Consider the following 576,716-nt stretch of genomic DNA (forward strand, 5'->3'; position numbering starts at 1 on the left):
CATTAGCATAGCTATTCTAGCTCTTTCATTTAATATTTGTATGGCACATTTTTCCACCCTTTCACTTTCAACCCACTTGTGTCTTTTAATTAAAAGTGAGTTTCTTGTAAGCAGCTTCTTTTTGGGTCATGGATTTTTAGCCATTTTCCCAGTCTCTGACATTTTTTTTTTCACATGGGCAGGCTCTGGGAATCGAACCCAGATCTCTGGCATGGCAAGTGAGAATTCTGCCACTGAGCCACCATTGCACCACCCCCTGTGCTGGTTTGAAAGGATGAATTTAGAAAAGCCATGTTTTAATCTAAATCCCATTTCATAAGGGCAGAATAATCCCTATTCAATACTGCATGTAATTAGATCATCTCCCTGGAGATGCAACCCAATCAAGAGTGGTTGTTACACCGGATTAGGGGAGATGTGTCTCCACCCATTTGGGTGGGTCTTGACTGGTTTTCTGAAGTCCTATAAAAGAGGAAATATTTTGGAGAATGAGAGATTCGGAGAGAGCAGAGAGTGCTGCAGCGCAATGAAGCAGAGAGTCCGTGAGCCAGGGACCTATGAAGATGAAGAAAAACGCCTCCGGGGGAGCTTCATGAAACTGAAGCCAGGAGAGAAAGCTAGCAGATGATGCCGTGTTCATCATGTGCCCTTCCAGCTGAGAGAGAAGCCCTGACTGTGTTTGCCATGTGCTTCTCACTTGAGAGAGAAACCCTGAACTTCATCGGCCTTTTTGAACGAAGGTATCTTTCCCTGGATGGATGCCTTTGATTGGGCATTTCTATAGACTTGTTTTAACTGGGATATTTTCTCAGCCTTAGAACTGTAAACCTGGAACTTATTAAATTCCCCTTTTTAAAGGTCCTTCTGTTTCTGGTATATTGCATTCCAGCAGCTAGCAAACTAGAACACCTCCCAAACCTCTGCCTTTTGGCTGGGACTTTAATCAAGATGTATTTAAAGTTACTACTGACAATGTAGGATTTTCCTCTGGCACTCTGCTGCTTGGTCATTGTAAATCTTATATATTTTTGATCCTTAATTCTTCATTAATACTTTTATAATTATCCATATGGTTGCCTTTAACAGAGCTCTTTATTTCTTTATGCTGTCTAGCTCCCTTTCCCTTCAGTCTGAGGGATTCCTTATAGCATTACTTATAGGGCAGATATAGTTTTGATGTACTCCCTCAGCTTTCATTAATATGGGTATATTTTCCAACTCTTCCTAATTTTTGAAAGATTGTCTCATGAGATAGAAAATTCTTGATTGGCAATTGTTTTCCTTCAACACTTTTATATTTTGTCCCATTATCTTCTTGCTCCCTTGTTATCTTATGAGAAATTGACATTTAATCTTAATGAGCCTCCTTTCTACATAGTGTGTTGTTTTCTCTTGCAGTGTTCAGAATCCTGTCTTTGTACTTGGCATTTGACAGACTAAAATGTGTCTGGGCATTGTCTTCTTCAATTTTATCCTGTTTGGTATTCTTTTTTTTTTTTTGCATGCTGTATGGTGGGGGTCACATTTCATTCTTATTTCCATGTTACTGTCCCATTATTGTAACACCATTTCTTGAATTTCATTGCTGTTGTTTTGGGGAAGTGCATGGGCTGGGAATCAAACCTGGTCTCCCACATGGCAGGTGAGAATTCTACCACTGAACTACCCTTGCAACCCTTTGTTTGGTATTCTTGATTATTTAAATTCATATATTTTGTTTAATTTGGGAAATTTTCTGCCATTGTTTATTTGAATATTCCTTCTGTCCCTTTTTCTTGTCCTTCCGGTTATCCCATAATGTCTACATGTTTAGGTTTAATGATGCCCCACTGGTCTCTTACACACTGTTCAGCCTTCTTCATTCTTTTATCTCTCTGTTCCTCAGACTGATTCATTTCAGTCATCGTGTCTTTAAATTCACTGATTTTTTTTTTTCCTCTATCAGCTTCGGTCTACTGTTGAACACCTCTAAGGAGTTTTTCATTTCAATTTTTTGGTTTTCAACTCCAGTATTTCTGTTTCTCTATTGAGAGTTTCATATAGTTCATTAATTGTTTTCCTGATAATTTATAGTTCTTGTTCTGTGTCTTCTTTATCTCTTTGAGCATATTAAGGATTGTTTTTTAAAGTCTTTGTCCAATATGTCCAAAACCTGGTGTTGTTTTTTGATGATTTCTTGAATTTTATTTTGTCCCTTTTGGATGGTTCAAAATTTCTTGTTTGTTTTCCTTATAATATTTTGTTTTGTTGTGCACTTTACATAAGAAGTGTTAACTTTGTGATTTATTGTCTGAGCTCTCTGTTCCTTAAGTTTGTATTCAATAGTTAAAAAACAAACATATGTATGAAAACACTTCACACAGTCTTTGCAAATAGAATCTTCCTTGACTGGTGTTCTCTTTCAGAGTTTAGTCTTATCAAAAGGATCAGAATAAAGCAAAAGTAAACTGCAGGGTCTTCTCCATCTATTCTGGGCTTCAGCTGACCCTTTAGATTTAGATTTAGATTTCCTCAATTTACAGAAATTTGAATGCCTAGTCTATTTTTTTATGAAACAAACTTTCTTCCCCTTTAGTTTGCTCTGTTGTATTTCTTAAAGAAGGTAATCCTTTGCCCCAGGCGATTTTGACTTGTTTCTTTAGCTGCTTTATCTGTCTGCATGGACTTCTGTCTGCAGGGCAAGTTTTATGAGGGAGAGCCCTAAATGCATTGTTTCAGTCTTTCAGACTGCCACCGGATAGATTGGCACTGATAAACATACACCACTGTATAGGCATATGGGTTACTGTGCTCCCTCCCTGACATGACCAGGGTTCATCAATGAATTTGCAGGGTGATGCTATAGGAGAGAAGATAGAGGCAAGACAAGCAAGTCTGCCATAAGCTTATCCTACTGTTTTTTAAAGCTATGTTTTGATTTGGAACTCACCTTGTTACCACAACTTCTTAACTGTTTAGTAGTTATTAAAAGATTCTGTTAGGGGAATTGCCTACTGGAGTGACTCACATTACTACCGTTTGGTCAACCAGAAGATCATACTTCATTTTGCAAATAGATACAAAGAGTTAATATTAAATTTTTAGTTTAAGTTTAAAGATTCCTAGGATCACAATCTTAAAAATAATTAAATGACAACTTTCCTTTTAGAGATGACAAAATACTGTGATGCTTTGTCAAGGCTTGATGAAGAAGTTATTTGTCCATTGGTCACATTCATAAAAACTGTCTATAGTTTGCAAGTACATGCTAACTTTACAAGTCCTGAATGTAATACTGGTAGCATAAAAAGAAAATTATTATTATAATGACTGTTAAAGGTGTGTTTAAATAAGCCCCTCTTTTAATTGGAAATAGAAGAATGGCTGTAGAGAGCTATCATACATTAGCTGATATTTAATGCCTTATAGCTAAACATATATTTCCATGTTCTATTTAAGTATGCCTAAAAATAAAAAGATTGAATACCTTTTAAGATGAGCATTAAAGGAAATAAAAATATGCAAAGAGGGCAGTTAAAATTTTGCAGAGAATGAGGGAAATAAATACCACATTTGGATTTATTATTTACTTTCGCTCTTTAAAAATTTAAATTTCCAAATGGAAGTAAAGCTTTATTCCTTCCATTTCATATGGTTTGAAATTGACTTGAAAAATTTAGTAAATTTGAATGCTTGCTTTTCACAAAATAAAAATAAATCAAATCCAGGGCAGGCCATGGTGGCTCAGCAGGCAAAGTTTTCACCTGTCATGCCAGAGACCCGGGTTCAATTCCCGCTGACTGCCCATGTAAAAAAAATAAATAAATAAACAGAAAAATAAATCAAATCCAGAGGTTACATAATTATAATGTGTTTAAGTGCTTATTTAATATCCCTGATGACTGTGAATAATATTAAAAAATATGAAGTAAACATCTAGATCGTTTATGTTTGGAATAGATAACAGATGTTTGATTACTGACAGAGAGAAGGATACAAATGCATACAATATGGTTATATGTTAGGAAAGTAATTAGTTTGCTAAAGAATTGCTATCATTTGCTGGAAGAACACCACCTTAAGTTCCTTTTCTTCACAACCTATACTAATGGAGTTTATATACAGACACTCACAGCAAATTTCATTGTGAAGAACCAGTAATATAGTGCAGTGTTTTTCTCAGTACTTCTCTTAAGGTGAAATATTTTTCCAAATTGATTGACTATAACAAATGAAAGTAGACTATTTTTCTAAGGAGTCGGATATAACCGTTGCGAATTTTAAATTAGATATTAAAACTGGTTTAAGGAGGTATATTTTAAAATAATAAATTCATGTAATTTTCAAAATAGTGAACTCATGCAAAGGTGGTATCTAGAAAAATAACTTTAATGTAACACCTTTATCAGTAGGCATATCTTTTGCCTCAAAAATTTGAAGTCACAGAGCAAATAAGCAGCTTGAGTTCTAAAAAGATACACGTTCTTCCAAAGTAACTGAATCCCCTGATGAAGAGCAATTGCTGCCAGAGGCTGGGGATGGAGGGTGAAGGGAAGAACTGACTGCATATGACCACAGGGAACATTTTGGAGTGATAGAAATGTTTTATAATATGACAGTGATGAAGATCCCATTACTATATGACCCTTTCAAAGTTCATAAAATTAAAAACTAAAAAAGAGTGAACTTTATTATATGTAAATTATTCAAAAACTTGGGTTTTTCTAAAAGTTAATAATCATAGTATTGGTGATAAAGTATTGCTGTTAGAAAACCTTGAATAAGTTTGAGCACATGCTCAATGAAATCTGTATGTGTATTAAATCTCAGAAGTCTTTCACTTTGTTTTATGTATCTAAAGATTGGAATATATATGTAAATTCATTTAAAAACATTGATAAAAACATATTCTTCTTTAGGAATTTAGTTCAACAAGTGTTTGCTGGGCAAGTTTTATTTACATAGCTATTTACTATTTATTATTTGCCTTTATCTCTCAAATATTTGTAAATAAAATTTCTATATAATAAATTAAGATGCGTTTAAAGAAAGGGATAGACGTTATTTCTGTCTTATAGGTAGGAAAACTTAGGCTTAGAAAAATTAAACCACTTCTTTAAATGTACATGGAAACAAAGAACAGAGCCAGTTTTATATTACAAGTTTTCTGACACCTGCTTAAATATTTTTAAATTCTCTCTCTTGCTTATCCACAAATCTACACTTCCTGAAATAAAAGAAAACATTTTGATAAAATTCATTCCACAATTGCATACATGCCAGGCACTGATTGGAACCCTGCAATTAAAACAGTGGATAAAACAAAATTCCTTTTCTTAGGTCATATAATAACTAAATTACCAATAAGAAGTTCAGTGATTGAGTACGTAAACTTCATCTTACTAAGACTATGTTCTCCAGCATTTTTCAGACTCTCACACTGATATACAGTCACTCATTTTCTAGCATCCTTCCATTTCTGAAACATGTAGATAGATTTTTCTCCCAAAAGAACAGAAAAAGGGTTTTACATTATTTTTCTAAGTGATCATGATTAATCTTTATATAATGCTTATTTTGTACCATCAGGCAATCTTCTAAATGGTTTAGCTATATTACCTTTCTTAATGCCTAGAACAACTCTACGAGTTATGTACTATTATATATATGCCCTTTATACAAATATAGAACAAGAAGCACGAAAGTGTTATTTAATAGAGGTGGAGTTACTATTTGAACCAGGAAATCTCTATCAAAATCCTTATTTTTAACTACTGCATTGAATGGTATTTCTATCAGTGGAGTTCTCTATACACCTCAGAAAATATCAATTTAGAATTATTGTGAATCAATACAATGAATCTTGAAAAGTAGTATTCCAAGGCACCTTAAACATAGTGCTTATTTCAGAGAATATTAAGACATTAAGCCCCACCAAGTCTCTCAATTGCACCACAGATTAAGGACTAAAAATAGCATGGTATGAGTGGTTATATGGCTCGGTGGAAAAACATTAGGGACTTGGTTAATGAAATTTTTTTCTGTTTTTATCATTTATTAAAATCTATGATTTACAAGCTACTATATCTTTCTAAGCATTAGTTTCCTCATCTATAAAAGAATATCCAATTTCAGGGGTTGTTTAATGATTACAAAATATGTTATTTACTAAATAGTATTTTGAACTTAGTACACCACATTTAACATAGCAATCAATATAAATTTATACTACTGATTTTTAAAATTTTACATTCATTTCACATTTTTAAGATGGGTCACCTTTGTTCTTGTCACATTAATCCATGCACAATGTTTAATAACATGCAATAACAAAATGATGTCAGTGGCTTTTCTTAGAATAGCCTTTTAAGGAGATTATTATTATTTTTGCTTGGGTAGGCATTGGGAATCAAACCCAGGTCTCCAGCATGGCAGGCAAGAATTCTGCCACTGAGCCACTTTCACTCCGCCTAACTGGGATATTTTTTTTGTTGTCTGTTTTTCTAATTCTGGAAAATTGATATATAATTTTTACATTTTCATCCTAAAACCTTATTGATGTGTGTTTAATGTTGATATGGTTATTAACAAGTGATTATGGGGCGATAAGCCCTCAGTCAAAATAATAAAACAAGGCTGTGCAAGGGTTTCTCGGTGGTAGCATTCTTGCCTGCAATGTGGGAGAACCGGCTTTGATTTCCTAAACTTGCACATGCCAAAAATAGGAAAAAAACTTCCTTTATTTAAAAAATCTAAATAATAATAATACAATAATTTTGATATCAGAATATCAATAGAAGAATATTTGAAAACTTTTTAGCTTTTCAGATGGGCCAGAGTATATAAATTGGAATACAAGCACATTAAATAATTTAATGTTTAAGCATCTGAAAAGTATTTTTCATATGGCATGCATACTTTGGGATGGTTTGCCTTGAAATGTAGTTATCTTGGTACTTCTAAATAGATACAATTGTTTTTAGAATATTTTTTTTTCCTTTTTTCATTGTTTCATGAAAGGAGCCAAAGTGCAGCAGAAAACCACTCAAAGGTCTTTGACAGAAGGCTTAAGAGGAACAAAACTGGCAGTAGTTAGTCTCTGGCCAGTGTCAGAGCCAATTTTACTACTGTTTCAGGAAACATCTTTTGTAGGATAGGGATCCTGGATGTAGGTGCAGTGGTTGGAAAAAAATCATGGCACAATTTAATCAGAGAATTAAAATAGTCGCCAATGAGAAAGTGCTTCTTTTCTCAAAAACAGGTTAGTTGTTACTAATGAGCAAACCTAGAGCTCATCCAGCTATGACAACAGGGATCCACACTAAAAAGTGCAGATGGGGGATGGTTTCAAATGACCACTAGAATAGCTTAATTGTGTCATGGGGCCAATTATTATCATTCGATCATTTGAACAAAATCTAATTATCTATGTTAAAATTATTAATGTTTTGGGTGTGTGGCCTAAGCATCCACCTTATTTTGACTAAAGCACTTGCATCAACACTGACCTATGACCTAGTTAATAAGCAGGTTTCCAGTCTTGTAGCAAAAGTTAACCCAGAGCTCAAACATACATTTGCTACCACACAAACCACCTACACACCTCAACCAAAATGCACAGCTTGTCCAAAATGATAAGCGAAACATCCCCACTGTCCACAGATTTCCCGTATATTTGCATTTCCCCTCTTGTTTGTTGTAGATTAACCAATCCTTGATTCCCAACAGGAAATTTACTACCTCCACCTATGGACAGCAATAAAGCCTATGGGTTGATCTTGCTCTTCTTTAGTGCTCTCCACCCATTGACAGAGACACCCAAGTTGATCACACTTTCTATCAACCCCTCGTGGCACACCTTTCTTTCTGGGGCCTCTGAGTAACAAACTACCTTTTCTCATGCATTATATCTTCAAACCCCATTGTGTCACACCTGACCTCCACCCAGACTCAAATTTAAAATCCAACTTAACTAACTGAAACAGTTTGAATTTCTACCATGGTATTTGTGTTTGTAATTATAGAGAGATAGCAAAAATGTCTAGTCATATACACAAATAAATAAATAAATTTAGAGCAGAGGAAGAAGAAATTATGACTAAGGGAGGTCTTTTAGTGTTTATTTGAATTCTGTCATAAGATAAACATAGACTTTATGACAAAGAGTGCTTCATCAAATTCTATTCATACTGATGTCATCAAAGAAATAATGGGAACATTCAAAAAGAAAATGTTCTATGGATTTTTATTATGGCTACTAGGCACAGATTACAGGTATAATAAATGAAAGCCTCTTAAAAAACATGTGAACTCTTGAGCTATGTGCTGGTTTGAAACTTTTCTGTACCCCAAAAGCCATGTTCTTTAATCCTCATTCAATGTTTCGGGGTGGGATCTTTATTATTATCTCCATGAAGATGTGACCCATCTGATTTTGGGTAGAACCTTTTTTTTTTAGGTGCATGGTCCAGGAATCAAACCTGGGTCTCCTTCATGGAAGGTGAGCATTCTACCACTGAAGCACCTGTGCACCCAGGTGGTACCTTTTGATTAGGTGGTTTCTATGGACATATGTCTCCACCCATCCAAGGTGGGGTTGTTAACTGGAGCCCATTGAGAGGAAACCGTGTTGGAATGTGCCAACAGAACCCACACAGCCCAAGAACTTTGGAGATGAAAAGAAAATGCACCTGGATAAGATGTTTGAAACTTGAAGCCAAAGATACCAGCAGGTGACAGCCACCTGCCTTCTTAGCTGACAGAGGTGTTCCAGGCATACTGACCTTTCCTGAAGCTAGGTATCTTTCTCCTGATGCCTTAGTTTGGACATTGTTATAGTTTCAAACTGTAAACTTGCAACTTAATAAGTTCCCTTTTTAAAAGCCATTCCATTTATGGCAGTTTTAGCAAACTAAAAGAAGCTATAAATATTTTCTTGCTTCTTTTCATTCATATTGGTTTATAGGATGGCACTTCCACGTTAAGTAAGCTTTCTGGAACTGCTTAGTAGGGGCTTTATCTACTTTGCATAACTTCTGGGCAAAGCAAACCAATGAGAATTAGTATAATATTGGAGACAATGGTTTCCTTAGCAAAATTTGTAGTACTAACCTGAGAAAAAGTTTATAGAAGTAATAATTACATAGTCATTGTATACATGAATATAAATACCTATATATCTATATAACATGAATATTTGTATGTATACATATGCGTATATACATATAATGATGAATAAATAAATTTTGACTTCAAGGGTGAGAAAAAAATCTTAATTGCTCAACCTTGATTATTTATTAAGGTAACATAAAACAATGCTTAATTCCTAAAATAAATTTTTGAAATACACACTTTGTGGTGGTCAATGTGCTCCCAAAAAATATGTTCTTAAAACTAATCCATTCCTATGAGTGTAAACCCTTGTAAATAGTACCTTCTGATGAGGCTCCTTTTGGTAATGTGTGGCCCAACCAAATCACGATGGATCTTAGTCCTGTTATTGGAGACCTTTGTAAGCAAAAGGAAATTCAGACAGAGTTAATGCCAGAGGGAGCAACTTGAAGCTGAACATCACCAGAACCTGGAAGACAAGGGAGAGGGCAGGAGAGGCTGCCATGTACATTACCATGTGTCAGAGAAGCCCAGAGCTAAGGATCACTGACAACCATCCCCATAATGCTGGTCTTTGCAAGGAAGGTATCACCTTGATTATGCATTAATTTGGACTTCCCTAGCCTCAAAACTGCAAGCCAATAAATCCCCATTGTTGAAACCAATCCATTCCATTGCATTTGTTTTAGCAATAAGAGATATAAATAGTTTGGGTACCAGAAATAGGGAGCCTCCCTGAGCTTCTGGAAAGTGAGTCCTCAAGGAATAGGGTTCCATGTGAGCATTTAACTGAGGATGGACATAGTAAGCCATTTCAGTGGAAGTCAGGATTGGGAAATCAGTTATTCAAGAACAATCTGTGGAAAGTCCTTCTGCCTGGTGATTTGGATCCATGTGAACTGTTCAAAGCCAATAAGATTTTCATGAAATTTGTATGAGCCAATCCACTGCCAGCTTGGATTGAAAGGAACAAGAATGGGATGAATTGAAGGAAGAATGACTTCAAGGGAAGAAACATGGAATCTGACTACTAGACCAAATAGATATCTATGGGCCAAGAGAGTGGGCCTACCCATGTGTGTGGAAAGGGCAGAATCTCCCATGCATTTGGGAGGGGAAGACTATCTGCTGTTTGGAGGAGTTATACCTGCTGCCCCATTGTTAGGTAGAGTTCAGCCACCCCAATACTTAGAGATTGTGGGGCCTGTGCTGCAGTATTCACAGAGAGACTATCTGCCATTAAAATGCTTGGGGAGGGTAGAGACTTCAGCCCAGTGTTCAAGAAGAGCTTGGCTGTTGCACAGGTGCTTGAAATAAGTAGGAAAGCTGATCCATCAGGACTGGATGACAGAGCATTGGTCTTAAGATAACTCCCAGGTTTTGAAATCTAATGAAGTTTTCCCCAAAGGATTTAAAACTTTTGAGGGTCCCATGACCCCTGGGTGTAGACGGATGAAATAAGTTGTCCAAGAATTGGGATACTACAATATTAAAAATAATGGATGGAGAAGCATTTCTGGAATGAGTAAGAACAGCAAAAGTCCATTCCTCCATAAACACAGTGAGAACACTTGCAAAAATGACCAAAACCAACATTCTAAAGAACTCTGGAATTTAATGAAAAGCTTGCAACAATCCATGGAGTATTTATTAAAGAAAAAAATAACTGAACCCCAATAAAAATAATTAAGTTTTTGGTGTTTCAATTTGTATTATTATCATCATCCCTTTGCCCCCATCTCCATAGTAGCCCTAAAAACTAACAGCCTCACAACAATGGTAGATATGAAAATCAGCAGTCAAGCAAGAATTGTGGGTATAAGAACAAGACTGGGGCCAAACAGAATCCCAGACCAGAGGGAAATGTCATTCTTTGGCCTATCAGCTACCCTGAAGCTCCATTCTCAGAGTTTGACTTTATTTTACCTCAGAGCTTGTTCTGTGAAAATAGCCATGGTCTTGTAGCAATTTTTGAATATTTTCAGCAATAACAGGTATACATTACATTTGTTGATGGTGTGATACCAGTTGAGATTAAGGTGAAGCTGACCAAAAAATTATAAAATGAAACTGGAAAATGAGATGTCTTAGGGAACTTTCAAAAACTCCAACATGTCAGTGGGAATCTTGAAGGCCATGTGAATGTCAAAACTTTTGTGCATGCCTGAAAAAGACATGACAAATCCTTCATCTCTCATTTTTGGCTGACCTTGAGGCTCTTTACTTTAAGGAATTGAAGGCTAAGAGAGTAGTAAGTTGTATGCAGAAGTATTAAACACATGACGCAGCACACACAAATAGTTTTCCTCATAAAAGACATTTATGAAAATCTCTGTCTAACAATTAGCTGATCACTAAGTTAGCTGAGCAGAGATTTCAATGTCCAAACATAGAAGAGATTACAAACTTGTGATGGTTAGGTTCTGGGGTCAACTTGGTCAAGAAATTATGGCCAGTCAACAAGCACAGGCCTGACCACTTCTGCAAGGATATTTTGTGACTAGTTGATAAACCAGAAGGCTAGTGTATTAAATCATCAGTCAGTTGACTGCATTTGTGGCTTAACACATCTGTGATCAACTAAGGCATTCTTTCCCAATGAGATAATCCATTCAGTTGAAGGCTTTTAAGGAAGAAGAGAAACTCTTTCACTGCTTCTTCAGCTGGAGTTCTTCCAGAGCCATCAAGCTAGACACCAGATTCACAGCCTGCCCTATAGATTTTGGACTCCTCCATTACCACAGTTGCGTGAGGCACCATTATAAATCTCACATTTTCATATCTCTCCTGTTGGTTCTGTTTTTTAGAGAACCCTGGCTTACACATGATTTTTCAAAGTTAACCCAGGAATTTAACTTAAAAGAATAACATATAGCAACAATTAGAATAATAAATAAGAATAATATCATACTTGGGGGTAGTGAGGAACTGATTTCCAGAGTTGCCTCATCATATTGATTTAAATGCTTATTTTTCAACAAATATCGTAAGATGTGCAAAGAAATAAGAAAGTATGACATAACAAGAAAAACAAAAAGCAAACAGGCAATAAGAACTGTTCCTGAGGAAGCCCAGACATTGAAATTATGAGGTAAAGACTAAAATCAGCTGCTTTAAATATACTTTAAAGAGGTAAAGGAAACCTTTCCTAAAGATTTAAAAGTAAATTGAGAAAATGATGTAACAAAAAAAGGCACTATCAGTGAAGTGATAGAAATTTAAAAAGGAACCAAATAGACAATTTGAAGTCTAAAAGAACAATAACTAAAATTGAAAATGCAGAAATGTGCTCAACATCAGGCTTAAATAGGCATAAGAAAGTATTGTTAGGTACTTAGGAAGTAATGAGCCCACCACATGGGAAAAGGGGATCACCCCAAAGCACTCCAGGAGGCTAGAACCACCTTTAATGGGTGGTTAACTAGAGCAAACTGCAGTCAGAATATTCCACCTTTAACAGATGGTTAATTTCAGCAAAGTGCCTTCAGAACACCCTGTTAAAGCAAAGAACAAAGGCACAAAGGAAACACCCCAAGAAAGCCCCCTAGTAAGGTGTGTGCAATACTACCATCAACTGGCCCTAGAAAACCCTGAACTAAACTGCAATCAAGGCCAGTTTGGTTCTTCACCAACTGAGCCTGTCCTTCTTTTTTTTTTTTCTCTCTGGAAGAGAAAGCCTGTCCTTCTTTAGAACATATTTCTTTCTCTCTTTACTCACTGCCTTTAAAAAATCACCTTGCTCTCCCAATTTTGACTCCCAGCCAGAGTTTCTTCCTCTCTTTACTTACTGTTTTAATAAATCACCTTACTTTCTCAAACTCTACTGGAGTTTCAATTATTTGTCTTGGTGAGTCAAGGACCAGGACTCCCAGCCAGGTATAGCCAGGGCTGAAACCCGGAAGCTATTCTCAAATCTATGGCTTTCCCTGTTGTTTGCTGTGTCGTCGCCTGTATGTTTTTTTTGTTTTTTGTTTTTTTTTTAGTTTTGGTATTTTCTTTCCTTCTCCACCTCATCTGTCTCTCTGTCCTTGAACAAATCTGCCACCTTCTCTGCCCTGTTTGCATCTTCTCTTTCATCTGGGGACACTGTCTGTTTAAGCACTGTAGGGACCTCAGAGCCTCTTTTCCTCACCATGGCTGAAAAGTTTACTATTTAATCCTGCCTTGAGGGTCTCCACTTGAAATCTGGAGTCCCCCACCCAGGAAGCTATCTCCAACAACTTTTGCAGACTTACTTTCCTCACTTTCCACCCCCTAGCCCCTGTTTTGTCCAGTCTGTTTTTTCCACATTCTGATCCAAGAAGTTACCTTGGAACATCTTTCCAGCTATTTTCTTCTGTCTCTTTCTCTGTCAGCCATCCTTTCCCCACTCAGACTTTGTTGAATACCTCAGAACTGAGGAGGGGGTGATCTGGATGTTTTACCCACATTGGTGTGTCTGTCTAATCAGAAATTACTCCAAATACTGGTGCAAGACCTCAATTTTCTGTATCTTAGGCCAAGACATTCCTTGATGCCAAAGCTAGAGGCATGCAACTGGGCATTGAGGGGAAGCTGATTGTGAGACACAAACTCTGGCACTAAATGTTTGTTCCTCTGCCCTCCTGCTCTTTCTAGTCCTATCACAGTAGAGTGTCTCACTTCTGCATCTCCCCTCCCAGCCTAACCTCATCTACCAGCTCACAGCTTCTTATGTTAAGGTCCCTGAATCCTATTTGTTAGGTAGAAAACTTTCCCTTCAGGCTGGGAAAACCGAACAAGTCATTGTCCTCTGGAAAACTCTAGCTGGACCCTCGCCTGGCTACCAGGATCACCGGACCCTCAGAGATGCACCCTCTCTGAGGCCCCATCAGGCACACCTGAGGCGTACTGGGTAATGCCTTTCCTTTTGTTTCCAGATGGAGAATGAGCCATCAGGAGCCCTCAGCTTCAACAGCCTCTTCAGTTGTCTCCTTAGAAATTGGGACAGTTTTAACCTAAACAACCTCTGGCAGAGGAGGCTAATATTCTTTGTAATACAGTCTGGACCTTATATCTTCTAGGGGATGAAGAGAAATGGCTGAAGGATGGAACCCTAATTTTTAACACCATTTTTCAATTAGATCTGTATTGCAAGCAGGAGGGCAAATGGTCAGAAATCCCCTATGTACAACTTTTCTTTGCTCTAAGGAAATCCAGAGAGTTATGCACCAAATGTAAACTAGAGGTGCCTGTACCTAACCATCAGTGCCAGCAGCTCTCACTCATCCAGCACCTTCCTCTTCTCCCAGGGTGCTTGAGTATACACCCCCGGCATATACATGGACCACTCACCAGATGCCACTGACAGAGGTCATGAATAAGGGAAATAGGGGACCCAAGATTGTAGTGGTGCACCAGGCATTTACCTTAGCAGAACTTAAACAAATAAAAGTAGAATTGGGAGATTTCTCAAACAATCCAACTAAGTACATAGAGGAATTTAATCATCTTAGCAGTGCCTTTGATCTTCACTGGAAAGATATTATGGTAATTTTAAGGCAAACCTTGACTGGTGAAGATCAAGAGAAAGTAATAAGAGAAGCAAAGAAAAGGGCAAATGAAGGTCACATGACAGATGAAACCAACTCTTCCTCGGTGAATGTGGCCATCCCCACTGCAGACACCAGGTGGAATTATGACAGTGAGGAAGACAGGGAACCAAGAAACCACTTTGTAAATTGCACAAAGGCAGGGCTTAAGGCAGTGTCACTTAAAGCTATTAATTATTTGGTGATTGCCAGCATATCTCAGGGTCCTGAAGAGAGCCCCACTCAGTTCCTACACCAGCTAAAGGAGGCTTATAAGAAACATACTCATATAGACCCAGACTTCAAGGAAGGCAAGACTGTTCTAAAAGATAAGTTCTTTACCCAATCACTCCTGGATATCAGAAGAAAATTACAAAGATTAATGCAAAAATCATGTGTGGTCCTAGATGAGATGGTCCACCATGTGAACATGGTCTTTAACAATCATAACCTGGTGCTTAAACAGACAGCTCAGGAAAAATAGAGGAAAAAAGAAATTAGATACTGCCAGATGTTAGCAATGATGTCAGGCTCCAAAGGCCAAAAGGGATCCAGTGACAAATGTCACAGATGCCATAAGCCTGGACATTGGGCAGCCTCTTATCCCAATCAGGACAAACCACCTAAAGGTCCTTACAGGCACTGCAAACAGGTGAGCCATTGGACAGCTCTTTGTCCTTCACATCCCAGGGCAAGGGGTTCAGAGGCCACTGATCCCCAAATGGTAATGCAAGACCTGCAAGACTGAGGGTGATCCTTCCAACCAGCCCCCTTGATTTCTTTCTGATTTCATTTATATCCCCAGCCCTGCTCCCTCTATCATTCTCGCATTCAGCTTCATTCAGTGTTTTGACATAATTGTATTACAGTTAGGTAGTATTGTGCTGTCCATTTCTGAGATTTTATATTCAGTCCTGTTGCACAATCTGTATCCTTTCAGCTCTAATTATCCAATATCTTACCCTATTTCTATCTCCTGATGGTCTCTGTTGCCAATGAAATTCTCAAGTTAATTCACTAATATCAGTAGAAGCACTTTTAATGGATGGTTAACTTGAGCAAACTGCAGTCAGAACATTCCACCTTTAACAGATGGTTAAATGGTCAAGTTCAGCAAAGTTCCTTCAGAACACCCTGCTAAAACAAGAAACAAAGCCACAAAGGCAAAACCCCAAGAAAGCCCCCTAGCAATGTGTGCACAATAACACCATCAACTGGTCCTATAAAACCCTGAAGTAAACTGCAATCAGGGCCAGGTTGGTTCTTCACCAATTGGACATGGTGAAGATGTCCTTCTTTAGGACATATTTCTTCCTCTCTTTACCACTACCTTTATAAAATCACCTTGCTCTCTCAACCTCAACTCTAGTTTTAATTCTTTGTTTCAGTGAGTGAAGGACCAGGACTTCCAGCCAGGTAAGGCTGGGACCAAGAATATTAAATGTGATTATTGAGGCTGAAGAACAGCAGGGAAAAATTAATAAAGAAAAATGAACAGAGCCTCAGGGATCTCAGAACCCATCAATAATTCCAACATTTGAATAATGGGAATTCCAGAAGGAGAGAGGAGAATGAGAAGGGGCAAAAGGATATTTGAAGGCATAATGGCCCCAGACTTCCCAAAAGTCCCGATAACAATTTCATATTCAAGAATCTCATTCAATTATAAGTAAGATAAGTTATAAAATATCTATAACCTGACACATCATAGTAAGACTGTTTAAAGATAAAGGGAAAATACAGTAGTATCTCATCACACACAAGGAATGCTCAACAAGATTATTAGGAAACTTCCCATAAGAAAATATGAAGGACAGAAAGCAGTGGGAAACATTAAAAGTAGCAAAATGAATAGAAAATCAACTAAGAACAGTGTATCCAGCAAAACTATCTTTTAAACATATAGAAGGAAATGGAACATTCCCCCAAAAACAAAACCTGAGAGTATTTGTTGCTAACATATCTACCCTAAAAATAAATGTGCTTCCTTCAGCCATAATAAAATGGCACAAACAATATCTAAACAATATTTAAAACAATATGGCCAGATGAAGAAATGAAAAGTAAAGATAATTAATTAGGTACATATAATGAGTATTTAAATTTACTCATAATAAATACTTATTTTTCTCCTTATTTGAAAGAGAACTACAAAAAGCCATAATTATAAGTCTGCATTGTTTAGTTTATATTAAACAAAGATGTAATTTAGTTGAAATCATTAGTACAAAGAGGTGGGGGAATAAAGGGATCTTGGAGGAAAGCATTGCTACATTATTGAAAGTAAGTTGGTATTAATTTAAAAGAGATTGTTATAAATTAAAAATTTAACTGTGGTTACAAATGCAGCCACTGAGGAAATCATTAAAAAATATACTAGAGAAATTGAGAATAGATTTTAAAGTACATACTATAAAATATCGATTGAATAGAAAAAGGCAGTAATAGAGGAATAGAAAGAAAATAAAATATAAGGTATATAATAAACACATAGCAAAATGGCAGTATTATTACCTGTGACAGTAATAAATAAATGTAAATGGACTTAAAACTTAACTCAAAAGGCAGGAATTGGAAAATGGATAAAACAAATGATCCAACCATATGCTGTATACAAGAGACACACTTTACTTTCAAATGAAGAAATAGGTTGTAAGAAAAATGACGGTAAAAAGACATTTCAGGCACACAGAAACCATAAGTGACCTTGGGTATCTACACTAGTGTCAGACAAAATAGACCTTAAACAAACAAAAGAAATTAGTACCAATAAACAGGTAAGCTTACTAATAAGAAAAGGTACAATACATTGGGAAACTACAAAAATTATAAACATTTATACAACTAACAGTAGAGTCCCAACATATATGAAGCACATACTGATGCATATGTAGGTAGAAATTGACAATTCAAAAATTATAATAGTAGTTTCCATAACAGAAAAAAAAGCTAGACAGAAAATGAACAAGGAAATAGAAGACTTGAATATCAATATAAAGCAACTAGATCTAAGGGACAGGTATCTATAGAACTCCCCAACCAATAACAAAATACATATTCTTCCAATGTGTATATGGTGTATACTCTAGGATAAGTAATATGATAGGTCATAAAAACTAAATTAACATGAAACAATCAATTTAAAAGTACTTATATCATATACGTTATGTTATTTGAACACAATATAATATAATCACAAACAATAACACAGGAAAATTTGTGAAATACAGAAATATGTGAAATTAAACAAGACAATCCACAATTTGAAAAAGGCAAAGAAATCAAAATAGAAAACACTTTCAGATGAATAAAGTTAAAAGTGCAACATACCAAAACATATGAGATGATGCTAAAGCAGTGCTTAAAATGAAAATTATAGCCTCAATTGTCTCTATTAAAAAATAGCAAATATCTTCAATCAATTACCTAATTCTACCATATAAGACTTTGGAATCTAAGAGCAAACTAAGCCCAAAACAAGCAGAAAGATGGCAATAATAACGATTATCATGCAAATAAAGAAACACAGAATAGAAAGAAACAAAGAAAAACAACAAAACAAAAAATGATACTTTGACAAGAACAACAAAATTGAGCAATCTTTGGCTATATAGACCAAGAAAAAATTATTGAAATCAGGAATGAAGGAAGAGACACAAATAAAAATCTTATAGAAACAAAAGGGAATATAAAGAAATTCTATGGCTAATTGTAAGTAAAGTAATTAGGAATCCTAGATGAAATAGACTGATTTCAAGGAAATAGTACACCAAATATGACTCAAGAAGAAATAGAAAATCTATATAGAACTATAAATAAGATTATTGAAACTAGGAATGAAAGAAGAGACACAACTACTAATCTTACAGAAACAAAAAAGAAATATAAGGAAATTTTATGGATATTTGTAATTAGGAATTCTATATGAAACAGATCAATTTCAAGAAGACAGTACACCAAAAATGACTCAAAAAGAAATCGAAAATCTATATTGACCTATCGCCAGTAAAAGGATGAAATTAGTACTTACTAGAGATGTTCAGGTCCAGAACATTTCACTGGAGAATTTTCTCAAATGTATAGAGAAGAATTGACACCAATGGTTCACGAGTTCTTCCAAAAATATAGAAGAATAGGGAAAACTGAAAAACTCATAGGACAATGGTATTATCCTCAAACCAAGTTCAGATAAAGTTATCACAAGTAATATAAAATATTTCCAATAGATACAAAAGATCTTCCATAAAATACTAATAAATTAAATCCAGCAACATAGTAAAAGGATTCTGCATCATGACCAAATAAGATGCATCCAAATACAGCAATGTTACTATACCATATGAAAATCAATCAATGTATTGTACCACATTATTTGAATAAAGAACAAATTCACATGATCAACCCAAAAGACATAGATGGAACATTTGGCAAATTCCAAAATATTCTAATAATGAAAAAATTAAATACACCAGGATAGAGAAGAGTTCCCTTATGCTGGTAAAAGACATGCACAAAACGCCACAGCTGACATCATGCATAATGATGGAAGAATGAATACTTACTCCCTAAAATAAGGGACAAAAAAAGATATCCACCCTCATCACTTATATTCAGTATTACAGTGGCAGTTTTAGTCAAGACATTTAGATAATAAAAATAAATTTAAAACATCTAGATTAGAAAATAAAAATTATCTCTATTAGGAAATATACATCATGCATTATCTTGTATGCTAAAAAATAATAGAAAATCTACAAAGATAGCTTTAAAGATGAGGTGAACACAGTTGGAAAATGGAGATTAATATAAAGGTATCAATTTTACTTCCTTACAACAGAAACGAACCATCATCCAAACAAATGTTAAAGAGATTTGATTGAAAACCGTATCAAAATAGTAAAATACTTAGGAATAAATTTAACAAAATTACAAAGCTTATACTCAGAATAGTACAAAACAGTGCTGAAAGAAATTAAAGATGCCATAAGCCATTTCATGACTGTGGGCTGGAAAACTTAGATATCAGGTGGGAAAATTGACTTTTTGAAAAAGCAATGCTCTTGTGCATGCTAAAAGGCATTTTTGTATATAAGTTCTTAACTTTATCTCTCTGTAGGTCATTTCCAATACAGAAAAAAATGGGAAAATTTTTAATGGATTTTGAAATTGACATCTAGAGTTAAAGAAGAGGTTAAAAGTTACACAGATATTAAGTAGCTTATCAGAGTTTTAGATCTAAGCTAATTCAAAGCTATTATTCTTAACATTTTGGAGAAACAGCAGATGCTTGAAGAACAGCTGCTTCAGAGTTGGTGAAGATGTGAATGTTTGGAGATGCTTGAAGTGCTGTCAAAGAGAGCAGCTGCCTAGACACATACAGAGCCTAGCAGACTTTACCATGTGTTTTCCCATGAGATACTAAGCAAGCCAGACCCAGAGTTGTGTCCCAGAGGAGCTAAGTGAAGGCCCACAGACACTTAGTAAGGAAACTGCTGGCATCAGAAGCTGGAAGCAATGGAACCAGGGACAGGGATCAGCAGACACCAGCCATGTGTCCTCCATGTGAGAGACAACAGCCGTTCTTTAGTCAAAGTATCTCTTTCTGGATGCCTTAGTTTAGACATTTTTCAGGCCTTAGAACTCTAAATTTGTAACACGAATTTCCGTTATAAAAGTCACTCCATTTCTGGTATATTGCATTATGGCAACTTTAACAAACTAATAGAGCTTACAATAAGTTGAAACAAGTGTCAAAGAAAAGCTATATCACAAAGATAAACAACAAGAAAACACTAGGCCAGAGAATAAATAAAACAAATCAGATGCCTAGACACTGGTAAAAAATTAAAAGCCATACTAAGAATTATGAAGAAATGGTGTAGTCAAAGGAACCAACTAAAACTTCAGGCAATGTAGGATTTGAAACAATTAATTAAAAGATGATCAAACAAATCAACTAATCAAAATAGGAACACTTATTTACTAAGGATGGAATGTAGAATAGTGGAGCTGCTTTGAAAGCGACTTTGGCATTTTTTCAGGAAGCTAAGTTAAGAATTGCCATGTGATCCAACAGTCCCTTTAACAAGGTATATATCAGAAGAACTGAAAGGAGGGTCTCCAAAAGGCATTTGAACACTGATATTCATAGTGGCATTACTCACAATTGCCAAAAGATGGAAATAACCCAAGTGCTTATCAACTTAAGAATGTACAAACAAATTGTAGTGTATACACATGATGGAATATTATTCAAGTGTAAGAAAGAATGAAGTCCTGATGCGTAGCACAACATGGATGAAACTTGAGGACGTCATGTCAAATGAAATATGCCAAACACAAAAGGATAAATATTGGATGGTCACACTAATATCATTTAATTATAATGAGCAAACTCTGGGAATTGAAATCTAGAGTATAGGTCACAAGGAGATATAAAGAAGTATAGAATGTAGAGATGATGCTTAAGTATACAGAATTTTTAATAAGGTAGACTGTAAATGTTTCAAAATAGGTAGAGGTGATGGTAGCACAATATGATGGCTGTGGTCAATTGTACATATATAATAAAGTTTTTACATGAGCTAGAACAAATGTATATCATTATTACAAGTAGTTAATAATAACGTGTTTTTTTTTTTAGCTTGAAAGCTGCTAGAATGTGATATACCAGAAGCAGAACAGCTTTTAAAAGGGGGAATTTATTAAGTTGCAAATTTACAGTTCTAAGGCCATGAAAATGTCCAAATTAAAGCAAGGCTGTAAAAATGTCCAAAGTAAGTCATCAGGGAAATATACCTTGGTTCAAGAAGGCCAATGACGTTCAGTTTTTCTCTCTCAACTGGAAAGGAAAAACAGCAATGTCTGCTAGCTTTCCGTCCTCATTTCACAAGGCTTCTTCAACAGCTTCTCTGGGGCTCTGTACATTCTGTAGGCTCTGCTGGTTCTTGTGGCTCTCATGACTCTGAAGCTTTTTATAAAAATAGTTCCCTTTTAAAGGGTTCCAGTAAGCAAACCCCACCTTGAATGGATGGAGACACATCTTAATGGAAACCATATAATCAAAAATTACCACACACAATTGAGTGGATCACATTTTCATGGATACAATCAAAAAGCTTCCACCCAGCAATACTAAATGAGGATAAAGAACTTGGCTTTTCTGAGGTACACAACAGACTCAAACCAGCACAGCTGGTATATGGGAAAATTACAACTAACTCAAACTATGAACTGTTTTTAACAGTAACATTGTAATGTTTATCATCAATTATAACACAGCTACTATACCAATGCCAAGCATCAATATCCTCAAAAATTTAAGCATAGAGTTATCACATGATCCAACAATCTCACTTCTTGTTACATCACCCAAAGAACTGAAAACAGGGACTCAAATGGATATCTGCATACCAATATTAATTGCAGCATTATTCACAATTGCCAAAGGATGGGAGCAACCCAAATATCTATCAACAGATGAATGGATAAGCAAAATATGGCACATACTTACAATAGAATATTATTCACCATGAAAAGGAATTATGTTCTGATACATGTGACAACATAGATGAAACTTGAATACATCATGTTGAGTGACATATGCCAGATGTATGATCTCACTGATATTAAATAGTTAGAATAAAAAAATTCTTGGGCCACAAACTAGTATATAATTGGAATGGGATTAGGAAATGAAGAGTTAATGCCTATTTGGTGCAAGGTTTCTTTTGGGGGTGGTGGTGATGGATTCTAATGGATGATTGTGGTAATGGATGGTGGTGATAGTAACAAAATATCATGGATATAATTAACAGCACTGAATTATGTATTTGAATGTGATTAAAAGGGGAAATTTACATTGTAAATATGTTACTAGAATAGAGTTGTTAAAAAGAGAAACTATAGGGCTATAGAACACAAATAGTGAGCCCCAATGTAACCTATGGACTACATTTAATAGCATAGTTATGATAATATCAGTTCATCAACTGTAACAAAGTTAAGATACTAATTCAAAATGTTAATAGGGAAAACTCTTCAGAGGCCAAAGTATATGGGAACCCTGCATTTTATGCATGAATTTGTAAATCTACAACTTCTTTAATAAAATCAATGAGTTAGGGCGGGCCGCGGTGGCTCAGCGGGCAAGAGTGCTTGCCTGCTATGCCGGAGGACCTCGGTTCGATTCCCGGCCCCAGCCCATGTAAAAAACAAACAAAACAAACAAAATATAATAAAACAAGAAAATGTTTAAAGATGTTTCCCTTTCTTCCTCCTATCCTTCCTTCCTTCTCTGTCTTTCCTTCCCTTCCTCCCTCTCTTTAAAAAAAAAAAAAAAAAAAAAAAAAAAAAAAATCAATGAGTTAAAGAAAGATGCATAAGATATATATTAATGTGAATACTCCTGGGATTTGTACACATTTGAGATTCCTATAACTTGGTCTTCATTCAAGAGAAGAGGTTCTAGGAGAAATTGCAGAGGAAAATAAACAAAATAAAACTGTATCAAATCCTATTTTCAACCTGCAAAAGACACTTTAATAGTCACTCCTCATCATTATCAAATAAAAAATGAATAGGGGCGGGCCGCGGTGGCTCAGCGGGCAAGAGTGCTTGCCTGCCATGCCGGAGGACCCCGGTTCGATTCCCGGCCCTAGCCCATGTAAAAAACAAACAAACAAACAAAATATAATAAAACAAGAAAATGTTTAAAGATGTTTCCCTTCCTTCCTTCTATCCTTCCTTCCTTCTCTGTCTTTAAAAAAAAAAAAAAAAAAAAAAAAAATGAATAGAATGGTGGATATTATTAGAAGAATTTACTGTTCACCAGGAATTAGAAATGATAGAATAATTCACTGGCCCCATATTTCTAATAAAAATAAGATGAAAACAGTCAGGTTTTAGTCTCCAGACTATTAGAATGGAAAGAAAATTTCAGTAAGTAAAAAAAAGGCATTCAGCTGCATCTGTTATCTTTGTACACTGTAGGTTTCTTTGTTATAAAAGCTTTCACAAAGGAAATAAGCATCAGAATAATTTTTAACTGTTTTATCCTGACTGCAATCCATTGGAAAATTCAAAAGAAGCATAGATATCAGATTTGGTTTAGCAAAATAATGCATGCTTTTATGCAGCTAAAAAGACATAATTATCTATTTAAATGTAAAGTAAATTGTTACTCAAGCATTTTCATAGATCTAAATCACATCTAGAACGATGTGGAGTAAAGAATGATCTTTCCTCCTATGATATACTCATTATGCCGCACAGATATTATATTACATTTATCCCTTTATCAATGGAAATGAATTGACAGAAATTGCCTATGTAAGTGCTGTATGAATAAGGGTTACATCTGTTTAGCAGTGTGGTACATGTCATGGTTTGCTAAATGTAAAATGTTTTTGTTTCCAATGTTGGAAGCACAGATGTGAAAACACACCCAAAAAACAATAGGGACAGTATAGTGCCCTCTTCCTGTCATTTCTTATTCACTTAAATACTTCAAGGTCAGGGGAAGTTAAAATCACTATTGTATTGGTTATATTACTAAATTATTTTGCTTCTTTACTTTTCAAAAAATGAAAAACTGAGAAATAAAGGCACCGAGGCACCACTAACAAGGGATGTAGCTGAAGTCAGTTCCTCATGACATGATTTTCTGTAGATTATCCTGACTTTATGGGGCATCACAATGTAAAGAAACCGCACAGGGAGTCCTTGTGTGACTTACCAGAAGATGTGATTCAGGGTGAATTATTCATGGGATAGATGCACTTGCATATCAAAATAGTTATCCTGAAGCTTCTTAAGTAAAACTAGATTTTCAGGTACCATGGCATTTATAAATAACCTGGTCCAGCAAGTCGCCTTCTGGGGAACCTTGGAGGATCTTCTTCATCTGAGTAGAAGGGGATGCATACAAAATGATCACTGCAGCATCATCTAAAATGGCAAACAATGACAATGGTGCCTTCTGTATTGCCTCCCCCCTTTAAATAGTTCCTTCATTCAATCCTTTTCCATTTTGAGTGCTCCACCTGTTTTCTGCCCAGACTCTACCTGATACACCAATAAGAAAAGAGATGAACAGAATGTGATATTAACTTACCATGGAATGTTATACAGCTTGTAAAAGGAATATGTGAGATCTGTGTGTCTATAAGATGGGTCTCTGAAAAACACAATGTGTTTCATTTTGTATGGCTTCTGTTGCTATGTTTTCAAGTTCACTAATATCTTGGTATACAGTGCCTATTTTTTCTAGTATATTTTTCTTCTTATATATTGTAGATTATTTCATCTCTAAAGTATGAATATATATATATTCATATGTATATATCCATCCCAGGGTTTTCTTGAGGCTTAGAGAGTATAGGTCAAACAGGTCTGATCTGGTCATCATTATTGCAGGTTTAACCTTAAAGTGACAAAAATATTTTAGTAGGCTTTGTCATAAATAGAAACTGATTTTGATGGTTTCTTTCTTGCCAATAGTCAAAATGTGTGTTGATTATAACCTGCTCACTAAGGTTTCACAGTCATTTTTGTAATTGCAAATGTTCTTAGAGAAAAATGAGGAATTGCAATTGACCTACATATATAGTTCCAAAAGGTAAAAGTGCCATTACATAACTGGACAAAAAGAATGGATTCTCTCCCTCAGGCTACTTAAATACCTGTATAATATATTCCACTACCTATAAGTCTTTGCAGCTACACGGAATCTACAAGACACACAAATTAAAATGGAGAAGATATCACAATTCTGGTATTCTTTGATCATAATAAAAATATATAAATAGTGTTTGCATGCTTCAAACAATTAATTTTCTTAGATATCTTTATTACAGGTTGAGTATTGACTTTAGGAAACAAAGATGAAGACTATAGAGGTGAACATGCTTTTCTATTATCAGTTACAAATAAATACTGCAACCAGTCTACATTAAAACGATATCTGGAATATAAAATTGAACTCAAAGTTATGTACTAACAAAAGAAAGAATTCTTCATTGAGTGAATTTTTGTAGCCAAAATTTATTGGTTTTTATGCTGATGTTGGTGCCTTACTGGGAATCAAAATTACACATATGCATCACATCTTTTAAGCAATATTTGATTTTGTTCCTATTATTCTTTTCTTAGGAAAATTAAACTTTCTGAATATGAATGAACAAAGTAACAAACTAAAAGCACAAAATATAAAATGTGGCAATATTGTTCTTTCTGGCCCTAAACCTACTTTCAGCTTGATTCAGAGAAGAAGGATTCATCCCTGTAATAATGTAGGAAAATATTTTACAATAAAATATTATTTTTATAAGAATATATCTAGTTATATTTATAGTTATTTACATTTCTAGTCTAGAGATCATTCCCAATATATTATTGACCCATATTCACTTCCCTCTTGAAGCTTTATGTATAGCTATGAATTGAATAATATAGAAAAAGAATCAAAACTAAGTGCATTATTGATGACTATGAGTTACAAGGAGAAGCAGCTGGGATTAATAAAGCTTGGAAGAAATTACTATTGAGAATGGTGAATCTCTCACTCATTGTAGTAAGTCAGACCTGGCTAAAAGGTAGGGGCACTGACTGGGTTTATTCTTGATAAAGATATTTTTCTTTTTTTTTTTTTGTATTTTTATATTTCTTTTGTGATAAATATTTTAATTTGTGTTTACATAATAACTTTACATAGGTCATTATAATTTATAAATCCTGGAAATGCATGTATAGTGGTAAGAGCATGAGGATTGAAATAGGATATATCTGGTTTAGAATTATCAATATACAGTTGAGTAATCTCAGGGAAATTATTTAAATTTCCTAGTCATAAATTTCCTCATCTACAACGTTACTACATAATCTGTCATCATATGCTGTAGGGTGGGGGTCACATTTCATTCTTTTTCCATGTGAGTATCCGTTATTGCAGCACCATTTATTGAATTTTTGTTTTATTGTTTGTTTGTTTGTTTGGGAAGGGCATGGGCCAGGAATCGAACCTAGTTCTCCCACATGACAGGCGAGAATTCTACCACTGAACTACCCTTGCACCCCACAAGTCAGTACACTTTTGAAAGTGAAAATGGAGTGCTACAAAACTAAGATTATACAATTTTTGGAATATTTATTTGGTGGCAGATGAGATACTTTGTTCTAATGTTATACATAGAAAATATTTTAATCCAAATATATTTTCAAAGATAATTTAAAAATAAAAATACACTTCTTAATGCAAATAAAATGCAAAGTTTTTGACTATATTAATTATCTCAGTATAAAATAGCAGAATAATAATTTTGTTAAATATTCATATACTTTAATTAGTTCACAGAAATATTGGTCTCTAATACTATGCCACTACTATTTTCTGAAGAATATGTTCTTTTACAATGGTCTTAAAATATTAATTACACTGCCTGCAATACTTGTCAAAGTGATTTGCAGTCAATATATTTGAAATTATTGGAATCATCAATTAAATTTTCATTTTAGACTATAATATTTCAATTTTATTTTTAAATTTTACTTACTCTTTTTGGTATACAATTTTATGCAGTGTGACACATGCATAATTCTATAACTGCAACTGCAATAAAGATATGGGAAGACTTTCATAACACCCTGTAAACTTCCCTTGTTCAACCCCACAAACTTAATCTTTAGTAACCACTGATGTGTTCCCTCCTTTTATTTTTGACTTTTCCAAATGTCATAAAAATGAAATGATACAGTCCTATATGCAGTGCACCACCATTTGGAACACTTTTGACTCACTCATGGTCAAAAACCAATTTAATTGAACATTGATTTGGTGAATTTTTTGTTTGTATGTAGAAGTAGCAATTTGCTAAATATGAAACAAAAATCTACACAAAGTGATCCATAAATGAATATATAATTGTTTAAACAACTTTTAGCCTGCTATAGACAAATTATTAATTGTGATTGTAAATTCCTTCTTTAACTTAATAATTTTAAGTGCTCCTCCCACTTCCTCCTATATTATCATCAATTTCTTTAAATCTTAACATTTATCATATAATATAGGCATCATTTGTTTATTTGCTACTCTTCCAATAAAATACAAGCGCTTCAAGACAAAGACTACACATGTCTTGCTCAATATTACATCTTTATTGTATAGTACGGTTCCTGGAATTTAGAAGAGAATAAATACATCATGATGAAGCAGTGACAGAAACATTATAATGCCTTTCTGCTAAGTGAGAAGTTTCATATTCAAACTCAAGTGAAAATGCTAATGCTTTTAGTTATAAGGTATGACTTTTAATAAAGTGACGGGAAAGTATCAACTATCTTAGAGAATATGAAGAACCATATGAATTTTGTTGTGTAAACAAATATTCTACTATGCTACAGGAATATATAAAATATTGGTTATTGTGGTGGCTTGGGATCATTATTGAATGATATGGAAACAATGAGCTAGCAATTCTATTTATGCTAATATTTGTCTCATGATAGAGTTGAGAATATTCACAATTTACTTGCAAAGATAGTGAAGAAGAAAATTTAGTGAGATGATGAAGGTTTGTATAGGTGGAGAAATAACTGAAAATTATAAACAAAACTGAACATCACAATGAAGAAAATATGATCAAGATTTTAAATAATAAGCCCATAACCATGTATAAATTTCCCCACAAAATTAGGAAAAAACCCTGGAATAGGGAGAGGGATTTGAGGGAATGGATTGATACATTTATTTGACTCTACAGGTATCCAGGAGAGAGAGGAAACAAGAGATTATCAAGATGCCAATTGTGAATAAGTAGGAAGTGTATGAAATATTATTAAATGTGCAATCAACAATGAAATTAAACCAGAAATTCAATTAAACCTGTGATGAAAACTCTCTTCAGCTCCCTTATGAACAAATTAGCTACAATTAATGAATTACCCTTACTCTGAACTATCAGTGAAAGAGATTCTATGCAATCGTATAAATGCCTGTGAATGATATAGGCTTATTAATAATGTATAAATCTAATTAAAATCAAAACCCATATATATTATTGATCTTCACTAAACCCTTTTTTCTGAATCGAATATTGCTAGAAATTACTGTTTTTCTTTCTGTTTAATATGCATATGTGAGGGGAAGGACAAGCTGATGTTGTAAGGTTCATTCTAGTGTTATGATTCAACCCAATATAAATCCCAGCATGTAGGGTGGTGCAATGGTGGCTCAGTGGCAGAGGTTTCACCTGACATGCCAGAGACCTGGGTTCAATTCCCAAAGCCTGCCTATGCTAAAAAACAAATGCCATCATATCTATATGCATTTTTCTCACATTAAGTAAAAAAAAAAATAAACAACCAATCAACAAACTTAAACATTATTTTTGGAATTCAAAAAATGTTGAAAAAAACTCCATAAATTGAAATGTTTCCCAGTATAGCTCTGATAATTTGCTGAGGTTTATTAGAAAAGTTTCTGTATCAGTAAATAAAAAAACACAAAATATCTATTATTTATGCTATAATCAAATTACAGCCTTGATTCAACATTAGATGAAATCTAGTCTTTGTAGACTATTTTACTTTCCTTGAATGCTCAAGAAAAAATCATGCAAGGAGGTGGCTTAAACAATGAGAATTTTTGGGCCCATGGTTTTGCGGTTAGAACAAAGTTCAGCTCAAGGCATCATCAATGTCATGCTTTCTCCTTGAAGACTGTGACATTTTGGGGCTGGCTGCTGGAGAGTCATGGACAGGGGCTTTTTCACTACATGGCAATGCACATGGCAGGTTCTCCTGGCCTCTACCTTCTAGTACAGATTCCATTGATATTCAAGCTTCTAGCTCTTCCCTTTTTGGCTTTCTCTTTCTCTGTCTGAATTCCATTCTGTTTATAAAGCACTCAAGTAATAAGCTTAAGACCAACCCTGATTGAGGTGGAATACACCTTACCTGAAGTAACCTTATTAAAAAGGTCCTACTCACAATGGGTTCACACCTATGGGAATGCACTAAGTTTAAGAACATGTTTCTCTGGGGTACACACATTTCAAAACCACCACACAGACTAGTAAAAATTTCTCCTAATAGATTTTTAAAAACTCTCTAATTGTATAATATAATATATATACACAAAGTAAAGAAGAAGAAAAAAATACAATAGTTTTCAAAGCACTCTTCAACAAGAAGTTATAGGACAGCTACCAGAGTTTGTCATGGACTACCATACCATCATCTCAGTTTTTCATTCTAGCTGCCCCAGGACATTGGGGGCTAGAAGGAATTTTTTTAATCATCACAATCTACTTTTTTTTTTCTTTTTTGTGAAAAATAGCATATATACAAAAAAGCAGTAAGTTTCACAACACAGTAGAACAATTAGTTGTAGAACAGACTCCAGAGTTCAACATAGATCACAGCTCCACAATTTCAGGTCTTTACCTCTAACTGCTCCAAGACACTGGAGACCAAAAGAAATATGAATATAATGATTCAGCAAACATACTCATTTTTTAAACCCTACCATCTCTGTATAATTCCATAATTACCTTGACCTTTCTCCCACTCTTTAGGGATATTTGGGCTATGCCCATTCTAACTTTTTCATGCTGGAAAGGGTTGTCCGTAATATGGGTAGTGAGATGGAACTAGCTGATGTTCTGGACAGGTTGGGCCCTCTAGGTTTCAAGACTTATCTGGTCCAGGGACCCATCTGGAGCTTGTAGGTTTCAGGAAACTTACCCTAGTGCGTGGAAACTTTGTAGAATCTTATACACTACCCTAGGTGCTCCTTAGAATTCACTGGAATTGTTTTGGTTGGGGGTTGGCAAATTATGATAGGTAGTAATGTCTAATAGAAGCTTGTGTAAGAGTGACCTCCAGAGTAGCCTCTCAACTCTATTTGAACTCTGTCAGCCACTGATACCATATTAGTTATGCTTCTTTTCCCCCTTTTGGTCAGGATGTCATTGTTCATCCCAAAGTGTCAGGGCCAGACTCATCCCTGGGAGTCATACACCATGCCACCAGGGAGAGTTTCACCCCTGGATGTAGTGTTCCATGTAGCGAGGAAGGCAATGATTTCACTTGCAGAGTTGGGCTTAGAGAGAGTGAAGCCACATCTGAGTAACAAAAGAGGTACCGCAGAACTCTTAAGCATACCTATAGGGAGGCTAAGCTTCTCTGCTACTTATATAAGCTTCACAAGAGTAAGCCTCAAGATCAAGATCTTGGCCTAATGATTTGGCGATCCCAATATGACACAATGTCAGGGGTTTCTCTGGTGGTGAAATGTTCATTCCATCTTTTCTCTCCAATCCTTCAAGGGACTTTGCTAAAACTTTTTGATTATCTGCTTAATATACTCTAGGATGCATCCAGGAATTACATTAAGCTATACAGTATTAAAGGCCCTCCTTCTTATTCTAGACTCCCTGTGCTTCAATTGTTTAAATGAGCGATTTATACAGGCTGAGTTACCTATATGCTACAGAAAATTTAGGTTGAAGACAAAATAAACCTTTCTTTCTTTGGTCTCAAAGAGTAGGTGAGGTTCTAAAATATAAACAATGTCTTCCTTACCCCTGTGTTCTTAATTACCCAACCTGACCTGATCAGCTTTCTACTGACATCTAAATACTAGGTTGCACATATATAAAAGAGTCTCAAAAATCCAAAAGTAATAATTACCACTCTGGAATAAATGTGACTGCTATAAGAGCTTACAGTCTAGGCCATATTTTCTTACAAGCATTTTCTAAAGTAGACCATACAATATTTGCTTTTTTGTTTCTGGCTTATTTGGCCTCACCAAACGTCCCTCAGGTTCGTTCACAATGTGGCATGCCTGAACTACTTTGTTGTTTTTTTTTTTTTTTTGTAGCAGCACAGTATTCAATAATATGTATACACCATCATTCCCCAATCTACTTCTCAGTCAGTGCATACTTCAATCACCTGCATTCATTAGGCATCATGTATAATGCCCAAAGTCCACAGTCCATCAACACTCTCAATTTTAGATAATTTCATTGTTCCCAAGACAAAGATAACCAAATAGAAAATCTAAACTTCACCAAATAGAAAATCTAAACTTCCCTTTAACTCTTTACCCTCCCTGCATTATTTATCCCTATTGTTCTTGTGGTACTGCTGATGTTTTCCTATTAAACATAGCCATAGCATGCAATAGCAGTTTTCCCCCATACCATGAACTTAAACACTCTTTGTACAAGAATCATACCTTTGAAGTAATTCATGCAAGTACTTATTGATATTTGTAGTGTTAATCAGTGGTACATATAGGTTTTTACAATTCCTTTAAACCATGTCCACCTTCAATTTGGTAATATTACTGGTAACCACCTTCACTTCTATCTATTCCCTTACATTAGAGCTCAACCTCATTAGCTAACCATTCACCCATCTCTAGCTTCTATGTATTTCGAAGTGCCCTATATTCTGTATGATAAGCCTCTGATTCCTTCCTTACCATGGTCATAAAAGTGGAATCATACAGTATATATCCTTTCCTGTCTGGCTTATTTCACTCACTTCAGGATGTCATTTCATCTTACTGCTGCATAATATTTCATCGTATGTATATACCGCATTTTTAATCTACTCCTCTGTTGATGGGCATTAGGATTGTTTCTATCTTTTGGCAATTGTGAATAATGTTGCTATTAACATCAGTGTGCACATGTCTGTTTGTGTTATTGCTTTCATGTCTGCTGGTATATAACAAGTAATGCTATCACTGGGTCATAGGGCAATATGATATTTACTTTCCTAAGGAACTGCCAAACAGTCTTCATTAGTGGCTGTAACATTGCACATTCCCACCAGCAATGCGAAAGTTTCTCAATTTTCCCACATCCTCTCCAACATTTGTAGTTTCCTATTTGTTTAATAGCAGCCATTCTTATAGGTGAGCGGTGGTATGTTATTGTAGTTTTCATCTGCATTTCCCTTATAGGTAATGAAAAGAAGCATCTCTTCATACATTCAAAAGTATGTAGATGCTTTTGAGCCATCTGTATTTGCACTTCAGAAAAATGCTTATTCTTATTTTTACCCCTTTTATAATTGGGTTTCTTGCTCTTTGATTGCTGTGTTGTATGGTTTCTTTATGTATATAGGATATCAAATCTTGTTCAATGTGTGATTTCTAAATATGTTCTCCCATTGAGTTGGCTGCTTCTTAACCTTTTTGACAAAGTCTTTTAAGGAGCAGAAACATTTGATTTTGAAGAGTTCCAATTTATCTGTTTTCTTTTGTTGCTTGTGCTTTGGATGTAAAGTTTAGGAAGCTACCTCCTATGACTAGGTCTTGAAGATGTTTCCCTATATTTTCTTCAAGAAGCTTTGTGGTGCTAGCTCTTATATTTAGGTGTTTGATCCACTTTGAATTAATTTTTGTATAAGGTGTAAGGTAAGGGTCCTCTTTGATTATTTTGGCTATTGATATCCAGTTCTCCCATGCCGATTTATTGAAAAGACTATTTTATCCCAGTTAAGTGGACTTAGTGGTCTTGTCAAAAATCAGTTGACCATAGATTTGGTGGTCTATTTCTGCACTCTCGATTCGATTCCATTGGTCAATACTTCTATCTTTGTGCCATTACCGTGCTCTTTTGACCACTGTAGCTTTATAATAAGTTTTAATATCAGGAAGTGTTAATCCTCCCATTTTGTTTTTCTTTTATAGGATGCTTATACCTATTCAGGGTTTCTTCCTCTTCCTGATGAATTTAGTGATTAGCTTTTCCAAGTCTTCAAAGTAGGTTGTTGGAATTTTGATTGGTACTACATTGAATCTGTAGATCAATTTGAGTAGAATTGACATCTTAACTATATTTAATCTTCCTATCCATGAGCAGAGAATGTCTTTCCACCTATTTAGATCTTTTTTTATTCCTTTTAGCAATGTTATGTAGTTTTCTGCATACAAGTCCTTTACGTCCTTAGTTAAGTTCATTCCTAGACACTTGATTCCTTTAGTTGCTATTTCAAATGGAATTTTTTTCCTTAATTGATTTCTCAGTTAAGTTGTTGCTGGATTCAATTTGCTAGTATTTTGTTGAGAATTTTTGCATCTGTGTTCATTAGGGAGATTGGACTGTAGTTTTCTTATAGCATCTTTAAAATGATATTAGCTTCATAGAATGAGTTAGGTAGCATTTCATTTTCCTCAATTTTCTGGAGATGTTTGAACAGGATTGGTGTTAGTTCTTTCTGGAATGTTTAATAAAATTCCCCTGTGAAGCCATCAGGACCTGGGCTTTTTTCTTTATAGAAAAATTTTTGTTGACTGATTGAATTTCTTTACATGTGATCGCTTTTTTTCTTTTTTAAGATCTTCTATTTCTTACTGAATCAGTGTAGCTTGTTTGTGTGTTTACAGGAATTTGTCATTTCATCTAAGTTGTCTAGTTTGTTGGCATATAGTTGTTCATGGTATCCTCTTATGATTTATTTCCTCAGGGTCTGCAGTAACACATCCCTTCTCATTTCTGATTTTGTTTATTTGCATCCTGTCTTTTTTTTCCTTTGTCACTTTTGCTAGTGGCACCACAATTTTATTGATTTTCTCAATGAACCAACATTTGCTTTCATTGATTCCTTCTATTGTTATTTTATTTCCGTCCATGTAACCCTATTTTAATTTTTTCTTTCCTTTCTTTTCTTTCTTTCTTTTTTCATTTTGGCATAGGCAGGCACCAGGAATCGAACCCGGGTCTCCAGCTTCTGTTTTAATTTTTGTTATTTCTTTGCTTCTTTTTGCTTTGGGGTTAGTTTGCTGTTCTTTCTCAAGTTCCTCCAGGTGAGGAGTTAAGTCCTCGATTTTTGCTCTTTCTTGTTGTTTTTATATATATATATAGGCATTTAGAGCAATATTTCCTTCAAAGCATATCCTTTGCCACATCCCATAAGTTGTGATATGTTGCATTATCGTTTTCATTCATCTCCAGATAGGTACTGATTTCTCTAGCAATTTCTTATCTGATCCACAGGTTAAGAGTGTGTTATTTAATCTCCATATATTTGTAAAAGTTCTCGTTCTTTGGTGGTTATTGATATTCAACTTCATTCTATTGTTATCAGAGAAAGTGATTTGAGTAATTTCAATATTTTTAAATTTATAAAGACCTGTTTTGTGCTCCAGCATGCGATCTATTCTGGGGAATAGTCCATGAGCACTAGAGAAGAACATATAACCTTGTGTTTTAGGGTGTAATGACTTATATATGTCTGTTAGGTCTAATTCATTTATCAAGTTGCTTAACTTCTCTATTTCCTTGTTGAGCATCTGTCTGGTTGTTTTACCTATAGCAGAGAGGGCTGTACTGAAGTCTCCTACTATTATTGTTGAAACATCTATTGCTCCTTTCAGTTTTGCCAATGTCTGTCTCATGTACTTTGGAGCTTCCTGACTGGGAGCATAAACATTTATGATTGCAATTTTTTCTTGGATAATTGTCCATTTTATTAATGTATAGTGTCCTTCTTTGTCTCTTACTTTGTCTTTGCATTTAAAGCCTATTTGGTCTGATATTAATATAGCCACTACTGCTTTCTTTTGGTTAAACTTGCATGCAAAATCTTCTTTTTTCTTTTCACTTTCAATTTATTTGTATCCTTGTGTCTAAGATGAGTCTCTTGTAAGCAGCATATGTCTGGATTATATCTCATAATCCATTCTGCCAATTTGTATCTTGTAATTGCTAAATTTAGTCTATTAACATTCAAAGTTATTCTCAAAAGGTTTTTCTTATTCTTTGGATTTTATTTTTCATATCTATATATTATTTTTCCTCTTTCTGTTTTATCCTTTAAGTAACCCTTAATAGTACTCTTCAATTCTGTGCCTTCTTCCAGACCTCCCTCTCCTATTTTTTTTTCAACTGGCAGAACTCGCTTTAATATTTCTTGTAGGGCTAGTCTCTTGTTGACAAATTCTTTCAGGACTTGTTTTTCTGTGAAAATGTTAACCTCTCCCTCTGTTTTGAAGGACAATTTGGCTGGGTACAGAATTTTGGCTGGAATTCTTTCTCTTATATCATACCTCTGCCTTCTCACTTCCAGAACGCCATTTGAATAGTCTGAACCCAGTCTTTTGCGGTTTCCCTTAAGTGTAGTAGATTTTTTTTTCTGGCTGCATTCAGAATTATCTACTTCTCTTCAACATCTGGCAAACTGATTACTATGTCTTTTGGTGAAGGCTTATTTGGATTTATTCTATTTGGAGTTCATTGGACTTCCTTATTTACATATTTATGTCCTTTATAATAGTTCAGAAGTTTTCACCCATTGTATCTTCAACTAATCTTCCTAGCCTCAAAAGATTTTTTGAATAATTCAAATGGGATGATACTAAGAAATATATGGTACTTAATGGATAAAAAACATTTTCCATGCCCCTACTCTTTTTTATAATTAATTTTTCCTTCATTGAATAATATCATGTATTTAATTTTTGAATAATTCAATATTTTACAATGCCCAGCCAAAACGTACAAACCAATTTAATGAAAGCATGAAAAATATTCCTCAGATTCTACTATGGAGAGGGATTCAAAGTAAGCATCCTGTTTTGCACAGAACATTAAAGAGGCAGCATTTGAAAATCTATAAAGGCAGTTAATGTCTTCCTTTCAAGGTATATGGAGGGACACTTAAAGGGTTGATGTGACTAATAAATTTTGCACAGTATTTCTAGAATGTGATGGAGTGTCTGATAAATGTGCCAAATCTTCAGACTACTTCGCACTCTTGTGGATTCAGGGATAAATATTAAGAGTAGTGGATCCCTAGGAAATATCTTAAAAGATCATGCCTAAGCCTATACTTGAAAGGGCACTAAAAAGTTAAAATCTTACTCTTCCTTAAAATGGAAAAAACATTATCTATGAGTATATTACTATGGAAATGTCTTGAGTTTAACAAAAATTCTCAGATTTCCACATATACTGTGTTTTCATGCATCCAATTTTGTTTGAATAAAGATAAATATTAGCAAAGAAATGAGCAGCAAAAAGAAATGAATAGCATAATAGATAAAGAAGCAATATGTCCTCAATTGTTTATGCATGTGTGTAATCTAATAGACAAAGTATAAGCAGGACTGTCTATTTATAAATTAAATACAAAATCAAAAGAAACTGAAAACTTGGTTCCATCCCTTTTAGTGGTATGGATCATAGTTTTTATGACACTCAAATAATGGAATTTTAATTAAGAATCAAGGAGTGCCAGGCAAAAATCTGCTGTCATTTCATAATCTGATCAAAAGTACTTAAACTAATAAGGGAGTTGAAGGAAGAAAAAATCCAAGATTAAATTATAAATAAAATTATGGTGGAGGGTATCAGATGAGGATGAGGATTATACTCTTGAGGATAATGAGTAGCCTTGGAGAATAGTCACAGGACCTCAGAATGGAAAGTTAATGTGAATAATTATAAATAAGAAAAAGAACACGTATTATGGAAAATTACCTTTAGATTTTACCAAAAAGACATATATTTGATCCCCATTGGGATCACTGAGAATTAATACAATGGGGTCTAGGACTTAAATTTATCTTTGGAAGATAATTTTTTCAGAAAATATACCCTTATTAGATTATAGTAAAGTAACACTGTGCATGTTTAATCGCATATATACATAAAATCTTAAAGAGTCAAAGATCTGGGAATAACAATAGAATAAGAATTAATGTAGAGTGACTATCACTTTCAAATGTGTATGGTATCAATCCTGATCACAGAGTAAAGTAGGAAAATGGATAATGGGTTTCTGGATGTAGAATTATAGGCAATTTCAAAAATATGTACATCTTCTTGAAGGCACCTTAGGCTAAAATTAGTATATGGGATATATTTTTCCTTTTATTTACTGACAATTTCATAGGAGAAGTAAATAAGAGAATGATTAAACGTGGACCTAATTCCGACCACCAAGTTTAAAATAAGTTAGTTAAATTGAAATGAAGAGAAATTCAAAGAGACAATGAGCACAAGAAAGGATGTGTTAATGAAAACAGTCAAATATGTATCTAAGTCTTTGAAGAGTCAGAGTGCAAAATTCATGATCCATGGGTTGAGAGTCTTAAGACTGAATGTATGGGTGAGGGGGAAATGGCAGCATAAGGAGTTGTGAAATGTGTTCCTCCTTGAGAGCAGCTAGTAAATAGCCAATAGCTGCCTGAAACAGTTGTTTGTGGGAGTTCTGTGACCAAACACATATTACTGTGAACAAATTCAAGACTACACCAGTCCTGAATGAGTGGAAGGGCCAAGATCGCATACAGAACTTTAAGATCTCTTGAACTGTGGAGGCTGGTGGCACTCCCCCACAGGCATGGCAGGCTGTTTTGGAGTCACTTCATTATATGAAAAAGAAGCAATATCCTCTAGGAGCAAGGCAAGAAGACACAAATAAGCTTTAACTACTGATTAATTAACAAATTCAGACCACTGTGCTCTGAGCACAGATAAACCCAGAGTAATCACGAAAGGAACCCTGAGGGCTCTCTTAGCAGTGAGGAGGAAGGGCTGAGCGAAAAAAAAAACAGAGATTTTTGGAGTTGGCCAAACTTAAAAAAGTATGTGCCCTAAGAAAAGATGCACATAGATCCAGGTAGCAATTCTGGCTCTTGATTTGCATACCCAGGTGGCTAGGGGCTGGTCCTAAACAGGATATTTTTTCCTATTATTTCCTTTTTCAAAAAACTTTTTAGCAGCCCGTTAAAGAGAGTCCCAGGGATTTTCATTTGTCAGCACTGCCTGAGGGCAAAGGTGGAATGAAGGGATGTCTGAGAGAAAAAGTAACTAGTCAGCCGAAGGAGACAATTCTCTAAGGGGCTTATCCCCAAGAAAAGGGAGGCAGGGCCTAGCACAAGTGGTGGCTCTCATTCAGAGAATCCAGATCCCAGGAGGTGGAAAATGGCATAACTTAAGCTCACATTCTGCCCAGGCCACTATCTCAATCACACCCGTGGCAGGGGCAGGGTCTGCTGAGAATTAAAGGCAACTAATCACTTAACAAGTGTGAAGCTGTGGACTGAGAAGTGCCACCTGCTGGGCAGGATAGGAAAAGCACAGATTCAAGAGGCTTCACAGGAAAGAATGGCACCCTGCTGGGTCATGTCCTCAGGGAACCATAATACTGATTACACCTCTTCCTGTAACCTGGTCCTGATTTATCTGGGGGATTCTGATTGAGGTCAATAATATCTAGGGAGAACCTCCACAGAAAATCTTCCATATAGTCATGGCAAGAACCAGAAAAGCAAAAGCTGAAAAATTCTGATCAAATAGAGGCTATGCTAGAGGTCTAGAGTAAGTTGAACTGAATATCAAAGAAAAGATAGAGAACAAATGCAACAAGAAAATTCTAGATAAAAGAAAGAAAATGACTTTCAAAATAAACTAATCAATGCAATCAGAACCTAGATACCAAGAAAAAGTCATGAGTCATACTAGGAAGCATGAAGAAAGGCTCAAACTAACACTTCAAACGAGATACAGGAGCTGAAACAAACAGTTAACAGTTTCAAACAAATCTTTCAAACCAAATCAATGAGTAGAAGGAATATATGGCCAAAGAGATGAAGAATATTAAGAAAATACTGTGAGATCATACAGAAGAACTCAATGCTTGAAAATAAATGACAGAACTTATGGGAATGAAAGGCACAATAGAATAAATAAAAACAAAATGGAGACATACAACAGCAAATTTGAAGTGGCAGAAGAATGGATTAGAGAACTAGAGGACTGGAGATCTGAAATCAAACATACAAATGAAAGATAGGGAACATAATGGAAAAATATGCAGGGTCTCAGGGAATTGAATGACAACGTGAAGAATAGGAATACACATGTTATGGATGTCCAAGAAGGAGATGAGAAGGGAAAGGGGGGCAGAAAGAACAATGGAGGATATAATAACTGAAAAATTCTTAACTCTTATGAAAGACATAAAATTACAGATTTAAGAAGCACAGCATACTCCAAAAAGAATAGATCTGAATAGACCTACTCCAATACACTTACTAATTGATTGTTAAATGTCAAAGACAAAGAGAGAATTCGGAAAGCATTAAGAGAAAATCAATCCACTACATACAAGAAAAGTTCAATAAGACTATGTGTGGATTTCTTAGCAGAAACCTTGGAGGTGAGAAGGCAGAGGTACAATATATTTAAGATACAGAAAGAGAAAAATTGCCAACCAAAAATTCCATATTCAGCAAAACTGCCCTTCAAAAATGAGGGAGAGTTGAAAATATTTTCAGACAGTCAGACACTGAGAGAGTTTGTGAATAAGAGACATGATCGACAAGAAATATTAAAGGTAGTGCGACACAAAGGCAGGAGAGGAGGCTTTGAAAACAGTGTGAGTATGGTTAAAAGAGGTAGGTCAGGGGCATGTGTGACACCAGGAAAGATAAAGGTTAAAAACTGAGACAGTATAACTTTAAAAAAACTCGAGTGAACAGTGGTAGTGATTAAATTGTACAAATATAAGAAAGTTTTAACATGAGAGAGAAAAAAATTATTGTTACCATTGCAGGGTGTTGAAGACATGATGGTATATGGAAAAAACACAATCAAATGCAAACTAGGATCTACAGAGTTAACAATTACATTGTAATATTCTTTCATTAATTGTAACAAAAGCAATATACAAAACTAAATGCAAATGAGAGGGGGCTATAGAGGAGAGGTATGGTATTCTTGTAGTTGTTTCTATTTTTATCACTTTTATTCTTCATTCTAAAGTTTTTTTTTTCCATCTTCTTCTTTCATTGTGGAAGAAATGGAAATTTTCTCACATATATTGTGGTGGCCAATGCATAACTACATGATTATACAAGAAAACATTGATTCTTCAGTTAGGATGATTGTATGGTTTGGGAATAAAGCTTAAAAATGCGCAGAAAAATGCAAGTGTTGAATAAGATGTGGAGAGACAGATATACCTATCACTATTCGTAGAGAAGTAGAGTGGTGCAGGTTCTCTGTAGGGCAGTATGGTGGTTCCACAGAAGGCTAGACATAAGGTTGCCATATTATCCTGCAACCCCATTATTAGGTACATGCTTGGAAGAATTGAAAACAGAGACAGATATGGTCAACTACACACTGGTGTTTATGGTGGAATTACTCATGATTTGCAATAGGAGGAGGTGGCCTAGGTGTACAGTCATTCATGAATGGAAGGACAAATTGATGTATACATACGTACCATTTGATTGTGAAAATCTTGCGACTGACACTCCCTTTATCCAGAGTAAGGATAAGTAAGAAAAAAATGACAATAAGTAAATAAATAATTGGTGGGTATATGGGGTATGGGATGTCCTGGGTGTTCTTTATTATTTTTATTATTTTGTAGTAAGGCTAAAATTTTAAAAATATGATTTTGGTGATGAATGCACAAGTATATCATGATACTGTGACCCATCGATTAGATACTTTTGATGACTATATGGTATTTGAATATATCACAATAAAATAGCATAAAACATGTTAACAGAGCTCCACTTAATAGATTTCCTAATAATATGCTTTGTCCAGATATCTGTTTGAGTGTGAACATTAATTTTGACACCAATAGTTATTTTTGTTTTGATGTATATATGTGTATATGAAAGTATCTATGTATTTATTTACTAAGTCCACAGCAATGAATCCATCTGCTAAGGAAGTAAAATTACTGAGTTATCTTCACATTTGTTTTATCTGTATGAATCCAAACAATTTTCCTGGTTCTTCTCTTTACTATATTGACGAAATTTTGTGGCATCTTATTAACATAGTCTTAAATACAAATCTGAAATGACTTAGCTAACCTGATGGCAGACTCAGTTCAGAGAGTGGAAACCATTAGGACAAGTAAAATAATCTCCTTGAGTGGACAGAATATATCTTAACCACAAAGATCTCACCAAACTCTTTAGGGTTTCCCTTGAAAATAATTAAATCTTTTAAAAAAATAATTCATGGTTTATGAAACAACTGACCAGTGTTGGAATAAATTAAAGCCATCCTTTGGAATTTGAATGGTCAAGATTTCTCTAAAATCTTGCTGCAATATCCAAATAGAATCACCCTGAATTGTTTAGGCAAACAAATCAATAGGTATTCATGAGGAACATTTGTATTCCCCTTTTATACTGAAATACTCATTTTGTAAGTGTTAGTAACATGTATGTACACAAATCAGGATTTTTGTATCTTTGTCATTACATAAAATAATGTGTTGATTGCCAAGACATAATTTTGAATGAGTCACTGAACTTTGATTGCCCTATAGAGTCAAAAGTAACATTCTGAGTCTAAATATAGCGTTCTGTTATAACAAGAATTCTACTCTCCTCTCCACCACCTTATTTTAATATCTTTTTTAATTGAACTTAATAAAATCATTTCTTTCAAAAGTGAGATTCCAAACACAATCACCATTGCCTTACCTAAGAACTAATAAAACATATAATAATAAATTAATGCATTATAATGAATACTCCATCTTAAGCTTTGTGTTTTTAGGTGTGCCCAACTTTTTCAATTCTTATGTATATATAGAGAGATACACATGCCATATGTAGAGAAGAGTAATCCATTTAGTGTGTGGATAAAAAAAATGAAAATAGTGTATTCCATGTATTTTATAACAGGGACATGAGGAAAAAATTGCTTGTATATCAGTTTTCACAAGTCATGGTATAAAAGCCAATATTCATTTTGCTATAGGCTTTATAAACATATAGGACTTATTTGGGTACACATGACTTTTACAATATATTCAGGCTATCATCACCTAGAAACCAATCATTACCAGCAATTAGTTGTTAGTTTTTTAATGCTTCGACACAGTGACATCTAAATAAAGCAGCAGTAACATGTAGAGCTGGCTATTAGAATTGGATTAACCATGTAATACAACACTTTTCCCCTAGTAAGAGAGCACATACACATAAATTTTAACAAGATTTTGAATGTAAAAATTTTATTTTTGACAAATGCCTTATATTCTGTATATTTAAGGGTTATAACACCTAGAATATTTGCATAAGAAAATTATATACTAGCTCACATGAATTGGTTTTATTGCTCTCAAACTCATCCTAGCAGTGTACATTTATTCATTCTTGACTATGTGTATTAATGAAAGGTGCTCATGGCTAAGAATGATGTATATCACCTCATCATAATACCACACTTGGCTCTGGAAGAGACTTTCATTCTCACCCTTAAATGAGATTTTTGGAATAGCCAACAATGTAGTTCAAAAACAAGCTCACACAAGAAAATTTTTAATAAATAGCATCTGCATCTTTTTTTTTCTTTACTCATCCTCTCTTTTTTTCTTTCCTCTATGTGGGCACCTGATTTCATGCATAGAACAAGAGAGTCTCACAACTTGGAAAGATTATGACCAGGAAAATGCTTAAATCTTCATTATATCTCTGCCAAGTGATCATCAGGACTCAGCTATAACATTTCAGGAAGAGGAGTCATGATCTCCCTTTGGGCTCCTTTGGACAACTCTGACTATGGAGAAATTATTTGGTATTGAGCTGATATCAGATTCCACAGAGTAGTAGCATAGTTTTAAGTGTTTTGGTTCTGAAATAAGAAAAATCTAGTTTTGAATTTTAATTCCAGTTTTTAAACTGGACAAATTTCTTACACTCTGTGAGCTCAGGTACTCACATGCAAAATAGAAAAATGATAGAATTACCTTATAGCATTGTTGTTGTGATGGTTTAGTAGACTAATATACTTCCATTGCCTAGTTCACTGACTTGAAAATGCTAAACACTAAGTAAATGTTCACTATTTTATTATCATTAGATGTCACATACTAATCCCAGTTCTACCTATCAAATTATGGCAAAATTAACAAGTTATGAGTGAAAAAGAGTGTGTATACAATATCATTTTTTTTAATTAAAGTTGGTCTTCAGACTATCTCCTATCAGAGAATCAAAATTTTCTGCATACAAACAATACCATCTGTAAGATATATGTTTGTGTATTTACATACAAACACACACAGATGCACACAAATATACTCCCAAATTCCAGAGCCAGAGAGTTTGATAATGTGAAAAAGTGAAGAGAAAGTATTTTCCTATACTTGAGAATTTTCTCTGCCTTTGTTGCTTACTTATAATGGAACAGCTGGGTAACTGCAAAGTTCCTCAAATCTTCACTTCATTCCCTAGAAATCTAGGTTCCCTGAGCTACTGAAGAAGTGTGTGTTCTTCATTGCTAATCTGATGTAAGTGTAAGTGCAAAATAAAACCTTCATCATATTTTCACTTTTATCAGGAGTTTTTTAATGACTAGTTCCCAATGTGCGACTAACTTTGGAAATGGCAGGCTTTCATCTAAGCTGGTGGAAGAATTTTGTAAGACCTCTAAGAAATTCTTCAAGTCATGTCTTTCAGATGCTTATACATGTGGTTGAGTTTTTACATTATCTGTAGATTTGCCACCATAATTTAGAACATTATATTTCTAAAATAGCATATGGTATGATTGGAGGAATATTACTGTCTGTATTATATGACTTATCTATTAAACAAATAAAAATGTTCCAAGGAAGATCATCAACGTTTTTTTTTTTTGTATTTTTAAAAAATTCTAAGGGATAGATGTTCAGGAATATTGGGGACTGATACAAAAAATAGAGAAAAATTCAATGGTTTAATATTTTCATAGGTCTGTCTAGCGTATGCCGTTCTGCTTTCTAGGTTAATGACATCAAAATGGGAAGAAAAGTAGAATGATACCATTTGGGTAACTGTTTTGTTCTTTTTTAAAAAAGTTGTAATAGTAGATAAAAATATTTTGTTCACTAGTTCAAACAGTGGTTGTGTAAGTTTGGCTAATAAAGGTATGGTAAAGAACTCACCAGGCTGAATGGATTTTTTCTTTTGTTGGCATGGATAGGCTCCAGAAATCGAACCTGGTTCTCCAGCATGGCAGGTAAGAATCCTGCCACTGAGCCACTGCTGCACCACCCCATGAATGGATTTTATCATGGTCTATTTTATCGCCCAATGTAAGGTAAAGTGGAGTTAAATGTCTCTCTGAGGAGCACAAAATTAAGTACAGAGCACAAGTTTCATTTCTTGGAAAATAAAAGGGAACAGGAATGTGAAAGAAGTAATGTAGGACTGAAGAAGGAATCTGATATTGAAAATATTTTTGTTTAACTTCTTTGTTACCTTATAAACTCTTTAAAATAATTTAAACAACTACAATAGAAGTGTTTATATCCCTTGTAGATGAAAAGTGGAATGACTTCTCAATACTATTTAATGTGCACTTTTTTAAAATGCAATTTATTTGTTGTTCAGCATGCATTCTCTCAAATTTGCTTTTGGAAAGAATGTGACAGCTTCAAGCCTTAAGGCAGATTTTCTTCCATGACTTAAATGGTCCGTAGTTTTTCATGCAGGTTATATGTTAAGTTTCTTAAAAATTATGGTTTTCATAGTGACGTCACTCAGTTATTTTATTCAATTCAGTTTAATTTTTCAGTCCATATACAATTTTAAACTTTTCCCAACAATCTTGTAAATATGGTAAAAAATAAATATGCCAAGAAAGACATAAGAAGAATGGCATTAATTTCATATTACTTTTGTAAGTATATATTATAAAGGAGATTCAATTAGTAAAACCTAAGTTAGATCTACGAAAGAAATTAATTACACTTTCTCAGGACCTTTTTTTAAAGTAAATGGGAATACACATTCAAATAAACATTAATATCAACTACATATTATCACATAGAAAACCACATGTTATGAGTTTTGGTCAGAATCAAAGAAAGAAATAGCAGTGCACTAATTTTTAAAAGAGGAACAATTTTATCACTAATTCTTACCACTCAATGCTAAAATTATATTGATGTCTAGAGAAATAATTGTTGCTCTACTTTTCAGTGCACAAATCTATGTATAAGAAAGTTTAATAAAATTGATCCCCAAAGAAGAATGCATTCCTCATCATTGGTTTCCATATTGTTCTACTATTAATTATATTATATTAACTCCATCATTGGTATGAAAGCTTTGAATTATTTTCATCCAAATTTAATGTTATAAAAATGACAACTGTAGGATGGATCTAATGAAATAAATATAACAAATATTGGTGAAGATGTGGGGAAATTAAAACCCCTGTCCGTTGCTGGAGGGAATATAAACTGGTGAAGCCACTGTGGAAAACAGTTGGATGGAGCTGTAATAAGTGTAAAACATGGCATTACCATACGACTTAGGAATTGCACTTCTTAGGTATTTACCCAAGATAATTCAAGGCATAAGTTCAAACATGAACTTGCATACAAATGTTAATTGTAGCATTGTTTACCATATCAAGAAAGTAGAAACAACTCAACAAGTCAAATGTCCTTCAACCAATAAATGGGTAAAGAAAATATGTTCTATCTATAAAATGTAACATTATTCATGCACATAAAGGAATGAACTACTGATGCATGCTGCAACATGTATGAACATTGAGAAGGTTATGCTGATTGAAAGACGCAAGGCACAAAATACTATATATTTTGATTCATTTTATATGATATATCCATAATTGGAAAATGCATACATGTAGATAACAGATTAGTTTTCTCCAGGAACCTGGGAGAGGAGGAGAGAATTGGGAGTGAATGCTTACTGGGTTCTTTTTTATTTATTAGGGAAGTTGTAGGCTTGCAAAACAAATATACATGAAATACAGGAATCTCGTATACCACCCTTCCACCAACACTTTGCATTGGTGTTAACACTTGTGACAATTGATAAGAGTACATTTTTATAATTGTAATGTTAATTAAAATCCATTGGTTAATGTCAGGGCTATGGTTTGTGTTGAGTATAATAATCTAAAGATTATTTTAAAAATTTTCTTCTGTTATATATACAATCTAATATTCCCCCTTTTAATCATATTCAGATATATTTAAGTTTTGTTAATTGCTTTCACAATATTACCAAAATACTTCCATCATCCCCAACAGGAACCCTGTACATTGTAAACCTTATCCCTACCCATCCTTATCCCTACCCTGTCCTCTAGTATTCTATATTCTAGATACTGATTTATGAGATTGCTTTTCTAAGTCTTTTTGTATCTGGGTATTTCACTAAAACATGATGTCGTCAATGTTCATCCATGTTGCTGCATGTATTAAGACTTCATTCCTTTTCATGGCTGAATAATATTCCATCACAAGTATATACCACATTTTATTTATCCATTCATAAGGTGATGGACTCTTGGATTTGTCACCAGCACTGAATGAATTTTCCTATTTCTTCACACCCTCTGAAACAAATGTGATTTTCCATTTTTTTATAGCACCTATTCTAATGGGTGCAAAACAGAATAACAGTATAGTTTTGATTTGCATCTTCTTGATGGCTTATGAGGTTAAGCATCCTTTCATGTGCTTTATGGTCATTTGCATATGTTCTGGGGCATATTTGTCTGTTCAAGTAGTTTGCCTAGTTTTCAGTTGGGTTGCTTGTCTTTTTGTTAAGTTGGAGATTTTCTTAATATATCCCAGCTATTAAATGTTTACCAATACATGGTTTCCAAATATTTTCTCCCATTGTATAGATTGTCATTTTACCTTCATGATAAAGCCCTTTGAGGAGAAAAAAAGATTTTAATTTTAATGAGGTTAAATAATTTTTTAAATTTTTGTTTCTAAAGGTTTGAGTGTAAAGTCTAAGGAATCCATTCTAACTTGCTAGCTGCCAGAATGTAATATACCAGAAATGGAATTGCTTCTAAAAGGGGGAATTTAATAAGTTGTCAGTTTACAGTTCTAAGGCTGAGAAAATGTCCTAATTAAAGCAAATCTATAGAAATGTCCGCTCTAAGGCATTCGGGGAAAGGTATCTTGATTCAAGAAGACCTATGAAGTTCAGGGTTTCTCTCTCAAGTGGAAAGGCACATGGCGAAAATGGTCAGGGTTTCTCTTTCATCTGGAAAGGCATGTGCCAAACACAATGTCATCTGCTAGCTTTCCCTCCTGGCTTCCTGTTTCATGAAGCACTCCGGGAGACATTCTCCTTCTTCATCTCCAAAGGTTGCTGGTTGGTAGATTCCCTGCTTCTCACGGCTATGTCATTCTGTTCTCTCAGAATCTCCTTTTCTCCAAAATGTTTCCTCTTTTACAGGATTTCAGCAAACTCATCAAGACCCACCCAAATGGGTGGAGACACACCTCCACCTAATCCAGTTTAACAACTCTTGATCACTCAAGATCATATCAAGATGTGACTACTTAAGTCACATCTCCAGGGAAGTGATCTAATTACAGTTTCAAACATACAGTACTGAATAAGGGTTAGACGAAATGGTTGCCTTTACAAAATGGGATTAGGATTAAAACATGGCTTTTCTAGGGTACATACATCCTTTCAAACCTGCACAGAACCTTTGCCTAATGCAAGGTCCTTAAGATGCTTCCATATGTTTTCTTCTAGAAGTTAGATAGTCCTAGCTCTTATATTAAGTCTTTGATCCATTTAGATTTGAATGCTGTATGTGGTGTGAGGTAGGTGTTCTCCTTCTATTCTTTTTGCAAATGGAAATCCAGTTTTCCCTGCACCATTTATAGAAGAGACAATTCCTTCCAATTAATTAGTCTTCACCACCTTGTCAAAAATCAGTTGACCACAAGGGTGAAGATTGGTTTCTGAGCTTTCAATTCTATTCCATTGGTCCATAAGTCTGTCGTTGTGCCAATATGCTGCTGTTTTGATTATCATGGCTTTGTAATAAGTTTTAAGATCAGGAATTTTGATCCACACAACCTCATTCATCTTTTTCAAGATGCCTTGGGCTATTCAGGGCCCTTTAACCTTAAATACAAATTTGTTGATTTGGCTTTTCCATTTCTGCAAAGAAGATTGCTGGAAATTTTATTAGGATTGCATTGAATCTTTAAATTGCTTTAGGTAGTATTGACAGTTTAGCAATATTTGGCTTCCCAATCCAAGAACATGAAGTGGCCTTCCATTTATTTAGGTCTTCTTCAATTTCTTTTAGCAGTGATTTTTAGTTTCTGTATACAAGTTCTTTACATCTTTCCAATTTTGATTCTCTTTATCTCTTTTTCTTGCCTTAGTTGCTCTTGCAAGAACTTCCAATACAGTACTGAATTACAGTAGTGAGAGTGGGCATTCTTGTTTTCTTCCTGATCTTAAAGGGGAAGTTTTCAGTCTTTCACCATTAAATTAAATATGGATTGTTGACTTTTCATACGATACCTTTGTCATGTTGAGTAAGTTTTCTTCTATTCCTAGTGTCCTAAGAATTTTTATCAGGAAAAGGTGCTGTATTTTGTCAAACACCTTTTTTGCATCAATTGAAATGATCATGTGTTTTCTTTCCCTCATTCTGGTAATATGGTACATTAATTGATTTTCTTATGCTGAACCAATTTTAAATACAAAGGACAAATTCTACTTCATTGTGATAAATAATTCTTTTAATGTGCTGAGGAGTCAGTTTGCTAGTATTTGGTTAAGGATTTTTGCATCTATAATCATAAGAGTTACTCAACTGTAGTTTTCTTGTGTTCTCTGTATCCAGCCTTGGTATGAGGATGATGCTGGTGTTGTAGAATGAGTTAAGGTGTGTTCCCTCATTATTAATGTCTCCTTTTCATATCTGATTTTCATTATTTGTATCTCTTTTTTCCTTTGCCAGTCTAGATAAAGCTTTGTCAAACTTATTGATCTTTCTCAAAGAACCAATTTTTGGTTTTGTTGATGCTCCCTACTATATTTTTAATTTCTATTTCATTTACCTCTGCTCTGATCTTTATTATTTCCTTCCTTCTTTTAATTTTGGGTTTAGATTGCTCTATTTTTTCTTGTTCTTACAATTTGGAGGTTAGGTCTTTGATTTGAAGTATTTTTGCTCTGTTAATGCAATCATTTAAAGCTGTTTCCCTCTCAGCATGGCTTTCAGTACACCCTGTAAGTTTTGGTGTGCTGTATTTTCATTTAATTTGCCTCAAGATATTTCCTAATTTGGCTTTTGAATTTTTCTTTAACTCATTAGTATTCATTAACTTAAGTTCCACATATTTGCAGAATTTCCCTTTCTCATTCTGTTATTGATTTCTAACTTCATTCATTTGTGGTTGGAGAATATACATTATATGATTTCAATATTTTTGTAATTTATTAAGACTTTTTACAACCCAAATTATGGTCTATCCTGGAGAATGATCCATATACCCTCAAGAAGAATATGCATTCTGTTTTTTGGGTGCAGTGTTCTATATATGTCTCTTAGTTATGTTTGGTTTACTGTTCCAATAAAATCATGTTTTTACTTATTGATCTTCTGACTAGATATTCTATCCAATATTGAGAGTTGTGTATTAACATCTCCTACTATTAATGTAGAACCATTAACTTCTCCCTTCTAATCTGTCAGTATTTGCTTCATATATTTTAGAGTTCTGATTTTAGGTACTTGTACTTATTATTTTTACATATTCTTATTGGACTGTCACCTTTTTCAGTGTTTATTGACCATCTTTGTCCCTCATAACTTTTTTTAAATTTTTTTTTAAATTTTTTTTATTAATCAAAAAAAAGAAAAGAAATTAACACAACATTTAGAAATCATTCCATTCTACAAATGCACTCAGTAATTCTTAGTATCATCACATAGATGTATGATCATCATTTCTTAGTACATTTGCATCGATTTAGGAAAAGAACTAGCAAAACAGCAGAAAAAGATATAGAATGTTGATATAGAGAAGAGAATTAAAATAATAATACTAATAAAATATATATATATAAAAAAAGGAAAAAGAAAAAAAACAAAAACAAAAGATACAAACACACAAACAAACAAACAAAAAAACATATTTCAGGTGCAGCTTCATTCAGTGTTCCAACCTAGTTACATTACACTTAGGTATTATTGTGCTGTCCATTTTTGAGTTTTTGTATCTAGTCCTGTTGCACAGTCTGTATCCCTTCAGCTCCAATTACCCATTATCTTACCCTGTTTCTAACTCCTGCTGGTCTCTGTTACCAATGATATATTCCAAGCTGATTCTCGAATGTCGGTTCACATCAGTGGGACCTTACAGTATTTGTCCTTTAGTTTTGGGCTAGACTCACTCAGCATAATGTTCTCTAGGTCCATCCATGTTATTACATGCTTCATAAGTTTAGTCTGTCTTAAAGCTGCATAATATTCCATCGTAGGTATACGCCACAGTTTGTTTAGCCACTCGTCTGTTGATGAACATTTTGGCTGTTTCCATCTCTTTGCAATTGTAGATAATGCTGCTATAAACACTGGTGTGCAAATGTCCGTCTGTGTCTTTGCCCTTAAGTCCTTTGAGTAGATACCTAGCAGTGGTATTGCTGGGTCGTAATCCATTCTGCCATTCTATGTCTTTTGATTGGGAAATTCAGTCCATTAACTTTTAGTATTATTACTGTTTGGATAATATTTTCCTCTACCATTTTGGCTTTTGTATTATATATATCATATCTGATTTTCCTTCTTTCTACACTTTACTCCATACCTCTCTCTTCTGTCTTTTCGTATCTGACTCTAGTGCTCCCTTTAGTATTTCTTGCAGAGCTGGTCTCTTGGTCACAAATTCTCTCAGTGACTTTTTGTCTATAAATGTTTTAATTTCTCCTTCATTTCTGAAGGACAATTTTGCTGGATATAGGAGTCTTGGTTGGCAGTTTTTCTCTTTTAGTAATTTAAATATATCATCCCACTGTCTTCTAGCTTCCATGGTTTCTGCTGAGAAATCTACACATAGTCTTATTGGGTTTCCCTTGTATGTGACAGATTGTTTTTCTCTTGCTGCTTTCAAGATCCTCTCTTTCTCTTTGACCTCTGACATTCTAACTAGTAAGTGTCTTGGAGAACGCCTATTTGGGTCTATTCTCTTTGGGGTGCGCTGCACTTCTTGGATCTGCAAATTTAGGTCTTTCATAAGAGTTGGGAAATTTTCAGTGATAATTTCTTCCATTAGTTTTTCTCCTCCTTTTCCCTTCTCTTCTCCTTCTGGGACACCCACAACACGTATATTTGTGCGCTTCATATTGTCATTCAGTTCCCTGATCCCCTGCTCAAGTTTTTCCATTCTTTTCCCTATAGTTTCTGTTTCTTTTTGGAATTCAGATGTTCCATCCTCCAGTTCACTAATTGTAGCTTCTGTCTCTTTAGATCTACCATTGTAGGTATCCATTGTTTTTTCCATTTTTTCTTCTTTGTCCTTCACTCCCATAAGTTCTGTGATTTGTTTTTTCAGATTTTCTATTTCTTCTTTTTGTTCAGCCCATGTCTTCTTCATGTCCTCCCTCAATTTATTGATTTGGTTTTTGAAGAGTTTTTCCATTTCTGTTCGTATACTCAGCATTAGTTGTCTCAGCTCCTGTATCTCATTTGAACTATTGGTTTGTTCCTTTGACTGGGCCATATCTTCAATTTTCCGAGCGTCATCCATTATTTTCTGCTGGTGTCTGGGCATTTGATCAGATTTCCCTGGGTGTGGGACCCAGCTGGTTGAAAGGTTTTTCTGTGAAATCTCTGGGCTCTGTTTTTCTTTTCCTGCCCAGTAGGTGGCACTCGTGGCGCTCGTCTGTCTGCACGGCAGTCGGCCCGGGAAACCGCGCGTGGAGGCGGGGGTCGCTGGCCGCCGCGGCTTGGGAGAGTGCCGGTCCTAATTGCCCAGCTGGCCCGAAACGCCAAGCGTGACGGCAGGGCCCCGCTATCCAACGTTCCCAGTCAGACCGGGGAGCCACGTGCGTGGAGGGGACCCCAGTTGCCAGCCACCCCGGCCGGGAAAATGCGCGCCCCTCGGGTATCTCACCGCAGCGGATTCTCCCTGCCCGTTCAGCCATTCCAGAATGGGGTACGCTGTCTTTTTGGTCTCTGTCGTGACTCCGGGAGCTGTTTCGTATTGTTTCTGTTTCTTTAGTTGCTTTTCTGGAGGAGGAACTAAGACCCGCACGTCTTACTAAGCCGCCATCTTCTCCGGAAGTCCTATAACTTTTTTTAAAGTATGTTTTATCCAATATGAGTATAGCCACTCCAACTCTCTATTGTTTAGTACTTGCATAGTATATGTATTTTCTATATTTTCACCTTCAATGTACTTGTGTCTTTTACTTTAAATTGAGTCTCTTGTAAACAGCGTATAGTTGCATCACATTTTTCTTCATTCTGCCAATCACTGCCTTTTGATTGAAGAGTTTAATCTATTTACATTTAAAGTCCCTACTAATAATGCCAGACTTTCTTCTTTCATTTTGTTATTTAGCCTTTCTAACTCATGTGCATTTTGTTGTATGTTATTTTTGTCAAAAACTCCTTTTCATATTTATTTGCTTCAGTGTAATGCCCGATATTGAGTGCCTTCTCATTTTCATCTGCATATATTTTTCATCTGTTTTCCTTGTGGTTATCATGGTGTTAAAAGTTAACATTCTATATATGTATAACAATCATATTTGGTTTGATACCAACTTAAATTCAATAGTATGTACATATAGTTTTCCTATACATTTCTATCTCCCCACTATTTTTGTACTTTTTACCACTCATATCTTTTTATTTATTATGTCCAAATACCTAGATTTCTCTTTACTTTGCATGCATTTGCATTTTAGCACTTGTAGGAAATAAGAAGAGGATACATATCAAGCAATATAATAAAATAATATTGGCATTTTTAAAAGACCCAAATGGTTACATAAATTCAGTTCTTTATTTATTTATGCTGCTTTGAAACACTGTTTAGTGTCCTCTCCTTGCAGTCTGAAGAACTCCCTTTAGCATTACTTGTAGTGCAGTTCTAGTAGTGATGAAAACCCTCAGTTTTTGTTTATCTGGGAATGTCTTTATCTTTCCCTTATTTTTGAAAGAGAATCTTGCTGTTTATAAATTTCTTGGCTGGAAATTGTTTTCCTTCAGCACTCTGAACTATTTCAGCCCACTGCCTTCTTATCTCTATGGGTTTTTTTGATGAGAAATTGGCATGCAATAATATTGGGATTTCCTTCTGCAGGACACATTGCTTTTCTCTTGGCAGTTTTCAGAATTCTCTCCTTGTCTTTGGCATTCAGAAGTGTGATCAATATATGATGTACTTTTGTTCATATTTATCCTATTTGTGTTTCCTGAACTTTTGAAAGTGCGTGTTCCTTTCTTTTGCTAAGGTTGGTTAGTTCTCTGTACATTTTTGAGTATTCATTCTATCACTTTCTGTCCTTCTCTTTCTGAGACTCCCATATCATGCATATATTGTTGTGCTTGATCTTGTCCCATAGCATTCTTAGGTGTTCTTGCTTTTAATACTTCTTTTCTTTTTATTCCTCAGCCTCACACATTTCCAGTGTCTTACCTTCAAGTTCCTTGATTATTTCTTCTGACAGCTTTAATACGCTCTTGGGCATTTCAAATTTGAACCGTTATGGTCTTTTTCTAACTCCAGGAGTTGTTTGATTTCTTTTCAAAGTTTCTATATTTTTACTTAGACTTTCATATTGTTTGTTTATTGTTTCTCTGATATCCATTTTTTCTTTCTCCATGCTTTCCCTTCGTCTCCTTGAGCATTTGTAAGATCATTTTCTTTAAAGGTTTTGTCCAGTATGTCCACATTCTCATCTTCTACATTGCTATTTTCTGTATCTTTATCTTCTTCTTTGGAACCGTCATCATTTCATGTTTCTTTTTTATTTTTTTTATATTCTTTTGAGTGCACTGTACAGTTTTTTTATATTTTAGGAAGTTTATTCTGGTGTTTACTCCCTGGGATATCTGTTTCTTGGTTTTATAACCGGCTAATGATAAGACAGATTTTTAGCTTCAGCTGTCTTATCAAGAAATTTTGCCCAATGTACATGCAGTATGCTGCCCTTCTAGGATCTGTAAAATTATGCCTTTCACATGAGATGGAAAATTTTCGGTGACTATTTTTTCAATTATTCTTTCTGCCCCTTTTCCCTCTTCCTCTCCCTATGGGACACATATAACATGTATATTCATGCACTTCATGTTTTCATTTAATTCCCTGAAACCCTTCTAATATTTTCCACTGTTGTCCCTCTCTTTTATTTTGCGTTTAAGATTTCAGGTATCCTGCCCTCTAATTCACTTATCCTTTTTCACCCTCTTCCACTCTGCTCTTATATGTCCCACATATCATTTTTTCATCTTTTCTACTGTTCTTTTCATTCTCCTAAGTTCTTCTATTTGTTTTTGCAAGCATTCAAGTTTTTCTTTAAGGTCACCCAATGTCTTCCTTATGTCCTTCATGCCTTTTGCCATCTTTCTTCAACTTGTTGACTTGATTTAACATGTATGTCTGAACATCTTTAATTCATTATTTCAACTCCTGTATCTTATTTGAAGTGTTAGTTTGTTTCTTTGACTGGGTCATATCTTTGTTTTCCTAGTATAACTCGTAATTTCTTACTGGTGTCTAGGCATCTGATTTCCTTCATTAGTTTATTCTGGTGGTCATTTTCACATTTTTACCTAGTGTTCTCTTTTTGGCTGGCTTTATTCTCTATCTGTTCTTTGAAATTCAGTTCAACTTATTCTAGATCTCTAGCATAGGTTCTGTTTAACTGATCAGAATTTTTCAGCTTTTGCTTTTCTAGTTCTTGCCCTAACTACATGGAAATTTTTTATTGAGTAAGGTTTAACTAGATATGATCATCCTCAATCAGATTTTCCAAGATAAGACAGGCTCAGTTCTCAGGTGAAGGATAAACTCAGTATCAGGTTTCTTTGAGGATGAGACCCAGCAGGTTGTGAGACTTTCCTGTGTAGCCTCTAGAGTCTGTGATTTTTCTATTCTGCCTGGTGGGTGATGGTTGTTGGCCCACAGCTCTCCACTTACATAAAGTGTTGCGGTCCCTTTAATTATCAACAGACCCTGTCCCTGCCAAGGTGGTTGAGAAAGAGGCTGAGGTTGAAGGCTGGCTTATCTGTTTTTTTGTTTGTTTGTTTGTTTTTATGTTGGGGGAAGGAAGAAATGTGACGCTGCCTCAGGAGGGGTTGACAGCCTTGGCTTCACTGGTCTTAGGAATCAATTTAAGAAGAAAGTGAACTTGGGGCCACAACCCTGGATACCAGCCCTCACCTGCTCATGAGGGGTCTTGCTGGGGGAACCTCTGAATTCTCTGAGAGACCCCTTCCCAGAGAAAAGTGTAATACTCTGAGAGATATGCTGCCTCTGGGAAAGGTGCTCACTTTGGTAAACTTATGATTCTTCAACAGATACCCAGTTTTTCCGGGAAATCTCTGGGACCTTGTGGAGGTTTATGGCATTGGATGAAATCACCTCTAGATCCTTTTTAATTCTTCCATTTCTAAGAGGTTTGGTTTCTCTGGGAGAGCTGCAGTCCCTTGGGTGATAAGCTATAGAAACTGGAGGTGTTTCCTATCAGACAGAATCAGATGCTTTAAACTAGAAAAAGTGGAATTTTCCCCATGTCTTTGGATTTCTGTCCTGTCCCCAGACTGGTTACTTTGCTTCCCTAATGAGGGTGTCAGCAGGATGTAATGGGTGTGAGCATGGTTGACCGGGTTCAAAGCCTGGCTCCACCACTTTCTAGTTGTATACCTTAGGCAGAATTCTTAATTTCTCTGCACCTCAGTTCCTTCATCTATAAAATGGAGAAAACAAAAAAACCCTATGCTGTAGGGTTATTGTGGAACAAATTTGTAGATATGAGAACCACACACAGAAAGTAGCTGGCACTGAGTAGCCCCTGGGAGCTGCTCATAGCAGTCTTACTGTTATTAAGTTAATTAACTTCCCTTGGTGAGTGCCTGGTTCAACAGGGACCTCGCCACCTAGACTGGTGAGGCTCCAATCCAAATGCAAACCCTACCCTCCACCATTCTCCTCCTCTCACCCCCTACCTTGCTAAGAAGTTCTAAGATGGATCCAGGACTTTAGGTCAGCCAAATGAGGGATAAAATGGTGGCACTGCCCCAATGTAGATGTGAAACCCATCCTCTTAAGCTAGCTCTAAGCTCCTCAGAAACCTTGTGGAAAGCGACAGTATTCAGAGAAGGCCTCTCAACCTTGTGCCCCCTGGGAGCTTAAAGATGGGGCTGGAACTCCAGAGCTTCTCTCTTTAAGTAACAGTAATAGTAATTACAACTTGGCAGCCACTATTGACTGCATTTTATATATATACATACATATATATGTATACATATAAAATTTCTCCTTTTATTGGAGTCTCACAAAAACTCTCTGAATAGATACCATTATTACCCTCATTTTAAAGATGAGTTAACAGAGGCCCAGAGAGGTTAAAGAACCAGCCCAGGGACCTACAGTAGGTAAATGGCAGAGCTTAGATTTGAACTCTCTCCTGGAGTTGGACTCCCAACCCCTGTCTGACGATTTCCCATCAGTGGACAGCTGAACCCAGTTCTGAAGACTCTCTTCTCACTGCAGTGCCTTCCCCTCCTTTTCTCATGCCCCTGACCAAATTGTCTGCAAGAAAAAGGCCTAGGGTGCTTTGCAGGGATGACATGCTCACGTGCCCAATGAGAAGCTGGTAGAGGTAGCTGTGTTGTGTTCCTTTTTCACAGCCCTTGGTGTCTGAGTCCTCTGAATGAGCACTGCCACTTACACTGGGCCCACCCCCTCTTTGGGGGGGAGTGTGCACCCTTTAGGGAATTATATCATTCACTTGACTACTTTGTCTCTGAATCTATCATAACTCCACCAGTGCCTGGGTCAGTGCTGACAACTGAAAATGGCTGATGCTCTCTCTAATGAACTACTAATAGTTAAAAAACATAAGAAAAAATAGTTAAAAAAAAATAAGAAATCCCTTTTCATGGCCAGCCCTCAGCCCCCAAGTTTTGCCAGTTAGAAACTGGAATTAGTACTCAACAACATGGGTCTCTTTTCTTTGGGGATAGCCCTTTTACAATATTCTGAACGTGGTCAGCTCCAAAAGCCTCTGTTTTTGTTTTCTTTTTAACTCTCAGCCCTGCCTCCTTTCTTTTGGGAGAGTTCTCAGGGCTCCTTTCTTGCTTGCTCTGGGTTTATCTGTTATCAAAGCTTTATTCAGCAGTCCAATTGAAGTTTTATTAAGTAAAACTTATTAATTAAACATCAGTTGGTGCTTGGTTGAGCTACCTTCCCTTGTTCCTAGTAGAGACTACTTTTTTCCCATGGGGAAATATCTGGAGTTGGCCATGCCTAGGAGGGAGAGGAACCTGCCTCTGCAGTTTGGGAATTTTACTTACAGTTCTGCACTGTAATGTCAGCCCTTCCACCCATTCCAGGCTGGTTTATGATGTGTGTCTGGTCATGGACATCCCCTAAACAGTTGTTTCATACAATTTCTTTCTATTTATTAGCTGCTCTTGAGTATAAACTAAATTCCACACCTCTCTAGGCCTCATCTTTCTCCAAGTCCAATCTATTAACATTTATATAAACAACCTTGATCATTAAATTGCATGACACTCTTCTGTCTTATGTTTAAAAAGTATTGCCAGATCAAGAAGTATATTTTTGAATTTTGCATTCTTATATGTTTCAACAAGTATTCAGAATCAGTCAATATTCCAAAATAGTAATGCCTGTAGTTAAATCAGAGAATTTAGCTTAAGTAAAAATAATTATTTCAATAGTCCTTCAATAAGACTCATAAATTTTCTAATTATCCTTCCTTAGCATATCAATTAATCCTTTTTCAGTCTTTAGTCATAACTCTTACAGTAGACTTTTCACTGAATTCTGTAAAGAAAGCATTTGTGACATGCACTTTTTCAGCTATTACTGGTAGCAATATGGTACCTGGAAGTTATTGATCCCAAACATAATTACTAGAGTTTACCTAACTGAGTATAATGTTGGCCAAAGAAGCAAAGTAGGAGAGTCAGTATGCATTGGAAATTTGATTAGTACTATATTTTTAAACTCATATTAATGTGTGAACATTTTAATGGAACTAGATCTTCTGCAAAGACTCTATATTTGTTAATCACAAATTAAGAAAAAAGAAACATTATAACTTTAATTTTCCTTAGAGGCCATTCTAATATTAACCTGAAAACTGAACAATATAACTATAGAAATGACTTTAATATACTACCTCAAGAAAAAAAAATAGGAGAATTGTCAAACACCTGATTTTGGCACATAGGCCTTTTAAGGTAACAAAAAATTAAATAAAGACTATATAACTTCCACTGAAATAATTCCAGATTGAAAATTCCCTTCTCTAATTTAAATTTAAAATATAAAGTAAAGGCTTGAACTTAATTGAAATAAATATCAAGTGAAATATGAAAAAATAAGAGAAGAGCAAAAAATGTACATCATATTAGGAGCTGTCCAATAAACTACTTATTCTCTAATTACCAATTTACGGAATGAAGCAGAGTAAAGTGAAGAATTTTAACATCTTCAAAATACAAATTCCAGTAGGTAAAAGAAATGGAAAAAACATATATTGCTGAAAGTATACATCTAAAAAATGGCAAAGATATCAATCTTTTGTAAAATAAAAAAAACTTTCACTAAAGAAAAACTGCTGAAGAAACTGAATTAAATACGCATAAGTGTCCAGAAACCTAAAACAATATATTAACTTATGGCATATCTTTTATTTCCTTAAGTCACTTTCAACCCACTGTACAGGACAAAACATATGACATCATGTTTTATAAAAGCTATTGCAATGCTGTTCTTAATTAAGCAAAGCAGCTTTTCTATAATTACAAAAGAGCTATTATTATTTTACTAATTTGGGACATGGGTTCATAGAGAGGCAACAGCTGCAGTTTTGCCATTGCATTCTAATGTGCCCCACACATCTCTGCTCAAGAAGGTGGAAGCAAAGACTGCCTCCTTTGATTGCACCAAGTTCCCTCTCCTTTCCAAGGAGTTAGCTGAAGGTCATTAGCAACGAAGTTGCAACGAAGTTGCAACGAAGTTTCACCAAAGGCTATTTCATTCTGTGACAGGTGGTTGATATCTAGAAGACAGCACTAGATTATAACATGGAAAATAATGATTTAGAGGAATTAAAAAAGAATTAGAAAGAATTTCCTACCTGGTACAAGTTCCTACTTCTTTTCATAGCATGGAAACATAGTCATTGGAACTTCGGCTTAATTGCTGAGATAAGACTTTTTTTCCCTAGTAGGAAATGGGAAAAAAAAATAAGAAAAAGGTTCTATTCTTTGCTGACTTCTGTTAAAAAGTTACTTCATGAAGGGCTACAGTAGCTCAGCAGGTAGAGTGCTTGCCTGCCATGCCCAAGGACCCGGGTTTGATTCCTGGTGCCTGCCCATGTAAAAAAAGTTACTTCATGAATCCCCCTCCCATTCTCTGTTTTTCAATGTCCCTATTTATTTTCTCTCCCTTTCAGAACAGCAGTTTCAAGAGATAGTAAGGGCATATTTATTCCGGCTTAGAGGATGCAAATTTGTGTGATAGCAGTTTTCTCACTGCAGTATAGCTGGCACGATGTGATGTGCATGCTAAAGTAGATTGTATTAGGCAAGACTTAACCAAGCCAGAGTTTCAGTCTCTACCTTTTCTGTCCTGGAGCAGATTTGATTTGTAGTACTGGAGTACTCTGCTGACACAAGAAATTAGCCTAGTGTTTTAACATCTGGGTTTGTAGGGAAAGGTTACCAAGAATGTGTTTACATCCAGTGAAAGGTTATCTGTCCTTTCCCTTTCAGCCCAGATGTGGGTGTCACAGATATGCAAATAATCTCTAATTCTAAGTGTTTCTAAAATGTGGCAATATTTTTGTATGTAAGCAATCACTGATTTCTACTGCTGTTTCAATCGGTTGAATACTGTGAAGTAATTCTTTCAGTTTTTCAATAATCAACTATCATACAAAGCTTACTCCAGACCGCCCTGGTAGTCCTTATAGCCTCAGGCATGAGCAATACTTAAGAGAACAAGGTGCAGGGAAATATCCTTTGTGATCTTGCTTGGGCAAGTCTTGGTGAAGATTTAATATGGACAAAATCTCCAACACTGATGTGTAAGTATAAAAAGCCTCCACATTTGTTTCAGTATATATGTATAAAATTTTAAAAAGTAATTAACAAGCCCAGTTTATGAAACAACTTAGCTTGCTGGCAGATATAAAATTAAGAGAAGCAAATTAAAAGTTATTAATATTAATATTTAAAATGCATAAGGCTCAGAGGATAACAACTATTGTTCTCCTGACATACTTTAGCAGTCATTTAAGTTTGCTTAATACAAAAAAAAAAAGAATAACCAAAAAAGCAAATGCAGATCTATATTCTCCTAGGTTATAGTCATAGATGCTGCACAGAATTATTTGGTTTGTGCTTCAGTCATAACTGCATTTAATTTTTTCAAAGATAATTACTTTAAGCTTCATCCTACCCTGGATCAGGACCCTAAAACTGCCTTCTTACATCTCATTTATGAATGGTGATATCTCTCAGAGATCAACTAATTTCATAAGCTAGCTACACGGAAAATATCATTGCATAAGAACCCTTTTTGAGATTTGACACCTTATATACCATTTGTAAACACCTGGTAGGTGAGACTTCATCCACCAGCAACTATTCAACTTAATATCATTAACATCTTCACTTGCACACGTACAATGCAGGGTATATGGCATACATATAATGACATTATATGTTTAGTCTCTGAAATTTAGGATTATTGATAGATTTCCAATATTTTCACTCTTTTACAATGGGCCCACTCTTTTACTCTGATGATGCGCCATAAGACAGCCCTAACTAGGCAACAGACTGATTTAAATTAGCCACATCTAGTTCAAGAATTTGTGTCAGCATAAAACTAGTAAAGTGTTTTCTCTCCAAATGCATTTTCTATTTAAACTTTAAAACCTTAAAATATCTCATAAGATTAAATCCTTCCCATTATATTGGTGGAAACATACATTGTCCTAATAATGATAATAATATGTAACCTGAAAGGAAATTCCATGTTTGAGCCTTCCATGAATAGTATATAAAAATAAATGTTGAGAAAATGCTCAATATAATCCTTTAGCATGAAAATGCTTAGCATAGTCTTTAGTAGTTAGAAGATGTTTAACAACTCACTCAAGCAACCTTGGTTCAGTTTGAACCTAAAAAAGACCCATGTTAAAATAAACTTGTTGTGGATCAAATATCAGCAACTCACTTTCTGTTCCTAGTTAGATTAATGAGGCCTTCCAGCTCTCCTTGCAAAGATAAGAAAGCTTCCATAGGCAGGATGGTGCGATGCCAGGAATACCATATGGGCTAAGAAATAAACGCTTTCCTCTCCTTGAAGGACAAGATCGAAGCCCTAATGGTCAATGAGAGAAGAGGAATTATAAAATAACAAGATAAGCTGACCAAACAAAATGAAGACTCAATTGTAATGAATCCTATGGCTTTTACTTACATCTTTTTCCCAACTTTCTTTGGGCTCCGGCCATATTTTTGTCTGTTTGGACTTTAAAAGCCAAAAGTACCTTTCTCGGCGACAGCTGCGCAGTGGCAGTCGGCGCCTGCTGTGGCCCGCGCTCCGTGAGTGAGCCGGGACTGTGGGGAGCGCTGCGCAGGCGGCCCAGTTACCAGTGGGAAGGCGCCGCCACGAGTTGCCGCCTCGCTCGGTGAGCGCAGCTCCACTGCCAGAGCTGGGCCTCCGCGGGCCACCGGCACCATGGGCTAGTGTGGTATCACCTCCTCTAAGATCGTGGTGGTCTTTCTCAACCTCATCTTCTGGGGGACAGCTGGCATTTTATGCTATGTGGGAACCTATGTCTTCATCACTTAAGATGACAATGACCACTTTGTAGATGTGTACACTCTCATCCCTGCTGTAGTGATCATAGCTGTAGGAGCCCTTCTTTTCATTATTGGGCTAATTGGCTGCTTGTGCCACAATCCGGCCACTGCAGACTTGCCATGTTTGTCATCATCCTCCTTTTGGTTTTTGTCACAGAAGTTGTTGTAGTGGTTTTGGGGTACGTTTACAGAGCAAAGGTGGAAAATGTGGTTGATCGCAGCATTCGGAAAGTGTATAAGACCTACAATGGAACCAGCCCTGATGCTGCTAGCCGGGCTATTGATCATGTACAGAGACAGCTGCACTGTTGTGGGATTCACAACTACTCAGACTGGGAAAATACAGACTGGTTCAAAGAAACCAAAAACCAGAGTGTCCCTCTTAGCTATTGCAGAGAGACTGCCAGCAGCTGTAATGGCAGTCTGGCCCACCCCTCTGACCTCTATGCTGAGAGGTGTGAGGCTCTAGTTGTGAAGAAACTACAAGAAATCATAATGCATGTTATCTGGGCAGCACTGGCATTTGCAGTTACTCAGCTGCTGGGCATGCTATCTGCATACATCGTGGTGTGCAGAAGGAGTAGAGACCCTGCTTATGAGCTCCTTATTACCGGTGGAACCTATGCATAGCAGAAAATTCAAACCTGAGCTTTTTAGTCTTGTTTTTCTGATTTGGAAGGCAAATTGAGCAGGTCTGCTACTGTTGGCCTCCTGAGTTCATTTAGTTAAAGCACATGTACACTGCCATTGGGCAAAGCAGCTTGACTCTTCATGTAAGTCCTTTCCTACCTACCTTCCCACCTGCTTACCCATAACTTTCTTTTCCCTTCTTTTAGCTGACTCTCCATGTTTAAGTTTTTCAAGTATGATGGTAAATGTTCTAATTTCAGAACCATTTGCAAATTATTTAGTGTGGTAGTATTGAAGGAGGATGTGGGACTGCTTTTGTTATCTCCAGTTAATGAACTGATTCTGAAGTATATCACCAGATCCTTTCAGTCTTTACAATTAGAATTCTTGGCCAGAAGTTATGGGGAGAACGGGGAAGAAGGCAGCTCTCTGGTTGAACTTAACAACAGATGGTACCCCCTCATCAGTGTCCTTTAAAATATATATATGTTTATATACATACCATAGTCCAACAAGATAGCAATTGTACAAAATGTATAAATGTACATTTGTACAAAATGACTAAAATAGACTTTAGAATCATATGGTGTGTATCTTGGTTCATCTTCAAAATCAGAGACTGATCTTTGAAACGAGTGGTTTTTAATCAAAGATGGCTTTATAGGAGGAATATAATGTCTGCACTACTGTTTTAAAACAATTAGTGTGAGTGTGTATGCTTTTATATGATTGAGCCTTGTTCATCATAAGTCTTAAACGCATTTGGAAATAATGTACCCATGTAGACTAGCAAAATAGTATATAGATGTGAGCTCAGTTGTGGAGAGCCGCCTCCCGGGTCGGGCCTAGTGGACACGCCGCAGCCTGCTCTAGAGTTTCCCCCGCCCATCGAGTGAGCCAAGATGGCGCCCGCATCCTGCCTCCGCGTATGACGTACGCGCCCGCCAACCCTGTCTACCAATCACCCTTGTATACGTGGCGTTAGCCCATTGGGTTTGGATTTTGTATATAAAGGCGTTACCCGGACGGGGAAAGCGAGATGACCCGCAGGGAGCCGTACCTGACGGCCGCATAGAGGTTGCTCCCCCGTGGGGTATTTTAGCCCGCGCGGAACCTGTTACAAAGAATGCAAGCTTAGCTCCAGTAAAGGTCTGTGCTCACAACCGCCGCGTGTTACGGATTCGTGTCTGCCATTCAAGTCGGTTTGTCTGCGTCTGTCTCTCTCTCCTCTGTCCCCTTCGCCGGCCGGGGGCTTGACGCTGAGCGAGAAGTCCCGGACAAGTGGTGGCCCGTACGGGGAACCTTCTTCTGCTGCCTCTCCCCGAGCTGGTGAGGACGTGCTTCTCGGGTTCACGGCGGACCCTCCGCGCCTGATCAACGTGAGAGGGTAAGTGCTTCCTATTATGTGAGAGTTAAGGGCTGTGGGCGTTCAGGTAGCCCCAGTGAGTCGGGAGAGCTCCCCGATTGGTTAAGGTCCAGTGCCGACTGCAAGCATGGGGCAGTCAGGAAGTTCACCTTTGTTAGCTCCCTTAAAGACCCTTTTAGCGGACGGCTCCTGTGAAAGTGAGCCGCCCACTTGTAAGCCGCCAGAGTCAAGCACTAGTTCAGACACCTCTGACTCAGAGTCAGATGGTGATGAGACCGAGGGTGCAGACGCGCCTCCGCTGATCGATTGGGGGAGGCCCCCTGTCTTACCCACGCAGCCTTCCGCCCCGCCAGCGCCTGCTGCAGGGGCGCGGCGGTTTCCGGTGAATGGTTTTGGCGATCTCGCCAAAAACCCTCACCACGGGCTCCCTCTGGTTGCCGAATCAGGTAATTACAGTGGCCCTCCTTTGCGAGACCCGGAACCCCCTACAGGCTGGTCTAGGGAGGGGCAGTTACAGCTGTGCCCCCCGCCTGCGTACGCAGGCCCTCAGGGTCCCACGTCATCAAACAATAGAGGGAGGCATTTCTGGAATTGGATTCCTTTTTCAACCTTTAGACCTTTCGGTATGCTGGGTGGTTACCAACCGCTTAAGCCAGAACCAGCTTCAGAAATGTACCCGGTTATTATCAATCCCCAAGGTAATAATCAGTATGAGTCATATGATTACAAAGTCTTAAAGGAGTTGAGGCAGGCCGTCCATCAGTATGGCCCCAATGCCCCTTTTACATTGAATATGGTTGAAAACCTTTCCGCCCTGAATCACACACCCGCAGATATATATCAGTTGGCCCGTGCTTCTTTGCCACCAGGCCGATACATAGATTGGAAAGCATGGTTTGAGGAATTGGCTGAGGAACAAGCCGCAAAAAACGCAGCGGGGAGACGTGGCGGGTGGAATGCAGATATGCTATTGGGGAAAGGTGCCCATTCCCAGAATCAAACAGGGTTCCCTCAAGAAGTCTATGGACAGATTTTCCGCTGTTTCATAGGCGCCTGGAAAAAGTTGACAGGCCAGGGAGAGGCTCAAGCTTCACTCAGTAGCATACACCAGGGCCCCACTGAACCATTCGTGGATTTTGTAGCCAGAATGCAAACTGCGGCTGAGAGAATTTTCTCAGACCCAGGAGTAGCAGAGACCGTAGTCAAACAAATGATATTTGAACAATGCAATAAAGAGTGTAAAGCTATCCTGGTACAAAACAAGGGAAAGAGCATGACGGAGTGGGTTCGTCTCTGTAGAGACGCTGGCAGCCCGTTAACTGCTGCAGGTCTAGCTGCCATGCTAGCCAGCTCCTTACAAGTAAATACAAAGAAAACCAAAGACTTAGGAATAAGACCTAAGGGATGTTATCACTGTGGCCGGTCGGGACACATTAAGAGAAACTGTCCCAATAAAGACCAACCACCCACCACTCAACAATATGATAGGCCGCATGCGATGACCAGACTATGTGGCCGTTGCCGCAAGGGACCCCATCGCGCAGAAGACTGTAGATCAGCCTTCGATGCGCAGGGCAAGCGCATTTCTGGCCGTCCTGAGCAGGTTCCAAAAAACGGGCAGAGGGGGTCCGCCCTTCCGGTGGGCCCCCTTGCTTGCCATACGACGACACAACACCCGTCCACGTTCGTGCATCCCCCGGATCAGCAGGACTGGACCTCTGTGCCACCTCCAGGCTTGTACTGACCCCCTCCATGGGAGTCCAATTGGTGGGGACCTCCTTTAAAGGGCCCTTACCAACAGGTACTGTGGGGCTCCTATTAGGGAGAGCATCCACAGCCTTGAAAGGATTAACAGTTATACCAGGTATTGTAGACTCAGATTTCACAGGTTATGTCCAGATTATGGTACAATCTCAGCAAGGTACTCTGGTCATTGCAGAGGGTGATAAGCTGGCACAGCTCCTGCTCTTGCCCAGCTTACATCCGCTCTTTCCGAGTAAAGCCAGACAAAGAGGAGATAAGGGATTTGGGTCTACTGGAGAAGTTTTTGAGGGCCTCCATATGTCTCTGGAGTCTCGACCCATGTTGACTATTAAGGTACAAGGCAGACCCTTCCTGGGCCTGCTAGATACCGGGGCCGATCGGTCGATTATAAGACAACAAGAATGGCCCTCCGCCTGGCCGACGTGCAAGGCGGAGGACACCATTAGAGGAATAGGCCAGGTCTCAGCACCCATGCTGAGTGCAACTGCCCTTCATTGGGCAGATGAAGAAGGACATCAAGGTAGCTTTCAGCCTTATGTGTTAGCCCTGCCCGTGTCCTTATGGGGAAGAGACATTCTAGCCCAGATGGACGTTACTTTGACCAGTAACTGTTCTCCAACTTCTAAGCATCTGTTAAAAGGAATGGGATATGTCCCTGGCAAAGGCTTAGGAGCCTCATTGCAGGGGCGCACAACACCTATACAGGCTGTCTCCAATTCTGATAAACGAGGCCTGGGTTTTTCCTAGGGGCCACTGAGGGGAGATTCCCATCCACACCTATAAGACTAAGGTGGAAAACCGAAACCCCGGTTTGGGTGCCTCAGTGGCCCTTACCAAAGGAAAAACTCTCAGCGTTACACACTCTTGTGTCAGCACAACTAAAAAAGGGCCACATCATTCCTTCCACATCACCTTGGAACACCCCCGTATTTGTCATAAAAAAGAAATCAGGTAAATGGAGACTGTTACATGACTTAAGGGCTATTAATAACTGCATGGAGCCCTTAGGACCTGTTCAGATTGGGCTGCCCCTCCTCTCAGCTCTACCAAAACATTGGCCTATTGTCATCTTGGATCTCAAGGACTGCTTCTTTTCCATTCCACTTCACCCTGAAGATACCCCAAAATTTGCTTTTACTGTGCCCTCTCTTAACCAAGAGAAGCCCTGTCACCGCTTCGAGTGGACAGTCCTGCCCCAGGGCATGACTAACAGCCCTACCATGTGCCAGTTGTATGTTGCTGCAAAACTGGCCGATACCCGGCAGCACTTCCCCCAAGTAAAAATCCTTCATTATATGGATGACATTTTGCTGACTCATAAAGACACAGATCTCCTTAAGACAGCGCTGTCACATTTAGTCCTTACACTTAGAAAAGCCAACCTAGAAGTAGCCCCTGAAAAAGTCCAGATAGCAGAGATTACCACCTTCCTGGGGGCAAAAATTACACCTACTCATGTATCCCCCCGAAAGGTGTCTCTTAGGCTAGACAACATACATACCCTCAATGACTTGCAAAAACTTATGGGAGATATCAATTGGATTCGCCCGTACCTGAAATTACCTAATGCCAAATTAGCGCCTTTATTTGACTTGCTAAAAGGGGATTCGAACATAACTTCGCCCCGGCACCTCACTCCCGAAGCGAGGCAAGCACTATATCAAGTAGAACAGGCACTCAGTAGCGCTGCTTTAAAAAGAATAAACCCCCATGAGCCCTTTGAGGCCTGCTTACTGCCAACAGAGCTACAGCCCACGGCGGTGCTGTGGCAACAGGGACCATTACTCTGGGTCCACCCCGGAGTTTCTCCTAAGAAGAGTTTAGAGCATTATCCTACGGCGATTGCAGAGTTGGCCTTAGAAGCCATAAAAAGGGCCGTACAACATTTTGGCCAACAACCTAAAAACCTCAGAGTACCTTACTCTTCCCAGCAACTTGAGACACTTACTGGATGTATAGATCAATGGGCCATTCTCCGGTGTACCTTTTTAGGAAGTATTGACAACCAATACCCAAAAGATCCCCTCTTGCAATTCGTTACCCGACACCCAGTAATCTTTCCTAGAGTGACTTCACCCAAGCCACTAGTGAACGCCCTCACCGTGTACACGGACGGTTCCAGCTCCGGTTCAGGAGCATACTGTGTGGAAGGGAGTACTCCCAAAACAGTGTTCTTCCAACCACAGAGACCTCAATGGGTAGAATTACAGGTCATTATTACAGTCCTGAAAGAAATTACCGATCCCCTAAATATTATATCTGATTCGATTTATGTCGTAAATTCTGTAAATATTTTAGAGACGGTGGGCATTATAAAATATTCCTCCTCAGTAAGACCATTCTTTATCAAACTTCAAGAGACAATATGTGCCAGACAACATCCTTTCTACATAACTCACATTAGAGCGCATACAGGCCTGCCTGGCCCCATGGCACAAGGAAATCACATAGTAGATGTAGCCACTCGACAGCCACACATCTTCCCTGCGCTGACACCATATCAGCAAGCCCGAGAATTCCATGACAGATTTCACATCAATGCAGGTACCCTAGCTAGGCGGTTTAATATACCACGTGCGACAGCTAGAGATATAGTCCGAGCGTGCGGAAATTGTGTAGAACAAAGAGCAGTCCCTTCAGTTGGGGTTAACCCTAAAGGTCTCATCCCGGGAGACATTTGGCAAATGGATGTCACCCATCACTCAGAGTATGGTAAAGTTAAATACCTGCATGTGTCAGTGGATACTTGTTCTCAAGTTTTATTTGCCTCTGCCGAATCAGGAGAAAGAGTCCACCAAGTAATTGCACACTGCCTTGCCGCTTGGGCAGCTTGGGGTAAGCCGAAAATATTAAAAACAGACAACGGACCCGCTTACACCAGCAAAGCCTTCCAAAGCTTTTGTGCAAATATGGAAGTGCAATTAAAACATGGTATCCCCTACAACCCTCAAGGGCAAGGAATCATTGAAAGAGCACACAGCTCTCTTAAAGACTTGCTCAAAAAACAGAAAGGGGGAATAGGCCACGGCCTGTCCCCGAAGGCTCAACTGTCTGTAGCCTTATTTACATATAATTTTTTAAATGAAAATTCACTAGGAATGACACCTGCTCTTCAGCACACTACTCCGAGTCCTCCACATAGAGGTCTAGTCCGTTGGAAGGATGTCCTGTCAGGACAATGGCAAGGCCCTGACCCAGTGCTCAGCTGGGCCAGAGGCTCTGTTTGTGTTTTTCCCCAGGAACCAGGACGTCAACCTGTGTGGGTTCCGGAAAGACTGGTGAGAACCGTGACGTCGCCCGAGGACGCCAAGGAACTGTTGCCCAGAAAATTGATAAGCCTCCAACCAGAGCCACCAGATCCGGTCTCCAACTCTGCTGATGATGGCGACGAACGACAAGATGACAACAGGAGCGCTAGTCACCCTTCTATCGTATAGAAAGGGGACCAGCTTTAAAACCTCCCTACCTTTACTAACCTCTCCCAACAGGTGGATTCAGACCTTCGAGTGCTTGGGGATATCAAGTTGACCCCCGTTGATTTCGACCTTTCCAAACTGGGCGAGACTGTACAAAGTCTGTGGAACCGAGTCACCTCATGGTTCTCTTGGCCCAATTTGACTACTTGGATCCTCGTGGCAGTGGGACTATTAGTGGGTTTAGTCACTGTTAAATGTTTGTTAGAACGCTTGCTCCAGACACAGCAGCAATTACGTGTCACTACCATGTTGGCTATGTCACTCGCCCCTGATGCTCCTGGCAACGACCGTCCCGCTACCCAGTCCTTCCCCTCACTGTATGACCCGTCCCGGCCACTCAGGGCAGGGCGCTCGAAAACAGGATCTGCTGCAAAGCCCATGGCCGTGTCCCGGGTGTAAAAGGCGGCACCAGAAGTCATAATTTTTGTCTAAAGGATGATCTCTACGGCGGAGTCACGGTCCTGGCCAGACTAGACTCCGGCCATTGCACAGAGACACCTAATGACGCTCTCGGCTCTGGTTGCCGCTCTCCTGCCCCCCTACATAACCCAGTTGCGAGGCGAAGCACTGCAGGGAGAGTCACGTTGTTTCCAGTTCACGGGCTCTCCGGTCTCTATATGAGGAGGCATTCTGGTTGGTGCCTAGCAAGCCTAGTCCAGACTCCCCAAAGCACCAAAACATGTAGTGGGCCTGAGTGGCCCACGGGAGCTCACTCATCAATGGAGACACTGGGTCAAAATGAATAAAAAAGGGGGAGATGTGGAGAGCTGCCTCCCGGGTCGGGCCTAGTGGACACGCCGCAGCCTGCTCTAGAGTTCCCCCCGCCCATCGAGTGAGCCAAGATGGCGCCCGCATCCTGCCTCCGCGTATGACGTACGCGCCCGCCAACCCTGTCTACCAATCACCCTTGTATACGTGGCGTTAGCCCATTGGGTTTGGATTTTGTATATAAAGGCGTTACCCGGACGGGGAAAGCGAGACGACCCGCAGGGAGCCGTACCTGACGGCCGCATAGAGGTTGCTCCCCCGTGGGGTATTTTAGCCCGCGCGGAACCTGTTACGAAGAATGCAAGCTTAGCTCCAGTAAAGGTCTGTGCTCACAACCGCCGCGTGTTACGGATTCGTGTCTGCCATTCAAGTCGGTTTGTCTGCGTCTGTCTCTCTCTCCTCTGTCCCCTTCGCTGGCCGGGGGCTTGACGCTGAGCGAGACGGCTACCGACACTCAGTTGTAAATAGAAAAATCTAATTCAATAAACTCTGTATCACCCCCTGAAAAAAAATTAAAAAGTACCTTTCTCACTTCACAGTGGTCTTGGAAAATATGTCCTTCAGTTCCTTACATGTGCACCTGTAATAAAACTCATCTTCTCAACAAAACAAAGAGATTGTTTCTCTGTTTGATGTGGGATCAGGTGGGCTTAACTATTGAAGATTGTGTTTTCTGATGGAAACAAATCCAAGGTATTTGTAACCAGTTGATTTACACATGCAACTGTTAAAAATATAAAGTTCTAACCTATGCATCATCTCTTCCCTGAAGAAAATGATCATCATCTTCTGTCTTTCAGTGGCTACATTCTAGGTTTTTTTTTTCTTTTATATTGAGATTTCTTCATCAGTGATGGAAAAATATTTTGCAGTTAATATCAGGAGACCCAATAAATGACTCCTGCATTTTGGGCAGTTTTTTCACGTTTGTAATCTTAAATTGAATTCTTGAAAATGGTTGCAGCTGACTTATAAAGATCTCTTGATAATAATTATATGGAACAACTCGGCCGGTGGAATCAATATATGCACAAGCTGACCTATAAGAAGTTGTAAAGTCTTCTTAATGGCACTATAAACACTAACTACTTACTTAAAGATATGCCTCCTTTTGGAATTTTCAAGACAAAGAAGTCTTTAAACCTGGGTTATTTCTAGGAGATATTTTAAAGACATTTTAGGTCAATAACAGCAAACCTCAATTCAATTAGAAAAAAACTTTAAAATCCTGTTTTATGCCCAACTGTCACCAGTAGTTAGTAAAAAGGGCAACAATATAAAAAAGAAAAAGAAAAATTCTACTGCCTATTTTCTTGCTACCCAGTACCTATTCAAAATATGATAAATATATTTTGAATGAAATAGAAGTAACATTTGGCTGCCAAAAGAAATCTTTACAAGGAATAGTGCAAAAAGATATTATATAATAGCATTGATAATGTCTGGTATTCATTGTGCAGCTCTTGACCTTCAGTTTTAACTTAGAACTATGGTTGATTTTATAGCTTCTGTAAAGTTGGGTAACAAAAGCAAAATTTGGATTTTATGAACCCATTGATAAACCGCTTCATTCTTCTATAACAGATCTGGGGAAACATATGAAAGTACCAATAATAGAGAAATTTAAAACAGAATTGAACACTGAAATTTTATAGTGAGTATGCTAGTTCAATGAAGATGATAGAATTTGCTCATTTCAGCCAAAAAAAAAGAATGTGTCCACCTACATAAGTTTTTCAAACTTCCGAAATCAAGTTATCATTGTATTTTGTTGAGAAATGCAAACATATTTGAGTATTTTCTACACCTAATTAGGATTTATGGCATGCCTAATTCCCAAAAGACTTAAAATTGCTTTCACATAAGCAAAATTAAATCTGTATCATAATGACAAAAAGAATGATGCTAAGGAAGAAGGAAAAAATAAGGAAATATATAAGTATATATTTTTTCATATTTATGAGAGAGGAAAATATAAAATTAATAGAAAATTGCTTCTTGTAACTAAGCTCAAGAAGGCATTTATCTCGTAGGTTATTGTATAAGAGGGGTTCTGTAAGATTAGGAGCAATAAAAACCTCAATCTGTAACTACTACAATGCAAAAGTGAAAAATATGAAAGATTCTCTCTATGGTAAAGTATGTATTAAAATATTTTACAACTTTACATATAACATTCAAATTTGCTTCACTTGTACAAAATTTTTTGGAAACACTTGTTTCTCAAGATTTTCAAGGAACTTCACTGAACATATTTACAATCAATCAACAACTTTTCTTAGATCAGAATTTCTCATCCTCATCCCTATTGACATATTGATCCAAATATTGTTTGTTGTGGGGGACTGTCCTATATATTGTGCAATGTTAAGCAGCATCCCTAGCTGTTACCCACTCTGCTACCCAGAGTTACATTCCCACTAGCTCTCTCCCATTTGTTGCAAGGAAAAATGTTTCCAAATGTCCCAAGTGGAGCAAAAAGCACCAATTTAGGAATTTAAAGAGTTAATGGCCTAGAAGCAAATAAATAGCTTCTAGGTCAATGTATGATCCACACCAGGAAATTCATATTAAACTGGGAAATATCAGTAAATTATGCAACTAAATGAAATGTACACACTCCAACATATTTTAAGGTATTACTACCTCATATCCTGGTACAGTGATTTCTAAAACCATGTTAATATCATAACATAGTTATTTTTGTCATATTCACTAAATTGTTTTATGAGACATATACATTTAAGTAAATTAAAATATCCATTCTTGAATAAGTTTTGATATGGTATGAGCGAAGAGACTTTGAAAATGAAACAAACAAGCAGGCAAACTAGAAATAAATATATTTCATTCTGATTTGGTTAGTAAATCAGAATGAAGTATATTTATTTTTTTTCTTTTATTTAAAAAGAGCAATGGACAACTGTCATCTCACAGAAAATTATAAAATACTAGTTAAGTCAATGTGATATTAAGCCATGTCTGCAATCCAAGAATTTTTTAAAATAATCTATAAAAAAATTCAAAGAAATTATTTTTTATTTAATTATAAATACATGCATTCTAATCCAAGGACCTCTATAAAGAAGGTTGTTTATATGTATTGACAGAAACAAATTGTGGGAGAAAACAGTGGTCTTTTAAGAAAAGATGACATTGGACTATCACAAGAATCTCTTGGATAAGTATGGTTATTAAACTTGAACACACATCAGAATTTTCCGGGAAGGCTTACAAATTGGTCATTTCAACTTTTCAATTCTAGATATTATGATTTAGTACATCTTAGATCTGATGCTTACATTGGGAATGATTTCAAGAGAATTTAGACCTAGAGCCATATTTGGAGATTATTGAACTTGGCTATCACTTTTAAAATTAAAAAAATAAAACAAGAAGTTGTAATATGAAAACATTTGTCATGGAAGTTTGTATATGTCATGTCAGAAAACACATTGGCAAAGTAGAAATCTCAAAAGGTTTGAGGCCATTTGATTACCAAGGAATTTATGTTTTATGGTGTTGTTATAATCAAAGGACACTACCCCAAATAGATATAATAAATTCACATATTTAACATCAAGAAATTATAGACTGGAACATAGTCTGCAGCAAATTGGGGAGAATATGCTAAAATATTTCATATGCTCTCCTTCATTGAAAAACCATATAAAATACGAGTTATGGATACTTAAATATTTCAATATTAAGGTTAAATTTCAGGTTTTATGGAAATTAAAAGTAAAGGAGGGTGGGTCACAGTGGCTCCGCAGACATAGTTCTCGCTTGCCATGCTGGAGACCTGGGTTCAATTCCCAGTGCCTGCTCATGCAAAAAAAAAAAAGGAATAGGAACAAGATGGCATTGCAACAAACTCCACTGTGCCAAATCCCCACAGCTTCTTTGAACAGGTACCAAAAGTGGGCAGAGCTATCCTCCTCAATACTCTGGAAAAGGTTTAAAGTGTTGAAGTAACTGGGTAAGTGCCAAATAAAGAAGACAAAATTTAAAATGGAAGAAGAAACTTGTGGCACTTTTATCCTCCTCAATACTCTGGAAAAGGTTTAAAGTGTTGAAGTAACTGGGTAAGTGCCAAATAAAGAAGACAAAATTTAAAATGGAAGAAGAAACTTGTGGCACTTTTATTGGATCATCCCCAAATCAGATATGAAATGAGGGATATTAATACCAACACAACAGGAAAACACATGATAAGAGGATACTATTGTGCCAGTTTGAAACTGTCATGTACCTCAGAAAAGCCAAGTTCTTTAATCCTGATTAACTAGTATTGGGTGCAATAGTTTTTATAAAGTTATTTCCATAGAGATGTGACCTATCCAATTATGGGTAGGATCTTTTGTTTAGGTGGTTTCCTTGGACATGTGTCTCCACCAATTCAATGAGGGTTGCTTACTGGTATCCTTTAAGAGGTAATCATTTAGGAAAATGCTTAGAGCTGTCCCAGAGATACTTGGAGGTACAGAAAGAAAATGCACCCATGGAAGCCATTTTGAAAATGAGAAGCTGGGAAAGAAATATAGCAGACATCACCATGTACCTTCCCAGCTAAAAGAGAACCCCCCAGTATCATCAGCCCAGTATTGAATCAAGGTGTCTTTCTCTGAATGCCATCATTTGGACTTTTTTTTTTTTTTTTGGAGGGGAGCACAGTCCAAGAATGAAACCCTGGTCTTCTTCATGAAACATGAGCATTCTACTACTGAACCACCTGTGTACCTGAGTTTGGACATTTCTATAGCCTTAGAACTGTGAGCTTGTAACTTAATAAATTCCCTTTATAAAAGCCAAACCACTTCTGGCATATTGCATTTCTCACAGCATTAGTAAACTGAAACAATTATGAACAACTCTCCACCAAAAATAATATAAACTAGATGAAATGGAAAAGTTTCCAGAAACACGCAAACAACATAAACTAATCCAAGAAGAAATAGAAAACTACAACATATCAATAACTTAAGAGATTGAATCAGTAATCAAAAACCTCGCAACAATGAAAGACCCAAAAACCTAATACAACACATTGAAATAATTTACACCATAATCAAGAGGAATTTATCCCAGGTATGTTAGAGCAATTCAACACAAGAAAACCTATTAATATAATAGCACCCAAAAAATAACGGAATGATGGAAAAACACATAAAAACAGGATCATCTCAATGCAGAAAAGGCATTTTGCCAAATCCAATAAATACTTCTTGACAAAAATACTTACAAAACTAGCAATGAACGAATTTCCCAATATGACAGAGTATATATGAAAAACCCAAAGCTAATATATTCAAAGGTGAAAGACTGAAAGTTTTCCCTCTAAGATCAAGAAAAACCCAGGAAAACTGTTGTAACCACTGCTATTTAACATGGTACTGGAAGTTCTAGACAGATCAATGAGGCAAGAGAAAGAAAAAAAAGTCATACAAATCATAAGGGAAGAATTAAAATGGTCTCTATTTTCAGATGACATAATTCTATACACATATAATCCTGAAAAATGCACAACAAAGATATTAATGCTGATAAGCAAAATCCGCAAATTTGTGGGGTACAAGATCAAAATGCAAAAATCAGTAGTGTTTCTATGTAATAGTAATTAACAACCTGAAGAGGAGATCAATAAATAAATTCCATTTATAATAGCAACCAAAGGAATCAAATATCTAGGAGGAAATTTAACAAATCATGTAAAGAATCTGTCAGCAGAAAACTACAAAACATTGCTGAAGAATGACTGAAGAAGTGGAAGGACAATACATGTATAAGGATTACTAGACTAAGTTTTGCTAAAATGTCAATTCTTCCAAAAGTTATTAACAAATACTACACAATCCAAATAAAAATTCCAATAGTCTTCTTCTCAGAAATAGGAAAACCAACCATCAAACTCAAATACAAGGGTAGGGGGTCTTGAATAGTCCAAACCATTTATAAAAGGAGAATCATGCTGGAGGTCTCATACTTTCCAATGTTAAAACTTATTAAAAATACATTGTAGTCAAAACAGCACGATACTGACACAACGGCACACATATAATGCAATGGAAGTGAAAAGTGTCCAGAAAACAGCATTCACCTCTCTGGCTAATGTTTTTTGTTTTTTTGTTTTTTTTGTCTTTTGCCTATGGATTTTTGACAAAGGTGCCAGGTCAAAACGAGGGAAGAAGTGGCCTATCAATAAATGGTGCTAAGATACAGCATATGCATATGCAAAGGAATCAAGGTGGACTCCTAATTTACATCATATAAAAAGTCAACTGAAAATGGATCAAAGATTTAAATATATGAACAGTATTATATAGAGAAGCATCTTCAGGACTTTGTGGTAGGTAATGGTCTCTTAGACTTTAAAATTAAAGCATAAGCAACAAAAGAAAAAATAGTTAAATGTAACCTCATTAAATAAAAAAACCAGCTTGTGGCTCAAAGCACTTAATAATGAAAGTAAAATGACAACCTACACAATGGGAGAAATATTTGGGAACCAGATATTGGATAAGAGTTTAATATCGAGAGTATATAAAGAAATTTTACAACTCAGCAGCAATAAAACCAACATTCCAATTTAAAAATGGGCAAAAGCCTTGGTAGACATTTCTCCAAAGAGAATCTAAAAATAGACAAAAAGAAAATGAAAAGGTGCTCAACAGCTATTAGGGAAATCAAATCAAAACCAACTTTCACTCCGACTAGAATGACTGCTATTATAAAACAGAAAATAAGAATTGTTGGACAGGATGGGGGGAAGGGGAGCCCTCATATATGTTTAGTGTGGATATAAAATGATGCAGCTACTACGAAATAAAGTTTGGCAGTTCATCACATAATTAAGCATAGAAATACCATTTGACCAGGTAAGGTGGTTTGGAGCCATGTACCATAGAAAAACATGTTATTAAATTTGATCCATTCCTGTGGGTGTGAACTCATTGTAAATAGGAACTTGATGATGTAGCTTCAGCTATATTGTGGTCCAACTGACCAAGATATACCTGAAACTTATTTCTGAAGATCTTATGTGAAAGGCCACAGATATAGAGGAAAAGCCATACAGGGTGCAGCCAGAAGCTGAAAGTCAATCGAACAAAGAAGCCAGGAAAGGTCATCATTTTTGTTGCCATGTGACAGAAAGCATAAGGACAAAGGCTTGCCAGCAACCAAACCCAGAACATCACAGCCTTCAGGGAGTAAGCTTTGTATTGATGACACCTTGATTTTGAAGTTCCCCAGCCACAAAACCACAAACCAATAAATTCTCATTTTTGATGGTTAATCTCACATGTCAACTTGGCCAGATTATGGTGTCCAATTCTTTATATTGGCCTGATTTTATGGACTGAAATAATCAATAAATGGATTGCATCTACAGCTGACTCCATTTACAATCAATTGAGGAGACTGCCTTTAACAATGAGAAAAGTCTCATTCAATTAGTTGATGTCTTTGAAAGGAGAAGTGATTATTTCAGCAGTCAAAAGAGAATTTACAACCCTATTTCAACCCACCAACTTCTCCTGGGCAAGTCACCAAAAACCTTCTTTGAAGTTCTCAGTGTGTGGCCTGTACTACAGAATTTGGAATTGCCAATGCACACAATTGAATGAGATAACCCTTATAAAAATCTCATTATATACACACACACACACACACACACACACACACACACGTGTGTGTGTGCGTATGTATCCAATTGGTTCTATTTCCCAAGAAAACCCTGAATAATACATATTTGGGAGTGGGAGTTGTTCTTGATAAAAATAATGTTAAAAAGGAGATTTATGATTTGGTTTGGGGAGTTTGGAATTGGTTTTCTAATCTGATGAGATTCAAAGGCATTAAGGACTCTATTTCCAACAATCAAGGTAGCACTAAAAATCCATGGCATGAATAAGCTGCCATAATGCAATATACCAAAAACTGAATGGCTTTTACAAAAGGGGAATTTATTAAGTTGCAATTTTACAGTTCTGAGGCCATGAAAATGTCCAAACTAAGGCATCCAGGTAAAGATATCTTCACTCAAGAAAGGCTGATGGATCCAGAACACTCTGTCAGCTGGGAAGGCACAAGATAAAAATCTTCTAGCTTTCTCTCCTCATTTCATAAGGCTTCCCCAGGGACATTTTCTTTCTGCATCTCCATAGATTTCTGGTTGTGTGGGCTCTGTTGGCACTAAACCTTTTTCCAAAATGCTTCCCTCTTAATGAGCTCCAGTAAGCAACCTCACCTTGAATTGGTGGAGACACATCTCCTTGGACACCTTCTAATCAAAAGTTACCTCTTACAATTGTTTGGGTCACATCATGGAAACAATAAAAAATAAATCCACCCAACAATATTGAATAAGGATTAAAGAACATGGCTTTTCTGAGGCACAGGACAATTTCAAACCAGCATAGTTGGCTATAGAGACATACAGAAAATCAGCAATGATAAATGTGTGACTGCTACAATGCTTATAAGAAGTGTGGCTCTGGGTGAGACTGATTTTGACAGCTTAGCAGAGCAGAGTTTCTTGAATTTAAAAAGTATAATGACATTGGTTGGTTGTTCCTAAATATGTTAGATAAAATTTTAAAAGAAAGGAATGTGTTCAAGGCTTAAAATTTCCAATTAAGTGGTGCATCAAGAAAAATAAAGTTTCTACATGTGCCCTGAAAGGAAAACTTGTTTTGCATAGCCAATGAGTTGAGATTTCTGAAAACCATACCCAGGGTCTCATTTTCTGTATGGCTGAATATTAACATGAATTCTCCACCTTATAGGATGTTTGCTGATTGGAAAGGAATAGAATCCTAAAACTTGGAAGGGGAACATATGGGTTGATAATTATGATGGTGGAGGCATTGAATCCATATATTCTTCTGAGTCTGTGCCAGATGTTATGCCCTGAGAAAACAGATTCCAGACCTCCAGTCTGCCCTGAGGAATCTGGCATCCAATTTCCACCTTAAGAGATTAACCATGCAGTGCCTGATAAACCTGTTACCACCTCCCCTAAGGAAAGAGCTTCTGCTAATTGTTTCTCTGTCTGAAGAGATTAATCCAGTTTCACCAGATGAAACTGAAAAAGAATTTCCTTAAGTAGTTGAGTTGTAAAACACCTGAATTCTTCTTACAACTCAACCCAACACTGGTCTTTTCTTCCAGACCTATAATAAGACTGATGTCCAATCAAGTCCCAAAAGGTAATGACCAAAGCATGTCCCTGGGGAGGTGCACTAGGCTCTAAGAGAACTGTAAATTTTTTCCAATTTACAAAGAAAAAAATGAAGAAATGTGTGTGGGAATGGATATTAAGGTTGTGTAATAATGGTAGAATTAATAGAAAGTTAGATTAAGCTGAATTTATGCATATGGGCCCACTAAGCAGAGATCTTGATGCAGTGTTGTAGCTTGAATGGTTAAAAACAGCTCTAACATTTGTTTGGGTGATTGGATGAAGTATGGACAAAAAGGTTGCACATATTCTCTGATGTTGAAATGTAAGATCTGCCCTTGTATAATGTAGATTAGGGGAGCCAAAGGCTTCAAAAATTGGACTGAGTGGATTTATTACGTAAGACATGCTCACCCTGCACAGAATGTCCAGAGGGGAAAAACCATTGACAAAGACGGTGAGGAATATTTTTGTGAGATCAGATTCATCATCCCTAAAGAACTCTGTGGTCCCTCTTTTCTGTAGGTCAGATGTTATTGTGGGAACTGCTGTCACTGAACTGAGATCCTTAAACACAGTGGGAATGATCATAATTCCAGGTTGGCAGAAGCCAAGTGGTAGCAAATAATCACAAAGGCAATGTGAACATAGATACCATAATGGAAAGCAGACTCAAAGCAATAATCAAAATAATCTGCCTCACAGAGACCTATGGCACTGGCTAGTAGATCATATAGGGTAGTCTACTAAACTGTTAATTAGTCGGTACACACCAAAGAATTCTAGTTCAAGTAAATGAAAGCCTAACTTGATTTAAAGAAACTAAGAGTCATGGTCTCTTAATCAATTCTCATAATTAAGACAGTTTATAGAATTGAATGAAAAGAAAACTGGGTCAATTTAGGAAAGGACCCTGCTACACTGCCAAAAATTTATACTGTTAATCTTCGTCACAGAAGTTCCCAAAAAGATCTACAGCTTTTTACAAGGATAACTGTGCACTGGGAAAAGGAAATAATCAGACAGTTCAAGGATCATTAGACACTGGCTCTGAACTGATATTAATTCCAGGGTGCCCAAAACAGCACTGTAGTCCAATATTCAGAGAAAGGTTCATGGAAGTCAGGTGATCGATGGACTTTTAGCTCAGGCCCATTTCACAGTGAGTCCATTAAGTCTCTGTATCAATTCTGTGAATATTACCCAAGCTCCAGAATGCATATTTGGAATAGACATGCTCAGCAACTGGCAGAATTCCCACATTGGTTCATGACTTTAATCTGTTTTACAGCTACATAATATTCCATTGTATATACATATACCACATCTTGTTCAGCCACTCATCTGTTTATAGATATTTGTGCTGTTTCCAATGCCTGACAATCATAAACAATGCTTCTGTAAACAACAGTGAGCAAATGTCCACTTGTTTCTTTGCCTTCAGTTCCCCTGAATGTATGCCTAGTAGTGGGATCACTGGATCATGTGGTAATTCTATACTTAACTTTCTGAGGAACTACCAAACTGCCTTCTAGAGTGATTGTAATATTTTACATTTCCAACAACAGTAGATATGTGTCCCTCTTTCTCCACATTCTCTCTAGCACTTTTTGTTTTCTGGTGTTTTTTTTTTTATAAAGACCAATCTAGTGAGTATCAGATGATATTTCATCATGGTTTTGATTTGCATTTCCATAATAACTACTGAACTTGAGCATATTTTTGCGTGCCTGTTAACCATGTGTATTTCCTCTTCTGAGAAGTGTCTTTCATGTCTTTTGCCCATTTTTTAATTGTGTTGCTTGTATTTTTTTGGTTGAATTGAAGAATCTCTTTATATATTCTGGATACCAAACCCTTATCTCACATGTGGTTTCCAAATATTATCTCCCATTGTGTAGGCTGCCTTTTTACTTTCCTGACAAAGCTCTTTGATGCACAAAAATGTTTAACTTTGAGGAGATTCCATTTATCTGTTTCTTTTTTAGTGTTCATGCTTTGGGTGTAAACTCTAGGAATCTGCCTCTTATTACAAGATTTATAAGATATGTCTCTAAATTTTCTCCTAAGCATTGTATGGTCTTACCTCTAATATTTTGTATTTAATACATTTTGAGTTAATTTTTGTTTTATTGTGTGATATATGGGTCCTGTTTTATTCTTTTGCATATGGGCATCTAGTTCTGCAAATACAATTTGTTGAAGAGGCAGCTCCGTTCCAATTGGGTTAGCTTGACCACCTTATCAAAGTTCAATTGTCCATAGATGAGAGGGCCTATTTCTGAACACTCAATTAGATTCTATTGGTCAGTATATCTATCTTTATGCCAGTTCCATGCTGCTTTGACCACTGTAGGTTTTTAATATGCTTTAAAGTCATGTAGTGTGCAACCTCCCACTTCATTTTTCTTTCTCAAGATATTTTTAGCTACTTGTGGCACCCTGCTCTTCCAAATAAGCTTGATCACTTTTTAAAATCTATTTCTGCAAAGTAAGTGGTTGTGATTTCAATAGGTATTGAATTGAATTTTTTAATCATCTTGTGTAAAATTAACATTTTACCTATATTTAGTCTTCCAATCCATGAACACAGTATGCCCTTCCCATTATTTAGGTTTTCCATGATTTCTTTAAGCAATTTCTTGTAGTTTTTTGTGTATTGAACTTCTGTGTCCTTAATTAAATTTATTCCTAAATATTGGGGGGGGGGGTTGGATGCTACTGTAAATGGAATTTTTTTTTTATTTCCTTCTCAGATTTCTCATCCCTAGTGTCTAGAAACAGTACTGATTTTTGGCCATTGAATTTATACCCTGCAAATTTATTGTGCTAATTTATTTGCTCTAGTGTCTTTGCTGTAGAGTTTTTGGGATTATTGACATATAGTACCACGTCATTTGCCAAAAGTGAGGGTTTTACTTCTTTTCCAATTTGCATGCCTTTTATTCTTTTTCTTGTCTGATTGCCCTGGCTAGAACTTCCTGCACAATATTAAATACAAATGGTGACAGTTGGAATCCTTGTCTTATTCCAGATCTTACAGGGAAAGATGTGAAGACTTTCCCTTTGAGGAAGATGTTAGCTCTGCTTTTTTTTTATATTCTGCCTTTATCATGGTGAGAATATTCCCTCCTATTCTTATCCTTTGAAGTGTTTTCATCAACAAGTGATGTTGAATTTCGACAGATGCCTTTTCTGCATCAAACCAGATGATCATGTACTTTTTCTGCTTTGATTTGTTGATATGGTGTATTACATTAATTACTTTTCTTATATTGAACCAGCCTTGCATACATGGAATCAATCCCCCTTAGTCATGGTGTATAATTCTTTTAATATGCTGCTGGATTTGATTTGCAAATATTTTGTTGAGGATTTGTGCTTCTGAATTAATTATATAGATTGACCTGTAATTTTCTTTTCTTGTAGTATCTTTATTTGACCTTGGTATTAGGGTGATGTTGGCTTCATAGGATGAGTTAGGCAACTTTCCCTCTTCTCAATTCTTTTGAGGAGATTGAACAGTATTGCTACTAATTCTTTCTTGAATGCTTGGTTGTCTTCATATGTGAAGCCATCTGGTCCTGGACATTTATTTTTGGGAAGGTTCCGATGACTGATTCAGTCTCTTTACTTCTGTTTGGTTCACTGTGATCATCTATTTCTTCTCAAGTCAATGTTAGTTGTTCATTCACTTCTAGGAAGCTGTCCATTTCGTCTACATTGTCTAGTTTATTAGCACATAATTACTCATAGTATCCTCTCTTTATCTCCTTTGTTTCCGTGCAGTCAGTGTTCAGGTCTCCTCTTCCACTTCTGATTTTATTTATGTGCATCTTTTCTCTTCTTTTTTTTTTTTTTTTTTTTGTCAACCTAGCTAATGGTCCATCTATTTTGTTGATTTTCTCAAAGAACCAACTTATTGTTTGGTTGATTTTCTGGATTGTTTTCCTGTTCTTAATTTCACTTATTTCTGCTCTAATCTATGTTTATTTCCTTTTCTTTGCTTTGGGGTTAGTTTTCTGTACTTTCTCTGGTTTTCCCAAGTGAACAGTTAATTACTTGACTTTTGCTCTTTCTTCTTTTTTAATATAGACATTTAAGGCAATAAATTTCCCCCCCAGCATTGCCTTTGCTGCATCCTATAAATTTTGATGCTGTGTTTTCATTTTCATTTGCCTCAAAATATTTACCAATTGCTCTTTTTTTTTCTTCACTGACCCACTGGTTGTTTAAGAGTGTTGTGTTAGAGAAAAAGAAATAAAAAAGAGTGTGTAGTTTAGCTTACATATATTTGTGAATTTTCTGGCCCTCTGCCTGTTATGATTTCCAAATGTATTCCATTATGATACAAGAAAGTGTTTTTTTAATGATATCAGCCTTTTAAAATTTATTGAGACTTGTTTTCTGACCCAACATATGATCTATTTTTGAGAATGACCCAAGGGCACCTGTGAAAAATGTCTAATGTTCTATAGATGTCTGTTAAGTCTAGTTCACTTGTCGTATCATTAAAAATGTCTCTTTCCATGTTGATCCTCTGTCTAGATTTTCTATCCATTGGTGAGAGTGCAGAATTAAAGTCTCCAACTATTACGGTAGAGGTCTCTGTTTCTCACTTCAGTGTTGTTAGCATTGTCTCATGTATTTTGGAGCACCCCGGCTGGGTGAATAAATATTTTTGATTGTTATATCTTCTTCTTGAATTTTTCCTTTTATTTATACATAGTGTACTTCTTTGTGTCTTCTAATTGTTTTACATTTGAAGTCTTATTTGTCAGATAATAGTATAGCTACCCCTGCTCTTTCCTGATTGTTGTTAGCATGAAATATCTTTTCCCAACCTTTCAATTACAACCTATTTTTGTCCTTGTATTTAAAGTGAGTCTTTTGTAGGCATCATATAGATGGATCCTTTTAAAAATCCATTCTGCCAGTCTGTGTCTTTTGACTGGGGAATTTAATCCATTAACATTTAATGTGATTACTGTAAGGGCAGGAATTTCTTCTACCATTTTCTCTCTTGGATTTTATTTGCCATATCTAACATTTTTCTCCTTTTACCTTTACTAATAGTCTTCATTTCTATATTCTTTCACAGTCTTCTCTCTCCTCTGTTTTCCTATCTGTCTGTAGTGCTCCCATGAGTATTTCTAGCACAGTCAGTCTCTTCATCATAAATTCTGTCAGCCTTTCTTAGTCTGTTTTAGAATCTTAAATATATCTTACCACTTCCTTCTTTTTTTTTTTATTAATTAACGGAAAAAAAAGAAAAAAAAGAAATTAACCCAACATTTAGAAATCATACCATTCTACATATGCAATCAGTAATTCTTAACATCATCACATAGGTGCATGATCATCGTTTCTTAGTACATTTGCATCGGTTACCACTTCCTTCTTGACTCTATGCTTTCTGCTGAGAAATCCATACATAATTTTAAAGGACTTTCTGGTACATGATGGACTGCTTTTCTTTTGCTGTTTTCAAAATTCTTTCCTTGTCTTTAACATTTGACAATCTAATCAGTAAATGTCTTTGAGTATGTGTATTTGGATCTATTTTGTTTTGGGTAGACTGCACTTTTGGATCTGTAATGTTATGTCTTTCATAAGAGATGGGATATTTTCAGTGACTATTTCTACCATTAGTCTTTCTTCCCCTTTTCTCTTCTCTTTTCCATCTGGGAAAACAAACAGAAAAATGTATAAGTGTGTGCTTCATGTTGTCATTCAATTTCCTGAGACTCTGCTCATATTTCTCCATTCTTTTCCCTAAATTTTCTTCTGTGTGTCAGATTTTAGATGTCCAGTCCTTTAGTTCACTAATATTTTCTTCTGCCTCTTCAAATCTATTGTTGTCGGTTTCAACTGTTTCTTCATCTCTTCAATTGTGCCTTTCATTCCAATAAGTTGTGTGATTTGTTGTTTCAAACTTTTGAGTTCTTCTTTTTGTTTGCCCAATGATTTCTTTATATCCTCCCTCAACCCATTGATTTGATTATCAATGAGATTGTCCTTGTCTGTTCAAATATCCTAAGTTGTTTCAACTCCCATATCTCATTTGAAGTGCAGATTTGTTCCTTTGACTGGGCCATAAATTCAATTTTCCTTGCATGGCTCATTAGTTTTTGCTGGCATCTAGGCATTTGATTTCCTTAAGTAGTTGATTCTGGAGGTTGTGTTCATTTTTCTACATAGGGTTTTCTTGCTGGATGGGTTTGTTTTCTATTTATTCCTTGAAATTCATTTCAGCTTTTTCTAGACCTATAGAATAGGGTCTGTTTAACTGATCAGTATTTTTCAGTTCTCGTTTTTCTGTTTCTTGCCCTGACTATACAGAACTTTTTTTCTTTTGAGGAGGGTATTCCCAGATATTAAAGACCCTGGTAAGATTTTCCCAGACTACACAGGCCCACATTTCAGGAGTAAAGAGCACCAGCATCAGCACTTGTGAGACATAGTAAGTTGTCATTATTTCCTTTGAAGCCTCTAGACTCTGTGCTTTTCTTATCCTGCTTAGCTGTGGCACTTGTCTGTCAATGGGATCCTACCATCTTAACATCCTGTGGTGGCTATAGTTTCAGCAGACTCTACACGCCATTTGTGTGGTTAAGACAGAGATGAAGTAGTAGGATGGCTTAAATTGCTTCAGTTTTCCAGTCCCTGGGGCCTGAGTTCCTTGAAGGAGGGATTCCACTTGAGCTTGGCACCACCCTTTTTCTTGGGGAAGAGACACACTTTAAGGGATTAAGTTCTTTTACCTAACTAGCTACTTTTTCTCTCAGACAAGCTTAATTCCACCCTTGCATGGGACAGTGCTGGAGCCTGAGTTTGCTTCCAGTTCTATCTAATGAGCTGTTTAAGAAGTAAAGTAAAAAACCTTTTCAGAGCTGGACCTGAGTTTGTTAATCAAGAGCTTGAGTTGGTACATGGCTTTATACATCTCCAGGTTTTATGTGCCTCTTTTTCTTGGAGTCCAGCCCTTTTCCAATATTTTGTGTTGTCCAATTAAAATAGCCTCTGTTCATCTTTTTATTTTTCCATCAGGTCAGCTCCCTCTCTGCTGGAACAAAAATCCCTTGTCCCTTTAGTGCTTATTCCAGTACTACAAACAGGGGGCCTTTTTTCAGTCATCAGAATGTGTTAATTAATTCCACAATTGTAGCTTGGTTGAGTTAAGCCCTTGCTGCTAGTAAAGTCTGTTTCCTTTTCTCTCAGGGAACCAGCCTTCCATGCCCATGCTAGAGGGGCACCAGCCTCCGTTACTTTGGGGGACTTACATTTCTCTGTGGGACCTGACCCATTCCATCTTGTCCAGACTGGTTTACACTCTATGTCCTGTCACTGATGTTATCCCAGCCTTTATTCTGTACCATTCATGGCTATTTACTAGCTGCTGTATATGAAGAACTAAGCTAGCTCCACAACTCACTATGGTGCCATCTTGTTTTGCCTCCACTCAGCATTCTTTCTTGAGTAAAACATTTCAGATGATGTGAGTAGATGGAAACATCATGAACATCATAAAAAGAATATATGAAAACTTCATAGCTAATATCATACTCATTGGGGAAAATCTGAGAGCTTTACCTCTAAGATCAAGAACAAGACAAGGATGCCCATTGTCACCATTGTTATTTAATATTGTGCTGGATGTTTTAGCTAGAGCAACTAGGCAAGAAAAATAAATGAAAGTTATCCAAATTTGAAAGAATGAAGCAAAACATTCACTGTTTTTAGAAGACTTGATCTACATGTAGAAAATCCAAAAACTCTACAGCAAAGATACTAGAGCTAATAAACAAGTACACTGTGACAGGATAAATGATCAACATGCAAAACTCTGTAATATTTCTAAACACAAATAATGAGCAATCTGAGGATGAAACCAACAAAAAAAACTTCAGTTACAACAGCAGCCAAAAGAATAAAATATTTAGGAATAAATTTAATCAAGACCACAAAAAAAAAAATATACAGAAAACAACAAAACATTACTAAACAATATTTAAAAAGAGCTAAATAAATAGAAGGATATAGTGTGTTCATGGCTTGGAAGACTAAATATAGTTAAGATGTCAATTCTATGCAATTGATTTATAATTTCAATGCAATACCAATGAAAATACCAACAACTTACTTTGCAGAAAAAATAAAACCAATAATAAAATATATTTATTTTTATTTGTCTCCCTAGATATCTGTATTTCTACTTCTATGCATACATACATACACACACATGCACAGGCAGTTAAATGATATGTATATCATAGAGAATATTTTCTATTTGTGAAGGAGGGGGAAGCGCATGGGCCAGGAATTGAACTCGAGTCTTCTGCATGGCAAGCAAGAATTGTACCACTGAACTACCCATGCACCTAACTATATAGCTTTTATCATGTGACCTTGTTATTGTGAAAACATTGTGACTGATACTCCTTTTATCCTGTGTATGGGTAGATGAGTTATAAAATAAAGACATGCATAAAAATAATATGGGAATATGGGGGAAAATATCCCTATGTAAATTAAGGACAATAGTTATAGCACTACTTTAATAATCTTTCATTAATTGTAACAAATATAACTACTGTTAAAAATATTAGAATTTCAACAAAAAATGTTATAATCAATTTTAATAAATTTTCCACACCAATGTCAGTGTTTGTGGTGGAGTCATGTATGGATATTATGTATTTTTTTTTTTTTTGCATGGGCAAGCACCAGGAATCAAACCTGGGTCTCTGGCATGGCAGGCAAGAATTCTGCCACTGAGCCACTGTCACACCACCTAGATATCCTGTATTTTATGCATGATTGTTTGTAAACCTAAATTTCTGCAATAAAATTTTAAAGAAAGCATGTATAATCTCTATTATTTCCTTTATTTTCTTGAACATGTTAGTTATAAATATTTTGAAATTCTCATCTAATTTTTCAAATATTTGCATTGCTTAAAGGTACATTTATTTTACATGCTTTCTCTGTTGATTTTTTATCACATTATCTTGCACTTAAAATTTCTAAGTTTTTTTTGCAGATTCCAAGCACTGTGTATGAAAAATCATAAATGCTATGGATGATGTTCACACATTGTTTTGCTAGGTTAAAATAGTGAGGCTTAATCACTTGCATATGTTCAATGTTATCTTTATTGAAGGTATGCTTGTAGTATTTGGCAATCTCTATCTTAGTCCAGTTCAGGCATACTCTGAGGGTGTAGCCATCCACAGCTTCCAAATGATGCCTAATGTTGTTCACTAGGTCCTATCCCTACTTATATTTCTTCAACTCGATTTCATTTCTTCTTAACACCAAGGTTTTCTGAAAACAGTTCTCTAATTTTCAGATGTTTTCTACTTAGGCTCCTAGCTTCCTGTATGTGACTACTTCAAGCTTCATTAAATGCTTAAGAAAAAGGACAAAAGAAATTTTGGCTTAGGTGTCAATATAAAACTCCCAAAGAAGTTAACTGTGTACCCCTCCCGACCCAGACAATTTGCTTGGATTATCGTGCTCTTGTTCTACTCCAAACCTGGAGAGGAAGGATTTAGGTACACAATATTGATTCTCCATTTTCTACAGTTTTGTCTCCTTAAATGCTGATAGCTTCCACAATGCTTCTATTACTTTAAATATATTAAATATTAAATATAAGGTGATATTTCCTTTATTTATCTGGAATTTTTCTCAGGGATAACATTGGCGTACTTTACAGTTCTCCATTATATCTGGTTTATCTTGCCATATGTGCTCTGAATTCTGATTTATATACCATTATAATGTAACTATTGAATACATCTATAACTTCCCATTTTTTGTGGTTTCAGTGCTTTACTTTTTACTCCATTGTGTACAGCATTATGAATTTAGTCCTTGGAAAACCTTGTTTTTGTCATTGCAGTTTCCAGCTTAAGAATTTAGAAGGGCTGTGTAAATTCAGATCCTCAGAAAAGTATTCATAATAACAATATTAGAAGGGAAAATACAAGGGATGACAAGGACCTAGAAGAGGTTGCAAGTGCTATCATCATATGTTGATGTCCATCCCCTGTGAAGGAGTGAGAGAATTCCTAGGAAGATTCTCAGACTAACTCACAGTTCTAAGAAAATGTAGGTCAGATAATTATGAAATATTGGGCAAAATGGATCTGAGATGAGTTCCATGTCTTACAATGGTGGACATGTCTTAGCATATTCGTAGCTCTCTATCATCTGCTGGAAACTGTCCATAGGAGGCCAAGTTTTGTGCAAACATGGTGGAGGATTTAGAGCATAGCACCTGTGGTCTTGAATCACTCCTTACATTAGGAGAGTTGAGAGCTGTGCGTTCATAGTTTCTGCCACGGCACATTGTAAATGACCTGAACAATCCAAATTCCTCAACACTTCATAAAATTAGCCTCCTTCTTTTAAAAAACTTAAAACCCACTACCCCTTCCACAAATCTCTTGTTCTAGTCTCTTTACTGTCCTTTTTCCTATGTCAACTTCCTTAACTGACATTTTGTGACTGCTCCTGTATTATAGATTATACTTTTTAACTCTAATACTCTTGCCCTATACTACTATTAACTGAAGACCAATGCTGTTTTCAGAATCTGGCTCAAATTCCATCTTTAGCACTATCACTGCTGATTACAGAAGCTCCAATTTATCTTTACTCTTTCTAAAATTAATTATAATGTGAATCTTATACCTCTCCTTTCTTCTTGTTTTCTTGGTGTGCTAATAGATGGATGCATAGTTTGTTTAATGACACAAGTTATCTGAGAAAATAAATTGATAATTAAACCTTCTGTGTTGTTTTGTCTTCTAGAGATTAAAATCCCTCATGTGTTCATACAAAGCACCATATGTCTCCTATAATTTTCATTTATCAAACTGCATTAGACTTACCTCACTGTTAGGTCTCTCATAGTGTCTTTCATGCATAACCTGAACAAATCATTGAATGTTTCTTGTTTTATACTTATTTCAATATTTACATTTTTACATTTTTAATGTTTTAATAATAAAAATTCTGTTTTGACTTCAGTTTTCTCAGATTTATAACTCATTCAGTTCCCAGTAGTTTTGAACAATATCACTGAAACAGGAAATGTACATTTATTGATGGAATATGACATACCTGTGTACTGTTATTGTCATTCTTTCAGTGAAATATTTAAAAATAGAGATGTCACGCGCTGCCTTTGAGCCCCCGCTGCGCCTGCGCGTGGCGCCGGGGGTTAAGGGGCAGCGCCAGAGCACGCGCTTGCGCAAAACTGGGGCTGCCCGCTCGCCACGGGCGGCGCCTTTAACCGCGAGCGACGAGGCGGCCCAGGCTGTGGGACGGCGAAGCTGCGCGGAGGGTGTAAGAAGGCCTCAACCTTTAAACCCGAGGCTGGAACGTCTGGTAGGACAAGGGTGGTGGTTGCTACTTGGGGTGTATCCCGTGTTCGTGCCCCGTGAACGTTCCTCTTCCACGACTTCCTTGGCAGCGCGCTGTGCATCGCCGTGAGGCCCCAGCCGACCCTTAGGTGAGGAAAGTACGCCGTGCAGGTTCAGTTAGATGAAGTGGGATGTCTGCAGGGATTGTGGAGGGAGCTCTGGCTTTGCCCTGGAGCAGTTTAAGGGCCGTGGTCTGCTTGGCATATTTGCTTCCGTCGTGAGCTGTGAGGTGCACCTAGCTCACCTACCTGTTAAGGAAAATATACGGCACAGTGCTTTACTACTGTCAGGGATGTGACTAAAGCTTCGTGAGCCTAAAAGGTTCACAGAAGTGAGACGCTTGTAAAGGTGAATTAGATTTTAAATATGGTTGGGCACAAAGCCGGCAAGATAACCCTATAATCAACTTTTTACAGCAAGGCTCAAGTAAAATGTGCATTGAGTACAAGGCTGAGCGTATCAAAGGGCCAGGATTAACAGGACTTAATAGCATCTACGCCAATTGAAGGAGTTGGTGAGGATTCCTCAGGACAGCCGAGGAAATAAGTGAAAGCTACTGGCAGATGAGGTCCACTTGCGCTTCTGTCCCTGATATTTAAGCAGTTTTCAGTAGAAATAAATTAGATGCTTACCTAGTAAAAAAAAAATAGAGATGTCTGATTTTTACACACCTTTATAAGATTGTTGATAAAGTACTAACAGGTAAAATTTATAGTATGGACAGGGAATATTTTTTAAAAAACTATTTCAAGCATAAAATTTGAGTACCTCCTACTATAAGATAATGGAACTCTACAACTGTATAAAATGATTGAACCTCCCTACTTATGGTTGCAAGCTTACTCAAGAAGAATTGAAAATTTTACATTGGAAACACTATTACAAGTAAGTACTATAACGCTATGACCAATCAACAGTAATGTCCAGGTTAATTACATTTGTTTGAATAGCCAAAGGTCATGATTATTGAGAACATGAAAACAAAAAACTAAAATAAAAATTAAAAGCTCTGCATATTTCCATTTCCATAGCCGAAGACAAGGTAAATTCTGATATTATTTCTCAGGACATTTTCATATTTGAAACCCCAATATGACTTGTGAGTTATTATAATAAAACATAATTTGACTATTTTAAACTAATCTAATTATTCCAATATAATTCAAGTTATTGTGTTTGACTTGTTTTAACTTCAAATGATTTTACACAAGCACAATACTGGAAAAATATTATCAAAATTGAGCACAAAGGCATATATTACGCAATTCAAGTGTGATTAAATTTAGTATGCTTTCTATAGCTATACATTTCTTTCAGCAAGAATTATATCAATATTGTCTGTGATTTCAGAAATATCTTGGATACAAATTTGAAAATTAAATATTCTTGTTTATTATTTCATTATGGACATGGAACAGGCTTAGAACACAGGACATCATAGATTTCTGTAGTGTGGGTGGCAGAATAATACTTTCACAGTGGTGTCTGAATTCTACTCCGTGGTATCTGTGGTAAATTATGGAAATGTGTGAAGATGGGTTTAACTTTAATAATCAAATGACCTTGAGATGATGAGATAACCTGGGATTATCTGGGTTGACTCAAAGTAATCACAAGCATATTTATATGTAAAAGAAGGAGGCAGGAGAATCAGAGTTAGTGTGATGCAAAGTGAAGAAAATGCAAATGGCCATGGCTGCCTATGAAGATGAAAAAGGACCGTGAGTTTTTAGAAGCTGGAAGAGACAAGAAGATGGATTATCCCTGTATTGAACTGAATGGTGGCACCCAAAAAATATGCCTGCAGAAAATCCCTGAAAATTATAAATGTTACATTATGTGTTAGAAGAGTCTTTGCAGATGTTACTAAGCTAAAGATCTTGAATGAGATCGTCTTGAATTATTCAGATTGGTCCTAAATTCAATGCCAACTATCCTTATAGAAGAAAGGCAGAGATGAATTTGAAACAGACAGAAGGGGAGAAGACGGAGGAAAGGTGAGACCACATAAGGATAGAAAGTTGGAGGCAGAGATTGGGGTTGTGTAGCCACAAGTCAAGAAAAGCCTGATGCCACCGAAAACTGGAAAAGGCAAGTAAGTATAATTCCATAGAGTCTCAAGATGGAGTCTTGCAATGCTGAAGTTTTATTTCAGACTTCAGGCTTCAGTAATTGTGACAGAAAGTATTTGTGTTGTTTTAAGCCACGGCATTTGTAGTGATTTACTATGGCAACCTTAGGAACCAATATACTCCCCTACAGCCTTCAAAAAATAGCCTGCCAAGACCTTAAATTTAGTCAACATCTCTTTTGAACTTCTGGCCTCCAAAACTGTAAGATATATTTGTACTGATCTTGTATCTTATTCCTTTGCTGAATTTCTTTATTACCTCGAAGTATTTTATGGGAATTCTTCAGAATTTTGTACAGATGAGTTCAGGGCATCTGGGAAAAGAGGTAGTTTTACCTCTTAGTTTTCTATTTGGATGCATTTAACTTCTTTTTCTTGTCTGACTGCTCTGGCTAAATTGTTCTGTAAAATGATGAATAGATGTGCTTATATTTGACACCCTTTACTTGTTAATAATCTTCTGAGGAAAACTTTAAGGTATCATCATTGAGTATGGTGTGAGCTGTGAGTTTTTCATGTACAATCTTTATCTTGTTCTTTTCTTTTCCTTGTTTCTTGAGTATTTTTATATGAAAGCAAGTTAGATTTTGTCATGTGCTTTGCCAGCATTAATTGGGATGATCATGTGGTCACTTTCTTTCATTCTATTAATGTGGAATGCTACATTAATAGATTTTCATAGGCTTGACCACCTTTTCATTCCTAGGATTAATCTTACTTGGTATTGTTAAGAAAAAATCTTTTAATATACTGCTGGAATTTGCTATTATTTTGTGGAGGACTTTGTGTCTATTGTTATAAAGGCAGTTGATGGTATTTTTATTCATTTGGAATGTCTTCATCTGGCTCTGGTGATGAAGAATTTCACACAGGTGAAATTGGTTTCATAAAATTAGAAGGTGTGCCTCTTCTTCTGTATTTTTTGGCAGACTATGAGAATATTAGTGTTAATTCTTCTTTAGATGTTTGGTAGTATTTCCCAGTGAAGGCATCCATTCCTGGGATTTTCTTTGTTGGGAGGTTTGGATTACTGACTCAAAAACTTTACTTATTGTAGGTCTATTCATATTTTTTATTTATTAAATTTTTATATTTTATTGAAAAAACAAAGCAACATATAAACACAAACATTCTTAACATATGAACATTCCATACTAGGTGTACAATCAATGGCTCACAATATCATCACATAGTTATGTATTCATCACCATGATAATTTCTTAGAACATTTGCCTCACTATGGGAAAAGAAATAAAAAGAAAAAAGGAAAAACTCATACATACCATACCCCTAACCCCTCTCTCTCATAGACCACTAGTATTTCCAACTACTCAATGTATTTAAACCTTCATTCTCCTATTTTCTTCCTTTACCTTTTACCCCTCTCTTTCACCGATCACTAATATTTCAAACTACTCCATTTATTTTAACATTTGTTACCCTATTATTTATTTATTTTTAATCCATATTTTTTACTTATCTGCCCACACCATAGATAAAAGGAGCATCAGACAGAAAGTTTTCACAATCACAGTCACATTGTGAAAGCTATATCATTATACAATCCTCTTCAAGAAACATGGCTACTGGAACACAGCTCTACATTTTCAGTCACTTCCCTCTAGCCTCTCTAATACACCTTAAACTGAAAAGGGGCTATCTATATCATGCATAAGAATAACCTCCAGGATAACCTCTCAATTGTGTTTGAAATCTCTCAGCCACTGACACTTTGTCACATTTCTCTCTTCCACCTTTTTGTCGAGAAGGTTTTCTCACTCCCTTGTTGCTGAGTCCCAGTTCATTATAGGATTTCAGCCCCACATTGCCAGGGAGGTTTATATCCCTGAGAGTCGTATAACCATGTAGAGAGGGGGAGAGCAGTGAGTTTGCTTGCTGTGTTGGCCGAGAGAGAGATAGGCCACATGTGAGCAACAAAAGAGGTTCTCTGGGAATGACTCTTAGGCCTAATTTTAAGTAGGCTTAGCCTATCCTTTGCAGGGATAAGTTTCATATGAACATACCCCAAAATTGAGGGCTCAGCCTATTGATTTGTTTGTTCCCACTGTTTACGAGAATATCAGGAATTCTCCAAATGGAGAAGTTGAATTTTCACCTTTCTTGCCATTCCCCCAAGGGGACTTTGCAAATACTTTTTATACACTGTTCAAATCACTCTGGGATTTATCAGGGCATCACACCAGACAAACCTACAAAATCCCATGCCCTATTCAACATTCCATGTATTTATGGTGTTCAATTAATGTGTCCATATAAGGTATATTAGGAAATGCACTGCTCAAAATAAAAATTTTGTACCAAATAGACATTTTTTGCCTTAGTCTCACACAGAAGTTGCAGTTTTAAAATATGAATGACCATCTATTTTCAACACCGTGTACTATTGACATTCCTTTGTTCTTCCTCATGCAAAAACATTTTTTAATTTGTACATTTAGTCACTATCATTGTACACTCTAGACATTCTTAGATTATACCATCTCAGTCTATCATCTGTCTTTCCTTCTGGTACCATTTGCGTCCCCAGCCCTTCTCCCTCTTCGTTCTCACGTTCAGCTTCATTCAGGATACTTACATTATTGCACTACAGTCAGGTAGTATTGTGCTATCTATTTCTGCATTTTTACAATCAGTCCTGTTACACAATCTGTATCCCTTCAGCTTCAATTACCCAACATCTACCTTACTTCTATCTCCTGATAATCTCTGTTCTTAAGTGAGTTTCTCCAAGTCCATTCATTAATGTTAGTTCATATCGGTGAGATGATACAGTATTTGTCCTTTTGTTTCTGGCTAATCTCACTCAGCATAATGTGCTCAAGGTTGACCCCATTGTTACATGCTTCAGGACTTTATTCTGCTTTACAGCTGCATAATATTCCATTGTATGTATATACCACAGCTTGTTTAGCCACTCGTGTTTTGATGGACATTTGGGCTGTCTCCATCTCTTGGCAATTGTAAATAATTCTGCCATAAATATTAATGTGCAAGTGTCCATTTGTGTCCTTCCCGTCATGTCCTCTGAATAGATATCTAGCAATGGTATTGCCAGATCACATGGCAATTCTGTTTTTAGCTTTCCACAGAGGTTGTACCACTTGACACTCTCACCAGCAGTGGATAAGTGTGCCTCTTTCTCTCCATCCTCTCCAGTACTTGTCATTTCCTGTTTTATTGATAATGGCCATTCTGGTGGGTGTGAGATGCTATCTCATTGTGGTTTTGATTTGCATTGCCCTAATAGCCAGGAAGTTGAGCATATTTTCAGGTGCTTTTTAGCCATTTGTATTTAGTCTTCTGAGAAGTGTTTGTTCATGTCTTTAACTCATTTTGGTAATTGGTTTGTTTGTCTTTTTCTTGTTGAGTTGAACAATCTCTTTATATATTCTGAATATTAGACCCTTATGTGATATGTCATTTCCAAATACTGTCTCCCATTGTACAGGTTCTTTTTACTTTCTTGACAATGTTCTTTGATGCACAAATATATTTAATTTTGAGGAGTTCCTATTTATTTCTGCAATGTGCGTGCTTTGGGTATAAGATCTAGGAAATCACCTCTTATTACAAGTCTTATAAGATGTTATCTTGTTCTCAATTTCACTTATTCCTGCTCTAATCTTCATTGTTTCTTTCCTTTTGCTTGCTTTGGGTTAGTTTGTTGTTCTTTCTCTAGTTCTTCCAAGTAAACAGTTAATTCCTTGATTTTTGCTCTTTCTTCTTTTTTAATATAGGCATTTCAGGCAATAAATTTAAGCACTGTCTTTGCTGCATCCCATAAATTTTCATATGTTCTCTTTTCCTTTTCCTTTGCCTCAAGGTATTTACTAATTTCTCTTATAATTTCCTCCTTGTCCCACTGGTTGGTTAAGAGTGTGTTGCTGAGCCTCCATATATTTGTGTATTTCCTGGCCCTCTGCCCATTATTGATTTCCAGCTTCATTCCTTTATGACCCGAGAAAGTGTCGTATTTGTATGATTCCAATCTTTTTAAATTTATTGAGACTTGCTTTGTGACCCAGCATATGGTCTATTCTTGAGAATGATCTTTGAACACTTGAGAAAAAGGTATGCCTTGCTCTAGTAGGATGTAATGCTCTATAAATGTCTGTTAAGTCTAATTCATTTATTGTATTATTCAAATTCTTTGTTTCTTTATTGATCATCTGTCTAGATGGTCTGTCCTTTGATGAAAGCAGGGAATTGAAGTCTCCAACGATTATGGTAGATGTGTCTATTTCTCTTTTCAGAGTTTTCAGTGTTTGCCTCATGTATTTTGGAGCACTCTGCTTGGTGCATAAATAATTATGATTGTTATCTTCTTGTTGAATTGTTCTTTTTATTACTACAGTATCCTCTTTATCTCACTTTTAATTGTTTTACATTTGACGTCTAATTTGTTTGACATTAATATATCTATTCCTCTTTTCTGATTGTTGCTTCCATGAAATATATTTTCCCAACCTGTTTGACCTTGGGTCTAAAATGTGTCTCCTGTAGACAGCATATAGATGGGTCTTGCTTTTCACTCCATTCATCAGATGGTGGACACTTGGTTTGCTTCCATCTTTTAACAATTATGAGTAGTGCCACCATGAATGTCAGTGTGCAAATATCTTTTTTGAGACCCAGCTTCAATTCTTTGGGGTATACCTAGTAAAGAGATTGCCAGATAATATGGTAGTTCTTTATTTAGCTTTCTGAGAAACTACCAAACTGTATTTCATGACAGCTGCAGTATTTTACATTCCCAACAGTAATGAATGATTGTTCCTATTTTTCCACATATTCCCCAAAACCTGCAATTTTCTGGTTTTTTGATTTGCACTTCCCTAATGGCTAATGATTTTAGCGTCTCTTTATGTGCATTTTAGCCATTTGTATATCTTTTTGAATAAATGGTTACTAAATTCTTTTGCCCATTTATTATTGGATATTTTTCTTTTCAGTAAGGAGTTCTAGGATTTCATTATATAGTCTGATAGTAATCCCTTATCTGATATATGGTTTCAAAATACATTCTACAATTGTGAATTCACATTGATGCACCAAAGTTTTTAATATTGATGTCCCATTTATCTATTTTTCATTTTGTAGCTTGTGCTTTTGGTGTAAAGTCTAAGAAACAATTGCCAAGCATAAAATCCTGAAGAAGCTTCCCTACATCTATTTCTAGGATTTTTATAGTCCTAATTCTTATATTTAGGTCTTTGACGCATTTTTAGTTAATTTTTATAGTGAGAGTGAGATAGGGCACTCCTGCATTCTTCTGCTAGTGGATATGCAGTTCTCCGAGCATCATTTTTTGAAGTGACCATACTTGCCCGGTAGAGTGGACTTGCAACCTTGTTAAAAATCAATTTGGCATGTACGTGAGGGTCTTTTGGTGAACTATCAATTTGATTCCATTGGTCAACATGTCTGACCTTGTACCAGTACCATGCAATTTTGACCACTGTAGTTTTGTAACAAGCTTTACAGTCAGGAAGTGTAAGTCCCCCAAGTTCATTCTTAACTTTTTTGTGGTAGTTTTGGCTATTTGGGATCCCCTTACCATTTGAAGCAAACTTTATAACTGGGTTTCTAAATGTTTTATTGGGATTGCAATGAATTTATAAATCATTCTTGGTATAACTGACATCATAATATTTAGTCTACCAACACGTGATCATGTAGCTACTTTGCTGAGTTCATTTACTAGGTCTGGGAGTTTTATTGTGCATTTTTCAGGATTTTATGTAAGTAAGACAATGTATGTAAATAAGGAATGTTTTACTTCTTCCTTTACAATTTGGGTGGCTTTATCTTATACTTCAATAATTGCCCTAAGAACTTCCAGTACAAGGTTGAATAATGATGGTGAAAGTGGACATCATTGTCTTGTTCCTGATCTCAGAGGCAAAGCTTTCAGTATTTCCCCATTACATAGGAAGATAGCTGTAGGCTTTTTGTTTATGTACTTTATCATGTTAAGGAAATTCCTTCCAATATTAATGTTTTTATCAAGAAGAGGTGCTGGATTTATGCATAAAATGCATAAATTGAAATGATCATACTTTTATGCATAAATTGAAATGATCATATTTTTCCTTCATTCTGTTAATTTGTGGAAATGCATTCATTGTTTTTCTACCTTAAGCAACCTTGGAGGTTTTTGATAATGGATTCAATCTCTTTTCTAGTAATTGGTTTGTTGGGAAGTTCTAGTTCTTCTTGAGTTAACATAGGTAGTTTTTGCGTTTCTAGAACCAGTCCATTTCTTCTGGTTTATCTAATTCATTGGCATTCATTTGTTCTTAGCAACCTTAATGTCCTCTTTTATTTCAGCGAGGTCAACAGTAATGTCCCCATTTTCATTATTTGTATATATATATTTCTTTGACAGTCTAACTAAAGGTTTGTTAAATTTATCCATATTTTCAAAGATCTCAGTATTGGTTTTGTTGATTTTATCAATTGATTTTGGGATTCAGTTTTATTTTACTCCACTGTAATCTTTTTATTTCATTCAATTTCCTTGTTTTTGATTAGTTTTTTATACAACTTGTAGTTCCTATTTTTTTTTTTTTTTACCTATTTTTTAAGTGTATTTATCAAAAAAGGATGTTGGATTGTGTCAAATGTCTTTTCTTTGTCAATGGAGATGATCATGTCTTCTTCCCTTTGTTTTGTTAATGTGGCATATTGTATGAATTGATTTTCTTTTGTCAAACCATCCATGTATACCTGAGATCACATTCACTTGATCATGGTGTCTAATTCTTTTAATGTGCTGTTGGATTTAATTTGCAAGTGTTTTTTTTTTTGAGTATATTTGCATCTATATTCACAAGAGAAATTAGCCTTTGCTTTTATTTTCTTGCAGTATCTATATCTGGATTTGATATTAGGATGATGTTGGCCTCCTAGAATGAGTTAGTAGTTTTCCCTGTCATTCATTTCATCTGGAAGAGTTTAATCAGTGTTGGTATCAATTCTTTGTGTAGTGATTGATAGAATTAATCTGTCAAACCATCTGTTCTTGTGCTTTTTGTGTTTGGAGATTTTCAATGACTGATTCAATATCCTTTTATTAATTGGTTTATTGTGGTCTTCTGTTTCTTGTAGAGTCAATGTAAGCAGTTAATATAATTCTAGGATTCTGTCAACCTCATCTAGGTTGTCTAATTTTTTGGCATACAGTTATTCATAGCATCCCTTTTATGATAATTTTTATTTTTGTGAGGTCAGTAATAATGTCTCTCCATATTTTCTTTGTCTGTCTGAATAAAGTTTTGTCAATTTTATTGGTCTTTTCAAAGAACCAAATTTGGTTTTGTTAATCTCTCTGTTATGTTTTCATTCTCAATTTCATTTATTTATGTTCTTATCTTTGTTATTTCTTTTCTCTTGCTTGTTTTGGGATTAATCTACTGTTCTTTTTCTAGATCTTCCAGGTGTGCTGTTAGGTCTTTGGTTTTAGCTTTATTCTTTTTTAATGTAAGGTTTTAGGGCTATAGATTTCCCTCTCAACACCGTCTTCACTGAATCCTTTGAGTTTTGATACGTTGCATTCTCATTTTCATTCATCTCAAGCTATTTATTGATTTTTCTTGCAATTTCTTCTTTGTGCAACTGATTGTTTAAGATGGTAGATTTTCCAGGTCTCCACAGATTATAGATTACCAGCTGCATCCCATTATGGTCAGAGAAGAAGCTTTGTTTACTTTCAAACTTTCTAAATTTATTGACCTATTTTTTGACACATCTTGTGGTTTATCCTGGATCTATGTGCAATGAGAAGACTGTATATCTTACTATTTGAGAGTACAATGTTATAATCTATTAGCTGTAGTTCATTTATGATATTAAAGTTCTATGGTTCCTTATTGATCTTCTGTCTGAGTTATCATTTATTGATGACAGTGGTGTATCAATGAACTATCACTGTAAAGGCATATATTTCTGCCTTCATTTTTGCCAGTTTTTTGCCTCTTGCAGTGTGGGGCACCATGGTTAAGTGCATAGATATGTATGATTGCTGTTTCATTTTGATGGATTGTCCCTTTTATTAATTTATAGTTTCCTTCTTTGTGTCATAACAGATTTTGAATAAATTTCTCTTTTGTCTTGTGTTAGTAAATCTACCCCAGTTCTTTTTCTGGTTACTAACTGCATGGACTATCTTTTTCCAAACTTTCACTTTCAACCTATTTATGTCTTTGCTTCTAAGGTGAGTCTCTTGTAGAAAACATATTTTTGATCATGCTTCTTTGTCCACTCAGTCAAAATGTGTCATTTGGTTATGGAGTTTAGTGCATTAACAGTGTTATTACTGTAAAGGCAGTATATGCTTTAGCCACTTTGTCCTTGGTTATTTTTAGTCTCTCTTTTACTTTATCTCCTTTTCTGTACAGTTGTCTTTGTTTGGTGTATCTGTCTGATCTGCTTCTCATTTCTGTTTCCATATATTTTGAAATACTTTCTTTGTAGTTCCCCTGGAGTTTATGTTACACAAACGACATCTATAACCTACTAATTCAGAAAGTTACCAACTTAGCTTTGATAGCGTACATATTATCTGAATTTTCATTTCTTCACGATATTCCAAGTTTTTCTCTCCTCTTTTTTCCTTTCAACCTGAAGATCTTCCTTTAGTCATGTTTGACTGGTGGGTTTTTTATTGACTAATTCTCAGTTTCTGTTTATTTATGAATATTTTAAACAGTCTTATTTTCTCAAGAAAAGAATTCTATTGACAATAGCATCAAAATGTATAAACTACTAGTAATAAAGTTAACATAACAAGTACAGAGCTTAAACTCTGAAAACTACAAAATCAGTGTTGGAAGAAATTAAAGGTCCAAAAGTACTGGTAAAACATCCCATATCCAACTGCTGAGTCTTTAAACTTCTGTAGGTGAATCTAACAGTGTGTATGGAGTCTGAGCCTGGCAGCATAGTGGCTCTGTGGCATGATTTTGTGTTTCAAAATGATTAACTGCTGAACCTTCTTCTTGGTGCATGGAGATACTGTGAGTTAGCCAGAATCCTTCAATAAATTATTTGATTGGCTTGTTGTCCAGAATTGACTTCTGTGCTTGAAATCAAGAGTCCTGACACTCCTAAAAGCATGAACATAGTTTTTCGTGAGGAGTGGCAGATGACAATGGGAAGTTGGAAGGAGAAGTCTTTTCCTTAATTTTCTGTCCATTTCCTCTCCATACATTTACATCATTCTTCTTTACTTGCAGACCAACATATTTGGCTTAGGTGGGAAATGTCTGCCCCACATCTCATAAATTTGGCATGTCCTTCATTTAAGAAGCCAGCCTTGATTGAGAATAGTATTTCTTAACTTTAATTCAAAATTCCAGGGGAAGGAACTATGTCCCAGATAGGATGCTAGTCAACTGCAGACATAGGCAACAAAATTTTCTGGTACCCTAGTTTGCAGGTGCAGTTTCAAAGAGAAGAACCTTTAGGGCATGCATTGTATTCAAAGGTGTTCACTACAAAATGCAATGAGTATAATGAAATAGGGTGGAGAAGGGGGCGAGGAGAAAGAGAGTATGAGGAAGGTGATTGGCAGTTTTGCTGGATAAAGAAATTTTGGTTGGCAATATTTCTCATTCAATATCCTAAATATATTACTCCACTGATTTCTCCCTTCCATGATTTATGATGAAAAATTGACACTTGGTTTTACTGAGGATGCCTTCTATATGACAAATCATATTTCTCTTGCTGCAGAATTCTCAATTCATCTTTGGAATTTGACATTCTGATTAGTATGCATCTTGGAGTGGTCAATTAGAATTTTCTATTGGAATATGTTGTGCATCCTGAACATGTATATTTATGTCTTTCATAAGAGTTGGGATTTTTGGTCATTATTTCCTCAAATTTTTTTTCTTCCACTTTTCTCTTCTCCTTCTGGAACAGCCATGACTTGTGTATGTGCTTTTTTTTTTTTTTTTTTTTTTTTTTGCTGTCTTTCAAATCCCTGAGACACTACTCAATATTAAAAAATATATATATCTGTCTCTTCTCTTTATCGTATCTTTTCCATTGTCTGGTCTTGCACTTCAGCAATTCTTTCTTCTCTCCATTAAAATCTGCTGGAATATGCCTCTGCTGAATTTTTAATCTCTTCTATTGTGTAGTTCATCTCTATAATTTCTGTAACTTTTCTATATGTACTTTCAAACTGTTATGTTCACACAATGTCTTTATATTATCTTTTGTCATTTTAGTTATATTTTCTTTCATATCCTTGAACTGATTTAAGAGATTCTTCAATTGGCTGTTCCAAAGTCTTGTCTCTCTGAAGCTTTAATTTACTCCCTTAACTGATCCATATCTTTCCATTTCCTTGCCAGTTTTTTTGGTTTTATTTTGTTTTCATGGGCAGGCACTAGGAATCTAACGCAGGTCTCTGGCATGGCAGGCAAGAAGTCTGCCTGCTGAACCACCACAGCCTGCCCCCATATCTTTCCATTTCTTAGTGTGGCTTGAGGTTTTTTTTCTGCTGTCTAGACATATGATTATCATGAAGTTAAATCTTACGGACAGTTTCTCCCTCTTGAGTAGGATTTTATCATTGATTGGCTTTGTATTAGTGTTCTCCTTTGCCTTTTTTCCAACTTATTCTGGACCTTTAGTATAGTCCAAGTTTAACAAATCAGATTTTTTCAGCTCTTCTTCATCTGATTCTTGCTCAGGATATGTGGTATAATTTTGGAATACACTGTTTGGGTGATTGTTTCATCTGAAGTGTAAAACTTCCTTTCTCCTATTACTTCTCTGGAAATCTTGATCTATTCTGCTCATTTCTGTGCAGATTTTTCCCCCCCAGCTCCTATAATATGTTTAAATCATCTTCCTCGGTCATTGTCCACCTTTCCTTATACTTCAGTTTTGGGACCCATCCTGTCTTACAGCAGTCCAGTTCAATTTCTTTAAATTCTTTTTACTAACTCAGATTTCTTTTCCATTATGGTATCGCTCCATGGAGAGCAAAATGACATCAATTCAGAAAGGTGGGTCACTCAGGAAAAGGCCATTTTGTATTTAAGGAATCCAGACAAAAGTAACTGGAGTGAGTGAGTGCATCACTTGGCCACAAATGTGCTGGTTTGAAACTGCTATGTACCACAGAAAATCCATGTTTTTTTTTAAAGAAGATATATTTGATATTTATTAAACTTAGTTTCTATAACTATGGTTTAGAATCATAAAAAGCATCTTAATGATGCAGTACATTTAAAAAGATCTTTACAATTGAAATGTGATGCACTTGTCTCCAAATATTTTAGCTGCCATAAATTTGTTTAAAAATACACATTAAATGAATGTTTGAGACTCTCAATTTTCTATAATCTCAATGCCACAAACTACATATATTATACAGATGTGGAAGCAACTAGTTACTATGTAATACTTTTCTCACCATTAACAGCTTTATTATGTGAAATACACATACAGATTTAGAAATCTTAGCTTTTGAGCCCCAAAAAACCTCTGAAATTTTAAGGAATCATTATAAATAAAAGAAATAAAAATCACAGTATATAATTGAAATTTTGGTTGAAAATTTCAGATGCCTAAATATTTTGGATAAAAGAAATGTAAAAGAAGATTCAGATCATGTGCAATTCAAAGGCATTCTATCAGTCACTAACAGTATCTTTATGCAGAATCAACAATGTTTTTAATTCATCGGTGCATTACCTCTCCTTCATCCCCCCCAATATCAAACCATTATTCTCCAAATAATTTTAATTTCAAATAAGAAAAAGGAACTTTCAGCAGTGTGTTTGATATTCCTGTTGTCCAGGATATGGACAAATGAGTAAAAATATATGGCTAAACCTAAGTAAATAATAGGGGGATAAGGGGTAAAATAAATTGGCTAGATGGAAATACCAGTGATCAATGAGAGGGAGTGTATGCCAGTTTGAATCTGTGATGTACCTCAGAAAAGGCATGTCTTTTAATCTTCATTCCGTATTGCTGGTTGGGAGCTTCGTATTATCTATGGAGGTGTGACACGCAATTGTGGGTGGTAACTTTTGATTAGATGGGCTCCATAGAGATGTGTCACCATCCATTTAAGGTGCAGTTGCCTCCCTTTAGGATGGAATTCCTTGACAAAAGAGCTAGAGAGCCATGAGTGCTCACACAGCCAGAGACCTTTGGAGATGAAGAAGGAAAATGCCCCCAGGGGAGCTTCATGAAACAAGAAGCCTGGAGCAAAAACTAGCAGAGGTCACCATGTTGGCCATGTGCCTTTCCAGTTGAGAGAGAAACCGTGAACATTATCAGCCTTCTTGAACAAGGGTTTCCGTCCCTGGATGCCTAAGATTGGACATTTCTATAACCTTGCTTTAATTTGGACATTTTCATGGCCTTAGAACTGTAATCTCATGACATAATAAATTCCCCGTTTTAAGGGCCATTCCATTTCTGGTATGCCAAATTCTGGCAGCTTACAAACTAGAAGAGATCTAGGTACCAGAGAAGTGGGGTGCTTTAGTTTGTAAATACCAAACATGTTGAAATGGCTTTTTAAATGTATAAGGGGAAAATTTTGGAAGAGTTGTGAGGAGCTTGGTACAGAAGGCCTAGGATGCTTTGAAGAGACTCTCAGTAGAAATGTGGTCTCTCAAGATACTTCTGATAAGGCCTTAGGCAGAAATGTGAACATGTTGTTCCAAACTGGAAGGAAGGCATTCTTTGTAGGTGAAGAATACAATTTGAGAATGATGAAATTGGATATTTAGCAGAAGACATTCTCAAACTAAATGTGGAAAATGCAATCTGACTGCTCCTTGAAGTTTATAGTAACATGCAGAAGAAAGAGATAAGCTGAGAATGAACTCTTGGGTACAAAGAAAACAGAAATTGATGTGCTGGAAAATTCTGGGTTTCCAAGAAGGGAGACCCCAGAGAACGTGCTCCACATGAGGATTTAACCATATATGAAACCAGTCAGCCATTTCAGAAAAATCCAAGATTGGAGATGGAGTTATCCTGGAAAGATTTGTGGAAACTCCTTCTATCTGATGAGCACGATCCAAGCCTACTGCATAGAAAGCCAACGAGAGTGCTGTGGGATCTGTATAAATACACCAAGGCCAGTCTGGACTAAAAGTCTCAGAAAAGGAACAATGTGAAAGCAAAATAACTCAGAGGCAAAACTATGGAATCTAAAGTCTGAAGTCAAGAGGCATTGGGCCAGGAGAGCAGACCCACCCTGGCACTTGGAAAGAATGAGTTTGCCCAGAAGGCAGAGGGTGGGCCTTCCACCTCATTGCAGGGGAAAAGTTTGCCACCTCCGGCTATGGAGGGAGTGGAGCACATTCATTGGGGATTGGGGAGAGCCTGGCTGCCACCACATGGATATGTTTAACAAGTGCCCTGGAGATGGCAGACAGCTTGGGCATGGCCCTAATGCTTGGTGAGGGAGGAGCTGAACAAAAGTTCGTCTCCCCAATGTCCCCCGAGGTTGCATTTGAAAAGAGGCCTTGCAGAGGCCTTTGGAAAGGGTGGGAGTGCTGCTTTCCAAAGCCTGGAAGATTGTGTTCAGATTTTGAAATCTAATACAGTCTGCCTGAAGTTGTTTGAAACTGCTTAGATCCATCGACTCCTGTGTACCTTCCAATCTCTCCCTATAGAAATGGGAATATATATCCTATGATTGTCCCTCCTTTGTATGCTGGCAGCAAATAGCCTGTTCTGAGTTTTACAGGTCCAGAGGCAGAGAAGAGATTTACCTTAGGACAGACCATGCCTGTAACTGACTTTGATGAGATTTTGCACTGTTTCTGACTTTGAATTGTATTTGTATGGTTACTGAAATGGTTTAAGGCTTTCTGATAATGTTGTGGGATGAATGTAGTTTGCATTTGGAAAGAACATGTCTTTTTGGGGTCCAAAGGGTGGAATGTGCCAGTTTGAATCTGTGGTGTACCCCTGAAAAGCCATGTCCATTAATCCTCATTCAATGTTGCTGCTTGAGAGCTTTTTGATTATTCATGGGGATGTGACCCACTCAATTGTGGGTGGTAACTTTTGATTAGATGGGTTCTATGAAGATGTGTCTCTGTCAGTTAAAGTGGGGATGATTGCCAGAGCCATTTTAGAGGGAGACATTTTGGAAAAGAGCTAGAGAGCTTCAGGAAACTCAAGAGTCCACATGGTCAGACACATTTGAAGATGAAGAAGGAAAATGCCCCTGGGGGGGATTTCATGAAACAAAAAGCCTAGAGAAAATGCTAGCAGACACCACTTTGTTGAACATGGCCTTTCCTGTTGAGAGACAAACCCTGAACATCAATGATGTTGAACCAAGGTATCTTTCCCTGGATGCCTTGGATTGGACATTTCTACAGGCTTCCTTTAATTTGGACATTTTCATGGCCTTACAACTGTAAACTTACAACACAACAAATCCACCCTTTAAAAAGACATTTTGTTTCTGTTATATCACATTCCAGCAACTTGCAAACTAGAACAGAGGGGTAAGGGATATGGGATATATGAGTTTTTTTTTTTTCTTCTTTCTTCTTTCTTTTTATTTCTACTTCAGGAGTGATGAAAATGTTCTAAAAAATAATTTGTAGATGAATACGCAAGTATGTGATGATATTGTGAGCCATTGGCTGTACACCATATATGGACTATATGTATGAAGATTTGTCGATAAAAATATCTAAAAATAAAAAAAGACTTTCAATAAATATATAACATTTCCATCCTTCATATACAAAATTTCTTTCAAAATGGTGACTACACAGAAATCTTCATTCAATGTTTACCAACCCTTTATCTGGTCCTAAAATATGGTGCCTTTTCAGCAGTGCCACCAATTGAGCCAACTCTCTTGGTGTGCCTCTCTTCCCCATGCCCCACACTGAACCCTAGTATTGATGCATGCTCATGTTCAGTGATTTTCTAGGTGTGTGCATAAAGTTGTAAGATAGTGTGCGAGTTTGAAAGGATTATACACCTTAGAAAACGAATGTTTTAATCTTGATCCATTCCTTCTAGCAGTGCTGTTTGGAAACTTGATTAGATTATCTCCATGGAGATGTAACACACCCAATTGTCAGTATTAACTTTGATTAAAGGGAGATGTGACCCCACCCATTCCAGGTGTGACTCGATTCGTTTACTGGAATCTTTTAAAAGAGAAAGCATTTTGGAGAAAGCTTCAGAGTCATGAGAAAGTCACAAGAGAGACACAAGAGAGCCATGAGCATCAAGAGAGCCTATGCAGCCAGATACCTTTGGAGATGAAGAAGGAAAATGCCCCCAGAGGAACTTCATGAAATAAGAAGTCTGGAGAGAAAGCTATCAGACATCTCCATGGTGGCCATGTACCTTTCCAGTTGGGAGAGAAACCCTGAACTTCATTGGCCTTTCTTGAGTGAATGCAATTTCTATTGGGGTCTTAATTTGGACATTTTGATAGGCTCACCTTAATTGAGACACTTTCGTGGTCTTAGAATCATAAACTTGAAACTTAATGAATTCCTCCTTTTAAAAGCCATTCTGTTTCTGGTATATTGCATTATGATGACTAGCAAACTAGAACAGATTTTAGTACTGGAAAAGTGGGGGTGCTGTTGAGGTTTGAAAATATCAAACATGTTAGAATGGCTTTTTAAAAAAAATGGGTAAAGGGAAGATTATAGAGGAGTTGTGAGAAGCTTGATATAGAAGGCCTAGAATACTTTTAAGAGACTGTTGGTAGAAATGTGGGCTCTAAAGATACTTCTGATAGGACTTTGGACAGAGATGAGGCACATTATTGTAAGCTGGAAGGAAGGTGATCTTTTTTTAAATGGCAAATAATCTGGAAAAATTTTGACTACTGACTTTGGCTGGAAGGCAGATTTTCAAAACCATGACCTTGGATATTTAGCAGAGGAGATTTCCAAATTAAATGTGGAAAATGCAGCCTGGTGTCTCCTTGCAGCTTATAGTGAAGTGCAACAGGAAAGAGATAAACTGAAAACTGAATGCTTTGGTAAAAAGTAACTAGAAATTGATATTCTGGAAAATTCTGGCTTCCTAAGAAAGGAGACCCCAGAGAACGGTTCTCCACATGAGGATTTAACCATATGTGGAACCAGTTAGCCATTTCAGAACAATCCAGGATTGGAGATGAAGTTATCCAAAAAGGATTTTTAGAAACACCTTCTGTCTGATGGGCATGACCTGAGGCTACTGCATAGATAGCCAACGAGAGTATTGCAGGATATGCACAAACAGAACCACTGCCAGTCTGGACTGAGAGAGATCAAGAAGAGACACATTGGAAGAAAAATACCTCTAGAGGCAGAATTATAGAAGCTGAAGTCTATAGTCAAGAAAACTTCGGCCAGGAAAGTGGACCCACCCAAGAACTTGGAGAGGGTGAATTTGCCCTGAAGGCAAAGGGTGGGCCATCCACTTCATTGCAGTGCAAGAGTTGTGCTACCTCAGGCCTTGGAAAGAGTGGAACACATTCCTTGGAGATTGCGGAGAGCCTGATTGCCACCACATGGAGGGGTTGAGTAGGTGCCCCAAAGGTGGCAGAGAGCCCATGTGTGGTCCCAATGCTTGGATAGGGTGGAGCCAAGAAAGGGTGGTCTCCCCAATATCCCCCATGGTTGCATTCAGGGAGTGGCCAGCTGCTGCATAGGCCTTTGGAAAGGGTGGAACTGCCACTTTCTGAAGCCCCGAAGATAAATGACTCTCAGACTTTGAAATGTAATGGACTTTACCCTGTGGGTTTTGGAACCGCTTAGGTCCGGTGACTTGTGTGTTCCTTCCATTTTTCCATATGGAAATGGGAGTATGTATCCTATGGCTTTCCCTACTTTGCATGTTGGCAACAAATAATTTGTTCTGAGTTGTACAGGTCCAGAACCAGAGGAGAATTTTGCCTTAGGACTGTCCATGTGTGTTGCTGACTTTGATGAGACTTTGTACTGGTTTTGACCTTGTATTGTATTTGCATTGTTACTGAAATGGTTTCAGGATTTCTGATACTTTGATGGAATGAATCTATTTTTTATATGGGAAGACATGTCTTTTTTGGGTCCAGAGGGTAGAATGTGTCAGTTTGAATGGGTTATGTACCCTGAAAAAAGCCATACTTTAATCTTAATCCAACCCTCTTCAGTACTATAGTTTGGAAAATTGATTAGAATATCTCCAAGAAGATGTGACAAACTCAATTGTAGGCATTAACCTTTGATTAGAGGGAGATGTGACTCCACCCATTGCAGGTGGGTCTTGATTAGTTTATTGGAATCCTTTAAAAGAGGAAGCATTCTGGAAAAAGCTTCAGAGCCAGGAGAAAGCCACAAGAGAGCCATGAGAGAGCCAGGAGTACCATGAGAGCCTATGCAGCTAGAGACCTTTGGAGATAAAGAAAGAAAATGCTCCTGGAGGAGCATCATGAAGTGAGAAGCCTGGAGAGAGAAAGCTAGCCGGCATTGCCATGTTTGCCAAATGTCTTTTCGGTTCAGAGAGAAATCCAGAACTTTATTGTTCTTTCTTAAGTGAAGGTAATCTCTTGTTAGTGCATTAATTTGGACATTTTTGTAGACTTGCTTTAATTGAAGCACTGTCATGGCCTTAGAACTGTAAACTTGCAACTTAATAAATTCCCCCTTTTTAAAGTCATTGTGTTTCTGGTATATTGCATTCTGGCAGCTAGCAAACCAGAACAGATGGGGACACTTGTGAACACTGTGTTAGTTGGGAAGTGCTGGAATGTGATATATCAGAACTGGAACAGCCCTTAAAAGAGAATTTAATAAGTCAAAAATTTATAGTTCTAAGGAAGTGGAAATACTAAAATTAAGTCATCAAAAAGAGGTTACATTCACTGAAGAAAGACCTATGGGTCTGGAATACCAACGCTAGCTGGGAAGTCATGTGGTAGGCATCTGCTGGTCCCTTGTTCCTGGGCCCTGTTGCTTTCAGCCTCTGGTCTTGTGGGGATTCCTAACTTTGTTTTTCTGGGACTGGTTTTAATCTCTTGGCTTCCCTTGACTCGCTCAAGGTTCTGGCTTGCTTAACATCTCAAGGGGGTGTTTGCTGGGATCCAAGCATCTCCAGACATTTGTGTCTCTCTTCTCCAAGTGTCACCATCTGTGTTAGCTCTATTCTGAAATTTTTGTCAACTCTGAGGCCTCAGTCATTTTCTGACTCTCTCCAAAGTGCTTCTTCTTTTTAAAGAATTCCAATAACCTGATCAAAACCTACCTGGGATGGGTGGAGTCACATTTCCGTCTAATCAAGAGTCACAAACACAATTGAACATGTCACATTTCTGTGGAGATAATTTAATCAAGTATCCAACCTACAGTACTCAATCATGATTAAAAGAAAAGTCTGCTCCCATAAGAATGGATCAGGATTAAAAAAATAGCTTTTCTGGGATACACGATAATTTCAAATCAGCACAAACACCAACAAAAAACTCAACAGTGTGGATAATCATGGGATTGATTGGAAAGGCAGCATTAACATATAGATACTTTCTAGGGGGAACAAAGCAGGTAGAAAATTCCAATGGTTGACAGCAAAAAGGAAACCCCTTACGGAAGTAATAAGGGGCCGAAATTGGATATTACTAACATTTCTGCCTGGAAGCTTTCCTTTCCATACTGAGAGCTTTGTCACTAATTTCTTTTTAAAAATGGTAATTTGTGCTTAGTTGCGCAATGGTGGCAAAGAGAGTTCAATGCTGAAACTCTTAATAGTCAACTTAATTGCATGAAGATTACTTAGGCTACTGTTTTAGGATACTTAAAAATCTATAAGACTTTGTTTATCCCTTTCCCTAATTCTTTGAGATTCTGCGACCAAATTCCTTGAAAAAGAAGATATTTAGTTATTATTTCCACTCACTTTCCTGGAAACAAGTTCTTTTTAATGAATCATGGGTTTCATTTGAATGGGTGCCTGGTAGGCTGGCATTCACTTTACCAACTATTAACAGCTATAAAAACTTCCCTTTACTTGCTTGCTTGGTTTGAAGGTACAGAGTGGTCTGAAGTCAATTTCTCCATTAGTGAATATGTGAAAGATACAGTCACACACATGGGAAGTTTGGCCTTTATTCACTACATATTACGAGTCATTCAAAAGTTAGTGTTAGTTATATCTTATATTTATTTTATTGACTAACAACCTTAGATGTTGTCCTAGTTTTCTAGCTGCTGGAATGTGATATGCCAGAAGCAGAATGGCTTTTAAAAGGGAGAATTTATTAAGTTGCTAGTTTACAGTTCTATGGCCATGGAAATATCCTAATTAAATCAATTCTACAAAAATGTCCAAATTAAGCCACCAACAAGAGGTTACTTTCACTCAAGAAAGGCCGATGATGTTCAGGGTTTCTCTCTCAACTGGAAAGGCATATGGTGAACATGGCAATGTCTGCTAGCTTTCTTGCCAGGCTTCTTGTTTCATGAAGCTCCCCAAGGGGCATTTTCCTTCTTCATCTCCAAAGGTCTCTGGCTGTATGGACTATCTGTTTCATGGCTCTATCCTCTCGTTCTCCAGCTGTCTCCAAAATGCTTCCTTTTTTAAAGAATTCCAGTAAACTAATCAAGATACACCTAGAGATAAAAGGAGCATCAGACACAAGGCTTTCAAAATCACATGGCCACATTGCAAAAGCTATATCATTAGTCAATCATCTTCAAGTAACATGGTTACTGGAACACAGCTCTGCTCTAGCCACTCTGATACACCATAAACTAAAAAGGGGATATCTATATAATGATCATGGTGATGAATATACAACTGTGTGATGATATTGTGAGCCATTGACTGTACACCAAGTATGGAATGTTCGTATGTTAAGAACGTTTATATTTGTATGTTGTTTTGTCAATAAAAATATTTTTAAAAGGAGAGAGAATAGGGAAAGTAATGCTGTAATAGGCTCTTAGTCCTTCACTGAGATTATTGCTTAAAAAAAAAAAAGACCTGCCTGGAATGGATGAAGTCATATCTTCCCCTAATCAAAGGGTAATACCCACAATTGGAGGAGTCACAACTCTGTATAGATAATCTAATGAAGTTTCCAACTTATACTGCTGAATAGGGGTTAAAAGAATAAGCTGCATCCACAAGATTGGATTGAGATTAATGGCAACTTTTCTGGGGTAAATAAATTCTTTCTAACTAGCACCAATGTGTAATTTTATTATCGGAAAAAAATCTCCCTCTGCACCACATTAATACATGAAGTAGAAATGAAATCTGTGTTCCACATAATCACAAAATTGAGTCACAGTAGTTCAGAAGAATTTGAAATATTTTGCTCCCCAAATTACTTCAATTTTTAAAAAATATCATCACAGTCTGCCTGAAACAGTCAGTCATCCACTTCATATGTTCCTGGGGCCCCTATAATTAAAAACACATAATGAGGCAACTTGCTCAATTAACAACTGGAAAATCAAAATCATTCCCACCCTGTGAGATCCTTATGTTAAGACATAAAGGCTCAAATATATTTTAAAAGTTACTACAAATCATGCTAATTAAGCTTTAGCAATCTTAAAGGAATACAAATGGCACGCTTGAATATTAATAGTCGAGGTGTCAACAAGAAAGTGTCAGATCAATTTACTAAATATTGTGGAAATAGTTGCAATAAGCTAAAATACTAAACAAACACATTTTTGACAAACTAATTTCATGTTTTTATGCATACATACACACATACATATATAAAGTGTTTATGTGTACGTAATTTTAAAATTGAAAGTTGGATACCATCACACCTAGAAGAAAAAAGTGTACTCCTCCCCTAAACAATTGGACATTAGTGATTGAAGTGATCACTTGGCTGCTCTGCAACTCCACAGACTGCTAAAGCCATGTTCTTTTAATCCTAATCCAATCTTGTGGGGGGGCAGACCTACTTTAAGCTATGATTTTTTTTATTAGATTGTTTCCATGGAAAAGTGACCCACCCAATTGTGGGTATGACCTTTTTATTATTTCAATGAAATGTTGACCCTGCCCATTGAAGCTAGGTTTTCATTAGTTTACGGGAGCACTTTAAGGTGCTCATGGAGAGAGATAAAGTTCAGAACAAACACAGAGAGCAAAAGAGACACAGACTTTTGAGATGCATGGAGAGCCAGCACAGTGAGAAGAGAGATGTAACCAGGTGACAGATATTTGGAAATGCTAAACAAAGAGATGAAACCCAAAGTTGCCACAGAGAAGCTTAAGTTCTTTAGAAAGAAAATCAGTGGAATCAGAGCCATTTGAAACCAGAAACCAAGATAAAGAGACAGCATAAGTTGCAATCTGTCTTCCCATGTGACAGAGAGACCCCAGTCAATACCAGCATTTTATTCACAGCCAAGGTATCTTTCTTTGATGGCTTAGTTTGTATGTTTTCATGGCCTTGGTAAGGTAAATTTGCAACCTACTAAATCCCCTTTCTTAGAGTGAATCCATTTCTGGTATATTGCCTTCAAGAATAGAAAATCAAAACATATTTTGGTACCAGAGAAGTGTGGACTTCAGTTTGCAGACACGCAGAAAAAAAATGCTGGAATGGTTTTATAAATTGATAAAGGAAAGATTCTGAAAGAATTGTGAGGAGAATAAAGAAAGGCCTAGATGCTTTGAAGAGACTGTAAGTAGAAATATGGAGTCTAAAGATACCTCCAATGAAGTTTTAGGCAGAAAATGATGAATGTGGTGTACCCAACTGGAAGAAAGGTCATCCTTGTTTTAAAGTGATAGAGAACTTGGCAAAGTTGAGTCCTGGTATTGGATGGAAGCTAGAATTTGAAAATGATGAGTTGGAATACTTAGCTGAAGAGATTTACAAATTTAATGTGGAAAATGGCAGCCTAGCTGCTCCTTGTAGCTTCCAGTAAAATGCAATAGGGAAATGATAAACTGAGAATTCAACTCTTGAGTAAAGAGAAACCAGAAATTGATAGTCTGGAAAATTTTGGGCTTCCTAAAAGTGAGGTCCCATAGCCCAGTGCCTCACAAGAGGATTTAACCAAACAGAAGAATTCATTCATCGCAGGACAAGTGAGGACTGGAGATGGAGTTATACAGAAAGGATTTGTAAAAAGTCCTATTGTCCGATAGGTTTGATCGCTGTCTGCTGCACACCAAACAAACAGGTTTCTTGCAAGATCAGTGTAAATGGAACCACTGCCAATCTGGACTAAAAGGCACAGAAAGAGACAGATTGAAGGAAAAATTACTTCAAAGGCAGAACCATGGATGCTGATGTCTGAAGCCAGTAAAACTCAGGCCAGGAGAGTGGGTCCATGCATACACATGGAGAGAGTGAGTTTGTTCTGATGTCATAGGGCAGGCCTTCCTCCCCCATGTTAGGGCAGGCCTTCCTCCCCCATGTTTTGGAAGAGTTTGGGTACCCCAGGCTTTAGAGAGGATGAAACACATTCCCTGGTGATTGTGGGGAGCCTAAAGAACATTCCATTGTTCTGAAGGGGTTGAGAATGTGCCCTGAGATGTCAGAGTATCTGGATGCTGCTTCAATGTTTGTAGAGATGGGAACTAAGAACAAGGTGGCCTCCCCACCGCTTGGATATGATATAACCCTCACCCCAGTGTTTGGAGAGAGAAGATAGCACTGTAAACCCTTGGGAATTGTGTGACTGCTACATTCTCAAGCACTGAGGAGGAGACATCATCCTATAAATGACTCCCAGACTTTGAAATTTAATGTAGTATGCCCTGCAAGTTTTCAGAAGTTTTTGGGTCTGGTGACCTCTGCCTCTTTGTTTTTCCTCTCAAATTCTCTCTATGGAAATGGGAGTATTTTTCCAATGAATTGCCCTCTTTTATATAGTCACATCATATAACTAGTTCTGAGTTTCAAAGGTCCACAGCCAGAGGACAACTTTGCCTTAGGACTGACCACATCTCTAACCGACTTTGGTGAGAATTTATATTATTTTTGACTTTGTACTGTGTTTGTATTGCTACTGAAGTGGTTTAAGACTTTTGTAATATTGTAATGGGATGCATGTATTATGTATATGGAAAGAACATGTCTTTTGGTGGTCCAGAGTGTGGAATGTGTTGGTTTATAACTGTTATATACCCCAGAAGAGCCATGTTCTTTTAATCCTAACCCAATCTTGCCTGGGCAGACGTATCATAAGGCAGGATCTTTTTAATTAGGTTGCTTCCATAGAGGTGTGACCCACCCAATTGTGGTTGTGACATTTTTATTATTCCCATGGTAACATGACCCTGCCCATTCAAGGTGGGTCTTAATTATTATGGAACCAGGTGAAAGATATTTGGAGATACTAAGCTAAGAGATAAAACCCAGAGTTTCCCTAGAGAAGCTAAGTGAGGACCCATAGACACATAGAGAGAAAGCCCCTAGAATCAGAGACTTTTGAATCTGGAAGCCATGAGAGAAGGACAGCACACCTCATCATATACCTTCCTATATGACAGAATCCCCATATGACATTGATATTTTCTTCAGAATCAAGGTATCTTTCTCTAGATGCATTACTTTGGGCATTCTCATGGCCCAGAACTGCACATTTGTTACCTAATAAATTCCCTTTGTAAAAGCCAATCTATTTCTGGTATATTGCATTCTGGCAGCATTAGCAAACTGAAACAACCACTGTTCTACTGCGGCTTCTTTTATCCTTTCCTCCGAAGGGGCTCCTTTAATTTCAACATTTTTCCTTGACTTGGGTTCCACACTGGGCCTCTCCAGACATGGGTCCCTGTGCCTGGAAAGCCTGGGGTTTTATTTCAGTGCTGTGAATTCCTCTATATTCTGTGTCCCCAGTGAAAGGGGAATGGGCCACTGCCTCTGGGGCATGCCCAAGCAGTGTGGGACCTAGTGAGATAGAGTAGAGTACCAGCCAGTCCAGGATAGAAATTTCCTACCAGAGATTTTTTTCTTTCTTTGATTCAGCATTTGTGGAATCTATCTCAAGTCTCTACCTTCCAGCAGAGTACTAAGAAAGTAGAATTTTCCTTATATTCAGTTATTTTCTGCTGAGATTTTTTTCTGGGGATGTCTTATGTTGCTATGTTGATGATGTCACCCTTATGTACCTTTTATTTCTTTTACTTTCTTAATTATTCTGGCTAGTACCACCAGTACAATATTAAACAATATTGAATAACATTGGTGACAGTTACTCAAATGTCCTGATCTTAGAGGAAAGTCTTTCAGTCTTTCAACATTAAATATGTTGTCAGCTGTGAGCTTTTCATGCATTCCCTCGGCAGGTATTTATTCTTAACTTTGGTAGGAAGAATAATGGTCTCCTAAAATTGATCACATTCTAATTCCCCAAACTTGTGAATTATTTACTTTGCATGGCAGAAATGAATTAAATTTGCGGCTGAATTAATATTGCTAATTAATTAACCTTAAAATAGAGAGATTATCCTGCATTATCTAGGAGGGTAATGTAAGAACATGGTGCTTAAAAGTAGAAAAATGAAACTGAGCAAAAAGTAGAACATAGAATTACCAGATTATCTAGCAATTACACTGTTGGCATATATCCCAAAGAAATCAAAACAGGGACTCAAATAAGTATTTGTTCACCAATGTTCATAGCAACATTATTCACTACAACCAATTGGTGTGAAGACCCCAGTTATCCATTAACAATAAATGGATAAACAAAACATGATGAATACATATAATTGAATATTATACAGCCATAAGGAACGAGGTTCTGATACATTCTATAGCATTCACAAACCTTGAAAATTGATGTTAATTGAAATAAGCCAGAAAAGGAGAGACAAATATTGTATGAATCCACTTATATGCAATATGTAAAATAAGCAAATTCAAAGAGACAGAAAATTAATTAGAGATGGTCATGACTAGAGGGAGTGGGGAAAGAGGTGGTATTGCCTAATTTGTAGGAAGTTTCTATTGTAATGAAAATGTTTTGATAAGATAGTGATGATGGTAGCACAATATTTTAAATTTAATCAATGCCACTGAATTATACACTTAAAATGGGGAATTTGCACACACACACATACACACACACACATATATAGAGAGAGATAACCAAAAAAACATACATTTTATGTAGAAGAGAGAACCAAAATAGAGGTCAGAGAGATTTGATGCAAGAGTTAATTCACTGTTGCTTATTTTGAAGATGGAGAAGTTCCAGCAATGAATGTTGGTACTCTTTAGAAGCTGGAAGGGGCAAGAAAATGAATTCTCCCTTAGAACTTCCAGCAAGTAAAGTAGCCAACTTGATTTTCACCCAGTAAGACTTGTGTCAGTCATCTGATGAACAAAACTTCAAGAAAATAAATCTGTATTATTCAAGCCACAGCATTTTTAGTAATTTGTTTCAGCAGCAACAGAATACCAATAGGAATGGAGGTAAAATAAGATGGAATAGTGTCATATTTAGAATTAGAATTAGGTCATATGCCAAGGCAAAAGATATCAGGATCATAGATATTGGAGGAGATACAAGATGTCAGAATTCAGGCAAGCTATTTAAACAACAGCATTATCAATGGCAATAAAAATTTGACCTATACTAAAGACTTTGTCTTGTATTTCCCAGTACACTTTGCATTCAGTGAAGGAACTGGAGTAAAATTGAGGTCATTTTTGAGGAAAAGAGTGGAAACACACTGTTTATAAATAAACATGGTAAATCCTGAAAGCTCTTATACAGTGCGTTCCTGAATATAGAGAAGTTGGTTTAATGCAAGTGTTCGAAATGTACCAATAGCCATGCACTGTCAATTCATTACCTGCTAATTATAGTAAAATTTAATGCTCTCAATTTTGAATGGCATCAGAATATTAATCTGAATTACAAAAGACATTTACAAATTTGGTGTAAGAGAGTATTGGACATGAACTCAATTTACTGCTTTTAAAATTTATTTATAGTTTTATAACATGGTAATACTTACTAATTGTATATCAGCCTTCAGTTAAATATAATATTCATTTGACACCAACGCAGGCATGAATATTCACTGATGGCACTAATCTTGTTGTTTCCAGAGGATCAAAAGATTTCCAGGATAAACTCTGACAATATCTGTCTTTGAAAATAGACTATTATTTTTCCTGGAATCAACTGGGCCCAGTCCCTTATGCCAATGAAAATAAATCCTCAATGGCTTGGAAATAATGATTCTAATTATCTCATTTACATTTACTGTTTCTACTCCCAGTTCAGCCTTTCAACAGAATAGTGTTTACCCCTCATTTATTATCAATATACAATAGTGTCTCCATCTCAATGAATAGGACTGTAATTATTAAAATATAGGCAATTATATTATAAAACAGCAGTGACCAGGCTAATGCAAAATAAAATAACCAGGCAATTAGCCATTGTGTCAAGCAATACACTTATAAACAATGAAAATAGTATATTTGAATATTAATAAGGTAGTTTCTTTCTCTCATGGAACATCAGGGAACTGATTTTTTTATAGCTATATCAGTGTATGGTTAAGTACAATTGCAGAGAAATAGTAAGGAGCCCTTGACAAGAACAAAATGGTGAATATTTGACATATCATCACCCATGAATATAAATTTCAAAGTACTTTGACTTTGAGTATATTTTCCACCAAAACAATGAATACATTAAAATATTGTCAAGTCAGTTGAAGGTTGAAGTGACTTTAATGTATATTCCATCTAACCACACACTGAATGATTGAATTTCCTCTGCAATAGCAATGAAATATATTTTTCTAGCCTCTGCATTAAATCCTCAGTATTATTGAACACCCAATCATCCTAAATAGCCCATTCTGTTCCTGGACAGCTCAAAACTGAAATTTACATCTTCTTTATTGAGAAAAATCTGTGCCCTGACTTTTTGTCTATTTGATAATCATTCTTCTCTTTTGGTAATCACATAATCCTTCAAATATGTGAAACCAGTTAAATGTGCACCACACCAACCAAGTCTTTTAAAGTACAATATGATCAGTTTCTTCAAGCAACCGTGCTTAAATCAAATTACTGATTAAACTGTAGGATTTTATATTTGCCTATAATAAATTTCACATTTTTGAGTAAAGAAATTTTATCTTCTATCAAAATATGTTTTGGGTTCTGACATATTAATATTTCTTCCCATCCTAATGCCATATGCAAATTATAATAGAAAACTATTGATATTCACCTTAAGAGCTATTATATATTATTTTAAAGTATTTTTATTTGAAAATATTCAACATACATACAGTCCACCCACAGTATATAGTCAGTGCCTCACAATATCATGACAAAGTTGTGTAGCCATCACCATGATCATGTTTAGAACATTTGCATCACTCCAGAAAAAGAAATAAAAAGAAAAGGGAAAAAAAACCTCATATATCCCATATTCCTTACCTCTCCCTCTCTTTTACCAGTAGAATTTCAATCTACCTATTTTTAAATCTCTTATCCCACCTATTATTTATTTATTTATTTATTTATTTTTCCTTATTTTTTTAATACTCATATTAAAAAATATCCTGGATAAAAGAGCATCAGGCAGAAGGTTTTCACAATTACACAGTCGCATTGTAAAACCTATATAGTTATACAATTGCCTTCAAGAATCAAGACTACTGGAACACAGTTCTACATTTTCAATACTTCCCTTAAGTCACTACACCACACCATAAACTAAAAAGGGATAGCTATATAATGCATATGAATAACTTTCAGGATAATTTCCTGACTCTGTCTTAAATCTCTCAGCCACTGAAAATGTATTTTCTATCATTTATCTCTTCCCCCTTTTGGTCAAGAAGGCTTTCTCAATCCCATGATGCTGGGTCCCAGTGCATGCCGGGAGTCCTGTCCCACATTGCCAGGAAGATTTTCATGCCTGCAAATCATGTAAAGGAAAGGAAGTGAGATCACTGGCAAAGTTGGCTTAGAGAGAGAGAGCATATATGAGGAACAGAAGAGGTTCTCTGGCAGTGACTCATAGGCATATTTTTTAACTCGGATTAGCTTCTCCTTTGCAGAAATAAGTTTCATAAGGTTGAACTCCAACATTGATGGCTCAACTTATTGAATTCCTTGTACCCAAGGCTTGCAAGAATATCAGGAATTCCTCAGGTGAGGAAGTTTAATATTTCTTCCTTTCCCCTAGTCCCCCAAAGGGACATTACAAATACTTTTTTATTCTCTGACCAAATTATTCTGGATGTATCAGAGCATCACATTAATCTGTACAAACTAACATGATCTCACACTATTCAAGATTTGATGTAATTATGGTTATCAAGTAAACTGAACATATAAGTTAAATTAGATAATTCACCACCCACAATATATATTTTACACTAAATAAACATCTCTCCCTTTGGTCTCACACAGAAGTTGAAATTTTGATATATGGGCCACATCATTCTTTATCATGTGTTCTGATTTAAATTAGTCCTATCCAGATGAGCTTAATTCATATCTCTAGTCAGTCTTTCAAATTTTCAATGTTTCTAAGAGTTGCTGTATGGGGGTAATGCTGCCTTTCATAACTTCAGGGTTCTATCTCTCAGCCTCAGTTGTCACATAAATACCAGAAATTTCAGGGGATGTTCAGATTACACACAAATAACTCAAAATCTCAGAATTTAGAAATAACAGTTACAACTCCTTATATGTGACTGCTATAAGATCTTACAACCTAGGATCATTTGCAATAACCCCCAACCTGATAACCTATGCTCTCGAGTTCTGTTCTCCACCTTTGTATGTTATAGCTCATATGAGTGAGGTATGGTAATGTTTCTCTTTTTGTTTCTGACACTTCATTCAACATACTGTCCTCAAGATTCATTCACCTACTTGCGTGCATCACAGCTTCATTCTTTCTTGCAGCCACTCAAGAGTCTGTGGTGTGTATACACCACAGTTGTACCTTTCATTCCTCAGTCATTTTACCCTCATGCCATTTCCATCCATTATAAACTATGAATGCTGACACCATAAACACCAGTGTGCAGATTTCCATTCACGTCCTCACTCTCAGTTCCTCCAGGTGTACACATGGCAATGGGGTTGTGGGATTATATGGCAACCCCAATCATAGCCCCCTGAGGAACCACCACTCTGCCTTCCAGATGGGCTGCAACTCTCAGCTTCCCTACTAACAGTGAATAGGTACATCACTTTCTCCACATTTTCTCTTACACTTGTTTCTCTCTGTTCATTTTTAAAGATTAATTTGCACCTCATACAATCCATTCTAAGTAACTAAGCAAGGCTTTGCCATCATAATCTATATGAAGACATTTCCTTTTCTTCCACAAAGAGTCCATACCCCTTCCCCATATTCCCCACTTGCTGACATTTAATTTTGGCATCATTCCTTTGTTACATTCAATGGAAGGGTATTACAATGAAATTGTTGACTAAAGACCCTAGCATGCATTGATTGTATTTTTTCCTGTATTCCATCTCATTTACAACACCTTGCAATGTTGACATTCATTTGTTCTCACACATGAAAAAATATTTTTACGTTTGTACATTTAATCAGCATCATTGTCCTCTCTAGACATTCCTAAGTTATCTTGTCTCAGTCTTTATACTCTATTTTCCCTTCTGGAGTCATACATACCCCCAGCACTTCTCCCTCAATTATATTCATATTCAGCTTCAATCAGTGCATTTATGCAATTGTGTTACCATCAAATAATATTGAGATACCCATTTCTGAATTTTTATACTCATTCCTGTTTCACATTCTGTACTCCTTCAGGATCAAATGATAATATTTTCTCAAAGTTAACTCTGAAATATCACTTATTAGTGTTAATTCATATTAGTGAGACCACACAATACTTGGCTGTTTCTGGAGAATTTCACTCAGCAAAATGTCCACAAGATTCATCTATGTTGTTACATGCTTCAAGATGTCATTCTGTCTTACAGCTGCATGATATTTCATCGTAGGTATATACCACAATTTTTGTAGCCCCTCGTAACATTGATGGACATTTGGACTGTTTCCATCTCTTAGCAATTGTAAATAACATTGTTACAAACATTGGTGTGAAAATGTCCTTTTTCATCTTTGTCTTCAATTCCTCCTAATTTATACTGAGTAATGGGATTTCTGAATTGCTGGATCATATGGCAGTTCTAATCTTTGCTTCCTGAAACTGCTAAATTGCCTTACACAGCAATTGCACCATTTTGCATTTCCAAAAAGAGCGGATGAGTCCCTCTTTCTCCATAGCCTGTACAGGACGTGCTTATTGTTTATTGTATAATGACCATTCTAGTGGGTGTGAGATGATAGCTCATTATAGTTATGATTTGCATTTTCTTAATAGCCAGTGAAGTTGAACAGCTTTTCATATGAATTTTAGCCATAAGTATTTCCTCTCCTCAGGAGTGAATGTACATATCTTTTCACCATTTTCAATTTGGTTCTTTGCCTTTTGCTGTTGGCTTGTAAAATCTCTTTATATATTCTAGATATTATGCCCTTATCTGATAGGTGGTTACCAAATATTGTCTCCCATTGTGTAGGCTGTCTTTTTTCTTTCTTGACAAAGTTCTTTGATGCGCAAAATTGTTTAATTTTAAGATCATATTTATCTATTTCTTTTTTCATTGCTGTGCTTTGGGTGTAAGATCTAGGAAATCACCTTTCATCAAAATACTTATAAGGTATTTCCCTATATTTTCTTCCCAAAGTTTTATTGCCTTAACTGTAATGTTTATTAATTTGATCCATTTTGAGTTAATTTTTATATAGGGTGTGAGGTATGGATCCCCTTTCATTCTTTTGCGTATGGATATCCAGTTCTCCAAACACCATTTATTGAAGAGGTTGTTCTCTTTCAGTTGGATTAGCTTGACCACCTTATCAAAGCTCAATTGTCCATAGATGAGGGGGTCTTTATTTGAACACTTTATTCAATTCCATTGATTAGTAAATCTATCTTTATGCCAGAACGGTGTTCTTTTGACTACTGTAGCTTTGTAATATGCTTTAAGGTCACATAGTGTGAGACCTCCCACTTCATTTTTCTTTCTCAAGGTATTTTTAGCTATTTGGGGCACCCTGTTCTTCCAAATAAATTTGTTTTTTGGTTTTTCTATTTCTGCAAGCTAAGTTGTTGGGGTTTTAATTGGCAATGTATTGAATCTATAAGCCAATTCGAGTAGAACTGACATCTTAACTGTATTTAGCTTCCCAATCCATGAACACGGTATGCCTTTCCATTTATTTCAGTCTATCATGATTTCATTTAGTGACTCTCTGTAGTTTTCTGTGTATAGGAATTTTGTATCATCAGTTAAATTTATTCTTCAATAATTTGTTATTTTGGTTTTGCTGTGAATGGAATTTTTTTCTTGATTTTCTCCCTAGATTTCTCATTATTAGTGTATAGAAACACTACTAAATTTTGTGTGTTGATCTTGTACCCTGGCAATTTGCTGTACTGATTTTTAGCTCCAGTTTGTTTTGTGTAGATTTTGGGGAATTTTTGACATATAGTATCATATCATTTGCAAAGAGTGGAAGTTTTACTTCTTCTTTTCAAATTTGGATGTGTGTCCCGACCTGCGGGATGATCAACCGAGGCTCCAACTCCTGTGAGGGAAGAATGAAATGGGACAAAGAGACGCGAAGAATGACAGCAAGACAAATATTCTGATCAAGCCGCAAAAGTTTGTTGAAAAGGCTGGGTATATATATATACTCTAGGAGAGGGGGTAGCTAGTAGGGATAGGTGACGATCTCTGATTGGGTGAATAAGGACAAAGGGATGATTTGGGATTGGTGACTGCTGTTGCTAGGGTGGAGGGCAGATGTATGGTTAGTACTTTTGGCGCGAACTACTACTACTTCCGTGAAGAAGGCTGATTATAGCTTAGGCTGTTCTTTGTTTCAGCCCTGGTGGCCATGTTGCATGTTTCCGGCATTGCTGAGGGTGGATTTTATACATGCTACCTTAATTGTCCCCAACAGATGTGTTTTATTCCTTTATATTGTCTAATTGCTCTGACTAGAAGTTCCATCACAATGTTGAATAACAATGATGACAGTGGGTGTACTTTTCCTTTCCTGATTGTAAAGGGAAAGCTTTCAGTTTTTCCCCATTGAGAATGATGGTAGCTCTGTTTTCCCTATATTCCCTTATCATATTCAGCAAACTCCCTTTGATTCTTACCCTTTGAAATGTTTTCAGCAAGAAAATGTTTAATTTTGTAAATGCCATTTGCTGCATCAATTGAGATGATAATGTGTTTTTTCTGCTTTGTCTTATTGATATGGTGTGTCACATTAATGAATTTTGTTGTGTTATACCAGTCTTGCATACCTGGAATAAATCCCACTTGGTCATGGTGTATAATTATTTTAATGTACAGCTGGATTCAACGTCCATGTATTTTGTTGAAGGTATTTGTATCTATATTCATTACAGAGATTGGTCTATAATTTCCTTTTCTTATATTATCTTTGACTTTGGTGTTAGGGTCATGTTGGCTTCATAGAAAGACATATGTAGCTTTTCCTGCTTTTCTATATTTTTAAAGTGTCTGAGTAGGATTAATACTATTTCTTTCTTGAGTACTTTGTAGATTTCACATGTGAAGCCATCTTATCCTGGTCTTTTCATTTGCGGGAGCATCCTGAAGGCAGACTCAATCCCTTTACTTGTGATTATTTTGTTGAGGTCATCTATTTCTTCTCTAGCTAATGTTGATTGTTCATGCCTTTCTAGGAAGTTGTCCATTTCTTCTACATTGTCCAGTTTATTAGCTTGTAGTTGCTCATACTATCCACTCTTCACATCTTTATATTTGCTGGGTCAGTGGTTATGACCCCTCCTCCATTTATGATTTTAATTATTTGCATGCTCTCTCTCTTTTTTTTGTCAGAATAGTTAAGGGTCCATCAATATTATTGACTTCCTCAAAGAGCCAACTTATGGTTTTGTTGAATTTCTCTATTGTTCTCATATTTGCAATTTCATTTGTTATTGCTCTAATCTTTGCTATCTTTTTCCTTTTGTTTCTTTGAAGTCAGTTTGTTGTTTGTTTTCTAGTTCTTCCAGGTGAGCAGTTAATTCTTTGATTTTTGCTGTTTATACTTTTTTATCATTGGCATTTAAGGATATAAATTTCCTTCTCAGTACTGCCTTTGCTGCATCCCTTAAATTTTATATGTTGTGATTTAATTTTCATTTGCCCTCTGTATTTACTGGTTTCACCTTTAATTTCCTCCTTGACCCACTGGTTGTTTAAGAGTGTATTGTTTAACCTTCATATATATGTGAATTTTCTGGCCCTTTACTTTTTATTGATTTTCAACATCATTCCACTATCATAGCAGAAAATATTTTGTATAATTTCCATCTTTTAAAATTATTGACACTTACTTTGTTACCAAGCATATGGCTTACCCTTGAAAATGATCCATAAGCACTTGTGAAAAATGAGTATCCTTCTGTTGTGTGGTGCAATATTCTGTAAATGTTTGTTAGATCTAGTTCATTTATTGTACTATTCAAAATCTGTTTCTCTGTTTATTCTCTATTTACCTAGATGTTTTATCCATTGATAAAAGTGGGGAATTGAACTCTCCACCTATTGTGGTAGATGTGTCTACATCTCCGTGCAGTGCTGTCAGTATTTGCCTCATGTATTTTGGAACACTCTGGCTCAGTGCATAAATACATTAGATTGTTTTATCTTCTTGTAGAATTGTTCTTTTTATAAATACATAATGTCCTTCTTTGATCCTTTTGGTTGTTTTACATTTGATGTCTAATTTGTTGGATGTAAGTATAGCTACCCCTGCTCTTTTCTGGTTATTGTTTGCGTGAAATATCTTTTTCCAACCTTTCACTTTCAATTTATTTTTGTCCTTGTGTCTAAAGTGAGTCTCCTGTAGAAGCATGATGGATTGTTCCTGTTTTTTAATCCATTCTGTCAGTATATATCTTTTGGCTAGGGAGTTTAATCCATTAACATTTAATGCTATTACTGTAAAGGCAGTACTTTCCTCTCCCACTTTGTCTTTTGGGTTTTAAATATCATATCTATTTTTTTTTCCTCTTTTTACCTCTACTGATAGTCTTAATTTTTACATTCTTCTCCAAACCCATCTCTCTTGTCTTTTCCTATCTGCTTGTAGTGTTCCATTTAGTATTTCTTGCAGAGCAGGTCTGTTAGTGACAAAATATCTCAGTGACTATTTGAAAATATTTTAATCTCCTCTTCATTTTTCTGAAGGACAGTTTTACTTGGTATAGAATTCTTGGTAGGCAGTTGTTCTCTGTCTCTTATATATATCATACTACTGCCTTCTTGCCTCTATGGTTTCTGCTGAGAAACCCACATGTAATCTTATTGGCGTGCCCTTGTATGATGGATTACTTTGCTTTTGCTGCTTTCAAAATTCTCCTTTGCCTCTGACATTTGTAATTTGGATTACTCAGTGTCTTGAAGTAAGTGTATTTGTGTCTTTTCTGTTTGGAGTATGCTGCATTCTTGGTACCCTAATTGTATGTCTCTCATAAAAGATGGAAAATTTTTCCTGATTGTTTCCTCCATTAGTCTTTCTGCTCCTTCTCCTAACTCTTCTGCATCTGGGACACCCATCCATGTGTTTCATGCTACCATTCAATTCCCTGCGATCCTGCTCATATTTTCCCATTCTTTACCTTATATTTTCTTTTTTGTGTCAGATTTCTGGTGTCCTGTCCTTTAGTTCACTAATCCTTTCTTCTGCATGTTAAATTCTATTGTTGTAGGTCTCCATTGCTGTTTACATCTCTTCTATTGTACCTTTCATTCCTATAAGTTCTGTGATTTGTTTCTTCAGATTTTTGAGTTCTTATTTATGTTTGCCCGACAAACCTAAACCCTTCTTTATATCCTCCCTCAACTCATTGATTTTATTTTATTTTATTTTATTTTTTTATTAATTAACGGAAAAAAAGAAAAAAAAGAAATTAACCCAACATTTAGAAATCATACCATTCTACATATGCAATCAGTAATTCTTAACATCATCACATAGATGCATGATCATCGTTTCTTAGTACATTTGCATCGGTTTAGAAGAACTAGCAACACAACAGAAAAAGATATAGAATGTTAATATAGAGAAAAAAAATAAAAGTAATAATAATAGTAAAAAAAAGAACAACCAGACAGACAAAAACAAACGAAAAACAAAACAACAACAACAACAAAAAAAACCTATAGCTCTTAATGAATACCCTGAATTAGTTGTTTGAACTCTTGTATCTCATTTGAAATGTTGTTTTGTTTATTTGACTGGCCATATCTTTGCTTTTCCTAGTTTGACTCATTATTTTTTGCTTATGTCTACACATTTGATTTCCTTAATTACTTTATTATGGAGATTATTTTACTCTCTTACCTAAGGTTTCCTTGTTGGATGGCTTTGTTCCATATCTTTTCTTTGGCATTCAGTACAACTTATTCTAGACCTCTAGCATTTGTTCTGTTTTACTGATCAGATTTTTTTCAGTCTTGTTTTCAGTTTCTTCCATGCCTTTATGGAGCTTTTCTTTTTGAGGAGGGTCTCTTCAGATATGATCAACCCCAGTCAGATTTTCCTAAACCAGACATACCCATGTATCAGGAGCAGAGAGTAATCAGTATCAAGTTTCCTGGAGGATGGGAATGAGCAAGTTGTGAGACTTTCCTATGAAGTCTCTAGAGTGTGTGCTTTTCCTATCCTTCCCAGCATATGGCATTTGTCTTCTTGCAGCTTCCTACTAGTGTAAAGTGACCCAGTGCCATTACTTTCAACAGCCTCTCCTTGCCAGGGGCATGATTAATAGCAAGACTGAAGTAGTACATGGGCTTTAATTTCTTTTGTTTTCCTTTATCTGAAGGAGGATCTTCACTTAAGTTGGGCCCTGCCCCTTTTACTTGGGTAGATATATCCTTTAAGGAATTGTATCCATCCACCTGACAATTTACTTTGTCTCACAGTCATACCTTAATTCCACTGGAATGGTACTGGAGCCTGAGACTGCTCTCAGTTCTATCTAATGAGCTGTTAGGAAGTGTTTTATTTTTTTAAGGGCTTTTCAGATCTAGACCCCACTCCCCAGGTTATCCAATCAAGAGCTGGAGTTGGTACATGGTTCTATGTGTCCCTAGGTGCAACATGCTCCCTTTACTTGGGGTCCAGCCCTTTTCCAGTATTTTGTGATGTCCAACTCAAAAGCATCTGGTTGTAAATTTTTCTTCTATCAGCCCCATCCACTCTCTTATGGGGTGAAAACTCCTACTTCCATTAGTGCTTACTCCAGTTTTACCTTTGCTCAGGACTAGTTTTCAGCAGTCCAAATTTGTTAATTAATTACACAATTATAACTTGGTTCAGCTAACGCCTTACTAGTAAAGTCTTTTTCTTTTCCCTTTGGGAAACCAGTCTGCCCTGCCTGTGGGAGAGGGTTGCCAGCCTTCATGACTTGGGAAATTTACAGTTTTATGTGGGATATCAGCCATCATACCCTCTCCAGACTGGTCTATGATGTGTATCTTCTCTCTGCTGTCCCCTCAAAAGAGGATCTGTTCAGTTACTAGCTTTTTACTACCTGTTCTGGAGGCTAAACTAAATTCCACACCTCACTATACCGCCATCTTGCCTAAGAGCTGCTATATATTAATAGGAGTAATGTCTGAGGTATGTTTTTTGTTATGCTGTTTGGCAGGGTCACATTTCATTATTTTTCTATGTAAGTATGATTATTCAACACCATTTGTTGAATGTTTTGTTTGTTTGGTTTTCATTTGTTGTTGTTCATTTTTGCTTATTTGCTTGTTTTTTGGGAAGTGCATGGACCTGGACTTGAATCTGGGTTTCACACATGGCAGGAGAGAATCTGGGTTTCACACATGGCAGGAGAGAATTCTACTACTGAACTTTCCTTGCACCACCCCCCCCAAGGTATGATACTGATGAATGGACTCTAAGTTTATAGAATCCAGTAATCAGCATTTTAGTGTGAAGTTTTTTAATAAGTTACAGATAAATTGCCCCAGATCATTCCTTCTATCCTTGAAAGAGAGATTAAGTCTCCCTGACTAAATATATATTTCTAGTGTTATATTTACTTCATGCATTAGTCTAGTAGCCAGTCAAAAATCATATAAATTATTTATTAGTGCTCATTGTTTTCATTTCAAAATATTCAAAACCTTATTTAGTGTTTCATTTGGTAATTTTTCTGAAATGAAGACAGATAAGCAATCTGCTACTTCATTTCCCTATAAATCAGGACCAGTCTTTCCTATATTATGTCTTCTGACCCCTTTCAAATACTTGACAATGACAGACTTGGTGATGTATTTTTTATGATTTCTTATATCTTCTTATTAAATTAATTTGAGTCAGGAGATTTTAGAACTCTGGAGTAACCAGGTGTTCTCTTAAAGCTTCTTGTTATATCTTTGGTTTCAATATTGTGTTACCAAGAGTAATTCCATAATTTCTAATCTGAAACTTATTTTCCTTACCTAAAACAAAAATGCAATGAAAATTGAGATGTTTCACTTTTTCTTATCCATTGAAGTAACATTCACCTCCTTAAGTATCACAATTCTGCTTTTTTTGTAATTTATTTGTTTTGCTTTTAGCTTAACCATTATTTTAAGTACGGTTTTAATGATTTTATTCCTTAAACATTTGCACATATTTTACTTACAGTATCATTCTTACTATGCAATAAAACTTTAAAAATGTTTATCCTTGGTTTTATATTGTCTGCCATTTGTAATTCTGACCTTTAAAAGAGAATTAACTCATGGGTCATGTAATCACACTTCTGATTTGTTTTTGTTTAAATGTTTTCCTCATTGCAATACTCCTAAATTAAATAATTTTTATTTTAATTTCAAGGTACCAAGCCCTGTGAATTCTATCTCAAAATTAATTCTCATATATATCCTCTCTTTTAAAATCTTGTTTTTACTTTTTAAAATCCCTGAACTATTCATATCTCAAAGGAGGTTCTTATTAATCAGTATCTCCTACTGCCCTCAATGTTTTTTTTTCTTTTTTGTGGTCATGGGCAGGCACGGGGAATTGAACTCGGGTCTCTGGCGTGGCAGGAGAGAATTTTGCCACTAAGCCAGCATGTCAGTGCTCCCTCAATGTTCTTTTAAATCTCAGTTTTTAAATACCAAAACTGTACATGTAAATATCCATCATTGAAACAGTTCACCATGTGTACCATTGACATATTTCCAGTATGAATTATTTGTTTTCTTTTCCACTTGTTTTTTCTAGCTTAGAAAATTAATATAACTCTTCTAAAATCTGCAATTTATTCCTCATGTTTTCCTAAACGTTCTCCACACCCTATCTAAAATTTCATCACACACACATACATATCCAATGAAATTCAGCCTTTCTTAAATATATCATAATCTATTAGCTGTCTGTGACTATATCATGTTATTCTCTCTTCTTTTAGCTCTTTCATGGAAAGTTTCCAAGAATCATTTATGAACCATCCAAAATGTTACTATCTTATTCAATACTTCATGAATAGCTCTTATGGGTTATTTGTTTACTCAATAGAATTATTAAAAATTATGTTATCCCTTTAGAGTATGATTATTTATTTACATGTTGTTTCCTACTCTCATTGGAATAATAGCTCTTTCCAGGAAGAGAGATTATCTTCAATTTTATTCAGTGACCAGAATAATAATGTGTACATACCAATTATTCAATATTTTTATGTTTTGTTAACCTGTTATTGGGGAAAATATTCAATCACTTTTGAAAAAAATGAATAAATGAGTGAATTAATCTTTTAAAAAATATGTTACTCTTTCATCTTCCGTCTTTAGAGACTGGTTTATTTTAAAGGCTATATTTTTCTTTTTTCATAGTCACGGTTTACCCTGACTGGTCAGAAATTGTCTTTGAAAACTGAAGTGCAAGCTCAATAGGTTATTATTTATGATTTGTGCATTGAATGTTATTTTTCAGCTATTTCCTAAATTCTTTTTAATAGACATACCAAAGCTAATACATTGCCATCAAACCAGTTTAATTAACACATTAAACATTTTTTTTTGCCTAATAGCAAGCACTTTGCATGATTTTTTGTTGGACACATTGCTTTTCAAATGTCATTCTCTGAGAATTGCAACTCTGTACTAAAATTGCTAATATGGCAATATCTACAATTTTTGCCATCATCAAAGAATTTTTTTCTTCTTCCATATGACATAGTATAGCCAAACATAAGAAATTCTTTAGCAGAATAATGATGTTTTATCACTGCAATAAAAATATGGATGGGGGATTTTCACTATATTCAAGTATTTCACTGAAATTTTAAGTAGGTTATTAATTTTTAGCCAAGTTAACACCATCTACATTTTCCATTTTCTATGATGAACTGCTTAAAAAAGTCACTGATGTCTCCTTTTATATTTAAGAACTCATCATTCTATCATCTCAAAAAGTCATTAAAATATTATAAAATTTAATATTTTTACAATGAAATCCATATTAAGCTAATTGTTTTTATTACTAGTAAATACATTAATATATTCTCATTGGCCAACTTCGAGCAATATTGATTTTTACAATTAAGTGCATTAAATTTGGATTTTCGCCCCATTATGTTACTACTGCTTTCCTCAGAATGTAATTTTTGTCAATATTCTATTTTAGATTTCCCAGTTCCTTTTATCTATCTTGTCTGTCTTTCTATATATCTCTGTATCTGTGTGTATATGTATCTGTATACCATCTGTCTGTGTTTTTAACATGATTAGAAAAACATAAATAGTTTTCTGTGATTGCTTTTATCTCAATAAATGTATTTTACAGTTCTTTGCATTACTACATATAAGATTATGCCATTATTTTAATTATAATTGAGTATTGCATAGAGAGATAATATTTCAGTGTGTTAGGGGAGGTAGTTAAATTTCTGAAGTCAAACAGTTTAGTTTAGAATCCTTGTTCTTCATTCACTAATTGTGTGACTATGGCAAGTTGTTTAACCACACTGAATATGCTTTCTCTTCTATATACTAAAGGCAATAATAGAAACTTTCCCATAGGTGGTCCTAAGTACCAAATGAATTAATTAATATAGATCATTTTGAGTTTCAGGTTTATAGTAAACACGCATTTAAAGTTAGAAATTTAGTTAGTCCTCTAGAACAGATAGTAAATACACAGGTACTCTTTACAACAACTGTTTTGGAGACATCTGTGACCAGACACATTTGTCTAACCTTCTGGAATGGGTGGAATGGCCGAGATCACTGCACAAAACTACATTAAATTGCAGATCTAAGAATCACAGTGTAACCTAAACAGAGTAGATCAAAACTGACCTACTAAAAAATGCTTACCATACAGATTGTCAATTGTCAAAGACAAAGAAAGAATTCTGAAAGCAGCAAGAGAAAAGCAATCCATCACATACAATGGAAGCTTGACAAAATACCGTGTGGTTTTCTAGAAGAAACAATGGAGTTTAGAAGGTAGTGGTATAATATATTTAAGGCACTGAAAGAGAAAAACTGCCAACCAAGAATTTTATATCTGGAAAAACTGTCCTTCAAAAATGAGGGAGCATTTAAAATGTTTTCAGACAAACAAATACTAAGAGTTTGTGAACAAGAGACCTGATCTACAAAAAATATTAAAGGGAGCACTACAAGCATATATGATAGACAGAAGAAAGAGGTCTGGAAGAGAACATAGAAATAGATTGTTTTAGTAAGGATAAAACGGGAGAAAAATAATAAGATATGTTATATCAGAATAAAATCCTGATGTACCTAACAATGTAGATGAACCTTAAGGACATTATGTTGAGTGAAATTAGCCAGAAACAAAGGAACAAATATTCTTTGGTCTGACTAATATGAACCAACATTAATGAGTAGATTTTGAAAGTTAAAGTTGAGAACACAGGTTATCAGGAGAAAGAAAGAGGGCAGAGATTGGATATTTGGTGATGAAGTAATACAGAATGATCAACAGAATTGACTGTTAAGATCCTGAAGTGGATAGCACAATACTATGTGATGATAGAATAATATTGTAAGAAAACTGAACAAAGCTTAGTATGGTTGAAAGAGGAAGCAAGGAGTATGTATGACATCAAAAGGAAAGATAGAAGACAAATTCTGGGATGGTATAACTTAGCAAAAATGATGGTGATTAAAGGTACAAATATAAGAATGTTTTTACATGAGGGTGAACAAATGAATGTCTACAACATAAGGTGTTGAAAATGGGATGTATACAGAAAAAAATAGAATGAATGCAATCTAGAGACTATAGTTAACAGTAACATTGAAATAATGTTCCATTAAGTGTAATATAACAAAGGCAATATAACAAAGCTAAATGTCAATAAAAGAGGGATATAAGGGTGACATACAGGATTCCTGGTATTGTTGTTTCTCCATTTAATTTATTTGTATTTTTATTATAAAATAGTAATAATTTTATATACTTCTTTGTGGAAGAAATGAAAATGGCCTCATATACGTTGTGTTGGTGACTGGATAATTATGTGATTACACTGGGAAGCATTGATTGCTTATTTAGGATGGACTGTACAATGTGTGAATAAAACTGATTAAAAATAAACAGAAAAGGTGGGCCTTGGTGGCTCAGCAGGCAGAGTTCTCGCATGCCATGCTGGAGACCCGGGTTTCATTCCCAGTGCCTGCCCATGCAAAAAAATGATAATAATAAACAGAAAGATGAAAGCACTGGAGCAAATGTAGAGAGAAATGTATCTATTCACTGTTGATAGGGAAGTTGAATGTTGCAGTCACTCTGGAGGGCAGTGTGTTGGTTCCACAGAAGGCTAAGTATAGAGATGCCATGTGATCCTGCATCCCTGTTTTTAGATGTATATACTTGCAATAAATGAAAGCAGGGACGTGAATGGACATTTGTACTTGGTGTTTATGATAGCAGTATTCAGAATTTGCAATGGATAGAGGTAGTTTAAGGATGCATTGACTGATGAATGGAAGGGCAAACAGGTATATGCATATAATGGAATATTGAGTAGCTGCAAGAAGGAATGGACCTTTCCTTTGAAGAGTTTTCAAATAGAGTTGAGAGGTCTTTCTGGAGGTCATTCTTATGCATTATATTCATATCTGTTTTCAGTTTTTGGTGTAGTAGAGTAGCCAGAGGGAAATGATTGAATTCATTGAACTGTAATCCAATAGCCTGGATTCTTAAAGATGATTGTATAACTATACAGCTTTTAAAGTGTGACTGTGTGTAAGTCTTGTGACTGACACTCCATTAATCTTGTATATGGACAGATGAGTAACAAAATAAAGACAAAAATATAAATAAATAATAGGTAAGCATAGAGGTTATAGGATGTTTTGGGTATTCTTTTTTTGCTTTTACTTTTTTGTATTCTTATTTTTATTGTTTATAGAAAATGAAAATGTTCAAAAACCTACTGTGCAAATCAATACACAACTATGTGATGATACTGTGAACAATTGACTGTGTACTTTGGATGATTATATTGTATGTGAAATATGTCTATCAGTAAAATTACATGAAAAAAGATCCAGTGAAAGCACAGCTGCAGTTGCATATTGCATCTTAGTAGGTGATTTACATGTTGTTACACTTACATTTGTTTAAAGATAAAGAAAAGAAAGCAACAGAACACCAAAAGGTAAACATTGCCTTTCTGTGCATAGTGAGGTTTTTTTTGTATTCATTAATGTATTTTTTGACATTTTTCTTTAATGAGCTTTATTTACTCTAAAATAAAAGAAAACATATTTTTAAAAATTTTTAAATAAAAAAGCTGCTGAAAAGACAAAAAATGTTAGATATATTATGGTGGTAGTGAGACACCATAATTTAGTTAATCTTTCCCTTCCTATTAGATCTCATGCAGATTTTCACTTTAGCAAAGAATTCCACATTGAATATCCTTGCATATGTAAACCTGGCACTTGCAGAACTACTGGAAATTGGACGGCTAAGTCAAAGCACATGTGTATCTAAAATTTTGCGTGTGCTGTCTGTGTCATATTGAATCTATGGTGTACCCCAGAAAAGTGATGTCCATTAATCCTCATTCAACATTGCTTGGTGGGAGCTTTTTGATTAACCATGGAGATGTGACCCACCCAATTGTGGGTGGTAATTTTTTATTAGACGTGTACCATGGAGATATGCTTCCACTCATTCAACATGGGGTTGCTCACTGGAGCCCTTTAAGAGGGAAAGAGTTTGAAAAAAAAACTTTAGAGCAACAGAGCACATGCAGCCAGAGACCTTTGGAGATGAAGAAGGAAAATACCCTGATGGAGCTTCATGAAACAAGAATGCTGCAGAGAAAGCTAGCACACTTTGCCATGTGCCCTTCCAGCTGAGAAAGAAACCACAAACTTCATTGGCCTTTCTTGAGTGAAGGTAACCTCTTGCTGATTCCTTAACTTGGACATTTTCATACCCTTGCCTTATTTGGACATTTTCATGACCTTAAAACTGTAAACTTGCAACTTAGTAAATTCCCATTTAAAAGGCCATTCTGTTTCTGGTGCATTCTATTCTGACAGCTTGCAAATAGAACACTGTCCAATTGCCTTCTATAAAAGACTATTTATAAAAAAAAATTGTTGAGATAATGTCATATACATGTATTCCATCCACAGTATATGATCAATGGCTCACAATAGCATCATATAGTTGTATATTAATCACTATGATCTTTTTAATAACATTTGCCTCACTCCAGAAAAGCAAGTAGAAAGTAAAAAGAAAAAACTCATTCATTTTATATCCCCAATCCCTCCCTCTCATTGACCACTGGCATTTCATCTAATTTTTTGCCTTATATCCCCTTATTATTTATTTATTTATTTTTCTTTATTTTTTTACTCATCTGTCCATACCCTGGATAAAAGGAGGATCAGACACAGGGTTTTCACAATCACATGTTCATATTGTAAATGCTATATTTATACAATCATCTTCATGATCAAAGATACTGGAAATCAATTGAACAGTTTAAGGTACTCCCCTCTAGCTACTTCAATACACCATAAATTAAAAAAAGATACCTATATAATGCTTAACAATAACCTGCAAGATAACCTCTAGACTATGTTTGAAATCTCTTAGCCACTGAAAATTTATTGTATCTCATTTCTCTCTTCCCCCTTTTGGTCAAGAAAACTTTCTTAATCCCATGTTTCTGGGTCCTGGCTCATCCCAGGAGTCCTGTCCCTTGTTGTCTGAGAAATACACAACATTGAGAGTCATGCCCCATGTAAGGGGGGCAGTGAGTTCAGTTGTTAAGTTGACTTAGAAAGAGAGACCATATCTGAGAAACAAAGAGGTTTTCTGGGAGTGACTCTTAGATATAACTATAAGTAAGTTTATCCTTCCCTTTGAACAAGTTTCATAGGGTCAAACACCAAGATAGAGGGCTCAAACTCTTGACTGGATTGTCCCCACTGCTTGAGAGAATATCAGGAATTCCTCATAATAGGAAATTCAATATTTTACCTTTCTCCACAGTCCCCCAAGGAGACTTTGCAAATACATATTTATTCCTTGCCCAAATTACTCAGGGATAGATCAGTCATCACACTAACTTTAACAAACCATCAAAATCTCTCCTGCTATTCAAGATTCAATGTAATTATGCTGTTAAAGTAAACTGACAATACAAGTTAAATTAGATATTTGCTACCCAAATATAAATTTTGAACCAAATAACATATCTTCCTTTGATCTCACATAAAAGTTGAAGTTCTAAAATATGGACCATTCATCCTATCTGCTATATTCTAATTTATCTCAGCCCTATCCAAATCAGCTTCATTCATTTATCTAGTCAAAATCAGATCACTTACGCCAACTCTTTTAACAGTTACTCTCTGAGATACTGCTGACTTTTATAGCTTCAGAGCTCTAACTTGGAGACTGAGGTGTCATATAAGTACCTGAAGTTTCTTGGAACAACCAGGTTATACACAAATAATGTGGTATCTCAGAAATTATAAATAACAGTTACAACTCCAGAATAGATGTGACTGCTGTAAGAGCCCCAACCTGGTACCCCATGCTTTCAAGTTCAGTTCTCTGAGTTTGTATATTATACTTAGTCCATATGAGTGAGGCATGATAATATTTGTCTTTTTGTTTCTGATATTTTATTCAACAAACTGTCCTTAGGCTCATTCACGTAGTTGAATACTTCACAACTTCATTCCTTCTTGCAACCACTCAGTAGTCAATTGTATGTATATGTCACACTTCCCTGTACGGTTCTTCAGCTTTTGTACCCTTAGGCCACCTCCATCCATTGTGAATTGCAAATACTGCAGGCATAAACACCAGTGTGAAATGTCCATTCTTGTACCCCCTCTCACTTCCTCCAGTTATATACCTAGCAATGAGGTTGCAGGACCATATGGCAACCCCACCCGTAGCCTCCTGTAGAACAACCACACTGCCCTCCAGAGAGGCTGTGCCACTCAGCTTCCCTATTGACAATGAATAGGTTCATCTCTTTGTCCATATTTTCTCTAACACTTCTTTCTCTCTCTTAGATTTTAGAGTTTTATTCACAGATCGTACAAACCAACATAAATAAATACCCTTGCCTTAACCACTGTAATCTACATGAAGTCCTTTCCTTATCTTTTGCAAAGAAGCCATACTCCTCCCCTATATCCCCCACTTCTAGATATTTAGTTTTGACATAACGCCTTTGTTATATTATGTGAAAGCGTGTTACAATGTTACTGTTGACTATAGACCTTAGCTTGCATTGATTGTATTTTTTCCTATACACCATCTCACTTACAACACCTTGCAATGTTGACATTCATTTGTTCTCCCTCATGGAAAAGCGTGCCTATATTTCTACATTTCATTACCATCATTGTCCATTCTAGACATTCCTAAGTTTTATCATCTGAGTCTTTATTCTCTATCTTTCCTTCTGTTCTCATATGGGCTCTCAGCCCTTCTCCCTCAACCACACTCACCTTCAGCTTCATTGAATGTACTTACATGGTTGTGCTACCATCAGATAATAATGTGCTGTACATTTCTGAATTTTTACAATCAGTCCTATGCACAATCTATATTTCTTCAACACCAAATACCCATTATCTATTCTATTTCTATCTGCTGATAACCGGTATTCTTACTAACTCTCAAAGTTCACTAATTAATGTTAGTTCATATTAGTAAGACCATATAGTATTTGTCCATGTGTTTCTCACTTATTTCTCTCAACATAATGTCATCAAGGTTCATCTATGTTGTTACACGCTTCATGACTTTATTCTGTCTTACAGTTGCAATCCATCATATGTACATACCACAGGTTGTTTAACTACTCATCCATTAATGGACATTTGGGTTGTTTCCATCTCTTGGCAATAGAAATTATCCTGCTGTAAACATTGGTGTGCAGATGTCCATTTGTGCCCTTGCCTTCAGTTCCTCTGAATATACTCCTAGTAATGGGATTGCTTTGTCATATTGAAGTAGGGAAAACTCTGATCAATACCTAAGAGGGCACCTGAGCCTCTGAAAAGTGGACAAAACTTTTATTGCTGGCAGGCCCAGAGGACTTCCATTCAAAGTCTGAACCCTAAATATTCTTTGTTTCTAGATTATATAGGCTAGTAAGCAAGGTGTGAGTTGCTATGGGAATGAGCAGTACAAACTGGACAAGTACAGAAATAGAACTTGCGAGGTGAGAGTTACCATCTAATCCTTAACTGAACTCTTTTGTCTGAGATAAGGGTAGCTTCTGGACATGACAAGAAGCAGGCCTGGCAGTTTCCCTGTTTGCACACCAGTATCTTTGGAAATGCTTGAGTAAGCCTGAATGTGATTTACAGCATAGCAGACATCCTGTCTTCCTTCTTTTGAGAAAGCTTGCATTTATATTCATTTATCAACTCATAAATTTAGAAAGTGATGCACACAGATACACAGAGTAATATGTATAAATACATAAAGTGATACACATAACTTCATAAAGTTATGCAGAAATAATACTGAGGTGATACATATAAATTCATGAAGTTATACAATAATACTGAGGTTAAACTTGTAAACAACTCAATATGGCAGTTCTGTACTTAGGTTCCTGAGGAACCACAAGACTACCTTCCAGAGTGGTTGTCCTGTTCTACATTGCCACTGGCAATGGATAAGTATGACTCTCTTTCTCCATGTACTCTCCAGAACTTGTCACTTCCTGTTTTGTTTTTTTTTAATAATGGCCATTCTAGTGGGTGTGAGATGAAATTTTATTGTGGTTTTGATTTGCATTTCCCTAATAACCAGTAAATTTTAGCGTCTTTTCATGTGCATTTAGCCATTTGTATTTATTCTTCTGTGAAGTGTCTGTTCATGTCTGTTAACTATTTTTTAATTGGATTGTCTGTTTTTCTGTTGTTGAGTTATAGAATTTCTTTGTATATTCTGGATATTAAACCCTTATCTGATATGTGGTTTCCAAATATTTTTTACCCATTGTAGAGGCTGCCTTTTTACTTTATTGGTAGAGTGCTTTGATGCATAAAAGTGTTTAATTTTGAGGAGATTTAATTTATCTGTTGCTTTTTTCATTGCTTGTGCTTTGGTTGTAAGGTCTATTATATTCTATATTCCTACATTTTGTTCTAAAAGTTTCATGGTATTAGCACTAATGTTTAGGTATTCGATCCATTTTGATTTAATTTCATGTAGGGTGTGAGATATGGGTCCTCTTTCATTCTTTTGCATATGGATATCCAGTTCTCAAAACGCCATTTATTGAAGAGGTTGCTCTGTCCAAGATGGATTGGCTTGACTGTCTTATCAAATATCAACTGTCCATAGAAGTGAGGGTCTATATCTGAACAGTCTATTTGATTCCACTGATCAATATGTCTATCTTTATGCCAGTGCCATGCTTTTTTACCTCTGTAGCTTTGTAATATGTTTTAAAGTCAGGTAGTGTGAGACTTTACACATGATTTTTTTCTCAAGATATTTTTTAGCTTCAGGGCACCCCACCATCAAAGTAAATTTGGTTGTTGTTTTCTTTATTTCTGCAAAGTTATTTGCTGTGACTAAAAAGATTATTGATTTGTAGGAAATTTTATTCTCTGGATATGAACTCTTCATCTGTTATTAAATTTTTATGGTATTTCTCTCATTTTATTTTTTCTCCTTATTAGAGAAGCTGTGGTTTTACAGAAATATCCTGTATAAACACAGAATTCCCATATAGCATCCCACCATCAACAACTTGCATGGTGTGGAATATTTGTTAAAATTTATGATAGCAAACTTTTATAAATGTACTATTAATTATAGCCTATGTTTAACTTAGGGTTCACTGTGTAGTTTAGTTCCATGGGTTTTTAAAATTATTCTGATACAGTGTACAAGCTAACATGTCCTTTTTTTTTCTTTTTCTTTGCATGGGCAGGCACTGTGAAATGAACCTGGGTCTCCAGCATGGCAGGCAAGAACTCTGCCTGCTGAGCCACTATGACCCACCCTAATATGTCCCTTTTTATTCATGTTCAGATATGTATTTCAAGGTTCTTAAATGCATTCATAATATTGTGCTACCATCACCACCATCCATTGCCAAACATTTTAAGATTCTAAATAGGGATCCTGCAAATTTAGACCTTACTTCCCATTCTCTATTCCCACCCTGTACCCTGGTAACCTATATTCTAGATTCAGTCTCTATGAGTTTGTTTATCTTAATTGTTTCAAATCAATAAGTTTATACAATATTTGTCTTTTTGTGTATAACTTTTTTACACAACAGGATGTATTCAAGTTTCATTGATGTCACTTTTAAAACTTAGTATCTGGGTGGGCCATGGTGACTCAGCAGACACAGTCCTTGCATGCCATACCAGAGACCTGGGTTCAATTCCTTGTGCCTGCCCATGCAAAAAAAAAAGTAAAAACAGTATCAATTTGTCTTTTATGAAATAGAAATGCTAAATTTTGATTAGATTAAATCATTTAGTTTTTTCATTAATGACGTTTGGGTTTTGTGTGTTGCTCAAGATCAAGGGTTGACAAGATTTTTATGTAACCACATATGGTCTTGGTAGCATATATTTTTAGTTGTTTTAACAACTTTTCAGAATCTAAAACTATCTTAATAGACTGGATTTAGCCTGCAAACCAAATTTGGCCTAGAAACCAAAATTTCCTGACTGCTGCTTAAGCATTATTATAAAACTGTTCCATATTTTCTACTAATCAATATAAAAGTTGATTGGTCAATTTAAAATAAAATTGTAATCTAAAATAATTTTCTCACACATAATTCCATGTAGACAAAAAATTTTTACTGAGAATTTGTAAACATGGACTGCCCTCATTTAAATCTGTGACTCAAGGCTACATAACCAGTGTGGTACAATAAGTCTATAGCAAAAAATTAATTGAAATCATTTTGAATTCTTAGCCGTGCAGGGTGCACAGTATGAGGAATTTAAAGAAATAGACTCTGAAACCAGGGTACTTATAATTCTCACAAACTTAAGTTACCCAAATATTAAAAGATATAAAGCGATAAAAAGATATAAAACTACAAAAATAGCAAGAGAAAATATACTACCATGAATGGGTCAAGAAAAATACACAAGAGCAAACTGCCGAATATCCAGATGTTAGTTTTGTAAGCTACAGCACATGCTGATTAAAGAAATACAAAGAGTTGAAAATACATTGTTTTGAGAAACAAACAATTAATTTCATAAAATAGAAAATAATACTATTGAAGTTAAAACCCATTGAGTGTGATTTCAGGTCATGTATAGAGTTCAAAAGAATGTCATTCCCCCAAAAGATGGACTAATTGCAAATTAATGACTTTTCTTAAACCTGTCTGAGAACAGAAATGTCAAGGAAAATACCAGTCCTATATCTGGAGTAAGACAGGTACTTCTGTGGAGAAACATGACTCAAATATTTGCTTAGGATAGACTGAAGCCACATAATTCCATATAAACCGGTAAAATGACTCACCTGCTTATGCTAAATTAATTTCAAAAGGTAGAGAGTGGGCTAATATGAGAAAGTAAAACACTTATGCCACAAAAATAGGAAGATTTGTATCTTCTTGCAGGACTTTTCTCCAGGAACCCACTAGACATTGACAGAGAAATCTGGGGAGAATCTTGAGAAAGCTTCCAAGATGTTGGATTGAGAAGGGGAACAGCAACTACTGTCAATATTTCACAGACCTATCTTCTCTATTTCCCCTATAGAGAAAAAAAGTCATCAATATTTAGAGAAGGACAATAAAAATTGTAGACTGAGTGTAGAGAGGGAAATGATTGAATTTCACTACATCCTGGACAGGAGACTAGAAAAAATAGATCTACCTTGAGAGGAGGGAAAATATATATATCTAACCCAACCTTAATTCTTGAGGAGGGAAAGGAACAGTTGTGAAAACCACAACCACAAGACCAAGTTCACAGTTCTTTGTAAGATTGAGGTTTAAATAGAACACCAAAGTACATGCTCCACTTCTGTCTCCACCACCAGCCTATTATTAAGCATCATGCAAAAATTATAATGGAGTACATCCCAAGTCATAAGAGACAGCTTCTTTCTACGGAGTAATAACAAAAGGAAGGTACAACCCAGGTGGGGAGATTCAAAGTCAAGGAGGGAGAAGACATTCAGAAAAAAAAAACCCTGAAATTACCCCACACCATGTTCAGAAGATATTTATTAGAACAATTTTAAGTCTCCGATTCATGAGGAAAAGTGTAAGAACAACAAACTTCAAAACCAGCCAATCTTTTGACTATACTAACACTCTGACCGTAAAGTCTGAGGAGAAAGATACTTGTGCTTACATCCCATTATATATGTATATACCCAGTATATACATGGACTATCCTCATATGTATGTGTGTGTGTGGTGTGTGTATATATATATATATATTATATATATAAAATATACCTTCATATGTCTTATTCAACATGATCTTCTTAAAGCAAAACATTTCCATGCAAATATGAAAAAACTGATATAATAGTAATAATGGGTAATAATGTAACTTACAGTAGAAAAACAATGAATGGGTAAAACAGGAGATTGCACCAAAGAGAATAAAGAGTTATTGAGCAAAAGGATTAATAATATAGAAGAAAAAAGAGGATAAAGAGTTGGGGAAAATATACATGAGTGTATTAGTTAGGGTTTTCTAGAGAAACAGAATCAAAGGAAATATTCATAAATACAAAATTTATAAAAGTGTTTCACATACCGTGGGAATGTAGAGTCCAAAATCTGTAGAGCAGGCTGTGAAGCTGATAATTCTTATGGACAGTGTGGATGAACTCCACAGGAGAGGCTCGATGGCTGAAGCAGGAAGAGAGGTTGTCTCTTCTGAATCCTCCTTAAAAGGCTTCTAGTGATTAGATTAAGTATCATTCATTACAGAAGACACTCTCCTTGGCTGATTACAAATGGAATCAACTGTGGATACAACTGACTTGACCATGATTTAATTCTATGAAATGTCCTCATGGTAATAGACAGGCCAGCACTTGCCCAACCAGACAAACAGGTACACAACTTGACCAAGTTGACACATAAACCTGACCATGAGAGTCCACCCTTGTCAACTTGTCAGCTATACACATCACCTTAAACCATATCTGATTTCTAAAAAAAAACAATAAAACACACATTGTTTTCCTTTGCCTAACAATAATCAACTGTCCTGCATATAACTGGAAAGACATTAAATCTCTCCAGAATAGGGTGCAAGTCCTTGGGTAATATTCATTCTTAAACTTGATCTCTTGCAACTTAAATAGTATAACACAAACAAAACAACATTCCAGCCCTTCTTTTTGTAACTTATCATGTGGTCATAGTTCATATTTATAACTACCTTCTTCCACTACCCAGTCCATTCTCCCTTTACCCTCAGCAAGCACTTCAGCTGGCCATGGTTCGTTGCCTGGTGGAGTGACCCAAACCTTCATTCTTGATGTTTCAGAGCCATTGGTAGTCCTACCTGGATTGGGTCATTGCAGTTTTCCATTGATTTTAATCACAGGGCATGGTAGAACTAAAAGATGCCCTAGGGAATCTCCTATATTCCAGGAAAAGTTTTCTTTACCACCACTGGGTAGTTGCAGTTCTATTTCCCCCTGATAGTCAGGGTCAGTCACCCCAGCCAATAATGTAATCCCCTTCTTGGCTTGTTGATTCAGGGGAATGAGTAGCCCAAAGTGACCAGGAGGCAGTCTTAACTTCCAGTTCAATGGAATGATTGTTGTTTCTCCTGGTGAAAGCACTCTCCCTTTTGGAACGAAAGCCTGTAGGCCAGCAGAGCTCAGGGTCACAGGGACAGGAAGCAAAAATTTTCCTAGTGGATCTCTAGGGGTAACAGTGAGTGGTGCCACTCCCATTTCCACCCCTTGTTTCCTGGACCCTTGGATCCTGGCTATGGGAGAAACAGCACCATACAGCAGATGCTGATTCAGAGCATACACAGCTTCCTGGAGACCATTACCACAGCCCTTGAAGGTATTGCCACCTAGTTGCCACTGTAATTGCGTTTTCAAAAGGGCATTCCACCGTTCTATCAATCCAGCTGCTTCTGGATGATGGGGACCATGGTAAGACCAGAGAATACCATGAGCATGTGCCCATTCCCACACTTCATTTGCTGTGAACAGTTTCCCTTGATCAGAAGCAATGCTGTGTAGATAGCATGACGATGGATAAGGCATTCTGTAAGCCCACAGACGTTAGTTTTGGTAGAAGCATTGCATGCAGGGAAAGCAAACCCATATCCAGAGTATGTGTCTATTCCAGTTAGAGCAAATTGCCACCCCTTCTGTGAAGGGAGTGGTCCAATGTAATCAACCTGCCACCATGTAGCTGGCTAGTCATCTTGGGAAATGGTACCATATTGGGGGCTGAGTGTCTCTGCTGCTGGCAGATTGGGCACTCAGCAGTGGCTGTAGCCAGGTCAGCCTTGATGAGTGGAAATCCATGTTGCTGAGCCTATGCATAACCTCCATCCCTACGCCATGACCACTTTGTTCATGAGCCCATTGAGCAATGACAGGAGTTGCTGGGGAAAGAGGCTGACTGGTATCCATAGAATGGGTCACCTTATCCACTTGATTATTAAAACCTTCTTCTGCTGAAGTCACCCTTTGGTGTGCATTCACATGGGAACCAAATATGTTCCTGTTTTTAACCCACTCAGAAAGATCCATCCACATACTTCTTCCCCAGACCTCTTTGTCACCAATTTTCCAATTATGGTCTTTCCAAGTCCCTGACCATCCAGCCAAACCATTAACAACAGCCCATGTGTCAGTATACAAATGCATCTCTGGCCAGTTCTCCTCCCAAGCAAAATGAACAACCAGGTGCGCTGCTCAAAGTTCTGCCTACTGGGAGGATTTCTCATCACCACTCTTCTTCAAGGACACCCCAGAAAATGATTGGAATGCTGCAGCTATCCACTTTCTGGTGGTACCTGCATATCGTGCTGAATCATCTGTAAACCAGACCCAAGTTTTCTCTTCCTCAGTCAATTCACTGCAAGGAACTCCCCAAGAGGCCATAGCTCTGGTCTGGGAAAGAGAAGGTAATGTGGCAGGAGTGGGGACCATGGGCATTTGGGCCACTTCCTCATGTAACATACTTGTGCCTTCAGGACCTGCTATGGCCCTATCTTGCATATCCATTTCCATTTTACAATAGAGTGCTGCTGTGCATACCCAACTTTATGGCTTGGTGGGTCAGACAACACCCAGCTCATGATAGGCAACTCCAGTCTCATGGTAACTTGGTAGCCCAAGGTTAAGTCTTCAGTCTCTACTAAGGCCCAGTAGCAGGCCAAAAGCTGTTTCTCAAAAGGAAAGTAGTTATTTTCATCAGATGGCAAGACTTTGCTCCAAAATCCTAAGGGTCTGTGCTATGTTTCTCCTATAGTCACCAAAATCCAAAGAGACTAATTAGGCATTGTGCTCTTTTTTGGTCATAGGAGGGGCCAGATGCAGCAACTTATCCTTTAGAACATCTTCACCTTAGAAGGGATATCTCGACCTGCCCCAGACCACTGGACACCTAGAAATTTCACTTAGGTAGAAGACCACTGTATTTTTGTTGGATTTATCTCCCATCCCCTGACATGTAAATGCCTTACCAGTAAGTCTAGAGTAGTTGCTACTTCTTGCTCACTAGGTCCAATCACATGATATCATCAATGTAATGGACCACTGTGAAGTCTTGTGGGTGGGAGAAATGATCAAGTTCACTTCGAATAAAATTATGACATAGGGCTGGAAAGTTGATATACCTGAGGTACGAAAGGCAAAGTATATTGCTGACCTTGCCAGCTGAAAGCAAAGTGTTTCTGGTGGTCCTTACTAACAGCTATTGAGAAAAAGCATTTGCCAGATCAGTAGCTGCATACCAGGTACCAGGGGGGATGTATTGATTTGCTCAAGGAATGATACCACATCTGGAATACCAGCTGCAATTGGAGTTACCACCTGGTTGAACTTACAATAATCCACTGTTATCCTACAAGACACATCTGTTTTCTGCACAGGCCAAATAGAAGAGTTGAATGGGGATGTCATGAGAATCATCACACCTGCATCCTTCAAGTCCTTAAGAGTGGCAGTAATCTCTGCAATCCCTCCAGGAATCCAGTATTGCTTCTGATTTACTATTTTGCTCAGCAGGGGCAGTTCTAGTGGCTTCCACTTGGCATTTCTCACCATAACAGCCTCACTGCACGAGTTAGAGAGCCAATGTGGGGATTCTGCCAGTTGCTCAGTATGTCTATTCCAATTATACATTCTTGGACTGGGGAAATAACTATAGAATGGGTCTGGGGGCCCACTAGACCCAGTGGGAGATGGACCCGAGCTAAAACTCCATCAATCACTTGGACTTCATAAGCCCCCACTCTGACTGGTGGACCAGAGTGATGTTTTGAGTCCTGGAATTAATTTCATTTCTGAACCAGTGTCTAAATCCCCAAAATATCTGATCATGTCCTTTTCCCAATGTATGGTTACCCTGGTAAAAGGCCATTGTCTCCGTTGGGAAGGCTTGGTGAAATACTAACAGTATAGATTTGTAGCAGTGTAATAGCATACTCTGCCAAAGGGAGCTGGCCTCCCTTCATTCAAGGGGCTCTGGGTCTGTAAACTGCCTCAAGTCTGGAAACTGATTAAGGGGCCAAGACTCTGTTTTGTAATTCAGATTAGACTTCTGTTCACTTGACCTAGAACTCTTTTGTTTATAATGCTCAAATGAGAATTTAATAGACTGCCATCTATTGTACTTCTACCTACCTCATTATTTACTAGTCAACACGACAAATGTCTGCAAGTCAGATTATTTTGATTCTTGTTTTGAGTTTACTGTCTATTATTATAGCCACGTCCAACCTGTCTTTGGTGATTAAGTGCTGCCACTGGCTTCTGCCAACTCAGGACCTAGTCATCCCCTTTGTGTTTAAGGATTCCATTTCAATGACAGCAGTACTCACAGTAATATCTGACCTACAGAGAAGTGCAAGAACAGAGCTGTTCAGGAATGATGGTGCTAGTCTCACAAATTTATTTCTCATTGTTCTGGTAAAAGGTGCATCCTCTGGATATTCCTGGGGTGTAAGAGCAGGCTTTACATGATAAATCCACTCTGACATTCCAGTCTCTCTAAGCCTCTGGATCCCCTCATCTACATTATAGCAGGGCATTTCTGGCATTTCAACCTCAGGTAATGTCAGTCACCTTTTGATCCACGTTTCACCCAACCATCCAAACAAACTGTTAATGCCTTTTTTGACCCCTCAAGCTGTAACATTGAATGCAGAATCTCTGCTTAGTGGGTCCATATCAATAAATTCAGCCTGATCCAGCCTTATATTCCTCCCACCATTATCCCATACCCTTAAAATCCATTGCCACATATATTCCCCTGTTTCTGTCTATATAAATTGGAAAATTCATACAGTTCTTTTGAAGTATAATGTACCTCCTTATGGGTGATACTTTGTACCTCACTTTTAGGGGCCTGTTGGGATTTTAGTCTAGTTATAGGTCGGAAGAATGAGGGATGGTTGGGGTGGGTCATGAAAAGAATTAGAAATATTTTCCAAGCCATTTGCTTCAAAGCACTCATTTACAGTTTCATCTGGTGAAACAGGTTTAATCACTCTAGGGCTAATCCCTTCAGGAGGAGGTTGGGTGGCCAACTACTCAAGGCAATGGGGTGGCTATGTCCTCAGGGCAGATTATTACAGGGTTATCTGGAGAGGACTCACCATGACCTACGGTTTCAACCCCCCCTAACATCATTATCAATCCATATGTTTCCATCCATTTTTCAGAGTCCCACTCCTTTTCAACTAATGCCCTCACTTTAATGGCAGACACCATGCAAGATTGAGATTTCAGTTTACTTTGTAAAGTTGCCACTCTAACAATAAGATTCTGAGTCTGATTTTCAGAGATCTCAAGTCTACAGCTGCAGGAAATAAGATTTTCCTTCAGGACACTCAGAAAGTTTTACATCTTTCAGCTGGCACTTAAGCTTCCCATTTGAAACCTTAAGTCCATCCCTTTCACTCAGTAATGTATCCAGTATATCTAACAACAACCAGCCAACATCTTTATACCCCTATTTCCACAAAACTCATAAAGGTGTCAAAAATATTATCCCCTAGAGCTTGGCTTTGTATAAGCGAAACATTAGAAGAATGGAATGGCGATATTTGATTATCTCTTTTGCCAACTCACTCCATGGATTGGAAGTGTCATTCTGATTATGGGAATCAGAGTTCTTAGTGTCTTTGAGTCCAGTCAGAATACAAATCCATGCATAAAAACCCATTTTTAAGATTCTGTTTCTTAAGAACCACTCTGGTACCAAGTTGTATTAGTTAAGGCTTTCTATAGAAACAGAATCAAAGGAAATACTCATAAATATAAAATTTATAAGTATCTCACATAACTGTGGGAACAGAGAGTCCAAGATCTGTAGGGCAGGCTTTGAAGCTGATAATTCTGATGGAGGGTCTGGAGGACTCCACAGGAAAGGCTCACCGGCCAAAGCAGGAAGAGATCCTGTCTTTTCTGAATCCTCCTTAAAAGGCTTCTAGTGATTAGATTAAGCATCACTCATTGCAGAAGACATTCCCCTTGCTGATTACAAATGGAATCAGCTGTGGATGCAGCCAATGTAATCATGATTTAATTCTATGAAATGTCATTATGAAGGGAACTTCCTTAGCATTAAAAAAGGCATTTATGAAAAACCCATAGCCAGCATTATTTCGAACGGTGAGGGATCGAAAGCATTCCCTTAAGATCAGGACTGAGACAAGCATGCCATTGTCACCATTATTATTAAATATTGTAGCAGAGGTCCTAGCTAGAACAACTGGACAGGAAATAAAATAAATAGGCAAGGAAAGATATATATATATACATATTATATTGAACCATATGAAATTACCATTTTTGTAGGTCAAAATGGCCAAATATCAACAATTTCATGTGATTCATGTTATCCCCTTGTATTGGATTGAATAGCAAAATAAATCTAAATGTAAAGATAACTGTTAAAACTTTAAAATATTGCAAAACCAATTCTCCATCAAATGCATCATCATTCTTTATTGAAGTGGCAATAAAATGTATATAAATAAAACTTATTGAATTTTCTTTTTAACACATATCCTAATGTCCATCATTTCCATGTTTACCACTCTATCCTAGTCTGAGTGGTCCCAAATTATATCAAGTATACAGTTTTACAGTTCCTGCTCATATTTTTGCTGCCTTGACATTATGATAAATGCACAAGATATTGGTGTGCATATGACTTCCTTATTCATAAAAACATTAAAATAAAGTTCATATTTTTTCTACTATGATCTATTTTGAGATGTATCAAAAGTAATTGGTTAACTCTGAACCAACATTTACTATTGCATTAAATAATATATTCTACTATATTGGTTATCACCCACAGAAATGGGTGGGGCTAGACCTACTACTCTCAGAATTGCACATTATCTCTGGGTACACCAAAAAAATGTGTTGTTTATCTGAATACCATCCATGAGATATTCTGCCAAGGGAAATGATTGAGAACTGAGATGCTAAAAGATAAATATAGAAACATTTCAGTCTGCCTTCATATATTTCCATAAGTCACCCACTTTACCTGTATCAGAAAGAATTTTTCTTAGAGAATGCTTCTTCTCTAGCTCAGCTGAGAAATTTATCCTATGAAGTATATGCAATATACATTCATGCCTCCACTCCAGTAATGAAAATCAACCTTATCAAAAGTGAAAACCCTGATTACTTGGTGATGGTTGCCTAACAGTGTTAATAGTAGGATGTCAGGATTTCTGCCACCTACGTCTTAAGTCAATTTGGATGATATTCCACCAATTGGAGTGTCCTTCAGTTCTCTTCAAAAAGTGATTTATTTCAGTTTTATGTATCCTTCAAGGTCTAACTGAATCCGAATACCTGAATTTTAAATAATAATGAATGAATACTCATTATACTAGGAGCACTTTTTTCATTAGCCAGGCAATGTTTGCCTGTAAATGTTATTTCTAAATTAGTAGGTTCTTGATATTTATTCTTAAACAAGCGAAGTTATTTTCTTATGTGTACTTGGATAAGATAAACTTATCCAAGCACACCTGAGTGATCATAAATTCCAAATTACTGGAGTGATTTCATTATGCCATTTTATTGCATGTAGTTCAGCCATTCACAAATGAATGCATGAGAAAAGTTAAGTATTTGATCTTCTATTTTTTATTAAATAAAAAATCTGTGACATTTGCTGTAAGGTTGGAAAATATTAATACAATATTCAGAAAAGCAAACACTGTATACACTATTGTATGTAGCTCCCATGTAAAGAGAGCTTAATAAAATCCCTTCAACACATGAATTAAGATCATTGCTTTTAAAAGCTGTCCAACTAACCTCTAATCAAATGCATAGATTGGTATTTTTTTTTAAGTTGTCCTTTTTGTGGTGAATTTTGCATTGCCAAAATAGAAGTGTTGATGTTAACATAGTTCTGAAGTTGTTGTATTGAAATATTCCAGTTAACTTTGATTTAATTTATGTTTAAGAAGACAGTGCCAGTCCATACTAGCTTTGTTTGTAAAGGAGTGTCGTTCATATTCTTCTTGGCACTGAGTTTGGGAGGTGCTCTACAAGTGACTATTGTAATTAAAGATGGCTTATGGAAATGAGTCTTGATTGATCATTTCTGGCAGATACAGTACAACACTTCAGCATTTTCCTATTTTTTTAAATTTTGACATTGTATTTAAGTTTGACTATTTTCATTTGGGGAGAAATTATGGGTGACACAAGAGTTTTTGAAGATGGTAGAAATAATACATTACAGTATTGCCTCATTATGAAGAGAATGTTCTAGTTATGGTCATTGACTCTTTCATATCTGGGGGAAACTTGAAAACTCTTTTACATAGCTCTTAAGTGCTTTTACTTAGAAATAGCTGCTATGACAAGATGTTTTGAGTGCCCTGATCCTCCTTTTTTATGTTGAACTGGAATTTTATCTCCTTTGTAAAATTATCTTACACTAATTTTCACCTGTTTTAATTGTATTTGTCTTATATTTACTCAATAAAATTTTGATAAGCATTAAAATGAATCTTTTGTTCTGTTTGTTACCTGTATCTTCTACATATTCTAACTTCTGTAGATGCTATGCATGAGGGTACTAAGCTATAATCATGACATTATAGTGAATAATAATTTAAAGGCCTAAATTACTTTATTCTACCTTTCTTTATTTATGATATAGGTTAAAAATATTTTTCCTTACCTGAATACATTTTTTTCTAGTTGCATAGACAAGTTCTGATTATGATGATAAAGATTAAAACCACAGTGTTAATGCTTATAATGTAGATTACTATAGTCTTCTTCTATGGATGATTTTCTATATTTTTATATCTTATTCATTTTCCCCTTTCCTATATTTTATTCCCTTTAGAAGATGATTTATTAAAAGAAAAGAGCTAACATGGCAATATGGTCATCACTTTTTAGCATTATTGTTTATTTATGAAAATATGTAAACGAGAGCCCTGAATTATTATCTTCCTTGTATATTAATTCCTTAAAGAAAAACAGCTTTTCTTCTTTCATTTTAGACCATATTTCAGTCTTGGTGTGTAGGCAAAGGGGGAAAATTAAGTAGTTTTGTCATTACAAGATGCATCAAACATTAAAATTCACAGGGGAGGATTCAGAGAATTTAAATTTTCAAACAATGAGTTTATTGCATCTTTTAACTCTTTCTTTAGTTATTAGAAATATTTAAACTTAAATACTTGGACTATTCCCACAGACATCAAAACATATTCAGGACTTATTCAAAGCAAATATGATTGTTACTAGACTCCATGACTGCAGAAACTATTCTATGTTGTTAAATATTAGTTTCAAATATTTAGCATAATGTTATTTTTGAATGATCAGAGTACAGAAAATAAACAATAGAAATGAATGCATGTTTTATTGTTGAAATAAAGACTACCACTTACCTTTCCAAAACCCAATAAATTTTAATAATTCCAAAACATTTCATTAAATGACTCCATGAGTACCATATGCTATTATTAGATACTCTTCCAGAGACATTGCCTTTTTAGCACCAAAATAATGGCAAACTGAGGAAGCTAGCTTGAAATGATCCATGTTGAATCACATTAATCTTTAATGTTCTTTGTTCAAAACAAAAAGCAAAAAAAAATAATGAGAATCATAAAAACAAAGCACAGATACTGCCTTAAAGAAAAATCAGCCTAAATTAGATGAACAGGCATTCTTTTGTGAGCCAAGCAGCCTAATGTTTTGTAGTTCCATGTACTGTGGAGGTATAACATTCAATATTGAAAAAGATAAACAAATGCACATGGCAATATTCATTAAATTTTCTATATAGGCAGTAAAGTAATGGCCCTTTAACATTAGGTAAGACATAATCTTTGATTATTAGAGCTATTAAAAATTATATCAGTATTCTACGCTAATTTTATGGTTTTATGATTAACCAAGTCCAATGATACTTAGAATCAATAACCTGATGAATCAACATAAAAAGAAGATGTAAATATGTCAAGGAATTGATCAATTAATAATTGTTTTGAATATTTATCTCTTGAGTAGGAAATATGGAATTGAAAATTGCCTGGTCTTAGTTTTATTGCTTTTTGTGTAAAATTTTAATTCATGTGGTAATTACCTTCTCATGATGTTCTTTGTAAAATATATACAACTAACGTTCTATGTATATTAGTTTTCTATAGGATGCCAGAATGCCTTATACTAGAAATGAAATGGCTTTTAAAAGGAAATTTATTAGGTTACAAGTTTACAGTTCTAAGGCCATAAAATGTCCAAAATAAGGCATGCAGAGAAAGAAACATTTACTCAAGAAAGGCCATTATCTGTCACATGGGAAGGCATGTAAATGGCATCTGTTGGTCCTTGTCCCAGGTTTTGTTGTTATCAGCTTCTAATGCCAGTAGTTTCCTATCTAAGCACCTGTGGACCTTCACTTAGTTCCTCTGTGACATCATTCTGGGTTCTGCTTAGTACCTCATGGGAAAGTATATGGCAATATCTATTGGGATCTGCATCTCCAAACTTACCTATCTAGGCATCTGCTCTCTCTGACAGACCAAAACATCTCCAGATGTCTGTGTCTCTGTTGGTTCTGAAGCAACTCTTATCCAAGCATCTGAGTTTCCCTAACATAATTCCCCCTTTTGAACGACTCAGTAGACTAACCAAGATTCACCTTGAATGGGCAGAATTACATCTCCATATAATCAAAAGGCTCTAGCCACAATTGGGTGTGTCACATCTCCATGGAGTAATCTAATCAAAAAGTCCCACTTACTATTGATTGGAAACAATCCAGTCAAAAGTTTCCACTCTACAATATCAATCATGCACAATAAACAAATACTAGGAGGAACAGAGGTTAAAATAAATTGAGTAGATTGAAATACTAGTGGTGAGTGAGAGGGAGGGGTAAGGGATATGATATGTATGAGTTTTTTCTTTTTTCTTTTTTATTTCTTTTGCTGGAGAGATGCAAATGTTAAAAAAATGATCATGGTGATGAATACACAAATATGTGATGATATTGTGTCATTGATTGTACACTGTGTATAGAATTATGTCAAGAATGTTTGTAAGTTTGCTTATTGTTTATGATAAAAATAAAAAACAAAAAACCTGGCCATGCCACTTGTTAACTGGATGATTTTTGGCAGATTATTTATGCTGTTTGAACTTACTTTTCTAATCTACAAAATGGGACTAATAATATTTTTTATTAATTAAAAAATTAATAACAAACAAAAATATTAACATATCATTCCATTCTACATATATAATCAGTAATTCTTAATATCATCACATAGTTGCATATTCATCATTTCTTAGAACATTTGCATCGATTTAGAAAAAGAAATAAAAAGACAACAGAAAAAGAAATAAAATGATAACAGAAAAAAAAATTATACATGCCATACCCCTTACCCCTCACTTTCATTTATCACTATCATTTCAAACTAAATTTATTTTAACATTTGTTCCCCTATTATTTATTTTTATTCCATATGTTCTACTCATCTGTTGATATGGTAGATAAAAGGAGCATCAGACACAAGGTTTTCACAATCGCAGAGTCACATTGTGAAAGCTATATCATTGTTCAATCATCATCAAGAAATGTGGCTACTGGAACACAGCTCTACATTTTCAGGCAGTTCCCTCCAGTCTCTCCACTACATCTTGAACAACCAGGTGATATATACTTAATGCGTAAGAATAACCTCCAGGATAACCTCTCGACTCTGTTTGGAATCTCTCAGCCATTGACACTTGGTCTCATTTCACTCTTCCCCCTTTTGGTCGAGAAGATTCTCTCAATCCCTTGATGTCAATTCTCAGCTCATTCTAGGGTTTTTCTCAGTCCCTTAATGCTGAATCTCAGCTCATTCCAGGATCTCTGTCCCACGTTGCCAGGAAGGTCCACACCCCTGGGAGTCATGTCCCATGTAGAGATGGGGAGGGTGGTGACACTGCTTGTCATGTTGGCTTGAGAGAGAGGCCACATCTGAGCAACAAAAGAGGCTCTCTTGGGGGTGACTCTTAGGCCTAAATTTTAAGTAGACTTCACCTATCCTTTGTGGGGTTGTTTCATATGAACAGACCCCAAGACTGGGGGCTCAACCTATAGCTTTGGTGGTCCACACTGCTTGTGAGAATATCAAGAATTCAACTTGGAGAAGTTGAATTTCCCCCCCTGTTCTCACCATTCCCTGAAGGGGGCTTTGCAAATACTTTTTGACTCACTGATCGAATCACTCTGGGATTCATCGGGGCATCACTCTGGACAAACCAACAAAATCTCATGTTCTACCTGAGACTCCAACTATTTATGGCATTCAATCAAACTATCAACAATAATATTTATTTTATACAGTCTATTGTATGAGTTAAATAAGCAAGTATAAGGAAAGTGCTTATAGCAGTATCCAGAATAGAGTAAGTGCTCTATAAGTGCTAACTATTATGGTTATTTTTGTTGTTATTGTTGTTATCCCATAACTTTCCGTTCTACCCAATAATCTTGAAATGGAGGATTCAGATGACCTGATTTTGAATTCTAATTCCTCAATGTATTGGTGTCTGTCTTTGAATGATGATATTTGACTTCCATCAGCCTTATTTCCAATGTCCAAAAAAAAAAGGGTATAATAATAGAACCTACCCCATGGAAAATAAAAGTTACTTGCTTTTATTATTTTTCTTATAATTGCCACAAATGTAATAATTTATGGTCTTCATTTTACTAGTAAAGAAATCAAAACTCAGAATTGTTAAGTATCTAGTTCATGATTCTACTTCAACTATTTGAGAAGGTTGGGATCTAACATAAGCCAATATTCTTATCCACTTTATTTCCTACCTTAATGACTCCAAAATCATTCCCTTGATTTCTATTCTATTTCTGCTACTGTTATTATGTAATTTGAGGGTTACCATCATTTACTGGGTTACTACAATAGGAGGCAAATCTTGTCACTGCTTTCCAATTGATTTTCTGTTATTGTTTCAAGGAATGAATTTTCTAAAACTCAACTCTGGTCATTTCACACCTGTGCTTAAAACTTTTTAGCACTCAACGGTTTTTGTTGTCTTTACACAGGATGTCTTTTTAAATGTATTTAAAGCCAGCTCAGATATACTGAATCAGAATCACAGTTGCTGAGGCCAGGAAATTATAGGATGACAGTATAAATTTCAAGCTACTTAAAAGAAATGTAAGATTCTCCATTACCTAGACTTTGCCTACCACTCTTTCGTGATCCACATACTTCCTTTGTACATTACCCCTTCATCGAACAGCACATATGTGGTTATAAATACACACATACACATAGACAATTGCACTTACCCATAAGCAAATATGTGTGCACACACATGTCCATTATTGAATAGCTTGGTATTTGGGACAAGGAATTAAATTTCTGTGTGTTTATTTCCTTATTTGAAATAATAAAATTTTACAGATAATAAAATTTTATTGTGAGGATTAAAGAAGATAATGAAATTAAATATTTAGCATGTTAACAGAGGATATGTTCTGAATTTTTATTATTATAACTATTAACATATATTACTTCAGGAAACACTTTTATTACAGGAACATCAGTTTCATACATGCCAATGATTTTAAATTGGCATGATAATTAATGGTGGCCATGGAATAAATATTAGATTCATTAAAATTTATGATTTGGAAAGCCTTCAACTATCAAATTTCAAAACAAATCGTTTACTAGATATTTTTTTCCTGAAAAAGAAAACCTGGTAGCATATACACAAATAAATTTCACATTTTATCTACTTTCAGGTACACAATTCAGTGGTGTTAGTTTCGTTCTGAGTGTTGTGCCACCATTACCACTATCTACTAGCAAACATTTTCCATCACCCCAAACAGAAATACCATGCCAATTAAGCATTAATTCCCTTTCCCCACCTTGATCCAGCCTGTGGTGAAATGTTTTCTAGTTCTGACTCTATGAATTTACTTGTTCTTATTATTCCATATCAGTGAGTTCACACAAAATTTGACCTATTGTGTCTGGCTTATTTCACTCAAGGTTCATCCATATTGTAGCATTTATCAGAACTTCATTATGTTTGGCAACCAAATAATATTCCATTGCATGTATATAGCATATTTTGTTTATTATTTATTTGTTGCTGGAGACTTAGGATGTTTCCACTTTTTTGAAATTGTGAAAAATGCTGCTATTACAATCAGCTTGTAAATATGCCCTCAAGTCTCTGCTTTTATGTCTTTTGGGTATATAACCGTTAGTGGTATAGCCATGTCATATGATAATCCTATGGTTAACTTCCTGAGGAGCAGAAAAACTGTTTTCCACAGTGGTTGAGCCATTTTATGTTTTGATTTGAATTTCTCTAATGGCTAATGATATTGAGCAATATTTCATGTGCCTATTGGCCATCTGAATATCTTCTCTGAAGAAATGCCTCTTTAAAATTTCTGACCATTTTAAATTGTGTTTTTTGTCTTTTGTTGCTGAGTTATGGAATTTCTGTATATATTCTAGATAGTAAATCTTTTACAGATATATGGTTTCAAAATATTTTCTTCCATTCTGTGGATTGTCTTTTCACATAGTAATAAAGCTCCTTAATGCAAAGAAGATTTAAATTTGATAACAACTTATTTATCTATTTTGTTGTTTTTGCTTGGGCTTATGTTGTAAAGTCTAAAAATCCATTGCCTAACCAGAAGTCTTGAAATTGTCACCATATATTTTCTTCTAGGAATTTTATAGTTTTGGTTCTTACACTTAGGTCTTTGACAGATTTTCAGTTAATTTTTATTTACGGTGTGAGGTAGGGGTCCAAATTTTTCCATTGCAAAATAAAGTACAGTTTCCCCAGAAAATTATATTGAAGAAATTATTCTTTTCTAAATGAGAGGTCTTGGAAGCTTTGTCAAAAATTAGTTGACTGTAGATATGAAGCTTTATTTCTGAACACTCAATTTGATTCCATTGGTGTATATTTCTGTGTTTGTACCAGCACCATGTTGTTTTGATTTCAGTAGCTTTCTAATAAGTTTTAAAATTGGCAAATGTGAGTCTTTCAACTTTGCTGTTCTTTTTCAAGAAGATTTTGGCTACTTGGAACCCCTTACTCTTCCATATGAATTTGATTGACTTTACAATTAACACAAAGATGGCTGTCAGGGTTTTGGTTGATATTGCATTGACTCTGTAAATTGCTTTGGCTAGAAATGACATCTTAACATTACTTAATCTTCCAATCCAATGCTGTCCTTACATTGATTTAAGTGCTCTTTAATTACTTTAGCAATGTTTGTAATTTTCCATGTAAAAGTCATTTACATCCTTGGTTAAATTATTCCCAAATATTTCGTTCTTTTAGTTATTATTGTAAATGGCATACTTTTATTGATTATACTTTAGGCTTATTCACTATTAGTAATAGAAACATGACTTACTTTTGCATGTTGACCTTGGAACTGCTGTTTTGCTAAATTTTTTTCTTATCTCATAATATTTTGTGGAATTTTCAAAATTTTATATTTAGAAGATTGTGTCATAAGGAAACACAGAAAATTTCACTTCTTCCTTTTCAATTAGGTTGCCTTATATTTATTTTCCTTACGTAACTACTCCAACTAGAACTTCCAACTCTATGTTGAATAAAATTGATGAAAGCAGGCATTTTGACTTGTGACTTATTTTAGGGAGAATGCATTTAATCATTCAACACATTCAACATTGGGTATGAAGTTAGCTGTGAGATTTTCATATATTTCCCTTATAATGTTAAGGAAGCATCCTTTTGTTCTCAGCTTTCTGAGTGTTTTTATCAAAAAATGGAGATGTTGCTTCGAGAAGGAATGAAGTTGTGAGGCATGCAATTAGGTGAATGAAAATTAGTGACTATGTTGAATGAAAGTGCAGAAACAAAAAGTCAAATACTATCATGCTTCACTCATGGTCTACCTATAATGTGCAAATTCAGTTAATTGAAGTCCAGAGCATGGATTATGAAGCTGGAGCCTATAGTAAAGGTTCCTAAATTGTAAGCTCTTATGGAAGCTACATATATTCAGAAGTTGTAATTGTTATTTCTAAATTCTGTGATACTGAGCTGTTTGTATATAACTTGATCATTCCCTGAAACTTTTGGATTTGACACCTTTTGGGACTCAGATTTGGAGCTCCAAAACTATGAAAGCCAGCATTCCTCCATAGAGGAACAGTTTAAAAAGCTCAAAAAGTAATCAGACTTCTCTAGAGATATGAATGAAGCTGATCTGGATAGGACTAAGGTAGATAAGAATATAGGGTAAAGGATAATATTGTGCATATTTTAAAACTTCAACTTCTGTGTGAGACAAAAGGGACAGATATTTACTTGGTGCAAACTTTATATTTTGGGTAATGCATTACCTTATTTAACTTGTATTGTCAGTTTAGTTGAACAACATAGTTACATGAAATCTTGATTACAGCATGAAATCTTGTTGGTTTGTACAGGTTAGTGTGATGCCCCAATATATCCCACAGTAATTTGGCAGTGGATTAACTGTATTTGCAGAGTCTCCTTGGGGGGGTGGGGAGAATGAAGGAAATATTTAACTTCTCCATTTGGGGAATTCCTGATATGCTCAGAAGCAGTGGGGACAACTAAATCAATAGGCTGAGTCCTTGATCTTGGGGTTCACCCCTATGAAAATTATTCCTGCAAAAGAGAAGCTAAGCCTTCTTGTAATTATGCTTGAGTCACCCTCAGAGAGCCTCTTTTGTTGCTCAGATTTTTCCTCTCTCTAAGCCAACTTGGCAGATGAACTTATTGCCCTGGCATCATGGGATTGAGAAAGTCTTCTTGACCAAAAATGGGGAGAGAGAAATGAGAAAACACAAAGCCTCATTGGATGAGAGGTTTCAAATAGAGTCTGGAAATTATCCTGGAGGCTATTCTTATGCATTATATTGATATAGCTTTTTATTTTGTGGTGAATTGACTGGAGGGAAGTACCTGAAACTAGAGCTGTGCTCCAGTAGCCTTGATACTTGAAGATGACTGTATAATGATATAGCTTTTACAATGTGACTGTGTGATTCTGAAAACCTTCAGATGATGCTCCTTTTATCCAGGGTATGGACATATGAGAAAAAATAAGGATAAAAATAAATAACAGGGGTTAAAGGGTAAAAAACTGGATAGATTGAAATACTGGCAGTGAATAGAGGATGGGCAAAGCGTATTTGATGTGTAATTTTTTTCTTTTTATGGAATGATGCAAATGTTCTAAGAATGATTATGGTGATGAATGCTCAACTATGTGATGATATTGTGAGGCATTGATTGTACACTATGTATGAACTGTGTGTGTGAGGATGTCTCAATAAAAAACTTAAAAATGAAGCTTTATTTTACAAATAACTTTTCTGTGTCAAATGAGATATTATGTATTTTATTCCCTTGTTCTACTACGTGATATATTACATTATTTGATGCTCTTGTTCTACTATGTGATAGATTACATTATTTGATGTTCTTATGCTGAACCACCACTACATAGCTGAGATAAATCCAAGTTGATCATGGAGTGAAATTCTTCTAATGTACTATTTGCTGTTATTCTGTTGAAACAATTTGCCTATATATTCATGAGGGATATCGGTCTCTAATTTCTTTTTTTAGGATGTCTTTATCTGGCTTTGGAATTAGTGTGATATTAGTGTGGTATTGGCTTCATAGATTGAGTAAAACCATAATGAAAGATCATTGCACACTCACTTGAATGGCTACTATATGTGCAGGACCAGTGTTATTTCTTTTTGGAATGTTTGGTAAAATTCATTAGTGAAACCATCTGGTCCTGGAAATTTCTTTTTTGAGAATTTTATTACTATTATTATTATTGATTCAATATCTTTCTTGTTCTTGGTTTACTGGAATCTTCTATTTCTTCTTGAGTCAGTGTACATTATTTGTGTGTTAATAGGAATATTTCCATTTCATACAGGTTGTCTAATTTCCTGGAATATATTTGCTCATTGTTTACTTTTTTAAATTATTATTATTATTTTGAATGAGAGGGCAACGGGAATCGAACCCAGGTCTCCCGCATTGTAGGCAAGAACTCTGTGGCCTGCCCCAATTTTATTACTAACCTCAAAAAATAAAGACTATAAAAGTAATGATTTCATTTATTTGTGCCCCTTCTCTTTTATTTTTTATAGCCTAGCTGAAAGTTTATCAGCTAAACTGATAAAGAATAAAAGGAAAAGTATTTGTTCAAAGGATCAACTTTTGGTTTCAGTGATTCTCTCTTGCTTTTTTATTCTCTGTTTTATTTATCTTTTAATTCTGTTCTTTGTTTTATTCCATCTGCTCACTTTGGTTTTAGTTTGCTTTTCTTTTTCTAGTTTTTCATGTTGTGATTTTAGGTATTTGATTTCAGACCTTTCCTCTTTTTCAATATTTACATAAAAGCTATTAATTTCCCCCTCAGCATACCTTTGATGCACCACATAAGTTTTGGTGTGTTGTGGTTTTGTTTCATTTGCTTCAAGATATTTCCTTATTTCCCTTGTGCTTTCTCCTCTGACCATTGGTTAAGGGTGTGTATTTTAATTGCCACATTTTCATGAGCTTCCCAGTTATTTTTATGTTATTTATTTATTTTTTTCAAGTCCATTATGATTGGAGAAGATACATTGTAGGATTTCAATATTTTTAAATTTACTGAAACTTTTTTTCTGATTTATTATATGGCCTATCCAAGAGAATGACCTATGTGCAGTAGAGAAGAATGTATATTCTGCTATTTCTGTTGAAGTGTTCCAGTTGATTTAAAGTATTGTTCAAGTCATCCATTTTATTACTGATCTTCTGTCTATTATTAAAAGTATTGAAATACCCTACTATTAATATGCCACCTTCTATTTTTCCTTTCAATTTTTTCATCATATTCTACATATAGTTAAGTGGCTAATGTTAGGTGCATTTGTATTATAATAAATACATAGTCTTGTCGAATGGACCACTTTACCCATATATAGTGCCCTATCTGTACTCTAACATTTTTTTACTTAGTCTGCATTATCTTATATTACTATAGCTACCCCAGGTTTCTGTAGGTTACTGTTGGTATGGAACATTTTTCTCATCATTTCACTTTCAGTATACTTATGTATTTGAATTTATGTTGAATCTTTATCCAACAGATTTTTTTATCAGAAAAGTTGAAGATTAAAATGCAGAAAATACACAATTAAAGAGTTCTCATATTGAGTAGTCAATGCTTTATCTTACTGGGGTTCCCTTTTAGATAACATGCTGCTTTTATCTTGCAGCTCTCAGAACTCTCCTCTTGTAGTTGATAATAAAAGTTTAACTACTATGTGTCTGGGCATGGTTCTTTTTTGTATTTATCCTCTGTGTGGCTCAACAGGATTTATGAATTTGTACATTCATGCCTTTCGTTAAGTTTTGGAAGTATTCTGCCATTAGTTCTTTGAAAGAAATGACTTTTCTTTTTTTTCTCATAATGCAAATATTGGTTCCTTGATATATCCCAAAAGCCTCTTAGTCTTTGTTCACTTCTCTTCATTTTTAAATTTATTCTGCTTAGCCTGAATTTTTTCAATTGTCTTTTCTTTGAGTTCATGGATTTCTATTTCAGCCAGCTTCTATCTGCTTCTGTAATACTTGGGATATATTATTTTTAATTTCAGTTATTGTTGTCTTTCACTCCAATATTTCTCTTTATAATTTCTATCTCTTTTTTGATTCTCATATTCTGAATTTGTCTTTTTTTGTGATAGTTCTTTCTCCATGTTTTCCTTTACCTTCTTCAGCATACTGAAGATCTTTTTTATTAGAGAAATTGTGTGTTTACAAAACGATCATGCATAAAATACAGAATTTCCATATACCACCCTATTATCAACAACCTGCATTGTTATAGAACACTTGTTAATTTGCCAATAGCCCATTTTTATGATTGTACTATTAACCATTGTTCTAGTTTGCTAGCTGCCAGAATACAATATACTAGAAACAGAATGGCTTTTAAAAAGGGAAATTTTAAAAGTTTCTAATGTACAGTTCTAAGGCCAAGAAAATGTCCCAATTAAAACAATTGTATAGATATGTCCAATCAAAGGCATCCAGGGAAAGACACCTTGGTTCAAGAAGGCCGATGAAGTTCAGGGTTTCTCTCTCAAGTGAGAAGGCACATGGTGAACACAGTCACAGTTTCTCCCTCGGCTGGAATGACACATGGCGAGTATGGCATCATCTGCTAGCTTTCTCTCCTGGTTTCCTGTTTCATGAAGCTCCCCAGGAGGCATTTTCTTTCTTCATCTCCAAAGGCCACTTGCTGGTAGACTCCCTTCTTCTTGTGGCTATGACATTCTACTCTCTCAGAATCTCTCATTCTCCAAAATGTTTCCTCTTTTATAGGACTTCAAAAACTAATCAAGACCCATCCAAATGGGTGACGACACACCTCTACCTAATCCAGTTTAACAACTACTCTTCATTAAATCACATCTCCAGGGAGATGATCTAATTAGAAGAAACAGCTGCCTTTAAAAAATGGGATTAGGATTAAAACATGTCTTTTCTAGGGTACATACATCATTTCAAGCCAGCACAACCCTAAATCATTTTTAAGTCATTTTGACTATTTCCAAAGTCTGGTCTTCCTCTTAGGTGGCTTCTGAAGTTTTATCTTATCCTTTGAATACCAGCTGCTAACAAAAACAAATAAACCAAACCAACAAAATGACTTTCACAGCCTTTTCATATTGGCCCTGTATTTCCTATTACACTCCATCAGAATTTACCTGTTCTACCAAGAAGATCAGCCTGAGGCTAATATGTGAGGTCCTTTCTGTCTTTTTGGAGCACATATCTTGTCCTGTGCATGACTTGTGGTCTTAAGAATTTTGCCATTTCCACGAATCCAAATGCCCTCATTTTCTCCCAAAAGAATAGAAATCAAACTCCTTCACAGCTGCTCTGTTTTATGTATTGAAGCCGGTAAACTTTTAACCCAGGCTATTTTTATTTTATTGGCTCATTCACTACATTAGCTGTCAGTAAACTACTTCTGCTTCAGAGCAAGTTCTGAGATGGTGATCCAGAGAGAAATGCTCCAGTTCACTCCTTCAGGATGCCTGCTAACAGATTGGCACCAATGTATAGGAAATCTAATATGTGCATAGAAGTTATTCTGCTCCTTCTGGAACAGGGCCAGTCACCCACAATGAGAGCACAGTCGGGCTCCACCTCATGCCTTTTAGAATGTGGAGAAGGAACCAACAAGGGCAACATTTCTAGTTGCTCAAACATTCCAATAGAGAAATGCAATCCTGGAGCATTTTATGCCATCATCTTGGTTGGCTAGATGTCTTATTTGATACTTTTTAACTTTACTAAAAATGTAAAATATTACTGTCATTTATCTTGGTATAAGGCAAATTGTTAGATAATTTTTCATATACCTGTTAGTTCTGGAGTATGCTTGGAACATTCTTACTGCAACTTGAGCTTTTTTCTGTGACCTGGTTGTCCACTCACCACCACAACCTGCTCCCAGTCTGCAAAAAGCTAATTAAAATCGACAAATTCTGTTTGGGGTTTCAGTTCTATATATCCTTTTTTACTCTTGTAAGAGGAAGTGGGCATTAAAATATCTGGAGATTTTCTTCCCACACTGGAAAAAAATGCTGTATATGGAATTCTTCCTCCATATATAGGTAGTGAGTAGGAGTGAAGGATGTGACACTAAGGAGACATTTAGATTACAAAGTTCAGAACTTAAATTTTTCACTCTTCCATTCCTGCAGTATAATTTCTCATGTAAACAAACTCTATAGACCCTGCCATTCTGATATTGTTAAAGTGAATCTAATAAAATCTAGTGATAATAAAGTGAATCTAATAAAAAGTGGTTTGCAAATGATGTCACAATTAAAAATACATATTTAATTAATGACTTATCCATAATGGAAAAGTTTAACAGTTGATTATCAAAGCACTTGGCTTAAGTAAACTAGTTTTCCAATCAGTTTATCTTCTGTTCTATGAGCAGTGTATATAAGAAAGACAAAACATAGACATTTCTGTTTTTCTCCATCACCAACATAAAATGCCAAAAATGTTCCTATGAAGCTTACATATCAAACATCCTTTTAAGATTGAGATAAATTTGGGTACCTCAGGAGAAATTTCAGAGCCATCTCTGAGACTTCTGCAAATTTCTAGCAGGATTGCTTACTGTTCTAGTTGGTAGCTTCCTCTCCAGCTCCTCGGGAGGCATTTTCTCTAAAAGTCACTGGTTGGTGAACTCTCTGCTTCCTGGTTCTGCAGCTTTCTACTCCCTCAGAAACTCTTGGTTTTTACTTCAGTCGTTCTCTGCTTCTGAACCTTTCTCCAAAATATTTCTTCTTCTATAAAATTCCAATAAACTAATCAAGAGCCACCTAGAATGGGTGGAGACATGTCTCCACCTAATCCAGTTTAACACCCACTCTTGAGTGAGTCGCATCTCCATGGAGATAATCTAATTAAAGTTTCCCACATACAGTACTGAATAAGGATTAGAAGAAATGGTTGCCTTTACAAAATGGGATTAGGATTAAAACATGGCTTTTCTAGGGTACGTACATCCTTTCAAACTCGCACACTTATATTAGCATGGTTCCCTCAGTCTCATAAGTATTGCCTTATTACTTATGAGTAATATCATAAAGGTTTGCCTAATATCATCCTTTCTCTCTTCCCTTCAATGATCCTAAAATTAAGGAATCATTCATCAAATTTCATACTCACAAATCCCCTCCAGTGTAAAATTAAATACTATTTATCTGTGTTTAATAAATATCAATATGGCTATTCCTCACTATTGTGAGGGCATTCCTCCCCTTTTCTTTACTGTTCTCACCCATTCCCAAAATTTTGACCCTTCCTTACATAAAATAATTCACAGGTCCCTCATTTTGCCTTATTTCTCCTAAAGCATATCTTCCAAATATCAGTTCCATGACTCTTAGTCAAGTATTCCTAAGCAAAGCAAGTCCCCTGCAAGAGGACTTTTATTTCCATATGTTTAGAAATTATTGTCTCCATCCTACTGCCTATGCAGCCTTGACATTCTTTCCTTGTAGTTGAGCTTCTCTTTCACATTCCTGCCTCTAATAGCTTTGTAGTGCAATAGTATTCTATTTTCTCCACTACTACTTTAAAATCTTACATAAGATTTTCATGCTACTGCATTATTTCATTTTGTGCTCTTCACAATTTTCAATAAAAACATATCACTAATTACATATATAATACCAAATAATGGTGTAAATTTTCAAAATTTCATTTATTTTAAATTAAACATACTAATAATAACTGCATTGTATTACATTTCAGTAATATGCTCTTCACTTACTGATGCTTGTTCTCTTTAAAAGGATGGAAACCTAAATGCAAATATTTGTGCTGTAAGTGTGGAAGAATGTTGTTTAATTTTCAGATATTTGGAAATTTCCAATATCTTTCTGTTATTAATTTCTAGTTTAATGTCATTACAATCTGAAAACATTCTTTTTATGATTTAATTCATATTACACTTATTGAGGCCTATTTTATACTACAGTGTATTGTCCACCTTGATAAATATTCTGTTTGCAGTTGAAAATATATTTCTTCAATTGTTATTAGGAAAAGTTTTCTATAAAGGATAATTAAGCAAGTATTATAAATCCCAATTGATTTTCTTTCTTATCTGTTTTATAATTATTTACAGAAAAGTGTTGAAATGCACAAATATGATCATGGATATTTCTAGTCTTCTTTTTTGTACTTTTTTTGGTTTCATTTATCAAACTATGTATTAGGTTCAGGGTCATTCAGGGTTTTCATAAATTATTGATGAATTGATTACTTTACTATTATTGAATATCCCTCTTCATCCCTAGTTATAATCCTTGTTTTGAAGTTTACTTTGTTTGATATTAATATTGCCACTCCAACATTATTATGATTACTGCTTTTGGAACATGTTTTTCATTTTGTTGTTAACTATCATTACTTTGTATTTAAATTGAGCTTCTTAGAGACAGAATTTAGATTTGTGTTTTGATATTTTTAACCCCATTAGATGACCTCAACCTTTCAGTTGGGGATTTACATCTGCATGTAATATATTTACTGTTATAATGGTTTTATTTTGTTTTTTCATTTTTAAAAATATTTTATTAGTATATCTTCACACACATACAGTTCATTCAAATTGTAAATCAATGACTCACAATGTCATCACATAGTTGTGCATTCATCACCATGATCATTTTAAGAAAATTTGTATCACTCTAGAAAAAGAAGTAAAAAGAGAAGAAAAAAGTCATACATCCCATACCCCTTACCCATCTCTCTCAATGACAACTAATAATTTAATCTACCCATTTTTTTACCCCTTATACACCCCTATTATTTACTTATTTTTGTCTTTATTTTTTTACTCTACTATCCATACCCTGAATAAAAGAAGCATCAGACACAAGGTTTTCACAATGAATGGTCATGATGTAAAAACTATATAGTTATACAATCATCTTCAAGAATCAAGGCTCAGGAATACAGTTCAATAGTTTCAAGTACTTCACTCTAGCCACTCTAATAACCATAAACTAAAGAAGGATATCTACATAATACATACAAATAACATCCAGGGTAACCTTTCAATTCCATTTGAAATCTCTGAGCAACTGAAACTTTATTTTGTCTCATTTCTCTCTTCCCCATTTTGGTCAAGGAGGCTTTCTCAATCGTGTCCCATCTTGCCAGGGAGATTTACACCCCTGAGAATCACGTCCCACATAGGGAGGAGAGAAGTGAGTTCATATGCTGAGTTGGCTTAGAGAGAAGAGCTACATCTGAGCATAACAAAAAGTTCTCTTGAGGTGACTCTTAGGCATAATCATAAAAAGGCATAGCTTCTCCTTTGCAAGAATAAGTTTCATAGGACTTAAACCTATAGAATTGGTTGTCCCCAACTGCTTGTGAGAATATTAGGAATTCCTCAGATGTGAAAGTTTAATATTTGCACTGTTCTCCCAAGTCCCTCAAGAGAACTTTGCAAATTTATTTTTTATCCTCTGCCCAAATTACTCTGGGGTATAGTAGGGCATCACACTACCCTGGACAAACTGACAATATCTCATGCCATATTAAAGATTCCATGTAATTATATTGTTCAAATAAAGTAACTATACAAGTTAAATTAGATAATGCACTACCCAAAATATTGATTTTGCACCAAATAAATATCTTTTCTTTTGGTCTACACAGAAGTTGAAGGTTTAAAGTATGGACCATATTATCCTTTATCCTATAATTCTGATTTACTTTTGTCCTATCCAGATCAGCATCATTCACATCTCTACTCAAAGTCTGCTCATATTTCATAATTTTTAAAAAGTTGCTGTGTGGGATAATGTTGACTTTCATAGCATCATAACTTTAACTCAGAGTCTCACGTCTCACCAAGAAAAATACCTGACGTTTCCCAGTATGACCAGGTTACACACAAATAGGTCAGTATCTCTGAATGTAGAAATATCAGTTACAACTCTGGAGTACGCATGACTACTGTAAGAGCTTACAATCTAAGACCCTTTACCATAGGTCCCAACTTAATTACCTATGCTGCCAAGTTCAGTTCTCTTAGTTTGTATATTATAGTTAATCCATATGAGGTGAGGCATGAAAATATTTGTCTTTTTGGTTCTGATATTTCCTTCAACATACTGTTCTCAAGTTTCTTCACTTAGCTGCATGCATCATTCTTTCTTGCAGCCACTCAGTTGTCTGTTGTATATATACACCTCAGGTCCCTCTCTGTCAGCCATTGTACCCTTAGACTACCTCCATTCATTGTGAATCATGAACACTGCCACCATAAACACCAGTGTGCAAATGTCCATTTGTGTCCCCATTCTCAGTTGCTCCAGATATATATTATTAGGTCAGGGGAATGGGGAAAGGCACTGCAACTGGAGCAGCAGAGGCTGTGTTGCCCCTCCCAATATGACTTCCGGAACTGCCCCTTCCGACCACCTGACTTCAGGAGAACTGCCCCTTCAGGACACATGACTTCCAGAGAATCGCCCCTTCCGGACGCCACCTTACCCGCTTGCTTAAAAACTGTCCACGCCATCACCCAGGCGCAGACTCACCTCCCTCCATCTTGGATTCCGTGAGCTCTGCCCAGGAGCGCAGAAATAAACCCACCTGCTTTAAATTTCCCCATCTACCTTCCTTCTTTCTCACCCTTTTGCCTCCTAAACCTTTCATATATATATATGAAATTATATATATATTATATATATTATGTATATGCATATGTATTTGTATATGTATATATCAATGGAGTTTCAGGATCATATGGCAACCCCACCCCCTTAATCTTCTGTGAAACCACCACACTGCCCTGCAGAGGGACTACACCTCTCAGCTTCCCTACTAACAGTGAATTGGTACATCTCTTTATCCACATTTTTATAGCACATTTTTCTCTCTGTTCATTTTTAAACAGTTTTAATCACACATCATACAACATAACCTGAGTAAATATCAATGGTTCTTGGTATAATCATATAGACATGGCTTTGCAACTCTAATCTTTATGAAAACATTTTCTTTTCTTCAGCAAAGAATTCCACATGACTACCTCATATCTCTGGCTTGTTGACATTTGGTTTTGGCATAATGCCTTTTTACATTGAGTGGAAGCATATAACAATGTTACTGTTGACTATAGACGATAGCTTGCATTGATTGCATCTTTTCCTGTGCAGTATCCCATTTGCAAGACCTTGAAATGTTGACATTCATTTCTTTTCCCTCATGGAAAATATTCCTATATTTGTATGTTTAATCACCATCATTATGCGTTCTAGGTATTTCAAGGTTATGCCATCTCAGTCTTCAGCCTCTCCTTTTCCTTTTGGTGTCATACATGCCCCCAGCCCTTCTCCCTCAAACATACTCACATTTCCCTTCATTTAGTGTACTGACATTATTGTGCTACCTTCAGAGAGTATTGTGCTACCCATTTCTGAATTTTTTTGTGGTGGAAGAAGTACATGGGCTGGGAATTGAGCCCAGGTCTCCTGCATGGCAGGCCAGAATTCTGCCACTGAACTACTCTTGCACCCACCATCCCCATTTCTGAATTTTTAAAATAAATTCTGTTGCACGTTCTGTTAGTACCAAATGCCCAATCATTGCCCTCTTTCTGTCTCCAGATAACCTGTGTTCTTAACTTTAATTTTCAAAGTTCATTCATTAATGTCAGTTCATATTAGTGAGAAAACAGAATTTTTCCTTTTGTTTCTTGCTATTTTCATTCAACATTATGTTCTAAAGATTAATCCACATTGTTACATATTTCATGACTTTATTCTGTCTCACAGCTGCATAATATTCTGTCATATGTATACACCAAAGTTAGTTTAGCCAATCATACATTGATGGACATTTGGGTTGTTTCTATCTCTTGGCAATCATAAATAATGCTGCTATAAATATCAGTGTGAAAATTTCTGTTTGTGTCTTTGCCTTCAGTTCCTCTGAAAATATACCTAGTAATAAGATTGTTGGATCATATGACAATTCTATACTTAGCTTCCTGAGAAACCACCAAATTGCCTTGTAGAGTGCTTGCACTATTGTACATTCCCACCAACAGTGGACAAGAATGCCTCTTTCTCCACATCTTCTCCAGCACTTTTGTTTTCTGTTTTGTTTTTATAATGGCCAGTCTAGTGGGTATGTGATACTATCTCACAGTTTTGATTTGAATTTCCCTAATAGTCAGTGAAGTTGAGCATCTTTTCTCATGTCTTTTAGCCATTGGTATTTCCTCTTCTGAAAAGTGTCTATTCATGTCTTTTGTCCATTTCTCAATTGGGTTGTTTGTCTTTTCATTGTTGAATTGTAGAATCTCCGTATGTACTCTGGATATTAAGCTCTTATCTGTTATGTGGTTTCCAAATATCTTCTCTCATTGAGTAAGCTGCCTTTTTACTTTCCTGACAAATTTTTAATGCACAAAAGTGTTTAATTTTAAGAAGATCCCATTATATCTATTTCTTTTTTCATTGCTTATGCTTTGGGTTTACAGTCTAGAAAACCACCTCCTATCACAATATTTTAAAGATATTTCCCTACATTTGTTCCTAAAAGTTTTATGGACTTATCACTAATGTTTAGGTCTTTGGTCGATTTTAAGTTAATTTTTGTATAGGATGTGAGATATGGATCCTCTTTCATTCTATTGCATATGGATATCCAGTTCTCCAAATACCATTTATTTAAGAGGCTGTTCTCTACCAGTTCAGTTGGCTTGGCCACCTTATCAAAGATCAATTGTGAATAGATGAAATGGTCTATTTGTTAACACTCAATTTAATTCCATTGTTCACTACATTTATATTTAAGCTAGTCATTGCTGTTTTCACCACTGAGCTTTCTAAAATGCTTTAAAGTCAAATAGTGTGAGATCTCCCATTTCATTCTTCTTCTCAGGATATTTTTAGCTGTGCAGGGCACTCTGGCTTCCAAATAAATGTGGTTATAGGTTTTTATATTTCCGAAATGTAAACTGTTCAGATTTTATTGGTATTGCAGTTAATCTCTTAAATCAATTGGGCAGAATTGACATCTTACCTATATTTGGTCTTTGATTCCATGAACACAATAGGCCCTTTCATTTATTTGGGTCTCCCATGAATTTTTTTTAGCAATTTCTTATAGTTTTCTGCATATAGTTCTTTGTGTCTTAGTTACATTTATTCCTTCATATTTTATTCTTTTGGTTTCTATTCTAAATATATATTTTTTCTAGACTTCCTTCTCAGATTGCTCATTACTAGTGTATAGAAACACTATTGATTTGGGGGTGTTGATCTTGTACCCTGCTAATTGCAATACATATTTATTAACTCTAACAACTTTGCTATAGGTTTTTGAAGATTTTTGACATATAGTATCATGTCTTCTAAAGAGAATGAGTATTGCTTCCTTTCAAATTTGGATGACTTTTCTTTCTTTTTTTGTCTGATTATTCTGGCTAGAACTTCCAGTACAATGTTGAATAACAATTGTGACAGTGGGCATACTTATCTTGTTCTGATCTTAGAGGGAAAGCACTCAATCTTTCTCCATTGAAGATGATGTTATTTGAGGGGTTTTCATATATTTCCTTCATCATGGTGAGGAAGTTCCCTTGCATTCTTATTCTTTAAAGTGCTTTCATCAAAAAAGGATGTTGAATTTTGTCTAATGCCTTTTCATAATCGATTGAAATGATCAAGTGGTTTTTCTGGTTTGATTTATTGATATGGTATATCACATTAATTTGATTTTCTTGTGTTGATCCATCCCTGCATACCTGGAATAAATCCCACTTGTTCATGGTGTATAATTCTTTTAATGTATGGCTGAATTAGATTTCCAAGTACTTTGCTGAGAATATTTGCATCATATTCTTTAAAGATTGGTCTGGAATATTCTTCTCTTGTAGTGTCTTTGTCTAGCTTTGGTATTAAAGTGATGTTGGCTTCATGGAATGAATTTGGTAGCTTTCCCTCCTGTTCAATTTCTTGATGAATTTCAGTGACATTTGTACTAATTCTTTCTTGAATGCTTAGGAGAATTCACATGTGAAGCCTTCTGGTCCTGGACTTCTTTTTTGGGAGTTTCTTCATGACTGATCAAATCTCTTTACTTGAGATTTGTTTTTCAGGTTGTCTATTTCTTCTTGTGTCAATGTTGTCTGCCCATGATTTTCTAGGAAGTTGGCCATTTCATTTACATTGTCTATGTTATTAGCATGTAGTTGCTCAGAGTATCCTCTCATTAGCTCCTTTCTTTATGTGGGGTCACTGTTTATGGCACCTTTTCCACTTCTGAATTTGGTTATTTGCATCCTCTCTCTCTTTCTTTATCAGCCTAGTCAAGGGTCCATCATTTTTATTTATTTTCTGAATGGACCTCCTTCTGGTACTGTAGATTTTCTCAACTGTTTTCATTTTCTCAAATTCATTTATTTCTGCTCTGTTCTTCCTTATTTCTTTTTATCTGCTTTGGGGTTAGTTTGCTGTTCTTTCTCTAGTTCTTGCTGATGAACTGTTAATTCCTCAGTTTTTCCTCTTTCTTCTTCTTTCTCTTTCTTTATTTTTTATTTTTTATTTTTTTGCTTGGGCAGGCACCAGAAAATCTTTCTTCTTTTTTGATATAGGCCTTTAGAGCATTAAATTTCCCTCCCAACATTGCCTTTGTTACATCCTATAACTTTTGATATATTGTCATTTCATTTTCACTTGCCTCAAGATATTTACAGCTTTCTCTTGTAATTGTTTTCATGACCCACTGGTTGTTTAAGAGTATGTTGTTTAGCTTCCATATATTTGAATTTTCTGGCTCTGTGCCTGTTATTGATTTCCAATTCCTTTTCATTATGTTCTGAGAAATGTGTTGTATAATTTCAGTCTTTTTAAATTTATTGAGACTTACTTTGTCATCCTGCATATTGTATACCTTTAAGAATGTTCCATGAGAACTTGACAAAAATGTGTATGCTGCCATTGTGGGTTGTAATGTTCTGTAAATGTTGGTTATGTCTCATTTATTTATCATGCTATTCAAAAATCTCTGTTTCCTTATTGATCTTCTGTGTAGATGTTATATCTATTGATGAGCTGGGAACCGAAGACTCCAACTATTATGATACAGGTGTCTACTTCTCACTTCAGTATTTCCTCATGTATTATGGAGTACTTAACTCAGTGCATGATTGTTATGTCTTCTTGTTGAATTGTTTCTTTTATTAATCCATTAATTCTTCTTTGTCTCTTTGAATTGTTATCCATTTGAAGTCTAATTTCTCAGATATTAGTGTTTTTTTCTTATTATTTGCATAAAATACATTTTTCCAACCTTCCCTTTCAATCTGTCTTTTTTTAGTTGGGCCTAAAGTAAGTCTCCTGTAGACAGCATATAGATAGGTCCTGTGAGGGCAGTAATTTATTCTACCATTTTGTCTTTTGGATTTTGTATGTCATATCTAATTTTTTTCTTTTTTTACCTTTATTTATAGTCTTCATTGCTACACTCTTTTCCAGAACTCTCTCACCTCTCTTTTCCTATCTGCTTGTGTTGGCCCCTTCATTATTTCTTTTAGAGTCAGACTCTTAGTCACTAATTCTTTCAATGACAGTCTGAAAGTATTTTAATCTCCTTCCCTTTTTAGAGGGAAAATTTTGCTGGATATAGATTCTTTGTTGGCAATTTTTCTTTTTCAAGAGTTTAAATGTATCTTACCACAGCTTTCTCATCGCCACGGTTTCTGCTAAGAAATGCACACATATTCTTATCAAGATTAACTTGTATGTGATGGGTTGCTTTTCTCTTGCTCCTTTGAAAATTCTCTCTTTGTCTTTGATATTTGACAAGTGGATTAGAAGGTGTCATGGAGTAGATCTATTTGGGTCTATTCTGTTTGGAGTATGATACAGTTGTTGGATTTGTAATTTTATGTCTTTCATAAGAGGTGGGAAATTTTCAGTGTTTAATTCATCCATTAGTCTTTCTACTCCATTTTCTTTCTCTTCTCCATCTGGGACACACATAGCATGCATATTCATGCACTTCATTTTGTCATTCAGTTCCCTGAAATTCTGCTCATATTTTTCTATTGTTTTCCCTATCTTTTCTTTTGTGTGTAGGACTTCAGATATCCTGTCTTCTAGTTCACTATTTCTTTCTTCTGCCTCTTTAAATCTATTGTCCTACATCACCCTTGTTTTTCCCTCTTATATTGTCTTTCATTCCCATAAATTCTACTATTTGTTTGCTTAAACTATCAAGTTCTTCTTTATGTTCACCCAGTATCTTCTTTATATCCTGCATTTTCTTCTTCAACTCGTAGTTTTATTGCTTATGAGATTTGGCAAGTCTGTTTAAATATCCTAAATTAATTGTTTCAAGTACTGTATCTCATTTGAAATGTTAATTTCTTCCATTGACTCAGCTAAAACTTCGATTTTCCAACTACGTCTTGCTATTTTTTCTTGGTATCTAGGCATTTGATTCATTAATTAATTTATTCTGAAGTTTGCTTCCCTCTTTAACATAGGGTTTTCTTGTTGTATGGCTTTGTTCTCCATATGATCTTTGGCATTCAATTCAACTTATTCTAGACCTCTAGCATAGTTTTGGTTTAAAAGATCAGATTTTTTCAGCTCTTGTTTTTCTTTTTCTTTCTCTGCGTATATGGAACCTTTTTGTGAGGATGTTCTCATCAGATGTAATCAACTCCTGTCAGATTTCCCTAAACCAGACAGGTCTAAGTGTCAGGAGGAGAGAGTAACCAGTATCAAGTTTCCCTGAGGGTGAGTCACAACAGGCTTTCAAACTTTCCTAAGCATCTAAACTCTGCTTTTCCTATCCTGCCCAGCATGTGACAGTTGTCTGCCTGTAGCTGCCCACCAGCATGAAGTGATGTGGTGTTTCTAATTTCAGCAGCCTTTCCCTTTCAGTGGTGTGGTTGAGACAGAAGCTGAGGTAGTAAGTGGGCATAGGTTGCTACTGTTTTCCAGCTCCTGGATTCTCCTATAGGAGGCCTGCTACTTGAGCTGGGCCCCACCCCCTATTTTCTTAGGGAAGATGCACTTTTCAGTAGATTAACCCCATTCACCTGACTAGATACTTTGTCTCTAAGATATGCCTTAACTCCACCATTCTTCCCGGCAGTGCTGGATCCTGGCAGTGCTCACAGATCTACCTACTGAGCTGTTAAGAAGTGAAAAAAAAGTCTTTTTAGAGCCAGACCCTATGTTCCAGGTTTGTCAATCAAGGGCTGGTGTTGGTATGTGGCTCTATGTGCTCACATGCTCTGTGTGCCCCCTTTTCTTGGGTTCCAGCTCTTTTCCAGTATTTTGTGCTATCCAACTCAAAAACCCTCTGATTTTTTTTTTCTGTCAGCCTGTCTCTCTCTGATGGAGTGAAAACTTCTGGTTCCTTTATGCTTACTTTAGGATTATCTGTTCTCTAGACCTGTTTTCAGCAGTCGGAATTTGTTAATTAATTCTGCAGTTGGATCTTGGCTGAGGTAACTCCTTGCTACTTATAAAGTCTGTTTCCTTTCACCTCAGGGAAGCAGCCTGCCCTGCCCATGAGGGAGTTGTACCAACCTCCATGGTTTGGAGACTTACAGTTCTGTGTGGAAAATCGACTATTTCACCTATTGCAGACTGGTATATGATGTGTGTCTGGTCAGCGATATACCTGCAACCATTATTCCATGCAATCCCTGGTGATTTACTAGCTGCTCTGTAGGATGAACTAAATTTGATACCTCACTATGCTGCCATCTGTTATAATGGTTTTAAATTTATCAACTTCTTTGTAATTTTCTCCTTTTTATTGCTAAACTTTGGATTAATTTTATATTTTAGTGTTCTATTTTTAGCTTCACTTTTTGATGTACTGGCTATATATCTATTTCCCACTTCCAGCCCTTTCCAACATTGTTTATTGTTTTACATTTTGATTCTATGCAAGTTATGAAATAATGACACATACTTATTTTTGATTCATATTTAAAAGTTTAGAACTGAGAAAAATATTTACATTGACTTCTTTATTTGCCAATTTGTGTGGTCCTTATTCTTTCTGTTTTTACAAGTTTACATGTAGTTACATTTTCTTTCTTCCTGAAGAACTACCTTATTTCAGCATCTCTTGTAGTGTAGATCTGCTGGTCACAATTGTCGCTAAATTTTTTTCTTAAAAATTCCTCCAGTTTCTTTTCATTTGTGAAACAAATTTTCACTTGGTATGCCATTATAACTTTTCAATGTTTTTGTTTGTTCCTTTTTCTTGTTTTGTGTATCTCTCAGCACTTCACAGGATACCATTCCATTGTCACCTAACTTACATGGTTTCTGACAGAGAGTCTGCCATTCTTCTTGTTACATAGAAAATGTGTCTCTTTTATCTGTATATAGGATTGTATATTTATCACTGATCTTCAGAAATTTTATTTTAATCTGCCTTTGTTTATTTTGTGGTTCACTTGCTAAAATTTCTTTGAGGTTGTTGGCTCAGTGGTTTTATAGATTTTGTGAAACTTGAAAGATGATCTGTTATCCTTTTATCAAATACTTTGTGTGCATCCTATTCTCTCTTCTTTCCTTCTGATATTCCATTTGCATGCACATTGGATTATTTAATTGAAAAATAACTGAGGACATCTTCATTTTTTCAGGCTTTTTTTATTTTTAGGCTTTATTATAATTAGGTTCTAATGCTAGGCCATCAGCCAGACTTATCTATCTTTGGCAATCATGAAACTTATTAATCCAATCCATTAACACTTTGATTTCCTATATTATACTCTTTAATTTCTAGAAGCCTCACTTGGTCATTGTTGTTATGTATTTCACTTTCTTACACATTAAGTGTGTGTTTTCCAATAAATACTTGAACACATTGATTATATTAAAGTTCCTATCTAATAATTCCAGTATCTCTGTGATTTCTGAGTCTGCCTCTAAGGATGGAGAGTTCCCTTGCTTATGGATCACTTTTTTCTCATATATAGTGATTTTTATTGGATGCTAGATATTTTCAATTTTACATTTTTGAGAGTCTGAATTTTCATTTTCATTTAAATAGTGTTGGACTTGTTCTGACAGATAATAAAGTTAGTTGAAAATTAGTTTGAACTTTTAATGCTCACTTTTTCTAGGGGCAACCCAGAGGATCTGATAATAGAAGAGTTTATTTAATTCCATTACTACAATGTGATATTTCTGTGGCTTACAGAATGACTTCTGTATTTACTCTGAAGGCTGGAATCTTGAATGATTTTTTACCTTATCTGAGATCTGGAAATTTATCAGGAAATTGCCTCCTGATATTTTCCCTCCTGAATGTTATTGTTTGCCTAGCCCCTTGCAGTTTAACAATGTGTGTGTGAAAAAATGGAATTAAACCCAGAGACTTGGAGGACCCCTACACTGTTTTATTATGCTCTGTCTCTTTGTAGCTTTCTCCTTGTTCTACTTTGCAACTTTTAGCCATCTTGGCTTCTCCAAACTTAAACTGCATTTCCCTCAGTGCTGCAAGACTTAGGGGACTTGTTTGAATTACCCCAATCTTTTGCATGTTACACAATTGTTTCTAGGCAAAAAGTTAAAGTAATTGTGTGGTTCACCATTGATGTTTCCCTATTCTCAAGGATCACAATACTGTCATGTCTATTTACCAATATCTATAAACAATTTTATACATTTTTTCTAGTTTTCATTAGTTAAAATGCAAAGGCAAGAAGTACAAGTGGTAGAATTCTCACCTGCCATGTGGGAGACCCAGGTTCAATACCCAGCCCATGCACTTCCCAAACGAACAAGGAAACCAACACAAACAAACAAACAAACAAATGGTACTGCAATAACAGGATACTCACATGGCAAAAGAATGAAATGTGACCCCACCATACAGCTTACGTAAAAAAGAAAAAAAAGAAAGGCATGGCCAAACCCTATTACTTCCTCACATGGAAGCACACATATTTTTATACTATCATATTAAACTCAATGACAACCATGGAATATACTGTGTGCTGTCTAACCCTACTTTGTTCATGAGACAATTGAGCCACAGAGAGGAGTAGTACCTTACTTAAGTCACACAGCTACTACACAGTGGTGGAGTAGAATTTAAAAGTCATTCAGTCTACAGCTTGTCTGCTTAACCATATTAGTTATCCTATTAACTTATTCTTATGAATAAATTATAAATTTAGGTAATCAGATATCCCTTTGGCATAGAGCAAATTAATTAATGTATTTATATTTTTCCTAATATACTTAATATCCATATTTAAACCCAAATGCAATTATTGAATTATGGCATTGGCCTGAAATGAAGCAGGAAATTTTTAATCTACCTTTGAAGACATGAAGGTGAGCATCATTGTTTCTAAACAAAACACCTAATCATTCATTCATTCAATAAAGATTTATTGATCTTGGCACTAATAAAGTTGCTGATGACAACATCTTTATAGAAATGAAGAATTTTACAGAAATTTAATCAGTAAACCAAAAACTTTCTTAAACTTTTAGTTGTTACTTGAAGTGTTAAATGCAAAGAAGTCTGTAGGCTTTTATAAAATGGAAAACAGGACTGGATTATTTTCATATCACCCAAAAGACCTAGCTCACTCACTAACACTAGTTCAAATAATACTAATTTTAGATGCAATCTTATTAAGATATATTCAAACACCATATAATCTACCCAAAATATATAATCAATATCTCACAGTTTCATCTTATAATTATACATTCATCAGTGTGATCAATTTTAGAAACTTTTCATCACTCCGGAAAGAAAGAAATAAAACTTAAAAAATGAAACCCCAAATATATCATACCTCTTTTCCCCCTTATTCATTTTTTAAACAGTTTTATTAACCCACCATACAGTCCATCCTATGTTTACATCAATGGCTCTTGGTATAAGCACATAGTTATGTATTCACCACTACTGTAAATATGAGAACATTCTCATTTCTTCAAAAAAATAACCCCTTGTATCTCCCTATTACTGACATTTAGCTTTGGTAAAGTACCTTTGTTACAATTGATTAAAGAATATTGCAATGTTACTGCTAACTATAGATGTTAGTATGGATTAATTTTATTCCTCCCCTATGTCACCATATTATTAACAGTTTTTAACAATGATGTGCAATTGTTCAAGTTCATGTAACAATTTTTGTATATCTGTACTATTAGCCACCATCAGACTCCACTCTAGGTTTCATTAAGATATACATTCCACGTTTTTAATACCTTAGCTTTCCTTCTGGTGACATGCATCACCCTAGCCTTTTCTTTCAACTATACTCACATTCAGCTTTGTTAATTACACTTAAAATATTGTGCTACCATTACATAGTATTATGATATCCATTTCCAAACATTTACAATCAATCTTATTAAGAATTTTGTATGCCTTTTGAATCAGTTACCCAATTTCTGCCTTTTTATGTCTCTTGACATCCCATGCTCCTTAATTTACCTCTCAGAGATTGCTCATTATATTTAGTTCATAAAAGTGAGATGATAAAATAATTGTCCTTTTCCTTGTGGCTTATTCTGCTCAACATAATGTCCTCAAGTTTCATTCACATTGTTGCATGCATCATTGCATCATTTCTTCCTACAGATGCACAATATTCCATTCTATGTATAAACCACAGTTTACCCTTCTGCTGATCAGTCAATGAACCCTTGGGCCACATTTATCAATTGGCAACCCTGAATAATTCTGTCATAAACATTGGTGTGTAAATGTCTGTTTGTGTCCCTGATTTCAGTTCTTCCAAGTATTTACCTAGTAACAGGATTTCTGGATCTTATGGCAGTTTTATACTTAATGCCCTGAGGAATCACCTCACTGTCTTACAGCGTGGCTGCACAATTCTACTTTCCCACCAACAGTGAGAACGTACATCTCTTTCTCCACATCATCAACACTTGTAATTTCATTTTTTGAAAACAGTTTTAAACATATACCGTAAATCCATCCTAAGTGTACATAATGTCTCCAACTATAATCCCATAGTTATGCATTCACCATCACAACCTATATGAGAACATTCCCACTTTTTCAAAAAAGAAAGAAGAAAAATATCCCATACCCCTCCCTTATATCCCCCAATTATTGACATTTAGCTTTGGTATAGGGCCTTTGCTGCAGTTATTGAAAGAGAATTATGTTACTGTTAACTGTAGAACTTAGTTTGCATTAATCGCATTTTTTCATATTCCTTCCCAATTTTAACACCCTGAAATAGTGACACATTTGCAATAATTCATGTAAAAACATTTTTGTATTTGTAAAATTAGCAACCATCATCTTATACTCTAGGTTTCACTAAGGTATTCAGTCCAGTTTTTTTTCTCTAGCTTTCCTTCTGATGATATACATTCCCGTAGCTATTCTTCTTTGACCATACTCAAACTCGGCTTTGTTCATTATACTTCCAATATTGTGCTATCATCACACAATATTGTGTTATCGTTTTTGAAACTTTAAAATCAACCTTATTAAACATTCTATATTTCTTAAGCATCAATTGCTCAATCTCTGCCCTTTTTCTATCTCCTAATTACCTGGGGAATCAAATTTAGCTCTCAGAATTTACTCTCCATAGTTACTTTATATTTGTGAGACCAAACAGTATTTGTTCTTTTGTTTCTGGCTTATTTCTCTCAATATAATGTTAAGATTCATCCACATTGTTGCATGTACCCTGACTATATTCTGTCTTACTTCTCCATAATATCCCATTGTATCTTTATGCCACGGTTTATCTATTCCTCAGTTGGTGGATATCCTTGACTTGTTTCAGATCTTAGTTAGAAATGAATAAGATGTCTTTCCCCATTGAATATGATGTTAGCTGTTTACTTTTCATATATGCCATCTATCGTGTCGAGGAAATTTCCTTCTATTATTATCCTGTGAAATATTTTCATGAAAAAGAGATAGTGAATTTTGTCAATTGCCTTTTCTGCATACATCAGGCTATCCATGTGGTTTTACCTCTTATATTTGCTGATGTGTTGTATTCCATTAATTGATTTTCTTGTGATGAAACACCTTTGAATACCTCAAATAAAACCTACATAGTTATGGTGTATAATTCTTTTCCTTGTGCTGCTGGATTCAATTTGCAAGTATTTTGTTGAGGATTTTTGCATCTATATTTGTTAGAGAGATTGGTCTGTAATTTTTATTTTCATGTAGTATATTTGGCTTTGGTATTGTGGTGATGTTGGAATTATAGAATGATTTAGGTAGCTTTTCCTCTTCTTCCATTTTTCTAAAAGAATTTGACCAGGATTGAGACTAATTCTCCTGGAATTCTTGGTGAATTCACGTGTGAAGCCATTTGATCCTACACTTTTATTTCTTTGGAGGTTTATGATGACTAATTCAATCTCTGCAGTTGTGATTGGTTTGCAGAGGTCTTCTATTTCTTCTTGATTTAATGTTGGTTGTTTTTGTGATTCTAGGAATTTTTCCATTTCATATAAGTTGCCTTGTTTGTTTCCATATAGTTGTTAACAGTTTCCTCTTGTTATCTTTTTTATTTCTGCAAGGTCAGCAGTGATTTCCCCCTCCTGTTACTGATTTTATTCATTTGAATCTCTTCTCTTTTTTAATTCTGCAGTCTATCTAAGGGTTATTATTTCAAGGATTTTCGCAGAGATCCTACATCTGGTTTTGTTGGTTCTCTCTATTGTTTCTTTGTTCTTAATTTCACTTATTTCTACTCCAATCTTTGTAATTTCATTCTGTTCACTTTCTGATTAGTTTGCTGTTCTTTTTGTAGTTGTTCCAGTTGGGCAGTTAAGTCCTCAATGTTTACTCTTCCTTCTTTTTAAATATAGGCTTTTATAGTAATGAATTTACCTCTCAGCCCTGCTTCATGCATTCTATCACTTTGGATATATTTTGTTGTCATTTTCATTTGCCTTGATATAATTACTGATTTCTCTTGTAATTTCTTCCTTGACCTACTGGTTGTTGAGGAGTGTGTTCTTTAGCCTCCATTTATCTGTGATATTACCAGTCCTCTGCCTGCTGTTGATTTCCAGCTTCATTCCATTATGATCTGAAAAAGTGTTTTGCGTAATTTAATCACTTTGAATTTACTGAGACCTGCTTTGTAAACCAACACGTGGTCTATGCTGGAGAAGCATTCATGAGCTCTTGAGAAAAATGTATATCCTGCTCTTAAGGGGTAAACTTTTTATATCTGTTAAGTCTTGCTCATTTATACTATTCAGTATCTCTGTTTTCTTATTTATCCTCTGTCTACAGGTCTTATCCATTGATGAAAGTGGTATATTGAAGTCTCCAACAATTATTGTAGAGGTGTCTATTTCTCTGTTCAGTGTTGCCAGTGTGTGCCTCATGTATTTTGAACCACTCTAGTTAGGTGCATAGCTATTTATGTAATGTCAGATTTAATCAAATGCAGATGGAAAAAAATTTATTTTTAGTGCATTTTTGCCTATATTTATTTGATTTTCTTATAAGTCTAATAGGGTTGCTTTTGACCTTTAAAAAGAAGTAGCATTTTTTGATGTGTTGTCAAATGATAGCTAATATTTCCCAGAGTAAAAATTACAAAAAAGAGGGTTGTAAGAATATCCACATTTTTTAATTATGTTTAACATATACATTTTCTATTCAATGCACTGCATTTTCTAGAATCACACTCTATTTTCCAATGGTTCATTTGTTTATACTTTATTTTTCAATTTGGTTCAGAACTGCATGGTGGCTTAATTTTTCTTACTCATTAATTGACAATTTAGTGTCTTTGCACTATTGAGAAAAGAATACATGTAATTGTTTTGATTGTTTGCAAGAACTAAACCATAAAAAGGACTTTTAAAACAATTTAAGAAAGCCCAACCTGGTTCCTTTCAGAAGGTGACTACAGGCATTTACTAATTCAAAATTCATCTCTCTTCCATAATGTAGCTCATTAGAAAAGTCATATGATTGAAAGGTGGGTAGGACTGCCTCTTTTCAGGATGATAGTCATTGTTTGGTGTACTGTCCAATCTTTGAGGTAGAGTGATTTAGAATGAGAAATTAAATAGGTATCTTTTCTGTACTGGATTTTCACTCCAGCTTTTAAAAAAATTCCCAGTGGATGTTACTTTTTAATTTAGACATTGTACATGTTTAATGATAATAAGTAATTAAAAAAACAGATAAAATGGTCCTTTAGACTGTTTAGAAGGAGGACTCTACTTCAAACTCAAACTTTATATTCACCACATCTGACCTCCATAGTTTAAAAGATTTACCCAAAGTAATACATAGCTTGTCAGAGAGACCACAGATTATTCCATCAATCAATACTAAGTGTTTTCTTTGCCTTTAATTAATAGTAAGAGACCAAAATCACAATTTCTTTCTAACCTTCAGAAAATGTTGTCTTTGAGTAGCACACCATGTTAGGTTGAGAAGCAATTCCACACATGGGCGTTTGCACTTCACGGGCAACTTCCCATGGGAGATGAAAGTGGAGTTGAATGCAGAAAGAAAGTAAAGAAGATGAAAGATAGAAACATGTATAACCAAAGTAGCAGTAGAAAGAAAGGGCTACATGAGAATTATGTTAACTGGTTCTGATCAATTGGCAGAAAGGAATAAATTGAGGATCTTTAAATAAAGCATATACTGTTGAAAAGGTCAAAGTTGCAACCAATCTAAGACATATACTAACTCTAATTTGAATCACACGCTGATATTTTTTATCTTCCCATAATATTGTGACCCCACGTGGAGAAACATTTTATGAGAAATTCAAGCTTTGAAACTTTACCTACATTTAAAAAGCTGTTATAAAATGTTTCAGTTTGGAAGTCTTTTTTCTAAGTATTTGTTTTTGTTTTTTTTATTTTTGATTTAATCAGAATTATTTGATTTATCCTTTTAAAGAGACCAATTAAATGTTTCCCAAGCATGAATTCACAGATCAAAAAGCAATGTATGTCTCTAAGTGCCACTCTTAGTATCAGAAGGAACTAAAAGAATGCAAAACAAAAATTCCTGATATAACATAGATTGATAAATAATGCTCAATTTTTCCCTCAGTTCTCTAAGTAAAAAAATGGACAGATTCTAATATGCATAACACATTTACCAACAGATATTGTTAAATGATTCCATGAAATATTTGAAAATCTAACTTCTGTAATTTTAAAGATCAAATATCTAAGCCTAAAAGTATAGCTTTAATAATGTCACATCCTATTTCATATTACATAAATGTAGGATAATATTTCCTTTACCACACTAAGGAAGGTGAGTAAATAAATTTCAGGATTAAAAGTACAATTAAAAGTAGTAATTTTTGCTGGTGGTTTTTCTAATATCAATTCTATTTCCTGGTCTTTGGAAGAGGACATTGAACATTATTTAAGCATTTATTGATTATTCTGAAAGAACAATACCAGTATCATTTACTGTAGTGTTAAAAAAAATTATAACTGTTTTTAGTTATTCTGACTCCTTTGTTGAAGTCACATTTTGAACTGTTACTTCTGCTGTTACTGCAATTGGCATTATCAGTTTCCTCCACTGTTTTTCTGGTTTGTTACTTCTAATGTCTTCTGAACTAGGAACCCAGATAACCAGATGATATGCTAAAGCAAAATATTGTGCCTCTGAGAAAAATAGAGAATTTCATACTAGCATTTTCTGACTACTGTTTTAGGAGCTCTGAAACTTCCCATACCCTATTCTTGGATTATACTATGTTCTTAAGATCTGAAATTTTGTTTGAATTTTCTTTGAACATTGACATGAAATATGCTGATAAATGTGTACTTTAGAAAGTTTTATTTAAATCAAAGCTAGCCTGAAGCTAAAAATAGTGCTCATTTTAGAAATGTTACATTGCAAAAGACCATAGTTAAATTATGGAAGAAAAAAAATAAGCATAATGGTAATTTGTCCCTATCAGAAGATAGAATTATCCTTCAAGGTTGAGTGGATATAATTGGCCATCATATAATTCTCTTGACAAATAATGCCTTCAGGCAGCATGGCTGTAATAATTATTCAATTACGTATTTTGAGCTTACAAATGACCAAAGTCATTATTATGCATCATATTAATAGATATTCAAGAATATTTTAAGCACATGGATAAAATGTTTTCCTTTGCACGATGAGTTTAACTTTGAAATTAGGCTATATTGTAATTACCTGCAATTTGTAGTAATTGTAATTCAATTCCCTCTAATCTAATAATGATAATTATTCACTAATCAAATCATTTTATCAAATGCAATCTCTGCCATTCAATCGAACTGCAGGTGGAATGATCCTTGTTGAATTGAATAAAACTGGTGAAAAAGTATTTTTATTAATATAAAATTAAATTCAAGCAATTTAATCATAGAAATTGAAATATATTGGCTGGCTCTCAAGTCCTCTAAATACAGAGAAGTTCAAAGAACTTGAAGTAATCTTGTTTTATAGAATAATCTTATTGACTGCAAATGTTTTATTTTACTATTTTAAAAGACAAACCCACCAACTTCTCCCCTATTCCCTTCCCATGGAAACATTTAATATCTTTCTTTCTCTGTGAGTTTGATATTTGCTATCATTTCTTATAGATAATAAAATTCAGTATATGTCCTTATGCACCAGGTTTATTTAACTGAGCATAATGTATTCAAGGATCATCCATGTTGTTGGATGAATGAGAAGTTCATTCCATTTTAGTGATGAATAATACTCCGTTCTATGCATATACCACATTTTGTTAACCCCATTCATCAGTTGATGGACACTGGGGTTGCTTCCATCTTTTGGCAATTGTGAACATTATTGTACAAATAACTGTTTGTGTCCCTGCTTTCAATTCTATTGGGTATAGACCTAGTGCAGGGATTACCAGTTCTAATGCTAATTTTATACTGAGCTTTCTGAGGAACTGCCAAATTATCATCTACAGTAGATGCACCATTTTACATATCAACCAGCAGTGAATGAGTGTCCCTCTTTCTCCACATCCTCTCCAAAACTTGTAACATTTTGTTCATTTTTAAATTGTAGCCATTCCATTGTATGTGAAATGATATCTCAGCATGGTTTTGATTTGGATTTCCCTAATAGCTAAAGATGCTTATCATCTTTTCAGGTGCTTTTTAGCCCTTTGTATATCCTCTTTGAATATGACTTTTCAGTCTTTTACCCATTTTTAAATTGGGTTGTTGGCCTTTTAATTGTTGAGTTATAAGATTTCTTTATGTATTGAGGTTATTAAGCCCTTATTGGAAATGTGGTTTCCAAATATTTTCTCCAATTGAGTAGGTTTTCATTTTACTTTTATGATGAAGTCCCTTGTGCCACAAAACTTTTAATATTGATGAACAAATTTAATAATTTGTTTTCCTTTTGTTGCTTGGTGGTAGGTGTAAAGCCTAAGAAATGTTTTTCTAACACAATCTACTGAAGATATTTCTCAAAGTTTTCTTGTGGAATTTTATAGACCTGGTTCTTATTTTTAGGTCTTTGATCCATTTTGAATTTTGTTTATGGCATGAGATAGGAGTTCTACTACACTCTTTTGCATGTGGATACACAGTTCTCCCAGCACCTTCTGTTGAAGTGATTATTCTTTCCTACTTGAGTGGGCCATGTAGCCTTGCAAAAAATCAACTGGTAATAGATGTAAGGGTCTATTTCTGAACTCTCAATTTGATTCCATTGGTTGATATCTCTATCCTTGTGCAAGTACCAGGTTTTTTTCACCTCCGTAGCCTTGTAATAAGCTTTAATGTCAGCAAATATGAGTCCAACAACTTTATTCTTCTTTTTCAAAATGTTTTTGGCTATTCAAGGTTTATTACCTTCACAGTAAGCTTAATATTATGCTTTTACATTTTGCAAAGTAGGGTCTCAGAATTTTGATTGGGGTGGCATTAAATCTCTAAATCATTTTGGAAAGAATTTACATCTTAACAATATTTGTTCTTCCAATACATGAGCACAGAATGCCCTTCCATTTATTTAGATCTTCATTCATTTTTTTATCAATGTTTTCTACCTTTCTGTGTAAAAGTCCTTTGCATCCTTGCTTACATGGAATTCTTTTTTTGATTTGCTTCTTAGTTTGCTTATTATTTGTGTATAGAAACTGCTAATTTTTACATATTTATCTTGTACCCCAGCACTTTGCTGAATTCATTTATTAGCTCTGGAAGATTTGTTGTGTATTTTTCAGGATTTTCTGAATATAGGAACATGCCATCTGTGAATAGGAAATGTTTTACCTTTTGCTTCTGATTAGGTACCTTTTCTCTCTTCCTTTTTTTCCCCCCAAGATCCCTTTTATATAATGAATTGCTCCTCTCTTGCTGCTTTCAGAATTCTCTAGTTAATTTTGGCACTTGATATTCTGAGAATATGTATGCCTCAGAGTACTTTTATTAAGATTTATCATTTGGAGTGCATAGAAATGTATATTTATATTTTTCAAAAGATTTGGGAACATTTTGGCCGTTATTTCCTCAGATAATATTCCCTACCCTCTTCCATTCTCTCCTTTTGGGACACCCAAGATGTGTACGGTTATGTGCGTTGTGATAACATTCAAATCCCTGAGACAATGCCCAACTTTTTCTATTTTTTGTTTTATCTGTTCTTCTGACTCGGTGATTTCAATTGTCCTATCTTCAGGTTACTGATTCTTTCTTATACCTGTTCAAATCTGTTGTATGCTTTGAATGTGTTTTTAATCTCCATTATTGTCACTTTTATCCCCATAATTTGTTTTTTTAACTTTCAATTTTTTCTTTCTGTTCACACATTTTCTTCTTAATATCATTTAGCTCTTTATCCATACTTACCTTGAATTGATTTAGCTGATTTGTTTGAACTTCTTAGGTTAGTTTTTTCCAAAGTTTGAGTCTCCTCTGAAGTTGCAAGTTGTTCCCTATTTTCAGTTATATCTTCTTATTTGTTAACATGACTCATTATTTTTTGATGATGCCTGGGCATCTGATTATCTTGATGAGTTAACTCTAAAGTTCAGTTTCTCCCTCTTACCTAGGGATTCATTTTTAATTGGCTTTGTGTTAAGGCTCTTCTTTGATGCTTGTTCCAAATTTTTCTAGAAATTTATAGTAGCCCCTATAAAACTGTTTCAATTTTCTTAAGCTCTTCTTCATCTAATTATTTCCATGGATATGAGTTCAATTTTTATAATTGTAATTTTTGTGCAGTTGTTTCATCTGCAGGAGAATGCTATCTTTCTTCTGTTCCTTCTCTGGGGACCTTGATCCATTATATTATTTATGCAGAATTTTCTCCCCAACTCCTATAATTTGTTTAAATTCTCCCTCTCACTCGATTTTCCCTTTCCTTTTCACCTGCCTGTTCTAGGACCCTCTTGACTAATAGTAATTCAGTTTAACCTCCATTTTTTCTGTGAAGTTTTTCTGCCTCTGTTTTCTTCACCATTAGAGCATCCCACCCTAGGGAACCAGATGGGGTGAATATATAAATCATGGGTCACTACAGATAAGTCCTTTATATGTGCAGGTGGTCCAGTCAACAGAAACTGGATTTAATAAGTGCACTTTTTGCCAACATTTCTGGTAAGGTGTCTTTTTTCCCCACCCAGGGCCTTTTGGTATGCAGTATGGATTAGTGGCTTGTGTTCTACCCTGGGTCTCTGTGTACTTGGGTCACTGTTCTTAGATATGCATGGGGTTCTATCTTGCTGCAGTAAAAGGCTTTATAGTCTGTGTCCACAATGAGAAGGACTTAGGCTGGTATCCCTCTGTGCTGCTCCCAAGGAACATAGAACTGAGTGAGGGGAACGGGTATGGACCAGTGGTCCAGGATAGAAATTTCTTACCTGCTCTTTTAGTTTCTTCTTCTTTTTCTCAGATTCATCATTTTGGGAGTCCTTCTCTAGTCTGTATTGTCCTCGGAAGTTCTAAGCAAGTAAGATTTGTCCTTTAGTTGATTCTGAGTGGAAGACTTTTCCAGTGGTTATCTTACTTTGCCATATCGATGATGTCACTCTTCATTTTTTCATATAGCTAAATATTATTCCATTGTGTGTATGTTCCACATTTTGTTTATCATTTAATATGTTGTTGGAAATTTCAGTTGTTTCCATGTTTTGGTGGTCAATGATGCTGCTATAGACATTAATGCATGAGTACCTGTTTGCAACACTATTTTCAGTTTTTTGGGGGATTTGTCTAGAAGTGTAATTGCTGGTCATATGGTAATTTTATATTTAATATTTTGAGCAATCATTATACTGCTTTCTACAGTGGATGCACCCATTTACATTACTAAAAGTAGTGCCCTAGAATTCTAGCTTCTCTGCATCTTCTCCAACGATTTTTATTTTCCTTTTTTTTATAATAGCCATCATTAAGAGTGTGGATTGGTATATTATTTTGGTTTTGATTTGCATTTCCTTAATGGCTTGAGTTTGAGCATCTTTTTATGTGCTTATTGTGCATTTTATATCTTCTTTGGAGAAATATCTTTTCAAGTCCTTTGACCATTTTTAAATTGGGTCATTTGCTTTTGTTGTTGTATTATTTGAATTGTGTGCTGTTTAATTTTTACATACTTGTAAATTTTCCAATTCTGCTTGTGTCTTTGTTTCTAGCTTCATTTAACTGTGATTCAAGAATTTACTTTGTGTTTTTTTTTAATATATTTTTTAATTTACTGAGATATCTGTGTCCTAACATGTGCTCTGTCCTGGAGAATTATCCATTTGCACTTAAAAAAAATTGTGTATTCTGCTGTTGTTGTGTGAAGCGTTCTACATATATCTATTAGATATAGTGAGTTTATGGTGTTGTACAGGTCAATTATTTCCTTATTAGGCATCTGTTTAGATGTTCTGTCTAGTTTTGAAAATGTGCTGAAATCTCCAACTATTATTGCAGAACTGTCTATTTCTGCCATCAATGCTCTCAATGCTTAATTCTTAAAATATTTCAACTTTTAAAATTATTATTATGTTTGTTATGGTGATATGTTACCATGATCTTTGATGTTACTATTGTAATTGTTTTGGAGCCCCACCAACCATGCCTATATAAGATGGCAAACTTAATTGGTAATTATTGTATATGTTTTGTCTGCTCCACCAACCATTCTTCCATTTCTCTCCCTCTCCTCAAGCCTCCCTATTCCTCAACTCACAGCAATATTGAAATGAAACTAAATAAATTGTAATGGCTGCTAATTGTTCAAGTAGAAGAAAGAGTCATGTGTCTCTCAATTAAAACAAAAGCTATAAATAATTAAATGTATTGGAGAAGCCATACTGAAAGTTGAGATAGGACAAAATCTAGGTCTCTTGTGCCAAACAGTTAGTCAAGTTGCAAAGGAAAAGTTCTTGAAGGAAATTAAAAATAAACTACTCTAGTGAATGTATAAAAATGACAAGAAAGTGAAACAGCATTATCAATGATGTGGAGAAAATTTTAATTATCGGGATAAAAGATTTAATCAGCCATAACATTCCCTTAAGTTAAAGCCTAATCCAGAGCAACAGCCTAACTCTCTTCAATTCTATGAAAGATGAGAAGTTGAGAGTTGCATAAGAAAAGTGTGAAGGCAACAGAGGTTGGTTCATGAAATTTAAGCAAAGGATCTGTCTCCATAACATAAAAGTGCAAGGCAGAGCAGCAAGTGGTGACATAGAAACTGAAGCAAGTTATCCAGAAGGTCTAGCAAAGATAATTGATTAAGGTGATTACATTAAACAACAGATTTCCAATGTAGACAAAGCAGCCTTCTATTGGAAGTGCTAGAGAGGAGAAGGCAATACATGCCTTCAATGCTTCAAAGGACAGGCTAACTGTCCTTTATTGTACAAAGGAGCTGGTGACTTTAAGTTGAAACCAGTGCTCACTGACCACTTAGAAAATCCTAGGGCTTTAAGAATTATGCTAAATCAGTTCTGTCAGTTCTATATAAATGGAACAACAAACTCTGGATGAAAGCATATCTCTTTTACAACATAGCTTAATGGATATTTTAAGCTCAGTGTTGAGATCTACTGTTCAGATCTCAACAGTAACATTTTCAAAATAACACTGCTCATTAACAATACACTTTGTCATTTAAAAGCTGTAATGGAGATTTACAATGACATTAATGTTTTCATGCGTGCTAACACATCAATGATTTTACAGCCCATGGATCAAGGGCTAATTTTAATTTTCAAGTATTATTATTTAAGAAATAAATTTTGTAAGGCTATAGATGCCACAGTTAGTGATTCTTCTGGTGGATCTGGGCAAAATCAAGGGAAACCTGTCGGAAAGGATTCATATTCCTAGACACCATTAAGAACATTCATAATTCATCATAGAAGGTTAAAATATCCACATGAACAGAAGTGTAGAAGTTGATCCAAATCCTCATATATGATTTTGAGAGGTTCAAGATTCCAATGGAGGAAGGAACTGCATATTTGGTGGAAGTAGCAAGAAAACTAGAACTAGAAGTTGAGGCTGAAGATGTGACTAATTGCTGTAATCTCATGATCAAACTTGAATGTATGAGGAGTTGCTACTTATGGATGAGCAAAGAAAACAGTTTCTTGACTTGGAATCTACTCCTAGTGATGGTGATATGAACATTGTTGAAATTACAATAAAGGGTTTGAATATTACATGAACTTAGTTGATCAAGCAGCAGCAGGGTATGAACAAAATGACTCCAACTTTGAAAGAATTTCTACTGTGGGTAAATTTCTATCAAAGAGCATTGCATGCTGCAGAGAAATCTTTCATGAAAGGAGGAGTCAATCAATGTGGCAAACTTTATTGCTATATTATTTTAAGAAATTTCTATAGCCACCCCACTTGTAGCAACCACAACCATTATCAGTCAATAAGAAAAAAACATTATTGAGGCAAGACTCTCTACTAGCAAAAAGATCATGACTTGTTAAATGTTCAGGTAATGCTTCACATTCTTTAGCAGACAAGTAATTTAAATTAATCTATTTATATTATTCTTATATATAATGATTTGGGCACTTAATATACACCAATACGTTGCAAACATAACTTTTATATGTAGAGGGAAACCAATATATTTGCATGACTTGCCTTATTGAGATATTGATTTTATTGCAGTGGTCTGTAAGCTAACACAAAATATCTCTAACTTATGACAGTAAGTTTATTTACTCTACTAAATTTTTCTTCTTTTGCACAGGATGTTTCTCAAGAATCACATTGTATTTCAGTAGCAATATGGTCTGTGCTTCTTGAAGGGCTATAGCCTATGTATCCCATCAAATGAGTGAGATAGTAGGGCACATTTCGAATTAAAATAATAGGTGGCTTGGCACAGGTATTTTAGCAAACTTGGAAATTGTGACAAATTTACTCTTATACCTGTGACATGTGGGGTTTATGAATTGTTATTTAGAAAATTATTAAAGGATTTGTTATGAACTAATAAATTCATAGAGTGTAATGAAATTTTAACTCAGAATCTCAAAAGTGCTAAACATAATTGAGACTGATGCAATGAAATAAGCAAAACAAAAAAGTTTTGTAACTGATTATTTAAAGCCAACAAGGTGATGTTTATATATATATATTTAATAAATGTGATGTATTTTTTCAATTGAAGCTTATATTTTCATGAGATGAAATGTAATTGTTCTGCAGAAAATCATTTCTACTACATTTCTTGACTCCTAGATCCTAAAATATTTTCAGTTGGAATAAGTACTAAAAACATTCCTCTATTATTTAACTACATGAAAGGCTATCGCCAAGTTTTCTACTTATTTAGCAATGACATCCTTTAGATTTGTGCCACTTGCATATGAGGCACAATTTATTGTCCAGTTAGGTTAATAAATATATATTATATATTTACAAAATATTTTCCAATCCACTTTATCATTTAATATCCTTAATTATTTTTGTTCTCTATGATTTAAAATTGTGAAATTTGACTGGGTTGATAAGGCTAATTTGGTTCATTGGCAACTTTGCTTTGAAATACAGGTAAAGGCCTTCAGTTTTAAAAAGAACATGCTCATGACGTCCCTGAAAGAATCAAGATGGAAGTCTTGTTCTCAGAAAGAGAGAGCCTTATATTTCTTCCATGATCTTTTACCACCTAAATTTTAAAGTGGGGATTTTCTTTTATTTTTAATCCATTTTAATTTTATTTTATAATGGTTACTAATTAATATTTTAATAAGTAATTTCTCTAAGTTTGTACATATAAATTCACACACATGTGTGTATATATATCTATATATATAGATCTAGATAGCTAGATATCTAGATCTAAAATATTTATCTAGATATATATTCATGCCGCTATTGCTCATTCTGCATCCCTTTGACAAGGGATAATGTAAATATGCAAAAAATAAAAATTATAGCTCTCCTGTGTTATTGATGAAAGTTTACATTAACAAAAGATCACTGGAGAGCAATTTATAGTATCTGGCAATATGTAAGATATTCATATATTGGGGGGGCAATGGTGGTGCAGTGGCAGAGTTTTCACCTGCCATGCTGGAGACCTAGGTTCAATTCCTGGTGCCTGCCCAAGCAAAAATATATATATATATATTAGCACCATCTATCAAATCAACTTTAAGGTATATATCCAAGAGAAAATATTAGACATATGCACAAGGAGTCTTTCATAAGGGAATTGTTTGTATTAGCAAAAAATAATAAATAAAACATTGAAATCAGTGTAAATATCCATAAGTAGAAGAGCATACAAGCAAATTATTGTATATACATACAATGGAATTCTATTAAAGATGTTAAAATGATTGGGCATGTCTATACATATCAAGATGAATACATATTGAGAACAAAATATTAAGTGAAAATACAGACAGTATAATTGATATTAATATTTAAAATGTATAAATATAAAATTCCCATTATTATATATTATTGTCATATATAAATATTATCAAACATAAAATTCAATATTTTATGTATAAAATATTCATAATGGTATTCTCTGATGAAGTTAGGAAATCAGACTGAGGGAAAAACAAAGGGGATTTAAATGATTTTTTTGCATTAAACATTATAATATGAAATACATGTTAAATTTTATTAATTCTGGTTAATGATATACAAGGTGTTTGTTGCAGTTTTCTATGCATTTTCCTGAATTTATCAGCAAATATAGATGAACATAAGCATGAAGCTTTAAAGAATGACTAAATTATGTCCTTTATGAAAATCTGTGCTCTTTGCATCATTATGCTATTCATATGCACTTTACATGAATTAAATACAGTTAATTAAATATATATATATATATATATATCACTTAAGATTGAATGACCATTATTCAGGGCATTTTGTGAAAGTGCTTTTTTCATTTCTAGCCTTTCATGCAGACCAAGTTGTAGCTTATTTTTCTCGTTTCTGTTCTGGTCTGATGGCTTTCTGTATGTAAAGACAAGGTCTGCTGAAATGTATAGACAAGTGGGAATTGTTGAGCAGAAGGATGAGCCCTATGGGTAATTTCACCAGTAGTTTCTACTAGGTAAGCACATAACTTCTAAATTTCTCTTGGATGAAAGTAATGCATGCACTACTCCAAATATTTCTTGAAATTTAAAGTTAGAGCTGACTTTGCTTAAAATGCAAATTTTGCGATCTACCTTAAAGTAAGTTGGTATTGTAGTATTACAGGACAAAGGCCATGGATTCTTTTGCTGGACATGCTCAATAACCAATTCCTGAGACACCCGGGTTTCAAAATAAGAAAGAGTTTAATATTGCATGCATAGTAGGAAAGCAGACAAGCTAATGGCTCAAAATCTGTCTCTCCAAGTTTAGTGGGTTCAAAGTTTTTAAGGATTTCAGGAAGGAGAGATGAGGTCATTTTGAATACCAATTTCAAAGCAAGAAAGGAGACAGTGCTATCTTTATCATTTCAATGGGAGAACATAAGTTGAAAGGAGGGAAGCAGAGCTACTACTTCAATACTAAAAGTGTAAATCAAAAGGAAGGAAGACAAGTTATCTTTCAATAGCAGAATCTAGCTGATATAATTTACAAATGTAGAGGGCTGAAGCTAGTTAATGGCTGACTTCATTAGCATTAGGGCCTTTGTCTTACAAGTAAATGACCAGATAAAGGGCATAACAGCTTCTACAGTCACAAAGGCACAAAATAAGGACTTTTACAATCATTTCAGATATCAGGGCAGCTTAATTATAGTTTAGGGCTTTCAGATATCCCCCTCTTTCTAATCCAATACCCCAGAAAGTAAAAAGGAATATCTATATAATAATTCAGTATTCAAAATCACCCCTTAAATCCTGATTTCTCAGCTACAGAAGTAATTTACCAACCTTTACAAAATCGATTTCTAGCCCATTCTGCTTCCCAAATTTTGCATTTTTGACATTTTTTTCCAAATTATCTCGTAACATCTCTTTAGTAATTTGCATTTATTGCAACGCACCTGATCAGAGGCAAAGTAATAAACTGCAGGCTTTGATGTTACTAAAGTCAGTTACAAATAAGCCAGTTATGGTTTCGTTTTTTATTTTTGCCTTTTTAGGTCTATTTTAAGCTTTGCAACACAGAACTTTGTGCTCTTGAACTTCAAAACCATTTTCACTCCAGGCCTGGTTAAACCATTTAAGCTAATTTCATTATCCAAATGTTAATAATTGCATTTCAATGATGGCTTTCATTAAAGTATCTCTAGGCACTTAACACATCAATTAAAGTACAGCACATCCCTGTGAAGCAGGTCAGAATTATATCCTCTGACACACAATGAGGTTACTGACTGAAGGTTGTGAAGCAAATTAACAATGAAGTAAGTAAAAGAAGAGCCACAATTCAAACTGAATACTTGCTTTCTCTCTTAATATTATATTTGGTTTCCTAAATACTATCTGCATTTCATTTGTCTGTAATTATAAATGGCAAAGGGATTCAATACATCAAATACTACAAACTTAAAATATATAACTATAGGTAATCTGTTCATGTCTACAAATGCTTAGTCAATTAATGTGGATTTTAAACATTACTTGAGTTTTATAATTCACGCTCATGATAAATTAATTCATGCCAGTTGGATTTTAAAAATTAATGCGGATATTTTTCCTTAAGAGTATTTTTCCCATAAATCTACCGAGATTATACTTAGCTATAGGTTATATCGCTCTTTCCATTTCCTCTCCGCTGGGAGAAGTTAAGTCTGTCAATCATGATTCCACATAGTGGATCACAGATCACGTCACACCCTGACAGACAAGAAATAATTGATAAATATTTCCTCCTTTCTAGATTGCTTAGCAGAGCAAACTCGGAAAAGATACTAACTTTGACAGATATTTGAACAGAATCTAGAGAAACTCAGATGTGAAAGGTATAGAAAAGGGAAATTAAAAATGATGAATAGTTTGAAGAGACATGCAACAGTACGTCATGCAACAGTATTAAAGCTTGTGAGTATATGAAGATGAAAGTTGTGGGTAATATGATAAAATTTTATAAAACCAAGAAGTGTGTGGCAAAGACCTTGAAATACAAGAACACCTTGAAACTTTAAAGAAGTAGCTTAGAACAGCAAGGAGTTTTCACATGATGAATGTGTTATCACCCAAAAATCACACTAGCTAAATTATATAAAGATTCCAAATAATGTGGGATACATCCCTGAATAGTGATTTTGATCTATACATATTTTATTCGATTGTACATGTAAATGTAAAATTATTTTTCATTTATGCATATGCTATTTGAGTTGTTTATAGAACTTATATCTTGGAAACTAAATATTGAATATTCCACTTGTCTAAGATGATTGCCACATAGACCACTTAATTGATTTAGACAAATCATTTGGTCCTTGACTGTATTCAGTTAGAGATGCACTATTTTCCATGACATATTTTATGGTTAGTTTTGTCACCAAACCTAGTCTCAACTTCTGTAGCACTGTTCTGTAATAGGAAAAAAGGTTATATATATTTAGTTGTTAAATATCACAGACGTATCTGTGTATAAAAACACTTCCAAACATTTCTATATTCATTCAGTTTAGTTCACCATGTAATTAAATTAAAATTTTCTATATAAGGTGGGCCATGGTGGCACAGTGGCAGAGCTCTTGCCTGCCATCCTGGACACCTGGGTTCAATTCCTGGTGCCTGCCCATGCAAAAAATATACATACATACATACATATATATATATATATATATTCTATATAAGTTCTCTTCCTCTCTTTCAGGTTTTCTTATGCAGTCTGTAGTTTTGTTTTAGCCTTTTTATTAATTCAGAAAATCAGCAAAGAAAGAAAATATTTGAGCATGCAAATTAAAAAGGCAGAAACACTTAATGCAGAAAATAATAATTACTTTAGATAAACTGTGTAAAAGACAATGTTAATGATGAAATGATTTGGCTCTTAAAAGTCCATTTTTATCCCAGGATGGTTCCTCAGTTCTCAGTAAAAGCTTTTTAATTTCAGAAGAACTTGGGCACTCTAAGCAATTGTGCATGGAAGGTGTAACAGACTTGCTAGAGGATGATACACGGTTCTCAGAACCAGACATATTGCAAACTGTCTGCTCATTATATTTCAATCATAGATGAGGTTGATAATCATGGAGGGATGGCAGTATCTACTAAATTTGTATCCTGCTGAATTTTATCTAGAAAGCTCTGACTTTCTATTTTTGGTGGCCATAAAATACAAAGAAACTTTGAAAATAACTCTAAAACAAAATTCAAAAATGTAAATCAACATTATATATTGATACAACCAATATATATTTAAATATATATTTAAGTATATATAAATAAATATATAATTATAAATATATACATATATACATGTATATATACAATATATACATATATAAACATAAATATATATATAAATATATACATTTAAAGAAGAACTTATTTAAAATCCAGTGGAATTGTAATATTTTAAAAAATTTTAATCGTGTTGATGCACATCTAAATATAAAACAAAACAAACTTTTAACCATTCCAGAAAGTAGTATGCAATAGCAAAATTTATAGCAAGTGCAGTTAGTCATTTCATACTTGTTAGAAAGAACACTGCACCTGAAGGAGAACAAACGTTCATCTGATTGTGGAGGAGAAAATAATTTATTCATGATTTTGCAAGAATGGGCACACAGTTGAACACAAGATGGTGGCTGGCTGGCATGCCAAACAATAGAATGCTGAGACAGTTGTACCTGTGCCTGACCCACAGACCCTCCCCTGTTTCTCCACTGACTGGGTACTACAGACGTTACAACCTATCTGGGAATTCTAACTAATTTGAACTTCCCATCGAATGTTTCCCCTTTGGTTGTGTTTCACATTTTTAATGACCCTGGACTTTAAGGATTTGGTGCCAGTTTTAAGCTTGAGTCAGAGGCCCTCCCCTTTCCCTGCCTGTGTCAATTTTGTGACAGCTAAGTGTAAAGTTTGATTCTTACAATACTGTATGCTAGTTATGATCAAATTAGGGTGGGCTGAGTAACAGATAGGAAAAAAACCGTAACTACTGCTAATTACAAAAGATTAATTTTGAACTTTATTTATATACTAGTGTTGAAGTAGTTATATTTTAAAGGCCATAGATGAAAAGGAAAATATCAAGTAAAATTGCATATTAATGTAGGGGAAGGTTAATTGGATTCACTTATTCTCTGACAAGACCTAACTTAAAATTGTGCATTCTAACTGGCCATCATATGAAGATAAAAAATGTGATGAGGGAAAGTCCATTCAAATCACAGAGATGAAAAAGTAACTGATATTTCCCTTTCTAGCTTCATTTGAGTACTTTTAAGTGGAAAAAAGAGAGGTGGTATAAAAATTTGAGATAGTGCATTTCACACTGTCTGAAATTTTGGAGAAAATTTCAGACAAAATTGAAATCTTCATTTTATTGCAGATAGCAGTACAATGAATAGAGTTGAAATTTGTTTTTTTTAAACATTCAAAAATCAGAACACAGAAATGTGAAACAACTGCTTGGGTTCCCAAAGTTCTGACAATGAACCGGTGATTCACCAAGCCAGCAGGATTCTTGTTCAAAACCACTAATAGGGAATTTTGCTGAGACTTCTGCCAGCTACCCATTTGGAAGGATGTTTGAGATTTGATTCAGTGGTTTTACATAAAATGAAATATCCTTTCTGGTATATTTCATTTGTGTAGCATTAGCAAGCTAAAACAGAAGTCAATGGGCTAGGGTAGTGTAACACAGAACTAATATAACAAAACGCAAAGAGGAAATGTGCATTGTCTGCAGTTTCCTTTGCCACAGAAATTAGACTGGGGCTGAATCTCCATGGCACAGAGCATATATCAGCTCCTATATCTGTGCCCTCTGTCTACAGGTGATCTTAATGATAGCACAAGACTGAAACTTGACACACTGACAGAGTATAAATTTGATTCTGGAATTGTCTCCCATTGGCAAAGAGAAAAACCCAATACTGAAAATCAGCCTATAGGCATGGCAAAGGCAGATTGCATGACCTTAAAGAAATTACAGCTTGCAGAAAGGGAGGTCACAGGCATGCAAATAGGTACTCTGAATACAAAGGAGGATTACTAAATTCTAAGCAAATTTATGGTAAAGTGATGTAGGAGTAAAGAGAAAGAAGTTATTAATGTTGATAACCATCAATAATGGCTTCATTGAAGAAATGGTACTGAAGTAATTCTTGAAGTGGGTCCTGTAGATACGGAGCTGAATGTAAGAAGCACAAGCAGATGAAGACTTGGGTGGTAAGAATAACATTATGGGTTAAAAGGGAGACAAATTCAAAACACTGGAAAATATCTGTAATTAAAGGGTATAAAAAGAGAGAGGAGCTACAAAGCAAGATGGAAAAGGTGTGATTAGATAGACAGAAGGAGCGCCAGGAAAGGAAAGTCGCTCATAAAAGAGAATGGGGGGAGAGTAGAGTATTTAAGAAATTGTTTGATAGACAAATGCTGCTGAGAGATGGAATGAAGTCAGTAATATGCCTGATGGATTGGGAAGTAGGCAATTACTATATTTCCTAAATAATTCGTAGGTGAATCAAAAAATCAGCATACCAAAATTTGTGGAATGCAACTAACGCAGTGCTTACAAGGAAACATTTAGTTTTTAATGCTTATATTAATAAAAAGGAAATATCTTGAATCAATAACCAAGGTTCCAATTTAAGAAACTTTTAAAGAGCAATGTGTACCCAAAATAAGGAGAGGAAAGGGAATGAAAAACATTAGAGCAGAAGTCAATGGCATAGAAAATGTAAAAATAAAATAAAACTTCCACAACGATAAGAGTTTCTTCTGTAGAAAAAGCAAGAGAAAGAGGTCGGGGGGTCGGAATCTCTAGATAAGGGCTTCTCTAGTGCAAAAATGTTGATATTCTGGATGGGATATTTCTTTGTTGTAGTTAATGTCCAGTGTATAGCAGTATTCTTAGCGTTATCCCTTCATCTCTGGCTTTTACTTAATAGATTCTAGTAGGACCTTCAAAGTCATGGCAATCAGAAATGCCTACAGATATTGCCACATGTTTTATTTCATATATAAAAAAGCAAGTTGAAAAATTGTGATTTATATAAATCAGAAGATTTTGAAGAATAAAAAAAAAAATAAGCCAATGATAAAATATTTTCAATCAGACAAACGACCAGTAACCAGCTATACATATATATGTATATATGCAAAATATACATATACATGCAAAATATTTAGCAGAAACTTCAAAAAAGAACCTACATAAATGGCTTATATATGAACACATGAAGAGATAGGTAATATTATGAATTACCAGACAAAAACAAATTAAAACTACAATGAGATACAACAACATAACAGCATGCAAAAGTTTCAAAACCATCACACCTATCAAGATTTAGCAAGGATGCAGGTCAACTAGAACACTCACACACTGCTGGTGAAATAGTAAAAATTTACTGCTACTTTAGAAAATGTTTCAAACAAACTTACAATATCACTCAGGTATTCCAATGCTAAATGCTTTATCCAAAAGCAACAAAAATCCATAGATCCACATTAAGACTTGTATACAATGTTAATGGCAACTTTGTTTGCAATAGTCAAAACTTGCATACATATGGGTGACTATATCATGATATATAAGCATAATGAAATAGAACTCAGCAATTAAAAGGATAATTAAAAGGAAAGCTGCAACATAGGCATATAACACAATTTTTATGCTGAGAGAAATAAGGCAGATCATTTTGAGTTGTATATATTTTACTACAATAAAAAGTTAAAAATATATGTAAGCTTAGAAATCATGTACTGCTATGATGTGTATATTTGCGATTTTAATAAATAGTATTTTGCTATAAAAAGAGTATATAAAATATGAATTCTAGAAATTGCAAATTAATCTGCCATGACACAAATCAGATCACCTGTTGCCTGGAGACAGAAGAGGAGGTAGCTATGAATGACAGAAGGGCAGAAGGAGAATTTAGGGGTTACCAAAGGGTTTGCTGTATTGATTTGGGAGATGTCTTCTCAAGTGTGTACATATGACACACTTATCAAATTGTTCACTTTAAATATGTGCAATTTATTCTATTTCAGTTACAGTTAAAGTTGAAAACGGGATATATTGAAAAATCACGAGGGTGTACTTTCCACTTCTGGTCGGTGGTCATAGATATTACATGTCCATCTCTTCTAACTAATTTTAAGAATGTGACAGAATTGGGAGCTATATTTTTGTGCACAAGAGACCTTTTCAAACTAAAAAAATCATAGGCCAAGAGCAAAACTTTTATAGTAATTTGCAACATAAAATGTCTACTGTTTATTATCTTGATTAAATACACTTTGTGAAAGAATCATATAGGGGGTAGTGCAGAATCTGGATACTTTTTGCTTAATGAAGTATGTGCTGTGTTATTGAGAAATATGTTCTCACATAATTTTTGTTATGGAAAACCTAGAACTAGACAACAGAAGGATTGCATCCCATATAGAATTATTTTTTTAATAATTGTATGATTAGATGAAGCGGTATCCTCTGGAAAAGATTTACTTTAAAAACTTTGCATCAGCTAAACTGAGCAAAAACACTAAAGCTACTGAAGTGAAATTATTTAAAAAAATACAGAAAACCTATATTTATGCATGATCTTTTTCAGGGCTCCTCACAGCATTGAGACAGAAAGTTTGTACAAGAGAGGGACTTGTTTGTACTTCACAAATTGAGGATATTTGACCTCCAACAGGTGTTCTGCTTTCAGTTGTGAATTCCATCAATCAATGTTTTATCAGAAGGTGCTCTAACATTTGCTTCAAAATAATCTGGATGTGGATGGAACTATATGGTTTTATAGATGAAACAAACTGTTCATAAGTTGATAATTGCCTCTGCTATATGAGGGATATATAAGTTTTTATGCTATTCTCTCTACTTTTCCATATGTTTGACATTTTCCTAATAAAAAATAAAATAAGAAAAAGAAATGTACAACATTAAATACATAAATATATATACAACATGAACTTAAGCAAAGGAATTTGGTAACTAAAGTACATTCTATATAGTAAGACTGTGAATAGACCATAACATAGTCCCGTAAAACTAAAATATCTTAAGGCTTGAAAAGAGTTTTAAGACAATGGAGTAATTAGGAAAACAATTCCTAAATTGCAAATGTTTCTATCAATATGTTATATTCTAAGGGATCCCAGTTTGTATCGGAGTACAGACAAAAGCAAGCAAAAATAGAAATGACACAAAGTCAGTGATTATACGTGAAGAAAAATAAAATAATTAATGCAAATTGAGAATTATTGGGGCTTGAGGATTTTAAAGAAATGGAATGGGATACCATTTTAGATAAGATGATGAGATAAGTCCTCACTGAAAAGGGAAAGAAAGCTAACGTGATACCATCTATTGAAGGTTGTAAGATAAATCTAGTAAGGTCAGTTTAATATTGAACTCAGTCCCTTTTCCTTTAGGCTACAATTCAAGTAGAAACAAAAGATGAAAGTAGCATGCAAATAAAGAGGAAACATGAAGATAAAAAGGTAACATTATCTCTTTCCCAAGGTTACAAAATAGAAAGATCTGAAATAATGTGCTTTAATTGCTGCAGGACTGCTCGTTGTCATGGTTATTCTATACAATATACATTGGAAAAGGGCTCCCAACATGATTTTGTGTACTAACTTATTCCACTAAGCTTCCTTCTGCACCCAATCAGAGTACTGTAGAAAACACCCAACTACTACAATACTCTCCTGCTAAGCTTTTGGAATGAAAATAGAAAAAAAATAATTTCATATATCTAGGTGTTTACCAATTACTATGTAGTGTTTTGTCTACTGATAATACTATGCACTTATCTTTGTTGAGCTTTCTCATAAAGAGATGAAAATCCTTGCACAGACTAGCAATGAGAAGAAATGAAAATGTAAGCAGTATTTCAAGAGTAAACACTTTCAAATGTTAAGGATGAATAATTTTCTTATAGGCCCCAATATGTTTAATCAGAACATTATTTCTCTTTTTGAATCTGCCAGAAAAGTCAATATTTATATGCATATACTAAATAATATGAAAAGCACCTTCAATGCTAAAAGCAAAGGCCCAGGGGCCACTAAATAGAAATATTCAATATTTTAGTTAAGTTTTTTATCATATAGCTTTGCTTTTTCGTTATATAATATTTACTCTTTATTACACAGCTCAGAACAGAGTCATTACACTTTTTCTAAATGTTAGTGGCTTAAATCAAATGGTACTTACACAGGAAGAAAAAAGTAAGTGAATGGATATGGACAGATTAAATTGTCAATGAAAAACTCTCTAAAACTGTGGAGAAAAATGTTTTTTTATCCTTTGTTAGTCTAACCACAATTTCTTATTCTAAGAGAGAGAGCTGTAAGGTGGAGGCTTTGATGCTTCACTCAGATCCTTTTCAGGAATAACAGGCTGTTGATCCTCAGTTGTCAGACCTCTTTGGGTATTTCCTTAATTGAAGGAAACTGCCTCACTCAGGGTCTCCTTAACTGTGACCAGTTGCCAGTCATTATAAATGTATAAAGTCTCATCCCGCTTTCTCTTATTCAGATAATTCTGAAGATCTATCCCAGCTCTACAGCTCCTCATATCTGTTAGCTAAAACCATTCTCTTTATTATATGACAGCTCAACTTTTTCTTATGTCCAATCATCTTTTTCTTCATCTACTTTCCACAGGGTGTTGATTATAAGAGGATTAACATCCTGCACATTAAATTCTGTTAGTTTGCTTCTCAGAGTTCTCGATTTTTGATTCAGTGTGAGAATAATGTTATGAGACTGAGATTTCATTGTTAGAAATTTTTAAATGAATCCTATAGCTTGCTACAGATAACCAAAATTTTCTATAAACAAAAGCATACCATTTCTCAGAAATTTCAAGTAATCAAAAATGTTTTTTTATCTGGTTCTGGCCTTGTTGCTAAAATAGGAACTATCACTAGGAAATTTATAAATGCACTTTTGTGTTATTTTTATCTCTGTTATATCGTTCCTAATGCTTGATAAGACAAGGATACAATAATTCAGAATTGTGGAAGATTTGCACACATTTACTAATTGCAACAAATTCCTGTTAATATTATACTGAAAATGGATCTTATTGACACATTGTAAATGTACCTGGATGATCATGATACTCCAATGCTCTTACTTTCCATTGATTTGTGTTATAGAAATAGTTTCACTTATATGTAGTTAGAAATAAATTGTGGAGTATTTTTCAACAAATAATATGTATCCGATGCCTGATATTTAGTGAAAAGACTGGTGGTTGAAATATTCATGCCATAAAATGGTTTTTGCATAATAGTACCTGATTAAAGTTTTACTGTATAATTCCAGACTCATGAAACCATGACATTTTCTTTCCCTGGGTGAAATTTTTTAGAGAAAATCACTTTAAAATGACCTGTGTACTTTAAGCACCTACTTTCTGTTGATGAGGCAATCACCTGTTTTGAAGAGTGTTTTAACCTTTCTTTCATGTGGTAATGTTAGAAAAACTGGAATAACTTTATTTTACACAAGAAATTACCCTGCCAGCTAATGTACTGTGCTACATTAGCTGAAGTACAAAATTTGTTAGAATTTAAAATGTACATCTATATAGATTTAATCTCTTAGACTCCATGAGGCCATTAACTTTGTATTTCCAATATTTTATTTTTTTTCAGTAATATATGCTATCAAAAATCCAAGAAAAATATAAGCAAGATCATCCTATCACACCCAAATAATAATCTAAGTAAATGCTGATGGATGTGTAGGTATTTTATTATACATAGGCTTACATTCTTAACCTATATTAGGAATATAGCATAGAGTGAATTGATCAAAGCAGCTTATATATCCATCACCCTTCCAAGCCCAAGAAGTAGGGAAAGAAAGATTTCTTTCCGCTAATGTTTCTAGCATATAACACTAAAATCTGTTAAGGAGTCAGAGAGGAATTTATGAGACGTATTCATTCTAATGCTGTGCTATAGCCAAATGTACTGGCTTTCAAGAACTGATTGCATGTGTCTATTCCCAATTCCATGTTCAATGAGATCACATTGGTAACTTGAAATTGACTATGGTAGGAGTACATAAACCATGGAAATTGGTATATACTAGAAATCAGAGTTTGATCCCCCTAAAAGCCAATTGTTACACATTTACCAAAACACCACTACAATCCTTTATAACCAGTGCTATGCTGGTTAGCCAGCTCTCTACAAGTTGAAATAAATAAGTAAATAAATAAATAGCCTGATTTGTAACATTTGCTGATTTCCATGGTAAAAATATTCCCATCATGGACAATTTTTATGTACCTACAAGACCCTACTGGTAGCTCAGTTGGGAAAAGATATGCACAATCAACTCTATTAAGCAAGCATAAGCCAACTCCAGAACACCACTGCATATAATTGCATTCATCTTATTTATATAACAATTGTGAATTTATATGCATGGCTCCTTCATTATGAAGAAAGTTTTTATTATCAGTATCATGAACTTTTAAATGCATTTAAAAGTTAATTAGTGCATTTGAATGTAATCAGAGTAAAGAGTGCCTTTGTCATCCCACCTTTTTTTGCATTTGTTACCTTTATGTCTTTGCAGATTGTATGTCAGAAACCATAGATTTATCATTGTTTTTATGCATTTTCGTATTATCATTTGTAGGAAGTGGAACTAAATACCAAGCAATGTACTACAATTATACTGGCATTTGTAATTACCTGAATGATCACCGTGCTGGTTTGGAGCTGTTATTTACCCCAGAAAAGAGCATGTTCTTTTAATCTGTCCCTGTGGCAGCAGACCTATCATGAATGGGATCTTTTGATTGAATTGAGATGTGACCCAAACAATTCAGAATGGGTCTCGGTCCTGTATTGGAGCCATTCATGAGAACAGAGAGAGAAATGCCTAGAGATATTTTAGGAGAGAACTTAAAAAGACAGAAGCCAGGGGAGAAAGATCAGCAGACATTGACATGTGCCTTCCCATGTGACAGGAACCCCTGATGCCATCAGCCTTTCCTCAGAGAAGGTTTCTTCCTCTTGATGCTTTAATTTTGACATGTTCATGACCTTAGAACTGTAAATTTTTAAATTAATGAATCCCCATTATAAAATCCAAACAATTTCTTGTATATTACATTCTTGCATCTTTAGCAAACTGAAACAATTACCATTACCACAGGTCTTTATTTCTTCATGCTGCTTTCAAATACTCTCTAGTGTACTTTCCTTTCAGCATTGATTGTAGGGCTCATCTAGTGTTGATGAATTCCCTCAGCCTTGGTTTATCTTGGGATGTCTTAATCTCTCCCTCATTTTTGAAAGACTCATAAGATAAAATCTTATCTGGCAACTGTTTTCCATCAGCACTATGAGTATTTCAAACCACAGCATTCTCACCCCCCATGGGCAAAATAAATCAGCTCAAAATCTAATTGGGAACCACTTATAGGTAGAATGATGTTTTGCCCATGCAGCTTTCAGAGCTCTCTCCTTCTCTTTTGTATTTGATAGTGTGATCACTATATGATAGGGTGTACTTTTCTTTATCTTTATCTTGGTTGGTGTTGTCTGGGATTCTTGGATGTTCATATGGATGTCTTTTGCTAAGTTTGGGAAGTTCTCTGTCATTACTTGTTTGAATATTCCTTCTGCCCCTTTCTCTCTTTCTTCTCATTCTGGGACTCCCATATTGATATACTTGATGTCCAAAAGGTCTTTTAGGCTAGTATAACTTTGAAAAAATCTTTTTCTTTCTGTTCCTCTAACCGACTCATTTCAAGTGACTTCAAGTTCCCTGATTCATTCTTCTGCCAAATCCAATCTTCTCTTGAAGCCTTCTTGGACATTTCTCATTTCAATTATTTTGGCCTTTAACTCCAGTAGTTCTGTGCACTTTTTTAAAAAAATTGATTTATTAATTTAAAAAAATTAAGAACAAATACCTTAACATATCATTCCATTCTACATATATAATCAGTGATTCTCAATATCATCACATAGTTGCATATTCATCATTTCTTAGAACATTTGCATCAATTCAGAAAAAGAAATAAAGACAACAGAAAAAGAAATAAAATGATAACAGAGGAAAAAAACACAATTATACATACCATATCCCTTACCCCTCACTTTCATTCATCACTATCATTTCAAACTAAATTTATTTTAGCATTTGTTCCCCCTATTATTTATTTTTATTCCATATGTTCTACTCCTTTGTTGACAAGGTAGATAAAAGGAGCATCAGACACAAGGTTTTCACAATCACACAGTCACATTGTAAAAGCTATATCATTATTCAGTCATCCTCAAGAAACTTGGCTGCTGGAACACAGCTCTACATTTTCAGGCAGTTCCCTCCAGCCTCTCCATTACATCTTGAATAACAAGGTGATATCTACTTAATGCGTAAGAATAACCTCCAGGATAACCTCTAGACTCTGTTTGGAATCTCTCAGCCATTGACATATTATTTTGCCTCATTTTCCTCTTTCCCTTTTTGGTCGAGAAGGTTTTCTCAATCCCTTTACGCTGAGCCTCAGCTCATTCTGGGATTTCTGTCCCACATTGTCAGGAAGGTCCACACCCCTGGGAGTCATGTCCCACATAGAGAGGGGGAGGGTGGTGAGACTGCTCGTTGTGTTGGCCGGAGAGAGAGGCCACATCTGAGCAACAAAAGAGGCTCTCTTGGGGGTGACTCAGGCTTAAATTTTAAGTAGACTTAACCTATCCTTTGTGGAGTTAAGTTTCATATGAACAAACCCCATGACTGGGGGCTTAGCCTATAGCTTTGGTTGTCCACACTGCTTGTGAGAATATCAAGAATTCAACTTGAGGAAGTTGAACTTCTCCCCGTTCTCACCATTCCCCGAAGGGGGCTTTTGTGTAGTTCTTTTTTAAATTTTTTATCTACTTACTAATATTCTTATATTGCATATGCATTGTTTTCCTGATACCCTTTAGTTCTTCCTCTGTATTTTCCTTTATCTCCTTGAGAACATTTAAGATCTTTTTTTAAAGGCTTATTGTGTATGTCCACCATCTTTGCTTCTCCATTGATGGTTTCCAGATTGTTATCTTCTTCCTTTGCATGGGCCATCATTTCCTTTATCTTTGTCTTGTACTCTTTTGCTGTACATTGTACATTTTAATACTTCAAAGTATTTAACTTTTGGATTTATTCCCTGAGATGTATGATACTTGATTCTGTAAGCTGTTGATAAGATAGTGATTTTATTGTGCTTCAGCCATTCCATCGGGTGTGTCTGCCTCATCATGAATGCAGTGTGCAGGGTTTTCCTAGTCTTTTTGGGGCTGTCATTACCTGGGCTTTTAATTTTTAGTTGTTTGGAGTCACTCTGTTTGCAAGAGTTTGCTGCCCTCTATTTTCCAGGAAACAGTTCTCCATCCCCTGGGCTTTTGAAGCTGGCAAGCCTTTGCCCCAGATTGTCTGACTCTGTAGTTTATTTCATTCCTTTCCTTGTTTCAACCTGCTTTTTTCCTAGATAACAAATTCTTGGAGAGGGAGCACACTGCAAGGACTTCCTCAACTGAAGCAATATTTTCCAATTGAAGCAGGGACAAAGACTCATTAACGGGAATAGACTAGCTCCAATGTTCCTTGTAAATGGGTCCAGTAAGGGCACCAAGATCTTCCTCTGCAATACCCCAAACTGAGCTTTCTTGGCCTGCCCAGCAAATGCAGACTTTCAACTAATTGTAACCCACAGCCATGAGGAACTATGGCATATTTACATTTGCTCCATTGTAGCCATTGTCCAGGGAAGCTTGAAACAATGACTGCCCACAAACAGACCCCCAACAATCCACAGTCACTTATTAAGAGTGGTGACCAATGATCTGTTATGTCAACCTCTTGTCTCATGGAAGTAGTTTTTATGTCCCTTTCTATCACCATTGATAGGTTAGTGGTTAACCTTAGATATTTAACATGTATTACTGATTTTTCAATTTCTTCGTGGCCTACTGTGAAAGTGGTGGATAGGCATTTGGAGCTGTGCGAGAAGCAAGTAATTTACTGTTCTTTATGATAATTTATCAGCCTCTTCCTTCCACACTTCCCTGAATACTATACAGTGTTCTTCTGAACTCTGGATTTCCAAAATATTTGTTTCAGACTGCTCCTGTCTGTTTTTTAGTAGTTGTTCTGGTGGAAGTATTGAGCCCTGCTCTTAATTTTCCCACAATCTTCATTTGGTTTTAATCTATGATTCTTTTAAATGATGTAGTTGAGTTGGAATCTCAGTTCATTATATTCTTGAAATTATGTAACATGTTAGTACTTGGCTGCATCTAAGTTTTGGCATGTAGTTTATTAGATATTTGTCAATGTTTTTTTCCTTTCCTTTATGCTTTCTTCCATGATCCATGAATTATTTTAAAATAAGTTTTGATGATTGTGCACTTTTAGTTTTATCTTTAAATTTCTTTCCATCTTTGGCTTATTAATTTTTAGACAATATGGTTAGATTCTGAAAAGTACATGACAGTTACAACTGCTTAGTGAATTTCTTCCTTTATCAATATGTAATATATATCTTTATACACGTATCTGTGTGACTAAATATAGACTGATATCAATAGAGGTACATCATCTTTTTTTATGGTCATTACATTCCTGGCATTTCTTTTTTCCATCTGTCCATTCATTTATGCTCACTTTTATGTGTCATGATTTTTAAGTATAAAGCTTTATCCTTTAATTTTAATCTATGTCTAAGAGTGTCTTTTAGCTGATTCTTTAATCTATTTATTGATTTTTGTAATTTCTGATATGGTTGCAGACTTATATATACCATCTAGTTTAGAAATTTCTATTACTATTATGTTTCATTATCTTTTGCATTTTTTCCTCTCTTATCCCCTTAGTAATCTGTAGTTATACTTTCTATTTCTATTATTTTAGTGGTCAACTTTAGATATTTAACATGCATTACTCTTTTGTGCCATTTTAATGCTAATCATTTATTTCTCATAATTCTCATTAATTGAAACATCTTAGAGTATTTCTATTCTTATCATTCTCTTTCCTAATAATGAGTTTCATTTTGTTTTATTATGTTTCCAGTGTAATCTTTAATAGTATTATTACTATGGTCAATGCTGGTTATATTTCTCTATGTAAATTCCAGTGTATTTGATTACAATTGCTTCCAACATTCATTGCTACACTTTGAATTCTACTTTCTCCTTCCTAGAGGTATTTTGTAGAAGTTCTTTACACATGGGTCTGGTCTGTGAACAGTAAAATTTATCAGTTTTTATGGAAAAGTCTTTATATAATGTTCACAACATAAAGAAAATTTAGCTCTAAATATAATCCTAAATAGAATTATTTTCTTCTGTGCTTTAAAAATATTAATCAGTTCTCTTTGGTATTTTTGTTTGTTTCTAGAAGTCTCTTGAGGGTATAATTATTGTACTATTCTATGTAGTCCTTTTTTTTCTTTGGGTGCCTTTCAGATTTTCCCTTTATCCTTGATTTCTGAAGTTTCAATACACTATATCTAAGTATAGATTTATTTACTTTATCCACTTTTCTAGATATATAGTCAGTATATTACTCTGTAGACAAGCTTCATCTAAAGAACTATTAATTTTGTTCTTATTTATATTTTGGGGTTGCTGTAGATGCTGTCTCTGGCCCATCTCTATTTGACCTTAAAGCAAGTGTCAAGTGTCCCATACTTTTTTGACTAACTCAGCCTTTGTCTCAACTCCAAATTTGCTGAAGAAAAGCAATTGGATAGTCTCAATTTGGTTCAGGTACTATGGCTCTTGTACTAACATCCATGGCCAAAACATGATAAATGATATTTCTCTTCTATAATATATTACTTATATGTATTTCACTGATTATAATGATTCTCTACCATTATCCATTTGAATATTGCTTATTTATTCTTCTCTTTAATGCTCTAGGCCTTTTGTATCTGCAGAACATATCTCTGCTCTTTCATATTGTTTATCACTTTATTGTTTTGTGCTACAGTATGGAAACTTTACATCACTTCAGATAAATCATGAAATTCACTAATCCTCTCTTTGGCTATGTTTAATCTCTTTCTCCATTCATTGGGTTTTAAGTTTCATTGTTTATATTTTTGAATCTGTAGATGGCCTACCCAGTGCATATTATTATTTTTTTGTCATATTCTGGAATCTTTTCTCACATAATGTAACCATTTTATCACACTCATTTCAAGTGCTTTTTAGTCGTGATTTATCTCAAACCACTGGAGTGCTGAGCATTTGTTTGGTTTTATATATGAATTGTACTTCAAATTAGATGCTTTCTTTACATGTTTTGTCATTTTTTGTTCTGAGTTTACAGACAGCAGAGATGTGCATCATTGTGTAACTTTTTAAATCATTCTTTCATGGAGGATATAGTTCTTCTATGTCTCCATCTTTATTTGATTGTGCCAATTCTAGTTCTCTGACTCATCACTTGTCACTATTGCCCCTGAGCACTAACACACACACACATTTCCTCTAATCAGCTGTAACTGCATTAATTTTTCAAAGAAGCCTTAGTCTTTCTTAGCTCTGAGTCTTAGTTCTTGGTATTTTCTCTTACTAAATCACTTATTTCCTCATTACATTTTCTAATTAACTCCTATATTTGCAGTAAAGCCTAGTCATGAACAAATTGATAAATTATCCATTATTTCCATAGGTTGTGGCCACTTTAAACAGTTTTAATATGTGTGGTTTATATTGGAATTAAATGCCATAATACCATAATTAAATGCCTTAATGTCATAGTACAGATTGTTTCTACTGCATGAGTGCAAATTTTAAGCACTTATCCAATTTATTCACTGTATTTTAAGAGGGCACCTCACCTACTTCAGAACATGCCTCATAAAATAGGTGACTATTCAACTGCCTTAAAAGCAAGTAGTATCCAAGCAAACACCTTCATTTCTGGGGTAGTGAAGAAATGAAAAACATAAAAACAAAGCTAAAAACCATTCTTCTCATCAGGGACACATTAATTGCTAGAACCAAAAACTTGAGCTTCATTATAAGAGTACAACTTACTGCAAGGAAACTAAAAATGGGTTTCAGATTTTATAACCAGACTTCTAATATATAGTCTGTAAGACTACATCTCTCATCATATACTATATGCTTAGTGAATTCACTTTTCTGGATATATACAGTCTATATATCAGTTTGTAGAAAAGCTTCTTCTTTAGGGCTCTTAATTTTGGTCTTGCCAATATTTTGAGTACCATTTCTGGCCCATCTCTATTTGACCTTATAGCCCAGGAGCAAGTACCCAATACCCTTTGACTAACTCAGTCTTTCTGCCTCGATTCCAAAATTGCTGAAGAAAAATTCCGCCTCAATTTGGATCAGGTAAATGGTCCTTGTACTATCAACCATGGTCAAAACATAGAGTTAAATGACATTGGGCCTGTAATTTTCAAATAAATTTAAGAACGGACTCTATGCAGTGAGGAAAGAATGGACATCTTTAATAAAACTATGAAACTAGTGTACTGAAATGATTGGCATCTATGCATGGTACTTATTTTCTCCCTTTCCTCTATCCCAAATTGTAAACATCTTTCAATGCCAACATCCCATTTTTACTCAAAGTACAATTTTGACACATAACTGCCAATACTGAAGCACATACATTATATGTATATGTGTGTATGTATGTAAATGAATGTGTGTGGCTAAACATGCATACTTTTTCTTACTCTGTATATTTTATTTAATCTTTGGTAATTATGTGTGAAACATGGCAAAAATTAAACCATGTATTTGAATCATAGTACAAATGTCAGTGTCTTTATTTGGAAAACAGTCCCTACAAATACACATCTGGCCCAACTCCACATTTCTGGAGTCTAATTATTAGCATCCTCTTAAAGGTTTTGTAACTTAATCTAGATATATTGCTTTTTTTCACATGCATTTATCTACATATGATTGAATTTTCTATAGATGTGCTGCTTGAAAATTTATAATGGAGTATGGATAAATATAAATCAGAAATATATGCTAATTTAGTATTTTGGAGGCATATTCTTTCAATCACCAAGTAATACTGTAGAGTATATCAGCATAATGATGAACATAATCTAATAACATTTGTTCTGTATGTCCCATGTGCAAGAAAATGTGCTAAGTGATTTATATGCTTTATCACAAAAATTACTTTTAATACATCCATATTGAATCAAATTGAATTTAGCTGAAAATGTTGGGCCAAGTATTTCTTAAAGCAGATGGCATTTTTTCATAAATACTAAAAATAATTATACAGAAAAGCCAACTCTTTCTGACATTTTTAGATAAATAATTTCTTATCACTGAGGTGAAGTTAGTTGATGTTTTACTTAATACCACCATTCCTAATGTGATTAGTTCAAGAAAGAATGCCCACCTATATTTGAAACATAGCTTACTTGTCTGTGTAGGAAAAAAATGTTTGTTGATTTCAGTAGAAAAAAGGGCATAATGACTGAAACACTGAGTCTTCTGTAATATTTATATCCAAGCCAAGGTACACAAATAATTCTCCAATTGATTTCGTATTTAGTACAAATTATACGTTGAATAATATTATGGTTGAAACATACATTAACAAAAGCAGCCTTTTCCAGAGGGAATATTTGCTTGTCACACTGCTGAACAATAAGCGTTTCACCTGGATGGTCCATTTCAGGACTTCTGTACTGTCCGTCTCAGGGCTTCCCTGTCAGAATGTTTAGTGTTTTTGTCAAGTCTCTACAATGTTTAAATTCATTATTTGTTAATAATAAAATTCTATATGGAATTATCCTCCATATAAAAAAGGGAAAGAAACTTTATAAAGAACAATATAAAGAAGATGACTCATACAAAAACCCTGAACATTTAAGCTCTAGAAATTACTTATGTAATACTACATATGCACATATATATATAACATACATATTACATAAATAGATTAATGGTATTGGCCCACATAGAAACTAATTAGATTGACTACTTTGATTAGAATTACTCAATCACACAAATAAGCAATTCAGTCAAATAAATATAGATAAATAAGTAGATAGAAGGATATTTTAATTTCATTGATTTCTCAATTCAGTGAAAGGCCTAAATTTGATGTTATGTGTAGGCATGACTTCTACATAATAATTTGGGGGCCATTGTTTTTGCTGTTTAGTATGGTTATAAAAATATGCAGATGTTATTCACCCCCCTCCCAAGGTAGGCATAATCTTCACACTTTTCTGCTGACTTTCTCAGTTATAGAAGTTGTTTGGTGACAGTCATAGCTCCTATGTGAGGTGCTGCATTTGAAGATAGCATTGTCCTTCAACATGACTAAGAATATTGGACAGTGATTGAATGTCTTCTGGTGCTTATTAATATGCATGCAGTCATTTATTATCTCAGTCATCACTGACACTTTGTCATTTCATTATTGTAAGCTTCACATTGACTCTGAGTTGCTAGATTTCAGACCCCGTCTTGCTTGCAAACTCATCAAAATTACAGGTTACCATCTTCAAAAGGACTTGCTAGTGAAAAAAGATTGGCTTAAGTAGTTTGACTCATTCCATCCTTTAATACAATGCAGAAGAGAACTACAACTGTTGTAAAGAAGAATAGAAGAACATAAATTGTTCTTTTTGTCTTTTTAATGGATTGTATCAAAGTGTACTGATCATCACATGAAACTGTTGCATATATTTTTCCAAAGATATCTAAAAATAGTTGTTTTAAATAAGATAGTACTTCTATGCCAAAGAACTTCTATATCTCTTACCTTACTTTAACATGCCAATGTCTATTGGAATAATTATAGTTAAGCAATAGTATCCCTATGTAGTTAGGAAACATTAAATTCAGATATTTTTAATTATTTGCTTAAGAACTGCTTTTTAAATGTGAAAACACAATTGATTCAATGTATCCTGACTCTCAAATGTTCCACATGGCATTTCTCTTCAAATAATTCAGTTTTTCTTATTCATAATTTTTTTAGAATGATGACAGATCTTGATGTATGTCTATATGACATTCATTAACCTTTATCTCCATCCTAAAGGAACACTCGTTTTGTACAGATATCTGTGCCCTCCAGAATATAATCATGTGCTTCAAGGGGAGCTGACAGAAGGTATATAAAATTTCATTCAATGCACTCATGGTAATCGCATCATTCTTGATAGTGATAGTTTAAAAATAAACATGTGACCAATGACATATTAGTGACGTCTGTTCCTGGGGTTTTAGAAATACTTTCCTAACCCCTAAGAAACACACATTAAAAAGTGGCCATTTTCTCATGGACATTGCCTTGCCTGGACTAATCATAGCTGCTACAACCATCTTTCTATGAGACTGTGAACACAGAAAATATCTGGAAGCATTCAGAGTCAAAAAATAATAATTACTGGTAAGCGAAACTAGAATTCGCATGTAGTATGCCCAGGGTCTGCCTTGTTTTTGAATCTTGTTATATGTCTTATGTTTTTGTGTTAAAACCAATTGAGATAAATATTTGTTATTTGTATGCAAAAACATACTGACAGAGATAAACACTACCAAAGGCTGATTTGTACAACAATGATAATAAATATTAAACGAATGTTTGTTTCAGTCATAGCTTTAAAATACCATTGAAGAGAAATCTCTCCTTCTTCATTTCTATCTCTCCATGAGAGTCTGTGCATCCTTTTACATATATTTTCAATAAATTTCCTATCTCCTTACTCTCTTGCCAGGCCCTTGAATTCTTTGTTGCAGCATGCCCAAGAACCTAGAAACCAAAATCTGGCAACATGTTTTGGCAAGCCAGCCAGGAGACACTTCTGTTCAACCATCTGAACTTGTTAGTACTAGAGGCTTAGCAATGCGTTTTCTCTTTTTCTTCTAATTTAGATCAATATTATCCTCTCCTTATGGCCTCATACAACTCTGCGTCCTCCTGAAAGGTTGGAATCATTTTCACTGTTCTCTCTAGGAATCTAGGGGTTCTGATCTCTCTCCCTCAGGACATAAACTTGGATCACTCTGAGCCTCCAGCTAAACAAGGAGGCTCAGGGTGGTGGGTGATATGGCCCTTTGGGACCTGACTGTGCACTTCTCCCCATGTTGTGCAGGAGTCCAGTGGAAAGCAAATCAAGCCCCCCCCCCCTAAATTCCCTCATACTCCCTCATATCCTCTTTTCTTCCCCCACGAGGAATCAAACCCTTCCTCCTGCTTAATTTGTTCTTCTTTTCATCTGCACAGAGGTCCTCTACCCTACCCCCATAAAATCTTCTCTTTCTCCTTTGTGTGACTTGCAATGCCTTCTACAGCATCCCATCTGTTTTAACCCAAAATTCTGAGCTAAAGATTCTTATATCAAACAAGGTGTTGAGTCACCTCTGGTTTAGGTTACAATATGTCCATACGTAACCCCCTCTACTTGCCTGAAAAGCATAGTAAGCCACATTTTTAAAGGAGTCTGATTTCCTTGCCACATGATATTTCCATTCTAGCCAGTTCTGGCAACAACCAGGGGAATCCCCTCCTTAGAGTTTCTTTGTTTGTGCCAAACCCTTCCATTCTCTTAGGCAGTACTCTTAAAAAGTAAGTTAAGAGCATAAACACTTCAAGGAAGACGAGTGGGTCAGCTGAGCAGCATCAGGATGGTGATGTGCCATCCTTCTCCTGAGTCTTCAAGGACCCCAGTGACACCTGAGGATCGGGAGCCTGATACTGTGACACCAAGGCATCAGCATTTGGAACATCAGGCCAGTGACCTGGTACATAAGACAGCAGTACAGAGGTCTCCCTTTTTATTCTCTCTCTTCCATACATATGGGGGATGTTCCAATACTCCAACTTAGCATCCATTGGGCTGCCTGCTATGAAATTAAGATAATTTTCCTGCCACAGAGCAAAAAGGTTACTGTAATACTGTCTAGCCTCAGTATCACCTGGAGGACAACCAGCATTAGTCCATGAATGGAACAGTCATTTATAACCCTATCGTACACTTAAATATTTTTTGTAAAAGGGAGGGAAAGTGGCGAGAAATTCCTTTTGTACAGATTTTATGACCTTATATCAGGACAAATTCATGGAGGGCTCTTGAAAATTATATAAGGCCCAATAAGGACTACTGAAAACTTCTTCCTCATAACTTTTCTTTGCATAAAGAAGCAAAAATTGTAAATAACACTTTTTTAAACCTCTCCCCTTCCCAGAATCCTTGTTTAGTCTCTATTAAAACCCATTGGGGCTGAAAATAAAGGCCAACAGTTCATATAAGCTAAAGGATGGAGAAGCATAGCCCTCCATCGAGTTGTTCAATTACAATAAGATCCTTCAGTCTATAAAAGACAGGGAAAGTAGTCAGAAATTCCCTAGGCCCAGATATCTGTAGCTCTCTATCAATGCAAGTACCTTAAAAAAGACTTGTCATTTGTGTTATGCCCATGTCTCAATTTCCATTATAAGAGAAAATACATGTTTGCTACAAAGCATAAGGTGTACAACCTAACTGGTTTATTGGGAAGAACTAAGGGAAATCACCTAGGAGAAAGAAGAAAACCTGGCTCTTTTCTAGGAGAAGCTAGCAGAGGTCTTAAAAAGTTACTGATGTAAACCTAGATTTCCAGAAAAGTTAAATGTTGCTGGGCACCCATTTCATATGTCAGTTTGCCCCTGACATTCGGAGACAGCTGAAAAAGCTCTCCATGGGCCCACAAACTCAAACAAATGACTTATTAGCCACTGCCTTTTTCTGTTTTTAAGAATCAAAACAAGGTTGAGGAGGAGAATAAATAAAAAAGAGGTAAGCAAAGGAAAAGAGAACAGGTTCAACTTATTGCAGTCACTGTTAACAGTGCCCTTTCCTCTCAAAATCATCCAAATCATGGCTCCAGGACTCAAGGACCTTGCTTCAACTATGAGTCACAGGGTCATTGGCAAAGAGGGTGCCAGAAACCTTTAGACAACCTTCAACCTTGGAACCCACTGTGGTCTTACCCCAGGTGCCACCAGCATGGGCTTCAGGCTTAGGGAATGCACTTTCTCTGGAAGGGGATGGCAGAACAGCCCCTCAAGCCCTGCTCAGGGCAACTGAAGAAGACTGAGGGTGCCCAAGGCTCTGCTAACTTCACATCTGGCAATCGTAGGAGAGCCATGGGTGATACTCGACATGCCAGGTAAAATTATTAATTTAACATTAAACCACTGTGTCCTAAACTGCCACTCTGAACCTATCTTCACTCAGACTTGCTTAATTATGGGACTTGATGGTAAAGACTAACTAAAACCTTCACTACCCCTCTCCTTGGTAGGCTCAAAGGTATTCTAGTATCAATTACTCATTTTGCTTGAATGCCTCAGCCCCTTTCTAGTTCCATGTGCACTTGAGTATAATTCATATTCCACTGTTAGTTGAAATTTCTTATAGAGGTTTGTTAGGTTTGGTTGGTTTATTGGTATGTTCAAGTCCTCTATTTCCTTGCTTTTTTATCGATTATTGAAAGTCTGGTATTTAAGCCCCAATTATATTTTTGAACTGTCTATGTCTTCCTTCAATTCTGTCAATTTCGGGTTTATGTATTTTGGGGATTTGATGGTAGTTGCATATATAAATATTGTTATATCTTCTTCACAGATTGACTATTTTATAATTATATGATGTCTTTCTTTGTCTCTAGTAACAACTTATGTCTTAAAGTCTATTGTGTCTGATGGTAATATTATCTCCAGCTTTGTTTTGGTTACAGCTTGCATGGATTTTCCTTTAATCCTTTGCTTTTAACCTATTTATGACTTTAAATCTATAGTAGCTCTCATATACATCATATAAGTGGATCAACTTTCCTTTGTTGTGACCTATGTTATTAATTTTGACATATTAATGGGAAATTTTAAACCATTTGCATTTAATAAAATTAGTGATAAAGAGGGTCTTGCTTTTGTCATTTTACTGTTAGTGTTCTTTATGTCTTAGGCTTTTTTGTTCTTCAATTCCTCTATTAATATTTTTGTATTAGATATTTTCTACTATACTATTTTCATTTCCTTATTGTTTCTCTTACTACATATTTGAGTTACTTAATTTTTTTTCCTCTGTGGATTGCAATTAACATTTTATCACAATCTAATTTACATTAATACCAACGAAATTTCAGATATATGCAAAAGTTTTGGAATATATGCATAACTGTTGTGCCCCTGAAATTTTTGCTGTTGTTGCATATTTATACAAATGTGACCATTAACCTTTTATATACAGTTTTCTTTATCCAATTTTCTTTAAATCATTTTGATAAAAGGAGTTACAAACAAAAATCTCTTTATATCATCTTTTATATATACCTATGAATTCATATTTCCCAATGTTTTTATTTCTTCACTTGGTTTTTAATTAGAGTCTGGTGACTTCTTACATGAAAAGGTTAGAAAGTTCAAGGGCGATGATTGAGTTATACAGAGAATGTAGGGTTTAACAATCTGTGTAATGGCGGACTCATTATACTGAGATTTCTTTTCGTCTCCAGTATCTTAGAGGAGCTAGAAGTGAAAACCTAAAATTGTGGAACTGTAACCCATACCAAAATCTGAAATATGTTCTAGAACTAATTGTTGTGGTGTGCTTTGCAATTTATTGCTTTTTTTGTATACATATTATTTTTCACAAAAAAGAAAAAAAGATGTAACCATCAAGGAAAAATTTGGTGGTTATTTGGGACTTCATTGTACTATCATTGCAACTTCTTGTGAATATATAAATATTTCAAAATAAAAAATACTAATACTCTGAAAATGAATAAAAACTTGTTGAAAAAAATTAAAGTAGATAATTAATAAAAAGATATCCAATGTTCATAGACCAGAGAATTTAATTTTATTAAGTATAGACTCAAATTGTTATTATGAAGAGCCCAGATTGATTTTCTGAAAAAAAATAATTGATGAGCTGATCCTAAAAATCACATGGAAATGCAAGGGGAGAAGAATAACTAAATTGTGAAGAAGACCTACAGGGAGAACCCACACTTCCAAATTTAAAATAAAGACCTATAGTAGTAAAAAGATAAATATATTGACTCATGGAAACAAATTGACAATTCAGAATTAGACCCATACAGCTATGGTCAATTCATTTTCTATAATACTGCCAAGACAATTAATTGGGGAAAAAAATAGTCTTTTCACCATACGGTGCTGGGACAACTTTCAAGAAAATATGTTAGATCCCTAGTTCACATTATATACAATAATTAACAGAAAATGAATCAAAGGACTAAAATTAAAGGCTCAAAATGAAAAAAGAATAATGAAAGAAAAATATTGATATAAATCTTTATGTCATACATTCGACATTGGGTCTCTAGATATGTCAACAAAATCATTAACAAGAAGCCAAAACAAGTGATATATTGAATATCATCAAAATTGAAACATTCTGATTAAAAAGATACCATTAAGAACATGAAAAGCCAGGCGGGCCATGTGGCTCAGGAGGCAGATTTCTCGCCTGCCATTCTGGAGACCCAGGTTTGATTCCCAGTACCTGCCCATGGGAAAAAAAAAAACATGAAAAGTCAATTCACAGAATAAGGGAAAAATTGCAAATTACATATCTGATAAGGGACTTGTCATGATTATATAGAGAACACTTAGACGTCTACAAGGAAATGAAAAATTACCAGAGTAAAAAAAAAATGGGCAAAAGGCTTGAATAGTGTTTCTCCAAAAGTGTCTTAAAATGGCCACAAAGATTTTAAAAAAAGATGCTCAACGTAATTAGTCATCATGAAAATGCTAAGTACAACTTTAATGAGATAGTCACTTCATAACCATTAGTATGGTTATAATAATAATTTTAAAAACAACTGAGAATTACTATGTTAGAGAAGATGTGGAAGAATTGGAGTAGTAGTGCAGTTGGTGGGAATGTAAATGGTATAGTTGTTTTACACATACTAGGATGATAATATTGAAAAAGACAATTGTTAGGAAGGAATGGAGCCCTCATATACTGCTATTGAGAATGTAAAATAGTGCAGGCAGTGAGTTAAACCATGTGAGAGTTCTTCATAATATTGAATATAGAGCTATTATATGACCTGGCAATTTCAGTCTTAAATATATAACTAAGAGATATTAAATATATGTCTCCTCAAAAGCCACCAAATGTCAATCAAGAATGAAAAACAAAGTACTGATACATACTATAATATGGTTGAACTTTAAATTCTTAATGCTAAGTGGAAGAAGCCAGGTCATAATATAACCATATAGTTTATGATTCCATTTATATGAAATTTCCTGCAATGGCAAATTAATAAAGCAAAACATTAGATGAATAGTTGCTTAAGGCTGGGAGAGGATTTTTAGGAAAATGGAGAATGGCTGCTAATGGATATCATGTTTCACTTTTGGGCAATGAAAATGTTTGAAATTGTGGTCATTGCTGCACAACAATAGGTATATATTAAAAAGCATTGAAAGTTACACTTTAAAAGGGGAGATTTTATGGCATGTGGATTGTATATCCAACAAATCTATTATAAAAATTATAAAAGGAAATTTAAGGGGGAAGAAAGGTCAACAGAATACACAATTTAATTGACTTTTTCCAACTTTCACTCAGAATTTGGTTTTTATTTGCAATGATATCAGAATTGGAAGAAATTTTAGTTAATATCACTTTCATCTGTTATTAGGAGACCTGAGTCCAAGAGCTGGAAAGTATATTTCTAAATTAGCAGAAGTGGCTAAGGATTAAAATCCAGAATAGAATGTATGGAATATTAATTTATTTTAGAACAGATTAGAAGTGTGAGAAAATCAGTTCTCAGTAGTATAAAGTGCAGTTACATGAATATTTAATCAGCACTTAATAAATGCAATTATACTGTAGTAGGTGCTGGGCTACAGAAATGAATAGAACATGCCCTCGTTCTCATGATATATATCATCAAGTCAGAGAGCTTAGGGTGACTGTTCAGCACGTCTAAAATATTAGTGCCTATAAAACAACCAAAAGGAAACACCCAGTAAATCTGCATCTATAATGAAAATTATAACTGGAAATAGGAATCTGTCAGTCATGAACAGAAAAATAGTAATTAAAATATTGGAAAAATAGAGGGTGCACATAAGAAGAGCATGTAGAATGAAAAGATGGCAAAGCATATGATCCTTGAGAGTATCAATATAGGTCAAGTAGAATAAAGATGTACTATAATGACATTTCAGAAGGAAACCAAATTTTAAAAAATATAGGCACAAAAATGTTAATATGAAAAATGAGTCCATGGTGACATATAATGTAATATCTTTGGAGAATGTGATGGAAAAGTAGAATGCTTAAATAAAATTTAGTATAAAAAGAGAGGTAATATATGTCACTAGGCATTGAAAGCTCATATTACATCTGTATCCAGTGAGTAAGACCGGTATTTATGCCCAAGGTCACTGGAAAAATAAAATAAAATTTTAACACTATTAAATTCTGATGTTGATGCAACTCAGATAAATAAATAGAGAATGTCTTCAAGGAAATTTATGAGAATGTAATCTTGAGAAGTTTCTGAAAAACAAAAGTATTCTTATTAGGTTACCACATCAGACATAAGGTTATACTTACTATTTTGGGATCAACTTCTCTTCAAATTCTTGCAATTTATCAGTAATCTGGCTACAACTACTATTTTTCTGTTCATATTTCATGTAGATTATTGGGAGATAATGTTCTAGTTTGCTAGCTGCCAGAACGCAATATACCAGAAATGAAATGACTTTTAAAAAGGGGAATTTATAAGTTGCTAGTTTACAGTTCTAAGGCTGAGAAAATGTCCCAATTAAAAGAAATCTACAGAAATATGCAATTTAAAGCATCCAGGGAAAGATATCTTGGTTCAAGAAGGCCAATAAAGTTCAGGGTTTCTCTCTCAGCTGGAAGGGCACATGACAAATTCTGCTAGCTTTCTCTTCCAGCTTCTTGTTTCATGAAGCTCTCCTGGGGTTGTTCTTCTTTTCCAAAGGTTACTGGCTGGTGGACTCTCTGCCTTTCTCACAATCTCAAGCCTTTTCCAAAAACACTTCCTGTTTTAAAGGATGCCAGTAAAGTAATCAAGACCCACCTGGAATGGGTGGTGACATGTCTCTACCTAATGAAGTTTAGTACACTTGATTGAGCATTTCTCCATAATCTAAAGTTTCAACCTATAGTACTGAATATGGATTAGAAGAACCCATTGCTCCCATGAGGTTGATTAGGATTAAAACATGGCTTTGCTAGGGTACACAAACCTTTTCAAAACAACACAGATAGGTACGTTTGTAACACAATAACCATCCAGAGTCCTGTGCATACATTGTAATCATTAGTATCTTTAGTTCCAAATGTGCTTAAATACTCTAAGGTACTTTAAATTGGATGGATCAGAGATGAACACAAGAAAATTTTCTCTGGATCAGGCTACTTATTTACCAGGAGCTAGTATTTTAAAACATAACCAGAATAATATTTTTAGTGTCAGTCATTCATTAAAGAATAAACTATTTTCAAGCTTCTAAATATTTGATATGGTCAAACTCAATTTGGAAATTAAGCATTTTTCACTCATAATCATCAACATAGATTTACACTCTCTCTACAGAAAATACTCCAGGAAATAATTCTAAAAAGTGCATTTGAGTGTTCCAGAACTAATGAGTCAGTTACTTCAGAGACCTGTCTGAAAATTGTTACATATTTAGACCCATTCCTTTAGATGTATATATTCCATTCATTTAGGGCCTCTCAGGTGTCAAGACTGTGATTTTGAAGTTATTCCCATTTATGGGAACATGAAAGGTGGTAGGAATGAACCTTCTTGCCTTTTTCATTTTTAATATTTAATCAAATCAAATCAACTAAATATTTCAGATAATCTGCATTTTCAGATTGCTATTCCTACATCTGGGATGCTGCAGACCTGTACTATAGAGTCCTAGTTTAGCATTTTTAGAATAAAACTTTCTATAATGTAATGAAAAGCCAGGGAATTGATATATTGCCAAATCACTTTTAATTTTATTGCTTTAGTTCTCTAGATTGCTACATTGTTTACCAAACAATGCAATAAAGCAGTGGAAATTAATTACTGTGTCCTATAAATAATAGGGTAAAATGTGAGATAGAGCAATAAAAACTGATCAATAGAAAAATGAAAGAACACTTCTTAACTATTCCCAAAGAATATGTGATCGTATTCATTTTGGGGGTAAGTTGTTTGCTAAAATTTGGGGTAAATCTACTTCTTTGGTTGGAAAATATATTAAATACTAAGTGGTCTTTATTTTTTATTTTAATATTAGTATTATAGTCCTGTGATTATGATTAAATGCCTTGAAATATTTATTTGCCTACTTTGTGGGCCTTTTGAGTAATGTGGGCATATGTAATGCATTTAAAATTGTACAATTTTGGACCATCAGACCAGCTTGGTCATGTGCAAAGAATAGTAAAATTTCAATTGCAGATTAATTTGGATCACCCTAATTTAGAATAGTAACATTTTTTACAAAGAAGATCTGAAATTGATCTCCCCAGTGATGTCCAGCACTCAAAAGGTCATTAAGTAACTAAATACATATAACATGCCAAAAGGGATATTATTTCTTCAATGTTAATTTTGTTCAATGTTTGAATTAAGTAGAAGAAACATGGAGAGGTGGTGGGGGAAGAGAGGGTCAATATTATCCTTTTTAACAAATGACATTGAATTATATTTCAATAAATTTTTAAAAAGAAGTATGCATATAAACAAAGCGTCATACTTTCCTTTTAAAGAAGAAATACAATGTGTGGCAGTTTGAAAAGATTATGTGCCCTAGAAAAGCCATGTTTTAATTCTTATCCATCTTGTGGAGGCAGCCATTTCTTTTAATCCTTATCAATACCGTTGGTTGGAAACTTGATTAGATTATATCTTCATGGAGATGTAGCACACCCAATTGGCGGTATTAACCTTTGATTAGAGAGAGATGTGACTCCACCATTCCAAGTGGGTCCTCATTAGTTTATTGGAATCCTTTAAAAGAGGAAACATTTTGGAAAGAGCCACAGAGCCAGAAACCTTTGGAAATGAAGAAGGAAAGTGCCTGCAGGGGAGTTTCATGAAGCAAGAAGCCTGGAGAGAAAGCTAGCAGATATTGCCATGTTCACCATGTGCCTTTCCAGTTGAGAGAGAAACCCTGAATGTCATCAGCCTTCTTGAATCAAGGCATCTTTCCCTGGATGCCTTAGATTGGACATGTTTATAGCCTTTCTTTAAGTTGGACATTTTCACAGCTTTAAACCTGTAAACTTGCAACTTATTATATTCCCCTTTTTAAAAGCCATTGCATTTCTGGTATATCACATTTTGGCAGCTTTCAAACTAGAACACAAAGTGAAAAATTATTTCAAATATCTTGTGATTTTGAAATTAAAATTAGAGACTCCACAGTGAACACTCCTACTTTTATTACATTGTTTCAGGGTAGAAATCATGACTATGCTAACAAAAATATTTTTATCTCTTGATTAAAGTAAATCCTACTAATAAAATATATGTTGGCATAGATCAATACACACAAACACACACATCAATGTATTGAAGCAGTGTTTATTAATCTTTTTTAAAATTTAGACTTTTACTATTTATTCAACAGCAATTCATTATTCATTTCCTATTGTGACTTAGAAACAGTGACTTCAAATAGATAAAGTTTATACAATTGTCTTTGGAGAATGCAGGATCAGATAAGCCCAGATCAGATAAGCCCAGCTATTTGTTTTAAGCACTTGAATGGAAAAGAGGAATCTATTTTCATTTCATTCATGAACCCCTCCCTCCAAATTGCTATCCACATTTCCCTAGAACAAAGTATAGTGCTTAAATACTGAATGTACATGGATGGTAGAGTTCTTAAAAAAAGGAAGTGTATTTTCAGATAGAGAGTATACACATTCTGGAATATTTGTTTCATGAAGCTCCCTGGGGGGGCATTTTCTTTCTTCATCTCCAAAGATCTCTGGCTGTGCAGGTTCTGCAGTTCTTGCGGCTCTGTCATGGCTCAAAAAGGGACTTTCTCCAAATTGTTTCCTCTTTTAAAGGATTCCAGTCAAGGCTCACCTGGAATGGGTGGAGTCACATCTCCCTCTAATCAAAAGTTAAAACACATAGTCAGAAGAGTCACATCTCCATGGGAGCAATCAAAAAGCTCCAAGCCAGCAATATTGAATGAAGATTAAAAGACATGACTTTTCTGGGGTCCACCACAGATTCAAGCCAGCAAAACTCCCTTCTCTTACTCCAATACACACATTCTACTGGTGATCCCATCTAGTCCCAATACGCTGTTAGGCACATAAAAGCAAGGACAACGTTAGTCTTGAAAATGTTATATCCCCAGTATCAGTGACTAGCACAAAGTAAGGAGTCATTAAATATTTGTTTAATATATTAATGAGAAAGCTTTAAGTAATATGATATTGGTGACTTCCATATATATATATTTCCAGTATCACCTTCTTTTGTGAATTCAAATCTTAAATTGCAAATTATTATGGTTCATTCAATAAATATTGGGTGTTAATAAGGGCAAAACAATGCTCCAGGGTCTGCTGATACTGTAGTGAATAAAAGAGACAAACATCCTTCTTTCATGGAATTCATATATTAAAAATATAAGTCTCTTCTTAAAAATAAGGAGACAACGAGCCTAAGGCTTTTAATTTTTGAGCCTGATTTGAAGTTTCTTGAGGAGATATGAACTATTGTGAAAAAGAATCTTAAAATACCTGAGATTCCTCATTAATAAAATGGTAATAATAATGGAACTTATTTGTTTGGTGTTGTTAGTGTTAAATGAGATAACATAAGCAATAAATTAGATCCAATAATACCTCAAGGATAATTAATTATTGGTAATTTTTATTATATATTTTCAATTGGTAACATGGTGTAGGCATCAATTATAATACATTTTGATAATTTTTACTTATTACATACCCTTTATTTTCCCAAATTGTTGTATTTATTTTTTAATACAAATTTTCAATTAACTCAATAAATATCCACTTAAGTGCTAGGCACTGTAGTTTCTGCCTGGATGTTCAAAAACAAGTAAGGTATCACTCCTGCCTTGATAAAACTTGTCTTTCAATAGAGGTCAGAGACAGACAAACTATTGATGTGCCTTTTATTTATATTTCCTCCTCAATAGCATATTGTAAATAGCTTTTCAATCGGTCATTTGATATTGAGCATCTTAATGTGACAGGCACAGTTCTTGGTAGTCAGAGTACTGAAATGGACAAAATCAAACCATATCTCTGTTCTGATGCAGCTTATAAGTAAAATCGACTGAATTATGTTAGATAGTGATGGAGAAATAGAAATCCAGGAAGGATTAAGATCATTTTTACTAATTTGAACTGGAACACAGAAAATATTGTTGTTTTGTGTATTCTTCACAGGCTCTTCCATTCTCATTCCCATATAGAATTTTATATTTTAGGATTGCTGCTCCAAGAGCATCACATCCTGTCTCTCCCATTGGGCTACCAATGTTTTCTGGGGATTAACATTTATCCAATTATGGATGGATAGTGATAGATAGATAGATAGATAGATAGATAGATAGATAGATAGATAGATAGATAGATAGATAGATGATAGGTAGATAGATAGATAGATAGATAGATAGATAGATAGATAGATGATAGGTAGGTAGGTAGGTAAGTAGGTAGGAGATAGATGATTTAGGCAGGGTGCAGAAGATAATCACTAGGGCAGAGGAATACTTGCCCAATTAGCTGGTTGGTACCTAATTGGGATGTCTGATACACTTGGTACTCAGTAGAAAACTAAAAGAAATTAGTTTCTTAGAGCTGCTATAACAAATTACCAAAAACTTGGCAGCACAAATGACCACAAATTTAGCTGCTTAAAACAACAAAAATGTATTCCCTCACAGTTCTGGAGGCTTCAAGTGCAAAATCAAGGTGTCAGTAGGGCCATTCTCCCCTATCTGAAACTGTAAGGAGGAATCCTTCCCTTCCTTTCCCTAGTCTGGTGGTTGCCAGCAATCCTTGAGGTTCCTTGGCTTTTTGATGAATCTCTTCAATTACTGCTTCTGTTTTCATATGGCTTTTTCGCTGTGTTGTCTGTGTTTGTCTCTGCTTTCTCTTCCGATAAGGACATAAGCTTTTGGATGAGGGACCATGGTAATCCAGTATGACTTCATTATTTTTGGCTTTTCCAATGGGGATATATTAGATTACAATTTACAGTTATTAGGCTGTGAAAAATGTCTCATCTGAAGGCATCAACAGCAGAATACCTGGACTCTGAAGACAGGCTGCCTGCATCTGGAACACTTCTGTCATGTTGGAACGTACATGGCTGGCATTTGTCAGTCTTTCACTCAAAGATCTAGTTGCTTTCAGCTCCTGGCTTCAGTGGCTTACTCTCTGAGCTTCTGTGGTGCCCCTTTTACCTTCTCTGGGGATTTTCCCTACAAGTTTCTCTTAATTTCATCTCCCAACTTCTGTGTGTCTTATCTTCTGTCTTTTATCCTCTTTAAAAGAATTCCAGTAAGGGAATTATGACCCACCTTAAATGGGGCGGGTCACATCTCAATGGAAATAATCTAATCAAAATTTCCCACCTACAATAGTTCTGTACCCACAAGAATGGATTTAAAAAACATGGTCTTTTCTGAGGTACATAGCTTCAAACTAACATATATAGTAAGTAGGCTTTTTTATCTGGCTTTTTTCACTTAGTATCATGTTTTCAAGTTTCATCTATTTTTAACATGAATCTGTAAATCGTTCTTTTTTTACTGTTGAAAATATTCCATTGTACAAATATACCTCATTTGTTTATCTGTTCATCAACTGATGAATTTGGGTTATTTCTCCTTTTTTTTGGCTCTTATGAACAATACTGCTATGAACATCCATGGACCCATGTTATAATTTCTCTTGGACATATATCTAGAAGTGGATTTGCTGGATCATATGGTAACTCTCTGTTTCATATTTTGAGAAACTGCCACATTGCTTTACATCCTCACTAGCAATATATTAATGTTCCAATTTCTCCACATTCTTCTCAACTCGTTATTGTTTACCTTTTCTATTATAACCAAACTAGTGGGTATGAGGTGGTGTCTGTATGAGGTTTTGATTAGCATTTTCCTAATGGCGATGGCTATAGAGCATCTTTTCATGTGCTTATTGGACATTGGCATATTTTCTTGGGAGAAATGTCTATTGGAAGATGTTGCCTATTTTTATTTGGGTTATTTATGATTTTATTACTGTAAGAGTTCTTTATACAATCTGGATACTAGTGCCTTACTGTGATTTGCAAATATTTTCTACCCTTCTATGGGGTGTCTTTAAAGCTCCTTGATTAGAGTCATTTGCAGCACAAAAGTTTCAATTTATGATGAAGTTCAACTTATCTATTTTTTATTTTGTCATTTGTACTTTTGGTGTTGATCTTAGTAGGCTTGCTTAACTTAAGGTCACAGTGTTTCACTCCTGTGTTCTCTTCTAAGTGTTCTGTAGTTTTAGATCCTACATTTAGGTGCAGGATCCATTTTGAGTTCATTTTAAAAATGCAATTTTATTGAGATATGTTCCCGTACTATATAATTATCCAAAGTGTGCAATCAGTGGTTCACAATAACATCATATAGTTGTGCATTCATCACCACAAAAACATTTTGACTATTTCATTACTCAAAAAAAATAAAAATAAAAATAAAATAAAATGAACACCCAGAACACCCTATACCCTTCCTCCCTCCCCCATTATTTATTTACTTATTACAATATGACTTCAATTTAATTTAACTAATTACATCTGCAAAGACCCTGTTTTCAAATAAGGTCACATTCTCATGTTTCAGGTGAGCATGAATTTGGCAATGGACGCTATTCAACCAAGTGTGTCTTCTTTCAAGTCATGGACGCTATTCAACCAAGTGTGTCTTCTTTTAAGTCATGTCATGTTTCATAGATAGGCCAACAATATTACCCTGAAACTTTTTCCATTAGTCTTATAATTAGTGAAAATTCTTCATAGAACCTGATAATAGATTATTAACCATTTCTTTTATGACTCTTGATCACTTTATACATTTTCTTTCTCAGTGCTTCAGTGGGAAGTTAGAAGTAGCTGTTTGTTTTCTCTGAAACTTTCTCTAACTCTTCACCTTCCAAACTTTTTCCCTATTGTTATAATGTTCCTTCTTGGATAAATGAAGGAAATGCTCAATCCACCAAGCAAAATTATAGTGTATTGTCCAGTCCTTTTGTAATCCTTTGAGAATCATACCTAAGAGGGGCAAAGAAAGTACAGTTGTTCTATGTATATGGACTATAAAAATATATTTAATTTCCACTCTGTGTGCTTAAAGTACTTTCACTTTTGTGGAAACTAAACTTCACCAAAAGGGAATGAAAGCAAATATGGTACATGCATTGAATGCAGAAAAGCTTTTAAAGAAAGAAATCATTTTGAAATGAAGAGAGAAGGAAAATGCAATGAAGTGTTTATTAAGAGGAACACTTGCCTGCTAATAGCTACTTAAAACAATGGCTACTCTGGTGCATAATAGAAGCAAACTGCCTAGAATATTTCAAGTTATTTGATACAGATAAACATAAGGAATGATCAGATAACTATGTACCACCTAAGCTTTCTTTGCAAATATCTTTTCTGTTTAATAAAGGAAAAATAAGAAACACATAATTCTGGAGAATAATTCTCACGTGCTGAAAGTTATTATGTATGTTTCTTTCTGTGCTCTTTCTTCTTTAAAAATGTACAGGGTTGTTTCAAATATAACTATTGGGATTAAACAAGATGCACTAGAAATGGATTCATGTAAGATTTATTTTTTGGAGATCATATTAAGTATAATTATACATTGCATAGAATGTAAGAGAAATAATTTTGTCTTCTTGTTCACTGCTATACATTCTGGGACTAGAATGATGCCTGACAAATGGTAAGGACTCAATCAGCAAGTATTTGTGAAGGGGTGGATGGAGGGAAAGAAGGAAGGAAGGAAGGAAAAAAGGAAGGAAGGAAAAAAAGGAAGGAAGGAAGGAAAAAAGGGAGTAAGGTAGGGTGACGCTATACAGTGGAGCACTTCTTTGTCATGTCAGTGGCGGTAAAGCCCATGTTTTCTGTCTGAGTGCAACACTAATATCCATAGTGAGAGATCTTTCAAACATTCATACTTCTTTTAATGACTCATCATAGACCTAAGTAACTTGAATTTATTTAACCCTATTTTCAAAGTCAGGTTGATTTCAGAATAATTTCCTTATGCAAATTATGTCCTTTTGGATTGTTTCTAGATTTTACAATTATGAATAAAGCTGTTAAAAAGCTTTGTGATAACTCTTTTTATGGGCGTGTGTTTTCACTTCACTGAGATTGATAGGTCATATGGTACACATATGTTTTACTTCTAAGAAACTGCTAAACTCTTTCCAAAGCACTTGTATGCTTTTGCATTCTCATCCGCAACATCCATATGAGAATTACAATTGCTCTGCATTATCACCAGAACTTTGTCAGTTGTTTTTAATGTTAACCATTATAGGAGATATGTAGTGATATCTCATTGTGTTTTAGCTTTCATTTCCTCTATGACTAATGATGTTGAGCATCCTGACATACACTTAATTGCCTTCTGAATATATTCTTTGATGAATTGTGAAGTACTTGCTATTTTTTTCTTTGGGTGGATTGTCTTCTTGTTATTGACTTATTAGTGTTCTTTATATATTCTGGATAGATGTGCTTTCTCAGATACGTGCTGCAAATATTTTTCCCAGCCTGTGAATTCTCCTTTCATTTTTTTTATACAGAGTCTGCTGAAGATATTTTAATGTGTATGATATTCAATGTATCTTTGGTTTTATTTTGTGATTCATTCCCTCTGTTTCATATCTAAGAAATCTTTGCTTAACCCTCATTGACAAAGATTTTGTCCTATGTTTTCTTTTTAGGATTTTGTCAGGTTAATAGCCTAAAAGGCCCAATGTTTCCTGTCTGAATGTAACACCATCTTTATTCTTAATGATGAAGACTACCAAACACTCAGACAGAAATTTTAATAACTCATCATAGATCTGAAGCCCTGAAATTTATTTGGAATTCCTTTTATTCAATTTAAGCTTTCAGCCTATAGAAATTAATATAATATGCACTAAATGTTATATTTAATATTTTCAAATAAAATGCATATTTTACATTTGTGATCATTTATATAAAGTTTAAGCAACACTAACAGTCATAAAAAGTTCTTAAGAAGAGAACCAATCATTCTTTTTTTATTCTGTTCTTTATTTTCCCAACCAAACATGAGGCAGCTTATCAGTATAAATTGGCTTATACTGCTATCACAAACAATCCATCTGTGTTTCTTTGGCACTAAACTCTCTTTAAAATGTATTACGCTTATTTATTTATTTAGAGAAGTTGTAAATTTAAAGAAAAATTATGTAAAACTTACAGCATAACTGTATACCCCCTATGGTTGACACTTTAGCATGGTACATTTGTTACAATTGATGAAAGAACATTAAAACTGTACTATTAACTATAATATGTAGTTCACATTGAGTGTATTTTTTTCTCTATGCCACCCTATTATTAACACCTTGCATTAGTATGGTACATGTTATAATTCATGAAAGAACATTTTTATACTCATGTTATTAACTATAGTGTGTCATTAACAATTGGGTTCCCTGTGTTGATGCAATCCTGTTTTCTCTTTTAATTTTTATTCTAGTAAATACATATGATCTAAAATTTCCTCTTTTAACATCATTTATATATTAGATTCAATGCTGATAATTGTAATCACATTTAATGTGCCAGTGTTACCTCCATCAACATCAAAAAGTTTCCAATCAACCCAAATGGAAATTCTTTACAAATTAAGAATTAACTTCCCATACCTAACCCTAAATGCAGTCCTAGTAAACCAATAACTTATATTCTAATTTATAAGTTTGCTTATTCAAATTCTTCCGTATCAGTGAAATAATAACATATCCTTTTGTATCTGGCTTATTTCACTTAGCATAATATCTTCAAGGTTCATCCATGTTGTCAAATATATCAGAAATTTATATTTTACAGCTGAATGACATTCTATTGTACATATAATAAACATTTGGTTTATCATTCATTGACTGATGAACACCTGGGTTGCCAGAATCTTTTGGCAATTGAGAAAAATGCTGCTATGAACAGTGGTGTGCAAATACCTGTTTGAATCCCTGCTTTCAGTTATTTTGGGTATAGACCTAGTGGAGGGATTGCTGGTTCATAAACTAATTCTGTACTTACCTTTCTGAACTTCTGCAGTGGCTGCACCATTTTAGTTGCTACCAACAATGAATGAGTTTTGTGATTTTGCAGCATCCTTCCAAAATTTGTAATTCTCTTCATTTTAATAGTAAACATTCCAGTGAGAGTTGAAAATGCTATCTTATTTTAATTTTGATTTGCATTTCCATAATAGGTAGTGATGTTGGGTACCTATTCATGCAATTTTTATCTTTGTGATTTTAGCCTCTTTGGATTATGTATATTAAAATCTTTTGCCCATTTTTCAAATTGGGTTGTTTGTCTTCTTAGTGTTGAGTTGTAGGATTTCTTTATGTATTCTGGATATTAAACATTGATGGGGTATGTGCTTGCCAAATATTTTCTCCCATTCAGTATGTTTTCTTTCTTTCATGATGAAGTCTTTAGGTGCTCAAAAGTTTAATTCTGGTATGGTACCATTTATCAACTTTTTTATTGCTTGTCCTTTAATGTCAAATAAACCATTGCCTAACACAAGACCTTTATTCCTTCTATTTTCTCCTAGGAGACTTATATTCCTAGTTCTTCTATAGGTATTTGATTCAATTTTAGTTAATTTTTGTATACATATGAAATAAGGGTCCTCTTTCATTTTTTTGGTATTAGATAGCTAGTTCTCCAAACACCACTTGTGATGAGACTGTTCTTTCCTTCTTGAGTGAACTTAGCTGCCTTGTCAAAAATCAATTGATAATAGATGTGAAGGTTATTTCTGAACTCTCAATTCAGTTCCATTGATCAATATATGTATCCTTGTGTCAGTAACATACTGTTTTGACCACTGTATCTTTGTAATAAGCTTTAAGATCAGAGGTGTGAGTACTCCAGCTTTGTTCTTCTTTCTCAATATGTTTTTGGATACTTGTGCCCAATTTCCCTTTCCAAACAAACTTTGATAATTTGCTTTTCCATTTCTGAAAAGTAGACTGTTGGAATTTTGACTGAGATTACATTGAATCTGAATCATTTTAGGTAGAATTGACATTTCATTGATATATAGTCTACAAACTGATGGACAGGGAATGTCTTTCTTTGATTTATTTTAGCAATGTTTTCTAGTTTTCTGTGTACAACTCCTTTGTATCCTTGGTTCAGTTCATTACTAAATATTTGATTTTTTAGTTCTATTGTAAATGAAATTATTTTCTGGTTTCCTCTTCACATTTCTCATTACTAGTATGTAGAAACACCACAATTTTTTTTTTTTTTGCATGGGCAGGCACTGAGAATCGAACCCGGGTCTCTGGCATGGCAGGTGAGAATTCTGCCACTAAGTCACCATTGCACCACCTAACACCACTGATTTTTGTATGCTGATCTTATAGCCCCAAATTTTTATTAGGTCTAGTTGCTCATTTCAGATTTTGGGGGACTTTCTATGTATAGGATTATGTTATCTGCAAATAGTGAAAGCTTCACATTTACCTTTCCAACTGAGACAGTTTCTATTTATTTCTCTTGCATAACTGCTATTTCTAGAACTTTCAGTACAATGTTGAAATGGTGGTGAAAGTGGGCATCTTAGAGGGAAAGCTTTCATTCTTCACCATTGAGTATGCTGTTACCTGTGGGTTTTGCATATATGCCCTTTATCATGTTGAGTAAGTGCCATTACAGTCCTAGTGTTCTAAGTGTTTTTATCAAAGCAGCATGCTGCATTTCATCAAATGCTCTTTCTGCATTAATTAAGATGATCATGTGTTTTTTCCCCTTCATATGGTTAATGAGGTGTATTGCATATACTGCTGTTCTTATGTTGAAACACCTTTGTGTAGCTAGGTTAAAACTCACTTGATCATGGTGTATTCTCTAAGGTGTAATTGGCTTGAATTTGCAAGTATTTTGTTGAGGAATTTTGTGTCAATATTCATAGGAGAAATTGGTCTGCAAATTTCTTTTCATATAGTATATTTATCTGGCTTCAGTATTAAAGTGATCTTAGCTTCATAGAATGATTTAGGTAAAAAAAAAACTTCTTCAGTTTTATCAAAGTGTTTGAGCAGGGTCGATATTGATTCTTCTTGCAATGAATAGTAGAATTCACCTGTGGAGCCATTTGGCAATGGGCTTTTTTTTATTGGGAAATTTTTTGATGACAAACTCAATCACTTCATTTGTAATTGGTATGTTAAAATCTTCTATTTCTTCTAAACATTTGTCCATGTGTTTCTTGGGATTGATCCATTCCGTCTAGGTCATCGAATTTGTCGCAACACTGTTGTTCATCATACCCTTGTATGAACATTTTTATTTTTACCACCTTTTCATTTCTGATTTTATTTGTTTGCGTTCTTTCTCATTTTCTTTGTCAGTCTAAGTGGGAAATTGTCAATTTGGTTGATCTTTTGAAATACCAAATGTTTGATTTTGGTTTTGTTCTCCATTTCATTTATTTCTTTTCTAATATTTGTTATTTCTTTCCTTCTGTTTGCCTTGGGTTTAGTTTGCTGTACTTCTAGTTCCTCCAGGTGTGCAATTAGGCCTATGATTTCAGCTTTTACTTCTATTTAACATAAAATTTTATGGCAATAAAATTCCATCTCAGTACTGCCTTCCCTTCATCCCATAAATTTTGATATGTTGTGTTCTCCTTTTCATTCATCTTAAGATATTTACTGATTTATCTTGCAATTTCTTCTTTGACTCACTGATTCTTTAAAAGTGTGCTATTGAGACCATCAGGAGATAGAAGTAGGGTAAGATATTGGGTAATTGGAGCTGAAGGGATACAGATTGTGCAACAGGACTAAATATAAAAACTCAGAAATGGACAGCACAATACTACCTAACTGCAATACAATTATATTAAAACACTGAATGAAGCTGCATGTGAGAATGATAGAGGGAGGAGGGCTGGGGACATAAATGAAATCAGAAAGAAAGATAGACAACAAAGATTGAGATGGTATAATCTAGGAATGCCTAGAGTGTATAATGATAGTGACTAAATGTACAAATTTTAAAAATGTTTGTGAATGAGGAAGAACAAAGGAATGTCATTACAGCAGGGTACTAAAAATAGATGGTAATTAATATTTTAAACTTTCACCTTATGTGTGAGACTAAAGCAAAAAATGTTTATTTGGTAAAAAAATTATATTATGACTAGTGCATTTACTTATATAACATATGTAGATAGCTTGATTGAACACCATAAGTACTTGGAATCTTGGGTAGGAATGAGATTTTGTTGGTTTGTTCAGAGTGATGCCCTGATGAATCTCAGAGTGATTCGATCAGTCAGTGGAAAAGTATTTGTAAAGTCCCCTTCGGGGAATTGTGAGAATGGGGAGAAATTCAAATTCCCCAAGTTGAATTCTTGATATTCTCACAAGCAGTGTGGATGGCAAAGGCTATAGGCTGAGCCCCCAGTCTTGGGGTTTGTTCATATGAAACTTAACCCCACAAAGGATAGGTCAAGCCTACTTAAAATTAGGCCTAAGAGTAACCCCCAAGAGACCCTCTTTTGTTGCTCAGTCGTGGCCTCTCTCTCAGCCAACACAACAAACAAACTCACCACCCTCCCCCTGTCTATGTGGGACATGACTCCCAGGGGTGTGGACCTTCCTGGCAACATGGGACAGAAATCCTGGAATGAGCTGAGACTCAGCATCAAGGATTAAGAAAACCTTCTTGACCAAAAAGGGGAAGAGTGAAATGAAAAAGTGTCAGTGCTTGAGAGATTCCAAACAGAGTCGAGAGGTTATCCTGGAGGTTATTCTTATGTATTAAGTAGATATGACCTTGTTATTCAAGATGTAATGGAGAGGCTGGAGGGAACTGCCTGAAAATGTGGAGCTGTATTCCAGTAGCCATGTTTCTTGATGATGATTGAATAATGATATAGCTTCCACAATGTGACTGTGTGATTGTGAAAATCTTGTGTCTGATGCTCCTTTTATCTACCTTGTCAACAAATGAGTAGAACATATGGAATAAAAATAAATAATAGGGGGAATGAATGTTAAAATAAATTTAGTTTGAAATGCTAGTGATCAATTAAAGCAAAGGGTGAGGGATATGATATGCATAATCTTTTTTTTTCTGTTTTCATTTTATTTCTTTTTCAGTTGTCTTTTTATTTCTTTTTCTGAGTTGATGCAAATGTTCTAAGAAATGATGAATATGCAACTATGTGATGATATTGAGAATTACTGATTATATATGTAGAATGGCATGATCATACATTGTTTTTGTTTGTTGTTAATTTTTTAAATTAATAAATAAATAGATTTTAAAAAGTGTGCTATTTAACTTATATGTATTTTTGGATTTTCCGGTTCTTCACCTGTTATTGTTATCCAACATCTCTCCACTATGGTCAGTGAAAGTGATTTATATAATTTCAATCTTTTAAAATTTGCCAAGACCTCTTTTATGATTCAACATGTGGTTCTTTTGGGAAATGATTCATCAACACTGGAGAAGGATGTATAATCTGCTGTTGTGGGGGTACAATGTTCAGTTTATGTCTGTTAGGTCAAGTACATTTATCATAATACTCAAATTCTCTGTTTCACTACTAGATATTTTATCTATTAATGAGAGTGTTATATTTGCGTCTCCAGCTATTATTGTAGAGGTACCTATTTCTCCCTTGCATTTTGCATCATGTATTCTAGGGGCAATATGGTTATGTGCATAAATATTTATATTTGTCTTTTCTTCTTAGTGATTGTCCCATTTATTAATGTATAGTGTTCTTTGTTTCTCATAACAGCCTTTCATTAAAGTCTATTTTGTCTGGTATTAGTATAGCTATCCCCAAATTTTTAGTTATTAATTTCATGGGATACCTTTTTCCATCCTTTCATTTTGGACCTATTTTTGTCTTTGTGTCTGAAATGAGGCTCCCACAAACAACAAATAGTTTGATCATCCTTGGGGTGTGGTCAAGATGGTGGCTTAACAATGTCTGTGTCTTAGTTTGTCTTCCAGAACAACTACTAAATAACCAGAAACAGTACAGAACAGCTCCCGGAGCCACATCAGTGACTGGACACACAGGGTACCCCAGTCTGGACCAGCTGGACTGGCTGCAAGCTCCTGCAGAACGGTGAGTTCCCTAAAGCACCCCTCCCCCACAGACTGCTTCCCACAGGGGAAAGGAAAGAGACTTTAACAGCAGCAGGGACTATGCACAATTAAACACCTGTTGTGGAATTAATTAAAAAATTCTGACTACTAAAAATAGGCCCAAAGCTCAGGTGTACCTGGTCAAGGCAGAGGTCACTCATTGGGCTAATAGAAAAAGAGGAAAAGGGAGGAAATGGAGGTTTTTGTGGCTGTGCTTCTATGGAGGCTTGACTGCCTCTGGATTCAGCGGTGAGAGTTTTCGGGCTGCAACTGCCCCAGGCATCGGCAGAAACGGACTGCTTTCAGGGCTGTCTCCCACCTTTGCCTTCCCCAGGGTAGTGGTGAAGCCCAACTCAGGTGGAATCCCTCCCTAAAGGAATTCAGACCCAAGGGCTTGGCAATTTGAAGCCATTAAAACCAGCCTACAACCTCTCCTCTGTCTCCACCACACCCCCAGCAGGGAGAGTCTGCCAAAGTTAAAGGTGCCGCAACATCTTTTGCTGGTGGGATCTGCAGGCAGACAAGTGCCACATACTGGGCAGGATAAGAAAAACAGAGCCCAGAGACTTCACATGAAAGTCTTTTAACCTGCTGAGTCTCACCCTCAGGGAAAACTGACACAGGTGACTCCTTCCCCCTGATAGGAGGCCAGTTTAGTCCAGGAAAACTCAGTTGGAGTCTATAATACCTAAGCAGACCCTCCTAAGAGTGGGGAGGGAAAATGTACCATACAAACAGGGCAAGAAACAAGAAAACAAGAACTGAAAAATTATCCTCTGTTAAACAAAACCTAAGCTAGAGGTCCAGAAAAGCTGAACTGAAGGTCAAAGAACAGATAGACAACAAATTCATCTAGCAAGAAAACCCTAGGTAAAAGAAGTGAAAGCAATCTCCAGAATAAACTAATTAAGGTAATTAAATGTCTAGACACCAGCAAAAAATAACAAATCACACCAGGAAAATTGAAGACATGGCTCAGTCAAAGGAATAAACCAATAGTTCAAATGAGATACAGGAGCTGAAACAATTAATTCAGAATATACGAACAGACATGGAAAACCTCATCAAAAACCAAATCAAGGAATTGAGGGAGGATATGAAGAAGGCAAGGAATGAACAAAAAGAAGAAATGGAAAGTCTGAAAAAACAAATCACAGAGCTTATGGGAATGAAAGGTACAGTAGAAGAGATGGAAAAAACAATGGAAACCTACAATGGTAGATTTCAAGAGACAGAGGTTAGGATTCGTGAACTAGAGGATGGAACATCCGAAATCTGACAAACAGAAACTATAGGGAAAAAATGGAAAAAAATGAGCAGGGACTCAGGGAATTGAATGATAATATGAAGCACACAAATATACGTGTTGTGGGTGTCCCAGAAGGAGAAGAGAAGGGAAAAGGAGGAGAAAAACTAATGGAAGAAATTATCACTGAAAATTTCCCAACTCTTATGAAAGACCTAAAATTATAGATCCAAGAAGTGCAGCGTACCGCAAAGAGAATAGATCCAAATAGATGTTCTCCAAGACACTTACTAGTTAGAATGTCAGAGGTCAAAGAGAAAGAGAGGATCTTGAAAGCCGTAAGAGAAAAGCCATCCATCACATGCAAGGGAAACCCAATAAGACTATGTGTAGATTTCTCAGCAGAAACCATGGAGGCAAGAACACAGTGGTATGATATTTTTAAATTACTAAAAAAGAAAAACTGCCAATCAAGAATTCTATACCCAGCAAAATTGTCCTTCAAAAATGAGGGAGAAATTAAAACATTTTCAGACAAAAAAAATCACTGAGAGAATTTGTGACCAAGAGACCACCTCTGCAAGAAATACTAAAGGGAGCACTAGAGACAGATACTAAAACACAAAAGAAAGAGGTGTGGAGATGAGTGTAGAAAGAAGGAAAATTAGATATGACATATAAAACCCAAAAGGCAAAATAGTAGAAGAAAGTACTACCTGTACAGTAATAACACTAAATGTTAATGGATTGAACTCCCCAATCAAAAGACATAGACTGGCAGAATGGATTAAAAAACAGGATCCTTCTATATGATGTCTACAGGAAACACATCTTAGTCCCAAAGATAAACATAGGTTGAAAGTGAAAGGTTGGGAAAAGATATTTCATGCAAATAACAACCAGAAAAGAGCAGGAGTAGCTATACTAATATCCAACAAATTAGACTTCAAATGTAAAACAGTTAAAAGAGACAAAGAAGGATACCATGTACTAATAAAAGGAACAATTCAACATGAAGACATAACAATCATAAATATTTATGCACCGAACCAGAATGCCCCAAAATACATGAGGCAAACACTGCAAACACTGAAAAGGGAAATAGACACATATACCATAATAGACACTTCCCCACTCTCATCAATGGACAGAACATCTAGACAGAGGATCACTAAAGAAACAGAGAATTTGAATATTACAATAAATGAGCTAGACATAACAGACGTTTATAGGACATTGCACCCCACAACAGCAGGATACACCTTTTTCTCAAGTGCTCATGGATCATTCTCAAAGATAGACCATATGCTGGGTCACAAAGCAAGTCTCCACAAGTTTAAAAAGATTGAAATAATACAAAACACTTCCTCAGATCATAAAGGAATGAAGTTGGAAATCAATAATAAGCACAGCACCAGAAAATTCACAAATACGTGGACGCTCAACAACACACTCTTAAACAACCAGTGGGTCAAGGAAGAAATTACAAGAGAAATCAGTAAATATCTCGAGGCATAAAAATGAAAACACAACATATCAAGACTTATGGGATGCAGCAAAGGCAGTGCTAAGACTGAAATTTATTGCCCTAAATGCCTATATTAAAAAAGAAGAAAGAGCAAAAATTCAGGAATTAACTGTCCATTTGGAAGAACTGGAGAAACAACAGCAAACTAACCCCAAAGCAAGCAAAAGGAAAGAAATAACAAAGATTAGAGCAGAAATAAATGAAATTGAGAACACGAAAACAATAGAGAAAATCAATAAGACCAGAAGTTGGTTCTATGAGGAAATCAATAAGATTGATGGGCCCTTAGCAAGATTGACCAAAAGAAGAAGAGAGAGGACACAAATAAAAAAGATCAGAAATGGGAGAGGAGACATAACCACTGACCTCACAGAAATAAAGGAGGTAATAACAGGATACTATGAACAACTTTATGCTAATAAATACAACAATGTAAATGAAATGAACAACTTCCTGGAAAGGCATGAACAAATAGGTTGATCATCCTTTTGTGCCTATCCTGCCAATCTCTGTCTTTTGATTGGGGAAATTACTGCATTAAGATTCAGTGTTATTACAGTAAAGGCTGTGCTTAATTTAGCTACTTTTACTTTCTGGTTTTTTTTTTATGTCATATCTTTTTGCCTTCATTTTCCTTTATTATAGTCTCCTTTTCTGCATAGTTGATCTTCAGTGATATATCTGACTGGTGTGCTTCTTATTTCTCTTTCAGTCATATTTTTAAAACACTTTGTAGTTACCCTTGGGTTCATATTACACAACTTATATCTATAACCTATTGTGACAGTTTGAATCTGTGGTGGGCCCCAGAAAAGCCAAGTCCTCATTCAATATTGCTGGCTGGGAGCTTTTTGATTGTTCCCATGGAGATGTGACCCACCCAATTGTGGGTGGCAACTTTTGATTAGATGGCTTCCATGGAGTTGTGACTTCACCCACTCCAGGTAGGTCCTGATTAGTTTACTGGAATCCTTTAAAAGAGGACATATTTTGGAGAGAGTCCCTTTTGAAAGCCAGGAGGCAGAGAGCCCATGCTGCCAGAGACCTTTAGAGAAGGAAAACACCCCTGAGGGTGCTTCATAAAACAAAAAGCCTGGAGAGAAAGCAAGCAGATTTTGCCATGTTCACCCTGAGACTTTCTAGTTGAGAGAGAATCCCTGAACTTCATCGGTCTTTCTTAAGTTAAGGTAACCTCTTCTTGGTGCCTCAATTTGGACATTTTTTATAGACTTGCTTTAATTGGAACAATTTCCTGGCCATAGGACTATGAACTTGCAACTTAATAAATTCACCCTTTTAAAAGCCATTCAATTTCCAGTATATCACATTCTGGCAGCTTGCAAACTAGAACACCTACTAATCTGAAAAAGATAGCAACTTAGCTTCAATAGCGTACATGTTTTCTGCTCCAGTATATATTCAGATTCCTGGGATGCTGCTAATTTTTTTTTCTATTCTTTTGTCTTTTGTCTATCTGTTTTTCTATCTGTATGGTTTCAATTGTTCTCTCTCCTAGTTCACTGTTTCTATTTTCTGTCTGTTCAAATCTGCTGTTATTTCCTCTAGTGTATTTTTATTCTCTATTATTGCATCTTTTCATTCCCATAATTTTTGTTATGTTTCCTTTTATGCTTTCAAATCCTTATTTATACTTACACATTGTCATCTTAATATCCTTTATCTCTTTAGCCATTTTTTCCTTCACCTCTTTGAATTTAGTTAGGGGATTTTGTTTAATATTCTTTGATTAGTTCCAAATTTTTTGTTTCCTCTGAAGTTTTAATTTGTTCCCTTGACTGAGCCATATCTTCCTGTTTTTCAGTATGGTTTGTAATTTTCTGCTGATGTCTTGGCATCTTATTATGTTGATGTGTCAACTCTGAAGGTCAATTTCTCCCTCTTGTCTACAGTTTTATTGTTAATTGGATTTATGTTAAGGCTCTTCTTTGTCATTCTGGTCCAACTTATTCTAGAGCTTCAGAGTATCCCATATTTAACTTTTCAGAATTGCTAAGCTCTTCTTTATTTATTTTCCTGGAAATGTGGTACAATTTTAAGTTCAGACTTTTTGTGCAAGTGTTTTACCTCCAGAAGAAAGCTTCAAATGGTGTTTCTCTTCTAAATTATTCCCCCTCATGGCCCTTTTGTATGCAACATGATTTAGTGGCTTGTGCTTTGCCCTTAGTCTCTGCAGAATTTGGCTCTTTGTCTGCGATATGCGTGACCTTTATCTTGTTGCTGTGCATGGCTCTATAATCTGTGTCTGTAGCAGAAGGAGCCTGGGCAGCCCAGTCTCCATGAGTCTCTCAAGCTTTGTGAAACCAATTGAAGGGGAGGGGTGAGGTTTGGCACATCCAGGGTGGAAATTTCTTACCCGCTTTTGTATATAACTTTTCTTTTTTTTTGGACTCAGCATTTATGGGTCCTTTTCCAGTCTCTATTGTACTTCAAAATTCTATGCAAGTGGAATTTTTCCTTTTATTAGCTGATTCTGAAGATTCTCAGGGAAGATTTTTCCAGGGGATGTCTTGATGACATTTTGACGATGCCACTTTATTGGGCTTTTTATATATTAGATCCCAATCAGGTCTATGTGCTATTGGCCAAATCCATAGTTTATCAATGTTATTTTTAATATGGTATGTTTTTACTTTCTTATCCATATGCACCTATCTGTGAAAATCAGTTGCCCAGAATTTGTAGACTATTTCAATTGCTTTCATTCCTCTCTACAAAAAATAAGTGGGGAGGCAATTATTTTCTGAGCACATACTTTTCTTGTAATACCTCCACACTCCACAGACATAGCCAATAGCCAATAGCAATGTGTCATTGTTTGAAACATTCTTTCCATAAAATTACAAACAGTTCATTTAGGCACATTATATGCTTTCCAGATTGTAACAAGTAGCCATTTTGCTACTATTGTGTCATTCATCAAGACACATCTCTAACTCTCAGGCTTCCACTTCTCACAGCCTGCCACCTGATCTTAAGCCATTATCACACATTTTAAGGAATTTTTTTGTGAAACCAATGCAACACTTCTAAGTATTTCTTTGTCATCAATCATATTAAATTATATTATGTAGAAGTAACTAACAGTTTTGAACCATAAAGTTAAAATAATAAATATTAATTTCTGGCCCATACTATATGTCCATGATGGTTTGTCTGATTACATTTTCCTTGTTCCCACTCTGGGACCCAGGCTGTGGAAGCCATCTAGGATACTGATCATCACTTTGGTAGAGGGAAAAGTGATAATATGATGGGTTATATACCAGCTTTGAAGTTTTGACCTGAAGTTTGCAAATACCAATAAACACTAACAGTTAATTGGTCAAGATAAGTTACATGGCCAATAAAATTCTGAGGGGACAGATAAATGGAATAGTACCATGACCTCAAGAATAATGATAAATATTTGAGGAACAGAACTCATAACTATCTAGGTATTATGCCTACAGTTATGGCTATGAGATTTTAAGAAGGGTACCCAGAAACAGGAGTACATCCAGAGGAAAATTACCCTTATAGAAAAGAGGAACTGAAGGACTGTTTTGCTGAAAGGAGAAAGCACATGGTTATGATCCCCAAAGACATGAAGGGCTATGTTGAATAAAATGGCCAGATAAGCCATTAGGGAAGTATGGATTCAGAGGCAATAAGGAACCCATGTCTCATCTGAAGGAATTATATCTGTTCTTTATAGACATTCTGCTGTTGAACAAAATAGTTTTTCTGATTGAATTCATAAAACTGGCTCTCAGTTTGGAACCCTTACAAGCTGTTTTAGAAATAATTTCCAATGCTAGTTGTTCAGATCTTCTTCTTCTTTTTTTTTGCACACATGCATTTTTTTTATTATTTAAAAAAATTAACTAACAAAACATTTAGAAATCATTCCATTCTACATATACAATCAGTAATTCTTAATATCATCACATAGTTGCATATTCATCATTTCTTAGAACATTTGCATCGATTTAGAAAAAGAAATAAAAAGACAACAGAAAAAGAAATAAAACGATAATAGAGAGAAAAAAAAAAACTATATGTACCATACCCCTTACCCCTCGCCTTCACCTACCACTATTTCAAACTGAATTTATTTTTAACATCTGTTCCCCCTGTTATTTATTTTTATTTCATATGTTCTACTCTTCTGTTGATATAGTAGCTAAAAGGAGCATCAGACATAAGGTTTTCGCATTCACAGAGTCTCATTGTGAAAGCTATATCATTGTTCAGTCATCATCAGGAAACATGGCTACTGGAACACAGCACTACATTTTCAGGCAATTCCCTCCAGCCTCTCCACTACATGTTGAACAACAAGGTGATATCTACTTAATGCGTAAGAATAACCTCCAGGATAACCTCTCAACTCTGTTTGGAATCTCTCAGCCATTGACAGTTTGCCTCATTTTACTCTTACCCCTTTTGATCGAGAAGGCTCTCTCAGTCTCTTGATGTTAATTCTCAGCTCATTCTAGGGTTTTTCTCAGTCCTTTGATGCTGAGTCTCAGCTCATTCCAGGATCTTTGTCCCACATTGCCAGGAAGGTCCACACCCCTGGGAGTCATGTCCCACGCAGTGTTCAGATCTTCTTAATCTGGATCTTTCTGGTGTTAATGTTAAAATATTTATTGTACTTTGCTTTACCTTTTTTAAAAGTGGTTGAAGAAGATATGGATTTCGTAATTTTAAATTACAACAGCTTTTCAATGCATGAATATCTTCTAAAGAGATTACAGAAATGGAAAACTTGCATCCCTAAGAGAAGTATAAAGGAGGCTATGGCAATAATATTATTTTTATAGTAGCTGAAATTTTATGCGAGGTATTAAGTTCCAGGAACTGTGTGCTAAATATTTTATTTCCACTTGTTAATGCAATTGGAGTTGTGGACATAATGCACATAGAATGGAGATTAATGCATGACAGTAACAAATAGTAGACACGTATATGCTAGAAAACAAAGGGCAAATTATCTGTCATATTGTGATATAAACACTGATTTGGATAAAAAAAAAAAAGCCAAATGGCCAAAGAATTTCAGAGCAAAAATTTATCTTCTGATTACCCACATCTGGTGAAAATCAAAAGTTAATGGAGTAAAAGTAGGCTGCGCTCAATTAACTAAAGACTGCCAGACATCTAGGGGAAGGAAAACCGAACTATCCATAAATAAAGCAAAAAACTGTCTACAAAGGCATAGGGACTCCATCTACACTTATGAAAAAGTGAGGTAAAATTGATTTTAGAAAATAATCATGTTGGGATGCTTTTGCATTTGAAATCTCACATTTCACATCCTTTCTTTAAAAGAATAGGGAATGATAAAGTCCAATGTGGCAATTAGTGGTTCATGAATTACTTTGGTTTCTTAAGTGTGCCATGTTTTGGTTTGACGCTAGTCTAATGCTATCAACAAAAGACAATTATATAACATTTTTATAATTTATTTGTTAGCTAAGGCACAGGAAAATAAACCAGTTGGCATACCTTCAGATAATTGAAGCAAAAGATTAGTATCTTGTAGAAAATAGGTGAGAATGTTGATGGTTTGTAAGATTAAGAACACTAACAACCCAGACCAGATTAAGCTGATTATCTTGTCCTTCACATTTGGAATTTTCTCTGGAATTCCTTAGTTTTCCACAAATTTTAAATTGGCAACTCTCTTCTTTCATATTTACCAATCAGGCTACTGGCATTGAACACTGAAGAGCGTTTAGAGTCATTATGAAAACATAAAGGGGAGATGATGATAATGAATGAAACCTCCACCCTCAGGCCCAGCTAACAACTGAAAGACCACAATCTATAGAAACTAAGAAGTAATTTGTGATAAAGAGACACTTATCCACTGGACAAAGGAATACCTTCTACTATTTAGTGCTTGGAAGCAATGTATAATATTTTCATAAGTTCATTAATCTTTCATTGCTGAGGTGATTTTCTTTGATCCGAATAATATGAGTTAATGTTTTTGCAAAATACCTATCTTACTCTTTCAAATTTAATGGACAAACACTAGGGAATGGTGCAATGGGATGTAGGATATGCCAGGGCATGAATAACTATAACTACAACACAGTCTGTGAAGCCACATCTGTATGATCATTATTCCTACTTTGAAAGCATTTTGCTTTAATTTGCAATTGTTACCACATGATTTCCAAACTGACCAAAAGAATACACAATGTCAGGGTGTGTGAAATATTGTTTTGCCCTCTCAGGTGAGAAAACATCCTCTTGGACCCATTTGCTTTTGAGTCCAATCTTTACTATGTGTCTATTAATAAAATATTGATATTGAGAGGCTGGCTCAATACATGTGTTATAGTATATCTGTATTAAAACAGCATTTACAACTTATAGTTATGTTTTGGGAAAATAATAACCTAACCTATTATGTAGTTGTTGGTTTATAATAATGAGCCAAATATACTTATGCATAAAAAGCAAGTTAAATTGAAGTCTGCTATACTAAAGTTCACCAGATTTTAAGATTATTTTATAACGTAGATTTTAGGAAATTTTATCCAGGTAGACCTTTTTTAAAGTATAAGTAATTATAGTAAATAAATCCAAGGAATCCTCTGTACATGAGTTGCTATGAATCCTTAAATATGTCACAATCCCCTTAAGTCTCTATTCAGTTGTGTTATAAAGATAAAATTATTGCCATATATAATATGTGCTTTGAAGTATTATTTTGAGGATTATTTGAGTATTATAGTTTTAAAATGGAAATAAAACTTCTAAATCACCTAGTTGACTACAACTTTCATTATGTTTATACGGAAATTAAAATATATTTTAAGTGATTTACCCTAGGAGCCAGGTCTTCACTTGTCTATTGGTATTTCTATGAGGCTACACTACTCATGTAGAAGTATACTCCAAAAAAACAGTAAAAGAGGATGAAAATTCAGAAATACATTAATCATAATAATAATACTGACAATGTTGAAGACTGATATTTAGGAGCTATTCATTCTCAGAGAAAGATGGCATGAAAAGAACTAGAGTTGTTTTGGTGGGAAGGAGGATTAGATTTTAAGAACCAAAAAATCCCTTTTTCCGTCAGGGAATTAAGAATTAAGAACAATAGCTACTGCTTTAAAAGATGACCTACAACAGTAATCCACACAGGTATCCCATGGCAACATGGTATGCTGCCAAATTTCAGTAATGTGAAAATTATACCTTTGCTACAGCTAAGTAAACACGCTTTTATGGCAAATTTTTCTGATATTAAATCAAATCAAAGACTAATTATGCTTTTCTTGAAACACAAAGGAACTTTGCCTTATTTGAATACTGGAGCATGAGGTCAGGGTTTTAAACAAACAGTGACACCGTGTCTGAGAGCCACCAAGTGAATGGTATAGTTATATGATGAGATATGAGTTTGCTATAGCAGTGATATTGTCATAATTATACCATATTTTTAAATACCATTTTTCATCTTTTTAATCTTTTGGTCTTTTTATTCTTTTTTATCTCTTCATGAATGCTAATAATGTTTTCTTCAATATTCCACTCTGAAGAGAAAAACGTTGGGTATCAGTGACTGATAGCACCTCTTTTTGGAAAAAGATCTTGTGATATATACACATACAAAAACATAATTGTTTTCCTTTGCCACACTGATTGTCAGGCAAGCCAGCCGGTTTGTGTGTGTGTGTGTGTAATAACATGATTGGTGCACTGAACAGCATAGTAAGATGGTGAGAAATTCAAGACCATTGGCTGCCTGCTGTTTACCCTTTGCACTTTATTCAGTAATCTATGCAAGAAAATGGAATACGTGAGTAAAATGTCATCATAACATTACAGTTTGTTCCTTATGTTTGCATTACTTGTTTTATTTTATTATTATTTTTTAAATTTAAAATTATTTTTTATTTTAAAATTATTTATTTATTTATTTTGTATGGGTAGGCACTGGGAATCGAATCTGGGTCTCTGGCATGAGCCACTGTGGCCCGCCCTACATAACTTTTTGCTTAGGTTGCAATGAAGATTTATTTGGGGTCTTGTGTGAATATTCTTTTGATTTGGAAAAAAATAATTCACCCTTCCTTTGTGTTGGCAAGAGGCAAAAAATTAATAAGACTGAAAGATTTATCAGGAAAAGAGCAAAATCACAAAGCATTACTTTGATGCATAAAGATTAAGCTTTTATTATCTTCAATTGGAATAAACATGAACTAGGATAATATGTCTCATGGCTCAAAAGGTACTAATAAAACTATGCTAGAGGAATAATATCCAGTGATGAAACTTTTGACTCATATAAGCATGACTATAATAGCTATTAGTCTTTGTGTCACTTGCTTTATAAATTAGTTTCAGTTTCCATTTTAGTTTATTCCATTTTGCTTTCATGTGAGTTGTTGGGAAGAAAAATTATTAGCTTACACTGTTTGCATTAAGACTGGGAAGTAGGGATAGTTTCTCTAAGTTGAATAACATTGCTGATTAATTTAAAAAGGAGAAATTATCATAGGTGTGAAAATGAGTAGACGTGGCATGCTAAATATAATTTATTAACCAAAGTAGATAAAACATTGCCTTCATAGTTAATTCAACTAAAATTATTTCTTAAAAGAGTATTAGAGAAATGTCAATATGCTGGTAATGTTTTTAAAACCTATTTGTCTTATGTTATCAAATTTCCACACTTGAGATGGATAATGTGGGGTATTTTGAATAAGAATTTAATTTTATGTCATCTTAGGAGCTGCTATCTTAAACTGCATGATAAATTTCTTCAAAAATTTTCAGTGGAAATTCAAACTATGTGCATACAGAATAAACAGTTTTGACCAAACTGCATCTTCCTCCATAATGATGATCCCATACTTCACTATATTTGACACAATGCTATAATCAGAGAACATTTTTGACTGATTTGGAAGAAACCAGAATTTGAATCCAGCTTCAAATTCAATTATAGGATTTGAGCAAAAATCTCCTCCAGTCTAGCCCACAGTGCTTCAAATTGGGTCTACAGGCCACTGTCATTAATAGAAGAGTAGCAGCAAGGTAAACTCATTCATTTGGCCCCAGCCTGTCAAGATTTGAGACTCAATTTATCTTACTTTTAAAACTAATGAAAGGAGTATCTCCAGTCTCATCTTTAGAATCTGCTGCTTATCCAGTGTAGAGGTTTGATTGGTTCTGACACTTGTATATACACTGCAGCATACCTCCTCAAAGCACAGGGTAAATAAACAGCTCATCCCCAGGAAAAAGAAAATCCTAAAATAAGTTTCTATATTATTTGAATTACTTTATGGCTGTATTTTTCTAATCTGTGTGAATCTAGGTTTAGGAGGCTATGCTTTATTTGATATCTAGTCCATTCAATATGCCCCAAAAAGGTAGCCCAGGAAAAGTATTCATCATTTTAGACTTTGGAAAAACATTGTTGAAATAAATCAACATGACATCCTTCTAATAATTAGCTGTGTACACTAATTTGTAAATTAAATTTGCAACTCCCAAAGAAAGGGCATAATTTGAACATTTACTCTTCCATTTATAAATGATATAATATCAAAAATTCAACATTTTTTTCTGTAAGAACAGACAATAAAGCCTCAAGCAAATATGTAAAATATTGTAATATAGCAAGCTTTGCATTTCTTCTATTCTATATAGGCTTTGAAGTTCTTCAGCTTTATGCATATTCAAAGTAGGAGATGACAGTAAGACATCACTAGAAAAAGGTTTTTCCTTACCACATCTGATCATATATTTCTAGACTGATGTGAAAATATTGTAATGGGTTGTGTTCATATACATAATACTCATGTTGTACTATTAGGGTTTGTCTCATAACCTAAAATAAATGTAGGCAATGAGATTGAGCATGATGCAAGTGAAGAAACTAATAGGGAAATTTTAAAGATATTGCAATGAGAAATAGTGAGGCATTAGAATTATTTTCTGTGAGGAAATTGCTTTCCTAGTTATATTTAAGAAAACTAAACGTTTTTCATATCATGGTAAAGAGTACATATGTAGTATAAAAAGTAAGGGCCAAGAGTCACAGCTCCTTTTTGTTTACATCTTTTAAAAATGTTTTTTATTACGAAATATAATATATATATATAAGCAATATGTTTCCAACTACATTTTAACAAGTAGTTATAGAACAAATTTTAAAGTTTGGTATGGGTTACAGTTCCACAATTTTTTGTCTTTTCTTCTGGCTGCTCCAAGACACTGGAGACCAAAGGAAATATCAATATAATGATTCAGCTTTCATAATCATTTTTAAATCCTGTCTTCTCTGTTATAGTCCTCTTTTTTTTTCTTTTTTGTGAAAAATAACATATATAAAAAAGCAGTAAATTTCAAAGTACATCACAACAATCAGTTGTAGAACAGATTTCAGAGTTTGGTATGGGTTACAATTCCACAATTTTAGGGTTTTATTTCTAGCTGCTCTAAGGTCCTGGAGGCTAAAAAATTATCAGTATAATGATTCAGCAATCATACTCATTTGTTAAACCATACTTTCTCTGTATAACTCCACCATCACCTTTGATCTTTCTCCCCCACTTTAGGGATATTTGGACTATGCCCATTCTAACTTTTTCATGTTGGAAGGGGCTGTCAATAATATGGGGTGGGGGATGGAGCTATTTGATTTTCTGGAGAGGCTGGCCTCTGCATTTCAGGACGTATCTGGTCCAGGGACCCATCTGGAGGTTATATAGTTCCAGAAAGTTACCCTAGTGTATGGAACCTTTGTCGAATCTTATATAATGCCCTAGGTATTCTTTAGGATGGACAGGAATGGTTTTGGTTGGGGGTTGGCAAATTATGATAGGTAGCAATGTCTAACCGAAGCTTGCATGACTGACCTCCAGAGTAGCCTCTCGACTTTATTTGAATTCTCTCTGCCACTGACACTTTATTAGTTACACTTCTTTTCCCCCTTTTACTCAGGATGGCATTGTTGATCCTATGGTGCCAGGACCATGCTCAACTCTGGGAGTCACCCGCCACACCGTCAGAGAACATTTTACCCCTGGGTGTCATGTCTCACATAGAGGGAGGGCAATGGTTTCACCTGCAGAGATAGGCTTAGAAAGAGAGGCCACATCTGAGCATCAAAAGAGGTCCTCCAGACATGACTCTTAGGCATACATATATGTAGGCTAAGCTTCTTTGCTACATACATAAGCCTCAAGATCAAGCCCCGAGATTAAAGGCATGGCCCATTTATTCAGGTGTCCCCAGTGTTTGACACAGTATCCAGAGCCTCCCTGGTGGTAAATTTTAATAGTTCTGTATTTTTTCTCCCATCACTCAAGGGACCCTGCCAGTGTTCTTTGATTATCTGCTTCATATACTCTAGGATGTATCCAGGCATGACAAAGAGCTATACAAGATTAAAGACTCTCATTCTTATTCTGGGCTCCTTGTGTTTGCACTGTTTAAAAGATCTATCCAGACAGGTTGAGTTAGATTATGTGCTACAGAAAATTTAGGTTCTGGGTAAAATAAACCTGTCTTCCTTTGGTCTCAATGAGTACGTGAAGTACTAAAATACAGACAACATCTTTCTTATCCCTGCTCTCTGAACCACCTTTATCCCGAACCAGTTGTCCCTGCTCCTATCTCTATATACCAGCCTATCAAAATCCAGAAAAAAATTACCACTCTGAACTAAATGTGACTGCCATAAAAACTTAATATCTAGGCACCAGTTTATTATAAGTATTTTCTAAATGAGATATAGTATTTGCTCTTTTTTATGGCTTATTTTGCCTTACCAAATGTCCCACAGGTTCATTAACATCATTGCATGTCTCATGACTTCGACCCCTTTTGTAACAGCACAATGATCAATCACATATATGCACCATTGTTTGCCAAACTACTCAGTCATTGCATCTTTCAGCCATCTACATCTACTGGGCTTTGTGTATACCAGTATACAAAGTTAACAGTCCATTATCACTCTCAATTTTAGATAATTTCATTGTTCTCAAGGGAAAGATAATCAAAAAACACACCCTGACCACATAGCAAATCTAAACCTCCCCCTAATACTTGTCCTTCCCCCCATTATGTACCCCTGGAATTGTTGCAGTATTGTTGATGTTTTCTTGTTAATCTTAGCCCATAAGTTTAGTTTCCCCCTAAATGCTGAAAATATACGCTCTGTGTACAAGATTCATACCTTTGCAATAGTTCATGTAAGAACATGTTTATATTTGTAGGGTTAATCAGTGTGAAATATGAGTCTGTACAACCCCTTTCAATCATGTTCACCTTCAATATGGTAATATTATTTATAGACCCACTACTGAACTGTCTTCACTTCTACATATTCCCTTACAATTAAGTTCAACCTCATTAGTTAACTATTCATCCACTTCAAGCTTCCATGTATTTCTAGGTCCACTATATACTGTATTACAAGCCCCTGATTTTACCTTTACCGTTGTCATAAAAGTGGAATCGTACAGTAACTCCTTTTGTGTCAGGTTTATTTCAATCAGCATTATATCCTTAAGGCTCATCCATCTTGTCATGTACTTCAGGATGTCATTTCATCTTAATGCTGCATAATATACCATATAAGTATGTACCACAGTTTGTTAATTCACTCATCTGTTGATGGACATTTGGATTGTTTCCATCTTTTGGAGATTGTGAATAATGCTGCTATGAACATCAGTGTGTAAATGCCTGCTGTGTCAACATTTTCAGCTCTTATGTGTAAACACCAAGTAGTGTTATTGCTTGGTCAAAGGACAGCACATTATTTAGTTTCCTAAGGAACCACCAAACTGTCTTCCATAGCGGCTGTACTATTATACATTCCCACCAGCAGTGCCTAAGTGTCCCAGTTTCTCCACATCCTCTCCAATGTTTATAGTTTTCTGTTTGTTTAATAGCAGCCATTCTTATAGGTGTGAGGTGGTATCTCATTGTAGTCTTTATCTGCATTTTCCTTATAGGTAATGAAAAGGAGCACCTCTTCATGTGCTTTGAGCCATCTGTATTTGCACTTCAGAAAAATACCTACTCATATCTCTAGCCCATTTTATAATTGGGCTGTTTGTTCTTTTGTTTTTCAGTTGCATGATTTCTTTGTATATAAAGGATATCAAATCTTTTTCTGATATACAAGTTTCAAATATTTTCTCCCATTGAGTTGGCTGCCTCTTCATCTTTTTGACAAAGTCTTCTGAGTCACAAAAGCATTTGATTTGAGGAATTCCCATTTATCTATTATTTCTTTTGTTACTTGTGCTTTGGGTGAAAAGTTTAGGAAGCTACCTCCTATTACTAGGTCTTGGAGGTGTTTCCCTGTATTTTCTTCTAGAAAACTTATGGAACTGATTCTTATATTTAGGTGTTTGATCAAATTTGAGCTAATTTTTGTATAGGGTGTAAGGTAAGGGTCCTCTTTCATTCTTTTGGTAATTCATAAACAGTTCTCCCAAGCCCATTTATTGAAAAGATTATTTTGTCCCAGTTCAGTGGATTTTGGGGCCATGTCAAAGATCACTTCACCATAGATTTGGTGGTCTATTTCAGCACTCTCAATGTGATTCCATTGGTCAATATGCCTATCTTTCTGCCAGTACCATGCTGTTTTGACCACTGTGGATTTACAATAAGCTTTTAAATTGTGGAGTGTTAATCCTCCCTCTTTGTTCTTTTTTTTTTTTAAGGATGCTCTTAGCTGTTTGAAGTCTGTCTCCCTTCCAGATAAATTTTGTAACTAGCTTGTCCATGTCTTCAAAGTAGGCTACTGGAATTTTTATTGGTGCTGCATTGAATCTGTAGACAAATTTGGGTAGAATTGTCATCTTAATTACATTTAACCTTCCTCTCCATGAGCATGGAATGTCTTTCCACATATTTAGAAGTTCTTTGATTTCTTTTAGTAGTTTTATGTAGTTTTCTGAGTACAATTCCCTTACTCCCTAGTTAAGTTCATTCCTACATATTTGATTTTTTTAGGTGCTATTTCAAATGCTTTTTTTTCCCCTTAATTGACACCTCAGTTAGGTCATTGCTTGTGTAATGAAACATTACTGATTTTTGTATATTAATTTTATAACCTGCCATCTTGCTGAATTTGTTTATTAGCTCAGGTAACTTTGATGTAGATTTTTCAGGATTTTCCAAGTATAGTATTATGTCATCTGCAAATAATGAAAGTTTTAAATTTTCCTTTCCAATTTGTATACCTTTTATTTCTTTTTCCTACCAGATTGCTCTAGCTAGTACTTCTAGTACAATGTTGAATAATAGTGGTGACACAGGGCATCCTTGTCTCATTCCTGATATTAGAAGTAAATCCTTCAGTCTCTCATCATTGAGTATGATGCTGGCTATGGGTTTGTCATATATGCCCTTTAACATATTGAGGATGTTACCTTTAATTCCTACCTGCTGAATTGTTTTTTTCAGAAAAGAATGCTGAATTTTGTTGAAAGCTTTTTCATCATCAATCAAGATGATCATATGATTTTTCTCTTTTGATTTGTTAATGTGCTGTATTACATTAATTAATTTTCTTATGTTGAACAATCCTTGCATTCCTGGTATGAACTCCACTTGGTCGTGGTTTATAATTCTCTTATTGAGCTGTTGCATTCTATTTGCTAATATTTTGTTGAGAATTTTTGCATCTATGCTCATTAAGGAGATTGGTCTGTAGTTTTCCTTTCTTGTAGCATCTATACTTGATTTGGTATTAATGTAAACTTACCTTCATAAAATGAGTTACATATTTTTCTTTTATCCTCAATTTCTTTTTGGAAAAGTTTGAACAGGATTGGGATTAGCTCTTTTTGGAAGGTTTGAACTAATTCCCCCATGAAGACAGCTGGCCCAGGGTTTTTCTTTGTAGGAAGATTTTTGATAACTGATTGTATCTCTTTATTTGTGATTGGTTTGTTGAGATCTTGTGTTTCTTCTTGAGTAAGTGTAGCTTGTTTGCGTGTTTCCAGGAATTTGTCCATTTCATCGAAGTTGTCTAGTTTGTTGGCAGATAGATGTTCATAGTGTCCTGTTATGATTTTTTATTTTTATTTCTTTAGGGTATGTGGTAATGACCCCTGTCATTTCTGATTTTGTTTATTTGAGTCCTTTCTGTTTTCCTTGTTCAATCTTTGCTAGTGGCTCATCTATTTTATTGATTTTTTCAAAGAACCAACTACAGTTTTATTAACTCTTTCTATTGTTCTTTTGTTCCTCCATTCATTTAACTTTGTTTAATCTTTGTTATTTCTCTTCTTCTATTTGCTTTGAGGTTAGTCTGCTATTCTTTCTAAAGTTCCTCCGGACAAGCAGTTAAGTCCTTGATTTTTGCTGTTTCTTATTTTTTAATATAGGTATTTACAGCAGTAAAGTTTTCTCTCTATGCAGCCTTTCCCATATCCCATAAGTTCTGATGTGTTGTATTCTCGTTTTCATTCATCTCCAGATAGCTACTAATTTCTGTAGCAATTTCTTCTTTGACCCACTCATTATTTAAGAGTGTGTTATTTAATCTGCATGTATTTGTGAAAGATCTCATTCCTTGTGGTTATTAATTTAATCCTCATTACATTGCGATCAGAGAAATTGCTTTGAATCATTTCAATATTTTTTAAATTTATAAAGACATTTTTTGTGCCTTAGCATATGATCTATCCTGGAGAAAATTCCATGAGCATGAGCGAAGAATGTATATCCTGGCATTTTGGGGTGTAATGACCTATATATGTCTGTTAGGTCTAATTCATTTACCAAATTGTTAAATTTCTCTATTTCCTTGTTGATCCTCTGTCTTGGAGTTCTCTATATAGAGGAGAGTGGTGTATTAATCCTACTATTATTGTTGAAACATTTACCAGTCCCTTCAGTTCTTCCAATGTTTGTCTCATGTATTTTGAAGCTCCTTGATTCGGAGCATTGACATTTATGATTGTTCTTTCTTCTTGGTTGCTTGCCCCTTTTACTAATCTATACTGTCCTTCTTTGTCTCTTATGATATCTTTACATTTAAAGTTTATTTTGTCTGATATTAGTATAGCTGTTCTGCTTTCTTTTGGTTACAGCTCACATGGAACAGCTTTATCCATGCTTTTACTTTCAAACTATTTTTATTCTTGTGTCTAAGATGGGTCTCTTGTAAGCAGCATATTGCTGGATTATATTTCTTTATGCATTCTGGCAATCTGTATCTTTTAATTGGTAAGCTTATTACATTAACTTTCAAAGTTATTTAAAAGCATTTCTTGAATCCACCATCGTATCCTTTCGATTTTATTTGTCAGATATTCTTTTCCCTCATTCTCTTTTTATCCTTTAAGTAACCCTTACTGGCACTCTTCAATTCTGTGCCCTCTCCAGACCTGCCTCTCCTGTCTTTTTTCTTTTTCAGCTGGCAGAACTCCCTTTAGTATTTCCTGTAGGTTCAATCTTTTGTTGACAGATTTTCTCTGCCTTTGTTTGTCAGTGAAAATTTTAATCTCTCCATCAGTTTTGAAGAACAATGTTGGTGGGTACAGAATTCTTGGCTGGATATCTTTCTCTTTCAGAATCTTAAATATACCATGGTATTGACTTCTCACCTCTATAATGCCAGCTGGGTGGTCAGAACCCAGTCTTATGTAGTATCCCTTGTGCGTAGTAGATTGTTTTTCTCTTGCTGCTTTAGGATTTTCTGCTTCTCTTCAACATTTGACATACTGATTAGTATGAGTCTTTGGGAAGGCCTATTTGAATTCGTTTTATTTGAAGTTCATTGGACTTCTTTGATTTACATATTTATGTCTTTTATAAAGGTTGGGAAGTTTTTTTCCATTATATTGTCCACTAATTGTCCTAGCCCTTTACTCTTCTCTTCTTCTGTGACACCAATAATTCTTATATTTGTGTGCTTTGTTTTGTCCATCAGTTCTCTGAGATCCAATTCAAGTTGCATTTTATCCTTTTTTGTTATTTTACTCTTTAGTTTGTTCAAAATCAGTTGTCCTGTCCTCTAGTTCACTTATTCTTTCTTCTGCCTCTTCAATTCTGCCATTGTGTATCTCTAGTGTTACTTTTTATTTGATCTACAGCATCTTTAATCTCTGCAGTATCTATTTTTAATTTATTTTTTCAAATTCTTCTTTATGCTTTTCTACTGTCTTCCTGATCTTTATGTCATAATCCATCCCAATGATCTTATTTAGTAGAAGTTTATGAACATCTCTGATTAGCTATTCCAAAGTTTGTGTCTCCTCTGGCTATACCTGTCTGCATCCCCATATGGTTAATGATCTTCTGTTGTCTTCATGGCATGTAAATATCTTGATAAGATTTCTTTGGGAGTTGATTTCCTTCAGTAATATAAAACTTTGATTTTGTGGGATGCATGTGGAGCAGAATGTGGGGTATGGTGAGGGGCACCAACACTGTGGTGATGGGTTATATCACAGGTATATGCATGGGTCAATGACACTACACTGGTGCTTCTTAGCCTGGGGTGTGGGTTGTGGGGTTGTGGAGGTATGGAGCAGGGACTGTGCGCTCAAGGTGCAGCTCAAGCAGGCCTTGGAATGAAGGAGCAGAGTGCAGCATGGGGGACACTAAGGTAAGGTGTGGCAGGAAGTGGGTGGGGAAGCTGAGTGGATGTGCTGAGGCTGGTATGTGGGGAAGATATGGATGGGCACGTGGGGCATGTGGGTTGTGGGTGTCAGAGTGTGGGGTACAAGGCCAGAAGTCGGGACAGAGGGAAGGCAGTGTGTGGGTGCGTCTTTGCACAGGGGAAAAGGGTCTGGGGGCCTGGATGTGGATAAGTGCTTGTGTAGGGGTGGGGCACAGGTCATGGAGGTTGCAAAACTTGAGTCAAGTGTGGGTGATACCAGGCATGTGGGGCTGTGTCATGGTGCACAGGTGTGGTGGTGGAGTGGGGCAGTGATGCACAAGTATGCAGGGTGGGAGCTATATGGCACAGATGTGCATGAGAGCACCTGCAAAGTGTGAGATAAGAGCACTTTTGCTGGGGTTGAGGCAAGGGTTTGCATGTGTGTGGTCCATAAGGGATGTGGTTCAGGAGTCAAGATGTCAGTGCACAGGTATGTGGATGTCTGGCAGGTAGAATGTGGCTATGCACATGCGTATGTCTGGGGGTTGGGGCCCTAGTATACAGGGGAGGCTAGGGGGAAGAGCCCTGGTTTTCACTCGCACAGTGCTCATGGGTAGTGGGGTGGGATTGCAGTTGTGTGGGCTGGGTGTGTGTGTGGCCTGAATGCACCGTTCAGTGCTTCCCCGGAGCTGAAGGGGCATGGTGTATGTGGGTGCATGCGTGTGTTTGGGTTTGGGGGAGCCAGGTGTGTGTGCATGTGCACAGAGCTCAGGGGGTGTGGGGTGGGGTTGCACGGCTGTATGTTCTGGGGGTGAGTGTGGCCTGGGTGTGAAGGTGAGCACCTGCAGGTGAGCACCTGCAGGGGGCAGGGAGGAGGAGTGAGGTTTGAGGGGCTGGATACAGGTGCAGTGGTCTCCAAAGGGGCCAGTGAGACTGTGTGCTTGCATAAGAGAGGTGGGTTGGGCTAGGACAGGCATGTGCTCATGCATGGGACTGGGGTGTGGGGGAGGGGATGTGGGGATTGTGGTCATGCAGGGCTGCTTGGAGCACAGTTGAGGGACATCTGACAGGGTTCAGGTGTGTGGGGTATGGGGGTAGTTGTGGGTCATGGGGTGGAGCAGCACTTATGAAGGTAGTGCTTTCAAGGAATATGACTTGGCTTATGGCCTTATCCCCATTTCCCTGTCCTGAGGGCTCCCAGCCTCCCTTTGGAAAGTGCTGCATTAGGCTGTTTGTACTAGCTGGATGGTTTTAGGTTCTCTGTGTCTCAATTCTTCTGCTTTTTCAACCAGGGCCTCCACATATGGAGTAGAAGGCACTCCTAGGTCACTTACACTCCTGAATCATTGTCCTGGTCATTTTTCTGTCACTCCTCTAGCTATTCCTTTGAGCAGGGGTGAACTCAGCCTATCTTGTTCCACCATTTTTCAGAACTCCAAATCCACAACTCTCTTTTGAGTCATTTAGTCTGGATATGATAATCAATCCACCAAACACTTACTATTCCTCTACTGGGTACCAGAGACCATGGTCTTTATATATCTTGCGCTGCATTCTTCATGACATTGTAATAAATTATTTATTTTAATGAGATTACAAATAAACAACCAGGAAAGAACATTCATGGGTGTAATGGAAGGCCCATTAAGATTTAAAAATATGATATTAAGAACTATGAGCAATAACATAATTACAGAACATATCAGTTTCCTTGATTTTTCATATGAGATTTGCATGAACAAGTTGATGAATGCAGAGTATTCATCTATATGCATTTTACATCAAGAAGATTTTAATATGTGTGAAATCAATTTGTATCAATAATTGAGGAAAAAAGTGCCATGAAGGAACATTATTTGCATTTCTATCAAGCAAGATAGTAATTTTTCTACATAATAGGTAATACCTTATTTTGTGGTTTTTGTAGGAATTGGCACATTCCAATTAATTTGAATCTAAATGTCTTTGAATTGCTAAGTGGAGGCCAGGTCTGTCAATGGATTTATATGCATCAAACTTTTTGCATGACAAGGCATGCAGAATTTGAAAGTAAAGTATAAATGTGGTGATAACATGATTTTTTAAATCTTCAAACCGAACTCGATATTTAGGCCAAACCATTTTTAGCAAAATCAAAGACAAATTCACAAAATGCACTTTAAAATAACTTCATTTATCTCAACCTCTGTGCCATTCATTCATAGCTATATATTTTGTTTTTTAGTGCAGGAATTAAGTGGAAATAGTAGATTTGTCATTACCAGAGATTCCGAAACCAATGTTTTGCGAATTGTGAGTGCAAGCACATTAGTGATTTCTGCCATAATTCCAGGCTGCAAATAGCAATTAAAACAATTGAAGTAGAATAGAAAGTACTAGAAAACATTGTACATCATAAATAGTTTTATTAAATATTATGTGTGATATGTTTCTTTAAAGATTTTCTATGTAAAAAGTATTTCTTGCTGTTTCTTAATGTGGGTCAACATAAAAAAAAAAGAAAACTGTGTAAATCAGGTCCCATTATCCATATAGATGTGACCAAGGAAATGTGACTTCCTTGAGGGGGAATGGAAACCTGTTTTATAAGGACCTTTCAGGCTTCCTCCAGTCCATTTTGTGAGCAATGACAGAATATGGAGAGTGAACCTGAGGTGGATTTGACCCAGAGTTCTCAAGTCATTTCCAAATAGTCAACAAATAAATGTTATATTTTGGATACTTTCAGAGTTTCCTTCATGACTGAAACCATTCAACCCTGTGGTGACAGCTGGGTGGCAGCAGCATCAGCTCCACCATTACAAAATTATGTGCCTAAGATCCCTTGATTCTGAGAAGGTGTTCTGGGTCTCTTCAACGCAAATCACAGCTAATTTAAAAATTATCTGTTGTCTTAAAAGTTGGCATATAAGGGGAGCTCTATACTTCCTATGGATTGAAACAATTAGCATGACTATTACAATAGCAAATTGTTTTCCATCATTATTTCTCAAGTGTACCTTGTGATTTTTAATTTTGTTTTACTTATAAATCAAAACAATTTTGCATGTTTTCCTTTTTAAACTGAAATGAAAAAAAAATCCCACTGCCTAACTTAGTGAGATATTTCATTTTTCTTGAACAGCTAAAGCTATTTTGTGTTTCATGTGGAACAAAATGCTTCCATAGCTCTTTAATGTGATAACATGAATGGAGTAAATGATGTCATCTTATGATAGGCCAGAAGAACTGCTTTGAGACATAACAGCATGCAGCTTGGAAGAGACTAAGATAATTAAAATTTTCTAAATAAACTTGATGAACTGATTTTCCTTTAGGCACATATCTTTTCTCATTATGTTTGCTTATGTAAATGCTTGACAGTTTCTTATTACTTTTCAAACAAATATGACCATTTTCAATTACCATGGAAAGCAAATCAGTTGTTCTTGCTCTGAAATTGTTTGTCTGTACGTAAACCATATGCGAGTTAGAGGACTTTTTGCTCACAGCCTAATTCTTTCAATACGGTCTTCAATTCCTATTGCAGTTTCACTTAGTAATACACAATTTATTTTTATCACATGTTTTTCTTATGAGTTCATTTTTCTTTCTTCCAACATAACTTTCTCAGTGTCTTGTGCAACGCTTGGTTTATAGTAAACAGTCATTAGCTATTTGTGTTGCTTTTAATAGTTCATTTCCATCTTCACATATTCAGAAAACCACAGGTACATGGCAGATTACAACTTTCTTTCCCTGAAGGGAATATATAGTAGAAAATGATAAGTAACCAGATGCCATGATGAATTGTTCATCTGCCTTAATAAGATATAGAGAGATAATGTTTTGCAATGAATATAACTCTGGTCAGATGACCTGGTTGTAGTCTTCACATATAATGCTGTGAGAAAAAAAAAAAAAACTGTAGGTTCACTCAGCCTTGCATAAACTTTCCTACCCTTCATAGTGTTTTAAAGCCAAACTGAGTTAAAACATGGGAGAGGTCTCAATTAACTGTACTGTGCTATACATAATCATATTTATAGTCTCATTTTCTGCATAAAAATCTGTGGGCATTTATTAAAATACCCACTGTAGTAATCAGGGTTCTCTAAGGAAACAGAACCAAAACGAGATATTTGTAAATATGTGATTTTATTAAAGATCTCATGCAACTGTGGTGATGCACAAGTCCAAATTCCATAAGTCAGGCCATGAGCTGGCAACTCCGATGAAGGTCTTCAAAGAATTACCCAGGAGAGCCTTACTGGCTGAACTGGAAAGAGAGATTCTCTCTTCTGATTTCTCCTTTAAAGCAATTAACTGATCAGATTAAACATCTCTCATTGTGGAAGGCACTCCCCTTAATGACAGCAGATGTAATCAGCCATAAATGCAATCAATGTGCTAATGATTTAAGTCCACAAAATGTCCTCACAACAAAAAATAGGTCAGTGCTTGCTTGACCAGTCAAATGGGCACCATCAGCTAGCCATTTGGCCAGGTGATGGTACCCCATTGTTCTATTGTTGTGGACTGAAATCATCAGTATGTGAAAATCATCAGGGACTGATTTCATCTGCAATTGGCTAAGGGGAGTGCCTTCCACAATGAGTGATATTTAATTTAATTAGCTGGAGGCTTTAAAGAAAGAGGTCAGAAGGGAGCTCAGTAGCTCAGCATACTTCAACTCAGCAGTTAGAGCTCACATCTAGATGTTTGGAGATGCAGAAAGGAATCACCCTGGGGAAAACAATATGAACACAAGCCAGGAGGGAAGCCCAGCAGATGTCCACCATGTGCCTTCCCATGTGACAAAGTCAGAGGGAAACCAGCTGCCTTCTTCTGAGGAACTGTAAATTTGTAACTACATGAATCCCTTTACTAAAAGCTGATCCATCTCTGCTGTGCTGCTTTCCAGCAGCTTTAGCAAACTAAAACACACACCTTTATCATTTTCTTTGCTATTATTCTCTCCTCCTAAAAAGCAAAGGAGATGAGAAGGCAGTCTTAAGATACAGATAATGGTTTTGTCATGGTCTATTCTCTCTTACCTAGCTTTGTTATTGATTATGACACTGCCAAAAGTCAAATTAAAACAGAAATATGTTAGGGATGGTAAAATATAATACATGAATCTGAAAATGTTCACATGTTTTGCACATCATTGAAAAGATGATCAACCGTAGTTTAGGAGGTACTCTAATACATTGCAGTCTCTCTAGCATCTAGTCATTCATACTGTGCCTTTTGCCTTGAACTTTTGCATCTCCCTCCCATGCCATCAAACAGCAAATCCCTATTCAATTTAAACTTAGGTGATATAAACTCAAACAAAATTTTCTACATAAAGTTTTTCCTTAAAAACTCAAGTCTTTATCAGGGGCCTTTCCAATGTGTGCTCATTTAATTTTGTATAATAATTGCCTCTGTACCAATCTGTACCACTCATTATGCTCAAAGATCCTAAGAGAAAGCACTACATCTTTCATATATTTATGTAGCCAGTATTTACCGAGTGTCTCACCCATGTATATATGTGTTACCACTTTGACCCACAAAAATAAATATTCAATTAATATTTTTTAAATAAACAAAAGAAAACCACAAATAATTTCTTTTGTTTTATAGGCAAAAAAAAAACCCCCACAGAATTTAATACATCTCTTGACCAAAATTTGTAACTATATTAGTAACAGCTTTAGGATAAGAAATATTTGGCTGTCACTCATTAATCAAATTACTTCAGAGTGTCTTAATAAATCTTAATATTATGAATTAAAGAAATATGACATATGCTGTAAAATTCCTCTCCTAATCATATAATTCTGTCAACTATCATTTCCACACTAATAAGAATCACTTATACCTCCTGCTTCTTCTGTGTATACATTATATAAATGTGCATATATTTTAAGAAATATCATGGTGAAGTCATAGCAGTGGATTATTAAAGCTTGGGGGTTGAATTTTTTGTGCACAATGTGGCTAGATAAACAATTTTTGTTCATTGCATTAGGAAGATAAGAAGTTGGCAGTTAAATGAAAGATGACAGGAGCCATCAAATTATAAATATCTAATCTACATGCCTTGTCAAATGTATAAATTACAGTACTTCAATCATTGAGCCACAACTCTACAGGTAAGACGAGGCATTAGTGTAATAACATTTAAATATATTTTTCAAAGGGATCCTTGAGAAATATTAAAGTGGAATTATTATACATACACTATTTTATATACTCATTTTACATATTATATATATTTATATATAATATGTATATAAATATATATGTATAAAATGTTATAATGCATTTTCATCATTCTTTAACAGCAAAAATTAAATGAGAACCCAAAACATATAGTTACATTTGATTCACTTTATCACTCATATTTTTAGAATTAAATATCAAGGATTAGGCAGGGCAAGACGGCAGTTTAAGGGAAGTTTGCAATTTACTTTGTCCTATAGAGCAGCTAGTAAGTAGGGATTATATGTAACAGATGTTTGCTAACATTTGTGACTGGACACACATTGTACACCAATCTGGAATGGGTGGAAGGGCCAAGATCACAACACAGAACTCCCATTAGAGAAAACCTCAAGCATTTTCAGTTGTCAGCACTGACCCAGGCATGGGTGGGGTTAAGATATATCTGAGAGACAAAGCAACTAGTTAATTGAAGAAGATAATTCTCCCAAGGGCCTATCTTCCCCAAGAAATGGGGTAGTGGGGTCCAGTGCAAGTGGCAGCTCTCATTCATAGAATTCAGATACCAGAGGCTAGAAAATGGAAACAACTTAACACTGCCTTCTACTTAAGCCTTTTTCTCAACAACACCAGTGGGAGGGAGAAGGATGCTGAAAATTAAATGCACTGCACCACTTTACACTGATGGGGAACTGCAGGCTGACAAGCATGACCTACTGGGGAGGTTAGGAAAATGTCAGAGTAAAGAGGCTTCACAGAAATATCTGGCAACCTACTGGGTCTCATCCTCAGGGAAACTTGATACTGATTATACCCTCCTTCTAAGACCTGGGCCTGTTTTGGTAAAATCTAATTGGGGTCAATAATATCTGGGGATTCACTCTTCCACAAATGCTCTGTATAGGCAGGACGAGAACCAGAAAACAGGAGCTGAAAACTCCTGATTAGTTAAGCAGAAGCTACACTAGAGTTTTAGAATAAACTGAACTGAATGATAAAGAGTAGATAAAGAACAAAGCCAATCAACAAGAAAACCCTAGTGAAAAGAGTGAAAATGACTTCCAGAATAAACTAATGAAAGAAATAAGATGCCTTGACACCCATAAAAAGTTTTGTGTCATGCTAAGAAAAAAGGAAGATATGGCCTAGTCAAAGGAACAAACTAACACTTCAAATGAGATACAGGATTTAAAACAACTAATTAAGGATATTCAAAGAAACATGCTAAATCAAATAGAAAATCAAATCAACAAATTGAAGAAAGATATGTCAAAAGAGATGAAGAATATAAAGAAGACATTGGGTGACCATAAAGAAGAACTTGAAAAAACAAATTATATAACTTATGGGAATGAAAGGCATAATAAAACTCATGAAAAACACCATGGAGAATTACAGCAGCATATTTGAAGAGGCAGCAAAAGAGATTAGTGAGATAGAGGACAGGACATCTGAAATCCTACACACAAAAAATCAGGTACAGGAAACAATGGAAGAATATGAGCAGGGTCTTAGGGAATGGAACGATGACATGAAACACATGAATATGCATGTTATAGATGTCACAGAAGGGGAAGAGAAGGAAAAAAGGGCAGAAAGAATAATGGAGAAAATAATCACTGAAAATTCCATCTCTTATGAAAGACATAAATTTACAGACCTCAAGAAGTGTAATGTACTCCAAAACAGAATAGACCTAGTCCAAGACACTTACTAATCAGATTGCAAATGTTAAAGAAAAGAGATAATTCTGAAAGCAGCAAAAGAAAAGTGTTCTATCACCTACAGGGGTTGCTTGATAAGACTTTGTGTGGATTTATCAGCAGAAATCATGGAGGCTAGAAGGCAGAGGTACAATATACTTAAGATACTGACAGAGAAAAAATTGACAACCAAAAATTCTATATCCATCAAAACTGCCCTTCAAAAATGAAGGACAGTTTTAAATATTTTCAGACAAAAAGACACTAAGAGAGTTTGTGAACAAGATACCTGCTTTATAAGAAATACTATAGGGAGCATTAGAGGCAGATTGGACAAGACTGGAAAGATGGGTTTAGAGAAATGTGTAGAAATGAAGACTATCATTAATGATAAAAACAGAAAAAATAAGATATGACATATGAATTAGGGCTCTCTAGAAAAACAGAATCAGCAGAATATATCTGTAAATATGAGATTTATAATGGTGTCTCACATGACCTTGGGGATGGAAGTGTCCAAAATCTATAGGATAGTCTGTGAAGCTGGCAGCTCCAACTAAGGGTCTGGATGGACTCCACAGGAGAAGCTCACTGGCTGAAAAAGCAGTGCAAAAGTCTCTGTTCTCATTTAAAATTTTATTCAACTGATTGGATTATCTCATTGTGGGAGATATGCCTTAGTTGATCACAGATGTAATCAGCCACTGCTGCAATCAACTGATTGATGATTTAGTACACCAGCCTTTCTTGTTTATCAACAAGCCACAAAATATCCTTTCAGCAATGGTCTGGCCAGTGCTTGCTTGACCAGACAACTGTGGATCATCACTTGGCCAATTTGACACAAAAGCCTAACCATTAAGGGTAAAAAGAGAGAAAATTAAGATATGACATACAAAATTCAAAAGACAAAATGGTAGAAAAAAGTATTGCTTTTCAGTAATGTCGTTATATGTTAATGGATTATAGTTCCCAATCAAAAGAAATAGACTGGCAGGATGTATTAAAAAGATAGGACCCATCTATATGCTTTCTACATGAGACTCACTTTAGATCAAAGTAAAAAATAGATGGGAAGTGAATGGTTGAAAAACATTTCATGCAACCACCAGAAAAGAGTGGGGTAGCTATAATAATATCAGACAAATTTGACTTCAAATGTAAAACAGTTAAAAGAGACAACAAAGGACTCTATGTATTAATAAAAGTGATGATTCATTAAAAGGCAAAACAATCATAATATGTATGCACTGAGATCGAGTGCCCAGAAATACATGTAGCATACACTGACAACACTGCAGAGAGAAGTAGACAGCTCTACAATAATAGATGGAGACTTCAACATACCACTCTCATCAATTGATAAAACATCTACAGAGAATATCAATAAGGAAACAGTGATTTTGAATAGTAGGCTAGGTGAAATAGACTTAACAGATATTTACGGAACATTGCACCCAAGAACAGCAGGATCCACATTTTTCTTCAGTGTTCATGGATCATTCTCCATGAAAGCCCACATGTTGGATCATAAAGAAAGCCTCAATAATTTTTAAAAGATTGAAATTATACAAAACATTTTCATGGATAATGGCAGAAGGTTGGAAAATTCACAAAGAAATGGAAGCTAAACAATATACTCTTAAGAAACAGTGGGTCGGGCGGGCCGCGGTGGCTCAGCGGGCAAAGTGCTTGCCTGCTATGCCGGAGGACCTCGGTTCGATTCCCGGCCCCAGCCCATGTAACAAAAACGGAGAAACAGAATACAATAAAAACAAGAAAATGTTTAAAAATGTTTCCCTTTCTTCCTTCCTTCCTTCCTTCTATCCTTCCTTCCTTCTCTCTGTCTTTCCTTTAAAAAAAAAAAAAAAAAAAAAAAAAAAAAAAAAAAAAAAGAAACAGTGGGTCAAGCAAGAATAAAGGAGAAATCACTAAATATCTTGAGGCAAATGAAAATCAAAACACAACATATCAAAACTTATAGGATGCAGCAAAGGTGGTGCTGAGGGGGAAATATATTGCCAAAAATTCCTGTATTAAAAAAGAAGAAAGAGCAAAAAAGAAGAAAGAACAAAAATTGAAGAATTAACGTCCTCAAAATGATAAAGGGAATATATAAAAAAACCCACAGCTAACATCATTCACAGTGGGGAAGGACTGAAAACTTTCTCTTTAAGAACAGGAACAAGACAAGGATGTACACTGTCACCATTGTTATTCAACATTGTGCTAGAAATTCTAGCTAGAGCTGTTAGACAAGAAACTAAAATAAAAAGCATTCAAATAGGAAAGAAGACATAAAACTTTCACTGTTTGCAGACATCTTGACACTATATGTCAAAATCCCCAAAACATTACAGAAATGATGCTAGAACTAATAAATGAATACAATAAAGTGTCAAGTTACAAGAGAAGCATGCAAAAATCAGTAGTGTTTCTATACACTATCATGAGAAATCTGAGGTAGAAATCAAGAAAAAAATTTCCATGTACAGTAACATCCAAAGGAAACAAATATTTAGGAATAAATTCAACCAAGGACACAAAGGTCCTATATACAGAAAACTACAATAAATTGCCAAAAGAAATAAAAGAAGATCTAAATAAATGGAAGAACATACCATGTTCATGGAGTGGAAGACTAAATATAGATATGATGCCAATTCTACCCAAATTGATTTGTAGACTCAATGCAATCCCATTAAAATCTCAACAACTTACTTTACAGAAATAGAAAAAAACAATAACCAAATTTATTTGTAAGGGCAGTTTGCTCTGAATAGCAAAAAAAACATCTTGAGAAAGAGGATTGAAATGGGACTTCTCACATTACCTGACTTTAAAGCATATTACAAATCTACAGTGGTCAAAACAGCATGATACTGGCATAAAGATAGATATACTGACCAATGGAATCAAATTGAGTCTTCAGAAATAGACCCACTCATCTACGGACAATTGGTCTTTGATAATGAGGTCAACTCAACTCATCTGGGACAGAACATCCTCTTTAAAAAGTGGTGTTCGGAGAACTGGATATCCATATCTGAGTGAATGAAAAACTACTCCTATCACAACTTATATAAAAATTAATTCAAAATCGATTAAATACCTAAACATTACTGCTAAGAACATTAAACATTTAGAAGAAAATATAGGGAAATATCCTTAAGATGTTGTGATAGGAGGTGGTTTCCTAGACCTTATACCAAAAGCACAAAAAAGGAAGAAATAGATAAATGGGATCTCTTAAAAAATGATCACTTTTGTGCGTCAAAGGACTTTATCAAGCAAGTAAAATGGCAAGCTATGCAATGGGAGACAACAATTGGAAAACATATATCAGAAAAGGGTTTAATATTCAGAATATATAAAGAAATCATACAAATCAACAATAAAAAAGTCAAACAACTCATTTTAAAAATGGGCGAAATACATGGACAGATACTTTTCCAAAGAGGGAAAGCAGATTGCTCAAAAACATATGAAAAGAAGATAAACTTCACTTGCTATTAGGTAAAAGCAATTCAAAACCAAAATGAGATATTATCTCATATGTACTCAAATGACAATTATCATAAAAAGAGAAAACTACAAGCATTGGGGAAGGTGTGGAGAGCCACACATATTTACTGTTGGTGTAGATGTAGAATGGTTCAACTACTCGGAAAGGCAACTTGGCAGTTCTTCAGGAAGCCTAGTACAGAATTGCCATATGATCAGCATTCCTATTACAAAGTATATATTATGCAGAATACATAGATGAAGACGTTTAGACACAGATGTTTATTGCAGCATTATTCATGATTGTCAAGAGATGGTAACATCCCAAGTGTCCCATCAACAGAGGGGTAGATAAACAAAATGTGGACTATACGTTTGATGAAATACCACACAGCTGTAACATGGAATAAAGTCATAATGCATGCAACAATGTCGATGAACCTTAAGGACATTATATTTCTTGAAATTAACCAGAAACAAAATGACAAGTATTGTATATATTTTTCATTTGTATACAAATGACAAAAAATGTGAGCTAATATTTATGAGAAAACTTTGAGAATTAAATTGAGAAATCAGGTTTTGGGGGCATAGAAAGAGTGTAGAGATGGGGCATTTGATGGTGAAGAACAGAATGTTCAACAGGACTGACTGTAAATATCCACAAATGGATAGCATAGTCTATCTGATGGTAGCACAATATTGCAAGTACAGCGAACAAAGCTCTGTGTGAGTACGGTTGAAAGCAGAAGAACACTTAGGACACCAGAGAGAAAGATAGAAGATAAAGACTGGGACTGCATAACTTAGGGAAACTAGAGTGGACAGTGATGGTGATTAAATACTCTAATATAAGAATGTTTTTATATGCGGGTGAAAAAATAATGAATGCCAACATTGAAAGATGTTGAAAATGGGATGGTTTATGGAAAAATGAAACCAATGCAGACTAGGGGCAATAGTTAAGTGTAACAGTGTAATATGCTTCCATTAAATGTAACCAAGGCAGTATACCAAAGCTAAAATTAAAGAACTTCGGGATATAAGGGAGGGATGTAGGATTGTTGCTGGTAGTGTTTTTGTTTCTCCTTTTATTTTATTTATTTTCATTTTATTTTTTGTTCTTCATTTATTTTCCTCTTCTTTCTTTGTGGAAGAAATGGAAATGTCCTCACATAGAATGTGGTGGTGAATGCATAACTATGTGATTATATCAGGAAACATTGTTTGTTAACTTAGGATGAATAGTATGGGGTGTGAATAAAAGTGCTTAAAAAATTAAAAGGAAGATAAGAATGCAGGGAAAATTGTGGAGAGAGAGATATAAACTCCCTGTTGGTAGGGAGGTTGAATGGTGCTTTCTTCTGGGGGCTAGTGTGGTGGTTCCAAAGGAGGCTACGTGTAGGGCTGCCATATGATCTCAGAACCCCATTATTTGGTTTATACTTGGGCAACCTGCAGTCAGGGTTATGAATTAACATTTGCACATTGGTGTTTATGGTGGCAGGATTTATGATTTGCAGTTTCAATGGGTGTGACCTAAGGGTACATTGACTAATGAACTGAAGGGCAAACTGTGGTGTACAATGAAATATTGAGTGGCTGCCAGAAAAATAATAAAACTGTGAGGCCTTGAAAATAGGTGCATGAACCTTGAGGATGGTATTTTGAGTGAAATAAGCCAGTCACAAAAACACAAATATTATAAAATCTCACTAATATTGACTAACTATAATGTACAAATTCTGAGAATTGTATTTGACAGCATAGGTAATTAGGAGAAGGAGTATTGTAAGGGTTCCTAGATTGTAAGCTCTTACTGCAGTGACATCTATTCTTGAATTGTAACTCATTTCTAAACTCTGAAATGCTGAGATCTTTGTGTATAAATTGATCATTCCCCAAAAGTTCAGGTATCTGTGTGATACCTGAGACTCAGAGTTAGAGTTCTGCAGTTATGAAAGTCAGCATTACCCCATATAGCAATGATTAAAAAGCTGAAAAAGTGATCAGACTTCAGTTAGAGCTATGAATGGAGCTGATCTTGTTAGGACTAAGGTAAATCAGCCTAAAGGGTAAAGGTTGATATTGACTGTGCTTTCAAACTTCAACTTCTGTGTGAGACCAAAGGAAGACACACTTATTTGGTACAATATTTATATTTTCTGTAGCATGCTAATTAATTTAAAGTGTATGGTCAGTTAAATTGAACACCTAAGTTACATGGAACCTTTAATAGGAAATTAGATCATGTTGGTTTGTAGAGATTAGTGTTATGCCCCAATACAACAGAGAGTTATATGGGAAGAAAATTAAAAAAAAATGTATTGGCAAAGACTCTTAGAGGGACTGAAGCAAAATGTGAAATTTTTAAACTTCCCCACCTGGGGAATTCCTGATATTCTCACAAGCACTGTGAATGATCAATTTAATAGATCAAGCCCTCGATATTGGGGCTTGCCCTTATGAAACTTAATCCTGCAAAGGATATGCAAAACCTACTTATAATTATGCCTTAGTCACCCCAAGCTCAACTCTTTTGTTGTTCAGATGTGGCCTCTCTCTCTCTAAGCCAACTAACTCTGCATATAAACTCGCTCACCCACCCCCACTATGTGGGACATGACACCCAGGGGTGTAAATCTCCCTGGCAATCTGGAAATATGGGACATGACTCCTGGGGATGAGCTTAGCCCTGGTATCATGGGATTGAGAAAGCCTTCTTGACAAAAAGGAGGAAGAGAAATGAAATAAAGTATCAGTGGCTGAGAGATTTTAAATAGTGTCAAGAGGTCATTCTGAGGTTATTATGCATTATTTAGGTATCTCTTTTTAGTTTTTATTATATTGTAATACCTAGAAGGAAATACATGAAACTGTTGAATTGTAATCCAGTAGCCTTGATTCTTGATTATGATTAGATAACTTTGTAGTTTTTACTGTGTGACTTTGTGGTTGTGAAACTTTTGTGACTCATACTCACTTTATCCAGTGTAAGGACAGATGATTGAGAAAATAAAGTAAAAAAGTAAATTAATAATAGGGGGATAAGGGGTATGGGATATTTGGGGTGTTCTTTTTTATTTTTATTTTTTTTGGAGTGATGAAAATGTTCAAAAATTGTTCATGGTGATGAATGTGCAACTATATGATGATACTGTGAACCATTGATTGTATACTTTGGATGATTATATAGTATGTGAATATATATCAATGAGATTGCATTTAAAATCAAGGAATTCTTGCATTGATACATTTTAGGGAGAAATTTTTCAAAGTAGAACTCTAGCTTTGGCTTTTTAACCAAAAAGTCTAAGAGTTAGAAAAGGATAGATGGTTTGAGATGTTTGGATTCTTTGTAAGCAATGAATAGACTGATTTAAGGGAAGCCCAAAAGTGTTCAAGGGTATAAACCATTTCTTTTAATTTCCTTATTACCCTTAGTCAAGTAATTGCAAGACTTACCAAGGGGGCATTATGGAATAATCAATAGTAATACTATAAATTGTGAAACACTGTCAAACAAGGCATGAATAGTGTTGCCCTACAGAGACAATTTTACCAAGAAAAAAGAGCATGGTTGACCAGCAAACCCTCTCAATTCTACATGTAACACTAAAAGGAACAAAAAATGAACAAAATAAAAGTAGATCCCATTACCTTTCCTTTCTGCTCCTAGAAGATGAAAATATAAGCCATATCTCATTCTTGAGGTATTTATAAATCAAGTCTGAAGAACTAATGGGAAGGATAACCATAATAGTTTGGATGAAATTCTGAGGAAAAGTAAAATATTCATTAGTTAGCTAAGTATAACAAAACTCATGACCTATCAACTACCCACTAATAACAGAAATGCAAATTGCCTATGCCAAATATTATCACTATTTTTTTAAAAAACACATGAAAGTTTCCTTTAAGTTGTGAAAGAAGCAAAAAAAAAAAAGAGACAAAAAAAAAAAAGAGACAACAAAAATGCATAAAAATGCATTCTATATTGTATTGCCCTGTGGATACTCAGTGATGCCATTGGAATATTGCCAAAAAATAGCAGGTGGGGGTGAACATAGTCAAAACAGGAATATCTTTAATGGTGCTTTCTGAGTACATTTAACTGCATAAAAATAGGAATGCACAAATTTCGTCCATTATATAAGCATGTTTTGGTCTCAAGTCATAAATCATGCAACTCTGAATGGGTGTCTTATGTCCTACTAGTTATTGACAGAGCAGGACTAAAATTGTTGTATTAATTCCCCTGGTTCTTTGCCCTAATTCTCAGAGCTGGGGCAATTTAAATCTGATTTGCAGGCTTGATATTGAACTTGACCCTAGGACAGTGATCATTTAATGCATAGTTTGATGATGAAATGAACAGTCAGAATTGCCACTCTAACCTTAAACCCTTGTTCTATCACTGAATTCATTCTTCTTTCTTTTGGCCTAGCACTTTGCCTTCCAGGAATTGTATCTTTTTCTTTTATTTCGTGCTTGAGTCCCTAACTTGGCATCTAATTCACAGTCTGCCTTATGCTACTCTATCATCCTCAACACTGGTGTCCTTCTACAGTCCCCAGACTAGATCTCAACTAATCCAAGCCTTTCCTGACTTCCACTTTCTGACAACCTGGACACTTAACTTATTTACTGTCATCATTATATAAAGTTTTTCTTATATCAGGTATTAACCACATCACATCTAGTGTACTGCTAATCTTCCTTAGTGGCAATTGCCCACTATTCTGGAATTACTTGCATTTCCTGTTGACACATATGTCCTGTCCTATTGTCTAAATTCCAGTCAATCTGCTAAAATCTTGGTTCTTTATCATTCTTGATGCTGGCCATACACAGGTGTACCTCAAGGTCCTATATTTCCTTAGCATTAATGAGTCTATTTTCCTGCAAGAAAGAATGAAAAGGAAAAAGAAAACTGTTCTTTTTATCAGATATATTTGATATTTAAATTGTGTGTTTTTCTTACTACTAGGCTATGAAAACATGTCTTATTCTTTTCTATATTCTAATAGAATATAGAATATTCTCTTTGCCCAATATTCTCTTTGAAGTGGAGGAAAATAAATCATTGAATTAATAACTAATGTTAAGTGTTTTAGTGCCCAACAATTGCAACCCATTCCTCTTGCCCATTTAGGATTGATTGAGATATATGCTCAGGAGTGAAAAATATCAAGATGAAAATAGTATTTTCATCAATAAAAGCTAAATTTGAGGATGTGAGTTACAGTTATCACTGCTTGCTAGCATTCCAATTGTTTAGACTTGTCCATTCAGTCACAGAGAGCTCTAAACAAATTATTTTATTCCCATCAGAAAGACAGCCAGTCTCTGTATGTTTAACAAATGACCTAGAGAGCAGAACAGAAGGCACCCTTTCTGGGGGCAAGACACAACAGAGGAAAGATAGAGGAAAGGGCTGAGTTAATGATCCAGCACTCATCCTAAAGGAATGGGGAATTAGTGTGGCTTGATAACGAACAGATACATTATCATTAAAAAGCAATGCTTATTAGTGTGAGTAGAACACATCCATTAAAATAAGATGGCACAGAATGGTCACATAGGAAGCATTTTAATGTATGGATTGTGGAGGCAGCAAATCTAGGTTTTTATGCTGATTCTGCCAATTACCATGGTGCTTACTTAATTTCTATATTTTTGGAATGAGGAGATACTTGTCTACCTAGTGGTCATGTAAACAAAAACTGAATGATTTGATTTAACTCTATTATTCTTCTACATAAAGCACAGATGGGAAACCCCCTGAGAGTAAATCTCCAAGAAGAAAAGAGGGACATGTTCATATTTTCTAAATAATTCTTAGAATATTTGGGTAACTGGATAATGTAGTTCATCTTACTTATATTTGAATACAAACATAGATTTATGAGTGCTATCATTATGCCTCCTTCAGGTGTTTTTCTTGGACTGCTTCCTTTTTATAAATTTTGCTCCTTATTTCTCCCAAAGTCATTAGTCAAACCATTGATTGATGCTTGAAATAGTGCAAGTGATACTATTGCATATTCATCATTAATCAAATTACTTATTCATCCCAGCAGATTCTACATGAACAATACATATCTCAGTATCCCTGACATTATCCAGAATATGAAATTTTTCACAATGATATTCATCAAACATTTTATTGGTGTTATGAAATGACAACTTCTCAAGTCATGAGTTCCAGGGGTCAAGCTTCTCTGCTGTTAGTTCTTAAAAAACATTGGTTCTGCTGTCTTATTTTATGAAATATGTTATATTTTTAAAATTAAAATTCTGTTCAGTTTTCCAAACTCTAGTTTCCAAACTCTAGTTTGGAAAACTGAACAAAATTTTAATATATATGTATAGATGCTGTATAGTGGGGGGTCACATTTCATTCTTTTTTCATGTGCGCATCCCCTTATTGCAGCACCATTTGTTCTACCACACAGCAGGTGAGAATTCTACCACTGATCTACCTTGTACCACCTGGGATGTTATTTTCAAATGCAGATTAGTATTTTAAAATTATTCTCTTGGAGTTATATAGGGGTAAGATCTCCACGATCACCTAGTTTAACACTTTCAGTTTGCAGGCAAGAAATTTAGAGAATTAGAGAGGAGTAACTTGCTCAAGATGACAGTGTACAGAAGCATCTGGTTGTTGAGGTCTGTTTTATTTCCAATGCTTCCCAATGTGGTGAGGATTATTGACTGAAACTTGGATAAATGCTATTTATGATACTAAATCAGAAATATGAATATGCCTGTTTGGCAAGGGAAAGCATTTCAAATTTTGCTAGGCAAAATTCTAACAGATGACTTCAAATTGGTAGTGCATATAAATGAGACCTGTTAAGATGCCTTGTATAAAGTTAGTACTTAATGCAAATTTGCTGAAGAGAGTTTTTGTCCTCTTATTCTGCAGTTGGAATAGCTTTTTACCTTAGGTACACATGGTATCCCTTAACATATCTAGGTATATTTTAAATGTATGGGCAGAATCTTGGAGATGTTGCAGGTTCCATTTCAGACCATCACAACAAAGCAAATATCACTATAAAGCAAGTCACACAATTTTTTTGGTTTTCCAGTGCATATAAAAGATATGTTTACACTATACTGCAAAATATTATTTTGTCAAAAATATACATATTTTAACAAAAAAGTCTTTATGGCTAAAACTGTAAACCATCATCTGGATCTTCAGCAATTGTAATATTTTTGCTGGTGGAGGGTCTTGCCTCAGAGTTGATGTTTACTGGCTAATCATGATGATGGTTGCTGAAATTTGGTGTGGTTATGGCAATTTCTTAAAATAGGACAGCAAATGAAGTTTGCTGCATCAATGGACACTTTCATGAAAGATTTATAAATAGTATATGACTCTATTTGATTTTGTTCTCACAGTAGAACTTCTTTTTAAATTGGACTCTATCCTTTCAAACCCTTTCTATCCTTTTTCAACTAAGTTTAGGTAATATTTTAAATCCTTTAAATCATTTGAACAGTATTCACAGCCATATCACTAAGAGAAGATTCCATCTCATGCATAAGAAGCAACTCCTCAACCATTTAAGTTTTATCATGACATTGCAGCAATTCAGTCACATTTTCAAGGTCCACATCTAATTCTAGTTCTCTTGCTATTTATTACCTTTGCTATTTCTTCCTCCACCAAAATCTTGAGCTGCTCAAAGTCATCCATGAGGGTTTGAATCAACTTCTTCCAAACTGCTGTCCATATTAATATTTTGACCTCCTCTCATGGATCACAAATGTTCTTAATTATTCCAGAATGTTGAACAATTTCCAGAAGGTCTTCAATTGATTTTGTCCAGATATATCAGAGGAATTTATGGCAGCTATAGCATTATGAAATATATTTCTTAAATATTAACACTGGTAAATCACATTTACTTTTTGATCCATTGGTTGCAGAAAGGATTGTTGCATTAATCTTCATGCATGTCTCCCACAGAACTCTTGGGTAATCAGGTACATTGTCAATGATCAGTAATAATTTGAAAAGACTCTTTTTTCTGAACAGTAGGCCTCAGCAGTGGGCTTAAAATATTCAGTAAAACATGTAAACAGATACACTGTCATACAAGCTTTGCTGTTCCATTTATAGAGTGCAGGCAGAGTAGATTTAGCATAATTCTCTAAGGGCCCTAGGACTTTCAGTATGGCAAATCAGTATTGACTTCAACTTGAAGTCACCAGCTGCATTAGCCCCTAAAAAGAGAGTCATCCTATTCTTTGAAACTTTGAAGTCAAGCATTGACTGCTCTCTAACTATGAAAGTCTTAGATGGCATCTTCTTCTAATGGAAGGATGCTTCACCTACATTGAAAATCTGTTCTTTAGTGTAGTCACCTTCATCAATTATCTTATATAGAACTTCTGGATAACTTGCTTCAGCTTCTACAGCAACACTTGCTGCTTCACCTTGAATTTTTACATTATGGAGATAGCTTATTTTCTTTAACTTCATAAACCAACCTTTGTCAGCTTAATACTTTTCTTCTGTAGCTTTCTCAACCTTCTCAGCCTTCACAGAATGAAAGAGATTTAGTGATTTGCTCTGGAGCAGGTTTTGGTTTAAAGAAATGTTGCAGCTAGTTTGATCTATCCACACCACTAAAACATCTGCTCAGCAATAAGGCTTATCATTCATATGTTCACTTGAGTAGCACCTTTAATTTACTTCAAAACATTTCCCTTTGTATTCACAACATAACTAACCACTTGTCAGAAGAGGCTTAGCTTTTGATTTATCTCAGCTTTAATCAAGCCATCCTCTAAAAGCTGAAGTATTTCTAGCTTTTGATTTAAAGTGAGAATGTTTGATTCTTCCTTTCACTTAAACATTTAGAGGCAATTATAGGGTTATTAATTGGTCTAATTTCAAAATTGTCACATCTCAAGGAATAGAAAGGTCTGTGGAGAGGAGGGAGGTGGAGGAATGGCTGGTTGGTGGAGCACATGTTTATTAAGCTTGCCATCTTATATGGCCATGCTTCATGTTTCTCTAAATCAACTATAATGGTAAGATCAAAGATCACTGATCATAGATCACCATAACAGGTAGAATAATGACAAAGTTTGATATATTTCAAGAATTTCCAAAATGTAATGCAGAGACATGAAGTAGCAAATGCTGTTGGGAAAATGTTCCCAATAGACTTGTTGTTACAAACCTTCATTTTTTTTTTTAAAAAAAAGCAATATCTGAGAAGATCAAAGCAAACAGCAGTAAAACAAGGTATGCCTGTGTATGCATTATTACTGTATCATTGTGTATAGATATAAGTATTTTATGACTTCTTTAGAAAAACCTTGAAGTTAATATCTTACTTCAATTCATTTGGTAGCAAAGACTTCAGCAATGAAAGACAGCATACATTGTACTGTTGCTAGTTCATTTGAAATTGAGAAAAGTTTAAAATAATTTGAAATTGAAATAGAAAATTTCTTTTAAAAAGCCACTAATTTGCTTGTATAGAGCCTTAAATATATCATCTCCCTCTTTTTAAATTTAATCAAAATCTATTGAAAACATTTTGATTTAGAGATCATTGCTGAGTATATTATTTTCCTAGATTGTCATTAGAAATTATCACTAATTGTGTGACAATACAATAAAATATATTTATTCTTACAGTTCTGTAGACTAGAACTCCAAAATTACAGGGTTGTTTGGCAGATCCATGCTCCTTTCACAGGTTCTATGGCAGAACCCTTCTTTACCTCTTCCAACACCTTGGCTCTTGGTTTCCCTTGGCTTGTTAGCATCCTAACTACATTTTCTGCCTCCAAATTCACATGGCCTTCGTTTTCCCTGTGTGCATTTTTCTGCATGTCCTCTCTTCTTATAATGACACAAGTCATTGTATTTAGGGTTCACCCTTACCCACTATGACCTTATTTTTAGTTTGATTAGAACTGCAAGACCCTATTCAAAATAAAGTCACATTCACAGATGCTGGAGGTTAGGGCATGAACACATCTTCTTGGGGGACACATTAACTGCATGTCATGAGGAAATGAGAAAGCAAAAACACTGTTTTTCTCAGAAAGTGTGTTCTTTATTTGTAAATCTATATTATATATGTGAGGGAAAGAAAAAAATTTACTGCACAGCTTTTAAAATTATTAGACCTATTTTTGTTATTTCTCTATCATGCACTTTGACTTTACGTCTATCCATTTCAAGAATACTCTAAAAAATCACCAGTGACTTCTTAACCACCAGAATGTTTTGTTTGTTATTATTGTCATGAGTAATATAACAAGCACCGAGTATCCAATACATAAAATTTTTAAATGTTACCAACTTCCTAGGGTTACTGTAAGATAAAATAATATAACATGTAATAAGTCCTTAGAACAGTGCCAAAGTAACAATAAATATTAAATACAAATGAGTTAGTATGATACCATCTTAATTTTTCATATTTTCTTAGGATATTTTAAGAAATGACACATTACATTTATAGTTGAAGTTCGCACTTTAATGTTCTCAACCTATGTTTTTATATATTATTACATAGATATGTATTCATAAAATATAAAATATATGCATTCATAAAAAATAAAATACAAATATAAAATTCATAAAATAGAAAACACAAAATATAAAAGTAAGTTTTTAATCTTAGATACATGATAACATACAATAATATTTTTCTGTAATTTTTGAAAAATCAGCATCATGTTTTTATCTACCCATGGTAAGATTCATAGATAGGTGATAGATGGAGATATACATAGATAGAAACATACAGATAGATAAAGTTAATTTATTTTTTGAATTATTTATTATTCCATCCTTTGTACCAGTTTGCTTTTGGTTAATACCATGAATACTATTATGGTGCATATTTTTCATATCTTGTCTGATTTATTTCATTACCATGCATACAAATTGTATTATTGCTTCATAATGGATTCATTTTTGCTATTTCCTGTTGTGTTTCCTTTATTCTCTGTGTTCTGTTCTTTGTCTCCTTTCTTGTCATCCATATAATCGATCTTGTTTTCATAATATACCTTATTCATTTTCACATTCTTTTAGTAGTTTGAAATTTATATTTTTCATTTCTATTATTTCAGTGGTTTCCTTTAATTTCTAACATGTATGCTTCACCTAACAAAGTTAAAAGTATTTAATTTGTATATATCTTCTTTTCCCTCCAAAAATAAAACAAAAATACCTTAGAATACTTCGACTTAAATGTATTTCTTATTATCTTATATATTATTGTTTTCCAGCATTTTAAATGATGTTATCTTTAAATCCTCAGTAATCATTAGTATTATTGGTTATTACTTTTATTTAGAGTTACCCATTACTTCTTTAAATTTACCCATGCATTTTCCTAATTTCTACCTTCATCATTACTTTTGCACCCTAACCTTTCATTTTGTATAAAATTTCCTTTATACTGACTAAATTATCATTAAAAATTATTTAGTACTTTTACTTATTGAAGTTGTAGGTTTACAAAAAACTATGTAAATGACAGTGTTCCCAAATATCCCCCATATTATTAACACTTCACATTAGTTTGGTACATTTTTACAACTGATGAAAAAAATTACATTTGTACTAAAAACTATATCCCATGGTTTACATTATGGTGTATTTTTCCCATGTACCACTCTATTATTAATACCCTGCATTAGTGCCGTACATTTGTTACAATTCATGAAAGGAATTTTTATAATTGTACTATTGACTATAGTCTATCATTTACATGAGAGTACACTGTGATATACAGTCCTATGATTTATCATTTAATTTTTATACTAGTAACATATATATGACCTAAAATTTCCCCTCTTAACCACACATACATATATAATCCAGTGCTCTTAATTACACTGCCAGCACTGTCTTACCATCACCTTCATCAATATCCAAAATTTATAATCAACCCAAATAGGAATTTGGTACAAATTAAGCAATAACTTCCCATCACTTACTCTCAACCCAGTTCCTGGAAACTTATTACAACTGTATGATTCTAGATTCTAGATTCTAGATGCTTATTCCAATGATATAAGTTTGTTTATTCTGATTATTTTATATTAGTGTTACCATACAATATATGTCATTTTGTATCTGAATTATTTCACTACCCATTACGTCTTCAAGGTTCATCCATGTGGACACACAAACCAGAACTTCATTCTATTTTAGTGTTGAATCACTTTCCATTTTATGTATATTCCATATTTTGTTTATCCATTTGTCAATTCATGAACACTAGGGTTGCATGTGTTCATCTTTCAGCAATTGTGAAAAATGTTGCTGTGAACTTCAGTGTGCAATTATCTTTACAAATTCCTGCTTCCAATCTTTATAGATGTAATAGATGGATTTCTGGGTTATAAGGTTTTTCTATGCCAAGCTTTCTGAGGAAATGCCAAACTATCTTCCACAGAAGCTGCACCATTTGATATTCCCACTACCCAGCAATAATTGTTCCTATTTCTGCACATTCTCTTCAACACCTATAATTTCCTGCTTTTTTTTCCTAAATAGTAGCCATTGTAATGGGTGTAAAATGGTACCTCATTGTGGTTTTGGTATACATTTCCCTAAAAGCTAATAATGATGAGCCATTTTTCATGTGTTTTTTAGCCATTTATATATCCTCTTGAAGACATTACTATCCAAGAATTTTTCCCATTTTTAAATTGAATCATTTGTCTTTTTCTTTTTTAATTGAAGGATTTATTTATGTATCCTAGATATTAAACCCTTATATGATATGTACTATCCAAATATTTTCTCCCATTGAGTACATTGTCTTTTCATTTTTATGACAAAATCCTTTGATGCACAAGAGTTTTTAGTTTTGATGAGGTACCATTCATCTATTTTTTTTTCTTTTGCAACTTGTACTTTGGGTGTGAAGTCTAAGAAACCATTGGCTAATGCAAGGTCCAGAAAATGCTCCCATACATTTTCTTCTAGGAATTTTATAGTCCTGGTTTTTACATTTAGGTTTTTGACCCAACTTGAGTTAATTTTTGTATATGGTATAAGATAAGGGCCCATCTTCATTCTTTTGCACACGGATATCCAGTTCACCCAGCACTATTTGTAGAACATAATATTGTTTTTCCAATTAAGTGGGCCTTGCAGACTTTGCAAAAATCAAAAACAGGTGATGCCATCAACATGGCAAGTGTAATACCACCACTGAATAAACTCCCCAGGGATTCAGTGAACAAAAAGACAAAACACACTTGTCTAGAACTCTAGAGGACAGTAGAGACTGGAGATGGACTCCACAAATGTTTAATCAAACAAAGAAAAATATCAGGTAGGAAATTTCCATTCCCAACCTGCTAGTCCCTTCCCCTCCTACTAAATTTGGCAAAAGCATCCTAGGGGACACTCAGAGTCACGGTGGCAAAGCCTGCCCCACTCTGGTTATAGACTGTAGAGTCCCACACAGCAATGAGTAAGAACCCTATGCATATCAAAGCACAAGGACCCAAGTCATACAGAGACCCAGGGCAGAACACAAGCAACTGATATGTGCTGCATACAAAAGGGTCCCCAGGAGGAGAATAAAAAAGACCACAGTGGAATGGTGGCTAGCAAATGGTGTGCTTGCTCAATAAACTTTCTGTTGCTTGAGCCACCTAAATGTAAAACAGAGCTTTCTGGAGTGACCCATAATTTTTGGACTGTCCCCATCTGTCTTCTTCAGGTGGGATACCCTAATGCCGAATAAACCAGAGGTAGAAAAGCTTCACAAGAAAAGCATGTGGGGTTAAACTGAACTGCTATAAGACAGAGCATCCCAGAATTAAAACATTTTCTAAAAATGGGACCCTGATTGAGAGAGGGTATTTAAACAAATCACATGATCTGGGGAGAAAATTCTGCACAAAACCAGAAAAGATCAAGATTACTGGATAAGGAAGAGATCAAAGAAAGCTTTCACCTGGAAGTGAAACATTTACACAAACAGGCAATCTTAAAAATTGTACTACATATCCAAGTCAAAAACTGGATGACAAGCTGAAAAAATCTGATTAGTTAAACATGGGTTATTCTGAAGTTCTAGAATAAGTTGGAACAAATATCAAAGAAAAGCCTTAATATAAAACCAATCATCAATTAAACCCTGAAGAAGAGGGAGAAACTTGACTTTCAGATTTAACTCATCAGGATAATTAGATGCCTAGACAACAGCAAAAAAATATAAGATATTGTAAGAAACAGGAAGATATGGCTCACCCAAGGGAAAAATTAAAACTTCAGAGAACATACAAAAATTAGAACAATTAAAGAAATTCAAGAAATCTAAATCAATTCAAGGAAATGAAGGAGAATATATATTAAGAGGTAAAGAATATTGAGAAGACAATGTGTGAGAATAAAGAAAAAAATTAAAAGCATAAAAAGAAACATAGAAAGTCTGGGGACAAAAGGCAAAATAGTAGAGATTAAAAGTACACCAGAGGCATACAACATATTTGAACAGGCAGAAGAAAGAATCAGTGAACTAGAAGACAGGACAATTAAAATGATGTACTCAGAAGAACAAAAAGAAAAACAATTATTGAAAAAAATGAGCAGGGCCTCAGTAATTTGAGTGACACAACATATACTAACATACCCATCATGAGTTTCCAATAAGGAAAAGAGAAGGAAAAGGGGACTGAAAGAATATGTTAGGAAATAATGACCAGAAATTTCCAACTGTTATGAAAGACATAAATATAAATATTCAAGAAGCATCATATACTTCAAACAGATCAAATCCTAAAATACTTACTCTGACATACATACTAATCAGAATGTCAAATACCAAAGATAAAGTGAGACTGTTGAAAACAACAAGAGAAATGCAATTTGTCACATGCAAAATATTTTCAATAAGTGCCAATTTTGCAACAAAATACATGGAATGTTTGTACATCACTTCTGAAGTGTCTTGAAGAGGACCCAGAAGGACACCAGTTCTCTATAATCTCTCCCGAGTTCTGTGCTTTCTTATGTATACATCATATGGCACACTTATACCACCTATTCTCCACAGTTCTCAGGTGGTACTATTCTTTTAATTCTCAACTGACTCCTCCCCTGCTGTGATTGTGACTGAAGCAGAGGATGCAGCTGCTTTTGGCCAGGGTAGGTTAAGATTGTTGCTCAAATACAGACCCTGTGATCTGTATTCTCTAAAAAACAGCTGAAAACTGAGCTGCACTGATTACTCACTATTTGGGGGGAAGAGCCACTATTCAGCAACTTGTTCCCTGCTGCCTTGAGAAGGTTCTGTTTCTCTCATTCAGCCCCACTTCTGCCCCTGCAGAGGGAGAGGTTGAAATGGAGGGTGTCAGCTTCTTTCTGTCCTGTGTGGGTTAAATCTGTAGCTGTCTTGGGAGCTGGAATCCAGCATTCTGATTTCATCAATCAAAAGCTGCAGGTGGTACCCCTGCTTTTGGGGGAAGAGCCATCTTCAGCTAACTAATCCCCACTGCCTCCAGATGGTTTACTCTGTTTCTCAATTCACCCCACTGTCACCATTCCTGGGAGTGGAGTTGAAATATAATTTGATGGCTGCTTTCCATCCTGGCCAAATTGTACATTTAGCTCTGACTGGAGCTGGTATCCAGCATGTTACTTTGATTATCAGAAGCCACAGTTTTACCTGACCATGCCCCTCACCATTGTTCCTGGGAGAGAAGGCTTCTATTTCCAGCCAGGGAGATAGACTGACTTTAAGGGACACTGGGTTCATTTTCACTGAAAAAAAATTGACTTGGGAATGTCCTTTCAGGGGGGAACTCCTTCCCAGAATTAGCCCTCTGTGTAAAAGTAACTAGAGATAATGAAAGGAATGTTAACAACATATAGACACAAATCAAAACCAAACAGAGCATGTCGACATTTCTAGAGGAGGTAGAGAGGAAAGGAAGCTGTCTCCTGGGGGTAAAAAATTGCCACAAATAGTGCAATCTCAAAAATTGTATCATATATGTATAGGTCAAGAATCAGATGAATAAGAGATGAAAACTATGATCAAACACAAGTTATTCTACAGGTCTGAAATAAATTGACCAAAGTGTCAAAGAAGAGTTTTAGCCAAAATCAATTAACAAGAAAACCAAAGGCAACTGATAGAAACTGAGATACAGAGTAATCTCACCAAGAATATCAGATGCCTAGACACCAGCAAAAAATTTCAAGTCATACTATGAAACAGGAAGATATAGCCCATTCAAAGGGAAAAACTAAAACTTCAAATGAGATATAGGATTTGAAACAACCAATCAGTGATGTTCAAGCAAATCTCTCAAGTTATTCAAGGAGATGAAGGAAAACATGGGAAAAGAGACAAAATAAATTGACATTGGGTGAGCATAAAGAAGAGTTTGAAAGTGTGCAAAAATAACAAAACTTATGGGATAAAAAGGTACAAGAGAAGAACTAAGGAATACACTAGCAGCATAAAAACAGCAGATTAGAAGAGGCAAAATAAAGTATCAGTGAACTAGAGGATAGGACATCCAAAATACAGATAAAAGAACAGGCACAGATTTAAAAAAATGAAACAGGGTTTCAATGAGTTGAAGAACAGCATGAAGTAGGCAAATAAATGCATCATGGGTACCCTATAAGGAGAAGAGAGTGCAAAGGAAAGAAATACTCTTTCTGCCCAAAAGTATACCCCAATAATAATGTCCAAAATATACCAAATCTCAGGAAGGACACAAAAATTCATGCCCAAGAATCACATTGTACTCCAAACAGTATGAATCCTAATATGCCAACTCTAAGACACATACTAATCAAAATGTGAAATGCCAAAGGCAAAGAGGATTCTGAAAGTAGCAAGAGAAGAGAAAAGCAAGTTATCACATATAAGGGACACCGAATAAGTCTAAGTTCTGATTTCTTATTAGAAACAATGGAGGTAAGAATGCAGTGGTATGATACACTTTGGCCAGTGAAAGAGAAAAATTGGTAGGCAAAAACTATTTATCTGGAAAAACTGTCCCTCAAATATGAGGGGGGATTTAAAATATTTTCAGTTAAACAAAAATGAAAGAGGTTTTGAACAAGAGAACCACCTTACAAGAAGAGCTACAAGGACTGCTAGAGACTGAATGGAAAGACTGAGAGAGAGGCTTGGAGGAGTGCATAGAAATGAAGAATTTCTGTGAGGCTAACTCAAAGTGTAAGAAAAAAGACAGAAAAATAAATTATGCCATATTAAAATCAAAGGACAAAATTGCTGTAGTAATGAAAGACTTTACAATAACAACATTGAATGTTAGTGGATTTAACTCCTGAATCAAAAGACACAGATTGGAAGAATTGGTTAAAAAAAATGACCTATCAATTTTCTGTCTACAAGAGACTCACCTTAGAACCAACAACAACAAAAAATAGGTTGAAAGTGAAAGGCTGGAAAAAGATATTCCAATGAAAGAGTAGCCAGCAAAGAGCTGGTGTAGCTTTACAAGCATCAACTGTTAATGCAAAATCTTTAAAAGAGCCAAAATGGATTACATGTTATTAAAAGGAGCAATCAATCAAGAACGAATAAACAACATAAATATTTGTGCACTTAACTAGGGTACCCCAAATATGTGAGGCAAATAATGTCAATAATAAAGGGAGAAATAGACTTTTCTACAATAATATTTGGGGACTTCAATACACCATGCTCAATAATAGATAGAATACCTAGACAGATGATCAATATGGAAACAGAGGCTATCAATAATATGATAAATGAACTAGACCTAATAGACATTTACAGAATATTGCACACTGAAACAGGGGATATACATACTTCCCAAGTACTCATGTACTTTCCCCATGATAGACCACATTATGGGTCACAAAACAGGTCTCAATAAATGTAAAAATATTGAAATTATATGAAGCACTTTCTTTGATCACAATATAATGAAGCAGAAAAAAATAACAGGAAAAAAATGGAAAAGTTGCAAACACAACATGCTCTTAAACAATCAGTTGGTCACAAGTAACGAGATCGAAATGGTCACCAAAAACCTCCCGACAAATAAAATCTCAGGACCAGATGACTTTACAGAGGAATTTTAATAATCATTCCAAGAAGAATTAATAGCAATCCAGTTCAAACTCTTCAAAAAATTTCAACAGAGTGGCACACTACGTAACTCATTATATGAGACCAACATCACTCTAATACAAAATCCATACAAATATAGTACAAGAAATGAATATTACAAACCAATTTCTACTAAAAGTATAGATTCAAAAATACTAAAAAATGTAGTGAAAATCGAATCCAACAGCACATTTTAAGAACTATATGCCATGTTCAAGTGCATTTATCCCAGGCACAGAAATGTTGTTCAACATAAGAATGATCTAATATAATACACAAAAATAGCAAATTGAAAGAGAAAAACAACTTGATCATCACCATTGATGCCTAAAACTCATTGAACCAAATCCAGCATTCTTTCTTGATAATAACATTTACAAAAATAAGAATGGAAGTAAATTTCCTCAACACAATAAAGGGTACATATGAAAAACCTGCAGCTTATATTACACTTCTATGGTGAAAATGTGAAAGCTTGTCCTCTAAGATCTGGAACAAGGCAGGATGCCCATTGTCACCACTTTTATTCAATATTGTTCTGAAAGTTGTAGCAAGCAGTTAGGCAAGAAACAGAAATAAAAGTCATCCAAATTGAAAGGAATAATTAAAATTTCCTGGTTTGCAGATAGCATGATCCTATACAAATAAAATCCAAAAAAAAACACATCAAAGCTTCTAGAGCTAATACACAAATTCAGCAAAATGGAGGTAGTCAAGATCAGCACCCACAATTCAGTAGTGTTTCTATACACTAACAAAAAGCAATCTGAGGAAGAAAGCACAATAAACTTTCCATTTACATAGCAACTAAAAGAATTGAATGTCAGGAATAAATTTAACCAAGGATGTAAAGGACCTGTATGCAGAAAACTACAAAATATTGCAATAAGAACTCTAAGAATAACTAAATAAGTGGAAGGGCATTAACTGTTGTGTTGGTTAGGTTCAGGTGTGAACTTCACCAGGTGATGATGCCTCATAGTTCTGTTGCTGCAGACTTGAATCATTAGCATGTGAAATTCATCTGTGGCTGATTACATCTGCAATTGGCTAAGGGGAATGCCTTCCACAATGAGTGCTGTTTAACCTAATTAGCTGGAGGCTAATTAGAGAGAGCCTAATGCAGCACAGCCCAAGCAGCTCAGTTTACCTTATCTGAGCACTCACAGGTCAGCCCAGATATTTGGAGATGCAGGAAGGAATCACCCTTGGGAACACCATTGAAACCCAGATGCCAGGAGTAAAGGCCAAGAGATGTGACTGTGTGCCTTCCCATGTAACAGAGAGCCTCAAATGAAAGTTAGCTGCCTTTCCTCTGAAGAACTATAAATTTATAACACAAACCCCATTATTAAAAGCTGCTGTATCACTGGTGTGTGCCTTCTGGTAGTTTTGGCAGATTAAAACACCTGTTCATGGATTGGAAGACTAAATACCTTTAAGATATGAACTCTAACCAAAATCATTTACAGAGTCAGTGGAATCCCAATTAAAATTCCAACACACAACTTAGCAGAAATGAAAAAGCCAATTATCAAATATATTTGAAGTGATAAGGGGATCCAGTAGCCAAGCTATCTGAAAAAGAACAAAGTTGGAGGACTCACACTATCTGAATATAAAGCTTATTACACAGATACAGTGATCAAAACAGAATGGCACTGGCACAGGGTTGGAACAAAGGAATGGTATTGAAATCTATTGTCAATTGATTTTATTTATTTGCAGCTTTTTTCTTTTAATATTTGTCAGTCTAGCTAAGGGCATGTAAAATTTACTCTTCTTTTAAAAGTAACAACTTTAGGTTGTTTAAAAATGCTTTCTATTGCTTTTATTCTCTATTTCATTGATTTCTGCTCTAATATTTATTTCTTTCCCCTGCTTCCTATATTTTATCTAGCATTTTTATAGTGACCCCAGCTCATCATCATTAATCATGCTATTTCCAGTAATCAAGATGGCACTGACAATCCATGGATGAGTTCACAATAGAAATACAGAAAATATGTCAATTTGATTCTGCTCAATGTTCACTTATATGAGGCAAGACTCTGGGTGACAGTGTTTTGATGTCTTAGTTTTGTGGAGTTAAGAGGTGTAATGATATTAGCTGGTTGTTCTTTAAATACTGGATACAGTTATGAGAGAAAGCTATGAGCTGAAGGTTTCAAATCTGTATGCAAGATGTAAAAGATTCTATCTGTACCCTGAAATAAATTTTATTTCCTGTGGTCATGGACTTGAGATCTCTGAAAACCAGACCAAAAGTCTCATCATGTGAGTAGCAGATTTACAATGTTAACTAAACTCTCTACGCTGCTGGATATTTGCTGTTAAAGTAAAGGCATTGTTTGGAATATAATGGGATCCCCAAAATTGGGATGGGGCATATGGGTTGATAATGATGGCAATGGGGATATTAGAAACCTGGATTCTGCTGAATCCTTGGTAAATAAACCTCTAATGGCCTGCCTTGAGGAACGAGCACCCCCACTTCTGAGGCTGCCCTGAGGAAACAGCAACTTAATTTCCAGTCTGACTTGAGGGACAGCTACCTGACCTCCAATCTCCAGGGAATGGACTCCACCCTCTCTGAGGCCTTAGGGGAAAAATTTCCTGAGGAACAAAGCAGAAGGTCCACCCTCTGCTTCCAGTGCAAATTCACCTTCTCCATATGCATGGATAGATCTGCTTTCCTGGCCTCAGTTTTCCTGGCTTCAGACATTAACTTCCATGGGTCTGTCTTTGAAGTCCCTTTTCCTTCAATCTGTCCCTTTTAGTCCAGACCGGCAGTGCTTCTGTTTATACATATCTCACAAAAATTTTAGTTGGTTTACCATGTAACATACTGGAATTGAAACCATAAGATAATAGGACCTTCCACAAATCCTTCCTGGATAACTCCATCTCTAATCCTGTATTTTTCTGATATGGCTGACTCGTTCCATGCTTGGTCAAATCCTCACATGAGGCAATATTTTCTGGGGTTGGTCTCATTTTTCAAAAGCTCAGAATTTTCCAAACTATCAGTTTCTAATGTCTTTGTACCCAAGAATCCAGTTCTCAGAATATTCCTTTCCTGTCATATTTTACCGTAAACTGCAAGGAACAGCCAGACTGCATTTTCCAAATTTAGTTCAGAAATTTCCTCAGATATATATCCAAACTCATTGCCTTCAATTTCTACTTTCCATTCAACATAAGATTTAATTCTGACAGACTTGCCACCACTTTAAAACAAGGATCACCTTTCTTCCATTTTGCAATGACATATTAATTATTTCAGTCTAAGGCCTTATTGGAAGAAACTTTAGTATACATATTTCTGTCAACATATCTTCAGAGCAATTCTCTTCAAAGCAATTCAGGGCTTTTCTACCAAGCATATCACAATTCTTCCAGAATCTTTCCCTTATGCATTTTAAAAAGTAATGCCAGTATTTTTTGGTGTTTGCAAACCTTAGCATCCCACTACTGGTGTCAAAATCTGTCTTAGTTTGTTAGAGCTACCAGAATGCAATATACCAGAAAGGAATTGGCCTCCACAAAGGGGTTTATTAAGTTACAAGTTACAATTTTAATGCCATGAAAATGTCCAAATTAAGGCACCAAGAAGAGGAGAGCTTCTCAGCTAAGGCAGCATCTGGGGTTTCTCGTCACATGGGAAGGCACATGTTGCTGTCTGTTGGCCCTTTGCTTCTGGGTTTAATTGCTTTCAGCTCCTCATTCCAGTGGCCTCCTTTCTGCTTCTCTTCTGTCTGTCTCCAAGCATCTGCTCTCCCTGCTCTTTGTATCATCTCTTTTAAGGTATCTAATAAACTAATTAAGATCCACCTTGAATGGGTGAAGCCATATCTCCATCTTATCAAAAGGTCACATCCACAATGGGCATGTCACATCTCAATGGAGGCAAACTAATCAAAAGCTCCCAACCAAACAGTAAGTCTGCACCCACTAGATTTGAGGAGAATAAAAGAACATGGCTCTTCTTGGGTTCATAAAAGTTTCAAACTATCATAGGCTCACCAAGCAGAAATTCTGCATTCAATGTTGTAGTTCAAGGAATTAGAAAAAACATCAATAGTTTGTTTAGGCAGTTGGCTCAAACATCAATCAAAAGTTGGCTGACATTACCTGAAGTGCAAATGCAGAACTGCCTGCCCTGGTATAATGTAGAGGAGGGGATTCAAAGGCTTAGAGGGATTGGAATGTTGGAGTGGATTTATCATGCAAAGCCTGCTTTTACACCCCAAGAAGATCTAGAGGATACACCTTTTACCAGGACTCTGAGAAATAAATGTATGAGTCTAGCTCCATCATCCTAGAAGAATTATACAGCCACCCTTCTCTGCACATCAGATATTATGTAGGAACTCCTGTAACTGATCTGGAAAACCTAAACACAATGGGGATGTTCAAACCCCAAGTTGGCAGAAGCCATGGGGCAGCACTTAATCACTAAAGGCAAGTTGGAAGTGGCTACCATAATGAACAGCAGACACAAAGCAGCAATCGAAATAGTCTGATTATCAAAATAATCAGTACCTAGAATGGGGTACCTAGAAGTAAAGCAGATGGTCAACATACTAAATTCTTGTTTCACATGTATAAGCAGAAGAGTTCCAGGTCAAGTGAATAAAGTCTAACTTAAATTACAAAAACAGACAGTCATGGCCACTTAATCAATTACCAAACTTGAGAGAGTTCATAGACCCAGAGCAGCTTGAATGAGGGAAAAACTAGGTACCCTGTTACTCTGCCAAAAATATATACCATTAATCTTCTTTGCAGCCTCCACCAAGGAAGCTTATGGCCTTTTTAGCATGGTAACTGTGCAGTGGGGAAAAGGAAATGATCAGATATTTTTGGGATTGGTAGACAATGGCTCTGAAGTCACATTAATTTCAGGAGACCCAAAACATCATCACATCTATTAGTCACAGTAGGGGCATATGAGGTCAGGTGATCATCGAATTTTTTAACTCAAGTCCATCACTCAGTGGATCCAGTGAGTCCCCATATACATTCTGTTTTTTTTTTTCCAGTTCTGGAAAGCATAATTGGAATATTCATGATCAGCAGAACTGGCAGAATTCACACATTGGATCCATGGCTTGTGGAGTGAGGGCTATTATGGTAGTAAAGGCCAAGTAGAAGCCACTAGAAAGGTCCACACCTAGAAAATAGTAAACCAAAAGTAATACTGGATTCCTGCAGGGGTTGCAGATTAGTGCCACTCTTAAAGACTTGAACAATGCAGGGATGGTTATTCCCACCTCATCCCCATTCAACTCTCCTATTTGACCTGGACAGAAATCAGATGGATCTTGGAAGAGCACAGAGAATTATCATAAATTTAACCAGGTGGTGACTCCAATTATGACTGTTGTCCCAGATATGGTATCATTGCTGGAGCAAATCATCACATCCTCTTGTACCTGTTATGCATCTATTGAGATGACTAATGATTTTATTTTCTCAATAGCTATTAGTAAGGACCACCAGAAACAGTTTGCTTTCACGTGACAAGGCCAGCAGGATACCTTCCCTGTCGTACCTCAGGGGTATATCAACTCACCAGCCCTATGTCATAATCTTGTCTGCAGGGAATTTCATAGTTTCTGCCTCCCACAAGCCATCACTCTTGGCCATTATATTGATGATATCAGGTTGATTGCTCCTAGTGAAGAGGAAGTAGCTGCTATCTAGATTTCTTGGGAAGACATTTACATTTCAAAGGATGTGAGATAAATCCAACAAAAGTACAGAGGACTTTCACCTTGCTAAAATTTATTAGTGTTCAGTGGTGTGGGCATGCTGAGATATGCCTTCTAAGATGAAGGATATGCTTTTGCATATGACCAAAAATAAGCACAACGCCTAGTTGGCCTCTTTGGATTTGGGAGACAAAAATATTCATCACCTGGGTGTGTTACTCCAACTCATTTACTGAGTGAACAGAAAAGCTGCTAGTTTGGAGTGGGGTCCAGAACAAAAGGAGGCATTGGGCAATCTCAGTCTGCTGTGCAAACTGCTCTGCGACATGGGCCATATGTTCCTAGAGGTGTCCCTGGTAAATAGACTTGCTGCCTGGAGCTTTTGGTGGGCACCTATAGGAGAATCACAATGCAGGCCCTTTGGATTTTGGAATAAAGCCTTATGATCCTCTGCATATGATTACTCTCCTTTTGAGAAACAGTTTTTGGCCTGCTTCTGGGCCTTAGTAGAGACTGGATGCTTAACCATGGGTCACAAATTACCATGAGAACTGAGTTGCCTATCATGAGCTGGGTGTTGTCTTACCCACCAAGCCATAAAGTTGGGTGTGTACAGCAGTACTCCATCAAAAATTAGAAATGGCATATACGAGATAGGGCGGCCCAGTGTGGGTCCAGAAGGCACAAGTAAATTACATGAGGAAGTGGACCAAATGCCCATGGTCTCCACTCCTGCCATGTTATCTTCCTAACAGCTCAGAAATTTGGCCTCTTGCATGCTGCCTTATGATCAGTTGACTGTGGAAGAGAAAACTTGGGCCTGGTTTACAGATTTTTTTGCATGATATGCAGATACCTCCAAAATTGAACAGTTGCAGTACTTCAACCCCTTTCTGGGATGTCCCTATAGGATGCTTGTGAGGGGAAAACCTCCAAGTGGTTAAAATTTTGAGCAATGCACCTGATTGTTTATGTTTCTTGGAAGGAGAACTGGCCAGAGGTACATTTTATACTGACTCATGGGCTGTGACTAATGGTTTGGCTGGATGGTCAGAAACATGGAAGGACCATGATTAGAAAATTGGCAACAAAGAAGTCTGGAGAAGAATTATGCAAACAGACTTCACTGTATGGGCAAAAATCATGAAGATATTTGTGTCACATATAAATGTCCACCAGAAGATTACTTCAGCAGAGGAAGATTTAAAAAATCAAGTGGATAAGATGACCCTTTCTGTGGATACAATTCATGCTCTTTCCCCAACCACTCCTTTCATTGACCAATGATCTTGTAAACAAAGCAGTCATGGTGGTAGGATGGAGGTTGTACATGGGTTCAACCACATGGAGTTCCACTCACCAAGGCCCACGTGACTATACCCAATGCTGAGCGCCCAAACTGCCAGCAACAGAGACCCACACTCAGTCCCTGACATAGCACCATTCCCTGAGGTGATCAGCCTTTACATAGTGACAGAATGATTTTATTGGGCAACTTCCATCATTGAAGAAGTAGCAATTCGTACTGACTGGAGTAGACACACACTTCTGGTATGTTATTGCCTTCCCTGTGTGCAATGCTTCTGCCAAACTACCATCCACGAACTTATAGATGCCTTATCCACTGTTCTAATTTGCAAGTTGCCAGAATGTGATTTACCAGAAACAGAATAGCTTTTAAAGGTGAGAATTTAATAAGTTGCAAGTTTACAGTTATATGGCCATGATAATGTCCCAATTAGAACAAGTCTATAAAAATGTCCAAGTTAAGGCACAAACAAGAGATTGTCTTCACTCAGGAAAAACCAATGAAGTTCAGTGTTTCTCTCTTAACTGGAAAGGCACATGGCAAACATGGCAATGTCTGCTAGCTTTCTCCCCAGGTTTCCTGTTTCATGAAGCTCCCCCAGGGGCATATTCCTTTTCATCTTCAAAGAACTCTGGCTGTGTGGGCTCTGTGACTCTGAGTCTCTTGTGGCTCCCCTGCTGGCTCCATCATCATTCTCTTCAAAAAATGTTTCCTCTTTTCAAGGATTCCAGTAAACTAATCAAAGTCCACGTGGAATGGGTGAAGTCACATCTCCCTCCAATCAAAGGTTAATACTCAATATAATTAAGTTTCCAACATACAGTACTGAATAGGGATTAAAATAAGCAGCTGCCTCCATGAGATAGATCAGGATTAAAACATGACTTTCCTAGGGTACATAAAAACCCAGGACATCCCCCACTATCATGGTATTCCACATACAACATTTCTTCTGATCGTGGAACCACTTCACAGCAAATGAAGTGTTGGAATGGGCACGTGATCATATAATTCTCTTGTCTTAGCATGTTTCCCATCATCCAGAGGCAGGAGATTGATAGAACAGTGGAATAGCATTTAGAGGACTCGATTATAGTGACAAATAGGTGGAAAACTGTGCAGGGCTGGGACATTGTTCCCCAGAAGGCTGTGCATGCTCTGAATCAACATCCACCCTATGATTCTGTTTCTCCCATAGCCAGAATTCAAAACAGGTTCAGGAATCACAGGGTGGAAATGGGAGCAGCATCACTCACTATCATACCTCGTTATCCACTAGAAAAAAATTTGCTTCCTGTACCTGTACTTGAAGTTCTGGTCATCTACTTGTCTTAATTCTAAAAGGAGGAGTGCCCCTAATAGGGGACACCACAACGATTACATTGAACTAGAAGTTAAGACTGTCACCTAGCCACTTTGGACTTCCCGTACCTCTAAAGCAACAAGCAAGGAAGTGGGTCACTGTATTGGATGGGGTGATAGCTCTGACTATCAAGGGGAAATAGTACAGCACTACATAATGGACATAAAGAATTGTTTTCCTGGAATGCAGGTGATCCCTTAGGGCATCTCTTATTACTACCATGCCCTGTGATTAAAGTCAATGGAAAACTGCAACAACCTAATCCAATCAGGACTACCAATGACCAAGAAACTAGTAATGAAGGTTTGGTTCCCCTCAGCAGGCAAAGAACTATGGTCTGCTGAAGTATTTGCTGAGGGTAAAGGAATCATTGGACGGGTAGTGGAAGAAGGCAGGGATACATACGAGTTTTGACCATGTGACCAATTACAGAAATGGGAACTGTGATGATATGTAAATTTCCTCCTTATTTTGTTATAAGTTTGAATTTGTACATAAAACGAATATCTTTGCATTCTTCTCTGTCTTATTCCCTTATCATATGATGTAAGTTGTATTGTCCATGTTATAGTATTTAAACTATAGAATGTTAAGTTTAAGAGATTCAGTACCCAAGGACTTGCATCGTATTCTGGAGAGATTTAGTGAATTTCTGGTTGTACACAGGATAGTCGAGTATTGTTAGGCAAAAAATATGTTTGTTATTTTGTTCTACTGAGTGATTATGTATGGTTTAGGGTGGTGTGTATAGCTGGCAAGTTGATAAGTGGTAGACTATTAGGCTGGGTTCACGTGTCGACTTGGCCAGTGATGCTGCCAGTTGTCTGGTGAAGCAAGCACTGGCCTAACCATTCCTCAAGGACATTTTCTGGCTGGTTAGCGAACAAGATGTGTCATTTATTAAATCATCAGCACGTTGATTTTATCCATGGATGATTATATCTTCAGTTAGCCAAGGGGTGTTTCTTCCACATTAATGATATTTAATCTAATCTGTGGAAAGTTTTAAAGGAGAAATCAGAAGAGAATCTCTTTCTCCCCACTTCGGCCAGCCTCTCCTGGAGGATTCATTAAGACCTTCATCAGAGGTATCAGCTTGTGGCCTGCCCTACAGAATTTGGATTTGTGCACCTCCACAGTTGTGTGAAATCCCTTTATGAAATCTCGTATTTACAGATATCTCCTGTTGGTTCTGTTTCCCTAGAGAACCCTGATCAGTACAACACCCTACATCTATAACTCATTACTTTAAAAGATACCAAACTAGCTTCAATAGCATACACTTTTCTTGCTCCATTACCCCTTCATTTCTCTTCTGTATATTGATTTTGTCCCACACTGACTCTTATATTCTCTGTGCCCATTATCAGAAAATGTGACATTTCCTATTCAGTGGTATTCTTGCTGTTATAGCAATTAAATAATAGAGTGGTATATTGAGAGTACAGTACCATCGGGATTTGCATTTACCCTTTTTGTTATCCTTATTGATTAATATTCATTTCTTCATAATATTTCAATTCACTCTCTCTTGTCTTTTCCTTTCAACCTGCAAACTCTCCTTTACAAATTCTTGTCGGACAGGTCTGTTTCTGTCAAACTCTCTCAGGTTCTTTTTTATCTGAAAATATTTTGAACTCTTCCTCACTTTTAAAGCTCAGTTTTGCTGGATAAAGAAATTTTGGCTGGCAGGTTAACCTCTTCAGTACCTTAAATATATCATACCATTGCCTTATGCTTCCATGGTTTTTTTCTTTTTATTAATTAACGGAAAAAAAGAAATTAACCCAACATTTAGAAATCATACCATTCTACATATGCAATCAGTAATTCTTAACATCATCACATAGATGCATGATCATCGTTTCTTAGTACATTTGCATCGGTTTAGAAGAACTAGCAACACAACCAAAAAAGATATAGAATGTTAATATAGAGAAAAAAAATAAAAGTAATAATAGTAAGAACAAAACAAAACAAAAACCTATAGCTCGGATGCAGCTTCATTCAGTGTTTTAACACGATTACTTTACAATTAGGTATTATTGTGCTGTCCATTTTTGAGTTTTTGTATCTAGTCCTGTTGCACAGTCTGTATCCCATCAGCTCCAATTACCCATTATCTTACCCTGTTTCTAACTCCTGCTGAACTCTGTTACCAATGACATATTCCAAGTTTATTCTCAAATGTCGATTCACATCATTGGGACCATACAGTATTTGTCTTTTAGTTTTTGGCTAGACTCACTCAGCATAATGTTCTCTAGGTCCATCCATTTCCATGGTTTTTTAACTAAAGATTGTAACTTCATCTTATTGATGATCCCTTGCATATGATGAATCACTTTGCTCTTGCTTCCTTCAGAATTCTCTCTTTATCTTTAGCATTTGACAGTCTGATTAGTATCTGTCTCAGTGTAAGTGTGTAACGGTTTATCCTATTTGAAATTTATTGCAATTCTTGGATATGTGTATTTATGCCTATCATATGAGATGGGAGGTTTTCAGCTATCATTCTTCAAATATTATTTTTGCTCCTTTTCTCTTCTGTTCTTGGGCACCCATAACATATATCTTTGTATGCTTCATGCCGTCACTCAAATCCATGAGATACAGTGTTATGGTTCAGAGGTTTTATGGAGTCCATAAAAGCTCATGTTCTTAATTTTAATCCATTCCTGTGGATGTGGACTCATTGTCAGTCTGATCTTCTGAGAGTAGGATCCTAAATTATGATGTGCCACACCTAATTCAGGGTGGGGCTTAATCCCCTTACTGGAATCCTTTATAATGGAAGCTAGTTAAAACAGAAGCAAAGAGATACATCCTGAAGTGCAGAGAAGAAGGCACCAAAGACAGAAGCTGGAAACAACAAAACTCAGAAAAGAAGAGAGAGATCAGCACATGTCACCCTGTGCCTGGCCATGTGACAGAGGAGTTGAGGATCACTGGTAGCCGGTTTTGGGAGAGAAGGCATTGTCCTGTTGATACATTGATTTGAACATTTCACAGCCCAAGAATTATAAAAACTTAAGCTGATAAACCCCCATTGTAAAAGCCAACCCATTTCTGGTATATTGCATCTTGTCAGCTTTAGTAAACTAAAATATATTTTGTTCTGAGAGTTGGGAGCTGCAATTGCAAATACCAAAAATGCTGGAATGGCATTCTGCCATAAGTGGATAAGGGGAATATTCTGGAAAAACTGAGTGTAGCTTGGTGGAAAAAGTCTATATTACTTTCAAAAGACTGTTGGTAGAAATATGCTTGCTAAAGGCACTAAGTGGAAACAGAAAGAATTGATGATTGTGTCACTGTAAAATGGAGAAAAAGGTGACCCTTTGTGCTGGTTTTAAAGGATATATGCCCCTTAAGAAAAGCCATGTTTTAATATAAATCCCATTTCATAAAGGTAGAATAATCTCTATTCAATATTGTATGTTTGAAACTGTAATGAGATCATCTCCCTGGATGACGTGATTTAGTCAATAGTAGTTGTTAAATTGGATTAGGTGGCGACATGTCTTTACCCGTTTGGGTGGGTCTTGATTGGTTTATTGGAGTCCTATAAAAGAGGAAATATTTTGGAGAATGAGATATTCAGAGAGAGCAGAGAACGCTGCAGCACCACGAAGCAGAAAGTCCATCAGCCAGACCTTTGGAGATGAAGAAGGAAAACGCCTCCTGGGGAGCTTCATGAAACAGGAAGCCAGGAGAAGCTAGCAGATGATGCCATGTTCATCATGTGCCCTTCCAGCTGAGAGAAAAGCCCTGACTGTGTTCGCCATGTGCCTTCTCACTTGAGAGAGAAACCCTGAACTTCATCGGCCTTCTTGAACCAAGGTATCTTTCCCTAGATGCCTTTGATTGGACATTTCTTTAGACTTGTTTTAATTGGGACATTTTCTCAGCCTTAGAACTGTAAACTAGCAACTCATTAAATTCCCCTTGTTAAAAGCCATTCCGTTTCTGGTATATTGCATTCCAGCAGCTAGCAAACTAGAACACCCTTGTTTTAAAGTGGCAGAGAATTTGGCAAAATTGAGTCCTTGTGTCAGATGGAAAGCAGAACTTGGAAGTGACAAGCCTGGATATTAGCTGAGGAAATTTCCAAAGTAAATTTGGAAAGCCCAGTCTGGTTTCTCCTTGCAGCTTATGGTAAATTGCAAGAGGATGGGGATAAGCTGAGAACCAAACTCTTGAGTATAAAGAAACCAGAAATTGATGGTTTTAAAATTCTGAGCCTTTGTAAAATAAGTCCTTAGAGGATTGTGTCCTATGTGAGGATTTAACTGAACATCAAGTCCATCAGCCATTTCAGTACAAATCAGAATTAGAAATGATTTTATCCCAAAAGGATTTGTGGAAGTTTCTATTGTCTGATGTTTGGTACCCCAGTTACTATATATAAAACCAATAAGTTTTTTTGTTTGTTTGTTTGGTTTTGCAAGACTTGTATGAATGGACCTGCTGCCAGCCAGAACTAAATGTAAAAGGACTAAATTGAAGGAAAAATGACATCAAACATAGAAACATGGAATCTAAGGCCAAGAGTGTAGACATCTTCTTGGGTAAGGAAAGCAGACCCACCTTTGCATGAGGAAAGGGTGTGTGTGTCCTGGAGCTTGCAGAGGGTGGGCCTTTCACACACCTTGGGACTTGGGGAGATTCCGGCTACCATCCCACTGTTCTAACAAGGTTTATACTGTGCCCTAGGGATTGGGGAGTGTCTGGCACCATCCAAATGCTAGAGGAGGATGGCAGCAAGAATTTGGCCATGACACCAATACCTGGAGATGTTGAAATCTTTGTCCCAGTGTTTGGGGAAAGCATAGCCACTGCACAAGTCCTTGGAAAGGGTACGGGGTTGCTGTCACTCTATCAAACTCTGAGGATATAACCTCATTTGGTAGATGACTCGAAGACCTTGAAATTTAATGAGGTATTCCCCGCAGGTCTTTGGAACTCTTTGGACCTTGTGACCCTGTGGGAATGTTCACTCTGTGACTGTCCCTCCTTCGTATACTGGAATCAGATAACTTGTTCTAAGTTTCACAGGTCCATAGCTGGAAGGGAATTGTGCCCCAGGACATGAAAAACATGTAACTGATTTTGATGTGACTGTACTTATTAATGTTGCAGAAATGATTTCAGGCTTTGCGGATATTGTGATGGAATGAATACTTTTTGCATATGGAAAAAATATATCTTTTGGTGGTCCAGAGCATGGAGTGTGCTGGTTTGGAAATTTTATGGACAACAGAAAATATCATGGTTTTAAATGTAATCCATTGCTGTGGATGAGGACCAATGGCAAATAGTATCTTTTGGTGAGTAGCATCTTAATATATGACTCACCTCATTTATCATGTGCCTTAATCCTCATTCTGGATTCCCTTATAACAGAAGATAAGAGAAATAGTAGAAAAGAAGAATGAAAAGAAGCTGACAGAGAAAAGTCAGATATGCTGAGAGAAAAGGATGCACAAAAAAAGTTCAGAGAGGAAGCACTGAATCCAGAAACTGAAGCAATAAAATCTGGGACTGAAGGGAGAGATGAGCAGATATCACTATGTGCCTAGCCATGTGACAGAGGAATTGAAGATTGCCAGTACCTGGTCTTTAGGGTGAAGCTACTGTCCTGTCCATTTCCTGATTTGGCCATTTTACATCCTTAGAAACATAAACTTGTAAGTTAATAAATCCTTATTTCTGGTATATTGCATTTTGCCAACTTAAGCAAACTAAAATTTTAATTGTTTTCATTCTTTTATCTATCTATTCTTCTGATTGTATGAATTTGATTGTCTTATAATTCATTGATCCTTTCTTTTACATGTTCAAATGTGCTGTTATATGCTCTAGTGTATTTTTGTTTTTTTTTATTATTTTTTTTGCATGGGCAGGCTGCAGGAATTGAACCTGGATCTCCAGCATGGCAGGTGAGAACTCTACCACTTAGCCATAATTACCCACCCCCTAGTGTATTTTTTAAGCAGATAGAAAATGAATTGAGAACACGTGGAAGGGGACATGAGGACACTCTCAAAAGGCAGAGGTGAGGAAGGCAAGAGGCAATAGGCAATGTGGGGTAATTTGCTTTTATAGATTACCTTAACTTACTCCCCTTCCCCCTTCCTTGTTGCGAGATTCCTCTTCCACTCCCCTTTCTCCAGGGCTATGCCTGGTGGTAGATCGTGTATTTGAGTGGACTGGTTGGCTTCACCCTTCTCTTTAGATGACTTATTCAGTTGGCAGATATTTGGCTCCACCCTGCTCCATGGATTAATCAGATGTGCATTGTTTGGCTCCAGATAGGTCAGCTGCTGGTGGTATTTCCAGTAAGTGGGTAGCCACAAGGCAGGGTGTCTCTGGGGATAGGTGCCTTTTTGACACTTATTAACTCTGCTTGTTCGAGGGATTCCTTCCCCTCTCAGGTCCTTGTTCTAGCCTGCCTCAACATCCCACTCAGGGAGTTCTCATGCTTTATTCTTAAGGGGTGCTAAGGGATGAGGGTCTGTCTGCTATAGCTGTTTCTGGCTTATCAAGGGTGTAGGCCCTGCCTGATGAGGCTTAGAACTTTCTGGCTATCTCATATAAGTTGAGAGGGTAGAAGTCCAGAGGGGCAGATGGAACAGCTAAAAGTCCTCCCAGCAGCACTGGTTTGCTGTGAAAGCCTGGAAGAAATAAGCTTGATGAGAAACTTAAAAATGCAAGGGCTGATCAATAGCAAGAGGATAGAAGTGAGTAGGCCTAGGAGTGGCATTGGCCAAGTGAGACTGGGGCAGAGGGAAGGAAATGACCATCTTTCAGGTCCAAGAGTGAATTCTAGCTGGGCAGCTCATTCCTGATTAACTGGGAAATAAGAGGGTGCGTGTGGCAAGTTAAGGGGTGCGGGAATGAGATTTAGAACGGGGTTGGTTGATCAGCCTGTGGCTTTGCCTGTTGTGCCAGCCTGAGTATTTACTTGAGAGATGTTAGTATGATTTTTAAACCTTTTTTTCTTTGCTTGGCCAGGCACTGGGAAATGAACCTGGGTCCCCGTCATGGCAGGCAAGAACTCTGCCTGCTGAGCCACAGTGTCCCACCCATTAGTATTATTTTTTATGGCCAGGACAATGAATTACAGTATTTCTCTGTTGGTAAGAACATGGCATCTAAGAAATTGAGTGCTTCTTGGTGGTGTTAAAATGAGAGAAAGCCTCGTTTTTTAAAAAAGTTTTTTACACTGCTACATGAGTGTGCAGGACTAGGAAGGCATAGCATTTTCCCTTTTCTTAATTTTAGAGCTCAAGTGGGAGAAATTAGTTTTGCTTTCTGAGCTAAAGTCCCTGAGAGTAGGGTTTTGGCTTTACTTTAGTTTTGCTTGTTAAATTGGTAGCCCCAATTGTTAAAGAGACTAGAAAGAATTCCCCAGGTGTGGAAGTTAATAGTTTTACTTTTTCTTTAAGGGGCATTGCAAATACCAGGCAGGCTAAATTATATAGTGTGCTATTGAAAAGGTAAGCTTTTAGATGATTACTGTATGGAGTAATGCTCTTAGAGCTGGAGAGCTTTAATTTTGAGTTTTAGGTGTCACAGAAATACTTAATGCTTTAGGGAATTAATGGGTGATACAGAGAACAAAGTTTTTTAGAATTTAGGAATAACAGTTGAAACTCAGGAATAAACGTGACAGCTATAAAAGTTTAAAGCATAAGCCCTAATTCTTTATAAGCATTTAAAATGAAGCTGCTTTTAGAAATAAAAACATTTGATAATTGTTTTATATTGAAGTTATTAACCACAAACCACAGTGAAAGTTTTTCCTGTTTTACATTTACACATTTGCTAGGGTTGTTAATTATTAGGTAGAATATTATTTACATAATTGTCTTGTTGCTTTTTAAAATCCTTGTTGTTGAAAATGATGTTTTAACTTATAACTGACCATATCTAGTGTATTCTTAATCTCCACTGTTGTAGGTTTCCTCCCCATCATTTCTGTTTCATTTTCTTTTAAACTTTCAAATTATTTTTATGCATACCCATTGTCTCCTTAGTACCTTTAGCTCTATATCCAAATTTTCATTCACATTTTTGAATTTATTTATGAGATTTGTTTGAATATTTATGATTAGTTATTCCAAATTATGTTTCCTCAAGTTTAATTTGTTCCCTTTCCTAAGCCATAGCTTCCTGTTGCTTAGAATGGCTTGTAATTTTTTTGCCAATGTCTGGGCCTATGATTATTTTTTTTTTGTGTTAACTCTCTAAGTCAGTTTCTGCCTCTTGTCTAGCATTTTACTGTTGATTGACTTTGTGATAAGGCTCTTTTTTGATGATTGGTCCAACTTGTTCTGGGGCTTTAGAGTAGCCCATGTTGAACTCTTCAGATTTCCCAGTTCTTTTTCATATAATTCTTGCCTTGGATATGTAGTACAAATTTTATTATTGCACTTTTTTCATATTGTTTCACCTCCAAGGTAAAGCTTCCTGTGCTCTGTTCCTTCTCTGGTAATCTTGATCTGTTCTGTTTATTTTGTTTAGAATTTTCTCCCTCCTCCTGTCTTTGTTTAAATCCTCTCCTCACTCAGTTGCCCCTATTCTTACTCCTTTCAGTTTGGGTATTCATCCTGTCTTTCAGTAGTTCAGTTTTCTCCCTTTTTTGTTTTGAGGCTTTATGCCTCTGGTTTCTTCCCCGTTATGGTATCCAGACCCAGATGCCCAAATGGGGTCAATCTGAAAGGTCCATTTTATATTTGTGTTCAGCAGAAAGTGGATTTAGTGTGTGCACCTTTTGCCAAGAGTTCTGCTAAAGACTCTCTTTTTCCCTTGTGGTGATTTCTCATGCAGCATTCCCTAGCAACTTGTGTTATGCCCCATGTCCCTGCAGAATTGGGTCTCAGTGCCTGTGTTTATATGGGGTGCTAACTTGTTGCACTGAGTGGCTCTATAATCTGCATTCACATCAGAAAAGGCGAGGGACATACTGCCTACATGCAATTCTTAAGCTGTGCAGGACCAAGTGAAGGGGAAGGGTATCGAATGAGATGTTTGTGATGGAAATTTCCTAACTGATCTTGGTAATTCTTTTTCTTTTTCTTTGATTCAGAATTTGTGGAGTCATTCTCCTGTCACTACCATCTTCCAGAGTTCCTATAAATTGGATTTTGCCTTTTAATTAGTTTATTCTAAGGGAAAGCCTTTCCAGAGATAGCTTACATTACCATATCGATTTTATCAATCTCACAAATTATTTATGCCTGAAAATGTCCTTATTTTTCTATAATTGTTAATGGCTCCTTAATTGGGTTTATAAGTTTGGATTGAAATTTATGTTATCAATACTTTGAAAATGTTATTCCATTTTCTTTTACCATTTATTGTTGCTGATGAGAAACCTTCTGTAAGTATGATTATAATTCAATTCTAGAAAATTAGTCTATAATTAGCTTAGAGAATACTCTGATAGGCTTCAGGATTTTCTTTTTGCTTTTAATATTTCTCACTTTTGCCATTTAATATTTTTAGATGTATGCTTGTTTCTATGCATCTTGTTCAGGACTTAATGTATTCCTTGAAGCTGGACTGTTTTGTCTTTCCTCAGTTAAGGAAAATCTTCATCCACTCTATTTTAGAATTTGTTTTTCTTTCTCCTTATCTTTATTATTTCCTTCTGGAACACCTATTAGTTCTTAGTTTTTGCTGTTCTTTTTATTTCCTTTAACTCTCTTTTATATCTTCCATCTCTTTAATGCTCTATCTTGTGATCTGGATTGTTTCCTTTGATCTATATTCCATTTCACTATATCTTTCTTCAACTGTGTGAAATCTCTTTTTCTTCTCTTCTTCAGGTTCTTTTTCAGATTCCTATATTTTCATTTGAAGAATTTCTACTAGATTCCTTTTTTCATTATTATTATAATGTCCTTATTTTGTGTTATGATTTCTATTTTTTTCTTTTAATATGTGATTATTTAAACACACTTATTTTAAAGCCCACTTCACTTTTTTCTACCATCTATAATTCACACTGTATATTACAGTCTTATGTAGAGTGTATTATCTGATTCACTTATGATAGTTTGTTTCTGTGTGTGACCTGTAATTTGTACTGTAAACCCATCTTCCAATAATTGTTTTCTGTGGGATTCCCTGATGCTCATATATAAAGTGCAGATTTGCTTCAAGCAGTTTTATATTTCCTTCTGCTGGGCTCATTGGTCTCAGTATTTCTACAACTACTTTTATATTAATTTGTTGGTTTGCAATTTCCATTCTCTTTCTACAGTATGAATTTTGATATTTTCATTCATGCAGCACTAGTCTGGGGTTCTAATTTCTTGCAGGTGGATTTATTTTACATGAACATCATGATGGCCAATGTTCTTACTAAGTCCCTAGGCTGGTAGGTGAAAATATGTTAATGCTTATTTAAAGAATCCTAGATTCTTCTTGAAAACTCAGTTACATCTCTGTAATAGAGGGATCTGGAAATGTGTATCCATTTTTATATAAGTACCAAAATACCAGTGTCTATAAAATATGCCCAGACCTTTTTCCATAAATTATTTGAGTCATCTGAATGTTTACTTATCCTAAACATTTAATTCCAACCTGAGCTCCAGTCTCACATTTTTAACAGTTTACTGGATATTTCCACATTGATGTCCACCATCACCTCAAATTCGACATGTCTAAGAAATGGATTCTTTCATATACAAAAAACCCCCCACACACACAAAAAACTTGTTTGCTTTCCTTAATTTCCTAACAAGCAGTACTTTACTGTAATATATATTTGTGGAAACATATATCAAAGCCAAATATGTCAAAAGTAATTTTGTATCACATAGGGGCTTCTCTTCTTAAAGAGATATTAAAATCCTGAAATACAATCCTTCTTCTTTTCTTTTCTTTTTTTTTTTACATGGGCAGGTACCGGGAAACAATTCTTCTTGAGTTACACATTTGCTTTATATATTAATGACATTTTGCGCTTAAAATATCCTTTTATACTTGAATATGACTTTAAATCTAATAGGAGTAGAGACAGATTTCAATCCGCTTGATTTCTATCTTCAACTTGTTTGAATTTATGACAACTGTACTTATTTTATGTCAGCCCTTTATTTTTAATTTCTCATTTATCATACAATGAAATTAAAATATATTTAAATATCCAACATTTGCACAAACAGGTGGTACTCTGCAGACACAGATGAAGATAGCACAGGAAGTCATTTATTAGCTGGCAGGTAGTATAAGCTTGCAATAACTTCTTATTGTCATTTGTCAAATGATACACAAAACTTCAAATTCGATAAAAAAGCAAATTTCAGGGTGTCAGTTTAATGTGTATTAAAATTAGGACTACATAAAAACTAAGTATAATAAATACAAGGATATTTCTCATTTGACATTTATCTTCCTAGTCATTCAGGTGTAAAGCAAAATTTAATTTTCCCTTTCCCAGTCCTTCATAGCTAGTTATCCACAAAGTCTTATAGATTTTTAATTGGATATGTTTTCTGAATCCCCATGTTGTACCTTCCACACTGTCACTATTCTAGCTCAGGCTCTTATGACCTCCCGTGTAGGCTTATAACTAGTTTCAGTGATTCAAAACCAGTCACCTCACAGGCTCAGGACATGCCCTTGACTCTCTCATGTCTATGTTTTTCTCATTTTCTTTTCCTCAAATAAAATACTCTCCCTAACCATTTTCAACCCCTATTCTTACTATGTGTATCAGAATTATATATTTCCTTAAGGCTTTATCCCACCCCCTATCTGTTCTATGAGGCCTCTCATTACAATGTTGTTCTGAAATAATCTTTCACTCCAAATATCATACTACTTGTTTGACACTGATCATATATTGTCTTAAATAATGATAGATGTACAATGGTAAAAGTAAAGAAGTCCATGACCCGCTAGAATTCTGACAACACAAGTATGTATATATACTTAGAAACTAATCTATTCCACGTGAAGTATTCAAGCATGTCAAATGTTTACTTCTTCTGCTTGAGTAGATTATAGTTTTCAACTGGTCTCTGTATAACAATAAGTTGTTAAAATGGAGCCCATAAGACCCTGGATATCCTTTCTTGCTCTCAAGCATACTGCTATTCGTTTGCATCCTTAATCATTTACCCTGATCCATAGGCCTTTATATATGCTATCCTATTTGCCTATAAACCACTCCTCCCCAACCCATATCATTCACTTGGGTGATTCCTAGTCATTCTTCATATTTCAGCTTAAAATTCCTGCCTCATGGAATCCTTCCCTGAACTTCTGGATTAGTTTAGGTCCCTCTGTTGTACACTTTTTTTTAGCACCCTGTCTTTTACTTCACAGTATATCTCATAATCAGAGTTTATATGTTATTGGTGATAAAATAAATATTATTAAAGAGATGTATTTAGTCTTTACTCCTCCCAAAATCTAAGCAATGTGTGTCTGAATCCACATATACTGTACAGAATAACTCTAATTAAAGTTTCCTATCCTCACATAATCTCTTGCACTGTAAATTCTCAGGACTGTCTTGGTCGCCTACACCAACAGAATTGATTACTAATCATACCGTTCTATTTAAATATCTCCGTCCCTTGATCTCAGTATGTTCTGGTTCCCACAGTGAGCTGCCAACATATAATTTATTGGCATTGTGTATAATACCTAGCGAATATAGAAAGTGTGGTTCTTGTTCCATTCTTTCTCTTGATAGTCTACTCATGATATATTTGTTACCTGTTCTTGTTCTTTACACATAACTGGGGAGGGGAGGGGAAGTTTGTTAAAACTCACATTTTATAATATGTACCTCATTATGCATTTTTTATCTGATTTTATTGATATCCACATTCCCAAATAAAGGATGAGATCCACGAAATAAAGAATTTTGCCTAATTTTGTTAATTATCATATCCCCAGTATGTACCACAGCATTTTTACATGAATTTTTCTAGATATGTATTTGCTTATTAAATGAATGGTGAGCAAAAATCAATGAAATTATCACAACTTAGCAAGAATCCTGATAGCTAACGCATTGAGTAGAGGTTGATAAAATAGAGTGCAGTAGTTGCAAAGGGTATGAAGAGAAGTAATTTTAATCATGGATTCATTTGGGGACAGGAAACTAAACCATGAATTGTGAACTCTTTTTTTTTTTTTCACGGGCAGTCACCGGGAATTGAACCTGGGTCTCCAGCATTACAAGCAAGAATTTTGCCACTGAGCCATCATCGCACCAACTGCATGGCTTGTGAACTTTTGCCTTTGCTCTATGTAGGTCCAATGTTGGGGTTTTTCTCCCTCCTTACCATAATTACATAAATCAAGACGCAAAATTTTATTTGAAAAAAAATAAAAAACAAAACAACCAGCTTTTACAGTATATGTATATTATACTTTTTGTGCTAATCTGGGAATGTTTTTTTTTGGCTAAGACTTGCATCATCTTCCAACCAGGGTAACTTCTAATTTACTCATGATCTTAAGTTCAAAGCAGCAGGTGTTCTTATGAATAGAAGAAATCTATTCTCATCTCTCACTCATTCATATCAGCCAACATGTTAACATATCCAAACACATTCAGTCAACATCACCAAAATAATGCGCCCAGCTTTGTTTTCTTGTATGATTTATTTACCCTCATTCGTTTCATGACTTTTTCATCCAAAATCTCTTTTTTTTCCATTTTTTTTCAGTCTTAGACTCCTATTTGTTTTTGCTTTACAACTTGTGAATTTATTTTTTCTCTCTCACAGTATAGAATTTGTCCCATGTCCTTGAGCACTGTTTTTAAACTATAAAGGGATTGATGTAAATGCAGATGTAACATTATTAGCATTGAATTGCCACATTAAGCTATAGGTTCATATTTGCCTGATGTTCAGTGACTTATCATGCTGCCAAATGCAGTTTTTATCCTTATGCATTACTCTCTGACAACACTGAAAACAGAGCAAGAGAAAACAGTATTCTTTTGTTTGGCTCTTTTCCAACTGGTTCTTTCAGCAGTCTCTTTCCTTTATTAAATGTGATGTTTGTATGTGTGTATAAGTTAAGCTCTTATATAAGTAAGTGCTTTAAAAATATTAGCTATAATTGTTCTTATGTTGCTTCTGCTGCTGTTTATGTGGTTATTTTTATTTTTATAGTCTTATTTAGTGAGATTTCCATATGCTCAGTAGGAGATATTTGCAACATAAGTACATTGATTGTATTTCCCCACCCAAATATGAGAATGTAAAATCTGACTATTTCATTGTGTTTGTGAAGAAAGTCAATGAAAATAATGGAAAGTGTGTGACAAATAGGCTCATTAGATGTAGATCACAATGTCAGTTCATGTTATTTCTACCTGTAGGATCAGGATCAGATAGTCAGGATTCAGTAAACATAAAGATTGCTCATAGATTTGAAATATACTTTGACTTGTAAAAAGCACCAGTGCCATGCTTAAGAGGTCAAACTTTTAGATTCATGCTTTGATATATTTCTTCTGACCCTGGCTTGCCAATTGCCATAAAGGGCAAAACAAGAAAGTGACTGCTTGGTTCCTAGTCCTATACCGAGGTTAAATAACTCAGATCTCAGATGATTCTGATAGGAGAGGCTAAGAAAGCTTTTCCTGAATAGGAGGGGTACTGTATTATTCAACTAACTGAACAATATTTCCAGGATCAGAATTCCATCCAAACAACTTTTACTCAGTACAGACCCAGGCTAGTGCACTGCTCTATCTCCTTTCTTTCTACCAAAATCCAAAATCATTGAATGTGTTTTAAAATATATTTTAATTAACCTCCAGACAGGAATTATATTTATAATTTAAGCTATTAATAGGTTTTATTTCCTCATTTGAGTTGGTCTTTCAATATCCCGTTATTTATATAGTATTATCATGACAAATTTTCCTCTTTTGAGTATTTTTCACTCAATATACCTGCATTATTATATGTTGTACCTCACATGCTATACGGAACAACAATAATGATTATACTAAATCAGAAGCTATGATGAAATTTTTATGAATTTGGATAAATTTCAGGTTTAGTTCTGTCATTCACCTCTGAAAAAATGGATCCTCTTTTTGGATGAATTTGTTATCAGAGAGTCTCTAAACAACCTTTTAACATTTTGTCAGAAGCAGCAGCTTTTTTAATGAGGTACCCATATGAAGCTATATAGTTAGGTGAAAAGCCCCCATAAATTCAGTAATAATAGTATGACAAAAATTACCATACTTAATTACTGCCAGGAGCCAATTGGAAAATTTCAATTAATCTTGATGATAATCCTGATATGGGAAAAGACAGTTTTCATGTGAAGTACTTGCTGATGAAACTGCAACTTTACTAATATAAAATATGCGATTTAGATTTAGACCTCACATTGTGTCAGCTGCACAAAACGCAGAATAGTTTACAGCTGCCTTTTGCTATTGTATTCCTGGAGTCTTCAAGAACAAGTCAAGCTCTTGGTCTGTGTACAAAGTGAGTAGCTAGCAAAGAAATCACAAGCATGAACTTTGGTGCTAAGGAATTTGCCATTCAGTTGAAGAAAGACGATACAGTCACAGGGAACTAAGGCAGCCACAAGTGCAAAACAAATATAGATCAGGTACAAATTGTCTTTGTAGAAGAACATGTGTATTAATTGTACAATAATAAAGCTAGACATTTGTGTGATTTTTTAGGTATACAATTATGTGTCTATATTACTCTAGCCCTTATGACTTATACAGGAAATCACAATATCATGATGAGCCAGAAACTGGAGAAGTTAAGTCATCCTGACATTCATTCTTAACTCTTCTCTCTGCAGCATCTTCCCTGATTAGATTTACAACTGTGGGAAACTGTTTCTGAGCATGACTTTCCAAGCTAAATGCAAATATATCTTTAATTTAAGCACTGGTGAGAAATAGCAGTATTTCTTTTTTCTCTGTTTTGTAAAACAAAATGGAGACATATTGTTTTATTTATCTTTAATTTATTTTTACAATATATTACCTGTATTAAACTGCAGAAGTTTTCATTAGATAGAAAGTTGGAATGCTCCAAATAAACAGTCTCTAATATTCCAACTTCAGACCATTCACATTTAATTCTATTAGGACTAAATGTTAGATGTTTCCATCCTTTTATTTTGTATGTATTGTAGAGAATTTTATGGTTGTCCCAAGCTCCCTTCACAAACCCTCTTTCATAGAATGGAAAGACTCCTTTGTCATAAGCAAACCAGTATTTTTGTCTTATGGAATGTCTACACAAAGTGGGAGAGCAGAATAATGTAGCTTAAATTTTACTAAAGAACCAATGATTCCAACTACTATTGCTCAAAGAATAGTCCTTGGGACATCTGCATTAGAATAACCTTGGGTGCTCATTTAAAATGCAAACTTATGAACCCTGACTCAAACCTTTTGAATCTGTCCTTATTCATAATGTTGCCTCTTTCTAGAATGCCCTTTCTGTCTGCAGAATTCATGGTCATCATTTAAGCATCAGCTCAGATGTAACCTACCCTATGAAGTCATCTAGCATCTACTTCTTTTCAACAGATGTGATCTTCCATGAAACCATGGCACAAAATGATAGAAGCAATCAAAAATGGGATATAGGGATATATTGGGGGAACTAGTATAGGTCATCCGAGAGAAAGGTGTAAGGAAGCGTCTAAGATCTGCACTTAGATTTTGTACTTGCATTTGGAAATGTGGGCTGAAAATATGACAGATAACCAACTAGCCAGTCACACATTATACCACTGTTTGGAGGAGGAAAAATTTCACAAGAAATCCTTAGGATGAATGTGAAATAAAATGGCTGGCTTTCTCGGCAGAAACATGCACAACAAAGGAGTGGTAAGTACCTGTAAAGCTCAATGAGGAAATTTTTTTCCTGCTTAAGGAGAGAATGAATAATATCATAATTGAGCACACACAGTTTTGAGAATAATAGGAAATTAGAGATATACAAAAGAATCAGGACCATGGATAAAGCTATTATTACATGTCAACACTGGGATATGAAGACAAATGGGCTGAACTCCAAATCCCATGTTCTGAACTTCTTAATTCTATCTGCTGAAAAGCTATTTTACCCTAGAACATCCTATTGCTCCTACTTTGCCTCTGGAAACCCTGTCCCACCTTAGGCATCACAGTGTTTTGGACCACTGTGATGGACCACCTCATTCTGACAGCAAAAACTCATCTCTGATGCTGTCCCAGCCCCTTTCATTGAAGACTATAGAGGTGAACTTTTCTTGGCCTCTTTTGTTGGAATCTCAGAGGTCCTGAGCTAGAACATATGAAGGAAAGTCAACATTCGTTGGAAAACCCAGGCTCCATGGGGTTCTGTCTAGAACAAAGTATAGTCTGGGGACTACCTGGATGAGTATCACCTGTGTGTGTTTATTTAAAAGGCAGAGTTCTATTACCACACATCTCTTCAATCAGATTCTCCAGTGTGAGACACAAGAACTTTCTATTTCAACAACTGCCCAAAGTAATATTGATATACGCTGAAATTTGGGAATCAATAATCTTAATTCCTCTAGAGAACTGAGCTGACCAACATGTTAAATCCTTGTTCATTTTAGATGCTTCCATTTCATTAAGACAGCACAGTCGACTAAGTCTTAGTTTCTTCTCTTTAACATTAAAAAGAAGAGGTGTGAATTGCAATTATTTCATCTAGGGTAAAAATCATTGAACAATACTTGCCACCCCTCCTATGTGCAGCTGCCTCTCTTGTGAGTCTCTACTTTTGCCAGTTTTAGAAAGAGTGGCTAAGAAAAATCAAAGGAAAGTTTGTAGGGAAAGGAAAAAAAAACAGGAAATAAGATGAAATCAGCTGAATGAGGGATTTGAGCTTATTTAATACCATATTTCATACAGAAATGGTCATTATATTCCAGATTAAAATTGCAGCTGATGAATTCCACAGCTGCAATAAGCTAGATTTTTATATGCTAAATTGTTGCCACTAATCCAGGAACATAAACTCAGCTGATTGTAGCATGTGTATAGTCTTCTAATTTCTTTGAACAACATCTAGAGAAACAAAAAGTAATTATTGTTTTACAAATAAGGGAGAAAATAATTACCAGTTTAAAAAAATTATAATGGATTGAATCACTACTGCCAACGAATGTCCCTTGATTCAGCATTGTCCTGCTTCCTGTTTGGGAAAACTGATATATTTTTCAATGAGCTGCCAACTATTGCCATGAAATTTATACAATGATACTAGGACATACACAAACATAGGATATAGGACAACTTATATATGTTATTTACAAAAAGTGTGATGTCATGGATTTTCTTTTACAATTTATACTTCCACCTGAAGTGTTTTGGCAACATATTTTCTGTTTTTAAGTGACATTGTTATTAAGGTAGTGAAAACTCTTCTCAACATGATCATGGTTTCAAAATTCTCATAATTTATTCCTTTTCCTGAGACTTTCTTTCTGTTCCCAGTTTATATTGCATTTCCCTTATCAGTTTTCCTTTCCTAGAAAGGTATAGTGAATATCTCTATTCTCTACTCTGGTGCTAGTCCTGAAAAAATACTGTTTTCTAAATCTGACATGCCTTCTTCAAAGCTGCATAGCTCCTCTATAAATGACTCTTTAAATAATAACAGTTGCTAACTACTCAATGTCTACTGCATTTACTTATATTTTTCCTAATAATTACAAATATCCTCCTGATTGGTACCTTTTGTAATATATTGCTACATGGTGGCTCCCAATGAACCACATCTCTCAGAATTCATGCTCATGTACAGTCCCCTCCTACAGTGAGCTTGACCAAGTGACTTGCTTTGTCCAGTCAGCAAATGTGGTTCAAATAGAGACTTGTCAGGCACCTGCATATTGGGGCTTTCCCTTCTGGGACTCATCTTCTGGAGATTCAGGTATCATATTGTAAGGAAGAACAGGATATACTGCTAGAGATAGAAGCCATGTAGAGGTGTTCTGGAGGACAAGACAATATGTAAAGAGAAAGACTGGAGAACAGTGGAGCCCCAGTCAACTCCCAAATCAATCCTGCTTCTTCTGTGATCTCAGCCAATAACATGTAGAGCAGAAGAACTGCATAATCAACCCACAGAAACATGAGAAATAATAAATTGCTGTTTCAAGAGACTACATTTGGGGTGACTTATAATATAGTAATAGATTTTTTATGCTTTTGTTTTACAGGAGAGGAGTTAGGACACACCAAAGAGGATACATGATTTGTCCAAAGCCATGCAGTTACTACATAACCCTGTGGTAGCCAGCCTTTCATATTTCTCCCAATGATCCATGCCTCCTGTTATTTATACTTGTCTGTAATCCACTGTCACTCAGAATATAGCTGACCAATATAAATGATACTATATTGTGAGGAAATGCCAATGTGTGACAAGATTATACAACACAACAGAGCTTCTGTTTTGCTTTCTTGGATGGATCCCTCAATCTTAGAGAGATTAGCTGTCACATCAAGAGGACATTCAAGTTATGGTTTGTGGTTGACCCCAATATAAGACAATTATTAAATGTTCTCATTTCTGGAAGTAGTTTCATTTAGAAAATGCTGTAGGGCCTAGATTGTAGGGCCATTTATTTCTGAGTTTTAACTATTAATTTAAATTATGAAATGTTTTATTCTTTGTGTATAACTTGGTAGATCCCTGGAACTTTGGGTGCTTGTGTGACACCTGACATTCAAATTTAAAATTCTCCAACTCTAAACTAGCATTAATTCTAAAAAGATGGCTCCATGCAATAACTATTAAAAAACTAAAGAAAGAATGAGACTTCAATTAAAGAAATGAATGGGGCTGCTCTAGCTGAGAACTAACGTGAATTAAAATGCAGGACAAAGGGTAATATTAAATGTATTTTAAAACTTTAATTTCTATGAGAGACCAAAAAAATAAATATTCATTTTGTCCCCAAATTTAAACTTTCTGTAGCACACTATCTGATTTAATCTGTCTAGTCAGTTTATGTCAGCAACCTAATTCAGCTTGATTTGCCATGGAACCTAGAATAAGAAATGAGACCTTAATATTCTGTAGATGTTGATGCAATGCCTTTATGCATTTCATACGGCTTGGGGCATAACATGAAAAAGTATGTGCTAGGTCCCTTGAGGGACTTGGGAAAGAAAGCATGGGACTATTAAACTTCCCCACCTGGGGAATTCTTACTATTCTCTCAAGCAATACGAGATCATAATTTACTGTGAAATATATGAGCCATGCCTAATAAAAGGAAAACTTATTTCTGTAATGATGTAATGCCTAAGAGTCACCCCCCTGAAAATATCCGTGTTGTTTAAATTTGGTCTTCCTCTTTTCTCTCTAAGCCAACTGTGCAGATAAACTCACTATACCGCCCCCCCCCCCAATATGGTACATGACATTCAAAAGTAACCTCCCTGACACATGGGATTAGCAATGGATTTGTGATCTAAAGGGAGATAATAAGTAAAATGAAGTTTCAATGGGTAAAAGATTTCAAACAGATTCAAGAGGTCATTAGAGGTCACTCATGCCAAACTCAGATGCTGCCAACACTATTCCTGGAAACTTTAAAGAACACCCCAGTTTCTATCTAAAATCTATAAATAATTATCTCTACAATGCAGCATAGTTATAAATCACCTTCTTATACTCCTTTTATTTAAACTTATAATTTTCAATTTACCTATGCAGTTTATTTTTCAGAGATATAAAGCCTTCAGATTGTTCCTATGCCAGTTATACCCTGAAACCTAGAGGTAACAGTCTCTCCAAGAACAACCATCAGTGTCATTCCTCTACCTCATAATATCAATGCCCCTTTTCAACATGAAGAAGTTAAAATGTTCATCACCCCTTGTCCCTCATGATTGAAGCATATTGTAACAGAAAAGGGGGAACTGAAAGGGACTGAAACTGTCACATAGTCATGTGCTAGCCCATTAGAATAACCTCTCACTTACTAATTTGATAACACTATCAATTATTAACAAGAAACTTCCTTTCCTGTTTTCTTTTATCCTCAATTATGAACAAAGACATACCTAATTCCAGGGCAAGTATCAGCAGTAACAGCAACTTGCAATCCCTAGTTTGAATGTGTACTAACCAGTTGCCATGTGCCAACATCCCTAACATCCTTGTTTCCACCTCCCTTTGTTTGTTCTAATAAAAACACATGCTTTTTGGCTTGGGGAGGCATATTTGAAACAGAGTCTCCTGACCTCCAGTATTTTACAGTGAAGTTTTTCTTTCTCTCGGAAAAAGAGTAAATGGCATATTCTAGGGCATTAAGGAGAGAAGAATCACAGAACAATAAAAGACTGGTAATATTTTGCCTGTTTTGTGCTACTGGTGTACAATATTATATTTTCTTTTTTTCATGATTCACATCAAAAATAGATCTAGTTTTTTTCATGATTCACATCAAAAATAGATCATTCTGGGTGGGTTAGTAAATGACTGTCTTGATAAAAATGGAAAACTATATTACTTTTTTTTAACTTTTTAATTGTATAATTTAATATATGTAAAAAGCAATAGTTTTCAAAACACTCTTCAACAAGTAGTTACAGGACAGATCCCATGGGCTTTGTCATGGGCTAATATAACATCATCTCAGATTTTTCCTTCTTCCTGCTCCAGAACATTGGAGGCTAGAAGGAGTAAATACTGTTTCTATCATCACAATCAACTTTTTTCCCTATTTTGTGAAAAATAACAGTATACAAAAAAGCAATGCATTTTAAAGCATAGCAACCACAATTAGTTGTACAACAGATTTCAGAATTTGACATGGATTACAATTCCACAATTTTAGGATTTTACTTCTAGCTCCTCTAAGATACTGGAGACTGAAAGAGATATCAATTTAATGATTCAGTATTCATATTCATTTGTTAAATCCTATCTTCTCTGTATAACTCTAACATCATCTTTGATCTTTTTTTTTTCTTTTTGGCATGGGCAGGCTCCAGGAATCAAACCTGGGTCTCTGGCGTGGCAGGCAAGAATTCTGCCAGTGAGTCACTGTTGCCCACCCCATCTTTGATCTTTATATCCCTTTCTTTAGGGGTATTTGGGTTATGCCCATTCTATCTTTTTCATATTGGAAGGAACTGTCAATAATATGGAGTAGGTAGATAGAAGTAACTGCTGTGATGGAGAGGCTGGGTCCTCTAGGTTTCAGGACATATCTGGTCCAGGGACCCATCTGGAGGTTATAGGCTTCTGAAAGGTTACTCTAGTACATGGACCCTTGTAGAATCTTATATATTGCCCTAGATGTTCTTTAGGATTGGCTGGAATGGTTTTGTTTGGGGGTTGGCAAGTTATGATAGATAGCAATGTTTAACTGAAGCTTGCATAAGAGCAACTTCCAGAGTAGCCTATCAATTCTTTTAGAACACTCTCAGCCACTGATACTTTATTAGTTACACTTCTTTTTCCCCTTTTTGTCAGGATGGAATTATTGATCCCACAGTGCCAGGGCCAGACTCATCCCTGGGCATCATCTCCCATGCCACCAGTGAGACTTTCACCCCTGGATATAATGTCCCATGTAGGGGGAAGGGCAATGATTTCACTTGCAGATTTGGGCTTGGAGAGAGTGAGGCCACATCTGAGCAACAAAATTGGTCTTCCAGAAGTAACTCTTAGGCATTACCTATGGGTACTAAGCTTCTCTGCTACCAACATAAACTTCACAACAGTGAGCCTCAAAATCAAGGCCTTGGCCTATTGATTTGGTTTCCCCTAAAGTTTGACATAATATCAGGGGATTCCCTGATGTTAAGTTTAATAGTTTCATATTTTTTCTCCCATTTGTCAAGGGACTTTGCCAATAATTTTTTTTATTATCTGCTTAATATATTCTAGGATGTATCCAGGTATTACAATAAGCTATACAGGATAAAAGGCCCTCTTTCTTATTCTGAGCTCCAACACATGAGCTCCATGTGTTTCAATTGTTCAAATGAGCTAACTAGAACAGGTTGAGTTAGATTATGTACTACAGAAATTAGGTTCCAGATAAAATAAAATTTTCTTCCTTTGGTCTTAAAGAGTATGTGTGGTTCTAAAATATAGTCAGTGTCTTTCTTACCCCTGTGTTCTGAATTACTTTAATCCTGACTTGATTGGCTTCATTCTTTTCTGTAAATACATACATATATATATATGTGTGTGTGTGTGTGTGTGTATGTATGTGTGTGTGTGTGTGTGTGTGTGTGTGTGTGATAGTCTCTCTGAATCCAGAAATAATAATTACCACTCTGGACTAAATATGTCTGGTATAAGAGTTTACAAACTAGCCCCTGTTTTCTTGCAAGCATTTTCTAATGGAGACCATAAAATAATTGTTCTTTCACTCTGGCTAATTTTGCCTCACCAAATGTCTCATACGTTCATTCACATCATAGCATGCCTAATTACTTTGTTCCTTTTTATAGCAGCACAATAATCGATCATATGTATCCAGCATCATTCACCAATCTACTTTTCTGTCCATGCATCTTTCAACCACCTGCATTCATCAGGCATCATGTAAAATGTCCAAAGTCCACAATCAACACTCTCAATTTTAGATAATTTCTTTGTTCCCAAGAGAAAGACAACCAATAAACACATCCTCACCAAATAGGAAATCTAAAACTCCTCTTAACCCTTGTCCCTCCCACAATTATTTACTTCTGCTGTGCCTGTGGTAGAATTGATGTTAAACATAGCCCATAGCATGCAACAACAGTTTTCCCCCTGTACCCTGGACTTAAATACTCTTTGTACATGAATCATATCTTTGAAGTAGTTCTTGCAAGAAATAAATTATATTTCTAGTGTTAATCAGAAGGGCACATAGGTCTATACAACCCCTTTTAATCTTGTTCACCTTCAATATGGTAATGTTACTTATAGACCCACTACAGAACTGCCTTCACTTCTCTCTATTCCCTTACATTTGAGTTCAATCTTATTAGCTAACTATTCACCCATCTCTAGCTTCTGTGTATCTCAAACTCCCCTATATTCTGTATTATAAGCCTCTTATTTTACCTTTATCATGCTCCTAAGAGTGGAATCATACAGTATCTATCCTTTTGTGTCTGGCTTATTTCACTCAGCATTACATCCTCAAGGCTCATCCATCTTGTCATATGCTTCAGAACATCATTTCATCTAACTGCTGCATAATATTCCATCGTATGTATATAGTACATTTTGTTATTCCACACGTCTGGGCATTTAATTTGTTTCTATGTTTTGGTGATTGTGAATAATGCTATTACGAACATCAGTGTGCAAATATCTATGTCACTGCTTTCAGTTCTTCTGCATATCTACCAAGTAGTGCTATTATTGGGCCATAGAGTAACCTAATATTTAGTTTCCTAAGGAACCACCAAAATGTTTTCCATAGTGGCTGCACCATTATACATTTCCTTCAACAGTGCATAAGTGTGCCAATTTCTCCACATGCTCTCCAACATTTATAGATTCCTGTTTGTTTAATAGCAGCCATTCTTAGGTGGTATCTCATTGTAATCTTGATCTGCAGTTCCCTTACTGCCAATGAAAATAAACATGTATTCATGTGCTTTTGGACCTTGTGTATTTGCTACTCAGGAAAATGCCGATTCATATCTTTATTCCCTTTTTATAATTGAGTTGTTTGTCATTTTGTTGTTGAGTTCTTTTGTTGTGTGATTTCTTTGTGTATACAGGATATCAAACCTTTCTCTGATATGTGATTAACGAATCGATTCTCCCACTGATTTGGCTGCCTCTTCACTTTTTGAGAAAGTCTGTTGAGGTGCACAAGCATTTGATTTTGGGGAGTTTTCATTTATCTGTTGTTTCTTCTGTTGCTTGTGCTTTGGGTATAAAGTTTAGGAAGCTACCTTCTATTACTAGGTCTTGAAGATGTTTCCTTACATTTTCTTCAAGAAACTTTATGGTGCTAGTTCTTATATTTAGTTATTTGATCCAGTTTGAGTTAATTTTTGTATAGGGTGTAAGGTAAGCATCCTCTTTCATTCTTTGGCTATTGATATCCAGTTCTTCATGCCCAATTATTGAAAAGGCTATTTTGTCCCAGTTCAGAGGATTTGGGGACCTTGTCAAAAATCAGTTGACCATAGATTTGGTGGTCTATTTGTGCAATTTCTATTTGATTCCATTGGTCAGTGGCCCTATCTTTGTGCCAGTCCCATGCTGTTTTGACCACTGTGGCTTTATAATAGGATTTAAATTCAGGGAGTGTTAATCCTCCCATTTTGTTCTTCTTTTTTAGGATGCTTTTAGCTGTTTGGGGTCTCTTTCTCTTCCTGATGAATTTGGTCACTAACTTTTCCAAGTCTTCAAAGTAAGTTGTTGGAATTTTTGTTGGTACTGTGTTGAATCTATAGATCAATTTGGGTAGAATTGACATCTTAACTACATTTAGCATTCCTATCCATGAGCAGGGAATGTCTTTACACCTACTTAGATCTTCTTTGATTTCTTTTCACAATGGTAGGTAATTTTCTGTGTACAAGACCTTTATGTCCCTCATTAAGTTCATTCCTAAGTTCTTGATTCTTTTAGTTAGTATTTTGAATGGAAATTTTTCCTTAACTGATTCCTCAGTTAAGTCATTGCTTGTGTATAGAAATGCCATGATTTTTGCACATTAATTTTATATCCTGCCTCCTTGCTGAATTTATTAGCTCATGTATCTTTGCTGTAGGTTTCTCAGGATTTTCCATATATAGCATCATGTCATCTGCAAATAATGAAAGTTTTCATTCTTCCTTACAATTTGGATACCTTTTATTTCTTTTTCCTGACTGCTTGCTGTAGCTAGAACTTCTAGCAGAAGGTTGAATAATAATGGTGACAGTGGCCATCCTTGTCTCATTCCTGATCTTTGGGGGAAAGCTTTCCATCTCTTTCCATTGTGTGCAAAGCTGGCTGTTGGTTTTCCTATATTTCCTTTATCATTCAGGAAGGTACCTTTGATTCCTATGTTTTGAAGTGTTTTTATCAGAAAAGGATGTTGAATTTTGTTGAATGCTTTTTCAGCATCAATTGAGATGATCATGTGATTTTTCCATTTCGATTTGTTAATGTGCTGTATTACATTAATTTATTTTTTTGTGCTAAATCATCCTTGCATTCCTGGTATGAACCCCACTTTGCTGTGGTGTGTAATTCTTTTAATGTGATGTTGGATTTAAATTACTAATACTTTGTTGAGAATTTTTGGATCTATGTTCATTACAGAGATTGGCCTGCAATTTTCCTCTCTTATAACATATTTACCCAGTTTTAGTATTAAAATGATATTAGCTTCATAAAATTAGATAGCATTCATTTTTCCTCAAATTTTTTGAAAAGTTCTAGCAGGAATGGTGTTAGCTCTTTCTGGAATATTTGATGAAATTCCCCTGTGAAGCCATCTGGCACTAGGCTTTTCTTTCTAGGAAGATTTTGATGACTGATTGAATCTCTTTACTTGTAATTGGTTTGTTGAGATCATCTATTTCTATTTCTTCCTGGGTCAGTGTAGCTTCTTTGTGTGTTCCAGGAATTTGTCCATTTCATTGAAGTTGTCTAGTTTGTTGGCATATAGTTGCTTAAAGTGTCATCTTATGATTTCTTTTATTTCTTTAGAATCTGTGGTAATGCACCCTTCTCATTTCTGATTTTATTTGCATCCTCTCTCTATTTTTCTTTGTTAGTCTTGCTACTGGCCCATCAATTTTATTGATTTTCTCAAAGAACCAATTTTTGGTTTTATTGATTCTTTCTATTGTTCTTCCATTCATTTAACTCTGCCTTGATCATTATTTCTCTTCCTTTACTTGCTTTGGGATTAGTTTGCTGTTCTTTATCAGGTTCCTCTAGGTGAGAAGTTAAGTCCTCAATTTTTGCTCTTTCTTGTTTTTTTTTTTTACTGTGTGTTTTTATTTCTTTTCTTGTTTTTTAATATAGGCATTTAGGACAATAAATTTCCCTCTTAACACAGCCTTTCCCACAACCCATAATTTCTGATATGTTGTATTCTCATTTTCATTCATCTCCAGATAGCTACTGATTTCTCTAGCAATTTCTTCTTTGATCCACTCATTATTTAAGAGTGTGTTATTTAATCTCCATATATTTGTGAATTTTCCCATTCTTTGGTGGTTATTGAGATCCAGCTTCATTCCATTTGTTCAGAGAAAGTGCTTTGAATAATTTCCATGTTTTTAAATTTATAAAGACCTGTTTTGTGCCCCAGAATGTGACCTATCTTTGAGAATGTTACATGAGCACTAGAGAAGAAAGTATATCCTGGTGTTTTGGGGTGTAATGGCCTATATATGTCTGTTAGGTCTAATTCATTTACCAAATTTTAAAATTCTCTATTTTCTTGATGAGCTTCTGTCTGGTTGTTCTATCTATAGGGGAGAGTGGTGTATTGAAGTCTCCTACTATTATTGTTGAAAAATCTGTCACTCCGTTTTGTTTTGCCAATGTCTGGCTCATATACTTTGGAGCTCATTGTTTGGGAGCATAATCACTTATGATTGTTGTTTCCTCTTTGTGAATTGTCCATTTAATTAATATATGGTGTCTTCTTTGTCTCTTATGATGTCTTTACATTTAAACTCTATTTTGTCTGATATTAGTATAGCTACTACTGCTTTCTTTTGGTTACAACTTATGTGGAACACCTTTTTCCATCCTTTCACTTAAAATCTATTTGTATTCTGTGTCTAAGATGAGTCTCTTATAAGCAGCATATAGCTGGATTATTTTCTTAATCCATTCTGCCAGTCTGTATCTTTTAATTGGTAAATTTAGTCTGTTTATGTTCAAAGTTAGTACTGAAAAGGCATTTCTTGAATCCACATCTTATCTTTTTTATTTTATTTGTCAGGTCCATATATTTTCCCTCTTTCTCTTTTTGTCCTTTAAGTTACCCTTACTGGTACTCTTCAATCTCTGCCCTCCTCCAGACCTCCCTCTCCTGTCTTTTTTTTTGAACTGGCAGAAATCCCTCTAGTATTTCTCATAGGGCTGGTCTCTTGTTGATAAATTCTTTCAGAATTTGTTTGTCTGTGAAAATTTTAATCTCTCCCTCACTTTTAATGAACAACTTGGCTGGGTACAGAATTCTTGGCTGGAAGTCTTTCTCTTTCAACCTCTTAAATATATCATGCCACTGCCTTCTCACCTCTATGGCGCCAGTTGTGTAGTCTGAACTCTGTCTGATGTGGTTTCCCTTGTATGTAGCAGATTGTTTTTCTCTTGTCACTTTCAGGATTTTCTGGTTCTCTTCAAATTTGATAGACAGATTAATATGTGTCTTTCAGAAGGCCTATTAAGATTTATTCTATTTGTAGTTCTTTGACTTGTACATTTATGTCTTTTATAAGGGTTGGGAAATTTTCCCCTATTATATCCTCAACCGATCTTCCTAACCCTTTACTCTTCTCTTTTCCTTCTGGGACCCCATGTTTGTGTGGTTTGTTTTGTCCATCATTTCCCTGTGATCCAATTCAAATTTTTCCATCTTTTTTGCCATTAGCTGTTTTGAGTGTTCAAAATCAGTTGTCCTGTCCTCTAGTTCATTTATTTTTTCTTCTGCCTCTTCAAATCTGCAATTGTGCATCTCTAGTATGTTTTTTACTTGGTCTCTACAGAATCTTTAATTTCTGTGATATCTGCTATTTTTCTATTTATTCTTTCAAATTCCTCTTTATGCTCTTCTAGTGTCTTCTTGATCTCCTGTATGCCATTAGCCATACCATTTATTTCATTTAGTAGAATTGTATGAACATCTTTGATTATTTGTTCCAATGTCTGTGGTTCCTCTGGTGTTTTAATTTGATATAGCCTTTTAGAGTGGGTTATATCTGCCTTCATTTTTATATGCTTAGTGATCTTCTGTTGTTTTCGCAGCTTGTATATATCTTGATTGATTTACTTTGGAAGTTGATTTCCTTCAGTAGTCTAAAGCCTTGTTTTATGGTATGGTTGCATAGCAGGATGCAGGGCACAGGGTGTGGCACAACAGTGTGGTGATGCATTGCAGCGCAGGTTGGGGATGCTATGCTGGTTCCTGTGAATGTGGGTGCCTAGTGGAGGCAGAGAGTGTGGCTCTGTGGGTGCATGGGTCTGGGACATGGCCCTGCTGTATGCTGGTCTAGGGCACAGGGCCCTTTGTGCACATGCACAGAGAAATGGCAGTGGGTCACCATTATGCATACATGGGCTGGGGTTGGATGTGACCTGGGGGTGTAGGTCAGCACTTTCCCAGAGCTGGGGGTTGTGACTGGGGGTGGTGTACATGTGTGGGTCTAGAAGTGCCGTAAACTGATGTACCCATGTGCAGAGCTCAGGGAGAGCCTGGTGAGTCTATGTAACTGTATGGGCTGGGGGCAGGTGTAGCCTGGGTATGGAGCTAACTGCCCGCAGCCTTCATGTGCTGGCAACAAACTGCAAGGAGCAGGGAGGACAAAATTGTGCTTGGGAGAGGCATAGGGGAGACAGGTTGGGCTGCACTTGGGGTGGGGTGGGTTGGCTATGTGTGAGAGGGGTAGGTGGGGTGGGGGCAAATGAATGGGTTCAGGTGATTGAGTTTGGGCTGAGTCACAGGTCACAGGGCTCTGCTGGTGAGGGTAGTGCATTCAAGGAAGGTGTCTTAACTTACTCCCTAGTCCCCATCTCCACGTCTGTGCACTCCTGAGGTCTCCAGCTTTCCATGTTAGGCTGTTTGCACCAGTAGGACTGTCTCCAGTTCTCTGCTTCTTAGTTCCTCAGCTTTTGCAACCAGTGCTACCCTATGTGGTGCAGAAGACTGTGCCATGTTATTTATACTCAGGAATCGCTCTCTCAGTTGCCTTCCCATCCCTTCTCTGTTACTTGGGGCAAGGCTGAACTCAATCTATCTGATTCCACCATCTTCCTGGAACTCCCCTATATTAATTTTTTTTTTTCATAGGCAGGCACTAGGAATTGAACCAGGGTCTCTCATGACAGGCAAGAATTCTGCCACTGAACCACCATCGCACCACCCCACCTATATTACTTTTTGGTAGTCCAACCTCTCATATTACTTTTTGATAGTATTTTTGTTTTTACAATTCCAAGTCTAAGCTTGATATTTGGAAACATCAGTCCAACTAAATTACCTTTTTTGGATACCTTATTCCAAATGAGTTTAACAGTTCTGTTTTTTTTTTCTTTTTCATTAAGTTAATTATATTATCATTGTAGGTTAACTTATTGTTACTAATCACTAGAAGATTCTATTTTTTTAATATTAGATTGTTTTCATCAAACCCATATAGATGAATAGATAATGCTGAGAGCCGTACATTAAAAGCCCATTTCAATGTACCATTAAACAGTCTGTGTAGGCAAATAATGCATTTTAAACATCTGACAGAAAGACAATCCTGTTGCCCAAGACATCCATGGAATTATTAATATCCACACACGTCAGAATGCTAGAATTATGTGATTCCCATGCAATTAATTTTTGAACAATAGAGATTTATGGTGCCTTGTTTTGAGTAAGGCAAGGGGCTGAATAATAGGACAACCTTCCACCTAACTGCGATGGGTACAACAAAGAATGACTTAGACAAGTCCAGCTTGGGCATAAGACAGACCATTTATTGGGGGCTTACATGGAATCCTTGTCCTCAGTGGCAAAAGGAGAGACAGCAAAATTCTTTGCCACGATAGTCTGCATTTATGGAAAAGGGAAGTGGGGTTTTATAGTATGCATAGACAAAGAAGGCATGGAACCAAGAGAGTACGTGCACATGTTGCTAACAAAGTTAACTGTTGTTGTTTTTTTTAATGTTTTTCTCTCTGGGCACAACTTCCCACAGAGTTAACCTTGGGGAAACGTAACTAAAGCACAACGCTAAGAGAGCATGTGCTGGAATGTGCATAATTGCTGATGAAGTTGTAAAAGTTGGGGAATATTTAAAAATGCAAAAACATTATTACATTACAATCCACCCCTTCCCACAATTCTTAACAATGTTTCTACCACCTCGTCTGTGCAAGTCCCTAAGAATGGGAATGGGAGGGTACAGTTTTATAGCCTGTGATGTTGAGAAATGAGACCACAACTACAATATAAATAGCAACTAGATTGACAAATAATCAGTATTGCCAGTGTGTCACTAAGACTGTAACTCCAATGTAGGAGCCAGGGTTAATGGAAAACCTGTGGAATTTGTTGGGAGCAACTGGCTTTAGAGTGGCATTGGCAGTAAACTGTGGAGACTTATCTGCTTAATTGGAGGACAGTCTGAGAGGGAGAGAATGTTTGTTTTTCCCTAAGCCCCAAGGCCTTGTTAGCTATCTCTTGTATGTAGGGAGTAATATACTGAAAAGTAGGCACTCTGTTTTATCACGAAATGTATGCATGCTTTTAGTCACGTAAACCCTGCAGTGTATAAGCAGGAACTGGTTAAGAATAAAGTTGTCTGTTGTCTGTTATGGCTAAGCTTCAGACCCCCTGAACCCGTCTGTCTCTTTATTTCTGGCTTTCTTTCTTTCTTTCTCATCATTCCTTAATATCGTTCGAGCTCCGTTTCATAGGAAGCAACACTCCAAGGCAAGGGCAAGTGCGTGAGCCAAGAGAAAAAAGAGTCTATAAACCTTAACTTTTCAATATGGTTTACAGATTTTGTAAGCATGATAAGGCATTGGTGAAATTTGTATGTTCAGCAGGCATATATGAGCAGCAAGCCATGCCAATCATAGCACAAGTACCACCTTGAGCAGTAGTGAGCATATCTAAGCCCATATAGTTTAATGACACTACTTTTTTATTTGTTCACTTTTTTCTATTGAAAAGATGTATTTGGCATCTTTAAGAACATAAGCAGTGAAATTAGATAAAGTTGTACTTGTTTTAGGGTATCTAAAGCTCCAGCACCAGGGAGAAAAATACTAAGGAACCATGCCAGGGAGCATTTTATTTTAAAGCCTGAACAATCTTCTAAGGGTGGGAAGGTTGTGAAGTGCACTGGGCAAAACTTTATAACTGCTTCTGGGCAGAAAAATACTCTAAGGTACATCTGCCTGCCTAGTTGCATGTGCTCAAGAGTTTGTTCCACGTAGCCAATCAGCACCTGGGGCAGGCAAGCATGCTCCAGCTTGTTTAGAACTGTTTTGTTTTCCTCTCCATTTACTCTGTCATACAGTGATGTATTAGTCACACCCCAATGTGGACAACCATCGATGTGCTGGTGCACAGTTAAATCAGAAGCATTATGTTTTTTAATACACAAAGGAATTCTGGTGCTCAGCAACCATCAAAGCCAAGTCATCCGAAACAGATTTACAGATTGGCAGGTCTTTTTTAGATGTTCGCTAACAATAGAAATGACAAATTAAACATAGAAGAATAGTTATAGAGACTATTAGAATTAGGTAGTTGCAACCTTGGGGGATAAGAATAATTAACAGTTGTTGTCCAATTACTCTAGTTAACTAAAGGTTATGAAAGAATATCCTATGGAATGACAGAACTACTTGAAGCTGGAGCATATCTGCATTTCCAAGTCATTCTGGTTGTAGAATGCTGCTATGACCACAGTTCAGTCAAGGAAGAAAAAATTTTATGGAAAAGACCCATTAAGTCTTACCTAACTTTGACCACGAGAAATAATTTTTATTTTCTACAAACCCTCTGCAATTTTCTTTGTTCAGTTTTTGTCTTACATTTTCTTTTTCTTTATTCTTTAACAAATAGTCATTAAGGACTAAATTACTTTCTTTTTCCTTTAAAAAAACACAACATATATATTTTACATACTTAAATTAACAGCATGATTCTGGAAATTGTTTTCAAGCAAACATCTTACAACATACAATTACTATTAAAATTAAACTTGTCTGAATAATGCTAAATATTTAAAAGACTTTAGTCAATGCATTTTGAAAGGGTAATATATAATCTTTAAAAAGAATTGAAGGCACATTTAGGTATTATATTGTACCCTAAAAAAAAAAAAAAGAAAAGAAACAATGATTTAATCCATGAAGATATTTTGTCTTTACAGTTCTGTTAAATCCTTTAGAGGCATATTAGCATTAGATACATGCTAATTACTATAAAGCACTGCAAGAGGGCAAAGCTGGGAAGAAGTTTCACAATCTTGTACAATGTGTTATCAGATCAGAGTAATTTAGAGAGGTCCCTAAGGTTTTTGCCATTTGATACCAAGTGGTTACTCCTCTATGCCCATTTTTATTCAATCATAAGGCAGCCTCCTCATCAGATGTGGGACATATTAGGCAGACACAGCCTAAAGCATCTGCTTTTTGGTTACCGGAAGTTTTTACCAATTTAACTAATTCCTTGGCAGAATATTCCCTCACACCCATAGTTTTATTTACTGGTCAAAATGGGCTGGTAAAAGGACTTTGTGTCACTTTGGCAATTTGCACTTTTCCTAATTCTTAAGTATCAGTTACTTCTTGATGTCTGCCCAGGGATTCCAGGTTTTTGGATCCCAGTTCTTTTCAACTAAGATAGCTCTAACCTTTGGCTGGGACTTCTTTTTCTTACCCTCTAATTTTAAAAACTGACAGGCCAGCCCTTCTATGTCATTTATTTTATCTGATTGCTCTGAAAGGCCCTGTACTAAAGTGGAAGTGGAAGTCTGCATAATTTCTTTTTAATTGCAACTTTTCCTTCAACCTGCAGATTTCACTCTTTCTTGAGGCAGTGTGATGTAGCTACTTATACTGTGCACAAAAATGGCCAACCAATTGCAGTGACAGCATGTTACTATCCTTAACACATGCTTTATTCCCTCAGGCATTCTCAGAACATCCGTGTATTCACACTGGGGGCCGCAACAGCCAAGCAAGTGGGCAATTCCTCCTCACACAGAGGAAGAAGACCACCCCTGGATTTTCCCTGCAGATCCCCGACCCCTGCTCATGCTTTGGTCTGTTGTATCTTGCCAACTATGCCAATTGTTCCCAGTATGGCAGTGGCTGTATAATAGGTCAGCCTTTCATCTAACTGTAAATGGTGTGACAGACCAAATAAGGACTGGACAAATCCAGCTTGGTGAGTAAAGTAGACCATTCTTTAGGGGCTTACATGGGGCCCTCATCCTCAGTGGCAGGAGGAAAAACAGCAATTCCTTGACATGATGAGGGGAAGCAGGGTTTTATAGTGAGGATAGACAAAGTAGGCATGAAGCCAAAAGTGTACATGTACATGTTGCTAACAAAGTTGACTGTTTCATAATTTTGTCTCTCTGGTCACAGCTTCCAGGGAGTTAAACTTGGGGAAAGATAAGGAAGACACAGAGCTGAGACAGTATGCGCAGGAATGTGCGTAATTGCTGGCAATGTTGGAAGAGTTGGGGGATACTGAAAAACTAAAAAACATTATCATTTTACATCTCTATTGTGGAAAAATGAAAAAAATAAATATAAAGAAAGCTATCAGCATGAGACCAAGTACTGAATCAAAGAAATGCAATAAGAACTAATAATATGCTTGACTACACAGTTTATAATTAAAACAATTTATAGATAACCCATTACATGATCTAATATAGTAGATGCAAACTATTGAAACTCATTTAAAAATATAGGATTATTTGAATCTTACAAAACTTGGCATATTTTCATGAATTGCAGGAATTGATTATTCCAGTTTATTGTAGAGAACTTAATATTTTGGAGAGGTACTATTTGATTGAGGGCAACAGAAATAATTTTCTTCCTAAAGATTAGAGGTATAAATCCAAATATTTCACAGAAATGAAACTTTGTGAAATGCCTTTGCATACCTTATCTTAGTTGAGTCTTACAACAATCTACTGGAATAAGCATTATTAGGTACATTTTACATGTGAGAAATTTCAAAGGAGTTATAACTTATCCAAGTCACATTGACAATAATTGTTGAAACTAAAACTGAATTCCAGAACTTATAAGCCCACTAAACAACATTGCTTCTCTCTAGGCCCCTTCAAGGCTTTGGACAATGCCACATCATTGCCATCATCATCATCACCTTCATATTTAACTTCTTCATCATCTTTATTATCATTAATCTCTTTATTCAGAGTCCTTGACTGCACAATCAACAGGGAGGTCAGAAATTAAGCCCTAAGTTTTCCTTCGTGTGCTTTATAGGGTCAAATCTAGTGAATATCTCGGCACATCTGATTCTTGCTGTACATATGACATTAAATTCTTCCTGTTGCAGATCTATTTATGTGTACCAGTTCATTACAACTGAACCTGATATTATATAAAATGAAATTTTCTTTTGAATGCTAACATTTAACATTTACAGTAATTATCTGATTCAAATAAGGAAGACATTACATGCATGCATCAATCATCAATGTCACTGCAGTAATATTACAGGCATAATGTTTTAATTTCCAAGAATTATTTAGTAATCTATTCAAATTTAAATTAAGAGATATATAATTTTTCCACCATTTCATTTGGTTCATGAAAAGACTGTATACAATTTACACAGAATTAATTATTAATGAAGAATATACCATTTAAGGAAAACTACTGATTAGTTATGAATATAGTAGTTGATACATATATATGCATGAAGATGTATAACTCAGCCTTGTAATCCTGAAAGTCTTTAATAAATATATTAAATCTATATAGTGTCACTTCAGTTTTTCTTTATGTTGTACGTAATTGTGTTTTGGGCAATCATATTCATTGGAATGTCCTTTTCAGATTTTCCTCAAACATAACATATTACTTGTCATTTGTTTTCAATTTTTTAAAATTCTATAATTGTTTTAGAAAGAGTTACAATGTTGCAGGTTTCTACAGTAGTTTTGTGAAGTGGACCAAGGTAAAGTATGTTCAGGAATCCCATTTCTTTTTTTTTTTGAAATGATTAAGCATGGCTTGATCTATTGAAAAGTATTAAATAAGGCTCAGTGTGGGATTTTATGGCATTGAGTCATTAGGGGTGAACAATTAATAAGAGAGGAATAGGAATTAGCAATAGCTAACTTCTTATCAATGTCACAGTTTGTTTTATTTAGCTTTGGGACAATACAAAAGCAACATTCAATGACTACCCTCCTAAAATAAAGGGTGGAGGGATAGAACTTTTTTGTTTTAATTTATCAGTATTGTAAAAGTGCCCTAGAGAATCCTGTTTGTATTTATAAACCCAAAAAGCTAAATAACCTGGTGAACTACTGCTGCAAAGAATGTTGCTGGTTTCCGTTACTACAAAGCCAACAGTAAGTAAGTAAAGTGTCCCAAAAATGGTATTGACATTATTCACTGCCTCAATGTTCAGTGCCTAGAATAATGCCTAGTACTCATTGATATTTGTTGAATAAGCTAATCCAAAATTATATCATCATATGATTAATGGACACACATTTATAGGCACAGAACTTTAATAGTAAGGTTTGAATATACTCACCTGGCTGTTGCCATTTTTTTTTTTAAAGAAAGCTCAAAATTGAACAGTCAGATTAATTATGTGATTTCTTTTGTAACTCAACATAAGCTGGTGGTTGGAAAATAGTCACTTCTTTGTTCTTATCACTTAAATAATGGGAAAATCTTTCATTTAGTTAGAAAACAACTTCATTTAAAAAACCTCCCTAGGCTCTAACATGCAATTACTTTTTCTGTTTTAAAAAGAATCTTAGCAACTATAAAAAATTTTAATGTGTAAAATCTCTACAGTTTTATTAGTGTTAAGGACTGCATACATTATAGTTCTTTAGCTACCTTATTTTGGTCTCCTGATGGTCTCTGTTCTTAATTGAAATTCTCCAAGTTCATTCACAAAAGTTAGTTCATATCAGTGAGACCATACAATATTTCTCCTTTTGTTTCTGGCTAATCTAACTCAGCATAATGTCTTCAAGGTCCATCCATGTTGTTACATACTTCATAACTTTATTCTGTTTTACAGATGCATAATATTCCATTGTATGTATATACCACAGTTTGTTTAGTCACTCATCTGTTGAGGACACTTGGGCTGTTTCCATCTCTTGGCAACTGTAAATAATGTTGCTAAAACATTGGTGTGTAAATATCCATTTATTTTCTTGCCCTCATGTCCTTGGAGAAGATACCTAGCAATGATATTGCAGGAATCATATGGCAAATCTATACTTAGCTTCCTGAGGAACTGCCAAACTGCCTTCCACAGTGGTTGTACCATTTTACATTCTCACTGACAGTAGATAAGTTGTGCCTCTTTCTCCACATCCTCTCCAGCACTTGTCATTTTCTGTTTTACTGATAATGGTCATTCTGGTGGGTGTAAGATGATATCTCATTGTGGTATTGATTTGCATTTCCCTAATAGCCAGGGAAGTCGAGCATCTTCCCATTTGCCTTTTGGCCATTTGTATTTTCTCTTCTGAGAAGTGTCTGTTCACATCTTTTCCCATTTTGTAATTGGGTTGTTTGTCTTTTTGTAATTATCTCTTTAATTATTTTGGATACTAGAACTTTATCTGATATATCATTTCAAAATATTGTCTTCTATTGTGTAGGCTGTTTTTTTACTTTCTTGACAAAGATCTTTGATGCACAAAAGTGTTTAATTTTGATGAGTTCCCATTTATTTATTTATTTATTTATTTCTTCAATGCTCATGCTTTGGGTGTAAGATCTAGGAAACTTCCTTCTATTATAAGATTTATAAGCTATTTCCCTCTATTTTCTTGTAAAAGTTTTATTGTCTTAGATCTAATGTTTAGGTCTTTGATCCATTTTGAGTTAATTTTTTATAGGGTGTGAGATATGGATCCTCTTTCATTCTTTTGCATGTGGATATCCAGTTCTCTAGGCACCATTTATTGAAGAGACTGTTCTGTCCCAGGTGAATTAGCTTGACCACTGTATCAAAGATCAGTTATCCATAGATGAGAGGGTCTACATCTGAACAATCTATTCAATTCCACTGGTCAGTATATCTATCTTCATACCAGCACCATGTTGTTTTGACCACTGTAGCTTCTTAATATGCTTTAAAGTCAGATAGTGTGAGACCTCTGACTTCATTTTTGTTTCTCAGGTTATTTTTAGCTATTTGGGGCACCCTGACCTTGCAGACAAATATAGTTATGGTTTTCTATTTCTGAAAAATAAGTTTTGGGGATTTTAATTGGTATTGCATTGAATCTGTAAATCAATTTAGGTAGAATTGACATCTTAATTATATTTAGTCTTACAATCCATGAACATGTGCTTGCCATTCCATTTATTTAGGTCTTCTCTGATTTCTTTTAGCAATTTCTTGTAGATTCCTTTCTATAAGTCTTTTGTATCCTTAGTTACATTTATTCCTAAATATTTTATTCTTTTGGTTGCAATTGTAAATGGATTTTTTCTCTTGATTTCCCCCTCAGATGGTTCATTACTAGTGTATACAGTCACTACAGATTTTTGAGTCTTGATCTTGTAACCTGCCACTTTGCTGTACTCATTTATTAGCTCTAGTAGTTGCTGTGGATTTTTCAGGGTTTTTGACATATAATATCGTATCATCTGCAAACAGTGAGAGTTTTACTTCTTCCTTTCCAATTTTGATGCCTTGTATTTCTTTTTCTTGTCTAATTGCTTTGAATAGAACATTGAACACGATGTTGAATAACAACGGTGATAGCAGATATCCTTGACTTGTTCCTGATCTTAGAGGGAAAGTTTTCAGTTTTTCCCCATTGAGGAGGATGTTAGCTGTGGGCTTTTCATATATTCCTTTTATCATGTTGAAGAAGTTCCCTTCTATTTATATTCTTTGAAGTGTTTTCAACAAGAAAGGATGTTGAATTTTGTGAAGTGCCTTTTCTGCATCAATTGAGATGATCATGCAGTTTTTCTGCTTTGATCTGTTGATATGGTGTATTACATTAATTGAGTTTCTTATGTTGAACCATCCTCACATATCAGGGATGAATCCTACTTTGTCATGGTGTATAAGTCTTTTAATGTAGTGCTGGATTTGATTTGCAAGAATTTTGTTGAAGATTTTTGCATCTATATTCATTAGAGAGATTGGTCTGTAGTTTTCTTTTCTTGTATTATCTTTGTCTGGCTTTGGTATGAGGGTGATGTTGGCTTCATAGAATGAGTTAGGTAGCCTTCCCTCCACTTCAATTTTTTCGAAGAGTTTGAGCAGGATTGGTACTAATTCTTTCTTGACTGTTTGGTAGAATTCACATGTGAAGTCATCTGATCCTGGACTTTTCTTTTTGGGGAGTTTCCTAATGATTAATTCAATTTATTTACTTGTGATTGGCTTGTTGAGGTCGTCTATTTCTTCTCGAGTCAATGTTGGTTGTTCATGCCTTTCTAAGAAGCTGTCCATTTCCTCTACATTGTCAAGTTCATTAGCATAAAGTTGTTCATAGTATCTCTCATTACCTCCTTTATTTCTGCAGGGACAGTGGTTATGTCTCCTCTACCATTTTTTATTTTATTTGCATCCTCTCCCTTCATTTTGTCAAACTCACTAAGGGTCCATCAATCTTATTGATTTTCTCTTAGAACCAACTTCTGGTTTTGTTGATTTTCTTGATTGTTTTCATGTTCTCAATTTCATTTATTTCTGCTCTTTACCTTTATTTATTTCTTTACCTTTGCTTGCTTTGAGGTTAGTTTGATGTTCTTTCTCTAGTTCTTCTGAGTGGACAGTTAATTCCTTGATTTTTTTGCTCTTTCTTCTTTTTTTGATATAGGCACTTAGGGCAATACATTTCCTACAGCACTGCCTTTGCTGTATCCCATACATTTTGATATGTTGTGTTTTCATTTTCATTTTCCTCAAGATATTTACTGGTTTCTCTTGTAATTTCTTCCTTGACCCGTTGGTTGTTTAAAGGGGTGTTGTTGAGCCTTCATATATTTATGAATTTTCTGGCCCTCTGTCTATTATTGAATTCCAACTTCATTCCTTTATGATCTGAGAAAGTGTTTTGTATGATTTCAACCTTTTTTAAATTTATTGAGACTTGGTTTGTGACCCAGCATATGGTCTATCCTTGAGAATAATCCATGAGCACTTGAGAAAAAGGTGTATTCTGCTGTTGTGGGCTGTAATGTTCTATAAATGTCTGTTAAGTGTAGCTCATTTATTGGATTATTCCAATTCCCTGTTTCTGTATTGATCCTCTGTCTAGATGTTCTGTCCATTGATGAGAGTGTGGAATTGAATTCTCCAACTATTATGGTAGATGTGTCTATTTCTCTTTTCAGTGTTTGCCTTGCATATTTTGGGGTACTCTGACTCAGTGCATAAATATTTATGATTGTTATGTCTTCTTGTTGAATTCTTCCTTTTATTAGTACATAGTGTCCTTCTCTGTCTATTTTAATTGCTTTACATTAGAAGTCTAAGCTGTCGGATATTAATATAACTTCTCCTGCTCTTTTCTGATTGTTGTTTGCATGAAATATCTTTTCCCAACCTTTCACTTTTAACCTATTTTTATTCTTGGGTCTAAGATGCGTCCCCTGTAGACAGCATATAGATGGATCCTGTTTTTTAATCCATTCTGCCAGTCTATATCTTTTGGTTGGGGAGTTTAATCCATTAACATTTAGTGTTATTACTGTAAGGGCAGAACTTTCTTCTACCATTTTCTTTTTGGATTTTTTATGTCATATCCAATTTTTATTCTTTTTACCTTTACTGATAGTCTTCATTTCTACTGTTCACTACAGTTCTCTCTCCTGTCTTTTCCTATCTGTCTCTACTGCTCCCTTTAGTATTTCTTGCAGAACCAGTCTCTTGGCCACATATTTTCTCAGTGATTTTTTGTCTGAAAATGTTTTAATTTCCCCCTCATGTTTGAAGGACAATTTTGCTGGGTATAGAATTCTTGATTGGCTGTTTTTCTCTTTTAGTATCTTAAATGTGATAGTCCAATGTCTTCTCGCCTCCATGGTTTCTACTGAGAAATCTATGCAATCTTACTCAGCTTCCATTATATGTGATGGATTGTTTTTCTCTTGCTGCTTTCAAGATTCATCAGTATTTCCCTCAGATTCCAACTCCTCTTCATCTTCCTCCTTCGCTTCCTCATTGCTTTCATCCTCACTCTCTTCTTCTTTGGTGATTTTCTGCCAGGCACTCTTAAACACTGACTGTAAGATGATGAAGTCTTCATAGATCTGGGATCCTTCCAAGTTGAATGTCTGGGCATTGTGACAGAGAAGCATGACATCATTCTCCAGGTTGCCCAGGCTCTGGTACTTATGATTATGAAATCCACTGGCTTCCTAATTAATTCATAGTATTCTGGCAATTCTTTCTCTGATGGTAACTGAATGAAGACTTCACTGAGATGTCACCCTGAATTGTTTCCTTCTATTTCCAACTGAGAATTACCGGGCACCTTCTTCATGTTACAGCTATCTTTGTTGTTGATCATGGTTTCAATGATGGCATTCATCTGCTTTCTCAGTCTGGGGGGATTTGGTGACAGTTTCTCAGCTGGAGGGTGGCTTCTTCTCTTCTTAGCCTTCTTTACATCTTCTTTTGAAGGATCTTTATCCACAGTTCTTCATCTTTCTCACTTCTTAGGCTGCATTTCCTCTTCCAGTTCTTCCAAATTTCTGTCTTCAATGGCCTGCATTCCTAAAAGGCCCCCAGAATCCTTTTGCTCAACAGAAGGAAGTCCTAGAAGCAGTCACCTCTCTGGGACCTGACAGTGTTGGCAGCCTTCCTGAGGTGTGCCTTCTCTAGGAGGGCCATTTTGAAACTCTCTAGGAGCAAGTCCTCCAAGAGTCATCACAAGTCTCACCTGTTGCTGAGAAATCTCCTTTCTAATTATGAGTTACTTTATATAAATAAATGTCTCTTGATTAAGCAAAGAGACACTAGGTTTACTAACGTACAATATATTTTAATATAATAAATTAAGGCATTTTTTGGAGCCAATTATTTCCCTATGTTACAAAGTTTTTTTTTTTTAATTTTTTTATTAATCAAAAAAAAGAAAAGAAATTAACACAACATTTAGAAATCATTCCATTCTACACATGCACTCAGTAATTCTTAGTATCATCACATAGATGTATGATCATCATTTCTTAGTACATTTGCATCGATTTAGGAAAAGAACTAGCAAAACAGCAGAAAAAGATATAGAATGTTAATATAGAGAAGAGAATTAAAATAATAATACTAATAATATATATATATATAAAGGAAAAAGAAAAAAACAAAAACAAAAGATACAAACACACAAACAAACAAACAAAAAACCATATTTCAGGTGCAGCTTCATTCAGTGTTCCAACCTAGTTACATTACACTTAGGTATTATTGTGCTGTCCATTTTTGAGTTTTTGTATCTAGTCCTGTTGCACAGTCTGTATCCCTTCAGCTCCAATTACCCATTATCTTACCCTGTTTCTAACTCCTGCTGGTCTCTGTTACCAATGATATATTCCAAGCTGATTCTCGAATGTCGGTTCACATCAGTGGGACCTTACAGTATTTGTCCTTTAGTTTTGGGCTAGACTCACTCAGCATAATGTTCTCTAGGTCCATCCATGTTATTACATGCTTCATAAGTTTAGTCTGTCTTAAAGCTGCATAATATTCCATCATAGGTATACGCCACAGTTTGTTTAGCCACTCGTCTGTTGATGAACATTTTGGCTGTTTCCATCTCTTTGCAATTGTAGATAATGCTGCTATAAACACTGGTGTGCAAATGTCCGTCTGTGTCTTTGCCCTTAAGTCCTTTGAGTAGATACCTAGCAGTGGTATTGCTGGGTCGTAATCCATTCTGCCATTCTATGTCTTTTGATTGGGAAATTCAGTCCATTAACTTTTAGTGTTATTACTGTTTGGATAATATTTTCCTCTACCATTTTGGCTTTTGTATTATATATATCATATCTGATTTTCCTTCTTTCTACACTTTACTCCATACCTCTCTCTTCTGTCTTTTCATATCTGACTCTAGTGCTCCCTTTAGTATTTCTTGCAGAGCTGGTCTCTTGGTCACAAATTCTCTCAGTGACTTTTTGTCTATAAATGTTTTAATTTCTCCTTCATTTCTGAAGGACAATTTTGCTGGATATAGGAGTCTTGGTTGGCAGTTTTTCTCTTTTAGTAATCTAAATATATCATCCCACTGTCTTCTAGCTTCCATGGTTTCTGCTGAGAAATCTACACATAGTCTTATTGGGTTTCCCTTGTATGTGACAGATTGTTTTTCTCTTGCAGCTTTCAAGATCCTCTCTTTCTCTTTGACCTCTGACATTCTAACTAGTAAGTGTCTTGGAGAATGCCTATTTGGGTCTATTCTCTTTGGGGTGCGCTGCACTTCTTGGATCTGCAAATTTAGGTCTTTCATAAGAGTTGGGAAATTTTCAGTGATAATTTCTTCCATTAGTTTTTCTCCTCCTTTTCCCTTCTCTTCTCCTTCTGGGACACCCACAACACGTATATTTGTGCGCTTCATATTGTCATTCAGTTCCCTGATCCCCTGCTCAAGTTTTTCCATTCTTTTCCCTATAGTTTCTGTTTCTTTTTGGAATTCAGATGTTCCATCCTCCAGTTCACTAATTGTAGCTTCTATCTCTTTAGATCTACCATTGTAGGTATCCATTGTTTTTTCCATTTTTTCTTCTTTGTCCTTCACTCCCATAAGTTCTGTGATTTGTTTTTTCAGATTTTCTATTTCTTCTTTTTGTTCAGCCCATGTCTTCTTCATGTCCTCCCTCAATTTATTGATTTGGCTTTTGAAGAGTTTTTCCATTTCTGTTCGTATATTCAGCATTAGTTGTCTCAGCTCCTGTATCTCATTTGAACTATTGGTTTGTTCCTTTGACTGGGCCATATCTTCAATTTTCCGAGCGTCATCCATTATTTTCTGCTGGTGTCTGGGCATTTGATCAGATTTCCCTGGGTGTGGGACCCAGCTGGTTGAAAACTTTTTCTGTGAAATCTCTGGGCTCTGTTTTTCTTTTCCTGCCCAGTAGGTGGCGCTCGTGGCGCTCGTCTGTCTGCACGGCAGTCGGCCCGGGAAACCGCGCGTGGAGGCGGGGGTCGCTGGCCGCTGCGGCTTGGGAGAGTGCCGGTCCTAATTGCCCAGCTGGCCCGAAATGCCAAGCGTGACGGGAGGGCCCCGCTATCCAACGTTCCCAGTCAGACCGGGGAGCCACGTGCGTGGAGGGGACCCCAATCGCCAGCCGCCCCGGCTAGGAAAACGCACGCCCCTTGGGTATCTCACCACAGCAGATTCTCCCTGCCCATTCAGCTGTTCCAGAATGGGGTACACTGTCTTTTTGGTCTCTGTCGTGACTCCAGGAGCTGTTTCGTATTGTTTCTGTTTCTTTAGTTGCTTTTCTGGAGGAGGAACTAAGACCCGCGCGTCTTACTAAGCCGCCATCTTCTCCGGAAGTCTGTTACAAAGTTTTTGATCTATTGAAAATGTAATACTAATTCACAATACTATGTTTAAAATGTCCAACTAATATGTACAAAAAGAGATGAACATTTCTGATAATGCACATCTCATGTTTTCATATAAAGACATTTTCTTTATAACATTCAGCAGTTATCTTGTTTTCGTTGTATTTTATTTGTATTCTGGTTCTGTTAGGAATTATATCTTACTTACACAAGTTGTGGGGGTTTTCTTCTAAGTCATATTTCTATTTATCAAATATGTTCATTATTTTGAGAGTGGCCTTGTTTCAGACTGTTTCAGTTTGCTAAATCTGCCAAAATGCAATATACCAGAAATGGATTGGTTTTTATAAAGGGGATTTATGAAGTCACAAGTGACAGTACTAAGGCTGTGAAAATATCCAAATTAAGGCACCAACAAGAGAATACCATCACTCAAGAAAAGCAAATCAAGTCCAGGGTTTCTATGTCACATGGAAGGCACATGGTTATGTCTGCTGTCTTTCTCTCCAGGCTTCTGGTTTCAAACGGCTCTCCCAGCATCTACAGGAATCTGTGTCTCTCAGTTTCATCTTTCTGCCCCCCATGTCAGCTCTGTGTTCTCTCTCATAAAGGGGTCCAGGAGAGGAATAAGACTCACCTTGAATGGGCAGGGTCATATCTCTATGTAAACAACTTAACCAAGATGTCCCACCCAACAATAGGTTGATCTCCACAAGAATGGATTAAAATAATAAGGGTTTTCTGGGGTACATAATTTTCAAACCAGCACACAGACAATCTGAAATCTTCAAATTGTGTATGTGCAACTATCTAATAGTTTTATGTAGAGGTATATTCTTTCACAGGATGAGGAATAGCCTTAGCTGAGCTCATTCTTACTTTTTCTTAAGCACATAAAAATAAAACTGACTGCCCTTTAGAGATCTTAAAATATAAAATTTGAAAATATTTATGTGGGTTAATTATTTGAATGTTAATATCTTGTTTATTAGAAATGAATCATGAATTAAGATTCAGCGAGATAAGTCTATCTCAACAAGTATGTTACAACACACTGAGCAGCTGTTATGATGGCAACAGAAGCCAATTACTTGCAACTTTGTCCCCATCCAGTTCAAGAACCCAGTAATAACCAAATCTAGTGAGATGTTAATACCAATGTCCTACGAGTGAGTAGTATTTGTTTTAAGATCTTTGGTCTTTAACATACTTCTGATGCCCTTGCACTAACCAGAGTCAAATATACTAATGGAAAGAATCAATCTTCAGTGTCACTATAAATGCCATTTATTTAGCTTTCTTCTAGTCTCATCTTTAAACTGATCCTTTCTACACTGTTTTTCTCCATAAATAGGCATTTAAAATAACCAATTCCTTAGGAGCCAATCTGGAATTACCAGTGATGTCCCACCACAAAAAATCACTTAATATTGTTGATATAATACTTCCTAGACTGTGAACTTCAAATGTACATGAAAATATTGATATGGGTAATTAAACAATTAATACATTAACAAGTACTAAAATCCCTTCACAATTAGCTTCAACAGCAATAGGAAACAGCACATAAAATATTTGTCTTCCATTTCTAAAATGTTCTAATGTAATCCTGTGGTTCTCAAAAAAATTTTGAGGCTGGTTTAAATGTAGTTTCTTGTGTCCAAGGTCAAAGATTATGAGACTGAGTCCTGGCAACTTGTATTTATAACAGATTATCCATAAATGAATCTGATGTTCATTATATGTGGCCCAAACATTAACTAAATATATATGCCTTCTGAAATCAGCCAACCAGTGAGATCATGACCACTGTGTGGAAATTACCAAAATTTTAGAAAATACATTTTAACTGATGTATCTTTGTAAATGGAGACAGGGACGTGATTAAAATGTTCTGCCAATTTTTTGGTCTGGACTTGCCTGTTTTCCCAGCAGAGCATATGGGAATGCATATGTGGTCTCTAAGGCAAGGAAGGTGCACTAGAAACAGCCTCAGAAGTGGTCACTCGGGGATATTTTACTTTGTTAAGTAAAATGTACCATCCAGGATTATATGGTAGTGGAATTTTGTGCTCCAGGCACAAACTCAGCAGTGAATAAAAGGCCAAGGTAAAATATCACAGTGGGCATCACAGAAATGGGACATTTGGGGCAAGGAATGTAAAGTACAGTAAGGCATGTCTTATAGTAAAAGGGTTTCAGATTATTAAAAAACTGAAGGTAAGGCAAAGTACTAGATTGCAAACAATACAAGACCATCTTTTATTACCAGTTCCCGTTACAAATTTTATAGCCCAATTTTAAATTTATTTGAAATATCCAAAGCATCTATATCATGACATGTGGTCTTAATTTTCCACTTTCATGAATAGCCAGTGTCTTTCAGTACTGTTTCTCTTGCCGGACTCTTATTCTGACTTTAATATGAATTTGAAAAGATTTTAGTTTTGTTTGATTTTACCTTTTGAAGCAAAGCCTTTTATACCTACTATTCTCTTCCATTTCTCCATCTTCTGTTCTCTAGCGGCCTTTAAAAATAAGTAGTATCAGTGTTATAAAGCCTTTATTATTTGTTCTGTATGAATTTTAGGTTATCTTTGGTAATCTTAATTTTATATTTGAAATCAATAAGATTTTAATTGATTTAATAACATGACTGAAGAATTGAAGATGGTAATAAGTTTTATTCCATAAACAACTTTATTTTGTATACTATTATGCTTAAGTTCATAAAGTAATCTGGCATTCTGCTTAAAATTAAATTTGCACATATTACTTCTTGCCCTAAAGAAATTTTATAGATTTATTACAATTTTTGTTTGGCCATAAATCATTGATTGCCTTAGGAGGAAATGCCTGTTTGGAATCTGTACACTGAGGTCTATGTACGTTTGCAGATTTTCACTTTGAGCACAACTACGAAATTGCCTCAACAATGATGCCAAATACAATGTAGTCACAGCATCTCCATTTTTTAATTGATCCGCATTACTTTACTCCTGGTGCTCTAACTTCATTCTGTGCCTTGCTTCAGCTGTATGGTTGTTTATGATTTAAAACTCAATTTTCTTTCCAGAGCAAAATAGCTGAGATTTTTCAGAATAATAAGCCAATTTAGTTGGTAACCAGGTAGGTGGATTTGTTGGAAATATTTTTACTTTTTAGAACATGCACTATAAAATATAGTAGCAAAAGCAGTATAAGATGATATGCTTTTGAGATTTGCCTTGGTAAACTTTCCTTGATGTTGGAAAAGATAAAAATAATCACAATAATTTACTGAACACATAGATAGCACAAGGCATGTTAATTGTACTATCTCCAAGCCTTTTAGTAGCTCTGCAAGTCTGGTATTATTTCAGTTTTAAAGATAAGTAAACCAGGACACATATTAGATAATTTGTCTGTTATTTTGCTAGTAAATGCTAAAGCCAGGATTCAAACTTGGGCCTGTTATCGAGCAACTCCCCACTGCTATATAACCAAACCATTCCTCTAATTTTACTAAAGAACCCAGCTTATTCATACACATTAAGTAGATATCACCTCGTTGTTCAAGATGTAGTGGAGAGGCTGGAGGGAACTGCCTGAAAATGTAGAGCTGTGTTCCAGTAGCCATGTTTCTTGATGATGATTGAACAATGATATAGCTTTCACAATGAAACTCTGTGAATGTGAAAACCTTGCATCTGATGCTCCTTTTATCTACCATATCAACAGAAGAGTAGAACATATGGAATAAAAATAAATAATAAGGGGAGCAAATGCTAAAATAAATTTAGTTTGAAATGCTAGTGATAAATGAAAGCGAGGGGTAAGGGATATGGTATGTATAACATTTTTTTCTCTATTATCATTTTATTTCTTTTTCTGTTGTCTTTTTATTTCTTTTTCTAAATCGATGCAAATGTTCTAAGAAATGATGAATATGCAACTATGTGATGATATTAAGAATTACTGATTATATATGTAGAATGGAATGATATCAATCTTTTGTTTGTTGGTTGTTTTTTTTTAATTAATAAAGAAAAAAAAGAAAAACACCCAGCTTATTCTACTTTTCTTAGATATGGTAGTTGGGGAAATGTGGAGGTCATTGATACTGTCTACTTGCTCAGAGGACACGATATTAGCAGAATGTTATCACTATCATAGCCTCCAATTTTCCACCACTGTTTAGTTCATATTATCAATTTTCCAGCTTTCAAATAAATATAATTTTTAGGAAGATTCAGTGATTACCATATCAAATATTATTTTCTCTCATCTCAAACTGAAACCAAATGTGCATAGAGAAGAATTCCACTTATAACACTAACTATTGACTGAACAAGGGCTTTTGTTTTTGGCTACAGTTTCTGTTTGATTATTTCACTTTTAATTTTCAAGTTTACTTCTTTTCATCACAAATGCTGTTGAAGAGGTGTATGTGATAAAGAAACTCTTCTGTTAACCAGCATACCCACAGAGTGAACTATTCTCTTATCCAGATATTCTTACAGTATTTAAAAGGGTCAAGTGAGAAATGCCATTATTAACTAAATTAGAATTAAATCACACAATACTGAATAAAATTTCCTGAATAAACTTTATATAAAACCTTGTGGGTTTAAAAAAAACCTCAAAAGTCCTGTGAGGCACAGCTCCTTATGTTCTCAGTTGTCAATCAGAGAACTATTGCATTGCTCCTTGTTTGTCCTTGCCAAACAGAATTAGCAGAATCCATTCTAAAATATAAATATGTAGTTATTTATTTCCCTCTTTCTCCCTTACTATTCTCCACTTCACTCCCAGCGCTCAATCTTCTCTTCACCTCCTCACATTTCAAAATAGAAAGATCATAATCCATCTGCCAATCTTTTGATTGATTGGCTTACTAAAGTTCAACCCTCTAAATTTGGAAAGTAAGATTGTTTCCATGGTTGAGGAATTCTAAGCATTAGCAAGAAGACAGATATTATCTATTGACTGATTCATTTGGCCTTGAGAGTTTGGGTTGGGGTGGGAGGGAGAGTAGTGGGAAGCAGAGAGCATGTTGCTGAAATCACATCCAACTATCAAAAAGGTTTTGAAATTCAACCTGATGTAATTTTTTCTGGGCTACTTGGAAGTTGGAGTGGGGTGATAAGGTCAGCCACAGACTCATTTTCTCTGTACTCTTGACCAACAACCAGTGAATTCTAACACCCAGAGTCTATTTCCTGATATTTGGACATTGTGATAATATTTCTGGTCACAAAATTTGTGATACTTTTGGGAGAAATTAAAGGTCTGTTGGTTTCCCAGATGTTTAAGTTAAATTTATATAATGTATTATGGAACATTTCTTTTACAAAAATAATGTTGGAAGAAAACCAACTTCATGTGTAATGGACTTTAATATGTTTGAGATGAACTATCTTGAATCATGTATAACATGCCTACTCTGCTCTGACAAGTGTTATACCAAGATTTATGGGATGGATTTCTTAGCTTGTCTGGCTTTTATAATTGGGGAAACTGAAGGTTAAGTGAAAACTAATGAATGGGTGCTAGGACTGACCTCCTTTATTTTTATCCTTTTACCTACCTCAAACTTCCCACTTCTCCATGGTTTACCATTGGGGTCTGTGCCAGTTTGTACCCGAGAAAAGCCATACTTTTGAATCATCATTCAATATTGCCGGGTGGCACTTGTTTATTATTTCCATGGAGATGTGACCCACCCAATTGTGGGTAGTAACTTTTTATAAGATGATTTCCATGGAGATGTGTCCTACCCATTCAAGGTGGGGTTGCTTACTGGAGCCCTTTAAGAGTGAACCATTTTGGAAAATGCTTTAGAACCACCAGAGCCAACAGAACCCACACAGCCAGAGATCATTGGAGATGAAGAAAGAAAATGCCACATGGTAAGCCATTGAATATTTCTGGAGAAAAAGTTAGTAGATATTGTCATATGCTTTTTGAGCTGAGAGAGAAACCATGAACATCTTTGGCCTCCTTGAACCAAGGTATCTTTCCATGGATGCCTTAATTTGGACATTTCTATATCCTTGCCTTAATTTGAACATTTTCACAGTCTTCGAACTGTAAACTAGCAACTTAATAAATTCCCCTTTTAAAAAGCTATTCCATTTCTGCTATATCACAGTTGAGCAGCTTGCAAACTAGGACACTAGGTATATACCCCCAAAGTATTGAAAGCAGGGAGTTGAACAGATATTTGTATACTGATGTTCACAGTTGCATTATTCACAAATGCCAGATGATGGAAGTAACTCAAGTGTCCATTAACTGAGAAATGGATAAACAAAATATGTTATATGTACTTACAATGGAATATTATACAGCTTTAAAAAGGAATGAAGTTCTGATATATGTAACAACATGGATGAACCTGGAATACATCATGTTGAATGAAATAAGCCAGCCACAAGAGAAAAATATTTCTTGACATGCAATATTTAGGATAGTCAAATTGATGGAGTCAGAATGTAGAACATAGGTTACCAAGAGTCTGGTGGATATAAGGAATGGGAATTTAAGGTTTAAAATGTTCGAGATGGGCGGGCCGCGGTGGCTCAGCGGGCAAAGTGCTTGCCTGCTATGCCGGAGGACCTCGGTTCGATTCCCGGCCCCAGCCCATGTAACAAAAACGGAGAAACAGAATACAATAAAACAAGAAAATGTTTAAAAATGTTTCCCTTTCTTCCTTCTATCCTTCCTTCCTTCTCTCTGTCTTTCCTTAAAAAAAAAAAAAAAAAATGTTCGAGATTCCTATTTGGAATGATGGAAATATTTTGATAATGGATTGTGATGATGGTAGTACAACATTGTGAACATAATTACCAGCATTGAAATATGTTTCTCTATAATGTTTCAAGTAGAAATTTTAGAGTGTATATATTGTAACAGAATAAAATTTTTAATAAATACCATGGAACATCACTAATCAAACAGTGAAAGTGAAGATAAGCCATGGATTATAGTTAATAGTACATTTATAAAAATGTACTATTATCAATTGTAAAAATGTACCATACCAATGCAAAGTAATAGGGTGGTATATGGGAATCCTGTATTTTAGGCATGATTGTTCTGTGAACCCACAACTTCTTTAACCAAGAGAAAAGGGACTTGAACCTGTTCACATATATATATACATATGTATATATATGTATATTTATATAGTATAAAATGCTCTATGAAGATTATGCCGTAATGATATATTAACTATGAAGAACATGTCATAATGATATAATTTTAAGTGCAAAATTATATAAAGTTAAGTATGTAACAAGATGACATGTCCAATGAGAAAAAACTATTGAGAAGAAAATATTAACGATGATTTTATTACAACAATGTGATTATTAGTGAATTTACTCCTTCTCCATCATCTCCCAAATATTTTATATTAGAATATATTGATGTCCATGGGTGAGCATTACATCTAAAAAAACAAACTGGGAATATAAAACGAAAGGAAGTTTAATTGCTTTGTTTCTTATGCTTTCCACAAATCTGTGGCCAGTTATAATTGATAAAGAATTTTGAAAGGTTATACTTAGTCTCAGTTGCGATGGTCAAATGGAATTATGTGAGTGTGTGTGTATTTTAAAAGCAAGTTAAATTATAGCAAGGCAGGTTTGTTTCCTGTGTTTTAAGGAATCTTATTAGTACTCCTTTTGTAATTGTTTTTATTTTGCTTAAAAAACTTTTATTTGAAAAAAATGCATTTAAAACTCCAACAATTTTTTTACTATAAATTAGGATTCTCGAACACATTCCAAAGTGATGGTAGTATGCACATTAGAAAAGGTAGCTAACGTCAAGAGAGCACCAAAGGAAAGGGAAAATTGTGTGCAAAAACAGATATGAGACTGAACAAGGCTGAAGATAAGAGACCAGAAAATCTGGGCCATCCCTACCTTACTCTCCTATGCTGTTAACCCTTCAGATCTAGTAAAACCCTCTGGTTATTGAGCTACTTAAAGTAACAAGATGAGTTTTTTTCAGAGCAACTAGCTTTACTGGAACTGAGAATAAATTGAGAATGTATCTCCATGGCCAATGTTAGACCCTAAAAAACTGCAGGAAATACATCGGCCTTCTGTTTGTCTCTCTGGAAAAGTGAAAAATAGCCGACACTTCTGAAGTAACATCCAAAAAACCAATGATTTCTGTTTAGATCTAATAAGCAAAATACTTTTATCTGTAATGAGAAAGAAAGTAACTGTAAATATATGCTAGGCTGACATTCTCATGTAATAAAACTGGCCAGAGCTGTTACTTTTCCTCACTTGATATTTTGAAAACAAAATCAAGTTTCATTTTGAAAAGCCAATCCCTGAAATGTTTTTATCTCATCACCGGAACATTCCCTTCCTGAGCACCAATACACTCTGCTAATTCCATCACCTCCCCACTCTGTAACTGAACAGGAATATTCAATGTTTTCATATTAACAATGAAATATAAATATGTGACCTCCAAAAGTTTTAATGAGTAATTCCAACTTAGACCAGTCTTTATGATTTTCAGAAGAGGCATTTACTTCCCAAAAAACTTATTGAAAAGTATAATTTGCGTTTTACAAATTACAGAACACATCATTGCAATCATATGGGTAGTTCAGTGGTAGAATTCTGCCTGCCGTGTGGGAGACCCAAGTTTGATTCCTTGCCCATGTACTTCTCAAAAGCAAACAAACAAGCAAACAAACAAATGAAAAAACAACCAAACAAAAATTCAACAAATGGTGTTGCAATAAAGGGATACTCAGATGGGAAAAGAATGAAATGTGACCCCCTCCATACAGCATACCAAAAAAAAAGCACTTGCAATCATATAAGATTCTAGATAACATTAAAGATGTTGGCTCGAATGATGAGAAACAGCAAAAGTTGGCTTTAGGCTAGATTAAAATTTAGTAAAAACATTCAGGCTTAAGAATATTAAATATTATATCAATGTTTTGAATGACAAAATATTCTGATTAGGTGGAATCACAGGACTCCATTTACTTTCAGTTCTTATGGTTTAGGAATATTTTCCAGGGCTCAAGTCTCCTATTCATGGATTTGATAATGTTCTCAGGCAGTCTTGTTCAATACTGAAATACTAAGGCAGCTGCTTCCTTAGGTTTATAATATCATTTTGTTTTTAAGGGAAAAAAGACATACTTAGTATTTCAGATTCAAATTCAGTATCTTGGAGTGCCTAATATGCACCAGACCCAGTCCTAGTAGTCAAAATATACTTGTATGGATGAATGAGAAGGCATAGTGAATACAAAAGTAAATTTATAAATTTAATTTGCATGTATGAATGTATATATGTAAAATTACATAATATTCATATAATTAAATGAAGAATTTTTTTAGTAAAAAAAAGAGTATTCAGGCTTTGAACAGTTTAAGATAACTAAGATCACAAAATGCTTATCCTTTTAGTCTGGCTTATTTCACACAGCATGTTTTTAACGTTCATCCATATCGTTGCATGTATAAGAAATTCATTGGTTTTTACACTGAGTATTATTCCATTGTATGTATGTGCCACATTTTGCTTATCCATTGATTGGTTGACAACCACTTGGGCTGCTTTCATCTTTTGGTAATTATGACATTGTTGCTGTGAACATTGGTGTACACATATCTGTTTGAGTGCCTGTTTTCAATTCTTTTGTGTATATACCTAGTAGTGAGATTGCCAAGTCATATGGTAGTTCTAATTGAGCTCTCTGAGGAACTGCCAAACTGTCTTCCATAGCAGCTGCCCCATTTGACCACCAGCAATGAACTGGTATTCCTATTTCTCCATATCCTCTTTGGCTCTTGGAATTTTTCATTTTTTAGATAGTAGCCCTTCTAATGGATGTGAAATGGGTATCTTGTTTTGATTTTGAGTTCCATTTCCTTGATGGCTAATGATGTTGAGCATCTTTTCATGTGCTTTTGGTCATCTCCATATCTTTTTTTGGAGAGATGTCTGTTCAAGTCTTCAGCCCATTTTTAAATTTGTTTGTTCTTGAATTTAGAGTAAGTTTCTTGCAGACAGCATATAGTTGAGTTATGCTTTTTTATTCATTCTATTTGACTAGAGAGTTTAATCCATTTACATTTAAAGACACTAATGATAATACAGGACATCCTTCTTCCATTTTGTTATTTCACCTTTGTAAGTCATCCTTTTTTTTTGTTTCACAGTTGCTTATGCCTACTTTTATATTTATGTCTTTTTGTGTGTGTTGTACTATATTGAGTGCCTTTTACTTTCTATCTGGATATACTTTACATCTGCTTTCTTTGCAGTTAACATGGGGCTAAAATTTTAAATATATAACAATTACATTTGGTTTGATGCAGACTTATCTTCAATGGAATGCATATATACTTTTCCTCACCATTTTTTGTATTTGTTACCACTTATTTCTTTGTACGTTGTATGTCCAGAATCATTGATTTCTCATTACTTTTTATGCATTTGAATTTTAGCATCTGTCAGAAGCATGAAGTAAAGTTGCATATCAAATAATGTACTAATAATACTAGTATTTCTAATTAATTAATGAAATGGAACCCTTTACCACCAGTCGATATCTCTTAACGTCACTTTGAACCACTATCTAGCATGTTTTCCTTTCAGCCTGAGGAACTTGCTTTAACATTGCTTGTAGGGCAGTTCTGGTGGTAATGAACTCTCTCAGCTTCTGTTTTCATGAGAATGTCTAAATCTCTCCTAATTTCTGATAGAAAGTCTCACTGGATATAATGTTCTTGGATGACAGTATTTTTTACTTTTTTTCTTTTAGCACTATGTATTTCATCCCACTGAGTTCTTACCTCCATGGTTTCTGATAAGATATTGGCACTCAATCTATTGGGAACTCCCCTGTACATAAAAATTGCTTTTGTCTTACAGCTTTTAGAAATTTCTCTTTGTCCTTGTATTTAATATTGTGATCACTATGTGACTGGGTATTTATTTTTTCATATTTATGTTGTTTCATGTTCTCTTGGTTTCTTGGATGTGCATATTCATGTCTTTCACTGAGTTCAGGAAGTTCTTTCTCATTATTTCTTTGAAAATTCCATCTACTCTCTTTATTTCTTCTGCTTCTGCAATGCCCATAATGCATATATTGGAGTGTTTGGTGGTCTCCCAGAGGTTTCTTAGGCTATTTTGCTTTTAATATTCCTTTTTTCTTTCTGCTTCTCTGCCTGGCTCATTTGAAGTGTATTTTACTCAAGTTCACTGAAACTTTCCTCTCTCATCTCCAATCTGCTCTTGAAATCCTCCTGGCATTTTTTTTTTTTAATTCAGTTATTGTCATTTTCAACTACAGTAGTTCTGTTTAGTTACATTTTTAAAGTTTCTGTCTCTTTACTAAGACTCTAATATTGCTCATCCGTTGTTATTATTCTGATATCCTTTAGTTCCTTTTTTCTGTATTTTCCTTCATCTTCTGAGTACTCTAAAGAAAATTTTTAAAAGGCTTTGTTTAGTTTGCCCTTAGACTGGTCTTCTTTGTTGATGTTTTATACGTTTTTATCCCCTTCCTTTGGATAGGCTATCATTTCCTGCACTTGTTTGCCTTGTACTCTGTTGTTGAACACTATAAACTTTAATATTTTAAAATTCTACCTTTGGAATTTACTCCCAGGTATGTCTGTTTCTTGATTTTGTAATAACCTGTTGATAAGACAGATATTGTCTTGAGGTTCATCCCTCTTATCAGGAAGGTCTTTCCAAGGCAAGTGAAGTGTGAAGCATTTTCCCTTTTTTACTTGGCCTCTGTCTTGTTCTGGGAGTTTTCTTCTTAGTAGTTTGGAGTACCCCTGTATGGAAGAGTTTGATTGTCTCATGTTTTTGTCAGGAGACAATTCTTCTCTCTCTTAGCTGAAGCAGGACTTTGTCTCAGACTGTTCACATCTATAGTTTTTTAAACTTCTTTTGTTGCCACCAGCTGCTTTTCCTGGAGGGAAAATTCTCACAGAAGGGCACAATGGAGATGATATTTTCAAGTTAATATTTCCCAACAAAAACAGGGCCTGCCCATGAAAAGGGCACAGACCAGCTCCAAAGCATCCTCAGGAGAGGAATAGCAATAATGCCAAGATCTTCACTGATGATTTGGCAAACCTGAGCTTTCCTGGCCTTCCCAGCAAATGCAGCCTCTTAACTACTGTCCCCTGTAACTGTGAAGAAGTGCAGCATCTTTAATTCCCCACCTCCACCACTATTCTCTGGTGTGTGTTGAAACAATGGCTACCACTAACTTTATCTAGGGCTTATTGAAATGATAGCTGCCCTCAGAGCTGGGCCCCCAGTGATCCAAATTTGCTAATCAAATGCTGTAATCAGAGATCAGCTGTGCCCACCTCTATTCTTGGGGAAGCTAACTTTTATACCCCTTTCTGTCACCAGCAGTTAGCCATGGTCTAGACTGTACAGCAGCCCAATATGAAAGTGGGTTGATGGGCCCCCATAACCACCCTGTGGAGTGAGTAATTTATTTTTCTTTACCATAAATTTATCGACTTTTTCATCCTGTTTTTCCGTGAATGCTGTACAGTGTCCTTCTGACCTCTGGAGTTTCCAAATAGTTGTTTCAGACCATTCTTGCCTGTGTAATAGCTGTTAAGTGGAAGGACAGAGTATGGCGCTCCCTCCTCCACTGTCTTCACATAATCCTCTCCCATGATATACTTTTTATTTATTCATGTATTCTTTGGCATATTCTTCACATAAGCCCTTCATACTGTTTATTTTTCTTATAAGAAACATAAAAATGTAAAAATCAAATTTTATATAATATTATATATGCACATACATATAAATAAATATAAACACATGCATATGCATGTACATAATTAATCAGCATAGAGCTGTAAATAATACTGTTTTATAAGCTAAAAAATGAAATCTTATCTATGTCAATGGTTGTATTGATTTTCTTGTTCCTTATTTTATATTTTCCTACTGTTGTCTGATTAACCAAAAAGTTGTCTGTGATTTTAAAATACTGCTTAATTTACTATATTTTTGTACTTTAATTCACTAAATTTTTGCTTTCAAGTTTATTACTTTTTGCACCTAGTTATCTTTTTTATTTTTCTCTAACTTACTGAGTTAAATTGCTTAGCCTATTTGTTTTACAAAACACAAATTTTTTATTGATTTAGTAATGCATCCATTGAAGGTTATAAATTTTCCTCTGAATATAAATTTGGCCATATTACTTAAATTTGATTTACACTATTTGCTTTATTTCTTAAATGGTGTGACTATAACTTTTATTTTCTATTTCACCCACAGCTATTTCAGAGATTTTAAATTTTTAAAAAATTTTTCAATGGTCTGGGAGTCTTCTTTAACTTTTTAGATTGTGATTCTGGCTCTCTTGCATTGTTGTTAGAGAATGTGTTTCTGTTTCTTGAAATTTATTAAGATATTTACTAAGTTTATTAAATTTGTTAAGATTTTCTTTACAGACCTTCAGAATCAATTCTAGAAAACTTCACATTCCTTTCGTTTTGGTATAAAGTGGGTGATCCAGCACCACAAGTAGTGACCTGGAATTCTTTTAAAAATGAACATGGCAAGAAAAAAATGAACATGGCTCTACCTTGGATATTTTGATTCATTAAAGCTTATTTTGAAGATACTCCTTAGATTTTGATGATGATGATTATTGACCCCACCTCTACATATATGTTCTAGTTTGCTAGCTGCCAGAATGCAACACACCAGAGATGGGTTGGCTTTTAATAAAAAGGCATTTATTTTGTTAGTTCTTCAGAGGAAAGGCAGCTAACTTTCCACTGAGGTTCTTTCTTACGTGGAAAGGCTCAGGGTAATCTCTGCTGGCCTTCTCTCCAGGCCTCTGGGTTCCAACAACGTTCCCCACGGTGATTCCTTTCTGCATTTCCAAAGGCCTGGGCTGAGCTGCGAGTGCTGAGATGAGGTATGCCCAGCTGCTTTGGCTGTGCTACGTTGTGCTCTCTCATTTAAGCACCAGCCAATTAACTCAAATATCATTCATTGCAGCAGGCACGCCTCCTAGCCAACTGCAGATGTAATCAGAAACAGATGAGGTTCACGTACCATTCGCTCATATCCGCAGCAACAGAACTAGGCATGTTCACCTGGCCAAGTTGACAACTGAATCTAACTACCACATTTTCACCCCTTGTCAACTTGGCAACTACATGCATCATCTTAAGCAGGTGCAAAAAAATTCTCTTCTGGCTGTGGACCTGTGAATCTCAAAACAAGTTATCTGACGCCAATATGCAAAGGAGGACAGTCACAGGATCCATAGGGAGAAACGGGAAGGAAAACCTTCAGGGAAAACACCACTGGATTTCAAAGTCTGAAAGTCATTTATTCTTCAGCTTTAGAAAGTGACAGCCCTACCCTTTCCAAGGGCTTAGGCAGTGGCCCACCTCTTTCCAAATCAACCTTGGGGAACATTGAGGAGACCACATTTTTTTTTTTTTAGGCTCCACTCTCTCCAGGCATCAGGGCCACCCCTGGGCTCTCTGCCATTTCTGGGGCACATGCTAACCCCTCCATGTGGTGGCAGCCAGGCTCTCCCCAGTCCCCCAAGGAGTGTGCTGTACCTTCTCCAAGGCCTGAGGCTGCATAACTCTTCCACTGCAACAAGGTGGGAGGCTCATCCTTGCCCTTCAGGGTAAACTCACCCTCTCCACACATACAGGTGGGTCCACTCTCCTGGTCAAGGTTTCTTGGCTTCAGACCCAAACTTCCATGGTTCTCACTCTGCAAACTCCAATTTGTCCCTTTTGTGTTCCCCTTTGTCCACACTGGCAGTGGTTCCATTTACACCAACTGTCTCTTCAAGCACTCCAGGACTTCTTCATCATTCTCTTCACAGTTCCTCCAAAATCTTCCCCTTTGCCATCCAAAAAAATGTTACAACATATCTGGTATTTGCAAACCTCAGCAGCACCCCACTCTCCGGTACCAAAATGTATTAATTAGGGTTCCCTAGAGAAACAGAATCAACAGGAAACACTTGCATATATCATATTTATAAAAGGGTCTCACGTGACCATGGGAATGCAGAGTCCAAAATTCGCAGGGCAGGCTGTGAAGCTGATGATTCTGATGGAGGGTCTGGACAAACTCCACAGGAGAGGCTCACCAGCCGAGACAGGAAGAGCCTGTCTCTTCTGAATCCTCCTTATAAGGCTTTCAGTGATTAGATTAAGCATCACTCATTGCAGAAGACACTCCCCATTGGCTGATTACAATAAATGGTGCCTAGAGAACTGGATATCCATATGCAAAAGAATGAAAGAGGACCCGTATCTCAGCATGGTATTGGCATAAAGATAGATATATCGACCAATGGAATCGAATAGAGTGCTCAGATATAGACCCTCTCATCTATGGACATTTGGTCTTTGATAAGGCAGTCAAGCCAACTCACCTGGGACAGAACAGTCTCTTCAATAAATGGTGCCTAGAGAACTGGATATCCGTATGCAACAGAATGAAAGAAGACCCATATCTCACACCCTACACAAAAGTTAACTCAAAATGGATCAAAGATCTAAACATTAGGTCTAAGACCATAAAACAGAGGAAAATGTAGGGAGATATCTTATGAATCTTACAATTGGAGGCAATTTTATGGACCTTATTACAAAATGGGAAAAAGACTTGAACATACACCTCTCAGAAGAGGAAATACAAATGGCCAAAAGGCACATGAAGAGATGCTCAATGTCCCTGGCCATTAGAGAAATGCAAATCAAAACCACAATGAGATATCATCTCACACCCACCAGAATGGCCATTATCAACAAAACAAAAAATGACAAGTGCTGGAGAGGATGTGGAGAAAGAGGCACACTTATTCACTGTTGGTGGGAATGTCAAATGGTGCAACCACTGTGGAAGGCAGTTTGGCGGTTCCTTAAAAAGCTGAATATAGAATTGCCATACGACCCAGTAATACCATTGCTAGGTATCTACTCAAGGGACTTAAGGGCAAAGACACAAACGGACATTTGCACACCAATATTTATAGCAGCATTATTTACAATTGCAAAGAGATGGAAACAGCCAAAATGTCCATCAACAGATGAGTGGCTAAACAAACTGTGGTATATACATACGATGGAATATTATGCAGCTTTAAGACAGAATAAACTTATGAAGCATGTAATAACATGGATGGACCTAGAGAACATTATGCTGAGTGAGACTAGCCAAAAACTAAAGGACAAATACTGTATGGTCCCACTGATGTGAACCGACATTAGAGAATAAACTTGGAATATGTCATTGGTAACAGAGACCATCAGAAGTTAGAAATAGGGTATGATAATGGGTAATTGGAGCTGAAGGGATACAGACTGTGCAACAGGACTGGATACAAAAACTCAAAAATGGACAGCACAATACTACCTAATTGTAATGTAATTATGTTAAAACACTGAATGAAGCTGCATCTAAGCTATAGTTTTTTTGTTTGTTTTTTGTTTTTTTAATATATTGTGTTTTATTTTTTTCTCTATATTATCATTTTATTTCTTTTTCTGTTGTCTTGCTATTTCTTTTTCTAAATTGGTGCAAATGTACTAAGAAATGATGATCATACATCTATTTGATAATATTAAGAATTACTGATTGCATATGTAGAATGGAATGATTTCTAAATGTTGTGTTAGTTAATTTTTTTTAATTAAAAAAAACAGTGAGTAAATAAATTCTTGTTCTTTAAGAAAACCCTTTTCATGGTGTGGTAGTTAGATTCAGTTGTCAACTTGGCCAGGTGAAGGTACCTAGTTCTGCTGCTGTGGACATGAGCTGATGGTACATGAACCTCATCTGTTGCTGGTTACATCTGCAGTCGGCTAGGAGGCGTGCCTGCTGTAATGAATGACGTTTGATTTAATTGGCTGATGCTTAAATGAGAGAGCGCAATGTAGCACAGCCCAAACAGCTCAGCATTCCTCATCTCAGCGTGTGCAGCTCAGCCGGCCTTTAGAGGTGCAGAAAAAAATCACCCCAGGGAAAGTTGTTGAAACCCAGAGGCCTGGAGAGAAGGCCAGCAGAGACCATTCTGTGCCTTCCACGTAAGAAAGAACATCAGTTGAAAGTTAGCTGCCTTTCCTCTGAAGAACTAACAAAATAAATCCCCTTTTATTAAAAGCCAAACCATCTCTGGTGTGTTGCATTCTGGCAGCTAGCAAACTAGAACACATGGTATTTATGATCACAGTTGGGAAACTAAGATACACCATTTCTCCTCACAGCTTCTTACAAGTTATAAACATAGGCTGAGATTTTAAACCTAGATGATTTAATTACTACTGAATAGTTAAACTTGCATCATATATTTTTCTCTCAACATGAGTTTATCTTATGTTCTGTTTTTATATCTTTTCAACAATAATTTAAAAAGTTAACTCTATGCTTAGCATTTCTGGATACCTATAACCTATTTTAGTACCATTACTTTTCCTTTCTTAAGCTCTTAATTTTTGCTCATCTCAATATTTTTGAATATGCTTTCAAGTCAAATTCCCTTAATAAGTATAGAAGTGGTCAATATTTTACACCCTAGAATATCTGATAATTTCTTCGTATTGTTTTTATATATAGAAAACAACGTGTAGAAAATTGTGAGTTACTGAACATTTTTTCTCAAAACTCAGTAAATGTTATTTCATTGGCTTTTGATGTTCAATATTGCACATCACTTGTATGAGTTTTTACTAATTTGTTATTTTTGCTGTTAGATATTATATAATATAGTTTTCTTGCTCGGATGTTTTTAACTTTACTGTCTTTTCTCTGGAATTTAAACATTCTCCATAAAACTGTGTCTTTTAAATTTTTATTTTTGCTTGAATTTTGATATTATCCCTTTCAATATAGACAACCAATTCAAGGAATAAATTTCAGTTGTTTATGTTTCTTCCTCTGCCACCTACAAGTTTTAGATTTGGTTTCTATGTTTTGCCCACCATACTCTCTAATATATCATTTTCATCAGTTTTTCTTCTTTTCCTTTGCATTCCTTGAGAATCTGTGAGAAATACACTGGTGTTATTTTATACCTTATTAATCTCCTCTTTATCAAATCCATGCTATTACATTTAAAATTTTCTGATAATAATTAGCTACCCTATCCACCCCTCTTGTTCAATATATTCTGTTGTTTTTAAATTTCTGCCAGTCCTTCCCTTTTGTCTTCCTGCTTTTCTTTCATGGAGGCCATATCTTCTTGCATTCTGTTGAGGATGTTAGCTTCCTAAAATATTCTGATAGACCATTTAGAATTATGGTTTCTCTTTCCTGAGACTTCAGGATAGTATTTTTATTATACTATAATTTTCATTGTGGAAAGGCAAACACTATCTAGACCTGATATGTGATAACATTAAGTTCTATTCTTTGTCCTTTTACTTGATGAACAAGCTGAAGCATACAACTCCCAATGCATTCCTAATTTCTAGTAGGCTTTCATTAATCTACTGAAGAAATGCTCTGCATAAACTCGTATCCCATTTCCTGACTCACACTGAGGTCATACATGGCAAAAATATATCTGTATTCCCTTTTATGACCTCTTGATCTCTTCCAAACTGGGTCTCTGCTCATTAGTACAATGACTCACTCATTGGGACTATATCTCCCAACTTGCATAGCAACTGCTTCCTTCCCCATGTGTTACTTTTTTCAGTTTGCTGCCTCTGAATTCTAGGAAGGGGAACATTAGGGAAAGAGCAATATCTTTCCATCTTAAAATATATCACTTTTTTAGCAGAAGAGATGACTTTCCAAATGGCAAAGACTCTAGGATGCTATGCTAAGAAAATATGGTTGACAAAGAAAGGATCTTCTTTTGCTTGTGTTTTAGGAGATTTATCATAAGGTATTTTGTAACCTGAGTTTGTTACTAGGGAAAGCCTGGGTAGAATTTATCGCTTCAGGTCTATCAGCCCTAGTGGATGTCAGAGCTTCTTATTGTTGGGTTTCAGAGGTAGTGTAGGACTCAGTCTGTCTCTCAGTGGTATTGTAGTGAAACTTTGAGAGGTAATGCAGTAGAGGCTACGAGTCATGATTTTAAAGCATTTACCAATAATTACTTAATCATCACATTTGTCTTATTCTTTATGCTATTTATTTAAGGAGAAAGATTATATCTTATTCATCATTTGAAGTATCCAATATCTAACATACTGAATGAATAAATTAATGAATAATATAGTCTTAAAAGGCTACAATTTATTGAACCCTCTACTATAATTAAGATACCATGATGATTTTATTATATGCTATGTCTCATTTAATTCTTACCCCTCTAATTTACCAATTCAGAAACTGAGGCTTAGAGAGATGACACTGCAGACACTGGACAGAAGTTCTCTGTAATGACTGGCACAAGGTCCACTGGATATTCATATAGATATAAAACTTGACACTTACCTCATACCACAAAAAAATCTAAAGTGCAGGTAGCTTATAAAATTAAATATGGGGTGGGCCATGGTGGCTTAGCAGGTAGAATTCTCGCCTGCTATGCTGAAGACCCAGGTTCGATTTCTGGTGCCTGCCCATGCAAAAATAAAAGAAATAATAAATATGAAAGAAAAAACATTGACACTATTAGAAAATAATAGAAATGAATATCTTCATTACCTGGATGTAGGGGAAATTTTCTTAAAACATAAAATTCACTAACCAAAAGGAAAATCTTGATAGACTCAATTCCATTAAAATTAAGAAAGTCAGCGCCACAAAAGATACAATTACGAGAGTAAAGAAGAAAGTTACAGAGTGGGAAAAATTACTTGCAGCCCATAAAACTAACAAGGTTCTTGCACATAGAATATATAAAGAATTCCTAAAATAATAAGAAAAATAATTCAAATAGGAAACGGAGTGAGAGACCTGAACTTACTTTTAACAGAAGAAGAGGCACAAATGGTCAATAAACCTGTGAAAAATAGTCAACCTCAGTAGTCAGAATGTGGCGTAAGGGGGACTCTACCACACTGCTAGTGAGAGTCAATATTGCTACAATGACTTTAAAAAACTGTTGCAATATTATCTATGAGAATTGATCTTGTGCCTACTCTATTATACAGAAATTCCAATCCTTCTAAATATACCCAAGAGAAAGGCATCCTATGTTCACCCAAAGACATATTCGAGAGTATTTGTGGAAGAATTGTGCATAGTAGCCCTGGAATGAAAACAATCTAAATGTTCCTCAGCACTATAATAGATAAGTAAATTATGGTAAATTCCTGCATTCAATGACGTACTACGCAGTGACAAAAATGAATTAACTGTAAATACAGGAAAGAACAGATGAATTTCACAAACGTAATTTGTAGCAAAATAACATAGACAGAAAATAGTATTTATCACATGATTCCCATAATACAAAGTATATAAATTCGCAAAAAATAAGTGTTAGGATAGTAATAGAGAATCAATATGGTAATAGGGGAGGAGGAAGTGCACAATGATTTCAGGCAACATAAAAGGGCATTTGGAAAACTGGAAATTTGTGTTATTTCTTGGCCTGGTGGTGGAGAAATGAACATTTACCTTGCAATAATTCATTGAGCTATTCTTTATATTTGTGTAATTTTCTGGTTGAATTCTATAAGTCACAAAAATGTTTAAATTGATAACATTTATTCAACACTTTCTATTTTCAGTCATTGTGATTAGATTTTTAGACGCTGTGTTGTATTTAATTCTCACAGTCTTTATTTTCCAGACAACAAAACTGGGCTGGGGGAGATTAAGAAACATTTCCAGGTTATAAGCAAGTAAATAGTGAATACTCTTCATTATGCTGTAGTCATCAGTGAAATATATCTCCAAGTCTAGTATTAATAATCTAAAATAATAATAGGATGGGTTTTGGAATAACATATAGATGTTATTCCAAATTGATAGTGCACTGAATATGACATTGTCTAATCCTAGGATGTTTTTATAGTATAGTCAATGAATTTAATACATAATTTGGAGATGTACAGGCATAAATTGTTTGCTCCTATTCAAAACAATGATATTGTACCAGGTGTTTTATCAGAAATAATTAACAAATGTGCTTAATCAAAAATTTAATAGCAACTCATATACAAATCTTCTTTTAACAGGCTGCGTGTTATTTCATATTACTTCTTTGCTAAAAAACCAACCTCTTCAGTGAAGTCCTCCTCTTTTAATACTAAAAACTATTAATATAAATGTCAACCCATCTTACAATTTATCTAATCTTCATTTTCTATATGTATATAAATTCAAAATTGGAGCACATCATTTGTGCTCTTTTAACACGTGTTCTTTCCATTTACACAAATTTTATGATTGTTACTTTTCCTTATATATCATTAGACCTTAGTCTCCATATAAGTGGAATCCGTGTCTGATTAACCTGTTTATCCCTATTGCCATGAACAGTGCTTTGCTCTTAGAGTGTTCTTAATGAAAGCTGAGTGAATGAAGAAATCCGTATTTTATATTATACACTTTGTATTGGGTCCATGCCTGCATACATAATCACTCAGGGAAGTTAATAAATTATCAATGGGAATGAAATTGTTCTCAACATTTCTATTTAATTGATTATGTATTATTTATAGCAATTAAGAGGAGAAAACATTTTTAAAATGCTAATTTCTCAAAGTACACTGAAATATTAACATATATATTGTATATAAATTATGCATCATATCAGGCATATAGTAAGGGCTTAATAAATGCCATAGACTATTATTCTTTCTTTAGGTTCCATGAGTGGGCAAAGCTAACTCTTTTCTCTTGAACTGTTCTGGCTCCCAAGATTCATATTTGGTTCCATCTTATCATAAGGGCTTCATTCAAATATCACATCCTTAGATAGGTCTCCAATTCTCAAAATGCTTTCCTATGCTAGAATATCTCTAGCATAATACCTTATTTTACGTTCATCATAAAATTTTTCACTGTCCAAAATATTTATTTATTAATGTTTCTGTATTCTCCTCTAACCATTCCACCTCCCATCCCCATAGAATGTAAACTCCATGAGATCAGGGACCCTGTCTATTTAGTTCATTTCTTTATACTTAATGGTAAAAACAAGTCACTGCCACATCATAGGAGATCAATAAAGGTTTGTTAAATTCTCAGTGAATTACTCAGTGAACATCCTAGGATTAGACAAAATACAAAATGTTCTGCTGCTTCACCATTCATCCTATGTCTGTGGAAAACTAAGTGAAGCAACTTCTTTCAGATTCACATTATCCAAAATGCGCATCTACATTTTTCCTTTATATAGTAAAACAAACTATTTTATAAACAAAGCTAAATCCAAGGCACAAAATCTAAAATACAAAGCAAAAACAGTTACTATTTCCTGTCTTAGTGTATTTCCTGTCTTTTGTCTCACTACTTTTGAAGAAAACCCCATAGACTACAAACTTTAATGGATGGCAAAATGATTTGAATACAAATTATTCTGATTTACTTAGAAAATACATCATTTGGTATATCACCAAATCTTCCCAGGAAAATATTTTAGAAAGTGAGGTTTTTTTGCGTATTTACTGGGAATACTAATTCAAATTGGATCATAGTTCTCAACAGAGTGTATAGATGATTTTCAGCCAGAATGGCCACTAGAGTATATTTTCTCAGACTGACTCTTTATTCAAGAAAAGAGAATAGAGGGTGATTCTCCAATGGGAGCAAAAACAGTTGTATAGTGATGTCATAAACCATTAACTTAACAGTAAGGAGTAGCATATATGAACCACTGTACGTTGAGTTCTCTTGGGTATAATATTTTTACAACCATAATAAATTCAATAGACATAATTTTTCTATTGAATCAGAGATTATATTTGTTTTCAAAAAGTAGAAATCTTCTACTAGGACAGGCAAGCACTCCCTCAGACCACACAGACCTATGGGAAATATATGAAATCTCTAGTATAATTCTCAGGTTAAAATATCCAGAGGAAACTTTCCTCTTTGGTAATTATTTTAGGGATTATGGATCAAATAAATGCTCTCCTTTGAATTTCAGAATACAAAGGATGTGCTATAAATCCCGAAAAAAAAGATCTATATGTGAAAACACTGGCTTAATCTTACCATCTTACTAAATAAATGTATGATTATAAATGGTGGAAATATTTTCACTCTCAATGAAATAACGGCCTGCTTACCAGAGTGCCTTCAAAGTGAAATGAAGCTCATATGGGTTGTAACTTCCTATTTTCCTTATATCTCGCACACTCCCTTATTCTGAAAAACTTCGGAACTAAAATCCTTTTAACCTTCAAGATAAAGAAAACCACAGATTTCAAATTTCACATTATTACCAGACGTTACCCTCAGATTCTTTTTTTTTTTTAATTTTTTTATTAATCAAAAAAAAGAAAAGAAATTAACACAACATTTAGAAATCATTCCATTCTACAAATGCACTCAGTAATTCTTAGTATCATCACATAGATGTATGATCATCATTTCTTAGTACATTTGCATCGATTTAGGAAAAGAACTAGGCAGAAAAAGATATAGAATGTTAACATAGAGAAGAGAATTAAAATAATAATACTAATAATATATATATATATAAAAAGGAAAAAGAAAAAAACAAAAACAAAAGATACAAACACACAAACAAACAAACAAAAAACCATATTTCAGGTGCAGCTTCATTCAGTGTTCCAACCTAGTTACATTACACTTAGGTATTATTGTGCTGTCCATTTTTGAGTTTTTGTATCTAGTCCTGTTGCACAGTCTGTATCCCTTCAGCTCCAATTACCCATTATCTTACCCTGTTTCTAACTCCTGCTGGTCTCTGTTACCAATGATATATTCCAAGCTGATTCTCGAATGTCGGTTCACATCAGTGGGACCTTACAGTATTTGTCCTTTAGTTTTGGGCTAGACTCACTCAGCATAATGTTCTCTAGGTCCATCCATGTTATTACATGCTTCATAAGTTTAGTCTGTCTTAAAGCTGCATAATATTCCATCATAGGTATACGCCACAGTTTGTTTAGCCACTCGTCTGTTGATGAACATTTTGGCTGTTTCCATCTCTTTGCAATTGTAGATAATGCTGCTATAAACACTGGTGTGCAAATGTCCGTCTGTGTCTTTGCCCTTAAGTCCCTTGAGTAGATACCTAGCAGTGGTATTGCTGGGTCGTAATCCATTCTGCCATTCTATGTCTTTTGATTGGGGAATTCAGTCCATTAACTTTTAGTATTATTACTGTTTGGATAATATTTTCCTCTATCATTTTGGCTTTTGTATTATATATATCATATCTGATTTTCCTTCTTTCTACACTTTACTCCATACCTCTCTCTTCTGTCTTTTCGTATCTGACTCTAGTGCTCCCTTTAGTATTTCTTGCAGAGCTGGTCTCTTGGTCACAAATTCTCTCAGTGACTTTTTGTCTATAAATGTTTTAATTTCTCCTTCATTTTTGAAGGACAATTTTGCTGGATATAGGAGTCTTGGTTGGCAGTTTTTCTCTTTTAGTAATTTAAATATATCATCCCACTGTCTTCTAGCTTCCATGGTTTCTGCTGAGAAATCTACACATAGTCTTATTGGGTTTCCCTTGTATGTGACAGATTGTTTTTCTCTTGCTGCTTTCAAGATCCTCTCTTTCTCTTTGACCTCTGACATTCTAACTAGTAAGTGTCTTGGAGAACGCCTATTTGGGTCTATTCTCTTTGGGGTGCGCTGCACTTCTTGGATCTGCAAATTTAGGTCTTTCATAAGAGTTGGGAAATTTTCAGTGATAATTTCTTCCATTAGTTTTTCTCCTCCTTTTCCCTTCTCTTCTCCTTCTGGGACACCCACAACACGTATATTTGTGTGCTTCATATTGTCATTCAGTTCCCTGATCCCCTGCTCAAGTTTTTCCATTCTTTTCCCTATAGTTTCTGTTTCTTTTTGGAATTCAGATGTTCCATCCTCCAGTTCACTAATTGTAGCTTCTGTCTCTTTAGATCTACCATTGTAGGTATCCATTGTTTTTTCCATTTTTTCTTCTTTGTCCTTCACTCCCATAAGTTCTGTGATTTGTTTTTTCAGATTTTCTATTTCTTCTTTTTGTTCAGCCCATGTCTTCTTCATGTCCTCCCTCAATTTATTGATTTGGTTTTTGAAGAGTTTTTCCATTTCTGTTCGTATATTCAGCATTAGTTGTCTCAGCTCCTGTATCTCATTTGAACTATTGGTTTGTTCCTTTGACTGGGCCATATCTTCAATTTTCCGAGCGTCATCCATTATTTTCTGCTGGTGTCTGGGCATTTGATCAGATTTCCCTGGGTGTGGGACCCAGCTGGTTGAAAGCTTTTTCTGTGAAATCTCTGGGCTCTGTTTTTCTTTTCCTGCCCAGTAGGTGGCGCTCGTGGTGCTCGTCTGTCTGCACGGCAGTCGGCCCGGGAAACCGCGCGTGGAGGCGGGGGTCGCTGGCCGCCGCGGCTTGGGAGAGTGCCGGTCCTAATTGCCCAGCTGGCCCGAAACACCAAGCGTGATGGGAGGGCCCCACTATCCAACGTTCCCAGTCAGACTGGGGAGCCACATGCGTGGAGGGGACCCCAGTTGCCAGCCGCCCCGGCCGGGAAAACGCGCGCCCCTTGGGTATCTCACCGCAGCAGATTCTCCCTGCCCGTTCAGCTGTTCCAGAATGGGGTACACTGTTTTTTTGGTCTCTGTCGTGACTCCGGGAGCTGTTTCGTATTGTTTCTGTTTCTTTAGTTGCTTTTCTGGAGGAGGAACTAAGACCCGCACGTCTTACTAAGCCGCCATCTTCTCCGGAAGTCCCCTACCCTCAGATTCTTAAATGCTTTAGCACTTCAGTAAAGTCTCTTTTTTCATGCTAGTTAAAAATAGTATTCCACCCTCCAATATTTAAATTTTGTTGTACTTTATTTTTAAGGTGTTTTATTCCTCCTTAAAGATATAGACCTCATGTCACTAACAATTCCATTGCCTCAATTGATTGGTTATTTTAGTTAATCCATAATCCCATGATCTAGGCCCATTTCTTTTGGCTCCACTGTCAGGGGAGATAGGTGTGTAGAGTTCTCTCTAAAATATCCCTTCATGTACTTGAAGCTCATTATTAAGTTTCTCCTTAGTCTTCTCTACTTCATACAAAATAAGTTTTAGTTCTTTTCACTTATTCTCCTGAGTCTTATTTTCCAAATTTTCAAACATTTCCAGATCATTTTAAAGATATTTTCAAAATTTCTAAGCCTATAACATTTGAAAAGTGCCGAATGAATATAGAATACTTTTAATTTGGGATATTTTCAGTCTTATAACTACAAAGCTTTTCAAAAATCTGCAGCTAATTATTGATAGAAATATATTGAATTGTCAAATAGCGTTTTTATTATTCTTCTCATCTTTTAAAATTAAATTCAGTTATGCCAATTATCTATTCCAGAAATTATTTAGCTAGCTCCAATGATGTAAAAAGACAGCACTGAATTCTACATCTTATATCTGAATATGAAGAGATCAAAATTTACTTTACATGTCAGGAGGGCAATGGTGGTGCAATGGCAGAGTTCCTGTCTACCATGCCAGCGACCCAGGTTTGATTTCCGGTGCATGCCCATGCAGAAAAAAAACTTACTTTACATGCATGATCCATTTCATCCAGCTCATACTTCAGAGGCTTCTAGAGAGCATGCTATACAATCGTATTTTGTATGATGATTTAACTATTAAAAGAATTTTCTTTATTATTAACATAGACATGTGATTATGAATTTTATAAATAGATGTAATAATTGGCAGATATTAGAGAGAATGATAAATATATCACCAGAAGTGTTGTTTCAAGAGACATGAGTGAAATTGTATCCCTGATAAAATTATCAATAAGATGAATTAATTGGCAAAGATATTATCTTGATCCTGGGAATACTGCCCATTATGGGTGTCTGGAGTTAATTGGCAAGTTTTATTGGGCAAAGGGTTGCTAACACCATAGTTGTAGGCCCGCCTCTTCGTCAGCTAATTGGTCATATAAGCAATAATCACTGGCTTACATGTAGGAATGGTTGCTTTCATTAGAAAAGATAAGAAAATATAAGCACAGAGTCATTTCCATGAAAGAGTCACTCTCCCTAGTCTGACTAACCTTCTCAAAAATGCCTCCCTGAGGTCACAAAGGGCATATTGTAAGAAAGTGCAAATGATTCACTTGTCTGATTTCAAAAGCCTACAAAAATGAGTTCTGCAAGCAAAGTCTTAATATGGAAAGGTAGCTTCATTAGTAAAGAAATGCGACATAATATATCAGTGAAGCCAGTTAAAAGAAGTTCAAATCTCAGCCCCGTCACTGCTGCCTTGTGCCAACTCCTTAAACTCTCTTTCCTCACCTTTCTCTTCTGAAGAAAATAGGGCCTGATCCACAGCATAGCTTTCAGTATTAAAATTAATAATTGTTGCGAGCTTCTTAGAGAAGCATATGGCTCTTAGAAAGAAATGTAAGGGATTATTAATAGACATTCTTACAAAGATTGAATTTATATGTCTGAGTAGAAATATCTCATATATATCAGGAGCTTCAGAGTTGAAGGTCACAATAATCACACAGATCATCAAAGATGGAAGGAATTTTAGAACTCTCGTATTGATTAGTTTGAAAACTATGTTTTAGCAGCCAAATCCTCTTTTCAAAGGAAAGATTAAGTAGATCCTCAATTTATAAAATAGATTAAATTGCAGTTGCTCTGATTGAAACAAGGATGCCCACTCCCTTCCTCTCCTGGCAGCAGTAATGACCGACCTGTTCATAAGAATAAAATAAACATTTGGTATTGAGAGACTTGGCTACCCTCTAGAAACCATCACCCAAGTAAGTATGACCAAGAAAATGTATACAGTCAACTTAGATGCTTTGTTCTCTCTAGGTGGCCGTAGAGCATTGTATAATGGGGAAAAATAACAGTCTTCCACAAGTCTGGAGGCCAGAATGAGACCTTCAATCATCTAATCAAGGATCAAGCACCAGAAGAAATGCTTTTGATTCTTGGCTTTTATTTTTACAATAACACCTTGATGTTGGATAGGAATCCATTATACATCACTATTTCTTCTATGTAAAACTGCTCTCTAAAAATATCTTTCCTATATTAGGAGTCGATAATTAATCACTATGGCAGATATACTTCCAACCTAATGGCACTATATTGCTGAACATCTCCTTATTTTATTCAGGCAAAATTCACATAAGATAAAATTTACCATCTTAACTACTTTAAAGCTTACAATTCAGTGGACTTCAATATATTCACTATATTTCAATATATTCTATATATTCTAACTCCAGAAGTTTTTTATCACTCCCAAAATGAACCCTAGCTCTATTAAATAGTCACTCCCCATTGTCATGTCCGAACAGCCCGTGTCAAATACTAGTTTGCATTCTGTCTTTATGGATTTGACTATTCTGGACAATTGCTATAAATGGAATTATCCAATATGTGGCCTTTTTATATCTGGCTTTTTTCATTTAACATACTATTTTCAAGTTCATCCATGTTACAGCTTGAATCAGTACTTCATTCCTTGTTTGTGTGAATAATATTCTATCGTAAGTCTATACCACATTTTCTTAGTGCCTAATGGACATTTGGGTTATTTCCACATTTTTGAGTATTACGAATACTGCTGTTATGAACAGTCATGTACACATTTGCATGGGAACATATATTTTCAGTTCTTTCGGCTATAAAACTAGGAGTGCAAATTCTGAGTCAAATGGAAATTCTATGTTCAACTTTTTGAGAAACAAAGTATTTCCACAGAAGCTGCACCATTTTATGTTCCCACCAGCAATATGAGAGTTCTAATTTCTGAACATGCTCTCTAAAAATTGCTAATTTCCTATTATTATTAAGATTATTACTTTCCTGGTGGTTGTAAAGTGATAATTCATTGCGGTTTTGATTTGCATTTCTCTAGTGATTAATGATGTTGAGTATCTCTTCATGCGCTGTTTGCATTTGCATATATTGTTTAAAGACGTGTCTATTGAAATCTTTTGCCCACTTTTTCTTTTTTTTTATAGAATGTTTCCAATAGGCTGAATGCTAGCAAAGTAGAAAATATAAAACCTAGTGAAAAGATGTTTATGGTCAATTCCACAGCAAATCAGAAACTACATTCTAAAAACCTTAGTAATGACCATCCTTGCCCACTTTTATATTGGATTATTTATTTTTCATATTCAGTTGTAAAAGTTCCTTATATAATCTAAATTCTAGTCTCTTATATGATATATGATTTGCAAATATTTTCTCCTGTTCTGGAAGTTGTCCTTTTACTTTCCTATTAGTGCCCTTTAATGCGAAAAGGTTTTAATTAGAGGAATTCCAATATAACTACTTTTTTTGTTGCTTGTGCTTTTGGTGACATAGCTAAGTATTCATTTGCAAAATCAGGTTCATGAAGATTTACTCATATATTTCCTTTTGTTTATTAATTTTTACCTCTTATATTTAGGTCTTTGATTTCTTTTATGTTAATTTTTGTATACGGCATGAAATCAGGTTCCAACATCATTCTTTTGCATATGGTTATCCAGTTGCTGGTGTATAATTTATAAAAGATTATTCATTTAACATTGAATGGTTTGGGCACACTTGAAGAAATTCAATTGAGCATAGATCAATTCTGTTGGTCTATGTTTCTATTCTATTGATCTATGCCTATTTTTGTACTGTATTGATGAATATAGATTTATATCAAGATTTGAGATGGAGGAGTGTAAGTCTGCCATCTTTGTTCTTTTGTTTCAACATTCATTTGTCTATCCAGGGTCCCTTGTGTATTATAATTCTATATTCTATATGGATATGAATTTAAGGGTCAGTTTGCCCATTTCTGAATAAAAAAGGGCTGTTTTCATTTGTTAAAGCTGCTGTAATGCAATATACCAGTAATGGAAGGGTTTTAGAAAGGGAATTTATTAAGTTGCAATTTTACAGTTCTAAGGCCATGAAAATGTCCAGATTAATGCATCAGCAAGAGGTTAGCTTCACTCAAGAAATGCAGATACCATTCAGAACACCTCTGTTAGCTGGGAAGGCACGTGACTGGTGTCTGTTAACTTTCTTTACCAGCTTCTCCTTGGGTTCTCCTTCAAAGGACTTCCCTGAAGGCATTTTCCTTCTGCATCGCCAAAGATCTCTGACTGTGTGGGCTCTGTCAGCACTATGCTTTCTCCGAAATGATGCCCTCTTAAAGGACTCCAGTAAGCAGCCCCATCTTGGGGCTGTACAAGCACATCTTGAATGAGACATGTCTCCATGGAAACCACCTAATCAAAAGTTACCACCCACAATTGGGGGGGGATCACATCTCCATGGAAACAGTAGAAAAGATCCCACTCGGTGATGTTGTATGAAGATTAAAGAACAGGTCTTTTCTGGGGTACATGACAGTTTCAAACTGGCACAAGGCAGTTGGAATTTTCATAATTGCATTGAGGACCAATTTGGAACAAATCGGTATTCTAACAATATTAATTCCTCCAATTATGAACAGAGTATATCTTACCATATATTTGGGTCTTCTTTGATTTCTTTCAAAAGTATTTTGTAGTTTTCTGTGCAAGACATGCTTCATTGGTTAAATTTCTTCCTACGTAGGATACTATGTAATCAGAGATGTTTATTATTGTTTTATTATTTTCATTTTTGTTGATCAATCATTTCTAGCATATAGAAACACAACTGATTTTTGCATATTGTTCTTGCCTCCTGCAATTTTTCTGAATTTATCAGTGTGAATAATATTTTGTGGATTCATTAAGATTTTCAACATATAAAGTCATGTTATCTCTCAATAGTGATAGTCATACTTCTTCTTTCCAATGTAGCTGTCTTTAATTTCTTTTCCTTGTCTACTTTCCCATTCTAGAAATTCCAGTAAATGTTGAATAGAGCATAAGAAAGTAGGCATTCATGTTTTCTTGTTAACGTTAAAGTGAAAGCTTTGCGTCTTTCGCCACTAAGTATGTTATCTGTGGGTTTTCATACAGGTCCTTTATCAGGTTTAGGAAGTTCCTTTCTATTCATACTTTACTGTACATATTCAACAAGAAAGTATGCTGGATTTTGTCAATCGCATTTTCTTCATCTTTTCTTCTTTATTAGAAAAGTTGTAGGATCTGAAAATTCATGCATAAAATAGAGAGTCGCTATGTACTACACTGTTATTAACACCTTGCATTAGTTCCAGCAATTTGTTAAAATTCATGAAAGAACATTTTTATAATTGTGCTAACTATAGTCCCTCATTTATAATAGGGCTCATTGTGTTGTACAGTCCTACATTGTTTTTAATTCTAGTAACATATATATAACCTAAAATTTCCCCTTTTAACCACATTTAAATAAATAATTCAGTGCTTTTAATTACACATTCACAATGTTATGCTACCATCACCACCATCCATTACTAAAACTCTTTTATTAACCCAGATAGAAACTCTGTACAATTTAATCATTAACTACCCTTTCGCTACCCCTCTGCAGTCCCTGGTAACCTATATACTAGTTTCTGAATCTATTAATTTCCGTATTCTAATTATTTCATATCAGTAAAATCATAAAATATTTGTTCTTTTGTGTCTGGCTTATTTCACTCAACATGATGTCTTCAAGGTTCATCCATGTTGGAGTATATATCCAGATTTCATTCCTTTCAATGGCTGATAATATTTCATTGCATATATTTATATACCACGTTTTACTTACCCATTCATTGACTGTGGCCAGTTGGGTTGCTTCAATGTTTTAGCAATTGTGAATAATGCTGCTATGAATATCAGTGTGCAAATATATGAGTCCCAACTTTTAATTATTTTTAGTATATATATATATATATATATATATATATATATATATATACACACAGAGAGAGAGAGAGAGAGAGAGAAGTGGAGCTGCTGAGTCAATGGTAATTTTATATTTGATTTCTTAGGAACCACCAAAATGTCTTTCACAGCAACTGCACCCTTTTACATCCTCACCAACAATGAATGAGTGTTCCTATTTCTCCATAACCTCTCCAATACTTGTGATTTTCCATTTTTTGATAGTAATCATTCTAGTGGGTATGAAATGGTAGGTACATCATTACAGTTTAGATTTGCATTTCACTAATGGCTTGGGATGTTGAGCATCTTCTCGTGAGCTTTTTGGCCATTTCTATATCTTTAATGAGATGTCTATTCAAGTGTTTTGCCCATTGCTAGTGGGATTGTTTGTCTTTTTGTTCTTGAATACTAGGATTCTTCACATACTCTGGTTATTAAACCCTCATTGGATGTGTGGTTTCCACATATTTTCTTTCATTGAGAAGATTGTCTTTTTAATTTCATGATAAAGTCCTTGAATGCAAAAAATATTATACTTTGATGAGGTCACATTGTGCTGTTATGTACCCCAGAAAAGATTCTTTTAATCCATTCCTGTTGAAACTGTTATGTACCCCAGAAAAGGTTTCTTTTAATCCATTCCTGTTGGTGCAGGCCTGTTTTTTTTTCAATTGAGATGTAACCCACCCAATTCATGGCTGTCTTAATCCTTCACTGAAATATTTTATAAGAATAAAAGGCAGAAAATGCCCAGAGAGCTCAGAGACAAAGACTCAGAGAAGTTTAAAGAGCTTAGAAAAAAAGCCCCCCAGGGGAGCTTAGAGAGAGAAAAGCCCCAGAGATGCTAAGAAAGGACCACAGAACCTCAGGGAGGAGGCCACTGGAACCAGCAGCTGAAAGCAACAAACCTGAGAACTATAGTATACTAGACACTGGCCATGTGCCTTGCTATCTGACAGAGGAACCCCAGGTGCTAGCAGCCATTCTTCAGATAAGGTGTCTTTCTTTTGATGCCTTAATTTGGATAATTTTGTGGCCTTAGAACTATAAATTTGTAAGCTAATGAATCTCCATTGTTAAAAACCAGTGCAGGGGGTGGGCCGTGGTGGCTCAGTGGCACAATTTTCACCTGCCATGCCAGAGACACAGGTTCCATTCATGGTTTCTGCCCATGCAAAAAAAAAAAAAAAAAAGAGGCCAGGCAAGGATGATGCAATGGTGGCTCATGGCTCAGCAGGCAGAATTCTCGCTTGCCATGACAGAGACCTGGGTTCGATTCCTTGAGCCTGCCCATGCAAAAACAACAACAACAACAACAAGAAAAAAAAAACAGTGTGTTTGGCTATATTGCATTTTGATAACTTAAGCAAATAAAAGCACCTGTTTATTTAATTTTTGTTTTATTGCTTGAACTTTGGTTGTAAAATCTAAGAATCCATTGCCAAACACAAAGTCCTGAAGATGCTTCCTTATGTTTTCTTCTAGGAATTTTAAAGTTTAGGTTTTTATATTTAGGTCTTTGTTCCATTTGGACTTGATTTTTATATATGGAATGATGTAATGCTCCACCTTCATTCCTTTGGTTTTGGTTATCCAGTTTACCAGCATGATTTGTTGAATAGATTGCTCTTTCTGAATTGAGTGGTTTTGCCGCCATTGTCAAAAAACAGTTGTTCATAGATGTGAGAGTTGATTTTGAATTTCATTGGACTGTATGTCTGTGTTTGTGCTAGTACTAATATGATGTTTTGATACTTGTGTCTTTTAGTGTTTTAAGATCATGGAGTACTTAGATCAATGTTTGTTTTAAGATCAATTGTCGTCCAAATTGATTCTTTTTCAAAGACGGTTTTTGCTTTTGGGGGCCACTTAACTTTACATATAAATTAATGACTGCTTTTCTATGTCTGCAAAGAATGATTTTGGAACATTGACTGGGACTGTGTATTTTCTCCATCCATGAACATGAAATGCAATTTCATTAATTTAGGTGTTTTGAATATATCTTTATATAATTCATTTGTGGCTACATAGGGTAAATTTTCACATCGTAACTCCTTAACAATCATATATGATTGTGTATCAAATTTCATTCAATAGTATGAGCATACACTGTTCCGATCATCTCTGTTCCTCTGTTCCTCAATGTATTTGTTGAACTTGATGCAAAGTATGTCTTTAAATATTGTATATACAAAACCATTGGTTTATCATTATTTTATGCACTTTCACCTTATTACCTGCAATAAATAAGAAATGGAGTAACATACCAGAAATAAAATATACTAGCAATTGTAACTCCACATATGATTACCTTTACTGGAGGTCTTTAGTTCTTTATGTTGCTTCAATCTACCGTCTAGCATCCTTCCACTTCAGGGTGAATAACACCCCTGAGCATGCTTGTCAGACATACCTAGTGGTGATAAATTACTACAGCTTTTACTTTTCTCATAAGGTCTTGATCATTTCCTTCATTTTAAAAAGTTTTACCATATATAATTGGTAACATATTCCATGAGTTTACTCTCAGCTCTTTAAAAGTTACATACCATTGCCTTCTTGCCTCCAAGATTTCTAATGAGAAATTGGAATTTAACTTATTGGGATTCCATTTTACATTTATAATTTCTTATCTCTTGCAGCTTTAGAATGCTCTCCTTGCCCTTGTATTTGAGAGTTTGATTACTGTGTGTCTGGGTATGGTTTTCTTTTAGTTTATCCTGTTTTGGTTCATTGGGATTATTGAACATGCATATTCATATCTTTCATTAAATTTTGGAAGCATCCTGACCTTCTTTCTTTTTCATTTCTTTTTGCAGTTTTATTGTGATATATTCACATATCAACATACAAAACATCTGATGTATATAATCAATGAATTACAGTATCATCACATAGTTGTGCATTCATCACCCTGATCATAAAAGAAGTTCCCTTATGCCATAAAAGAAGTAAAATAAAACCACAATCCTGCCATACCCCTAATCCACCAACCTACTGTTGACCCATAGTATTGGTGTGCTGCATTTGTTACTATTGATAAAAGGATATTGAAACTGTTAATCCTAATTTATAGTTTGTGATAGGTACATTTTCCCCATATACCCCTCCATTATTAAGTCTTTGTAATGGTGTTGTACAATTGTTTTAGTTATTAATATATCTTTTTCTATTTGTATGTTAATCACAGTCATTGTCCACCACAATGTGGTGAAACTTGAAGTTTTATCATGAAGTGTTATACATTCCCATGTTTTAAACTCCAACCTTACTTCTGGTGACATACATGACTATAACCTTCCCCAAATTTACAAACCATTCATTACTATTAGTTATTTTCACAATAATGTGCTACCATCTCCTTTATCTATTTCTAAATGTTTAAAAGCAGTCTTGTTAAACATTCTGTACATGTTAAGGACCTGCTTCCCAATCTTTAGCCTCATTCTATGTCCTGATATTCCATATTCTATGTTTTATGTCTATGAGTTTGCATATTATAATTAATTCATTATAATGCATTAATTCATTATATATTCTAAATTTTATATTCTATATTTTATGTCTATGAGTTTTCATATTATAATTAATTCATTATAATTGCATATTATAATTAATTCAAATGAGATCATACAATATTTGTCCTTTTGATTCTGCTTATTTCACTTAACATTATGTCCTCAAAATTCATCCATATCGTGGCATGCTTTAGGACTTCATTCCTTCTTACTGCTGAACAATATTCCATTTTATTTATATGCCACATTTTCTGTGCCCTTTCATCTCTTGATGGACACATGTTTTTTTTTCCCCAACTTTCGGCAATTGTGAATAATGCCGCTATGAATATCAGTGGTAAAATGTCTGTTTGCATCTCTATTTTCTAATCTGCTGGGTATATCCCCAATAGCAGGGTGGCCAGGTCATTATGCAATTCTATACTTAGCTTACTGAGGAACCACCAGATTTTCCTCCACAGCAGCTGTACTCTTTTACATTCCCACCTACAGTGATTAAGTATTCCTATTTCACCACATCCTCTCCAACACTTGTATTTTCCTGTTTAATTAATAGCAGTCATTCCAGAAAGTGTGAGATGATAGCTGATTTTCTTTTTGATTTGCATTTCCCTAATAGCTAGTGAGGCTAAGCATCTTTTCATGTGTCTATTAGCCATCTGTATTTCCTCTATGGAAAAATGTCGATTCAAGTCTTTTGCCCATTTTTTAATTGGGCTGTTCATCATTTTATTTCTGAGTTGCAAGACTTCTCTATGTGTTCTGGATACTAGACACTTATCAGATATATGCTTTCCAAATGTTTTCTCCCATTGAGCTGCCTGCCTCTACACCCTTTTTAAAAATTCCTTAGATGCACAGAAGTGTTAAATTTTGAAAAGCTCCTGTTTATCTATTTCTTCTTTCATTACTTGTGCTTTGGGTGTGCCGTCAAAGAAATTACCTTCTATTACTATAGATGTTTCCCTATATATTCCTTTAAGCATTTTATGGTAGTAGCTCTTATATTCAGGTCTTTGATACCTTTTGAGTTCATTTCTGTATAGGGGGTGAGATAGAGGTCCTCTTTCAGTATTTTGCATATGGTATCCAGTTCTCGTGGCACCCTTTCTTGAGGAGAAAGCCTTGTCAAAAATCTATTGACCATAGATCTGAGGGTCTATTACTGTGCTCTCAATTCAATTCCATTGATCAGTATATCTATTTTATGTGAGTACTATGCTGTTTTGACCACTGCAGATTTATAATATGCTGTAAAGTCAAGAAACACAAACCCTCCCACTTCATTTTTCTTTTTTTCGATATTTTTGGCTATTGGAGGCCCCTTACCCTTCCAAATAAATTTGATTATTAGCTTCTCCATTTCTGTAAAGTAGGCTGTTGGAATTTTTATTGGTATTGTATTAAATATGTAGACCAATTTGGGTAAATTTGACATCTTAATATTATTTAACCATCCAATCCATGAACATGGGATGTCTTTCCATTTATTTGTTTCCATTTATTTATTTAGATACCCTTTGATTTCTTTTAGCAATGTTTTGTAGTTTTCTGTGTACATGTCCTCCACATTCTTTCATAAGTTTATTCCCACATATTTAATTCATTTAGTTGCTATTGCAAATGCAATGTTTTTCTGATTAACTCATTGGATAACTTATTACTGGTGACTAAAAAGCTACTGATTTTTGCATGTTGTTCTTGTATGCCATCACTTTGCTGAACTCATTTATTAGCTCAGGTAGCTTTTTCATACTTTTTGGGATATTCTCTATATAGGATCATGTCATCTGCAAAAGGCAAAAGTTTTCCTTATTACTTTCTTATTTGGATGCCCTTTATTTATTTTTCTTGCCTAACTGCTCTAGTATAAAACTTCAGGCACAATGTTGAATAACAATGATGGCAGTGGGCATCCTTGCCTTGTTCCTGATCTAAGAGAGAAAGGTTTTAATCTCTTGCCTTTGAGTATGATGTTAGCTGTGGGTTTCTCATATATGCATTTTATCATCTTGAGGAAATTTCCTATGATTCTTGCCTTTCAAAATGTTTTTATCAGCAAAAGGATACTGAAACTTTTCAAATGCATCTTCTGCATCAATCAACATTAACATATTTTTAAGCTTTCACACAGATTTATTTTGTGATAAGGGATTCAAAGGAGACATTTAAATAATTTTCAGAATTGCTTTACCAGGAGCAATTCTTTTCACCCTAAGAAAGCTTGGAATGCATCCAGCCAAACAGCTTTTGCATGCTCATACCTTCTTGAAATAAATCATCTTTCTTCTCTTGAGTGAGAGAAGGGCTCTGTTTACTGATTCTGGTAAAACTTCTACAAATGCTTTATTTTTATTTAGTGTTTCACTTGAGTTGAACCTTGTGGGTGCCAAATTTTTCTGAAGGAGATCTTTGAATCACTGATTTACAGTCACTTGCATTGAAAGAATACTCAGTTTTGATTCTTCTTATGGGAGAATGTCAGGCATCCCATTTTTATGAAATTGTTCCCATGATAGGAAATCAGATGTGACAAATAAACTGTAGGGTAATAGTAAGCTAAGACCTGGCAAAGGTGACGGTTTGTTTTTGCTTGTGGAGCATAATCCTCTTACCTGACTGTGAAATAGAGAGTACTATCATCGGGACATTGGGGTGAAATCTGGGACATCATTTGATTGCTCTGAAATTCAAAATTGGTCCCAACTAACCTGAGAGTTTTATTTTTATATTTTGCAGTACCCAGACATCAGCCAAGAATCTGATTCTCCATTTGTTTTTATCCACACAAATCCCTAGGAAATGATTGTGAAGTTTCCTATTAAAGGAAATCCAAAATGCATAAATCAATTTGATGGCTGTGCTGATTTGAAAGGATTATCTATTCTTGAAAAACAATGTTTTAATCCTGATACACTTTGAGGAGGCAGCCATTTCTTTTCATTCCTCTTCAGCATTGTAGGTTGGAACTTGATTAGATTATCTCCACGGACATGTAGGTGCCCAATTGTGAGTATCAACATTTGATCACAAGTAGTTGTGACTCTACCCATTCCAGGTGGATCTTGATTATTTTACTGGAATTCTTTAAAAGAGGAAACACTGTGGAAAGAATGAGAGAGCCATGAGACTCATGAGAATCCATGCAACCTGACACCTTTGGAAATGAAGAAGAAAAATGTCCCTAGTCTTGCTTTAATTTGGGCATTTTCACAGCGTTAGAAGTGCAGACTTGCAACGTAATAAATTCCCCCTTTTAAAAGCTTTTCTGTTTCTGGTATATCACATTCCAAAAGCTAGCAATCTAGAACAATGGTCTAATTTCTTTTCATCTTGCATCTCAGTTTTTTGGGGTTTGAAAAATTATCTCTTTTTACCCTTTCTTATGATATCCGTAGTGTTGGAGAATTAATATGATTATTTTTGTCAGCAAATTCAGTGTTAGATTAACTACAGTATAGCATTTCAAATATTACCTTGATCCTCTATTATTGACATGCTAGTGAATCACTCTAAACTTCAATTTAGAACTCCATTATATTAAAATTTTATTTTTCAACCAAAAGAATACTGTTTTTTTTTTTTTTACCCCACTGTACTGCTCATTAAAAAAATAGCAAGCCAGAGGTGCAAGGATAGTTCAGTGGTGGAATTCTTGCACCTCTCTGGTATGCGGGAGACCCGTGCTTGATTCCTGGCCATACACTTGCCAAACAAACAGACAAATGAAAATCCAAACAAACAAAAAATTCAACAAATGGTGCTGCAATAAAGGGATACTCACAAGGGAAAAGAATGAATTGTGACCCCCGCCATACAGTGTGCAAAAAAATGAAAAAGAAAATGCAAGCCAATGCCAGTAGCAAAATTAATTGTCATTTATCCATCCAATCCAAGAATGAGACTTTACTTTTTAACACTCTTTCATTGTTTATTTGGGAGGCACCATTTCCACATTTCCCTTGATTATTGATTCCTAGCACTCTGCCCTTAGTTCTGTTGCTTTTCATCCTCTTTTTAAAACTTCTTGATGACTCATTTGTCTGTGGTCTTTGCTCTTAATGTATTTATAATTTATAATGCCCTTTGCATATTCACTTCTCAAGAATTGCTTGTTGACTACTCTTTCAATGTCCAATTCTTCTTCAAGCCTCAACTCCTCTCCCTCTGTCCAGTCCTGTAGCAGACTCTTCTATGACAAATACAAAAAACACACATATGATGGTGTGTCATTGTCTAAATTCCTTTTGTTTTCTTTCAGTAAATTATTCCTAACTATATTCTTCTTCTTTTATTGACAACTTTTGACACATGCTCAGGCCATACATGGTATACACACAATTGCTCACAGTACCATCATATATTTGTATATTCATCAACATGATAATTTTTACAGTATTGGCATCACTCCCAAAAAAGAAATAAAAAGAAAAACCTCATATATCTCATACTCCTTAACCCTTCCTCTCACTGACCCACAGTATTTCAATCTACCCATTTTTTTTACTTCTTATGCCCCTATCATTTATTTATTTTTATCCATGTTTTACCCATTTGTTCAGACTATAGATAAAAGGAGCATCAGACAGAAGGTTTTAACAGTCACACAGTCATGTTGTAAATGTTCTGTCATTATAAAATCATCATCAAGAATCAAGTCTACTGGTAGGGTGCATGGGTGGTTCAGTGTTAGAATGCTTGCCTTCCATGTGGGAGACACAGGTTCAATTCCTGGACCATGCACCCTCCAAAACAGAAAAAAAAAAACACAGTTCAACAATTTCAGGTACTTATCTCCAGCTTCTCCAATATACCATTAAATTAAAAATGAATATCTATATAATACATAAGAATAACCTCCAGGATAAACTCTTGACTCTTTTTGAAATCTCTCAGCCATTGAAACTTTATTTTGTCTGATTTCTTTCTTCCCTGTTTTGGTCAAGAATGCTTTCTCAACCCCATGATGCTGGGGCTTGGTTCATTCTGGGGGTTCTGCTCCACATTACTAGGGATTTTTACACCCCTGGGAGTCATGTTCCATGTAGGTGGGAGAGCAATGAATTCACCTGCTGCGTTGGCTTAGTGAGAGGCCACATCTGAGCAACAAAAGAGGTTCTCTGGGGGTGACTCTGAAGCACAATTTCAAATAGGCATATCCCTATCCTTTACAGAAAAACTTTTCATAGGGGCAAAACCTAAAATCAAGGGTTAAGCCAATTGATTTGGTTGTCCCCATTGCTTGTGAGGATATCAGGAATTCTGCAAATGGGGAAATTGAATATATCCTCCTTTCTCGCAAGGGGACTTGAAAATATTTCTTTATTCACTGTCCAAATTACTCTTGGATATATCAGAGCATCAACTAGATATACCAACAAAATCTCATGCCCTATTCCAGATTCCATGTACTTATTGTGCTCAACTAAACTGACCATACAAGGTAAATTAGGTAATGTGCTACCCAAAATATAAGTTATGCACCAAATAAACATCTCTTCCTTTGGTCTCATACAGAAGTTGAAGTTTGAAAATATGGATGACATCATCCTTTGCCCTGTATTCTGATCTACCCCAGTCCTATCCATATCAGCTTCATTCATTCCTGCATAGGTTACTGCTGACTTTCACAGCTTCAGAGCTATAAATCTGAGTTTCAGGTGTGATATAAATACCTGAAGTTTCTGGGATTGGTCAGTTTATATACAAAAAGCTCTGTATCTCAGAATTTAGATATGACAGTTACAACTCCTGAATATACGTGACTGCTGTAAGAGCCTATATAGGCTGCCTTTTTGCTTTCTTAACAAAGTTCTTTGATACACAAAAGTCTTTGATTTTGAGGAGATCCCATTTATCTATTTCTTTTTTCAGTGCATGTGCTTTGGGTCTAAGGTCTAAGAAACCACTTCTTATTATAAGATTTATAAGATATTTTCTTCTAACAGTTTGATGGTCTTAGATCTAATGTCTAGGTCTCAGCTCCATTTGAGTTAATTTTTGCATAGGTGTGACATATGGATCCTTTTTCTTTCTTCTGCATATGGATATGCAGTTTTCTGTACACCATTTATAGGAGAAGATGATCAGTCTCAGGTGGGTTGGTTTTTCTGCCTTATCAATGATTAATTATCCATAGATAAAAGGGTTGATTTCTGAACACTCAATTCAATTTTGTTGGTCAGTATGTCTATCTTTATACCAGTACCATGTTGTTCTGAACATTGTACCTTCATATTATGCTTCAAAGTTGGATAGTAAATAAAGTCCTACTTCATTTTTCTTTCTCAAGTTGTTTTTAGCTATTCAGAGCACCCTGCCCTTCCAAGTAAATTTGATTATATGTTTTTCTATTTCTACAAAATAAGTTGTGGGGATTTTAATTGGTATTGCATTGAATTTATAAATCAAATTGAGTAGAATTGACATCTTAACTATATTTACTCTTCCATTCCATGAATATTGTATGCTTTTCCATTTATTTAGGTCTTCCATGATTTCTTTTAGAAATTTCTTGTTTTTTTCTGTGTATAGGTCTTTTGTATTCTTAGGTAAATTTATTCCTAAACATTTTATTCTTTTGGTTGCTATTGTAAATGGAATTTTTTTCTTGATTTTCTCCTCAGATTGCTCATTCCTAATGTATAGAAACACTGTTGATTTGGGGGCATTGATCTTCTATGCTGCCAATGTGCTATGCTCATTTTTAGCTATAGTAGCTTTGCTATAGATTTTATGGGATTTTCAACATATAGTATCATTTCATTTCCAAAAAATGAGAGTTTTACTCCTCCTTTACAATTTGGATGCCTTTTAGTTCTTTTTCTTGAATAATTGCTCTGGCTGAAACTTCCAGCACAATGTTGAAAAACAATGGTGACAGTGGGCATCCTTGTCTTGTTCCTGATCACAGAGGGAAGTATTTCAGTCTTTCCCCATTGAAGATGATGTTAGCTGTGGGTTTTTCATATATTCCCTTTATCATATTGAAGAACTTCCCTTTTATTCTTATTCTTTGTAGTGTTTTCATCAAGAAAGGATGTTGACTTTTATCATATGCCTTTTCTGCATCAATAATTATGATCCTGTGGTTTTTCTGCCTTTATTCGTTGATATGGGTGTGTGTTCTAGTTTGCTAGAGCTGCCAGAATGCAACACACCAGAGATGGATTGGCGTTTAATAAAAGGGGATTTATTTAGTTGAAAATGTATAGTTCTTCAGAAGAAATGCAGCTAACTTTTATTTGAGGTTCTTTCTTACACAAGAAGGTACAGGGCAATCTGTGCTGGCTTTCTCTCCAGGCCACTGGGTTCCAGCAACCTTCCCTGGGGTGATTCCTTTCTGCATCTCCAAAGGCCTGGGTTGAGCTATGAGTGCTGAGATGAGGGAGGCTGAGCTGCTTGGGCTGTGCTGTGCTTAGCTCTCTCATTTAAGCATCCAATCAATTAAATCAAACATCATTCATTGCAGCAGGCACTTCCCCTAGCTGACTACAGATGTAATCAGTGACAGATGAGCATCACATGCTATCGGCTCATGTCCAAGGCAACAGAATTAGGCACCTTCACCTGGCCAAGTTGACAGCTGAACCTAACTACCACAGTGTGCTACATTGATTTTCTTTAGTTAAACCAGCCTTGTCTGCTTGGAATGAATCCCACTTGGTCATGGTGTAATTCTTTTAATGTGCTGCAGGATTAAATTTACAAGTATTTTGTTGAGGACTTTTGCATCTATATTCATTGAAGACATTGGTCTGTAATTTTTTTTTGTAGTATCTTTGACTTGCTTTGGTATTAGGGTGATGTTGGCTTCATAGAATGAGTTACCTAGCTTTCCCTCCTATTCAATTTTTGAAGAGTTTGAGCAGGATTGGTACTAATTATTTCTTGAATTCTTGTAGAATTCACATGTGAAGCCATCTGGTTCTGGACTTTTATTTCTTGGGAGCTTCTTGATGACTAATTCTAACTCTTTACTTGCAATTGGTTTGCTGAGGTTGTCTTTTCTTCTCAAGTCAATGTTGGTTGTTCAAGCCTTTCTAAGAAGTTGTGCGTTTCATCCACATTTTCTAGTTTATTGGCATATAGTTGCTCATAGTATCTTCTCATTATCTCCTTCATTTCTGTAATGTCAGTGGCCATGTCTCTTGTTCCATTTTTATTTTATTTGTTTCTTCTCTCTTTTTTTGTCAACTATCAAAAGTCCATTGATTTTATTGATTTTCTCAAGGAACCAGCTTCTGATTTTGTTGATTTTCTTGGTTGTTATCAGATTCTGTTTCATTTATTTATGCTTTAATATTCATTATTTCTTTCCTATTTTTTGCTTTGGGGTTAGGTTGCTGTTCTTTTAAGAGAAAAGTTAATTCCTAGATTTTTGCACTTTCTTCTATTTTGGGGGGCAATTCATGGTCCAGGATTTGAACCCAGGTTTCCCACATGTAAGGTGAGTATTCTACCACTGAACCACACATGCACTCTCTTTCTTTTTTTTTTAATGTAGGCATGTAAGGCAATACATTTCCTTCTCAGCACTTACCTGCATCCCATGAATTTTGATATGTTTTATTTTCATTTTCATTTGCCTTGAGATATTTACTGATTTATCGTGTAATTTCTCCATTGACCCATGGTTTGTTTAAGAGTGTACTATTTAGTCTCCATATATTTGTGAATTTTGACCCTCTGCCTATTATTGATTTCCAACTTTATTCTATTATGATCTGAGAAAATGTTTTTTTTTATGATTTCAATCTCTTAAAATTTATTGAGACTCGCTTTGTCACACAGCATGTTATCCATCCTTGAGAATGATCCATGGACACTAGAGAAAAATGTGTATCCTGCTGTTGTGGTTTGTAATGTTCTGTAAATGTCTGTGGTCTAGTTCATTTATTGTGTTACTCAAAACTTCCATTTCTTTATTTATCCTCTGTCTAGATGCTCTGTCCATTGTTGAAAGTGGGAAATTGAATTCTGCAACTATTATGGTAAAGGGATCTACTTCTCCCTTCAGTGTTGTCAGTATTTTCCTCATTTATTTTTGAGCACTCTGCATTGGTGCATAAATGTTTATGATTGTTATGTCTTCTTGTTGAAATATCCCTTTTATTAATACATAGTGTCTTTCTTTGTCCATTTTAATTTTTTTAAAATTTGAAGTCTAATTTGTTTGATATTAGTATAGCTACTCCTGCTCTTTTCTGATTGTTGTTTGCAGGAAATATATCTTCCCAACCTTTCACTTTTGACTTTTTTTTTGTCCTTGGGTCTAAAATGAGTCTCCTGTAGACAGCATATAGATGGGTCCTGTTTTTTAATCCATTCTTTCAGTCCATGTATTTTGATTGGGGAATTTAACCCATTGATGTTTAGTGTTATTACTGTAAAGGCGGTACTTTTTTCTACCATTTTGTCTTTTAGGCTTTACATGTCATATTTATTTTCTTTGTCTTTTTGCCTTTATTGATAGTCTTCATTTCTACACTTTTCTCCAGACCTCCCTGTCCTGCCTTTTCCTGTCTGCTTGTAGTGTTCCTTTTAGTGTTTATTGTATAGCCAATCTCTTAATCACAAATTCTCTCATTATTTGTTTGAAAATATTTTAAACTCTTCCTCATTTTTGAAGGACAATTTTTCTGGGTGTATAATTCATCATTGGTAGTTTTTATCTTTTAAATCTTAGATATATCATACCACTGCCTTCTTGCCTCCATAGTTTCTGCTGAAAAGTGCACACAAAGTCTTATTGAGCTTCCTTTATAAGTGATGGATTGCTTTTTTGTTTCTGCTTTCAAAAATCCTTCTATCTTTGACATTTGGCAATCTGATTGGTGTCTTGGAATATGTCTATTTGGATCTATTCTATTTGGGGTATGTTGCACTTGTATCTGTAAGTTTATGTCTTTCATAAGAGATGGGAAATTTTCAGCAATTATTTCCTCATTTTTGCTTCTCTTCTCCTTTTGGGACACCCACAACATGTATATTTGTGCGCATGATATTGTCATTCAGTTCCCTGAGACTCTGCTCATGTTTTTCCATTCTTTTGCTACATGTTTTTGTGTGTGTGTATCCTCTAGCTCACTAATCCGTTCTTTGGCATCTCAAATCTACTGTTGTAGGTTTCCATTGTTTTTCAATCTCTTCTATTGTGCCTTTCATTCCCATAAGTTCTGCGATTTTTTTTCAAACTTTTGAGTTGTTCCTGTATTTCACCCAATGTCCTCTTTATACCCTCCCTCAAACCATTGAATTGACTTTTTTTCCAAAGAAAGAAAGAGTTTATTACCAGGCACATAGTAGGAGAACAGATGGCCTAGCAACCCAAAATCTGTCTCGCTGAACTGTAATCATTCAGGTAGTTTTATTAGAGAAAAAAAATGGTCAGGGTTTAGGATAATGAGCACAGTGGCCCCAGATGATGTAATTAGAGGTGATATGATTATTAAGCATGTGCAGATTGATTACTGCTTAGTCACAGAATCTATGAAAGAAAATGGCAGAATGAGGTATAGGTGAATTTTAGGTTAAATTCTAAGCTACTGCATATGTCCAACAAACACACATTGGTTAGATCAAGTCTCAATCATCAATATTAGCTTAGATTTGAAGTGGGTTAGTTCTGGGCAGACCTAAGACCCTTAATTAATAAACATTAGTGTCTTTCTTTAACTATTACAAGACTCTGAATTTGAAAAACTGGATAAGTGGGTACAAATGAAGATTAGTCACAAGTTTTTTATAACCACAGGAGCAGAAGATAAGGGCTATACAACATCATCAGAGATCAAGGCAGCTGGATTACAATTTAGAGATTTCAGGAATTTCCCTATGTCTACTCCAATATACCAGAAAGCAAAAAGGAATATCTATATAATGATTCAGTAATCAAAATGACCCTTTAATCCTAATTTCTCAATTACAATTTCTCCCTCTCATTTGATACTTTTTTCTCAATCTTCAGGGGTACATGGGTGATGATGCTTTAACTGCTTCAATGCTGAAAAGGTGCATTGTCATTAAGAGGCAAAGGGATGAAATGATGAAACCAGTTGTTATTCTTGTAGAGTCCAGTATCTTTGGGTTTCAGAGCTTCCCTGGCATTGGAACAATCTGGAGGTTTCAAGGCCCTGAAAAACAAACAATAAGTAAAATTTAATAGAGCTCAAGATATCTTTAAAGGTTTCCAGGAACACTGTTGGTTGAGGTTTGCCATATTGTGGCAGTTTGCAATATCTGACTGAAACTTGGATAAGAGTAACCTCCAGAATGACCTCTCAACTCGATTTGAAATCTCTTAACCATTGAAACTCTATTTACTTACCCGATTTTGGTCAACTAATCCATGATGTTATCACCAGGCTCATCCCTGAAGCTTATGTCGCATGATGCCTACACCCTTGAAAATTCTATCCTACATAGGGTGGAAGCTCAGGGTTTGGCTTAGAGAGAGACCACATTTGAGCAACAGCAGAGACTTTCTGAAGATGGCTCATAGGCACTGATCCTAAGTAGGTTCTTTTTACTATTATAGAAATAAGTTTCATAAGGGCAAGCCTCACAATTGAGAACTTGGCTCATTAAACTGGGAGTCCCTCTTGCTTAAGAAAATGTCATGAATACCCCAGGTAGGGAAGCTTACAAGTTCTAGATTTCCCAGTGCCTCAACTTTGAAAACACTTTTCATTTTCTGCCCAAAATACTCTGAAAAGTGTCAGTACATAACATTAACTTGTACAGAATAATAAGATTTTGTTCCTTATTCCAGGCTCTGTATCAAATAAAGCTGAATTAGGTTGTTTAACTAACTAGACTGATTAAATTAGTGTGAATTTTGGACAAAATAAGCATTTTTCTTTTTATATCACACAAAAATTAAAGCTTTAAAACAGAGACAATGCCATTTACCTTAGTTTTAACTAGATCAGTTTCATCATATCATTAATTGAAGTTTGATCATTTTCAGTTTTTTTTTTTTTTTTTTTTGCTGTGTGGACTTATGTTGCCTCTCAGAGCTAGAGAACTAAATTTGAGTCTCAGGTGTTACACCTGAGTTTCAGGGAACTACTAGGTTATATAAAGAGCAAAGTATTTCAGAATTTAAAGATAGCAATTAACAAAATCTGAACTTTAATTTTTATAAGCCTTTTTAAATGAAGCTGCTTTGACAAATAAAAAAATAGACAGTTGCTTTATATTAAAAAATACATAGCAGAGGTTTGTTCTGTTTCACTTTTACACATTTACCACAGTTATGTTAATTAACAGATAATATATAATATATATTAGTTTTTCCTTGTTATAGATGGAGCTTTGACTTATAGCTGACCATAAGTCCTTTTAGAGAGGATTATAGCAAAGCAGCACAACTGACATTTTGGCTGTTTCTATGATTTGTATCCTTTTGAAAATAACTAAAACCATCACTAACAACACCAGCTGTTGCTTAACATCACACAGATTAATATCAGCATATAACATGGACTGTGAGAACATTGTCAAATTTTTAGGAATTTCATAAAATCTCTAAATATATGAATAATATTTTACCTATACAAATTTGAACAGTAACAGGATAGAAAATCACTTTTAGCCACTGTAATACTTCCCAAACACTTCCTATGCAATATGTTAAATTATTTTAGAAACTTACTTATACAAGGTGAGAAAACAAATTATTTGCAATAGCTTTTCCCTTAAAAGTGAGAAGACTTGTCTTCTGAAATGAAGGCTAAGATCAGCATAATCATTAACAAGGCAATTATTCTTATGTGCAATCTTTGTTTTGTAGACAGAGTACTCAGATGATTATGAAAAAGATTTTTACAAACTTTACATTATGGGTGCATGGATGGTTCAGTGATAGAATGCTCACCTTTCATGCAGGAGACCTAGGTTTGATTCCTGGACCATGCACCCCTCCCCACCAAAAAAACTTTACATTAAGAGCAAACTAAAATCCACGTTATTTTAAGAGGGATAAAACTAAACTTTAGCTTGGTGTGACTACCCAGCTTAACACAGAAGCTTTCTTTTGTTTTCTTTTTAAAATATATGGTAAGCAAACAAAATTCACAAAGCTTTTGACCCTGCATACTTTCTTCCAATAGCAGTATTCATGCAGGGAGAAGGAGAAAGAGATACTACAAAATAATGGAAGAAGAAAGAAGTTTATGCTTGGGTTTAAAATACAGTCAGGTGTCTATATATTTTATACTCAGAACACAAAAATTATTACTTTACAATATGCCTAAAATCTCTCAGTCCAATTCAGCACTGCCTTCAAAGGTCAGAAAAGCTGTAAGTTTGAAATATAATCAACTTTTTTGATATTTAAGGTATTCATATACAGAAAAAGCTCAAATTTTTCTCAACATTATTCCCAAATGCTAAATAATGCCAAGAATATGTTAGTTCAAAAATTAAGTTATGGGGTGGGCCACTGTGGCTCATCAGGCAAGAATGCTTGCCTGCGATGCCAGAGGACCCGTGTTTGATTCCTGGTGCCTGCCCACATTAAAAAATAATAATAATAAGTTACGGGCTGGCCACAGTGGCTCAGTGGGCAGAGTTCTTATCTGCCCTGATAGAGACCTGGATTCGATTCCTGGTGCTTGCCCATGCAAAAAAAAAAAAATTAAGTTATGGTTTCTAAGAACTAGTTCAGATTTCCACTTATTTAAATACTACTTTCTCATTTATAGGACTTACAAGTGTCATCTCTTCTATGAGCACTTCTTAGGTCATTCTTTATCTATCTGCTTTTAAATTTTTTCCAGGTTTTTTATTCCCTTGTTACCACTGTCTTATACTATGCCCTAGTACATGTATATTCTAATTAAAATTTTAATGTTTTGAAGTTAAGACATATGTCTTTTCTACTCATGACAGACTAGCATTAACAAAGCCACTACAAATTCAAGTTTTTACACACACTGAGGTAACAAATAGCCAAGTAGCAAAAAGCCAGATTCTTTGAAACCCAGGTAATCAAAGTTATAAAAAGAGTCCATCTATATTTCTTACTAAACATAACCAATTTCTTAAATAGTGTATATTTGAAGCATCAGAATATTCTTATTTGTACCTAATGTAAGTATTATTATTACCAACGTATGTTGCTTAGTTTATATAACTTAACCTATCTAGTTAGGCTATTTTCAGAGAAATTTTGAGAATATATTTATATTAGCTTATTCTTTAAGTAAGCTTATATAGATTTAGGGAGAACACACTGAACCAGAATAAAATCACATTTGTTCAATTCAGAATTTATCATAAATTTCATTTTATCAGGTGTTGAAAAAATATCCTTGATTTCATACTGTATTAAACGCAAACAATTTTAAAAGTACATTGACTATCAAGTTCTGGAAAATAAACTGCACTTGTTTAATTTGTCCCAAGCATAAATTCAGGAAATAACATTTCCATATCTCTCAAAGATCTTTCATTTTACGTGATGAAGTTGGTGATTAGATTTTAATCAGTTACTCCTATCCAACCTCCTATTCATATATTAACAATGATCTGATTACTAGTAACCACCACAAAGGTAGTATTGAAAAAAAATATTAACAAACAGCCCATTGTATAGCATTTTTATGCTTAAAATTTCTAATCTCCAGGCCCAGTAAAAAAAGAAAGATTCTAAACCATGCCTCACCATATCTTTCTGTGCGTAGCCCTTCCCCTTAACTGCTTTAGGTGATTGGACCTTAAGGCAGGAATAGGTTGCACAGGCAGAAATATCAGTCTTGTTGAGTTTGGATTTGAAAGTTTTAGGTGAGGGCCATGAAATTTTGAGATTTCCTATACACTTTATTTTTTTAATATTTCCAATTATTAGATTTATTTTACTAAAAGCTGTGACAAGGATCATTGGAAAAGATCTTTGCTTTTTCCAGAGGTAGCCCCTTTGAAGTTTTCTGCTGCCTTAAGGAAGTTCCATGGGCAGTTTCTTTCTAACGTCCAGGTTTGTTTACAGCAATTACAAAACTAAGGTTTTGAATCTTGCCATTCATAGACTTTTTTTTCTCTTTTATTTCAGAAGTATCAATTTATATATTTATATCGGGCATATAGTTATTTCTGAGTGGTTCAGATAGAGTTCTTTAAGAATTTTCTTCTCAGCTTGCTATTACCATCTGGAGGTACGAGAATATGCATTGAGAATGCATGCAGACACAAGTAGAAAATTAGTTACACACACACACACACACACACACACACACAGAAATATGGAAATACTTTTGAGAGGAATAAATAAAAGATTGAATATATTTTATCTCATCCCATTTCTACCTTTTCGCAGAGCAATTCTAACTGTAATATCTTTAACTATAATTGTAGTATTTTCATTTTAAATCATATTGGGGCCAGATTATGTTATAGAAATAAAATATTTTTATAGGCTCATAACAAAATCTTTTCAATTTTCAAAAGAGCCCAAAGGTTCCCTTTTTAAAATAATTTCCATAATCAGTAGCCAGTTAGAAACATTTGACCAAAACAAATGCAGGGACACACCAAGTAATAACAAGGTTGAACACACCAGCTAACAGATAGGCATTAAATACTTAACACATGGATTAAAAATTAAACAAACATCAACTCTTACTATACCCAGGTAATTCACTGGCTAGCCTTTAAACAGGCTTACTTAACTTCATTAAATACCAATTAATTGTTGGTTTCTCATTTTTTAAGAGTATAGTCAACAGACAAATTTAGACCAGGGCCTCAAACCCTGTACTGAACACACACTGAATACATCAATTAACAATTAAACAGACATAAAGCACTTATCACACTAATTTAACTGTTCTAATACCTAGGTAACACACCAGCTAACACTTAAATAGGTGTACTTAATTTTATTAAACAACAGTTAATTGTTAGATTAGGTCAGGGCTTCAAATTCTGTACAGTATGGTACCCAAAAGCAGAAGGTCTAGAGGTCAGAGCAAAGGGGAGCATTCCGGACATGTGACCCTGGATTAGGTCAAGGGGTTTCAAACTGCCTATTTATTCTTCAACCCACCTTTACCCTGATGATCCACTCACCCAGTCAGATGCCTGGACATAGAACTGGAAACAATTTTCTCTCTTTGACTGGGTCATATCTTACGTTTTCCTTTTATGACTTGTTTATTTTTTTCTGCTGTCTACCTATTTGATTTCCTTAATCAAATGCATAGTTTATTCTGGAAGTTGTTTTCACTCTTTTACCTAGGGTTTTCTTGCTGGATTGCTTTGTTCTCTGTCTGTTCTTTGACATTCAGTTCAACTTATTCTAGACTTCTAGCACAGGTTCTGCTTAAGTGATCAGAAATTTTCAGTTCTTGTTTTTCTGTTTCTTGCCCTGCCTATATGGAGCCTTTTTTGGCGGGGGGGAGGGATGGTCCCCACAGTCATTGTATATCCCAGTCAGATTTTCCCAGACCAGAAATGTCCACATCTCAGGAGGAAAGAGTGAGTAGTCAGCATCAATTTTCCCTGAGGGTGAAACCCAGTAGGTTACCAGATTTTCCAATGAAGCCTCTAGACACTGTGCTTTTTCTATCCTGCCCATCATGTGGTGCTTGTCTGCCTGTGGCTTCCCACCAGTTTAAAGTGATGTGGTGCTCTCCCTGAAAAGGGGGCATGGTTGAGACAGCAGAGATATAGTAAGGTAGCTTTTATAACTTCAGTTTTCCATTCCTTGGGGTCTGAATTCCTTGAAGACAGGATTCTATTTGTGCTGAGCCCCACTCCCATTTCTTGGGTAATTAACACCCTTTAGGTAATTAACTCTTTTCACCTGATTAGTTACTTTGCCTCTCAGACAAACTTTATTCTGTGGTTGCCTTGGGCAATGCTGAAGCCTGAGAGTGCTTCTTTTTCTATCTAATAGAGCTGTTTAAGGAGTAATCAAAAAGGCAAAAAAGGCTTCTCAGAGCCAGGCCACAGATCATCCTGTTTGTCAATCAAAAGCTTGAGTTGGTATGTGGCCCTAAGTATCTCCAGGCTCTATGTGTCCCCTTTTCCTGGGGTCCAGCCTTTTTCCAGCATTTTGTGCTGTCCAACCCAAAAAGTCCCTGTTTCTTTTTTTCAATCAGCACTGCCCCATCTCTACCAAGGCAAAAACTCCTAGTTCCTTTAGCACTTATACCTGGTTTGTCTGTGCTGGGAGCTTGTTTTCAGTAGTCACAATTTGTTAATTAATTGTGCAATTGGAGCTTCATTCAGCCAAGCACTTGCCAACAGTAAAATCTATTTCCTTTCTCAATGGGGAGCCATCCTGCCATGCCCATGGGGGGAGGGGTGTCTGCGTCTGGGCTTAGGGGACTTACAGTTCTGTGTGGGATCTCAGCTGTTCCACCTGGTCCAGACGGGTGTACACTGTCTGTCTGGTCACTGATGTTCCCCTAGCAGTGATTCTGTATTGTTCTTGGCTGTTTACTAGCTGCTCTGGAGGATGAACACTATTGTGTGGCTTTGACCTTTAGATTTATTGATGTGGTGTATTACATTAATGAATTTTCCTGTGTTGAACCACCCTTGCATACCTGGAATAAAACCCACAAGGTATTGGTGTCTAATTCTTTTAACATACTGTTGTATTTGACTTGTAAGCATTCTGTTGAGGATTTTTGCATCTAAGTTAATTAGAGTAATTGGCTTGTACTTTAATTTTCTATTCATATCTTTAGCAGGATTTAGTATCAGGTTGATGTTGGCTTTGTAGAATGAGTTATATAATGTTCCCTCTTTTTCAAATTTTTAAGGACTTTGAGCCATGGTGGAATTAATTCCTCTTTCAATGCTTGGTGAAATTCACCTGTGACACCATCTGGATATGAGCTTTTCTTTCTGGCAAGATTTTTGAAGACCGCTTTAAACTTTTTACTTGTGATTGGTTTGCTGAGGTCTTTTCTTCTTCCTTAGTCAGTATAGGTTGTTTGTGTGTTTTTAGAAAGTTTTCCATTTTGTCTAAGTTGTCTATTTCATCTATGGTTGCAGATGTTAATGGCTAAAGATGTTGAGCACTATTTCATGAGTTAGTGGCCATTTATATGTCTCTTTGGAGAAATGTCTATTTGAGTCTGCAGATATTTAATTGGGGTGTCTTTTTGTGGGGTTGTAGTAGTTGATGTATTCTGGAGAGTAAACTTTTATCAGATATATGATTTGCAAATATCTTCCCAATCATATATGTTGCTTTTCATGATAAATCCTCTGATATTCAATTTGAAAAAAAATTAATGAAGTTAAATTTATCTAGTTTTTCCTTTTGCTCATGCTTTGAGTGTCATATCTAGGATTCCATTGCCTAAGGCAAGTTACTGAAGATTTTTCCCAATGCTTTCTTTTATGAGTTTTATGTTTTTTAGCTCTTATATTCAGGTCTTTGATCCACTTTTAATTTTTGTGAATGATATAAGGTAACTATTCACTTTCATATTTTTGCATGTTGGTATCTGTTTTTGAGTACCGTTTGTTGAAGAGACTATTCTTTCCCCCTTGAGTAGACTTGGCACACATGTGAAAAATCAATTTGTATGGATGGATGTGGGCGTTTGTTTATGAACTCTTAATTTGATCATTATGCTGTTGCACAAGTATCATGCAGTTTTGATTACTGTAGCTCTGTAATAAGCTTTAAATTGGAAAGTGTGAGTCTTCCAATATCAATCATCTTTTTCAAGATGGTTTTGACTATTTGAAACCTCTTAGACATCTGCATGATTATGAAGATTGCTATTTCCATTTTGGGTGCAAAGAAATGTGTTGAAATTTTGCTTGGGTTTATATTTAATATATCACTTGCTTTAGGTTGCATTATATTTTAACAATTTTATCCTTCTGGTCCATGAACACAGCATGTCTTTATACTTAATAAGTTCTTTAATATCCTTTAGCACTGCTTAGAGATTTTCTGAGTGCAATTCTTTACATCCTTGGTTAGATTTATTTTGAGGTATTTGATTATTTTAGTTGCTATTGTAAATGAAATTTTTATTTTCTCTTCAGATTGTTCATTACTAGTTTATAGAAACAACTGAGTTTTGCATATTGAGCTTGAACCCCACCACTTTTCTGAATTAGTTTATTAGCTCTATTAAACTCAATGTAAATATTTCAGAATTTTGTATATATAGGACAATGTCATCATCAAATAGGGAAAGGTTTTCTTCTTCCTAACCATTTTGGTTCTATTTATTTCTTTGTTTTGCTTAATTGGTCTAGCTAGAACATGCAGTGCAATGTTGAATAACATGGTGACAGTGGGCACTCTTGTCTTGTTCCTGATCTTAGAGAGAAAGCATTCAGTTTTTTTTTTTCCATTGTGTATGATATTAGTTATGGGTTTCTCACATAAGGCCTTCATCATATTAAGGAAGTTTCCTTGTGTGTTTTTACAAAGATGGGCTGCTTGATTTTGTTAAATTGAAACAACCATTTGGTTTTTTTCCCTTCATTCTATTAATGTGGTGCTTTAAAGAAATTGATATGCTTAGGTTGAATTACCTGCATTTTTTTTGATAAAACTCACTTGATCATGGTGCATAATTATTTTAATGTTGCTGGATTTGACTTGCTAATATTTTATCAATGATTTTAACATGTACATTCATGAGGAATTTTAGATTGTAATTTTCTTTTCTTGTGATATGTTTTCCTGGCTTTTGTAATAGTATGATGCTAAACTCAAAGAATAAATTAGGATATATTACCTCTACCTCAATGTTTAAAAATAATTTGATTAGGATTGGTGTGAATTCTTCTCTTAATGTTTGATAAAATTCATCAGTGGACACATCTAGGTCTTGGCTTTTCTCTTTTTGGATTACTGATTTAATCTCTTTGTTTTTGATCTGTTGCAAATTTTTACTTCTTTTTGAGTCACTATACATTGTTATTTCTAAGAATTTGTTCATTGCATCTAGCTTACATAAATACTGTAACACAGTTTTCATAGTATCCTGTTATAATCCTTTTTTTTGTGGGGGGGGGTCAGAGGTAATGGTTTCCTTTCATTTCTGAGTTTAGTTTCTCATATTGTCTCCCTTTTTTGTCTGTTTTTCTAAAAGTGTGTATATTTTATTGTTCTTTTCAACGTACTAACTTTTGATTTCATTGACTGCATTGTTTACTTGTTCTCAATTTTCTTTCTTTCCACTCTAATGTTTGTTATTTATTCCTTCTGTTGACTTTGGTTTAATTTGCCTAATTTGGTTTCTTTGCCTAATTCTTCCAAGAGTTATGTTGTCTGGGATTTGATATCTTTCTTAATTTTTAATGCACATATTTAGAGCTATAAATTTTCTTCTCAATACTGCCTTTTACAGCATCTAATAAGTTTTGGTATATTGAATTTTTGTTTTCATTTGCCTGTAGGTATTTCCTAATTTCCAGTGTGATTTCTTCTTTGTTGCATTGACTGGGTAAGAGCATATTGTTTAATTTCCACATGTTTGTGAAATACCCATTTCTCCCTCAGTTTTTAATATCTAGATTTATTCGATTGTGTTAGGAGAAGATGCAATGTATGATTTCAATATTTTTAAAATTTATTGAGATTTGTCTGTGATCTAGTATATGGTCTATACTGGAGAATTACTCATGTGCTCTAGAAAAGATTGTGATTAGTGAAGTGTTCTATATATGCTTACTAGGGATAGCTGATTAGAGTATCCCCAAATTCTTGTATTTCCTTAAAGATGTTCTCTCTATGTATTTACCAATTAATGAAAGTAGTGTATTGGGTTCTCCTAGTACTAATGTAGAATCATCTCTTTCTCCCTTCAAATCTGTCAATATTTGCTTTAAGTATTTTTGGGGCTCTGCTGTTAGGTAAATATATATATGCAGTTATTTTATCATCATTGGAATTGTCCCATTTATCAGTATATACGGTCTTTCTTTGTTTCTTGTAACATATTTTCACTTAAATTCTGGGGTAATTTAGATTTGTTATGTACCCAGAAAAGGCCATGTTCTTTCAATCCATTCCTGTGGGAGAAGACATATTGTAGGTTGGAATTCTCGATTAGGTTATTTCAATTGAGATGTGACCCACTTCATTTAAGGTGGGTCTTAATTCTCTTACTGGAGTCATTTATGAGAGGGTTATAGCCACAGAGAAACTGATAGATGAAATTCAGAGAAACACCTAGAGAAATTTAGAGAAAAAACCCCAGACAGAGAAGCAAGGAGGTGAAGCAACAAAACCTGGGAGAGAAGGACCAGCAGATGTTGCCATGTGCCTTTCTATCTGACAGAGTGGCCCAGTCTCACTGGTAACTAATCTTCAGAGAACATATCATACTGCTGATGCCTTAATTGAGACATTCTTACAGCTTAGAACTATAAATTTGTAAACTAATAAATCTCCACTGTTTAAAGTCAGTCCATTTCTAATATAATACACTTCATCAGCTTTAGCAAGCCAAAACAAAGTCTATTTTTTCTGATAGTAGTATAGCTTTTGCTAGCTCCATTTTCATTACTATTTGCATGTTACATAAGTATTTCTATCTTTTACCTTTCAACTTGTGTCTTTGAATTTTAGGTAAGCTTCTTTTAAATGTCCAGTAGGTGGGTCATACTTTTTTATCCATTCTGCCTGTCTCTGATTTCTGTTTGGAGGGTTTAATCAATTTACAATTAAAGTAACTATTGATATTGCAGGGTCTTCTTCTTTCATATTTCTATTTGGTTTTTGTAAATCTTAGGCTTGTTTTTCCTTTATTCTTCCAGTATTGCCTATGTTCATATTTATTTGATTTTTTTGTACTGAAATATATTGAGTCTTTTCTCACTTCCTTCTCTGTATACTTGTTTCAGATATTTTCTTTGTGGTGACCATGGGAACAATATTTAATATCTTAAATCTATAAAAATCATGTTTTATTTGCTACCAACTTATATTCAATAGCACACACAAGCCACGTCTTATATGCCTCCATTATCCCACCTTTTTGTTGTACTTGTTACAAATTATAGACTTATCATCACTTTTTAGGTCTTCACATTTCCAAACCTATAAGAAGCCAAAAATGGATTTATATACCAAAAGTACAGTACAATTACACTGGTGTGTATAATTACCTATGTGATAACCTTTCTTAGAGATATTTATTTATTTGTGCTGCTTTGATCTACTATCCATTGCCCCTACTTTCAATCTAAATAACTCTCTTTAATTTGTTTGTAGGGTAGGTATAGTGATGATGGTCTCCCTCAGCTTTTGTTTATCTGGGTTTGTCTTAGTCTCGCCTTCATTTGTAAATGACAGTCTCACCAGATTTACAATTCTTGGCTGGAAATTATTTTCTTTCAGCATTTAAAATATGCTATCCTATTGCCTTCTCTCATCCACGGTTTCAAATGTGAATTTGACAGTTAATCTTGTTGATGTTCCCTTGTCTATAACATATTGCTAGTCTCTTGTAGCTTTCAGAAAACTCTCTTTGTTTTTGCCAATGGGCAGTTTGATTGCAAAGATTCTCTGAGAGCTTATCATGTTTGGTGTGCACTGGGCTTCTCAAATGTGTATATTCATGTCTTTTTGTACTTTGTGAAATTTCCTTCAATTAATTATTTGACTATTCCTTCTGCCCGTTTCTTTTTTCATCTTCTGGGACTCCTGTAATACATATATTGTTACACTTGTTGGTGTCCTATCAGTGTTCAATTTTCTTCATTCTTTTTCTCTTTCTCTTCCTCAGCCTGAATAATTTCTATTTTCTTGTATTTGAATTTACTGATTTTTTTCCTGCCAAACTGCTACTGAAACTAAGATTTTTTTTTTTTATTTTACTCATTGAAGTCTTCACCTCAAGTTTCCTATTCAGTTCCTTTTTATTATTTTTATCTCTTTATTAGAATTCTCACTTATACTTTTTTGATAACCTTTAGCTCTTTGAGCATGTCAAAGAACAGTTTTTAGCCTTTTTCTGGCACGTCCAAAGACTCAGCTTCTTCATTTATGGCTTTTGAATTATCTTATTCCTTTGGATGAGAAATCAACATCATTTCCAGATTCTCTGTTTTTCTTGTAATGTTTTGTTGCACATTTTATATTTTAATGTGTTAACTCTGGAATTCATTCCCTGAGTTGTCTGTTCCTCAAAGCTATATCCAGCTACTGATACAGGAGAAGTTCCCTTGAGTGCCAAGATTTCAGCACATCTCTCAAGAGGATCATCCTGAGGAGAAGGGGGGATATCTTGTGTTTTTAAGCACGTCTCTATTAATGGGCACATGCTTGTAGCCTTAGCAATTCCCACACTTACAGGGATCGTATTGCCCCCTCTACTCCATATCAAATTGACAACCCCCCTTCAGGGTGCTCTATTTTATGTCTTGAAGCCAGGAATCCTTTGTCTCAAGCCACTTAGAATTTATTGTTTCTTATACTGGTTTGCCTGCATGCAAGTTTCTTATACCAGCATGATAAGTTAGGGAAAAATGACAATGTTGTAGCTTTTTAATCAGCACTTCATCATGGCATTTAAATTTTGATAATTTACTTATTTTCCTTGTGAATCATTGATTCTTCATTCCTATATTCAAGATTTTTTTATTATATTTTTTAATTAATTAGATTAAAAAAAAAAACCACCAAAAGCTCGTTTTCACATTAAACAAAATTATCACCTTGAAACATTTGTTTTAAGGGGACCAATTAAGTTCTGTTGGTATACATTATGGCACAATCTCCAGTTTGCAATGCAAATGTAAAAGTATTACTTTGTGTAAACAGTTCATGTCTATCCACTAAACTAACATAGAGAACTACAGCAAGTATCCATCAATTCAAACAAAAGCAATGTTTGTTTGAGCACCTATATTCAACCCAATTAGGTTTACATTTGGAAGGAAAGACTTAAAATATCTGAGCTCAGTGCTTTTAGCATCTGTGTATTAATATTAGAAATGGTGTATTTATGAAGTTAATTTCTCAGTAGGACTTATTGTTTTCTCACATAACATCCTTTTTTCCAAATGTATGCACACATTCATTCTCTCTAAAAACATATCAATACTTATGATATTTCAACTCTTTGTACCATATGGAATCTAAAATAAAGTTAGATATTTGACCTAAACTAAAATCATTTTAGAACTAATTACAATTAATATTCAAATTCACAAACAAATGAGGTAATTTATCTCTCTTGGTCTCACACTTCGGTGCTCTTTTGGTTAAAAGAAGTCCACATTTGCATTTGTATAAGTCATTTATTTCATGTCACTCAGCTAATCTATACTAAATCATGCTTCTAAGGAATCCTGAAGAAGGGAAACACACATTTCATTGTAATTTGTTTCCTTAAGAGTAACATCATTTTTTATATAGAAGTCATGATTTATTAATGTTTAGATATTGACTATTTTAACATTTGAAGGTTTTCTAATGCGTGAAGGGAAATGAACTTGCTAAGACTTGCCTTATATTTTAGTTCAAGGCATAGAGTATCTTCCAGCTGCAGACATATCACCAGATTAAATAAATTTGGGCTATAATCATAGTTTCATTACTAATAAGATTGGTGAACTTTGGCAATGTAAATATATTCCCTGTATTTAGTTTACCCAACTCTAAAATTAGAAGACTAATAGTATATAATTCATAGAGTGGATGGTAAGTTTACATAATCTCTCAGAAATCTGTTATGCTATTAAAAGATTCTATTTAATGGATGTCTTAATTTTCTAGGGCTGCTATAACAAATACACACTCGTTAGCTTAAATAATGCAAATGTAATGACTCACACTTGGAAGATTGAAGCCCAAAATCAACATATTGGAATGCCAGGTTTTCTCTGAAGCTTGTAGTGTTCTGGTGGTGGCTTCTTGGTAGTCAATCTCTGCTTCCTATGGTTTCTACTTTCTCATTCAGTCTTTCTTTTGTCTAAATTTCCTTTCTGTATATGAACTTCAGACATAATGGCCTATCCTAATTCTGTTTTTCTTAAATGAAAACAAAGTCCTTGTAAATCTTATTTTCAAATGAATCCACACCCACAAGACTTAGAGATAGAACTTGAAGATGCCTTTGAATGGGGATATGATTCAACCTACCACAGGGGACAGCATGAAATGGTGAAGAAAACTTGAAGTCAACTGCTTAGGTTGGTTAAAAAGATGCAGAGAAATATGCTATGCACAAAGTTGCTGTTCAGTGATTTTTTTGTTCCTATTCTAGTTTGCTAGCTGTCAGTATGCAATATACCAGAAATAGAATGCCTTTTAAAAGGGGGAATTTATTAAGTTGCAAGTTTGCAGTTCTAAGGCCTTGAAAATATCCCAAATAAAGCAAAGCTATAGAAATGTCCAATCTGAGGCATTCAGGGAAAGAGACCTTGATTCAAGGATGCCGATGATGTTCAGGGTTTCTCTCTCAACTGGAAAGGCACATGGTGAACATGGTGGTGTCTGCTAGCCTCCTCTCCCAGCTTCCTTTTTCATCAGGTTCCCTGAGGGGCATTTTGCTTCTTCATCTCCAAAGGTCTCTGGCTGCATGGGCTCTGAGGCTCTTTCCAAAATGTTTCCTTCCTAAAGGGCACCAGTAAGCAACCCCACCTTGAATGGATGGAGACAGACCTCCATGGAAATCATCTAACCAAAAGTTACAACCCACAATTAGATGGGTCACATCTTCATGGATTGTTAAAAAAAAAACTCCTACCCAGAAATATTGAATGAGGATTAAAGGACATAGCTTTTCTCAGGTCCATAAATTCAAACCAACACAGTTCCTTTTTTTTCAAGTTTCTGCTTGTGAAAATATTTATTGTTATTTTTATGGTGGTTTAAAATTCTCTGCTACATCCCAGGGTAAGGATTAAATGACACCACATGTGAAATCCTATATACCATAAGTGTTTAATACAGTCTTGTGAAGATAATAATGATTAAGATGTTGATAGCATCAATGACATGTAAGGAACAAATAAAGTATCCAGGATACAGAAGTTAATGTTCTACAAGTTTGGGCAATAGATAAAAAAATACAAAGTAAAACTAGACTACACATTCTATAGCAAGTGACTTTGTTGAATTTTTGACACACAGGTCACTGTGCCAAACTATCAGTCTGAAATAGAGACACATATTACCCTCTCCAGAACATGTGTCTTAATACATGGAGGGAAGCAAGAGCCTGGCAAAGTCTTTCACCACAAGCAGCAGTCCATGACAATGCCATACTTTGTATATATTGAGGACACCAGCCAAAGCATGTGTCATACAAGCACTGATGAAAGCATATTTACTAACAAAGAAAAAGCAAGACCAAATTCACTAGTGGGCATTAGTTCCCCATAGTTGGCATGTCTAATCTGCATCCCATACAGGGTGATGGTTTATATGCAGTACCTCATTTGCTTTTATGCCACAGTGGAGACAACCTGCTCTCACCGTGCTAGGAGCAGATATACCACCAGCAGTCGAGCCAGATATTCAGATGTCATAAAAACTGCACATTTTGGCCAGGCTGTTTCCAGGGTATATTTACAATATGTTCTGAGAAAAAGGGAAAGGAAAGTATGTCAGACCACTACATTCCAGGAGCTGTATTTCACCTTAAGGCAATCCCGAGTATAGAGTCAACCCACTTTTACCATCCCAATATACCTCACTAAGAGCAATGATATTTTGATTATAAATAACAAAATAAACAAAAAATAAAAAGTATCAAATAACAGCTAATCCAGAATTCCAAGTTTAGCAAAATTATCATACCTTGATAAAGGTGAACGCAAAACATTCTCAATATAAAAAACTGGCAGATACTTCATCACTAGCAGATCTACCCTAAATGAAATAATAAAAGGCCTGGAGCCTGTCCATGCCAAAAAATAATGATAATAATAATAAAAGGTATTTTTTAAGCAAGAGGATAAAGATTCTAGATGGGAATCTGGACAGGTAGACCAAATGAACAGTAAAAGGAAAATGTATGTATTGGAGGGAATGTTAATAAAAATTGACTAAAAAAACAGTAATAATATTAATTATATGTTAGTAAAATGTATATATAATTAAGACACGATTGGATTAAAATATAAATTGAAATGGTGTAAACTGATTTAGAGGATTCTAAAGACCTTGTATTACCCAAGAAACATAAGAGTATGTACTTACGTGGTATGTTAATCAAGAATGATATTTTAAGCCCTAGATAACAAAAACAAATACAAAAATAAAGTAGCATATAACTACCAAGTTCATACAGAGCAAAATGCAATAATAAAATAATAAATGTAGAGGAAGTCATGGAAACAAAGACAAAGAAATAAAATGAGGAGCAAATAGAAAGTAAATAATAAGATGGTAGATATAAACCAAGTAATTCAATAATCACTGTAGATATAATGAATTAAGGGCTTTAAATGATAGCTAAAAGTTGTCAGACTGCAGAAAAAAATAGAAATATATGCTGCTCACTAAGGGCACATCAAAGACTGAAAGTAAAATGATGCAAAAGTGTATGTAAGCCTCAAGTGATAGAAATTTGGTAGAGTGCCGTTAATATTAGGTGCAAAAGCATTACTAACGATAGAGATAAACTAAAATATTCATGTAATCAGTTAATATAAACATTCTTAAACTTGATTCATATCCTTAAAGTATAAAATAATCAATTGACTGAAATAAAGGAGAACCAGAAAAATACACAATTATCTGGGGGGATTTTTGCATACCTATCTTCAACTAATATAACAGACACACAAAATATTAATTAGGAAATCTCTTATGCAGAAGAATTCCAAATAATTTATGCAGATACTACCTTTAAAGAAGTGGAGCATAACTCCTCTCTTAAGTGTGGGCTGTGTATAGTTACATGTTGCAAAACAACATACCATGGAGAGGAAAAAATGAAAATTACTTTACAGTGAAAAAATCTGACTGTCACTACTTCAGCTGGCTGATCACAGTTAATAGCAACAGTGGTGAGTCATCTTGATAGTATATACTTTGCTATGCTGTCATATGCATGACACTTTACCTTTGTGGGTTTTCTCCCCAAATCCCATAACCCCAGTCAGTTCATAAAAAAATCATAAGAACAACATCAAACAATTCACAATAGAGAGACATTCTGCACAATACTTCATCACTACTCCTAAAAATGGGCAAATACATGAAACACAAAGAAAGTTGGAGGAACTGTCATAGACAAGAGAAGTCTCAGGAGACATGAAAAAGTAGAATATGGCATCCTGGATGATGTTCTGGAAAAGAAAAAGGACTTCCATTAAAAATTAAGGAGCAATTATAACTTTCTGTGAGAAAAAGCACCAGGCACAGATGGCTTCACTCATGAATTCTACCAAAAACTTAAGAAATAAATGATACCAATATACTATGATCTCTTCCATAAGACAGAAACAGAGGGAAAACTTACTGATTCATTTTTAAGCTTGCATTACTCTAATACCAAAAGCAGATAGACATTACAAGAAAAAAAAAGAAAAAGAAAGGTCAATATTTCTCATGGACATAGATGCAAATATCCTCAATGCAATATTAGCAAATTACTTCCAACAATGTATAAAAGGAATTATACACTATGACCAAATGGGATTTATTCCAGATATGCAAGACTGATTCAACATACAAAAATCAATTAAAGTAATCCATCACTTCAATTAGCTAAAGAATAAAAATCAATGTGGTCATTCCAATAGATGCAGAAAAAAAACTTCACAAAATCCCCAATCCTAATGATAAAAAAAAAAAAAAATCCTGACACTGGTTTACTGTAGTAAGGGGCTACACACACCTATTGACATTTCTGCAAAGACTGAATCTTAAAGACTAAATCTAGAAAGTAAGATTTAATAGTTATTTTTATATATGCTGTACAGTGGGGTCACATTTCATTATTTTTCCATGTGAGTATCCCATTATTACAGCACCATTTGTTGAATTTATTTTTGTTTGTTTATTGTGGCATTTTGTTTGTTTGTTTTGCTTGTTTGTTTGTTTTTTGGAAAGTGCTTGGGCTGAAAATTCAACCCGGGTCTCCTGCATGGCAAGTGAGAATTCTACCACTGAACTATACTTGCACCTCCAATAGTTCAATTTTAATTAAGCATCTGCTTGATCAATATTTTCTTTCTAGTGCTTAACCTAGTTCAAGCTAATTTACCTTTTATAAAATTGTAAATCCATATTAGTCCATTACTTGTAATAAATATACATATTAATGTAAGCTAATAATAGAGGAAACTGGGTGTATTAGTCAGAGTTCTCCAGGATATCAGAACTGATGTGAATGAGAACTGCTGTCTACAGGTCTTAGTTCCAAAAAGATGAGTGCTTCCATTAGGAGACAAAATAATGATTTCATTGAACTGGAAGCTAAGATTGTCACCAGCAGCTTTGGGCCCCTCATACCTCTGATTCAACAGGCAAAGCAAGGGATTTCTGTACTGGTTTGGGTGATTTATGCTGCCTATCAAATGGAAATAAGGCTGCAACTATGCAATGGAGGTAGAGAAGAATTTGCCTGTAATACTGGAGATCCCTTAGGGTGTTTCTTAGTACTACTGTACTGTGTGATCAGTCAATAGAAAATTGCAGAAACCCAATCCAGGAAGGACTACTAATGGCCCAGAAAGTTCAGGAATGAACCTTTTGTTTTACCTGGCAGGCAAATAACCATGACCTGTTGAAGTGCTTGCTGAGGGTAAAGGGAATATTTAATGTGTAGTGGAAGAATGCAGTTATAAATATGAGCAATATCCACATGGCCCATTGTCTTTGGTGATTAAGTGCTGTCAGTCGGCTTCTGCAAACCTGGGATCTGATCATCTGCATTGTATTCAAGGATCCAAGTTCAATGGGAGCATTTCCCATAGTCATATCTGATGTACAAAGAGCAACCACAGGGCTCTTCAAAAGGATGATAGAGTTAGTCTGATGAATTTATTTCTGACAGTCCTGGTGAAAGAACTTCCTCTGCACATTTTTGGGGTGGGTGAGCATGTCTTAAATGATAAAATCATTCTAAAATTCCAGTCTCTCTAAGCCTTTGGAAACCATCATCCAAATTATACCAAGGCAATTCTGCAATTTAGTTCTCAGTAGATAAAGGCCACATTTTGGCACAGGCCAGGAATCATACCTGGGTCTCTCACATGGCAGGGGAGAATTATATTAAAACTTAAAACATTTTTTTGTGTGGCACATACCTCAAAGCCACCACATTCAACTTTCTAGACTCCCAAAAGATATGTCTACATACAAAATGCATTTATTGCACTACAATGTCCCAAAGCCTTAGGTCACTTCATTGACAATGCCAAATACAAAGTCTCATAAATATTAGTTATAGTTGCAGTGTGTCCAAGGGAAAATTTTCCTTCTCTCTGTGGACCTGTGACATCTGGAAAACAAGTTATCTGCTTCAAATGTACAATGGAAGAACAACCATAGGATGAATATTCCCATTTCAAAAGGGAGAAATTGGAAGGAGGACATGGGTCACTGGTCTCAGACAATTCTGAATCCCAACAGGGTAAACTCCATTAGGCCTGAGAGTCATCAGTTTATCAAAGTATTTTCTTCCAGACCTGACAGAACTGTAGCCTCACTCCTTCCAAGCACATGTGCAGGGCAATACATTCCTAAAACACAGGTTTTAGGCCTCACTTTTTTCAAACATCAGAATGGTGCCTGTCTTTCTGTGAGTACCAGAACACAAGCTTCACCCTCTCTGAGCAGTGGGATTCACCAGACTCTCCATGAATGCTTGGATGCAAGGCCTGGTCCCTCACAGTGCTGGGACAATTGGCTTTCCCTCTCCAAATGGAGGGATGAACCTGCTTTTTCCACATTTATGTGTGGACCCACTCTCTTGGCACTAGTAGATGTCTTCATTCCAAACCTCAGCTCTCATTGTTTCTGTTCTTGAAATCATTCTTCCTTCACTTCATCTTGACTCTATCAATTTTAGTCCAGAATGGCAGTCTCTACTCCTACATATTTTGTAAAGGTCATGCAGCTTTGCACACAGTTCACAGGGGTCTAAACCATCAGACAATAGAACCTTCCATACATCCTTCTGGCATAAGTGCATTTCCAATCTTGACTTTCCCTGAAATGGCTGAATGGATCCATGTTCATTTAAACCATCACAAGGAGCCCTATTCTTCAGAGATTTTTTCTTTGGAATCTCAGAGAGGTTCCTGATAAAGTTATTTCCTGACATAGTCTCAAAGCACACTACATTGATAGGCTCAAACATTCCAAGTCATCAATTTATAGATTCTTTTTGCTAAAGAATGTTCTCAGCTTATCCTGTTCCTCTCATATTTTACTATAAGCTGTAAGGTGAAGTCAGGTTTACCTTATTCACATTACTTGGAAACTCCCTTAGCTAAATATCCAAATTCATTGCTTACAAGCTCCACTTTAATTCCAATATTAGAATATAAGTTTATGATATCTGTCACTTTATAGCAAGGATTGCCTTTCCTTCAGTCAATTACACCTTGATTTCCTTTGAAGTCTTCATAAATAATTTTGCATCCCTGTTTCTACCAATAGTCTCTTCAAAGCAATGTAAGCTTTTTTCTATCAAGCATATCACAATTCTTCCAGCCTCTATAAATTACCCAACTACAAAGGCATTTCCACAATTTACGGTATTTGCCATAGCATCAGCACACTCTCCTGAAAAAAAAGTCTTAGTTAGGATTCTCTATGGAAAAAGAACCGAGTACATATGCATGTATGTGTGTGTGTTCATATATTATGATATTTATATGCATATGTGTATTTTATTTATTATGGTAATTGTTTCATGTGATGTTGGGGATAAGCACATTCTAATTTGGTCTCATGGGAATCAAGTTGTAGTTTCTTGATGAATTCCCCAGGAGAAACTGGCTGCCTGAAATGGAGATGGAGATTTTTACTTCTGACAACTGAATCCGTCAGTTCTCCTTCTGAGGCCTTCAATTACTTGATGTTTTAGTTTGCTAATTCTGCCAGAATGCAATATACCAGTAATGCATTGGTTTTCATAAAGGGGAGTTATTAAGTTGCAAGTTTACATTTCTTAGCCATGAAGATGCCCAAACTACAGAATCCATAGAAAAATAGCTTGACTCAAGAAAGGCCAGGAGGTCCAGAACACCTCTGTCAGCGGGGAAGGCATGTAGCTGGCATCTGCTGGCCTTTGGCTTCTGGTTTTAAAACAGTTTCCCAGGGTCATTTAAGTTATAAATTTGAAGCCTCCAGCTCATCCATTTCTCTCATAGCTGTATCCAGTGCATCAAAGAAAAATCAACCAATATCATTATACCTCTTAACTCCACAAAACTCTATTATTGTGTCAAAAGCACTTTCACCCAGATCCTCATCTCTTATAAGCTTATAATAAGCAGAATCAAATGGTGATATTTTGCATATCTCTATTGCTAACTCATGCCATGGACAGTCCATGCCATATTGATCCTTGGAAATAGAATCATTAGTGCCTTTGAGTCTAATCAGAACAGAAAGACAATCACAAACCCACTTTTAAGATTCTCTTTCTCAAGAACCATTCCCAATACCAAGCTGTATTAGTTAAGGTTTTCTAGAGAAACAGTGCCAACAGGAGATATCTGTAAATAAGAGATTTATAAAAGTATCTCATTCAATCATGAGGATGCAAGAATGCAAAATCCATAAGTCAGGCTGCAAGGCTGGCAACTCCAATCAAATTCCTCGATGAACTCTACAGGAACAAGCAGCTGACTGAAGAAGTAGTGAGAATTCTCTCTTCCCCCTTAAAAGTCCTCACCTAATGAGATTCAATCCATTGATTGGATTATTTCATTACAGAAGACACACCCTTAGTTGACCGTAAATATAATCAGTCACAGATGCAATCAATTGACTGGTGATTGAATAAAATAGATTTCTGGTTTATTAACCAGCCACAAAATATTATTGCAGTAATGCTTAGGCCAGTTCTTGCCTGACCAAACAACTAGGCATCACCACCTGGCCAAGGTGACACCTGAAACTAATCCTTGCTGTTAGATAAGACTTCTCTTGAAGACCATCTCCTTGGTTCTGTGTAAAGGTAATCAGTGATAAGTGCAATCAAATTACTGATGATTCAAATCTATAAAATATCCTCCCCAGAAAATCAAGCCAGTGCTTGCTTGACTAAACACCTGGACAGCATAAGTTAGTCAAGTTTATATGTAGTTATAACCATCATGCTGGGTGAGGTGTATATGGTTGCACTGAAGAAAAAGTTGATTAATAGGCAATATTTTTAATTCACTTTTAAGCATAGGTCATTACCATTGCATTATTATTTTCCTTTTGCTATTATTCAGTGGCCCTTGACCTGTCTTGACTGTGCTTCTTTATTTAGATTTTATAGCAAATTTTGGTATCACTGGAGTCAAATCCTCCTGCACAAATTGTTACACTAGGAGAATGATTTAGCTTTTCCCAGTTGCCTTTTTTTATAAGGAATAATTATTAATTGCTCTTAAAATGGGAACATTGTTATTTTGAATTTGTAAAGAGGATTTATAATAATATTTAAAGTTTTACAAGTATTTCTTTAGGTGGGACATTGGTATGCACAGACAGTAAGCACTCCAGAGTAGATATAATTAATTTGCCATATTTGAGCCAGGAGTGTTTCTTTTGCTAATTCCCTTGCTATTATTTTCAGTATTATTTGTATAGCATTTTTTTTTTTACAAATTTCACAGTGATTTTTAATCTGAATTAAAATGGAAAAAGGTAAATTAATCCCTTTGGCTTGTGCACACTTGTACATAGTGTGTGCACCTAAATGTCCAGGTTGCTGATGCACCCATTTGTGCAAGAGCAGAGTCTCCTTCAGTAAAAGTGTTCACAGCAATCATTGCCATGGCATCTGCAGAATCACTTTACTCATGTTCAGGTGAATTTATTATTTATTTATTTATTTATCTATTTGCATGGGCAGGCACTGGGAGCCAAACCCGGGTCTCCGGAGTTCAGGTGAATTTAGGATCATTACATTAAAAACAGATATATTAGCACATTGAACAATTTCCCCTATTTCCTTTTCCATAATTTCCTTCCATGTATTTAATTACTCTATTCTCAAATAAGCATTCAAATTGTTAATCCATTAGCCCCTGTTTATGATCAATAACTGTTCTAGTTTGCTAGCTGCCGGAATGCAACCAGAAACGGAATGGCTTTTAACAAGGGGAATTTAATGAGTTGCTAGTTTACAGTTCTAAGGCGGAGAAAATGTCCCAATTAAAACAAGTCTATAGAAATGTCCAATCAAAGATATCCAGGGAAACGATACCTTGGTTCAAGAAGGCCGATGAAGTTCAGGGTTCCTCTCGCATCTGGAAAGGCACATGGTGAACACAGTCACGGTTTCTCTCTTAGCTGGAAGGGCACATGGCAAACATGGCGTCATTTGCTAGCTTTCTCTCCTGGCTTCCTATTTCATGAAGCTCCCTGGGAAGTGTCTTCCTTCTTCATCTCCAAAGGTCGCTGGCTGGTGGACTCTCTGCTTTGTAGTGTTGCTCTCTCTGAATCTCTCCGAATCTCTCATTCTCCAAAATGTTTCCTCTTTTATAGGACTTCAGAAACTAATCAAGGCCCACTCAAATGGGTGGATACATGTCATCCCCTAATCCAGTTTAACAACCATTCTTAACTAAATCACATCAACTAGGGAGATGATCTCATTACAGTTTCAAACATACAGTATTGAATAGAGATTATTCTACCTTTATGAGATGGGATTTATATTAAAACATGGCTTTTCTTAGGGGGCATACTTCCTTTCAAACCAGCACAATAACATTTTTTCAAACAGTGTGATGATTTATTTTTCTTACACAGCCAAGGACACGACAAAGTTAATATAAGAAGTTATTTTGATAAAACACAGGCTCTCTGCTTTTTACACTGATTACTTAGAAAAGACTTTTATAACTTTTCACTAGAACAGGCTAACAGTCTTAGAAAATTTTGTCACTTCAACAGAGAGAAAACTAAATTTTAGTTTTGCATCAGTATATTATTTGATACTGAAGTTTTCAAAAAAAAATTTACATATAGATCCATTAAATCTTTCTTTACTTTGACCATAATTTCCATTTCCACAATCCTTCAACAACTTACTATATCTGTTAAGGCTTTTCTTACATTTCCCTCATTCTGTAACAGCTATTCATTTTATTTTAGGGCAAAACTACTCTCTTTCTCTTATCAATAAAAATACATTCTTTATATCCTTCATAGTTAAGTCATTACTTCAAGCAAACATTTCACCACATACAATTACCATCACAATTAAATTTGTTAGAATAATGTTTAAATACTTAAAATACTTTAGTTAATGCATATTTGAAGCATCAATATACAATTTTTAACAATAATTTTCACTTATGTAAAGTGTTTTGAATATATTTCTTTTATAAAACAAATCTAATTACAAGATGCTATTGAAATTTAAAGTTTCAATCTTAGGCTATTTTTCACTAATGTTCAATTTACATAATGGAAAGTTAACAGGTTTTTCAACTTAAAAGTAATGAAAACCTCTAAGGATAAAACTTGCAAGCAAGGACGTTCTTTTATTTATTTATTTAGTTTGCTTTTTAATATTTTTTTAATTTTTAAAATTTTTTAAACGTAACAATATACAAAAATGAATATTCTTACTATATGATGATTCCATTCTTGTTATATAATCAATAACTCACAATATCATCATTTCATCACATAGTTGTATATTCATCACCATGATCATTTCTTAGAACATTTACATCAATTCAGAAAAAGAAATTAAAAGAAAAAAGCTCATACATACCATTATCTTGACCCTTCCTTCTCATTGATTGCTAGTATTTCCATCTACCCAATATATTTTAGCCTCTTTGTTGCTCAGTTCTATAACTTGCAAAAGTTCCATAATGCAGGGCTCGCTGGCCCTAGCTCCTTCTGCTTGGAGAAGTTGTTTCAGAAGACAGACACAGGGGCAATATTTAATACTGCTATCACTATTCCCTATGACTACCCTGCTTGTTTTACCCAAGAATTTCTGTACCTTTATTTTCTGTTTCCCAGACTCAAGAGGCCTCTAAATCCACTTGGAGATTTGTGATTGACAATTTCAATTTTCTCTTCAGTGAATCTTCTTCAATAAGCCCCACATTGTGCGCCACTTGCTGAGACCAGATCAGCAAGAGGATCTGAGGAAGACACCACAAATCTGAAAACATAAAGACAATCACAAAAAAGAGCCTTTAATGATGACCTTTAAAGGAATGACCTTCAGCACCTTCCACTTTGTTGCTCAGGAAAAATTGTGCCACGTCAGGCTTCAGACAGGGTGGAGCACATAAACCAGTTGGGGGTGTCTAGATGACATCCCATTGTTCTGGAGTGGTTGAGCATGTGCCCCAGAGCTGGCAGAGATCCAAGGTGCTGCCCTGATGTATAGAGAGGGTGAAGCTGAGATAAAGGTGGTCTTCCCAATGAACCCCAGTGTTGCAGCACATGCCAGCTTTGGAGAGAGAGCAAGACCACTGCATAAGCCCTTGGAGAGGGTTCGACTGCCACTTTCTAAAGCCCCAAAGATAAAGGACTCTCAGACTTTGAAATCAAGTGGACTTTGCCCTGCAGGTTTTCATAACTATTTGAGTCTGGTGACCTATGTATTCCTTCCAATTTCTCCATATGACAATAAAAATGTATCCTATGACTGTCCCTCGTTTGTATATTGGTAGGCGATAACTTGCTCTGAGTTTCCAGCACCAAAGGAGATTGTTTTTTTGCCTTAGAACAGACCATGCCTGCAACTGACTTTGATGAGATTTTATACTGTTTCTGACTTTGCATTGTGTTTATATTGCCAGTGAAATGGTTTAAGGCTTTCTGATATTGTGAAGGAGTAAGAGTATTTTGTATATGGGAAAAACATGTCTCTTTTGGGGTGCAGAGGGTGGAATGTGCTGGTTTGAAACTATTATCTTCCCCAGAAAAAGTATGTTTTGATCCTGATGCAATCTTGTGGGAGCAACCATTTCTTATTCAATACTGCATGTTGGGCATATTTGATTAGATTATTTCAATGGAGATTTGACATGACCAATTTTGGGTGTGATATTTAATTAGATGGAGATATGTTCCACACATTCCAGTTGGTACTTGATTAGTTTACTGGAATCCTTTAAAAGAGGAAACATTTTGGAGAAACCTCAGAAATAACAGAGCCAACAGAAACTTCATAGCTTAGACAGATGCAGATGCCTGGAGAACAGAGACATGGATGTTTTGAGATTCTTGGAGCCCAACAGATGTTTCCATGAGATGTTAAGCAAACCAGAACCTGTAGAGAGCCAAAAGAAGCCAAGAGATGAAATCCAGTGCAGAAGAAGCTAAGTGATGAGCCCCCATAGAACAGAAGCTGAAAGCAACAGATCCCCAAAGCAAGGGACCACCAGATGTCAGCCATGTGACTACCCAGCTAACAGAGTTGTTTCTGAGTCATCAGCCTTCCTGAAATTAAGGTATCTTTCAATGGATGACCTAGTCTGGGCATTTTTATAGACTTAGAACTGTAAGCTTATAACTTACTAAATTTCCTTTATAAAAGCCATTCCATTTCTGGCATACTGCATTCCAACAGCATTTAAGAAACTAGTACATGTCTATTCAAGTGCTTGGCACATCTTTAATGAGATTGCTTGTCTGTTTTTCTTGAAGTCTAAGATTTCTATATATTCTGGATATTAAACACTTATTGAATGTGTAGATTCAACATATTTTCTCCTGTTATGTAGTTTATTTTCTTACTTTCACGATAAAGTCGTTTAATGCAAAAAAAAAAAAAAAGAAAAGGTTTAATTTTGATAGATCCCACTGAGCTGGTTTGAAGCTCAGTAACACAGAAAGGGCCATATTCTTTTTCTTTTTTGATTTTTAACTTTATTTATTGTATAGTATAACATATATACAAAGCAAAAAAAATCAAATAAAATAAAGAAAAAGAAAAGCAAACATATATACAAAGCAAAGAATTTAAAAAGCAGTAGTTTTCAAAGCACTCTTCAACAAGTAGTTACAGGACAGATCTCAGAGTTTGTCATGGGTTACCATATGATCCTCTTAGATTTTTCCTTCTAGCTGCCCTGTAATATAGGAAGCTAGAGGGCTTAAATATTTTTTTTTATCATCACATTCAACTTTTTCCTTCTTTTTTGTGAAAAATAACATATATATAAAAAACCCTACAATTTTCAAAGCACAGCAACACAATTAATTATAGAACATATTTCAGGGTTTGACATGGATTACAATTTCACAATTTTAGGTTTTTACTTCTAGCTGCTCTAAAATACTGAAGACTAAAAGAGCATTCATATCCACTTGCTAAATCCTATCTTCTCTGTAGAACTACACCATCGCCTTTGAATTTTCCATACCTCTCTTTAGGGGTGTTTGGGCTATAACAATTTAAAATTTTTCATATTGGAAGAATCTGTCATTAATATGAGGCAGGGAAATGGAATGATCTGATGTTCTGGAGAGGCTGGGCTAGGTTTCAGGACTTATCTCGACCAGGGAGGGACCCATCTGGAGGTTGTAAGTTTCTGGAAAGTTATGCTAGTACATGGAATCCTTGTGAAATCTTACATATTGCCCTAGGTGTTCTTTAGGATTGGCTGGAATGGTCCTGGTTGGGGGTTGGCAGGTTATGATAGGTAGCAAGGTCTACCTGAAGCTTGCATAAAAGCAACCTCCAGAGTAGCATCTCAGCTTTACTTGAATTCTCTCTGACACTGATACTTTATTAATTACACTTCTTTTCCACTTTTGGTCAGGGTGGAATTGTTAATCCCATGGTGCCAGGTATGGATACATCCCTGGGAGTCCTCTCCCAGGTTGCCAGGGAGACTTTCACCCCTGGATGTCATGTCCCACATGGGGGGAAGGCAGTGATTTCACTTGCAGAGTTGGGCTTAGGGAGACTGAAGCCACATCTGAGCAACAACAGAGGTCCTCCAGAAGTGGGCATGCCTATAGGTAGTCTAAACTTCTCTGCTACCTACATAAGCTTCACAAGAGTAAGCCTCATGATCAAGGGCATGAAAAGTCCATGTTCTTTTTATCCATTCTTGTGGGTGCTGAGTTGTGATGGGTGGAGCCATCTCCTTAGGTTGCATCAATTAAGATGTAAACCACCCAATTCAAGGTGTATATTAGTCCTTTACTGAAGTACTTTATGAGGATAAAAGACAGAAGAAGCCCAGAAAGAAACACCCAGAGAAATTTGGAGAGAGATGAGAGAAAATGACCACAGAGAGAACTTTGAGAGAGTAAAGCACTGGAAAAGAGCCACAAAAGCTCAGAGAGGAGGCCTCAGGAACCAGGAGCTGAAAGCAACAAAACTTGGGAGAAAAGGCACAGCAGATACTGAAAATGTGCCTTACTATCAAGCCAAGGAACCCAAAATGCCAGCAGCCTTTCTTCAAAGAAGCTGTTTTCCTCTTGCTACATTAATTTGGAAATGTCCACGTCCTTATAACTGTAAATATGTAAGCTAATCTCCATTGATAAAAGTCAGCCCACTTCTGATATATTGCATTATGGGAGCTTTATCAAACTGAAACATGTATTTATCTATTTTTTCTTTTATTGCTCAAACTTTGGCTGAGAAATCTTAGAAAACATTGCAAAATCTAAGAAAACAAATTCCTAAAGGTGCTTCACTATATTTTCTTCTAAGAAATTTGTTTAATTGAGTTTAATATTTAGGTCTTTGGTACATTTTGACTTGATTTTTATATACGGTGTGATATAATGGTCCACCTTCATTCCTTTGAGTTTGAATATCCAATTTACACAGTACAATTTGTTGAATAGACTATTATTTACCAATTGAGTGGTCTTGGCAATGTTGTTAAAAATCAATCGGAGGACATCCGCCTCCAGCCCATGCAGGTGCAATGCTGACCCGCTGCCCTGAGCTCTGTGTATCTGCATAATGTGCCCCACATAGACTAGTGCACACCAGGACTCCGCCCCCAGACCTACGCACCTGCACAGCCATATCCTCCCTACTGCTGGGCACCCATGCTCATGGGCACCAGCATAGCATTTCCAACCTGTGTGTATGCTTGCACTGCAGTGCATCATCGCACTGTTGTGCCACACTCCACGCCCTGCATCCTAGTCCACAACATCCATTCCACTATTACAAGGCTTTAGACTACTAAAGGAAATCAACTTCCAAAGTCAACCATTCAAGATATTTACATGCTCTGATGACAGCAGAAAATCATTGAGCATATCATGATACAGACAAATATAGCCCAGACTACCAACCAAATTAAAACACCAAAGAAGACACACACTTTGGAACAACAAATCAAAGATGTTCATATAACTCTACTAAATAAAATCAATGGGATAGTTAATGACATAAAGTTGAAGAAGGCACTAGAAGAGCATACAGAGGAATTTGAAAGAATAAATAGAAAAAAATAGCGTATATCACAGAGATTAAAGATGTTGTAGATGAAATAAAAAACATACTAGAGACACACAAAAGCACATTTGAAGAGGCAGAAGAAAGAATAAGTGAACTAGAATTTAGGAAAATTAATTTCAAACACTCAAAACAGCAAATGGCAAAATGATGGAAAAATTTGAATTGGATCTCAAGGAAATGATGGACAAAAAAGTGCACAAATATAAGAATTATCGGTATCCCAGAAAGAAAAGAGAAGAGTTAAGGGCTAGGAAGATTAGCTAAGGATATAATGGGGTAAAACTTTTCAAACCTTATAAAGGACATAAATATGCAAGTCAAAGGAGCACTATGGATTCCAAATAGAGTAAATCTAAATAGGCCTTCCCTAAGACGCATACTAATCTGTCCATCAAGTGTGAAAGAGAAGCAGAAAATCCTAAAAGCAGAAAAAGAAAAACAGTTTACTACATACAAGGGTAACTACATAAGACTGAATTCAGACTACTCAACTAGCACTATGGAGGAAGGAAGGCAGGGGTATGATATATTCAAGATACTGAAAGTGAAAAAATTCCAGCCAAGAATTCTGTACCCAGCCAAATTGTCCTCCAAAATGGAGGGAGAGTTTAAAATTTTCACAAACAAATCCTAAAAAAATCTGTCAACAAGAGACTGACACTACAAGAAAGACTAAAGAAATTTCTGCCAGTTGAAAACAAAAGATAGGGAAGGGAAGTCTGGAGGAGGGCACAGACTTGAAGATTACCATTAAGGGTAACTTAAAGGATAAAAAGAGAAAAAGGAAAAAGAATATAGAGATCTGACAAATAAAATCGAAAAGATGTGATGGTGGATTCATGGAATGTTTTGTTTCACAAATGAATTTGAATGTTAGACTAAACTTCCAATTAAAAGATACAGATTGACAGACTGGATTAAGAAATATAATCCAGCTATATGCTGCTTACAGGAGTTTCATTTTAGAAACAAGTACACAAATAGATTGAAAGTGAAAGGATGAAAAAAGATGTTCCGTGCAAGTTGTCACCAAAAGAATGCAGTAGTAGCTATACTAATATCAGACAAAATAGATTTTAAATATAAAGACATTATAAGAGAAAAAGAAGGACACTATATATATTAATAAAAGGGACAATTCACCAAGAAGAAATAACAATGATAAATGTTTATGTTCCCAACCAAGTAGCTTCAAAGTACATGGGATAGACATTGGCAAAACTGAAGGGAGCAATAGATGTTTCAACAATACACTACTCTCCTGTATAGATAGAACAATTGGATAGAAAATCAACAAGAAAGTAGTGAAGTTTAACGACTTGATAAATGAATTAGACCTAACAGATATATATAGGTCATTATATCCCCAAACACTAAGATATACACTCTTCTCTAGTGCTCATGGAACATGCTCCAGGATGAATCATATGCTGGGGCTCAAAATAGGTCTTTATAGATTTAAACACACTGAACTTATCAAAACACTTTCTCTGATCACAATGGAATGAAGCTGGATATCAATAAGCACCAAAGAATGAGAATTTTCACAAATATGTGGGAATTAAATAACACACTCTTAAAGAACCACTCTTAAAGAACCAGAACAGCATTTTTCTGAAGAGCAAATATAGATAGCCCAAAAGCACATGAAGAGATGTTCATTTTCATTGGATCTATAAAGGAAATGCTGATCAAGACTACAATGAGATACCACCTCATTCATAAGAATGGCTGCTATTAAAGAAAAAGAGGAAACTAAAAATGTTGAAGAGGATGGGGAGAAATTGGGACACTTACACAATGCTGGTGGGAATGTACAATTGTACAGCCAGTTTGGAAGACAGTGCGGTGCTTCCTAAGGAAACTGAATATCAAGTTTCCCTATGACCCAGCAATAGCATTACTTGGTATATACCCAGAAGAGCTGAAAACACTGACACAAAAAGAAATTTTCACATATAGCAGTATTTTTTAACAGTTGTCAAAAGACTGAAATAATCTGAATTCCCATCAACAGATGGGTGGATTAACAAAATGTGGTATGTATACATGGTGGAATATTATGCAGTAATAAGATGAAATGATGTCCTGTAGCACATGACAAGATGCATGAGCTTTGAGGACATAATGCTGAGTGAAATAAACAAGACGCAAAAGCATAGATACTGTGTGACTCCACTTTTATGAACATAGTAACAGTAAAATTAGGGGCATATAATACAGATTATAGGGGGCTTAGAGATACATAGAAGCTAGAGATCAGTGAACGGTTAGCTAATGAGGTTGAACTTAAATGTAAGCAAATAGATATAAATGAAGGTAATTCTCTAGTGGGTCTACAAGTATTATTACCATATTGAAATTTAACATGATTGAAAGGGATTTTATAGACTTATGTGTCCCACTGATTAACACTAGAAATATAAGTAAATTATTGCAAGAACTACTTCAAAGGTATGATTCGTGTACAAAGTGTGTTTAATTCCATTGTACAGGGGGAAAACTGCTATTGCATGCTTTGGGTTATGTTTAACAGGGAAACATCAGCAGTACCACAGCAATAGCAGAGGCAAATAATTGGGGGGAGGAGGTTGAGATTTCCTGTTTGGTGAGGGTGTTTTTATTGGTTATCTTTCTCTTGGGAACAACGAAACTATCTAAAATTGAGAGTGTTGATGGGCTGTGGACTTTGGGCATTAAACATGATGCCTAATGAATGGAGGGGTCTGAAGGATGCACTAATTGAGAGGTAGATTGGCAAATGATGGTGTATATGTGTGATCAAATATCATGCTACTACAAAAAGAAATGAAGTTGTGAGACATACAACAATGTGAATGAACCTGTGGGACATTTGATGAGGCAAAATAAGCCAGAAATGAAAGAATAATTATTGTATGGTCTCCTTAGAAAATGCTTATGAGAAAGCAGTGGCCTAGATTGTAAGCTTTTATGGCAGACACACTTATTTTGGAGTAGCAATTATTATTTCTAGGTTTTGAGAGGCTGTTTTATATATGTATAAACTGGTATTTGAAGATAAGAATGATCAGGTCGGGATTAAGGTAATTCAGAACACAAGGGTAAGGAAGACATTGTCTATATTTTAGAACCACACCTAAACTTTGAGACTAAAGGAAGAAAGATTTATTTTGTACAGAATGTAAATTTTCTGTGGCACATAATCTAACTCAACTTATCTAGATAGCTCATTTGAACAACTGAAACACTGGGAGCCCAGAATATGAATGAGAGCCTTTAATCCTGTATAGCTTAATGTAATGCCTGGATGCATCCTAGAATATATTAAGCAGATAATAAAATTATTGGCAAAGTACCTTGAGGGATGGGAGAAAAATATGCAGCTATTAAAGTTTATCATCAGGAAATTCCTTGAAACTGTGTCAAATATATTGGGGACACCCAGGTCAATGGTCCAAGCCCTTCATCATGAGGTTTACTCTTGTAAAGCTTATGTAGTAGTGGAGAAGCTTAGCCTACCTATATGTGTGTCTGGTAGTTATTTCTGGAGGACCACTTTTATTGCTCAGATGTGGCCTCACTTTCTCTGGGCCCAGCTCCATGCCACCACCACCCACCCACCCCCGCATGGGACATGGTGTCGGGGGATGATGGTATCCCTGTCAGTGTTGAAGCTGGCTCCCAGAGATGAGTCCAACCTGTCTGGAACCATGAGATCAACAATTCTATCTTGACCAAAATGGGGGAAAGAAGTGTAATGAATAAGGTGTCAGTGGCTGAAATGATTCAAATGGAGTCAAGAGGCTTCTCTGGATGTCACTCCTATGCAAGTTTCAATTAAACATTGCTACCTATCATAACTTGCTAAACCCCAAACAAAACCATTCCAGTCAATCCTAAAGAACACCTAGGACAATATATAAGATTCTACAAAGTTTGATGCACTAGGCTAAATTTCCGGAAACTTACAACCTCAAGATTGATTCAATGACCAGATAAGTCCTGAAATCTAGAGGTACCAGCCTCTCCATAACATCAGCTAGTTCCATCTTCCTACCTCATATTATTGATAGCCCCTTCCAACATGAAAAATTTAGAATTGCTATAACCCAAATACCCCAGAAAAGTGGGATGGAATGATGAAAGGTGATGATGGAGTTATACAGAGAAAGTAGGGTTTAACAAATAAATTTGATTGCTGAATCATTAAACTGATATTTCTTTTGGTCTTCAGTATCTTGGAACAGCTAGAAGTAAAAACCTAAAATTATGGAATTGTAACTCATACCAAACTCTGATGTCTATTCTACAACTATTTGTTGTGCTGCACTTTGAAATATTGCATTTTATACATGTGCTGTTTTTCACAAAAAAAAGAAAAATGATTGATTGTGATGATACAGAAATATTTATTCCTTTGAGCCTCCTATATTCTAGAGCAGCTAGAAGGAAAAATCTGAACTGATAGTATGTTAGCTCATCACAAACGCTGGGATCTGTCCTGTAACGATTTATTGAAGAGTTCTTTGGTGAAAACAATTGCTTTTTTCTTTCTTTCCTGTGTATTTATGTTATATTTTAGAATTTAAAAAGTTAAAAAAAAAACAAAACAATTGGAGGGGCGGGGCAAGATGACACCACAGTAAGGTTTAAATTTAGTTTGTCCTCAAGAGCAGCTTGTAAATAGCCAGGAATGGTACGGAAGAACTGCTGGGAGAATATTGGTTACCAGACACACATTGTTCACCAATCCTGACCAGGTGGAAAGGCTGAGATCCCACATAGAATTCTAAGTCTCCCATGCCATGGAGGCTGTCACCACTCCAACATGGGTATGACATGCTTGTTCCCTGAGGAAAAAGGAAACAAACTTTACTAATAGCAAGGTCTTAGTTCAACTGAGCTCCAACTTCAGATTTAATAAACAAATTCTGGCTACTGAAAACAGACCCACAGAACAGATAAACTTGGATAAACAGTAAATGAACTAGGAGTTTTTGCCCCAGCAGGGAGAGGGCTGGGCTGACACACACATACACATGCATACGTACACACACAAAACCAAAGGCTTTTTGAGTTGGACAGCATAGAATATTGGAAAACAGCTGGTCCTCAAGAAAAGGGAACACATAGAGCCTGTGACACATAGAGCTACATATCAACTTGAGCTCTTGACTTGGAAACCTGAGGAGTGGGAATCCGGCTATGAAAAAGCACTTTTCTTTCTTCTTCTTCTTATTTTTTTACTTCTTAAACTGCTCATTAGCTAGAACTGCAAGCATTCTCATGCTCCAGGACTGCCCCAGGCAAGGGCAGAACTAAAGGATGTCTGAGAGGTCAAGCACCTAGTCAGGTGAAGGGAGTTAATTCCCTAAAGGGTGCATCATCCCCAAGACAAGGGGGGTAGGGCCCAGTTAAAGTGAATTCCCTCCTTCAAGGAATTCAGGTACCAGGGACTGGAGAACAGAAACAGTCAAAGCCAAACTACTTCCTCACTTCAGTTTCAAAAACGCCCCAGGGAAGGACAGTCTGCTGAAATTAAAGGCACTGCATCACTTAAAGCTGATAGGAAGCAATGGACAGAGAGGTGCCACAAACTAGACATGATAGGAAAAATACAGAGCCTGGAGGCATCATATGAAAGTCTGACAAGCTACTGGGTCTCACCTTCAAGGAAAATTGATGCTGGCTACTCTCTCCCCTAAGATCTGGGTCTGTCTGGCCTGGGGAAATCTGACCAGAATCTGTATCTGAGGAGACCCTCCTCAAAAAAGGCTCCATATAGGCAGGGCAAGAAACAGAAAAATAAGAACTGAAAAATTGTGATCAATTAAACCAAACCCATGCTAGAGATCTAGAATATGTTGAACTGAATGTCAAAGAACAGAAAGAGAGCAAAGTCATCCAATAAGAAAATACTAGGTAAATGAGTAAAAACAACCTCCAGAATAAAGCTAATCAAGGAAATCAATGGCCTAGATGCCAAAAAAACAATTAGTCATACTAAGAAATTGATGATATGGCATAGTCAAGGGAGCAGACCAATATTCAAATGAGATAAAGGATTTGAAACAAATATTTCAGGATGTTTGAACACACATGCAAAATATAATAAAAAATCACATCAGTAAGTTGAGTGAGGATATAAAGAAAACATTGGGAGAACATAAAAAAGAACTCAAATGTTTGACGAATCAAATTGCAGAATTTATGGCAATGAAAGGCACAATAGAACAGATGAAAAATGATAGAAAGCCACAACAATATATTTGAAGAGACAGAAGAAAGGATTTGTAAACTAGAGCTCAGAATGCATGAAATCCGACACACAAAAGAAAACATAGAGAAAGAATGAAAAAATACCAGCAGGGACTCATGGAATTGAAGGACAACATGAAGTGCTTGTATGTGTGTGTTGTGGCTGTCCAAAAAGGCAAACAGAAGTGAAAAGGAGGAGGAAAAATAATATAGGAAGTAATCACTGAAAATTTCCCATCTCTTATAAAAGACATAAAATTACATATGCAAGAAGGTCAGTGTACCCCAAATAAAATAGATCCCAGTAAACATATTCCAAGACATGTACTAATTAGATTATCAAATGTTAAACAGAAAGAGAGAATTTTGAAAGCAGCAAGAGAAAAGTAACCCATCATATACAAGGAAAGTTCAATGAGACTATATATGGACTTCTCAGCAGAAACCATGAAGACAAGACGGCAGTGGTATATCTCTTAGATTTTGAAAGAGAAAAAGTGCCAGCCAATAATTCTATACCCAACAAAACTGTCCTTCAAAAATTAGAGAGCTTACAATATTTGTAGACAATCACAGAGAGAATTTATCACTAAAGGACTGACTCTGTAAGAAATATTAAAGAGAACACTACAGGGAGGTAGTAAAAGGCAGGAGAGGGAAGTCTGGAGAAGGATCAATCTAGAAATGAAGACTGTCAGTAAAGGTAAAAAGAGAAAATAAAATTGGATATGACATATGTCATGGTCAGGTTCATGTATGAACTTGGCCAGGTGGTGGTACCCAGTCATCTCGTCAGGCAAGTGCTGGCCTGTCTGTTGCTATGAGGACATTTCATGGACTTAAATCATGATTACATTGACTGTATCCACAGCTGAATCAGCTAAGGAGAGCATTTTCTGCTATGAATGATGCTTAATCTAATCACCAGAAGGCTTTTATGGAGTATCCAGAAGAAACAGTCACTCTTCCTGCTTCAGCCAGTGAGCCTCTCCTGTGGATTTCATCCAGACCCTCCAATGGAGTTCCCAGCTTCACAGCCTGCACTATGGATACTGGACTATTCCATTCCCACACTTGTCCGACAGCCTCTCCTAAATGTTCATTGAGGACCTCGATCAGTTACCAGCTTGCAGTTTGCCCTACACATCTTGAACTCTATATTCCCATGGCTACATGAGACACTTTTATAAATTTTATATCTATGGATATCTCCTGCTGGTTTTGTTTCTCTAGAGAACCTTAGCTAATACAACATATAAAATCCAAAAGACAAAATGGTAGAAGAAAGTACTGCCTTTACAGTAATAACATTAAATGCCAATGGATTAAACTCCCCAATGAAAAGGCATAAGCTGGCAGAATGGATTATAAAACAGGACCCATCTATATGCTGTTACAGGAGACTCATTTTAGATCCAAGGACAAAAATAGGTTGAAAGTGAAAGGTTGGGAAAAGATATTTCATGTAAACAACAATAAAAAAGAGCAGAGTATCTATATGAATATCTGACAAATTAGACTTCAAATATGAAAAATTTAAAAGAGTCAAAAAAGGATACTATGTATTAATAAAATGAACAATTCAACAAGAAGATATAACAATCATAAACATTTGTGCCCCAAGCCAGAGTGCTCCAATACACATGTGGAAAACACTGACAACGCTGAAGTGAAAAGTAGACACTGCTACCAATATAGTTGGAGACTTCAATTCTCCACTCTCATCAATGAATCTAGACAGAATCAATAAGGAAATGGAGATTTTGAATAATACAATAAGTGATCTAGAGTGAACAGAAATGTACAGAGCAATACACACTGAAACAGCAGTAACCCATTTTTCCTAAGCACTCATGAATCATTCTCAAGGAATGTCCATATACTGGGCTGCAGATCAAGTCTCAATACATTTCAAAAGATTGAAATTATACAAAACACTTTCTCAGATCAAATGGAAGGAAGTTGGAAATGAATAACAGGCAGAAGGCCAGGAAAAAAAAGATATGGAAGCTAAACAACTCACTCTTAAACAACCACTGGGTCAAAGAAGAAATTACAATAGAAACCAGTAAATACCTTGAGGGAAATGAAAACAAAAGCACAAAATATAAAAATTTATGTGATGCAACAAAGGCAGTGCTGAGAGGGAAATTTATTGCCTTCAGTGCCTATATTGAAAAAGAAGAAAGAACAAAAAATGAGGAATTAACTGTTCACTTTGTAGAACTAGGGAAAGAACAGCAAACTAACCTTAAAGCAAACAAAAGAAAACAAATTACAAAGATCAGAGCAGAAATAAATCAAATTGAGAATATAAAAGCAATCATGAAAATTATCAAAACCAAAACTTGGTTCTTTGAGAAAATCGATAAAATCGATGAACGCTTAGCTAGGGGACATAACCATTGACCCAAAAGAAACAAAGGAAATACTGAGAAGATACTATGACCAACTATATGCTAACAGACAATGGAAAGGAAATGGACAACTTCATGGAAAGGCATTGTATTAGCTAGGGTTCTCTAGAGAAACTGAATCAGCAGGAAATATCTGTAGATATAAAATTTATAAAAGTGTCTCAGGTAAGCATGGGAACAGAGAGTGCAAGGTCTGTAGGGCAGGTGGTAAGCTGCTAACTCTGGTGAAGTTCCCCAATGCACTCTCAGGAGAGGCTGCCTGGACAGTCGTGGGAATGGAAGAGCCCAAAATTCACAGGGCAGACTGTGAAGCTAACGACTCTAATGAAGGATCTAGATGAAATCCACAGTAGTGGCTCACTGGCTGAAGAAGGAATAGAGGCTCTCTCTTCTGAATCCTCCTTAAAAGCCTTTCAGTGATCAGATTAAGCATCATTCATTGCAGAAGACATTTCCCTTGACTGATTTTTACAAATGCAATCAGTTGCGGATGCAGCCAATGTAATCCTGATTTAAGTCCATGAAATTTCCTCATAGCAACAGACAGGCCAGCACTTGTCCAACCACCACCTGGTCAAATTGACACACGAGCCTGACTATAACAGGTATGACCAACCAACATTGACTCGAGAAGAAATAGATAACCTCAATCCACCATTCAGAAGTAAAGAAACTGAATCAGTCATCATAAAGCTCCCAAAAGAAAAGTCCAGGACCTGATGGCTTCACATGTGAATTCTACCAAGTATTCAAAAAACATTAGTACCAATCATGCACAAACTCTTGAAAAAATTCAAGACGAAGGATAACTACTAGTTCATTCTGTGAAGCCAAGACCTCCCTAATACCAAAGCCAGACAAAGATGCTACAAGAAAACCATATTATACATCAACTTTTTAAATGAATATAGTTGAAAAAATTCAGAACAAAATATGTGCAAATTCAATCCAGCAGCACATTAAAAGAATTATATAACATTACCAAGTGGTATTTATTCTAGTTATGCAAGGCTGATTCAACGCAAGAAAAACAATTAATATAAGACACCATTAAATAAGTCAAAGTGGAAAAAAGACATGATCATCTTGATTGATGCAGAAAAGGCATTTAACAAAATTCAGCACCGTTTCTTGATGAAAACACTTCAAAGGATAGGAATAGAAGGGAAATTCTTCAACATGAAAAGGGAATATATGAAAAGCCTACAGATACATCATACCTTATATCAGGAATAAGACAAGGATACCCACTAATCACAATTGTTATTCAACACTTTACTGGAAATTCTAGCTAGAGCAATTAGGCAAGAAAAAGAAATTGTAAGCATCAAAATTGGAAAGGAAGCAGTAAAGACACCACTGTTTGTAGATAACATTATCCTAAATATAGAAAATCTGAAAATTCTACAGCAAAGCAACTGGAGCTAATAAATGAGTGCAACAAAGTGGCAGGGTAGATCAACACCCCACAATCAGTAATGTTTCTATACACTAGTAATGAGTATTCTGAGGAAGAAATAAATAAAAAAAATTCCATTTACAATAGCAATCAAAAGAATAAAATATTTAGGAATCAATTTACCAAAAGTCACAAAAAACTTATACCTAGAGAATTATAAGAAATTATTAACCAAAATCAAGGAAGAGCTAAATAAATGGAAGGATATACAGTATTCATGGACTGGAAGACTAAATATAGTTAAGATGTTGATTCTACCAAAATTGATTTATAAATTCAATGTAATACCAATTAAAATTCCAACAACTTATTTTGCAGATATAGAAAGAGCAATAACCATTTTTATTTGGAAGGGAAGGGTGCTGAGAATAGGTAGAAATATCTTGAGATGGAGGAATGAAATGGGAAGTCTCACACTATCTGACTTTAAAGCATATTATAAAACTAGAGATCAAAACAGCATGTTGCTGGCACAAAGATATGTATACTTCTCAATGGAATCAAACTAAGTGCTCAGATATAGATCCTGTCATCCATGGACATTTGATGTTTTATAAGGCAGTTAGGCCAACTCAGCTGGGACAGAGCAGTCTCTTCAATAAATAGTATTTGGAGAACTGGATATCCTTATCCAAAAAAATAAAATTAAATAGGACACATATTTCACAACTTAAACAAAAAATTAACCCAAGATGGAGCAAATGACTTAGCATTAGATATAAGGCCATAAAACATAGAAGAAAATGCATGGAAATATGTCATGGATCTTGTGATAGGAGGTGGTTTCCTAGACCTTACACCCAAAGCGAGAACAATGAAAACAGAAATAAATAAAGGGATCTCCTCAAACTTGATCACTTTTTTGCATCAAAAAACTTTTCAGGAAAGTAAAAAGCCTACACAAATTGGGAACAATATTTGGAGATCACATATCAAATAAAGGTTTAATAACCAAGATATGTGAAGAGATTCTACAACTCAACAACATCAACAGAAAACAACCCAATTTAAAAAATGGGGAAAAGACATGGACAAACATTTATCAGAAGAGGAAATACAAATGAATCAAATATATATGAAAAATGTTCAATTTCACTGAATATTAGAGAAATGCAAATCAAAGCCACAATGAGATATCATCTCACATTACCAGAATGGCCATTATAAAAAATAAATTATAAATGCTGGAGTGGATGTGGAGAAAGAGGCACACTTCTTCATGCTTGGTAAGAAGGTAGAATTGTGCAACCACTCTGGCAGGAATTATAGCTTTTCCTCAGGAAGCTAAGTACAGGATTATCATATGATCCAGCAATCCCGTTACTAGGTATATTTTTGGAGGAAATGAAGACAAGAACCCAAACAGACAATTGCACTCTGATGTTTATAGTGGAATTATTCATGATTGCCAAGAGATGGAAACAGCCCAAATATCGATCAATGAATGAGTGGCTAAACACTCTATGGTATATACGTATGATGGAATATTACACAGTCGTAAAACAGAATAATCCCATGAAACATATAATAGCATGGATGAACCTTGAGGAGATTACTCTCAGTGAAATTAGCCAGAAGCAATATACTCTATGGACAAATACTCTATGGTCTCACATATATGAACTAGGGTTGAGTGAACTTTGAAAGTTAAAGTTGAGAACACATGCTATGAGGAGATAGCAAGTGGGTGGACATTGAGCCTGTGATGCTGAAAGAGTACAGAATGTTCAAAAGGACTGATTGAAAAGATCCTGAAATGAATAACACAATACTGTCTGATGGTAGCACAATATTTTAAATACACTGAATAAAGCTGAGTGTGAGCATGGTTGAAAGTGGAAGGTTAGGGGCATGTATGATAATAGAAGAAAAGTTGGATGATAATAACTGGGAAGGTATAACTTAGCAATACCTAGAATGGGCAATTATGGTGATTAACTGTAGAAATATATGCATGTTTTTGCCTTAGGAAGAACAAATGAATGTCAACATTGTAAGATTTTGAAAATGGAATGGTATACAAGAAAAATTATTAATGTGAACTAGGGTCTATAGTTAGTGACATTTTAATGCTTCCATTGAATGTAACAAAGACACTATGCCAAAGTTAAATGTCAATAATCAGGGTCAAGGGAGATTGGTCTGGAATTCTTCATGGAAGAAATAGAAATGCTCTCATACAGATTGTGGTGGTGAAGGCATGGATATGTGATTATACCAGGAACCATTGACTTTTTTTATTAGGTTTGATTTTATGATGTGTAAATTAAAGTGTTTAAACATGAACAAAATTATATAAGTACTAGAGAAAATGTGGAGAGAGAGAGAGAGAGAGGTACCTATTCACTTTTGTTAGGGAAATAGAGTGGTTCAGTCCCTCTGGAGGGCTCCACAGGTGCTAGAGGTGGGGTCAGCATATGATCCTGTAACCCCATAGTTAGGTGTATACTTGGTAAAACTGAGAGTGGGAACACAAAGGTACATTTGCACACTGGCATTTATGGTGACAATGTTCAGGATTTGCAATTGTTGCAGGTGGACTAAGGGTACATTGACTAAAGAATAGAAGGGAGAACTATGGCGTACACATACTTGAGAGGCTGGAAGAAGGAATGAAGTTGTGAGGCATGCAACAAGGTTAATGAACTTTGAGGACAGCATGTTAAGTGCAATAATCCAGAAATGAAAAGATAAATATTGAAATGTCTCACTAATGTGGACTAACTATAATGTTCAAACTCTGAGAATTGAATTTGAGAGCGTAGGTTATTAGATGAAAGTCTATTGTAAGGGTTCTAGGTTGTAAGCTCTTACAGCAGTCACATCTATTCTCAAGTTGTAACTGTTACTTCTAATTTCTGAGATGCTAAGCTCTTTGCATATAACCTGCTTGGTCCCTGGAACTCTGAGTATCTGTGCAACACCTGAGACTCAGAGCTAGGATTCTACAGCTACAAAAGTGAGCATTTCCCCCTAAGGCAACTGTTAATAACACTGAAAAAGTGATCAGAATTCAATTAGAGATATAAATGGAACTGCTCTTATTAGGCTAATGTAAAACAGATTAAAAAGTTGTGGATGATATTGACCGTATTTTAAAACTTCAATCTTTGTGTGAGACCAAAACAAGAGATGTTAATTTGCTGCAAAGTTTATATTTTCAGTATCACACTATCTAATTCAATTTGTATAGTCACCTTATTTGAACATCATAATTACATGGAAACTTGAATATTGAGTGAGAACTTGTTACTTTTTACAGGTTGGTGTGATACCCCAATACATTTCAGATTAATCTGGGAAAAGATTAAAAAGTATTTGCAACATGCCCTTGAGGGACAGGGGAAAAAGGTGGAAATTTTAATCTGCCCCACCTGAGGAAGACCTGATATTCTTGCAAGCATAGAAGACTGCCAATTTGATGATCCAGGTCGTTGATCTTGTGGTTTGCCCTTATGAAACTTATTCCTGCAAAACAGAAGCTAAGCCTACTTATAATTATGCCTAAGGGTCACTCCCAGAAAACCTCTTTTGTTTCTCACATGTGGCCTTTCTCTCTAAGCCAACTCAGCAGTTGAACTCACTGTTCTCACCCCTATGTGGAACATGACTCCCTGGGGTATAAATCTCCCTGGTAATGTGGGCCAGGACTCCTAGGATGAGCCAGGACCTGGCATCATGGCATTGAGAAAGCCTTCCTGACCAAAAGTAAAAGAGAGAAATGAGACAAAATAAAGTTTCAGTGGCTGGTAGATTAAAAATAGAGTTGAGAGTTCAGTGTGGGGGTTATTCTTATACATTACATAGATATCCCTTTTCACTTTTTGGTGTGTTGGAGTAGCTAGAGGGAAATACCTTTAACTGTTGAACTGTAATCCAATAGCCTTGATTCTTAAAGATGATTGTATAACTACAGAACTTTTAAACTGTGTTTGTGTGATTGTGAAAACCTTGTGACTGACACTCCCTTTATCCAGTGTATGGGCAGATAAGTAAGAAAAATAAATACAAAAAAAAAAAAAAACAACAGAAGATATTGGGAGTGTGGGATGTTTTGGATGTTCTTTTCTACTTTTATTTTTATTTGTGTGAGTAATCAAAATGTTCAAAAATTGGTTGTGATGAGGAATGCACAGCTATATGTTGATACTGTGAACCACTTATGGTACACTTTGGATGACTGTATACCATATGAATACATAATAGATCTCAATTAAAAAAAAAAAGAAAAGTAAAACAAACCAGTCTGTGTTACTTTGTTACAGCATCCCTGGCAAATGAAGATATTCAACAATTATAATTTCTGATAATTTGACTCATGATGAGTAATGGTAAATTTATGAACTACAAATATTTCACCATGGAATATTTCTATGGAAAACAAAATTTATCTGAATTCAAATAAAATCACTCTATGCCTATTAAGTGTCAGGCACTATGGAAAATATCACATATCTTATCTCATTTATATTCACAGCAACTTTATGGTTGTAAGGAAATTAGTAATTTGAGAGGTTAGGCTACCTCCCCAAAGGCACAGTAGCAAACTGAATAACTACATTTAATGAGGTTTCCTAAATTCAACTTCAGTATGTATTCTACAATCCCACAACTGACTCCATTATTTTCTTAGTACTATTATCATTTGTGTTTTAAATGGTTTTGATATGACATTAGAATAGTGTGCAGATAAATGTGAAAATATGAAAAAAGTCCAACCTTTGAAAATGAAAATTTATACAGTGTCTCCCAAGGGGATAAGAGAAAAGACCACTATTGTTTTCCAGCACTGCTTGTTCCCATTTGTATAGGGCTAATGAATCATGTCATTTTAATCGCACACTAGCTTCTTGTTTCATGTCTAGGGATGTTTCTGTCAGTATTTACTATATATGCTTAAAATAATGATTGTAGCAAGAATGGACCTAAGGCTATAAAATAGTTTAATTATGTAATGCAATTATATTCAATTTATCAATTACAGGTTCTCTAAACTGACAAAACCACTATTATTTAAGATCATTTTGCAAGCAACAAAATCATACTAGTTTCTGCCCCTACTCTTCTAAAATCATTTACTAGTATTTTGACAGGCAGGCCAGGCTTACATGACAGCAAGGGAGAGAAATGCATGTGCACACAGGGAAAAAAATGGTATCATATAACAGTGAATAAATAGCACATCTGTTAACGCTCTTGTGATTACTCCCCCAGAAAACTGTGTTGATTTATCAAGGTCCTCTTCTATGTTGATCCTGGACTTTTCCTTAGAATTCCACTCAACAGAGCTCTGCAGAGAGCCACTATTCATTAATCAGAGTTGGCACATGAGTTCAAACATCATGTCTGTCTCTGGTATAGAATATCATTTATAGTCCTATAATGCCAATATCCATTGCTTTATAGATGTAAAAATTTTAGTGTAAATTTTATTCTATTTTCACCGGGATTTTTTTGGGGTTAAAAAATAGAGCTTTTTCTCATAGGCAACAAAGGAACAAACAAAAAGTAAACATAAATACCTGTATTGAGAGTTGTTAGCAACTTTGGGGGCAGAGGCATAGCCCTTGCAGTGTACCATCAGTTGATTTTCTAGTAATATTCTACTGCTAAGATACTAGAATCCATTCCTTGTCTCTTTCTATTCAAATGCTTTCTCAGAACCATTTCATTTGCTTGTCATTTCTAACAAGAAATTCCTTGTCTTATTGAAACTGAATCACTATCAATCTTTCATAAGTTTATAATTGAAAAAGTCAGTATGAGTTGAGTCATATAACTACAGTAACACTGAGTTGTTTTTTAGCTTTTACCAGATGAGTATACATATTTTAAAAAACAGCATAGCTTTATTTTTGTATCATATTTTTGTTTTTATTTTTTGGTTATAACAATTAAAGAATATTATATTTGACTCTCTCCTATCACCATGAAATACTCTTTTCAGTCTTCCAAGAAACAAACAATCTGACCTCCCTGATTTTTATTTTTTCCAATACACCATGATGCTGTCCAATACCAAGAACACACTACTCAAGATGCCATACGGAGATAAAGCACACAAACTCCTCCAGTGTCTTCACCACAAGTACTATATCCTGGTAAAGATACTTTGAAGCACCACTGAAATAATATAACTTTGGGCCAATTAACAGGAAATACAAGAGGCAGACCAGAGTATGAACACAGCTTAGATAGCAAAGTCTCATCTATATCTGGCAATGCCTATGGTAGTAAATATTCCTCTTTGTTAATAAAAATATAAATTGTGGATGCTTTTTCCTTCTTGGTTATATTTACTCCAGATTGTGTGTGACCCTCTTTGCTCAAGTCAGCATCCCAGCAAGAGATCTGTGAAGATAAAACACTAAATTGTCCAGTCACCCTCTTAATCCCAACATTAATAAAAAATGCCAACTTTCTATTACTTGTAACTTCTATGACAGTTTTGCAATAGCAATTCATAGGGTTTGTGAACAAGAGTCTTGCCAAGCTTTGGCCTCTCAGGAGATTCTGGAAGTAATATGGAGTAACAGGTTAGGTTGTCACCTCACTGGCACATTTCTATCTAGCTGACAGGGCTGTTTCCATCATATTTTGTGTGTGCCCTGTGAAATACTCTCCATGGTCACACACTGGCAGGTTTTTGACAGCTTTAAGCCAGAATGCACAACTCCTGAACGATCTTTCACAGGCAACAGCATTTAACACAGCGCTTGCCATTTCATTTTGATGCTTTTGCATATGGATAGCTGAGGATTAGTTCTAAAGGTTAAGGCTGATCCAGGGTGCTGTTGGGATGCTTTCTGCCCCATGCTCCTACTCCCTTATACCTTTCAGTAACATTTTAGAGGAAGTTATTGGGTTCAGTAAAAGGCTTAGAAGTAGGAGAACTGTGTATGGTATATAAGAGTGTCAAAGAACTACTATATAATCCCTTGATTACTATCGAGTAGTTTATGGCTCAGTGATAGAAATTGTTGAGGTTTTCAGATTGTACATTGACTTTCTGTTTCTTCAGCAAATGTGGTTCATTTGATTCCTGTCATGTGTTTCTTCTTAATAACTTATGATGGCTTGAATCTGTGGTGTAACCCATAAGTGTCATGTCCTTTACTCCTCATTCAATATTGCTGGGTGGGAGTTATTTTATTGTTTCCATGGAGATGTAACTCACCCAATTGTGGGTGTTAACCTTTGATTAGAGGGAGATGTTACTCCACCCATTCTAGGTGGGTCTTGGTTAGTTTATTGGAATCCTTTAAAAGAAGAAACAGTTTGAAAAACAAGTGCTACAGGGCCCATGCAGATGAGACCTTTGGAGATGAAGAAGATGAATACACCCCCAGGGGAGCTTCATGAAACAAGAAGCCTGGAGAGAAAGCTAGAAGACATCGCCATGTTTGCCATGTGCCTGTCCAGTGAAGAGATAACCCTGAATGTCATCAGCTTTCTTGAACCAAGGAATCTTTTCTTGGATGCCTTAGATTGGACATGTCTACAGCCTTACTTTAATTTGGACATTTTCACAGCCTTAGAATGTAAACTTGTAACTTATTAAATTCCCCTTTTTAAAAACCATTCTTTTTCTGGTATATTACATTACAACAGCTAGCAATCTAGAACACTTGTATTAGGTTATCCTTCTTTAGAGGAAAAAAAGCATTTCTCCTTAATATTCTATAATCTGCACACCAAATAACACTATGGAAATAATAATTATAATAGTAATACATATAACTGTTTAGGAAATTTTATAATTCTGAACATAACAGCACACAATGAAAAATAAATGTTCCTTTCCCTCTCAAGGAAAAATCAATATATGTAAATATCATCTTTATATTCATTCAAAAATGGCTGAACTGATACTTCTGTTTTTATTAACACTGAATAGAATTCAGAGGACTATAAAAAATATACACTAAATACCCACTTCTTACCACCCAATTAAAAGAACACAACAAAAAATAGTGCAACAATTTTGAGGCCACCCGTGTGTTCTCCTCACATGGAATTTTGCATTTGTGTTTATTGTTTCTTTTATTTTCTTTGCATATTTATCACATTTATTCCTTAAAATATCTGTTCTTTGAATTCTATTTTTGAGCCTTATATAAATGAATCATGGCTTATTTCATTTTACTTTTGATTGAGATTATATTTATTATTTTATTCTACATATATATCTATATTCCATCATATTAATATACCATAATTTATCCCTTTTCTGTTGATTGGAATTTGAAATATTTCCAGCTTCTTTATTTCTTCCACTGGAAGCAGTGCACATATACATGTTCTTATACATATTTCCTGGTGGATAAGGATGGGAATGTTTCTAGGGCATATACTGAGAAATGGAATTGTAAATCTTATGCTATACACTACTCAATATTACCGTATAATGCTACATTGTTTTCCAAAGGTCTGTACTAATTTATATTCCCAACAGCCTTGTATCAATGTACCAGTTATTCCATATTCTCACCAACTCTTATTAATTTCAGGTTTGAAATTTTTTGCCAGCTTCATGGGTATGAAATCTCATCTCCCATCTGTCTAAATTTACACTTCCCCAATAACTAATGAGGGAGAGCATGTTTTTAGATGTGCAATTACATTCAGTTTTCCTATCTTTAGAATTGCCTTCTCAAACTCTTATCCATTTTTCCATGAGATTATGTGTGTTCTTCATGTTTATTTATAAATGTTTATTTATGATATATTCTGGATACACATCCATTTTGGATAATATGTGTTACAAACATCATCTTTGCCCTAGCTTGAATCATATCTTTTCATTCTGTTAATGGTACCTTTACAGAACTGCTGTTCTTAATTATAATTTGGTTGAATTCAGCCATCTTTTTTAATGGTTAGCATTTATTGTGCTCTGTTTAAAAATATGTACTCCATCCAAGATCTGTAGATATTCTTCAGTATTATCTTGTAGAAGCCTTATTTTGTCTTTCAAATTGTGATCTACAAACATCCTGAAACAAATTATTGTGGATGGTGTAGGTAGGGTCAAATTTTATTTAGTTTGCATGTGAATGTGGAATTCACCCATAATTATTTATTGATGATGCTGTTTCCCACACTGATCTACAGTGATACATCTATCTCATTGAATTCAACCTCATCTATTATCTATCTGTCTCTATCTAAGCTGTTTCTGTCATCCCTATTCTATTTTACTGGTCTATCCTTGCACCAAACCTGCACTATAGATTAACATGTCTTCATACCCAATAAAGAAAGTCCTTGAATCATGCTTTTCTTTTAGAATATGTTGGATTTTCCTGCATATTTCCATTTTTAACTAGTCTACATTTTTCCTTGCTTATTGTTAGAAATTTTTTAAGTGGATTCAAGTTTTCATTTAAATGTTTTATGTTATTCAGTGTAAGGATTTTTTCCTCTTTATTGTGTATTTTGATGATTAGATGTCAATTTTTAATATGGTAAAATTGGTCAGTCTTTCTTTCTCAAGCTTACAAGTTTTTTTTATCTTCTATAATGTTTGCCCTGTGGCCATGAAATTATTGTTCTATATGTTTTTCTAAAAGTTTATAGACTTGCATCAGAAGGAGTGGCAATATGGCAGTGTAGGGAGGTTTGGAATTTAGTTAGTCCTCTACAGCAGCTAGTAAATAAACAGGAACTTCTGGAGTGATTGTGGACATCTGTGCCTGGACACACATCATACACTAGTCTAGAATGGGTAGAAGTGCCAAGAACACTGCACAAAATTGTAAATAAAGCTTCCAAACTATGGAAGTGGATGGCCCTCCCCCACAGATATGACAGGCTGAATTGGAATCTCTTTTCAGGCAGAAATGAAAGCCCTCTCTACTGGGAGCAAGAGAAGGTGGCTCAAGCAAGCTCCTACTGGGGTATTAGTTAACACATTTGAACTGCTTAATACAAGCTCTAAGCACAGATAAACCAATGAAAAGCAAGAAAGTAACCCTGAGGTCATTCCCATCATGGAGGATCAGGTCTTGATGAAGGAAATAAAAAACAGTGTCTTCTGGAGTCAGCCAGGCTCAAAATACTGAAAAAAGTGGTGGACCCCAAGAAAAGGTGCGCATAGAGTCAGGTACCAACACTGGCTGTTGACTATTGAAGCTTGGGTGCTAAGACAGGCTCTGAAAAGGGATTTTATTTTTTTTCTCTCTCTCTTCATCATTTTAAAAATTATTCTATGTAGCTCAATAGAGAAAGCCTCAGATATTTTCAGTTGTCGGTGCTGATCCAGGCAAGGGTGGATTTAAGATAGGTCTGGAAGAAAAAGTAACAAGTCAAATGAAGGAGATAATTCCCTAAAGGATGTATTCTCCCCAGTGATGGGAGACAGAGCCCAGCATAGGTACCAGCCCCCCTTCAGAGAATTCAAAACCCAAAGGGCTGGGAATCAGAAAAGTTTAAGCTTGCTTTCTACCTCAGCTCCTGTCTCAACCACACCCCTGGCAGGCTGAGAATTCAAGGCTCCACACCACTTTACTCTGGTGGGTAGCTTTAGGCTGACAAATTCCACCTGCTTGACAGAATAGCTAGAGCACAGATTCTAGAGTCTCCACGGGAAAGGCAGAAAACCTTCTGGATTTCATTCTCAGGGAAAGTTGATACTGATTACACCATCCTCCTGAGATCTGGCCCTGCTTTGTTTGGGATCAATCATATCTGGGGATACCCTTTTCAAAAAAAAAAGTTCTATATAAGGAGTGGAAGAAGCAGAAAAACAAGAGCTGAAAACTCTGAACTGTTAAATAGAAGCTATGCCAGAGGTCTAGAACAATTTGAACTGAATGCCACAGAACAGATAGAAAGCAAAGCCAATGATAAAGGAAATCCTAGGTTAAAGAGTGAAAATGACCTCTAGACAAAACTAATCAAAGAAATAAGATGCCTAGCCACCAGCAAAAAATTATGAGTCATACTAGGGAAAATGAAGATATGGCCCAGCCAAAGGAATAAACTAACATTATACAAGATATAAAAGTTGAAACAGCTAATTAATTATGTTCAAACAAGCATCCTAAAACAATTCAAAAATTAAATCAAGGAGCTGAGGGAATATATGGCAAAATAGGTGAAGGATATAAAGAAGACATTGGGCCACCAGAAAGAAGAACTCAAAAGCTTGAAAAAACAAATGGCAGAATTTATGGAAATGAAAGACACAATAGAAGAGATGAAAAACACAATGGAGACTTACAATAGCAGTTTTGAAGAGGTAGAAGGAAAGAATTAGTGAACTAGGGGGCTGGACATTTGAAATCCTCTACACAAAAGAACAGATAAGGAAAAGGATGGAAAATAGGAGCATGGTCTCAGGGAATTGAATGAGAAAATGAAGTGCATGAATATGCATAAAAAGAGAACTGATATCATATATATATGCATATGTATATATGTGTATATAGTGAGAGAGGAGAAGGGAGGTTGATTTATTGTAGAAATTGTCCCATGGGACCAGGAATATTGGCAAGTTTGAACTCAGTAAGACAGGCTGAATCCTGGAAACTCTGATGAAGATGCAATTATATTATCCAGGAGAAGCTGTTCAGCTGAATAAAAAGTGGAAATTCTTCTTCCTGACTTCTGAAATCCTCAATTCTTGCTTTATATCCTTCAACTCATTAGATGAGGAAATTCCCCTCATTGCCGAGGGTGAACTCCTGTGTTGATTGTAGTTGCAGTCAGGCATAGATGCTGTGAACTGACTAAATACTTTCAAAGTAACAATCAGGCCAGTGCTTGCTTGAATCAAACAACCGGACATCATAATATAGCCAAGGTGACATATGAACCTAATCATCACGTAGTCTGTGGCTCATAAGTTCACATCTGCATCTTGACTCATTCCTAATCAATTAATCTAAAACCACCAGACTGTTCATATATATTTAATCCCTTTAGTAGTTCCTGAAATTAGAACCACAGAATCATGTATCTTGAAAACATCTTAATAATAGTCATGTTTGACCCCTTCATAGTAAAGTCAGAGCTCAAAACTCAAGACTACTAATGCCTAGGTCAGTCCTAAGTCCCTAGTACCCTGCTACTTCTCCACATAATTTTCTCCTCTGCTTGATCTTTTACCATTAAAGATTGTTGAATGTAATGATCTCTAAGAATTTGGCTTGTTTATAACCCACTTTTTCTTCTACCATTACAGCATAATAGGCATGTTATTTTTATTTTTCTTGTCACAATTCTGTTCCATTGTAAGATTTTCTAGAAATTCAAGTTAGCCATGAGTTCTATTTAATCACTCTGATATGGTCAGGGTAGTATTTTTGATATTTTGTGTGTAGTAGCTGTCACTTGTTTTGTGTATGTGTGTGTGTTCTCTCTTTCTTTATTCATTCAACAGAAATGAATAGAAGGAAAGTTTTCTTAAGGGACACATTGTTCCTTATTTGGTTTTAGTTTTCCAGGAAACATTTTATAATAGGGATCTACCTTTATCATTGTAATCCTAAAGCCTTGAGAAAAGGAGTGATGCAGACATTTTATTATATTTTTATTTACCTGTGAATTCCTATTTAATCACTACAAAATAATGATCAGCATAGTCCTCCTAAAGTTCAGTGATTCCCATTCCCCACCCCCCAAAATAGTACATAACTAAACATCTCTTTGAAGGGTTAATTTTGCTTATTGATCATGAAAAAGTGTATTTTTGACAATAAACAATGGAAATACTTGATTTCTGTGGTCCAGACTCAATCCATTGACAGCACTTTTCTATGACAAAGTATGGGGTGGAGAGAATGGCAAAAATGATGATGTTTAAATAGATACCTCAAAGGAAGATAAAGGAATATTCTTCTTGTGTTTTTCTTTTATGTTCTAATAACCCAGGCCTAATAATTTCACCAACCCTAAGAAATACAAACAGGGCTTTCATATAGAGCATATGTTACTCTTAAAAGACATTACTTATGGCTCTGCCAACCAAATAATAGAAAAATAAGATTTCACATGGCTTCTAAAGCCTTGTCAATGACTATACTCCTACAATCTGCATTGTATCTGAACCATAAAAAACCCCTAATTTAAACCATCATCATAAAAAACTCCGTGCTGTTTACTAAAAGTTATCATGCTGAAAAGTAATTGATATCTAGTAGTATTTTCAAAGCCTTAATAGCTTTCCTATGTTTATTATTACATCAAACACACTGCTTCAAATTACAGTTTATTTAGGGAACTATCTGACCTCCCCAAGTACGTCAAAACTCCTTGAAAGCAGGCATGGTGCCTAATTCATGTTTTATATCATGCATATTAGCTGAGAGACATTAGACAGGTTACTGAAATTTTATATAGCTGTTTCTTTGATTATAAAATGAAGAGAATAATTCTTGCATGTGGGAAGTATTTAGCCTAAACTGGTCACATAATAGAGCTAAATACAAGTTTTTTTTCTGCATATGTCTTGTATATGGGAGGTAATAGGCAAATATTTGTTCAATGAGTGAATGAACATGTGAATGATAGAAAATAATGTAACCTGAGTTTTAGCTCTAAATTTACTCAAGATCCCTAATCTTACATACTGAATAAAACATCTCTTAATAGTTAATGGTCATGTAATCAACTTTTTTTTGGAAGAAACAATGCACTTCATTTAATATACTGTAATAGTTGCCACTTGCACTATATTAAATTATTGCCCCCAAACATTGATTCCCTTCCATCCAATCTCTATGGGCAGTGTATATCTTTCCATCGCTTGATTCTAGGCTAAGTCCATTACTTTCTTTGACATATGAGATATTTGTTACATCTCATAGATATTAAGAGCCCTCAAAGATAAAATCATGGACAGTGATATCCTCTCAATACAGAGAATAGACTAAAAACTGGATATATTAAGAACACCACTGTGATGAAAGCATTAGTCAAAATAGTGGCCTCAAGAGAATATAGGGAAAGAAGCAACAGACAGATCATAAATTTTGGATCCTTGCAGCCCAAGACATACATAATAGGCAGCTGTGATCTATTTTCAATACTCTAAAAAGTTTAAAGGAAATCCAATACATATCAGATCTAATGCTGCATAGGTTAAATAAGATGAGAAGTTTCTTTGGTTTTGAATTATCCTATCATCTTGGTTAAAATGTGCCTAGAACAAACTTTGAGAGACGTTATGTCACATGTCAATGATAAAATTGCTCTGTGGCATTAAGCAAGTGGTTCTGGAACTTCATCTAATTTCAAATTAAAAGAACCATTCTAGACATCTGTTTGACAGCTAAAGCAGCATAATTGAAAAATGATCACAGTTGATAGGATTGTTTTTTAGAAGCACATGAAAATCTGGTTTCCTGGAGAGTATCCAAAGTTTGTCTCCTGTGGGTTTCACAAGGTTAGGCTATTGCTCGAAGAAAACATATATATTTTGGGAATGTGTTTTCTGGAATCAATAGACCAAACTACATGTCCATTGGACTTGGATCCAGGGAGCTTGTATTTGTGGGAGCATCTTCAACAGTGCTTCTAACCCTATTTTTACATAGTGTTATATTATCACAACCCACAAGACTAAGGATGAAACTAAGCTAAGCTGTAAACATGAGTATCTATAAAATAAAAATGAATTATATCATTAGGACCAGCTGCAAAGTGTGACAGTATCTACAAGAAGATCTTGATTGGACAAAATGTTGATTCCACACAGTTCTGATGCCTGAAGCAGCTGTATTTCATAACTCCATCTGGCTCATTCCTGATATGTATAAATATGTAGAAACCTAAATTTGTTAATTCAGTCATTGTGTTTTAATTTACTACCTCTTTGTTCTTTTTCTCTTCAGGGACCCATACTGCATTTCAGAGACTGGAAAATCAAGGGCAGTGATGTTTCATGTCCAGTTTCTTCATATTTTCTTTATTATAGACACAGCCTAATGCATGTGACTTACATAATCAAACATGATATATCACACAATGAAGTGTCACTCATAGATATCTAAAGAGAAATTATTACATTTTCCTTTTTACAAAACACAGCTACAAGCTATTTGAGAGACAACAAAGTAAACAAAAAACCTTATTTGGGGAGAGAAATTATCAAAAATTAAGTATATCCAAAGAGAAAAAGTGAAGATGTCCCTTTCCAAGCTCAGAAAAATTTTAAGGTGTGTATGCATGCATATTTCTGCTTCTGTGTGAGTATAAATGTGTTGGCAGTGGTGAACTGCAGTGACCTTTGGTAACGTGGTTTTTAATTTTTCTAAAACTAACTTTCAAAAACATTTAAAAGCAGGATGTAAACAAAAGTATAATCATTATAATAATAAGGGCATAGTATATAATAATCGAAAGGTAAACACAAATTTGGTGTTCAAAACAATGTTTTATGTAGGCAGGAAATGAAATATAATCATGTAGAGTACTTACTGCTGATACATTTTAGTAATACTATTATGTCTCTTATACTATGCCATAAATATCTGATTGAAAAGCACTTTGAACTAATATTGGAATAGGGAAAGCTATTACCTCGCTGATTAATTAGGGATCCATTTGCAGTTCTAGTATGAGTCAATAATCAGCAATTAGTTTAATAGAGGCTATGTACCTATTTGAAACTTGCAACTTTAGAAAAATATTAAATGAAGTGGGTCTTTGCTCCTGAACTCCCAATAAAACACTGTTTTCTACAGCATTACTCTTTCATGTGTACATGCCTGCTATCAAAGGTAAACTATAAACTCGCAAAATGTAAAATCAAGAAGACCATTCAAAGTCTTATTGGAATTATAACAGCAAAATTTTATTTTCAGAGTTTAAAAATTGTTCTATATGGTTACAATGGAAAAGAAATTGGGCCATCACCAACAGCCCTATCCATCCCCATTCCTGATTCCATTCCCTAGGAGCAAGTTTGAACTTCTGTCATTATTTCTGCAGTCAGAAATAGCATGCTTATGTCACTAGCAGTCAATTTTTCAGTTTTCATTTTGCTTGTTGATTTCCTACTATGGAGGTTGAGGGTACAGCTTTATTTTATCCAACCCCAAACATATACACATGCACAATTCTCCATCACCTCTGCTTCCATTATATTTATAGTGTATTTTTTCCACTAAAGATGAAATTACTTCATAATTATTTACATTGCAATTGCAATGTATTATTTTCCCTAGAATTAAAATTGGTCTCTTTGTGTCATTTCTTTGGCTATCTCTAAGCTTATGAGCAATCCATAGCTACAGTCTATCCAGCAACGTAAATTTATTTCCAATATATTAAAACATAGCAAATAATATATAACTTTCTGTTTTTATTTGGAAGATGTTCCCTCCTGAAGTCTTCTGTCCTTTTCTACTAACTGAAATGCCACAAAGCTTTTAAAGAATTCCGTTGCCATCATCCTTGAAATTCCTTTCATTACTGCTTTGAGTATCTTTCTCTGGATTCCAATATGTTGGTGTACATCCTGTTTTTTTTTTTTTTTTTACATGGGCAGGCACTGGGAATAGAACCCGGGTCCTCTGGCATGGCAGGCGAACATTCTTGCCTGCTGAGCCACCGTGGCCTGCCCCTTCCTGCTTTTCTTGAGTTTATTCTCATGTTGTTTCTTGGAAAACATGAAAAAGAAGCTATTTTTAAAAGTTTTTTACAATCTCAAAAGGCTTTTAATCTAATGTCACTCCAGATTCCCAGTATGTTTGAATATTAGAATTCTATTTGTAAATAATCTTTTCTGAGAATCTTTAAAGCATTGCCTGTTTGTTTTCAATTTTTCAGTAATGCTGTTTTGAAGTCCAATACCATTCTGGTTGGTGAGGTATTGAATGTAACCTGATTGCTTTCTGGAAGCTTTAAGGATTATCTCTTTATCTTTATTTTTGGAAATGTAGTAATAGTTTTCTTGGTATAGCTATTGATTCATGTGTTATGCCTAGTATTCTAAGATCTGCTTTGGTCTAGAGACTGATATGTTATGATCTACCAAATGTTCTCACCACATCTTTGAATATTCCCCTTTCTATTTTCTTTGTTAACTCTTCCTTACCTTCTTATTTTCTTTCTTTTTATCTACATTTTGGAGGATTACTGAAACATTATCCTCTCGAGGGTCCCACACAATAAAGATGGCAGATATGATCCAGGGCTCTCCAAACCCTCCACAGAAGCACAACTGGTGAACCATTTTTCTTAAAGTTCCTAAAAACTGGTAAAAGATTTAAAAGATTTCAGTAAGAGGAAAAAATGCCAAATCAAGACAAAGACAACTAAAAAATGGTAGGATCTGATAATGTCCTGGCAGGTTTCTCCTTGATACCCTCACTGGCTAAGTGCAGAGATAACCCTCTTTGCCAGTGAAGGATCCTGGTCCTGCTCAGGAGCGAGCACAGTAACCTTGTGTACAATCTTGGTACAATTATGTTTGAGCCAATCTCTCTGTTGATAGCCTGAGTGAGTGAACCAATACATACACCACAGATCTGCCATACCAGAACTTGCCATGAACCTAGAGACAGCTCACAGAATGCTTCTTCAAATTGCTATAAGAGGGCAGAAAAATTGTAGCTCTTGTGGGGAAGGTGTACCAGCAATGAGACGCAAAGTATAATACCAGGGATACTGAAAAACACTGTTTTCTAGGGGAATGGGGCCATCTTCATCTTGAAAATGGAGAAATCCCATGGGCCACACATGCATGACCCAAACAAGACACATGCAGTTAAGGGTCCTCCCTCTGAAGGAGAGCAATAGTGGAGGCAATCTGTTGAGAAAGGGAAAGCTGTTTTCTTATTTTCAATTATATGTTAGTTCCTGGCATTCAAGAAAATCTCTGTGGTAAGTTTAGTGTGATACAATCTTAAAGAATAGATGCCTTAAGTCTAAATTCTAGCAGTAACACATTAAAGTATCAAAAAGGGCAAGTTGCAACAAAAGATAGCAAAGCATACAAAGAAACAGGAAGTAACTCCCTAAGGAAAGGAGAATATTAAAGCATTGTTAATGAATAAAGAATAGGATCAGACCTTGTATATTCTAGGCAAATACTTTAAAAAGTGGTTGTAAAAATACTAAAATATCTTAAAGGAAAATGTCAACAAAGAGCTAAAGAACATTAGGAAAATTATAGATGAACACAAATAGAATATCAGAAATAGATAGAAAATATAAAAAAGAAAAAACAGAGATGAATACTACAATAACAAATAAAAATTCTCTAGAGGGCTTCAATAGAAGTTTGGAGCTGGAATAAGAATGAATCAGTGAACTCGAAGACAAGACAATTGAAAGCATTTTGTCTGTGAAGCATCAAGAGTAAAGAATGAAGGAAATTGGACAGAGACTGAAAATTGTATGACACTGAAATCATCTCAGTATACACATTATGGGTACTAAAGAAGGAAAAGAAATGGAAAAAAAAAGAGGAAGAGAGAATACTTGAAGAAAGAATGATGGAAAGTTTCCAAAACTTAATGAAGAAATGTATATGCATATCCAAGAAACTCAATGAATTCCAAACAAAATCAACCCAAAGATATATATCTATGACATAATATAATAACACTGCCAAATGCCCAAGGTAAAAATAGAATTCAGAAAGCTAAAGAGAGAAGTAGTGTGCAAGAGAAGCTATGCATCTCATTAAGATTAAGTGTTAATTTCTCATTGGAAACCACAGAGGCAAGAAGGCAGTGAGATGACATATTTAAAATGACGAAAGCAAAAAAAAAAAAAAAATGCCAACCAGGAACTTTATATCTGGCAAAACTCTCTTTAAAAATTCAGGGAGAAATTAAACCCTTCCCAGAAAATCAAAAGTTCATGAAGAAGTCACCACCGTCAAAATGAGTCTACAATATATTCTAAAGGAGGTTAGTCAGGTAGAAAGGAAAGGATACTAGATAATAAATTAAAGTTGCTTGAAGAAATAAAGATCTCCAGTAATGGCAATAAATAAAGATAGTCAAGTCAGTACTATTGTATTTTAGGTTTGTAACTCCACGTTTTATTTCATTCAGGTACTAAAAGGCAAGTCTATGAAAAGTATTGATAACAATGATTTTGGCTTCATCATATCTATGTATGTAATCAATGATGAGGACTAAATAAAGATAGATATGGGAGTGTATATGAATATAAGTATTTTATGCTATTAAATATTTAGTATTAAACGAAACACAATTGTTATAGGTTTATGATAGCAAAATTAACCCCAATGGTAATAATAAGGCTTAATTTCGCTTTTCCTGTGCTTATATACACAGGAAATGCACAGTTGCCAGAATAAAACAAGAATTCTCCATTCTTAATAGCAACTAAAAGAATCAAATTCCAAGGAATAAATCTAACCTCTGTATATAAAAGACTTGTACACAGAAAACTGCAAGACATCTCTAAAATAAATCAAAGAAGACATGATAATTTCAAGGACATTCTGTGTTCAAGGATTGGAAGACTAAATAGTGTTAAGTTGTCAAACCTGCCCAAAGCAATGTAAGGTTCAATGCAATCCTAATGTAAATTCCAACACCTTTCCAGAAATAAAAGAAAAAAAAACAGCCATGAAATTTATCTGAAAGGGTAAAGGAATGAATTGCCTAAATGAATAAAGCAATATTGAAAAAGAAGAATGAAGTTGAAAGACTTACACTCCCCAAACCTAAAACTTATTACTATGCCACACAGTAATGTCCTACTGACATTAAGACAGACACATAGACAATGGAATCAAATTGAGAACTCAGAATAAACCCTTACATTTATGACTGACTAATTTTTTACTTGAAGGCAAAGACCCAAAATTGGGAAAAATAGCTTGTTCTACAATGGTACTTGGAAAGCTGGATCTCCATTTGAAAAAATAAAAAAAAAATAACGGAAGAAGCCCTACCTCATGTAATATACAATGACACAAAATGAATCAAAGAGTTAAAGATAATAACTGGAACTATTAAACTCCTGGAATAAAATGAAGGGGGGCATGTTTAGATCCTTGTGTTATGCAATGGTTTCTTAGACTTTACACCAAAACATATACAAGAAAGAAAAAATAGATTAATGGAATCTTATCTAAATATAGACGTTTTGTGCCTCAAAAGACTCTCTCATGAAATTAAAATGACAATGTACACAATGAGAGATAATATTTGGAAACCGCATATCTGATGAAATTTTAATATCAAGAATATAGAAAGAAATCCTTCAACTTAATGACAAAAAGAAAAACAAATTTAAAAATGGGCAAAAGACTTGAAGACTTGAATAGCTATCTCTCTAAAGAAGATATATGAATTGCCAGAGTGCATAAAAGATGCTCAATTTCCTTTAGCTATCAGGGAAATGCAAATCAAAACTACAATGACATCATTTCACACCCATTAGAATGCTCTTATTAAAAAAGAGACAGAAAATAAAAAGTGTTGGAGATGATATGAAAATGATGAGAAGAAATATTAACACTCATTCACTGCTGGTGGCAAAGCTACATGGTGCAGGCACTTTGGAATACAATTTGGTGGTTTCTCACAAAGTTAAGCATAATACTATCATATGACCCATTAATTCCACAACTCAGTATATACCCAAAGATATTGAAAGCAGAGACTTAAACATATACTTGAATGTTGATGTCCATAGATAAATTATTCACAATTGCCTGTAGATGGAAGCAACCCAAGTATTCATCAACCAATGAATGGATAAACAAAATATCATATATATAAACAATGAATTAATATTCAGCTGTAAAAGGGATATGGGTCACATCTCCATGGAAACATCTTAATAAAAATATTCCACCCAGCAATACTGAAACAGGATCAAAGAACATGGCTTTTCTGAGGTTCAGAATAGTTTCAAACCAGCAAAACAACCAACAGAATGGGGGAAAATAATTGGGATTCACATATCCAGTAGGAATTTATTATCCATAATATATAACAAGCATATACAAATCAGCAAGTAAAAGATAAAAAGCAATTTAAAATGGGCCAACTTCCTTCTCCCTCAGCCCTAAAAATGTTTCATGCTTAAGAATGTTAAATAGTATATATTGTGATTTTTCCTCCAGAGATTTGTATATTTATAGTTTTCTGTATAAACTCTATTAGCTAGGGTTCTCTAGAAAAACAGAATCAGCACGGAATATCTGTAAATATAAAATTTATGAAAGTATCTCATGTACCCATGGGGATGTAAGAGTCCAAGATCTGCAGGGCAGGCCACCAGCTGGCAGCTCCAATGAAGGTCCTCAACAAACTCTCAGGAGAGGCTGCCTAGCTGAAGCAGGAAGAGTGATTGTCTCTTCTGAGTCCTCCTTAAAAGCCTTCCTGTGATTTGATTAAGCATCACTCATTACAGAACACACTCTCCTTAGCTTTTTGCAAATGCAATAAGTTGTGGATGCCACCAACATGTTCATGATTTAAGTCCATGAAATGCCTTCATAGCAACAGACAGACCAGCATTTGCCCAACCAGACAACTGGGCACAACCACTGACCAAGTTGACACATGAACCTGACCATGACAGTCCACCCCTTGTCAACTTGGCAGCTGTACACATCACCTTATACCATACTTAGTTTCTAAATATGAAAAAATGACAGACATTTTTTGCTCACTGAGCAGTACTCAACTGTCCTGCATACAACCAGAAATGCATTAAATCTCTCCAGAACAAGATACAAGTCCTTGGGCAATATTCACTCTTAAACTTGATATCTTACAACTTAAATACTATAATATGAACAAGGCAGCTTGTGTCATACAATAAAGGGGATAAAATAAAGAGGAAAACAAAGAAAATTATTTGTGTATAAAGCATAGATATTAATTACAATGCAAGGAAGGAATATCCATAACATTGTGATCTTCATTTCTGTAACTGATCGTGTAGTCATAGTTCATATTTATCACTATCTTCTTCCACTACCCATTCTGTGTTCCATTCACCCTCAGCAAACATTTAAGCTGACCATGGTTCTCTGACTGGTGGGGCGACCCAAACCTTCATTCCTGAAGTTTCAGAGCCAATAGTAGTCCTGCCTAAATTGGGTTGTTGCAGTTTTCCATTACTTTTAATCACAGAGCATGATAGTACTAAGAGACACCTTAGGGGATCTCTATATTCCAGGAAAACTCTCTTTATCTCCATTGTGTAGTTGCAGTCCTATTTCCCCCTGATAGTCAGCATCAATCACCCCAGCCAGAAAAGTAATCCCCTTCTGGGCTTGTTGATCTGGGGCATGAATAGCCTAAAGTAACCAAGTGGCAGTCTTAGATTCCAATTCAATGGAATTATTTTCCTTCTTTTGGTGGAAGCACTCCACCTTCTAAAACTAAATCCTGTAGACCAGCTGAGCTCAAGGTTGCAGGGACAGGAAACAAAAATTTTCATAGTGGATCACTAGGGATAATAATGAGTGATGCCACTCCCATTTCCACCCTTTGGTTCCTGGACCTATGAATCCTGGCTATGGCAGAAACAACACCATACAGTGGTTGCTGATTCAGAGCATACACAGCCTCCTGTTCTCTCCTGGAGAACATCACCCCATCCCTCCAAGAAATTGCCACCTAGTTGGAACAGTAATTAAGTTTTCCAAAGGCCATCCAGCTGCCTCTGGATCATGGGGAACATGTTAAGACCAGAGAATTTCATGAGCATGTGGCCATTCCAGCACATCATTTGAAGTGGGTTCCTTGATCAGAAGCAATGCTGTGTGGAACACCATGATGGTGGATAAGGCGTTCTATAAGTCCATGGATGGTAGTTTGGGCAGAAACAATGCATGCAGGGAAAGAAAACATATATCCAGAATATGTGTCTATTCCAGTCAGAGCAAATCACTGCCCCTTCCATGAAGGGAGTGGTCCAATGTAATCAACCTGCCACCATGTGGTCGGCTGGTCACCTAATGAAATGGTGTCATATTGGGGGCTGAGTGTAGACTTTGCTTCTGCAGATTGGGCACTTAGCAGTGGGTGTAGCCAAGTCAGCCTTAGTGAGTGGAAGTCCATGTCACTGAGTCCAGGCATAAGCTCCTTCCCTACCAACATGACTACTTTGTTCATGAGCCCAATGGGCAATGACAGGAGTTGCAGGAGAAAGAGGCTTACCAGTATCCACAGAATGGGTCATCTTATCCACTTGATTATTAAAACTTTCCTCTGCTAAAGTTATCCTCTGGTATGCATTCATATGGGACACAAATATTTTCATGTTTCAGCCCACTCAGAAAGGTCTATCCACATACCTCTTACCCAGACCTCTTTGTCACCAATTTTCCAATCTTTCTGTTTCCAAGTCCCTAACCATCCAGCCAAACCATTAGCAACACCCCCCGAGTCTACAAACACACATCTGGCCAGTTCTCCTTCTGAGCTAAATGAACAACCAGGTACACTGCTCAAAATACTGTGCACTGGGAAGATTTCCCTCCCCACTATCCTTCAGGGACATCCCAGAAAGGGGTTGTAGTGTTGCAGTTGTCCACTTTCAGGTGATACCTGTATATCATGCAGAACCATCTATAAACCAGGCCTGAGTTTTCTGTTCCTCAGTCAATTCACTGTAAGGAACTCCCCAAGTGGCCATAGCTCTGGTCTAGGTAAGAGAAAGTAATGTGGCTGGAATGCAGACCATGGGCATCTGGGTCACTTCTCAGTGTAACTCACTTGTGCCTTCAGGACCAGCTCAGGCTCTGTCTCATATATACCATTTCCATTTTATGATGGAATGCTGCTGGTCATGCCCAAATTTATGGCTTGGTTAGTCAGACAACACCCAGCTCATGATAGGCAACCCTGGTCTCGTTATAACTTGGTGGTCCATGGTTAAGTATTTATTTTCTACTAAGGCCCAGTATCAAGCCAAATCCTGTTTCTCAAAAGGAGAATAGTTATCTGCAGCAGATGGTAAGGCTTTGCTCCCAAATATTAAGGGTCTGCTTTGTGATTCTATAGGAGCCTGACAAAGGCTCCAGACAGCATCTCTGTTTGCCACTGACACCTATAGCACCATTGGATCTGCTGAATCATATGGTCCAAGTGGCAGAGCAGCTTGTACAGCATCCTTGACCTCTCGAACAGCCTCCTCTTGTCCAGGTTCCCACAAAAAATTAGCTGCTTTACAGATCACTCAATACATGGACAGGAGTAGAACTCACAAATGAAGAATGTGTTGTCCCCCAAATCCAAAGAAACCAACTAGACATTGTGCCTGGTTTTCGGTCGTAGGAGGGGACACTTAGAAATTTCACTGAGGTAGAAGGCCCCTGTATATTTTGTTGGCTTATCTCCCATCCTCTGACACACAAATGTCTTGCAAATAAATCTAGGGCAGTTGCTACTTCTTGCTCACTAGGTTCAGTCAGCATGATATCATGAACAGAATGGACCAGTGTGAAGTCTCGTGGTAGGGAGAAACTATCAAGGTCCCTGTAGGCAATATTATGAAATAGGGCTGGAGAGTTGATATACCCCTGATGTAGGACAGTGAAAGTATATTTCTAATAATGCCAGCTGAAAGCAAACTATTTCTTGTGCTCCTACTAACAGGTATTGGAAAAAAGCACTTGCCAGATCAATAGCTGCATGCAAGATACCAGGGGATGTATTGATTTGCACAAGCAATAACACCACATCAGAACATCAGCTGAAATTGGAGTTACCACCTGGTTGAGCTTATGATAATCCACTGTCATCCTCCAAGACTCACCTTTGTTCTGCACAAGCCAATAGGAGAGTTGAATGGAGATGTGGTGGGAATCACCACTTCTGCATCCTTCAAGTCCTTAAGAGTGACAGCAATCTCTACAATCCTCCAGGAATCCAATATTGCTTCTGATTTACTATTTTCCTAGGTAGGGGCAGTTCTAGTGGCTTCCACTTGGCCTTTCCTGTCATAATAGCCCTCACTCCACAAGTCAGAGAGCCAATGTGGGATCCTGCCAGTTGCTCTGTATATCTATGCACTTTGGAACAGGGGAAATAAGTACAGAATAGGCCCAGGAGCCCCCAGGGCCCACTGTGAGATGGACCTGAGCTAAAACTCCATGAATCACCTGACCTCCATAAGCCCCACTCTGACTATTGGACCAGACTGATGTTTTGGATTCCCTGCAATTAATATCACTTCTGAACCAGTGTCTAATAATCCTCAAAATATCAGATCATTTTCCTTTTCCCCAATGCACAGTTACCCTGGTAAAAGGCCGTAGGTCTCCTTGGGGAAGGCTTGGAGGAAGATTAACAGTATAAATTTGTGGCAGTGTAACAGGGTCCTTCCCACAAAGGTCTGGCGTCCCCTTCATTCAAAGGGGTCTGGGTCTGTAAACTGTCTCAAACCTGGAAATTGATTAAGGGGCCATGACTCCCTGTTTTTGTAATTCAAATCTGATTGCTGTTCACTTGATCTCGAACTCCTTTGCTTAAACAGCTCAAATAAGAATTTAGTAAACTGCCCATCTCTTGTACTTCCAGTTATGCCGTGATCTAGTAGCTAACACCAGGAGTCTCTATTACTCAGATTATTTTGACTCCTGCTTTGAGTCTGCTGTCCATTATATAGCCATGTCCACCTTGTTTTTGGCAATTAAGTGCTGCCACCTGGATTCTGTCAACTTGGGATCCAGTCATCCCCATTGTGTTTAAGGATTTCAGCTCAATAACAGCAGTTCTCACAGTAATATCTGACCTACAGAGAAAGGCAACTACAGATCTCTTGTGGTGATGGAGCAAGTCTCACAAATTTATTTATCACAGTCCTAGTAAAAGATGCACCCTCTAGACATTACTGGGATGTGTGAGCAGGCTTTCCATGACAAATCAATTCTAACACTCCGATCGCTCTAAAGCTTTGGATCCACTTATGTACATTATACCAGGGCAATTCAGGCATTTCAACCTCAGATAATGTTGGCCACCTTTTGATGCATTTTTCTGCCATCCATCCAAACAAACTGTTAATGCCTTTTCTATCCTCCAGAGCTATAACATTGAATGCAGAATCTCTACTTAGTGGCCCATATCAAAAAATTCAGCCTGACCAGCTTTATATTCCCCTCACCATTGTCCCACACCCTTCAAATCCATTGCCACATATGTTCCCCCTGATTTCTGTCTATATAAATTAGAAAACACATGCAGTTCTTTTGGAGTATAGCATACCTTCTTATGGGAGACACTTTTTACCTACCTCACCTTTTGGGGCCTGTTGGGACTATAGCCTAGTTATAGTTCTGGTAGAAATGAGAGGTGGTGAGGGTGAGTCATGAAAAGAATTAGAAGTATCTTCCAAGCCAATTGCTTCAGGGCATTCGTTTGCAGTTTCATGTGGTGAAATACAATTCATCACTCCCCAGGTCCAGGGTTAAGCCATTCTGGTGGAAGCTGGGTGGCTAATTCCTCAATACAACTGGAGGTGGGCTGGCTATATCCTCAGGGCAGACTACTACAGGGTTATCTAGAAAAGACTCAGCACAATCTATGGTTTCTATTTCTCCACTGACATCATTATCTAATCCATATGTCACCATCCTATTTTTCTGGCTCCCACTCCTTTCCAATCAATGCCCTCACTTTAATGGCAGACACCATACAAAGTTGAGATTTGAGTTTACATTGTAAAGTTGCTATCCTCACAATGAGACTCTGGGTCTGATTTTAAGAGATCTCAAGTCTGCAGCTACAAGAAAAAAGATTTTCCTTCAGGGCACTCATAGAAACTTTTTCCTCAGTCATAAGGTGTGTAAGCTTCTCATTTGAAGACCTCAGCTCATCCCTTCCCCTCATCAATGTATAACAGCATACCTAACAACAACCATCCAACATCTCTGTACCTCCCAATTCCACAAATCTCCATAAAGGTGTCAAAATCATTATCCGCCCCCCCCCCCCCCCCCCCCCGCCAGAGACTGGCTTCATATAAGTGAAGCATTATCCAAATCCAATGGTGATATTTTGACTATCTCTTTTGCCAGCTCACCCCATTAACTGGCAGTATCATTTTGACTACAGGAAACAGAGTCTTTAGTTCCTTTAAGTCCAGTCAGAGTAGAGAACCAATAATAAAAACCCACTTTAAGATTCTGTTTCTTAAGAACCACTCCCAGTACGAAACTGTATTTGCTAGGGTTCTCTAGAGAACAGGATCAGCAGGAGATATCTGTAAATATAAAATTTATGAACGTGTTTCACATAACCATGGGGATGTAGGATCCAAGGTCTGTAAGGCAGGCAATTGTAGGGCATGGGGTCATTAGAGAATCCACACATGACAGTAAATCAAAGCAACACAAATTTATTGAGCAGAGTGACAGACAGAAAGCCAGTGCAAAGGACAGAGGTGGCTCTGGCCTTCTTTCTGAGGGCCAGATTTTTAAAGGCATAAAAAGGGTTGGGGTGATATGAGCTGCAGACATTGCTGGGCATTATCAAGCTAGAGCAGACCATGACCTCATGCTCATGGTTATCTGGTCTTGCTTCTGGCCTGGGGCATTGGCATGTCCATGCCCATCTATCTTGCCACCACGTCAGGTCCTGTCAGGGAAGCTGCTGTGAGAGAGAAGCTGAAAAGTTCACAGACTCTATTTTATATGTCAAGTAGTTTTTCTGAGACCTGACATTCATACCTTTTTATTTTAATAAAATTAACTGGAACTGGGGTTAGGTTTGGAGGAATGTTTTAGCTCAATTTGAGGCAATTTTAAAATTTTAGAAGGAACAGGGATGACACTTTCTTTTTGGCTCCTTCCTGCTGAGTTTGGGTGAAGTTGGGAGAAGAATTGCTTTGATTTGAGCTGGGGCATTATGGATTGGGCTTCTGAGTGCCTTTTGTTGGAGCTGGCTGGTAGTGATGTTTTTGCTGTGACAGAAGCAGGTACTCAGATTTTGGTTGCAGCAGGAGTATGTTTACAGATTTGTTCTGGTTTGTTACAGCTGCTACTGACCTGTGAATAAATATAGACAGACACTGTAAGAGGCAGGGGGATAGGAAGAAAATTAACAGGAGAATAATCAAGGGCCCAATGAGGCGGAGCAGGAGAGCTCATAGAGGAGTGGAGAAGAGTGAAAGAAAATGTCAAAGAAAGTTTTCTAGCCAAGATGAAATTATTTATTATGCCTGCATTCTTTTTTTTTTAATTTTGTTCTACTTGACAGGTATTATTGATGTAAAAGCAGCAAGTTTCATTTATTATAGCATAAGTTCCTCCTGCCATTGTGGTTAGGTCATCCAGCGCTCTTCTATTTTGTAGGACTACTTCAGCTAAGCTATTTAAAGATTGTTTTTGTTCTTCTAGAGCCTGGATGGTATCATTCCATGATTTCTGCATCATTTGGGATATGTTTAAAATAGAAGCTTCTAGTAGGGGGATACCAACAAACCAGAGAAACTTTGATATATAGAGTGACTTAGCCCTGGGTTTTCTAGAATGGGGCTGAAGCATCCTCGGACATGTCTAGGAGTATATTTTAGAGATTTGTTAAGATGGTTTGCAAGAAAGGATCCAAAGTTGGGAATTTGCCCTGAGGAAGCTGTTTCAGAAGATGTTAAGATTTGGGCTCCAAGGGCTAGTGCAACAATAGTACAGGTTCCTGCCCAGTCATCAGGAAGTAATAGGTATGCCGCGTCTCCACATAAGAAATAACATCCTGTGCCTATCATAGAAAGAGCTACAGAGGGTCCTTTAAGAAGTATTTGGTGATAGTTAATAGGGAGGAAGGAAGTTTGGGGGTTGAAACTATCCCAGTTTGTGAAAAGTTCATCTTGGCATAGGGGAGAATAAAAGGGGTTGCAGGGCTGTAGTATTTGATGTACTGGGCCTTGACATAGTGCATTGTGGAAGAGGAGCTGGAGCAAATTGCTTCATTTTGGTACTGCTTGGAATGAGGTGTTAGCAGTTGGGTTGGTGGGGTCTTCTGTTACTTTACAGGTGCTAGTTTTAGTGCAGTTGAAACAGTTAAGAATTGTGATTTAGCAGGATTTTAGTAGGAGACTTTGAATATTTGTCTGTTCTGATGTAATTATTTCAGTTTTAGTGATTTTATGATTGATTAGATCAAAAAGTTGACCTGAGCAGATTCATAGCCCAAATACCAGGGTATTATTTATAGGGCTAGGTAATAGGATTAAATCCTCAGTGTATTGGCCTGTAGAGTTATATAATTTGGTGTCCCAAAATAAAATACTAATTTGGTTAGTTAGTATGGTGAAATGATTTAGGGTGTTAGGCACCCATTTTAGGAGCTTTGGGTTAAAAATTACAGTATAATTACAAAAAGAAGTATTGAAATGCCCTAAATAGGTAGTGCGTGGCCTGGAAGAGTAATGGGAGAAGTATAGATTAGCTGGTATACTGTTCCGGTGGGACTTGGGCCTCTCAGATGTGTCCATCAAAAAAAAAATTTTTTTCCTTGACTTTGTTTCCGATGCTATTTCTCTTTTATATCTTGTTTCAGTTCTAATTATATGTTCTGTGTGTTTGGATTGGTCACCTGAATCCATAATATTGGGGAGTAATTGTAGACAGCATTTCTATGCTTACTGTAAATGCTGACATAGAAAGAGAAGTAGAGTGTATAGACATTGGACATATCCAGCACTGTGTTTTGTAAAGGGCTGTGGCCATACTTTGGATGACAGGTGTGAAAGGGTGCTGGAGCTGAAAAGATGGCTGAGTTATAGTAAGGAAGAATGATGTAAGTTGGAAGAGTAACATGGTGAAAATATGTTACACAAGCAAGAAATCAGCTGTTAGGAGGATGAAAATGAAAGAGTACAAGATAATTTGATCATGGGTGAAATCTTGACAATCTCCTGAAGCCACAGATTGGTAATGAATTTTTAAAAATTCTAAAAGGGTGCGTAGAGTGAGGGGATCTTCAAGGGATGACCAGGCTCGATTGTTAGAGATCATATGCAGAAAGGTGAGAATGGAGGAAAAACCAGTCCTAATATGCCCTAGTGCTGGAAAGAGGAATAATAAGAATAAGAAGAATTTTGCTGTGAAAAAATCCACCACCAAATTAAGGTAAAGTTAGTTTCTGGGAAATAGCTAAGGCAGATATCTTCTAGGAGGGCTAAAATTGTTAGCTGAAGAAGAAATACAAATGTAAAGATAAAAATGCCAGGCCACAGATATGGCAGGCTAAAGTACTCATCCTATTTGGGGGCTGGTCTTGGAGATCCTAAATTTAAGTGCTCCAGTAGGCATGCATGCGTATTGCTGGTTGAGGTCCTTCGTCTCATTCCTGTGGACCTTGGAGTCTGTTTCAACTAGTTGTTGAGTCAGCTTAAGCCTGGAGAGATGAACCCAAAATGTCAATCCTGATAATTTAGCTGCAGTTGGAGGGGTGAGTGAAACCAAGTATGGTCCTGTCCAAGAGGGACTTAGAGATTTTGGTTGAAGGGTTTTTAGATATACATAGTCTCCTGGTGATATACAAGGGTTAATGGGGCGTTGGGTAGCTTGGGATAGGTTGGTATTTGCATGATCTCTGAGAGTTGCTCTATGGGTTAAAATAGGGAGGTAGTCTCCATATGAGGAGACAGTAGGAGAGAGGTTGTCATGTAGTAAAGATCTTCCCTCCATTATTTCAAAAGGGCTTAACATATGGGGCTTGTGTGGGACACTTTGAATTTTAAGAAGTGCAATTGGTAAAAATTTAATCCACGATAATTGAGTTTGGGTCTTAGCTTAGTTAAATGCATCTTAATTATGCCATTCACTCATTCTATTTTGCCCAATGACTGGGGGTAGTATGGGGTATGTAATTGCCAATGTATACTTAGAGCTTGAGACACTTGCTGAGTAACTTGGGAAATAAAAGCAGGGCCACTGTTGGACTGTATGGATGCTGGCAGGCCAAGTCTAGGAATAATGCTTCACAGTAAAGCAGAGGCTACTTCAGAAGCTCTTCCTAAGATATTAGGGAAGTCTTCCACCCAGCCGGAAAAAGTGTCCACAAAAACTAAGAGATATTTAAACCTTTTAAATAGCTTAGTAAAGTCAACTTGCCAGTCCTGCCCAGGGATTTGTTCTCCTGCCTGATGGAAAGGATAGAGGGTCAGTTTGAGGTTGCCTTTATGGATGGAGTACTGACATATGGTGCATATCTTGGTGATATGCTGAAGCTCCAAGTAAAAGTTAGGGTGACTTATGGTCTGAGATAAGAGAGAGGCTAGTGGCTTGGTGCCAATATGAAACTGATCATGCAGGTCAGTTAAAATTTACTGTGCATGCTGTTGGGGCAAACTTACTTTATTTCTTAGGTAAAACTATCCCTTATTGAGGATGGCACCAAGCTGGGCTAAGTCTGTCTGCTCTAAGGTGTAGTAAGCAGGTGGTGAGGTGAGCATTACTAGAAACTGAACTGGGGTTTGAGTCTGTCTTTTGCTCTCTTATTACCTATAGAGATGGGGTCCCTTCCACCTTGATGACCCTCACAGTGAATGACTGATACCTGTGTAGGGGTTTGTGCTGCCTCAAGGAGTTTAAAGAGAGATTTTTATTAATAATTGGATAATTCTTTAAGTAAGATATCCTCTTTTTCTCCACATTCATCTGAATGAATAATATGGAAAGCATATTTAGAGTCAATATAAATGTCAGTAGGGGTAACTGCTGCTAAACTGAGAGCTTGGGTGAGGGCTATGAGTTATGCCTGTTGGGATGTGGTGCCAGGAGGCAAAGGTCCAGACTCAATTATGTCCTGGGCAACAAAAATACCATATTGTTCTAGTCTGCCAAAGCTGCCAGAATGAAGCACAGCAGAGATGTATTGGCATTTAATAAAAGGGGATTTATTTAGTTAAAATGTGCAGTTGTTCAGAGGAAACTAACTTTAACCAACCTTCAACTCAGGCTCTTTCTTACATGTGAAGGCACAGAGTAATCTCAGCTGGCCTTCTCTCCAGGCCACTGGGTTCCAAGAACTTTCCCCGTGGCTGGGCTGAACTGTGAGTACTAAGATGAAGTAGGCTGAACTGCTTGGGCTGTGGCTCGCTCATTTAAGCATCCAGCCAATTAAATCAAACATCATTCATTGCAGCAGGCACACCTCCTAGCTGACTGCATATGTAATCAGTGACAAATGAGTTTCACATGCCATTAGCTCATGTCCACAACAATAGAACTAGGCACCTTCACCTGGCCAAGTTGACACCTGAACCTAACTACCACATATATCCCCTGCCTACTTAGAGGGGTCTTTAAAAGCACTGCCATCAATAAACCAATTATTAGCTGGTGAAGGCAGTGGAGAATTCTTTATGTTAGGAAATGGGTGAAGGAAATTATTTATAGCTTCTATCCAGTTATGCTTGGATTTTTGATGCTTTATAGGAGCTAGGAGTTTTGCTTAGTTAGAAATTGTAGGTGAATAGGATATTTTAATTTGAGGGTTATAGAGAAGCTGCACATGTAGAAATCAAATGCAAGAGGGAGAGCCACTAGAAATATCTTGGTGAGTTAAAAGGGAATGTAGGTTATGAGAAGAGAGGACAGATAATTGAGCATATAGCACAAGCTTAAGAGATTCTTGTATGAGGAGTGCTGCAGAGGCTATGACTCTGAGACAGAGCGGCCACCCTAAGAAAGAGGAGTCTAAGGTTTTGGAGAAATAAGCAATTATACAAGTGTCCGACCCACTTGTTTGGGTTAAAATTACAAGAGCAAAGCCATCTTTGGTGTCTACATATAATGTAAAAGACTTTCTGGGGTTTGGAAGAGCTAAGGCGGGGGAGCCTGAGCAAGAGCTGTTTTAAGCTGCATGAATGAGTGTTTGATAGTTAAAGGATTGGGTTAAATATTTAAATTTTTTAATAAATTTGATTGGGTCTGCTGAGAAGGACTAGAGCCATTTTTCAATTTGGCTTAGATCTGAAAGAGAAAATGGAACATGAACTTTCATTAGGCCTTCTCGCCCTGCTACTTTTTGTAGGGGAAACATGCCCTTCAGTGGGGGTTTTGTTACTGGTGCTGGACCATGAGAGCTAGTAAAAGGAGGTGAGAAAAGTTGGGGAGATTGAGTAGAATCAGGGAGAGGAGGATAAAAGGTGAGTGCTAAAGTAGGAGAGGGTTTATTGGAGATAGAAGAAGGTATGGGAGGAGAAAGAGTTAAGGAAGAGGGAAGAGGAGCAGAAGGGGTTGGGGAAAGCTGTGGACCAGGAGCATATTTAGGAGGGGATGATCAGTGGAGTCAAAGGAGGAAAAGGAGGACTCCTTTGCAGTCTCTGTAGATGCAAGGGTTTTCTATAAAGGAGGAGAATTTGGCTTGATGCAAGAGAGTGGCATAGAAAAGGTTGAGTTCTGAGGGTCCAGAAAGCTTGAGAATAGGGAGCTTCTGACCATTTGCCATTGCACCAAATAAAGTTATCAAGTTCAGTGAGAATTTGCCAATCAAAGGTGCCATTTTCTGGCCAAAGTTTTCGTTGTTCTAAAAGATATTGTGGTCAAGTCAAATTGTGAGGAAAAATAAGTTTTTTTGTCTTTGTTTTCTTTTTTAATTGCAATTTACTGAGATCATAAAGTAAACATCCCAGAGGGCAAGAATCAGGAATTGTTAGGGTGTTACCCATGATTATTTGCTAATTTTTAATATGGAGGGGGAGGTTTACTACATGCTAGGGATTTTGCTTGCTTGCAGGAGGCTTACAGAAGTCTGCTCATGGAGAATTATGTTTAACTGCTCCTTTTGAAACTAACAATTACCAGCTCCACTGAAGGCTTATGGTCTCTCTAGGGACTTGATCTGGGATGTGCTGATTCTTACTGGGGCCCTGTGGACAGGAGGCTTATGAAAGTTACCAGCTCCACTGGCAGCTTATGGGCCAGTGTAGCTTTAAGTGAGGCTAACTATCCAGATCCAAGATCCAATTGCAACAACAAAGCAGGCATCCCCAGTTTGTTGTTGGGGATCTGGAAAGTGTGCAGTCTTTTGCTCAGGGCATCCCCTGAGTTGTTTTTTGACTGCTACATGGGAAAACGCTCATAGAGCTGGAGAGTTTAGACCAAGCTCAGGCTTCGGGCCAGGTGCACTGAGACAGGCCAAAGTGTCTCCAGGACACCGAACAAAACTCTCATGGGGGATCTGGGCAGAAACGCACCACTTATCTAGGGTCAAACTAGTTGTAGATGTTCGAGTGCTGTGGAGGTGAGCTGATGCCACATCAAGATAGTCACAGCACGCACATGGCGCAAATACTTAAGTCATCAAGTACAATGAAACCAGAACAACTGTGATTCAGGGGACAAAGTTGACTGGAAGGCTGCTCCTGTAACCTCAAGGGGGCCGGAAACTCAAACCTCAGTCTGAGCTCTGAATGGGGTCATCTGGAAGGTGGTTCCATAGCTAAACTTCAGTCAGACCTCCTTCCTGGGTTTCAGCATAAAAATGTCTGGCATGGGTTCATTAAGGAAAAAGGGGTGGGGGTGATGTGAGCTGCAGATATTGCCAGGCATTATCAAGCTGGAGCAGACCATGACCACATGCTCATGGTTATCTGGTTTTGCTTCTGGTCTGGGGCATTGACATGTCTATGTCCATCTATCTTGCCACCACATCAAGTCCTGTCAGGGAAGCTGCTGTGAGAAAGAAGCTGAAAAGTTCACAGATTCCATTTTATATGTCAAGTTGTTTTTCTGAGACCTGACAGCTGTGAGCTGGCAGCTCTAATGAAGGTCTTCAACAAACTCTCAGGACAGGCTGGTTGGGCAACTGTGGAGATTTAGGAATCCAAGATCTATAGGACAGGCCACAGCTGACAGCTCCAATGAAGGTCCTCAATGAACTCTCAGGAGAGGCTGGCTGGCTGAACAGGAAGAGTGATTGTCTCTTCTGAGTCCACCTTAAAAGCCTTCTTATGATTAGATTAAGCATCACTCATTGCAGAAGACATTCATTCCCCTTAGCATCATTTGATGAAGTCTTGATTTGGACTTTTTCCCAGCCTCAGAAATATGTGGTAATAAATTCCCATTATTTAAGCCAGTTCATTGCATGGTATTCACTTGAGCAGCCAAGGAAAACTAAACCACTCATTCAGGAATATTTGACCAGGAGCAGACAAATATGGAATGGAAATTAAAATCTCCTTAATCCCTCAGATCTCTTTTCTTGAACAAATAGTTTTAGTTTAGGACAGAGAGGAATAAATCTAAGATAAATTAGAAAAGGTCAAGGCTTACCATTTACATGTTAATAAGATAAATTACCTTAAGTGAGGTATGGAATTCTCCATTGAAGACATTGTGATTTCTGTTCTATTTTTGCTTGTTTGTTTTCTTATTACACCACCATGCCCTCTGCTGTCTGTTCTTGAAAAGCAGAAACCAATTTTAATACGTTGGGGGGAAACCTGAAAGTGTTAGGTTTTGTGGCCTTATATCCGTATAGACTTCACATCTAGATGGATAAGTTCTCAAAATTAAAATTATTTGAAGATTTTCCCAACCAATGTCTGTTGTTATTTTCTTCCTGTGTACACCTAGACCAGAAGTTAAACTATCTTTATTACATTGGCTTTTTGGATTTTTCTAAAAATAAATTTGACCTGGGGCAGTGATCCTGATTCAATACATTTTGGATGGGCTTGTAGCCACTATGACAATTTCCACATCATTTTTTAGAAATTATATATGCAAAATGCCTAGCTTACTATCTAGACTATAGTAGATTTTAATAAATGCTGACTTTCCTTCCTTTATCTGTATATGTTTGTTTCTTCTAACAGATTACATGCTCTTCAACAGTAGGTTCCCTGCCAAATCTATCTCATGTGTCACAGTGTGGCACATTTCAGCCACCCAAATAAGTATTTCTCATATCACTGGAGGTTCCATATCCAGATATTTATGAAAGGATTTATATTTCTGTTATAGAGTTTAATCTGTAGTTTATCTAAAAACATAGATTAATGAATATTCATATATGATAATTCTTAAAATCTGGGAATAGCCACATATAAAAACTTTTCTTATAAATGTGTTACAGTACAGAAGGTTGTTTACAAGAAACAGGTTTTGTGTTTCATTAGATCAGGGTATATTTCTTCTACATTTTAGAAAACTCCCTGGTACCCGAAGAAATATGATCTGAGAGGCAGCTAAATCTTTTGATTGATAGATAGTACCTGTCTCTGTCTTAAAAATAATCACTAAAACATTCACCTCTCAAGTTATTTTTCCTCTTAGTTCACATTAATATGCACTCAGAAGAAAACTAATTTCTTATGCAATACATGATTTGGGTTGGAAAGGGAAATATCACGAAAAAAGTTAACAAAAGTGGAGATAGTAAGCATTGTGCATATAGTTGATAAAGGGTTTTGGGTATCATAGAGTCAAGGCAGACATTTCTGACCACATTCAATTCCAGGATTCTCCTATCCATCTTTTAGCATTCTTTGTCTTACCCATTTATTTCTCATTCATTTATGGAAAGAGCTTCTCAACTGTAATTGGCTTCATGGCTGCTTGGTTTTTGATTTTTTATGAAGTTCAGTTAAAAATGATATGTTTACAAGAGTTGAGAGCAAAAAAAGATAGCTTCATTTCTCTTGATTGTATGCTAGGATTGGCGAACACAAAAGTGTGCAAACTGTCATCTAGGTATTTGATGACTACAAAATATGTGGGACATATTATCAGCAGCCCCTTCCAACATGAAAAACTTAGAATGGGCATAACTCAAATACCCCTAAAGAATAGGAGAAAGATCAAATGTGATGGTGGAGTTATACAGGGAAGGTAAATTTAACAAATTAGCATGATTGCAGAAACATTTATCATTACTTTTTTTTGGAAGTGCACATTTCAGGAATTGAACCCAGGTCTCCCACCTGGCAAGTGAAATTTCTACCGATGAGCTACCCATATACTGCCATGATTGCTAAATCATTATATTGATATTTATTTTAGTCTCCAGTATCCTAGAGGAGATAGAAGTGAAAATTTAAAATTGTGGAATTGTAACCCATACCAAACTCTGATATCTGTTCTACTAGTAATTGTTGTGATGTGCTTTGTAATTTATTGCTTTTTTTTAATAAGGCAAAAAGCTAGAGCCACAGGGCAGAGTGGGGGGCTACATATGGAATCTGAGGATAATCCAACACTGCAGAAAATGGACAGAAGATGCAGATTTATTGCTTTTATTGTATATATGTTATTCTTTACAAAAAAAGAAAAAAGTCAATTGTGATGATAAATGCACAGCTATGTGAAATAAATAAATAAGAAGTCTTAGTAGGAAGAAAAATAGAAAGTACATGGGAAGACCATTTGTGCTTTGTGGATATGCACTAGGTTGAGCAAGAATATCCAAGCCTATTCATAAGGAGAATCTGGTCAAGGATTGGGTATGGCTCTTCCAGTTCATGCATGCATTAACAGCAATTTAGACAGGAGGATCCACCATAGAAAAATAGTTATAAAGGTCAATGGAGAAAATAATTTTTTAAATATGTAGTATGTTTTTTCCATCATTTATTGTTCACTCCTCTTAGTCATGATTCTAAATACATTACCTGCAATACCTGACTTACTCCTTCCCTGAAACACGTGATGCAAGTACTGTTATAATCGTTTACATTTTGTAGGTGCAGACACAAGCACAGAAGAGGTAAGTACATTACTCAGTGTCATACAACTAGTAAGTGACAGGAATTTGTTTCAAATTCTGATCTTATTTCAGATCCTGGGCTTTTATTTTTATTGTGGTAACATATATGAATATTAAATTTCCCATTATAATCACTTTCAAATGTACAGTTCAGTGGCATTGATTGAATTCACAAGGTTGTGCTATGATAACATCAATGATTACCAAAATTTTACAGCACCCCAGAAAGAAACTCTGTATTGTTTAAGAATTTATTGCCTATTCCTTAATCCTCCCCCCATAGTAATCTGTAATTTACTTTCTGCCTCCATGAATTTGAATATTCTGTTTCTTATCAGTGAAAACATACAATTTCTGTCTTTTTTGTCTGTCTTACTTCACTTAACATGGTGTCTTCAAGACTCATCCATGTTGTAGCATTTATCAAAACTTCATTACCTTTTACAACTGAATAATATCTCTCCATATGTATATACCACATTTTGTTTATACATTCATCTGTTTATGGACAATTGGTTCACTTCCACCTTTTGTCTATTGTGAATATTGTGGCTATGAACATCGATGTACAATAGGTTTTTGAATCTCAGCTTTCAATTCTTTTTTTTACATACCTAGACGTTATATTGCTAGATCATAAGATAATTCTATATTTAATAATTTGTGGAACTGCCAAACAGTTCACTACCACAGACGCACCATTTTACATTTCCACCAACAATGAATGAGTCTTTCTAGTTTTCCCCATCCTCAGCAAAATGTGTTATATTCTGTGGTGTTGTTTCATAATAGCCATTCTGTGTGTTTGAAATCGTATCACATGGTTTCAATTTGCATTAAAACCTATTGGCTAATGATATTGAGTATCTTTTCATATGCTTATTGGACATTTGTCTATGCAAGTCCTTTGGTCATCTTTTTAAAAACTTGGGCTGCTTGTCTTTTTGGTTGTTGTTGAGTAATAGTAGATTTTCTTTTATAATCTGGATATTAAACCCTTTTCTGTCATATAGTTTCCAAATTTTTCCACCCATTCTGAAAGTAACATTTCCATTTTCTTGTTACTGACTTTTGCTACACAAAGGTTTTTAATTTTGATGAGGTCCAATTTGTCTACATTTTTCCTTAAGCTTAAAATGGCCATTGATCCATTTTAAGCTAATTTTTGAATATAGTATGCGATAGGGGTCTAGTTTCATTCTTTTGCAAGTGGGTATACAGTTTTCCCAGCATCATTGGATGAAATGAATACTCTTTCCCCATTGAGTGGACTTGGCTTCCTTCTCAGAAATCAAGTAGCCATAGATACGTACATTCATTTCTGAAGTCTTAGTACCACATTGTTTTCATTATTTTAGCTTGGTGATAAGTTCTGAAATCATAACATGTGAGACCTCCAACTATGTTGTTTTTCAAGATAGTTTTGACTATTTGTGACCCCTTGACTATTTGTGATCCCTATGAATTTTATGATTGGCTTTTCCATTTTTGCTAAAAAGGCTGTGGGATTGTTTTTAGTTAGATTGCATTATGTTTGTAGTTTGCTTTTTGAAATATTTACATCTAAATAATATTAAGTTTTCCAATCCTGAACAAGGACTGTCTTAAGGACAAGGACATTTATTTAAGTCTTCTTTAATTCTTTTAAGTAATCATTTGTAGCTTTTTTATAGAACTTCTTTACATCCTTACTGTTTAAATCTATTCCTAAATATTTTATTTTTAATTGCTATAGTAAATGGAGTTTTTTTTGTTGATTTATTTTTGAATTGTTTATTCCTCTTGTGTAGAAACAGCACTGATTTATGCATGTTGATCTTGTATCCTGCCACAATGCTGCATTTATTTATTGTCTAGTCACTTTTTTTTTATATTCTTTGGGATTTTTTATATATAGAATCATATTATTTGCCAATAGGGATAGTTTTAATTCCTCCTTTCCTATTCGTATGCATTTTATTTATTTATTTATTTTTTGCCTAATTTCACCTGTCAGAATTTCCAGCACAGTGTGAATAACAATGGTGAAATTTGGCATCCTTGTCTTGTTCCTAATATTAGAAGGAAAGTTTTAAGCCTCTTACTATTAAGTATGATGTTAGCTGTAGGGTTTTCATGTCAATGAAGTTCCCTTGCATTTCTACTATTTTGTGCTTTTTAACAAGAAACAGTGCTGAATTTTGTCAAATGTCTTTTCTATGTCAATTAAAATTATCCTCTCATGCTTTTATTATATTAATCTGGTGTATTACACTGATTATTTTCTCATGGTGAACTACTTTTATTCCTGGGATAAATCCCTCTTGGTCATGTGATGTAATCCTTTTAAGGTTATTATAATCCTTTTAAAGTGCTTGTGGATTCTGTATGTTAGTATTTTATTGATGATCTTTGCATCTATATAAGAGATATGGGCCTGTAATTTGTTTTCCTTGTGATATCTTTATCTGGATTTGGTATTAGGGTATATTATCACCTCCTTCAATTTTGAAAGAGTTTGAGAAGAGTTGTAACGAACTATTTAAATGTTTTGTAAAATAAATATGTGACACCATTGATACCTGAATTTCTCTTAGCTGGAACATTTTTGATTACTGATTCAATCTCTTTACTTGTTACTTATTTATATCTTCTATTTCTTGTTGAGTCAATTTAGGTTGTTCGTTTCCAAAAGTTTGTCCATTTTATCTAGGTAGTCTAACTGATTTGTCTACCATTTTTATCAATTTTATTTATATTTTTAAGAAGCAAAAAATAGGTATTATATTTTAGGCTATATCGACAAGCATAACAAATGGTTATTACCTTCAAGTGGTATACCATTTTGAGATATAGACAACTATTATAGAGTTTACAAGCAATAATTTGAAGGAAAATTATAAATGATAACATAGACACCCAGAAAAAGTGTGGTGCAAGGCAAAGGAATAAAGCAGTTAATTCCAATGGGGAAGGTTTAATAGAAGAGATACCTTTTTACCTGATCTCTGAAGAATGGGTATGGCCTTGACAGTCAGAGGTGGAGCAGAGAAAACCATTCCAGAGAGAGAGAACATCATTACCCAAGGCAGAAAGCCAGAGAATGCTATTCAAAGGAACTGAAGTGCAGAGAAGGGTGATAAGAACATAGATTAGTGATGTAGTTTGAGACAGCTGGGTGAGATTTTACAACCAATAGGCACTGAAGAGTTTTAGAGTAAGAAAATGGCACGCTCAGTTTTGAAATCAAGGAAAATCACTGTGGTATGTCTGTGACCAGTGGTTTAGAGGGAGCAGAAAGAGAAAAGGAGGAATATTATAGTAGTTACCAAGCATGAAAGAATAGCACCTGAATTAGGGCACAAAGAAAAAGAAATTATTTAAAGCTATTGGACAGTTGAAATAAACAGAGAAAGTAAAGTCAGAGACCAATGCTAACAGTTCAGGATAAAGAATGATAATACAGAGAATGTGTGAGAAGGAAAAAGAGCAGGAATGGATGTCAAACAATTGTGGGTGAATTGAACTCAATGGAAATTAATGGATTAGAAGAAGACTCACATGAGCAAAACTGGTCATTAAATATTAGTCCATATGATTCCAAGACAAACTCCAAATCAATGAACATTAAATCAGTGGTATTCCCTGCATAGATTTAAAAGATGTTTAATATCCTACAGTACTCATAACTTTAATTTCATGGACAATTTTGTTTCAAAATAAATCTTTGAAGAGACAGGTATAATATAGAAAAATAGAAGAGAAATATATAAATGAAAGCATTTGGAGCTTTCTTGAATAATTGAAGTGTAAATCACCCTAAACTCTGTACGTGCAAAAGCTTAGTATTGGCATTGTGGGGAGATGGAAGAGTGGGGAGCTCCAGGACTTAGTCCTTCCATCAGAACAACTGTTAAATTGATAAGAATTGTCTGAAACAACTATTTAAAAATTCTGGAGACCAGAATAACACTGTATGGGGTCAAGGGAGGAGCAGGGGGAAGAAGCTGATAAATCAGGGTAAAGAACAGTCTATTGCTCTTTCCACCTGCAGCTAATATTGTCCATTCCCCATTTCACAGCAGGCCGCAAAGAGTCCAACCCTGGCTAGCTCACTAATGACAGAAAGTAATGTAAAAATCCTCTTCCCCAAGAACAGGGGCTGGCATAGCTGATCACTGGTCACCGGTTTTTATTTTTATATTTTTAAATTAATTTTATTTTTTTAATTTGAAAAATGATAGATTTACAGGAAAATCATGTAAAAATACCACATTCACATGTACCCACTCCATTATTAACAATTTCATTAGTTTGGTACCTTTGTTACAATTGATGAAACAATATTAAAATTGTACTATTAACTATAGTTCACAGATTATATTCAGGTATGTTTGTCCCAATATACCACCCTATTTAACACCTTGCATTACTGTGGCACGTTTGTAATAATTAATGAAAGAACATATTTGTAATTGAACTATTACTATACTGCATCATTTAAAATAGGGTTCACGTTTTTGTCCAGCCTTATATTTTCTCTTCTAATTTTTATTCTAGTAACATATATATGAACTAAAATTTCTCCTTTCAAACACATTCACAAATATAATCCATTGCTGTTAATTACACTCTCAATATTGTGTTACCATCATGACCATCCATTTCCAAAACTTAACAATCAACTGAAATAGAAATTCTATATATATTAAGAATTTATGTACAATTCCTGACCCCAACCCAGTCCCTGGTAACTTATATTATAGATTCTAACTCCATGAGTTTGCTTATTCTAATTATTTCATATCAGTTAGATATGCAATGGGTGTCATTTTTGTCTAGAATATTTCACTCAACTTGAAGTCTTTAAGGTTTATTCATGTTTTCACGTGTATCCAAAACTTCATTCCTTTTTATGGTGAATAATATTCCATTGTATGTATGTATCACATTTTGTTTAGCCATTAGTTTCTTGATGGGCACTTTGGCTGTTTCCAGCTTTTAGCAATTGAACATCAGTGTGCAAATATCTGTTTGAGTCCCTGCTATCATTACTTTGGGATATATACCTAGCAGAGAGATTGCTGGATGATATGGTAATTCTATACTTAAGTTTCAGAAGAACTACCAAACTTTCACAATAAATTCACCTTTTCATGTTGCCACCAGCAATTAATGAGTTTCTCTATTTCTCCACATCTTATCCAACACTTGTCATTTTCTGTTTTTTTTAATAGTAGCCATTCAAGTGGGTCTAAAATGATAACTTGTGTTTTGAATTGCATTTTCCTAAAATCTTAAAATGTGCATCCTTTCATGTCCTGTTTATACATATGCATATCTTCTTTGGGAAATGTCTATTTGAGTCTTTTGCTCATTTTAAAATTTGGTTTGTCTATTTTTTGTTCAATTATAGGATTTATTTATTTGTTCTGGATATTAGATATTACTGAATATGCAGGTTCTAATAATTTTCTCACTTTGAATACGTAATCTTTTCACTTTCATAATAAAGTCATTTGATTCAAAAAGAGCCTTTAATTTTGATAAGATCCCAACTATCTATTTCTTCTTTTGTTGGTTGTACTTTGGATGTAAAGTCTAAGAAACTATGGTCTATCACAAAATCCTGAAGATGCTTCCTTGTATTTTATTCTGGGAGTTTCATATTCCTCGTTCATATATTTAGAACTTTGATCTATTTTGAGTTAATACTTATAAAAGGTGTGAGATAGGGAACCTCTTCATAACTTTGTCTGTGGATATCCAGTTCTCCCAGCACCAATTGTATTCTTTCCCAATAGAGTGAATTTGACAGACTTGTCAAAAACCAATTGGGCAATGATACAGGATGGAGCTTGGAAGATCAAGAATGAAGAAAGAGGAACAGAAATGGTAGCCTCTAGATAAGTAGAGCAAACTATTCTGCTCTTGAGTTCTTTAAAGTATGTCTGACAGTTAAAAGCAAATTTTATAACAACGCTGATAGATTTTTATTGTATGCAAACCTAAGACGTAAGACAACTACAACATAAAGATGTTAGAGTAAAGGGACCCATGTGAGAGGGTAAAACCTACATACTACTTGAAGTGGTAGAACATTGTTTCTAAGTAGACTATGAAAAGTTAAGTATATATTATAGTCACTAGAACGACCACAAAAACTAGATAAAGAGATATAGTCAAGAACACAAATAGATAAATTAAAATAGAATACTAAATAATACACAAATAATCCAAAATAACCCCAAGGATGAAATATAGAAATGAGGAGACAAACAAAAAACAAATAATGAAGACAGAGACCTAAATGGAAATGTATCAATAATGAATACATCAAATGCAATGGATACAAATAAATCAACTGAAAGAGATTGCAAAAAAAAAAAAAAAAACAAAACCAATTGGGCATAGATGTGAGGTTCTATTTCAAACAATCAATTATATTCCATTGTCCAATACATTTATCCTTGCACCAGCACCATACTATTTTGACTAATTTAGCCTTGCAGTAAGCTTTAATATCAGGACATGTGAATTCAACTATGTTTTTTATCAAAGTTTCTTTTTACTATGCAAGGCCCCTTCATCTCCAAATAAATTTGATGATCATTTTTTCCATTTCTGAAAAATAGGCTATTGAAATTTGATTGGGATTTTGTGGAATCTGTAAATCCTTTTGGGTAGAATTACATCTTAATGATATTTAGCCTTTGAATCCCTGATCAGGGAATGTCCTTTTTTAATTTAGGCCTTCTTTGATTACTTTTAGCAATGTTTTCTAGTTTTACATGTATAAATCATTTGCATCCTTGGTTAAATTTATTTCTAGGTATGCTATTTTAAGTAGAATATTCTTCTTGATTTCATTCTCAGATTGCTCATTACCAGATTACAAAGCACAAGAAAACAGGGTGTGTTTTACATTCAATTTAATTATGTCCATGGAGGAAGGCACAAAGTATTCCCCATTAAAGGGGAAGATTCCAACAGAATAGCCATAGAAGCTTTTTTTATAGATTTAAGATCACACTATTTTCACATAAAAAAAGAGAATGAGCTATCAATGAAGTCCTCTGTAAAATATGTCAGCCTGATGGTGGCATGGTCTAATGAGAACACTGGTTGGGAGTTTAGATACCTATATTATTATCTTGACTTCACTGGTAATTAATTATGTGACCTTTGGTACAGTCCATAGTAACAAATGAATCTATTGTTATTTCTCCATTTGTAAAATGAAACTACTAATTATAGCCTTTATATTACCTAATTTACAAATGATACCTTTGATAAAACTGAAAGTAGAAGTAGCACAATGCATATAATGTATTAAACTGATCTGCCAAGGAGGAATATTTCTTATGTCTCCTTTTATTCCTGTCAATTTTGATTTCTCTCTTGCTTCTTTCTTGAGTAGATATTGAAGAGCATATGATGGACTTTATGATAATTTTCAACTCTGTACTACCTTCTGGTTGTTCCAACATGGACAAATAAGTTCTTTACAGAAGATAATCATATACATATATATATGATTAAAAGAACTTATACTATATATATATATAAAGAACTTATTATATATATATAATTATATATATATATAACTCAGGAATATATATATAATATAATTATATATATATATATATATATCACAGGCTTAGGTCTACTGAAAGATACTGAACATAATAAATAAAATAAGAGACAGAAATAACACATTTAGTCTTAACAATTCGTAACTAAAATTGTAGATCTTTTAAAATAAACCAGTGTAAACACTGGAAACAAAGAAAATTTGATTTAAGAATAAAATAAAGATGGGCTTTTTTTCTTCATTCCTTTCCTTTTACAAGATTATTCTTAGTATCAGTTTTATACAAATATTGTCATGAAACTTTTTAGCACAGTTCTATGTTAGCATATTACAAATATAAAATAGGTAGATAGAGTTACTAAATAAAGGAAACTGAAGTAGCATATGAATAGAAATTGGGGACAGAAATGAAATGAATAATTGGCTTTCTGAGGTGGTATCTTCTTTACTTTTTCTGAATATTTTAAGTGTGTTTTATACAATGAATTACTCACTTAATTCCAAGACTCTGAACCAGGGGAGGTTTCTATAGGGAAAACATAACTTTTACAACCATAGAGAGAATAGACCATAGATTATAGTCTCCTCGGTGACATCAATGCAAGATAAACATGGTAAGCATAATAAAATCATCAGTGTTGACATCAATTCTATTAAGCTTGAAAATTCAGTTATTACACACCAATTATCAGTTAGTGATTTATACTTACACCACTACCAATTGATATTAATTATAACAGTATTTGATACTTCAATGGTGGTATATTTTTATGAGCATGAAGATCTAACTTCTCAATGCAAATTGGTAAGTCAGTCCAATTCAATATTTACTTATTGAACACCTACTAACTATATAGCACTATACAAAATGCTAGAGAAAGATACAAAAAGTGTGCAAGAAATGCACAAGAAGCAGAACTTTGCCCTTCTTTCTAATTTAAAATGATTACAGAGACAGTATGTGCTTTTAGAGAATGTTTACATAAATTTAAAAAAAAGGTAAATAGATTTTTTTCTAAAAACAATGGTAGATAATTTCAAAGAATTGAAACCGTTAGAGGAATATTGTGGCTTCATGTGCTTTGAAGAATGACTGGGATTTTGCTTGGGTACAGAATCCAGGTCAAGGAGAGTATGATTTGAGAAAAGATATACAGGCTTTAATATGTGGACAGTAATGAGGATATGAACTAGAACCTTAATTTATCATATTTTAGACAAATCATTATTTAGATAAAGCAAGTGAGCTAATTAAAGTAAAGTTTGAAAGTCAGGCTGAGATTTGTGCACTTAATTCTATAAGGGATAGAAGATTTTTGCACATAGGAATATCATCATGAAAATTATGTTTAGGGCAGCTACATAGGATCATATCCTGCTATTTGTACATAAAAATTTAAAATATGAAATGGAAACACAGTCTTGTATCCTAGAAATCCGACCCCCTTCATCATTTTATTCTATTTTCCACATTATAGTTCTCGCATCTTTTGATTGGAGCTGTATAAGAACTTAAGTAAAAGTAGTAAAATGTGATGGTGAAGAGCTTGCCTTTCAGACCAAAATGACTAGCTTTTCATCCTGACTCCACCAATTATTAGTGAAATGATTTTAGCTAACTTAATCCAACTTTTCCTCAGTTTCCTAGTATGCAAAACAGATAATAATAATACCTATAACAGGATCATTATGCAGATTAGAGCTCAAAATTACTCAGAAAGTTCTTAGGATTTCACTGGCTTGGTAAAAGGTAAGCACTCTGTAACTATTAGATATTATTTTAATTACTGCAGTTCCTTTGGCCAAAAGTGTATGTGGCTTTTGGTTTTATTAAATGGTTTGAGTCATGTGGTTAAAAAATCACTTTTCCAGGTGGAAGTCAATGAACTGTGAGAAGATTCTTTAAGCCTCACAGCAATAATGAAGATCTACATTATAAATAAGTCAACTTGAAAATATACAGCAGATGTTTTGCTAAACTAAGATAAACTCAGAGAATTCAATCAGTTCCATTTTAATGGAGATCAATCTTATACATCTGTGCATATTCATTTCAATACAAAAAGGTTTTTAAAAGAATTCCTGTCGCTAACCCTGCACTATTTATGAAATACTGATATATTCATAGCAAATATAAAGCTATGAAACCAGTTCTTAAGGTGATGCTTCCATTTTAAACATATATAAATAATACCATAGATCAAAATCACTTTCTGCCATGAAAACTCCCATAATTCAAAGCCTAAATAAACACGTTGATCTTATAATATAAATATAAGTATTTACAAAACAGTGATATAAAAAAGTATCAACTGTTGGCTTTTCTTACATAAAAAGATATGCTAGGGCAGTGCACTCATGACTCAGTGGCAGAATTCTCACCTTCTATGCCAGAAACCTGGGTTCAATTCCCAGAGCCTGCCCATGTAGAAAAAAAAAAAAAGGATATGCTAATTCAGCAAAATAAAGTTATTGCTTCCTTAATTTAAAATTGAAGTTTGGGGACATTTAGAACCTAAAAACATCCTAAAATTACCTGATAATTATTATATTGATTTTGAGCAAAACATTGAGAGAAATTTCCTTACTTCATGAGAAAATATTTGTGCAATAGTTTCATTAGTTATTATGGAATATAGTGTTACTTCAGGAAGAAATGAATCAGCCTTTAAAAATAGCAATAATTTTATGAAGGATCATTCTCCATAGGAATCCCATGTTGAAAACTTTAATAACTATGGGACTGACAGTACTCTCTAGGATTTCCAATTCATGTGTATTGAACAAATTTTTAAATCACATAAAAATTTGCTTTCAATAACCATGGATGATGCTATAATATTCCACCATTCACATCTGAAAAATATATACATTCTGTTATTTTTCCCTCTTTGGGGATGACATTCAATAATCTTTGTTCTTGTGGTTTGTCTTTCTGAGTCATGCTGTCCTGCTTTGGGTAGTAGTGGACTGAAATTTTATATGCATGCACATTCATAATCACAAACGTAAATCTCTAGGACGTGATTTGGTTTTCCTAGTTTGAATCTGATACTGCAATTTTTATTGCTATTATGTTCTTGCTGTTCATTATCCTTCTCTTAGGAATGAGGTCATTAGCTTTATCCGTGATCTTTCAGTATCCACATTAAGAATAAAAGGTCAATGTTTAATGAATTATTTGGACGTCTAGAGATACCATTTATGAATTCTAATTTATGTTGATGCAAGTGTATTAAGCTTATTTGTCTTTTTACTTATAAATATATTTTTCTTCAATTTGATTGAGATATATTCACATATTACACAAACCATCCAAAGTATGCAATCACTGTCTCACAGTATTAATACATAGTTGTGCATACATCCCCATGATCGAATTTTGAACATTTTCATTACTTTGGAACAGAAATAAGAATGAAAAATTAAGTTCAAATCCTCTCATACCTTTTATCTTCCCTTATTGTCGACCCATAGTATTGTTATTATATATTTGTTACTTTTGATGAAAGAATATTAAAATATTACTGTTAGCTGAAGTCCATTGTTTGTGATAGCTATTTTCCTCATATACCCCTCAATTATTTTTTTACATTTTCAGTGGTTCATGCAAAGAACTTATTTACGCATATGACTTTAAATAACCACTTTCAATCAAATTTACTGCAATATGTTACTATTTCTTATAATTCCAAAAATGAGCTACTATAATTTCTATCCATTCACAAACTTCTAAGTTCAACCTCATTAACAATTTCTTACATATAAGGTAACAACTTCCCCTTCTCTAGCTTCTATCTCTAGCTATCATATATTCAACATTTTTCTCTAGCATGCCTTTATTGTATTCATCTAAATATACACTGGAAAAGTGGGTATCAGTCACAAGGTTTCTGCTATCACACTGTCACAAGATAAAAGCTATATAGTTATACAATCATAATCAAGAATAAAGGGTTACTGGGCTGCAGTTCAGCAATTTCAGATATTTCCTTATGGATGTTCTAAAACACTAGAAACTCGAAAGAAATACATATATAATGATTCAGTAGTAATAATCATTTATTAATTCTTAGCTTCTCGTTTACAACTCTTCCTCTCCTTTGATCAGTCTCTCATCTTCAGGGTTATTTGCTAAATGTCCATTCTAACTTCTTCAGGCTGGAAAGGGGGGTTGACATTATAGGGTAGAGAAATGCCACTGGTTAAAGTACTTGGAGGGACTAGAAACTGTTGGTTTCAGGTTATTGGGCATAGGAAATATCTAGAGGTTTTAAGTTCCTGAAAAATTAAACTTAATAAGTAAAACATTAATAGAGTCTTAGATTGAGCCCAAAGTATTTTATAGGGTTTTCAGGAAAATTGTTTCTTGTGACTCGACATGCTGTGACAATTTGCAATATCTGGCTGAAGCTTGCTTAAGAATAATCACCAGAATGACTTCCCAAGTCAAGAAGACATTGTCAAACTCATGGTGCCTGGGCCAGGCTCACCCCTGGGAATGTCACACATTTTCAAGGAGACTTACACCCCCAGAAGTCATGTCCCACATAGGGGAGAGGAAAGTGAGTTTATTTGTGGTTTGGCTTAGAGAGAGGGAGGCCACATCTGAGAAACAAAAGATATTCCCTGAGGGTGACAATTAGGCATAATTAAAGGTGGGCTTAGCTTTGCCATTACAAAAATAATTTTCATAAGTGCAAGCTTCAAGATCAAGGGCTTGGCTTATTACATTGGGTGCTCATAATGCTTGGGAGAAAATCAGGAATTCCCTATATGGGGAAGATTAATAGTTCTATATTTTTTCTCCAGTTTCTCAATGGATTTTGCCAAAAATTTTTTTGCCTCAGATACTCTGGAATGTATCAGGATAGTACATTAAGCTATAAAGAATAACAAGATCTCATTCCCTACTGTAGGCTCTGTGTATTTAGGATGTTTAATCTGTCTAGATAGGTGAAGTTAGATAATGTACTACAGAAAATTTAAATTTTGGAAAAAAATGAACATATCTTTCTTTGATCTCTCATAGAAGTTGAAGGTTTAAAATATGGACGAATTACCCTTCACCCTGTATTATTCTTTACCTTAGTCCTAACCAGATCATCTTCACTCATCTCTCCAATTGAAGTTTCATCTCTTTTTCAGCTTCTTTAACAGTTTCTGTGTATAGTAATGCTGACTTTCAGAGTTTCAGAAGTCTAACTCTGTGTCTTAGGCATCACATGGTGACCAAAGTTCCAGGGAAATTCCATATTATAAACATAGAGCACAACATGTCATAATTTAGAAATAACAACCAAAATTCAGGAATAAATATGACTGCTGTAAGAGCTTACAATCTAAGCCCTAATTTTCTTATAAGCATTTTCTAAACTAGACCATAGAATATTTGTCCTTTTTCTAGCTTATTTCACTCAGCATTATGTCCTCTAGATTCATTCATCTTTTTACATGCCTCATGACTTCATTCCTTTCTGTAGCCATTCCATATTCCATCATATATTTATACCAGTTTGCCTTTGTGCTCATAAGTTGATGAACCCTTTGGCCACCTTCATCCAATGACAATCATTAATAATGCTGCCATAAATAACAGTGTGAAAATGTCTTATCATGTTCCTGCTTTCAGTTCTTCTGAGTATGTTACTAGAAATGGTATTGTACGATCATCTGGGAACCCTATATACAGCCACCTGCGGACCCACTGCAATACCCTACAGAGGCGCTGCACTGTTCTATTTCCCTACTAACATTGAATAGCTTTACCTCTCTATTCACATCTTTCCCAGCACTTACAAATTTCTGTTTATTTATTTATTGAATCTACAGATTTTACAGGGATATTTTCACATACCATGAATTCTATCAAAAATATACAATCTCACAGTGTCCTCACTTAGTTTTGAAATCATGCAAACATTATCACTCTCAATTTTAGACAGCTTTCACTGCTATGAAGATGGAACCTCATTCCAAAAAAAGAAAACCCAAATTACCCAAATATCCCTGTGGAGCCTGAAAAATTGTTCATTTTAAACAGCTTGCTAAGATAGCTGCCATAACTTTTCTGGGTCTGAAGTTCCGGGGAAGCATGATTCAGCAGCTGTTATGTAACCAATGATGTAATACACATGTATCCAATCATATATACCATGAATGATGTGATCTGTGGGCAAAATGCCACTTTTCTGTGATTTAATATATAAAGGACTACAGTCTGTAAGCATCAGAGAGGATGGGAATGATTAAAGATGACCACTTTATGAATGGCTTCTTGTGCCTTCTTTTAATTCACTATCAGACCAGAGTGACTGCTCCTTGAACTGTGACCTGACATTTTTGCATACTTGGCAAGATGCAGTGAGTGGCCCTTCCTCCCATAGGTTTGTGCTATCCCAAAGCAGCTTTCTTGATGCATTGGTCTGCTCTGGAGGCTTGGGATCATGTGAATCCCACCTCACAGGGAGTTGCCAAGGATTTAACGGACTTTAACGCTGGCATCCAAGTTCCCCAGCATGGTATAGCAGGGAAGCTGTCTTGGTTGTTTTTAACCATCGTGCAAGAATAGCATAAGGAAGCTTTAGCAGCACAAGTGCATATCCAGACACGGCAGCAATTGCAAGAAGAACTGGAAGGCTGGATCTGAACCATGTAAGAGGAAGCAGCAGTGCTGGGGCTGCCTGAAATGGAGGGAGTCGGAAGTATTCAGCACTGTCCCAAGCAAGTACTTCCCCCTTATTTCATGCTCACCTCTGTTAAACAATAGATTGAGCACAACCAGCCTTTGGTTTCAGTGGGTGGCCTGGTGGGCTCCCTACAGGTCACTGACAGATGACATACATGGCATAGACTCCAGAGGGACTCCAAGATCTCATGAAACAGGTTCAGCAAAACACTTCTGGCATGGCTGTTATGCTGTGGGACAATAGGTCTGACAGCCTGGAACTCTCAGAAAGCTAAATGGCACAGTTGGGAGGTGTGGAAATATGCAAGTGGGAGAAGGGAGTGCACCTGGTAAAGAAAGGGGTGGAGCTGCCATCTGACTAGAAGCCATCCCGTGAGCGGAGATTGGTAAAACTGGCGGCCCCACCAAGATATCTCAGCTGCAAATATGGGTCGATTTAATAGCTGCAGGGGTGAATCCAGAGAAAATTGATCAACAGCCCAATAAATTATTATTGGCTTTGTGGAAAGAGTTGCCCCAGGAGCAGTGATTCACAAAACTAAAGGGGACTAAGCAGGCTGAGTGCCGCCCCTTGAGCTTACGTGATGTTTTATGCTCAAGCAGTGGGGATGATGTGGACTTGCTGACTGATGCACTGGCTGAGGAGCCTGGGTGGTGGGGGAACAAGCAGACCAAAGGCTACATGTAGAATTTTCAACTCACTGGTCCGCCTGCAGTTTACAGTGTGTCTTGGCCCCAGTGGACACGGGGGCAGACTGCACATTGTTGTATGGAAACCCAGACCAGTTTGATAGCCTTCTGACTCACATTGATGGATATGGAGGGTACACAGTCTGGGTGAGAAAAGTGACAGTAGTGCTTGGCTTTAATCACTTGCCACCCCAAGCCTACACGGTACATATCTCTGCTATTCCTGAATATATACTGGGCATGGATATTTCACAAGGACTGACTTTAAGAACCACCCAAGGAGAATTTCAGTTATGGGTGTAAGAAGAAAAACTCGTGTCTAGAGGTCACCTCACCATTCCCTGGTGCATCTGACTGAGCCTCAAATAATTGTCCAGGTGAGGCAATATCAATTGCAGGGAGGACATGAGGATATCAGACAAACAATCCTCCATTGGAAAAAGCAGGGATCATGAGGATGGCTTATTGTCCTTACAACTCCCCAGTTTGGCCTGTCTGAAAGCTGGATGGCATATGAAGGATGACTGTTGATTATAGAGAGCTCAATAAAGTCACTCCTGCCATGCATGCTGCAGTACTATCAAAGACTGAAACAATGGATCAACCGACTTTTTTCCTTGGGACAGTACCACTATGTGGTGAACTTGGCAAATGCATTTTTCCCCATTGACCTGGCTCCAGAAAGCCAGGACCAGTTCACATTCACATGGGAAGGGTTGCAATGGACATTTGTGGTGCTACCACAGGGCTATCTACATAGTCCTACTGTTTGCCATGAGTTGGTGGTGCAAGACTTGACCACTTGGCAATATAAATCCACAGTTTACATAGATGACATTATGCTAACCTCTGATTCTCTTACAGATCTAGAGGAAGCCACAGATGACCTGCACCATGCACTATATACCTGGGGATGGGTAATCAATAAGGCCAAGGTCCAAAGGCCCAGATTGTCAAGTCCTTGGGAGTTGTCTGGTGGGTTAAGACCAAAGTGATCCCAAAAGCCATGATAAATAAGGTCTGAGAATATTTAAGTCTGGATATGGTAAAACAGTTACAAACTTTTGTAGGCCTTTTGAGGTACTGGAGAGTGTTTATCCCCATTTGACCCAAATTTTATGCCCTGGCTAAAAAGGAGCCCCTCTGACTGGGGAGATGACCAGGAACAAACTTCTGCAGTAGCAAAAAAGGGCAGTAGCACAGGCTCAAGTGCTACAGGTGGTGGAAAAGATAGTTCCTTTCCACCTGACGGTGCCAACCTATGAACTAGGCTTTGGTTGTGAACTTTAGCAAAATCAGGGTAAACACAAGTCCCCATAGGAATTTGGTCCCAGTTATGGAAGGGAGAAGGGATGAGATACTCCCCAAATGGGTGGCAGGTAGCTGCTATCTATGCTGCCCTGTAAGCAAGTGAGTCCATTACAGACTGTAATGGAAAACCAGCAGAAATTGCAAGTGATAGAGGCAATCCCCATTGGGTAGCAGTGGGTTTATGGTCCAGGATTGGGCCAAAGATCTGGATATACAGTGGACACAGCATGTCCCATATAGAATGCAGCTGTGGGGATGACTGAAAGGTAAAACGGCTTCCTGAAAGAAAAGCTTCAGGTTTTAGCTCCTGGACAGCTGACAATGAAAGGGGGGACTACTCCCCTTTAGATTTGGTAATAAGGGGATGGGCATTGCCCTTGCACATACAAGTGGAAAAAAGCTATGTGTTGAAAGGACCCCATGTGTGGGAAGGAGGTGCTGTTATTTTACAACCAGGAACCTCAGATGAATAAATATGGCTGTGGAAAATATTGACTGAAACCTATTCCTGTACAGTATGTCTTTTGCACTGGGGAGATGGTGTCACTTGAGGTTTGCAGGTACAAACTTAGATACTGCAGTGGCCAGCTCCTGTACATGTGTCCTAACCCAATGATGTGAAAGACTCTGTGATGCGAGGAATGATGTGAAAGACTCTGTGATGCGAGGAATATGTCCTACATTTTTGGCCTGTACCTCTTATGCCTATGGAGCTTCATCCTGATCATGCCAGTATAGTGGGAGGGGACCTAGTTTGGTATTGCCAGTGACAGAAACCCATGGCCTAGCTTGGTATGCCAGTGACAGGGATCCATGGCCACCACTATTCTCTCACAAGATGAGCAAATGGCTAGCATTATCCCTGAGGGAAGGGATTTGCTTCTAATGGTTTCTAAAGTTTTGTTTTCTCTCTCACCAGGCTGATTGTGGCTAGCAGCCTGGCAGCATGGACCCACACCTATTCGAAGGTCCATAATGTCTCTCGTTGCTGGGTGTGTAAGCTTCTAGCAGATGCAGCTGAAGGGCTCCCATGGCAGATAGCACCAGCCACTGAACAAAACTGGGCATGGCTAGAATGAGATAATCGCAGTTCTCCAGCTTGGGAAGAAGTAATGCAAGCAGTTGATGTTTTGCTCACCTCGGACATGGACAATCTGCCCCTTCCCCTTCTTTTAGGTATGCCATCCAAAATGGTTGGGGCTGGCTTATGTTTGATTTAAGAGTAAAAGTACCACAGCACACTGAACAAAAACAGACAGAGCTCCAGCAGGTAGCAAGGTGGACTCTCAAGTCTTTCTGTAATAAGACCATAATATTTACAATCCCCAAAAGGTGGTGGGATGGCTGCCCAAATGTAGGGACCAAGCCAACTGATAAGCTCCCAAAGGGTTATATATAGGGTTCTAGCTTGCTAGCAGCTGGAATGTAATTTACCAGAAATGGAATAACTATTAAAAAGGGAAATTGAATAAGTTGCAAGTTTACAGTTTCTAGGCTGTGGAAATATTCCAATTAAGGAAAGTCTATAGAAATGTCTTATCTAAGGCATCCAGAGAAAGATATCTTGGTGTCAGAAGGTCAATGAGGTTCAGGGTTTCTCTCTCTGCTGGAAGGGCATATGGTGAACATGGTGACAGCTCTAATAGCTTTCTCCAAAATACTCCAGGATTCCAGCAAACTAATCAAGACTCCATAGAATGGATGGAGACATGTCTCCATCTAATTAAGTTTAATACCCACAATTGAATCACATCTCCATGGAGATACTTAATCAAATTTCCAACCTATAGTACTGAATTAGGACTAGAAGAAATTGTTGCTCCCTCAAGATTTATTAAGATTAAAACATGCCATTTCTAGGGTACATAAATCATTTCAAACCAGCACATGCCACCTTCTGAACCCTAAAAAGACATGTTTAATCCATATACAAATGCATTCATTCCATCAAAATATCAGAAATTCTTACACCATTTCAGTAACAATAAAAATAAAATACAAAGTTAAAACCAGTAGTACAAAGTCAGAAACAGAACGAAATCTCAAAGTTAGTTACAGGCATGATCTGTTTTAAGGCAAAATTCCCTGGGCCTGGATCTGTAAAACCCAAACCAGTTATCTGCTGCCAACATACAAAGGAGGAACAGTCATAGGATACATATACCTATTTTCCTAGGGAGGAATTGAAAGTAACATAGGGGTCACAGGACCAAAGTAGTTTCAAAAACCTGCAGGGTGAACTCCATTAGATTTCAAAGTCTGAGAGTCATTTATCTCTGGGGCTTTAGAAAGCAGCAGTCCCACACTTTCCAAGGGCCTATGCAGAGGCCTGACTCTTTCTGAATGCAGCCTTGGAGGACACTGGGGAACCATATTTTTCTCAGCTCTGCTCTCTCCAAGGATTGGAGCTGCACCCGGCCTCTTTGCCATCTTTGGGGCAAAAGCTAAACCCCTTCATATGGTGGCAGCCATGCTCTCCCCAACCCCCAAGGAATGTGCTCCACCTTCTCCAAGGCCTGAGGCAGCATGACTTTCTCAATGCAAAGAGGTGGAAGGTCATTCTCTGCCTTTGAGACAAACTCACCCTCTCCACGTGCTTGGGTGTGTTCGCTTTCCTGGCCTGAGGCTTCTTGACTTCAGACCTCAGCCTCCATGGTTTTGCCTCTGAAGTCATTTTTCCACCAATATGTCCCTTCTCTATCCCTCTCAGTCCCAACTGGCAGTGGTTTTCTTTACACAGATCCTGCAACACTCTCACTGGCTTTCTATGCAGTAGCCTTGGATTGTGTCCATCAAACATAAGGAGTTTCCACAAATTCTTCCTGGATAACCCAGTGTACAACCCTGGCTTTCTCTGAAATGGCTACCTGATTCCGTATTTGGCCAAATCCTCACATGGGGCACCATTCTCTGGCATCTGTATTTCTGGAAGCCCAGAATATTCCAGAACATCAATTTCTGGTTTCTTTGTACCCAAGAGTTCAGTTCTCAGTTTATATTTTTCCTGTCACATTTCAGTATAAGCTGTGAGGAGAAATCAGGCTGCACTCTCCACATTTAATTTGGAAATCTCTTCTGCTAAATATCCAAATTCATGGCTTTTAAAATCTGCCTTCCAAAAAAAAAAAAATCTGCCTTCCAGCCAAAGTCACTAGTCAATCTTGCCAGATTATTTGCCATTGTAAAATAAGGCTCACCTTCCTTCCAATTTGCAGTAACACATGCCTCATTTCTGTGTAGGGCTTCATCAGAGGTGTATTTGGAGTCCACATTTCTAACAACAGTCTCTTCAAAGCATTTTAGACCTTTGCTATCAAGCTCCTCCCAACTCCAGCAGAATCTTCCCATTATCCATTTAAAAAGCCATTCCAACATGTTTGGTATTTGCAAACTGCAGCAGCACCCCACTCTTGGTACCAAAATCTGTTCTTGTTTGCTAGCTGCTGGAATACAATATACCAGAAATTGAATGGCTTTTAAAAAGGGGAATTTAATAAGTTGCAATTTACAGTTTTAAGGTTGTGGAAATGTCTCTACTAAGGCAAGTCTATAGAAATGTTTGATGTAAGGTATTTAGGGAAAGATACCTTTGTTTAAGAAGGCTGATGAGGTCCAGGCTTTCTCTCTCAGTTGGAAGGGCACTTGGTGAACATGGCAACAGTCTGTTAGCTTTCTCCAAAATATCTTGTTTTATGGGATCCCAGTACACAAGACTCAAATAGAATGAGTAGAGACACGTCTCCATCTAATTAAGTTTAATACACATAATTGAACCACATCTCCATGGAGAGAATTTAATCAAGATTCCAACCTATAGTGCTGAATAAGGATTAGAAGAAAATGCTGCTCCCACAAAGATTGATTAGGATTAAAACATGTCTTTTCTAGGGTATATAAATCCTTTCAAACCAACACATTTGGGTTTCTGGATGACATGGGTGACCCTATTTATCTGCTAATTGGACAAGGTGGTGCATATGTGGATGATCCTATATAAAAGGGTGGATTCTCACCTCCTTCCCAGAAACACCCCATAACTGGGATATGGTATATCACCATTGACACCACAAAAAATGAGCATCCTGGTGGTTTTATCCTCTAGCCATATTTCTTCCAGGAGTTGGAGCCATTAAAGTAGGATTAGAAATTGAAGCTTTAGCTAAGCACACCACCTGTGCTCTTAATCAAACAAAACAGGATTTAACTTTAATGATGGATGAAACTACCCATATGAGAAGGGCTGTTTTGCAAAACAGAATGGTTTAGACATCTTTACAGCTGCTCAAGGGGGAACTTCTGCAATGTTACATATAGAATGTTGTGCACATGTTCTGAACAATCAAGATTCTGTTGAAGGTGCCTTGCATGAAATGGATAAAGAAGTACAAGCCATTCATTCCCACTCATATGATCCTTTATGGTCCTGGTGGGCCACCATTCAGCTTGCTTGTCTGGATTTTTAGTAAAATTTTGTTACTCGCTTTATTGCTGTTGTGGCCTGTGGGCCCAAGGAGCAGCCCTGTGGGACAAGCCATCCCTAGAATGCAGGCCATTTAAGGGGTGAAGTGTGGGGCCTGAAAAATTGCTCATTATAAACAGCCTGCTAAGATGGCTGTCATAAGTGCTTCTGGGTCTGAAGTGCCAAGAAAGCATCATACAGCATAGCTTATGTAACCATGATTCAGTATTTGTCACATAACCAATGATGTAATACATATATATCCAATCATATATCCAATGAATGATGTCACCTGTGGGAAAAATGCCCCTTTTGTGTGATTTAATATATAAGGGACTAGTGCTCTGCAAACATCAGAGCAGTGGGGAATAATTAAAGATAACCACTCTACCAGCAGTTACATGTGCCATCTTTCAATTTGCTACTGGATCAGAGCAACTGCTCCTTGAACTGGAATCTGGCAACCTCTTATCCCCTCCAATTATTTACCCATACTATTGGTGTGATGCTAGTAAGGTACTACTGTTATATATAGTCCATAGCATGTAATAGGTAATAATTCCCCATATATCACTGTATTACTAATTCTTTGTACCAGTGTCATACATTTGTAGTTATTCATGCATGAACTTATTTATATTTGTAGTGTTAATCAATAAGATACATGGCATTAAGCAATACCTTTCAATCAAATTCACCTTCAGTTTGGCACTATTACTTGTCATCCCACTAATGAAGCACCATAACGTATATTTATTCCTCAGCATTTAAGACCAACCGCATTAACAGTTTTGTACATATTTGGTAACTGCTCTCCCTTGTCTAACTTTGTCTATCTCTAGGTCTCCTATATTCTACATTTTAAGTCTTTGAGTTTACATTTTCTAAGTGATTTATATTAGTTAAATCATACAATATTTGTCCTTTTACATTCAGCTTATTTCCCTCAGCATTATGTCCTCAAGTTCACCAATATTTTTGCATGCTTCAGGAACTCATTCCTTCTTACTGCTGCTTAACATTCCATCACATGAATATATCACATTTTGTTTGTCCACTTATCTGTTGCTGGATACTTAAATTGTTTCCATCTTTTATCATTGTAAATAATGCTGCTATGAACATTGGTATGCAAATGTCTGCTCATGTTCCTGATTTCAGATCTTCTGGGTATATACCAAATAGTGGTATGGCCAGGTCATAGGGAAATTCAATATTTACTTTTCTGAAGAACCAGCAAACTGTCTCACACAGTGGCTGTACCATTTTGCATTCCCACCAACAGTGAATAAGTGTTCAAGTTTCTCCACATCTTTTCCAGAATATGTAGTTTCCTGTTTGTTCTATAGTGGCAATTCTTATAGGTGTGAGATCATATCTCATTGTGGTTTTGATTTCCTTTTCCTAAATAGTTACTGAAGAGGGACATCTTTTCATGTGCATTTTATTCATTTGTGTTTTTTCTTTGGAGAAATATGTATTCATATATTTTGCCCATTTTATAATTTTTTGTGCTTTGTTTTTGAGTTGTAGGATTTCTTTATATATAGCAGATATCAAAGCCTTATCAAATATATAGTTTCCAAATATTCTCTCCTCTTGAGTAGGCTGTCTCTTCACATTTTTGACAAAGTCCTATGAAGTACAGAAGTGTTCATTTTTGAGGAGATTCCATTTATCTATTTTTCTATCATTGATTGTGTTTTGGGTGTAAAACCTAAAAAGCTACCTCCTATCCAAAGGTCTTGAAGATGTTTACCTATATCTTCTTCTTGAAGTTTTATGGTGCTCGCTTTTATGCTTAGGTCTTTAATTCATTTTAAGTTAATTTTGTACAGGGCGTGATGTAGGGGTCTTCTTTCATTCCTTTAGATACGGATATCCAGTTCACCTAACCCCATTTATTGAAGAGTCTATTCTGTCCAGTTTCAGTGGATTTAGGGGCCTTGTGAAAATCAATTGACTTAATCTGAGGTTCCATTTCAGAACTCTCATTTTTATTTCTTCATTCAATGTGTCTATCTGTGTGCCAGTACCATGCTGTTTTGACCAATGTGGCTCTGTAGTCAGGTTTAAAGTCAGGAAGTGTAAGTTCTCCCACTTCATTCTTCCTTTTTAGGGTGATTTTAATTGTTTGAAGCCAATTTCCCTTCCAAATAAATTTGATGACTATCTTTTCCAAGTTTTCCAATTAGGTTGTTGGAATTTTGATTGGTACTGGGTTAAATCTGTAGGTCAGTTTGGGTAGAATTGACATCTTCATGACATTTAGCATTCCTATCCATGGACACCAAATGTCTTTCCAACTATTTGGGTCTTCTTAGCTTTCTTTTATCAATGTTTTGAGTTTTCAGTGTACAGGTCTTTTTACAAATGTGTTTAAGTTTATTTCCAGATAATTGAATCTTTTAGTTGTTATGCTGAATGGAATTTGTCATTAATTATTTCCTTGATTAGGTCATTACTAGTGTATAGAAACACTACTGCTTTTTGCACATTAATATTGTATCTGACTACTTCGATGCATTTGCTTATAAGCTTGAGTAGCTTTGTCATAGATTTCTCAGGATTTTCCAGGTACAGAATTATGTCTCCTACAAATGATGAGGGTTTTACTCATTTCTTTCTGATTTGGATGACTTTTATTTATTTTCTTGCCTAATTTCTCTAGCTAGTACTTCTAGCATAATGTTGAATCATTGTGGTGGCACTGAGCATCCTTGCTTCCTTCCTGATTTGGGGGGGAGGCTTTCATTTTCTCACCATTGTATACAGTGCTGGCTGTTGGTTTTTCATATAAGCCCTTTACCATATTGAGGAAGTTTCCTTCAATTCCTATCTTTTGAAATGTTTTTTTATTGGGAAAGGATGTTGAATTTTGTCAAATGCCTTTGTAGCGTCATTCAAGATGATTGTATGATTTTTCCTTTTTGATTTGTTAATGTGTTGAATAATATTCATTAATTGTTTTGTGTGTTGAACCAACCTTGCATGCTTGAAACAAACATCACTTGTTAATGATGTATTCTTTTTTTTGTTGTTGTTGTTTTTTTACATGGGCAGGCACCGGGAATCGAACTTTGGTCCTCGGGCATGGCAGGCAAGCATTCTTACCTGCTGAGCCACCGTGGCCCGCCCAATGATGTATTCTTTTAATGTGCCATTTAGTATGATTTGCAATTATTTTGTTATGAATTTTTACATCTACATCCATTAGGGAGATTGAACTATAATTTTCCTTTCTTGCATTATTGTTATCAGGTTTTTGTGTTAGAGTGATGTTAGCTTCATGTAATGAGTCAGGTAGTGATCCTTTCTCTTCAATTTTTTGGAAGTATTTGAGCAGGAATGGTGTTATTTCTTTTTGGAAAGTTTGGTAAAGTTCTCCTGAGAAGACATCTGGCCCATGGCTTTCCTTTGTAGGTAGTTTTCTGAAGATTGATGGAATCTCTTTACTTGTGATTGGTTTGTTGATTAGATGGTTCCCATGGAGATGTGTCTCCACCCATCCCAGGTGCGGTTGCTTACTGGAGCCCTAAAAGGGAACCAGTTTGGAAAAGTTACAGAGCCAACAGAGCCTACAAAGCCAGAGACCTTTGGAGATGCAGAAGGAAAATGCCCCTAGGGAAGCCTTATGAAATGAGAATAGAAAGTCAGCAGATATCAATATGCACCCTCATAGCTGAGAGAGAAACCTCAAACTTCATCAGCCTTTACTTTGGAGTTAAGGTTGTCTTTCTCTGGATGCCTTAAATTGGATATTTCCATGGCCTTACACATCTAAACTTGTAATAAATTCCCCCTTTTAAAAGCCATTCCATCTCTGGTGTATTGCATTCCAACAGCTTTAGCAAAACAAAACAGATTTTGGTACCAGAGAAGTGGGGTGCTGCTGCAGTTTGCAAATAGCTAACCCCTTGAAATGGCTTTTTAAATGTGTAAGGGGAATATTTTGGTGGAGTTGTGAGGAGCTTTATTGAGAAGTCCTAGAATGCTTTGAACAGACTGTTGGTAGAAATGTGAACTCTAAAGATACATCTGATAAGGAGACAGAAATGATGCATATGTTATTGCAAAGTGAAAGGAGAGCAACCTTTCTATTAAAATAGCAGATAATTTGGCCAAATTGAGTACTGCTGTTGGATAGAAGTTAGAATTTAGAGGCAATGACACAGGAAAGTTAGCTGAGGAAATTTCCAAACTAAATGCAGAAAAGGCAGCCTGGCTTCTCCTTGCAGCTTATAATAAAGTGTGACAGGAAAGAGATAAGCTGAGAACTGAACTCTTAGATACAAAGAAACCAGAAATTGATGGTCTGGAAAATTCTGATCTTCCAGAAAGTGAGACCCCAGAGAATAGTGTCCTACATGCTTACCATTCATGTAAGCAGTCAGCATTTAAAAGACATGCTACGATTTGAATTGGAGCTATCAAAAAAAAAATTGTGGAAAGTCGTTTTGTCTGATTAGCATGATCCCAGTGTACTGCATGGAAACCCCCAAAAAGAGTGTTGCAGGATCTGTATAAATGGAACTACTGCCAGTATGGATTAAAAGAGACAGAAAAGGGACAAATTGGAGGGAAAATAACTTCAGAGGCAGAACCATAGAAGCTAAGAACTGAAGCCAAGAAATCTCAGACTAGGATAACAGACACACTCAAGCACTTGGAGAGTGTGAGTTCATCCTGAAGGCAGAGTGTGGGCCTTTCACCTCAATGTTGTGGAAGAGTTGTGTCCCAGGCCTTGTAGATGGTGCAGCATATTCCTTGGATACTTGGGAGAACCTGGATGCCACCACATTGCTATGAAATGGTTGAATGTGTGTTCCAGAGATAGCAGATGGTCCAGGTGTTGTCCCAGTGCTTAGAGAGGATGAGGCCCAGAAAAAGGTGGTCTCCTGAATATCTTCATGGTTGCAGTTCTCACCCCAGCATTTGAAGAAAGCTAGGCTGCCATATAAGCCCTTGGAAGGAATAGGACAGTCACATTCTAAAGCCCCAAGGATAAATGACTCTCAAACTTTGAAATCCAATGAAATTTACCCTGCAGGTTTCCAGAACAGCTCGGGTCTGGTGAATCCTGTGTTCCTCCCAGTTTCTCACTATGGAAATGGGAATATATATCCTATTACTATCCTTCCTTTGTGCATTGGCAATAGATAATTTGTTCTGAGTTTTACAAGTCCAGAGCCAGAGGAATATTTTGACTTAGGACAAACTATGCCTGTAGCTGACTTCGTTGAAATTTTGTACAGTTTCTGACTTTGTATTGTATTTGCATTGTGATATTGTGGTGGGATGAATGCATTTTGTGTTTGAAAACAGCATGTCTTTTGGGGTCCAAAGGGTGAAGTATGCCAGTTTGAATCTGTTGCGTACCTCAGAAAAACCAATTTCTTTAATCTGCATTCAATATTGCTGGGTGGGATTTTTTTATTGTTTCCATGGAGATGTGACCCACCACATTGTGGATGGTAAATTTGATTAGATAGTTTCCATGGAGATGTGCCTTCATTCAATATGAAGTCACTTACTAGACTTCTATAGAGGAAACAATTTTGGAAAAGCTGCAAAGCCAACAGAGCCCACGCAGCCAGAGAACTTTGGACTTACAGAAGGAGAATGCCCCAGGGAAGCCTTGTGAAATGAAGAGAGGATGTCAGCAGATATCATCATGTGCCTTCCCAGCTGAGAGAAGCCCCAAACTTCATCAGACCTTTCTTTGGAGTTAAAGGTATCTTTCTATGGATGAATTAATTTGGACATTTTCATGGCCTTATAACTCTAAATTTACAACTTAATGAATTCCCCTTTTTATATGTCTTTCCATTTCTGGCATATTGCATTCCAGCAGATTTAGTAAACCAAAAAAAAATTACATATTGGTCATTTCTATTTTAATTGTTAAGAGCAGGGATTACATATCTTACATTCCTAATAATTCTCAATGCACTTAATGTAAGCACTATTACTGGTTCTGAAGGTATAGTTGGTAAAGATGATTAAGAAACTGGATTTAACTGAGAATTGTCTTCTTATTTTTTCCCAAAACAAAATTGTTATTTCTGGGCTAATGTGGGATGGGAATATAAAAGATTTCTACTTGTGAAAACATACCTGAAGTAGAGAAGACATAGTTTGACTATTTTGGAAAAGATGTTCCATGGAACCCTTGAATTTTATAAATGTGCTATTTGCCAATATACAGACCAAGCATCTCATAATGCCTGGTACTATATATATACAGTTAGTGATGAGAGAAGCAACACTTAAATTAGATGAAATACAGCCAGGGAGGATATGCAGCCATTTAATCCTGAAGCTGTAAGCTCATTGCAGCTCAGCACCTTTCAACAATATTCATACATTACTTATTTTATGGTACAAACCATACTAGTCACTGGGAAACCAAACACAACCTAAATATGGTTCCTAGCCTTCAGCAGCTTGGCTGAGATGATCACATTACCTATTAAGAGTGTATATGTTTCAAGAAAACCATACAAATAAAAATCAAGAGGCAAAATAGCCACATTTAAGACCAAAAAAGCAGAAAGGGCATTAAAATGGATGGATTTCATGAATGTTTGTTTTATTTATTAGTGAGTTACTGCCCTATGGGAAATTTATACTAACAGAGAAAAGAGGAAATAACTATACATCTTAGCCATGGTGCCTTAGAAATGACTAAACAAAATCTGAGAGAATGAACAACCAATGACAAATTGAGTAAAGCTCTGGAGAAATCTTCCATAGAGATCCCATCACCATGTCTTTGAGAAATAAAGTGATTAGGACAGTAAAGAAACAATTAAATCAATCCATTCATTATTGTTATTAAATTGTCACCATGCTGAAAGTACAGAAGAGAAGAGTTAATCTCAATATTTCCAGCCTTATGTATTATTAAAATTAAAGACTCTGGAAGGTTTCATGAAGATAAATGTATTATAGATAGAATCATAAGTTGTAAGAAAGTGGGCATAAGGCACATACCCATAGGAAAAGACAAATGAAATATGAAAGAGAATAATATAATACTATAGCAAATCTTAAGAAGTAATGTAGAGAATTAATCCTTCTACCTGACTTTTGAGTCATCTGCTGAGATGACCCCATAGCCACTGCTCTGAGATTATCCTGTCAAAGTTCTGATTGGTTTCACTAGGAAAATCCAATACCTGTGATAATTCCACAAACATTAATTTTTCTACCTGTCCCAACACCTGGGCTAAGGATGGTACACCACAACACATGTTAATCTATAAGTGCAGAAGGGCTATTTTACCAGGCATGGGAATGGAGCAAGTAATGGTGGCACTCTATATTTTATTAGGGGCAATAAAGAAGAAAGGATAAAGTGATCTGGGGTTTCCAGCAGGTTTAAATCTATTTCAGCTTCCTAGATGGTTCTGACGCTGGGGACTTTGCTCCGTAAGAGTGTGTATGTGTGTGTATTTGTGTGTGTGTGTGTATGATTGGTGAGTGTCTGGATATATATATTTTTATTTCAACAACCTAAAAATAGATCATTATACTGAATCACCTACCCACAGAACCAACTGGGATTTTAACAATGCTGTAGTAATCAAAGCAAATATTTGTCATTTCCACAGAACCACATGAAATAAAGTTTTCACTGATGTGTATCTAGACTGGAGTCAATTTCATAATTTGAACCATATGTTCATTTGTGGTTTAGGGGTTGAATGTATGTGTACCAGAAAAATCTTAGAAAAAGATGAGGAAAATAGATGACTACTATTCAGTAACAAATATTGGAAGGAAATATATTACACTGAGTCCATCTGTAATGTCTACTTCTATTCTACATACTGCAATGGTGTGGAGTCCTTTAGCTCTAAACCTCTTTATAGAGTGCTAATTAATATGTGCATTTTGCACACTTCTGGTCAAATAAAACTATATATATTTCAATACAGTTCACCCCCTCAATTAATAAGGAGGGTAACAAGAAATCTCAACTTGCTGAAATTGTTCAATTTTGTATCATTTAATGTGTGATTAGTAAGTACATATCTATATACTATATAGTAGGGATTTTTCCTTATGCAATTGTGGGAGCTGACGAGACAACCTATCACTGCTACTGCTTCAGTAACTGGTTCTGAAACCTGAGAGGGAAGATAGAAGTGTATTTGTAGGTTGGACCAGATTGAAAGTGTCATATACCCAAGAAAAGCCAGATTTTAACCTTAATACAATCTTGGGGGAGTAGCCATTTCTTTTAATCCTGATTCAAAGCTCGAAAACTTTGATTCGATTATCTCCACAAAGATGTGACATGCCCAATTGTGGGTGTGACCTTTGATTAGATGGAGATGTGTCTCCACCAATTCCAGGTTTGTCTTGATTAGCTTACTGGAATCCTTTTAAAGAGGAAACATTTTGGAGAGGGAGACCGAAATGATAGAAGCCTCAGAGTCAACAGAAACTTCACAGAAGAGCTGACACAGATGCAGACACCTGGAGAACAGAGACGCAGATGCTTGGAGATGCTTGGAGCCCAGCAGACATTGCCATGAAATGTTAAGCAAGCCAGAACCTGAAGAGAGCCAAGGGAAGTCAAAATATGAAAGTCAGACCTGGAGAAATAATGTGAGAAACCCCCACAGGAACAGAGGCTGAAAGCAATGGGGCTTAGGAGTAATGAACCAGCAGGTGTTAGCCACATGACTACCCAGCTGACAGAGATGTTCCTGACCCATCGGCCTTTCTTGACTGAAGGTAACCTCTTGTTGGTGCCTTAATTTGGGTACTTTCACTTCCTTATAACTGTAAACTTGTGACTTATTGAATTCCTCTTTATAAAAGCCATTCCATTTCTGGTTTACTGCATTCTGGCAGCTTTCAAACTAACACAGTGGTAGTAATAACAATCTGGAAATGCTGAAGATTAAATGAAGCTCACAAAAATGGATGGAAATAGACCTATGTTTCTCACTGCCTTGAAGCTTTCAGCTTTGATATGTGGTATCCTGCAGGAGAAACTGGTGTCTTTCAACTTTTCACCACAGAGCTAAATATGTATATGGCTCAGAAGTCTGAAAAGGTTAAGGAGGAAATATCATGGGAACTGAAGTCATCATGGATCCAGTTGCTGCCCCATGCCAACATGTTGAGCCAAAGATAAGGAGCAACAAGTAGAGAGTGACAGCATCTCTGTCGTGAAATAACCTTCTGTATGTAAAATGAAAATGACTGCGAGTTTTCTCTTCCCTTTCAAATTTTGTACAAAATATTTCTTGTGGCCCATGTGAACACTTTACTATGTGGAAGAGAAATCTAAAAGGCATAGCTCCAATCTAGTAAAGGGGACAAACTATAAATCCACCACATCTGTAGGAAAAAAAGCAAACAATGTGAAACAAGTTGATGTAGTTCCAATTTTGTTTTTCCCTTTCAATCAGTATACATATGGATCAGTATACATTCACCCCATCTCCTAGAACTCAAATCTTCAGTTCTTGAGATTTAAAATCAGAGGATATTTGATTCATAAGTTACTTAAAAGGCCATCTACTACAATTGTTTATTTAATGCTTGAATCTCCACTGCAACATACAAAACACATTTTCACCCAACTTCTGCTCTAGTTAGGGGAAATTCAAGATTTCTTAAGGAAGTTCTTTTGTGGACTATCCTAAATCCATGAAAATTCTTCTTTACCTTGAGTATATATACACCACTCTTCATCTTCAACTAATTAATCAAGTATAGCCCTCTGTAGTCTTACAAATCAAATATCTTCCTTTTCCTCCAATAGCTCTTCAAATGTTTTAAAATAGTTTTTAAGTTACTTTAAACCCTTATTGTAAATATCTACAAATTCTTGAAGTTTTTATAACACATGGCTCAAAATATGAGTGTATAATTACAGGTTCAAGCTTTTTCTCATTTTCTTGGTCACTTGTAGTTCTTTCTTAATGGATGAGTTATTTGAGACTTCAGTTACTAAGTCTTTCTTGACTGAAGTAGAAAAATATCAGTACTTAGCTTTTTCTTTCTCAATCTAGTACGGTTCATACTTATATCATGTTCACAGTCTTGGAATCATTTCAGAGAAGAAGGGAATGTGATATAATGGAAAAAATACAGGTTTTTAAGGCAAAATATTAATTGGAATCCTGGTTTTACAACTTGTTGACTATGTGCTTTAAGTCACTAAACTACAAGTCTTAGTTTCCTTGGCAATCAAATGGAGATAATCATGCCTACTTCCCTAAAGTATTGTGAAAAATAAATTAGACTAGATATAACTGTTTCTGGCACAGATCCTTTCACATGGTCAAAAAAGTAGTTACCTATAACTTCCATCCTCCATCACAATGGCCACAATCATATTTTTCATATAGAATAGGTCAACTTTATCTTTCTTTATTAGAAAAGTTGTGCTTACAGAACAATCATGCATAAAATATGGGATTCCTATTTACATAACTGTGGTTATTTGAAGTGTTATGTACCAGAAAAAGGCTGTGTTCTGTGGGAGTAGACCTATTATGGGTGGGACTCTTTGATTAGGTTATTTCAACTGAGATGTGATCCATCACATTCAAGATGGAATTCTGACTGAAATTCTTTATAAGAGGATAATGCACACAGAAATTAAGAGATGAAATTAAGAGAGCTTAGAGAAGCCCCAGAAAAGCTGAGGGACAAGGACACAACTACAGAAACTGAGAGAGAGGAAGCCACTGAAGCCAGAAGCTGAAAGCAATGAAACCAGGAAGAGAAGGAACATCAGATGCCAGCCATAGGCCTTCCCATATGACAGGGGTGTTCCAAATGCCGGCAGCTTTTCTTCATAGTAGGTATTGTCCTATTGATGTCTTAATTTAGACATTTCATGTCCTTAGAACTGCAAACTTGTAAGCCAATAAATCCCCATTGTAAAAGGCAGCCCATCTCTAGTATATCACATTCCAGCAGCTTTACCAGAACATGACCCTATAATTCACACTTTGCATTGGTGTGGAATATTTGTTACAATTGATGATAGCATAATTTTTAATTGTGCTATTAATTATAGTCCATGGTTTAAGTTAGGAGTCACTGTATAGAGTTGTTACATAGATTCCTTCTATTTGATTTCATTCTGTTATCATATATACAATCTAATATTTCCCCTTTTAATCACATTCAGACATGTATTTCAATGTTGTTAATTATGTTCACAATGTTGTGGTACAATCCTCACAATCAAAGACCAAACATTCCCATAACTCCAAATAGGAATCCTGTACATTTTAAGCCTTAACTTCTCACAATGCCCTCCCCTGGTAACCTATATTCTAGATTCTGACTGTAAGTGTTTGCCTATTTGAATTATTTTGAATCAGTGAGATCAAACACTCTTAATCTTTTGGTGTCTGACTTAGCTCCTCTGTAATCCACTGATTGTAAAGCAATATGTTATTTCATATCCACATATTTGTGAATTCTCCATTTCTCCTGTTATTGATTTCTAGGTTCAGTCTATTGTGGTTGGAGAACATTTTTCAGTATTTTTAATTTATTGTGACTTGTTTTGTGACCTAACATATAATCTGTCCTGGAGATTTATCCAGTTTATAATGGTCAACTTTATACCTCATGACTGTTTTTTCCTTAAAGTCTAGTTTACCTGATATTACCCTAACTCTCTTTTGGTTATGATCCCTGTGTTATATTTTTTCCATTCTTTCACTTTCAACCTACTTGTATCTTTGAATTTAAAGTGAGTCTCTTAAAGACAATACATAGTTGGGTCATGCTGTTTTATCCATTTGCCAATCTCTGCCTTTTTATGGAAGATTTTAATCTATTTACATTTAAAGTCATTACTGCTATGGCAAGACTTTTTTCTGTCATTTTGCTATTTAGGCTTTTTATGTCATAAATTTTTGGTACTCAAGTTTTCCTTTAATGCCTACATTTATATTTATTTAATTTTTGTACCATATTGAGTGCTTTCTCTTTTCTATCTAGACAGATTTTTTCATCCATGTTCCTTTTGATTATCATTGGGCTAAAGTTTAACATCATAAATATATAACAATCATGTTTGGTTTGATATCAACTTATCTTCAATAGCATACGCATATACTTATCCTATACTACTCTGTCCCCACACCTGTTTTTACACTTGTTACCACACATGTCTTTGTACATTGTATATCTAAAATTATATCATTTAAAAAATATTTATATTGACAAATCTTCACACATACTGTCCAATCAATGGCTCAGAATATCATCATAGTTGTGTATTCATCATCATGAGCATTTTTAGAACATTTGCATCACTCCAAAAAATAAATAAAAGGAGAAAAGAAAAAACACATACATACCATATCACTTACCCCTCCCTCTCCTTGATCACTAAATATCACTACTTTTTTGCATTGGCATTGGGATTTTAGTAACTGTGGGAAGTAAGATATCAAGTTACATAACAAATACTACATTACAATAACATTGGTGCTAATAATTACACAAATGGTTACCTTTACCACAGGTCATTATTCTTCATTCTGCTTAGAACTACTGTCTAATATAGTTCCTTTTCAGTCTGAAGAACCCCCTTTAGTATGACCTGTAGGGAAGGTTCAGCAGTGATGAATTACCTCAGCTTTTGTTTACCTTAAAGGTCTTAATCTCTCCTTCATTTTTGAAATAGAGTCCCACTGGATATAACACCTTTGGTTTGCAGTTTTGTTTTGTTTTTACTTTCAGCACTTTAAATATTTCACCCAATGCCTTTCTACCTCCATGGTTTCTGATGATAAATCAGCACTCAATCAAATTGGGATGCCCTGGTACATAATGCATTGCTTTCTCTTTCAGCTTTCGGATACCTCTTCTTGATCTTTGGTTTCAATAGTGTGAGCAACATGATGTGGTGTATCCTTTAGTTTTATCCTGTTTGGTGTTTTCTGGGCTTCTCGAACATGCTTAGCAAAACATCATATGTTTTGCTAAGTTTGGTAATTTCTCCATCTTTATTCCTTTAAATGTCCCCTCTGCATATTTTTCTCTTTCTTCTCCTTCTAGGAATCTCATAATGTATATATTGATACTCTTGATGGTGTCACAGAGGTATCTTAGACTAGTTTCACTTCACTTTTTGCAACTCATTATTCTTTCTGCTCCTTAGTCTGACTCATTTTAAGTGCCTGGTTTTTTGAGGAGTGTAAGAAACTACAGAGTTAGACAATTTGGGGGGAAGGCTTGATGGCATCAAACATCCAGGAGAGAGAGATCTGTCACTGAGAAACAGCGACCAAACTCCTTTAAATAGAGGAACTCCCAAACAAGTGAAAAGCAGAATTTCAGGCAGGACACAAGCCCAGAAAGACAGACAGAACCTTCCTGTCCCAAGTGTGGTGAATGGGTGTCTGCTCAGAAAGAGATATTTTCTGTTTTTACTGTAAGTTATCAGCTTCTTCCTCCCACTCTTCCTTAGATGCTGTGTAGTGTTCTTCTGGTCTCCACAGTTTAAAATTAAAGTTTCAGATAGTTCCTGCCTATTTAATAGTTATTTTGGTGGAAGGACTGTGCTCTGGAGCTCTCTACTCTGCCATCTTCCCCAAATCCTCCCATAATCATAGTTTTGGTGCAACATAATTTAGAATACAGGAATTGGCATTCAAATGAGAATCATAAGGCATTGGAAGATCCAAAATAACCATTAGATTTTTTTTTTCATTATGTTTACTATCAACTTCTTATCAAGGCAAGAAAATGGATTTATACATTTTAGAAGTTCTCAATGATAAGGATTAAAATAGAAAGAATTTCCTGGTTATCCTTAAGTTAATCAGAATATGAAACCTTATCTCTAAGTTAGCAGTTAGTGTAAGATGCATTGTCTGCCCTCCAACATACCTGATATAATAGCTTATAGCATGGCTAAGCATTCCATCTCCAACAATCAGTGTATAAATGGTTTCTGCTCATGTTTACTATTTGTTCAATTTTTCTCACTATGCTAAGTGCACTATTCAATATCTTGAACATATTCTATATCATTATTGCACACTGAAAATTACAAGCTCCTGGAGATCTGGAATATAAACATATTTATAGATTTCTTATCATAGTATCTCAAGCAATTATGCATTTCAAATAGTGACACATAGACTAACAGAATGCATTAGAAAAAGGTTGTCCTATAAAAGTACAATACTTTTTTAGTTAAATAAAGCTTTTCATTTTATGTACAAAGCCTTGAGTTTATGTTACTCATATTGGGGAATATATTTCTAAATTATTTCTTGCTTCATTTAATAAATTTTTACTGAACATGTACAACATCATGGCATTGTTCTGGGGGCTGGAAAATATATCAGGTTGCAAGAAGAAGAGCTACTCCTGCTTTCCAGAAGCTTATATACTAATGAATAGGGTACTTGGAAGGGAGAGTTTATGACAATGCACAAGTAAACGGTATATAAGTTTATCAGAATGTGACAAGTGCTAAGAAGAAATCAAACAAGGTGATGTGAGATAGTGACTAGAGAGCAGCGGTGGAGAAATTACTTTGGAAAGAGTGTTTGAGGAAGGCCATTCAGAGGAGGTGATCATTAAGCAAGACCTGAAAAATGGAAAACAGAAGTATAGGACAGGTCATAGTGAGCAAAGGAGAAATTAGCATGAGCTGGAGAGGTGGACAGAGACCTGTCCCTGCAGGGCATTGTGGATTGAGTAAAGCAATAGGAAGTCTTTTACACTTTGAAAGTTCACTACAATTTATGTGTAAAGAATGGATTGTAATAGAACAAATTGAAAAGGATTGTGATGGTTAGATTCTGATGTCAACTTGGTCAAGTGATGATGCCTAGTTGTCTGGTCAGGCAAACACTGCTCTGACCATTGTTGTAAGGGTAGTTTGTGGCTGGTTGATAAACCAGAAGGCTTGTGTTTTTAAATCATCAGTCAGTTGATGTCATCTGTGGCTGATTACACCTGCAATCAGCTAAGGCATGCCTTCCACCAATGAGATAATCCAATGTTGAAGACTTTTAAGGGAGAAGAGAGATTTTTCACTGCTTCTTCAGCTTGCAAGCTTCCCTGTGGAGTTTGCCCAGAGTTTTTTTCAGAGTTGCCAGCTTCACAGCCTGCCTTATGGATTTTGGACTCTTCCATTTCCACAGTTGTGTAAGACACCATTATAAATGTCATGTTTACAAATATCTCCTATTGGTTCTATTTCTCTAGAGAACCCTGACTAATACAAAGAGGTACAACAGTTATGAGTCTAGTGCAATAATTCAAGTGAAAGGAGACAGATGCTGGCAGCTTGGACTAAAGTAGTACTAATAGATACGGAGAAAGACCAAATGGATTTGGGATATATATTGGAGCTTGAATGGACAAGCTCCAAATTTAATGATAGGCAAAATGTTGGGGAGGAGTGAGAGAAAAGAAGAGGAAAAGGAAATATACTAAGCCCTCAAGAAACATTAATTCCTTTTGTGCTTTTCCCTCTGAATCTAAATAGTATAATACTGGAATACAAAAATCAGTGAATGAAAACTGAATATATTAATTTCCTCTACCTATTTTGATTCTCATGTATCATTTCCATTTCCCCTGTTTTGGCTGTATGCTGACAAGTTGTCTGATTAGTGGGGCTTTATTATACTTGGAGTTAACTGATAACAATTAAAATATCTTGGTCTCTGAGGAAACACTGGATACCTTATTCAAGATTTTAATACTGAGTCATCATCCATGTTTTATGTAGTTTATGTTTGGACAGTATTCTTTGAGCAGATAATTATACTTCAAAATATGATTCAGCTTATTGACTACAGATCTCTCATCTGGAAATTCTGTAATTTTAGCAACTTTTCTTAATAACTTTTTGACACACTTTACTCATCTAAATAAAGGAAAACAACTCTCTTGTATCTGATGAGTTTTCTCTGGAAAAATAATCAATGAAAATAGTCTTTGTATGTAGCACATAAAAGTTGTAAATAGTTTATGAAATAAAGGAAAATGGGTAAATTATTCTGCAAATGAATGTGAATAACAAGCAATACCTGTTTTATTCTTTTGCTGTTAAATATATTCATTTTGATCAGTTCATCATTTCTTTTCTTTTTTAGCATTTCTCTTCACTTTGTTTTTCTTATGAAGCTACCTTTAATATTTTGTGAATGAAAAATTTCTCTGTGGGTCATAGGTTAGGAGCAGTTTTTCCTTGTCTGATGTTCTAATGGCTCACCTTTGAAGCAACCCCTCTCTCATCTTAAAATTTTTCATCCCTTCTTCATTTATTTAATACCTAACTGATCTTCAATTTCCAAACTTAATACTCCTTTCCACCTCATTTCTATGCTCCTATGAGTTTTATTCTTTCATATCACTCACTACAATTTTAGTTTAAAACTTTTTGGTTTATTATTTGTTGGTCTGTCATCTGCATTATACCACAAGCTCCATGAGGGCTGGAGCCACTCAATCATGCTTACCCTCATATCCTTGATGCTTAACAAAGTGCATAGCATATAGTATGCATCCAGTAAATGATTATTGAATGGATGAATGAATGAAAGAATGAATGGAGAAAATAACACTGAAAAGTTCAGCTCTCTATAATTTATACTTTTCTATGGACCTTTTCTCTGCCTGTGTATTCTAGTATCAAAAACACCCAATATCTGAACACAGCAAGATAATTTGTATTAACCAGGGATCTCTAGGGAAAAAAAAACAAATAGAAGGTATATTTCATTCAAATATTATGAGTTCTTATAGGAATTGGATCACGTGACTGCATGGATGGACAAATCCAAATGCAGTAGGATAGGCCACAAACTGGGAACTCTGATGAATGTATTTAATGAATTCTGAAGGAAAAGCTGTCTGGCTGAAGTAGAGATGGAAATTATCCCTTATAATTGCTGTAATCATCACTTAAAGTCTTTAAATCATTGCATGAGAATCTTCTCATTGTTGATGGCAATCTCCTCAGTTGATTTTAGGTGTACTCAGCCATAGATGCAATCAAATTACTGACCATTTAAGTTCATGAAATATTCCACAGTAACAATAAGATCAGTACTTCCTTGATTAAGCAACTGTCCACAATAATCTGGCCAAATTGACATGTAAACTTAACCATCAGGGTAATGAAAATGTATTTGGAAATCCTTAAGTAAAAACATACTTTTACACATATTTCATTTTTCAGTGGGACTCAGAGCCAGAAAAAATGCTGCACAGTATCAAAATTAATAAATAAGACAATATTAAAATTAACAGAAACTTGTCAAACCTTAAGAATATAATGATGGAAATTTTATGACTACTATTTTTATGTGTTTATTAGGCACATGGCTCTTTTCTAGATACTATAATAAAATATTCATAACTCTACAATGTAAATATTTTCCACCTGTTACAGATGAGGAAACTAAGGCTCAACAACTAGTGTAAGATCAAGAGATTCAAAACTGGTTCAAATTTCAAAACATCTATTCTTTTCAATATACCCTACTGCCTCTATTGACCCATGAGTTTATTAAATTTTGTATCATACCATGGACATTAGAGAATGTTTGCATGAGTCATAGATTTTGGGCACAAAAATATAATATTTGAAAAATAATGTTCTAATTCAAGACTTAGTTGAAATATTGGAAAGTTAAACCAACTTATTTATGGGGAGACAATATAATAATGCAAATTCATTTAAATTAATAGGTGATTTAATATAATTCCAATTAAAATTTCAATAGACGTGTGTAAATTTGTTCATTATTTTAAAACAAAATTAATGTAAGGTTTATTAGGCATAATAAATGTCAAGAATAACCAATAATGTACAAAAAGATTAATGAAAAATCATGCTTTTTCACACATCAGAAAATGTATAAAGCTACTGTAATCAAATTGTATTGACATAGGAAGAGAGAACTGTGTCAGCACAACATAATAAAGTATTCAGAAACTGCAGGATATATAAGAATTGAAAATAAGAGAAAGATGACAATTCAATCAGTTTTGATAAATGGTTTGTTTAATATATGATATTACCACAACTGGATAGTTGTTTTTCAGAACTAAAATTGGAAAGATTTTGCAATATATCTAATAAATTGAAGCTGGATTAAATACAATGTAAAATAAACTAGAAATCTTAGAATATGTAGGAGACTAAATGTGCAGTCCCGTAGGTGTACAAAATGTGCTTCCTAAGACAGGAAGCTTAAAATATGTAAAAGGAAAAAATACACTTTAATTCATTAAAAAAATAATAAATTTTAAGGCAAAAGAGACATTCAGCAAAGTCAATACATAAAAAATAAATTTAGAAATAATCAAGCAAATTGGAGAAAAAATAAGGAGCAATTTATAAACAAATGCTTCACGATATTATTTAAGGGGCACTACCTGGGCATATATTACAATGAGATTGATACAGTAGAACTTAGGTGGGGCATTTCCAACGAGAGCCTAAGTGATGCTGATACTCATGTTTCAGAAGAAGTATCAACAGAAAAATAAGCATCCTAATAAAATGATGGACAAAGAATATGGAAAGGTAATTCAAGAAGAGCAAATTCAAATGGATAATATGCAATTGAAAAGATAATCCAACTCATTAGTAGTGAAGTACTATGAACAATGAGAGATTCATTTTTAAGAATTATTCTTCTATTTTCAAAAGATAAAAATGCATTATATGGTAGGAAGGATATGGAGGAAAAGATTGCTTTTCTACAATTAAGTCTCTGACATTTGAATTATTAGAGAGCTTTGGAAAAGTTCCCTCAAACATAGAGTTTGAGTGATAAATAAAGCAATCAGTAAACAACACACATCAGTTTCAATGCTTGTGAATCATCTTTCCACAAATAGCCTAAACCGGTGGCTAGATCATTATGGCAATTTTAAAATGAGCAGTGTGAGAGAAGCAAGTGAAAAGGCTGAAATATCACAACCCAAAGCCTAAAACTGAAGGTTGCAATACCATTTATATAAAATTATTTAAAAGGTGTGTGTGTGTGTGTGTGTGTCTGTATCTATTGACTTGTAAGGACGAACAAGATATAATAGTAAGTGAAAAGTGAAAGTTGCAGAATAATATGCATAGTATGTTTTTGTTTCTAAAACACAAATGAACAAACAACTCTCTCTGTATGTATAAACAGTATAAGCAAGGGGAATTATATAAATGTTAATGTAGGTTAACTGAAAGAATAACATGGCAGTGTTAAGGAGAAGGAGAAGGGATGGGGAGATAATTGATAAATTATTTTACGTATTTTGTAAACAGAGTTTGATTTGCTAATTTTTCTTCCCTAAGAATAATTCTAAAGAAATTCCTACTAAGGATATCATCACACTGAAAGAATAATGAAATAAAAGTCAGTGGTCTTGTCTCTTCCACACTGTGTGACCCTTCTAAACCTCATTAAAATAAAAAAGGTAGGGTAGACATAATTGAGATCAACAAAAAACCTGACACAAAATCAATATCACTTATTCTTCATGCTAGTCTCCTATGCAGAACCCGGATGTGATCAAATAATTCTTTACATCCCAAGAAGCCATACAACATTGGCCAGTTCACACAGGAAAGGAAACTGTTTTATCATTCCAGATGACTCTATTTCATTTCCATCTTTGGTTCTCATGAACTGTACATTGATTTTGTTGTGTTACATTCATCACTGACATGCCTGCCATTTCTCCACACTTTACCTGAGCTGTCCAACATCAATGATGAATGTACTAAATATCAAATCATAAAATTTCTTAAAGCAATTAATACAACCCAACATCTGCAATGAAAAAGAATCCATATCTCTTAAGTTTCCCTCCATCCCCTTTTGCAGCCCTAACTGCTCATTTCTGAAATTTGTGGCAGTAAGGAACTGATCATTAGACATTTTCTGGAGATTGAGAATTTGGTATGCAGAAATATTTGATTGAATATTTTAGCTGATTCAAAATTATTAAATTTTATGCATTAAATAGGTCAGATGAATCTACCCAACTGAAGTGGGGCAAGATGGCAGGATGGTGAGGTATGGAATTTAGTCTTCCAGGGCAGCTAGTTAGTAGCCAGAAATGGTTTAGAATAAGTGTTTTGAGGACTTCAGTGACAAGAAACACATCATACATGTCTGGAATGGGTGGAAGGACAGAGACTTCACACAGAACTGTATGTCTTCCAAGCCATGGAGGCTGATGACCCCCTCCCAAAGGCACAGAAGGCTGTCTTGGTGATGTTTCCCCAAGGGAAAAAGAAGCCTTCTCTAGTATGAGCAGGAAAGGTAGTTTAACCAAGCTCCAATTTTTGGATTAACAATTTAGACTGCTGAATACAAGCTTTGAGTGCAGACAAACCTGGAGCAAGCACAAAAGGAAACTGGAGGTGCCAGCAGAGAGGGTTTGGGGCTACTAGGAAAAAAACAGCCTTTGTGATTTGGATGGGCTCAAAATACTGGAAAAAGGGGCACATAGAGCCAGGTATCAACTCCACTTCTTTATTGGCAAACCCAGGGGACTGAAAACTGACTCTGAAAGGGAGTTTTGTTTATTTTCCTCTGTTAAAAGCCTATTAGATAGAACCCTGGGCATTCTCACGCATCAGCACTGCCCCAGGCAAGGGTAGAATTAACATATGTCTGAGAGACAAAGTAACTAGTCAGGTGAAGGAGATAATTCCTTAAAGTGCGTATCTTTAAGTAGTCTCTACTGGGAGTTAGGGAGGGCAACTCAGCCAAGCTTCAATTGTGGTTTTAATGCTAGCAGAGAGGTGGCAGGGCTGAGTGTCAGAAATAACATGAAATAGAGTAAAAGAAAGAATAAAGACAGAGGGTTTTGGAGTTGGCCAAGCTGGAACTGGAAAGGGGGGCACATAGAGCAAAGTAGCCTCTCTGGGTCTTGACTGATGAACAATGGGGGCAGGAGACTGGTTCTCAAAAGGGATTTCTTTTTCTTCTTTTTAAAACTGTTCTTAGTAGCTCATTAGAGAAAGCATCAGGAATTTTCAATTCTCAACAGTACCCAGGCAAAGTCTAAGTTAAGTCTGAGAGACAAAGTAATGAGCCAAGGTGAGGAAATAATACCCTAAACTGTGATTCTTCCCCAAGAAAAGGGTGGGCAGGGGCCCAGTTGAAGTGGTAGCCATCCTTTAAGGAATTCTGGCCAAAGGGCTGGATGAAAAGCAACCTAAGACAAACTTCTACCTCACATGCTCAGCAAGATAAGAAAACCAGAGTCCGGAAGCTTCATAGGAAAGTTGACAACCTGTAGGTCCTCACCCAGAGGGAAACTTACACCATCCTTCTGAGATGGGGCCTGTCTGGTCTGGGAAAATTTTGATTGAGATTGAGAATATCCGGGAGAAATCCTCCTCAATATAAGCTTCCATATAGGCATGGCAAGAACCAGAAAGAAAGAGCTGAAAGTTCTGATCAGCTAAAAAGAAGCTATTCTAGAGGTCTAGAATAAATTGAACTAAATGGCAACGAACAGATAGAGAACAAAGCCAACCAAGAAGAAAATTTTAGCTAAAGGAGTGAAAATGACCTCTAGATAAAGTACTCAAGGAAATCAGATGCCTCGATAGCAGTAAAAAATTATCACACTAAGAAAAACAAAGATATAGCCCTGTCAAATTAAGAATCTAATATTTCAAATGAGATACAGGAGTTGAAACAACTAATTAAGGATGTTTGGACAGACATGCAAAATTATGTCAAAAATCAAATCAGTTCTGGGCAGTTGGCAGAATAGGATAGGCTGACTTCACATTTGCTGTGTGAAACAAATAGCGAAGTGAAAGAAAAACACCTGAGACAGTGGTTCCAGGGTATGAGTGACCAGAGAGGGACTTCAACATTATATAAATAGGAACTGGATGAAAAAATGGAAAAATTACAATTGAGAGAATGAGGTGAGTTTATATGCATCCAGGGCAGTCTACAATGTGCATGCTGGAATGGGAACTGAAGAGTGCTGCACTCCCACAGTCTCACTGCTTTAGCAGCTTGATGGTTCTCCCCTTTCAGCTCTGCAAATGAGAACGTCCATGGGGAACCCAGAAACCAGCAGTCTTGGTATACCTAGGCACAGAGACTTTGAGAAACATTGTGCTTATGTCCACCCTTGAGGCAGGCTCCTGTGGTTGTCTGATTTGGGCTGAGACTGGGGTGCCCTATCTTCTGGAGTAGAAGGGTACAAAAAGCTAAGCTGTTCTGAAAAATGGCCAGTGAAAGAGACTCCCTGGGTGCTGCTTCCTCTCTCCTTTCCCCATAGAAGTCTGAGGCATTCATGGTATGCATGGACAGAGAGGGAGGAATGTGGGGGTGAGCCATGCAGCACTGCCAGACACTCTTGAGATGCCTGTGGGTAGGGGTAGTTGAAATATTCACTCCCACAGCCCAAGACCATTACACATGGGAGCCTGGGACCCACAAAACCCGTCATGCCCACAAGTGGATTCTTCACTGAGGTGTATAATTTCCAACCTCAGGCTCCAGGGTTGGTGGCATTCAGCACCCACAGAGACCCATGGCCTTGACTGGCTTTGAACCTGGTTGGGTTCTGGCCCAGCCAGCTGACTTAGTTAGAGAAAGGTGAGCCTGTGGTTAAGAGGTGACCTAAAATGCCATCTACTAAGAAGACATGGAAAGTGCAGTCTGACAAACTGCCCCTCTACCTATCAGATCTTCAAATAGAGTTCCACTTCCTGCATGAAGTCAAAACCTTGATTTGGTGGAGAATTACTGACAAACCAAGTTCAAAGGAGACCTTCAAAACAAACCCAAGCAACTACAGAATCTTAGATGACTGGAGGAAATCAACTTTCAAAACAATCTTATCAAGATAATAAAATGTCTCAAAGGCAGAAGAAAATCACAAAGCACATGAAGATGCAAGAAAATATGAGCCAGCCAAATGACCAAATGATAACACCAAAGAAGACACAGAATTTGGAATAACCAAATGAAGATGCACATTCAAATGTCCTAAATATGTTCATTGGGTTGGCTAAAGATATAAAGGATAGTAAGAAGACACTAGAAGAGCATAAAGAAGAATTGGAAAGAATACATAAAAAAAATAGCTGCCTTTCCTCTGAAAGATACTATAGATCAAATTTAAAATGCACTAGAAACACAAAAGAGCAGATTTGAAAAGACAAAAGAAATAATAAGTGAAATAGAGGACAGAATGACTGAATTTGAGTGAGCAAAAGAGCAAACTTACTAACTTATATAAAAGAAATAAGTATTCAAACCAAAGGTGCTCAATGAACCCCAAATAGAATAATTCCCAGTAGGCCCACTCCAAGACACATAATAATCAATCTCTCAAATGCTGAAGGGAAGGAGAAAGTCCTGAAAGCAGCAAGAGAGAAGCAGTTCAGCACATAAAAGGCAAGCCACACATGACCATTCAAACTACTCATCAAGCACCAGGGAGGAAAGTAGACAGTGGTGCAGTATATTTAAGATTTTGAAAGAGAAACATTTCCCATCAAGAATGCTTTACATAGCTAAATTGTACTTCAAAATTGATGGAGAGATTTAAATTTTTACAAACAGATAAATGCTGGGAGAACTTGTTAAAAAGAGACCAGTCCTGCAAGAGAGGGTACAGAATTGGAGGGTACAGAATTGAAGAATATTTGTAAGGGTAATTTAAAAGATGAAAAGAGAGAGAAAAAATATATATAGATCTGACAAATGAAAACCAAAGGATAAGATGGTAGATTTAAAAACTGCCTTTACAGAAATATCTTTGAATGTGAACATAATAAGTTCACCAATTAAGAGATACAGATTGGCAGAATGGATTAAAAATATGAGCTATCTATATGCTGTTTACAAGGGACTCATCTTAGTCACAGGGATACAAATAGATTGAAAGTGAAAGGATAGAAAATATATTCTATACAAGCTGTAATGAAAGAAAGCAGGAGTAGCAATACTAATATCATAAAAATTAGAATATAAATACAAAGTTGTCACAAGAGACAAGGAAGAACAGTATATAAAATAAAAGAGACAATTTTCCAATAAGAAATAACAATCATAAATGCTTATGCACACAATCAAGGATCTCCAAAGTAAATGAGACAAGCATTGACAAAACTTAAGGGAGCAATAGAAGTTTCAACTATAATAGTGGGAGATTACAATATACCACTCTCTTCTATATACACCACTCTTTTCTATAGACAGAACAACTAAACAAGGGATCAATAAAGAAATAAAAAAACTAAACAATGTGATAAATAATTTAGACCTACTGACATATATAGATCATTACACCCCAAAATACCAGGATATATATTCTTCTCTAGTGCTCATGGAATGTTCTCCAGGATAGATCATATGCTGGGGCACAAAACAGGTCTTAATAAATTTTAAAAACACTGAAATTATTCAAAGTGCTTTCTCTGACCATAATGCAATAAAGCTAGAAATCAGTAACCTACAAGAACCAGAATATTCACAAGCATATGGGGATTAAATTGCACACTCTTAAGTAATCCATTGGTCAAAAAATAAATTGCAAAACAAATCAATAAATATCTGGAGATGAATGAAAATGGCAATACAACATATCAGAACTTATGGGATGCAACAAAGGAAGTGCTGAGAGGGACATTTATTGCCCTATATTTTAGTCTGCCAAAACTGCCAAAATGCAACACACCAGAAATGGATTGGCTTTTAACTAGGGAATTTATTAAGTTAAAAATGTATGCTTCTTCAGAGGAAAGGCAGCTCGCCTTCATCTGAGATTCTCTGTCACGTGGGAAAGCACATGGTGACATCTGCTGTCCTTTCCTTGCTTCTGGGTTCCAACAGCTGTCCCTGGGGTGATTCCCTTCTGCATCTCCAAATGTCTCAAGTGCTGAGATGAGGTGTGCTGAGCTTCTGAGCTTTATTTGGACCTCCTTGTTTTAAGCATCCAGCTAATTAAATTAGACTTCACTGATCGTGGATGCCACTCCCCTTAAACCACTGCACATGTAATCAACCATAAAAGAATTTCACATACTGATGATTTAAGTCCACAAAACAGAACAATGGGGCATCATCACTTGGTCAAGTTGACACCTGAATCTAACTACCACAACTTGTGTGCCTATATTAAAAAAGTGTATACTATGAGCAAATATATGCCAATGAACTAGACAACTTAGATGAAATGGACAAATTCCTAGAAACACATGAACAATTTATCCTGACTCAAGAAAAAATAGAAGGTCTCAACAAACCAATCACAAGTAAAGAGATTCAATCAGTCATCAAAACCTTTCTGACGAAGAAAAGTCCAGGGCCACGTGGCTTCCCAGGGGAGTTATACCAAACATTCCAAGAAGAACTAACACCATTCCTGCTCAAAATCTTCCAAACAATTGAAGAGACGAGAATACTGCATAATCCATTTGATGAAGTTAACATCATTCTAATACCAAAACTGTATAAGGATACTTCAAGAAAGGAAAACTACAAGCCAATTTACCTAATGAACACAGATGTAAAAATATTCCACAAAATACTTGCAAATCAAATACAACAGCACATTAAAAGAATTATACACCATGACCAAATGGGAGTTATTCCAGGCATGCAATGGTTGTTCAACACGAGAAAATCAATCAATTTAATAGAGTATACTAAAAAGTCAAAAGAAGAAAATCACATGATTTTATCAATTGATACTGAAAACACATTCGACAAAATTCTGGGTGTGATGAATTCTGAATATGATAAAATTCTTATGACAAAAGCACATCAAAATGCAAGAATCAAAGGACACTTCCTTAGTAAGACAAAAGGCTTGAAAAACCTTTTTCTTAAAAACCCACAGCCAACAATATATTCAATGGTGAGAGACTGAATGCCTTTTCTCTGAGATTGGGAATGAGACAAGGATGCCTGCTTTCCCCACTGTTATTCAGAATTGTGCTAGATGATCTAAATAGAGCTATTAGGCAAGAAAAATTAATAAAAAGCATCCAAATCACAAAGGAAGTAGTAAAACTTTCTTTATTTGCAAAAGACATCATCCTATACTTGGAAAATCCTGAGAAATTTATGACAAAGTTATCTGAACTAATGAACAAATTCAGCAAAGTGGCAGGATACAAGATTAATGTGCAAAAATCAGTAATGTTTCTATACAAAATAATGACCTAACTGAGGAGACAATTAAGAAAAAAAACCCATTCGACAATAGCACCTGAAAGAATCAAGTGTCTAGTAATAAACTTAACCTGGAATGTAAAGGACCTGTACTAGAAAACTACAAAACACTGCTAAAAGAAATCAAAGAATAGGTGGAAAGACAAACCATGTTCATGTGATAGGAAGGCTAAATATTGTTAATATGTCAATTCTACCCAAATTGATCTGCAGATTCGATGCAATTGTAATCGAAAGTCCAACAACCTGATTTGAAGACTTGGAAAAGCTAGTTATCAAACTCATATGGAAGAAAAAGGTGCCCCAAATAGTCAAATACATAATAACAATGAACAAAGTAGGAACACCTATGCTTCCTGATTTTAAGGCTTGTTATATAGTCACAATGGTGAAAACAGCATGATATTGACACAAAACTAGACATATTGATCAATGGAATTGAATTGAGAGTTTGGACATAGACCCTCAGATCTATGTTCAATTGATCTTCAACAAGTCCCCCAAATCCACTCAACTGGAACAGAATAGCCTTTCCAATAGATGGGGCTGGGAGAACTGGATAATTACAGCAAAAGAAATGAAAGCGAACACCTACCTTACACATTATACGAAAGGTATCGAAGACCTAAATATAAGAGCCAGTACCATAAAACTCCTAGATGAAAATGTAGGGGAACATCTTCAAAACTTTATAATAGTAGGTAACTTTTTAGACCTTATACCCAAAACACAAGCAACGAAAGGAAACATAGATAAATGGGAATGCAACAAAATCAAATGCTTCTATTCCTCAAAGGACTTTGTCAGGAAGGTGAATAAGCAGCCAAATCAATGGAAGAAAATATTTGGAAGCCATATATCTGATAGGGCAATTCATGAGGAACACATAACAATCATAAATATCTATGCACTGAGACAGCATGCCCCAAAACACATGAGGCAAACACTGACAACACAGAAGGGAGAAGTAGACACTTCTACAGTAATAGTTGGAGACTTCAATAACCACTTTCATCAGTGGATAGTGCATGTAGACAGAGAATCAATAATGAAGTAGAGATCTTGATACAATAAATGAACTGGACTTAGACATTTACAGAATATCGCGTCCAATAGCAGCAGGATACACGTTCTTCTTGAGAGCTTATGGATCATTCTCCAGGATAGACCATATGTTGGGACACAAAGCAGGTCTCAATAGATTTAAAAAGATCAAAATTAGCAAAGCAATTTTTGAGATCACAGTTGAATGGTGTTAGAAAACAACAACAGGCAGAAGGCTGGAAAATTCTGAAATATTTGGAGGCTAAACAGCACACTCTTATACAACCAGTAGGTTAGGAAAGAAATTGCAAGAGAAATCGATAATTATCTCAAGATAAATGAAAATCAAAATATAAAATCTTTTAGGATGCAGCAAAGGCACTGCTGAGAGGGAAATGTATTGCCTTAAATGCCTATATTAAAAAACAAGAGAAAAACCAGGAAATTAAGTGTTCAACTGGAGGAACTAGGGAAAGAAAAGTAAACCAATCCCAATGCAAACAGAAGGACATAAGTGACAAAGATTAGAGCAGAAATAAATAAAACTGAGACTATTAAAACAATTGAGAGAATAAATAAAGCCAGATGTTGGCTCTTTGGGAATATCAATAAAATCATAGGGCCCTTATCTAGACTGACAAAAATAAAAAGAGATAGGATGCAAATAAATAAAATCAGAATTGGGAGGGAGACATAACTACTGTCCCTGAGGAATAAAGGAGATAATTAGAGGATACTATGAGCAACTATATTCATATAAACTAGAAAACACAGATGAAATGGACAGCTTCCTAGAAAGGAATGAATCAGCACTGACTTGAGAAGAAAAAGAAGACCTGAACAAACCAATTAAAGTAGAGATATTGAATTAGTCATAAAAAAAAACTCCCAAATAAGAAAAGTTCAGGATCAGATGGCTTCACATGTGAATTCTACTGAGTATTCAAGACAGAATTAATACCAATTCTGCTGAAACTCTTTTTAAAAAAATGAAGAGGAGGGAACACCACTTAACTCATCTTATGAAGTGAAACTCACCCTAATATCAAAGATACTACAAGAAAAGAAAATTACAGACAAATCTTTTTGATGGCTATATAGATGCAAAAATCCTCAAAAGCATATCTGCAAGTTAAATCCAGCAGCACATTAAAAGAATTATACACTCTGACCAAGTGGGTTTTATCCCAGATTTGCAAGAGTGGTTCAAAATAAGAAAATCAATTAATACAATGCATCACATCAACAAATTAAAAAGGAAAAACCACGTGATCATCTCTATTGATGCAGAAAAGGCATTTGACAAAATTCATCATCCTTTCATGAGGAAAACACTTCAAAAGATAGAAATATAAGGAAATTTCCTCAACATGATAAAGGGAATATATGAAAAATATATTCATGTTATAACTGTTAACATCATGCTTAAAGGGAATGGCTGAATGTTTTCTTTCCAAGATTAGGAGGAATACAAGGGTGTACACTGTCACCACTATTATTCAGCATTGTGCTGGAAGTTCTAGCAAGAGCAATCAGACAGGACAAAGAAATAAAAGGCATCCAAATTGAAAAGGAAGAGTTAAAAGTTTCTCTGTATGCAGATGATATGATCCTCTACTTAGAGAATCTCCCCAAAAATGTACAGTAAAATGACTAGAGATAATAAATGAGAACAGCAAAGTGGCAGGATACAAGATCTTCATGCAAAAACCACTTGTGTTCCTATACACCAACAATGAACAATCTAAGGAGGAAATATCTTGAGAAAGAAAAATTAAGTAGGAATGGGAAGTTCTCACCTGACCTGACTTTGAAGAATATTACAAAGTAAAACTGTGGTCAAAATAGCATGGTACTGGCATAAAGATAGAAGGACTGATCAGTGGAATTGAATTGGAACAACAATTTTCATAGCAGTATTATTCAGAGTAGGTTAAAGGAAGAAATACAGATGTCCACCAACAAGTTAAAATATAAATATATGAATAAATAATATAATAAATATGATAGATATATGAATATATTCTGGTATAAAAAGAATGAATTTCAGATACATGCTAAAGAGTCAAATATGCCAGATATAAAAGGACAAATACTGTATGTCATCACTTGTATGAAATACCTGGAATAATAAACATTCATAGAGACAGAAATTAATTACAGGTTATCAGGGGCTGGGGTCAAGTGATGAATGTGGAATTACTGCTAAATGGGTGCATAATCTCTGTTTAGGGTGATGGAAAAGCTTGGGTAATAGATAATGGCTATAGTAGCACAATATTGTGAATGTAATTAATATCACTGAACTGAACTCATGAAAGTGGTTAAAATGGGAAATTTTGAACTGTATATAAATGGTAACAAAATAAAAATTTTAAAAACAAACAAATGGTAGCAAGGATGAGAAGAAATTGGAATTCTTGTGCATTTTTGGTAAGAAAGAAAAATGAGGAAGCTACTTTGGAAAGCAGTATGGCAGTTTCTGAAATGCTACACCTAAAATTAACATATGACCCTGCAATTTCACTTCTATGTATTTGCCAAAAAGTATTGAAAACAGAATCTTGAATGGATACTTGTACAGCAAAGATCATAGCAGTATAATTCACAATAGCCAAAAGATATAAACAATCCAAGAGTTCATCAACAGATGAATGGAATAACAAGTTGTGGTATATACATACATATTTTGAAGTCATAAAAATGAATGAAGTTCCAATGCATGCTACAACATGGGTGAACCTTGAAAGCATTATTCTGAGTGAAGTAAACAAGGCACATATTGACAAATACTGCATGATTTCATTTATATTAAATATCTAAGAAAGCAAATTCATAGATACAGAAAGAAGATTAGAAGTTATAGGAGGAAAGGGGAAAGGGAAGTTGGTACTTAGTAGGCACAGACTGTTTGCAAATTTGGAATTTTTGCATGAAAATATATAAAAATTAGGAAAGACTATTTCAGGGTTCACCACACATACCAGGGATAGATATTGTCTTGTGGAACTTTTGTTTGTATTTGTCTATATATTATATAGACATATATATGCATTGGAGAAAGATTGAACTCGTTAGCGTAGTATAAATTCATCAGTAAGTACATTGGTACTCAAATATGAGCTTCAGTTGTAATCACTAGGCTGACTTGTTAAACACAAATTGCTGTGCCTACCTCCAGGGGAGGTCAGTTAAGTCCATGGTTATTCATCCCATGTGATCATGTAGCAAGGGAGAAAATTTCAGATGGCACCCCAAATTTTTGTTTCTAACAAGTTTCTACATCCTGCTGCTGCCGCTAGTCTGGAATCAATGCCATGAGAACCAATATTCTGTCAGCCCCCCTCCTTGGCTGGCAGAGCAATGCTGATTATCCTGGTTTCAAAAGCACAGTCACCCAGTTCTTCGACTTCTCTCAAAATTCCTGTTTCCAGTCTACAGAGAGTATTCTAATTTGGCATTTCCCCATTTTTTCCTAAGATCAAAACACGTGTATGTTCTCTTTGATCCCCAGCCATTCTTCTGGTTCAGAATGTATTTTTTCTTTTCCTTTTTAGCATGGGAAAGCTCCAGGAATCAAACCCGTGTTTCTGGCATGGCAGGTGAGAATTCTGTCGCTGAACCACCACCATTGCACCACACCATATCTGTATTTTAAATAGTGCCATAACTGATTGTGTTCATTAGGCAAGTTTTAAAAACAATATGACAATTTTAGTTTATTTACAGGTAAAAGTAAGTCCCCTATCCTAAACAATGAATACTTAAGTTGTGGTGAAAAGTTTACTAACTTTTTCTACTTCTTCTCTATCAGTGGCTCTTAACCTCTCAGTATGCCTGTTATTTTGGTGGACTATAGACCCCTTCGCAGAATAATGGTTTTTTTTTGTTTAAATGCATAAAATAAAATACAAAGGATTACACAGAAAAACAAATTACATTGAAATATGCTTATCAAAGTAATTTTAAAAATTTAGGTTAGAGTGCTTCATTACTAAAACATTAAGTCAAAAATATCTAGCAGGAGGCCTAAAAATAACGAAATCTGTGATTTCTATTGGTGGCCAAATTGAGGTTCTGGTAATATCACTGCAGTCTGTGCCAACCACAACACTAAATTTCAGTGAGAGGTTAGTGAAAATAAAAATGTAATTTTTTCCCATTCAAGTTTAAGGATTCCCTGATCACAATGTTAAGAAGTCTTGCTTTAGAGGTTCTTCCTGTATTCTTTCAGAAGGATCACTGTAGAAAGATAAAACCAGAGGGAGTTGGGATTTAGAGAAAAGATTGAGTAAGTTGATACATTCCCATTTAGGGAAGGTTGAGGTGGCATGAACCTAACATTGCAAATGGTGTTCTCACTTGCTCTTCTTGGAAAGTATCTGGAGCCCAAGAACTGGAGAAGGAAGAGTTTTGAATGAAATCAGAACCCATTAATAGCAGTGTTTTCTTTATTCAGTTGGTTCTGCCTGATTTTTTCTTTAGAACTCTAGCAAACTTATTGCCATATTTCCTTTTCCTAATCTGGGCCTGTTTATTTTTTCATACCCTGTAATTGCAAAGTTGATGCTGTGGTAAGTTAGTTTAAATTGAGTGCTATCCCTTCAGCTTATTTTCTTTTTTGCAATTCAGCACAAAAGTTCAAGCTGGATGGTCATTTTTTTTTAAATGCACAGGCAGGTATCACTAAATATAACCCAAAGGATCTTCTGAACCATCCCTGGGCTGAAAAAGTAAATTTTCATGGTGGTTGAAATGATACTAGATGTTATTTCACTCTCTTCACCAATAGGGAAATGAATTTAATTTTAGCCCAGACCTAAAATATAGGAAAGAACAAATGAAATAAATTCCTTAGTATCTCACATATTGTAATCATTTGGAAAAATCTTCAAGAGAGCAAAGAGATAATTGTGATTATGAGCAAATGCTCCCTCTGCCCTCCCTCTTACCCGATACTACTCCTATAAAGGGTAGTTGTGTGAATGAGAAAAAATATTCAAAAGCACTATCTTGTGCCTCTTCACCATAAATAAGGCTTTGCACATCATATTGTATCACTTATACAATGATATTACCTTTCCTAAATGATTAAGAATAAGAAACTAAGTTTTTCTATTTATATATTTTATTTTAAACTGCAAATACCATTTTAAAAAACTTTTTATCGCATCATATGACATACATACAAAGCAAAGAAATAAAAATATCAATAGTTCTCAAAGCACTCTTCAACAAGTAGCTATAGGACAGATCCCAGAGTTTGTCATGGGCTACCATACATCCTCTCATATTTTTTCCTTGTAGGTGCGCCAGAATATAGGAGGATAGAGGGCTTAAATACTTTTTATCATCACAATTGACTTTTTTTCCTTCTTTTTTGTGAACAATAACATATTTACAAAAAAGCAATAAATTTCAAAGTACAGCACCACACTTAGTTGTACAACATGTTTCAGAGTTTGACATGGGCTACAATTCCACAATTTTAGGTTGTTACTTACAGCTGCTCTAAGATACTGGACACTAAAAGAGATATTAATTTAACAATTTGGCAATCATATTCATTTGTTAAATCCTCTCTTCTCTGTATAACTCCACCATTACCTTTGAGTTTTCTATCCCTCTCTTTAGGGGTATTAGAGCTATGACCATTCTAACTTTTTCATGTTGGAAGGGTTTGTCACTAATCCCATTTGGAGGTTATAGGTTTCTGGAAGATTACACTAGTGCATAGAACCCTTGTGGAATCTTATATATTGCCCTAGGTGTTCTTTAGGATGGGTTGAATGTTCCTGGTTGGGGGTTAGCAGGTTATGATAGGTAGCGATATCTAACTGAAGCTTGCATAAGAGCAACCTCCAGAGTAGCCTCTTGACTCTGTTTGGACTCTCTTTGCCATCAGTGGCAGACTTTATAAATCAGACTTTATAAGTTACACTTCTTTTCCCCCTTTTGGTTAGGATGGAATTGTTGATCCCATGGTGCCAGGTCTGGATTCAGCCCTGGGAGTCATCTCCCATGTCAGCAGGGAGACGATCACCCCTGGATATCATGTCCCACATAGGGAGGAGAGTAATGATTTCACTTGCAGAGTTGGGCTTAGAGAGAGTGCGGACACATCTGAGTAAGAAAATAGGTCCTTCAGAAGTAACTCTTATGCAACCTATATGTAGGCTAAGTTTCTCTGCTTCCTACATAAGCTTCACAAGAGTAAGCCTCAAGATCAAGGGCCTGGCCTATTGACTTGGGTGTCCCTAAATTTTGACACAGTATCAGGGAAATTCCTGATGGTAAAGTTTAATCGTTCCATATTTTTCCTCCCATCCCTCAAGGGATTTTGCTCATGCTTTTTGATTATCTACTTAACATACTCTAGGATGTATCCAGGCATTACAATAAGATATACAGGATTAAAGGACCTCTTTCTTCTCCTGGAATTCCTATGTTTCAATTTTTCAAATGAGCTATACAGATAGGTTGAGTTAGATTATGTGCTACAGAAAATTTTGGTTCCAGACCAGATAAAACTTTCTAACTATGGTCTCAAAGAGTATGCATGGTTCTAAAATATAGACATTGTCTTCCTTACCCTTGTGATATGAATTGCTTTAACTCCAACTTGATCAGCTTCATTCTTATCTACAAATATCAGGTTTTATATATATATAGTAGCTGCACAACTTTCATTCATAAGTGTACACCATCATTCACCTATCTGCATTCAGTCAGTGCATCCTTCAGCTACCTGCATTTATCAGGGATCCTGTATAGTACCAGAATCCACAGTCCATTAATACTCTCAATTTTACATAATTTCATTGCTCCCAAGAGAAAGAAAATCAATAAACACATCTCCTCCAAATATGAAATCTAAACATTCTCTTAACTTATGTCCCTCCCCCCATTATTTACCTCTGCTGTTGCTATGGTAATACTGATGTTTTCCTTTTAAACATAGCCAATGTAATAGCAGTTTTCCCCCTGTACCCTGGACTTAAATACACTTTGTACAGGAATCATAACTTTGGAGTAGTTCTTCCAAGAACTAATTTATATTATGAGTGTTAATCAGTGGGATACGTAGATCTATACAAACCCATTCAATCTTGTTCATCTTCAATATGGTGATATTACTTATATACCCACTAGAGAACTGACTTTACTTCTATCTATTCCCTTACATTGGAGTTCAATCTCATTAGCTAACCGTTCACCCATCTCTAGCTTCTACATCCCTATATTCTGTATTACAACCTTTACTATGGTCTATCTATCCCTTTGTATCTGGTTTATTTCACTCAGCATTATGTCCTCAAGACTCATCCATCTTGTCATGTGCTTCAATATGTCATTTTTTCTTACTACTGCATATTCCATGGTATGCATATACCACATTTTGTTAATCCGCTTCTCTGTTCATGGGCATTTGGTTTGTTTCCATCTTTTGGCAATTGTGAATAATTCTGCTATGAACATCAGTGTGCTAATGTCTGTTTGTGTAATGACTTTCAGCTCTTCTGAGCATGTACAAAGTAGTGGTATTGCTGGCTCATAGTGCAACTCGATATTTTGTTTCCTAAGGAACCATCAAATAGTCTTCCACAGTGGCTGCACCATTATAAATTCCTACCACCAGTGCATAAGTGTCCCAATTTCTCCACTTCCTTTCCAACATTTATAGTTTCCTGTTTGTTTAATCACAGCCATTCTTATAGGTGTGAGGTGGTATCTCATTGTAGTCTTGATCTGAATTTCTATTATAGCCAATGAAAAAGAACATTCTTTCATGTGCTTTTGAGCCTTCTGTATTTGCTCTAAGAAAAATGCCTATTCCGTATCTTTAGCCCATTTTATAATTGGGTTTGTTCTTTTGTTGTTGAATTGCATGATTTCTTTGTGTATACAGGGTATCAAACTTTTTTTGATATATGATTAACAAATAGTTTATCCCATTTTGTTGTTTGCTTCTTCACCTTTTTGACAGACTTTTGAAGTGCAGAGGTATTTGATTTTGAGGAGTTCCCATTTATCTATTTTGTCTTTTGTTGCTTGTACTTTGGGTGTAAAGTTTAGGTAGCTACCTCCTATTACTAGGTCTTAAAGATGTTTCCCTGCATTTTCTTCTAGAAGCTTTATGGTGCTAGTTCTTATATTTAGGTATTTGATCCACTTTGAGTTAATATTTGTGTAGGGTGTAAGATAGGGGTCCTCTTTTATTCTTTTGGCTATTGATATCCAGTTCTTTCAAGCCTATTTATTGAAAAGAGTATTTTATCCCAGTTCAGAAGATTTGGGAGCCATGTCAAAAATCAGTTGACCATAGATTTGGTGGTCTATATCTGCACTCTTGATTCAATTTCATTGGTCAATGTGTCTATCTTTGTGACATACCATGCTCTTTTGACCACTGTAATTTTATAATAGATTTTAAGCTCAGAGAGTGTTAATCTTCTCACTTTGTTCTTCTATTTAAAATGCTTTTAGCTATTTGGGGTCTCTTTACCTTCCGGATGAATTTGTTAACAAGCTTTCCCAAGTCTTCAATGTAAGTTGTTGGAATTTTGATTGGTACTGTATTAAATCTGTAGATCAGTTTGGGTAGAATTGACAGCTTAATTATATTTAGCATTGCTATTCATGTACAGGGACTGTCTTTCAACCTATTTAGATCTTCTTTGATTTCTTTTCGTAATGTTATGTCGTTTTCTGTGTACAAAGTCCTTTAGGTCCCTAGTTAAGTTCATTACTAAGTATCTCATGTTTAGTTGGTATTTTGAATGGACTTTTTTACCTAACTGACTCTTCAGTTAGGTCATTGCTTGTGTATAGAAAGGTTAATGATTTTTGTACATTAATTTTATAACTTGCCACCTTGCTGAATTGGGAGCTATAAATTTCAAAGCACAGCACCACATTTAGTTGTAGAATAGATTTCAGAGTTTGACATGGGTTACAATTGAACAATTTTAGGTTTTTATTTCTAGCTGCTCTAATATACTAGAGACTAAAAGAGATATCAGTTTAATGATTCAGCATTCATATTCATTTTTTAAATCCTATCTTCTATGTATAAACCCACCATCACCTTTAATCATTCCATTCCTCTCTTTAAAGGGCTTTGGGCTAAGACAATTCTAAATTTTTCATATTGGAAGGATCTGTCACTAATATGTGGTATGGAGATAGAACTATCTGATGTTCTGGAGATGCTGGGATGGGTTTCAGGACTTATCTGGGCCAGGGACCCATCTGGTGTTTGTAAGTCTCTGTAAAGTTACTCTAGTACATGGAACCCTTGTGAAATCTTATATATTACCCTAAGTGGTTTTGGGATTGGCTGGGATGGCCCTGGCTGAGGGTTGGCAGGTTATGATTTATAAAAGATTTAATGGAAGCCTGCATAAGAGCAACCTCCAGAGTAGCCTCTCGACTCTATTTGAACTCTCTCTGCCACTGATACTTTATTAAGTACACATTTTCCCCCTTTTGGTCAGGATGGGATTGTTGATCCCACAGTGCCAGTCTGGATTCATACCTGGGAGTCCTCTCCCATGTTGTCAGGGAGACTTTCACCCCTGGAGGTCATGTCCCACATAGGCAGAAGGGCAATGATTTCACTTGCAGAGTTGGGCTTAGAGAGACTGAGGCGACATCTGAGCAACAAAAGAGGTCCTCCAGTAGTAACTCTTAGGCATGCCTATAGGTAGTCTAAGCTTCTCTGCTACTTACATAAGCTTCACAAGAGTAAGCCTCATGATCATGGGCATGGCCTATTGATTTGAGTGTCCCTAAAGTATGACACAGTCTCAGAGAATTCCCTGATGGGAAGGTTTAATAGTTCCATATTTTTTCTTACATCTCTCAGGGGATTTTGCCAATACTTTTTGATTATCTGCTTATTATACTCTAGGATGTATCTAGTCATTGCAATAATCTATTCAAGATTAAGGGATCTCTTTCTTATTCTTTGCTCCCTGTGTTTCAATTGTTCAAATGAGCTATACAGATCAGTTGAATTAGATTACGCACTACAGAAAAATTCAGTTCCAGACCAAATAAGCCTTTTCTCCGTTGGTCTCAAATAGTTTGTGTGGTTCTAAAATATAGACACTGTCTTCCTTACCCCTATGTTCTGAATTACTGTAACCCCAACCTGTCTGGCTTCATTCTTATCTCTAAATATCAGATTATATATGTAAAATAGCCTCTCAAAATCCAGAAATAATAATTACCATTCCGGACTTAATGTGTCTGCTCTAAAAGCTTGCAATCTAGGCCCCTGTTTTCTTATAAACATATTCTAAAGGTGACCATACCATTCATGTTCTTTTGTTTCTGGCTTATTTTGTCCTAATAAACGTCCCACATGTTCAATCACATCATTGCATGGTTTACAACTTTGTTTCTTTTGCTAGAAGCACAACCTTCGTTCATAAATATACACCATTGTTCACCAATCTACTTCTCCATCAGTGCACCCTTCAACCACCTGCATTCATGAGGCATCATGTAGAGGGCCCAAAGTCCACAGTCCATCAACATTCTCAATTTTGGATAATTTCATTGTTCCAAAGAGACAGAAAACCAATAAACACACCCTCACCAAATAGGAAATCTAAACCTCCTCTTAACTCTCATCCCTCAGCCCATTATTTACCTCTGCTGTTGCTGTGGTAGTGCTGATGGTTTCCTTTTGAACATAGCTCACAGCATGCAATATCAGTTTTCCCCCTGTACCTTGGACTTAAACACTCTTTATACAAGAGTCATATATTTGAAGTAATTATTGCAAGAACTAATTCTTATTTCTAGGGTTAATCAGTGGGACACGTAGGTCTATGCAACCCCTTTCAAGATAATCTTGTTCATCTACAATATGGTAATATTACTTATAGAACCACTAGAGAATCACCTTCACTCCTATCTATTCCCTTACATTGGAGTTCAACCTCACTAGCTAACAATTCACCCATCTCTAGCTTTTATGAATCTCTAAGTCCCCTATATTCTGTATTATAAGCCTTTGATTATATCATTATGCTGGTTATAAAAGTAGAATCGTACAGTATGTATCCTTTTGGTTCTGGCTAATTTCACTCAGCATTATGTCCTTAGGGCTCATCTGTCTTGTCATGTGCTTCAGGACATCATTTTTTCTTACTGCTGCATTACATTCCATCGTAGGTATATACCACATTTTTGTGATCCACTCATCTGTTGATGGGCATTTGGTTTGTTTCTATGTTTTGGCAATTGTAAATAATGCTGGTATGAACATCGATGTGCAAATGTCTGTTTGTGTCATTAATTTCACCTCTTCAGGGTATATACTAAGTATTGCTATTGCAAGGCAACTCGATATTCAGTTTCCTAAGGAACCGCCAAACAATCTTTCATAGTGGCTGCAACATTTTACATTCCCAGCAGCAGTGGATAAGTGCCCCAGTTTCTCCACATCCTCTCCAACATTTATAGTTTTCTGTTTGTTTAATAGCAGCCATTCTTATAGGTGTGAGGTAGTATCTCATAGTAGTCTTGATCTGCATTTCCCTTACAGCCAATGAAAATGGGTATCTCTTCATGTGCTTTTGAGCCATCTGTTTTTGCTGTTCAGAAAAATGCCTATTCATATCTTTAGCCCATTGTATAATTGGGTTGTTTGTTCTTTTGCTATTGAGTTGTATGATTGCTTTGTATATACAGGAAATCAAACATTTATCCTATATGTGATTTCCAAATATTTTCTCCCTTTGGGTTGTCTCCCTCTTCATTTTTTTGCCAAAGTCTTTTGAAGTGCAGAAGCATTTGATTTTGAGGAGTTTCCATTTCTCTTTTTTCTTTTGTTGCTTGTGCTTTGGGTGTAAAGTTTAAGAAGATACCTCCTATTACTAGATTGTGAAGATGTTTCCCTACATTTACTTCTAGAAGATTTTTGGTGTTAGTTCTTATATTTAGGTGTTAGATCGACTTTGAGTTAATTTTTGTTTAGGGTGTAAGATAGGGGTCCTCCTTCATTCTCATGACTATTGGCATCCAGTTCTTCCCTGCCCAATTATTGAAAACACTATTTTGTCCCAGTTCAGAGAATTTGGGGGCCTTGCTAAATATCAGTTGACCATAGATTTGATGGTCTATTTCTGCACTCTTGATTCGATTCCATTGGTCAATGCTTGTATCTTTGTGCCAGTACCATTTGTTTTGATCAATGTGGCTTTACAATAGGTGTTAAACCAGAGAGTGTTAATCCATCCACTTTGTTCTTCTTTTTTGTATGCTATTAGCTATTCAGGGCCTCTTTCCCTTCCATATGAATTTGGTAATTACCTTTTCCACATCTTCAAAGTATGTTGTTGGAATTTTGATTGGTACTGTGTTGAATCTGTAGATCAATTTGGGGGGAATTAACATCTTGACTATATTTAGCCTTTCTATCCATGAGCAGAGAATATCTTTCCACCTATTTAGATCTCCTTTGATTTCTTTTAGCAATATTATGTAGTTTTCTGTGTGCAAGTCCTTTGCATCCCTAGTTAAGTTCACTCCTAAGTATTTGATTCTTTTAGCTGTTATTTTGAATGGAATGTCTTTCTTAACTGACTGCTCAGCTAGGTCATTGCTTGTGTATAGAAATGTTTCTGATTTATCCTGCCACCTTGCTGAACTTGCTTGTTAGCTCAAGTAACTTTGCTGTTGATTTCTCAGGATCTTCCAAGTATAGTATCATATTATCTGCAAATAATGTGAGTTTTACTTTTTCCTTTCTAATTTGGATGTCTTTTATTTCTTTGTCCTGTCTCATGGCTCTAGTTAGAACTTTAGCACAATGTTGAATAATAGTCATGACAGTGGGCATCCTTGTCTCATTCCTGATCTTAGGGGGAAAGCTTTCAGTCTCTCTCCATTGAATATGATGCTGGCTATTCGTTTATCATATATTCCCTTTATCATATTGAGGTAGTTATCTTTGATTCTTATCTTTTGGAGTGTTTTTAATCAGAAAAGAATGCTGAATTTTGTCGAATGCTTTTTTAACATCAGTCTAGATGATCATGTGATTTTTCCCTTTCGATTTGTTAATGTGCTGTATTACATTAATTGATTTTCTTATGTTGAACCATCCTTGCATTGCTGGCATAAACCTCACCTGGTCATGGTGTATAGTTCTTTTAATGTGCTGTTGGATTCAATTTACTAATATTTTATTGAGAACTTTTGCATCTATGTTCATTAAGGAGATTGGCCTGTAGTTTTCCTTTTTTATAGCATCTTTTTCTGTTTGGGTATTAAAATGATATTAGCTTTATCAAATGAGTTAGATAGATTCTTTTATCCTCAATTTTTTTGGAAAAGTTTGAGCAGGATTGATGTTAGTTCTTTTTGGAATGTTTGATAAAATTCCCCTGTGAAGCCATCTGGCCCTGGGCTTTTCTTTGTAAGAAGATTTTTGATGATCGGTTGAATCTCTTTACTTGTGATTGGTCTGTTGAGATCTTCTCTTTCCTCCTGAGTCAGTATAGCCTGTTTGTGTGCCTCCAGAAATTTGCCCATTTCATCTAAGTTGTCCAGTTTGTTGGAATATAGTTGTTCATAGTATCCTCTTATGATTTCTTTTATTTCTTCAGGGTCTGTAGTAAGGCACCCTTTTCATTTCTGATCTCCTTTATTTGCATTCTCTCTCTTTTTTTCTTTGTCAGTCTTGCTGGTGGGCCATCAATTTTATTGATTTTCTCAAAGAACCAAATTTTGGTTTTATTGATTCTTTCTATTGTTCTTTTGTTCTCCAATTCATTTTTCTCTGCTCTAATCTTTGTTATTTCTCTTCTTCTACTTGCTTTGGGGTTAGTCTGCTGTTCTTTCTCAATTTCTTCTAGGTGAGAAGTTAAGTCCTCAGTTTTTGCTCTTTCTTGTTTTTTTTTTTAATATAGACATTTAGGGCTTTAAATATCCCTCTCAGCACAGCCTTCGCTGCATCCCATAAGTTCTGATAAGTTGTAGTCTCATTTTAATTCATTTCCAGATAGCTACTGCTTTCTCTAACAATTTCTTTTTTGACCCACTGGTTGTTTAAGAGTGTGTTATTTAACGTCCATATAGTTTATGAATCTCTCATTCTTTGGTGGTTATGGAGATCCATCTTTGTCCCATTCTGATCAGAGAAAGTATTTTGAATAATTTCAAAATTTTTAAATTCATAAAGACCTGTTTTGTGTCCCAGCATATAATCTATCCTGGTTAATGTTCTATGAGCACAAGAGAAGAATGTATATCCTTGTGCTTTGGGGTGCAGTGACCTATATATTTCTGTTAGGTCTAATTCATTTGCCAAGTTATTTAACTTCTTTATTTTCTTGTTGAACTTCTGTCTGACTGTTCTATCTATAGAGGAGAGTTGTGTATTGAAGTCTCCTACTATCATTGTTGAAATATCTATCATTCCCTTTAGTTTTGCCAATGTTTGTCTCAAGTACTTTGGAGCTCCTAGACTGGGAGCATAAACATTTATGACTGTTATATCTTCTTGGTTAATTGACCCTTTAGTTAGTATATAGTGTTGTTCTTTGTCTCTTATGATGTCTTCACATTTAAAGTATATGTTCTATGATATTAGTATAGCTACTCCTGCTTTCTTTTGGTTACAACTTGCGTGGAAAATCTTTTTCCACCCTTTCACTTTCAATGTGTTTTTATCCTTGTGTCTTAGATGAGTCTCATGTAAGCAGCATGTAGCTGGATTACGTTTCTTAATCCATTCTGCCAATTTGTATCTTTTAATTGGTACATTTAATCCCTTAATATTTAGTGTTTCTACTGAAAAAGCATTTCTTGATTTCACCATTTTATCTTTTTTAAAAATGTTATTTGTCAGATCTATACATTATTTTCCCTCTTTCTCTTTGTATTCTTTAAATTACCCTTAGAAGTACTCTTCAATTCTGTGCCCTCCTCCAGACCTCCCTTTCATCTATTTTTTTCAGCTGGTAGAACTCTTTTTAGTATTTCATGTAGGGCCAGTCTCTTGTTGATAAATTCTTTCAGGACTTCTTTGTCTGAAAACTTTAATCTCATTTTTGAAGGACAATTTGGCTGGGTACAGAATTCTTGGCTGGAAGTCCTCTTTCAGGATCTTGAATATATCATACCATTGCCTTACCTCCAGGGTGCTAGTTGAGTACTCTGAACTCAGTCTTATCTGGTTTCCCTTGTATGTGGTAGATTGTATTTCTATTGCCGCTTTCAGGACTTTCTGCTTCTCTTCAACATTTTGCAGACTGATTAGTATGTGCCTTGGGAAAGACCTATTTGGATTTATTCTGTTTGGAGTTTGTTGGGTTCCTTTGACTTGTATATTAATGTCCTTCATGAGGGTTGGGATGTTTTCCCCCATTATATCCTCAAGTATTATTCCTAAGCTTTTACTCCTCTCTTCTCCTTCTGGGACACCAATGATTCTTCTATATGTGCACTTTGTTTTGTCTATCATTTCCCTGAAGTCCAATTAAAAATTTTCAATCTTTTTTTGCCACTTGCTGTTTTGGGTGTTCAAAATCAGTTATCCTGTCTTCTGGATTACTTATTCTTTCTTCTGTGTCTTCAACTGTAGTGTTGTGTGCCTCTAGCATTTTTTTTTTATTTGGTCAACAGAGTCTTTAATCTCTGTGATAGCTGCTATTTTTATATTTATTATTTCAAATTCCTCCTTAGGCCCTTTTATTGTCTTTCTGATCTCCTTTGTGCCAATATTCATCCCACTTATTTTATTAAGTAGAGTTATATGAACATCTTTGATTAGTTGTTCCAATGTATTTCATCTGTATTTTAATTTGGTTATTAGGCTGGGCTGTATCTGTCTGCATTTTGATATACATTGTGATCTTCTGTTGTTTTGTTGCATGTAAATATCTTGATGGATTTAATTTGTGAGTTGATTTTCTTCAGCAGTCTAAAGCCTTGTGTTTGTGGGGTGGATGTGGGACACAATAGGGCAGTGATGCATTGCAGCACAGGTATAGGCACAGGTTGGGGGTGTTATGCTGCTGCTTGTAAATGTGGTTACCCAGTGGCTAGGGAGGATGTAGCTGTGTGGGTGCACAGATCTGGGGGTTGCAACCCTGGTGTGCCCTGGTCTAGTGTGTGGGGCTCTTTATGCACATGAACAGAGTTATGGTAGTGGGTCTGCATTATGTCTTCATGAGCTGGGGTTGGATGTGACTCAGCTGCACAGGTCAGCACTTTCTCAGAGCTGGGAAGTGTGACTAAGGGCTATGTTCATGCACGTGCTTATGAGTGCCATAATCTGATGTACAGAGCTCAGGAGGTGCAATGTGAGGCTGTGTGATACTGGGAGGGGGGCAGGTGTAGCCTGAGTATGGAAGTTTGTGCCCACAGTCTTTGTGCACTGGTGAAAGCCTGTGGGTAGCAGAGAGGGGGAGAGAGTACCCGGGAGTGGTGCAAGAAAGGTGGGTTGGGCTGTACTTTGTGTGAAATGGAGCATGTAGGCAAGCTGGGGGTTGGTGGATCAGGGGTATTTGGAGTGTGGGGAGTGGGGGTGGGTGATGGCGTTCAGGTGTATGGGGTGTGGGATGAATCACGTGTCATGGGGCTGTTCTGATGAGGGTAGTGCATTAAAGGAACGCAGCTTGGCTTGCTTCCTAGTTCCCATCTCCCAATCCATGCACTCCTGTGGACTCCACATTTCCATGTAAGGCTCCAGATTTCTGCTTCACAGTTCCTCAGCTTTGAAACCAGGGCCACCCTATGTGGTGTAGACGGCTCCCAGGTCAGTTGCCCTCTTGAATTGCCTTCTCAATTGCCCTCCAATTCCTTCTCTAACTTTTGCCTGGAGCAAGGCTGAATTCACTCTACTGTATTCAGCCATCTTTCCGGAACTTCTCTCAGAAATTAATTTTTAAAGTATCCCTGAAAATTGTAAGTCAATTACTTTTGCAAGGGCATCTTTGATAGTGAATGTTTGACTTAAGACCAAGTATTGATGCTTTTTAACTATTAAAATACAATATAGACTATGCATTATCTTTTCTTCTAAAAATCTGGCTGGGTGGTAATTTGACTGGAAACTGTCAACAAATGTTGCTCGTTAGCATGCTACATACCTCAGTTGTCATAGCAACAGGATCTTGATTGACAAGCAGGAAAGAAACATATGGCTGGTTAACAGAAATATATCAAGAAGCCTAAAACCTATTTACAGATCCGCCATTCTTTCTTAGAGAAGAAAGGGGCTCAAAATCAATGATAGCTTCAATCAAATATTCCAACGAATTATTGGAAGTATTATTTTTTGCTAATAAGAAAAATATTACTAGCAGCAAAAATTTTGAGGATACAACATTTTCAGGATGTTGTATTCTTTCCCAAATATCAAATAAGTAAAAAAAAAATGCATTATGCTTTACTTAGCTTATTGTTATTTTCTATTAAAGAAATTCAAGTTTCCTTTATCAAATATCTACTATGTGTACAACGGAATACTAGGCTTCTCTGACTAACTCAATGTCCTTGTTCTGCAGTTGCTTATGGATTATCAGAGTAAATAAACGGATAAATAAATGAACACAGGATAATGAGGAACATTTGACTAAATCATAAATGTCACTGTAAGAGCATAGAAAGAAAGTTATTGGTTGGGTGCTCATTCCTCTAGGTTTCTATCATACCTTTTCTATTTCTCCATTATAGCAGTTACCATATTGTCTTATAGTGCCTAGACATAGTGTTTGGTTAACAAATGTTAGATATTCTGGACCATTTTCTTGATATCCTTACATATCTATGTATCTATTAGACTAAAACCAAATTATAGATTTGATATGTGTACCAAGAGTCAAGCATTGTGCCTAATACATCATAGACATTCAATGGGTACTTGTTGAATGTGGGAATGGTGTTGAAGGCTGAATTTGTATGTGGACTTTGTAGAATCTCTTTGTTCTTTACTTGTATAAATAAGGTATAGGATAATTTCTGAAATTTTTATCTTAATCACTCTGACATTCTCAACAGAGTAGAAATTGGTAAATTTGTGCATTGATCACCCATGTTGATTACATCTTGTTAATATTTTCAGGGAAAAGTATGAAATACCCTTTTGTAAAACCTAGAAGCTTTATAATCAATAAATGAGAGACAATATATTTATGATTCAGCTTATAAAAATATGTGTTTGGTTTTCATGTGAGAAGCATAAGAATAACCAACATAAGAATAACAAGCACCTTACTAATTAATGTCAAGATAAGGAATAAAACTCATGTATTTCCGTTGTCAGGTCTATTAATAAGCTCACATCCATGATTGTCATTTAAAACTCGGTTGTAAGTACATTTTCACGTCTCAAATTTCATATTATGGTCATCACAACCTAGGCAAGCAAACGTTTTCTTGCTTTATTGATTTTATAGGTGAAGAAATTGAAGATCAGGAAGAGTGGTGTAGGGCAATAGGTACTTGTAATTCTCATAAACTGAATCCCACTTAAGGCTCTATAATTCTTAAACACATCCTCTTTCTTTTACAATCTGAATCCAAAATATTGTGCTGGTAAAGCTCCACTTGAAATTAACAATGAGGACTTTTTTCATTAAATTTTTCATCAAAAATTATTTATATGTCACGTAGCTGCTTGCCACACTGATCAACAATTAAAAATTGAACTCTTCAAGCAGTTGGGGGCAGGAATGGGAGGAAAGCAAGAGAGATTTTAAATTATTGCAGCAGATTTTTGTGTGAGCTATGAATTAGGTTGGCTAGATAGAGCAAAAGAATACTATAACATCTCTCTATTATTTAATTTAAGCAGGAATTTTTCTCCTTCAAGTATATTTTCAGGTTTGCATAAAGAATACTATAAGTACTTACATTTTGCTTTTAGACATTTAGACTGGATTTAACACAGAGTGGTATTTTCTGCTCTACCCATTGCTTTGATTGGAGTGGAGGGTAAAAAATGAATATAGGATTTAGTGGGTCAGAAGAATATGTCTGATGATTTTTAATTCCATGAAGATGGGAAACTACAGAAATCTATTTTTATTCATGCAAATGCTGTATTAGGGTTCTCTAGAGAAACAGAATCAACAGGGAACACTAGCAAATATAAAATTTATATAAGTGTCTCACATGACCATTGGAATGCAGAGTCCAAAATCCATAAGGCAGGCTGTGAAGCCGATGATTCCGATGGAGGGTCTAGATGAACTCCACGGGAGAGATTCCCCATCCAAAGCAGGAAGAGAGCCTGTTTCTTCTGAATCCTCCTTAAAAGGCTTCCAGTGATTAGATTAAGCATCACTCATTGCAAAGTACACTCCCCTTGGTTGATTACAAATGGAATCAGCTATGGATGCAGATGACATGATCATGATTTAATTCTATGCAATGTCCTCATTGCAACAGAGAGGACAGCATTAGCCTAACCAGAAAAACCGGTACCACCATTTGGCCAAGTTGACGCATGAACCTGACCATGACAGTCCACCCCTTGTCAACTTGGCAGCTATACATATCATCTTAAACCCTACCTAATTTTGAAATAAAAAACAATAAAACACACATTTTTTTCTTTCACCTAACAAAACTCAACTGTCATGCATATAACTGGGAACACGTTAAATCTCTCCAGAATAGGGTGCAAGTCCTTTGGTAATATTCATTCTTAAACTTGATATCTTACGACTTAAATAGTATAACAGTACAAAAGAGCATTACAGTCCTCATTTCTGTAACTGATCACATGGTCATAGTTCATATTTATAACTACCTTCTTCCACTACCCATTCCATGTTCCCTTTACCTTCAGCAAGCACTTCAGCTGTCCATGGTTCTTTGACTGGTGGGGTGACCCAAACCTTCCTTCCTGAAGTTTCAGAGCCATTGGTAGTCTTGCCTGGATTGGGTTGTTGCAATTTTCCATTGATTTTAATCACAGGTCATAGTAGTACTAAAAGACATTCTAGGGGATCTCCTATACTCCAAGAAAACTCTTCTTTACCTCCATTATGTAGTTGCAGTCCTAATTCCCCCTAGTCAAGGGCAATCATGCCAGACAATAATGCAATCCCCATCTTGGCTTGTGGATCTAGGGGCATGGGTAGCCCAAAGTGAGGGGTGGCAGTCTTCGATTCCAGTTCAATGGAATCTTTGTTGTTTCTTCTGGTGGAAGCACTACCCCTTTTGGAACTAAAACCTGTAGACCAGCAGAGATCAGGGTATCAGGGACAGGAAGCAAAAATTTTCCTAGTGGGTCACTAGGGGTAATAGAGAGTGGTAATACTCCCATTTCCACCCCTTGGTTCCTGGACCCATGGATCCTGGTTATGAGAGAAACAGCACCATTCAGCAGATGCTGATTCAGAACATATACAGCTTCCTGGAGAACATTACCCCAACTTTTCAAGGTATTGCCACCTAGCTGGCACTGTAATTGAGTTTTCAAAAGGCCATTCCACAGTTTTATCAATCCAGCTGCTTCTGGATGATGGGAAACACGGTAAGACCAGAGAATTCCATGAGCATGTGCCCATTCCCGTACTTCATTTGCTGTGAAGTGTGTTCCTTGATCAGAAGCAGTGCTATATGGAATACCATGACGATGGATAAGGCATTCTGTAAGCCCACAGATGGTAGTCTTGGCAAAAGCATTGCGTGCAAGGAAAGCAAACCTAGATCTGGAGTATGTGTCTATTCCAGTTGGAACAAATCGCTGCCCCTTCCATGAAGGGAGTAGTCCTATGTAATTAAACTGCCACCATATAGCTGGCTGGTCACCTTGGGTAATGGTGCCATATCGGGGGCTGAGTGTGGGTTTCTGCTGCTAGCAGATTGGGCACTCAGCAGTGGCTGTAGCCAAGTCAGTCTTGGTGAGTGGAAGTCCATGTTGCTGAGCCCATGTATAACCTCCATCCCTACCACCATGTCCACTTTGTTCATGAGCCCATTGTGCAACGACAGGAGTAGCTGGTGAAAGAGGCCGACTTGTACATACAGAACTGGTCACCTTATCCACTTGATTATTAAAACCCTCCTCTGCTGAAGTCACCCTCTGGTGTGCATTCACATGGGACACAAATATGTTCATACTATTATCCCACTCAGAAAGGTGTATCCACATACTTCTTTCCCAGACCTCTTTGTCACCATTTTCCAATTATGGTCTTTTCAAGTCACTGACCATTCAGCCAAACCATTAGCAAGAGCCCATGAGTAAGTATACAAACACACCTCTGGCCAGTTTGCCTTGCAAGTGAAATGGACAACCAGGTGCACTGCTCGAATTTCTGCCCACTGGGAGGATTTCCCCTCACCACTGTCCTTCAAGTACACCCCAGAAAGGTGTTGTAGTGATGCAGCTGTCCACTTTTGGATGGTACCTGCATATTATGCTGAACCATCTATAAACCAGGCCCAAGTTTTCTCTTCTTCAGTCAGTTCACTACAAGGAATTCCCCAAGAGGCCATAGCTCTGGCCTGGCAAAGAGAAAATAATGTGGCAGGAGTGGAGACCATGGGCATTTGGGCCACTTCATGTAACTAACTTGTGCCTTCAGGACCTGCTCTGGCCTTATCTCATATATATCCTTTCCATTTTACAATAGAGTGCTGCTGTGCACGCCCAACTTTATGGCTTGGTGGGTCAGACAACACTCAGCTCATGATAGGCAACTCAGGTCTCATGGTAACTTGGTCATCCACGTTTAAGCATTCATTCTCTACTAAGGCCCAGTATCAGGCCAAAAGATGTTTCTCAAAGGGAGAGTACTTATCTGCAGCAGATGGTAAGGTTTTGCTCCAAAATCTTAAGGGTCTGCATTGTGATATTCCTATAGGGTCCTGCCCAAGGCCCCAGACAGCATCTCTATTTGCCAATGACACTCCCAGCACCATTGGTTCTGGTGGATCATATAGCCCAAGTGGCAGAGCAGCTTGTACAGCAGGCTAGACTTGTCATAGAGCTTCCTCTTGTTCAGGTCCCCATTCAAAATTAGCAGCTTTTCTGGTCACTCGATAAATGGGTCAGAGTAGCACACCCAAATCAGGAATATGTTGTCAGTCAAACCCAAAGAGACCAACTAGGCATTGTGCCTCTTCTTTGGTCATAGCAGGGGCCAGATGCAGCAATTTATCCTTCACCTTAGAAGGGATATCTCAACATGCCACACATCACTGGATACCTAGAAATTTCACTGAAGTAGAAGACCCCTGTATTTTTGTTGGATTTATCTCTTATTCTCTCTCATGCAAATGCCTTACCAGTAAGTCTAAGGTAGTTGCTACTTCTTGCTCTCTAGGTCCAATCAACATGATATCATCAATATAATGGACCAGTTTGATGTTTTGTGGGAGGGAGAAGCGATCAAAGCCTTTGTGGAAAAGATAATGACATAGGGCTGGAAAGTTGATATACCTCTGAGGTAGGAAGTGAAAGTATATTGCTGACCTTCCCACCTGAAATCAAGCTGTTTCTGGTGGTCCTTACTAATAGCTATTGAGAAAAAAGCATTTGTTGGATCAATAGCTGCATACCAGGTACCAGGGGATGTACTGATTTGCTCAAGCAATGATACCACATCTGGAACAGCAGCTGCAATTGAAGTTACCACCTGGTTGAGCTCATGATAATCCACTGTCATCCACCAAGATCCATCTGCTTTCTGAACAGGCGAAATAGGAGAGTTGAATGGGGATGTGGTGGGAATCACCACCCCTGCATCCTTCAAGTCCTTAAGAATGGCAGTAATCTCTGCAACCCCTCTGGAATCCGGTATTGCTTCTGATTTACTATTTTGCTCAGTAGGGGCAGTTCTAATGGCTTCCACTTACCTTTCCCATCATAATAGCCCTCACTGTACAAGTTAGAGAGCCAATGTGGGGATTCTGCCAATTGTTCAGTATGTTTATACCAATTATACATTCTTGAACTGTGGAAATAAATACCGAATGTGTCCAGGGGGCCACTGGACTCACTGTGAGATGGATCTAAGCTAAAACTCCATTGACCACCTGGCCTCCATAATCCCCCACTCTGACTGGTGGACCAGAGTGATGTTTGGGTCCCCTGGAATTAATGTCACTTCTAAACCAGTGCCTAATAATACCCAAAAATATCTGATCATTTCCTTTTCCCCAATGCACAATTACCCTGGTAAAAGACCATAGGTCTCCTTGGGGAAGGCTTCAAGGAAGATTAACAATATAAATTTGTGGCAGTGTAACAGGGTTCTCCCCCAAAGGGGCCTGGTCTTCCCTTCATTCAAGGGGCTCTGGGTCAGTAAACTGTCTCAAGTCTGGGAATTGATTATGGGGCCATGACTCTGTGTTTTTTTAATTCAGGTTAGACTTCTGTTCACTTAACCTAGAACCCTTTGTTTATACAGCTCAAACAAGAATTCAGTAGACTGCTCTTCTTTTGTATTTCTAGGTACCCAAAGATTTGCTAGCCAATGTAACAAATCTCAGTGAGTCATATAATTTTGAGTATTTCTTTAAGTTTGCTGTCTATTACAATAGCCCCATCTACCCTGTCTTTAGTGATTAATGCTTCCAACTGGCTTCTGAAAACTCGGGATCCAGTCATCCCATTGTGTTTAAGGATTCCAGCTCAGTGACAGCAGTTCCTGCAATAATATCTGACCTACAGAGAAATGCAACTATAGAGCTCTTCAGGGATGATGGCGCTAGTCTCACAAATTTATTTCTCACTGTTCTGGTAAAAGGTGCATCCTCCGGACTTTCCTGGGGTGTAAGAGCAGACTTTGCATGATAAATCCAGTCTAACATTTCAATCTCTCTAAGCCTCTGGATCCCCTCATCTACATTTTACCAGGGCAGTTCTGGCATTCCAACCTCAGGTAATGTCAGATACCTTTTGATCCATGTTTCAACTAACCATCCAAACAAATGGTTAATACCTTTTCTAATCCCTTGTGCTTCAACATTCAATGCAGAATCTCTGCTTAGTGGGCCCATGTCAATAAATTCAGCCTTATCCAGCCTTGTATTCCTCCCACCATTATCCCACACCTTTAAAATCCACTGCCACACATATTCTCCTGATTTCTATCTATATAAGTTGGAAAATCACGCAGTTCTTTTGGAGTATAACATACCTCCTTATGTGTGGTACTTGGTACCTCACCTTTAGGGGTCTGTTGGGGCTTTATTCTAATTATAGGTCTGGAAGAAATGAGGCATGGTGAGGGTGGGTGATGAAAAAAATTAGAAATATCTTCCAAGCCATTTGCTTCAGGGCATTCATTTTCAGTTTCATCTGGTGAAACAGGATTAATCACTCCAACCCTAATCCTCTCAGGAGGAATGTACCACATGACTGTTGGAACGCAGAGTTCAAAATCTGCAGGGCAGGCTGTGAAACTGACTCTTCTGATGGAGGGTCTGGATGAACTCCACAGGAGAGGGTCACTGGCCAAAGCAGGAAGAGAGCCTGTCTCTTCTGAATCTTCCTTAAAATGCTTCCAGTGATTATATTAAGCATCACTACACCTCTTGACTGATTACAAATGGAATCAGCTGTGGATGCAGCTGATGTAATCATGATTTAATTCTATGAAATGTCCTCATTGCAACAGACAGGCCAACACTTGCCCAACCAGACAAACAGGTACCACCACTTGGCCAAGTTGACACATGAACCTGACCATGACAAATGCTAATTTCACTAATGGTTACAAAGATTTGCATTATTATTCACCTTTAGAGTATTCTCCAAAGAAAGTGCTGCCTCATGATGTGGTGCCTCCCTTGATTGGTGACAGATGTGTTTCATAACTACTTTCTGCTCCCAGAAAGAATTTTGAAGGTGATGTCAGTTTCTCTCTTTTAACACAGGAATCACATGTGAATGCAATGGACTTCTCAGAAGAATTGAGGTTTTGAGAGCTATGGACAGGAAATTCTGGAAAGAAAATTTGGCAAATTTCTAAAAATCTGTGGAGGCACAATTTCCAAGGTAATTTATGTGACTAGAATCCCTGACTCCATTTTTAGAAGCACACTGTCTGAGGAGATGTTTCTTATCATAACTGGATAAAACATGATTATAAACAAGATTTGAAAAATATTCATGCCCTAAGTCATTTATATCAGTGTTATACCTATTCTTTCCCCATTTTTTTTGATGTCTTTGGAACTTGCCTTGGGAATGATAATGGTGTTATGACAAGTATGGTTCTGTAAAATAGAGTTACTAATACTACGCCTATTGTATTTTCTTCCTAGTGGTCATTATTAAGTGTAGTTCTACAGAGGTAGGTCTCATTTAGAGAAAATCAATAATAAAAAGCATGCTGCTATAATAGCAAATGAACAGAAGAAATTAATTTAATATGTAGTTTTTGGAGGCATGCCTTACATATGGTTAAGGTTTCATTTGTTATATACTTCTAAAAAATTGTTCCCTAGGATATCATTTACTACCATTAATGGGCTTACAGATTTGCTGTTCATAGCTTGGGTTAGACTTATATGCTTCCACTTAACTTTGGTCTAAATAATTTTATTCATTTCAAAAATCCAGAATAATTGAAAAAAATTGGGAACAATTCCCAAGAAATCATATAGGACAGCTCATTTTCTTGCTGTCCCATATAGATTTGTAGAAACCAGGATCCTTGTTAGTCTTATATATTTGTTCACAGTGGTTCTCATTGTTGCTTCTTTACTCTTTATGATTAGGAGACAATGCAGTGTAATATCTAAAAAGCTCAAAGTTTGGTATCTGTTAGGCACAGATTCTACACCTTTCTTTATATATATTCCTATATGCATGACCTTGGCAAGTTGCATAACTCCAGTGTTCCCATCTATAAAATTGGGGGTTAGTATTAGCAATACCCACATCATAGGGTTGTTTTGAAAATTAAGTGAAATATGCATATGAATATATTAGTATGGTACCTGGAACTGGATAAATAGTAGAAGCTATTATTCAATCTAAAATAAATTATAGCATCCATAGGCTGTGATTTAAATTTATAATTGATTTTCGATCAACTTTCTGTGGATACACACAGTATATAATGCATTTTAATGAAGCCAAATGGTATATAAAATGAGTAAGATATTGTTCTTTTCCTCAAAGTGTGCAATAGTCTTTAATTCTTTAAAGAATTAAATAGAAATTCAAGAGATGTTTCTTGAATGTTGCCTAGAACACACATTTGAATATTCTAGAAGAAAAAAGCATGTGATGAGTTAAAACGGTGATGAGGAAAAAGCCCCATAGGCTTATTTGATTTGTATTTGCTTATATCTAACTTTCCACATTTAGGGGAAATCTTGAGACTTAAGCTCAAGTGCCAGATTTGTCATTCATTTGATGTAGTGACCTTAACAAAATTATTGGTCTTTTCTAGACCACAATTCTGTCATCTGTAAAATGATACACTTTGACTAGACAGTATTTATACTAAGATCCAATTTCTCCTCGAGATGAATTTCAAGCAAATTCTACCTCAAAAGGCACAGTGGGTTTGGATGGGAAAGAGAGTGTCCTTTAAAAACAAGAAACATTTCCATTGAAACCATCAACTTATGACCAACAAACAGAAAGGAGAACACATGGGTATGCAACTATACACAGACTGCATTCCTTGAAGTGGGAGCACTAACAAAATCAGCAAGAGCCTTTTTAGCACACTCCCAAGGGAGAAGTGTCCAGAAATATTACATTAAACAATCACACTTTTGTTCTTTTCAACACCTCTGTAGTTACAAAATGCCTCTGGCAAGTGATCTTTTTTTTCAACAAGCCTTAAATGGCCCAAATTAAACAACGACAATATATATTCATGTTCGTAAATTATTTGGAATGTCTATTCACTGGTGGTACAGGACCACTTGGAATTAAGGGGTTTAGGAGTAAAAGGTTTGTGGGCATATCAGATGGGAACCCCAGGGGAGCTGACCATTTATGCTTCAGACAAGGCTTACTCATGCTGAAGTTTCCAGTGTGACATTCTTATCACTCTGTTTTCTTTCTTTAATCACAAATGTTTTTTAAAAACCCACATGCATTATTTATTTTTCTAATGATTAATTACATGTTTACTTTGGAAAGCACAGTAAAAGTACAGGCAAAATAAAACCAATCCTAATCTTGTTCAGAATTGTCCATGCTAAATTGATCACAGACCTTCTTGGAGGAGCAGCATGCACTTGCTTTTCCACTTTTTCATTAATCCCTCATTCCTTAACCCCCTCGAAGCTCTCATGAACCAGAATATCATCTCGTAGAATCTATGTCACCATAAGGAAATTATAAATCTCTGAATCTCCTTGTACTGGTTTGAAAGGATGTATGCCCCCTAGAAAAGCCATACTTTAATCAAAATCCTATTTCATGAAGGTAGAATAATCCTTATTCAATACTGTATGTTTGAAACTGTAATCTGATCATCTCCCTGGATGATGTGATTTAGTCAAGAGTGGTTGTTAAACTGGATTAGGTGGCGACATGTCTCCACCCATTTAGGTGGGTCTTGATTGGTTTATTGGAGTCCTATAAAAGAGGAAACACTTTAGAGAATGGAAGATTCAGAGAGAACAGAGAATGCTGCAACACCACGAGGCAGAAAGTCCACCTTTGGAGATGAAGAAGGAAAACACCTCCTGGAAGTTTCATGAAACCGGAAGCCAGGAGAGAAAGCTAGCAGATGATGCTGTGTTCACCATGTGCCCTTTCAGCTGAGAGAGGAGCCCTGACTGTGTTTGCCATGTGCCTTCTCACTTGAGAGAGAAACCATGAACATCTTCGGCCTTCTTGAACCAAGGTATCTTTCCCTGGATGGATGCCTTAGATTGGACATCTCTATAGACTTCTTTTAATTGGGACATTTTCTCAGCCTTAGAACTGTAAACTAGCAACTTATTAAATTCTCCTTTTTAAAAGCCATTCTGTTTCTGGTATATTGCATTCTAGCAGCTAGCAAATTATAACACTCCTTCATTCTCCAAAATTTTTCTTCTTTTATAAGACTCCAGAAACTTCTCAAGACCCACCCAAATGGGTGGAAACATGTTGGCACCTAATCCAGCTTAATAACCACTCTTGATCAAGTCACAAGTGCAGGGAGATGGTCTAATTACAATTTCAAACATACAGTGCTGAATAAGGATTGGAAGAAATGGCTGCATTTACAAAATGGGATTAGGATTAAAACATGGCTTTTCCAGGGGACATACATCCTTTCAAATCAGTACATTCCACCCTCTGGACCCTAAAAAAGACATGTTTTCTTCATAAACAAAATATATTAATTTCATAATAATATCACAAATCCTTAAGCCATTTCAGTAGCAATACACATGAAATTCAAAGTTAGAAATGTACAAACTCCAATCAAACTTAATTAAAGGCATAGTCTGTTCTAAGGCAAAATTATGCTCTGTCTCTGGACCTATAAAAACTCAAAACAAGTTATTTGCTGCCAACATACAAAGGAGGAAAAGTTATAGGATACATATACCCATTTCCATAGGGAGGAAGGAACACAGGGTTCACAGGACCCAAGCAGTTTTGAAAATCTACAGGGCAAACTCCATTGGATTTCAAAGTTTAAGCGTCATTTATCTTTGGGACTTTTGAAAGCTGCAGTCCCACCCTTTCCAAGGGCTTACACAGTTGCTTGCCTCTCTCTAAATACAACCTTAGGGGACACTGGGAAGATGACCTCTTTCTCGATTCCACCCTCCCCGAGCATCGGGGCTGCACCCGGGCTCTCTGCCATCTCTGGGGTACCCACTCAACCCCTCCATGTGGTGGCAGCCAGGCTCTCCCCAAACCCCAAGGTTTGTGGTCCACCCTCTCCAAGGCCTGAGGTGGGATCACTCTTGCACTGCATTGAGGTGGAAAGCCCATCCTCTGCCTTTGGGGCAAACTCATCCTCAAGAAAGGTGAAGCCACCTTTCTTGACTTAAGACCTCAGCCTCCATGGTTTTGCTTCTGAAGTTATTTTTCCTCCAATGTGTCCCTTCTCTGAACTCCCCAGTCCATACTGGCAGCGGCTCTGTTTATACAGGTCCCACAGTACTCTCATTGGCTTTCTATGCAGTAGCCTTGTATCATGCCCATCAGACATGAGTTTCCACAAATCCTTCCTCAATAACTCCATGTCCAATCTTGGCTTTCTCTGAAATGGCTGGCTGTTCCCACATTTAGCCAAATCCCCACAGGGGGCACCATTATTTGGGGTCTCCCCTCCTGCCAGCCCAGAATTTTTCATAACATTGATTTATGGTTTCCTTGTACCCAAGAGTTCAGTTCTCAGTTTCTCTCTTTCTTGTCTCATTTCACTATAAGCTGCAAGGAGAAACCAGGCTGCAGTTTCAACACTTAATTTGGAGATCTCTTCTGCTAAATATACAAGTTCATGGCTTTTAAAATCAGCCTTCCAGACAAAGCCACTAGTCAATTTTACCAGATTATCTGCCATTTTAAACAAGGATTTTTCCTTCCAGTCTATAATAACACATGACTCATTTCTGTCTACAGCTTTGTCACAGGTAGCTTCAGAGTCCACATTTCTACCATCAGTCTCTTCAAAACATTCCTGGCATTCTCTGTCAAGCTCCTCACAGCTCTTCCAAAATCTTCCCTTTATCCATTAAAAAAGCCATTTCAACATGTTTGGTATTTGCAAACTGCAGTAACGCCCCATTCCTGGTACCAAAATCTGTTCTAGTTTGCTAGCTGCTAGGATGCAATATACCAGAAACAGAATGGCTTTTAAAAAGGGGAATTTAATAAGTTGCTAGTTTACAGTCCTAAGGCCGAGAAAATGTTCCATTTACAACAAGGTTATAGAATAGTCCAATCTAAGGCATCCAGGGTGTTCTAGTTTGCCAGCTGCCAGAATGCAATATACCAGAAACAGAATGGCTTTTTAAAAGGAGAATTTAATAAGTTGCTAGTTTACAGTTCTAAGGCTGAGAAAAATGTCCCACTTAAAACAAGTCTTTAAAAATGTCCAATCTAAGGCATGCAGGGAAAGATACCTTGGTTCAAGAAGGCCAATGAAGTTCAGGGTTTCTCTCTCAAGTGGAAGGACCCATGGCAAACACAGTCAGAGTTTCTCTCTCATCTGGACAGGCAAATAGTGAACATGGCATCATCTACTAGCTTCTTCTCCTGACTTCCTTTTTCAGGAAGCTCCCCAGGAAGTATTTTCCTTCATCTCTAAAGTTCGCTGGCTCTTGGACTCTCTGCTTTGTGGTGCTGCAGCATTCTCTGCTCACTCCAAATCTCCTTCATACTCCAAAATATTTCCTCTTTTATAGGAGTCCATAAACTTTTCAAGACCATCCCAAGTGGGTGGAGACACGTTGTCACCTGATCCAGCTTAACAACCACTCTTGTTTAAATCATATCTCCAGGGAGATGATCTGATTATAGTTTCAAACATACAGTATTGAATAGGGATTATTCTGCCACTTTACAAAATGGGATTTTAATTAAAACATGGCTTCTCTAGGGTCCATACATCCTTTCAAACCAGCACACAGGGAAAGATACTTTAGTTCAACAAGAACAGTGAAGTTCAGGGTTTCTCTCTCAAGTGAGAAAGCACATGGTGAACACAGTCACAGTTCCTCTCTCATCTGGAAAGGCGCATGGTGGACACGGCATCATCTGCTAGCTGCTTCTCCTGGCTTCCAGTTTCATGAAGCTCCCTGGGAGGCATTTTCCTTCTTCATCTCCAAAGGTCACTGGCTTGTGGACTCTCTGCTTCATGGTGTTGCAGCATTCTCTGCTCTGTCTGATTCTCCTTCATTCTCCAAAGTGTTTCTTCTTCTATAGGACACCAGAAACTTCTCAAGACCCACCCAATGGGTGGAGACATGTCAGTACCTAATCCAGTCTAACAACCACTCTTGATTAAATCACATCTCCAGGGAGATGATCTAATTACAGTTTCAAGCATACAGTACTGAATAGGGATTAGAAGAAAAGGCTGCCTTTACAAAATAAGATTAGGATTAAAACATGGATTTTCTAGGGGACATACATCCTTTCAAACCAGCACAGATACTAACATGGCTCACTGTATCATTGTGAGGGTTAAATGAGTGGATGCATAGAAAGCCTTTAGAATAGTGCCTGGACTTAGTAAACTCTAAATTAATGCTGGCTGTCATGATTGTGCTCCAGTCAGGAAAGATGGAGTGTCTACCCAGTGTTGCTTATTAATGGAGTTTTCTATAACTAGAAAAGTCCAACTCCTGCCTGATCTGGAGCGTTTGAAACTGTGCTGTTTCTATAGGGTTCACATCAAATATAATTTCTTTGTTTTCTTGTTGATTTTTACCATTTTATCTACTATTTTCTTGAAGGAACCTCTAGCTAACACAAAAGTTGTATTTTACCAAACATATTGGTATTGTTTCATTGAGGGAGTCCTAATACTATCACTTTTACCCTTTTTAAGATCAAACTGTTGCCAAAAATACCTCAAAGATATGTAAGAAAGACCATTGTGCAGTAAATAATGCATGTGGCAGAATACACTAACAGAATAGAGATATAAAGCAGTTTGGGTTGTATGCTGTTTTTAACACTTAATGGTCAGGAAAGTGAAGACAATATAGTTTGTTCCACTAGCTCTCATTCCTGAGCATTTTCCAGAGTTCTCAGGGAATTAGAAGGAGAGCAAGAGCGAGAACAAGAGTGAATGAATGGCTATAATAGATCTAATGTAATACTTTGGTAGGACGGGAACCTCTTATTTGCACTTACTCCCTAAGATATTACGCCCTTTTGTGTGGTTATAAAATAGCACCTCATCTTCTTTTTGACAACTATCTTGATTACTCTTCCTGTTATTCACTTCCTCCAGACAGCTGCCTATCTAACTCGCTCAAATCTCAAATTTTTCTTAGCTTTCACCTTATAGACTATTGCATATAAAATTGCAGAACTCTTAACTCTTCTCCCACTTTATTGTTTTCTATAGAATTTATCACCATTTAGCATGCATGAATTTTCATGTTTATTTGTTTATTGCCTGTTTCTCCCAAGGAAGGCAAGTGTTGTTTGTCAGGTTTGTTGAAAGCTGTATCTTCAATGCCTAACAGTGCCCAGAACAAATTAAGGACCAATAAATATCTTTTAAATAAAGGAATGAGTAAATTCATATGTTAGGTGGATAAATAGATATACAGACAGATATATAAACATACATGAACTTTAAAGGAAACTATTTCAGCAAAAAAAATACATTATAATGAACCAGCACTGTATGGTTTTGTACTTATGAGGTACCTCTGTGTTGAACTGAAGAGTTATGTTTGATGAATCCACACACAAATCATGAAATATAGTAGCTCTTACTACATACAAAGTACTGTTTTAATGGGAATTTTCTCTTTTTTTTGGCATGGGTAGTCACCAGGAATCAAACCTGGGTCTCTGGCATGGCAGGCGAGAACTCTGTGTGCTGAGCCACCATGGCCCACCCCAAAGTACTGTTTTAAATACTATTAATTCATGTTTAACTTGGGTGGCAGGGGCAAAGGAAACTTCTTCCCTATATGTATCACATTACAGGCACACCTCTAGTTAATTCAGGCTTGCTTCCAGACCACTGCAATAAAGCAAGTATAGCCATAAAAAAAGCCACAGAATTTTCCTGGTTTCCCAGTGCCTATAAAGGTTATGTTTACACTATACTTCTAAGTGTGAAATAGCACTATGTCTAAAAAACACAATGTACATACCTTAATTTAAGATGGCTAAAGAATGTTAACCATCACCTGTACCTTCAGCAAGTCATCATCTTTTTGCTCACAGAAGGTCTTGCCTCATTATTGATGGCTGCTGACTTATGAGAGTGGTTTTTCCTGAAGGATGGAGTGGTTGTGGCAATTTCTTAATATAAGAAAACAATGAAGAGTACCACATCAATTGGGTCTTCCTTTCACAAAATATTACTCTCTAATATGCAATGCTGTTTGATAGCATTTTACCCATAGTAGAACTTCTTCCAAAACTGGAGACAATCCTCTCAAATCTTGTCTCTGTTGTATCAATTAAGTTTTTGTAAATCTTTTGATGTCATTTCAACAGTGTTACAGAGCATCTTCATCAAGAGTAGATTCAATCTCAGGAAACCACTCTTTTTATTCATCCAAATGAAACACATCCTCATTCACTCAAGTTTTAGAATGAGATTGCAGCAATTCAGTCACATCTTTAAGCTGCACTTCTAATTCTAGTTGTCTTGCTATTCCCACCACATTTGCATTTACTCCCTCCACTGAAGCCTTTGACCCCTCAAAGTCCTCCACAAGGGTTGGAATCAACTTATTCCAAACTCCTGCTCATGCTGATATTTTGACTTCCTCCCAATGACTCACAAATGTTCCTACTGGCATCTAGAATCCTTTCTGGAAGTCTTGCTATTTGCTTTATCAAGACCAATCATAGGAATCAGTATCTATGGCAGCTATAACTTTATCAAATGTATTTTTTTAACATGGGCAGGCACTGGGAATTGAACCTGGGTCCTCTGACATGGCAGGCGAGAACTCTGCCTGCTGAGCCATCACGGCCCACCCTCAAATGTATTTTTTAAATAATAAGATTTGAGAGTCTAAGTCTCTTCTTGATCCATGGACTGTGAAATGGATATTATATTAGCAGACATGAAAACAACGCTAATCTCCTTGAACATTTCCATCAGGTACATTGTCAATAAGCAGTAATATTTTGAAAGGAATCCTTTTTTCTGAGCAGTAGGTCACAACAGTAGGCTAAAATATTCAGTAAAACTTATTGTAAGTAGATGTGCATTCTTGCTCCATTTATAGAGTAAGAGCAGGATAGATTTAACATAACTCTTTTTTTACTTAAAAAAAATATTTTTATTGAGAAATCTTTACCCATATATAGTCCAGACATAGCATACAATCAGTGGCTCACAATATCACACATAGTTGTATACTCATCACCATGATCATTTTTAGAATATTTATCTCACTCCAGAAAAAGAAATAAATGAAAAAATAAAAACCTCATTCATCCCATATCCCATACCCCTACCTCACATTGACCACTAGTATTTCAATCTACCCAATTTTCTTACCCCTTATACCCCTATTATTTATTTTATTTATTAGGCCTCAGTTTTTTCACTCATCTCCCTGGATAAAAGAAGCATCAGACACAAGGTTTTCACAATCACACAGTCACATTGTAAAAGTTATATAGTTATACAATCATCTTCAAGAGTCAATGCTACTGGAACACAGCTCAACAACTTCAGGTACTTCCTTCCAGCCACTCCAATATACCATAAACTAAAAATGGAATATCTATATAATGCATAAGAATAATGTCCATGATAACCTCCGGACTCTGTTTGAATCTCAGCCACTGAAACTTTATTTTGTCTCATTTCTCTCTTTCACTTTTGGTCAAGAAGGCTTTCTCAATGCCACGATGCCAGGTCCTGGCTTATTCTAGGAGTCCTGGCCCACATTACCAGGGATTACACCCCAGGGAGTCATGTCCCACATAGGGGTGAGGGCAGTGAGTTCACCTGCAGAGTTGGCTTAGAGAGAGAGGCCACATCTAAGCAACAAAAGAGATTTCCTGGGGGTGGCTCTTGGGCATAATTATAAGTAGGCTTAGTTTCTCTTTTGCAGAAATAAGTTTCATAGGGTCGAACCACAAGGTTGAGGGCTCAGCCTATTGAATTGGTTGTCCCCACTGTTGCATGAATGTCAGGAAACCCTCAGATGGGAAAGTTTAGCATTTCCTCCTTTCTCCCCATAGCATAACTCTTAATGGCATTGGCTTCAACTTCAATTCACCAGCTGCATTATTCACTATCAAGAGAGTCAGCCTCTCTTTTCCAACTTTGAAGCCAGGCATTGACTTCTCCTTTCTAGCTGTGAAAGTCCTAGAGGGCATCTTCTCCCAATCAAAGGCTGTTTTATCTACATTGAAAATCCATTGTTTAGTATAGCCCCCTTCATCTATGATCTTAGCTAGATATTCTGAATAACCTGCTGAAGCCTCTACATCAGCATTTGATGTTTCATCTTGCACTTTTATGTTATGGAGTTTTTTATTTTTCTTAAACTTCATAAGACAACTTCTGCTATCTTTAAATTTTTCTTCTACAGTTTTCTCATCTCTCTCAACCTTCACAGAATTGAAGAGACTTAGATCCTTACTCTGGATTAGACTTTGACTTAAGGAAGTGCTATGGTTGGTTTCGTCTTCTATTCAGACCTCTAAAACTTTGCCTATATCAGGAAGAAAACTTTCAATTTCTGATCATTCATGTGTTCACTGGAGTAGCACTTTTAATTTTCTTCTAGAACTTTACCTATGCATTCACAATTTGGATAAATGTTTGGTACAAGAGTGCTAGCTTTCAGAGTGTCTTGACTTTTGATATGTCTTCCTCATTAAGCTTTTCTAGCCTTTTATTTAAAGTGAGAGAAATATGACCCTTTCACTTGAACACTTAGAGGCCATCATAGGATTATCATTGCAATTGGCTTAATTTCAATATTATTTTTTCTTATGGAGTAGGGAGGCCTGAGGAGAGGGTGATGTGTGGAGAAGCCAGTATATATACAACATTTATTTATTAAATTTGTCAACTTACATGCGCTCAGTTCATGGTGCCGCAAAACAATTATAATAGTAATATCTAAGATACTGATCACAGATCATGATATCATATATAACTATAATGGAAAAGTTTTAAATATTGCAATAATTACCAAAATGTGATATGAAATGAACCCAAGTGGTTGGAAAAATGACACTTGTAGAGTTGATTGAAACAGAGTTGCCTCTAGTTAGGGAAAATAGTATGCACAAATTACCATATAGGGAAATGCTTTTGGTACTACTTTGCACTTCCAGTTCAGCTTCCTTGAACTTAACCTTTTTTTTTTAACATAAATTCTCTGAAAATATTTTTATTCCCTTTTTATTCCTGACTTTTTCTTTTTGCTTTTGCTTGTGACACTTGGCCTTGTTAATGAATCACTGGTAAAGTTCATATGTCCAGCTCCTTTCTAATACTCCAATACTGGCAGTATTGTGTATTAGACCTGCATCATTGTATTAAAGCATTAAATAGAAAATATTAATTGTGTTGCTTTATCAAAAATTATTTCAACCCTTTAATAAAGGGTTCCTTTACTAAAGAAATGGTGTTTTCTCTGAGAATAGTATTTAGTTTTCTTCCAAGATAGTGTGTATTTATAATTCTAAAGTGCAAATTTTTATTCATAATAATGACTAAATGATACTGAAGTCACCCAAATTCTAAGGGAGGAGGAATGGATACCTCTTAGATAATTTGTTTTGAGCTTTCTTTCATCTTTCATTTGTTACAGTTTCTTGTTTTTCTATTTTAACTCCCATAAAGCAAAAGCACATTTTTCATCCCAGCACATTTTTGCCATTCAAGTATTCCTTACTGGCTGATAAACCTCCTGCCAATTTTACAAACCAACTCGAGTGCTTCAGTAATGTACTTCTACCAATTTAAAATCTTTCTGTTTCCATCTCTTTTGCCAGCAATCAATTATGTGCATGCTAAGAAGCCAGGTGGCTATCGTTTATGTTGTGTACTTTATTGAAAGGATTGAAGATAGTCTTTGGCAGAAAGAAAGAGTAAATTGAAGACCTACCAAATGTCTAAAGTTGCATGAGTTGTTTGTTAGTTACTTACTTAAAACAATATCTCAACAGCTGAATTAGTTATTTTAACACAGGAAAAATTTTCTGATACATACTTAAATATGAATCTGAAATTGAAAGCATATTTTAGAAAATGTTATAACGGTGTTACACTGATATCATTATTAATATTACATGCAGATTTTATTATCATTTTACTGTAACATCTCCCAGCATATTCAAGTGAACCTGTAGAATTGGAATATGTTTTGATTTTTCATTAAGAAATCTTCTCCTACTTCTTATTCAGAATTCTTCTGATATATATGATTTAGTTAGGCTAACACTTTGTGCTATTTTCTTATAAGTGTTCAAAATCGGCTTTAGAGAGAAAGTGCTACATTTGGGAAATTTACATTCATTCATTTTTTAAAAAAATCATGGTTTGGGGATATTTAAATGGAGAAATAAAATTGTTTTGTATATATGTAAGCCAAGTTAAATTTGAAGTGAACATTCTTGAAAATCATTTGCTATTGGCATGAAAATATTCTGCTCTCCAATAGCTTTCAAATAATTCTCAAAGAACAGCAAAGTAAAGAGAATTTTAACCCCACTTTCCTTGATGTTTATGACGGAACAAGTTGTTTCCTTCATAAATGTAACAAAATACATTTGTGGCTATAGTCTATTACTCATGCCTTAGATTGGAAATATGTTGCCTTGTATGTTTTCTTTTTGAGTCACAAATAAAGATCATTGGTTCAATTATTTTTCTTTCAAACGTGGTCAATCTACACAAAAAAGAGGGGATTCTGGACAGATTATCAGCTTTATGTCAGCATTGTTGATCTGTTTACTCCCTCATGAAATTCTGCAATGACAATCAAAAATAAAACAATGAATAGCTCAAAACATACACGCCACTAGAGGTGATATTTAGGTTGGAAGCTTTTGAGCAACATAATCAAGATCATTACTTCACTTTAATAACAAAAAAAAACAATGGATTTAGCATCTTTTGTGTATAATCATATTTGTAAGATTAAGAAACTGTGTGGCTATGAGCTTTTATGTATACAGCTAATGAACACCTGTGTTGTATATAATTAACCTAGACTGAATCAAACTGCAAATTATTCCCCATGGATGCAGCCTTTTTCTCTGCACCATATATATCTTTATTACTAGTTGACAGTGTGAAATTTCCTTTTGATCAGGCTTTCTCAACATGCTTCAAAAGTGTTAATTGTTTTCTTCCTTAACTAACATATTCTCCAAGGTCAGTGAACCAAATAAGAACACTCTGACATGATAGTTCAATATTCTAACACTTTGAGGAAGCATGGTGACTAATTAAATGTATTTAATTTCCCTCAAATAATGTGTTTTGTCTTTTCTACAAATTACAGCAAAGTTTTTGACCTGAAGAAAATACTGCTATTTGAGGTATTGTACTTATGGATCTCTTTAATTTCAGACAATTTGCACAAATTCCAGGCAAATTAGAAAATCGTTTATCTTCCAATAACTTTTATTTAAGTTAGACTTTGAGCTCTGTATGGAAAGTTGAAGATAATTTTGCTTAGAACAGTTGGATTATATTTTGCTTGTGAAGTTTAATGCAAATTGTGCTTAAAATTAGGGCTTAGTATAGCTTGACATATAGTTTGGGGATTCCTGATTTACATGTATTCGTTTGTATTTAAATACACTAAATTAATGCATCAAATCTAAATAGTGGAATCAATCATGAGGTGGGTAAAGTACCATCACACAGGAGTTATTTTAGTACAGTTCTTAAAAAGAAATAGGCGCAATTATACTTTTTTTTTGGTGTGTGCATGGTCCGAAAATCGAACCCGGGTTTCCTACATGGAAGGTGAGCATTCTACCACTGAACCACTAGTGCACTCGGTGCAATTATACTTTGGAAGTAGAAAATTAACAAGTCCAATGAAAGGCACACACAAAAAAGGAAATTAACAAAAATTCACTTTTACAAATTATTAAAACAGGAATACTTTCAGTCTTGATCAAAGTTTTGCATTATCACTTTACACCAACTCATCAAAGAAATGTACGAGTATGTGGTGTGTTAAGCCAAAGTTAGTGCTGTGTGGAGGTGGGTATTTAGAGATCTTGATTAGCAAACTTCAGACACCTGGGAGTGTGAGAATGTAATGGAAATAGCACATAAAAGAGAGATGAAGGTGATATCCTTTATTCCCATTTAGGTCAAGATATGGCCCATATTAGACCACTTAAGACAGTTATTTTTCAATGTTCATCATAAAAATCATCTTAGCTATGTGCTACTCAAAGTGTGGTTAGGTGGACTAGCAACATTATTATCATCAGGGAGCTTGTTAGAAAGGTAGAACCTCGGGCCCCACTGCAGATCTGCCTATCGAATCTAAATCTATATTTTAACAAAATCCGCAAGTGATTTCTATGCAAATTATGGTCTCCTGAAGTATTAGTATTTTTCAATATAGTAATAAATGTATTGATATAACAAGGGTAAAAGTTTTTGTAATTATAGTCCTCATTGTTATCAAATTAAAAGTATTATATTTTGTCATTTGTTTGGCTAATTGGCTTGTTCTGATAAATAATTGTATGGCAGGAGTATGCCATTGTGGATAGTGAGTTGTTTAGAATAGAACTTTTTTATTTAATAAAAATGGTTAGGAAGCATTGACCCAAGACAATGTGGCATTTAAGTCTTGGACTGTGTGTGTTTCAAGTTGGTGCACAAATATAAATGCCAAATATAATTCACTGAATTGAATGTAAATAATATCTTGGATTTCTGGCTCATAACCCTCTTCACAGAGACTGTATGCATATTCATTTCTAAATAGACAATTTAATTCACTTTTATTTAAGTAGTTTTTTTTTCTAAGTAGTTTTCATTTACTAATTTAAAGAAGAGTTAGGACAGAGTTAATTTACCAAAATATCATGTAAATAATTACTACTATTCCAGTACGGAAAAAAAACCAAATCTGATCCAACACACTCATTTTATAAATGAAAAAGCTAAAATATGGATGCAAATTGTCCTAGTTCAAATAGTAAATAGGGGTTGGCACTTGAGCTTGGGACTTGAAAGTCTCCTTTTCCCCCTTTATCAGAAAGTTGTAGGTTAACAGTACAATCATGTATAAAACACAGGATTCCCTTATACCAACCTATTATTAACACCTTGCATTGATGCGAAACATTTGTTACAATTGATTATAGCACCTTTTTATAATTGTACTGTTAACAATAATCCATGGTTTAATTTAGGATTTTCTATGTACTATAGGTGTGTGAATTTTGATTTTTTAAAAATTTGTTTTCTGTTACCATATTTACAGCCTAAATTTTCCCTTTTTAATGACATGCAGATATATAACCCAGTACTGTTAATTACATTTGCAATATTGTGCTATCATCACCACCATCCATTGCCAAAACATCCCCATCATTCCAAATGATGCATATTTTAAGCCTTAACAACACATTCTCTATCCCCACCCTGTTTCCTGGTAACTTATTTTCTAGTTAATGACTCTATGAGTTGGCTTATCCTATTTGTTTCAAATCAGTGAGTTTATAGAATATATGCCCTTTTCTTTCTGGCTTATTTCACTCAAGTTGGTATCCTCAAGGTTTATCCACATTGTCACATGCATCAGGACTCTATTTCTTTTAATGGCTGAATAATATTCCATTGTATGTATATACTACATTTTATTTATCAGTTGATGGACACTTGGGCTGCTTCCATCTTTTGGCAATTGTGAATAATGTTGTTATGGACATTGTTTTGCAAATACCTCTTCCAGTCCCTACCTTTAATTCTTTGGGGATCTTCTATTTCTTCCTGAATCAGTAGTAGGTAGTTTATGTATTTCTGAGAATGTGTCCATTTAATTTAGGTTATTTATTTTTTTAGAACATAATTGTTTATAGTTTCTTATTATACTCTTGATCTTTTCTGTAGGGTTGGTGATAATGATCCCCTTTTCATTTCTGAATTTAGTTATGCGTATCCTATTTTTTCTTTATCTGTCTAGCTAAAGGTTGTAACTTTTTTCATCTTTTCAAAGAACCAACGTTTTGTATGTTGATACTATTATTTCTTCAATTTTCTATCTTATTTATCGTCCCTCTATTTTTTTTTTATTTCTTTCCTTCTCCTCATTTTGGGTTTAATTTGCTCTTCTTTGTCAAGTTCTTGCAGTGTTCAGTTTAGGTCTTTGTACTCTCAATTCAAAGCTTTCTACTACATGGAGTGACTTCTTGGTAATATTCTGAGCCTCAGTTTTCTTATCTGTAGAGTAAGAATTATGTTATCTAACATATAGAACTATTGTGAAGATTACATGTCACAACAAAAACGATACACTTAATACAGTACCAGTAATATTATAAAGGCAAAACATAGCATCAGTGGGCCTCAGCAATGCTGAGCATTAAATCATCTGTATAATTTTGCTATCAAAATTGTATTCTAGTTAAGCCCTAGAAACCTAGATTCCAAGAAAAGTGAAATGAGATGCTATAGGCCTGTAATACTTCACTCCTTTTCTTCCTCCTTCACAAAATTTATTGAGCATTTAATCTGTTTCAAACATTGTGTTAGGAAGTTTCTATATATAGCATTATTAATTTCCTTTCAAGTTGTATAGTGCTTTAGTGTTCTGTGCTTTGCACACTTGAACTCATTTAATTCAAAACCTGCTCCATTTTTAAAAAAGGAAACAAGTGAAGCTAAGAGAGGTTAAATTACAAACTCAAGAATATATAAGTCTTATGTAGGGTACTGAGATGTACCATGACTTTTGATTCCTAATCCAGTGCTTTCCTCCCAGTGTATTATGTAATTGCAATATAGTAAGAAGAGTCCAGGCTTGGGTTCATAAATATCTGGGTTCTAATCTTGACTCTTCTACTTAATATTGTGTAAATCTGAACAAGTTGCTTATCCTCTGAGTCTCTGTTTCCTCTTAACAGTGGGAATTGAAATAACAGTAATCTTAGAGTATTGGTTTGAGTATTAAATAAGATGATTCACCAAAGCACTTGATAGGTATTCAAAAAATACCTCTCATTATTATCCTAAGCATTGCAAGTATTAAAGGTAGCAAACATGAGGTACCTAATGCAGGAAAACAAACGTGAGAAAGAAGTAGGTTTCTGGTATTACTGCAATTGGATAAATCTTTTGATGCTTAAAATGTTTTTGTAATGGATAGTGGTGATGATAGTAAAACATTGCGAACATAATGAACAGCATTGACATATTTCTGTATATGGTTTAAAGTAGAAATTTTAGGTTATATACATGGAAATTTTAGGTCATATATATGGTAACAGAATACAATTTCAAAAAGAAAAAATCCATGGAACTACACTACACAAACAGTGACCATTAAGGAAAAATTAGATTAAATTAAATAAATAGCTTCAATCTAAATTTGAAACTATTCAAATAGAGTAGTGTTTTATAGATACAGACTAAAAATGCATACTGCTCAGCCCCCTGAGTGACAGAAACCGTTTAAAACATCAATTATTTCTACATACATGTAGATAAATTCCTGGGTGGATGATCAAGAAACTAGGTATTATTGTGGGGAGTTTCCAGGATTACTATTTAGCATTCCAAATTAACCAAGTTCCAAATAATTTTGGGATCGTGTGTGGTGCACTCACATTGTACTTTGGTTTCTAAAATGTATTTGGTAACTCACCTTGTGGATAGTGTGATGTTAAACCCCATAATCAAGCATGGCACAGTTCTTGGGTTCCTATTTCTTTTTTTTTTTTTTTTTTTTTTTTTTTTTTTTTTAAGGAAAGACAGAGAGAAGGAAGGAAGGATAGAAGGAAGGAAGAGAGGAAGAAAGGGAAACATCTTTTAAACATTTTCTTGTTTTATTGTATTTTGTTTCTCCGTTTTCGTTACATGGGCTGGGGCCGGGAATCGAACCGAGGTCCTCCGGCATAGCAGGCAAGCACTTTGCCCGCTGAGCCACCGCGGCCCACCCGGGTTCCTATTTCTTGAGGAAAGATTGTTATTTATCTACCTGGAGCCTAGCTCCAGCTCTTTATGGAGATGGGCCTTATAACCTGAATTCCTCTTTATGGGAGAATGATGGATCATTTGGACCCCAAGCACTACTGTATACTGCATATATCTGACTCTGAGCTGAATTTTAGCTTTGGCTTCTGCTACCTTTTCTGACTTTGATTTCTTTCTTCATTTCCAGCACCCTGAGATTATGTGTCAAGCTCAGTTATATATCTCAAAACTATTTTGTTGTTTTTTTTACCAAGCATTTCCATGTGTTTTGAGTGAAAGGTGAGATTGGTTAATGTGTTGCCTGATGTGTTAGCTCAATCAACCCTATTAACTGGAAACAAATCAGTGAGTTTTACAAATTAAATTTTCCTTTTTAGTGCAGTAGCACAGATGACACTAAGCTTTATGGACACACTGCTAAAGAGGACATAACTCTGTGAAGAGGAAGAGTGGCAAAAGAGGGCAATTTTGTGAGTTGAATAAATTATGATGGCTTTTCTGTACCAGTTGGTGTTGGGGAGAGGGTTAAGGGGAATTGGAGTAGTAGCCAAATACACACGTGTACAGTATATGATAGTTTGAGGTAATAGGCATTTCCCATTAGTGAAATTTCTTCCGAATAAGATGTACTTCTTTGAAAGCATATAAATATTCTTATGTAAGTATAGTTTTATTATTTTGTTTTGTTTTGTCTTGCCATTTAAAATGCAGTTTCCTAAGTATGCTTTATCTTTCATCATGAACAGCCAGTATTGCATGTGTATTACCAATGATGACTTCAGAATCTGCTAAAGTGCATAGGGTCATTACCTCCAAAGTAAACAGCTCCTAATGGCTGAGTTTCCTGAATTATTGTATAAAATTCTAATAATGAGGCTGCCTCTTAGTGTGTTGTCAGATAACAATTTGTATTTGTTTCAATGTGCCTGCTTTTCGATCCAGTTTCTCCTTTCTAAACATGGTGAGCTAAGAAAAGAAATTGAGTATTGGGTAAAGACCAAGATGGTACATTTTATGTACAAGACTTTCCTATGAACACATTGTCTGAGCTACATTATAAGGACTTTAGTATCTATTTTTCACTGATAGCTAATTAAATGTAAAATTTGCCTTTCTTTTGAAATTCTGGTCTTTTTCCAGTTAAATGAGTTCATTATATAACTTCTAAATATACTACATCCATGTATATATGTATGTGCATATGAACCAGCTGCTGAGTTCTAAATTCCAAGTGGTGTTAAAGTCCCAGCAAACCATCATTGCATTGCTTGCAGTTATAAGTTAAGAGGCTTTGTTTTACTCATATGCATATTGAAAATTTTGAAATGCATTTTTCTTTCCTTCCTTTCTTTCTGTGGTCATGCAGGTTTTCTAAAAGGTTCATTTGTCTAAAATGTTTCTATTTCCCATCTTCTCTCTTCCACTGTTATGACAGGTCATGGCTTTACCATCCTACTGTTTTCCTTATCATTAATTTTAAACTTTGAATTAGCTAATGATATAAGGAGACACTAAAGTAGAGTAACGTAGACTTATGTACATTTAGTAAAATCTCTAATCTAAACAAAGAGTTCTGTTGGGATCCTAATAGGCTTCAGAGCAATTTTCATGGCACAAAAATCCCACTTTAAAATTATTTTTTTCTCCAAGCCCAAGGAATTAGTTCTAAAAGGATTTCAGTACCAAAGTAAGAATAAATATATCTACTATGTACAAAATTTAAGAAAAATCTATTTTTTTGATATTCAGAATTTGGAAAGAAATTGTTATTCAAACTTAATAAAACAGCATCAAGATTTGAAACACAAACTTAAAGGAAGACAAGTTTTAAAATCTAGCTTTAAGGACTTATGACAGATACTTGTACTCAACACTATACTGTATAACTATAATAAGAAGATAATTAGATATTTTTCCAAAATCTCAAACTACATCTCTCTGACAATTATTATTAAATGGGAGTTAAACACATCTAAGGAGTCACATTGCAGCATCCTGGAGTCCTGCTGCCACAAATGAAGACCATAAAGCCACTCACAGCTATGAGTTAGATAACCCCACGCATATTAACGCACAGGGACCCAAGCCCACAGAGTCCCAGTGTTCGAGTTTGCTAGCTACTGGAATGCAATATACCAGAAATGGAATGGCTTTTAAAAAGGGGAATTTAATAAATTGCCAGTTTGCAGTTCTAAAGCTGAGAAAATGTCCCAAATAAACCAAGTCTATAGAAATGTTCAATCTAAGGCATACAGGGAAAGATACCTTGGTTCAAGAAGGCCAGTGATGTTCAGCATTTCTCTCTCAGCAGAGGTGCATGGTGAACATGGCAGCATCTGCTGGCTTTCTTTCCAGGCCTCCTGTTTCATGAAGTTCCCTGGGAGGCATTTTCCTTCTTCATCTCCAAAAGTCACTAGCTGGTGGACTCTCAGCTTCATGGCTCTGTGGTGTTTTGAAGCTCTCTCCAAAATACTTCTTCTTTTATAGGAGTCCAGTAAAATAATCAAGAGCCACAGAGAATTGGTGGAGACATATCTCCATATAATCAAGTTTAATACCCACAATTGATTGAGTCACATCTCTGTTGAGATAACCTAATCAAGTTTCCAACCTATAGTACTGAATAAGGATTAGAAGAAACCGTTGTTCCCACAAGATTGATTAGGATTAAAACACAGCTTGTATAGGGTACATACATCCTTTCAAACCATCACATCCAGGGTAGAAAGCAAGAGGATGATTATCTCATATATACGAAAAGGCCCCCAGTGTGTAAGGCTAGTTCAGTGGCAGAATTCTCACCTGTCATGCAGGAAGGTAGGTTCAATTCCTGGCCCATGCACTTCACCCAAAACAAACAAACAAGCAAACAAACAGACAAAAAAACCCAAACAAACAAAAATTCAACAAATGGTGCTGCAATAATAGGATGCTCACATGGAAAAAGAATGAAATATGACCCCCACCATTTGCCATATAAAAAAAAGGTTTCCCAGGAAATAAAAGAGACTGTAGCAGAACTTTTGGCAAGAAGTGCACATGCTTAGGACAATCTCTGATTGCTGGACTACCTAAATGTAAAAAACAGTCTGTTTTGGATTGACCCATCTATTGCCCAGGGGTAGGATATACTCACAAGGAAGAAACAAGAGGTAGAAAAACCTCACAGAAACATAAAAGGGGGAAGCTTAAATGCTCTTTGTTGGGGTGGGTATCAGAACTGAAAAGTGTAATAAAAAGGGGGTGTGGTAGTTAGATTCAGTTCTCAACTTGGCCAGGTGAACATACCTAGTTTTGTTGCTGCGGACATGAGCCAATGGTACGTGAACCTCATCTGTTGCTAATTACATCTGCAGTCGGTTAGGAGGCGTACCTGCTGCAATGAATGATGTTTGACTTAATTGGCTGATGCTTAAATGAGAGAGCACAGTGTAGCACAGCCTAAGCAGCTCAGCATTCCTCATCTCAGCACTCGCAGCTCAGCCCAGGCCTTTGGAGGTGCAGAAAGAAATCACCCCGGGGAAAGTTGTTGGAACCCAGAGGCCTGGAGAGAAGGCCAGTAGAGACCATCCTGTGCCTTCCCACGTAAGAAAGAACCTCAGTGGAAAGTTAGCTGCCTTTCCTCTGAAGAACTAACAAAATAAACCCCCTTTTATTAAAAGTCAATCCGTCTCTGGTGTGTTGCTAGCAACACTAGAACAGGGGGCATTGAGTGAAGATAAGAAATTGAACAAACCTTAGGAAGTGGGGGGAAATTCTACACAAAAACAAACAGAACAGGTAAGGTTTCCCAGAGAAAGAATGGAGAAAAAGAAGCTTTCTCCTGGAGATAAAACAATTACACATAAAAAAGCAATCTTAAAAGTTGTACAGAATAGCCAGGGCAAGATTCAGGTGTAGAAGATCTGAGAGAACCTGAGCAGTTAAGCATGGACTTCTGTGAAGATCCAGCAAAAGCTGGAACAAGCATCAAAGAAGAGCCTGAACACAGAGACAATGTACAATAAAACACCTGGCAATACTTAAAATTAGGCCTAAGATTCACCCCAAGAGAACCTCTTCTGTTGCTCAGATGTGGCCTGTCTCTCACAGCCAACATGACAAGCAAACTCACTGCCCTTCCTCTCTCTACATGCATCCTAGAATGAACTGGGACTCAACATCAAGGAATTGAGAAAACCTTCTCGACCAAAAGGGGGAAGAGCGAAATGAGGCAAAATAAAATGTCAATGGCTGAGAGATTCCAGAATCAAGAGGTTATCCCAGAGGTTATTCTTATGCATTAAATAGGTATCACCTGTCTAGTTAATGTGTAATGGAGAGGCTTGAGGGAACTGCCTGAAAATGTAGAGCTGTGCTCTAGTAGCCATGTTTCTTGAAGATGATTGTATAATGATATAGCTTTTGCAATATGACTGTATGGTTGTGTAAACCTTGTGTCTGATGCTCCTTTTATCTACCTTATCAACAAATGAGTAGAACATATGGATTAAAAATAAATGAATAATAGAGGGAACAAATGCTAAAATAAATTTAGTAGATTGAAATGCTAGTGATCAATGAAAAGGAAAGAGTAAGGAGTATGATATGTATGAATTTATCCTGCTTTCTTTTTATTTCTTTTTTTGAATTGATGTAAATGTTCTGAGAAATGATCATGATGATGCATATACAACTATGTGATGATATTGTTATTGATTATATAACAAGAATGAAATGATCATATGGTAAGAATGTTTGTGTTTGTATGTGCTTATATTGCATAAAAACAATGATTATGTTGAAGAATACACAGCTATGTCATGATATTGTGAGCCATTGACTGAATACCATGTATTGACTGTATGTTTCTGAAGATTTATCAATAAAAATATTTTTTAAAAAACCTGGCAAAAGAGAGAACACATCAAAATAATCAGATGCCCAGACATGAGCAATAATTTACAAACCACACTAAAATACAGGAAGATATGGCTCAGTCATAAGAACAACTTAAAACTACAGAGGTGACAGACTGGAACAACTAATCAAAGAAGATCAAATAAATCTGAATCAGTTCAAGGAGATAAAGGAAAATATGGATAGAAATAAATTAATGATGGATAAACAGCTAAAGGATATTTATAAGAGAATGTGAGGGCAAAAAAGAAAAATTAAAATGTTTAAAAAGAAACAGAAATTATGGGGATGAAATGCAAAATAGAGATTAAAGTACACTTGAGCCAGACAACAGCAGATTTGAACAGACAGAAGAAAGAATCAGCACACTAGAAGAAAGAATAATTTAAATTATACAATCAGAAAAATTGATAGAGAACAGAAGGGAAAACACTGAGCAGTGTCTAAGGGACTTCAATGATAGCACGAAGCATCCAAACATAAGCGCCATGGTTGTTCCATAAGAAGAAGAGGGAAAAGAGACATAGAGAATAGTTTATGAAATAATGGCTAAACATTTCTCAAGTCTTGGCAATTGGCCAGGCTACATGAGCCCCCAGACAGCTGAACCGGTCGTGACACATGGATCATTATCCATGATAGACCTCATTTTTGGTCACAAGATAAGTTTCAACAGATCTATAATGTTTGAAATTATATTAAATCATAAGGGAAATCAGTAAATATCTTAGGAAGAATTAGAATGAGAACAGAATATATCAAAATTTATGTAAGGCAGTGAAAGAGTGAGTGCTCAGAGGGAAACTTATGCTTCTAAATGCTCATGTTAAAAAGAATAAGGTGTTAAAACCAAAGACCTAACTGCACACCTGAAGAACCGATAAAAGAATAGCAAACTAATTTCAACTCAAAAAGAGCAAAAGGAAAGATATATTACATATTAGAACAGAAATAAATGAAAGAGATAATTAAGGAAAATAGAGATAAATTAAATTTGTTTCTTTGAAAAGATAAATAAAATTGGCAACATTTTAGCTAGACTGAAAGGCAGAATGCAAATTAATAAAATCATAAATGAGAAAAGGCATTACTACTGACCCCACAGAAATAAAAAGAATCATAAGAGGTTGTCAAAATTAGACAACCTACATGAAATGGAAAAAAATCCTAGAAACACGTAAAGAGCTTAAATTGACTCTAGAAGAAATAAAATATCTCAACAAAGACCAATTACAAGTAAAGAGATTGAATTAGTCATGAAAAACCTCCCAACAAAGAAAAATGCCCTGGATCTGATGCCTTCACTGGTAAATAATACCAAACATTCCTAGAAGTATTAATACCAATCCTGCTCAAATTCATCCAAAAATTCAATTAGGAGAGAACACTACTTCATTCTTTAAGTACAACTTCAACTCATACAAAAAAAACAGAGAAAGATAAGATAAGAAAAGAATATTACATACCAATTTTGTATTACAATAGATGCAAAAATCCTCAACAAAATATTAAAAATGGAATTCAGTAGCACATTGAAATAATTATACACCATGATCTAGTTGGATTTATCCCAGATAAGCAAGGGTGGTTCAACATAAGAAAATCAATGTGTAATACACAACATTAACAGAACGGAGGGAGAGAAACACATGGTCATCTAAGATGACAAAGAACATTATTTGAAAACCCCCTACATCCTTTCTTGTTAAAAGACAGGAAAAGTAGGAAAATTCCTCAACATGATAAATATCATATATGAAAAAACCACAGCTAACATCATGCTCAATGATGAAAGACAGAAATTTTTCCCTCAAAATTTGGAACAAGACAAGAATGCCCACTGTTACCACTGTTATTCAACATTGTCCTAGAAATTCTTACCAGAGCAACTCAGCAAGGAAAAGTAATAAAAAGCATCCAAATTTGGAAGGAAGAAGTAAATTTGAAAATGACAAGATTCTATATTTAAAAAATCCAAAAATATCTACAACAGAGCTATTAGGGCTAATAAACAAATTAAGCAATACGGTGGGGTACAAGATCAAAATGCAAAAGCAGTAGTATTTCTATGTAGAACTGATGAGCAATTTGAGAAGGAAATCAAGAAAATTCTTGTTCATGGAATGAAAAATTAAACATTGTTAAGATGTTAATTCTACCCAAAATGATTTACAGATTAACACAATCTTAATCAAAATTACATCATCAATTTTTACAGAAATAGAAAAACGAATCATCATATTCATTTGAAATGGAAGTGGCCCTACATAACCAACAGTATCTCAAAAAATGAAAAAAAAAAATGAGGACTCACACTTCCTGACTTTAAATGTATTACAAAGCTACAATGGTTTAAACAGCATGGTACTGACAAAAAGATAGATATGTAGTCCAAATAAATCAAACCGAGAGTTCAGAAATAGACCCTCATGTCTATGGCCAATTGATTTTTGACACAACTATCAAGTTCACTCAATTGTAAAATAATAGTCTCTTCAACAAATGGTGCTGGAAAAACTGGTTATGCATATGCAAAAGAATGAAGGAGGACCCCTATCTCACATCATATACAAAGACTGACTTCAACCATTAATGTAAAAATCTGGTCTATAAAACTCTTAGAAGAAAACATACAGAAGCATCTTCAGGATCATGAATTAGGCAATGGTTTCTTAGAATTTACACCCAAAGAACAAGCAGCAAAAGAAAAAAATAGATAAAGGTGAATTCATCAAAATTAAAACTTTTGTGCTTCAGAGAATTTTATCATGAAAATGAAAAGATAGCCTATTCAATGGGAGAAAACATTTGGAAACCACATATTTGATAACAGCATAATGTCCAGAATATGTAAGGAAATCCTATAATTAAACAATTAATACACAAACAATGCACTTATAAAATGGGCAAAAGGACTTGAATAGACATTTCTCCAGATACTATGTACAAATATCCATAAAGCACATGAATATATGCCCAATTTAAATGAGCTATTATGGAAATGCAAATCAAAACCACAATGAGATATCATTTCACACCCACTAAAATGGCTACCATTATATAAAAAAACCAGAAAATTATAAATATTAGAGAAGATGGGGAGATATAGGAACACTGATCCATTGCTGGTGAGAATGTAAAATGGTACAACCACTGTGGAAGGCAGTCTTGCAATTCATGGGTAAATTAGCTAAAGAATTACCATATGACCCAGCAATCCTACTTCAGTTATATACCCACAATGATTGAAAGCAAGGACTCGAATGGATATTTTCAGAACAATGTTCATGGCAGCATTATTCACAATTGCCAAAATGTGGGAGCAACCCAACTGTCCACTAACAGATAAACGGTAAATAAATTGTGATATATACATGCAATGGAATATTATTCAGCCGTAAAAAGAAATGAAGTTCTGTATATGCATGACAACATGGAAAAACCTTGAAGACATCATGCTGAGGGAAGTATGCTAGACACAAAAAGACACATATTGTCTGATACCTCTGATATGAAATAATTAGAATAAAGGAATTTATAGTATCAGAATCTAGAGTATAGGTTACCAAGGCCTACAATGGATGGAGGGAACAGGTAGTTAAAGCTTCTATTGTACAGAGTTTCTCTGTGGGTTAACTATAAAGTTTGGGTGATGGATGATGGTTATGGTAGCACAACCTTGTGAATGTAATTGACAGTGCTGAATTCCATATGTCAATGTTGTTAAAAAGGGATATTATTGGTTGTGTATATTACTAGAATAATTTTTAAAAATAGGACTGTACAACACAAAGAGTGAACCCTATTGTAAACAATAGTACAATTAAAAAATATGCTTTCATGAAATTGTTAACAAATATACCACGCTAATGCAATGTGTTAACTATAGGGCAGTATATGGGATCTCTGTATTTAATGCATGACTTTTTTGTAAACCTACAACCTATCTAAGAAAAAAAATGAAATAAATTGCATGTGTAGCTGTATGAATGTCTTTATACATGTGCATATATGTATATATATATATTTATCTTTTCAGTAATCAAAGTGGTTATTTGTTACTATTTTCCATGCTGCTATGAAAATCCTTATATTTACCATCTAAATTAAAGAATTATCAATATTTTCCATAATTTCTATATTAACTTTCTATCCATGTATGCACATCACTGAACCATTTGGATATAAGCTGCATCCATCTTAATTTTCTCCTTTAATTATTTTCACATGCATCACCTTCATAACCACACTTTCGTTATTGCCCCTAAGAAAAATCACTGATAATTTCCTAATATTTTCTCCTATCTAGTTCATATTTCAATATCCCCCAATCCACCATAAAATATTTGTATTGCTAATTTTTAAGCCAAGATCCAATTCAGAGTCACATATTACATTTACTTATTATGTCTCTTCATTCTCTTACAGTGTAAAATACAGCCTCCAATTCTTTCACAATATTGAAATTTGAAAGAAATCAGAGACATTCTCCTATAGATTATTCCACATTCTAGTTTTGCTTATTTCTTTGAACTGACTCTTCCCTCCCTTGCATGTTCTGTTAACTGAAAGTTAGGTCTAAGTTATTAATGAAGTTCAAGTTAAACATTTTTATTATGAATACACTATATAAGTGCTGCTATATACCACAATTAAATATTTGTAATAAATGCATTTTACTCAAATTTTAAGTGAGGTACTAGAATAAACATGAACTAAGGATGAATATTTCTTGAAATATAGCCCGTTTTCTCTTTTGCGGTTTGTTTAACAAGGAAGACAACTCAAAACATTTTTAAGAGTGTTACCATTCTGAAGAACTTTTCTGAGTGTATCAATTTGCCTCTTTCTGGAACTATGATTTGCTTTTCTTATAAAGTAACTGTCTCTTGATACCCTTAACTTCACTTTACATTTTTGTGGCTATGTTCTTCATACACCTCTCTGAACCACTCTCTACTAATTAACTATGCCTGCGTCAGGGAGATTTTTGATATACACATGAATGATGTTCTCTGAATTTTTTGGAGAATACAGTCCTTGTAACCTTCATTACCAATTTTCATTGACAGAATAGATTCAGTTGTTGGAGCCATAGGTTAATGATGCCAACATGTTTGGAAGAGGAGGTAAAACAATGGTTGATAGGTTTGGCCTTAAACCTTTACCTTTAAACTTTCCTTTAAAATTTGTTTGTCAGCATATAATTAGAGGCATCTAATTAATGGGTTTATTGTTGCCATGATCAAAGAGATCACCCCTAGGGTCTGAATGCAATATTGGGCCAAAACTTTTAGTGTAAGAAAAGACAAATAACTCAGCTAAAAGTAGAATTGACATTTGTTTAATTTATACTTATGTTCGCTCAAAGCTCTCCATCCTACTTCTTAGATGGTGTTATGGCCAAATAGACTGTATTCATGTCAACTAGATGGAAAAGGGACACCAAACAGAACAATTTATTCTAATTTTTAAAGTACAATTCGTGAATCATTCAACTCTAGAGTTATAATTAATGTAGCTTGCTTCAACTTAATCTTCTCATACATTTTCTATGGTATATGTTGACATGAGGTTGCTTCTATATCCTAGCACATGTATTAAATTTAAATTAAGAGATTTTGAACAATTAAATGTCTGATCAATTATCAGCATTTTAATTTGCTGCATTATGGAAAGGTTTTTCTACTGCATTTCTTTCACTTTCATCCTTATGTAGCTTCCTAATGGCTTATTCGTCCATCTGGATCATTTCCTCTACAAGGATGTAATTCTGTTTATTAGTTTTGTCATCTGTAGATTTCAAATTTAAATAGTCCCCCCAAAATCACATGAACATGATATTGTGTTGCTTAATTGTTTTAATGTAATTGCTTTGAAAGCATGAACTTTCAAGTATGCGTGTCTTATTATATGCAATTTTAATGGAATTTCACTTACACAAGAATAATCAAACCCCTGCAGATATACATATTATGCAGATATTCTGCTCAGCAGGGGACATCAAACATGAACAAATGAAAAATATGCTTTCTTTTCACCCTGCTGGTGTTAGGCTTTGGGTTTATGCATAAGATGGTCATCTTATACAATTGTTTCTTAATAATCTATTATAGAATAATAGTAAAGAAATTGAGGGATACCAAATGCCACAAGTTTTTTTGGATCATTCTGGACATATAAGAGGATGGAAACTTTATTTAAAAACAGTAATAAAAAGCCACCCAAATTTCTTCCAGTATGCTCCAGGTAAATAAGTCTTCAACAGGGAAACATCCTTTGTCTCCTGGGCCTAGAAAAGTGCAGCAAAAATTGAACTCTGGTCTATAAATTCTAGCAAATTGCAGTAGTATGTATATAATTGAATAGAGTAGTGCACTAATGAAAGGGAGCTATGCTAGCTTCTTCAAGTATTTAAAGATTGTCTTGTAGGAAAGGAATTAGAAACGTTTTAGGGGTGTGAATCGCCAAACAACAGATTGAATTTTCACAGGAGGAATTTACTGTATAATGCTGAATCTATTTCAGCAGAGATTTAATTTCCTCAAGGAGGCAGATTTAAAGGGAATTACTGTACCCCTTCAATCTAGAGAGTCTATAATTCTGTACTCTTAAAAAAACAGGGGAAAAAATAAGCAAAAGCAGGACCTTTCAGAAGGTTGTCCGTATTCAATAGTTAATGGAATACTCACCTGTGTGGTGCTCACTCTTATACTAGTAGGTCAAAATCTGCCTTCAAATACTTCCTAATTTGGCTTGTTTCAACACATGGAATTCTCATTGTTTTATTTACATTTATAGGATCTTTTGGATACATGCACACTTGACCAGGATGCAAATGATAGGGATTCTTTGTGAGTTGAGCAACCATTCCATAGGGTTTAGTACTTTATGGAAAACCTACCTAGTCTCCCTTGCGGCGAAGCCAATACTTGAGCATGATAATTTACTTAGTGCCTTATAACAGTTCCTCATTGTCAATACATAAGTGCACATTCCTTTGATGGGATTACATGGTTCTTTATGACTTGAGGTTACCTTTCAAACCTCAACTCCCATTGCTTTATTCATGTGCTCTAAATCAAATTACTTGCCATTCCTCTCAAATTTCTTGCTTTCCTATGTCTCTGTGCCTATATAAACACTATACCTTCCTGCCAGGAATGTCAGTATTCCTCTTCCTCTGCTTAGGGAACGTCTGGTCAACCCTAAACACTCCTTTTATGTATAAAATATTTTGTGAGGCCTTTCTTGATCTGCTAGTCAAATTTAGTGACTACTTCTTCCATTTTCCCATGGTATTTTGCAAAATTTTGATTTTAATACTTGCCATATATTAGATAAAAACTGGTATTTTAGTCATCCATTAATTCCCAATGCTTAGTACATAGCCTCACAACTGTTGGTATTCAGTGAATTTTTGCTAGATTTTGGTAAGGGTGATAGGAATATTCTGATTGTTAAATTTATTTATTGAATCAGAATATGAATATCTTTGTGAAGAATAAATGCAGAGACATGCCCAGTGCATTGTATATAATGTACTATACATTTTGGGCATATACAAAAATGCAGTCATCACACTGGGAAAATAATTGAGAGTGGAAGAAAATAGAGTGTGGAGTAAAAGAAAGCCTCTTAAATGAAAGATTTATGATAAGAGCATGATAAGAGCACCATGGAAAAAAATGCGTTGGGTTCGTCCAGGTTCTGAGGCTGATTTCTTAAGAAGCTCCTAAGTGAGGGACTTGTGAATTTCTCCATCAATAATGAAACATAAAACAATGCAATGTTATGTTGGGAAATTGACACACTTGATTTATATGCACTTGCAGTAGTAAATTCAGGAGTTCTATAAGAACTATGATAAAATTCTGAAGTTCAATTGAAATAATAATTCTTATCTTGCCTGTTCCAAAATAATATTTTTTGACTTTTAGATTGGTAGTGATTAAGCAAAAATATATTAGAAATATCCATGTGACATAGCTCAACACTTCTAAAGTCCATCTTTACTTTAGCTTTTCTACCCAAACCTAAGCTAACATATTTTTATCACCTGTTAATCTAAATGTACTGTCACTCACATTGAATGGCATATCAAAGATAAAAGAACTATCTCTTTGTTAAAATCAAACACAGAGGGCAGGCAACGGTGGTTCAGTGGCAGAGTTCTCACCTGCCATGCCAAAGACCCAGGTTCATTTCCCAGTGCCTGCCGATGTAAAAAAAAAAAATCAAACAGAAAGATTTGAAAAACATCAAGTTTAATGTAGGGTGATTTTATTGTATGCTTAATTAATCAAAAGATGTTATTTAACCATATGTTCTAGAAAGAGAGACTAGGGCATTGTTGGAAGACAGAATGATAGCTCTTGTCATTATACCAGTAGGTTTTCATTCAATGATTTTCAATTACTGGAGATAAAGGATGGACCTGGCACATTGCATCATGACTGAAATTTTCAATTCTTAAATATATATTTTTTATTTCTTGAAGCATTGCATGATTTTACTTAATGCTATAAACTATAATTGTTTATTTATACTTGCTTTTGAAGTGGTAAGGGAAGGTTGCGAAGGTCATAATGTTTTGCCTTCAGTTGGAGACTGTAACTTTGGATTGAAGAGAGACAGACATGCACTCACTTGAGGAAGAAAGCAACTAACCAGAGAATCTGATTTCAGCTTCATCATTGATCTCCTATAAAGGTTCTCATATTCTTATTCATGCTTGAGTTCAATGAAACTTTTTCACACTGAGTGAAAAAAACCACGCTCAGTTCAGTGTTTAGGGAGATAAAGAGATGGAGAAAACATGATTCCCATCTTCAGAAGAAGTTCCATATAACAAAAAATATGGCATGTTTACCAAAAAGCATTTTTCTTATTTAATTATAATAAGCCAAATGGCCATATGATTTGAATCTCTACAAAGGTGATATAACAAATACTATGCCATTTTACATACAAGAGTTCCTTTTTCTCTTTCTTGGTCTATCTCTGTCTCTGTTTATCTCTCATCATTATCAAAGGAAGTAAGGTTTTCAAAATCATTTTGGAATTTCTACACCGTATTTCAAAATTCTCTACTTCATTCTTTTAGCAGGTTCATTTTCTGAATCTAAATAGAATGTGGGACCACGATTTTTCCCAAATGCTGAGTAGGTTGTTTTTTAGCTACTAAAAATCTAGTACAGAGGCATTGGATCCAGAACTCTTCTCCAGGGGAAGCGTCTCTTTTTCATTTTATTTTCATAGCCATTGCTTCATATTACAGGCTGAGCATTCCACAACCATAAGAGTAAATCTAGGGACTCTACCCAGACCAGTATTCTGTTTGAGTCAGAGAGTCCAGATGAAAGCAGGTGATCAGTTTCCTTTGTATTAGATAACATGTTTCCCTAAATTAACTTTAGTAACATTGTTATAAATGCAATGAAATAAAATAAATCCTGTTCAAATCTAATCTCTGTTATCTACTAGATAAGTGTCCTTGAGTGAGTGATTTATCCTCTTTGAGCCTCAGTTCCCTACCAATAAAATGGATACTTGACAACATTATTTTAGATTTGTTTCATAACATTTTTTGCAGTCATTATGCCAATACATTTAAAACATTTTACATTGTTGATCCTCCCATTATGTTACTAAATTAGAAGGGAAGCTATGTGGCATTTGTGAATGCTTTGCTTTCCTTTGAAGTTTGAATTTCTTTAGTATTTAAAATTGGATATCTGCACATTTAAAGATGGAGTCAGGCATTCTCTTAATATACTGTAGATATGCCCAACATTGACTAATATATTCCAAACTGCTATAATACTATGAAATGAATAAAGACTAGAGAATACTCTTGAGATTAAAGGGCTATACTTTACTGACTTTCTGTGTTAAATTCCCAAGAACAAATATCTTTTTTCATGGAAGAGCACACCTATACACTTTTTAATAACTTTACAAAAATACAAACTTCTGTTGAAAACAAACTATCAAAAGATTAACTATTTGTAGCACGGACTCTAGGCCTTATTCCATCAGAGTCTTTGCAGTTTAAAACATTTTAAAAATCATATATCCATGAAAAGAATACCTACCAAACCAAGTCAGTGGAAAAATATAAAGGGCCTTCATTAATTTTAGTTGTTATTTTCTTTTAATAATAATCACCATATAGTATATACCATTTTTCATTTACAGAAAGTATTTAATTTTATTTAGCATTGCTAAAACAATGAATAGAATCTTAAATCACTTACATCACTGCAAACTATATTAAAAATAGAATCATTTTGTGAATGTTTTTAAGAAAATGCTCTGGTGATATTGTGCTGCATATGCAGGTATAGATGTGAGATACTGTTTCTTTAACACTTTATCATTTTATGACATTTTAATTTCCTTGTGAGTATGATTAATACTACTTGGAAATAATTTATCACTAACTCTAATTCAAATGGTGAATCATCTCTAAAAATCAGTTGGCAATGAAGCTGATATCCTACTAGTTTAATGTTTTAATATACACTCTCATTAATAGACTGTTTATCCTTGTTGACAGGTATCACATTTGCTGGTTCTAAAAAGAGTGGTCCCTTCAGTTTGAAGACATCTTGGTCTTCAGAGACCTAAATTATGCTAAACAAGAGACTGATGCATACAAGCCTGTTGTTGGCCATATGTTTAAAGCAATCATAAAGTTGACGTTGTGTGTCTGCAGAGTTTATTCTGCTATAAAAAGAATAACATAATGAATCATGTGCTGCAAAGGAAGAAGTTTCCTTTTTCATCTTCACTTCCTATTAAATATGGCTTGCGATTTCAGGGATAGTGAAAGTAGGTCATGCATATGAGCTAAGATCAGGAATTACTTGCCATGAAATCTACACTGTGTACATGATTTAAACATGCCATGTTGTCTGTCTTTAGAAAATAAGCTTTTCTACTTGTTTTCACCCGTAAAGTTAGTCATTTTTAACGAAATAACAATATGCAATATAAAGTATCTGCTTTTCTAACAAAGGAATCTTTGAAAATGCCTCAGGGTTTCCAAAATTCATTTGATACTGAAGCAACTACCCTATGAACAAAAAGACCTAGGGAATAATGAACAAAAAGAGCAAACTGAACAAAATTGTGAGGTTAATCTTTTTTAAATGTGTTCTATTTTCTCATGTATATGGCATTTATTCTAATGCTTTTCCTGCCCAAATGCAGCTTCAGACATTCATAGAGCAGTGTGGGCTATAATAAATCCACTAAAGATGGAATTTATTAAAGAAATTGAGACCCTGCACCTACCTCCATTATTTGTATGCTTTTTTTTCTTTGTATGGTGTATGGAGAGGGTCACATGTCATTCTTTTTCCATGTGAATATCCCATTATTGCAGCACTATTTGTTGAATTTTTGCTTGTTTGGTTTTCTGTTTTCTTGCGTGCTTGTTTGTTTTGGGGAAGTGCATGGACTGGGAATCGAACCCAGGTCTCCCGCATGGTAGGCAAGAATTCTACCCCATTATTTTTAGATAATGGTATTAATAGGTATCGTCAGTCTGAAAGCAAAACCATGCAATGCCAATGATATTCTTCTAACTGTGATGTTCTCACCTTTTAAAACACATGCATTAGCTGCTTTCAATGATCCTGGCACTGTGTCAGATGCTGAGCATACAAAGGGAATTAGGATATGCTCTCTGATCTCAAGGAGTTTTCTCTTTCTTAGGTGGCAGAATAATGCCACCTAATGATGGGTTGGAAATACAAGTAATTGAGCAACGTAGGCAAATGGCTTATAGCAGTGTTTAAAACTATATGATGGTCTTCTGCTGGTGAGGCTCCAACTTCCTCCTAGACATAGACACTTATCAATTGCAATTCCCCATGCTGCAGTACATCATATTAAGATGCCCGGGAATAGATGTCCAGTTACTGCCAGGTCACATTTTATTCTCTTCTAAACCTGATGCTGCTCAAGAATCTGTTCATACTACCTGAAGTGAATAATAAATGAATTAGAATTCCAAGGGAGTTATTTTGAATTTTGGATGTAGGACCCCAGCTGATTTATACTGAAAGGTGTGATATGATTCGAAGTTAAGTACCATTGAGTTACAGAAAAATCTCGCCATCAACACAGCTGGATCCAGTCTGCAAGGCTCAGAAGAGAATGCTTGATTGAAGAGCCCTAATAAAAATTGGTCACTGGGAGTTCCACTTAATAAAAGACTATTCTGTGGCAGTTTCTGAAAATTTATAGGGAATGACTAATCATTTGGCAATTCCCACAGAAATGTGAAATACATTGCTGGACACTTCTAAATGTCTTTCTCTCCCTTTTCCTTGGCAGATGAGAATTTTGGAAATAATGAGAGTTAGTTTTAGGACTCATCTACTGGCTTTTGGAAATGGAAGATTAAGATTTAGCTTGTGGTAGGCAGAATAATGTCCCCCAAACCTGTCCACACCTTATTCCTTTGAATCTGAGTATAATACCTTACATGACAAAAGGGATTTTGCAAAAGGGACTGTTCAGTTAAAAGACCTTAAGATGGGGAGATTATCTTGGATTATTATTGGTGGTCCCGATGTGATCTCATGAGTCCCTTTAGAACAGGAAAGCAGAAGACTGTGTCAGAGAGATGTGACATGACAAGGATTAAACCTGCCATTGTTGGCTTTGAAGATGAAGGAAGGTGACAATGAGCCGAGGGATGAGAACGGCCTCTAGAAACTTGGGAACCATCCACAATTGACAGCCAACAAAGACAAGGGAGTCTCAGTTATAACTACAAGGAACTTGAAGGAGCAAAGAAACACATTCCGTTCTAGAGCCTCTGAAAAGGAACACAGCCCTGCCAACATATAGATTTTAGCCTTGTGAGACTCATGTCAGGCTTCAGATCTATGGAGCTGTAAAATAATAAAATTCTTAAACTGATGGTAATTTGTTACGTCAGCGATAGAAAGTCATACTTAGGTCTTTTTTGTGCACACACATACATTCACCTCCCCATTCCTTCCTTTCCTCTTTATTCTCTCAATATAGTTATATTGCCATTTTGGTAAGTTCAACAGTTAATGTTTAACATTAACTGCATCAGTAAATTCTACTGATGGCTGAGCCATGGAGTACACTTTACTTTTTCTTTCCCATGAAACTATTTCCTTGTGCCCATAGTTAATCTCTCAATCAATCAATTGCTCTTTCTCTCTCTCTCTCCCTCTCCCTCCCCCTCTCTCTCTCCCCTCTTGGTTTCCCATGTTTTATCAC

General features: G+C 35.7%; 1 long non-coding RNA gene, 2 other non-coding genes and 2 pseudogenes across 3 annotated transcripts; 3 read left to right on the plus strand and 2 right to left on the minus strand.

The window, feature by feature from the left end:
* Positions 1-62,408: 62,408 nt before the first annotated feature.
* On the plus strand, positions 62,409-63,163 carry LOC143670644 (tetraspanin-3-like; annotated as a pseudogene).
* Positions 63,164-90,906: 27,743 nt separating this feature from the next.
* On the plus strand, positions 90,907-91,038 carry LOC143672374 (small nucleolar RNA SNORA76). The gene has a single exon (XR_013169827.1). It is a non-coding gene; the product is annotated as a small nucleolar RNA SNORA76 (small nucleolar RNA).
* LOC143670778 (uncharacterized) lies at positions 91,022-304,876 on the plus strand. Its single transcript, XR_013169452.1, has 3 exons — positions 91,022-91,242; positions 241,190-241,319; positions 304,116-304,876. It is a non-coding gene; the product is annotated as an uncharacterized LOC143670778 (long non-coding RNA).
* A 35,824-nt stretch (positions 304,877-340,700) lies between these two features.
* Positions 340,701-341,317, minus strand: LOC143671776 (SWI/SNF-related matrix-associated actin-dependent regulator of chromatin subfamily A member 2 pseudogene; annotated as a pseudogene).
* A 31,901-nt stretch (positions 341,318-373,218) lies between these two features.
* On the minus strand, positions 373,219-373,338 carry LOC143672365 (small nucleolar RNA SNORA32). The gene has a single exon (XR_013169819.1). It is a non-coding gene; the product is annotated as a small nucleolar RNA SNORA32 (small nucleolar RNA).
* Between the last annotated feature and the right edge of the window lie 203,378 nt (positions 373,339-576,716).

Source organism: Tamandua tetradactyla, chromosome X (assembly GCF_023851605.1).
Source record: "Tamandua tetradactyla isolate mTamTet1 chromosome X, mTamTet1.pri, whole genome shotgun sequence".
NCBI classification, from domain to species: Eukaryota; Metazoa; Chordata; class Mammalia; order Pilosa; family Myrmecophagidae; genus Tamandua; species Tamandua tetradactyla.